The sequence below is a fragment of the Pleurodeles waltl genome, chromosome 2_1, assembly GCF_031143425.1.
Source record: "Pleurodeles waltl isolate 20211129_DDA chromosome 2_1, aPleWal1.hap1.20221129, whole genome shotgun sequence".
NCBI lineage: Eukaryota > Metazoa > Chordata > Amphibia > Caudata > Salamandridae > Pleurodeles > Pleurodeles waltl.
Genome location: NC_090438.1, coordinates 96,129,228 through 96,705,943, shown reverse-complemented (window position 1 = coordinate 96,705,943; position 576,716 = coordinate 96,129,228). Strand labels below are relative to the sequence as shown.

At 45.0% G+C, this 576,716-nt stretch overlaps 1 protein-coding gene across 2 annotated transcripts; it reads right to left on the bottom strand.

The window, feature by feature from the left end:
- Window positions 1-108,870: 108,870 nt before the first annotated feature.
- LOC138261579 (vascular endothelial growth factor receptor kdr-like) lies at window positions 108,871-529,420 on the bottom strand. 2 transcript variants are annotated; one of them, XM_069210667.1, is made up of 30 exons: window positions 528,646-529,420; window positions 401,881-401,977; window positions 383,184-383,410; window positions 373,977-374,098; window positions 360,565-360,721; window positions 353,410-353,546; window positions 343,244-343,409; window positions 339,578-339,695; window positions 331,368-331,543; window positions 277,231-277,387; window positions 270,311-270,437; window positions 223,599-223,710; window positions 204,102-204,392; window positions 201,717-201,863; window positions 200,205-200,333; window positions 197,113-197,219; window positions 194,382-194,517; window positions 193,630-193,734; window positions 191,647-191,763; window positions 187,151-187,239; window positions 180,930-181,086; window positions 177,877-177,983; window positions 176,698-176,820; window positions 176,487-176,598; window positions 162,585-162,684; window positions 162,363-162,468; window positions 159,308-159,432; window positions 157,124-157,202; window positions 148,449-148,549; window positions 108,871-116,496 (listed from the first exon to the last, which is right to left on the bottom strand). In XM_069210667.1, the coding sequence occupies exons 1-30, from the start codon at window positions 528,707-528,709 to the stop codon at window positions 116,286-116,288; spliced, it is 4,002 nt and encodes a 1,333-aa protein (XP_069066768.1). In that variant the 5' UTR covers window positions 528,710-529,420; the 3' UTR covers window positions 108,871-116,285. The 2 variants fall into 2 exon arrangements, with proteins under 2 accessions (XP_069066768.1, XP_069066777.1); XM_069210676.1 differs by having other exon boundaries at window positions 191,647-191,760; window positions 528,646-529,419.
- Window positions 529,421-576,716: the final 47,296 nt, after the last annotated feature.

The following is a 576,716-nucleotide window of genomic DNA, read 5'->3' as shown; positions in this document are numbered from 1 at the left end:
ATTCTGAGGCCACGATGTTCATTGTAGTCCCGTAATGCACTTGCGAACGGTTTCCGACAATCGCGTACAACAGGGGCGACAACGGGCACCTCTGTCTTGTACCCCTGGTAATGTGTAGTGCGTCCAATACTGAGCCATTAATTCTGATCCTAGCCAATGGTGTTTCGTATAAGGTTTGCACTAATTGTAAGAAGATGTACCCCACCCCCAAACGCCAGAGAACCGGTGTAAAAAAATGCCTCTCTACAGAATCAAAGGCCTTCATTGCATCCAGGAAGACAGCCGCAGCTCTCATCTCAGGGTTCAAATTCTGCATGGTGCCGAACACCATGCGGAGATTCGCCGTGAGATTGTGGCCTGGAATAAACCCTGATTGCTCTGGTTTGATCAATTTGGGTATAAGTTGGGTCTGCTAGAATTTTAGCGTAGATTTTGGTATCAACATTTATTAATGAGATAATGGCCCATAGGATAGAGATTTGCCAGGCTTCAGCAACGCAATGAGCATCACCTCTCGCATTAAGGGAGGCATCACCCCAGCTCTCGCCATTTCTACATACACTGCCTTCAGGTGTGGAAGCAATAGATCCTGAAAGGCTTTATAAAAATGTACCGTTAGCCCGTCAGGTCCTAGGGCCTTCCCCTCTGCCATACCCTTGGGGGCTTTGCTCAGCTCCGCAGTGGTCAGAGGCGCCATAAGGGACTCCCTATCCGCATCCAACAACCATGGCATTTTGACGTGCATCAGGTATTCTGATGTGGTGTCTGGATTTAGGGCAATTTTAGATGTATAGAGGGCCACATATTACTTGTGAAACTTAATTGCAATTCGCTCCTGATCCATGATCATGCTACCATCTTCATCCTGTATTGCCATAATCGTGCCTTTCTCTCTTCTGGGGCGTATTATGCCCGCCAGTACTGCACCCGGTCTCTCTCCCTCCCCATAGATACAGGCTGTCACATATTTCCCCATGTGTTGGACTTCCGTGAGTGCTGTGTCTTGAAATTCTATTATCTTGGCATGTATACGGCCTAGAGGGTGTCTATCTGCTGTGAGCAAGTGTTCCTCCTCTAACTGTGCAATTTCTTTCTCCAGATGGGCCAAATGCCTGCGGATTGATTTCAGGACCCCTGCATATTTGCTATGGTAATCCTGTGGATGTTCACTTTGAATCTTTCCCATACCGTGCACATATTGTCCAAGGAGCTGACATTTACCTGAAAAAATTATTTGATTGCAGTAGCTAAGTCGTCGCGAAATGCAGAGTCTAATAGCAAATATGGGGTAAACCTCCACATGAACGGGAGAATTTTTTTTTGGGCCCACTGCTATCTCTATCGGGACTGGTGCATGATCTGAGTATGTTCTGGGCCAGGGGTCTATCAACTGTTTGCGGTTGGCGATGCTCTTAGAGACCAGCCAGAGGTCAATTTGTGTATGTACTGTCATGTACTGTCGAGTAGTGGGTGAACACTCTCTAGTGGGTGTCTATATCGCCATAGATCCACTAATCCCAACTCTGCTGCTCTTCTGTTCACTGCCTTGGCTGCAGAGGTCGGTTTTCTGTGGGTACCCCCTGATCTGTCGTGTAGTGGGTCTAAGGTGCAATTGAAATCACCTCCCCATATCCGCGGAATGCCTCCCCAGGTGGCCACCCTGGTAGGTTGGTCATAGTAAAATTGGGGGTTATCGAAATTGGGGCCATAAATCCCAATCATGAGAAACGTGAGGTCCCCTTTGCTGCAGCGTGCCACTATATATCTGCTGCTGGGGTCTGTTGCGAGCTCCAAGAGACAGAATCCAGAGTGTTTTGCCGCCCATATCAGTACCCCCCTGGAATGGGACGTGAACCCTGCTGCTAGAATATGTCCCTGCATTCTCCTGTGGGTGAGCATGGCGCTATCCGGCGTCAGGTGTGTTTCCTGTAATATAGCTAAGTCCACTTTATGCCTCTGAAGGTAGGCCACTACCTTCCTCACTTTTCTGGCGTCATTTAACCCTCTGACGTTCCATGTTATCAATCTCACAGTGTCTGAACCCTTACCGATGTCTGGTTCAGAATTATAGTCTGTCATTTGCCACGTGGTGTATATGCTATTGTTTCTGCCTTGTTTTGTGTGTGAGTCTGCAATCGCTCTATTAATGCAACAATCCCAACTGGTAACTCCTTGTAGGTCCCCTCCCCACCACCCACGGCAGGCATTACCCCAATTTGCCCGTCCTCAATTGTGTACGCCGCCCCCCACCCCCTATTGAACAAAGTAACTTCCCCTCGATTCAGTAAGTGCTCCACACACTAGGGTGGACGTTGTCCGGCTGGTCCTTATCGTCCACCTTGAGCCGGCCACCTGCCTTATATAGTTGGCCTAGTATCTTGTTTCTGCGTCTCCTATTCCATACTTCCCCTAACAGTACATTTTGTATCTAGCTTCACCTTTCAACCGCCAGAACTTAGTGTGCAGTTAGACCTTCCAAATCATACCTTTATTTGTCCCTGTTGCATTATTGTCATTCCCATGACCCCCTCCAATAGCAACCACAAACACAGTCTTGCGACCTCAAACTGTAGTCTCTGAATATTCTGATCACAACAATCTCATGGGGGGGGGCTGTCTGCCATTTCTCATCTCTCTCCCTCCTGGCCATCTGTCGCTCCAGGAATTGGGTGAGTATTTTATGGTCTGTGAAGAGGATTGGCTTGCCACCCACCATCACACGTAGTTTAGCCGGGTATAGCATGCGGTATTCCAGTTGTACATCTCGCAGCTGTCGTTTCCCTTGGAGGAATCGTCTTCTTGCCTCTTGCACTTGTGGTGTAAAGTCTGGGTGAAGCGAGATTATCATTTCTTCATGTTGAAGTGTTTTGAGTTCTCTTGCTCGCCGCAATGCAGCATCTCTGACTCTGTAGTTCAGTAATTTGGCTTTTATGGGCCTCAACGGGGGGCCCCAGGGGCGGCCAGACCGCCAGCGAACGGTATGCTCTCTCGATCACACATATGTTGGAAACCGTGTCGCGTCCTAGCAGCTGAGCGAGTAGGTGTTCTATGTATCCTTCCATGTTGTTGATATCTGTAGACTCCGGTATGCCCACTATGTGGAGGTTATTTCTGCGTGATCTGGCTTCTAAATCATCTACTTTCATCTGTAAAGCCACCAGCGTTTACTCGCATTTGTCTGATTGGAGAGCATGGTTGACTGGCTGTCCACTATGTCTAAAAATGTGTCTCTCCGACTGGTCTAAGCGTTGAGCATTGTTTGTCTAGCCTTTCTGTCATCATATTCAGTCTGAAGGATAGAGAGTCAATCTTACTGTCAGTTTGAGTCAGGCTTTGTTGCATTGCGGCCAGTATCTGCTTCAGCTCCGGTTCTTCCTCCTGTGTCATGTCCTCTCTTTCAGGTGTTGTTGCCGCCATTCGCTCCCCTGTAGTTTTCTGTGTTTTACATTGGTCAAAGTGCAATTTAGTTAGATTTTTGTCATTTTTGCCCATGGCTCACATCTTGGCTGGTTCGTGGGATTCCTTCGCGTCAGTGGTGCTGTAGGAGGATTCCCCTGTCGCGCTGGCATATGGTGGGGCGATCTTCCAGGCCCTTTATATCCCTGCATTGATGGTGGACTCTGTTATTCTCTGCCCAGTGATGTCTGTGTCCCGGGTGTTTCCTGCGTGGGTGGCCCCTGCAGCGCAATGCGAGGGGCAGGCCTCAGGTTCCCCTGCTCAATGTCATGCCAGCACCCTCTCCGACCTTCCACGTGCTGCCTCCAGTGCCCCGATTACCCCTCTGCTGAGCGCTCCTTCCCATGCTGATGTTCTGCCGCTGGTCACACCTCCCGCCCACCCGCATTGGGTCGATCACAGCAGGTTCTATTTTATGTAAGCCCTCTGAGACCACCCAGCGAGGAGCATGCAGCGTCTTACTTGTCTGGGCCCCTTTTTTCGCATTGTGAAGACCTCCAGTTTGTCCCGGCCTCACCCTAGGCCACGTGGGCCGCCCCCAGTCCTCTGACGCATCCCCCACGTCCCAGAAATCCGCAATCTCAGGAGTGCCATTTTTCTTTTTTTGCGGTTCCCTGTGGGGAGCTGCTGGCAGTGGTATGTGCGGTATGGGTCACATGTCCCTACGGCCTCAGGATTGTGTGCCGGATTAAGCGTGGCTGGCGGAGCTCCGCTAGCCAGCGGCCATCTTGCAGCCGGGCAAGCTTCACTCCTGGAGCCACACATCTTTAAGCCATTTGAACGCAGGATCAATCTTGCCTCAACCAGTAGACTCTCATAGTTCAACTAACTGGTCAGCACAACCTCGCTGTGCAATTTAAGATTTTCAAGATGACCACTTGATGTCTTTGAGCTGGTCTGTTTCTTTTCTGCATCTAGCATCTTCGAGCTGACACACTATGAGCTTGACATCTCTTCAAACACTTGGTGAGCAGACTCTTAGATGTTGGCTCACCATGAGGGGCTGGATCTTCAAGGTGTGATGCATTATAGTTCAGACTAATGAACTGACAGTATTTCAAACTTAACTTGGACTCTAGATTAACTTGGACTAATTTTGCCCCATTTTTCGGTCTCACCTGTGACAATACACGTGCTGCCTGCACATTCCCTTGTGAGAGATAATGTTTACAACACGGGGCTGCAGCCAGCCCTTTGCTTAACATTCATTGGCTTCATTTTCACTCTTATTTGCTGCCTTCTAATTGGCCAGTGCATGCTGGCTTCACTTCCTCTTCTTTGAGCTGGAGCATGGACCAGTATTGATAGCTTCAGCTTGATCATAATGTGATTGAAATACTGCTTTTATTTTTTCTTCTTCCCCATCATCATTGTTGAATCTCTTTCCATTTGCATCTATGTTTTGCTATGCCATATGCAGTTCAAAGAACCTCTTTCCCCCTTTGCAATGAATGTTTATTGTGATGAAAGATGTGATCTGCTATTATTGTGAGAAGAGATGTTATCTGCTTCCAAATGTATTGTCACTATGACATCGTCATGGACACAGTTGCTTTCTTTATGTTATAGTATTTTCTGACAAATTTCATATATTTGTTTTTCATTTTCACGCTTGATGAGATTGATGTGCTGAGAATCACAAGGGTGTTGTGACAAGACTTAACAAGCAGTGGCAAGGCCAATAGGTATTGCCTTTGAGACTGTAGGGTCTGCCATTGACTTTTGTTCATGCTGTACATCGGCATTGCCGACTTTGGCAATGATCTGCAGCCATGCTGTATAGCAGTGTGGCTGCTGTGCTCTATGTCTGAAACTAATAATAATAATATCCAGCTCTAATGCTCTTTAAAAGAAAACACATTAGATCTGGCTGCGTCATAGGGCTTTAAAAAATTAGTTTTAGCCATACGCAAAGCATCTGTGCTGCTGTACAGCATGGCTACAAAACATTGCCAAAGCCAATAGCTCTCATAGGTGAGACCTACTGGCTTTGCCAATGATTTTGTTTTCTTTTTACACCTATGGGACATTGTATTTGAGGACTCACACTTACTGTTCAGCTCTTCACAACTCCCCAGTTTGGTTATTGCTGTACCATTACATAAATACATACAATGTCCCTCTGGCATAATTGATACACATTTCCCCTAGTGACGTAGCTTGTTTCAGTATGTTATAATAACTTGGGGTCATTTAAACCTCTGAAAGTATCTTTACTGCATTGAACGATTGGTGAGCTTGAAGCTCTTCGGCAGGGAAAAGCAGAGTGAACCCTAGAAGTGGGGACTCACGCCCCAGTCAATTACTGCTGTGAAAACATAAAATGTAGTTACTCACATTAGACGTACTGTAACCCGCTTTATCCATGTTTACTTACTTAGGTTAACATTGCCCACTGGAAGGGCCTGTCTGGAGCATCTTCCCTTCTGAGGCATAAACAACTGAGAAAAGCTTGTTCAGCCCAAACATTAAACTTCTGTTACTATCTGAAAGTCATCCTTTCTTGTTCCAATGATCTCAATCTAGGCACCTGCTTGTGTTCATTGTAAAAGTGTATTATATGAATACTACTTAAAACTTGTGTGCAGTTGGGGACACAATTTCTTGCCTTCTCTTGAGGAGCTGTCCTCCACTAATCTTTGCCTGGGGAACCCCTAGCTAATTGACTCTGTGATTTGCAGACTATGGACCTGATTCACAAAGGTAAACGTAGACCAATAGTCAAAGTTTAGACCAAAAGTCTAAGTTTAGAACTAAAGTCCAACTTTACTGTAGTAAAGTTAGACTTTTGGTCTAAGTTTACACCTTTGGCTTAAGTTTAGACCAGAAGTCTAAACTTGGACCAAAAGTCTAACTTAGTCATAGTAAAATTAGAATTTTGGTCTAAGTTTAGACTTTTAGTCTAAACTTAGACCAAAAGTCTAACTTTACTATTAGTAAAGTTAGACTTTCCGTCTGAAACTAAGGGGCATATTTATACTCTGTTTGCGCCGGATTTGCGTCGTTTTTTTTTACGCAAATCCGACGCAAAGCTAACTCCATATTTATACTTTGGCATTAGACCCGTCTAGCGCCAAAGATCTTGGAGTTTGCATCATTTTTTTGCGTGGACACCTACCTTGCGTTAAGTATATGCAACGTAGGCCTTCCCTTCTAAAAATTGACTCTAAGGCATGTGCGCCTTATTTAAACTCCCGTGCAAAAATGACGCACGGGAGTGGGCAGGCCTTAAGAAATGACGTCCAGCCGCTTTTGCGTCATTTTTTAACGCCTGGTCAGGGCAGGCGTTAAGGGACCTGTGGGCTCGGAAGGAGCCCAGAGGTGCCCTCCCATGCCCCCAGGGACACCCCCTGCCACCCTTGCCCACCCCAGGAGGACGCCCAAGGATGGAGGGACCCATCCCAGGGAACTTAAGGTAAGTTCAGGTAAGTATTTTTTTCGTTATTTTTTTGTGGCATAGGGGGGCCTGATTTGTGCCCCCCTACATGCCACTATGCCCAGTGACCATGCCCAGGGGACATAAGTCCCCTGGGCATGGCCATTGGGCAAGGGGGCATGACTCCTGTCTTTGCTAAAACAGGGGTCATTTCAATGGGGGTTGGGCGTCGAAAAAAATTGCGCAAATCTGGTTGAGGCAAGAATTTTGCCTCTTACCTGACTTGCCCCATTTTTTGATGCCCAAGCTCCATTTTCCCCTATGCCGGCGCTGCCTGGTGTGAGTCATTTTTTTTGATGCACACCAGTCAGCTGCGCCGGCTAACGTCATTCAATAAATAAGGCACCCGCATGGCGCTTTGGAATGGCGTTAACATTTTTGACGCACAACTGCGTTGGCGCAGTTGTGCGTCAAAAAGTATAAATATGGCCCTAAGACTTTTGCTCTAAACATAGACTTTTGGTCTAAGTTTACCTTTGTGAATCTGGCCCATTTACTTTTTCTTTTTTCATTAAGCCCATTCAGACTTTGATTGGTGTGTGCGTGCAATTTTTTGACACGGCCACTTGCAAAAATAACAACATGTGCAGCAGGAAGGATGAGGGTGTGTGCAAAGTTCCTGTAATTTGCTTTTGTATAATTACGCAAAATTTCACAAATGTTAGGTGTAACGCAAACCTGCCTTTCAGAGCTACATTTTTGTAAAAATACGTCCTCACCTCCATTTTGGACGTGAGGACACATTTCACACTTTGAAACTAGATCAAAAACTACATTTGCGGTGAACTCAGCCTATCCGGCTCTGATCGTTCATGTTGTTTCTGTGCTCCAGGTGTACTTTTTTTCTGTGAATGCGCTATAAATATGCGACATGGCAAACTTTTGGGAATTTCACGTAACAAACACAAAATACTTCAAATTTTGGGATAATATGCCGCAGAACAGAAATGTCGCCAGAGCCTATAAATAATATGTCCAAAGCAATATGATAACAGATAAATGTCCACAGCTACCATTACACCTTCCCAGCATCATCATCTGGCGTGGGCAAAAAATCCAGACACCAAACTCTAAAACAGCTTTAAAAATATGTAGCGTGTCGTGATCACAGACCACACAATAAACAAATTGAATCATTCCAGAGCGTGCACTGTACAGAAGAAAAACAACTTAACTTGTTTGCTCATTATTTTTAGTCACAATTTTAAACTTCAGTCATTAGTTTTCTTTGGACACATTAAATGCTCCTTTTCAAAGCGGCCCTCCAGATGGGATATGAAGATAGCCATCCTCTGGGCGCAGATAAAGCATCAGCCTGTACAAGGCTCTGGGTGATGGAGTCCAGGCCCACTTCAAGTGGCAGCTCATTGGGTGCTTTCCAAGTATGTGGCACAGTGGTTAATTTATTGACTTCCAGTCTGCAGATGAAGGCTTGTGCAGAACTTTATCCTGTTTTTTCTTGAGTGCTTCTTTGTTTAAACCCTATTTAATACACACACAGAGGATATTATCATAATTATACCTTGTTTAAACATTTCACTGTCTTTTGACATAGGTTTGCAGCTTGTAAAGTTGCAAATACTTGGTGTTACTGTAGAAAAAAACTAAAGCCACTCGGTTTGCTGAATAAAATGAGTGGTATTAAGGCACAAGCTGCACCTACCGTCCAGGGGTAATCAGCCCCCCTGAAGGACTAAGATGCTGGGTACCCCTGCTCAGGACGGAAGGAGGAACTAAAAGGAGCCCTCGCAAAAATGTTAAAATCCGCCTCAAAGTGCACCATGCCATTAACCATGTGAGCAAGTCTGGCCCTCCCTGATCGGTTTAAGCCAGGTTTAAGAATGCAATGGGTCCTGGTGCAATTGTCAGGTTCAATGGGCCGAGCCCCTGTGCCCCGGCTGCACCAATGGTAACTACACCCCTGGTTTGGGTATGGAGGCCTTCCACCCCAAAGAAAATTGTTAGAAACACATTGTCCTAACAGTGCACAGTTGTTCAAATATATTAGCTGAGCGCTTTCAGGGTGGCATCATACTAGTCCACTTTGCCCTTAAAACAGCAGCTAGCATGCAGCCCACTGAAAGATGCTCACACCACATTGTGTCTGTGACCCTCTGGACCCAGAACGAAAGAGCTAAGGGAAAAATGGCATGGTCTAATATTGTGTCACCTACTTGGCGGCAGACATTCAGCTCATTTTCTGAGGTCCATGTGCGCACCCTAACCTTGTGCAGATGTACCTGCAGGAACAGAGGGGCCACACACACAAATGGGTCCCCCTTCTGCGATCTTAAATTGTAACTGCAATTGTATCGATATAGTGCTTACTACCCAGATGAGGTGTCAAAGCACTTTTCAGCGAGTAGCACGCTACCCTGGAACCTAAAAAGGATTAGTGGTGGATTAGTATGGGGAAATGTGAGTTAAGTTGAGTGGTGGACATGTGAGTCTGTCAGCTGGATTACATAGGATAATGGAGGAATAGAGGAGGGAAGAGTCTAGAAAGTGTTATTTGGGAGATCGTAGTAGTAAGATGAGGGTTGGGATGAGTCAAAGAAGGGATACATGAAGGAAGAAAGGGTTATGTGGGAGACATAGTAGGCAACATGCAGTTTGGGTGAGTCAAGGAGGGGATAGAAGAGAGAAGAGTCTAGAAAGTGTTGTTTTGGAGATCACAGTAGTAGAATGAGGTTTGGGGTGAGTCAGAGAGTGAAGGAGAGGGGACAATTTGTCCATTTGGGAATTCATTGATATTTTGGAGTCAATGGTAATTCCAAGGTTCCTTAAACATTTTAGGAGGTGATCCCAGATCATCAGGTCGGGTGCAGAGTGAGTCATAGTTTTTCCAATCTCCTCATGTGAGTATTTCAATTTTTGAAGCATTCAGTTTGAGATGGCTCCATGTCACCCACTGATCAAAGGCTTTGAGGCACCTGAAGAGGTTTGAGGTTCCAACGTTTTTAGAGCTTTCCAGTTGAAGAGGTATTTGTATCTTATGCATAGTTATAGCTTGTGAGCTGAAATTCATTGATCATTTCCGGTAATACCTCCATGTAGATGTTGAAAAGCATGGGTGAGATGACAGAGCCTTTGGGGTCCCCTGCTTTTATTAAGTATGGTTTGGATGAGAAAGGAGGAGTATGGATGGAATTTGTTCGGTTTTGAAGGTAGGATGTGATCCAATCATCAGCAGTCCCCCCTTTGCCGGCTTTGTACAGTCTTTGTATTAAAGTGTGATGGTTAACTGTGTCGAAGGCAGCTGAGTGGTCTAAGAGATGTAGCGCAGTGACCCTGTTCCAGATTACTGTGTTTTTAAGGTCATCCCAGAAAGCGATCGGGCCGATTCTGTGCCTCTTCCTGTTTGGTAGTCGGAAAGTATGTAGTTATCTCACTGAATTGTGATATCTGGGCGAATGCTGCTCCTTCTATCAGTTTGTCCAGGAAAGGTCCATTTGTAATCAGACTGTAGTTGTTGGACTCAAGTGGTAACAGGTTCTTTTTCTTTATCAATTGGCATATGTATGCCTTTTTTAGGACTTCTGGAAAGATTCACATAGTTAAAGAATTATTGATGATTCTTTTTAATGGTGTGGCATCAGAGGTAGTTTAAAAAAGGTTCTTGAAGATGTGTATTGACAAGGGTCAGAATGGCAGCAGGCTGACATTCTTGCAGATCCATAAATTCACTTTGTGATAGTTGTTTGAAGAAATACAGAGGCTGGTCTAGCCTACTCTTGGAAGGGATTGTTGGAAGTGGGTTGGTGCTGGTGCATTTCCTTTGTTTCAAAGAGGAGTCCAACATGTCTGCTTTGGTTGTGTGATGGTTTGCCAGTTTGTCAATGAATTCAATGAGTAATGGGAAGAGTTCCTTCTGTGCATTTAGGTTTACAAAATTCAGTGAAGATTTTATCAAATTCTCTATTCATAAATTTAGCATTTTGAATTCTGTCTGAAGAGCACTTTGTTTTAGTTCGTTTCATTGTTGACTTGCATATTCTGCTAAGTTTGTGTAGGTGACGTTTGTCTTGATTGCTGTTTGTTTTGAGCCAGGTTCATTGAGCTTTGTAATTTGTTGTTTTATCTTTTTTGAGGTCTTCGTCTCTCCAAGGTGCTTGTATTCTTTTGTCCTGATTTGTTGTTCTTAGTGATATTAGGACATCAAAAGCTTCCTATAGGCACTCACATTGTTTCTGAATGGAATTTATAGTGTATAGATATTGGATATTAGTTTTGTTTCTAAGTATTCAAAATTGAGTTTGTTCCACTGTAGATAGGTGGATGCATGTAAGGTAGCCTTGGGTGTGTTGATTTGTGGTGTTTTGTGTTGCAAATCTACCAAATTGTGGCCTGACCATGTGATTGGGGTAATCCTTTGAAAAGTAATTAGTTCCGGATTTGCAAAAATGGCATCTAGAATGTGTCCAGTGGTGAATTTGTAGACGCTCTGGTGTAGGTTCAGTCTAACTAGGCCAGTAATGATAGTTTTAGATGAGGGAATATTGGGTTTGTCAAACCAAATGTTTAGGTCACCAAGAATGCAGAGGTTGGAGTGTAGTGTTATAAGGTTTGAAAATGTGTCTAGAAATGTGTGTGGGAATGTTTCATTGCTAGGTGGTGGTCTGTAAAGGAGGAGAAAGTTACAGGATGAAATTGGTGTAGGGTTGCATCTGGTGATGTGGGCCTCACAACCTTGTATGGAAATGTTGTCAGCTTTGGTGGGATATAGTTTGCTTGAATATAACAGCTAGTCTACCTCCTCTTTCACCTATACGATTATGAGTGACAGTTTGAACAGAACCGCTTCATGCAACACTGGGGACAAGTCATCTCCCAACCATGATTCAATTGTGAAGAGTAAATCAGGTTATGTGTCAGTGAGTAGATTATGCATGTGGTACTTTATTGAGAGAGTGATTGAGCATTTATTAGTAGCCAGTTTAGAGACTGTGTTTTGGTGGTGATGTGGCTTTGTTTTCTAGAAGAGTAAGCAGTATTCTTTGAACTTGTAGCATGTAGGTGTGTCATTGGTGCTTGTATTAATTGTATGAGGATAGCAATAGTGTTGTGTTTCTATATTGTGTTCTTCGTGCAGAAGGCTCAGATGGCATTTTGTTGGGTCTGCGTGTGTAGGTGGTGGAGATGGTGTTTGAAAGTGAGTTGGTGAGCTGTGTTATTTTTGGAGAGTAGCCTTGTTGTGTAATAGACATGGTTTGCAGGAAGCTGGCTCACCTTATGGTGTACTAAAAAGAAGTACACAGTGCAGATAGTCCAGTGGATCCCCAGTTGGCTTACAGAGGCAAGTAGATAGAGCTAGATTTTGTGGTAGTGTGGGCAAGCATGTAGGCTTATCAAGGGGTTATGTTAAAAATGTGTTGTACTCACAGAGGGAATAAAGGAGACTCACACTCAAAGAATAAATCCAAGACCAATTCAGAAAAATAACAATTGTTTTTATATATATTTCAAACCCAAGACTTTGTAACCAGGTAAATAGACTTTAAGCATAAATGCTTTGCAGTTTCAAAATTCAACATTGAACAGTGCACTTTTCAGAGTTCTTTCAATGTTATCCTATGGAGGAAAACAATGTTCAGCAAACACAGGTTTAACAATGACTTGCAAGGTCAAGCTCAGGGACCAAAGGTAATTACTTCGTACTGATCAGAACCACACCAGCAGGTCACAGGGGTACAGTAAGGCTTTGGGTGGCCAAATAGTTCTCTATGGGAGTTGGATCCCATGAAGGCAGACTGCAGACTCTGGCTAGGAAGCCAGTTGGGGACAACATAGAGGTAGGTAGAAGGCTTGGGGTGTTCGAGGATATAGGTGCACCTTTGATCCTTTTCTCCAGGGCCCAGGGGTGACAGATGCAGTGGTGTCCTTAGGAGTTGGATTTTTCCATCCAGGAGCACTCACGGTCAGGGGGTCCTCTGTGTTGAAGATATAGGTGCCGTCAGGGAGTCCAGAAGGGTCGGAGCAAGGGTGAACTTGAGCTCGATGGACCCGGGGAACATCATTGACATTGTGACCCACCTCAGATTGTGCTGGGGTGACGGGTGCAGTGGTTACTGTAGGTGCTGGGTTGCCTCTCACCACAAAGCTGCAGGAGAGGAGGGCATGCGCTCAGAGGCTGCAGGCATCGCCAGAGAGTCCAAGAGAAGTGAAACTTTAGTGGACTCAAACTCTGGACAGCTGGGGAATCTCTCTGGCACCATTGGTTCGCTTTGCCTCAGGTGGTGGATGTCAGTTGCAGAGGCCACTTCAGGTGTCAGGCTTTGCTGTTCTTGAAGCTGCAGAGTCCTTTCTTGTTGCTCTGTTGCTAAGCAGGTCCCCTGCTCATGGGAGTCTTGAGTCTTTTTAGAAGGCAGTCAGTCGTCCTGGGTTTCTTGGAGGCTCAGCTGCAGAATGATTCGACTTCTTTGGCAGAGTCCTTTGAGGTCAGCAAGCAGACCAGCAGAGCTGGCACTGAGTCAGCTGCTTCTTCTTCCTCCTCTGCAGGGGTGCTACTCTTCTGTGTCCTTTCCTTAGTAGGTCGTTGAGATCTGAGTTCTATGGTTCAGGGGTAGCACCTACATGCTCAATTTAGGGGCATTACAGGGAGGTGGTAGCCAATGGGCTGACCACCTTAGGGTGACTATATCCTTTCTATAACCCTAACCCTAGTGGCCTAATTCCTTCAAAAACAAGATGGAGGAATTTAAAAAGTAGTTTCTGCTTCAGCTCACCCACCTTAGGGGTTGGACTGGCATGAAGTAGGCACACTTAATCTGCCTAACTTTCCTACCTGTGTTGCATGAAAAGTGAGGTCAGGACAGGGGGGGTTGGTCATCTCTGCCATTTGGAGAGACCTTGGTTGCATTTTAAAGACTGCTAGGCCTTTGAAGCGCCCCACCCTGGAATGTCCATCCTGCTCTGGATGAGGTGCTAGCACCTCCTCCCAGAGCACACCTTTGTTATAGGACTCTGAGAGCTTTGTCTCTCACCTGAAAGGGGCAGAATTTGGTCTAGGGTGGCTGCACTGGTTTTGACCAGTCAGTGAACACATCAGTAGCTGGGTAGGTCTTCAGGGGGCACCTCTAAGGTGCCCCTGGGTGCAGGTATTGGTGAATCCAACACTGGCATCGGTGTGGGCTCACCAATATGAGATGTTTGATAACAAACATCCCTATATTCAGAGAAGCCATCACATAGCTGGCAAACTCGTAAGTGACCACTGTCCAGCACATTTATTAAAATGGCTTCACTGTTCACTTACTATGTCTGGGAGTCAAAAAAGACAACGCAGGGGCATATCTGCTCATGCAGGCATGCTCTCACATCTAATACAATTGTAGGAAAATGGCCCCTTGTTGTAGTTACCCCTACCCCCCACTTTTTGCCTGATAATAATTCTGACTTGATTGAGAAGTGAGCTGGGATCCTGCTAACCAGGCCCCAGCACCAGTGTTCTTTCACTTAAAATGTACCATTGTTCCCACAATTGGCACACCCCTGGCACTCAGATAAGTCCCTTGTAAAAGGTACCAGTGGTACCAAGGGCCCTGTGACCAGGGAAGGTCCCTAAGGGCTGCAGCATGTGTTGTGCCACCCTAAGGGACCCCTCACCTAATACATGCACACTGCCATTGCAGATTGTGTGTGTTGGTGGGGGGAGAAAAAGGCAAAGTCGACATGGCATTCCCCCCAGGGTGCCATGCCCACTAAACACTGCCTGTGGCATAGGTAAGTCACCCCTCTAGCAGGCCTTACAGCCCTAAGGGAGGGTGCACTATACCACAGGTGAGGGCATAGTTGCATGAGTACTATGCCCCTACAGTGTCTAAGTCCATTCTTAGACATTGTGAGTGCAGTGTTGCCAGATTAAGTATATGGTCTGGGAGTTTGTCAGAAACGAACTCCACAGTTCCATAATGGCTACAATGAATACTGGGAAGTTTGATATCAAACTTCTTAGAATAATAAACCCACACTGATGCCAGAGTTGGATTTATTTTAAAAAATGCACACAGAGGGCATCTTAGAGATGCCCCCTGTATTTTACCCAATCCTTCAGTGCAAGACTGACTGGTCTGTGCCAGCCTGCCACTGAGACAAGTTTCTGACCCCATGGGGTGAGAGCCTTTGTGCTCTCTGAGGCCAGAAACAAAGCCTTTCCTGGGTGGGTCTGCTTCAATCCTCCCCCTGCAGGAACTGTAACACCTAGCAGTGAGCCTCAAAGGCTCAGGCTTCGTGTTACAATGCCACAGGGCACTCCAGCTAGTGGAGATGCCCGCCCCCCGGACACAGCCCCCACCTTTGGCGGCAAGTCTGGGGAGACCTGGCACTGTCAACCAATTACAGCCCTAGACCTATCAGCCAATCAAAACCCAAACCCTAAGCCTAAGTCCAATATAAACCCCAGCCCTAGCACCTAATCCGAAACCTAGCCCTATCAGCCAATCAAAACTCAAACCCTAACAACAGACACAGAAACCTAGCCCTAGCAACCAATCAGAAACTATCCCTATCAGCCAATCAAAGCTCAAAACCTAAACCTTAAGTCCAATACAAACTCTAGCCATATGAGCCAGTCAGAGCGCAGATGCAACAACCAGTAAGAAAGTGATATAAGGGACATGTGCCCTTAAGCACAGGCTGGTAAGCAGGGGGCAGGGAGCTAATTGCTCCTGAAGTCAGAATCTCCTTGGATACAGACAGGCTCAAACAACACTTGTAGTTCCTGTTCACCCCTGCAGGTAAGGCCCAAATCTCAAAGTGACTAAAATACTGCTTTTGGCTCACTTAAACTAATCACTTTTTCCAGCCAAACAATGGGTGCTACTTATACTTTCCAAACACAATTTAAACTACCAAACAGATGAAGCTGTCTCTTAATTACACTCTGGTTAGGCTTAGGGGTGTATTTTGCCTTTTTAGCGTATACAAAAAGGGGGTGGGGGTGCTTTCTGGAGGCATTAGTACAGTATAGGGGAAAACCAGGAGAGAAATTTAAACAGTCATGGGTAGAAAAAACCCAGCAGTTTGAAAAGTACAAATTGCACACAAACCAAGAGATACATTTAAACAGTCATGGGTCGAGGAAAAGAGCAGTTTTAAAGTTTCTAGATACACAGCACAGAGTCTGTGTTCTGACCACCTTCTATGTCTTTGCTCACTGGGATGTTTAGGGCTCAGAGAAGCTGGGGCTACAAAATGGAGGTGTCTTTCTCAGGGTCCCCTCCACAAACTTAAGGGCCTGTGCAAATGTGAGGGGAGGGCTCAGGGTTGGTTTAGCAGCAGGTCAAAAAGTAAAGCATAGGCTGGTGAGTAGGGGGCAGGGAGCTAGCTGCTCCTGAAGTCAGAATCTCCTTGGATACACACAGGCTCAATCCACACTTGCAGTTCCTGTTCACCCCTGCAGGTAAGGCCCAAATCTTAAAGCCACTAACATACTGCTTTTATGTGCTTAAATCACTTTCCCTAGCCACAAAAGGGTACTACTTACACTTTCCAAACACAATTTAAACTACTACCAAACAGATTAAGCAGACTTAAACACACTTTGGCTAGGTGTATTGAGCTGGCAGCACGAAAAAGATTAAAATGGCATTGCGTTTAAGTTCTATTTCTGCAACATGGTCCTTGTTTTTACTGTTTACAGCCTTTGTTGGGGTATTTAGCATTATGTATGCTTTTCATTTGGTCACTTGTGATGCTGACTATTTACAGCTACATAAAAGTGCAACATCATGTCCAGCGATCTCAGTATTAAGGAAAAGTTGTTATTTATTATTTGAAAAATCAGTCCACGTATATATGTCATTTAGAGCTGAAAAGTGTAGGTTTAATTGAATTCCAAGAAAAGATTCATTATTTCAATTAACTTTGTTTTAATCCATTTATGCCCCCACTGTGCCGCTTATGCGTTTACTGTGTGTGTGGGCACAAGTGTAAGAATATATGAGGAAATTAGGGTGTGGGGGAGAGGGTGTATTAATTTTATGAGTACTTCTAACTGATTTTCGGAAAAGGAAAAGAGAGAGCTGGGGAAGGTAGAGACGAAACAGTGAAAGCCGCTAGGAAGTGGCAGGAGAGCACAGTAACACTGGGAAGGGAGATTAGGTGGGCCCTTGGATAGAAGCTGTAAGGGAAGCGTATAGGAAACCTTTACCTGCAACTGGTGGGGCAGGAGGACCAGGAAGAGAGAGCAAGCATTGCCAAAACCATTAGATCTGGGTTTAATAAAACATCTAAAGGCAGGAATGAACAAGTGTGTTTGTGTATTTGCTAGCAAGAAGAAACCAACAGAGAGAGACACAAGGAGATGTAAAATTGTCCCTCCTGCAGTACAGTGTACGCATTCCATTGCAGGCAAAGGGTACACCCAAACAGCCAATATCATTAGGTAAGAGGGGTATATTTCTCCATTCAGAATCAAGATGTGATTGTCAAAGTCTCAAGCCAGCAGCTGAAGGAAACTGGCTATCAAAGCCAATGGTTCAAAGGAGGAGACCCATGGCCATCTGTTTCCATATTGTACATAATAGGTTTGTTTACTGTGCTGTGCTGTCAAGTCCATACCTAAAATGGAGGGTGACGGGACAGAGTAAGGCTGAATTTCAGAGCAGAGCAAGAAAAAAACAAGGCATTTATCACAGTGAGTAGGCTGTGAATGTAGCCCAATTATACAGAAATTGGCAGAACATAAAGGGAAGGCGGGGAGTCACAGTGTTGTAGTGAAATGGAAAGGTTGGGAGTCTGAGTGGGGAAGTGAGACGGAATGGGTAAAGAGTCAGATTTGGGCAGTCAGACAGAAGGGATGGCAAGGCATTGAGAAGGAAAGGGCAGCAAAGTAGAGCAGGGCAGTGAGAAGGAAGAGGAAGGGAGTCAGAGTGGGCAGTGAGACAGAAGGGGTGGGAGACAGATTAGCGCAATGAGATGGAAGATGGTTGAGAGTCAGACAGGGCAGTGAGATGCAAAGGGTGGGGAGATAGAGTGGAACAGTTAGACTTAAGGGCAAAGGAGTTAGAACAATAAGTGAAACAAGGGGGGAGTCAATGCTGCCAGTAAGGCTGGAATGGTAGGGAATCAGAGCAGATCAATGGGACTAAAAGTGTAGGAAGTCAGAGATGGATAGTGAGATGGAAGGTGTGAGTAGTCAGAGAGGGTCGGTAGGGATACTGAAGGAGTGGAGAATCACCACATGGCAGTGAGACAGAAAGGATGGTAAGTTGGAGTAGTTTAGTGAGACAGAAGTGGTGGGTATTCAGAATACTTTCATAGTTTTTAGGTTTAAAATATTTTTATCAATAGTTCTAGTCAAATATATGATAAGTCAATACACATCTGGACACTGTATGACTTGTCATGCCAAACAAAAGTAAGAGATACTTCGAGTTGGTCTAAATTATCATGTCCAAAATATAATACTCTAGTTCAATCAATCAATCAGGCAATTCCTACATAGAGAGTGTTGCTGCAGTCCAGTCAGCTGGTGATGAGGGCCTGTGTCACAGTACATCTCATGTGTAGGGGTAGTCACTTGAAGATCTTACGTAGCATGCACAAAGTTGGGAAGCAGGCAGAGGAGACAGCGTTGAGCTGTGATTTCATGGTGAGCTTGTTGTAAATGATGATTCTGAGATTTTTGGTGTGGTCAGAGGGTGTTGGTGCAGGTCCTATGTCTGATGGCCACCAGGAGTTAACACTACCATCTTCCCAAACGGAGAGAAAGGGAGCAGCATGGATGAGAATAAACACAATATACCAGTCTCAAAAACAAACACTTTCACCCCTCTGTATGAGGACAATGTTCAAACGCATCCACAGTGTCAGATCTAATGTCACAAAGCTTGCGATAAAGGTCTGTTGCTGCCCTTCATGTTAATGTCTTTTTTCACCTTATGTACCCTCGCACCACTCGCTCGTTGGTGAATACAAAGTTTTCTCCTCCTCGCTGATTGTTAGTCTGGTCAGTATATTTACTTAAATAATTATATATTACAGGTATAAACTGTACAAACCAGGTCCACCAGGGTACCGTTCAGGATTGCTTATTAGTAAGAGGAAAAACTAGAATTTCTGCATGATCTATTGCCCCCACACTGCACATGTGGTCCACTAACAGTGAACTGATACTAATCAAAAGGGAAACGGGAAAAAGGGGAACAAATCTGATTCACCAAAGTGTCTTGGAAAGTTTGTATTTAAGAGGGACACTTTCTCAACAGATGGCCTTGCCACTCGCAGGTCATATGTCTTGGGGGCTGATGTGAGCGCCATGTGTTTTTGAAACAAAGGTGCTTTTAGTCTGCTGAGCTTGACGAGAATTACATTATAGGCAGCAATGTGAGGCGGTAAATCTGCTACTTTTATCTCGTGTGGGAGGGAAAAGCACATTTCCACAACAGGTCACTCTTTGAGAAACAGAAGTCACATATGCGACACCCGCACCCATCCCACCTCAGCCTTGATCACTCAGCATCAAGTAACTCCCATTCGAGAGTAAGTGAAACACTGGGCAAATCATAGGGACGGGACTACCCTTCAAGAAGCAAGTTAAGTTAGCTACAGACTCATTGCTTGCGCCGTGCATACCCACCTGTTTACAAATCATTGAATAGGTAATACAGAAGTTTCACATTTGCTTCAGCTGAGAAAAACGTCTGTTTCGCTATTCAAGCATTTGAAATCAAAGGGCGATTCCCACACCTCATGGATGTAGCTGCCTCCTAACTGTTCAAACCTGCCAACAAGAAAGTGTTTCAAACATGGGGTAAATTGGAATGTTGGTATCGGCAAGGAGATCACCCCATGTAATAGCCACAATGATGATGGTATTTTGGCCAAAATAAAAGTCAACTTTTCTAATTTCTCAATGTTAAGCATGATGTAACTAGTTTTCTTTTTAGCCATTATCTGTTGTTTGCATGTGAGGTTATATGCAGCAAATAACTCCTTAGACTCAACGCACTTCCAGGGCATGCGGCTGGATTTAAGAACCTGTGAAGTCCAACTCAACTGCATAATGGACCTGAGCTGACTTTGTCCATGGTGTAACAATTGCATATTGTTTTGAATATTGTCTAAAGCAGAGGACACAATGTTTCTTAATGTGTATATACGAGTGGACAGTGTGTTCAAACCACTGTCGACAACAGCTAAAGCTTTCTCTAAATTTTCCTTATCTATTTAAATGTGCAGCAACTTCCATTTGTGAAAGCTTTGTGAAAGCTTTCAAATTTCATTATATATTCCATATAGAAATCTTTTAGAGCGTGGTGTCCTAGGACCTAACAAGGAATCTTATAAGTCAATGTCAAAGATATTGTTTTACAGCTGTTAGTGTGGAGGACTGTAACCATTGTTGATATAATTTAACCCACGCTGTATGTGGTGATGATACTTGAGTGCTGTGTGATGGTGTAGCGAGGGTCCGATCTGCTCACACTAAAACTCTGTGTGGAGTTGATAAAATGTGCATGACAACCATTTGTGCCCACTGACCACAATAACTACCCTTTGGGACCTGAAAGTGATGAACCATTCAGAACCCAACCATTGATTTGTTCTTCTGTGAAGTTCTCAATATCTTGCTGATTCTCAAAGTTAACTATAGATAGAATACTGGGCACATTTCAATCTTTTACTTTTGCTAACCCAAGGCAAATTGCTTGCTGGACAGTATCATTTTGAAAAATCATTTGCAACTGAATTAAACATGTTCTAAGTGAGGTCTCCGTGCCTTGTATCTGCCAGTTTTTCATTCATCAAACACTTTTTAAGTCAATCAACTTCTTCCAATATTCATAGCTTTGTCTGGCCAACTGGGAGACAAATTAATCCAAATAAATGTATTTAGTGTTGGTTAACAGTATTTTTCGTGTTTTCGAATTCGGTAGTTTGAAGTAATAAGATTCAGCATTTGTAACATCATGCCCAGAAAGATTAGTGAATTTCTCTATGTATGTTTTGAAACTCCCCACTGGTGGAGTCGGACAATGTTCCCATTGTGTATAATTAAAAACTACTGGTGGAGTACTAGCTCAATGTAAGTAATGGTGTCCGTAATGACGATAACAGAACACTTCCCCATAATCTGCAGTGTTCATATATATATAATTATATATATCTTCACTTTCAAACAAAGTATAATATTAAATCTCAGAAAGCATAGAATGAACTGTTTTGAATGTATCCCAGTCGTCAGACACAACCCCAGGTGTAATAATATCATTCATAACATTTTTGAAGACACATGGAATTTACGTGAGTTCAGTAGGGCCAATTATATGAAAAGGTACTTTATCCCACATTATCCCATCAGAAACTGGAGCAGCAGAAATGTTCACTAGGGACAAGCCTCTTCCCACTTTATGAGAAGACAAATAAGGCTTTAAGATCTCATCCACCAGTTCAACAGCAGAGCATTCAGGAAGATAGTGACCATGTATCAGCAGAAAGAATACAATAACAAATCTGATTCATAGAAGGAAAGCAAGCAATGTCAATATAATCCATGGATAGTACCATGAGCGAATCAAATTGTTGTGTAAAAGAGAGTTAAAAAACATATGTATGCCAGATGCTGGTGCAATGGCTGGTAATAAAGAATTAGAAGAAAAATCATCAATGTCAGCAAAATACCTGGAATCAGTCTGTGCAAAAACTGGAGTCAATGCAGCTGAAAGTGAACTGGTAGATGTATCCACTGGGTGTTCATCATAGACAATCACATCCCTTTGAGTTGCATTGGGAAACTGCAGATTAATATTTTGGACATTTCTTGGTGATGCAGCAGTAACAGGAATCAACAAAAGTTCATTCTCCGCCCTCCCCAACCTCAGGGAAATAATTTCAGCACTGTTTAATGCTTGAAGAGGCATCTTTTGTATGGTAGTGAAAGGGGCACGGGAACTACCCAGGAATCCTTGTGATTTATTGTGCAGGATTAGCCACATGACACAATTTGACGGGGTCAATTGAGAAAAAACAGTTCTCTTTAGAACCAGGTAGCAGTGGTGGGATGACAGTTCTGGTACCGTGTATCCCAAGAATTGGCACCACTGCCTGGTAGGATGGGCTAAACTCCTTTTTCACAGGTATCTTTTCTCGCACTAGACCCCCAACCTTTGGAATCCAGCCTGTGGATGTTGGAGAATCCTACATTCCCAAGGTGGCGGCATGTCCTGATGAATGCTCATTGTGGAACTGACGTAATTCCTGCAAGACAGCAACACGTTAATTTATGTCATAAGGTGTTTCTGCCACCACTGCACTAGGACCATCAGGATCTGGGACGTACATGGGGATGCCGACCAGGACTTCGAAGGGGGTACAACCTCCCAAAAACCTTCTCAGCAGATGATTTCATACTCTCTGGACTCCATGCAAGTGATGGAGCCAACTACGACCTGAACCTAGTGCTCTAGCTTTAAAGGATTGCTTTAAGTCTTGGTTTTTCCTTTATACAACCAAATTTCCCTTAGAAGAATAATGCACCATAACACCCATCGTTCCCATGGCGTCCCTGTATGCCGTGGAAGCAAAAGCAGGGCCATGGTCCAAGTGGAATGTTGCAACTGCATATGTCCCAATAAAGACTTGCATATCTTTAGTAACAGTTTGAGCACCAGCCAAACGCTGTGGCTACACCCATAGGAATCTGCAGCAAGAATCTACAGCAAGTAGAATGTATTTGTATGTAATTTAAGGGACTGCAGTGGTCCAGGTACACACACTGCATAGGCTTGTTGGGAATTATGAGGGGTGTCTGAAGTTGGCGTTTGATGGTAGAACCTTTAATTGGCCGGCAAATGTCACAGCTATGGGCATACTGTTTGGTTGGCTTGTATAGACCATGCCACCAATAGGTTTTTTGTAGAAAGAAAATGGTAGCCTCCACATCAGCATGGGCAGAATCAACACCCTCATGAGCTGCTTTAATCAGATATAGCCTATGATCTTGTTTGGGGCTCACACGATCACCCACCCCTGGTATTGTTACAGAGGCAATGTTTTTCATTGTTTGACTGAGCACAATAATACGAATCACACACACTTAGTGTAGGTAGCTCAGGACCCGTATGTTCCAGTGCCAAGAGCAATTCTTTAAGCTCTGCAAATTGTGTTGTGTAATCTCCCAGGGACTGCACGTGGATGTAATGCTTTTGCATTAGGAATGCTAGCTTTGGTGACAGCCTCAAGGGCTGTGATTGGGGTCACGACAAAAATGCATTTACCCTGTGCTAGTGTTCTCTGCTTGATGACTGCCACCTGATCTTTAGTTAGTATTTTTTCTGTTGATACAAAACGCATTTCTGCGTTTGAGTATAAATGTGATTTGTTCACTATGGGTACTGCGTCCCCTTCATTGAATGTAACACATGTGAATCAGATAGCACCTGGAATGACCTGTATTACCAAGTTTGTTTTGTTTATACGGGTGTGTATGAGTTTTGCTTCAAGTATGTCAGTCTGTAGTGATTGAGTATTTGTGTGTGTTGTGGTGTCCAGTGTTTGCTTGAGAAGTGCGGATGGATTAAATCTTAAAGTGGTTTAATGCGTAATCCATAATCTGGTATGTCAATTCTGCCAAAATTAAAGAAACTTTGCAATGACTGGAGTTTCTTGATGTTATTTGGTGGTTGTAGTTGAGAACACTTCTCTAAGAAATGTGGTGCCAGACCTTTCCCCTCATTTGAGAGCTCATACCCCAGGAGAAAGACAACAAGAAAGGCAACTTTAGTTTTCTTAAAATTGAATTTATAGCCATAGTCGGCAAATCACCAAAACAATGCGATCTACCCTGGCTAAATGTGTTTTGAGATCATCATCCATCAAATAAATGTTGTCTATATAGTGGAATGGCTCAAGATCAATATCTTGAACCATTGATATTACACAGGCAGAGAACAAACCTAAACTGTTCTTATATCCCTGCGGAAGACTGCAAAAACAGCAGCGAGAGCCTAATGCAGAGAATGCGTTTAAATGCCAGCCACAAGAAACAAAGGGCTATTCATTGGGGATATGAAGGGTTCAATTACTCCCTGGAAATCAAGATGTGAGAGAGTTTCTTTCACAGGGCTTTAGCATCATGTTTTATTGGCTACTGAGGTTGTATTTGTGGATTAGTCCATATAGGTATGATGTGATAAGGAGAATCCCTATCCCAACCCACATGATTGCAGTACAGTGCTGGGGCCTGCAGACAGAGCCTAATCTGTGGTGTAGGCTTCTTTTACTGGTTCTGGAACAAGGACTGAGAAAGAAAGCAAAATGACATATTCCCCTTGTGGGAGCGTTCTGAAAAACTCCAGTAGCTAATCTTTTTCTGCCAGTATAATGTCATAGCTTAATGTTCATTTTTCCAAGAATATAATTTTAAATAAATGTGGGCTTAATGTCCCCCTCTATTTGTATTTTTAATTTCTATACCTTGTTGGATGGGGTGATGTGCCTATTGGGATTTTGACTCCAAAGTAGTCGTTAGTTGCTGTCAGCTCCAGAAGCTCTTGGAGATTCTGGTGAACTGTCATGACCTCTGCCACGCTGTCTAGCAGAGTCACTGCCCATTTACTGTTCTTCAGTGATGTTCTCAATATGTGTGGCATACTTCTCCAAAAGTGCTGAAACCTTGTTCTTTGTGAATTGACTTTATTGCTGATGAAGTTTCTGTTCCTTTTTTATCGTGATGTCTGAGGAGCGTTGTGAGTCCTTTTTTCGTTTCACATACTCCTTTTGGTGTTCTGACCGCCCTCCTCTCTCGGTCTGTTTGTCCTGAAAGGTACGAGACGGGCGTGTATCAGTAACTGATACCTGTCAGAAGGTTGGTTTCAAACTGTCAAGATTTCTAAGATTGTAATGTATCTCTGAGGTCGCCGAATGCGGAAATTACTTCTCTTTGTTTTGCTTTATCTTTATTAGATTTTTTGTTTATCCCAGCATTTTTTTAGAACACTCCTGCACTTGTTTGGCAATGTCCTTATCAGAATTACCTTTAAGCTGTGGCTTATTTGGTCTGGCTCTTAGACTATCCCAACATATATTAGTATATGTTTTGGAAATAATCTTTGGCAGGTCACGTTCCTGATCCATTTGAGGAATGTCTCTGAGCCACTGGCGTATCACCAATGCTGCTACTGTCCCTTTAAATTTACTTAAAATACCTGAGGCGACTGTGGTAAAATTACCTATTAGTTTCATCCCCAAATCCAGGGCAGGGGCAGCCTCGTGTTCATTTTGTATTTGTTTTCACCCTTCCAGAAGATTCTCAAGTGTTGGTGTACAATGCGTGGTAGTATAAATTGCAGCAAATACTGTGCCCAAGTGGCACAGTCATCTATGGAGGGAATCATTCCAAACGGCAAACACATTGTGAGAATTCTATTTTTATATTGGGGTCCTGTATGAGCAAACATTGCTTCCAGCTGATTGGTTTGTTGAACTATCCAAAATGGAATTTCATCACGTTTGGTGGCAGTTTAATGGTTGCCGGGTTTTTCCCAGGTGTAGCCAATTGTGGTACAGCTGGAGCAGCCCTTGCTGGGGTTGTGTTTAAAGTCTGCATCACAAGTTATATTAAGCGTTTATATATTCTTACTAACGTAGTTTATAATGCGTGCAGATCTGCTGCTTGTATATTTTGTATATCTGATATGGTGTGTATGTAGCCAATGCTAGCCTTGGAGGTCCATCTTTGCTTAGGAGATCTAATCTAACAACTGGTAAATTACATGTAGAGGGTGTCTTGAAACCAAATTTGGTGTTCTTCATAAGTTAGTGGTATTTCTAAGTATTGATAAGCTCTGTAATGTGCAGGTGGATTTGTAACAGTGTATGTTGTAAAGGAGTTTGTATTTGCATTAACTGCAGACCGGCCCTTGAATAGAAAGTTTCTGTTCTGTATGCACTGGGTGCTTCTACCATGAGCGTAACATCTCAACCCCCCATTAGCAAGCCTATCAGCAAGTAAATGCTGTGTGAGAGATTGCCTATAGTATATTGAAATTGCTACTGGTTGGGGTTGTGCCATATCTAAAAGATAGGATTCAGAGACAGAAAAACCAAATGAGGTATCCTTGTAAGGTTCAAGCTTGAACAACCTATGGACTAAAATAGGTGCTACCTATTCAGCTGAGGAGGATTTTCCCTAATACCACGGACATCTCTGTATTGTACCTATGGATATGCGAGAAAGAGCTACACAGGAGATCCATTAGGTAAGTACCTGGCCAACACTGGTAGCGCTATGTCGTGCGGTTCCTATTATTGTAATAAGACTGCATGTTTAGGACAGCAGCACCACTGAGTGTGGGTGACTGAGTCAGTTGCAAACCGTCTGGAAGCTGTCGGCCTAACTCCTGGCTAGCTCGCAGTGCCTCTTCCACCTAGGAAAGAAAGAGATGATTTGTGGCAACCTAAACCTGACTCTCTGACTCCTCAGGGAAGTTGTGGGGAACAGATCATGCCCATTTTGCTCAGTTGCTTAGCGACTCACACATCCTAGTGTAAAATGCATGAGCTGGGATAATTACGCAGATGAAACATAATACAGTGATCATCATTACAATCAGTGTGGAGCAGATAAACAACCCTACCATTTTTGTATGATCCTAAAAGCCTAAAGAGTCCTACCTACAACCTATGTCTAAAATTTGAGAACCAAGCAGTGGTAACCCTTCTGCTTATCCCAATCTAAGGAAGGGATCACAATCCCATACCTGAAGAGGTTGGCAAGGGTCTGCGTGTTGTCTGGATGGCAATGCTCTCGTGTAGCTGAAGAGTCAGCACCAGGAAGATGTCAATGAAATGATGTGTGTCTCAGGATGGTCATGACTGGAATGCCCTTTGCCCCCCTTTAGGCATATGAGATGTTTATTTAATAACCCATGCAGTGTTTTAAGAAAAGACCTGATGTCCTGATGTGTCTAGGAAGTGGGGACTGACTCCTGAGTTGCTGGAGTGGCAAATATGAATAAGAATATCATGTTTTGAACATGACAGCCTTGAACAGGGCACAAAGTGCATTGTGTACAAAGGGCTGATAAAATGAGTGGTGCAAACAACTATGGGGGTGATTCTAACTTCGGCGGGCGGCGGAGGCCGCCCGCCGAAGTTCCCCCACCAAAATACCGCTCCGCGGTCGAAAGACCGCTGAGGGTATTTTGGGATTTGCCCTGGGCTGGCGGGCGGCCGCCAAAAGGCCGCCCGCCAGCCCAGGGCAAATCAACCTTCCTACTAAGATGCCGGCTCAGAATTGAGCCGGCGGAGTGGGAAGGTGCGACGGGTGCAGTGGCACCCGTCGCGTATTTCAGTGTCTGCTAGGCAGACACTGAAATACTTTGTGGGGCCCTCTTACGGGGGCCCCTCCAGTGCCCATGCCATTGGCACCCGTCGCGTATTTCAGTGTCTGCTAGGCAGACACTGAAATACTTTGTGGGGCCCTCTTACGGGGGCCCCTCCAGTGCCCATGCCATTGGCATGGGCACGGCAGGGGCCCCCAGGGGCCCCGCGGCACCCCCTACCGCCATCCTGTTCCTGGCGGGCGAACCGCCAGGAACAGGATGGCGGTAGGGGGTGTCAGAATCCCCCATGGCGGCGCAGCGAGCTGCGCCGCCATGGGGGATTCTAAGGGCAGCGGTAAACCGGCGGGAGACCGCCGGTTTACCCTTTCTGACCGCGGCCAAACCGCCGCGGTCAGAATGCCCTGCGGGGCACCGCCGGTCTGTCGGCGGTGCTCCCGCCGACCCTGGCCCCGGCGGTCTGAGACCGCCGGGGTTAGAATGAGGGCCTATGTCTTTTTGGAATGAAGCAGCTGATTATAATATAAAAACAACAAGCTAAAAGCAGCCTTGCTAAAAAAATAGGAACACAAAATGAAGTGTGTCAGAGTTTTAAAAAGTGCAAGCAAAATAAAGTGTCCAACCCAGGCACTAAGGAGAACCCACAACATACGTAGTACTCGCAAGATCATCTCAACCTGACAATGTCTTCAGATGCAAGGGGCTGGGTGTCACCCAGTGCTTCAAGCTCTGGTGGAAACCTGAGAGTCTAACCTGATAAACTGGACAAGATCCTCACAGCGATTGTGGAAACTCAATCGGCCATGGTTGGTCAAGGGTGATGCGCTAACTATTGACTTCTCTTTACTACGTGAAAACCAGCATAAGCTTTCTGGAAACGTTTCCGCAAACACTATGGTGTTGATTACGAGTTTGGCGGATGGAAACCTCTGCCCGCCAAGCTCCCAACAAGGTGGCCGCCGCCTACCCAGCGACCTCCCCGCCGGAGCTATTAAGAGTTTCCTGCTAGGTCGGTGGGTGGGATCCTAAGTATCCTCCCGCTGGCCAGCGGGAAACAGGCTACAGCATTGCCTCCGGCTCGTAATCGAGCCAGTGGCAATGCTGTCACCTGTAGGTTGCACGAGCACCCTCGCAATGTTCACTGTCTTCAAAGCAAACAGTGAACATTGCAAGGGTGCTGTTTGGGGGGCCCTGCACTGCCCATGCCAGATTCCCTATCCTCATTTTTTGTTGAGGACTGGGCTCTTAGAATCCCTCTGAGGTGACCACTTTCCGGATGACTGCCAAGACCTATAGTGGGTAAAAGAACTCAATTTCCACGATTGAGATGGTATTCTGACAGCAGTAAGACAGAAAGGGAATATCAGAGTGAAAAATGTTTTTCCCTGTTTATACATTGGTGGTGATGCGTAAACGCTCATCATTTATGCATGTGAGCTGTCGAGCTCCATTTTATAATGCCGGCAGACATGAACAGTACGGTCAGAGACGGCTGCTAGTCAAGCAGATTTGATGCTGCTCAAGTAGATTTTTCCCTTAAGTGGCAGCAAATGAACTAAATTGTCTGCGCGCTCTTGTTCAACGCAAGGTAACGTTCGAGCTGCTTGTCAGTGCTGCTTGTGCTACCGGCACTAAATTGCAGTGTGAACAGCATATTTTTCTCCTATTGGCAGAACTCCACTTAATCTAGCCGAGTTTTTCTGTAACTCCGTGAGTTCCATCCCCTCCTAATAAAGGGTCTAGGGCATGATATGCCTCATCTTCAGAAGTATCACAGAACTTTGAGACATTCGGATGAGCTTCAATCAATCAGTCAATCAATCAACGCTCATAAAGCGCGGCTACTCACCCGTGAGGGTCTCAAGGTGCTGGGGGTGACCTCATCCGAAAGCCACCAGGGTTCCTGGCGCTGGGTGCATTCCAGGCGCGGACGTGGCCAGACAGGTTTACCTTTGGCTGTGCTGCGGCTGCCATTAGGAAGGGGAGGAGGGCAGGGGGAGCAGTCAGCTGTGAGGCAGGAGGGCGGGAAAGGTGCTTCGCGGGGGCAGAGGAAGAGGGGAGAAAGGAAAAAACACTAGGGAAAAATGAGGGGTGATAGAAGAAAAAGGCAGAAAATGCTAAATTGAAAGAGCGACAGAGTGAAGAAAAGAAAAGGCAAATGATAGAAGAGAAAGGCAGAAAATGCAAGAGTGAAAGAGCAAAAAAAAAAGGAAAATACTTTCTTGTGATGGCCACTAGACCACCAGGGATGAGGCAAAGGGATGAGCCTGTGGGTGGAGGAGGGCCTCGAACTGAGAGCCACAAACTCTCAGTCCGTCCCAGGCAAGAGGCAGAGGCAGCAACAGCCAAAGAAGCTGGGGAGGGCAGCAGACACCGACCAGGAGGTCAGTGCAGCTTGACCTTGCCGGTTCTGCTGCAAAGGTCCTAAATCCATCCAGATACGAAAAGGGTGAAGGTGGAAGTTGCAGCCGCTTAACACGGCAATACTACCTACTTCCATCCCCAAACTATTCTGCACAGAATGGAGTACCTGCAGCGGTGACCAACCTACATACTCGGAAGTCTTTGGAGTGACTCCCCTGCCAGATGTTACTCCACAAATAGTTGACAACTTGCTGTTGTAATCTGACATACTTTTTTGTCCCTTAATATTTTATTTATGCTTAATCCCCTTGTTTGGCCAAGGTATATGGTTCTACAATATTGATACCTTTGTTCCCTTTCCATATTTTGTAGGACCACCATTACTGCAGTTGCATTATTCACAGCAAATTTTCTCTCTGTAATGAAGGGTCCCTAGCAATCCCCTTTGGGAGTGGTATGGTGGAACTCTCCTTCTAATTGTTGTAATAGAATAGCAGAACCCCATGCCTTGAGAGTGCTTGTCTTCATGTCCACCCTCATGTTTCCTCACTTGTTTCGAGCTGAGGAACTGCTTTCTGTTTCAGGTTTCAGTGGCGATTGCCAGTGAACAGGGGTGGCAGGGCGGCACGGGAAGGGAACCGATAAAAAAAAAATAAAGTAATAAAGCCCACTTACCTGCTCCGAATGGAGACAGGCCCTTCTTCTCCATTCTCGTCTGGAAGCTCACAGGCTCCCAGACTCCCCTCAGCCAATCATGACGCTGTAGTCACAAGCACAACAGCAGCGTTGTGATTGGTGTGAGCGGCCTGCTTCGGCATTCACACAGGGAATGGGACCCTGTGCACTTTCTCCTTCAGGCTGTGCAATACAGCCAGAGGAGAAATGCAAAGTGCGCATGTATTTGGCCTGCCCAACACGGCCAGCCAAACAGACATGTGCAGTTATGGTGACCTCACCACTCCTCCTCCAGCCACGCCCTAACCTGACTCAGCTAAAAATAAAATGACAATAACGTTCCGTTATTATCATTTTATTTATCCTTCTGCTGCAAGCAGTGGGACGACGCTCCTCGACCTTAGTGGAGGAGCCGCCGCTGTCAGGTTCTAGTTCTCTAGCGAGATGAAAACATTTGGGAACCTTTCCCAGGAAGAGTGACTTTTAGAGTACTTCACCTGTCATAGTTCATTCATGAAGATCAGTCAAGTTTCATTCCCTGCTCCAAAACCTCCCTAAATCTTCACAGATTATGGGACATTATGCATATGGCTAGAGACATTTCCAAGTGCTGCTTGTATTTCACTAAACCTTGAAAAGGCCTTTGACTGCTTACACTGTGGACACATTCACAGAGTACTGTAACGCTCTGATATTAGCTCATATGTGTGCAAATGGGACAGCATCTTATATCCCAATATGATAGGAAGAGTTGAAACTGGCCAATGTACTTCTAATCCCTGTACAGTCAGAAGGGGCACCTGTCAAAGCTATCTGCTATCACCCCTACTGTTTACCTTGCCCATCGAACTTCTGGCTTCTTTGTTACATCTTCCAGGGACTCTTTGTGGGGAGCCTTTACGAAAAGTGATACAACCTGTATTGGTGTGAGCTGATGGCATCCTAGCTTATGTACAGAACCTTACAGTGGACCTTACCAATATGAAGCAGCCGTTGGATGACTTTGAATGAATTTTACAGCCTTAAGGTGGACATCACAGTGGACCTTACCACTATTTAACAGCCATTGGATGACTTTGCAAGAATTCATGTATTTTTCCTCTAGATGCTGCTTGTCAGCTGCTTCAGAAACTGGTCTTTGATGGTCAGCTATCATGGGAGGCAGTAAGTATCATTCAGATACTTAGGTGTGAACTTTTTCTACTCAGTACAAGATTTGTGGGACAGTAACCAGAGCGGACGATCCATTCATTACTAGCACAAATTGTGTTTTAGACACAGCTTCCTTTAGTGGTAGGTCAGTCAGGCAGCGCTTATTAAGATGGTAGTACTCCCTCATTTCTTATAATACTTCACTTGCCTTTGAATTCTCCTCCCATGTTCCTTCTTCAGCGTACTGGATCAGATGTTGGGTGTTCGAATCTTGGCAGGTGGTCGACATAAAGTCACCCTTTCTACAATAATGCTATCCGTAGGCGCTGGGGACCTCAGTCTTCCAGACTTTGACTGCTACTTCTTGGGGCACAGCTACAATGGGTATCTCACTTGCTGGTAGGCTGGTATCTTGCTGAGATAGGCCTCCCCGTAAAAGCCTCATGGGAAAGGGAGAGTAGAACTTCAGAGGTCGCCCTCCCACCATCAGCAACTGCATGTGAGTTACGTCATATAATGAAACAAGAGCAATTACTCTATATAAAAAAGTCACAGGAATCTATTTGTAAATGAGTGAACATTCTTCTCTACGGTGCATAATATGCATTCCTGTGTCATTATGTTTTGATGTCTAATGATGTCGCTTGCTCAGTGCTCATACATACTCGTGCTGGTAGAAATGAGTAATCCAGATAGACGCCATCCTTGTTTTTCCTGGAGATTTCCATCTGGGTTTTTATTAGATACTGTTTTTAGATTCAAATTGCTACCACTATGAATGAATGTCGACAATGTATTGGAGGCCTTTAAGATGTATATTTGCGGGATAAGTATCTCTAAGCATGCTGGAATTTAGAGATCCATATACCGTGATTTACAATCTGAACAGGAGGCAGCCTCCTTCGAGCAGACTCATGTTCCTACTGAAGATGAACACTCCATGAATAAAATTAATTCGAAGCTCAGGAAATGTTACGACTTTGCAGATAGAGGGGTTACATATATGGGTAAATATGCCATGACTAGAATATATGGTGAGGGAGAGAGTAAATATATCATGGATGGAATATATAGTGAGGGCGAGTGACCTGGTTGAGTTCTTGCTCGCCTTTTGCGACCCAGAGAGTCTGAAAGGATTGTGATGTGCATTCAGTCGTTTTAGGACGAGCCTCCAAATGACTCTTTTCTAGCTGAAGAGCACTTTGGGCAAACCTAGGAGGTAGTTTCTCAGACTAGGCCTTTGTTAACAGACTTTAATGACTACCTAGGGGAATTGATCACGGTCTGGCTCGAGATCGAACACAGAGAGAGTTTACTTCTCCACTAACCCCAGAGGAAATCAAGAGTGTTATTAGAGGTATGCCTAAAGGTTGTGCCCCTGGGAAGGATGACCTTACTCCTAACCTTTGTAAAAAAATAAGTAGAAGAGTTATTCCTCCATATCATGACACGCTTTAAGGCTGTTGTCTAAAAATGTTGCCTCCCATCCACCATGTGCGTCTCTGGTGGTAACCTTCCTCGAGCTGGTGAATCTATATTTCTCATGCTGACCACTCTCGTTATTGAATACAGACACCAACATCCTTGCAAAGGGTATAGCTAACTTTTGCCGTTCTCCTTCTATTTTTCCGACCCTCCTTTTTTGGCTTTAGGGCTCTAGGCACTTTACCACTGCTAATCTGTGCTAAAGTGCATGTGCTTTCTCACCCTACAACTTGGTAGGATTTACTTACACCTGTTTTGCATGTCTGATTTACCTGTATGTCCCTTGTAAAGTGGTATACCATATACCCAGGGCCTGTTAATTAAATGCTACTAGTGGGCCTGCAGCGCTGATTGCGCCACCCACAGAAGTTGCCTTTTAAACCTGTCTCAGGCCTGCCACTGCAAGGCCTGCATGCACAGTTTACTGCCACCTTGACTTGGCATTTCAAGCTACTTGCCGAGGCCTAAACTCCCCTTTTACCACACCTACGTCACCCCTAAGGTAGGCCCTAGGTAGCCCTATGGGCAGGGTGCTGTGTATGTAAAAAGGTAGGACATGTACTTTATGTTTTACATGTCCTAATAGTGACAAACAGCCTATTTTGTTTTCCACTACAGAGTACGTCGCATAGAAAACCTCCTCAGAGTAACCCCAACGAAGATGCAAGCCGAATCAGAACCGATCCATCTGCACCAGCCAGGGGATCAGACCATGATGCAGCACCTGAATGCCAGTGCCGGCTTCCCCAGCTGCCTCTAGCCTTCCACACGGAACCTGTGGCTGTCCCCAGAATCACTGCCACCTCCCTGAGATAGGGAGTGAAGCCGACACCTGACCACTCAAGGTACTACTGTCTTCAACTTGGACCTGGGAGAGCCTTGCCCTATCCCGTGGCTTGGGTCAATAGTGCATTGGGGTCTTTTTCTGGCCACGAGAGCCGATTGCTGGCCAAGGACCCAGGGAGCCCTTTCCCTTTTGTTGTGACACGCTGGGGCTCTCCTGCCCTACTGAGCGCCTAACACTTATCATATTTTACCAAGTAGAAGGGCAGGTGCGTTGTATCGATGGTTAAGCCCCACAACTAGGGTGACAGCCCAATGTGCAGTAATTGTCAAACATTTATGATGTATGTTGTTTTTGTTCTTGATTAGGTTACCAAGTACTATCTAAGGAATTGCCTCAAAAAGCATTACCGTACTCCCTGTAATAGGTCCGCAGGTACTGCTAGGCCCTACGCTTGGGGCTTAATTACCACATAAAGTGCAGAGGCACTGTGTTTATGGAGCTATATGGTGATTCATATGTTTTCCACTAACCTAACTGCTGTGTTTCATGCCCTGATGTTGTGATGTATGACATTTAGGGCTATATGTACTAAAAAAAAAAAATCATTGACATAGAATGGGTAAAACCTTTTGATACATCTGGCCCTTAGATTCTTGTCTAGCTAAGAAAATGAGTACTGACTCGGGGTTTGCATAGGTGGCACAGTATTTATGGGTAATGTCCTTTTGGTCTATGTTATATACAATACAATATACTTTTTATATAACCTTGTGTAAAGTCACTTTTCTGGTGTACTTATTGTGTAACTGGTGTGAGTGTATTGTGCAAACGCTTTATAAATTGCCTCTGGGGATAAGCCTGTCTGCTCTGCGCCAAGCTACCAGGGGGTGAGCACAGGTTATCTCTGGTGTGTAACTTACTTGCCCTGACTAGTGTGGTGGGTTCTGTCTGGTTTAGGTGCATACCCTAGTCAACCAGAAACCCCATTTCTAACACAAACCATATCTGTCCCTGTATGCCTGGCTATGTCTTATCAGAACAGTTAAGTTTTATCCCTGAGAGGTCGACTGCTCACAATCTCATAATGTATTTTGCACTAATTTCAAAAGTGAATTCTGTCACCTATGTGGCTGCGTTTTTTGTTGTTGTTTTTTTTTACACTGAGAAGATTCTGTTGAAAGATAATTCATATTTGCTGTGCAGGGAAAGTTGGGAGTTCGAGGCATGTTGTATGAAAGTACCCTATTATTGGCATGGTTACCCCCACTTTTTGCCTACTGTCAGTATGTTCTGACTGTGTTTACTTGGATCCTGCTAACCAGGACCCTAGTGACTGTGCTCTCTCCCTTTAGACTTGGTTGACCACAAAGACCCCACATTTGGCATACTGGTGTCCCCTTATAAGTCCCTAGTATATGGTACCCAGGGCATTGGGGCACCTGGGGATCCCCCATGGGCTGCAGCATGTACTATGCCACCCAAGGGGAGCCCATGCAAAGTGTATCTGCAGCCCTGCCATTGCATGCACCCTTTTCACTACAGGTCACTGTAAGTCACCCCTATGGTAGGCCTTCCTAGCCCAGAAGGCCGGGTGCATGTACCTGTGTGTGACGGTACCCCTGCATGAGTAGAGATGCCCCCACGAACTCCAGCTCCATTTTCTTCCTGGACTTCGTGAGTGCAGGGATGCCATTTTACACGTGTATTGGACCTGTGTCCAGCTACATAATGGTAACCCCCAACCTGGGCACGTTTGGTAACAAACATGTCAGAATCATACCCCAATACTGTTGTCAGCATTGGTTGTATGATTCCATGCACTCTGGGGGCTCCCTAGAGGATCCCCAGCATTGCTCCGAATAGCCTTCTGGAGTTTTCTGGGCAGCCCAGCTGCTGCCACCCTTCAGATGAGTTTCTGCCATCCTGCTGCTTGCTTAGTTCAAGCTCAGGAAGGCAGAACAAAGGATTTCCTTTGGGAGAGGGAGGCAACACCCTCTCCCTTTGGAAATAGGTGTTACATGGCTTGGTAGGGGTATGCTCTCCAAGCCACTGGTATGGTTTGAAGGGCACATTTGGTGTCCTCCTTGCATAAACCAGTCTGCACTGGTTCAGGGACCTCCAGTCCCTGCTTTGGCATGAACTTGACAATGGAAAGAGAGTGACAACTCCCCTGTCCATCACCACCCCAGGGGTGGTGCACAGAGCTCCTCCAGATAGCCCCTTAATTCTGCCATCTTGAATCCAGGGTGGCCAGAGGCCTCTGGGAGCATCTGAGTATCTGAGTGGCCAGGTCAGGCAGGTGACGTCAGAGCACCCTCCTGATAGGTGGTCACTTGGTTAAGTGACAAATCACCCTACCAGGGCTATTTAGGGTCTCCCTCTTGAGTGGGTCCTCAGATTCGAGGGCAAGACTCCAGCAGGACTCCTCTGCACCACTTACTTCGACTTTTGACCACTGAAACCGCAACTGGACTCCACAGGAACCTACAATCTGCAGCTACAGCGACGACTTCACCATGCAACATTGTTTCTCCCGCTCCTTCCAGCAACTGCAACATTTCCCCAGCCGTGCATCCTCTGAGGCCAGTAAGTTTTCAGCCTGCACAAGAAGCAAGAAGGAATCTCCCTTAGAGTGAAGGAGTCACTTCATTGCATCCGCAGGAACCAACTACGACGACCGGCTGCACGGATCTCCTCTCCTCCTGAGCTGCGTGGATCATGCATCACAGGTCACGGTCTGGAGTAGTCCCCATGGTCCTCTCTATCAGTTGTCCAACTTTGGTGAAGGTAAGCCTCTTGCCTTTCCACTCAGGACAGTATCCCAATGCACTGCGTTTCTTGCAGCTACCATGGCTTATTGGCAACTCCTCCAAGGGATCTTCAGGCCCATTATAGCCCCAGCCTCCAGCCCTCCTCCCTGCGACGCACAGCCCTCTGCGAAGTGTGACCTCTCCTCAGGTATGCTGCCTGGGCCTCTCTGCGACTCCTGGGTTCCTTGCCTGTGGGTCTTCTGCAGTGGCTGCCTCTTCTGCTTTGGACTTTCTGCACTGCTGAGGGTTGCCTCGGACTCCCCCCGTGGGTTGAATCATCCTTGGACCTTGCTTGGACTTATTCATAAGTATTGCAATTGCCTTGACCCATGCATTGTTCTGCAATTTTCAGCAATTAATGGACAGACTCAATACGTGAGTCCTGGGACAGAACTAGCAAATTTAGAAAGATTTGTTACAAAATTTGAAAAGGGGAGAATTGGAAAATATGAATGCAAATGCACAAAAGTCATTGCCGTGATGGCTCTCAGTAATAGCGCAACACAGAGTTATTGGCAAAAACGAGAAGTCCGAATGAGTAGCAAAATCAATAAGCAATTGGACAGTATCCCTAGTATCATCGCTAGGGCCCCTGGCTGACCCTTAAATTTGAGAGTTTATATGGGAAATCTTCGATAGAATGGAAAAATACAAATTCATCAAGGTGTGAGCAAAAAAATGCAATTTCGGCAAATCAGAGCTTATAATTAAAGACGCCATATTGCCTTACAACCTAAGCACTAACCCACTACTTAAATATTGATTCAGCCAGAGGGGCTGAAATTATTCGAAGATGGCAGAACAAACTAGTTACACAACAACAATTAACTGTTGTGAATGAATGTAATACTACGAGCAGGCGGACAAAACCTGCTGTAACAAATGGTGTAAATTACTGAGCCCATATTAGATTTCTTTGTGATCAATGTCAATTATACATTTAAACAAATATGACTCTGCTTGACTGTGTGCAGCAGAAATAATAAATAGTAAATGAGCAAGGTGAGACATCCATTTTGAACAAGATGGCGCTGAGGCCTAACTGAGGCCTAGTTTGCAAAAGCCAAGAAAAGGCACTTTAAAGGGTCTTCTCAAAATCGTTTCATAGAATTTGACATCATATAAGTGTACACATGTAAATTCAAATGTAGATCCATATTTTGCTCATTGTAAATAACGGTTAAATAATATAAATGCACAAAACCTTCAACAGATGTACCCCCTGAAATCTACATAGAAATTACAGAAAGGTATGTGTTGTTGCAGGTCTAAGTAAACTATTACCAGTATATTACCTATTTTGTGACTATGCTAACACCATGTCTGAATTGCACTGCATGTGATGCTCATGTGACCTCGGTATTGCAACGCTCCTGCCCCTTTTTACTTCTCTTTCATTATATGTTGCTTTTTTCTGCAATAAATAAAGATTTGAAAAGAAATGTCAAATTGATTTGGCTATGGATTCCGTGAAATGACTAAAAGTGAAAATAATGTGTCTATATGCGTGTACAGTCAGGAGGGGCAGCCGCAGGACACTCTGAAAATGCAAGAATTATTTCATTTCCCTTAGAGTCATACAAAGCAATAAGCTCACCACGTGTGATGTAGAAATGTGTTGCCACTGGGTAGCTTAAGTATTGCTTTCAATGTTCAAATCCTCTCACATTACAGCAAATGTGTTTATTTCCTCCCTAAAGGCATTTGCTTCCTTCTCCAAGACAGGCTGTCTATTTTTTCTTCCTTCTCAGGTATTTTATCCCACTTCGCTCAGATGAACATTCTGAGAAAATTAAATGGCACTGAAAGATTGCAATGTGGTGGAGATTTAATTATGGAGTTAAGTTTTAATGAGATGCTTTTACTGTGTTATTCAGAGCTGCAGGAGAACATGCATTCTGCAATCAAGAACTGCAATGCGTTTTGATCCCTAGAGAAAGGACGCGGAACGCACACCCTTAAACTATATATTTATGTTTTCTTTCTTTACATAATAAATACTGTTTTCCTGAAAGAACTGGCTGGAAAGAATGATAAGCACCTCACTCGCTCACAAAACCTTGTAAGTTAGCTGCTAGCACTTGCTTTGCTTTTACTTGGTCACTATAGGCCTGGTTCACAAAGTGTGAATGTATCTGGTGTGTCCTGCACTGAAACTCAATGACACTGAGGTGTGAGACTGAAGAGACCCCGGCTGTCAAGTGAGAGCTTCTTCGTTTTTGTCTTACTTTTGAGGTTTGGAGTTAGGCAAGACCTTTTATTTTTAATAAAAATGTATGTAGTATAGATACTTAGGGCCATATTTATACTATGTTTGCGCCAAATTTGTGTCTTTTGTAAAACGCATATTTATATTTTGACGCTAGACAGGTCTAGTGTCAAAATATTGGAATTAGCACAATTTTATGGATGTGTGCACCTACCTTGTGTCAATGAGATGCAAGTTAGGTGTTTCCATCTAAAAAATGGTGCTAACCCCATAGCGCCATATTTATCCACCCTTGCTAAAATGACGGACGGGTGGGAGGAGGGGCAAAATAATGGCGTAAAGCTTGCTTTGCACCATTATTTAACGCCTGGCTCAGACCAGGCGTTAGGGGACCTGTGGACCCATTTCCATGGTGAAACACTGTGGAATGGGCCCAAAGGTGCCAATCCCAAGCCCCAGGAACACCCCCACCCACACCAGAGGGACACCAGAGGATGGGGACCCCATCCCAGGTAAGTATAGGTAAGTATTTAAAAAAAAAAATGAAGTGTCGTTGGGGGCCCTGGTATGGGCCCCCCTGCATGTCACTGGGTGAAAGGGCCATGCCCAGCGGACCCTGGTCCCATGTGCTGGCCATTGGGGGTGGTGGGAATGACTCCTGTCTTTTGTAAGACAGGAGTCATGTGGTATGGATGGTTTTGCGTCAGAAACGGACGCTAGGCTGGTTAGAGGCATTCTCAGATGATGCGCCTCTTTTCTTGCGCCCCTACCGGCACCTAACAACACACCATGGTAGTGCCGTATTTATGATATGGAGCACAATGGTGGCTCGTTAGGCCAATAGCGTCAGGCGTTTTGTGCAAGGAGGCCCAGAGGTTACTATTCTTTGAGCAGGCGTTAAAAATGATGCCAAAAATGGCACAGTGAAATCTTGTAAATTTTACTGGGCCATTTTTGTTGGCCTCCTAGCGCTAGAACGCCCCTCTTGCATACATTATGCCTGACGCAGGCATAATGTGGCGCAGCGGGTTACAAAGTGGCGCAATGCATGCATTGCGCCACTTTGTAAATATGGCGCAGCAAAAATGCCTCCTTAACGCCATATTGGCATAACAAATGATGTTAATGTGGTGCAAGGAGGCACTAGGGGCTTGTAAACATGCCCCTTAGTTCTAGGAGCTTTTGGGTAGCCCTCTTCATCCACTGGTCTGCTGTAGTGCCATTCAAATTTTGACTCTGCCTATCACACACTATTACATGCTGCAGAGGGTCAGGTCATTTCAGCCATTCGCTTACTTGGCCACGAGTGATGCAGTCTCATCTCGCACAGTGTGCTCATCCACACAATAAAGCCCATATTTATACTTTTTTAGCATCGCATTTGGGTCATTTTTTTACACAAAAGTGGCGCATACGTACAAAATACAATTAGATTTTGTATATTTGCGCCACTTTTGCGTCAAAAAATGACGCAAATGCGGTGCTAAAAAAGTATAAATATGGGCCTAAGTAGCCCAGTTTCAGTGCCAGGAATTACTGGTACAAGGTATGCTTACATAAAAAAATATACACTGTGGCTTTTAGATAGTGCTTGTTTTCATTCAATGCGTGCCTTCTTACAAAAACTATTTACAAACAACATAATCATTGGCAAAGGCAAAAGGTCAGCAGCCACTGCCATTTAATAAACAATGTTCCCTCGGGGGAAGCAATTGGCCTACGCTTCCTAGGCAACAGTAAGAAAGTGACCTACTCCAGTTTCACGGATTAGAGCAATAGTTGAACATATTCTAATATGTGCAAGTATGTGCAAGTAATGTGCATATATATACATCGATGAGGTCTCAGAGGAAATGAAAACAACTGTACAAAAGACACAAACAATAGTTGCTCCAAGTGAACGGCGCAGTGATGGTGAAAGTGAAGATTTGTGAGAATAATGTACAGTGTTATATTAACAAATAAAAAATGTTGACTTAAAAAGCATGTCTTTTAGAGACCCAAGGGGCAGATTTATGAAAAGTGGTGCTGCACCTAGTGCAGTGCCACTTTTCTTGCACCCCTTAGCACCCCCCAAACGCCACCGTGGGGGCGCAGTATTTAAAATACGGCGCACCATGGCGGCAGTCAGAGGTACTAGCATCATCATTTTTTACTCTAGTCCGGTGCTTTGCAGGATTGGTGTAAAAAATGTGCCACTAATCTCGCAAAGCACCCAGAGGCCCATTGAAAACAATGGCAGACTCCCCTTAACGCCTGCTCTTGGCAGCGTTAAAAATGGCCATAGAAATGACGCAAAGAAATCTCTCAGACTTCTTTGCGCCATTTTTTCGGCTCCCCCTAGAGCTGGAACGCTGCGTTGCATACATTATGTTGCGCAAGGGGTTACAAAGTGGTTTAATGCAAGCATTGTACCACTTTATAAATATAGCGCAGCATTTTTGGCCTTTCAATGCCACATTAGCGTAAAAAAAAACACGCTAATGTGGCAATAGAAGGCGCTAAGCCCTCTAAAATCTGGGCCCAAAATTCAAAATGACCATATAGGTTCCATCACTAGCAAAACATCAAAGGGAAAGAACATAGAAATTCGCTTCTTAATAATCATATCTACTTTTACAGATCTGTTGGATAACAGGACCAATGGAAGGTTCCCTGAAAGTCACAATATAAGTGTGGCAGCCGACTAGCGCTGTATGCAAGGATGCAGAGTTTCCATGTTTTTTACCTTTGTTGTGAGGTGCCTACGAAGATGGTCCTGATGATGACCCAGAAACAAGTGTGTTTGTAGGGGTTGAAACATTGACGCACACATGCTGACATTAATTGGATGTTTTGCTAACAATGGAACCTATATGGTCATCTTTCTTCTGGGGAACCATTTCATTTGCATGGCTATAGCAGTCTATCGCAAACCGTCGGCATGCATAAAGCTTAACAGGCAACTATCAGATAAATTTGTGCTGCTGCAGGGTACCAGACAAGGATACCACTTGTCTCCCCTCTTCTTTCTACTCACAATTGAATCGTTCCTCCATTCTATTAGGATAAATGACAAGATAAATGGCATCCCTTTCAAGAGTGGTCCTCAAAAACTGGCGGCATACCTTAATCCTTAAGTCCTTAAATCCTTAATGTCATCTCTACATAAGCCTCTGTCCCAGGATACACCTCAAACAAGGAAAAAACTGAAATGTTTCCATTGAATATGCTTTATCTACCATCCATAGCCACAAGAACTAATCTGAAATGGCAGCCGGGGTTGAAATACCCCGGGCTTGAGTTTGTGGATTCAGCCTGCAGAATAGTGACTTCAACCACAAATCTGCATGCTTACTGTGATTGAAACTAGACTTGATTTTACAAAAGATTCATCCACCATGAGCTACGCCTTTACCGGATTTGGTTGTTTATACATCATTTTACAACACCATGTCTTGCAACTCCATCCCTCTCTCCTCACCTTCTACTTTCTAAATTTCTATTTCATACCTTTTTCTTTACTCCTTGTTTCGTTTTGAGGGGCTACATATATTCTTATTTGCTCTATTTTTGATATGATGAAGCTAGATCGACGGATATGCACAATATTAGTTTTTATTGGTGAATCAATCCTTTCCTTTTTCTTTTTCTACTATATGATGCAATCTAGTTTTACCTCTTTGATCGATGTGCACTGGTCATGTTTCTCAACATTATTGTAACATCTGCTGATGATTTTCTCCAATAAAAACATATCGAAAATAAAAAAATGTGGTACATAACCTGCATGCTTTACATCTGCTCTAGTTCTGTCACTACCAAAATTACCTGTCACACCTCCCATATAGTGGTAGAGCTCTTTTATTTCTCCACAGCATGGAATACCTTGATGTTTACTGCCTTGACCTATTACTTAAATCTAACAACGTTTTCAATGCTGTTCACTCCATAGAATCAGTCCTTTCACAAATAGCTAACTTTATGTATGTATTGGTACTTATACAGCACAAAAATAGCTGACATTAAAGATTGCTTGCATCTAGAGGGCATTTACAGCTTTCATTGAATTATGTTGAATTATATAGATTTACACATGTGTTTGACATATTTATACTTTTAGGCACAGGGAAATTAAATGATTTGCCTGGAATGACATGATTTTAGTCAAGGGCCAAGGCTTGGACTCAAAACCATCTCCCCAAATTCCAAAGCCAGTAGCTTAGTCACTAGGGGCCAGATGTACCAAAGGGTTTTCCCATTCTGTGTCAACGGGAAAATGTGTTCGTACACATGGTCCTTGATCTCTTCTTACAGCTTTATCATCTCAACTCACAACAACTACCTTTCGTCCAAGTGTATACTCCTGTCCATGTCTGCAGCCATTGACACCATTGATCACCTTACCCTAATGTCTGCCTTAATGACGTTCGGCACCACTGGTTCTTCATTGATTTCCCTCCTAGTTTTCTGACCAGTCTTTTTCTGTCACTTAGCAAGCCAATTAATTCCCTCCCCCTCCAGTCGCATTTTGTTTTCTTCACGGCTCTATATACATGTATGTATATATCTATATGGTATTTCCATAGCACAAACCTAGCCCAAAGGCAACAGAGCACTATACGTGGTCAAATGCAAGCTTAAGGTCAAAAATTAATAGGAGAGGAAGTTGGGGTGTGGACAGTTAACACATTGTGATGTAGTGTTCTTTAAAGAGATGAGTCTTCCACTCTTTTCTAAATTGGAGCAGGATTGGGGTGGCCCAGTTAGCTAAAGGGATGCTGTTCCAGATCCTGGATACATACATGGAAAAGGCCTGTTGTCTTGTTTTTTTATTTTTTACACTTCTTCGTCAGTTAATTGATGTTGTCCTGACTGTGGGTGTGTTGAGAACAGCTAAAGTTGGAGAGCTTGCCTACAAGATAAAGGGGGCTGGCTGTGATGGCTTTGTAAATAATGCAGCTATCCTTGAGGGTGATGTGGCCCAGCAAGGGGAGCCAATGGACTTCCATCAGGATGGGGTAATGTGATCATATTTCTTTGGGCCCTGGATGAGATGTTCGGTGGTTTGTAGGATGCCCTTATAGGGTGCTAGTGTGGAGTTTGGAAGGCCATGGAGTAGGGCATTACATCTATTCAGATGCAAGAGTACAAGGCTTGAACAGTAGATCTGTAGCTGCTTTCTGAAAGAAATTGTTTGACTTTCTTTGGAGGAGAAATCTGGGACTATCCCATCTGTGTTTTCCTGACAATGTGTCCCATGAGGGTGAGTCTGGTGAACAGGGTGAATCTAAGTGACTTGGCATTTAGTGAAAATTGTGGTTTGGATCCTTCAAGGTTCATGTCATTGCGCCTGGTTTGCCCTGTGTTTGTTTGTTGTGCTTGGCAATTAACAGGAATTCTGTCTTGGTCGGGTTGATCTTCAAATAGGCGCTGGACAACCAGGTCTAGATGGTGTGCAAGCAGTGTTTGAGACTTTGGAAGTCTGTAGCAGAGGAAACTTTGATGCGTAGTGATGTGTCATTTTCATACTGGTAAAACTTGATGTTATCTATGAGTAGAGCACCAAGAGGCTCAATGTAAAGATTGAAAATGACAGGAGACAGTATGGAGCCCTGGAGGACTCAACACACGGTAGAGATCATTTGTGACCTCAAGGTGCCATTGTAAACAAATTGGTGTCCACTGGAAAAGTAGGAGGAGAACCAGTGGATGCGTATTTAGAGATTTTGACCAGGCTGATGCCTTCTCTGCCTTAATATATGCTACTTCGGTGGCAGAGTCTCTGCTGAAAGCACGGAAGCTATGCTGAGTGGGTGCCATGTAGGATATGCCACAGTGGAAATGTTTCTTTCAAAAATAAACTCAGAAAATAAGAGTTTGCTTTAGGAAAAAAAACAAAAGAAGAAAACCCAAATGGACTGACACACTAGAAGTTTTTGCCCAGCATACAGGGATCATATCTTTGATTCCCTGTTTAGGAAGGGCAAGCTTGCACTGGCAGTCCAGAAGAGGAAAAATATACATTGAACATCTGTCCTAACTAGAGCAGATGGCCTGATGTACATTGGCCAATGGTCCATTGGATGGGCCTGCTGAAATATGGTGCTTCCTACACAGAGTGGGAGAGCTGTGAGTTTGGCATTCAGGACATCCTCTGCTTTTTGGCTGATGTTTCACTTCTGCCAAACTGTAAATGTGCTCCTATGTGATTTTGTGAGTTTTAATTAAATTATGTCGGACAGTGTTCTGGCCTGACCATTTTGAAACTAATGTTTCTCTGAGAGAAACCGTCCACCCTGGTATGCTTCCAAAGGGTTTGTGATTACTTGTGCCCCGCAATTCGGGGTATGTATTTTCACCTCACCACTTTCAAAGCTCACTATCTGCCACTGACCAGTAGGTCCATAGCAGCAAAGAAGGACTGGTAGTAGGTTGAGAAAGTCTGGAATGTCAAATATACAGAACAAGGACTGATAGGCCAGAGAAATTAAACTGATAGGCAAAATAGGGCTGAGGAAAGGGTAGGAGGCCATAAGATCATGGGTAGCACGATCAGAAGGTCAAAAGTGGATGGGAAGTCAGAGCACATATTGAGGGTGGGAATTGTGAGGCGAGGGCCATGTTTATGTAGTAATAGCTTGCTTTTTAGGACAGCTTTGTAATTTGATATAGTCAGGTGCTAGCAATACTCTTCATTAAGGCTGCCAGAATGCACTACTACTACTCAAAGTGAGACTGGCCTATATGGAACCCAGGAGCACTCATGAGCGATGGATCTCTCACAATGTCTGAAAGGGGTTGTTTAAACCATATGCAAAGTAAGTAGATTAAAAAAGAAAAGAGGTTTTCCCAGAATGTCTTATTATTTCTAATGCTGCCTAAGGATGCATTCAACTGAGAGCATGCAGTTTAATGTTCTCAGTTACATTCTTCTTACCTTTCTGGGTGCAGAGTCCCCCAAAGATTTTTGTACCCCAAAATATTACTTTTACAAAACACTCACTATTTGATAGAGCAGAGACGGTGTTATGCCTCAGTTTCGTGAGGCAGTGTTTCCCTGAGGCAAGACACTTCTCAACACATCACAATAATCAAAAATACAGTCAATCAAGTAAAGGCCCACTCAATATCCTGAGTTGTAGTTTAGCACAATAAATTTAAAGAATGTATTACACAAAAACAATGGAAGTGTGATGCAGAGTCAATGCCGTAAAGGCTCTCAGCAAATAGATGCTTAAAAAGTAGTGTAAAATCAAAAGTATTCTCAAGTGGGCAGCAAAACCAAAAGACAGAAGGGTAGCACCCCTAGTAGCATTCTTGCTCTCCCACAAACTCTCAAAAACCGAGGGTTTATCTGCACTATTTTCGCATATTAAATCTTTGAAACTATTAAATCATTGTGGTATGATCAAAACTGTTACATTGCCAGCAAATCAATGTATTGTTTTATTAAACATCGAATAGCCTTAGCACCTTAGCTCTATTCCACAACATACATTTTTATTCTGCCCATTCTATTGTAATGTCATCCAGTGATGTAAGAAAAAAAACATTACATGAACAGCGACAAACTATTGTGCATGGTGGTTAGTGGAAAGACTCTGGATAACATTACATTATTGTAGCCATTCTAGAAGTTTTCATTTAAGACAACAGAAAGTTACGTCATTGGAGGTAAATAAACAAGACTGTGCTTGGCCTGGTGCTGCAGAAATAAAAAACAATGAAATGCGCAGGGGGAAGCATCCATTTTGAAACAATGGTTGCCAGGCCCTAATTGAGGCCTAATTGACAAGAGTCAGGAAAACACACTTCTACATGTTATAGGGAACTTGTTTTAGAGAAAATGTCACAAAAGTCAGTGTATACATGTAAAATCAAGCATACAACCACATTCTGCACATCATTACAGATGAACAAAAATATAAATGCACAAAAAGATTTAACATATACCCCTCTGTTTATTTTATAATCACTTCAACCCCAATTAATCTAATTACTCTAATAATTAAGACACAGGCTGCATCCTTTCCCTCTTCTTTGGAATCAATTCTCTCATGGATTTCAGCAGAATTTAACCATGATCTCTGCCATTCTCCATTTCAATTTCTTCTCTTTGAATATCTTCTTTTCTTCTTGCACTCGCAATTAAAGAATAGCTGTTTTAAAAAAAAGAGAAACAGGACAACTGTACAAAGCAACAACAACCTAAACATACTGCTAACCAAACTATTGAATCATTCACCAATCTTACTAACTCAGGAACCTACTGTTTCCCAAAAGCCATGCTTCTCTAAAGGTTGAACGTCACAAGACATGGTAGTTATGTATGATGTAAGCGTTCCTTAACCTTCAAAACCCTGCAAACACTGCCTACATTTGCCAGTAGGATATCTTGCTTTAAGTGGTTTTGCTTACTCATTGAACACATTGCTATTAGTTCAAAATGAATCTGATTTTTGGCTCAGGAAGTGTTAGAAAAAAGTCAGTCCACAAGCGTAGAGAATCTTCTTATCTTCACACCATTAATAGCCACACCTACAGATGGAGCCATAGCTCCTAATATATCTAATAATATCTGCCCAAAACCACGGTTCACTCTCTTCAAACCAATAGCATAATTCTTCCCATTCACACGATAGATAGACTTTAGGAAACACTAAATCTAAGTAGAAAGAACTCACCCAATTACAAGTTGACATAAGCAGTCTTGCCACACGCATACTAAATCCCTCTCAGAATTGGTCCTTCACCAGAAAATTACCACTAAAAACATAACTTCTTTCACACTCTCACTCACATATTTTATCACCTTAACTCCTGTAAGTTAACACACTACTCACCCTTTCTCTCATGCTACATTCACAATCTAAGATGCCAATTCTAAAGCATATCGTTTTCCTCAGACTTAATCTGTTTTCTTATCTTCTTCTCATATTTATCAAAGTTTTCACTCTCCTCTTTTACCAAATTCATGCTTCTCTTTACTTATAATGCACACATACTCTTGTTTAGTAATTTGAGTATTATGATTAGTTTGTGCAACTGTATTAATCAATTTACCATATTTTACCCCATTAATAGCATCTTCTGACATAGGAAGATTTCCCAGCAGAACAACGGTATCTGACAGATAAGGCAATAAAATTTCATGCACATTAAATAAACTAATAAAAATGCTGCAAGAAGACCATAAAACATTTGCACCTTCACCTGCGGCAAAAGGGAGAAAAGCTCCATTATGTCCAGGTACTCACCCAACATTTTAGCACAGCTGTTACTGTAAACTTTCCTATGTGTCAATGTGTCAGATCCAACTCCATTATGTACTGTAGTTAATTCAATAATTGTGGAGTCATATCCCACAAGAGACAGAAGGCATAGCAAACTAAACAGAACTAAAACTATTAGTGTCATTATCAAGGAGATTATGCTAACAAGAAACTTGGCAAGCTCAAAATCAGCAAAATTCTGTTTCTTCAAAACAGTAACTTATTTTCTCTTTTTTCAAAGATCAAAATAGTAGACTTTTCAGCATTTTGTTCCATTCATACAGTTTAGACCAGTGGTTCCCAACCTTTTGACTTCTGTGGACCCCCACTTTATCATTACTGGAACCCGGGGACCCCTACTGAACCGTTATTGGAATCTGGGGACCCCCCCACTGAGTCATTACTGGAAGCCGGAAACCCAAGTCTAAACATTGGTGATGATTTGAACCGCAAAACAATACACGAAAAATACAGAAACAAGCAATCATCAAAATATACACAAAGGATAATGCATTGTTTTTAGTTTGCAGAAATATATAAATACAAAAAATAAAAAATCTAATTTTAAAAGAAAGGTTGGAACTTTTCTAAAGTTAATTGAAGCCACATATCATCAATACTATACTCTGTTTGATGCACCTGCACCTCTCCCACAATTCAATCTGAGGATACTAATTTCATTTTTAGACTCAAATTTCAAATTCTTTCACACTTACATTACGTTTTAAAATTTTCAATTGTATATTTAGCCACTTTATGTATACACTTTACTAATATGTTAATATTATTTAATTTTCTAAGCAGCCACAGACTCCCTGAGGAGGAGACTTTATGGGCCCCCAGGGATCCCCAGACCACAGGTTGGGACCCACTGGTTTAGACTAAAACTCTTTTCTTCATCTGGCATCTTTTGAAATGTTGAAGACTAATGTCATCCATGTCACGTTTCACTATACGAAACAGTTAAAAGTTGCTCTTCTTCTTTTAGCAGGATTTAAAAAATGAATTGTCACAGTTTATTAGACTACAGAACTCTGAATCTGGCTATCCTTCCTCAGACACTAATGAAGTCCATGTCGGTGAAGCATATTTTCTGTTTGTAATTCTCTTTCTTGCTTGTCGTTTAGCAAAGGTAGACTCACTTTCACTGCTCTCTCAGTCCATTTCAATTATTTCTGTTTTTTCCTTTACCAAATTTGACTTTTCATTTTTTCCAGTGGTTTCCTTTGTACATTCTCTTCACTGCCATTGTTTCAACACTTGCATCTTCACTTGTGACTACTGCTGAATCTTCTTCACTCACTGATAACCTTGTGCCTCGATCTGCATCAGCAACTCAACTGACTGTGGCTTCTCAAGACTCAAATGTTCAACTGGTGCCTTTCACTGGTTACATAGGAGACTATTTATTGCTGCAGCCACTAGGGTCTTTGCAACAGCTGTTCACTCTAACTCTGGAATTAAAGCTGGCCACTGGTATCCCTGGTGCCTTCACCAGGATTTTCATCTCCACTTTCAACAGCAGCAACTTCACCTTCACCAGTTTCAAATTTTTCTTCTCCCCCACCCTCCCCAAATTCACTCTGTGAACTTGAGTTTGACTCTGTGAATCATGGGTTGTTGTCACCCCTTCTTCATCCACTGCCTTAACCCTTCTTGTATGAGCGATGTGAATTCACTGCAGTTCTCTAGCACACATTACAGCAGTGTTAGTCACAAGTACGATCGTCAAAGGACTCCATGAACGTTCTTACAGGCAACTCTTGCTGGCATGTTTCTTCAATAGAACCCAATCGCTAGGACTCTTGGAATGGCACTGGAACGCTTGTGCTGATTCTGTTGCCAGATTCACCTGATGAAAGACAGATTTCACCATATCAGCCAGACCTTTGCAGTAATCTAGAACAATGTCATTAGTCATTGAAACAAGCGCAGCTGAACGAATATAGGCCAATCTCATTGCTCTGCCCCTCAGCACTTCATGTGGCAAGAGACCAGGCTTTTTGTCTAGGCTACTTTTGATGCTCGTCAAGACAAGAGGAAAAGCCTCGGGCCATTTCAAATGAGTTGATGCACACACTTCAGCCAGCTTATTTCGATGGTCTCATTCATCTTCTCCAATATACCAGATGAGTGACAAGGATAACTACAATGGAACCCTTGGTCAATCTGGAGAGCTGTACAAATTAATTTCAAAATTACATTTTTGAAATGAGAGCAACAATTAGTCTCAATAGAGGTCAAATGTCAAAAAGGAGGTATTAACTCCCTCGATAAAGGTTTGACAAATGTTATGCTATCTGATCTCTGGGTGGGATAGGCCTCAACCCATTTAGAAAAAAACAGATAAACATGAGACCATTGTAAACTGGATTCTCAATGATGTCTGCTTGATGTCTTGCAAATAAACCTTCTGATGTGTTAAAGTGTTTCATAAGGACCACAGTTCTTTTTCCATTATTATTTCTCTGGCAAACTATGCACCTCTGGCACAAATCATCTGCAACAGTTCTGAATTTAGAAAGTGACAAAAACCTATTAAAAGTTCTGGTTATTCCATTCCGCCCAACATGTGATTGACCATGTAAATTTCTCACCATGCAACTGAACATTGAGTCGGGTTATATACTTAAACTCAGGAGTGAGCTACATATCTTGCTAATTGTTGTTGAAACCCAACATTTCCTACCTTCTTTTCACATCCTCTGGTGCTTCCAGAGGGAGGTCTCACAATGTACTTAATTAAATCTGTACTGGATTTAGCACCAAACAATTTACATTTTCTGCTCTTTCAACAGAACTCTCACTTGATTTCGGCCTGTCTCTTGAATTGTAATTTGCTCATTTGATCTCAAAGTTTCATTCTCAAGTGCACAATACTTTTGATACCTGGTCCACATATTTATTTCCAGGCTTGACCATATGTTTTCCTTAAGGTAGTACAAGTTGCCACTGCAAATTATTTTGGCAGTTTTATTGCTTCTAACAAATCACAAACATAGGTACTACCCCGGATGGGAGGTCCAGAGGATGTTATAAAATTATTTTGTGACCACAACTGACCAATTACATGGACCACTCCAAAACCATATTGACTTTCTGTATAAATCATCACACTCATATCTTCTATAAGGCAGCAAGCTCTTGTCAGTTCAATCAAGTCTGCCACTTACACTACGCAGGTATGATGCTTTAAGAATGTCAGACATGGAACATAATGCATCACCGGCTTCAGTGCTCCACGCTGGTCTCTCAAACAAGAACCATTTATCAACAAAATCAGATGAATCGTTAGAAACCTTTGCCTGTCTCTGTATCCCATGAGTATATGGAGAAGGTCTGGAATTCAAAAGGTCATTTAAAAAGTTTTCCTCCTCTGGATCGTGCTTAGAACAAGATTCAGGGGCTCATTCCGACTTCGGCAGTCTTTTGCTTAGACCGCCGAAGTCGCGGCTGCCAGAGGACCGCCATATTCGGAGTACTGAAGGATTTCTGCCTGAATTTGGGTGGAAATTGCTCCAGTAGTCGTGCTAGCGGTTGGTGGTGCAGAGGCAGTTCAACCGCCGCCCTCGCCCCCCCCTAGGACTCCGCCAGCCGTATTACGACCTGTAATACAGCCTGACGGTGTCCTGACGGCGGGGCGGGGCCAGCAGTGGGAAAGCCGGGTCCCATCCCCTCAGGAGGAGCACCTCGTTGGACGAGGTAAGTGTCCTCCACAAGGGGAGGGGGTGGAGGTGTGAATCAGTGTGTGTGAGTGTGTGTCTGCGTGCCATGAATGGAGGGGTGGGAGGGGAGTATTTGTGTGTGCATGCATGTGTGTCTGTGTGTAATTGGGGTGATGGTGATGCATGTGTGTGCGTGAGTGTATGGGTGTTGTGAGTGTGTGTCAGGGTGTGCGTGTCTGTGGGTGCGTGTGTGTATGCGGCGGTGGGGGAACATCTACTGGCAATAGGAATACAAATTCCTGTTGCCCGTAGCTTTTCTGCCAGGGATTTTGTGGAGGTGCTACTGCCACGGAATCCCTTGCGGAAAGGGGACTCGGAATACCGGCGGCGGTATTGGGAGGCCCGCCGGGTCAGAGATGCTCGTCTCCGGCCCAGTGGGTCCAACCGGCCTGGTGGTAAGAATGGGGAAATAGCGGTTTAGCACAGGCCAAACCGCCACACTCGTTATATGGTGGTCTGCACCACCACCCTGGCGGCGGTCTTTGGCTGTTCAGTTACTTCCATAGTAGGAATGACCCCCTCAATCTTCTTTTTATCTCCCTCAATGTTTTTTTGTCTGCAGTTTCTTTGACTGTTGCGGGAAAAACTCTCACTCCCCCTTCTATATCCTCTTTTGAGCATCACTCCTGGTTGTCCTACTTGCCTTCAAGCCGTTGGCAAAAAGAACCCTTCAACTTCACTTTCTCCCATTTCCTGTGGCCATCCGATCGCATTTGTTCAGGTATCAAGCTGTGTAGGTTTAGATAAAGCCTTCCTGTCATTCATGGTCTGCATCAGGAAATCTAGCTTCCTAATATTGAAGGTACCCACTAAAGAAAACTGTAAATCTTTGTCAGAAGCGGTATATTCATGCTAGTCACAAATCTGGGTACATGTATAGAACCCAATACTCGTCATCATTTCAAATGCAGGTGAACCAAAAAACGCATAAATAAAGCTAGTGAATAAATACCAATTCTAGTGTGGCTGTGCCAAAAGTCAACCAATGACAACACAGCTTTGACAGCAACCAACCATTGACAGCACAACTCTGTGGTGACATCTCACCAATCCCAGTGTGGCTTCTTGGCTGATTAACCAATTGCAATGCTTTAACTTCTTTGTGAATGAAAAACAATCTGCACAACCTTTCTCAATTAACACACTAAATAAACCCAAATACATTTTGCCTTCTCAACCTAAATAGAGGAAAATCAGTAAATTAGAATAAAACAAATCTCACAAATGATAGGAACAAGACCAGTATCTCCAGGGCACTCATCAGTCTCAATTCTCACTAAAGCAGAACCCATCCAACAGAAGTTCTCTGGCTAGTGTATTTACTCCTGTGCACCAAAGAGCAAATGACACCAACTTAGATTAGACACACAAACTGCTGGAAAGAAAAACTCATTAGTACCGAAAAATCCCAATCCAAGTGCATGGGGCACCCCGTAAACCACACTACTTTTTGATAATCCCATAACCAAACCAACTAACATAAACACCAAGAAACTTATTTGACGTAAATCACAAATAGAAAAAGTACATCAAAATCACAGTGATCAAACCACCAAATGAACCCAGAATCAATATCGCATAGCCAACATAAAAATCCATCATACAATGCAGACCAGTGCACTTCATTAACGCACCACAATACTCTTAGTCATCAGAATCATTCTGCCCGATTCATACTTATAATCCTCTTTGCTATGGAACAGCACTGCAAGTCAGGAACTCAGTAAACTCCACCAGCAATACCCATCTTGGAAAACTAAATCCATTACAAATGGAGACAGTGCAAAACAGGAAATTTCTAAAGGAGAAAGTGGGTGCTCTTAACTTGCAACCATCCTCTGCTATTAAGATTTGGGGGCGCAGAGTCCCCCAAAGATTCCTGCACCCTAAAATATTACCTATGCAGAACACCGACAGTTTGATGAATTGGAGACAGTGTTAAACCTTAATTTAAATGAGGCAATGCGTCGCCGGAATAAAACACCTTGCAACACATTGAAATAATGAAAAATACAGTGAAGCAAGTAAGGGTCCACTCAAAAACTAACTAGTTCCTAATAAATTTAGGGGATTTGTTAAAAAATTTCAATAGAAGTGCAGTACAGAGTCAATGCCATGAAGACTCTCAGCAAATAGATAGTGATAGAGTAGTGCAAGATCAGAAATATTCTAAGACCCTGGTAGGCAGCAAAATCAAAAGAGAAATGGACAGCACCCCTAGCAGCATTCCGGGAAGCTCTGCCTCACCCTCACTGAGGGTTTATATACACTATTTTTGCATATTAAATCAGCAAAACTACTTAATCATTGTGGTATGAGCAAAATTGTTACAGTGTCAGCAAATCATAGCATAGTTGTATTAAACAACATTTAACTTTAGCCTCTAAGCACTATTCCACTTCTTGATTATTCGTTCTGCCCACTCTATGCTAATGTCATCTGGAGACATCAGAACACAATAGCTGGATGAACAACGACAAACTCATATGAATGAATAAGGCATAGTGAGCTAGTGGAAAGACTCTTGATAACGTTACATTACTGTGACCATTCTAGACGTTTTCAAAGACAGCAGAGAATAATTTCATTGGAAATAAACAAGCAAGACTGGTCTTGACTGTGTGCTACAGAAATAACAAACATAAAAATTCCCAGGGGAAAGCATTCATTTTTAAAAGGTGGCTGCCAGGCCCTAATTCAGGCATAGTTAACAAGAGTGAGGAAAACACACTTCTGTATATCATAAGAAATCATTTTAAAGAAAATGCCACAATGTCAGTGTGCATATTTCTAATCGGGCATAATACCACATTCTGTATGTTATTAATGATGCACAAAAGTATAAATTCACAAAACGCTTCAACACCTAGAGTGCCTTGAAGGTTTTCACAGATTTCACAAGCTCCCTGAAAAGAATGTAGATCTCTTTTAATCTTTAAAGATGCATTCATTAAGCATGCAAGGCAGAAGCAACCACCAGCATCAACCCTGAAGCAGCAACTGCCATGCCCTAGAGAGTTATGATCTGATCTCCAATTACAATCTTCATTTCTTCTTTATAGCAGAGTCCTGGTTCACTGAACACTCATGCCCTGATATAGCCGCAGCTATCCCTCACAACTACAAGCTATACCAAAAAGACACAGGGGCTCATTACGACTTTAGCGGATGGTGGAGGCTGCCCGCCAAAATCCCACGTAGGGATGACCGCCTTTGCGGCCGTCCGCGTGCCCTATTATGAGTTTCCTGCTGGGCCGGCGGGCGGAAACAGCATTTCCGCCCACCGGCCCAGCGGGAAACTCAGCACAACATTGACACCTGCTCGTAATTGAGCCAGAGGCAATGTTGCGGTGCGTCGGGTGTGACAGCACCCGTTGCGCTTTTCACTGCTTGTAATTCGGGCAGTGAAAAGCACAACGGGCTGTCCATGGGGGCCCCTGCACATACCAAGTGCATGGACAGTGCAGGGGCACCTATTGGGCCCGACGCCCCCTATCCGCCAGCCTTTGCATGGGACTCGTAATTCGGAGGGCAGTGCTGCTTGAAGCAGTGCCCTGTTGGATTACAACCACTGAGACTGCCAGACTGTTGACTGGTGGCAACCTGGCGGTGCCGGTGGTCGGACCGTGGTGGCTCAGCCACTGTTGTAATGTGGCAGTCGGAGCGCCATTATGGCGGGGGTCCGACCACCACAGCGAGTGTGGAAGTCTTAAGACCGCCACACTTGTAATGAGGGCCATAATCATTTGCTATAGGGGGAGGGGGCGGAGGGTGCTGCTCAATATTAGCTCAAATTACTGCCATTACATCAGGCTCTCCCTTTGATCTGTGATCTCTAATGGCTTTATAAAATTTTAAGGATATTCTTGTTCTTGAATATATTGAAAAATGTTAAATAATTGTTCAGTACTAGCTAAGTTCCGTCTTGCTGGAACCAATCCATTGAGGCTCCATTATCAAACAAAATATCATGCTGATCCAGAGATTTTATCTAATTTTCTATCAATCTCCATATCTCTCTAAAACTACAGCCTATGACCAGCCTTCTTTTTTCGTTGAAATTAACAGACTCTCAGATGAGGCACAAACTTGCTTCAGAACCAGCTGTGGAAGTGAACCTGTAATGCCTGCTGCACTTGACGGTCTTCGTGGACTCTTGGCACAGATGACTCAGGGGTCACTGTTCTCCTTCAATCAATCATATAATTTGTAGAGCCTTACGCTGTCACCCCTGGGGGTATCTGGGAGCTAGGGTGATGTATCTCTGTCGAAGAGCCAGGTCTTGAGTCTCTTCCTGAACTCTGCAAGCGAGGGTGCCATTCGGAAGGGAAGGGGCAGGTCGGTCCAGGTTTTGTAGGCGTTGTGGGAGAAGGATCGGCCACTGCTGTGGCAGATTCTGGGTGTGTGTGCTAGGGACAGCGAGGAGGAGGGCTGATGTCTGGCAGTTTAGTGGAATCTTAATCGTGGTTTATGTAGGCTGGTCCTTGGTAGTGTAAGGCTTTGTAAGTGTGTGTAAGGTGCTTGAACTGACATCTCTTTTGGACAGGGAGACAGTGGAGATCTCCGAGTTGAGGGGATTTAGGAAGTTCCATGACGAGTCTGGCTGCTCTGTTCTGTATGGTCTGTAGTCTTGTGAGGAGCTGGGTGGGGATTCCGGAGTAGAGTGCATTTCCGTAGTCGAGGCGGCTGGTAATGAGGGGCCGGGTGACGTTTTTTCTGATATTGATTGGGACCCTCTTGAAGATTCTGAGGGGGTGTGGAAGCAGGAGGAGGCAACTGCATTGATTTGACTCTTCATTTCACCCTGTTAACTCAGAACTTTACCCCCAGGTCTGTAATAATGGCCATCAGGGCCACAACATGGTTCTCATGACTTTTCCCAGTATCCTTCCATAGGATCTTATAACACTCTTAAATAAAGTTAAATCTGTTTCCCAGGTGGATCCTGCCCCCACCTCGTTTATCATAGTTAAGGTATTGGAACAGATAGGGCCTACACTAGTTAGAATTTTGAACTCCTCCCTTGTTGAAATAACTGTGCCTTTGCCTTGGAAGCATGCTTTGGAGGAAAACCAATCTGGACCCCTGTAGCCCAGGGAATTATAGGCCTATTTCCCTTTTCCTGGGACTAAGTAAAGTCCTGGAAAGCCACGTGAATAATCATCTCGTGAAGTACCTTGAGAAGCACAATATTCTGAATCCTACCCAGACGGACTTCAGACCCAAATATGGGACAGAGACAGCCCTTCTGTCGGTAGTCGAAGAGGTCAAAATGCTACTCGATCAGGGAGGTACAGCAGCCATCGTCCTCCTTGACCTTAGTGCGGGTTTTGACACTGTCAGGCGTGGGACTCTTATTGAAAGAATTCAGAAAGTGGGAGTGGCTGGCCGTGCTCTTTCCTGGCTTCAATCTTTTCTTAGCAATAGGATCTTTTCTTTGTAATAGGACGTTCCTGAGGGTGGTTGTACCTCAGATACTTTTTATCTCAAATGTGGAGTTCCTCAGGGATCCTCCCTAAGTCCGACTTTGTTTAATATATACACGCAGCCCTCGGCGAAGATGTGTTGGCTTTCGGGATTTCTATAATCTTGTATGCAGACAACACACAGACACACAAATGGTTTTCTCTCTTTGTCAATCTCAGGCTCCTTGCTCCTCAGCCTTAGGTCCTTGTCTAACTGCAGCAGTAAAAGTGGATGAATAACTTGTCTTTGAAATGAAACAGGGAAAAGACATAACTTATGATCCTGGGTAATTCTCCTGATCTCCAGTTGGATTTGGGCTGGCCTAACTCTCTTGGCTCTCCTCCTGCCCCCAAGCCTGCCATAAAAAACCTGGGGGTCTGGCTGGACAATGCTCTAACTAGGGACACCCAGGCCACAAAACTAGCCTCTGCTTGTTACGGGATCCTTAGAACTTTTAAAATACATCTTTATCTGCTCCCCTTCTCCTCCAAAAGAATAGTAGTTCAGGTGCTAATTTTAGCTCGCCTGGATTATGGAAACTCTTTGTACCTGGGTGCTTCGAAATCAGTAATTATGAAATTACAGGTTGTGCAGAATTCTGGAGCCCATTTACTCTATAACATCCCCAGACATGTGTCAGCTCAGCAGGCTCTAGTAGGCTCTGAGCTCCCTTCACTGGCTCCCTGTGGCCCACAGGATCAAATGTAAGTCTCTGTGTATTGCCCGTAGGGCTACACTGGACACTAGCCCATCTATTTGTAAATCTCTAATCACTCCTTATACTCCTACAAGAAGCCTTCAGTCCACTAATGACCGATTGGTAGTGGTCCCCCACTTCAAAAGAACAAGGAATGGTGGTCACTCTTTTCGGTATAATGCTGCCAGGCTGTGGAATTCTTTGCCTCTCCTCTTACGGCTAACAGATTCAGAACTCTCCTTTTGCAAACACCTGAAAACGTGGCTGTATTGCCCTTCGGCTCTGCTCTTTTTTTTCCTGTTGTCAAGTGGCTTCTTTAGCGCTGGGATGCCTATGGGTAGCTATGCGCTCTATAAATGTAATAATAATGGTCAGCTCGATGTCGAGGAGGATGCCATGGTTGCATGTGTGATCCGTGGGAGTCGGAGTGGGTATTAGTTCCACTAGACACTAGCTGTAGTCCCATATGGATGTGTTTCTCCCAAAGATCAGCACTTCCGTTTCGTTGGAGTTGAGCTTGAGGCAGTTCGTTTTCATCCAGTTGGCTACGCTGGTCATGGCACTGCAGAAGTTTGTTCTGGTGGTGGAGGGGTCTTCAGTGAGAGGGAGGATGAGCTAGGTATTGTCTGCGTAGGAGATGATGTTGAGTCTGTGGGATCTGTCGAGAACGGCCAGGGGGATTATGTAGGTGCTAAACAATGTGGGGTTGAGGGATAATCCCTTGGGTACGCCGCATATGATGCTCTTGGGTGCAGAGGTTAACGAAGACAGCTAGACGCCCTGAGTGCTTACTGTCAAGCAGGAGGTGATCCACTTGAGGGTGTTCCCTTGTATTCCGATGCTATGGAGTCTGTTGATGAAGGTGTGGTGGGAGACTGTATTGTATGTCATTAATTTGTTGAGGTAGATCAGGGCAGCGGTTTCCCCGTGATTGAGGAGTGCTCCGATGTCATCTGTGGCAGCGATAAGTGCAGTCTGTGTTATGGTTAGTGCAGAATCCTTATTGGGAGATTTTCCATAGGTTATTTTCTTCCAGGTAGTTGTTGAGCTGTTGATTGATGGCCTTCTCGAATACTTTGGTGGGTTTGTGGAGGAGAAAGATGGATCGATAATTTGTGAGTGCGCTGGAGTTGCAGAGGGTTTCTTTAGGAGGAGTCTGACTTCTGCATGTTTCCATTTGTCTGGGAAAACTGCTGAGGTGATGAGGGGATGAATATGCTGGTGAGTACGGTATTGATTTGGCTGGTTCTGAGGTTGAACATGTGGTGGGGACATGAGTTGGTGGGAGCCCTAGAGTGGATGGATGACACGATGGTGGCAGTGGATTGAGTGGTGAGCGGTGTCCACATGGTGATCATTCTGTTGGTGTGCACTAGTGGGTCGAGGGAGCTGAGGTTGGAGATTGTGGGTTGGGGTCACAATTGTTGTAGATGGTGGTGATTTTGCTGAGAACGTAGTCTGAGAGAGTGTTGCACTGTTCTTGGGAAGGGTGGATGGTGTCCTCTGTGGCTGTCGGGTTGGAGTATTCTTTGACTATTCTGAAAAGTTCTTTGGTACATCTGGCTGCAGAATCGATACATGCTGTGTTGCGGTTGGCTGCAGAATCGATACAGGCTGTGATGACTGCTCTCTTGGCTTCCTTAATTTGCCAGTGTTAGTTGCTGCGAGCTGCTTTGTGGGTGGCTCTGTCAGATGGGTTTGTGGTAGATCGCCAATGTTTCTCTAGTCTGAAGCAGCTGCCCTTGGTGGCTCTGAGCTCCGGGGTGTACCTTGGTTTTGGCTGGCTTCAGCTTCAGCGGGGCGATTCTGTCTGCGCATTCGGTGATCCAGGTGGAGAAATTCAGAATGGCCTGGTCAAGGTCAGGTGAGGCCTTGAGCTGGTGGGTGCTGAGGACCTGCGTACACTGTGTTTTTGTTACTTTGCTCCAGCAGTGGTAGTTGGGTCTGTGGCTATTGGTGGTGGTATGTTGAGCTCCAGCGATGGTGAAGTGGACGATGGATTGGTTGGAACTGGAGAGTTCTGTGACATGGCTGAAACTGACTCTGTCGCTGGAGGTGAAGATGGGGTTGTGTGTGTGTCGGGCTTTGTAAGTGAGTGCGGTGACCAATTGGGTGAGTGCAATGTTGCTCATGTTTTCGAGAAGAGTGATGGAGTTGGGGTAGTCGAAGTGGAAGTTGAGGTCTCCGAGTAGGATGTAGTGGTTGGAGTCGATGACTAGTGGTTTGATGATGTTGGGAATGGTGTTGCAGAAGGCTGGTCACAGTCCTGGGGGTATGTATATGACGGTGTCTCTTGCTGTTGTCTTGGCATCGGTTTGCAGCTGGAAATCGAGGTGTTCCATGAGGGGGGTAGAGTCGTCATTGGTGGCGATGCATCGAATGGCCTTCTTGAAGATGATGGTGATGTCCCCTCTGTGTTTGTTGGTGATGTCCGGGTTCGAGGAGGGGTTGAGCCAGGTTTTGTGATGAAGGCCATGTCAGGGGAGAGGGAGGTGATAGTGTCCTAGATTTCCGTGGTGTGTTTGCAGAGGGATTGGACGTTGATCAGGATGCAATGGAGTGGTTCCAGGTTGTTATGGTCTTCCGGGTGGGTGAGTCCTAGGGTCCGGTGTGGGCTGGCGGCTCCATGTAGTGCACGGAGTAGCTGCTGACCTCTGGGTCTGCTCGCCACTCCCCCCCTGCCTCTGCCTTAGTGCTGAAGCCTGTGGCCCTGTCTCCTGACATCTGACCTCCCAGGTTTGCTTCTGCCACCCTCCCGTAGTAGCTCTTTGGCTGACCATTCTGTTTTTTTTCTGTTTGCTTTTTATTCATTTATTTTGGTTTTCTATTAGTGGTTAATTAGTCTTTGGTCATTCATTGTAGTGGTACCTTGTAGTTTAATGTGTGTTTGGGCTTCTGCAGTTATTTTTAAATGTTGCTGCTACGTGCTGAGTGTTCGTTGTGTTGTAATCAATGATCGATGCTCTTAGGTTATAGAAGAAGTAGGTTTATTAGCTTAGTTGTAGGTTACAGATAAAGCCCCCACCAGGAGCAGCATCCTGCCACTCAGCCCTTCTCACTCCAGCTGTCCACTCATCCAAGCACAAGCACTGTCAACATTCCAACCCTACAATGACCTCACTCACTGGCTGAGCAGCAGGGAACATTAAGGTAGTGGGGAGAATGCATAAGATAGAAAGAGGCCACAACACATCTCCCCCTTATGAAAACAATGAAATATGCAACAGAATGGAAAACGGCAAAACACCCTCTATCAACTGTCCTCTAAAATTGAGTACTACCCCATTGAAATAAAAAGAACAGGTTAACAAACACTCTCTCTGCATAACTTCAATACTCCAATAGGATGTAAGATGGTAAAACACAGTTAATCAATATGTTCCACAAATTTACAATACAAGTGTACAAATAACACAAAGCTTCCCTGCTCAACCATCAGAGAAAATCAATCAGTCAATCAATCAATGTTTGAAAAGCGCAGCTACTCACCCGTTAGGGTCTCAAGGTGCTGGGGGTGAGGGGGAGTGTAGCGTGTACCAGTGAGGTGGCTTAAAATAGCCAAGTTTTCAGTTCCTTTGTGAACCTGGGAAGGGAGGTGGTCTGTCTGATGTGGATGGGTAGGGCGTTCCAGGCGGTGGCTGCGAGGTAGGAGAAGGAGCGTCCCCCTGTTCTGGTTTTCCTGATGTGGGGTACTTCTGCAAGAGAGAGCTGGGCTGAGCGTAGGGCCCAGTGGGGTACGTGGAAGTTGAGCCACTGGTTCAGGTAGGCTGGTCCGGTGTTGTGGAGGGCTTTGTGTTCGTGGGTAAGGATGTTGAAAGTGATTCTTTTCTGTATGGGGAGCCAGTGCAGTGTACCTAGGTGCTGCGAGATCTGGCAGTGTTGGGGTAGGTCGAGGATCAGTCTGGCGGCGGCGTTCTGGATGTTCTGCAATTTGCGGGTGAGTTTTTTGTTGATTCCGGTGTAGAGTGTGTTGCCGTAGTTCAGTCTGCTGGTGATGAGGGAGTGTGTGACGGTCTTTCTATGTTCGAGGGGGATCCATTTGAAGATCTTGCGTAGGAGTCAGAGGGTGCGGAAGCAAGTGGAGGTTACTGAGTTGATTTGATGGTTCATGCTGAGGCCAGGGATTAGGAGGATTCCGAGGTTGCGGGCTTGAGCGGGTTTCCGAGGGTGGGTGGCCACGCTCCATGCATTGGGTTGAGGGCCCATTATGAGTACTTCTGTCTTGCCTGTGTTGAGTTGAAGGCACTAACACTAACTACCTGTTACCCTCAACATCATGCACACTATAACAGGACCAGCCTGTTGCCTTCCACAACTCCAAACTCAACAGGACTGGTGTTTCTTCCACCTCTACGGCATTGGGGTATAACCACGTACCTCCAACACCATTCACTTAAACAGAACCAGGGTCTCACCTACCCTCCACTGCAATGGGGTGCAAACACGTACCCCATCACCATGCACTTAAACTGAACCAGGGTTTCACCTACCATCTACTGCAATGGGATGTAAACACGTACCCCCATCACCATGCACTTAAACTGAACCAGGGTTTCACCTACCCTCTACTGCATTGGTGTGTAATCACGTACCCCCATCACCTTATACTCGAACAGGATCAGGGCTTCACGTACCCTCTACTGCATTGGGATGTAACTACCTACCCCTTAACATTGGGCCTAAAACACTGCCCCCACATCCTTAACCCCATAGGAAGGATTGACACATATCACTGGGGTGTACCCCCCTTGACATTGGGCTTAACACACTGCCCCCACATCCTTAACCCCATAGGAAGGATTGACACATCTCACTGGGGTGTACCTCCCTTAACATTGGACTTAACACACTGCCCCCACATCCTTAACCCCATAGGAAGGACTGACACATCTCACTGGGGTTTACCCCCCCTTAACATTGGGCTTTCCACACTACCCCCACATCCTTAACTCCATAGGAAAGATTGATACATATCACTTGGATGTACTCCCCTTAACATTGGGCTTAACACATTGCCCACACATCCTTAACCCCATAGGAAGGATTGACGCACCACTGGGGTGTACCCCCCTTAACATTGAGCTTAACACACTGCCCCCACATCCTTAACCCCTTAAGAAGTATGGTCAAAAACACGATTCCAAATACGGATCAAGGTGCTAATATCACAACATTGCACTCTGCATGTGACTCTAGCATCCAACCTCAAATTATACATCTCCAAAATCAAGCATGGCTTTAAACTTTCAGGCCAATATACACATGCAAAATATGGTAAGCAAAATTTTATGTTAAAATAGCATTAGGGCACACATCCCATGCGTAGCATACATGCCACGACTCAACAACTTTAAAACATGTCAATAACGGCATAACATTTCTCAATTCAATACAGCATTAAAAACTTAATTTCAGCAGGGGCAAGCATTGTCAGCATAAACATAACATTACTCAATTCAACCCAACGCATATTTAAAATCCAGTATAGCAGTATTGAAAAACACACTCAAGCAATGTATGGTATTGAGTAAAATGCACATGAGAGTATATCTAAAGTTAAATTATTCTCTGAAAAATATTCAAATACTCTAAACCGGTGAGCTACTTCTCACCCATATACATTGCTATATTTTTTTCTTAGATTTTCAATCTCTCTTCTTTTGGTTTTCTTCTGTAATCTGGTTCCTCCTTAGATTTTCTGTAGGTTCAGTTTCTTTCTTCTTTCATGCGCTAGTTCTTCCTTAAATCGCCAGTGTTGTAATCAATGATGGATGCTCGTAGGTTATAAAAGAAGTAGGTTTATTAGCTTAGTTGTAGGTTACAGATAAAGCCCCACCAGGAGCAGCATCCTGCCACTCAGCCCTTCTCACTCCCACTGTCCACTCTTCCAAGCACAAACACTGTCAACATTCCAACCATACAATGACGTCACTCACTGGCTGAGCAGCAGGGAACATTAAGGTAGTGGGGAGAATGCATAAAATAGAAAGAGGCCACAACACGATGCCCGCCTGCTCCCACCGTTTCTTTCCCACCTGCTGTTCCCGCTTCCTCCCAGCCCCTCCCTCCCCTCTGCACTACTTATGGAGACTGCTGCACGGGCGCGCCTCCAGAGGCAAGCCCATCTGCGCCCGTCCGCACCTGGTCTTTGCCCAGCACCAGGAACCCTGGCTGTCCAGTCACCCACCGCTACACCGCCAAGGAGCTCAGAGCCCTAGACCCTGGGCACCACAACAGCAACTGCTGCACCTTTTCCCCTGGTCAACCAAAGAACCCTTCACCTGCCAGCACTGCTGCTTCTCCTGCAGCAGGGACCCGCCAGCCCACACCAGACCCCATGACTCACGCACCTGGAAGACCACAAACTACCCAAAACCACTCCACTGCATCCTGATCTCTCTGACCCCTCAGCAGTATTAAACACCTTCTCCCACCCACAGCACCTGAAACGTGGGATGCCGGGTGAGAGATGATGCTCGGAAATGACCTATCTTCTAACGCCCTCAAGCAGTTGCCCTTTCACCCTCGCAAGTAAGTTGCTTTTACCCTGTACTTGATGGCATTTGCCAGGGTTCAGCTTTAAGTCCTTCTTTGTTTAATCTTTTTACATCTCCACTTTATCAAAAGTCATGAATTAGGCTTCTATTTCCTTGATTATTGCTATTTTGACGAAATGTTCCTCACCCTTCCAACCTACCTGTGCTGTGCAGACTAAAATATGCGGACCGACTCACAGACGCAATGTCCCTCACCTTAAAGCAGGCGAGGCCTTTGTTCTGTCAGCCAGTACCTCAGCGCGTCCCTTGAGGTAGGAGAGTGTGTTCACTGCATGGGTCCCCGTGGCATCCGTGCCAGGTGTTCCAAAATATGCCTGACATCCGGGTCACCACTCGGGGTGCCTGGCGCTAGGAGGCACCTGTGGAGGAGTGCAGCACCTGTGCAGAACCTGGGTTGCGACATTGGGTTTAGCAGCAGCAGCATGGGCGATATCTCTGCGGTGCCCAAGAGCTATAGGCAGGGCCACTAGAATTATGCGATTGTGCGGCCGCGGCGATTTTTGCATAAATATAGATTTGCCGCATTCGCCACATAATCCACCATCTACTGCATAATCTACAGATTTGAACAAAAATATAGTTTCTACCTCAAACTGTTCAGAAGTTACTGAAAATGCCACAACACGTGCTTCAGAGGAGTGGAAGGACCTTTGCAAAGCTGGACTGCTGAACTTTCTGTTGCTTATTGTTATATTTCAGTGTTAAGTTTGTACTAATGAGGTGCAGCCGATGCCAAGAGTGCGTTACCAGGTTTAAAAATGAAATAGTAAAGTAATACTATTACAAAATGTGCCCCGTTATGCAGCATAATTTGCCTTTTGTTGCCGCATAATTTACTCAACCCTGCCACATCATTTGTACCTCTTCTGCCGCATAATTCCAGTGTCCCTGGCTTTAGGTGTGTAAGTGTCGAAGGCTCCGATCACAGGAGGAACCGACCAGTGCAGCAGAGCTCGCGGTCTCAGTATGTATGCCATTAGCTTCTAGGACTTGGCTGCATGACACGCGCCAGACCAGGTGGGGGCGCTGGTGGCGCGGAATAGGCTCATCAACAGTGAAAAGAATGGGGATAGCTTCTCAACATTAAAAAATGCTTTTAATGAGCATGCACGGCAGAAGAAACCACCAGCATCCAAGGTTCCATGGAATCCCATGGCAACACAACAGGCGGAACACTGTACACTGACATTTCAGCACACCCTGTTTGTCTGATTCATTTTTGATTTGTTACCATAACAGAACTAGGTGCACCTGTATTACTGAGAAATATTGCGATATGAGAGTAATTTATCTTTGGCTTAGTCACATCAAATCCTTATTTTGGTTTACTTCGTTTATGAGCATTTTGAATGGCCATTTTATTTTCAGCATCAATAATACTGACTATTGCTCGAGAACATTTCCCATACTACACTGCTTCTTGTCCCTCAAAAAACAGGTGGCATCACTCCCCAACTGGACCAGTCTTGGAAAGATGGCAGACTGGGGTGGCAGCCCATGCTTCACACCTTTACCTGCAGACCCCAGGAGGGTCACCAGCCCATTGAACTATAGCTAAATGTGATTAGAAAACAAGCGTCATTTTCCCATTTGAGCTTAATTTAAATGTTGTCATATGTGATATCAGGAGATAAGGCATTGCAGAGGAATTGTTAGATGCTGTCCTATTCAGTGCTTAATTTGTAAAAGAGTAGGGGCATATTTACAAGCATAGTGTGTGCAAGGGGGGCGTTCCGGCGCTAGGAGGTCCACAAAAATGGAGCAGTGAAATTTACATTTTACTGCACAATTGTTGGCGTCTTTTTTAACGCCTGCTCACAGCAGGCGTTAAAATGACGCACCCATAGTAACCTATGCGCCTCCTTGCATTTTGCTGCACTAGTGTCAACATTTTTGACGCTAGTGCAGCAAAGTGCCACAATAGCATCAAAAATTCTGATGCTATTTTCCTAACGACCGCCATGGTGCACCCATGGTGTCGTTAGGAGGTGCAGGGAGACAAGAAAACTGGTGCATCAGTGCTGATGCGCCAGATTCTTGTAAGTATTCCTCTAAGTGCCGAGGCCCAAAGTTTTGCTCAGAAGCCCTTGACTAGGACTATCAAAGGCGGAGTACAGAACAACAAGGTTGCATGGTCTTGATTCTACCACAAGCCTATTTAATCCACCACCAGACACCCCCTACCCCTTTATCTCACTCTTGCAGGCCCTTTGTTACCCATGCTTGCTCCCCTTGTCCCTGCTTTTCTGCGTTTCTCTTCCGCCTCCTTCCCCATTTTGTGTTTCTCTCTCTAGCTCTGGATCAAACGTTATCAAGGCAATATAAGTGCCAGTCCCCAAACATGAGTGACAGTAGGACCCACCTGCAACCCCGGCTCAAATTAAGCACTAATGGCAGTGCATATTGATTTGTGTTTATCAATCACAGTGCTAGCTGCTGCCTGATTCACTATCTCACCCAAACTGGCTTTGCCCAAAGCCAAGGCACTGGCATTGAAATTGCCCTATACTAATACCCCCAATAAAGCATAAAATAACAGGAGCAGTGATTTAAAGGCATTCCCTGTTCACATAGAGAGAGCATCCCCTAGAGACTCAATTGGCTTATCCTGCTTGTGGGGCAGAGACAGGTTTTAAAGACAATGACTGGGACTAATATCTGAAAAATACAAAGAGAGTTAATGAGACACTTTAGTGCACAGTGATAAACACAATTTTTTAATCCACTCTTAAAATTAATTATCCTTGCTTTTGGGCTACATGCTTAAACAAACTGCCTAAACCAAAGTACTAATTATATGTGCTGGTCTAAATCCTAAAATTTTACAGCAATTTAATCTGTTTTTAGCTTATTAGAAAAGCAAATTCCTCCTTCAATGTTTGTTCTCTGATTAGGCTGTAAATTGAATGTTGGCGCAGACAATCTGCGTCTAGCGATAACACTATATAAGATTAAGCGGCTTAATCAGGCCTGCTCTGATTAAAGCCGATGAGGTCATTTTCAGCACTGGGTTTTCAGAGTAGGCTTTATTCTAAGCAGAACTGCAGGGACCCCTGCAGCACAATGTTATACACACAGGAGGGTACCTTAAACTCTGTCTGTGGAGAGGGTACCCAAGCCTCAAGGGCTCCCCTTCTCAGGGCTTGGTTATTTTACCAGCTGAGGACCCTAAGATAAAAAGTGCAGCAAAGAGGTGCTGTTTACTGCCATTGTTAAATACTGGTACTGCAGCGCAGGGTACTCACCAGGTGCTCTAAATGCATCCAGATCCAAGTTTTTCATGGGAACGAGACATCAGGATTTACCTCACGGAATTCAGCAGAATTTGCCTTATTTATGTGCATTTCCTACAGGTGAATTTTCCCAACTTTTTGCTGGCAAAAAACTGAAAGGTGCGATAATTATCACAATACTGGTAATTCCCATGCCAGGACTGCAGGTGGCAGCATTTTACATTACTCCAGATAATCAAGAGTCAGATGTACAAAGCCCTTTTGCATTTCTTAGCGGTCCGAATCGGTATTTCGGGACGTTAAGAAAAACTATAAATCCCAAGAGTATTCATAACACGTGATGACCATAGAGGCAGTCCCCCTATATAACACTGACACTCGTTAAACAACTACTTCACAGCCAGTTAAGTGCTTTTGTTTTGTCCTTATTCTATTACACAGTTGTTACGGCATTGTGTTTGCGCTGCGAGCGCGCTGTTTTTTAAATATTTATTGCCTGTGGGAGCGTTTTAATACCTCCCAGGGGCGGCCGATCGGCTTGCATCCCCTGTCAGTGAAGTGGGAGCAGGGGAGTGAGGACATGCGGCATTGCTGCACAGTCCTTTTTCTATTGCCACATCTTTTGTAAAAATCAGCGCATATGCGTGAAGCCGAGTGCTCTTGAACACACTGAGATGTGTGTGCTTAGTCTCCACACAATTGCTGGCTGTGTTCTGCCCGTTTTACACCCCAAGTGTGCTAATCTTGGGGTTGCAATAATTTTGTTACAGACTGGGCCTGTTTTCTGTTTTGGCAGAGCTCCCTCTACATCCTAACTAATGTATATGTTTACCCTGTTTCAGGGCTGATATTCTGCCCTTTTGGAGCACCTATTTTTCTGCTCCCTTGGAGCCCTCTCTATTTCTAATCAGCATGGCTGCTTATGATGACCAAGGAAGTGATGAGTATTATGAGGATGATCCTTCTGGATCTTTTGAGCAAGACCTTGTCTACGCTTTAGATGCTGGGGTGCGTTATACAGTCAATCAGGCCTTGGCTCAGGCTATCAGGCCCATTAAACACCACCTTATTGGTTTTGCCGAGCAGCAAGAATGGGTGGCTTCCTCAGGGGCTCACAAAGCCTTCCTTGTGCGGCAGTTCTCAAGCCCTCAAGCAGGGTAACAATCCGCATGCGTCGGACTTTGAAAGCCTTATCAGGTCACTGGCCAGGGATCACGACTATAATACTACTTCCTCCCAGAAGTCTAAGTCCAAGGAGGCTTCAGCTTCTTCCTCGTCTGACCATTCCTCGGATCAAGGTGATGATCCCCCCGAAAGTGCAAAAATAAGTCTCACCACCAGGAAGACTTATTCCTGCACCAAAAGTTCTTACTTTTGAACCGGAGGACATTGTTCATCCCCGATCTTCTCTATGTTTGTCTCCAGCGGAAGTTGCAGACTATGTGGAATCTCACATTAGGCATGGATTTTCGAAGGAGGTTTGCTCCAGATTGTGTTCTGAATGTCCGAGACCTGATTTTCCCTCTAAAGTGACTGAAACTCCTGAACTGGATCCTACTTTAGTCATTTATTTGAAAAAGTTTTCTAAAGACCCGAAGAAGGGCATAGATCGTGCCTGGCGTGGTTTCCAGGACAAGCTTTTGGACGTGACTGGTCCATTGACCAAGATTTTGGAGCTGGGTTATCAGGCCACAGAGTCTGGTGAGTCCATTGACCCAGATGTTCTGGTAGGTTGGGCTCAAAGGGCCCTGTGCTTTCTGGGGAACGCTAATTGTGCCATTTCCACTGAACATTGTTGTTCCATATTGATCAAGATGGATCCCAAATTGGCGGACCTTGCTTCATCTGAGTCAGATCCTCTGGCTCAGGGCTTGCTTTTTGGCTCTCCTTTCCTTAAGGAACTTTCAAAATTTGCTTCAACTTATGCCAATTTGGACAAGGCCCAAGGGTCTATCAAAAAAGTTCTTCGTCCACTTTTTCGCAGGACCGGACGCTACAGAGGGGGTGCTTTCAGCCGTTTCAGCCAGCAGGGCCCTCAAAGAGGTTACTATCATCAAGGAAGAGGTGGCTTCCAAGACTATGACTTCTCCGCCTCAACCTTCTATCCCTCCCGTCCGGGAACGGGTCGTTCCAGGTTCCGCAGAGGGAGATCTAGAGGCACACAATCCTGGATGCAGGATCTACAGGTGAGCCTGATTGTGAGTTCAGAGGTTATTTTGGTGGGCAGGACAGAGGGTTTTCTGCAAGCGTGGTGCAAGATCACTTGCAATGCTTGGGTCCTGGAGACCATTCAGGGCTTCAAGCTCGAATTTTACGAGTCCCCCTCTCAGTCGTTAACTCCCCGTCCGATGTATTTTTGCCTTCAAGAACGCGGTTTTATTTCGGCAGAAATCTCTTCACTTTTGAAAAAAGGCCCTATTGTCGAGGTTTTAAAGCATCCTGTAGGATTTTTCAGCTCGGTGTTTTTAGTGGACAAGAAAGGGGGTGGTTCCCGTCTTGTTTTGAACCTCAAAGAGTTCAACGGATGCCTGGTTTATTGCCATTTCAAGATGGAGGGCATCCACTTACTGAGGGATATTCTTCAGGAAGGAGACTGGATGGTTCGTCTAGATTTAATGGATGCTTATCTAACCATTCCTATATTTCCTCCCCAATGTCATTTCATCCAGTTTCTGTGGGAAGGTCTTTATTACGAATACAAGGTTCTTCCTTTTGGCCTCTCTTCAGCCCCCTGGTGCTTCACGAAAGTGATGCAGCCGGTAGTTGAGTCCCTCTGTGTGCGAGGGGTGTGTCTAATAATTTACCTAGACGACATTCTTATCATGGCTCAATGCCCCAGTCTAGTACTATCCCATCTGGAGTGGTCCATTTCCCTTTTTCAGGGTTTGCGGTTCATAATCAATGCCCAAAAGTCGGTCTTGATTCCGTCTCAGTGGAAAGATTTTCTGGGCTTTCGGATCTACGCCATCCTAGCTCAGTTGACCCTTCCCCCTCAGAAGATTCATCTAATCAAGAGAGAATTGAGGTTACTGTTGTCCAGAGAGACTGTATCATTGAGGGCGATTGCCCGCATGGTGGGCCTGCTCTCTTGCTGCGTCCAGGCGATATTTCTGGGGCCTCTACATTACAGAGCTCTGGAGAGGTTGAAAATTTCTCATCTTCAGAGAGGCCTCAGGTATGCGGGCCAGGTTCCTCTTTCGGAGGAGGTTCGGTCGGAGATGAGTTGGTGGTTGGACCACATGGAGGCTTGGAATGGCAGGGCTATCTTCAGTTCCTCTCCAGAGATTGAGATAGAGTCCGATGCCAGTCTTTGGGGATGGGTGGCCCTTTGCGGGTCAATTTCCACAGGGGATTGTTTGTCCAAGGGGGAACTGGGCATTCATATAAATTGTGTGGAGCTTCTAACGGGCTTGTTTGCAATCAGGAGCTTGTCCCCTCTGAAGGCGAATTGTTGTATACTTCTTTGAATGGACCATATCTTTGCTGTGAGATATGTCAACAAATTGGGAAGGACCAGATCTCGCATTCTGGCGGCGATTGCCAAGGATTTTTGGCACTTCTGCCTTCAGCACCGGATCTCGTGGTAGGGGAATATCTGCCGGGGAGCAGCAATTCAGTTGCGGATTGGCATTCTCGTCACCTTTGGGATTTCAGCGGCTGGAGGCTTCACCCCAAGGTTTTTCGAGCTCTCTGTGCTTGGTAGGGTCCTTTCTCAATAGATCTTTTGCTTCCCGTCTCAACCGTCAACAAGAGATTTGTTAGTTGGAGGCTAGATCCGGAAGCATTAGCGACAGACGCCTTACTCCAGGATTGGTATCTGGATCCGGGCTATGCGTTCCCGCCCTTCTTGATGATTCCCAGGGTGTTGGCTCAGATCCATTGTCAGCAGGCAGATCTTATTCTGGTGACTCCTCTCTGGAGGCCCCAGGCATGGTTTCTGGTGGCTCTGGAATTGACTTGCGGACATCCTCTCTTAATCCCGTTCAGGCACAACCTCCTTCTGGATTCTCTGGGCCTTCCTCATCCTCTTATTCTTTTGCAACAGCTGGCCCTTGTGGCTTGGCGTCTTTCAGGGAAAGACGGAGTGCCCCAGGCCTTTCGCGGGAGTCTTCCGCTTTCATTGCATGATCCTGGTCTTCCAGTACCCACAAGAGATATGCTTCCATTTGGAACTGATGGAGTTCTTGGTGCAGTGCATGGAACTCTGATCCTTTTTCAGCGGATTGCAGTTTGGTCCTGAATTTTGTCTTCTCTAGCTTTGTCTGGTTTGGCGTATAGATCGGTCAATAATTATCGGTCGGCCATTTCGGTGGGTCATTTGCCAATAGATGGTAAACCAGTGGGGGAATTGCCCATCGTTTGCAAGCTTTTGAAAGGTATAAAGTTGGCTAATCTCCCTTGTCTTCGTTATTCTACCCTTTGGGATCTGAATGTTGTTTTATGATTTTTAGAGTCTTGACCGGCTAATAGATTCCTTTCCAGGAAGCAGTTTTTTGGGCAAACTCACTATGTTACTATGTTTAATATCCTGCAAGCAGGTTTCTGATGTTAGAGCCCCGGATTTAGCAGGCAGGGTTTTCTCCCCTGAGGGAGTAACGTTTTCTATTTCCTGTCGTACTCAGTGTAATTTGAAATCGGTTTCTTATCCTAGTTTTGTGGACAATCCCAAATTGTGTGTAGTACAATGTCTCAGAGCTTATGATGTAAGTACAGAAGAATTTCGTTCTGATATGGGCCGGGACAGTTATTGACTTCATTGGTTAAACCATATCACCCTGTTTCATCTGCCACTCTGCCCAGATGGGTTCGCTGGCTCTTGGGTGAAGCAGGCATTGATATTTCTAAATTTGGCGCTCATTCCACTAGAGGGGCCATGGCTTCAAAATCTTTTGCCTTAGGTTACCGTCTAGAAGACATTTTAAGAGCTGCAGATTGCTCATCTGAATCTACATTCAAATCATTTTATCATAAACCTATTGTGGATATTGCATCGGTCGTGGAGGGTCAGCTTTAAACAAGCGTAATCGGAGCCTCAGGTCCTGACATAGAATAAATAATGTTCTAGCATTCAGGTTAAGAATTTTTCAATTCTATTAAGGACACGGAGGCGAGGATTATCCAACCCGCACTGTTAAAATTGTGATTGGTTTATTGTTTTATAACTGTTTACCATTTTCATTGAAATGTTTACTGTATTCCAGTGCTTTTCCCTCCCTTTTACTACCTATAGGATTATTTTATCCTGGTTCAGTTTTATGGCTTGGTTTTTCATCTCTTTACAGGGACTGGGGACAAATAATTCTGACGTGTCTCCAGCGCATTATTCTGAGGATTCAGATGGATGTTGGATTTCGTCCCTCTTCTTTTTCAAGTTGGTCTTCTTGGTTTCTCCTCTACGGGCCATTTGGTGTCCTTTCAGCTTGTGGATTATGGACTCGAATAGACTTTTTTGTGTTGTTCGAGCAAAGAAAGAGGAGTTGTTTAATGAGTGTCAGTGTTATATAGGGGGACTGCCTCTATGGTCACCACGTGTTATGAATACTCTTGGGATTTATAGTTTTTCTCTGTATACTTTCTGAATGGTTGCTGTCAAAATTAAGGTGAAGAAAGAGAAGCATAATCCTCACCTCCGTGTCCTTGATAGAACTGAAAAATTATTTACGCGAATGCTAGAAAATGTTTTATTCTGATGTACATGCATTTCCTAAATGCGACTTGCGCATTTAGGAGATGCAATTACCACCAACTCGAAGTCAGTAGTAACCAGGTGCAATTTAAAAAAAAGCGCCTGAAGGTGCTTTTTTAGGGTAAAGCGCGCAAGCGATCTGGCCTGTTGTAATCTCTCTGTGGGCTTTTAACCATGCCCACTCTTGCTATTCATTCTTTGTTGTGCTTGTTTTAAATGCTTCATTTTTATTGGTGCATTTTGTGAAACGTCCCTCCTCTGTGTGCTGAGTTCCCTCCCAGGCAGTTTCACTAAGTGAATATTTTTGTTGGCCATCACACTATGTCACGCTTCCTCCTGTTACAGCGTGTGATGGCCCCTCCTCTGGTTTCAGTTTGCCCAACTGCGGTCCTTTCTAGACATCCACGAAGGGAGCCAATAATTCTCGTGCTCACGCTCATGACGGCCGTGGCGCTTTGAATTGGCTCGCTTCTGTCAACTATTTTACTTTTCATTTTCAATTTATGTGGTAAGAAAAGTCCAGTTAGGAACTTACAACACTAATTGCTCTAAGTCAAGCAAATGCAAGACCCATTGCATTGCAAATGCTTGTTTTAATTGCAATAAAACACATACATGCCCCTTAGGCATATTTGTGCACTACAGATGCACCCCTATTTTTGAGGTGCACCAAGGGGGACCTTTTGCCCTTTGTCATCCCTAGTTTTGCAATTCCCAAATAACGATTTCTTAATAAGAAATCGCTATTTAGGAAATGCAAAACCGCCCCATTGACTAAAATGCAATGAGATTTCTTAATACCGATTTCCTAATAGTGATTTCTCTGTTGTAGGAATCACTATTAGGAAATCGATGTCCCTGCACATAGCGTTTTGCATTTCTTAAATAGTGATTTCTATGAAGTCGTTGTTTAAGAAATGCAAAATTGCATTTTTGTACATCTGGCCCTGTATGATTTGCTGATTAGGTGGAGGAACTTCTGCTGATTCCCCGAAATGTACTACTTTATTTAGATAACTGAGGATTTCCCATTGCTGCTCAACTGTAAATCATTCCTTATGGCTCCCAGTATGAAAGCAAATCACAGGCCAGCAACATCCACAACCAACTATAGGGAGTCCCTTATGGAGAATGAGTAGAACCCGGGAACCCAAAGAGCCCAAAAATAACTTGAGGGACAAGCTACAAAAAGTTTAAATAAATAAGTAAACAGAAATAAACTGTGATAACCAGTCATCATCCCGTCTGATAGTTAAAGGAATGTTGGTCTTTTTTAATCTTAAGGCAGCTGTGGGGTGGGGGTGGTGGGAACGAGGTAGCGCAGACTGTCCTTTTAAGGATGGACATTGTAAGCTTTCCTCTCCCTCAAGCCTTTTATGAGCAATTCAAAGACATGTCTGCTGGGTGGCACTCTCAGGCAGAATCCCCCTGGGAGGTTTCTTGAATTCCAAACTGAAATAATTTAGATTTTTGTGATTGCAGAGGCTCACACGTCTCAGATGATGCAACCACCGAGACTTGCATATCAAGCAGAGAGCTCCGATTGGTGTGCTTTTTTCAGAGCGCAGGGGCAATTATATTCAAATCGCTACGTTTCTTCTTCCCTTTTCTGTTTCATTTAATTTAAGAACTTGAGTTATTTTAAGAAAATGGAAAGGTTCAAACTAAAGCTCTTCTACTGATCTAAATATTCTTTGTGCACTTAATTATTTAAAGATTATTGTTCAAATTTGCAGCGGAGCAATGATATGTGCGATGGGTTTGAGTGATAATATGTTTAAATACAGAAATGTGTCTTCTATTGCAGGGTGGCTCAGTGAATGAAACACCTGCAGTCCATCATCTCCATTCCTGGTAAGGTCTACGCCGTCTTCCTGCTTTCTGATCTTGCTCGTTAAATTTGATAATAGTAGAAATTGCTTCTTCAAAACTACACAGGCCAAGTTAAAAAAAATAAAAACAGTTCTCATTGTTCTCTCCAGTGTAAATCAACTTTCTCTGCATTAGTTTTAGCAAGCGTCCTGAACAAAAGTACATATTAATACCAATAAGAGACTCAGGATAACATTTCCCAACATTTTGCCCCGGGTTTGCCTCACAAGGATGATGCAAACCCAGTGTAACCTGTTGTGCTGGGATTAACTTTCCCGATTTGCGTTGTAAAGTAGCCTGATGTACTGCAAAGTGGCGCTACGTGCTGCTTTGTTTCAAGGGTGCGTAGTATTTTGTAGTGGAAGGATACCCATCTTCTAGTACGCAATCTACTTTTGATGCACACATCCTGGAAGTATGATGCGAGGGTGTGAGTGTTGGTACAGGCAGCCAAAAGTGCACTAGCGGATAGGGAAGAGAAAAACAGCACCATGGCCCATATTTATACTTTTTTGCGCTGCATTTGCGTCATTTTTTGATGCAAAAGCGGTACAAACTTACAAAATATGGGCCCATATTCATACTCCGTTTACGCCAGATTTGCATCATTTTGTTTTTTTTTACTCAAAACCAGCGCAAACTTAACTCCATCTTTATACTTTGGCGCTAGACCCGTCTAGCGTCAAAGTTATGGAGTTTGCGTCATTTTTTTACAGTGGAAACCTAAGTTGGTCAATGAGATGCAAGGTAGGTGTTCCCAGGCAAAAAATGACTTTAAGGCATTTGCACCTTATTTATCCTCCCGTGCAAAAATGATGCACGGGAGAAGGAGGGCCTTAAATAATGGCACTAAGCCTGTTTTAGTGCCATTATTTAATGCCTGGGTCAGAGCAGGCGTTAGGGGACCTGTGGGCTCATTTCCATGGTCGGAGACCATAGAAGCAGTCCACAGGTGCCCTTCCATGCACCCAGGGACACCCCTTGCCTCCCTCACCCACCCCTGGTGGACACCCATGGATGGGGGGACCCATCTAAGGTAAGTCCAGGTAAGTTTTTCTTATTTTTTTGTTAAAGTGCCATAGGGGGGCCTAACACAGTGCAGAGCAGAAAATCTAGTAAATCTGCCTCCCAGTGCACTTGTGCTACTGAAACAAAGGCAACACAAATCCACTACCAATAGGTCAGGATGGATTGAATGCTTTGGGCACTTGATCAGGGCATTGTTTGTGAGCTATCTTGGTGTTGGCAGTTTAGCACTGCAGACGAAATCTCTTGTTTGTATTAATAAACATGAGATGCTATAGGGGAAATTTACTAAAATTTGTTGCAATGCCAAAAGCCAAAATTGCTGCACTGTGCTGTGTTGCATCAACAGGAGGGAGAAAAGCAGTGCCATAGCTACTAAATTATGGCCCTGACTGATTCTTTTTGATGCAAACCTGCGCTAGGAATGCCAGCACACTGTCATTTCACATATGTGCCAAGACCTCAAACATTCCAGGTGAGAAAGTTATAATTATCCATATTCATGGTGCCTCAAATGTTCTGTCTCCAGACAGTAGAATGTCATTGACCCCACTACACAAACCTCTCAGCCCTTCCAGACATCATGGAGCAGTGCAACAGTGAACTGGTTGTTGCTATGTCGCAAAAGTAGAAAACTAAAAACTGCCACTCCCAACTCCTTCCAACCCCTTCCCTCCTTAGGCAGACATTAAAGAACATGTTAGCAGTGTTAACATCTGTTCAGGTGATTCATCTTCAGAGCAATCTCCTGATAACATCTCTGTCCCCTCCAATGTTAGTTTACCATTCCCCTGCACAACCACTCCCAGCATCTGCTTCTGTCTCTAATCCCATGTTTCTGACAGACCCCGGGGCCCTCACCAATGGCATCTGCTCTGTTCCCCACCAGGGTGCAACTGCAGGGACGCTCTTTCTGGCCTTGGAATCCAGTCCCAGAGCTCCAGACAGAATTACACTTCCTCCAGATACTCAAAGAAATGAGTTTTGCAGTGCACCCCCATTCTCAGCCACGCCACGTGCCGCAGCATATATAGGAGCCTAAAAATTCTGAGCTTCTGTTTAACATCAACAAAGGTCTTCCTCCTATCCTGGACCTTTCTGGTATAGTCGAGGTATATGGCAATTTTTGTTGTTGTCACAGTGAGCATTCCTGCTCTCCAAGTGGCTGTGAGGATGATGTCCCGGCATTAGTCTTTATAATTGAAGATCCTGGCTATTAGTGCCCTGGATGGGGACCCTGGCAGCGGCCTCACCGCTATTCCCCTGTGTGTTCTGTACCAAACACTGGAGATAGCCCTGTGGTTTGAGTGTTTGAAGGATCCATTGTTCCAGGAAGTGCTCCAACGCCACGTGTTCCAACCCCTCCTGGAATCCCAGAAATCATAGATTATTCTGACCTGACCTACACTCAGCATCCTCAACTCTGTCCTCCAATGTTTTTGTCATAATTTTAGTCATTTGTTCCTTCAGAACTTTGACTTCCTGTTGTAGCATATCAATTGATTGTTGCACTATTTTGACTTAGTTGCCCACCTTTTGCAAATCCACATGCAGCAGATTGACCCTGGTGAATACAGAGTCAATCATTCCCTTCAGTGCCACTCAAGATCCCTGAATGGCTGCCATCAGCTTGCCCTCTCATGCTCCCCGAGGGGCTCTCTGTGTCTCCAGATGTAGTGGCGCAGTCCTAAAATCAATTGTGTGGAGTTGGTCCTTGTGTATACTGTGTACATTTAATTGCCCGGTGTCCCTTGCTCCCCTTTATCCTTCCACATTGCTGAATGCTTCATCAGCCTCCCTCCACATTAAGCCACGGATACCCCTTGACAGGGGATCCCCGTGCCTCCTCCCAGATGACCCACACCCATTGTACTACAGGTCTGAGGAAGAGGGCTCCACTCACCCCTCCAATCTGTGAGGCTGGACACAACCCAAAGAACATTGTGGCACCAACCTAGCACTATAAGGTCAATCCCCAATATTCTGGTCCGAGACAAGGCCCTTCCATTGGATGAGTCACTTAGTGACCTGAGGAATACATCCACAGTGTAAGGCCATCCCACAGCAGGCAAATCAAGTTTAGGATGCCACCTGTTATGGATGAGAAAGGAGGTGCCCTCCAAACAACTGTTTTTAAACTTTGGTATTCCCCTGGACAGGCACCGGGCATCCATGTATGCCTTCCTAGCCTTTTTCTGAGGCCCTGTATTAATTGTTGTTCAGTGCGCCCTCAAACTAGGAAACTTGAATGGAAGTCCTTTCAGGAGAATGTCTTCGTGACTGTGTCTGGATTGGTGCCTACCTTTGTCTGTCCTGATGATGACCCAGATGGACTCATCCTGAATTAGGGGTTGAAATGGCAACGTTAATTTTTACCCATTCTGGACTGCATTCCTATGATACTGGACTTGTATATTACATATTCTTCAGTTCTAAACGTGGAATCCTGTAATCTATTTTGGAATGGGTGTTGAGTGCATTGTATTATGTTGTACATATATGTTTTTATATGATTGTTCACTTTGGATCACTTTTTCACTGTGCCGTCACTTGGAGCACCTATCTGTTTGTTTTTTAAATATACCATTATTTGCAAGCGATTGGATCATACTGTCTTGCCCTGAAGGATTGGTATTGACTTTTGTGATTGGTCATTGCATTACTCATGTCTTGTTCTGTGCAATTTAAGTATGTGTTCAAGGCAAGAGAGATAGAGCACCTAGTCAATATTTTGTCAGAAAAGGAAATATAGCCCAAACCAAGCTTAGTTCAATTTTCTGTTAAGGGTCCAACACCAAAAACAGAGAAAAATTGCTTTCAGACTTAGAAACAAGGGAGTTTAGCATGTGACCAAATGCTTCAGGGCATTATTGAAAAGGGAACCAAATTAATTTGGACAGAGAAGTCTCAAAGTTATTTTGTTGAGATCAAGTAGAAAATATTAGGGCATATTTATACTTTGTTTGTGCCGTTTTAGCATAATTTGTTTTGACGCTAAAACATCGCGAACGTAACTCTATATTTATATTTTGACGCAAGACCCATCTAGCGTCAAAATATTAGAGTTTGCGTCATTTTTTGGATGCATGAACCCACCTTGCATCAATGAGATGCAAGGTAGGCTTCCCGTCCAAAAAATTACGCTATCGCCTTAGCGCCATATTTATCGCCCCACGCTAAAATAACACACCAGTGGGAGACAGACCCAAATAATGACCTTAAGCTTGCTTAGCGTCATTATTTAACGCCTGGGCCAGACCAGGAATTAAGGTACCAGAGGACCCCTTTCCATGGCCAAACACAGTGGAATTGGCCCACAGGTGCCCACCCCAAGCCCCAGGAACACCCCCACCCACACCAGAGGGACACCAGAGGATGGGGGACACATCCCAGGTGAGTAGGGTAAGTATTTTTTATATTTTATTTTAAGTGCAAGTGGGGGCCCTTACATGGGGCCCCCTGCCTTGCACTGGGTGCAATGGCCATGCACAGGGGACACTGGTTCCCTGTGCTGGCCATTGGGGTGGTGGGCATGACTCCTGTCTTTACTAAGACATCCCCAACCGGCTTGCGTCTTTTTATTATGCTAGCCCAAGCTTAGCGCCGGCTTGCACCTTTCCTTAAATATGGTGCCAGGCTGGCGCTCTAGAATGACGCAAGCTGGCGCTAAACTTTCTGACGCAAAACTGCATTAGCACAATTTTGCATCAAAAATTATAAATATGGCCCATTGTGTGCACTGGCAGTGCAACCTTACTTCGAAAATTGAGTGACTGGGGATGGCAGCTATTATGGATCAGGGATGGTTTGACATCAATGGCGCATGTGATTTGACTGTCGGGTTTGTGTAAAAGCGATTACAGTCAATGGAGCATAAATACTCAGTTCAGAAGGAATTACTGGCTTAAGAATGGCATGTCGAGAAATTTAAGTTGCACTGTGGAGCGCCATTCCTGTTGAAAATGGACATTCAGTCCTCACAACAATACTCTAACAAGGAGTAAGATTAAGAAACCAAATACTTGATTGGCCAGCTTATGAGCTGAAGTACAGAAGTTCAAGTTGTTATATTCTGGAAGGAACAAAACTGCAGGGTAGATTGTTTATCAAAGTTATCGATGGAAGATTTATCTGGAATATCAGGAAATTTGTCCTCCCACAGCTACCTCACTGAGGCATGCAGGGTTTAGACCCTCCTTTAAGTTTATAAAAGATCAGACGTGGCGAGTGTGGAGGACGGAAATATGGAATCTAGGCCAGTGCTAACTTCTGGGCTGTGGGAGGGACTTCTTCAGCCTTATGGTTCACTGACTATAAAAAGCCAGTGCAGGCATTGGGGTGGTGCATGGCAACATCTCCCAGTTGGTTCAGGTTACTTCCTTTCAGTCATCTCATCAATCAGCATTTGCGATTCCTCGCTGTTATTTTTACCATTCTCACTTCCCTGCTCCAGCTTTTCCTCTGCAACTTGTGACCTGGATCATTTATTGTGTTTTTCTCTTTTGTGCCTTGTTAGAAATGAGGTCTCTAGTTGGCAGTGGTTAAAATCCTGTCCAAGTAAAGACCCTCACTGTAGTCAGGGTAAAGGAGTCACACAGCTAAGATAACCCGTTCTCATCCCTTGGTAGCTTGGCATGAGCAGTCAGGCTTATCTCAGAGGCAATGTGTAAAGTATTTGTACACACACAGTAACATAGTGAAATCATCACAAAACTAATCAGGATATGCAGGACACACCTCAGCTCCCTTTGTGTGACTGTCTAGAGTGAATTCACAAACAACCTAACTGTCATCCTGACCCACGCCTGTATTCCACAGAAAGGCAGAGCCACAGAATGATTAAGCAAGAAAATGCCCACTTTCTAAAACTGACAATTTCAAACTTACAATTTTAAAACCAACTTCACCAAAATATATATATTTTTAAATTGTGAGTTCACGGACCCCAAACTCCACAACTCCACATCTCTATCTGCTCCCAATGGGAAATTACACTTGAAAGATATTTCCAGTAATCCCCATGATAACCTGTGGGAGAGATAGGCCTTGCCATAGTGAAAACCGAATTTAGCAGTATTTCACTATCAGGACATGTAAAAAACACGAGTACATGCCCTGCCTCTTAAATGCACTACACCCTTGGGCCTGCCTTAGGGGTGAATTACATGTAGTAAAAGGGAAGGTTTGGGCCTGGCAAGTGGGTGCCCTTGCCAGATCAAACTGGCAGTTCAAAACTGCACACACAGACAGTGCAGTGGCAGGTCTGAGACATGTTTACATGGATACTCTGGTGGGCGGCACAATCAGTGTTGCAGGCCCACTAGTAGCATTTGATTTATAGGCCCCGGGCACACATGATGCACTATACTAGTTACTTACTAGTAGATCAAATAGGCCAATAATGGATAGAACAATCACCAGTACATTTGAGACAGGGAGCACTTGCACTTTTGAACTGGTCAGCAGTGGTAATGTGCCCAGAGTCCTAAAGCCAGCCGAAAACAAAATGCAGCACATAGTCAAAAACAGGAGGTCAGAGGCAAAATGCTTGGGGATAACCCTGCAAAAATGGCCATTGACAACATGCTTGCTAAGTACTTTCGCTCCGTTACCGTTGTGTGTTATATATCCAGAAGCCGGCTACTGCTCTCCCTTTTGGCAGCACCTCAGTTGTTTGTATCAGCTCCTGCCACAACCTTTACAACCATCCTGCTGAACTGTCATACTGCACTCCAGCAGTCCTGTATCCTTACCTCAGCCATTTGGCTCCAGGCTGCATTCCTAGTAATGATAGGGGATGTCACATTATGTCCTCACTGATCAGGCGGTAAGTTATAAATTCCAATGGTGTGATATATTCAGTGTTTCAGTGGTATATTCAGTGTCTGTTGATTTACAAAGCCTCATACTATCTGTCTGTCAGGAATAAGGACATGCGCGGTCCAAGTCTCGCCCGAAACTCCTCTGCACGGTTCTGCGGCGCATCATGCGCACCACTTGTCATCCCCTCTTGTTCCAAAGGTGGCCATCAGCGTCGTCTGCCCTGTGGCAAAGCTCATAGAGCTGCAGGTTCAGGACATTGGTGGACAAGATGCACTTATCAGTGCTATTCCATGAAGGGACTACAATTCCCATGTTTTTAGAGGCAGCAGCCATCTTGGGGTGTGACAGGCCTATAAAGCCCAGCCACACCAAAGCACGTTGCTCACTATTTTGAAGACTTCGATGCAGTCAGACCTCGTGGTGGTTTCTCTGAAGAAAAGCAGAGTTCCTGAATGGCAGAGTGACATCCAATCGAAGTATTCTTGTTTCCATGGTGCATCCAAAAATGAGTAGGTCATACTCGTAGCGGTAAGGCCTTGATGAATCCAATTTTGGAGGAAGTCGTTACTTCCAAAAGGTAAAGCGCCCCTTAGCACAACGAGCAAAGCATTTTTAGGTTCCAGAGTATAGAGGCCTTGGCGCAAAGATCAAAGGCGTTTCAGAGCACAGGTGTAAAGCGCTCTTTGCACAGCAATTCAAGCGTTTCAGTTCACAGATGTAAAGAGCTCTAGGCACTGCAATTCAAGCACTTTCGTTCACAGATGTAAAGCGCTGTAGGCACGGCAATTCAAGTGCTTCAGTTCACAGATGTAAAGCGCTCTTGGCACGACAATTCAAGCGCTTCTGTTCACAGATGTAAAGCGCTCTTGGCACGGCAATTCAAGCGCTTCAGTTCACAGATGTAAAGCGCTCTTGGCACAACAATTCAAGCGCTTCAGTTCACAGATGTAAAGCGCTCTTGGCACAACAATTCAAGCGCTTCAGTTCACAGATGTAAAGCGCTCTTGGCACAACAATTCAAGCGCTTCAGTTCACAGATGTAAAGCGCTCTTGGCACGGCAATTCAAGCGCTTCAGTCCACAGGTTTAAAGCACTCTTGGCACGACAATCAAAGCGCTTCAATTCACAGGAGTAAAAGGTTCTTGGCACAACAAATCAAAGTGATTCAGGCCACTTGAGTAAAAGCGCCCCCTTAGCATAATGAGTTTAGCGCTTTAAGGCAAGACACGTAAAAGCGATTCCTGGTATTATAAGTAAAGCGCTTCAAGTTCAATGAGTAAAAACTTTTCGGCCTTTAATGTTGTGAATGTGAAAGTATTTTTGGAGATACGCGAATCATAGTTTTCATTATTCTTTGAAAAGCTTACAATGTGAAAAGCATATTTAATTCTTTGAGATTTTCTAGGTCATGATCAAAGGTTTATGTTGTGAATGCATAGATGTTACAGGATTGATATTCTGAGTATGATCATAGTCCAACGCTCTTGCCATCTCTTGAATCTGAGGTCAAAGTTTACTCTTGTTCTATGTTTCAAAGAAAGGGCTTTGCCCTCATTTCAAGAGGGGTCTCCATCTGATATCTCGGAGACACATTTAGTCAAGAGTCTATTGATGGGTTATATTTCTGTGAATGAGTAAATGCATATTTGTTCTAACCTTTTCTTTTCAGATCTCTCTCCCTGCTGTTCCGTACCCTAATTCCCTTCCGCCCGACTGGCTTCATCATAACTCTGTGCTATAATAGCTTTCTGAGTTGGTGACGCTGGAAGGTGGGCCTTTTGTTCAGCGACGTGCAGGTCCCGAAGAAAGGACACTGTGACACTGTCTCTCTCTCTTTCTCTCTTTCCTTCTTTATCTCAACTATTTGAGCAGTGGTTCAGAGATGATCTATGGGTACTGTTGATGCCATTTTTGTCTCGGTTCCTAACCTTGTTTGGAACAGGTGGACTATTAGGATTATCAGCATACTGTGTTTGGGAAATTGCACTAATATCCTTAAATGTTTTCAGTGCTAATATGAGATTGAAGAGTGCACTGTAGCAGGCACTGGTGATTCGTTTGGCGGCGAAAGTGTAGTTACAGGAAGTGGAAAAAGATTTGATACTGAAGAAAGTGGCAAGTTATGGTCCTGAAGGATGTCCTAAAAAGTTGCAGGCATACTGCAAAGTGTGTTGATGAGTTGTCATTAGAAAGTAACACATTGGTGCAAGGAGATAGATTGGTTCCACTGACTTGTTTCCAAAGGGGTATTTTACAGGCTTCACAAAGTGGTTATATTGGCATCCCCTGAAGAAATATGTATTGGTGGCCTGGTCTGATAGAGTAGTTGAAAGAGTATTAAAGTAAAAAGAGTAAAATATTAAAGGGATGTGTGAGGGGCTGTAGTAGTTCAGCATTTGAGACACTTTATAGAGTTGATTAACCATTTGCCATGGTGGTTTGAGGTTGAGTGTGTCACTGAGTCACCAACCAAAAATGTCCTTGATTGTTTTCAGGAAATAGTCACGTGGGAGGGTGTCTCTGAAGACATACCTATAGATAATGCTGAGCAGTTTATTTCATCTGCTATAAATAGTTTTGTGGAATGCAGTACTATTAAACACCTCAAAAAGTACTTTATCAACCCATGAGTAATGATAAAGTATAGCGTGTTTTGAAAAGGTTTTAGTGGTATATGCTTATGGGACATGTGAAAATGGAATGTATGTGATGAAGGCAGTTAGGGATCTCATTTGGTCATACAGGACTGCTCCCCTTATTTCCACAGGTAGTTCTCCATTTGAGTTAACGCATGGAAGGAGGAAAGCTTCATAACTGTGCGCCTGTAGGATGATGTAGGCAGTACAGAGATCTGAGGTCAACAATTGTTATCTAATGAAGCAAAATCTAGGTATGATACCAGAGAGAGAGAGAGAAAGACTGTTTAAAAAGGATTACATCTGGAATGAGAGTCAAATATTAGTTTAGATATATCAATCTTGTTTTGGTCAAGAAGAGGATATCTAAATTTAGTGACCCAGCACAAGTTTTATAATTTACAGGATAATTGTCTGATACAGGTTGATGGGATATTTTGCCTGTCGTGTTCCAACCACGAAGTGATGAGTGGAAGGTGGCTACAGAGAATGGATACAAAGGCAAAGTTGTGGGTAATGTGGTTTGTGGTGGTATCAGTCACACTAGGCCGGGAGTGAGAAGGAGAGTGAACTCCAAAACAGATGATGGAGAGTTAAAGATTAAGGCCCTCATTACAACCCTGGCGGTCGGTGTTAAAGCGGCGGTAATACCGCAAACAGGCCGGAGGGAAAAAAACGGGATTACGACCGTGGCGGAAACCGACAATATAGACAGCCACTTTAACACTCCGACCGCCATGGCAGGAGAAACAAACAGCGCGGCGGACACCGCCAACAGACAGGCGGAAGACAAAGTACCGCCCACTGTATTACAAGAGGCCTATCCGCCACCTTTTCCGGGGCAGAACCAACGCTATCAAAAGCACGCCGGAAACAGTACACAAAAGGGAAAACACTCATCTCTCGACACCCAACGTGGAACCAGGACGCCATGGAGCCCGAACTTCAGGTGTTACCCATGTTGGTTTACCTCCTCTTCTACCAGGAGTACGAACGGCGGCGGCGGCAACCACAGTGAATACTGCACCCACAACACAGGGGAGGGGGGGAAAGAGAGTGACACACACATGCAACACCCCCACCCTCACATTCACCCACAACAACATACACACAAATACATGCAGCAACATTACATATACACCCCCCAACCCCTGGAAGAACGCAAGAACAAAAGGAAATGATTGTAACAATTGTAATCATGAAAAATCCATTAGTCAAAACTCCAAATTCAGTATATACAAATATGTACACCAACTACACAAGTCCGGAAAGTGTACTAATCACTGTCTGTGGACCACTGGGCCCAAAATGCATGGGCGAAGCCCACACATTGATACCTGACTCGAAACGGAGAGAACACTGCTGGGGCATCATATCGAAAATACACAGGCACCTCAGGAGGAGGGGGGCACCTCAGCCTGATGAACGCACAACGCCACTGCTGCACGAGGGGGCTCCATGCCCATTGCTTTATCCTGGGGAGTGCAAAGCCACAGTCTCTCAAGTCTCTCCATTGGGTGGGTTGCCCACTGCTTTATCCTGGGGAGTGCAAAGCCACAGTCTCTCAAGTCTCTCCAATGGGTGGTTTTCCCACTGCTTTATCCTGGGGAGTGCAAAGCCACAGTCTCTCAAGTCTCTCCAGTGGGTGGTTTTCCCACTGCTTTATCCTGGGGAGTGCAAAGCCACAGTCTCTCAAGTGGATAACAGTCTCCACTGCTTCTGGAGGGGGCCTGGTGCCCAGAGTGCTTCATCCTGCCAAGGACTGAGGTAGTGGATGTGATACTTCACTGATTCTGGAGGGGGCCTGGTGCCCAGAGTGCTCCACGTGCAGTGTGGCCGGTACAATTCCTTCACCTGGGTGTGTGTGCCACGAGATTGGCGAGTTTCAGGTAGCATGATATGCCATGGAGGCAGCGACATACCCCACACTACTGCGGCTGCGCCTTCCACCTGCAGGTGCAAACAGTGATGGATGTCATGCCTCATGGAAGCTGCCCAGGGTCCAGGCACTCTCCTCCAGCCTCAGACGACTGACCACTGGGGGTGGTAGCCATGTCAGCGGTGGTGCCTGTGTCCGAGGACGCCGCGGGGCCGGTGGCAGTGCTTGGGGCGGTGTCTGTGGCGGCAGTGCTTGCGGCGGTGTCTGTGGCGGCAGTGCTGGCGGCAGTGCATGGGTCAGCACCTGCTGAGGGACACAGCAGGACGTCTACTGCAGCCTCGGACGGCTGCCCACTGGGGAAGAGGCTGGGGACTGTCGTTGAGGCTGTAGACGTGCCGGGGGCAGTGCAGGTGGCGGTTGTGGTAGCGGGGCAGCTAGCGGTGTTCACCGCCGTACAGGTTGGTGTGGTCGTGAACAGAAAGTGTGACACTGGTCCCTCATTCAGTGCCACCATGCCCTCTCCTGACCTGCTCTTCTGCTTTTGGGCCTTCCCCAGCTTTGATGGTGCCGCAGTTGTCTTGCCACTATCCCCTTTGGTTTTTGCTGAGCCCTTGGTGGCTGGTAGTTTAGGCTTCTCCCTCCGGGATGTGGCCACCTTTTTCACCTTGGCAGGTGGCGGAATGTCCTTGCTCTCGCTACGTGGCACACTGGCAGCCCTGATGGGTGGCGAATTCGATGACCCCGCAGTTGCTGGCACCACTGTGCCTGGGGATTTGGTGGCTGAGGTGCTGGGCTGGGACCTGGAAAGCCTGGCCCTAGGGGAAGGACGGGGGGGGGGAGGTGTAGGGAAGAGGTAAATGTTAGTCAGGAAGAGTTTTTTAGACACACTGGGACAGGAAGATGGAGGGGGTTTGGGAGTGGAGGTAGAGGTAGTGGTTGTAGGAGGTGTACATCTGCTGAATTTGGGTGAAGGTGCATGGGCCGGAGGCTGTTGTGAGGTGGATGGCTGTTGGGTGGGTGTGTGCCTGCATTTGTGTACTTTGGGAGGAGGGCTCACTGACACAATGGGAGAGGTCACAGGGGATGTGTGAATGGTAGTGGGGGTGGTGAGTGCACGTGAGCGGTGTGTGGTGATGGGCGTGCTGGTGATGGAGGTAGTGGCTGAGGATGTAGTGCATGCAGGTGTGAGTGGACATGAGACAGGGGGGGAGGAGGAGGATGTGGAGGAGGGTGGTGCATAGGTCTGGTGCTTCTGTGTGTGCCTGTGGGATGTGTGGGGCTTATGTTTTCCATGTCCACTCTTGTGTGTTGATGAGTGTGCATGCTGGTCTGATGGTGTGCTTGGGATATGCTGAGGTACAGGGGATTGGGTCTGGGTGGAGGAAGTTGGAGGGGGAGGCTGGACACAGGGACAATGGCTGCCATCAGTGCTGAGGCCAGAGCCTGAAATGCTCTCTGTCGGGCTGCCTGCCCGGAATGAATGCCCTCCAGGTATGCATTTCCTTGTTGCAAATGCCTCTCAATACCCTGGATGGCATTCACAATGGTAGATTGTCCAACAGTGAGGGATCTCAGGAGGTCAATAGCGTCGTCATTGAGGGCAGCAGGGCTGACTGGGGCAGGGCCGGAGGTGCCTGGGGCGAAGGAGATGCCCACCCTCCTGGGTGAATGGGCATGGGACACATGCTGAGGGGCTGCTGGGAGGGCGGTGCTGGTGGGGGGGTGGCTGTACCTGTTGATGCGGTGGGCACAGAGGTGTCCGCCACCGCAAGGGAGCTCCCATCAGAGGATGAGTCGCTGTCACTGCTGTCTGCTCCAGTCCCCGCCGTGGAGCTCCCCTCGCCCTCCATCCCACTGGTGGCTTCAGACTCCGTTGCTTCACCCTCCAGGGCCAAATGGGTTGCAGCTCCCTCCTGCTCCGGTGCCAATGCTCCTCTGCCTGATGATGCTATTGCACACAAGAACAGGGAGACCACAAAAGGGGGGGGTGACAGAAGAAAGACATGTTCAGTGCATGCAAAACCTCTACTGTTGGCGGACACAACACACAGAGAGCAGCCCTCTGCACTACGCCATGCACTGACAGTTCCTAGACATTTCAGCTGACCATGGGGGACAAGGCCTAAGACCAATTGCTGCACACCTGGAAGTCACAGGAGCCTGACTAGGTGTAGATGGCTCTTACCACTGGTGGGTTTGGGGTGCCACATGGCCTGCCTCACAAGGGACCTTGCCTACCAAGTTCGCCCTGGCCTAAGAGAACCCACTGCCCACCTCCCCCACCCAGACACCTCGTAATGCGCACTGAGTCTGCTGAATGAGAGTGTACTCACCCCCTTGGGACTGCTGTGATGCTCTCAAGCGCCCATCCAACTCCGGATAGGCCACCGGCAGGATCCGTAACATCCGGGGGGTCATGGTGCGATGGGCATCCCTCCCACGTTGGGAGGCCACCCCCAGCTGGGCCTCCGCCCTCTTCTTGCTCCAGCGGCGCAGGTCCTCCCATCTTTTACGGCAGTGGTTGCTCCGTCTGTGGTAGACCGCCAGGGTCCGGACGTCCTTGGCGATGGCACGCCAAATACCCTTCTTCTGGTGGGCACTGACCTAGAAGAATGGTACGGGGGAAAGGAAATTACTTACCCGTCCACACCGTCATTGCCCCCCAGTTCCCACTCATGCCCTGACACACATACACTCCCCATCCGCACATGCAGGCCTCAGCCACCCCCCCATGTATCTTCCATCCACACCACTCAAAACAGGCATTGCCCATGCAGCATGCTCACTGTGTACTCACCTATGTGTCTGGAGGACCGTACAGTTGCGTGTACTGGGGGAGTACCCCATCCACTAGTTTCTCCAACTCCTCCGAAGTGAAGGCAGGGGGCCTTTCCCCAGACACATTAGCCATCGTTGCTTCCAGACACAGTTCACAGCAGCACTTGCAGTGCAGGTCCTCTCCTGTTGAAGGTCAGGTATCAAGTGAGTGAACAGACAGAAAATGGCAGTCATGTCCGCGGCGGTGCATACCGTCACCGCTGGCGTACATCGTCATTGGCTCCTGGGACCCATAAGGCCCAATGTTAACCAATGCAGAATTGCGCCACGGTCTTCGACTACCCACCGCGACGGTGTACAACGCCGGCGCAGTTACCTCATATCCCCTTGTCCCATCTTACAGGTCAGGCAGCCACCATTTCAGGAGGCCACCTGGGATGGATGTTAACTGCGTCATACCTATTTAGGCCAGGAATATAGACAGATACCGGCACATTGCGGATTAATAACGTTTCTGCAAATAACACATTGTGATACCTCCGTGTTGGATGACTCTCTGCTCGCAGTTCTCCTCCATAGGGCACGTCCGCTGGGGCAGGTGATGAGATGGCAGCATCCTCCGGTGTACAGACCCCTGGTGGACCTGTTGACAATGGAAGAGAGACACATCCTAGTCACATACAGACTTGATTGTGCAACAATCCAGGAACTGTGTGCCCAGTTGGAGCCAGACCTGATTTCATCTATCCGCCATCCCACAGGAATACCCACTCTCGTGCAGGTCCTGTCTGTACTCCATTTCCTGGCCAGTGGGTCTTTTCAAACAACAGTGGCAATGGCATCAGGGATGTCCCAGCCAATGTTATCTAACGTGTTGTCCAGAGTGTTGTCTGCCCTGCTGAAACACATGTGCAGCTACATCGTGTTCCCTCAGGTGGAGGATTTGCCCACAGTGAAAGGTGACGTCTATGCCCTGGGACATATCACCAACATCATTGGTGTCATTGATGGTACACATGTGGCATTTGCACCCCCCCGCAGGAATGAACAGGTGTAGAGAAACCGAAGAGCTACCATTCGATGAATGTGCAGATGGTGTGTTTGGCAGACCAGTACATCTCCCATGTGAATGCCAAGTATCCTGGCTCTGTGCATGACACTTACATTTTGAGGAATAGCAGCATCCCTTATGTGATGGGGCAACTCCAGAGGCACTGTGTGTGGCTAATAGGTGAGGCCAAGGTCCCTATACAGTTGACATAGGTGTCTGGGTATGGGGCTGTCCCTAAGGGTTAGTGTGTGTCTAACAGTTGTCCCTTGACATTTGCAGGTGACTCTGGTTACCCCAACCTGTCATGGCTACTGACCCCAGTGAGGAATCCCAGGACAAGGGCAGAGGAACGCTACAATGAGGCACCTGGGCGAACTAGGAGGGTGATCGAATGCACCTTCAGCCTACTGAAGGCCAGATTCCGGTGCCTCCATCTGACAGGTGGCTCCCTATACTACTCACCGAAGAAGGTGTGCCAGATAATCGTGTCCTGCTGTCTGCTGTACAACCTGGCTTTGTGACGGCAGGTGCCTTTTCTGCAGGAGGATGGGCCAGGTGGTGGTCTTGTGGCAGCTGTGGAGCCTGTGGACAGTGAAGAAGAGGAGGCAGAAGAAGAGGATATCGACAACCGAAACAACATCATCATGCAATACTTCCAGTGAGACACAGGTAAGAAGATGGAACTGCTTCTCACATCTCATACTATTGTTTGAGCTAGCATAAGTCTGTCATTTTCATTTAGTGTATGGACCCTGACTTGTCACTTTGATTTTCCATTTCACAGATCTGGGTCCCACTTTGTGCCCTCTGCTATGTTTTCTGCTGGCCTACAGCTGTGTTACATTGGTATGTGAACAAGTACATTGGCATTGCTATATTCCATAGTTATTGCAATTACACATTTGTGAAAGCACAGACTGACTCCAGATTGTTTTGTGATTGAAGTGTGTTTATTCCTGTGCTAAGAAGTGGAGGGGGTTGTAAAATGATCTGGGGTGATGGTGGGGGAATGTCCATGGCAGAGCCAGTCTATTTGTTGCATAGGTGCATTGTCCAAAGGGGCATAGGAAGTGGAGCAATGGCAGTTTAAGGATGGACAGGGTGACATAGAGGGACAGAAGGGTGACATTCAGGGTGGTCTCATTTCCTGATGGGGGTCTTGGCAATGTTCTCTGTCTTGTTCCTGGATCTCAGGGACCATTTGCGGGGTGGTTCTCCATCTGCAGGGGGTGGGGTGCTGGTCTCCTGTTGTTCCTGTGGCGGTGCCTCCTATCCACTAGCGCCGGCGGGGTTGGAGGGCTGTTCATCGTCCAGGCTAGTGTCAGGGGCCCCTTGTTGTGCCACTGTGTTCCTCCTGGTGTTGAGAAGGTCTGCCAGCACCCCTGCAATGGTGACCAGGGTGGTGGTAATGGACTACAAGTCCTCCCTGATCCCAAAGTAGTGTTCCTCCTGCAGCCGCTGGGTCTCCTGAAACTTGGCCAGTACCGTTGCCATTGTCTCCTGGGAAAGATGGTAAGCTCCCATGATGTTGGAAAGTGCCTAGTGGAGAGTGGGTTCCCTGGGCCTGTCCTCCCCCTGTCGCACAGCAGTCCTCCCAGCTTCCCTGTTATCCTGTGCCTCTGTCCCCTGAACTGTGTGCCCACTGCCACTGCCCCCAGGTCCCTGATCATCCTGTGTTAGTGGGGTTGCCTGGGTTCCCTGTAGTGGTGGACACACTGCTGATTGACGTGTCCTGGGGACGGAGGTATGGGCCCGCTGGGTGGGTGCTGTGGTGGTGTTTCCTGAGGGGGGAGGCTCTGTGGTGGCTTGTGCCAGTGCGGGGGAACCGACTGTCCCGAGGTCCCTGATGGGCCGGGCTGGTCATCTTGATCCAGGCGTGCAGAGCTGCTGTCATCACTATGGGCCTCTTCTGTGGGGGGACTGGATATGTCTGGCACCTCCTGTCCGGTGATGTAGAGTAGGGGTCCTGTTGGGGTGTAAATGCATAATTATTGTATCTGTGTGTGCCATCGTGTGCAATGGGTGAGTGGCCCTCTACTCCAGTGCTTGCAATATTGGCTTGGTCCTTGTGTGATTGGTGATTTTGGGGCATGAGTGAGTCTCTGTACTGGACATGCTTGGGTGATGGGTGTCCATGCATTGGTGTTACATGCAGGGCTTGGTTTTGGGATGTGTGGGTTGTGTTGGTGGGGTATCTGTGGGTTGTTGGGGTGATGGGTGTGAGGGTAAGGGTGGGAGTATGTGATGGCATGCAGGTGGGGTGGGGGGGATAAGGTAGTAAAGATTTGCCTTACAAGAGTCCAGTCCTCCTGCTACTCCTGCGAGGCCCTAAGGATGCATAATTGCCAAGAATTGCTCCTCCCATGTTGTTAGTTGTGGGGGAGGAGGTGGTGGTCCACTGCCAGTCCTCTGTACAGCAATCTGGTGTCTGGAGACCACGGAACGCACCTTCTCCCGTAGGTCGTTCCACCTCTTCCTGATGTCATCCTTAGTTCTTGGGTGCTGTCCCACTGCATTGACCCTGTCGACGATTCTGCGCCATAGCTCCATCTTCCTTGCAATGGATGTCTGCTGCACCTGTGGTCCGAATAGCTGTGGCTCTACCCGGATGATTTCCTCCACCATGAACCTGACCTCCTCCTCAGAGAACCTGGGGTGTCGTTGAGGTGCCATGATGTGGTGTGGGTGGTGTGTGAGGTGGTGTCTGTTGTGATGTGTGAGAGGATGTGTTGGTGTGTGTTGTTTGAGGTGCGTGGATGTTGTGTAAGTGATGGTGTTGTGTGTCTGTGGATGCTGGTGTTGTTTTAGGTGGTGTCTCTCTCTGGCCTGCTTTCAAATTACTGGTTTTAAGGGTTTGTGGGTAATGTGGGTGTGTGTTTTATATTGGATTGGGGGTGTGGGTGTGGTGTGTGTATGTGTATCAGGTGTGTGTATTTCGAATTGTCCAATGTGGTTGTGTTTTGTATATGTGTGTGTATTTTGAGCGAGGCGGTGTGTACCGCCAATGGTTTATCGCGGTTGAAAGACCGCTGCGTTGATTCGTGGGTTGTGATAGTGTGGGCGTATTCTTGTTGGCGTGATGGTGTTGGTTTTGTTTTCGCCAGTTTATCATTGACCTTTTGTGTGGCGGTCTTGTGTGGGTGTCTGTATTGTGGCGGATTCCGGGCTGTGGGTCGTAATACCTGTAGCGGAATTCCACGGCTGCAGCGGTATGTTGGCGGTCTTCTGCACGGCGGTAAGCGGGATTTACCGCCAGGGTTGTAATGAGGGCCTAAGTCATACATGAGCAGTGTGATGCTGTTTTGATGATTTTATCGTATTTGTGATGATACATTTGTTATGAGGTTTACATTTGTTTACAAATTTGAGTTGAAATTTTCTTTTCTGTTTTCAATTTATAGTCATCTTATTTGAGGTTTTCTTATGTAAAGCTAACTTATAGTCATTTATTTTTCGCAGATGTGGTCTCTTGGTCGAGTTCCATGATGATAATGGATTCCCATCATGCCCATGGAACCAAATGTTGTGGCATGGAGTTTCAATGTGAGCCATATGCCTTTGAGGAATGTGAAATTTTTTGTCAGAAGAGAACACCACAAGCTTGAAATAAACAAAAGCTGTAATTGACTAACGTACTATTTAATGTTACTGAACTAACTTTGAATTGGAACGTGTGCCTTGGTTTACATTCTAATTGACTACCCCTTTGGGGGATTGTAGGAGCAGGGTGGATCTCCCCTTCCAGGAGCACAGTATATATATACAATTTGGGTATATGACTTTGGTGGGAATCAGTGAGCGCCATCACCTGTAAAAACACACTTCAAGTTATCTGTCTGCTCCATTTTAACATTTTGCCTGCACAGCGCTTGTGCTGTGCTTGCAAAATCTCTTGTCAATAAAAATAAAAAAATAAAAAACGGGCTCTGAGCCCAACCATTGCTTACCTTTACTTATGAATGGTTGCCTCCAATGTCACTCTCTTTTCCTTGCTTCTCATTGGGTAGCACCTCTTTCTTTCCCTTTCTCTTAAGTTCTTCCGGTCTTCCTCTTCAGTTCTTCCAGTCTTCATTGGAGCTTGGACTGTTGTGGGTTCCTCTTAGCACCTAGGCTTGACATCCTTATTTTAGCTTTAGGCCTGTGGCATTTGTCTTTAAATACATATGCACATTGTATTATTATAATCCTTTTAATATTTTTTTAGCACAGCCAGCTTTTCAGCTCATTCTTTTTACATTTTAATCAGCTGCCTTTTCTGAGAAGGCATAGTTGCTCAGGTTGTACATTTTATCAGCATCTCCACACACATTTCACTCTGTGCCCTGTTCAAGGCTGTCATGCTCAGTACATGACATTCTAACACTGATTGACACTCAAGGCGTTAGGAAACAACCTTCAACTACAGACATATTAACACATCAGGCCTGTTTGTAGAACACTGTTCTATTTTGTTATATAAACACCATGTAGGCCTAAGGAGGGCAGAGGGCATTCCAGCTCTGGCCGTCTAGGAATGTACATCATTCTATTGACAGCTCTGCTGATCCTGACTTTGACTCTGCAGCCAATTGGGAGGATTGCAAACAGGCAGACCCCTGTCAGTCTTTCAAGTATGGGGTTAGGGCTACTCCCATAGACATTAGGGAGGAGGTAGAAATCATTAGGTCTGTAATGATACCAGGATAGTGGGATTGTTCATATTCTTTACTTTACTGGCAACCATAATCACTTTATTATGTTTCATCTGCCTGATTATCACAGCCCATGTTTTTTATAATCAAATGAAGATACTGTGATAAAAATACTGGAACCTATCTTGCATGTCATCATTTGCCTTGGCATGTGTTAGCTTTGTGTAACTGAGAGAAAAAGTATGATCTGTTCACCACATCTTCCCTGGGGAGTCAGAGTGTCATGTTTTTAGGCTGCCACAAATCACCTTTACTTTCTAGGTTTGGGTGAGGTGCTGTGAGCTAACTCAGGCCAACAGCTTCCAGACAATGTGGGACCAACTCAGTCACTCACACTCAGTGGTGCTCCCGCCCTAACCCTACACAGTCTTACTCCCAAGGTAAGTGTCCCATGAAAGGACAAAGTACAGTTTCCTACCTGCAGCCAGTGCCCTTCCACTGGCCACCCACTTGCAGAGGTACTTTTTTAAACTTTTAAAGCACAACATAAGAATGCAATTGTTTTAAGGCCTTCTCTAGCCCTCCCTGTCCCTCCATCACCTCCATTCACAAAAAACATCAACACATCCCATGAGTTGTCTTATCTGTGTCTTTTTCAAAACATAAATCACTCATGCTTTGCCTGGAGATTAAATGATCTCCCTATTTATGCATTATGCTTCTACAGGACAGTACACCCTCGGCATTCAAGGTGCAGCATATGTGTGAGCACCAAAGTGAAGACTGGTGTCTGTCAATGGTCTTAAGCACCCCTTGCTGGCTTTGTTAAGTGATTGTAAACTGCATCACGGCTGTAACCCCCCTCCTCCACTTAGAAGTGCTGTGGATAGATAAGGTACTCGCTAGGTAAGTGTCTCTCTCAGGGAAGGTACAGACATGCCTCTATTGTATCATTTACCACAGACAACCAACGCCTTCCCCATCCCAAGTTTGTCAAGAGTGGACTGAGCCCTGACTGAGTTCAGTGAAGGGCATCACAGCTGCTCTTTAAAAAGACTGATTACCTGAGATTATTCTAACATTTATTGGGCCAGCACACGTGCTAGCATTCATCCTTGCCTTCATATTTGCTCAGCTCTGATATACACGCTGAAATATGCATTAATATGCCCGCTCCTTTCCACCCCCTCTCGCTTCATCCTTGCAGGACCCCTCCACCCCCTCTCCCACTTCGTCCCTCCCACCACCACCCCCTTCCACTTCATCTGTACATAGCAGATTTAAGCAAATGGATAGAACATCAGTCAGGGCAGGACTGGGGAACAAAAAGCAGGCCTGATTAAAAACAAATATTAGAAAAGCCAATAGGTTTAGCCTATGGGAAATCTATTAGGTTTGTCAATGACTTAAAGTAAAGTAAAAAAAAAAAAAAAGCTATGATGGTGCACCATAGCGCCTTTTTTGTACTGCATTATAATGTGTTTTTTTGTTTAATTTTAAGCAATATTGCACCCAGCTCAACTGATGAGTAACAGGTAAAAAAAATGACAAACCTTTTGGCTTTGCCAATGCTTGTTATCTTTGTAAATAATTTGCCTTGGATAGCTACCTTCGTTATACCTTAACTGTATTCTTGCTTGACCAGTTGTAGCACAGGTACCAAAACACACATTTTCTCATGGAAGCTTTGCTGCCCTAATTAAGCTACAACGGGTGAAGACAAGGATTTCAAACAGAACCAGTGGATCTCTGTGGTCAGCTCGCTTCGGCCTTCTGGGAGCTCAGTCACAATTCCTATCAAGATTTTGACCCTGCTGGCTACAACTATAACTCCGTACCCCATTGACTAAAATTGAAATTCCCTAAAAGGACAAACAAAATTAAGAAAATTCCGAAAACGTTTGCTTGCGCACCTAAACATTTAGGCCCTGATTTATACTTTTTTTTTGTGCCGCATTTGCATCATTTTCTGATGCAGAAGTGGCGCAAACTTATTGTATTTTGTAAGTTTACGCCGCTTTTGTGTCAAAAATGACACAAAAACAAGTATAAATCAGGGCCTTAGACTATATATCTGTTCATATGATTTTTTCATACCAAAGAATTATGCATAATGTATGCATGTATTGCACCTGAAGCATATCTACAGAATTTAAACTGTGATAAACTGGAAGAATGAGTGTACAATAGTGAGTTTCAGAAGAGCAATCCAGTGAGTGCAATGCATCTACCCTACACCTACATCGAACTGGAGTATGTAATGTGGAAATCGTACATTGCCGCAGGAAGGGCTTTCACGCATACATATTATGAACAAAAACAATGTGTTATACGAATAAGCAGAATTCAAAAAATCCTAAATGCCACAATATTCATAGGTGCACACATGGCACATATGGAGATTTATTATGGGATTAAGGCTACACTAAACATGATCATATATTTGTGTGTGTGTGTGTGTATATATATATATATATATATATATATATATATATATATATATATATATATATATATATATATATATATATATATATATATATATATATATTATATATATATATATATATATATATATATATATATATATATTACCTAGTGGTGGTTACCACTAAGTAGTTATAGTTAGGACTTGGGGGGGGGGGGTCATTTTGAGTTTAGCGGGTAGAAAAGCTCGCCCGCCAAACTCCTGGGGCCTTTGGCTATGGGCAGCACAGGTTGGCCACAGGGCCTGTCTCTGTCAGTAGATCTGTGAGTGGGTGCGTGAGTGTTTAAGTGGGTCTGAAAGTGGGTGTGTCAGTCTGAGTAGGTGTGAGTGGGTGCATGAGTGTCTGAGTGGGGGTGTGAGTGAGTGTATGAGTCTCTGAGTGCATGTATGAGTGAATGAATTAGTGCACAAATGAGTCTGAGGTTTATCTTTCAAATGTTTCCATATTTGCGAATAATTTGTGAAAATTCATGAATTTTTGCAAATATTGTGTATGGTGATGCAAAATTATTTTAAACCCATAATTTGCCCCTAATATACACCTATATCACACTCCTGGGGTCAGGGGTACCTTCACCCTGACCCCTTCTGCCACTTTCAAATCGGATTTTCACCCCTGGGACCGTGTCCAGTCAAATAAAATGGTGGCCGCAACTTTCTAGTCAGGTTGTCTAAAGGTCCTAGGGGAATTAACATGGGAAACGCTATGTTTTTCACCCCACCTTTTTCTCCGTACCTGCTTGATGGCTCACCCTGAAACTTTCCATGCACAACAAGAATCACTGCAACACTTTTTTGGGAAGATTTTGTGACGATTCATCAAACTGTGCCAAAGATGTAGGCAAGCCAAAAAACACTTTTTCTATGGAAGCATGGTCCTAACTATAACTACCTAGTGGCGACGGCCACTAGGTACAATATATATACAGGGAGTGCAGAATTATTAGGCAAATGAGTATTTTGACCACATCATCCTCTTTATGCATGTTGTCTTACTCCAAGCTGTATAGGCTCGAAAGCCTACTACCAATTAAGCATATTAGGTGATGTGCATCTCTGTAATGAGAAGGGGTGTGGTCTAATGACATCAACACCCTATATCAGGTGTGCATAATTATTAGGCAACTTCCTTTCCTTTGGCAAAATGGGTCAAAAGAAGGACTTGACAGGCTCAGAAAAGTCAAAAATAGTGAGATATCTTGCAGAGGGATGCAGCACTCTTAAAATTGCAAAGCTTCTGAAGCGTGATCATCGAACAATCAAGCGTTTCATTTAAAATAGTCAACAGGGTCGCAAGAAGCGTGTGGAAAAACCAAGGCGCAAAATAACTGCCCATGAACTGAGAAAAGTCAAGCGTGCAGCTGCCACGATGCCACTTGCCACCAGTTTGGCCATATTTCAGAGCTGCAACATCACTGGAGTGCCCAAAAGCACAAGGTGTGCAATACTCAGAGACATGGCCAAGGTAAGAAAGGCTGAAAGACCACCACCACTGAACAAGACACACAAGCTGAAACGTCAAGACTGGGCCAATAAATATCTCAAGACTGATTTTTCTAAGGTTTTATGGACTGATGAAATGAGAGTGAGTCTTGATGGGCCAGATGGATGGGCCCGTGGCTGGATTGGTAAAGGGCAGAGAGCTCCAGTCCGACTCAGACGCCAGCAAGGTGGAGGTGGAGTACTGGTTTGGGCTGGTATCATCAAAGATGAGCTTGTGGGGCCTTTTCGGGTTGAGGATGAAGTCAAGCTCAACTCCCAGTCCTACTGCCAGTTCCTGGAAGACACCTTCTTCAAGCAGTGGTACAGGAAGAAGTCTGCATCCTTCAAGAAAAACATGATTTTCATGCAGGACAATGCTCCATCACACGCGTCCAAGTACTCCACAGCGTGGCTGGCAAGAAAGGGTATAAAAGAAGGAAATCTAATGACATGGCCTCCTTGTTCACCTGATCTGAACCCCATTGAGAACCTGTGGTCCATCATCAAATGTGAGATTTACAAGGAGGGAAAACAGTACACCTCTCTGAACAGTGTCTGGGAGGCTGTGGTTGCTGCTGCACGCAATGTTGATGGTGAACAGATCAAAACACTGACAGAATCCATGGATGGCAGGCTTTTGAGTGTCCTTGCAAAGAAAGGTGGCTATATTGGTCACTGATTTGTTTTTGTTTTGTTTTTGAATGTCAGAAATGTATATTTGTGAATGTTGAGATGTTATATTGGTTTCACTGGTAATAATAAATAATTGAAATGGGTATATATTTTTTTTTTGTTAAGGTGCCTAATAATTATGCACAGTAATAGTCACCTGCACACACAGATATCCCCCTAACATAGCTAAAACTAAAAACAAACTAAAAACTACTTCCAAAAATATTCAGCTTTGATATTAATGAGTTTTTTGGGTTCATTGAGAACATGGTTGTTGTTCAATAATAAAATTAATCCTCAAAAATACAACTTGCCTAATAATTCTGCACTCCCTGTATATATATTTATATATATATATATATATCAATTCGAGGTCATTATAATTGCAATACAGATTTTTGTATATATTGTTTGAGATGCAAGAAACTTTATGTGGGTAGCACAATACATAAAGCTAAGAAAAGGGTTCTGGAACATATTAGAGCCATTCGTAATCATGATCGAAATTATCCGGAGGCAAGGCATTTTCATGAGAAACATAATGGGGATGAACGGCTGCTCAGTTTTGCGGTTATTGATCAGATTAAGTCTACCATGAGGGGTGGTAATAGAGAGAAAAAAATGAGGATTTTAGAATCTAAGATGATTATTAGGCTTAACACCCTGAGCCCTGTGGGTCTTAATTCAAGTGAAGAAATGAATGTACATCTGGGTTGAATTGATTTGCTGGTTATGTTTGTACTAAATAATTTTAAATATTTTTGTATTTCAACTGTGTTATAATTATATTTATATTATAGATGTGTAGGTTGGGGGTTTGCTCACATGTTAGTAGGCAATAAGGTTTTTCTGACACGAATATACTGGCTTAGATTAATAGGTTTATTGATATCTTACAAATAGTATGAGAGGCGATGTAATTGAATGATCCAAGTAATAGGTATAGTTTGGAGGTCATGATTTAATCCATAGTATTTAATGAATGAATTATATATTTATAAAAACTTTAAAAAACATTGTTTTTTATAACATTCTTAAAAACGTTTTTTCATTCTTATAATAATATATTCTAATTTTTAAGAAATACCAACAGAATTTTTATCATGACATATGCAACTATATTTATAAGATGTATATAATGTACCTTTGGACATTCAAAGATGGCGCCCGTACTGTTTTGTGGATTGTAAGCATGTGTTTTATGTAGTCCTTTGTCTGTGTTTTGTTAGGCATGGGTATTTAATATGTGTAGTAAACTTCCAATTTGTACGTGAGCAAGGCTACGGCTGAAACGAGTTGTACGGGAGGAAGCAACTGGTATTAAAGTATTTTGGACTTCAATTGTTGTCCGGGTACTCTTCTATATATTATTGGAGGAATTGTATTTATATTTGTGGAGAGCTAGATCCACGCCCGGAACGCTACCGTTAAAGCAGCCTCAGTTGTCTGGCATTCGTGAGTTTTATGATTATTTTCCGAGGCTCCCGCAAGTTTATATCTCCTCGATAGAGAGCAGAAGATTTATGGTTGGATTGTGAAACTCCGGGACGCACCAATGTGTGTGGCTCTCCCTTGAGGAATTCACAGAAACAGATTTACGAGCGTGATTGGCATTTTCAATTCGGCCGAAGGATTCGTAGGAACGGGTCCATTTTTTCGCTCGCGGTGTACAGTCTGTGAAACATTATTAGATTGCAGCAGTATTATGAAGGACGGATTGCTGATTTATGAAGCCATCGATAGTGGAGCAGGATATTGATGATTACAGGCGAGTGCAAACACGAACGTGTAAGTATTGCACTATATGTATAAAGCAAATTGTGTTGTTAAGAATGATAACAACTGCAAATACCTGACTACTGCATTATATTTAAAGGAAAGTAAACTATAAATGCAATCAGTTTAACCTCTTGGGACTTGGATTTGTTTAATGAATGTTACCAACGAGTGTGCGCAACTGATTATATTACAATTACTGTTGGAACAATTGAGTTATAGTCAATGTGGAGAGAACACTGCACGGTAGGAGGTTTCTGGAGCTTCATACTCTGAGTCAATCTACGGATCAGATCGTCCCTTGTGTTTGACATTATATAACGAGACATATTTGGCCAAAGTAACTAGTGGTTTTAAGTACCTGTTGGGATGACTTTATAGACTTCTTGGACCTTTGGATCTTTTTTGTGGTGATTGATTGAATCAAGGAAAGGTTGCGGTGGTGGAGTAGACCAGAGCAATACAGGGTCCACATTTGGTGGTCTAATTTCATTAATACCAAGATGGCTTCCTCCCTTGAGGTTCGGCGGAAAGAATAACCCAGCAAACTCTTTTCTGGGCATATGGCAGACCCTAAGGGAAGAATGGAAAGTCATGCGAATGGTGGCTCAGAACTCAAGTTGCAATTACTTTATGAGAAGATGGAGAAACTGTCTAGAAAGGAGCTCTCTAAATGGTGGGAGATTGAATCCCTACAAAGGTATATTGATGTAGAATGAGTGCCTAGAGGTTTGAGGATTTACACCATACCTACTTATGAAGACTGTGATCCTGATATGCTAGAGGAATGGGCAGAGAACTCTAAAGTCAGTTCACTTAATATGATGAAAATCCTGATTAAATATGCATCTAAAGATAGAAAGAAGGTTCTGGGTGAGATTGAGAAAGCGTCTACTGAGATTTTATCTCTTACATCGGAGGATGTTATGGAAGAATTTAAGAAGAATTTGGAGAAGAAATTGAGTAGATTTCAAGAAGACATCATGTCCAAAAAACAACATAAATTTATATGTGACTTTAAGGACTATCAATCAGGCAGGATTTTAACTTTCCATCGTAAATATGATCATATGTATGTGGCAAATGAGAAGGAACCATTGGTTGAGAACAATAGTGGGGAACTCACGTCAGAAGTGGAAGAGAGTGATGTGTCGGACGGTAACCAGTCTGATGTGTCTGATTCCCTTTTAGAGAAAGGACCGGGTTTGGATAAGAACTTAAATAGGTCTAATTTTTTTAAGCAATTTCGCCTTTTAAATCAGGGAAGGACAGACCAAAGAAAATAAGTATTTCCCCAAAGAGGCAGGGGTCGAGGTACAAGAGGCAGAGGAAGAGGAACCGGGCAGCAAAGATATGAGCAAGGAAAAGAAGAGTCCAGGCAAATAGGTGTGACAACCAGAGCTCGGAAAGTGACAAGAAGACAGTGGTTAATTTATCGTCGAGAGTATTAACTAAGCAAGAGACAAGCCTTTTAGCATTGGGTCTGTCCTTCTGTCCTAGGAATGATTTTGATTACGTACAGACAAGAATTGACCTTTTTCATTTGGTTAGGAAATTGAAGTGAAAAAAATGGTTTCTTACAAGGGTCACACCAGAAGAATATGCTGGGGGCAAGGAACCTGTCAGCACATTAAATATCTCTGATGTTGAGGTACTACATACGTTATCAATGTTGTATGATGGTATTGAAGCCCATGAAGATCCTATGGTAAACTTAGTGGACTTGGGCATTGAATTGGATAGCCCTGGCCCCACTTCATTTAAACCAAAATCAGTGTTTTACCTGCTATTCAATGTGAGGCTATAGATGTTTTTGAAAGGGATGTCATCAAACAACTGAAGAAGATTAGATATCAAGTGAGAAAGAGTGAACATCATAATTTGACTAATTTGCAAAGAGAGGCATTACAATGATTAAAGAATGACTGTAATATTGTAATTAGACAGTCAGATAAGGGAGGGAATGTCGTTGTCTTGGATAAAGATGCTTACTTAGCAGAAGGATGGAGACAAGTGAATGATGACACATGTTATACACCAGTGAAATTGATTGGTGTCAAAACATCTAACACAAAATATTTTGAAATGTTGATTGACTGGAGGGACAAAGGTCTGTTGAATTGGGAGGAATACCAATTCTTGAAATGTGACTCACCTGTGATTCTTATATTGTATTTGTTACCTAAATTACATAAAAATAGTGACACTCCCCCAGGTAGACCTATAGTATCTGCCATAGGGTCGCTTTTGGAAAATACCTCAAGATACATAGATTATTTCTTGAGACCTTTTGTAGAGACTCTTCCATCATATACAAAAGATACTACTCCGTTTTTGAAGATGATTGATGGTGTCCAATGGGAAGATGATTACCTTCTTCTTACTATGGATGTCACTAGCCTGTACACCTGTGTTCAACATGATTTAGGGTTAGTGTTGATTCAACATTTCTTAAGGGCGAGATCGCTCTCATATTTGATGCATACAGAGATGATCTGTGACATGATGAGTTTCTGTTTGAGTAACAACTTCTTTCTATTTGATGATAAGCTGTACAGACAGATTCAGGGTACAGCGATGGGGACATGTTTCGCACCTAGCTATGCGAATTTAGTCATGGGCTGGTGGGAAGAACAGATATCCACCATTATACCAGATTATGATGAGAATGTTGTTTTGTGGTGTCGATATATAGACGACATTTTTGTGATTTGGAAAGGAGATGAGGAGTCTGCAAGGAGCTTTGTGGCATCTTTGAATAGGAATGACTATAATTTACATTTGAGTGAACAATGCAGTAAGAAACAAATTCAATTCTTGGATGTTGATGTGTTGGTCCACGAGGAATCTTAAAGGACTAAACGACAAAGAAAGGTTACTCCTGGGAACAGTCTATTAAATGCGTACAGTGCACATCCACCGAAGCTTATTGCTAGCATACCTTTTGGTGAATTTTTGAGAGCTCGTAGGATATGTAGTACATGGGAAGATTATCAGAAAGAAAGTGAGAGTATGGTCAGGCGTTTTCAAGAGAGAGGATACAACAGTAAGATTATCTTACAAGCCAAAAGAAAGGCAGACAATATAAAGAGGGAGAACCTGTTATACCCTAGGTTGGAAATAGATAGAAGTGAACAAAATGTGAGATTTATTACCACATATTCCAACCAATCACAAATTATGAGACAGATTTTGAATAAAAGGTGGCACATGTTACATACTGATTCTGTTTTAAGCAATGTTATATCTAATATGCCCTTGATCACTTTTCGGAAGAGTAGATCATTAAGAGAAGATTTAAGTCATAATATGGTCACAAGTGGCAATGTGAGGGCTATAGCATCAGATCACCTGGCTGGGTTTTTTCTGCTGCAAACAGTGTAAAGCTTGCAGGCACAGTGACAATTGCTTTGAAGTAGTTGGTGATAATGGACATTGGACCCATCAAATTCGAAGTCATTATAATTGCAATACAGATTTTTGTATAGATTGTTTGAGATGCCCATGCAAGAAACTTTATGTGGGTAGCATAATACATAAAGCGAAGAAAAGGGTTCTGGAACATATTAGAGCCATTCGTAATCATGATCGAAATTATCCGGTGGCAAGGCATTTTCATGAGAAACATAATGGGGATGAACGGCTGCTCCGAATTGCGATTATTGATCAGATTAAGTCTACCACGAGGGGTGGTAATAGAGGGAACAAAATGAGGGTTTTAGAATCTAAGATGATTATTAGGCTTAACACCCTGAGCCCTGTGTGTCTTAATTCAAGTGAAGAAATGAATGTACATCTGGGTTGAATTGATTTGCTGGTTATGTTTTGTACTAAATATTTTTAAATATTTTTGTATTTCAATTGTTTTATAATTATATTTATATTATAGATGTGTAGATTGGGGGTTTGCTCACATGTTAGTAGACAATAAGGTTTTTTTGACACGAATATACTGGCTTAGATTAATAGATTTATTGATATTTTACAAATAGTATGAGAGGCGATGTAATTGAATGATCCAAGTAATAGGTATAGTTTGGAGGTCATGATTTAATCCATAGTATTAAATGAATGAATTATATATTTATAAAAACATTAGAAAACATTCTTTTTATAACATTCTTTAAAACTTTTTTTCATTCTTATAATAATATATTCTAATTTTTAAGAAATACCAACAACATTTTTATCATGACATATGCAACTATTTTTATAAGATGTATATAATGTATACAATGTACCTTTGGACATTCAAAGATGGCGCCCGTACTGCTTTGTGGATTGTAAGCATGTGTTTTATGTAGTCCTTTGTCTGTGTTTTGTTAGGCATGGGTATTTAATATGTGTAGCAAACTTCCAATTTGTACGTGAGGAAGGCTACAGCTGAAACGCGTTGTACGGGAGGAAGCAACTGGTATTAAAGTATTTTGGACTTCAATTGTTGTCCGGGTACTCTTCTATATATTATTGGAGGAAATGTATATATATATATATATATATATATATATTTGTTTTTTCAGTGAATATCTATCTATCTATCTATCTATCTATATATATATATATATATATATATATATATATATATATATATATATATATATATATATACACACTGAAAAAAACAAATGTTACAGGGATGTTATAGTTAGGAAATAAGGAAATAGAATTTTAAAAAAACATAGAAATTCACTTAAAAAACCAAAGGTTATGTGGATGTTATGGTTAGGCTCACATTTCAATCATACAAAACCATACAAATTCAGCAGTTATAGTTATGGTTAGCTCAACTATAACTCGTGCCCTCAGGTAACTATGGCTCATGCCCCCACCTTGCACAGTTTTCTTATCAATAATTGTACTGCAAATATTGCAGTGATATTATCAATGATGTCATAGAAGATGTTATGAGTGATGTAATATGTGGGGTAATTAGCAGTGCATGGCGAGGGCGTGAAATAAAGTTACCTTGGGGCACAAGTTATAGTTACTTGAGATAACCATAATTATAACTGATGAATTTCTCTGTTTTTGTACTTTTGTCATGAAGTGCCTCTTTGTTTTGTGGAGATGTGATCATATTCTTAGGCATCAAAAATGTGCTTCCAAAATCATCAGGAAACGTGCTCGGTGGGTCCTTGAATAAGGTTTCCATCTTCCAGGGAAAATGGTGGGAAAGACATTGCATATCACTAATATATGTGGAGCGGGCCAAACGGGAGGTACTTGTAGTTTTTTAAAGTTTAGAACACAATCTCTGGTCTCAGCAGCAGATGACAAGAAAGAACCCACTTGTCTCACACACACTACATGAGATGTTGCGCTTGAAAAATAGCAAGGATGCAAACACCTCCATCAAGTATTAAAGATAACTGTTCACAGTGGAAATCCAGAGAAAACACACTTGCTTTGCCTTGGCTGTGTGCACAAAGTTACGATGACTTGGGGACCGTGGGGGCAGTCAAGGCCCCCACAGTACCAGCTGGCTCCCCGCCTCCTGTGGGAGCCGACATTGCTCCCGCACACAGGGAGCTGCTGAAAATCAATTTCCACTTCTAGCAAGCGGTAGCATTTATAAAGTGCTTGCTCTTGCTTGGTGGGAGCTGTCACAGCTGTATATGTAGGGCTGTATATGGCCCTGGAGGGGGGCCATGTGGTCCATTTCCTATATTTTAAAAAAGTTATTGGTCCCGGGGAGGTGGTGGTCCCTTGGGCCCGGTGGTCCATGCAGCCTCCCTCGCTATTTTTTGTAAAATAGCCTAGGGAGGGGATAGTCTCTGGGACTGGGGGGGTCTGCGTGGCCCACCACATAATTATCTAATATAGCCCCAGGGAGGTGGTAATAATAATAATAATAATTTATGCATATTTATATGTATTACCTACTGCCAATAGCCAGTAGGTAGTTATAGCTACGACCTACCTTCGATAGGATAATCATTTATTGTTTTGCTAATAACTTTGGCACCGTTTGACGAATCTTTACAAAACTTTTAAAACTAATTTGTAACTTACTTGTTGTCTTGAAAGTTTTGGGATGATTCATCAAGTAGGGGCTGAGAAAAAGGGGGGGCCTAAAATGCACTTTCCCTTTGCAGTTTCCCTTATGGATTTTAGACACAACTATAGCCCGAAACACTGAAAGGAATTACTCCAATTTTGACAGAAAACTAGGGACACAGATCCACCTCAGGTCCACTGCAGCAGATCCGCAGATCCATGAGCTAAAACAAGGCCCTAATTGGCTGGCCACAACCTGAGAGAAAAGTTGTGGCCGCCATGTTGTTTATTGGCTCAATCCAGGGGGGGAGAATATACATTAAAAGTGATATAAGTAGTCAGGATAGAGGTATCTTGATCCCATAGGACTGATGAAGGGGCCTCTGAGGGACCACTTAAAGGCAACAAATTGCCCCAAACCATTTTTTGGGGCATGCAAGGATCTGCAGATCCACCACTGAGCTCAGCGTGGCCCCTCAGTAAAGAGCTACGATGCCGTGATGGCATTGTGACAGATCTGTGGATCCATAAAATTAATACAAAAAAGAAAGACTTGCTGTAATGTATTTATAGAAAATTTACAAAAGTTACCTTACGCTGATTTTTTAATTGTTATTTTAAAATGTATAATAAGAACAGGCGTGTTAATAAAATGTATTTATAAACTTGTGAAAATGTATATTACTAAATTGAACATATGAGTGAAATTGTAGTACCATTTATACTAAAAAAACAGTGTAACTGACTAAAAAACCAATGGTTACAAGGACATTATAGTTAGGAAACAGAATTAAAAACCTTTGAAATTCACTGAAAAAAAACAAAGGTTACAGGGAAGTTTTAGTTAGGAAATAGAATTAGAAAATCCTTAGAAATTCACTGAAAAAAAAGCATAGGCCTGATTCACAAAGGTACAGTTCAATCAAAAGTCTAACTTAGACCAAAAGTCTAACTTTACTACATTTTGGTATTCACAAAGGTAAAGTTAGACCAAAAATCTAATTTACTCCAAAAGTCTAACTTTACTACTTTTCGGTATTCACAAAAGTAAAGTTAGACCAAAAGTCTAACTTAGACCAAAAGTCTAACTTTACTGCATTTTGGTATTTACAAAGGTAAAGTTAGACCAAAAGTCTAACTTTACTAGTAGTAAAGATACTACGGTACTAAGGTAGTAACTCACCTTTGTGAGTACCAAAAGTAGTAAACTTAGACTTTGGTCTAACTTTACCTTTGTGAATCGGAGCCCTAAAGTGAGGTCATAAGCAGTTCATTGTCGGGGCGTTATTATAGTTAGCTCAGATAACTATAACTGCTGAATTGCTATGGTTTTGCATGTGTAAAATCTGAGCTTAACAATAATGAAGCATATTGCACACAACAGGAGCTCGAATGTATGCGTATTAAACAGACTGATATAAAATCTGAACTAAAGGTCTTATTTACTTTTCACTTTAGGATTGAAAGAAGACAGATGGCAGGTTTACGTTGTATAAATATAGAATCTTTATTTTTTGGTTAATAGATAAAATACATACTTCTGGACTAAATAAAAAGATGGGGATGGGATTCAGTGCATACATTCTTCAAAGACAGAACACACATTCCACAGTGGTTCACTCAACACATTTCATTCCATTTGTCTGTAGCCCCCACGGTTGAGTGCATCCTTTGAGAACTCCCTGGTCAATTAATATTGCACAGAGTTGTGGCAGCTTTTCACGTGAATACCTAACACGAATCTCTATTCACTCAAAGTATTGGACCGCAGGGTACAGCGAAGAAGCAGACTGTCCAAATGTAGGTGGCCCATACAAAAGTCACATCCAGTCTTCATCAGGCAGCTGGACCCCGGCCAGCAGACCTGACTGTGTAAATCTGTTTTAGGTTGCAGACACCAGAGGAACACCGCTGTGCATGATGCACCAGTGCGAATACCCACAGGGCGAGCATCATCTGGGAGGCGCTGCCTAGAATCCATGGTGGACGTGAGCACGTATGTGGAGTTAGGGCGGGAAGGGAAACGTGTAGACAATGTAAAGAAAATAACCAAAAAGCAAAACAAACCAGGCTGCCGTAGACAGGGCAGAGTTGTAAACCTCCGGCCCTTTTGAAACAGTGCAGAGGGAATGCTCAGTGCATTCTTTAAGTGATCAGATCTTTTGGTTAAAAGTCCCCAGAGAGTTGTGAACTTTGCTTGAAACGTTGTTTTGCTTTCCTCCTGCACGTTGTAGTGCATACGTGTAGATGGCTGGGCCTCCATGTATGGCACTTTAAACACTAGACAGTACTCCACGCCTGGGAGCTGCCACCCATTCCCCTGCGATTTGTCTCACTATTAGGCAGGGGTGCACAGCTCTGCCTCAGGAGGGCTCCTTGATGGTCCAGGAATGCAGCGGAGGACACATAGCAGCAACTAACATGGGAGGTGCATGGCCAGTTTTGGAAGTCAATGGATTCACTCTGTTTTTCACTAAATATTTGATAAGTAAGTAACAGGGAGGTAAAAATCCTGGGATAAACCGACATCTCATGACCTGAAAGTGGCATGAAGGTGTGTGAAAAGGCAGGAACCCGGGCCAGTGGGACGCAGGCGTGACAACAGACACCTTTCGGGAAAGCGTGAGACAGCATCTGTATGTATTGCCAGAGCACAATTGTACAACTTTGGTCTGGTCCATAGCTCCAGGATCATCTTTGATCCTGGGTTAAATTATTCGTTTTTTAATTTGCTGGACTACATTGATCCCCAGTGAATACAATGAAGATCTGCTCTCGATCCACCCCTCTTTAACCAACAGTGGACCTTCTTGCTGTAAAGGTATCAATATCGGCCCAAACTATTGCCCACAAATACACTTGCACGTGAGTTTTCAGGATGCAGATTACATTGATGTCAGTCACAGATGCACTGAAGGAGGACCATTTGTGAACCCAAAAATGCATATGTCTGTAGTATCTGAATAGAAAAGGGGGTGGTCATCAGCACAATATCTACATGTGGGCTAAAACACCCCTATACCGTCTTTAATCACAAATTACTTAGACCAGCTCAGAACTTGAGACCTTTAACTGCATGCTGTATATGTGCATGACACAAATCTCAGTTAACCACTTCAAAAATATTTTGAGCCAGTACATTTGGGGTACAAGTGTGTTTTGGTTTACGTGTCAGAAGGAAGTTCAACTAGTTCATAAAGAAACAGCACCTAAAGTCAATACAACCCTTTTAACAATAATAACCAGTACTGATATGCAACTGGAAACATCTTTGTAGGGTTTACTGTATGTCAAAACCCAAAGGATTCATTACCAGCCAACTTGCAAATTGTCAGCTGCAATTTCCACCGGGGGGCCATGTTATTGTCAGCATCCAAACCACTGAAAATGACACTAGTGTGAGGACCACCACAGATTAGGAAGTGGTGAAAAATAGGGAAAAGCTACAGTATAAGGCTAGTGCCATAAACTATTCAGTTTCTGGTTTGGCCACCACAGCTTGAACATTCGATTTCATCTTCAAATAACTAACCTCATGGTCATAACATCTTCCAAGTCCTTCGTTGTATAATCTTCTGTCACACGTAGAAACCCCAATTGCAAAAGGGAGGGGAAAGCTTAGTGTCCGCCTCAGGAGGCAAGGAACTTAGGGCCTGTTTTAGAGTTTGATGGACCGGTTACTCCATCACAAACTGATGGATATCTCGTCTGCCGTATTACGATTCCTATAGGATATAATGGGATCTTAATACGGCGGACGGGATATCTGTCACATTTAGTGTCTGCATTGCATCCCTAACTGACCACAGTGGTAATTCATATTAAATAAAGGAATCAGTGGACATTGAGATTTCTTCATTTACCAAGAGTGGGAAAAATACTTACTCTTGACAACTGGATATCACTTTCCATGGAGTATTACTTGTCACTTCCAATAACATAAATGCTTTACAATGTTTTTTTTTAAAAACTGCTTTTGGCAATTTCAAAACAAGTAGCCACATTTTCTAGCATTTGGGAATACCTTAATAGAAAGGAATGATGCTTCCCTCCTGCAACACACGGGTGTGTATCATCAGCAGCTAGTGCAGGCCTGTTTCCTGAAGACCAAAGAAAGAAGCTGTGGGGGGAGGTCTGTTGGCAAAAGATTGAAAAGACACAGCTGGCGCGGTGCTACCTTGGTGATGCAGCCGTGCCGAGGTTCTTACAGAAGGAGCTGCAGATAATGATTGGTAAAAATGGTCCACCCTGGAGTATGGACCTGATCATTTTAAGAAATGTTACACTTTCATTGACAACAGGCTTACTCCAAGATCCCAGAGGTTTCTTCCTACATTTTCTAACTGGTCCTAAAGAGAAAAGTGCCTGTGTAATGGGGAAGGGCCTAGGCTTGTCAGAAGTTAGTGTGAGGCATGGGACCGAAGCTTAATGTGGGGCCTTCGGACTCTTCTTCCGCTTCGGTGAGGTACAGCAGGCAGCATCTGTTTCATAGCATTAAAAAGGTACTCTAGGGAAATAAAGCATAGTGAAGCCTCATTATTGATGACTGTGGCAATGATTATGTTTGTGATTATGAAATACATTTTGCTGAAAGGCGAGGGGCCTTGGAAAGTGCAGGGCCTTGTGAATAAAGCCCCCTCCATTGCTTGTGATGGTGATGGAAGTGCCTGATGTCCCACTTGAGGTTTTGTCTTTCAGGGTCAGGGCTCCTCCCAGCACTTTTTGGAATAAAAAGCATATTACACTCTATGTATGTGTACGGTAGGGTCATGAAATTTGCAATGTGAAAGAAAAATATTTTTCTCATTCACTCGCTGTTGCACTGTAACTATGGTCATTCTCAGGGTATGTTTTAAAATGCACTTTGAACATCTGTAATATAGGTCGTACTTAGATGCTTTGCACTCAAAAGGAATCTAGAAGAATGACCTGTTCAGTGCTGTGAGCAGCTTCATGATTGATCGAAGGGGCATAGTTATGAAAAAATCGTGCAGCGCAGCGTCCCCTTGCTGCAATGCGTGATAGGGAAAGGGCAGAAATGCATCGTATTTAACCTAATCAAGGTCACTGGCATTATACAATTCTGCGGCTGTGGTGATTTTTACATCATTAAAGATTTGCAGCATTTGCCACAAAATCCGTAATCTGCCACATAATCTTCTGATTTTACAAAAAATGTTTCTGGTTCAAACGGTTAAAAAGTTACTAAACCTGCAGGGACATGTGTTGCCGTGCAGTGAAAGGCCCTTTGCAAAGCACGACTGGTCACCTTTCTGTTGCTTATTACTATGTTTGGGTGTTAAACTGGTACTAATGGAGTGCAATCAATGTCTGTACAGTGTTACCAAGTCTAAAAATGATGAAACAGTGAAGTTATACTATTACAAAATGTGCCCCATTATGCCGCATAATTTGGGGATTATTCCCGTAAAATTTACTCGAGCCTGCCGCATAATTTGGCCCTCTGTGGACACATAATTCCACTTGCCCTGAACATAATATAGCGCATTCCTGTCTTTTCCCTGCGCTGTCGCACAATGTGCTGCCTAGCGCCAACGCAGGGTGTCTGCATTGCAAGCAAGATCGTTTATGAGCAGGAAGGGACACCCTCCTGCAAAAAGGCAATCCTGTGGCATTTTCCTCTTTCTTTGTGTGCTGCAGATATTTCTCCTTTTTACGCCTCACCTTTGGAGACATATCATTTTGACACATTCCCAGGAGTACTGGTAATGGCAACTCTAGGAATGTGCCAAAATCCATGCATGGGAACGCGCATGCCCACTCTTGGAATGCCTTCCGAGGGCAGAGTATGCAATGCAGTGATGTGCGCTGCCAGCCTGTAAGGTGGCCTTGCGAGTTGCATTGCTCTTGTGCCCCATTGCGTGGTGCAAGGGTGACACAACTCTTTAATAAATATTCCCCTCAGTTTTTTCCTTAATTTAAATAGTCCTGGTTCCTTTTGTCAGTGGAGAAAGTGCCTGGGGTCTTTCAGATCACTTCTTACGTCTCATGATTTTGCAGTCTCCAGTCTTTGGCTTCTGAAAGCTTAGATGGGTTTACATTTCTGTTCAATTTAGAACCCACCATGCCTACCATTATGATTTGTCTGTTTTACTATACTCCCTCTGAGCCTAATTGACAAAATGACTATCCAGGAGTTACTTTGACTTATTCAAAAAAACATCATGTGTAAGTCACAACTAAATTGGGAATAAAATAAAATTACTAACAGGAAAGATTTGTGAATCAGTTCCAGTGTGTTCTCATTCCTGCTGCTACAAAAAGAAAAGCCGTTCTAAATGGTATGGTTTTTTTCAGAAACAAACTGGTTTCTCTAAAAGCAGACATCAAATATTGAACCATAACAGGTTAGAGAGGCAGATAGCCTTTACCAACCAAAGCATCCCTGAGAAGTTAAATGAAAAAAGTACAGCCAGTTTTTCGTTTTGTGGTGCAGATAGTTTTTTGAGTCCAGAACACTGATAAAATATCCCTCGCCCTCTGAGGAAGGGTGCATCCTCCCTGACATCGACTTGTTCAAAGTGACACGCACATTACACGGAAGAGGGGGTCCAGGGGAGGTGGATTGAGGGGGTCTGTGGAAAACCGAACAACAGAAAATATTCTGCAAACCTCACGGCAGTTGTCATCACACTTTCAACAAACATTCCACGTATATAAACAGAATCCCAAATATAAATCTCATATAAATTGTTAAATTTCATATTGACAAGTAAAGTATATACATCAAGGCAAGGATTGGCACTTAAATTAAGAAAATAGCTGAAGAAAATATTAGTATAACATTACAACTCATACATTTCCTAATACTGTTAAGGCAATACTTCTCTTTGATAACTAACATAAATGCTCTCAAATTAAAAAGTTTTGTCTCATGACAGAATATCTTGGAAACTTTCAGCACTCGTGCAAAGTCTCATTTTGCATCTTGGTGTTGGAGTGATGATATTGGTCCAATCCAGGATGAGGATGTCCATCTGCCATCTTCTGCCCCATTGGTTTAGGAGCATATGTATCCGCACGAAGAGCGGATAAAATCTTTGTGAAGGTATTTATTGAGGCAACGAGGGATGTGGAGGGTGAACTAAAAAGCCTCTGGACACTTTGGTAACATTTTCACTTAAACAGGGATGCCCAACGTTAACCCAAAGGCCAGGACTCATGCCACATTTTCAGTATCACCACTATGTACATGAGGCTAATTTAGATTAATTGCAAGCAGATTTTCCTTGTGGCTATGCTGGAAGTCTGGCATGACCCTGTCCTCCTGGACTTACACTGAACATCTCTTTGGATTGATTGCATGTCAATTTACCTCGTGGCTATCCTGAAAACCTGGCAGTGCTTGGTCAAAAGCAGACACTATGGAATGAGGAGGGTTACCGGTTCTATAGCACTGAAGAACAATGCTATAGACTGTGTGCAAAAGCACAACCATACTGATGCATTAGGGTAATATTTCAAGAGGGTATACCACTCAAGAGTAAGATGGAGTTAGGTCATGCAACCTCTTGAGAAAGTAAAGCTGTTCTCCATCTTTAAAGGAACAGAAACAATGAAAAACTTATTTGACGAAGAGTTAGCACAGCAGTTTCATACTTGTGAAAGAGCCTACATTGTATTCTTTTGCATGTCATGGTAAAAAATGACCCATGATAACCCCATGTTGTGTCGGCCAATAGAAGAAAGCGACACACTTACTCATTAATGTTCGACCACCTGCCTCCAGTGTAGTGAAAACGATGCTGAATATGCTACAAATATAAAGTTAATTTGACCCAGTAGAACAGCAGTGAAGTTTACTGTGCACAGAGCAGTGTTTTTAATGACTGACATTTTCCTGGCAGGCTGTAAGCCGTAGCTTTAGAGCAGACGTCCACCCTGAGAGGGATCTTGGTCCTGTTGCCAGATAATGACTGCTATGGCTACCCAAAAGCACTCATTTTATAGACTGTGAACGAAGAACAGGCTAAGCTGATCAAGCAGGATTTGAACCTGCGACTACAGGGTCAGGCATAGATGCCTATAGTGGTGTCATTGGACCACTGATCCAGCAGGCCAGATCTTAACCTGCCGAGTGCGGTCAAGGCTGGAAGGAGACTATGGTAAGGGGAGTTTTACGCTGCACTTAGCCCACCAAGTTTACACCTTCCCCTCCCTTTGTAGCCCTGCAGATGTAATTGCTGAAACATATCAAACTGGAGAGCTGGCATCATGAGTGACAAAACCAGACGACAGGGAGGCGGGGAACCTCCGGCAAAAGATAAAGGGTTAGAAGTGACAATCTGCGGATAAACCCATCAAAATCCTTGAGAGATTCCTAGAATAAATAGTGCATGAGGAACGGAGGCGGTGTGACAGACAGCAGAGATGGATGATCGATGGATCCGCGTCCTGATGCATCCCAGGATGCACGTAATGCATAATGGGAAACATTGCCTCAATGTAATGTAGATGTCAAGAGAAAGGATGGTCGCTTTCTCGATCAATTTGTACACCGTTAAATCTGAAGCTCCAACACCATGAAATGAGTAGGATAAAAGGCCCATCTGGAATTGTTTCCGATGAAGCTCGGAGTGCAATCTGGCTGCCATCCTCTCGCCAGTAATTGATAGCTTCCATTTTACTTCCTATCTTTTTGTGAACAAAACAGGCCGAATGCATCTCCAGGGCTGTACTGCGGCTGCAGGCACAAGATTTGTATCACATTGAGGATGCACCGAAGAGTCGGACGGGGCAAGTCATGACATTGTCCAGTTACCCCCTCCTCTCTTCCCAACAGACAATCTCCTTCAATGACATGTAGTTTCGGGAGGATCTCGACTGCTGAAGGTAAGTCGGCTAGTGAGAAGTGGGAAGGTCGAAGGCGGATCACGTTACACCGGCGGCGTGGAGTAGTGGATCACCGAGTTGTAATCTGGAGGCGGGCTGTGGCATTCCAGGCTGAGATCCATGGGTAGGAGCACGAGGTCTTCCAGCGTGAAGTCCAGCGGGTCTTCTTCAATCTGAGTGGCCGGCTGGTACTTCACGGTGTCCCGCTGGCTGTCTCCTAAGATGGATTCCTTGCTCTTGCTGACCGCCTTCATTCTAGTGGAGGGAGAGAGAAAGGGGCATTATTACAGCTTAATTTGCTAGAACAGGTCTTTATGGTTGTGGCTCAGGATCTGGCACATTTATACATCACATACTCTTCTACTTTTTCCAGGGAAAAGAACTCAGCTCATTATGATACCCTTTGCCTTTAACATTACACGCAGTGTATCAAATGCAGGAATTAATGAACTACATTTCTGGGTTATATCTGGCGTATATTGTTCAATCCCTGAGTATTTAAAACAAGCCTTGGCAAAACCAATAAATCTGTCTTTTCTGCAGTAAAGCGTGAAAACGCAGGAATGCACAAATGCTATTCCACGGTTAATTCTGATGGTACTGGAGCCCGTAATGGGGTGGTAAGGGCAGTGGTTTTGGTAGTAATGGTGATGATGGTAATGGTGGTCACAGTAGTGCTAATGCTGGTGTTCATAGAGGCGGTGGTAAAGATGGTGGTAGTGAGGGTGGTAGTAAAGGTGATTGTGGTAATAGATTGCACTCGAGGCCTGGTAAAAACATTTAGAAAATCCTATTGCAGTGAAAAGCAGACACAAAACTTTCTGTATGAAATGCAGGTTTGAGATTAAGATGTGAATGTGTGATCACTGAGTTTATTTTTCAGATGTAGAATATTCCCTCATCTACAGAAGTGCAAGAATCCAATAGGAGGCGGCGTGACATACCAAGCTGCCAATAGCATGACGTGAGAGAGTATTAGTGCTCTTGGGGAGAATTAAAGGTTACTCTGTATATTTTAATGAACCGGTAATACTAGGACTTGCAGACAGGTGTGCTGTAAAGCCAGAAAAAAACGTATTTTTCCACTTATTAACTTATTTAAGTCAGAAGCAAACTAAATCCATAATTGCCTCTAGCAGTTGTTCAGGAGCCTGAACTTTGACACATGACCCCAGTTGAAGGGTTTGACTCATGATCTATCGTGAGGATAGGAGTTCCCTGCACTATGTATGCCTCTCTGTGACTGGCGCTTGCTACTTCGAACTATACACCCACCTTCTGCCCACTGCGCTCTGACATGAGGCAGCTGTTGCAGGGGACAAGCTCGCTCTGTGTCCCACAATCGGATCACATCTCTGACACAGACGCACACAAACACACACACACACAGTCAATTCCGTGGCCACATCTGACAAAAGGGGTAACAATGTCTTTAATGTATCTGTGCTAAGATGATATCAGTGGCAGATGTGACAGAATGAGGAGTAACAATGCCCCTGACTTATCTGTGCTACGGTGTCATTCATCAGCGACCACATGTGAAGGAATGAGGAGTAACAATGCCCCTCACTTATCTGTGCTACGGTGTCATCAGCGACCACATGTGAAGGAATGAGGAGTAACAATGCCCCTCACTTATCTGTGCTACGGTGTCATCAGCGGCCACATGTGAAGGAATGAGGAGTAACAATGCCCCTCACTTATCTGTGCTAAGGTGCTATCAGTGGCAGATGTGACAGAATGAGGAGTAACAATGCCCCTCACTTATCTGTGCTAAGATGTCATCAGCGGCCAGATGTGAAGGAATGAGCATCCTTTCCCCTCTCTCTGCCCCTCTGTCCATTTCTTTCCCTCCCTTCCTCGCATCTCTTATTTCTTTCTCCTTTTCTCTTCCTATCCCACATCCTTCCCCTTCTCTCCCTCTCCCAGCGCCCCCTGCTCTTTTTCTATCTCTCGCGTGCCTGTCTTGCCCCTGTCGCACACAGAACACTTCAATAAACCACCAGACACAATTTACCAACCATCTACCTCCTTTACGTCTATTCGTGTGTACATTTCTCTTCCTAAGGTACAAGAATAGTTTTCTATGGGCAGACCTTGGCATAACAAGCGACCCGTTCGTGGTGTGAGCCCGTCAGAAATCTCGTGCCACGCCCCGGGCACCGAGGGCCCGCGGGTCACTCCCCGCAGGCAGCGGCCTTCCCCATTCGCGGCGCTTCGGACCGCCTCTGCGTCCAAGCAAAACACTGCCAGGCTGGTCCGGGGCACCGCGAGGGCCTCAAGGCGCTGAAATCCATACACGCCGCAGGGGCGCCCGGCGGGACCACGAGGGGCGGCCTGCTGACAGCACCCCCGTCACTCAGACCCCACTCACAGATCCCACCGACCACAAGGCCCATTCTGCTGACAGGCGGCCAAGTCTCCATCCGAGAGAGCCTCATGGAGAGCGCGCCCTGCCGAGGACACTCCCGCGGCCCGGTTCCCCTGCTCGCAGGTCGCTGATTGACATCAGACCCTCCTGTTTTCGTTTTTCGGCTGAATTCTGTCAGCGCTCTGCTCCCAGCTCCCAGGTAGGGCCCCTGGCAGGAGATAGCGGGCCCTCTCTGTTCCGTGGGCCCCGGCCAAGCATTCTTGAGCGTGAGACGAAGAAAGTATTCTGGTGGGTGACTCCGGTCAAGCATGTAACAGAAAAAGGTGGCGCCCCCTTCCGAGTATGCAAGCCCACTGGAACTTTGCGATTTTGTGACAGCAGCGTTTCCGCATAATTATGGATGTTCCGAAGTTGCCGCACAATCATTCATCAGCTGAATAATTTCCAGATTTCAACTAGATTTCTAGCTCAAGCGGACCAAACGTTGCAAAAAACGATGCAACGAGTGTTGATGCACAGTGGCAGGCCTTTCACAAAGGTTGGTTATTGTTCAGTTGTTTATAGCTGTATTTGGGTGTCAGTCTGGTACTGATGAGGTCAAACCTTTGCCTGAATAATGTTAACCACAGTAAAGTGGACAAAGCAATGAGATCATACCATCACAAAATGTGCTGCATTGTGGGCCTCCCCACACAAAAGGAGAAATTATCAGTGATTGACTCAGTTCCTGGGAGAGAAAATGGTGTGGGGGAAATATGCATCTGAAAATTAGGTTGTCACACTGCACACCTGGGCTGCGACAGTCCAGGCCGTTGGAACAAAGGAAGGAGCCATTAAGCCTTTTCTTGCCGCATAATTTAGTAACCCTGCCGCATAACTTGGTCTTCCCCTGCCACATAATTCCAGAGGCTCTTGAAATATGGGAAGGGACCCTGCGATTCTGGCATGTGACGTGTATAAGACTGAATGAGGGGCCCTAAGGGTGAGGGTCTCCTGAACCTCGCGGGCCAGCATTATGCATGCCCCTGTGATCACATGGTCAGAGACCGCGGGATTTGCTACTTTACTGTACAACAATGGATTATATTGCACCTCCAATTCATTTAGCACTGAAAGAATCTGTGTTAAGAAGAGATGTGTGGGTTAGCCAGAGTACGCAGGTGTTTGCGGCGGAACTGATGACCACATACTGAATTTTACTAACTGCTCCTCCTGGGTTGGGGGAGGTCGGAGCCGGGAACTGAATATGTGGGCAATTGTCACTGACAGGCACACACATTGAACTTTTAAGAAAATAATAGAGCACTTTAACGCTAAGTTGCATCTACTATAGAGTGCTGGGATTGGCTCATTCAACTGCAAGGGCTAAAAAACACAAAGAACTAAAAGACAATACGCAGGACAAACCATGGCAAATTCTTTAAAATATGCCAACATTATTCACGTCAGCTTGAGGCCATCTCTTGTTCTTCCACACTTCTTGTTCTCTCCCTCTAAACCCTCACATGTGCCCACATCACTCCCCACTTCCACCGACCTTCAGGTGTCCCATGCTATAGCTGGCTGTAACCCTTGGGTCCATATGTCACCATTTCAATAAATAAACTCAACACAAGCTTTTCAAAAAGGTCTTTCCAAACAACAAAACCATCAGGACTACCTGTAGTAAATATCATTACTCCCAAGAAGGCACGTGCTCACCAGCACTTCACTGAAAACAAGAATCTTTATTCATTGAACCAAGGATGATGGGAGGGCATGGGAGCGCATCCAGCCTGCGGGCCACCCTCCAGCTCTCTGTGGCCAACCATTCTAGGACACACTTCAGATTCTGCTACAAATGTTCTACTGCAGCCCAACCGACCACCTCTAAAAGTACTATACCTAAGGTTACAGTTCTACTGTTTAATCAAGACACAGTAAATAACACTGCTCCACCACTCAAACATGGATAAGACACCAGGGATTGCAGGTCAACTCTCTCCAAAGACAGGTATGAAAATCTCCCATAATATCTAGCTTCCAACAATGTAAAAGTATAGTTATTTTAGATTATCTTACATCTATGAAGGAGTTAGGCTCCTGGAATAGCTTCCATCACTGCCTTTCTTCAAGAGACTAAAATATAGCGGAACATCTTTGGGGATCAGGGTCCAAAACGTTTCAACATCATCAACCCCAACTCCCGAAAGGAATTTTGTTACCTTCAGTTCAGGAATTTCTGAAAACCAATCTTTTTAGGCACGCTTTCAATTAGTCTCATAATATCATGGAGGCAATCAAAGAATGTCAGATCTAGGCCCATCCTACACATCTGGATGGACCCTGACTTCCAGGCTGTTCATTTCCTTTCCTCATTCTACTCCGGTGCTCTGAAGCGACACAGATGATGATTGGCATCTTATAAGACTTTTACATCAATACATAAATAAATACTGTCAGTAGTGCTACAAGGTAGTTACCTGCCTCAAGCCAGTGTGTTACAAAAAGTAATACAAATAAATATCATTTCAGGCTCTCTAAATGTCTGCCTCCACATTATCCTCCTGGTATGGGTGGTCCTCCCATCCAGGCTGCTCTTCTCTGAGCTGTGCTCCTCGGAGTTGAGCCCCAGCCAGTGCTCATGTTGCACAGGTGGGGGCCGTGGCACTCATTTTTGGGAACCGGGACTCATTTTTCAACATCAGACACAGACCAAGAGAGAGAAACGAAGGACAGGAAGAAAGAAGAGAAAAATAGGAAAACAGTGAAAGGGGGAAAGCTTGGATGAAAAAGAACCTGCAGAGTGGGTTAAATGGATAGGAAGTGTAGGGAGTAAGAAGGATGCATGAGGTTATGGGAAGACTGGGCAGCCTGGATGTGCGGCAACCCTGGCAATAGCCAGCGCCTCTGCAGGTCTCTTAAAAAACTTTGGACCCCTGTACTCTTATTTTCCAAGTTAAGCACTGATCCCAACACTGCTGCTGCTAGGGCTGCCGCCAGCACAATATTGGTTTTATTCCACAGAACTCTGTTCCTTCAATTATTCTTCTCTGAACTAAAGTGAAACAGGATGATCTCTAATATACCCTGAACTAGTATTCTCTGAAATGCACTACTCTGAATTGTATCCCAGGAGTGTGCTCAGTCCACATGTGATCCTGTCATAACACCACAACTTTATTTTTCTGCTTTTCTCTGATCTCTGTCCTTGTACATTTTCAGCCTCCCACAGGAATCCCTTTTCATTCGGTGGGACTGCATTGCTTAAACTGTGCTTCTGAGTCCCATTTAATGAAATTGTAATCTTGATGCAGTCGCCTTTGATTCGCCCTCTGATGTCTCTGCTCCCTCTGCTGACCAGAGCAGGCCATGGGCATTGGGTCACCCAAAAATATCCAGAACACTTCTCAATTCCAGAGCACACTGAATATATAGGGAGATCCCTAGGTGGCACCAGCACCCAATCACCATCTGTGAATGTACTGATCATAAGCTTTCAGTAAGTACCCACTGCTGTGCTATCTCACCACCCAGTGAATGTACTCCACTAACCAAGCATTACTCCCACTCTTCTCTCTTGGAGCCAGTTGCATACGTCTGCATTCACCCCACTATCTTGGCTCCTCCTGATCCTTACTCTCTTTTGTTCCACTTACTCAGGAAGCCTCCTACTGATACAACAGCACACATTGCCCTGGTACCACCTCCCGGCTTCCCTCTCTTACACCACCCCTGTTGTTACTGGTGGACCTACTCCAGAAGTCTTGTCCTACTATCCTTCCTCTCACATCTCTGCTCCACCGCCTGTGTCCCTGCCGTTTACCCACCCCTCGCTACCAACCAACATCGGTCTGCTCATCTACAGAACAAAATCTTTCCTTATCCAAGCACAACCTCCCTTCTTTCACACCCAGAGACACTGCTTTATCCAATATTCCCAACACCTATGCTCCTCTTGCATTCTCACTGTCACTGCTGCTTCCACATGCACCATCACACTTGGATTTTCCTCCTCCCTCTGTGCACTACAGCAACCATGCTCTCTTTTCTGTCTCACTGATGCCTGCAATCTCCCTCTTCTGTGCCATCACTCCTGTGCTACAACCGACTACACTCTGATGTCCTGTCACTCTTCCCTCTCTGACCACTACTAAATATTTATAATTTTTTTCTGCCTGTCAAGCTCTTCACTAAATTACTCTACACCCTTTCATTTTACTCATTCCACAAATACTCCTTGAAGGCTTCCCTTAATCAAACCCAACTCCCATTTCTGCTCTTCTCCACCTTTTCCAACCATGTCCTGTCCCTTCAGGAATGTCAACCTTCCCCTTATTTTCCCCACCTAGGCCTGACTGTCCTTCACATCCCAAACCCATCCTTCCCTTTCCAGTATTTTATCTCATGGCATCTCTCCCTGCTCACCAGATTTATCTTTTGCTACCCATACCCCTTTGAGCATGAATTCACTCCTCCACTAATGCACACCTACTCCTGCTTCACACCTCTGCTTCTTCCAAGGCCAAAGCCTACGCGCACCCCGATTAACATATATCACATCTCAACTTGAAAAATATACTACATTCTTGTCCTTCACAATGATCTTGACCTTCTCTTCATGCTGGAAATCTGTCTTGATGACAATACCAGTCAAATTTTACATGAATGTAATTTATCCCCAAGGATACAAGCCATCTAGAACTCAGTAGCCAGACTCATCTGCACACTCCCACACAGAACTCACATCACACCACACCACACCTCAGGGAGCTTCATTGGATCCTGATACACAAACACACTCATTTGAAACTCCTCACACACACAATCAAGGCACTACACAACTGAGGCCCCACCCACCTGTAGAGTTTTATCTCCTTTCACTAACCACCTAGACACCTCCACTCCACAAGACTACTTGTGGCACGCATCCTACACATGTGGAGGACAGTCTTTGTCTAATATTGCTCATAAAGCATGAAAGCACCAGGGCCTGGAAGTTAAATGCCACTAGTTGACTGTAGAAACTATTTTGCCATCCACTGCAACAGTAGTGCAAATGTGGCTTCAGATCTACCATTGTAGTCTGACTCTAGCAATTTAACTTGTCCTAATAAACTCATTTGACAGGTCAAAACCTCCCTTTTGAATATTAAAAATTCACTCTTATGTAGCCCTTGTGCATGGTATTTAATAGTAGGACATGTAGATATAAAATGTTAACTGTCCTTACAGTGACTAGCACCCAAAAGTTATTTTTCACTGTGGCATACCTAGCTATCCTTTGTAGGAAACCAGATTACATATTAAAATCCTAATTCTGTATATTGGTAATGGGAGTTGCTCCAAAAATAGTTAAACAACTATTTTAATAGTGATTAGAAGTCAAATTCAATGGGGAAATAGGATTTTAATACATTTTATGCATATTCAACTTTTAGAAACTTACCTTTCCCTCCCTGAAGTTCCTGGAGGCAAATTTTCATTTGAGCTCCAGCATCTCTCAGCCAGTGATTAGCATTTGAATAGGTGTGAAAAAGTTGTGAAATGGCTTTCAGGAGCAAACAATAGGTTGGCCTAAATAGTCAGAGACGACTACACCGAACTTCACAGAATATGCAGGGTGGGGGCTGTCGGTATGTTTTTGACAGTACAGTTTCAAATCCCGCTATAGTGTCAAATCCTGCCTGACGGGTTTGCTGGGTTTACAAATAACACTTGGGGCACACTTGAGAGGAAGGGAACAGGATGCCAAGACAATTCTTGTGAGTGTATCCACTGTCTGGGTACTGACAAATCCTGCATTTGTCCTACCAGATGTCTGTCTCTGGGTTTATTGAGGGTACGGTGGCTGCTTCAAAATGGATTTTAGTGCTAGATGTGGAGTTGACACTAGAATTACCATAGTACATTCCCACCCATCTTGAAAATGCCCAAAGTGGGTAGGTCTGGCCCCAGGAACTTTTGCCCATTGGTTAAGGCAGGTCCAGGAATCATTATCATCCACTAGTTTGTGCCAGGAATAAATGTGGAATCTCCATGCACCCACGTAAGAAAACTCCTGGAGAAGAATGGAAGAGGGCTGGACCTGCTGCCTGTGACCTGAGAGGAGTCCTGGAGGACTGGACCTGCTCCCTCTTGCACTCAGGACAAGGAGGTGGACTCCAATGGTCATTAGACTGACCACCTTTTCAAGCTTCAGGGTTACAACAAGTTACAAGTGGTAAGGTCTTCAACTGTGCCCATCCTCTAGATATCTGTGGACTACTGCGGCGGGGATCAAATTAACTCAAGTGACTCAGCTACAAAAATAAGCCAAAAAACATACAGTTAACTCAGATCAGCTAGGGTGGTAACAATATGGTCATACAACTTTCGGACTAATCTACGCATCCTTGCATAAGCACTGCCTTAATCTACATGTTCACATTGACCTCCAAACCACACATGCCTAAGAAGTCTTAAAAGGCACACTGTCTTCCAACGATGCATTCATGTTCAGGTGTGCAACCAATCCCCGGCATGGAATGTTCAGCATGCCTCACCAGATGGACAAGACAACCTCACTTTGCCATGCACCTATCATATAAGGCTAACACAATGTAAGAGCAAACTAGGAGTAACTGTTTACTATACAAATGACAAGTAACAACAACAGTGTATAAGAGGGGGTGAGGTCATGAGAGGATTGGAACAATCTAGTAAAATGTTTCTTTCAGTACCTACATCATTCTGTTTACCAGTCTGCTTAAAGTTGGGGACATTTTAATGGTAGTTTAACTAGGTGTTAGACTTTTCACACTTGGCATGGTCTCCCTTAACTTTTTGCCTCTGTTTCCCAGGTTGTTGATGTGTGCTGGACTCTGTTTTTGCTGTTTTTGTTACTCTGGGCACTTTACCACTGCTAACCAGTGCTAAAGTGCAAGTGCTCCTTTACAAAATGTGTATGTAATTGGTTTATCAATGATTGGCATATTTGATGTATTAGTAAGTCCCTAGTACAGTGCACTAGAGGTGCCCAGGGCCTGTAAATCAAATGCTACTAGTGGTCCTTCAGCACTGGTTGTGCAACCCACATAAGTAGCTGTGTAATCATGTCTCAGACCTGTCATTGCAGTGTCTGTGTGCGCAGTTTTAACTGTAAATTCGACTTGGCAGGTGTACCCACGTGCCAGGCCTAAACCTTCCCTTTTCTTACATGTAAGACACCCCTAAGGTAGGCCCTAGGTAGCCCCAAGGGCAGGGTGCATTGTATGGTTAAGGTAGGACATATGGTAATGTGTTTTATATGTCCTGACAGTGAAATATTGCTAAATTCATTTTTCAGTGTTGCAAGGCCTGTCACTCTCATAGGTTAACATGGGGGCTACCTTTAAATATGATTAAAATGTAGATTCCCTTTGGCAGCGGATGGACATGTGGAGTTTGGGGTCTCTGAGCTCACAATTTAAAAATACATCTTTTAGTAAAGTTGATTTTAAGATTGTGTGTTTGAAAATGACCCTTTTAGAAAGTGAGCATTTTCTTGCTTATACCTTATGTGTGACTCTGCCCGTTTGTGGATTCCCTGTCTGGGTCAGTTTGACAGTTGGGCTGGTTGCACCTCACACTAGACAGTGACACAAAGGGAGCTGGGGTGTAGTCTGCATTTCCTGATGAGCCATCTGTGCTAGGAGGGTGGGGAGTAGTGGTCACTCACAACTGAAAGGGCTGTGCCTGCCCTCACATAATGCAGTCTCCAACCCCCTAATGAGTGTTTGGGGCCTGGCCTGGGCAAGGCAGGATTTCACAATCAAGAGAGATTTTGCTTTGAAGTAGGCCTCCTTTAAAGGAGAAAATGGGTATAAGAAGGGCACCCAAAACCACAGACTTTATAACACTTCTGGAAACCAAGAGGACCCTCTGCCTGGAAAAGAGCTGAAGAGCTGCGGAAGAAGAGCTGTCCTGCCTGTGACTGTGCTTTGTGGAGCCCTCCTGCAGTTGCTGCTTCTGCCTGTGCTAGCGAACATAGACTGGACTTTGTGTTGCCGTCCTTCTTGTAAAGAACTCCCCAAGGGCTTGATTTAGAGCTTGCCTCGTGCTGTTTGAAGTCTCAGGGACAGCAAAGACTTCTCTCTACCAGCACCTGGAGTCTCTGGAGAGACTCCTACTCTGCCAAGTGGTGCCCATCCAGTTCCTGGGACCCTGAAAGGAGAAGCTGGCAGCCCTAGAGTGAGAAATCCACGCACCGACCGCTGTGCGGGTAAAAGATCGGCACAACTCCGATCTGTGGCTGAAAAATCTACGCACCGCCAGCTTTGCAGCTGAAAATCGGCGCTCGCCTGCAACGCGACCGGAAGATCGACGCCTGGAGCTGGGGAAACTACGCGCAGCATCGCTGACGGTGGCTGTCGAGATCGCAACCCGCGCTGCGTGGTTTTCAGATCAACGTGCGCTGAATTTCTGATGCAAACACCGCTGGGCGTGTAAAGACGACGCAAGGCCTGCCTGGACCCGAGAGTGCTGACCGGATCGACACATCGCTCTGCTGCGGAGAGAAGAAATGACGCCCGCCGACCTGACGAAAGGGGAAATGACGCAAGGTCTCGCTCGTGAGTGAAATCAACGCATCACAAGCCCCTTTTGACGCACACTTGCCCGAGCGGGGTTATTTTTGACGCGCCCAAGGTACATTTTCACGCTAACAGGAGGTTAGTGTGTGTTTAAAACTACATGAAGACTCTTTTTGCTTTTTAATTGATAACTTGACTTGTGTATGGTGGATTTTTTGTTGTTTTGGTCTTGTTTTGCTTAGATAAATATTTTCTATTTTTCTAAAACTGTGTTGTGTCATTTTGTAGTGTTTTCATCAGGTTACTTTGTGTGTTGGTACAAATACTTTACACCTAGCATTCTGAAGTTAAGCCTACTGCTTGTGCCAAGCTACGAAGGGGGTAAGCAGGGGTTAGCTGAGGGTGATTCTCTATTACACTGACTAGAGCGAGGGTCCTTGTTTGGACAAGGGGTAACCTGACTGCCAACCAAAGACCCCATTTCTAACACTTGACATGGGCTGACAAATAGGATTGAAGGCATGGTTGGACATTAGGAAACACATGAGCCTTAAGGTCTTTAAAGAATCGTAAGAGCCACAAATCGGATTAGGAAGAAAGAAACCCATTGTGAACACAACGTGGACCCAGAAAGATACAGAGCAAAATAGTAGGAGGAAATGAGACCCTTGCAAAGATCGGATTCCACTGCAGGATTGGTGGAAGAAGTACTTCTTTTTCCAACTTTTGGATTTCATATGAATTTCATATGGATTTTGTCACACCAACTCGGGTATGAAGGGATTCCAAATGTATACCCCTTTTAATATTATGGCGCTAGATCCATGGCACAGCCCAAATGAAATAGTAGCTACTTACTCATGAGCAATTACTGCACAATTTCGTAGCTACTACTGACAGATATTTGCAGGACAAGGCTGTGGACCATAAACATTGCCCTAGAATGTGCTGTACATGTATGAAAAACAAAAAAGGAATAATAGTTGTTTCAAAGAAAATAAGTAACCTCAGTACTGCTTTTGTGCAGCATACTTTCCTGCTCTCATCCGTGCCACAAGTACCACGAGAGTGTTGAACAAGATTTCATTCATGAAAGAACTTTCAAGAAATAATTATTTATTTAAAAAAAAGGAAGTATACATATTTACTTCAATAACTCAGTGAAATAAGAAAACAGTATCATATCAAATATGGAAGAAGAGGGAGAATGCCTTTGACCTCCCTATCTAAGGCACTGTAATTCAGTGGTGACCATAGGACTGCTCACAGTGACTTCAACCTGAGGTTTGGAGTGGTATCAATGGCCATGATTTGGTGTGTGAGTTCAAAATTACAGATATTTATTCCACCCCTGGCACCTCCATCTCTACTGTAATTTCCCCGACCGTGGTTGCATTAGGCTGCTTCATGTGTGGGTGAGGGCTGCATGAAGGGAATATTGCAATTAAATTAAAATAAATTAGATGCCTGATTCAGTGTATGTTCATTGTGAATCAAATTAGTTGAGCGTCCCATCCTCAGCTACTGGGACTGTGGTGTATGGTGTTCTGGGCCGCCTCTCCTCTCACCTCCCACACTGGCATTATGAGCACCTCTCCTAGAATGAGACCCATCCGTCTGGACTGGATTCATGTGCAATTGTGACTGTGTGGTCCTCTTGTTCCACCTTCACGTTTATCTGTCCACTCCTGGGCACCAGAGGGTTATTAAAAACTCAAAGAACTGTCTCCCACAATGATCTTACTCTTGGCAGGAAAGATTCGGATGTAGCAGACATTTAGGTTGGGGAGGCCACTCCCTCTCTGCAGTACAGAATAACAATAGTTTGTTTCATTCATGCAAGATAAGGTCCAACCTCATCCCTGCCACAAAACAGAATCTGTCTCTGAACCACAACAGGTAAGCAACTACTGCTCAAGATGGAGCTACAGGAAGTAAGTGCCAGATGAGCCCCATCGAATGGAAAGAAGTTAGAAAGAGCGGTCAATCCAACCTTCCATCCAACATGATGTCTGCTCAGGTACAGTGGATTCATCTTTTTAGCCAATAGCGGATCTTGCTTTGTGGCATCTACTTGGATAATTTGTCCTTTACCATAACACACCTCTAGAAGGAAGCGTGAAAAAGCTGCATGCACTAATCAAAGAAAGAAAGAGCTCTGACCGCCAATCCTGTTCACCCAAGAGGACCCCTGGTACTCAAGGGGTACTAATACAGGAAGTTCATATCAGGACCCGCTGCATTGTGGTGCGACTTGTGCGGCTGCATGGTGTGCTGACCTGGAGAGGGGGGGCACTAACTTCAGGGAGGTGTGGGAGCTGTATTGAGCAATAACTTATGATTTAAAAGCACCTGCTGCAGAGGTCCTTGTGAGCCCAGCTTTCAGGCAGCAATAAAAGTATCAAGATAACTCTTGTGATTAATGTTCCTGCTAGAAAGAGAGAGAGCAGAGTTTTGTATAGTGGCAGTTTTGACTCGCCATAAATTAGCACAGAGGGTTACTGTGCCTGCTGCAAAGAACAGATCTGTATTTTATGTGGATGGCTGAGTGGATTAGTAAAGCCAGCCTTCACCAGCAAATTAAAACAAATAAAATGTATGTGAGAGAAGGGCTAAGGAGAGATGAGGAGTAATTTTGCCGGATAGTAGTGAAGGAGTGCAAGAAGGAGGTCACTGGGGTGCCAAAACAGATTGTCGCACCGGGGCACCACCAGCGCCACAGCTGGCCATGGTTTGGATTTTCTGATGTGTCAATGTTATTTTTTCCAGGACAGCCACATACACAGGTGCAACTCTTTCAGGATATGTAATTTGCAGATGTTTTGAGGGCGTACTCAATCATTCCACAGCAGTGGAGAAGACAAGCAGCGGACACACACTAACTCCCCATAAAATATAGTGGTGCACAGTACTACCAGTGTAATGTAACCGTTAGTGAGCATACATCTCATTCAGCCTAGAGAAATTGGCTCCGTGTCGACATCCCAAAATCAAGGGACAAGCTGGCTGCCGGTAATGTACGTTGTCGCCATGTTAGGGGCAGCCTTACACTATTGTAAACACTGCTGTGTAAATCCACTTCAAGATGGCCACCGCTTGTACACACAGTGCATGCGTTCCACCACTCCGGCCAGCTAGTCTTTGCGACAGTTGCACAGTAAGTAAGGGAGACCCACCACAGACGTACAGCACGCCTCCCAGACTAGCATGTGTTACTCTTTACATGTTCCATCGGGGCACACATGCACCCAGCCAACACCCTTACGACAACCTCTGTTTTCAAGCTCTCCTTGACAGGACAGAAGCCTTCAGCCCCCCCGCAGCATCTTTGAAGCAGAGAAAGGGAACCACCACCATTGAGATTGTGGATTCATCAGCTTGCAGTAAGGAGATTAGTTTTGACACTGCTGTAACAGGAAACTCGCAGTTCCTCACTTAACCATGCCTGCAGTGCAGCCTGAGTTCCTCATCAGCTATCGATGAGCAAAGTATATTAAATAACTATTTTCCACGAAGGTGATGGGTCTACACAATTGGCTGCATGGATTCATACCACAAAACATCTATATAGTGGGGTGTTTACCCATGCCTAGACTATACCCTCGTCCTAGAAGCTCCTGGGTTTTGCCACATTGGGTCAGACGAGTTCAACCAGGTGGTACATCTAAGAAACAGAAGAAAGACAGCTAAGACACACAGCTTACTATAAGTCAAAATGTGCCGGCTACTGAAATGAACATGAAGCATATGCTATGAAAGGAACATAATCAACATTGACATCTCCCAATTACTCTCTGAAATACCCATTGAAAGAATCACATTTTTGCGGGTGAAAATTGAACAGTATCTAGTGGGAATGAAGGATCAGGAACATGGGCCTGGGCCAGTCATTGGCACTGCTTTTAAAACTGATGAGGCAGAGTCAAAAAAGTATTTATGAGTATGGGAAGTAGTACTACAGGAGGACTCTTTTTCGTACTATTATATGTCTCCATGAATTGGCCCTAAACTTCCTCCCTGTTTGCAAAAGTGCAAAGAGGGCGCAGTCCTTTCTATTTGTACTAATTGTGCATTATTATTGGTGAATAAGCCCATTTACATGTTTTGGGACCAATTCACAAACGGCTGCAAGATTACGTGAAAGGGCACTACCGGATTACTAATTTACGTACTCCAAAATGCCTCTGTGGACAGGTCCCTAGTGCTGCAAACCACTAGGAGCAGCTTTGCAAATAATGCTCAGTATACTGGGTTTGCTTCTGATTCCCAGGCTATCATATTATTTTTTAATAAACTCTTGACACGCGCATTCCTTGGCCTCCAGGTTCCCCGCTTTGGCCGATGAATAATCCATTACAAAAAAAATAAAGCTAGCAGTGGGATTTGGCCAGGAGATGATAAACATAGCCACCCCTGTTTTAAAATCTACTGCAGTAATCTCTCCAAATCTTTAATGACATGCAGTGAGGCTGTCTGAATTGGGTCCAGAGTAAATATTTCAATGTGTATACCCACATACTCGACTACAAAGTGCTGCATTACCTCTGCTGCTAAACCACTACCCCTCTCTGACCCTTCCAGTGGTAGTGGGCTGATCAAAGCTGTTTTGCTGTTGTCAGCTTCAGTTCTGAGTGGGTGCAGAAGAGAGTTGGCGTGCTTATAAATTCCACTTTTACTAATAGGGAGTTGGACGTTTTAGGCCACTTCACAAGACATGTAGTGTTTTCTGTTCCTCTGAAAAAGGCTGACCCAGAGAGAATACATTTGTCTACGGAGACAGCGGTGGGACACCTCAGTATCTCTTCATTCCCAGAGGCAAATTGGCACATTCTTTCCCACCCACTTGAGTGCAGGGGATTGCAGACTTCTCTCTGCCCAGGATTTACTGCTAGGTAGGATCATTGATCAACTGTGTGCACATAGGGCCAGATGTAGCAAAGTGTTTTACCCATTCTGTGTCTACGGGAAAATGTGTTCGTACATATGGCCCATAATGTTTAAGACTTGAAACATGTATTTCGATGTTTTACATGACAGTGTTAATAGAGATACCAGCATGAACTAGACTATAACACTCTAGAAATTAGACATTTGCTAGCACAGTGGCATCTACCACGGTAGGCACAGACTGAGAGTTCTAAACTCCACAAGGCTGGTCCATAAAGCTTCTTCCCAGGGTAAAGAAGGTTCACACCTGGAAAACATCATAGTATTAAATGTAGGTGCGCAAATTGGGAGTGAAAAACTATTGACAAGGATTGTGTAGTCACTGCTGGGCTGACCAGGCAGAACATGGAAACCTCCATCTCCAAAAGACACCGCTTCTGGTAACCTTGAGGCTAATAGTTCGCATTCATGGTTGAAGGGGCTTAAAGATCCTCAGGCCATGGAGAAGCGAAAACAGCCCTTAGAGAGCAGCACTCAGTTTGACTGTAGGCTCATACACAACTTGCCTCTGCAGAGAAATAATGCTCCTGTACTGTGCCAGACACCGGACACTGGGAATAGTTCATGAATTCTTCTTTTAAACTTCCTGTCAAACCTACAGCTTCTTAACTAATATATGTAGAATAGTGTATAGTTAAATTAAATGTGTCTGCTTTTTAGATCTGGTTTCACAGTGCCGATATATGCAGGACCTGTTGTTATCAATTTTTTAAAATATACAGAGTGGGAGTAGGTTTTGGCCAGAAAAGCATTTCACCCTCACCTCATTCTACTGCTTTTTCCGCCTCCTGTGGAGTGCTTGCACTGCAATACACAAGGCGCTACTTACTGTACATCTCAAAAGTACATTGAATAATGACACATTCAATTCTTCATCTCATAGATGCTGTGTATGTAGAAAACAATAATTTTTTCACTTCAGCAGGCTTTTTTTCAATATAGTGTTCAAGACTCAAAATGCAAGGTTTTGCCAATGCTTGTTTCAATTATTGGCAGATAACTCCTTCCAGTCCCTGCCCATTCCACCTATGAGCCTCCCTGTAGAGTATTCACACCACTTCCAGGTTTGCTCACTGTCACGTCGGCTTGTATAAAGCATTTGCTTGAGTAGTGTTTTAGTACCTAGTCCAGCAAGTATGTTTCAACCTTTGTCGGTGTTCCCGGCTTCTCCATCACCGTTCTCTGCACCTCTCTGGAAACCAACATATTCTCAATCTTAACCTGAAACCTATAATTATGGAGTTACTGTCCTACTTGGGGACTCCTTGCAATCCCCTCTTTGATTCTATTGGCGCTGACAACTCCTGTTAGCAGCCCCCTCAGGGTTACAAAGTCTGCAAATTTACCATGGACCTGGTGCTTTCCTCCTGGAGATTTCACCAGCTCCAAGTTGGTGAAATCGTTGGGAGGAAAATCAGGGCAAAATGTGAAATTGCTGAGAGGATCAGAATCAGCATTACCGATAGCCCTGGAAATTAATCATTTGTCATGGAGACCTAAGGGTCCCTCTCATACCCACTTCTTAAGTACATACATCCCCAAGAGCTCTGAGTGGCTCTGGACCTCATAAATCTGGTGCTGATGTGAGATTTCTGATCACAGATTGAACTCTTTTGTGTACCTTGGTACATAAAAGGTTTTGTGACATGGGCATGCATTATCTATGCTGCTTAACGAAAGTGAGGAAACGAGTACAGTGCACACATAAGCATGTGGGTAATGTACACAGCTCTTGCTTATAGTACAAGACTGTTACATTTGATATGCATCTGAAAATTGACAACCTCAAAGTAGTAAATAGGTGTTCACAAATATGCAGGTAAGCACTTCCCACGTCTATCTATTCATTTAGCTTACATCCAATTTGATCATGCATAAGAGGTGCAGAACGTTTGTGAAACTGCAGTGTTTCCAGGCTGTTCAGTAGAAGGTTGTGTGTCCAGAGGGACCAGGAAGTGAAGGACATAGAGTGAGGTCAGAAACCATCTTTCTATTCTTTAATATGCTTGCCCTTGCTATTAGATTGTGTTTTTACTACTGAGGGTTCTTGTCTCCATTCATACTTTCTCTGTCTCTGCTCTCCTCCAACCTGGAATGTCCTGCTTCCCCCCATATTTCCTGTTCCTGGGCAGGAGGTGGTGTCCAGTGTCTGACATGAACCTGAAAGGACCCTGTCCTGCAGGGTCCCTATGCCCTCACGGCATGACATCTCCCCCCTGTTAAGGGAAAATGGTGCATTTCTGATATGATGTCTCCCTCTTCCTTTAAGAAGGGCGACACAACATTTTTCCAAACTTGAGGGAAAAAATCCTAGTAGTTTTCCCAAGTATCCAGTCTTGTGAATGCTGAGTTCTTTGAATGAGTCGAACTGCTCCAGCTGCTAGGAAACAGTAAAGACATGTTGCCTGAGTCATGGCGTATGCACGCATGCATGGTGATGCGTGATCACACATATGTGATATCACACTGGCCTGCTATTGCGTGATGATGGATAGGTGCACATGGGTGATGGCACCTGCTCATGCACTCATTTTTGCCGGAGCTGTTCAGCATCAGAAAATAAGCATTCATTGTTTTACTGTTGACACACGGTCAGCAAAAAGCACAGACAAACCCAATAGAGCTGCACTGGCAAAGTGAAAAAGCGAGGCATATTGGCTTTGCCAGTGCTTGTTTGTGACTGATACTGAGTCCTGCGGCTATCACTCCCTACTGAGGACATCCTCACCTGTGCCTCCCCCCCATTCACTGCCATAGCATGAAACGTATGTGACATGTGGAGGCATTTGGGGGCAGATTTAAGGAAAGTGGTACTGCACCCAGTGCAGCGCCACTTGCCTCGCACCCCTTAGCGCCCCCTAGAGCCACCAGGTGTGCGCCGTATTTAAAATATGGCGCACCATGGCACAGGGTAGGGGACAAGAGTGTTTTTTTTTTTGTTACACTATTAATGTACTTTGCAGGAGTAGTGCCAACATGTTGGCCCTACTACTACAGAGTACATAGGGGCCCATTATAAATAATGGAAGCCCACTTTTAACGCCTGCTCTGAGCAGGCATTAAAAGTGCCGAATATAATGGCACAAGGAAATCTCTTAGATTTCTTGGTGCCATTTTTCGGCCCCCCTAATGGGGGAATGCCCCCATTGCATACATTATGCCTGGCGCAGGCATAATGTGGCGCAAGGGTTTACAAAGTGGTGCAATGCATGCATTGACCCACTTTGTAAATATGCCGCAGGGAAAATGACACTTTAGCGCCGCTTTAACATTTTAAAAAAATGGCGCTATGGTGGCGTTAAGGTGGCGCTAGGGGCTCTTAAATATGCCCCGCAATCTATTTCCCATCATATACTGCGTTTTCCACACTTTATGGGGAATTTTGCAAAACATACCAGGATGAGTATGGTTCTTCCTATTCGGTTGTAAAATGCGAAGGTTCTCAATCAGCGAGGATGCCCTGGTAACAAGGTGGTCATCCAGAAAGGTACATTGATAAAATGTTGAATAACCGGGGTCGGGTCGTGAACAACAAACCAGGCGAGAGGAGAGCAAAGAACCATTTCCAGGAACTCCAGGGACAGCAAGGCAGCCAATGGAAACAAAATAAAGCAAAAACCACCTTGCTCTCCGAGCAGAAAATTGTGCCAACAAAAAAATTAAGAAAGAAACAACAAAAACATGGAAAAAACACGATGAGCGGAATATTTCTAAATACATTTGCATCCATTGTGGTTCTGCCTGAGACAAACCTACTTTGCATTTTACGGCCAAGAAGAAAGTAAGCTGAGAGGCTCGAACCTAGGTCACTGTGTACCACAGGCCAGGGCACAATGAACACCCAAACACTTATGTTGACATTTCTATATCACAGTTTGTATGCGTTGTATTTCTCTTTTTTCACACGCTGGGGGTTGTGTACATTTAATTCATCATAAGATTATTTCCCACATTTTTGTACTGGGTTTTCCTTTACGTTTGATTTAATGAAAGAGAAATGTAAAACAAATTACAGTGTATGGTATGCAGATTTCTGTGCACTTAGCACAGTTTTGCTATTTGGAGAGTAATAATATTACTGCTCCACAAATATTGTAATGCAGGTAATCCGTGCCTAGTACACCTCTAAAAAGCTGCAGCTTTGAATGAGAAAAAACATGTGAAAAAGCTGTACTCGCATGAAAGGTGACCTGTACTACAATACACAAAACATGTTACATATTGTGGGCCTGATTCACTTGCGTGTAGTAAAGTTATGAGTGCGGAAACTCCACCACAAGTGCGGAGACTCTGCACTCTTAACTTACTACACATAAGTACCTTTGGTAATCGGGCCTGTGTTTTTATATTTTCCTAAATAGGTAGATGGGTTTGGAGCCACGTAATTTAGAGCTCTGCACATTTATATGCAATGTATAGTCAACGTGTGTTTAAAGTATTAATGCAATGTATACTCAACGTGTGTTTAAAGTATTAATATCTGTGCATTGTATTAACAAATGTAGTAGGTGGCCATATTTACCTTAGTGGCTGCCATCCATATACTTAGCTGCATTGTAACCGATGTATTCCCATTTAAGCAGAACCACACATCTCATGTCAGAATGCAATCCATGCATTTGCTCATGCTAGCTGCACTCGTTTGGAAGCCATGTTGATTTAAAGTTGGCCTAACTTGTATAACTTGTAACCAGGCCCAAGTGACACAAATATCATGTTTTAAAATGCCTTGCAAGTTTCATGTTCTTTTCCCCTCTACTGGTGATCTATCAAGTTGCCCATTAGCTAGGGTAGGCTTACTGCTATTGTACTGAACTGATATATAGAAACTAATTGGATTTTTTCTGTGGATATGGAGACTGGTGGTTTTAGAGGTCCAAGGTCGCCCAGAGGTGTTTCTTTGTCTAGCGCTGGGAAACTAGGGAGTGTACCTGCTCCAAAGAAATAACCACTTCTGATTGGACCGTTTAATGGGAACAGATACGAAGCAGTTTCCAGAACTTTTTTTAATGTATTAATTGTGGGTTCAATAGAAGAGTTTCAGAGAGGACCCACTCGACTGCTGATTTTCCCCTAACCATGTTTTGAGCTTTACGTCTGAGCAATCTTGCACATCCCCTGAACCTTTATCTAGTTCACCTGATGCTGACGCCTTCTTCTTAGAAATCCTTCGGACACTTTTGATGCTTTATTAGGATAAGGATGCTCTGTTATGGAAACTGTCTACCTTATATTCGGTGTACTCTATTTTGTTATATTATGCATATTTATTCTCATAATATACAAATTTAGATTGCAAGCTCATTTTAATATGAATGTCTATTCTACATATTGACTCATTTGCTGATAATTGATTGCATTGTGACCTTGAATAAAATGCTAAAAAAAACCTTATGGTTAAGAAATCAACCTCTCTGTTGTTTCTATGGAGTCACATGGGTTTCATTGTGACTATCATGTATTGTTGTTGCTAGCTTCTTCCTTACACTTTACGTCGGCAACAACCCATAGATCAGTGGAAGATCCTTTCTATTATATATAGAGGTTGAGATTTCCCCGCTGAGGTTCATGACCTCCCTCGCTAAGGTTCATGACCTCCCCCGCTGAGGTTCATGACCTCCCCCCGCTGAGGTTCATGACCTCCCCCCACTACAAGTGCTGCTTGGAAATTCCTTCCATGAGCTCGTCGAACAGAGCTGTTGTCGTTGACCCCTGCATCCCTGTGGAACACAGGGGAGCACCCCACTTGTGGCACTGCACCTACCCTTTGCTGTTCATAAATTCTTCTTTTTTGTGTTTTCGTGAGAGAAAATAGTCTTCAGTGGCCAAGTTTTTCGGGGTCTTGGGGAGGGAATTCAGACCACTTTTACAAATAATACATTTTATATTGCAAAGAGAAGTGGACAATTGGTAGGGGGCCTACTTTTTCTGTGTTTTCCCGGCTGTGTTTTGGGATAGTAATAGTGAATTGTTTTTAACGCACTGTTTCATACTGGAACTTTGTGGTTTCTAAGCACAGTGAATAGCAGTTGTTGTATTACCCACCTTAACTGGTTCTTTCATTTATTAAACACAAAGGTCTACCCCATGATGGGCATCTTGGTAAGGGGGAACATGAGGCCAGTCACTGGACCACGAAGAGAACACTAGTCCTTTATAGGAATATAGTTTTCAAAGTTTATTGAAACATGGGAGTCCCTAATCAAATGTAAGGAAAGGGGCAGGTGCTTCCAAATCTTGTGTGCCCATGTGGGACAAGAAGCATCACCCATAAGGGACTTATAGCACCAGAGTTAAGGTTAAGGTTAAGGTTGTGAAGACAAGATTTATCAGTGCAGTAGGTCATTTGGCGTATTTTGTATATAGCTTTTTACTTGACCTTTTGTGGCACTGGCAGTCAAGGAAGCTATTTCTCCTCCAATGAAGCTGTTTCTGAACTGTAGAAACATGGCCTATTTTAGATGAAAACCTTGAGCACTATGAATTTCTGAATTCTCTGCAGCTTATTTAGAGCAGTTTTGGGTAGACTAAGGTGCCATATTACAACTGGGACAGGACACTTGCTGGGACCAGCTGGGATCGAAAAATTAGGAAGGAAAATGTAACATTCCGCCAAGTTCCTGAGGCCAAATCAGCGGTCAGATGGTATGGAAGCGAGATCTGAACATGAAAATGATTTTTTTTTCTCAAGGGTACGCTGAGAGATTTAATAGTGACTTTTGCAGTGAAGTCCTGAGAAAGTCAGGTCACTTATCAGAATGATTACCAATGCAAAGATCAAACAGGCTGTTCAAACTCATCCGGTCTTGAACGCCAAGCAAGCAATTGGGCCGAGAAGATTCAGGGGAAGAAGCTTGATCATCTGGATAATGAGCCGACAGTCGTAGGCACTGGAATTTGCTTTATACAAGAATGAACAAATGAGATGTACTCAATCTCTAACACATGTATTGAAGACCATGGGAGACATGCTGGAACTCTGTAGGTATGCCTCCTGAATAGTGACACTAGGATATTGAGGTATAAAAATAATGATGACTGTTGGAAATGGCCTTTTTTGCAGGGTCATCCGTAAACTTTTTGCCTCCTTGCTCCTATTTCTTTTACCTGTTTTTGTTGGCTTTAGGACTCTGGGCACTTTTCCAATGGTAGCCTGTGCTAAAGTGCATATGCTCTCTAGCCCTGATTGGCATATTTGATTTACTAGTAAGTCCCTAGTCAAGTGGACTAGAGGTGGCCAGGGCCTGTAAATCAAATGCTACTAATGTGCCACCCAGAAGAGTAGCCCTGTAAACATGTCTAAGACCTGCAACTGCAACTGCAGTGTTGCACTGCCAATTCGACTTGGCAAGTGTACCCACGTGCCAGGCCTACAACTTCCCTTTTTATACATGCAAAGGACCCCTATGATAGGCCCTAGGTAACCCCATGGGCAGGGTGCAGTGTATATTAAAGGTGGGACATGTACTGATGTGTTTTACATGTCCTAACAGTGAAATACTGCTAAATTCGTTTTTCACTGTTGCAAGCCCTATCTCTCTCGCAGGTTAACATGGAGGCTGTCTTTAAATAACTTTAAAGCGCAGATTCCCTTTGGGAGCAGATAGAAATAATGGAGTTTGCTGTCTCCGAACTCACAATTTAAAAATACATCTTTTAGTGAAGTTGTTTTTCAGATTGTTAGTTTGAAAATGCCACTTTTAGAAAATACGTATTTTCTTGCTTAAACCATTATGACTCTGCCTGTATGTGGATTCCCTATCTGGGTCAGTTTGACAGTTGGGCTGCTTGTGAAACCCCTCTAGACAGTGACACAAAGGGAGCTGGGGTGTAGCCTGCATATCCTGATGGGCCGTCTGTGCTAAAGTGGAGGGAGGAGTGGTCACTTACACCTGAATGGGCTGCGCCTGCCCTTTCACAATGCAGTCTCCAACCCCCTGGTGTGTGTCTGGGGCCTGGCATGGGCAAGGCGGGATCTTGCAAACAAGAGAGACTCCCCTTTGAAATTTACCAACTTCAAAGGCAGAAAGGGGTATAAACAGTGGACCCAAAAACCCACACTTTAGATTTCTTGAAGATCACTTCTGGAACCAAAAGGAACCTCTGCCAATGAGAAGAGCTGAAGAGCTGAGGAGGAGTGCTGCCCCTGCCTGTGTGTGTGCTTTGTTAGGCTAACCTAAAGGTGCTGGTTCTGCCTCTGAAAGGGGACAAAGACTGGACTTTGTGGTATATTCCTGCTTGTGAAGAATCTCCAAGGGCTTGAACTGAGCTTGCCTCCTGTTTTAAAGTCTCAGGGCCATCAAAGACTTCCTCTGCTAACATCTGGACTCTCTGGTGACACTACTGCCCTGCCCAGTGGTGTGGTATTTAGTCCCTAGGCACTTGAAAGGTGAAGTTGGCAAGCAAGAGCTGAAAATCCACGCACAGAACGCCATGCAGGGAAATTTTCGATGCACCATTCGCCACGCAGCTGATAAACAACACGCCGCATGCCTCGCGCCTAAAATCAATGTTCCACCTGCATCACGGCTGGAAGATTGATGCATCGCGTCTGGAGAAACAACGCACAATACCCACTTGCAGCTGCTAACGACTCAAACCCCACGCAGCGCGGTTTTCTAACACTGTGCAACAGGATTTTCCATGCATCGTCCCTGGGCATCAAAGTCAATCCGACTCTGCGCCGATCCGAGGTGCCCCATCTGGAAATCAACGCATCACTCTCTTGTGAGGGAGAAAAACAACGCAGCGCCTTGTTTAGAGTTTAGCCGGAGGGATAGTTTATATCAAACATGATGGATATCTCAGCCACCATTTTATAAGTGTATTATAGTCTATGGCATTTGCAAAAGGCCATATTCAATACCAAACAGGGTATCCCGTCTGCCAACCAATAAACAAGGCCCCTTTCTTTTCAGCATCTTTGCTAGGGGCCAGAAGCAGGGTTGTAACATGTTAATTAATGGTAAAGGTAATTAAAGAAAAAGTAGTCAAGCCTGTGGTGGCCTCAGTACTTAATTTGTGTTGGTGGTTATATGTGGCGCATGGTGGCACTCATTTTTCGCATCTGTAAGGACCTTGGCTCAATGTTCATCATAAGACTTTCACCCTGAGAGGGGAAAGTGGAAAAGGGAGACAGAAGGAGCGAGAGAAAGATATGGAAACAGTGACCAGGGGAGACCACATGGATGGGAAAGACAGCTTTCATACCCGAAGCCCTGGCATTTGAATGCCCGATGCAGGTTATCATGAAAAATGTAGCCATGCACTTACTGGTGCACTATTTATGCCCTGGTTAGGCTTACCGGGATTTGACCTGCAGGTCAAAGCAGGTATCAGCAATTTACATTTAACTCACTGAGGCATCTTAGCCACATAATGCCTACCGATTTTTTTTCACAGGTCTTGGCTGTAAGAAGCAGGCACTACTACATGGACTTCCCGACCACAGTGCTAGAACTATGGTCAGAATCCTTTGATTAGGTTGTAGTTCATCCACTCCAAATCTCTGCACACCCAAAGAACAGAAATAGGCCTTAATCAAAATTTTAACGTGTGAGCACAGGTGTGAAACCAAATGTGACTAGGAGGCAGGGATCATGCAAAGGTTTTTAAAGCTACAGACAGTTTAATTTAGCTTCACTGTAAAAAAGATAACATTTTTGTACCTTATGCAGTAATTTGACACCACCACTAGGGGGAACTCTACCTGAACTTTAGAAGCAACGGCCGGTTTCCAGACTTAGTTGGTCATTTTGACATTGCCGGTAAAAACCGCCAAAATACCGTCACCGCGGCTACCATCCGTCCGCCATATTATGATCACTGCCGGACTTCCGCCACAAGAAGGGCGGAAATCCGGCAGTGATCATGCTGGCGGACAGTGGTAAGCTGGCGCTGCTACCACCAGCACTGCCATGCCAGTAGAACACCTCCAGCTGTATTATGACAATTCATATGGCCTGGCATTGTTCTGCATGCGGGGCGCTGCTGGCGGTGACAGTGCCCCTTCCCATTCCCTGCTGGACGACCTCCTCGCCGGACAAGGTAAGTCGGGCATCCAACATGGGAGGGGGGTAGGGAGGGTGTGGGGTGTTGTGTGTGTCTGAGTGTGTAAGTGCGTGTGTGAATGTGTCTGTGTGTGTTGTGTAGTTTGCATGTTTGTATGCATGTGAGTGAATGTGTGTAAGAATAGTGAAGTGAGTGTGTCTGCATGTCAGTGTGATTGTGTAAGAATGTGTGTCACTATGTCTGTAAGTATGCGTGTATGAATGCGTGTATGCAGTGTGTGTATGAATGCGTGTATGGCAGTGTTAGTGAATGGGTGTATGTAGGAAAGTACCATCTTGCCTGGCATGTTACCCCCATATTTCACTGTATATATGTTGTTTTAGTCTATGTGTCACTAGGACCCTGCCAGGCAGGGCCCCGTGCTCAGAAGTATGTGCCCTGTATGTGTTCCCTGTGTGATGACTAACTGTCTCACTGAGGCTCTGCTAACCAGAACCTCAGTGGTTATGCTGTCTCTGCTTTCCAAATTGTCACTAACAGACTAGTGACTAATTTCACCAATTCATATTGGCATACTGGTACACCCATATAATTCCCTAGTATATGGTACTGAGGTACCCAGGGAATGGGGTTCCAGGAGATCCCTATGGGCTGCAGTATTTCTTTTGCCACCCATAGGGAGATCTGACAATTCTTACACAGGCCTGCCAGTGCAGCCTGAGTGAAATAACGTCCACGTTATTTCACAGCCATTTACCACTGCACTTAAGTAACTTATAAGTCACCTATATGTCTAACCTTCACCTGGTGAAGGTTGGGTGCAAAGTTACTTAGTGTGTGGGCACCCTGGCACTAGCCAAGGTGCCCCCACATCGTTCAGAGCAAATTCCCTGGACTTTGTGAGTGCGGGGACACCATTACACGCGTGCGCTATACATAGGTCACTACCTATGTATGGTGTCACAATGGTAACTCCGAACATTACCATGTAGCATGTCTAAGATCATGGAATTGTCACCCCAATGCCATTCTGGCATTGGGGGGACAATTCCATGATCCCCCTGGTCTCTAGCACAGAACCCGGGTACTGCCAAACTGCCTTTCCGGGGTCTCCACTGCAGCTGCTGCTGCTGCCAACCCCTCAGACCGGTTTCTGCCCTCCTGGAGTCCAGGCAGCCCTGGCCCAGGAAGGCAGAACAAAGAATTTCCTCTGAGAGAGGGTGTAACACCCTCTCCCTTTGGAAATAGGTGTGAAGGCTGGGGAGGAGTAGCTCCCCCAGACTCTGAAAATGCTTTGATGGTCACAGATGCTGCCCATCTCTGCATAAGCCAGTCTACACCGGTTTAGGGATCCCCCAGCCCTGCTCTGGCACGAAACTGGACAAAGGAAAGGGGAGTGACCACTCCCCTGACCTGCACCTCCCAGGGGAGGTGACCAGAGCTCCTCCAGTGTGCCCCAGACCTCTGCCATCTTGGAAACAGAGGTGTTGCTGGCACACTGGACTGCTCTGAGTGGCCAGTGCCAGCAGGTGACGTCAGAGACTCCTTCTGATAGGCTCTTACCTCTCTTAGTAGCCAATCCTCCTTCCTAGGTAGCCAAACCTTTTCTGGCTATTTACGGTCTCTGCTTTGGGGAATTCTTCAGATAACGAATGCAAGAGCTCACCAGAGTTCCTCTGCATCTCCCTCTTCACCTTCTGCCAAAGGATCGACCGCTGACTGCTCAGGACGCCTGCAAAACCGCAACAAAGTAGACAGACGACTAGCAACCTTGTATCGCTTCATCCTGACGGCTTTCTCGACTGTTTCCAGGTGGTGAATGCTCTGGGGGTAGCCTGCCTCCTTCTTGCACCAGGAGCTCTGAAGAAATCTCCAGTGGGTCGACGGAATCTTCCCCCTGCAACCGCAGGCAACAAAAGACTGCATCACCGGTCCTCTGGGTCCCCTCTCAGCACGACGAGCGTGGTCCCTGGAACTCAGCAACTCTGTCCAAGTGACTCCCACAGTCCAGTGACTCTTCAGTCCAAGTTTGGTGGAGGTAAGTCCTTTCCTCCCCACGCTAGACTGCATTGCTGGGTACCGCTTGATTTGCAGCTGCTCCGGCTCCTGTGCACTCTTCCAGGATTTCCTTCGTGCACAGCCAAGCCTGGGTCCCCGACACTCTAACCTGCAGTGCACAACCTTCTGAGTTGTCCTCCGGCGTCGTGGGACTCCCTTTTGTGACTTCGCATGGACTCCGGTTCACTCTTCTTCTAAGTGCCTGTTCCGGTACTTCTGTGGGTGCTGCCTGCTTCTGTGAGGGCTCCCTGACTTGCTGGGCGCCCCTTCTGTCTCCTCATCCAAGTGGCGACATCCTGGTCCCTCCTGGGCCACAGCAGCATCCAAAAACCCTAATCGCAACCCTTGCAGCTAGCAAGGCTTGATTGCGGTCTTTCTGCGTGGAAACACCTCTGCAAGCTTCTTCAAGACGTGGGACATCCATCCTCCAAAGGGGAAGTTCCTAGTCCTCTTCGTTCTTGCAAAACACTAAGCTTCTTCCATCCGGTGGCAGCTTCCTTGCACCTTCAGCTGGCATTTCCTGGGCTCCTGCCCAATTTCGACACTGTTGCGACTCTTGGGTTTGGTCCCATTGTCTTACAGGTACTCAGGTCCGGAAATCCACTGTTGTTGCATTGCTGGTGTTGGTTTTCCTTGCAGAATCCCCCTATCACGACTTCTGTGCTCTCTGGGGGTTATAGGTGCACTTTACACCTACCTTACAGGGTCTTGGGGTGGGCTATTTTTCTAACCCTCACTGTTTTCTTATAGTCCCAGCGACCCTCTACAAGCTCACATAGGTTTGGGGTCCATTTGTGGTTCGCATTCCACTTTTGGAGTATATGGTTTGTGTTGCCCCTATACCTATGTGCTCCTATTGCAATATATTGTAACTTTACACTGCTTGCATTACGTTTCTTGCTATAACTTGCATAATTTTGGTTTGTGTACATATATCTTGTGTATATTTCTCATCCTCATACTGAGGGTACTCACTGAGATACTTTTGGCATATTGTCATAAAAATAAAGTAGCTTTATTTTTAGTATATCTGTGTATTGTGTTTTCTTATGATATTGTGCATATGACACCAGTGGCATAATAGGAGCTTTACATGTCTCCTAGTTCAGCCTAAGCTGCTTTGCCATAGCTACCTTCTATCAGCCTTAGCTGCTAGAAACACCTCTTCTACACTAATAAGGGATAACTGGACCTAGCACAAGGTCTAAGTACCTCTGGTACCCACTACAAGCCAGGCCAGCCTCCTACAGTGTATGCGTGGTGTGTGTGTGTGTCTGTATTCGTGTATGCGGGGAGTGGGGTTTGGGGTGAGGGGCGCTGTGACTGGTGGGGGTGGGGGGAGGGGGTTGATGTGTGCGTGTTTGGCTGTGGAGTCAGTTGTGTGGTGTGTGCGTGTCTGTGAGTGTGTGCATGTATGGAGGGTGGGGGTGTGTGTGTTGATCTGAGGGGGTGGGGGGTGTGTGTGTGTGTTGATTGGAGGGGGTGGGGGAGAGTCTGGATGGAGAGGTGTGGGGGGCATCTGGTGAGTGTTGGGGGGTTGGGGGAGACGCCTACCAGTGACAGGGACGGAATTCCCTGTCACTGGTAGGGCCTACCGCCATGGTTTTTGTGGCGGTGCTAACACCACGAAAACCATGGTGGTAGGCAGGCTCATAATGCTGCCGCCAGTACTGTGCCGGCCGCCGGGCTGGAGATTGACATCTCCGGCCCGGCGGCTGATACCGCCATGGCGGTATGAGTGGAGAAGTGGCGGTATATACTACCAGCCTGTTGGTGGTACTCCCACCACATTAACACTCACTGCTGGGGTCATAATGACCCCGATAATGTGTTGCCATTCTATCCCACACCTAATTGCTGAAGCCACATGTCTCCAGCTTAATCCAGCCTCCAAACATCAGCCCTGACATTTTTCAGCATTGCCTTTCAGGGCTCTGGCACTGATCCCCACCAGCAGCAATATTCTATGTCACCCGGTAAGAATGTGGCTAGAATGAAATGCAAGTAGCAAACTGGACACCCTCACAGTTGCAATCACGGCAGTGTCACAATGAAAAGACAAGGTTTCTGGGAGTCCCTGCAAGTGTGGCACAATGGTTAGAGCGGCAGACCCTGAAGCAGAGATCTGGCTCAAGACCAGGGTTCAAGTCCCCCTTTGGCAGGTCTTGGGCTCAATTCCCTTGGACCAGATAATTCTTGCCTCAGTGCCTAATCTAATTAATGGGTCCCACTCTGCAACGCTGGGCAATAGCTTGCTTAATCTCCACAACGTCCCCAACAGCGCTTGGATGCCTGGCTTCACCCTGGGGGTGCCCAGGAGTGGGCGCCTCACAGGGAAAAGCCAGGAGGGGTTCCATAGCGGTATGAGTACAGCGCCTTGAGACCCTAATGGGTGAGTAGTGCGCTATACAAGTGTAAAGTTTACATTTACTCTGGGTCAGTAGGCATGCCTTGCCTAACATCTGTGCTATAAGGGTCGAAATTAATGTAATGCAAAGTTAATATTACATGACATTGAGCAAAAACCACACGAAAGTGCCTCACAGTCCAAAACCCTTAAATAAACAGACAAAATACGTACAGCAGCCAAAAATGTCTATTATTACCTCTTCCAGCGCAGATGATGCCATTGTGGTTGCTAGTCTAGCCAGAGTGCTGTTAAAGTGTGGTACAATGAATATGTTCTCATATTTTCAGAAATGCAAAAATGTGTAAATTGCTAAAAAAATGTCTTGCATTTGCCAGTTTCATTCATGTTGCTGCCCAGTTTTCAGACATAGCTTTAAATCAGATACAACATCTAAGATACAGTTGATGGGACAAGCTGCTCTTAATCAGTTTTAGATTGAGTGCGCAAGCGCTTTGACCTGTTGTAAGTATTGTGGGCTTTTAACCACGCCCACCGCATGTCCATCGTACTTACTCGTTCGTAGGCTTACAGTTCAAAACTCCTTCCTTATCATTGGTAAATGCTTTACGTTTGTCCCTCCCTGGGGAGGTTTTGTTACTGCCTTGGCCATCTACCCTGTTACATGGACAATTGCATTATTACCAATATGTTTGACTGTCAGCGAACTTCTTTTTCCTTTTGTGTCTCTCCTTCGCCCTCATGCTCATGGCGGCCATTGGACTTTGAATCGGCTTGCTTATGTCAACTAATGTTTTACTTTTCATTTTTAATTTATGTGGCAAGAAAAGTCCAATTAGGAATTTACAATGCCAGTAGCTCTAACTGGTGCAAATGCTTGTTTATTAATTGCAGTGTTCTCACTTCCAGCCCCTGGCCCTCACACTATGATGTTGTTTAACATTTGAACCCAGTATGGACTGGGGGAGTGTGAATCTAATGAAACCATGCCAGAGCTAGCAAGGGTAGACATTCTGCTTCAGGGTGGAGATAACTAGATTGTGAAGGCGAGCTTGTAACTGTTTCTATCGCAGACTGGGGTGTTTCCTTCCAGCCTGGGCGGAAGGGCTGTGAATTGATTTCATTGAGGGGTTTAAAGGAGAAGTACCACATCTTTAAGGAGAATCTGACTCTAACCGGCTTCCTTTGAACAAAAACATGACATCACATGCTTTTAGATACCCAAGGATATCACGGCAAGTGACGTATTATGATTTTTGATGCCAGTGACATTACAAGAGCTCTGAAGAAATCATGGGAAATATATTAAAAACAAACTTCAATAACTTCCGAAACCCAAATCGGAAGGAACATCATAGGATATCATAGTGGTGTTCCTGCGGTGGGGGTCTGACCATTTGTTGGCCCACACAATAGCTGACCACCACTTCTTTGTGTGTAATATCAATACAGACTGGTGCCTAAACCTCTGCATACAAACTCCCAGGTGTCTTACAGGCTTGGTAGATGGTTCATCTCTGGAAGCTGAGGTTCTCAGGAGCACAAGTGCTGCTACAGAATCAAAGAAGCCCTGGCAAGCTCTGTGTGCTGATGGACATCTAAAGATATCAAACAAAAAGCAAGGATAGTTTCCTAGCACACTCTAATAACAATGGACAAGAAGACAGACCACCATATTTTCTTACAGCGTTCTCAAACTATTCAGTACATTCAATTTCAACAAGGCTGAAACTTTCAATCACTCAGTCTGTGTAATCACCAGCCAAGGTGTGTTTATCTAATAACTTAGCTAGTTAGATGAGACATAGGTGCCTAAATTCCATTGCAGAGTAAGTCTACCTCAATCTCATAAACCATTCTAAGCGTCCTCCTGGCCATGTTGACTGATGGAAGGGGACCTCTGTGCCTTCAGAATACTCACGCAAGAGCCATGATCCCAAAAGGCCAGGAGCGGGTCTCCATGCGTTTCAGGCTCTTCATTTCCTCGGAAGAAAGTCCCATGCCACTGTCGGACTCACCTTCCTGTGACAAGAAAGAAGCGAGAAAACCATCACCGACACATGCCATTTTTAATGCCTAGTCCTTCAAACTCAAGAATAGAGTCCTTCTTGCTATCAAAAACACAAAAGAGGTGCGAGAGGTACACTCTTTATCTGTCCTCCCAAAATAGTTAAACCATCACTCACAAAATAGGACCAGGAGGAAAGGAAGATGCTCCTAAAAGTATTAGAACTCTGCCTAAAAAGGGAAACAATGCTGGGTTCTTAAAATTGACCTCACCCACTAGTCATGACATGCTTCATTAATGGGCTTTGCTTCAAGATCCCCGCGATGACCATTGTCAGGAATAGAGCAAAAAGTGAGGAGTTATAGACAATACAACACATAAACCTAGGGATCTACTCTGCAGAACACATATATCCATAAAAAATATCTCATCTGTGCTATTCTGTCAACATGTTTCAGACTTTCAACATCGCTCTTCTGGGTCGGATGGCCTTCATCAGGACCTTAGATCCCACTATCAAGAGCCCGTATCTTTATTTGTTGATTATTTAGAAACAGAATATGCTGGACTCAATGGTCCCTTACCAGTAGACACACATGAAATTACAGAGTTTTTTTCCCAGTTCCTTAAAATGGAGTGCCTGTGGGAGTGCCTTCCTGTAGTCATACACTTGTCAACGAACCGCCGCCTCCTCCCTCTGCCACTTGCGGCTCCGTCTGTTCTGATAATTTTCCTCTGTGTCCTATTTGGTGGGTTATGATCCTTACTGCTATGGTCATTGGACATTCTAAGTGCTTCATAAGGTCACCACTTGTAATCAGTAGTGCCTACGAAGGCTGGAAATAAAAACTAAAATCCGGTTATAAAGGGATAAGGAAGTATGGGTTTTTACTTTCCACCCGCCATGAAAAGGCTGGTGGAAAGGAAAGTCATGGTCAATACAGCGGTGCCGGGCTTGGCACCATTGTTGCTGACCACTATTTTAACCTCTGCCAACCCATTGGGATCTCTGATCCTGGTGGTGGTGGTGGTGGTGTGCTGACTAACAAAGTTGTGGCAGTCCAACCGCCACTGCGGGTACGGCAGTCCATGGACCGCCGTACTTGTAATCAGCTCCAAGACAGTGGAGAAAATGTCTGCCTGCTTTCTGTTAAGAAAAGATGATACATGTAAAGCACCAAGTGATTCCTCCCAAGGAGAACCTCCTTAAATATATATAGAAATGTGTCATACGCTGAACAAGCACTAGCAATGGTATACTGTAAGTAACATACATGACAATCATTGCAATGTATTAGTATATATTTTATATTTTAATTGAATATTTGTTCTCCAAAGTTGAAAATGGGGTGCAAACAGCACAGTGCCCAGTGTTGTGACAGAGTTACAAAAACCCTGTAGAAAAACAATCAAGTAGTCAAACAACTAGGCTTCAAATATAGGAAATCTAAACAAGTGGCAACAATCATTTAAGGAAGGGACTTGATCCATCAGTGAACATAAGTCCAAAGTATTATCAAACCTCGACACTGATGTTTTGACTGCAGTGAGAAACTTATAGGGTCATCATCAGGATGAAAGCATTTTTCAGGATTATGTCTGAGGAGACTCTGGGAAAGAGGCATATGTGTGAGGCTGTTTGTTTCTGTCCAAAAGATCCGCAAAAGCCTGGAAGGACTGGAGGCTTTGGCCTACTGGCTCTTGGCGGCTGGTTTACACACAGAGGGTCAAGAAGAAGCAGTTCAAGGCCAGGCAAGTAGCGAGGGCACTGCCCCTCTTCGTCAGTATAAAAAGGCTACAAACTAGCAAGAAGGTATTTGGCAACTTTCTGCCTGTTGCTTGGCTCCTGCTCTTGCTTAGTTTGTCATCATATTGCACTTCCTCCTTTTTTGTTTTGTTGTTCCCTTCTCCAGTTAGTGTCTCCGCTTTCCTTGAATATCGCAGCTCCTTTCCTGCTACGTTTCTGTTCTGCATGATCCTTGGCTGTTTTGGGATCAATACTACAACTGGTTAGCCTGACTTTCTGCAGGATGCCTCCAGGTCTCAGATGCCTCCAGGTCTCAGATGCCTTCATGGCCCAATACTGCTTGTGCGATTACGGAATATTGAGAAGTGATGAGTAACGTCACACAACATCATACCGGAATAGCGAGGACCAAAATATTGACAAGTATGTAAATATTTTCTACATCTAACTCCACATGTGCGTACCTTAGCCATACATATATGTATATAAATCTATACTACCTTCCATGCACTTACATTCTCGATAGTGCTTATTTTTGAAAAACAAAAAGTGCTAGGGCGAGGCCACTGCAGCTTGCACAACCCATTGCTCCTGGCAGCATTGCCAAACACACTACCACAACTACTAACCATTAGACTCCTACAAGGGTGACAATTCAGACTATTCCAGGCCCCTCAATCTATAGGAATGGCTTGAGGGGCAGGACACTGTTAGTGTATTTTGATTTAATAAGTAACTGTTATTTTGTTTATCTTGAAAGTTGACAGATAGTGCCACCATGTGGCAGGCTGTCATAAGTGCCAGTGTTCACAATTAAGTGCCAGTGCTGAGCAACCGAAACTACCTGCTCAAATTAAGCACTGCTTCTTGATGTTTTGGTCCTCAATAATATTCCCTCCCCAATTGTCTATACTGCAGTTATACTGCCATCTCCTCTGAAGTACCTGGCAGGGGCGGCTCTTCCACTATGGTAGAGGAGCGTCGCCCCTCCACCAACAGCAGCAACTGCAAACCCTTTAAAAATAAAAGAATAATAAACTATGTTTATTTTTGTTTAATTTTTAAAGGGGTGGGGCCATGGGGTGACGCACACAGAGGAGTGCACAGAGCACTCCCCTCTGTGCGCATGGTTAGCTGGCCATCTTGGGCCTGCCAAACACACATGCGCACAAGGGCTCTCGCCAACCCGGCGCTGTGTTGTCAGATTGGAGAGAGCAGGCCCAGGCTCCCAGTCTGCATTGGAGCGCCCAGCAAGGGCGCTTCAGCCAATCATAACGCTGCTCTGAGCAGCGTCATGATTGGCAGCAGGGCAGGCTGGGAGCCTGTGTCTACACTGGGGCGGAAAGAGGCGGCACGGACGTGCGCTTAAGGTAAGTTTTTATTATTATTATTTTTATTTTATTCCCCACGCCCCGCCCCTCCACTATGGCCAGTCACCAGCCGCGACTCGTACCTGGTGATACCGCCATATCCTCTAAAGTAGCCAGTGAGTAACACTGTCTTCCAGCCTTTGTTTTCTTTCACCTGTGAGTTCCATAGATGTGTTTGTGTCATTGTGCCACTCATCCTTGAGGTCGTTCAACCCGACTCTGAGATTGTTTATACAATGCCATTCACTCTAGGCATGCAGAAGGAATCTCACGCAATGGGCCTTTGCTGCCGTACTGTGTTTCTCTTTCTTGTTCCCATACTCGTAAACCCTTCTTTTCCTTTTCGGTTCTCATCTGGGAGTTGGTGGCACCCTCCCACCTCTCAGGAAGTCCTTGTGAAGAGACTGATAGATTATTGTCTGAGTCCAGAGAATGGCGCTTTCTCACAAGAATGGGAGTGAATTCAAGAGCATCAGAGAGAAATAATTCAAAGACACACAAAATTATTCTTGTATGTGTTCCTAACAATGTCAGCCAGAAGCAGACACTTCTAAAGACCGCCTTTGCCTATTGGCCTGCATGGATGCCAGTTTGCTCATTCTGAATTCAGGCAAAACAGAGATCAGCATCTACGGGGATGAGGCCTCCTCCTGGATCAGACTTTGGACCCTGGATCTCACCCCTGCAGAGGGACTGTGCTAATAACTCAGGTATTGTTTCAATCGCAACCTTTTTTTTATAGAGAACTCTTGCACAAACTCACTTCTGTTTCCACCTTTTTTGATGGGGTGTACTAAGGCCCACCCTTTCTTCATGAACATTTTTTTTAAACAATCTATCTTACTTACCAGACTGGACTGTTGAAACTCTTTGTTGCTGGGGCTGCCTTGTTATCTTGTTCATAAAGTTCAAGTTTTTAAAAATTCTGTTGCAAGGATCGATCGTGGCCTCAGTAAAAGATCCCTTCTCTTGCTGCATCACTCGGTTGGCTCTTTATTGCCAAGCACCTTACTTTGAAGGGCTGTTGCACTGCTCTTTCTATAGCACTGAAGCCCTGTTCCTTCGTATTTACTTAAGATGTTACTCTCCCAAGAGAAATCTGCCAAGCTCCTTGTCGTCCCGGGACGTGCCCTTGTAGCATGCCACAATTACTCGCACAGCACCAGCCTGGAATAATCGTCCTGCCTCGCTTGGATCTTTGGAAAACCATTCGATATTCTTCTTTTCTTCTTCGATCGCTCTGGTCCTGCTTCTGAGTTTGCTGTTGATTTCCAGTGGCAGGACTCTCAATCAATCAATCAATCAGTCCATTTATAGAGCGTGCTACTCACCCGTGAGGGTCTCAAGGCACTGGAGGGGGTGGGGTGTTACTGCTGCTCGAAGAGCCATGTCTTGAGGTGTTTCCTGAAGGCAAGATGGTCCTGGGTAGTTCTTAGGTGTGCGGGGATGGAGTTCCATGCTTTGGCTGCCAGGTAGGAGAATGATCTTCCTCCGGCGGTGGTTCTGCGGATCCGTGGGACGGTGGCGAGGGCGAGGCTGGCTGAGCGGAGCTGACGGGTGGGCGTGTAGAACGAGAGGCGGCGTTCCTGGACAACAGCTTGCTCTATACAATCTAATCATAGTTTAACTAACGATATAAATACCAACACCGGTAAATCCCCTACCTACATCTACAATATTTGTACTATATTCACATATGCAGCCAGGGCTGGGGATGTACCATAAAGGCAATGACAGTGTCAGGTGCAGGTGTTCGCCACAGGTGCAATGAATAGTTCCAGATCACTTCCGTGAGCACCGCTTCACCAACATGCCAGATGTAGCAGAAGTAAAAACGCACTCTCTCGCAGTGGACCTCATTTAGGGGTCGCAGCTGCAACCCCCGGCTTGCTATGTGCGACCCGTGGCACCGTCTGTGCGATCCCTGGCCTCGGAGCTGGCAAAATCAGTGCCAGGAGCACAGGGGCAGCGCGTCCTTAAAGACGTTGCTTAGGGCTCCACTTTCTTGTTTCCGGTCAGATTTTTTTTATTACAGTAATAGTGAATAATGTATTATTTACCATTAGTGTAATACAAAATGGAGTACAGTTAGCTGGAATATGACTCTTCCTGGTGCCTGAGGTGAGTAAAAAACACTGTTAGATGTGTGTTGTGTGCATGCTTGCGGGTGAGAGTTTGCTTATGTAAAAGAGAGTGTGTGTATGAGTGAATGTGTTTGTGTAAGCATGTGTGCGTGAGTGAAAGTAAAGATGAAATGGCGTATGATGTCACTTCCGATACCCTTGGCATTTTGGTGAACTCACCCCGATGACATCACAAGGCTAGCCCTTTTTCTCCATAGCTTGTATCTCCTGTTGAGGGACTAAGGGAATGACAATTAAAGGAAACTACAGCCAATAAACATGGCTGTCACAGATATTTACTTTCTGTATCCCCAAAAGGCCTCATGATCCTGAACGAGGGCTAGCAGTAACTGTGCAAGGAGTACCTGAGGCGAGCCAAGAATAGCAGCTGCTACCCCTCATCGGCTTCCTTGGGCACCCCACTGGGACCCCTCATCTGCCAGGCCCCCGTACTTTGTGCACATGACACGTGCAAGCCACAACAGGCCCGAATAAAGATCTGTTTGATGTCAGAATGGGTCCCAAGCCCCAGCTGAAATCATCAAACAAAGCAACATTCCCGAACGATTATTGGTGGTGATTGATAGAGAAGCATGGCTGGGCTGGGAGAGCTGTTGTTTTATCTCTGCACTAGATGGCCTTTTTAAGTAGGGCAAGTGCTCGCTAACAGCTTACAACTGATCAAGAAAAAAGCTCCAAGGTACAAAAACATCTTTTCAGACAACTGCTGCTCAAATCAGATAACACGGCGAATCTGTGATTAAAACTCTAAATAGCACGCCAGGGTTTTTAAAAGTTATAGTCTTGAAAGGTTTAGTCCCCAGACGACTCTTTAAAAGTGTGTGATTAAAAGGAATGATGAAGGATGGGGTGTTTTCAAAAGTGCTGTGTTTAGACAGTAGCTTGGCACTAATGGAGCCTGCTGCAGCCAGGAGTTGATTACATGTCTTGAGTAAAGCATGCCTTCCAAGGACTGTGGCAGATGGCACTGGATTCAGGCAAACTCAAAACAGATTTCTAAGGTCGGCTGCTATTAATCATAGGCGGCAGAACCAAAACACTGTAGTATGCAGGGGAATGACTCAAACTCCCTTGTTTACATTCCATTTCGAATCCGTCATGATATCCTGCAGTTATCAGAGGCAGCTTTTATAGGTTTGTGACTCAGGGTCAGGGTTGTAGAAGGTGGTAATGGGAAATTCTACAACTCTGGATTACACTTTAAACCTCTTGGAGGCTGGGATCCATTTTAGACACTGAGGAGTTGTTCTTTTTCCATCTTGGCCCCTAGACTGTGAGACTGTGGGTCTCTGATGCCCACTCTTTCAAATTCATCCAGGACTTTCTTCCCTTATGCAAAGCCTTTCCAGTTATTGGCCTAGGTATTGGCTTGTAGTGACTTGTTCTTCCACTATCAGCGCCAGGAAACTGGTTTGGACGTACTTTATAAAAGTTTTTTAAAATAATATAACAGAGTTCACCAGTGGAATATCGAAAGAATGGTGGAAGAAATTCGACCTGTGTGTGCATCTCTGTAGATAGCATTTCCTCCAGAATTGGTATGCCATGCAAGCCTTGTTCTGGGAAGGTCTGAAGCATGTGGGCCACCACCACTGCTTATGTTGGAAGATGCACCTGAGTTCCACAGACATATAACTGAGCAGCACTAGGGAAGGGTAGGTGTGACACTCCACCGCGTTTCAATGACAACATGCTTCTGGCACATGTTACTATACATTTTCACTTCTTGCACATAGTTTACTGAGGCACCATGGCTCTGGCAAGTGTTACTATAAATGTTTCCTTCTTGCACATAGTGTACTGAGGCACTGGATATGTGGTCTTTTTCTTGCCCTCTTCCCTGGTTGCAAGTTCCCTCTCTCTCTGTGTTGTGTGAAGATAAGCAAAGTTCCAAAACTTTTTGCTCTAGAACATTCTGAAAATATTTTTATACACCCCTACACTCCCCACCCCTCCCCCCACACATATACACACACCCAATCCTTACCCCCACACATACACACCCCCACACTCCCCACCCCTCCCCCACATATATACACACACCCAACCCTTACCCCCACACATACACATCCCCACACTCCCCACTCCTCCCCCACATATATACACACACCCAACTCTTGCCCACACACATACACACCTCACACTCCCCACCCCTCCCCTACACATATACACACCCAACCTTTATCTCCACACATACACACCCCCACACATATACACACACACCCAACCCTTACCTCCACCCATACATACCCCCACCCCTCCCCCACACATATACACACACCCAACCCTTGCCCCCACACATAACACCCACACACACACTTTTCTAAACCCAGACTCACGTACAAGCACACGCAATGAACGCACACACACATGTGTACACACACACAGAGTTGTAGTTTTATTCTTCTTCCCTCCTCTTACAAGACAGGGGCACCTGCTGGCCTTTAGCCCGCTCCTAGTGGGAGAGAGAGGACAGGACAATGTGGCGCTGGGCCTCCCTTGGGGCTCAGGAGACAGAGAGCTAGCACAGCGCCCAGAGTGGGAGTCACGGCGCTTTGGGGATGCAGGGGAGAGTGTGAGAAAGGGAGTCATGGGGAAGCAACTGGGGCACAACATAAACTGCTGTGTCTTGGTCAAGGCCCATGTTCGAGCTGTCAGGATCAGCCGAAGAACTGAGGCATCAGGGAAGCGGGGACACTTTGCTGATGGCATGGACATGCAGTGAAAGTGGTACCTCTGCCTGGTTCCTCTCTTTTATATGTACCCCAAGCCTGTGGGTGGAGGGCGGCAGATGGGCACATCCTCGGACTTCTAGGCGCTTGCCCCATATACGCAGTAATGCACATCCATGAGAACACACTGATGCACACAGACAAGAATCACCTAGAGCAATGCACCAACACCCAGCTTCTCAGTAGTGTACTGAAGAAGTGCCCCCCTTCTCAATCCAGGGGAAAAACAAAATTGAAGACACTGGTACGATCGCAATCACATTTTCCGAATTTCCAAAGTACTATAAATGCTTGACCTCTGTGGACGTTTATCAAAGTGAAGGCAGAAAAGGAGGAAAAGAACACAAAGGAAGAAAACAGATTAGGAGAAATACCGACAGAAGTTATGGAAATGGAACAGGGGTTAGAACATAGACGTGGGTAGAGCTAGTGGGGCACATGTAAGGGTTGAGGCAGGTGATGAAGTACAAAGGCACAGGCAGAGAACATGCTGAGGTTGTGTCCATGGCCAGCACTCCCAGGCTTGGCTCATGTGTGAATAAAGTTAAACTGCAGGAAAGGCTTCAAGGCAGCAGTCGAGGGCGGGAAGGCTTACCTCCTGCACAGTCTTCCCTTTCAACACTGGCACCTCATCAAACGTCTTCACACTCAGCGGCCGCTTCTTGGCGTTATCACTGAAACCAAGGTGATGGAGAAGTCAGGGGTTGTGTGACGCACTTGAACCCTTTTCTTTAGTTAGTTGTTTTCCACCGCCCCACAGTTACCCCGCTGCCTGCATAACTTCGCACCCTGTGGCTTGTTATTTGTCCACACAAAGTATAGTCTCCTAAAGCAGATCCACACTGGTTCTCATTAGACTGTGATGCACGACTCTTAAAACTTGCACTGATGTCTGAAAGGTGGGAGACAACCTTATTGACCCACAACCTCCCATTTGTTGACTTGGTTCTGTAAGTACTGTCGCCAGTAGGCATCGCAATAACAATGATAACTTGTTTTTATATAGTGCCTCTTACTAGGGATTTAGATTTCCGCGGATGGAATATCTGTCACTGTTGTGATGGAGTAACTCGTCCGCCAATATCTAAATCAGACCTTTAATGGTATTTAATTTACAACCCTTCGAAGGAGGGAAGGCTGAGCAAGCCTTGCCATGTTTTAGCTACAAGAGTTCATCTGCCCAAACTACTGTGCCTGCCTCTTGAGAAGACAATTGCCAGAGTCAGGTAAGAAAACTCAGCGAGCTAACCACCTCTGTAAGTTAGATTCATATTCAAACCCAAGGGATCTACATTCAACCTTCTGTGATCTATGAGTGTACGTGATTTCATAGAAAAACAATTTCCTAGAACTCCGTTACTGGGTGAGGGTCCAGCTTTGTAGGGTTCAATAGCCTGTGGGTGGAGAACACGCTAAAGCACTCCTAGTCCCTCTCTGACCAGTGGAGTTGTTGTACAGGCCTACCTGTTTTTTCAATAGTTCCTTAAAATGACGGAGGTCTTTGGCCACAATAAAATGAAGACTGGAAGTGTGTAGGGGAGGGAACTATGGTAATCATCAGTGTCAACCCACCCACCAAAATCCAGTTTAAAGCAGACACTGTACCCACAACAAAGCCGGAGACAGATGTCTGGTCGGACAAAAGCAGAGTCTTCATCCATCACAAAGGGAATACACCAGAATTGTCCAGGCATATCTTAGACATGTGCATGCTGATACAAGTGCTTCAAACATTCCAACATGCAGGATTTGACACTATTGTCTAAACAGAAGGGGCACAGGCCCCATTTTGTATATTCTATTGAGCTCAGAGCAGTCATCGCTGTTCATTCAGGTCAGCCTGAGGAAAACTTCACGCGTGTTTCACACCTCTTCCTGGGCTGAGCACAGTCTGGTAGTTGACAGAGGCTAATGCTAATTAGCCTTCAAACAGTTCAGGCAGGTGAAGGCTAACTTTCTAAAAGTTGATTAGCTTTAATATTTATTAAAATCAAACATTCCCATAAAATTCGATTTTTTCATAGCTATTACAAATGGTGGTTTAATTATTTTTGTAGCTGGTTCCATTCATGAGATACTATATTAATATTTGAATCTGTACTCTGCTTTTCTGTATAGGACAGCTAGGCTTGCCACATGGAAAACTGCTTTTAGGGTCTTGTCACTGTAAGGACATGGTAACGTTAATTTACTGCATGTCCCATTTTTAAATACCATGCACCCTACCTTGTGGGCTAAAAGGCTTGCATAGGTATGACTTGTTAATATCTAGGGAGGTTCTTACCTGTCAAAAAGGATTATTTTGGTAGGTCGCACTGCAGGTTCAACATTGCAGCATTCACGCTACAATTATAGGCCCGGAACTATGTTTTCCTTGTCACACTATTGTAGCAGCCTTACAAGGGGTTTTAGTGCTTCTGGGGGTCATTAACATTAACACGTTGTTAGGGGATTCTGCCTGGCAGTAGTGGCATATGCATCACTGTGTTTCCCTTTAAGACCATTCTGGGTATCCTGCTTAAAACTTTCTCAGGGTTTGAAGAATCCCTTTGTTGTCTGATGGCCAAGAGGTGACTACCTCCTTAAACCAATGCCTAGATCCTGGTTTTGTTCTCAAAGTGAGACATACCATGAGCAATTGTCTGCATATTTCATTCTCACAACTGTTACCCATATGTAACATTAAAAACATGGTAGACTTTGACAATGGTTGGTCACAAGATGAAATCTCAACTCTTCCTAATCCTGCAGATACTGCGGCTGAATTGGGTTCCCTTACCCAGTGTCCATAATGCTCCAGCGACCAATGGAAAGCCTCACATTCTCTTCCACCGTGGAGAGCTTGGATCTACGCTCTCCTTCCAGACACAGGGGAGTGTTCAGTGGGATATAGTCTTTTCCGTCCTGTGTGGTACAAGACAACAGTGAGTCAATATGTGCAAACACTTTCAGACAACTGTGATATGTGTGGAAGCTGGGTCTACCTCATTGTGACAAATTCTCAAAATGGACAAAGCCAAGCTGACAAAACTCCATTTAGGGGAATTGCCAGGATGACTGAATACTTTTCAGAGAAACTCCCATAACTTTAGTGGAACAACATATGAGTTGGAATCTCAGGTCATGTATATACAAAAAACATAAAAACTTCTTTCAATTCCTAAAATATTAAGATTTGTAACAATAAGTATTTTTTTTTTTTTAAAGGTCAGAGAGGTCAACAGAAAAAAGAAAATCTGGGTCGCAGGAGTCTTTTGTACTTTGACTTTGTGGTGGAGAGAGGGGAAAAGACCACACATTGCTAGGGGTAGGAACGAGTAGGGAGGTGGGAAGAGAGAGTAGGCAATATTAAATGAGAAAAAAAGAAAGGGGGAGTAAGATTGATACAGTGGGTTGGAGTAAATAGGAATGACACAGAGAGAATAGCGAGGGCGAGAAAGTGGGCCGAGTGGAGTGTCGCAAAGGAGTTCCACCCAGGTAGTACTCACAGATTTGTTTGCTTTTTCATACGGGAGGGGTTAATAATGGACCCTTTGGGGGGTCCCTCCCTTACACTCCCTGATAAAAGATAGAGGCTGGCTCATGAGGGGAGAAAAAAATTGGGGACAATCAAACTATCTTTTGGAATTCTCAGCAAGAAGGGCGTTCACCAGATTGGTTTCATCACCAAGTGAATGCCATTGAAGGTGTCAAACTTATGGAATCTAGTTAAACGAAAAATATTTGTCAGAACCGTTTTCCTCTGTTTTTTTTTAAATCAATTTAACATATAATCATGGAACCTTGAGTGCTTCCCAGGTCAAGTCCTGCAGAGAATACCTTGAATTGTCATTTTTGGAAACTTCAATCTTTTCTGAAAAACGCTGTGATTTTGTTTTATATAAATGTTAACCATTTTGTGACTCTCCCCCTTTTTCTCAGCCCGTGATTGACAGAGAAACCAATATCTTTCCAGGAAGGAATATATATATATATCTCAAGTAAGTATAACTCGTGCCCTAAGGTAACTATAACTTGCCCCCTTGCCAATCATTGCTAATTACTTCACAAATTACGGCGCTCATGACACCTTTGATAACATCATTGACAATATCCATGTAATATTTGCGGTAACATTTTTGACAGTTATAGTTACCATAGGGCAGGAGTAATAGTTACTTGAGATAACTCTAACTATAACAGGTGAATTTCTATGGTTTTGTACTTTTAAAATGTGAACCTAAGTATAACGTCCCTTTTCACTGAAAAACCAAAGGTTACAGGGATGTTATAGTTAGGAAATAGAATTAAAAAACATAGAAATTCACTTAAAAAACAAAGGTTACAGGGATATTATAGTTAGTCTCACATTTTACTTGCAAAAAAACATAGAAATTCAGCCATTATAGTTATGGTTAGCTCAAATAACTATAACTCGTGCCCTAAGGTAACTACAACTGGTGCCGTCGCCATGCACAGTTTTCTTTTCAATCATTTTACTGCAATTGTTACAATGATATTATTGATGGGCCAACACCTCATTAAGCAGTTAACCCTGTGCCATGCATGGCCTTGGCAAAGAAAAGAAAAGTGGGCAGGGTAGGAATACCCTAACCCTCTAGCCTTGTTGTCGGGGTCCCCCTGAGACCCTGCCAAAGTGAAAAAGCATTATATATATATATATATATATATATATATATTTATATATATATATATATATATATATATATATATATATATATAGATATTTTTTTTTTTTTTTTCAACTTTGTTGTGAAATTGCAGCAAATTCATAAATCAGTGGCAAAAATAATAATGAAAAAAGATGAGTTGGATCCTGCATTTGTTTTCAACAAAAACCCCGGGTAGGCCAGGTCCCGGGTCCATCACCGTATATAAAAATGAGTATATTAACACCTCAAAAACTACTGAATAGATTTACACCATATAACAAAAAAGGCGCTTTCTGAGCCAAGAACTGCTTTCCTGCCTTTCTGCCACATTTGGTTTAATTACGTCCAGTGCTTCGGCTGTAGTCACGTTCAAAATCCCTATGGGAAATTGCATGGGGAAATTGCATTTTAGGGGCCCACCTTTTTCTCGGCCTCTGCTTGACGAGTCACCCTGAAACATTCAAGACAGCAGCTGAACCAACTGTCATATTGGTCTTGAAAATTTGGTGAAGATTTGTCAAGCGGTGAAAAAGTTATTGACACATTAAAAAATGCTTTTCCTTCGGAAACTAGGTCCTAACATTTTAAAAATTAAATATTTAAGTTAAATTAACAAAATTGACTAAACAGCACAAAAATACAAATTTTATTGAGGATCGCTACTTATTTAAAAATTATTAGTTATAAATTAAAATGAAATAATATGTATACATGAATTTATTATTTAAATCACATTTACTGTCATGAGTTAATATACTGTAACTTTTTATTTTATTAGTTACATTTACTGTAGACATTAAGATATGTTAAATGTTTTTAAAGAATCATAAACCTTCAGCATTTTCCCTATACTTTCCCATAGGAAGAGCTCCACCTTGGCGGCGGAGATCTTCACCAAGTGGTGAAAAGTTACTAGTAGTAATTTTACACTCATAAATTCAGGTATAGAGGGTTCCCTCTCCCCCGATTTGAGGTAGTGGAGACTCTGAAATCTACAACTAGGTGCAAATCTCCGCTCAGAAATGACAAACAGCAAAAACGAGCAGAGTTGCTACGTGTAGTAGTAAATATATATATATATATATATACTTCTATACTCTCCTTTGTGAATTAGGCCCTATGTTTTCCAGGTCACGAGCACAATATAAAAAGTGTATTTTAAAATATTTGTTAATATCGGACCTGTTGCACATTTTGCTGGAGAAGGTCTCCCAGTCGCGCGACCAAATCTGTGAAGGTGGGCCTCTCGGTCGGGATGCCCTCCCAGCAGTCAAGCATGGTCTGGTACCTGGGAAGAAACAGCAGGAGAACGGCATTAATGCTCAGCAGGCATCATGAGAGCTGGACATAGAGATGTTATATGATAGTCCTCCCAGTCCATGCCCTCATGTATGACCTACTCACATCTCGGGTGTGGTGTACTCAGGAGGCCTCATACGCGTTCCTTCTTTGAGGCGGCGGCAGAAGTCTTCATCGATGTGTACTCCTGGATATGGCGAAGCACCTAAGCAAGAAGGAACAGATGTCTTACAAACAAGTGTAAGTGGGCCAGAAGCACATCTACTTCCAACCTGTGCAGGGACAGATGGAAGCCAAGGTTCAAATCATAAATTTTTTGCAACAAAACAGAGCACACCCACTTCCACAATTTTTGCTGCCTTTGTAATATGGACTTGAAGGTTTGTTAGCTTCTTCACGTCAGTGTATGGTGCAAACATTTATTGCTTACATGGTTAGGAGTGTACACACCATAATAAGAATGGGATACATTTCCTCCAGTTTTCAAATGTGTAATATGGATCTATGGGTGAAGCAAAATCAGTATCAGTTTGTCTTTATTATTCCCTAACGTGCCAAATAGAACAACATTTTGCTATAAATATTTTAAAGTATTATTCATTCATTAGAATGTATTTGGTAAATTCTTACATGGTTCAGACTCTACAAAAATATATTTGCACCAAACTTCATTACAAAAGTGTCAAAATTGAGCAATTGAGTCTTCTTTCTTTTCCTCGTTTTTTGTGTGTTTGTAGTGGGGCAAATGTTGTATGTAATAGGCTCCTAATCTTTGCAACACTCTTCCTCTACTTGTGATTCTTAACTTGCTCTATTAAACCTCCGAACCTACGTCAAATCATAATTCCTCCCCAGCTTTCTCCCATTTGTGACTTGTTTATTGAAAGCTCCTCCATCATAATAGCTGTATGCAAGATTACTGTTAACAAAAATAATGTCTGACATTGATAACATGCCCTAAATATCATTATGAAAAATATCGACCCAGTAGGTGTAGATTTTCTTTTATTAACTATTGGTTGGTATTTTTGAAATCCACAGTATTCTGGTACCACTCCATCAAGGGTGTTAACTATTTTGTGACTTATTTTTCCTGAATCACCACAGCACTTTTTCAAAAGTCCTCTTTAAATAAAAATAAAAACTGAAGAATTTAATTACAAAACATTCCCATCATGTCACCACATGATGATTCTTCACTGCACAAATGTAAGGGTTTTGAGCATTTGTCGAGAAGGCACTGCTAACTGTATTTACTAATTTAAGAAAGTCTATCACACTACGTAATATTTCCATGTACCATATGCAGTCTTCTCTCCATATCTGAGCTTCTGGGTGAACATTTGGAAAATAGGAGCACAACAGATTAAGGGCCCGATTTCGAGCCTGGCGGTCCTAGGACTGCCAGCCTCGCGTGGGGGTCGGAGCCCCGCAGCTGTGGCTGTCTGACCACAACATAACAAGGTTGGCGGACGGACCCACCAACGGACCGCCGTCTCCGCCAGGATCTCAGATCCCAGCGGGCTGACGGCGGTCTTTGTTATAATCAGCCAAGGCGGTGCTGAAGTCAGCGCTGCACAACCTTGTTCTCTGCCAGCCAAGTGCAGTGGGCAACAGGGGGACCCCTGCACTGCCCATAACAGGAGCTCCCCTGCCAAGCACCCTTGAACTATGCACTGTCTGCTGTGCAGACAATGCACATTTCTAGGGTGCTGGTGCACCCTGCGTGTGGCAGCATTGCCACTGACTCAATTCTGAGCCAGGAACAATGCTGCCACACTTTTCCCACTGGGCTGACCAGCGAGAACCTTTGTTCCTTTGTTGTCATAGGGCAGGTGAGGAGACCGCCAGCTCTGCGGCGGTCTCCTCACCATGAGTCTTGCGGTTGAGTTTGCCGACCGTCAAACTCATAATCAGGTCTACATCCATTCAGTGAGATAACATATCACTAAAGAAGGCAACCAGTGTAGAGAAAAAGATTTACTGACCCGGCCTTGCATCTCTAGCAATCACCAACAATAGGCCTTCTTGAATGTTGTTTTGTAGGACTACAGTCCTGCAATCATTCCATTGGTTATCTATAGCTAGAAGGGCAATGTTCGAGGCACTCTGCCTTCTCAGAGCCTCTCAAGGAAAAGGACCACAATACCTATATGTTAAATTAAAGCAATAACAACAAAACAGAACACTGCGCTTCAGGCTTGCACTTATCATCATACCACCTTACCATAAGCAATCTGTAGGAGACATACTGCTTTCTCAGTACAAGCTGGCAAAATCTGAATCTCATTACCAGCCAGCATTAGAAGCACCCAGGAGCATCTACACTTCTGAAGATAATTGAAAACATGGCTATTTCCTGGATACCTGCACCACCCCCACATCCCAGCTAGAGCCCGGAAACACAGTCTCACCTTCAAGCACAATCTTCAGCTTACAACCAACACATTGAAAATAACCCAACCAGCAAACTGCTTTCACTATGCAGGTAAGCTAAGAAGGGCTGGCCTAAAGTTCACTGTGGCATGGTATACTTATGTACTTGCATATATAAGAGTTATGTCCCACAAAAATACACAGCGGTCAGCAGCAACTTTTTACTTATACCTCTCACATTCAAATAAGACATATTTACTGTTAGGGTTGTCCGTCACCAGTACTGTACAGCCAAAAACCGCATACATCAACAAATGAACACAAATGGAATAACTAAAGAGATCTGTCACACATTAGTGGACAATTTGGAGGACTTTAACATAGCCCTTTACTGCAGGTTCCAAATATCTCTACACTCTGCCTGCTTCTTTATATCTTACAACGCCACTCAGATATGGGATGGTAATAACAGTGCCCATGTTAGAAGATCTCTCCACTTCTCTTTCACTCCAGTCATGCCAACTCAGGGCCACAACCATACAAAAAAATCTCAGATTAGAGAACCCAATGCAGTAACCATCTAAGTAGACGGTAATCATAAGAAAAACCATAAATGGACCTAAAGAGCTGTTCAAAGCTGCCAGCATACTGAAAACAATAAAACTGTGTGTCTGTCTCTCACACTTCATCATTCACCACACTACACTCTGGGCCCTAGATCGAGTTTGATTGGCGGGAAAGCAGGGTGGCTGCCAGCTACGCGATGACCTCCCGCCGGAGTTATTAAGAGTTTCTTGCTAGGTTGGCAGGCTACAGCATTGTCTCCGGCTTGTAATCGAGCCAGCGGCAATGCTGTAGCCTGCAGGGTGTACCAGCATCCTCGCAATGTCACTGTCTGTCTGCAAAGAAGACAGTGAACATTGTGATGGTGCTCGCCAAGAGCATGGGCAGTGCAGGGACCCCCCTTGGGCCCCCTGTACCCATTCCCCGCTAGCCTTTTCATGGCGGTGCTACTGCCATGAAACCGCTGGTGAAGAAGGGGGTCGTAATCCCCAGGGTAGCGCTGCCCTGGCAGATTAGGACCGCCACCATCCTCCAGACCGCCGGAATCTGAGATCCTGGCGGAGCTGGTGGTTGTCATGTGGCGGTCGGATGGGCGCATTGGCAGCGGTCCTAACCGCCTCTGCAAGTGTGGCGGTCCATAGACCGCCACATTCGTAATCAGACCCTCTGTGTCCCATAACACGATAACATCACCTTGGTGGTCATCACGCACGTCATGGAACCACTTCCCACATAGGATCATTACAAAAACAACATCCTTGCAACCACACACCCTACATGGTGTAGCATGCATGTAGGCAAGCACTTCAATGCTCCACATAGGGCTAGTGAGAACTATGTAAATGCCGCAATACAATACAATACTGGACTTATTGAAGCCTGAGAGCTGGGTGTTGCCTCAGTCAGTGTGCGAGAGAAAGGCAGCTTGCACAATGGCGAGTAAGGTGTAGTTTGGAGACAGGAGTTTCATCCTTCCTAACAGCCTTAGCTAATATCAAGCTGTCTTTTTTCTAAAGTTATTCAGTTTATCAGCACTTTTCTATTAAAGGTGATTCTTTTAAATAGTTTACATTCATATTAAAATGACACAATTTTAGAACCTCTCCCATGGAGATTGTGGGTTATTTAATTACCCTTGCTAGTTAACGCGCCTGCAACATAAAACTGATAAAAGATTGCAGAGCGATGGATTGCAGGGGCTTGCTCTTAATTGAAAAGCACAGTCATTAAAAACATGCTAATTAGCCTATCTAAGGGATACAGTAAACATATTTCCCTCTAAGGAGATCAGTCTTTATAATTGCTCAAAACATAAGGACTACAATAACAGGCATCCCTGGCAGATCCCAACATTAGGGAAATATTGCTATGTTATAATATATTTTTTTAATGAATTGTGCAGCACTGAGTGGGTAACACACCTTTCGTGATATTTCCCATCAGCAATTGGAAAAAAAACATCTGATAATAGCCAATCATAAAAAGATGCAAATGTGGAGTTTCAGTTCTGCTTGCATACTGGTGCCTCTCAGGATGAAAAGCTGGGGCAGAGAATATGCTTATTTGCAGAAGTGAATTGTTGTATCCTGCAAGATAGAGGAAAGAACGAGGAGAAATAAGGACATTTATTCTTGGTTACACCTCACCTGCAGAGGCGTAGCATTTTGACACATTCCCAGGTCTACCATTAATGGTAAATCTGGAGGTGGCCAAAATCCATAGCTGGATACGTGGAAACACCAACCAGACTTAAGTTGCATTGCGTTACTCTAGATTTATCATGCCATGCAGGGCCATGTAAGGTGGCCTTGCATGGCTTGATGAATCCAACTTAGTAGTTGCATCACCATTGCGCCCCTTTGCAAGGCGCAAGAGCGACGTAACTACTTGATAAATATGCCCCTTAGTGTTCTGTGGATGTGCACGTGCTGGTGCTCAGAGAGACGCAGGCTGACACTGAGCAAGTTACTCTACTCCTGGCGGGGCATACATGTACGTCTACTTCCTATCAACCCTCAGATCATTTCAGCTATACAGTAATTCACTACACAGGTAAGAGTGCACTGGAATGACTAGGATAGCCCTGACAACCTTAAAATGCCTACAAGAGTGTGATGACTTCGAGGGAAGAGAAGAAGTGGTTTACATGAAAGGGGGCCATGGATATGGGGACAGGGCTTCAGAGCATTGTTTCACAATGTCTGAGCATCCATACCAACCCTCCCCAATAGCAGAACGAGTCATCTGGGGCCACCTTTTTCGGGAATTTACAAATCCCTCAATGTATTATGACAATGTTGAACCACCATACACACACCTGAAGCTGATTCCTCATGAAGGTTTCCAAGTCGCTGCACAAGAAATAAGCTCTCTTCACCATGTGGTCCATGAAGAGTGCTAATACTGCATGACCCTCAGAGGTACCATGTGAGTTGGCAGGCCTGCCAGGGACATCTTCCAGATTTGCAACTAGAAAGCTCTAAGATTTGCTCTATGGCTCGTTATGATGGGGATGATGAGGATGGTAACCTCAGACTTGATCCAGCCATATGCAAATCAGTCTTGATCCTGTCCAAGCTACACCTGTCTATTGAGCCCCAATCAGAGTGAACCCAGCATATGGCTAAGTCAAAGCTGAGGTGATGTGGTGGGCGGAAGAACAATGGTTTGGATTGCTACCCAAGTGATCGCCAGTGATTAGAGTTATTGCAAGCATTCCTCCCATCAACTTATGCATGTCTGATGAAACAGCAATAATGGAGCACCAGTTTTGTAACACCAGTGCTGGAACACAAGCGCTAGAAGACAAGCACTGGAAATCTAGTGTAGAAACACAGGTGCTGAAACCTAGTCATGGAACACCAGTATTTTAACACTAATGAAAGAACATCAGTGTTGGGACACCAGTGATGGAACCAAAGGATGGAACACAGGTGTTTTAACACTAGTGAAGAAACATCAGTGCTGGAACACCAGCAACAGAACACAAGTAATGGAACACCAGTGATGAAACACCGGTGTTGGAAGACCAGTGCTGGAATATCCGTTTTGGAACACCAAAAATGGAACATTAGTGACAGAGCACTAATGATATACCACCAGTGCTGGAACACCGGTGAAGGAATGCCAATAATGGAATATCAGTGACGGAACACCAGTTTTGGAACACCAATGATGGAATACCAGTGATGTAAGATGAGTGTTGGAGCACCAGTGATGTAACACCGATAACTGTACATCATTGATGGGCCATTTATGGTGGCAGACAAGTGCTGGAACACTAGTACTGAAAATCTTTGAAACACTTGTACTGGAATGCTAGTGCTGAAACACCAGTGGTGGAAAACTAGTACTGAAACATAAACATCACTGCTGGGACATCAGTGTTGTAACACCAGTGACGGATCACCAGTAATGGAACATCAGAGTTATAACATCAGTGTTGGAGCACTATTGTTGTTGTAAACTCAGTAACTGAACAGCATTGCTGGAACACAAGTGTTGGGACACCAGTGTTGGTACACCAGGGTTGGAACACAAGTGATGAAATACTAGTGACAGAACATCAGTGATAGCAAACTAGTGCTGGAACATCAGTGACGCCAGTAATGGAACATCAGTGGAACCATGAACAACAGTGATGGAACACTAGCAATTGAACACTAGAGTTGGAACACTCATGCTGCAATGCTAGCTCTGGAAGACCAGAGTTGTAAAACCAGTGCAAAAACACCTGTCATTGAACTCACTGTTGGAACACCATTGATAAAACACCAGTTTTGTAGCCCACATGAAGGAATACCAGTGCTGAAACACCACTGATGGAACATCACTGATGGAACACTGAGGATGGAACACCAGCATTGTAACAACAAAGACAGAACACTAGTGTTGGAACCCCACTGATGGAACACCACTGATGGAACACCTCTGATGGAACACAACCGAAGGAACACCACTGATGGAACACTACCAATGGAACACCGCTGACGGAACACCACTGATGTCTAATCAGTGACAGAACAATAGTGTTTGAACCCAGGTGCTTGAACAATAATGCTGGACCACCAGTGTTGTAACACCAGGACTGGAACACTGGAGATGGAACATTAGTGTTGTAACACAAGTAAAACACACCAGGGCTGGAATACCAGTACCGGAACACTTGGGTAGAAATAATGGTGAAGGAACACCAGTGTTGGAAAACCAGTGATGGGACATCAGCGATGGAACATTAATGTGCCAGTTTTGGAATACTGATGATGGAAAACCAGTGTTGGAACACCACTGGTGGAACACCAGGGATGTAACACAAGTGATGGAACACCAGTGCTGGAATACCAGTCATGGAACATCAGTGTTGTAACACCGGTGCTGGAACACTATTTCCAGGACACTAATGCTGTAACAATAGCGATGGAACACCAACGGGGAGCTTGACATTCAGCATGATGTCTTTTCTATTTCGGATCAGATCAAAATGATATTGACCTCATTAGACCACATTTTGAATTACATGTACAAGAACAAGAGATGCCATCCTACTAACTAGTGAACTTAGGTTATTATCCTCAGAAGGATAAAGGCTGAGGTAGCCTCACCAAAATATAAAGATGTTGATCTACAGGCTTCGGGTGTGACCTACAGATTTGGGGGCAGGCTGTAAGCTACTAAGCTACTTCATCACTAATACCGAGTAACCATGAAGGTCACAGTTACCTCACTTTATAAACATTTCACAATTATTGTTAATGTGACATCACCATTGACAAAAAATATGGCGATTCAAACTCGATGCAAATCCTGTTCTGTTGTTTCACTAGTTAAGCAAGTAGGGACCTGGGTCTCACAGCCCACACCAAGTGAGAGGCTGTGTAATGTGCTCCACTATGTGCAAACCTGATATGGCATGGTCTGCTACCCACCGCTTACCATCATCCACATTGGACTGGCACCTTGTATATCACACCTGCATCTGCAGAATCAGGGATATGAATACCCGAACCACCCTAGAAAATTCACCCACACCAGAGACTACAACTGCATCACTCCATCACTCGGATCTGAATGAATAACTGAATAAATGAATCTAACATTTATGTAGTGCACACAGCAACTGTTGTCTACTGGTTCTGAATTGCCAATAGTCAGTGATCAACTGCTTGGTAGAGATGCTGCAAGCTGCTAAAGGCATGTCTTCATTCTGAGTTTCAAGTCCTCAAGAATGAATGATGGATTTTTTTTTAAGTTCCAGGGGGTGCTCTTTCCACAATCAGGATCTCGGAGCACCCAGGTTTCTCCCCCACCATGAAGCGAAGGTTGAAGAGCATCTGGGAATCCTGGTTGGATCCTGTAATCTAGTGTCTCGGAGCAACATACTGATTGAGCAACTCCTGTAAATATTCTGGGGTCAAGTGAGGAAAACACTCAAATATATTACAACTTTGAAACAAATTTGTGCTTTAACAAAGATTAAAGTGACTTTTTAGTTAGGCCTGGTAATAACATCTTACTTTAAACTTTAAAAAAAACTAAAAAATTCACTGAGAAAACAAAGTTTAAACGAACTTTATAGTTAGGTGAAAATGTCAGCTAAAACATAATCGTTTAAACTCTAAAAACCACTGAAATGCACTAGTTATAGTCGACTAAAGTAACTATAACCGGTGCCCTCACCATGCACTGCGTATGACCTCACATATTACATCATTCATGAAATGATCTATGACATCACTGATAACATCAATGTGACATCTGAAAAGACAACATTGATGACAACGCTGCATGGCGGAGGGTGCGAGGTGCAGTTACTTGAGTTAATTATGACTGGAAAATGGCTAACATCACTTTAACCTTCGGTTTTAGTGGATATATTGCTATTATGAACATGGTTAAATATGCATTGAAAAAAGTGTTTATGGATGTCAAACGCTGCTTAATACCTAGCTTCACATCTACAGTCCTTTCTTAATAGTTGGGTCAGCCTTGCGTCGAGTTGGCGGGATTTGTATCTTTCCAAGAATCTGCTGTTTGTAGAAATGTTGATTGGGAGCCAACCAAACCACGTGTGACTCCAAGACAAGAAGCCAGGGCACCACCATCCCATCAGTTGACCACTGAAAAGACATCAGCATAGCCCAGGAACCTGCACCCAGGTCCCATATATATATATATATATATATATATATATATATATATATATATATATATAAATAAATCACACAGTACTCCATCCTGGGAGCCCCCAACCCTACAGGGTGGCCTCAGCTAAACGGGGACGGATATCCCTTTAAAACATGTAAAAGGAAAAGAATGCTGAGGCCCGACTGTTGAAGCTTCTCACATTAATTTATTTTCCATATCAGGAAACCTAGCAAGCTGCCAATTGGTATGGAAAATAAATTAACATGAGAAGCTTCAACAGTCGGGCCTCGGCATTCTTTTCTTTATATATATATATATATATATATATATATAGGTTTTATTTTAAGACACTTGCCAAGGGTTGCTTTTACTCATCCAGGGTGGTTTGGATGGTATTCTATCAATCAATCTGTGAAACAGTGCCTGAAATGGCAAGATCATTTTTCAGCTCATTTTGGCTAGCACTAAGCTGATCCAATGCTTAAAAACTCTGTTAAAAAAAAGACATTTGGGGTGATCAGATTTGGAGTGTAAGTGGTGTTTTAGAGTGTTCAATTTAAAGAAGCTGTTCTCTACCTAAAATGTGAAGTTTGGAAACTACCTAAGCGTCCTTGCTTTTAAAGAAAAATAATTTATGCGGCACTCTAAGCCTAGAAGGGCATTTTTTAAATGAATGTTATTGTACTCTTTTATTACATGCTTTTATGACACAAAATGCAGTAGTATAAAAACCAATATTTCATAGGGACCAATTAAATATTTTCATATTTCACAGAAATGACAGCAAAACAGGAACATTTAAACTGCTGTCAGGACCCATTGTTAGCTGAACATTGCACAAAAATTGTCAAATGTTTCTAAGCTTAGCCATTGCTCATTGTTCAATTAGCAGTTTTTTTGCTAAAGTAAAGAAAATCCTGAACACTCTACATGCAATCATGGCCCATTATTAGCTCGTGCGTCCACTCCTGGCTTTAGCATCAACAACCGAACCACTTTTTGTTCATCAACAGTCTATTATTGAAAGTGTTTCTCTAATGCTAATTGCATCAAAATAAACACATACTACAAAAATAGATAATGGGTAGCTTGTGTAACATGTTCATTTATTACCATCCTGGGGTTCTGGTGAGGTTTACATGCCACTCGACCTTTGGCCTTGTATTGTATGTCAACTATGCAGCACTGGATGCCCATTCACTCCCTCACCCTCACACCATCCAAACAGAAATGGTCTTCTTCCCTATGGCTGTTTTTCTCTACCTTCCATATATTCCCCATTGACTTCTCTCCTGTTATGCTCCTCTGCTTGTAACTTTGATATTATTTTTGACCTCGTGCTTTTCTTCTCAAAGCAAATTGTCTGTGTCATTCTTCTTGTTGGTTCTATTTCTACAATCTCAGCAAAATAACTTTGTTATTCACTCTCAAAGCCAAAACAATTATCATCCTTACCCTTATTTTGTCCTGCTTTGACTACTGCTCCCTCCCATACTGGATGACCTGCTTTTTGCCTTTGCTCCTGTTCATTCTGTGTGCAATTCTGTTGTTTGCCTCCACTGTTTCTATGACTCAGCTCTTTGATGGCTTCCACTACACTCATGCATGCTATTTTGTTGCTTGAGAATTACTTCTGACTTTTTCTCTTCCTTGTCTGTCACGCCTGTGTTTTGACAGTATTCTGTGGATCCCAAATGCACATTTCATTCTGCTTCTCAATTTCTACTTGCTGCTTCTTCCTCCCTCACTCCCACTTGTAGCTCACCCCCCTCCAGTGCTTCTTCTCCAAACATCTGAATATTCTTCCTCTTGATTTATGCTCTGCTCTCACTCTTCATTCTTTTGGTCCCTCCTAAAAGACCATCTCCTTTCTTCGCGATCTGGTGCTCGGATGTATTTCATTATGTTTTCCACACTACATAGCTTGATTGTACCATTCTTACTTTTTGTTGAGGACTACTTACAATCTAAAAAATTACATGAAATGTGATCCTCCTGTTCCTCAATTCCAAAAGGTGTCAAACTAAAAATCACTCAGAAATGGCTTTGTGCTGCTGTTAGTTCTATATAAAAGTTGAAAATTTACCTTACGAAGGATGCCTAGTAAAGGCATTTTTTCTTGATCAAAGATGGAAATCGATATTTCACATGAGCATCTACATGCCAGATAGCCTCTTTGTGGTTGCTAATCAATTTAATTTGCTCCACAATGAAGACTCAAACATAATCTAGGCATTTGTAAATTTACACCAAGGGTCATTGAGAGACCGTCCTATTTACACTGAGAATTATTGAGTGACAGTCAGATTTACACTGCACATCATTTAAGAGAACCCAAATTTACAATAAAGATCATTATGAGGCACCTACATTTGGTCGGAAAATTACTGAAAGACACTTACATTTAAAAGGAGGATTATTGAGGGACACGCAAATTTACAATAAGGATCATTAAGGTACACACAGTTAAAACTGTGATAGTTCCAGTGTAAAACACTGAATCACAGCATTATTAGGACTACAGGGCACCAATTACACCAATTAAGGTCAATACAGATAGGTGAGGGATTAACCATTTCATTCTTGCTCCACTTCCCAAATGAGAAAATCACCCTTCAAATAATGAATCCCCATATCTTTTAAGAGCAATTACACATTTGGCTAGCTGTTACTGTTATAAATTACAACTTATTAGAAAGCCTGCAATCTTAGGTTTTTAAACATGTGTCTAACAAACATATGTGATCCACCTTGAAATCAAAGATCATCTGAACTCACTTCCTGTGATGTCACTACGGGGGTCTAAGGGCATCTGATGTCACTTCCATCATCTTTATGTACAACATGGCCTTTTTGTCACATACCACAAAGGGGTAGCACTTTAACTAAAATGTACCTCAGGAGGATGGGCTGGGTGACTATCGAGACATGTTGCTGCTGTTTGATAATGTCCAGCGTCTCAAAAACCTGATTAGAAACACGAAGTGCTGCTCTAATGTAAGCAAATGTTTACAGATAAATAATATGGTTAAATGCCTTTCCTAGATTTCTCTCTTTGTTAATCAGTACCTACACTCTCCATAGTCGTTTCAACTGATGTATGTCTTTTTGATCATCAGTACCCGTATACGTATCTGTCATACTTTCTATATCAGTCAATTGCATATTGCACATTGTGTATTCCCTTTTATTTGAACCCAGTCTGCTATAGTCTCTCTATCAATTTTACTTCTATTATGCCCTGGGTTACACTGTCAGCTAGTCAAATCTGGCAATCTAAGATACATGCTGTCCGTCCGTGATCAAGACCTCTGAAGGAGCATGTATTACACGCAGAAGCAGCATCGACAACATAGAATCAGAAAATACACAAAGGAGAAGAGGTGAATCCAAGCATTCTCCTGCTATGCTCCTGTACTCTAAAATGCTATCCTAGTCCAAATTGACTAAGCTCCATCCCTTCTTCATGTGTGAAAGAAGCTGAAGCCCCATCTCTCCAAGCTGCACATCATCTCTGGGCAACTATCGGGGTGTAAGACCCACCTGAAGAGTTCACTCCTTTAACCTCTTCCATCCCTGCCCCCATTCTCCCACTACAATTCCTGCCCCAACCGTACACGAAAACCATACCCCAGTGTTGTAAATCACAGCCATCTTCCTGAAAATCTCAGATGTATACGCTTTACCGCTACCACCCTTTCACACAACCAATTGTAAAACCACCATCATGTACAGTTTTGCTGTGTAGCTAGGCTTGTGCCACACAGCCACATATATAAATGTCTTGGGAATATAGTTTCTATATAAATTCCCAATATATTATATATTAGTTTCTCTTTGATATGCATGTCTCAATTTGCTCTATACTTTTATCATCAATTAGTCACATTCAGTTGCTTTTAAGACCCTATTTTTGATTTTAGCGGGCAGCCCATTTCTCCGCCAGGGCGATGGAGTAAACTGTTCCATCACCTTGCCTGAGACGCCTCCCGCTGAATGTATAAACAAGGAACTGATGTCATGGCGGTTCCTGTCAATGCCTTTTGCAGGTCGGTGCAGGACTCTGTCAACATGCACCAAACTGATTTTTTTTTTTTTTTTCAAAAAGAATATCCTGAAACAGGTTTTTTTCCAATAAAAAAGAAAACGCTCCCATAACCATGGTAGTCCTCTACTACGGCAAGTGGAGCATTTAGCAGTTCTCACTGCCCCTTACTGCTAAGATTTTCATGGTGGAGCTGGGCAGTGAAAACTGACCTTTAATTTCCCCCATCTAAATCAGTTGGACGGAATTACAGTTCTGGCTCTGACGGCTCTTACTCCACATGGCCGCCAGAAGGGTTTAATCACGCCAGAGACGTAGTAGTCTCCCCCGTGATAAGCACTATGGTCCGCCTGCATAAGCTTCTGTTTTACTAGATAGATAGTTCAGTGACATCTGGGCCCATATTTATACTTTTTATGCGCCGCGTTTGCGTCATTTTTTGACGCAAAGGTGGCGCTAACTTCCAAAATACAATTGTGTTTTGTAAGTTTGCACCGCTTTTGCGTCAAAAAGTGACGCAAGCGCACGCAAAAAAAAGTATAAATATGGGCTCTTATATCATACAAACCAAATGAATCACTATCCATAAAACTACCCCTATTTTAATTTAAAAATATGTAGCCTTTCTTTAAATGAAACACTGTTTTTAATCACATACTTATTTTCTAACTCGAAGTTAAATGGTGTTAACGGACATTTCATTGTGAACTAGCCCATCAAAAAATACTAAAGACAAGAGCCCACTGGTTAGTGGCTGTCTATGCACTCAATATGAGACTAGAGATATTGACACTGTCGAGTGATGGTGCCCAACCTATAACAAAAGTACATGCCCTAAGCCCTGAATCATTTACTTAGCATTACCAATAGCATCTTACCTAGAGAAAATATTTCCCACAGCAGAACTCCAAAGGACCACACATCGCTCTGAGTTGAGTATGTTTTGTCAAAGATTGCCTCCGGAGCCATCCATTTCAGTGGAAGCCTTGCCTGGAATATACAGGGCATAAAAATGTGAGTTCATCATTGTTCCATGCCACACACTGTGTGAGATAAACAAGAGGCGAGCCACAATAAACTTGTGCTTACGTCTCCTTTCCGCACGTAGTCAGGGTCTTTGTAAATGTCCCGTGCAAGGCCAAAATCGCAGATCTTTACCACGTTGTTTTCAGACAACAGAATGTTCCTAGCAGCGAGATCCCGGTGAATGCACTGTACAGAAAAAACAATTCCAAATATTAATTATTAGTCCATTTCAATCTCAGCTCATTAGCTTTCACTGTAGATTCAGGAACCTCAAGCATCATCTCCAAACAAAAATACTCTATCAACAGGAATGAGGTAAGGCATTTCAGCACTGCATGCAATGTGGAATTTTTCTAGTTGAAGGTTTCCTCATGTACTGAAAAAGTATTTTCTAGAGTTTCTCCACTAGTTTGGTGTTACCACTTGGTGGCGACCTAAAGTGCATTTTTAGTTTGCTCTATGGAAAGGAAGGCCTTGTCTATCACATTCTTCAAGTCTTGTTTTGATACATGTGCCTCAACTTCCTGACTTGAAACATTAATTGAAACAACTGAAAAATTTAACAATGGGTCCTTTTTGCCTCAAGAGCATTACAGAGTCACCAGCAGCTGAAAACTGGCCAGTACTGTCTCTTCCGTCACATGATGGTTCCACAGGAACTCACAGACCTCACAAATTACTTTTGCAAAAGCATATAGTCCACATTATAGACTGCTAAAATAGCTACCTTACATAAATATCTCTCTACAAAATGTGCAACTGCTTTTATCTCCAAAATACCAGCCAAACTCATTTCACACTTATTTTATGATTGGGTAATATATCATTCTAGCTTCAAAAGCAAGTGGGCAGATGATTAGGAAATATCATACTTGCCATATGAAGGCAAACTGGGCTATGCTGCTGCAACTGATAAAGCTAATATTTTAGGTCCTGGCAAAATTGGAATTTTCCATTCTGCCTTTTTCTTTCCTGGCGAACACAGCAATTGTAATTTTATTTGTTGAAGTGGGGGGTGCTCTTGCGGTCAGTTTGTGGTGGTGCTGTAACTGAAGTGCCTTCAGTGACCTTAAAGTAGCACCAATCCTGCCTTTGAGGTTGTAAGTGAAGCTCACATTATGATTTGTACTCAAAGTGGATCTTACATCCAGAAAGGTGATGTGCAAGTGTGCATAAAACACCAAAATAGAACAAAGTGCAGTGATGAAGTGCCAAAGGCGTAGTTTAGGGAATCTGCCTTACCTTCCTGGAAGCCAGGAACTCCATGCCTTTCGCCACCTGGAAGCTGTAGCATATCAAGTCCTCCATGGTGAGTGGCCGCTTGTTGAGGTCTTCCGAGCCTGGAGAACCTGAGACAGGCAGACCATGTGAGGTTCAAGAGTGAGAACAAAGAACTCGGGAAAATATTGTGGGGCGGGCTGTGGGTTTCACTTTGGTAGCAATATTTTAAGGAAAATACATAAAGCAGGTATGAAATTTGGAATAGAAGCAAATCCTGAGGTGAAAGAGAAAGAAAGTTTGTGAACTTCATGGCAAAAACTCATTGGTTCAGCTAGTGCATTGGCCTATTTTCCGGTGGCTCAGTTGCCCATTAGCCATGTCTTCCATTCATTCACAGGCCCTTTGCTGCTACAGGAGCGAGTTAGCTGTTGTGCGGCTAACTCGCTCATGCGTGTGTGTGTGTCTGCATGCGTGCACCTGTGACTCTTGGATTCAGAACAATCAATCAAAGTATTTGTAAAGCGTGGCTTATCACGCTGGGGGGTATCCATCCGCTTGTGGTTGTCACTGTGTGTCCGAGCTACTCCTCAAACAGCCAGGTCTTGAGTGTTTTTGCTTTTATCAAGTATTGCTTGAGTAAAATACAAGGATCTGCTAAGAACGCTCCACAGTGGCTAGAAACTGTAATCCAGCAACACAAGCATAGCCTACAGCGAATGGACATGTGCTTTGATGCAAGGACTCGGGCAGCTTACAGGCAGCCCTCATACTTCCAAGCTTTATCGGATACGTTGTTGAAAGATACTAGCATCAGTTCAAAGTCACTCAGATTAAAAAATAAGTCATAATGTGAAAAAACACGCAGAGTCTATCTTTCCTGAAATGAACTATAGCATGAGCAAATAAATATAACTCTATAATTACAGTTCAACTGCTACACCATTTTGTTATTACAGATGATTAGAGATATCACAAATTGATTATAATAAGGAAATTAGAGACAAGCTTTTATAAAAGGGTTGCAGGCTCCCATGCATCATAGGTAGATATTGTTATATGGGAGATATATTTGCAGTTACCATTTTTAAGTGCATATTACTGCAGAATGTGGATTTTAGGTTAATATTGTACTAGATAAAACTTTAGCTGGAATGCACAGTTTTCTTGATTCCGGATCATTTTTTCCCTCTCTGAGTCCTGATGGCAACAGATGAGACATTGCAACGACCGTAGAGTCTCGATTAGATGGCACCACTCCTTGTACCGTGGACTAGTTTCTTGATGGCACAGCCACCACTGAATAGGTACCTGTCTGACTCACAAAGGGAATCGTACCTTTGCAACTGTAAAAGTACTTAGGAGCAAGGGGGCAGATTTATGTCTTTTGACATTCACAAACATTCATAATAGTATGGTGTAAAGTGCATTATCAGTGCTTTAGGCCCCATAGGCACATGAACGGCGCTATATAAATATCAATACAACAGAGTCTGGACTTGGATAACCATGTTTGACCCCCTTTGAACTGTCTTAGGTAAATGTTTATCACTTGAGTTTCTTTGAGATCTATTTGTACCAATAGTTTATCCTTTGATGTGTTGATACAACGCATTGGGTGAAAGTGCTCTATTTAGAAATAGATGGCCTTAGATTGTCAGTGTTATCTATCACTGACTTAAAGCTACTTCCAAAGAGGGTAGGATACTGACTAGATGTAAGTGGGGACTACTACTCGTAAGGAAACATACACAACGCCCAAGTAGAAGGGTTGATTTGACTGTGCTGAGGGGTTTACGAGGGAGGAGGGTTCAGCTAGTCCAACAGTGTCTCTCTAAAATCCCACAACATCACAGAATGCCCCCCAACATAAGCTGCTTGTCCAATAAATAGCTTTTGCATTCTCAGCTGCTCAGCAGATGCTGTTGCCATTATATTTTCACACTTGTCTTGCAATGTGTGGAATTTTGCCAAGAGAAGGGCAGAATATGACTTGTGTTGCTACTGGGTGTGAGGGTGAAAAAGGGGGTTGGGTTTCTTCTAGGACTGAGAGAGGGTGGAAGAGGGGATTGCGTTGCTTCAGGGTGTATCAGAGGGTGGAGTAGGTGGTTGTGTTGCTTCAGAATGTGAGAGAGGGTGGATGAGGGGGTTGTGTTACTTGTGAGTGTGAGAGAGGAAGGAAGAGGGTGTTGTATTGCTTCAGGGCATGAAAGAGGGCGGAAGAGGGTGCTGTGTTTTTTCTAGTTGTGTGAGAGGGTAGAAGAGGGGGTTGTGTTGCTTCAGGGTGGGACAGAGGGTGGAAGAGGGGGTCTGCTGCTTGTGGGTATGAGAAAGGGTAGAATAAGTGGTTGTGTTGCTTCTGGGTGTGAGAGAGGACAGAAGAGGGGGTTGTGTTGCTTCTGGTTGTGAGGGAGTGTGGAAGAGGGAGCTATGTTGCCTCAGGGTGTGTTTGGGGGCAGAAAGGCATTGTGTTGTTCTGAGTGTCGGAGTCTGAAAAAGGGGGTTGTGTTGCTTGAAGAAGTGACAGGGTGGAAGAGGGGGTTGTGCTACTTGTGAGTGTGAAAGATGGAGAAGAGGGTGTTGTGTTTCTTCTAGTTGTGAGAGAGGGTAGAGGAGGGGACTGTGTTACCTCAGGGTGTGACAGAGGGTATGAGAGGGGGTTGTGTTGCTTCTAGTTGTGAGAGAGGCTGGAAGAGGGGACTGTGTTGCTTCAGGTTGTGACAGAGGGTGGAAGAGGGGGGTCTGTTGCTTGTGGGTGTGAGAAAGGGTAGAATAAGTGGTTGTGTTGCTTCAGGGTGTGAGAGAGGGCAGAAGAGGGGGTGTGTTGCTTCTGGTTGAGGTAGAGTGGAAGAGGGGTCTGTGCTGCTTCAGGGTGTGTTGGGGGCAGAAAGGCGGGGTATTGTTCTGAGTGTGAGAGTGTGGAAGAGGGGGTTGTGTTGCTTCAGGAAGTGACAGGGTTGTGATGCTTCTGGGTGTGAAAGAGAACGGAAGAGCGGGTTGTGTCACTCCTGGTTCATAAACTAGGCCGGTGGTGGCGGGGTGGGGGTGGGGTTGGGGGGGGTGACAGGTGGGCCCACCTTCCTCCTCCTCCTCGGAGTCACTATAACTCTTGTCTTCCACGAACCCCGAGCTGGCTGAGCTTCCGGTGCTGGCCACGCTCTCCAACCGCCGCTTGATGAGATCTGACAAGTCCTCGCTGGAGTCGTCCAGACCTTTTTCTGTTTGGTCGGATTTCTAAAATGTAAAAATAATAGACTTTTAATTTTAAAAAAACACCTTTTTACAACAGCTAAATTGTGTGCTGAAATAGGAATGATTGGGCTTACTAAAGGAAGGCAGTACAAAAGCATGATAGTGGTCCAATTTTAAGCAGCTAGTTAACACGAAACAAAGTAGGCGTTGCATGTTTAGAGTGGGGGGGCGAGGGGGGTTGTCACCCAACATGGCTCTGTACTGATCTGAGAATCAGGAAAACAGTTTTCAATTTGGGTCACATGAAAACTAGCTGCAAGGCAAGGTAAGTGAGCACTAGGGGGAGCTCGTAAGGCAGCAGGCCAGGGCCGCCTTTAGGAAAATGGGACCGGTACGGTCGCACTGGGCGCTGACCTGTAGGGGGTGGCACCTACCTCAGGGGGGAGGCTGTGTTTAGCAATAATCTACGATTTAAAAGCTCTTGCTGCAGAGTTCCTTGTGCCCAGTTTTCAGACAGCAATAAAAATGTCATGATAACTCTTGTGATTCATCTTCCTGCTAATGAGAGAGATCGGAGTTTTGTCTAGTTTTGGATCAGCGCAGAGGGTTAACATGCCTACTGCAAAGAACAGATCTGTATTTTATGTGGATGGCTGAGTGGATGAGTAGAGCCAGCGTTTACCAGCACTTTAAAACAAATTAAATGTATTTGGAAGACAAGATCATGTGTTTTTTTGCCAGGCAGCAGTGCGGGAATCTAAGGCAGAGGTCATGTGTGGGGGGGCATTGGGTGCCACCAGTGCTAAAGCCGGCCCTGCTGATTGCCTCTAGAAGTAAACAAGGACTGCCCTATGCAGTGTGTGGTGGGGTGCAGAAGGAAGGGCATCCTGCCTTGGACAAGAGTCATCCCTGCTCCAGCCCTGAATTCCAAATAGCTGGTCACCCTCAGTAGTGCGCTTCTTTCCTGGAGGTTCTGTCTTCTCTGTCTCCAGTTCCTTCCCATTTTCTCACAAAGCATATGTCCCCAATAAGTCCATTTATCAGCATCGTGCAAGAACTGGTGTAGGCAAAGGCAGTGTCTGGGTAGACTGGAGTAGCCAAGATTTAGCGCCAGCGCGGGGAATTGTCCTGCACAAGGCATAGCGCCTCTAGCTTGTACAGGGTGATAGTTGGAAGAGAATGAATGGGTCATGAGAAAGTGTTGGCATAAATTGAACTAGGACCCAGAAGAAGACCGTAGTGTAACAAGTTGTATTTTTATATGATTAGCTAAAGAATTTTTTTTTAAACCTCGGTCGGAATAGTACTGGTGATGCGCAAAGTCTAAGACCCCATTTATAACTGGAGAGTAAGAGCACCTTAATCAGTGTGGGCAGTAAAATGCATCCTGCCTAGTGCCTAGTGAGGAGGCTCTGGCAGACAGATCTGGTGCACTACAGCGTGGATCTTCAGGGTGGTAGCCAAGGGATCAGGGCGGTACCAAGGGGGACAGGCTGCCATCTTGAGGATAGCAGTAATGGAACCATGATGGCAGCCTCACCTTTTAGCCAGGAAACTCATTCGTAATCGAGAAAATTAAGAAGGACACAAGGTTTAATTGTTTTATTTGAAGGCAAGACATTCAATATGAAATGTGAGGGGGACAGCTATGGTATGGTTTGGTTCAACATAAATAGGTGTGGATGATCTATTACCTCAAGTATAAAAGCAGATGTATTTCATCCCCGAGAGAGGCTGCTTATGAATAACAAGATGATCTTAGAAATTAAGAGGACATGACGTTGGTGGACTGAAGCATCAGGGTCAAGTTAGAACAAAAATAAAGGTAAACAAATAGGTAAACTTCAAAACTGCCATGAAAGCTCTAGTCCTCTTGAATCTTGAGACAATCAACCAAATGCAGGAAGTAGTGCAGGGATACCAGTAAATTCCTTTGAAAGTCTTGTGCATGTAGGAGCCCGCCTGATCACAGGTCTCCAGAAGCTTGACAGGCTCCCACCTATCCTTGAAGAACTCCACAGTCTCCCTTATTTTCTCACACTACCTTAAGACGTGCTACATCATATATGAAGTGCTCCACATGAAGGTCCTTACTTAACTAGGCTCCATGTTTACGACATTTGGTGGCACCCATAGTTTCCACTTGAGCAACATCACGATTTGGAAACCGAAAGATGTAAGAAAGTGAAAACCAGATAGCAAGCCATCTCCTGCTATGGCCCGAGAACACGGAAAAAGATCCCAGTCTAGTATGGACAACCACCTATCCAGTGCTTAGGGCCTCATTATGCAATGGCGGTCATACCGCCGCAGATAGGGCGGTCCGACTGCCCCATTATGACGTGGTGGAGCTGCCACGGTCCAACAGCCGACACCGCCAGACTGCAGCCAGTCTGCAGCCTTGTGGTCCCGGCGGTTGTAATCCGCCAGGGCAGCGCTGCAATCAGCACTGCCCTGGGGATTACGAGTCCCCATCCGCCAGCCCTTCCATGGTGGTAAACCTTTCCATGGTGGTAAACACAGCCATGGAAAGGCTGGTGGAATGTGGTTGTCGGGGGGGCCCTAGGGTTCTATGCACTGCCCATGCACTTAGCATGGGCAGTGCAGGGCCCCCCATGCACAGCCCCATAGTGCATTTCACTGCCTGAATTATGGGCAGTGAAATGCGCGACGGGTGTGATCGCACCCAACGCACCACAACGTTGCCGCCGGCTCACTTACGAGCCAGCGTCAATGTTGTGGTGAGTGTTCCGCTGGACCAGTGGGTGAAACCGCTGTTTTCACCAGCTGGCCCAGCGTCACACTCCTAATATGGCGGGCAAAAGACCTCCAGTACTGGCGGTCTTTTGCCTGCAGCGGATTCAGTGGTCCAGTTAAAGGACCGCCAAAGTTGTAATGAGGACCTACATTTGTAAAACAGTAAGCGATAGCCCAAAGTTTTTCTCGAAAGACCATGACCGGTGCTGACGAATGTTGGGGTGCTAAATACAAAGGCTGCCTAGTTTTAATCCCACCTCATGCCTCTTTAGTCCACACCAGATCCTCTCTGCCCCTTTATCTCACTCTAGCAGGTTCTTTTTCGCTCCTGCTTTCTTCCTTTGCCATTGTTTTTCTGACTTTCTCTTCCTCTTTCTTTCATCCTTTTGTGTTTTTCTATCTCTTGCTCCGGATGAGTCTGATGAGGAAATATAAGTGGCAGCCCGCAAGAAGCACTGGTGGCTGGCCCCCAACCTGGGACCACCGGCTCAAATTAAGCAGTGCACCTATCCCCCCTCCTCTACCACCAAGAAATGAAGACACTTCTCACAGCATCTCGCTACACCTTAATATCACCACTCTTCGCTCGCAAACTCCACGGAGGCACCCCTCCCTCTGTGTATCGTATGTACCCCCATAACATATTTTCTAACCCCCTCATTTAGTACAGTGCTCATTGCTTTGTAGCCATGCAGATGCTCACTAAATCCCATGAATACATGCATGCATCTGTGTAAGGTACCAGGAAGGTGAAAGAAGAGGCAATCTAAAGAAAACTGTTTCTGACGCTGTACTTCTTAAATGAGAAATCCCTAGGCACCCCCTGCAAACCAGGAGCTGTGTGACTTGTGGCAATCCTCTCCAGTCATTCGGCTTCACCATGGTATTCGCAGATTTAGCGGCTAAATATATAACATCTTCACTGGTGGATGGCAAAGCAGGAATAATGTCTTGCTGATTAGCTGCCCTCCTTCACCTCAATCTATTTCTGTTAGATGACTCCAACACATGCTACAAATGTGAATTTCCACCAGATGACATTTATTCATTTACACTCCAATAGGTGCAAGAAAGGATTATCAGTACAGAACGATAGTTAGTAAATAAGTTACTAGCCTGGTCTTGCCCTCACACTTTTTGGTTTAGATTCCCTGAAGTTTCTGCAGTGTGCAGAGGAGCATGGGATGGTTGGCCTGCAGGGGAAGACTCATGCAAAGGAGTGCAATGTGTCTGGCAAGAACTGAGTCAAAGAGGGAAGTAATAGAAAATAAAGCATAATCAACACGTAAAAAGAACATTACTAACTATTTCAACATATAACATTTTTAAGATGTCATTGGTGGTGGATTTTTCTACAGTAGTGCATGTGTGGGTTGGAAGATGGAAAGCACTACAGTCTGCACTCAGTTACCGACAGGTACAGCTGTAGTAATATAGTATTGTAGTGCACTACCGGAGGGATATACCAGTTGTTACAGGCCCACTTATGAGTTATAGGCCCGGGCCAAAAGCGATGGCTGATAACGAAGAAGAAGGCCTGCAACAACCATTGGTGCCCAATGCCAAAGGGCAATAAAGCTATTGGAATATTCCATTCACTGACGGTGGAATGTTTTAAAATAAACAGGGCGTAACAGAGATACATTAATTGGAATGTAGGAGCAAAAAGACCAGACCCGCCGTTATTGGCTCTGAGCAACTTCATTGCCTTCATTGAAGGTCCCAACATTCCAATGTTCTAACACAGCATTATAGTTTGCTGCCCAGGGCTATACCAGTTGTTAAATGTCTTGAAGCTAATTTATAGGCCAATCTGCAGTTGAAAACTACTGGAATAGCCCGAGGCAGACAGGCTATATTGTCATCAGAGCATTCCCCCTACTGAGGGTACCATGTTCTAAAAAAAAAAAAAGAGAGAAAAATAAAACAAGCACTGGAATTTTGGACAAAGGCTATACCGGACATTATTAATCCTAAGCCACTGCATTTTCATCAATTGAGTTCTCAAAATCCCTATGTTCTAATTCTAGTTATTTTAACATCCTATGCTACAGTGCAGAAGCATTTCCCAGCTTGGAGCATCACCTGTGGAATGAGGATGCAATTCATTTTAGTATTCAGTTGTGACACAAAGGGCTGCACAACACTGACAAGGAAGTATAAATATGGCATCTTCAAGCCCTTGAACTGTTACCTAATCAAACATGAATAAAACCCTGGAAAAGGTGCGGAACGTCACATCCATTCACATCATGGGTGAAACATAAGCCCTTTGCTGCCTGTTGCTTTAGAGGCCAAGACTTCAAGTGAGACATTGATGTGCATTGATCATAAGCACCATCCCAAGATTTCCCCAAGGAGCACCCAGAGGCATGTCACAAACTAGACTTTGCTGCACTGTCCTTTTTGGCAAAATGTCTTGCAGTTTAATATATTTATTCCTTGTACTGATCTCACTTATCACATAGGTATATTGCACTACCACAACCACACCAGTGGCTCATACTTTATATCATGATATGCACAAATTAAATCTGAATGCATTCTCTATGTATGTATTTGGCTTGTTTTAGGCTTATTGATTCATATGCTAACTTCATAAGGGTGAAAAAATAATTAATTGATAACTTAGGGGCTCATTCCGAATTTGGCGGCTGGAAGAGCTGACCGGCAAACTCATGGGGATGAGACGGGCATCAACCCGGCTGCCTCACCCCTCTCCATATTACAATGTTCCCATCAGGCTGACTGGAGGGAACATCGTATTACGACATTCCCTGTGGTCAGTCCGGCGGGAATAGTGCTGTGGTATTGGTCTTGGCTCCCTTAAGGGAGCCGAGGTCTATATCATAGCACCCTCGGAATGTAAAGCAGATAATGCACATTCTGAGGGTGCCGGGCAACGGGGACACCTGCACTGTGTTTCCACCAGTCTTTTCATGGTGGGGACCCCACAATAAAAAGGCTGGTGGAAACCGGACTCGTGATCAGCACGGCAGGCTGAACTCAGCGCTGCTGTGGCTGACCACCATCAGCCCCTCGGGAAGCATGTTCCTGGCGGGCACGTCGGTCCCCTAGCGGTCCGACTACCAGGGTCGTAATGTGGTGGTCGGACTACCTGGAATGTGGTGGCCCTTATACTACCAGACTCATAATGAGGCCCTTAGTTTTAGCTGAACACTTCAGTGGAATCATTGTTTTTGTCTTGAACCATCAGCAGCATGTCATAACTACCATCATCCATGATTGACCAGAAAGAAATAACAAATGACATTGGAGAGGGAGGATATGAATAACCAGGATTACTCCAACGACATTGAAACAGGGTAATGGCACGCAATAATCTTACCTTGTATATGATAAAATCACCTCGCTTGCTTCTTAGGTAGTTGGAGAGATTGCCATATTTACAGTATTCCACTATGACCATCAAAGGGCCTGAATAAGGGAGAGAGAGAGGATTGCTGAATGATACTGCCAAACGTAAGTTGCCCACTCAGCTCCAGTTCATTGGACAAATATAGACTGTCCTTGACCATTCAAATAATAATGGTATTAAATTAATAGAGAAACCATGACAAAGAAATAGAAACATAATAAATTCAACAATTAAAAGAGGCCATTGCTAATTAAGGTTAGTTGTGGAGACAGAACAATATGTAGAAGCAGAGGAAGGTTTAGAAGAGTTCTCAAGTTTTAATGGTCCACACGTTACTAGCTTATATAATCGAGGTTTTATTTTGTATTGTAGTGCTTGTAGTCTTGATTTTCTAATAGGCTAAATACGAATCCGTGACCCCGAATGCAAAGCAAACTTTGAGCAACTTGTGCACGGACAAACCTGATAGCTCTGGTGAGGTGGTATAAGTAGTAGTAAAGATGATGGTAGAGATGGATATAGAGGTACAGGCAGGTATTAATGTAGGTTTAGAGGTATCAATTGAGGTAGGTGTAGCATTACAGTTGGAAGAAACGTAAGGGTCAGGGTTGATGTCATATTTTCATCAGTAGAGCATCTTCAGTATGTGTCCTTCAATATTGTCAATCTAATCTAAAATACGAAAACTTTCATGATGAATTCTTCATTTTGTGCTCATCATTGTTGTACTTCCTCACTATAGCATCCATTATTTTCACCTATCTACCTTCGTAATAGCTCTTTGGACTGTAGGTATAATGAATCCATGATGAGAACTGGACTCTGCAAGTTTGATGCACACCACAAAATATGATTAATTGAATTACTATTTTTAGTCAATATGTTCAGAGGCAATTCTGAACGGACCCCTCAGAAGGGAAACTGATGATGCCCAAAACATATGCATCAACCCTGTGCTTTGTTCTCAGTGCAGTTTCCTGGTGCAAACTTCACAACTGTGCAACTGTGTCAAGTATAAACATATGCTTCAAGTTATGAGGTATGCACACATTTTGATGGTCGGTTGTATATGCCTTGCATTGAACTTTAACTCAGTGCATGCTTCTGCTTGCTATTCTTGCTATCATTACACACCATCCATAATCACATTATTTTTTGTAACTCCACCCAATCCATCTATGGTCTTTTGTGCCAAAAAAACAAAAGCTCTGTCCTAGTGCACAGCATCTTTCTAGCCTCTGGCATTCCTAGCAACTTGCACCCAACTCAACTAACATCTGATAATGGGTTGAGGAAAATTAACAATACTTTCCAATGAAAATATCCTGAAATACTGATTGATTAGCATGTAGACAGCAGGAAACCAGGCAAAGAAATGACCAATCTCCTCTTCTACACCTCATTCATTGAGAGATGAAAGTTGTCTTTCACCTAAGACTTCTACGTTATCAAAACCAACACACAGTAAGTTAAATGTGGCAAATATGAACATTTGTGACTTGTACACCACACTGATCTATGCCAGCAGGAGAAAACTGATCATTTTACCAAGGCTATTCAACCAGCAATACGACCTAAACCCTACTTTGTCCATTTCCACAAGTAGAAGAAATGGAAAGGTATTTGGTATACAATAATTACAAATAGACACTTGCATTGAAGGCAAACTCCAGGGTATTCTTGGTTCTTGTACTGAAATGTTGTTATGCATGTGACATTCCTAAGACCGTGTTTGAGGGATTTTAGGACCAGTTCTCATTCATCATGTTTTATGTCAATGTCATGGTCCTTCTGGCAATCACCACAGAACAAATATGTCATCTTGAAGGTATGTGACGTTTTTACATTTCTATATAAACGGTGCATGATCCTCTGAAAAAGGGGAGATGCAGGCACAACCTGAACATCTATATGCACCTTTGACAGTGATAATGAAGGTGAGTGTTTGGAGGAAACATTTGAGCACCTTTAAAGTGGGTAGCATTGCCCAAATGTCCAGCAAAGGGTGGTGGCCAATGCACATATATTTATTCAAATCATGCAAATCTATGCAAAACCTTAATTTGCCGCTGACCTTGGAAGGCAAAACGATAAGCGTTAGCCATTTGAAGACTCTCCATTACCCCTTCCCCACCAAACCTCTTTATTTCATTTTCTAAATATGCTCTCGTCAATAAAAGCACGTCTGACTTAATGTTTTTTAGAACGTGTTACTTTCTAAAAATAATTCTGTGTTTAATTCCCTTTAATAATCCTACAGATTAAGTAAAAACATTGGAAAGCTTTTCCTCCAAAACTCCTGTTATGTTATAGTTTTCAGCAGATCTAACAATGACCTCGTAACCCAAAATTTGATCAGGATGATTGGGATCTAATGCGATCATAAATTCACTTTTTTGGAACCAACCCAGGAAACAGAATCCTTTTTTGTTATCAATCTGGATTTCTTTTACAACCCTTCTGAAGCTCAACAGTAAATTGTTTGTATTGCATATTATTTAGTTTAATCTCTCCCAGCATAATCACAAAGAACCTATCAGCAGGTTTCAATATCCTACACACCTTGTCTTACAAGCTAAGAGCGATAAAACAGGAATGACTGCAATGGTAGACAGGGATGTAGCTTTGCAAGAAAGTGGCAGCACAGACACCAAAATTAAGTCCTGATAGCTAGTTATTTTTATGGTATTTTTTACATTTCTTTCTCACAGGATTTATTAGCAACATTATGTGTAATAAACCCAATCCACTGATCTTCAATTTATTGTACATATAAATGTCCAAATCAGCAGAGGAAGTACATATGCACTTGCTGTTTTAATACTGACCTAATACATACAATACAAAACGATATAATAGAACGTAACACTACAAATACATACCACCACTAATGTGCACTATCAGTCATGGTGACAATGAGTGCTTCATTTTTGCTGGTGGTTGGCAATAATACTCATTTGTGAGGACTAAAACTCATTTCTCATCATCTTAGCCAAGGACAAGAGAGAGAAAGGCAGAAATTGCGAAAGATGGGAAACAGTGACAAACGGAGAATTCAGGGATGAAAATGATTCTGCAAGAGTGAGCTGCAAAGCTAGGGCTACTAGTCTGGTGTGATAAAGAAGCATGCAGTGAAATCAGGACTCTGCAGCTTTGGTATTTCACAACCCTGACATTCAACTGGGCCAGAGGTCAGCTCTAAACAAAGACTTTGGGCCTCATGCAGTTTTTTAATTTACAAATGAACACTAGTAACAATGCTACCTACATACTGTCTGTACACTGTTTACCAGGCGTCTCCAGCATAGGATCAAGAGGGTAAGATCCAAGCCAGACTTTCAGGATGTCTACATAGGAAAATCTTAAATACATAAAAGTGGAATTAAACTCATTTACATAGAACAAAGTTATCTTACAAATCTATTGGATTTGGTCCCGCCTGGACTAACTTCTAATTTATTATCTACTATTCCAATTTTTTTAAATATCAGCATTTCTTGCCCCACAACATACTCCTATCACTAACCCAGACAAATGTTAAGCTGTCCTCCTTCAGATTCCAAAGTCCAGGTTATCATTGCCACTGCTCCAAGATTCACATTTTCTTTTAATCTTTACCAGCCACACCACATTATTCCCACTCACTGGTTCCATATCCACTCTTTCTTGTGCCTGATATAAATCTCCCTTCCCAGTATTTGTCATACCACAAGTCTGGTGCAGAATTAAGCCAGAGTTTTAGGTCAGAAGGGATTTCAAAGCATCATCTACTTACTAGGCCTGGGGGGAGTTCACAGAGTTCTGCTACGTGGAGTTCTTCTGCGGTGGAGTTTAGGTAAGTCACTCTCTTCGCACTGATTTTCAGTGCCAGGAATTTCCCCTGCACTGTAAAATCAGCGAGCATGGCATCACACGGAGTGACAGAGGGTGCTAACTTCTTTCTTTCTTTCTGCTGCTCGAGTAGATTTTCTACTCGAGCAGCAGCTTCCTCAAGGCCATCGTCAGCTTTCTCAACGCGAACTGTAGCGACCTGCTGCCACAGCCCTTGTTAGAAATCTCATATAGGCTCGTCAAGTTAGGGATTTCTCTCACTGGCACTCGCCAACTTAATGTTGGTGAGCCGCTCAAGAGAAAAAAACTCAGTTTCGTTTTGCAGAGTTTTTCAAAACTCCACATGGAGTTGGGAAAACTCTGCAAACTTCGCCGGCGGAGTGGAATTCTTCACCTACCCCTGCCATGTTCTGGACCAACAGTGCACAACTGTTTAATATTTTAAACCAACTATAATCAATTGTCTTCCTTGGTCTAAGTTAACATAAAACATAATCTTCAGTACAGAAAACCGACATTAGTTGTATCCTACAGCAAAATCAGATCTCAAGGTGCTTTCTTTACTATTGGCGGATCGCGTTTTTTGCTCTTCTATTCTTTTCATACGCGCAGACAATAGAACAGTGACCTCTCACCTCCGGGTTTGGTGCAGGCTCCCAGCAGGTTGACCACGTTCAGATGGTGCCCAATGTGGATGAGGATCTTCAGCTCGGACATCAGGGCCTTGCACTCATTGGCAGTGGCACATTCTGCTTAAAAGAAAGAGGAGTGATCACTTGCTACACAGATAGACAACCTTCAAACCTATAAGAGGATCTGGGTGAACATGTGTGTGTGTGTATATATATATATATACATTTATACATATTTACACACATTCTCACGCAAATCATCTTACAGAGTTTACATTGTAAAGATCCAATAAGAGACCTACGTTAAAATATCAGCTGCACAAATATTTCGTATAATCTACCTAGGAATCTATAGTATCAACTTTATGTATGCTATGTCCCTTTGGGAACTTTTCATACAGAAAGAAAGTCAGCACTGAAACTGAATCATTGATGTGAACACCCAAACCTTAAATAAAGAAATCAGGAAGTGTTGAGGGATAAATGTGTCTACAGAGCACAGTATATGTTTTCAATTAATGCTCGGACACAGTTCATGTTCTGTATGTGGGATCAAGAGATCCAAATGTAGGTCACAGAGCAATGATATTGGTATATTCCTGTATTAAAATAAAAGTTGCAATACATTTTAAGCATTTGAAATAACAAGGACCTAATTCAGATGTGCAGCGGTGCACAGGGCAGAGCTCATTTCTATGGCGGCTGAACCATCCTGTCCCATGGCTGCTCTACACAGAACAGTGTGGGGTCATAATTACAGAAAGCAGGATGCAATGGGAAGCAGGCTGGGAGTATAAACTTGGACAGTTCTTATCACAGCAATGAGCAATTGTTTACTTGACACAAATTTGCAAGATGACACAATATTGAGTTCACAATCACATCAATTTTATCAAGTACCAAAGCTCAACTGGGATCCAAGCATTCAACATCAAACTTAAGGGGGTATTTAGAATTTGGCAGGGCAGATCTACTTCCAAAAGAGGGGTTTGCTAACTCCTAGCCAAACTTGCACTTCCCCAGACTCATTTAGAGGTTGCAAACCGTTTAGGTTTCTGCCTCTGGTGCCTCAGCTGCCTATGGCAGTAGAAAACCCTTGGTCAGTCAGCCACAGGGCCATCATTCATAACTGGCGGTATCAGTCCCTTAGTTAGGGGTGAATATGATCACTTTTATTTTCCTGTCTGGGCTTCCATGCAAGACACTATGGTGCCATGGCACACTGGGAGAAAACTCGCAACCAATATGGACATAGAAATTATTGTGGGGAGCACAATGAAAGTGAAAACAATAACATGTTTAAACACTGATTCATTTAACCTCATGAGGATAATACTTTGAGGAAGAGCAAAATGAATGTTTTGGGCACTTCAACAAATACACAGTCCTTCAATATGGTTATGAAGGAGCCCAGCTCAGGAATGGGGCAAAGAAGCTGTCAAAGTAATTATGAGGTTTTGGGGATCGAAGTGGGGAAGGCTCTTCCACCATGATCATAAAAGGGCCAAGAGATGTGACTAACCTTCTGGAATTTTTATTATTTTGTTTGCAAAGAGCGTTGTTACAAAAGTCCTGGATGTCATGGAGCTAGCTTGACTGAGAGAAAGAGCTGAATGATATTACGACAAGTGTTAAAAGTTAAAAAGGAAATATAACAACATGTTTTAAGGTTCATGAAAGGTGATTATTTACGGATCTTATTTGAAAAGGAATGGTATTAAGAATTTAGTAGTCGCCCTGTTGAGAAATGTATATCCTAGGGAGCACAAGAAGGTTGGCCCTTGATAGAATTAAGGCATGAACTGGGCAACAGTACATGAAATACCTCTGAATAAATATGGGCCTATGATAGTGAAAGGGCTTTTGTGGTTCAGGACTACTGCATGTTCAATAGGAGATGACTCTATTGTGAAATTAGAAGAATCATTTATTGCTATGATGCTCTCAATAAAGAGCATAAACACACAATGTCAAACAGAAATATACCTTTAAGCATCTTCACAGCAACAGTTTTGCAGGTTGAACATTTATCGATCCCAAAAGCCGAGGCTTCCACCACTTTCCCGAAAGCACCATGACCAAGGGTCTTTCCTAAGGAGAAAACACCAAGAGCGTCAGTCCGAAGGCCAACCCCAAACCACAAAGCTGTGTAAATCAAGAGCACAACTTCAGAGAATTCCTGACTCCAAAATCACATGTCCTGTGCATATCCATGTGCACCACGTAGAATTTTTACTGATGAAGGCTTTTCCTGGTAGGATGTATATCACCATAGCAACACTCACATTTAATCAAGCAAACTTGTAGGTGGGGATTTGTAACCTCTAAGGATGTACATTTTCAGGCTTAAGTTTCTAGCCTGAGCCAATTTCCTGAAACTGTACCAATTAATAAGTAGTAAATAGAAAGATGAAAGAAGCAAAACCACACAAAAGTGTGTAATTTCCCATTATTCTTGATGCATTTTTAACCGATCAGTCTAAAAGGCTGCAGCGCGAATAATCATTTACCACACCCACACACAAACACTAACAGTACCCCACTATTATGACTGAATCCTAGGTTGAAACAGTCATGTTCTTGTGTTTGGCACCAACATTATTCCTTATATGCAACGGTAATACGTGGCTGATGTTCCACCGCACCACGTGAAAGCAGCCAGTCATTTTTTACTTTAGCAATCAACATTGTGGCTCTGTGGCATCAAGCCTGACTTTGGGTTTCCAAGTACCACTTACCTAGCCGCAGGCGGTCGCGCGGGAACTCCCACTTATTGCTGTCATACATGAGTCTGTCACATTGTTCATCTAGGGGAACTTCATCTGGATCCATTATGATTGACAGGTAGCCAGTCTTTATGTCCGATGAAATGGGCTACAGGGAAGAGTCACATGCCACAAAGTAAGCATTGTTTCATATGCATGCACTAATCCCAATGGGTAGGTATCTCTATGACTTTTGAACCCACGGACCATGCTGGGGAAAGAGTCTGGGATTCACAATAAGGCTGCAGAATGGTTGGCTTATTTCCTGCATGTCAAAAATAAAAGGTTGCACTATTCTCCCAGTGTTGCAGAGTATGGCTCTTTGAATGTGTGAATTTATAAAGTGCATGGCTACCCTAAGGCTTCCCAGCGCTAGGAGAGGAGTGAAAACAATTATAGTGTGCTCCTGTGGGGCTCAGATCTAACTATAGCTTACGTAGAAGATCATGGAAAGAGACATGTTTTTATAAGGTTCCTAAGTCTTGACTCCTCGCTTATCAATCTAGTCTATTGGTAGAGAGTTCCAGAATTGCGGGGCTACATAGGCAAAGGATATCCCACCCCATTACATTTCCTAATTCTTGGAACCTTTCCAAAATAAGACAAGCAGCCGATGCGGACAATGGTTTAGAAGAATATCTTTGGTCTTTTTCTACATCCTAATATCAGTCAAATTGTGGCAAAGGGACATAAACTGGTGTGTGTGTCTAACTGTGTGTGTGCGTTTGTGTGTGTGTGTGTGTGTACATCTGTGTGCCTGAGGGGGGAGAATAGCTGTTAGCATCCTCAGCAAAGGGCAATATCGCCTTATTGTTGACCTCAACAGCTGCTCAGTGACTGAGGAAAATATGCAATTACTGCTACTGATGGAGTGGCTACTGGATTCATCCTGTCTGCTGATTCTATGTCCATATCCATACAGCAGGTCAACACACTGAACCCATCAAAAGAAGGGTACACAGCTCCTAAACAACAAACTTGTTTAGGAACTGTCTACCCTTTTTTGATGTGTTTAGTATTTTGGGAGACCGTACACTGGACCTTAGCTAATCTCCCTGCCCCCCCCCCCTCTTTTTTTGCCAACACAATGAACCTCCAACAGGGCAGCTCATGTTTTTTCCCAACATGTGCTATGGAATTCAGGGATGCCCTAATTATCCTGCGCAGTCACCTCTTTCACCTTAAAATCCACCCGCACCCCCTGTCCTTACTGCTGAACACATAGTCCTGGCCAGCCATTCAGCTCTTTGGAATACTGGAGTAAGTTGCATCTCAGTTCAAGTGACCCACTATTGGGTTTTCCTCCATTCATGTTCACTCTTTACTCCTGCTGAATATTTAAATCCATGTCCTGAACAGACGCCACAAGTGTCTTAACCGGTGCTAAACATGAAATCTTTGCCTCAATTTGAGAAAATCCTCTAACTAAGGGCAGTGGTAAAAAAAACAAGATTCCAGATACCCTGGCATCCAAATATCCACACTCTGTTAGAATCCAGAGCCCGGACTGGGCCCAGCGGACTCTAAGTCAGGGCAGTTCAGTAAGAAAACATACTTTATGTGTGGCCCAGCATGGCACCCATAGGCTGTGAGTGTGTGTGACCATGGATTAGTATGGGCTAACATACCTTGGGCAGTTTTCTCAAAAAAATTGATCAACAGGCTACAACAACTTAGAACGGGAACCTGCAAACTCTAGAACGAAGGAACATGGAAATTCTAGAATAAATGAACATTTACTCCAAAAGCGCACCGTCGGCTCCTGGTTGCTCACAGTGACCTGAACCATGCATATGGCTTTCTTCGAGGGGCGGCCAGGGCACCTGCAGAATCTGACCCCCACTGCACACCAGTCTAGAAGCGTACATTAAGCAATGGCATGCCTACCCACCAAAAGAAAGAGAGAGGCCGAAAATATGTTTGCGTATAGGCACTCTAGCTCTGGAATGTTCTTGGCGCAACCTTGATAGTACAGGTTAAGCATTATCTCTTCACAAAAAGTGAACTGTTCAAACGGGTCTTTGGGAAAGCTGAACTGCCAGTCTCTAGAACCGAGAAACACCAGATGTGGTCACCCAACCAACTCCCTGCTTAATCCATTGCCTTTAGAATGCCGTTGTATCTCCTTCGTCTTTCACTTTTCGCTAGATCTTAATATCTACCATTTTACCTGTAGCACCAGCTTTTACATCAAACCCTTTTCAGCTAAAGCACATTTTTAACTGTTTGTTTGTCCAAGGGAAAGAATGATTCGGTGGCCACAAGGGGGTGCCTGCCACAATACACACAAACAAGACAGCATTCACAAGATGGCTGACAGCATGTGCATGTGACTCGCTCCACAGACAACAATCACAAGATGGCTGCCAGCATGTGCACCTGACTCCCTCAAGGGTTGCATTTACAGGAGGTGTCTCAACTTCTACCTTTCTTGCCCTCCCGTGGTTACGGCTCTCCTCTTCAACACGCGGCTGCTGCATTTAAATGTGCGAGCTCAGGATCCTGAGGCAGAGTAATCCTGAAGCCACCTCGGGCCCCTTTACAGCCACCCCCTGTCCACTTCAGCTTCCTGCTTTCTCTCCTTAAGTGACGCTTTTCTGTTTTTCCCTTCCTCCGTCTTTCCCATATGTGTCCTGAAAAATAAGTGCTGCTGCTCAGCACCGGAAACAACAAGCACAAATTAAGCACTGAGTGTGGGTCTTACTTTTTTCAGCTTCCGGATGAACAGGGTGAGAAGTAGCCAGAAGAGAGTTGCCGCGAGGCCAGTGCACACCAAGATGATGACTTCAAGGTTGGATTTTTCCTCCACTCCTGCATATAAGTGACGAAAAGAGACATAACATCTTTTAAAATCACCGTGTGACTCAGAAGCATTTGTTAAATCGTCTATTCTTGAATCGTCTATTCATATCTCTATATTTTTATATTTTAACATGCATAATAATGCGTACCTATGTACAATTAGATGAAATTCCTTTTACAGTTGCTGTTACCATGACCATTTCGAGGCAAACTTCTGCTGTCTACAAATGAGCAAAACAACTAAACACTTCTACAAAAACTTTTGCAAGTGGAAGGCATTTATGAGCTCCGAGCACGATGGAAAATGTAATTGATGTTGAAAAGCTGCAAAGGGTTTGCCAAGGATCCCTCTCAGCCATAAACTAGGATTGGATACGTGTTCACCTCTGGGAAAAACGAGAAAGAGTAATAACACCAAGCTGTCCAAGCATGTAGGCCCTAAAGAAATGGAGTAACCCTTGAGAGGAAGGGATGTCAGGGGACGGGAAGAGGGCAGGAGAGTCAAAGTGATAAAAAATAACTCTGTAAAGTTTAGAAAAATGATGGACAAAAAAGCACTGGCTGGCTCTTAGATCGTATGCTTGAAACGACGCTGACTCGCTAAACATGCATTCAGCGAATTTCAAATGGAGAAACCTGGGGTAGGTTCACTATTATTCACTGCTTAAAAAGTGGTCGCAAATTGCACACTGTCATCGGACTTTGCAAATCGACCCATGTAGTGATATGATTCATAAGGGCTTCCCTGATAGTCATTAGGTAGGTTCCAATTTACAATGTCTTCTTATAGTCTGACATTTGTCGCAGTAGTCTGATGACGTCAGCATGACTCAAGGATGATCTTCCTTTTTGACTTGGGTTGGGGAGTCCCTAACTTGTTTATGGTTTGCAACCAGAATACCATTTTTAAACCACTGATGTATTCAATACCGAATTGCAGTTTGGAAAGAGCACCCCTTTCATGCCCCTTCCTAATTGCAATTTAGTATGAGTAGGGTGACCAGATCTTGAGGAGCAAAAACCGGGACAGGTCAGACATAAAAGAAGGACTAAAGACTTTACTCTCACTTTTATATCTGGCCTGTTTTTTTTTGCATAGCTTTGTGAATGCGCGCGCACACACACACACACACACACACACACACACACACTTACTTGACCTCCCACCTTGCACCCCCAACCCACCTCCACCCACCTCTCTAGGCTCCTCACTCCTCTCTCTGCTGGGAGCAGACAGGGGACTGTGTCGCCTGTCAGTAACAGATACATTATTTTAATTATTTCATACTTTGCAGAAGTTTTTAACTTATGCTGCCCTAGGTGATCTGCCCTTTGTCCCAAAAACCGGTACATTTATTTAAAGATCTGACCTTTGTCCTAAAAACGGGGAAATTTATATCGGGACACCGCAGTTCTCTAAAAACCGGAACTGTCAGGGGAAATCCGAGACGTCAGAGCCCATGTTACAAGTGGGGTAAACTTTCCTGACTTGTAAAACGGGCTGTATACTTTAGAAATGACCGTTTTTGCAGTCACAGACCCTGTGAACTTGTGAATCGCAGGGTTTGTACATGCAAAGGCCTTATGTACATGTGGCGCTAGGTTTTGCACTTTGCTTTGACTTTGTGACTTAAGACATAAGGCAAACAGATGTTCTCCCTTGGTTCATCTACTTAGAAGACATTGTGCTTGATCCATCCTTGATGTTGATTTTGATGAGGTATAATATAAAAGGAGCACCCCACTTATAACGTACTGACGTTGCATTACCTGTAATTCACTGTTCATACAGCCAGCCTCGCAACTAATTCCCAAATACAAAGTGGTTCGCAAGTAGATGTACGTATGGTGGTTGATAATACTATTATCTATAATTCTAAATAGTCTCATAGCATCATGTCTGAAGAAAGTTGTGGCTCATCCTGTATGGACTGGGAAATGCCTCATTGTTCATAAAGAGTATTGGACACAAGCCATACTGACAGCTCCTTGGCCTTCCAGAATTTCCGCAGCTATCTGTATTTTTACCTGATTATGCCAAATGGCTTAACAGAGCATCTTATTCACCAAGCACACACTACAATGGCATTGTGAAGCTTCTGCCCTCCCCCCCCCCCCTGCAAAGTGCATGTAGGGCCCCACCTCCGGACTTACTCAGGCCAGGGTACTGTGCAGAGGGGGCCCCTTGAGGTAGGGGAATCTCGCACCGTGGGGCTGCAGGGGCCTTTGTTACGCCACTGACACAATCCTAAAGTAGACCTTGCTGCATAGGAACCCAACAGAGAGCACCAAGCAGGTGGCGGATGATGTAGGGAATTTCACTGCTCTAGCAATAGGCAATGGCATGTGCTATAGGAGTTCAAGCATATGTGCACATATATGTCTGGAATGTGTCTGTACCCATCGCTTTTGGACCAATAGGCTTCCCTTCATGCTGTCCAATGTTTTTACAATTCACCTGAATTGTCATCCTTTGAATGCAGTCTTATATTATCCAAGCTTACTTTAGGATTTCGTCCTCATTTGTTATATACTAACTTGACTTTAAATCCCATGGACACCTTCGCCACATGTTGGCACTGATTTACAGTGCTGGGTTCAGGTCTGCTTTCTTCATCAGGGGAGAGAGTCCATAATGACCGGGAGTGAGGTTGTCAGCCTAAATGGATGGACTGTGTGTGCACTGGCTTGAGCAACAAGTTGTTGGCGCCAAATAACTATAAGGGATCCAATATTGAGTATGGCTCCATGCCTAGAAAGGGTCAATCGGTGAATGATGTCACAAAACATCTCAAAGTCCCAGCTGACATCATCCAGCAACCATTTTAAAATACATATTGTAGGTGATTGTTAGAGATGCAGGACTGAATAAAGAGAACTATTTTTCTCTACACTGGATGGTCCCTTTAAAACTGTAAAGGGTTTGGTGTAAATAGTACAGGCAGAACCAGGGGCTCACATGAGCCGAAACACATCTAATAGTAACGGCCTTACCTTCAATCGTAACGTATGCAGATGTACTGACTCGACCCATCTCGTTGCTGGCTTGACACTCATACATGCCTTGATCTTCTTTCTTCACACGGTCAATGATCAAACTGTTATTGACCAGCAGGGATATTCCTAAGAATGGAATTCCAATACATCAGACAAGCTGGAGACATGCATTAATCATTGCCGGTGAACATAGCAGAGACATTGGTAACTGCAAGGGGATGAGCGTGCTCCTGGCAGCCAAAGACCCAGTGTCTTACCTGACCATTGAGGGTTCATCTCCAACTTCAAAGTCATGTGCCCGCTACCACACAGTACATGCAGTGTTTCACCTAAATCATGCAGGACAAGTACTCGCCTAGTATTCCAATTACACTCCCATGTTTCCGCTTGTAGAAGGCGTAGAATCAGAGCCATCACCTAAAACTGGAAGGCACAGCTCCAGATACCGACTCCAGGGGAGTCTCTAAGAGGATTTTCCTGACTGATACATCAACAAGTGCCTTTGGCCAAATTATTCTGCTAATTTTAATGGTGAAAACATGGGAGTAACTAGAATCACTAAGGTCGACCATGGACTGATAATGAATTGTGGTGAAATATTTGTGAACTGATAGTATTATCTGAGTCCTGAATATGAGGGTGACCTTGAAACAAATGCTCGCTGTTTTGGAGATTGATCCTTACTGATTAACTGCATTTTATAATATTGAATAAACTACATGATTTTGAACAGAAAGTCTCAGAATTTAGTATCATATAAGTTGGGAGTTAAGGCAAATTCTCACAGTTCACTATTATATATGTTTGGAAGTAACATTTTTTGGTAATCAACCTCCTGCTGGGGACAACCTTCTGCATAATTTGGTTCCCCCTGCCGTATAACTCCAGTGGCCCTGATCATAAAACAGTGTTTGTTAACTGTGACTTAATTTTCAAATATCAGTCAAAGTATCTCAATTCTCCGTTGTTGGGTTGTGGCGGAATTTGGGAAATTGATTAAGAGATTGATTGGAAATTATTGTGGCAAATCTTGACCAGGCCAACCTTCTATATTTCAAAGATGGAGACTGGTCAACAGGCATTATTTGTGCTGGCTTTCGCTGGCCAGCTCCTGCCATGGTGTTGCCTGGAAAAGGAGTAGAGAGGGTGGTGTCTGGTATTAGTCTTGGGAGCTCATTCCTGGTGTTCAAAATAGAATGTAAGCATCAGGATGCTTCACGGGTGGCTGAACCGACAGACTTCTCGATGACCCACAATATTAATAGCAATGTCTCTGTTTGGAGAACGACGGCAAGACTGTGGGTGTCTATTGTGTTTTGTGTGATGTGTCGGAAGCATTAAATAGGTCTCTAACTAGCAACTTCATTGTCTATCAATTTTAGACCACCTGAGCTAGGTTTATGCTGTTTTTCTGTAACACTTAAAACCTACTGTCCAAGTGGCTGCATTCAAAAGCTTAGCCTGAGTGTCTCTCAAGAGAACTCTGCTGATGATCACTGAAGAACATACCTGAGGCGGGCTTCATCTGGTACCCATCCTTCAGCCAGGTGATGGTGGGAGTCGGCGTCCCGTTCACCCTGCACTCTAGGTGGAGGGTGCCACTGCTGTTCACCACAAGTGTGGCTAGTTCCTGCATCACTTGTGGAGCCTCCTTTTCTATAATCAGAGGGAAAAGAGAGGAAACATTATTTCACAATGCACAGGAGACACGTAGGTGAGGATAATGATAATACTAAGAGGAAAGACCCGGTTAAACTTTGATTAGTTACAGATAAATCCTGACCTGGTCGTCTCTTGAACAAAGCAATCCTTATGTACAGTTTTGTGTAGTACAACCATGCAAACCAAAATCCTCTGCTCATTTCAACACACCTTCTATACAGTCAGGAATATTTGTGGTACTTAGAGAAATTTAACATAGGTGCTTGAATTTCTTGACCTGTAGGGAAGCCCTTTCCACTAAGGGATATCACTTGAGCCTTTGGTCATTTTACCTATACTTTTGACCTGTTCACTTTTTTGGATGCACATTGCTGGCCAAAGTTAAAAGACAATGGGGGTGATTCTAACTTCGGCGGGCGGCGGAGGCCGCCCGCCGAAGTTCCCCCACCAAAATACCGCTCCGCGGTCGAAAGACCGCTGAGGGTATTTTGGGATTTGCCCTGGGCTGGCGGGCGGCCGCCAAAAGGCCGCCCGCCAGCCCAGGGCAAATCAACCTTCCTACTAAGATGCCGGCTCAGAATTGAGCCGGCGGAGTGGGAAGGTGCGACGGGTGCAGTTGCACCCGTCGCGTATTTCAGTGTCTGCTAGGCAGACACTGAAATACTTTGTGGGGCCCTCTTACGGGGGCCCCTGCCGTGCCCATGCCATTGGCATGGGCACGGCAGGGGCCCCCAGGGGCCCCGCGGCACCCCCTACCGCCATCCTGTTCCTGGCGGGCGAACCGCCAGGAACAGGATGGCGGTAGGGGGTGTCAGAATCCCCCATGGCGGCGCCCAGAATGCCCTGCGGGGCACCGCCGGTCTGTCGGCGGTGCTCCCGCCGACCCTGGCCCCGGCGGTCTGAGACCGCCGGGGTTAGAATGAGGGCCAATATCTCCTTAAAGGAGGTGCTAATGTGTGTATTATTTACATGAATTGAATATGCCTTAAGCCATGAGCAGGACATTACAATTAAACTTTAATAACAACAAATTGTTTTTTATTCTGCGAACACTGTAACAGAAGTGACTATCACCACTTTAAAAGCACTAAAATTAATATTTACAGAAGGATGGAAGACAGAGCCAGAATTAAAGCCCTTGACTTGCAGATGATCGCAGTTGTCATTGCCAAGCGCTTAACTCATTGAGTATTCATGCAGGCAAGTCAGCCCTTACAGAGTTGATCAATTTGCAAATTTATCTTTGTGGATTCTTGGTTGATCTCATGGTTTACAAAAGGTGTGGTGGAATTTGTAAAACGTGGTTGCTGAACCCTCTTGACGTGTGCCTTGTGTGTCCAGCACACTCTTGGGATGCATTGCTGGAATGCATGTTTGAATGTGGTGACTGAGAGAACAAGAGACTAGCGTGGCTGATGCAGGCTTAGCTGACGCAGATTGAGCTAGGAAGGTGTGTTTGCCTGATCAGCTCTTCGTGCAGTTGTACTTGGAGGTATTGAAGGCGTGTTGTGCTTCATACAATGGTGTTCTGACTTTTCCTACTCAAGAATGCTTTTATTCAAAACTCAGACACCACAGAAGCTCGATTTACCTTTTTTTGCACAACTATGTGGAACTTGCCTATGTAATAAACTTTTCTGTTGGTGGAAATACCCCGATCCTGCTTCACCACCAGGGCCACCTCACATTCTCACTAGCAGAGTGTATTTATCCCTGTGACCTGTGGCCGTCTCACCAGTTTAGTAGATGGTCCATTGGGTTAAATCTTCACCCAGTGTAGGACTGGCGGTGCTCCTGGTTGTCTAGCAAACTTGTACCCTTGAGCAACACGGGAAGTTACACCCACAAAGACCAGCACCCAGACCATCAGAATGGTGGAAAAGCAAAGGGTATACCCTAAATTATGGGGGTGCAAAAGAAGGGGGTTCTTGTCAGGGAAAATGGTCTTCACGAGAACAAAAAAGTAGGAAAAGTAGAAAATATGGGCTTATGCCTTCAATCTACATTTTGCACACATTTCAACAGCATGCTCGCTGGGATTCTGTGAACCTCTGGAAAAACATAACACAATGTAATTTGTAGGTGTAGATCAATTACACATTTTCTGTGAACTTGAATCTATAGCCTTAACATTGAATATCAGGTCTTGAGAAGGAAAGATGTGTGCACAAACTATCCATGCAAGAAAAGATATGTCACTCCCAGAACAATAGTTAGTTCAACATGACCCACCTAGGACGACGAGGGTGGTAAATCGTTCCACCACGTGGTTGTTGTACCGATTCCTGGCAGTGCAGCGATACCTGCCGGCTTGATCCAGCGACACGTTTGTGAGGGTCTGAGAGAAGGTGATGGACTGCCAGTCGTTCTGGATGGCTGGGAGGACAGAAGAAAGCTGCTCCGCAGATGGGTCAAACCAGGTAAGTTCTGTGTAGAGATGCGGGTCCGCCCTGCAGGTGAGGTTCACGTCGTTCCCTAGTAAGGTGCGGGTCTCCGGGCTGGTGCTCAAGCCGGTGTCGACATCTAGAAAGGGAACATAGTGAATATATCAAAACCAGGGGCATGACTTCAGCCTAGAGATGAAATCAAGCCTGGCTGAGTAAAAACATCATGAGTTTGCATCAAACATGTCATATAAAGATGTCCAAAAATGTGTTTCAATCGATAACTGGAACGAATTAACAGATTACTTCCACATTGCAATGCCATCCAAAAAAAAAAAAAAACTTCGAAGATTAATACTTTTGCAAAATAAAAAGATCTCACACTCTGTCAAAGCTGTATTTCGGCACAAAGTGGCAGACAGCCGACTGTTGTTCGCTATACCTCCACCAGACATATAGGTCTCTCCTTAACGTCCAATCCATAAGGGCCGCTGAAGACAAAGCCTGGGGGCTCTAAGGATGAACCGCAACAGACTTCTGGCTCTTGGGGCCTATCAAGCCAGAGTCAGAGCCGAGCCCTCTGGCTCGGGCCTCCTCTACTGCCGCCCTAATACAGGGGCTTTAAAGCCCAGAGTCCTGCCCCTGGGGGCCCAGCTGGATTTGAAAGTCTTGTCAGGTGTGATCTTGATGGATGCTCACAACCTGAGAGAAAAGCTCAATGAGGCATCTGAACTCATGGTCTTGTTTGGTTATCTCCATGAAGATGCTGGTCTTTTCCGTACGAGTGAGCTGAAGGCGCGGTTATTAAGGTAGGGTTAGGGCCTTTATCTTTGCGTTATGGAATTAAACACATATGCTTTTTAATCTTTATTGCTGACTAAATTTCCTGATATTTAAAATATGCACTTTCTTTCATGCTCTTCCCCCTGTTTGAGACTAAATTATTGCCCGTTCTTTTAAATTTGATCTCAGATTAATTCTTATATAATGTCACATTAATGTGGAATGGGAGGAGCGCGTGTTACATATACGGATCCATATCATGACACCATTCTTTGCGTTGCGCAGACGCAGCAGGGGCCGTCAGCAGCGCAAGCACTAACTCGGAGATCTAATCTAATCTAATCTAATCCAATCTAGTCTATTGTAATCTAATCTAATCTACATTTAGGGCCTGGTTTAGAGTTTAGCGGAGAGAGTTACTCCATCACAAACAATACCCAATCCACCATAATACATTTCCATTATAGCCTATGGAACTTGTAATACGGCGGGCAGGATATCTGTCACATTTGTGATGGAGTAACCCCTCCGACAAACTCTAAATCAAGATCTTCATTTCTTGCGATACATTGAAGAGAAGAGTGCACATAGTCCAGTCGCTGAATTGCAGAAATGTAAGACTGAGTTACATGGCGTCCACCCTTGGCTTCCTGCCCAGTGGTGTGATCCTAAGCAAACCAGTGTGCCTCATTTTTCTTGACTGACAACTTTGAAATACCCAGAAGTAAATCATCTCAGAGTGTGAACTATATAAAAGCAAATTCCACACTTACACACAGTTTAAATGACCATCATAAAAGTAATAAAAATAATTGTAATTTACGTAGTGTATTGTACCTTATAAAATTGGTACATTTGTATAGTGCTTTACTAGCCTTTATGAGGCACCAATGCACTACTTTTCTGGTGGGCTGAATAAGTAATTACTCAGTCTTGTGTAAGGATGTATGAATGTTGGCTCCAGTGTCGCCTATGAGCATATATGTTTTGGCTTTGTGTTTGAGGCTCATAGGTGTGCTTCAGGCTCGTGGCAGCTAGTAGCAGTGTCTTTAGCATAATATGGTAGATGAACCGTGCTCACCTGACACCGAATTACCACTCAATGAACTCCTGACAACATTACAAGGGCATTCCTGCGCTGGGGTAATATTTTTTTTAATATTTGCATTTTTTAGTTAATGTCACTCAAAACCAGGGGTCTGTAAAGTAGTGCAGTCAAAAAATTCTCATCTCTTCGTATAATTTAAAATTAGAGGGAGGCAAGCACGCCTTCCCATAACTCGAACAATTAGTGGAAGCCTGAGTGACTTTTGTGGCAGTGCGTAGCTTTTCCTGCTGCAGCTCTGGGTCATTCACTGCGACGAGGAGCATTGGTGTCTATCCACCCCATTCCCTCTGATTCTCCTTCTCTCCCTGGTAGGAATGGCCCACTTGTGCTCTGCCTACCTGTACTTGGTATGCCCTACCGCTTGCATGCCCAAACCTTGCGTGCCACCTCCTACCCGCAATGTGCCCAGCCGCTACTCACCCTGGCACCTACTGGTAATCACGGCAGAGGAGGACTGGGGAACCAAAAGAGACTCTGGATCCACCCCTCCCTTCGTCTCGTCATGCTATCTCTTCCATCTGTCCTTTTCCTCTCTCCCCTTCTCTCCATTCTCTCTTCTCCCTCTGTGATCGCTTTCTCTCTACCTTCCTCCTCCCTACCTCTCTTTCTCTCTCTCTTGAAGCCTCCTGTGCTGTCTGCGATGAACCTCGGGAAGCTGTGCAAAGTGCCAGAGCCAATGGGAGCGGCCCTGGTCGTTCAAACCCGCCTCCAAGAGAACCGACCCACGGGGGAACTGCCTGGTACGATAAAAGGCCAGAACACTCTGGTCATTTTACCATGTCAGAAAGGTCTTCTCCTATCCCATGCCAGTATGAAGACATCATTGAGATCCCAACACAAGGTTTTTACTTGAGCTCTATGTGCATTAGTCTCAGCATTAATGAATTCTGGCTCATAGTCATCAACAAATAGATTTGCTATATCTGGGGCAAAGCAGGCCCCTATTGCTGCTCCTTAAATTTGCTGAAAGAATCCATTTCTAAGAAATTTAGTACTTTTGCTTCATAAGAGTCTGGTACATTCAGCAAGGAATGCAGTTGGTATCCAAGGATTACCTTGGTAATAACTCCCATTGCTGTTTACTCTGTAGTCTTAATATACAACCCAACTTTTCTAAGAATTTGCACCCAGGCTTTTACTTTGTGTCCTCTATAATTTTGATGAAATCTGAACTATTAGGGAAAGTTTTTTTTCAGAAAATATTTAACATATTGACATGGTGGCTCAAATAATGATCCAGGCAGATCCTCCAATGTTCTAAAGAGTTTCAGGAAGATATATATATATATATATATATATATATATATATATATATATATATATATATATATATATATATATATAGAGAGAGAGAGAGAGAGAGAGAGAGAGAGAGAGAGAGAGAGAGAGAGATGGAGTTTTAGGGTTTGGTTTATTCACAGGTATTGATTATTCCCAAATTCAGTCCCCATTCTGTTAGCTCTTAAATATGTGATTGCAGTGAAGGAAATTTAGCTAGTAGTGTGCTATTTAAGATCCCAGCAATCGCCAGGTGATTGTAGAGATCTTACATAGCTCACTGATTATATTGTTATAAACAAGTGTGGATCTCTAACTGTTAGGAATGTGAGAATCGATGGCCCAGACAGCTGCAAGCAGATTCCTGGTACCAGTTTTGCACTAAGACCCTCGAAAGGGTGATCACTGTACAGCAGAATAAAGAACTGAAGGCCAATATCTCCAGCAGGGACTCTCATATAATTGTTCTTGTGCCACTGCCCAAACACTATCACCTTCTAGAGTGGCATCCCACAAACAAGCCAACCAGAGAATGCCACCCTCACCCTTGGCAACCTGGAGAAAATGCTTCATATAGACACAAGGGTGTGTGCATCAGTGTTTCAGTGACTGAAAACAATCAATATAAAACTAAAGTTGACAACGGACCTATGGCTGCTCGTAGACCCACTTTAGAAGAATCTCATGCATTCACCTCACATCGTTTAACAGATACATCAAACCAATACACTTTTCGTGATTGTGATCTTATTCAAGGGGTCCGAGGGCCAATTCTCTGTCACTGTACGCACTTCGCTATATAACTTATACTCACTGCAGCATTCTTATTGGAGTATTTTTTTGTTATATTTGTTCACTCCGATTGGATGTCTTTATTTGATGTTTATTCTCTTTGCGCTCACTTAGCAACACTCCTGGCATCACTGACTGTACTCAATATTGCACTGTCGGCTCTGTCCAAAGCAGCCTCGTCCTTTTGATGCCAGCATCTTCAGTAAATGAGCCCTTGCTCTTTCTGGCATTCCAGGTTTACACTGTGGCTCCTTCAAGCCATGATTCATCGAAATGAAGATGTGTTCCTGCACTGTAGGGCCTCGTGTGAATGGGGAGCCACCATAAGGGAGCATACGTGCTCCCAATACTTGTTTCTCATCTGTGTGCATGTTGGACGTCTTTGGGGGGCATGATTATAAATGAGACATTGACCTTGTCCCTGCTGCGATATTGCCCAATGTGTTTGCATCGTCTGAGTCAGGGCTGGAGACTGCCAGGGGTGCCGGTACCATCTGGGGGCACAGATGCGCTCCACTGCCTTGGTAGGACCCCAACTTAAGAAGTTCTAAAACATTAACAGGGAGATTATGTCCTCACACCTGGCGACACCCACAACAACAGCAGAACACATTAGACAGCCCATTTGATATCGGGGTGCACAACAGCGCACCAAAGCCAGGTATCTAAAGAGGGTGGGGCTTCCCAGAGGCACACCCCCACCGCAGGCCGGGAAATATACAGCCGCTCCGCCCCGTGGCACAGCTCACTCTCCTGGGCTCAAGGGCCCCCTAAAAATCCACTTAGGAGTGATTATTTCTTTAACCCAACATGGAATCGTCACTATACATTAATAGGTTAACCATCACACATTGCAGGCACGATGACTCTGTGCCATAATGACTGTGGTAAACGTGAAACCCCAAAAGAGCTCTCCAACGCTAAAACAAGCATTAACAGGCCACTCAAATGGAAAGTGCACTATACAAAAACTGCATAACATAGCATACCATAACAATACATACCATTATATAACATAACATAATATAGCATAACGTAGCATAGAGGAACATAACATAACACAGCACAACAGAAGATAACCCAACACAACACAACATAACATAAAAGAATATAACATAGCACAACATAGGATGGCAAGGCATAACACAACACAGTACAGGATAAGACAATATAACATAACGTAACATAACATAGCATGGCATGGCATAATCCAACACAGCGCAGGATAACACAAGATAACATTAGATAACAACATAATGTAACGACGCAACATAACATACCATAACAATACATAACATTATATAACATAACATAATATAGCATAACGTAGCATAGAGGAACATAACATAACACAGCACAACAGAAGATAACCCAACACAACATAACATAACATAAAAGAATATAACATAGCACAACATGGGATGGCAAGGCATAACACAACACAGCACAGGATAAGACAATATAACATAACGTAACATAACATAGCATGGCATGGCATAATCCAACACAGCACAGGATAACACAAGATAACATTAGATAACAACATAATGTAACGACGCAACATAACATACCATAACAATACATAACATTATATAACATAACATAATATAGCATAACGTAGCATAGAGGAACATAACATAACACAGCACAACAGAAGATAACCCAACACAACATAACATAAAAGAATATAACATAGCACAACATGGGATGGCAAGGCATAACACAACACAGCACAGGATAAGACAACATAACATAACGTAACATAACATAGCATAGCATGGCATAATCCAACACAGCGCAGGATAACACAAGATAACATTAGATAACAACATAATGTAACGACGCAACATAACATACCATAACAATACATAACATTATATAACATAACATAATATAGCATAACGTAGCATAGAGGAACATAACATAACACAGCACAACAGAAGATAACCCAACACAACACAACATAACATAACATAAAAGAATATAACAAAGCACAACATGGGATGGCAAAGCATAACACAACACAGCACAGGATAAGACAACATAACGTAACATAACATAGCATGGCATGGCATAATCCAACACAGCGCAGGATAACACAAGATAACATTAGATAACAACATAATGTAACGACGCAACATAACATGAAGCAAAGAAGATTGCACCGATGCACTCCTAAACCCCTACTCCTGCCTGACATATATAGCAATATAAAACAACATCGAATGCGAGGAGATTTACGGCCTGCTTTAGATTACTCTGCCACAAACGAGACGGATACCACGTCCGCGAAAATGTATGTCCCGTAGGAAATAATGGGATTCTTATTTCAGCGTACGGGATATCCATCACCGTTGTGACGAAGTAACCTGTCGGCCAATATCTAAATCAGGCCCTAAGTCTCAACCTGAACAGTTTAACATGAACTGTCTCTTACAGGAAATGCTTCATAGTGGTAAAATGATATCTGCCTTTGTAACTGTATTTCTGTGTCGTGCTCTGGTATGTAATTTGCACTCTGAATGACTGCTTTGTGGGAAGCTAACAATGTAGAAACGTGTCTTACAGGTGTTGTAGTTTGCCCACGTGCTGAGTCATCTTTTTACCACAATTACTCCTCTGCAAATGTTACTTTCAACCTCGCTCAAACATTTTGAAACTCAAAGTTTTGGAACACCCTAAAAGAGTGAGAGAAAAAATAGGCGGGATCTAAGGGTGAAACTGAGATACAGTTTAGATTCAGCAGTTTCCACTTTTTGGTAATTTAGAGGATGAGTCACACAAAAAGCACTTCCATCAATAGATTAAGCAGAAGGCATCTGTCATGCATGATGTACATCCAGGGCTGGCTTTAGCGCTGGTGGCACCCTGTGCGACAAGATTGTTTGGCGCCCCTCACCTAATGAGCACCTTCTCGGATTCCCACACTACCACCTGGCAAAAGTGCTCCTCATCTCTCCATAGCCCCTCTCTCACAGACATTTCATTTGTTTTAAAGCGCGGGTGAAGGCTGGCTTTACTATTCCACTCAACTAGCCACATAAAATATAGTTCTGTTCTTTGCATCAGGCATATTAACCCTCTGCGCTACTTTATGGAGAGTCAAAACTGCCACTGGACAAATCTCGATCTCTCTCTCTAGCAGCAACATTAATCACAAGAGTTATCTTGACATTTTAATTGCTTCCTGAAGGCTGCACACACAAGGACATTTTCAGCAGGTGTTTTTAAATCGCAAGTTTTGTAAGTTTTATTTCTAAACACAGCGCCCCTCTGAGGTCACCGCCCCCCTATCCAGGTCAGCACCTGCTGCGGCCGCACAGGTCGCTCCGTCCTAAAGCTGGCCCAGTGTACATCTATGCTTGGTCGTACATCTATGCCATCTTACGGCGAGGTAAGGCAACAGCCTTAGACGCCCACCTAGAGGAAATGTCAAATTCCTGGAAAAGGCACCATAAATAACCTTTTATCCAGACTATGGGGAGTGCTCCAGGACGCAAAACCAGCTCTTCACACTGCTCTTACCTACAAACGCTGTGTAAACGGAACACGTTTGGACACATGCTCACACTTTCTCCAGCATTTATGCCAGTCTAAGGGAATGATTTAGAGCTTAGGGGATGGGTTTGTACGTCACAAACGCAACGGATATCTAGTGCCTAATTTGAGCCGATGGGTCCCGGTGCTCGGCACTGGCACTTAATTGTCAACACCGGCACTTGTGACAGTCTGCCACATGATGGCGCTGTTTTCCTAAAATAGAGATCAACACAACAGTTGTTTAATCATTCAATATATATTAAAAATGACTAATACCTGCTACCCAAGCCATTCTTATACCTTGAGGGGCCTGGAATAATCTGAATTGTCACACTTGTAGGGTGAGATGGTTAGTAGTTGTGTTGCATGTGTCATTGGCGGCGATAGCAGGGGTGATAGGTACAGCAAGCTTCAGTGGCTTCCTGACGAGGGCTCTGGCACTTATTGTTTTTACAGACTAAGCCGTGTGGATATCCCGTCCCCTGTATTACAAGTGCCATATATAAAATGGCACTAGTGATAAGGCAGAAAGGGTATCTGCCACGTTTGTGTCATAGTACCCGACAGCAAAACTCTATATCAGGCCCTAAGTTACATTTTAATTTCTACGAAAGGTTTTGCAACATGTTCTCAAAGTTATAACTGTGGCTGTTGAAGTCATTTGTTGTATTCACCTAACTGCCCCTCTGACTACCAGCTGGAAATGCTTAATGAACTAAAACAACTTCAGGGTATACGTGTGTGGTGTAACTATGAATGTGTAGGGTAGTCACACTTATACAAATACAACCACCTGCATTCACTCATTTACTTGTGTTTTATGCTTTGAGCATGCATGCACCTGCACATTTGAAGGCCTAAATCTAACATATCCCAGGTACATGCATGCACATTCCCAAGCATAAATCTAACATACTTGATGCATGCGTGTACATGCGCATTCCCATGCATAAATCTAGTCTGTCCCAGATGCATGCATGCACATGCACATTCCCAGGCATAATTCTAACATCCCTGCTGTATGTACTCACTTGCACACAATAGGCATAAATCTAATTTATTCCTGATGCATGCATGCACGCAAATATTCCAAGGCATACATCTAACTTATCTCAGATACATGCATACACATTCCAGGCATAAATCTAACTTATCCCAGATGTATGCATACACCTGCACACTACAGGCGTACCTCTAACAACTGTGATGCATGCAGGCGTACGCACCACCTCAAGCATAAATCTAACATCCCTTATGCATGCATGCCAATGCAAATTCCCACCCATAAATCTAACCTACCCCAGAAGCATGCATGTACATACACATTCCCAGGTATAAATCTAACATCCCTGATGCATTCATGCACATTCCCATGAATATATCTAACTTACCCCTGATGCATGCATACACATGCGCATTCCCAGGCACGCATCTAACGTTTTCGTGCAAGCATGCACATTCACAGTCATAAATCGAACATATCCCTGATACATGCATGCACATACATGGGCATAATTTTAACATTCACCTGATGATTGCATGCACATGCAAATTCCCTGGCATAAACCTAACATATCATTTAAAAAATCGCTGAAAAAACATCTACTTAGCAGTAAGGGCTGAAGGTAGTTTAGAGATGAACAATTAGCCATTTACAAGGTGCAGCCTCTGTTTCATGAATCAGGCCTTATTTGTGGTCGAAGTAAACTTCACAGTACCCTTTATTGATGCATATTACAAATGTTGCAGTCGGCGCAGTTCGTTAGAATACGAGTATTTTTGCCAAGATGATAAGAATACATTTATGTATAAAGATGTATTTCAAGACCACAAAGTGACACTTTTATTCTAACCCCTAAGGAGAAAGAACTGCAAAAGATGGTTGCAGATTGAAAGAAACATTATCATCATTTTTTCTACAGTGCTTCATACCACAGCTTTTGCTATTTATAAATAATCCGTGTTAATAATACTACTTTTATGGCACTCAATGTACAGACCTCAGAAGACCTAAGCCTGAGTTAGCCTCTCCCAGATTCACAATTGTGACCCGCAGGTCACAGCAGATGTCAGCATTGAGAGTTTAACTCACTGAGCTATCTTGCAGCTCTTACCCACTCTGACTCTTTGTATGCAGTGAATATGAAACCTGAACCAGGGGGTGCTGACAAGCATCCACTGGCTTACGAGTAACGGAAGAAAACAGGAGTGGCTGGAAGTGAGCACTACTCCAAGGTGCCCATGCCACATAATTAGAAGGCATAAGGCAAGGACTGGCTGGAAATCACATTCCGCAATATTTAATTTTTGGTAAACTCTCCACATGACTATAGCTGACAAAAGGTAGGATGCTGGGATGGCTGTGCAACATGAACACTGCTCGAGGGCAGGGCAGGTAATGCGCTGGAGTTCGCCTGATGGAGATCTGCATCAGAGGGACCTGTTCACAAAGGCATTTTTGAGTCTGTAAAGTAGTTCACCTGTAGCAAGTTTTATGTGGTGTAGGAGCATACATTTTAATAATGCTTTGAGTGACCCAGCAGAAGGTTACAAATTATGTTTCTTGTTTAACAGCCTAAGGTAGAAAGCTGCACTGACACACATTTTTAAAGTTTTCATGTTTTCATTTGTGGCAATCACAATTGTGCCTACTGGATATAACAATGTGCTAACAAAATTTAAATTATGCCAAAGTATATTTTAGACACTAGATTAACTGCTAGCATTAAAATAAATGTGCATGTTTAATGTGTGATTTATGAGTTTAACTAGACATGCGCATAAAAGTAAATGCACTTCTCTGTTATATTTAACATGATACATTAACAAGGTTTTACAATTGATAATGAAATGTTTTATTCTTTCTGATGGTATATTATTAATGTTGAACTTATAAGTTTGCATATCATTATTAACAAGTATATTATTGAATTTATATTTCTTTTGTTAGCATAACTAGGCCTTCAGAGCTCATATATGCAGTCATGTAAAGGGATGAATCATTGTTCTTTCTAATGTGGATTTTTCCATTAGGTTCCATTCCCATGAGTAGCAATAGGTTCTTTGTTCAATTGCACAGAGACTTTTAGCTTAGTAAGCTTGGTCTGAAACAATTAGGCCTGTGGACTTAACGTGAAATAAATTGTTTTAATTGACATGCGGCTTCACATGGGACTAAGACAAAAACATTGTACACCCTGGGAAGAAACTGGATTGTTGCAATTGAAAACAAATTGTTGCAAAACTGTTTGGAGTCACGCGGAAAGAGGAGACGATCTCAGGCTAGACCTAGGAATTAAACGGACTGTTGCAACCTGAAAAGGTACCATTAATTTGATTGGACATTGCCCCTTTTGCGTGATGTGGTACCACTGGATCAACAAATCAGAGTAAAATATTCTTTTTGATTAGGGATGGACTTTGTAAGTTTTAGTCAGTCTTTCCTTGACTCTGTGCAGCTCTCTCTGCACTTTCCTAATGATGCTTTGGACTGGACTGGATTTGCTGCTGGTCTACTGGCTTTGCTGTTAAGAATCCTTGAATGCTATCCCTTGGAGAGGTATATCTCCCAGCTGATTGCCATTTCCCGTGACATGTCCTTCTTTTTCTATAATAGAAGCTAGCATGCCGACACTCACCTATTTTATTTTTCTACTTAGTATTCTATAGCCGTAGATATATTCTTTTCCAAATTATTTTTGTCTCTTTTGTGTTTTGCCTGCATGTGTTAGCCCGTCCCCACACATTCATGTCCTAATTTGGTTAGTTGTAGGGACAACCCATGTCCACCACTGAATTGTGTACACTGCTTAATTGAGCTTGACAAATGCTAACACAGTCTGACCTGAGAAATGTATCCGTGTCTCAAATTATTCCCTTAATGATTTCTATTATTCTTCTTGAATGCTTAATTGTGTTGATGTTCATTCAATTAAACTTGTTTGGCCGTTTTGGGCCACCAATGGTGTTGATATATCGTCATAATTTGATTTTGCGCACAGTCTTCATGACATTAGCTTTGTGGTTATGAAATAAAGCTTTGAAACTTTTCATTGATTGGAGTTTTCTTTCCGTGGCCACATTGTATCATGGTGTCTAAATTGTTGGGGTGGTGTTGAAGTAATTGTGTATGGTCAACCACACTACTTACTGGGTCAAAAGGTCCCTCGACCTCAGTGAAGTGTTTAATTCCTGTGATGGATGAAAGAACGCATTAACAGTGGTCTTACAAGCCTTTCTGATTGGCCCCAAAGCATCTCAAATGGGAACAAAATGGATCAAGAGGCTGCCTATTGATACATAGTTAGAACAAGCAGGAAAGCCTGTGCCGACTTTAGACTTTTACTGATAGGAAGTTGAATGTTGAAAGGGCAATGCAGAAAGCATGTAAGAGCACGTAAAAGACTACTCCTGTAGAGTTACTTCTTTTATTTATAAAAATGCATTTCTTATTGGGACTGCAGTTTATTGTTCAGGTTTTCTCTCTGCTGGTAAGGCATTTTCCCCTAGGTGAAATTCTCCTCCATCAGTCAGTATCTTGTACTCAGGGGACAGAAGGCAGTCTTCATTCTCTTATTGAGGGAACTCTCCGGGTGCCCCATTGACCTCAGAGCATGACAGTAAAATAGGAGAAACCCTCATTGGCTTGTCTGATTGATGAGCTGAGTGAAGGAAAAACAACAGACACTGCTGGGGAAGGACACAGAGGAGGGCAGCTCTCCCCAGCCACAGAGGGACATTCTCTCCTACAACTTGGGGTCCTTTTCCCATGTTCCACACCCCATCCCCAAGATACATGCTTAGTGTCTTCCTTTCCCGGGACACTGACACAGGAGTAGTTTAATCTTTCTGAATAAACACCACTTGATGAGTTTGTGTAATTGCCATACTTCCTAGGCTTGCACTGTCCCTTGTGTAACTGTACCCCTAGTGGTGGAGGAAGGGTGCCACGGGTCCTTATACAACCATGGGAAATGGGCCCTGCACCGGTTGGGTATTATAAGACAGACAGAAATGGAGTGTAGAGGGTCCACAACTCCACTGGATCCGGGTGCCACTGCACCTGCTGTCCGTGCCCTTTACTATCTCTACTTTTACTACTAGTAGATTACTTGCAGAACTAAAGACTCCATGTATAAAGTGATTTTGTGGACACAAAGCCCCTGTGTTTTGCGAAACCACACGCTTTGCGACTGTGAAGCCACCAGTTATGTGCCAAAGGCCATTTGCACCCGGACATGTCTTTCCTGTGTGAATCATTGTGAGTGGGAGGTTCACCCCTCCTTCTGAACTGCAATGCCATGCATCAAAGGAATGTATGCCATTTGTGTAATTTAGTGTTTTTGTAGCACTCTAAGGCCAGGGGCGTGCCTTGCTCAGTTGGGTTGGGGGGTGTGAGCTTCAGATTTCGCAACAATAACACTGGCATATCTTGTGAAAATACCACAAAATATGAGCAGCAGGGCATGAGTAGGGCTTAAGGGGCAGTGCGAAATGTTAGCAGAACTTCAAACACAATATTTTTCAAACTAAGCAACATTTTTAAGACCTTCAAAATAGAGACAAAAGCGTGAGTGTGTGTGCGTGTGTGTGTGTAAAAATGACAGGTGAAATCTGACAGATACCTCACAATACCCGACTAAAAGCACTTGCACCCAACTATTTACAACATAACTCATTTGTAGAGCGGGTGTAACACTCCCAACACCCCCCACCCCGCCTCCTGAAGCAAAGCACAGGTCTAAGGTCACTGTTAGCATATGGTGCTATATAAAAACTAATTTAACGTAAATCTAAACTAAATAATGAGAAACTACGCAATTTTTTACGGAAAAGAGGAAATTGAGGCCAGTGCTGAAGTGCTCTGGAAACCTAGTGGCCTTTCTCTAAGGAACGCTCGAAGGGTGCAGAATATATTGAAGGATGTATTCGGGTCTGCTCAGTGGACTAATGCATCTTCTCAGGAACCTGTATTTGACCTCATGCTGACAAGTTAGGCCGGCGCAGCCTTTCATCCTTCTGAGGTTGACAGGAGTACCACTAAATTAGGTAAAAATCACACATCAGTTACTTCATAGCCAAGAGACCCAGGTAAATGCACAACTCTACAGGTGCCCATGATATGGCAGCTAGCTGCTAGATGGAAGTAGCCACCTGGCATCAGCTCAGGAGAGTTCTTGGCCAGATTCCTGCACAGATTCAAGCAAACTAAAGATTGGCTACTAGAGGTTCTCCATAAATTACACTTCACATGAACTCTTGACTTATATTAGCAAGTCCACAGGACGCAGAATACACGCAGGTCCCAGTTCTAAAAGAAAGTTGTTAGTCTGCAAGTGCGGGTTGGTGATCGACCATGCCCTATAAAATGTTAAGGGGCATACTTATAAGCCCCTTGTGCCTCCTGCACTACATTGTTAAGGAGGCATTTTCGTCGCACTGTGGCTTAAATTTATGCCACAGTGGCAGGGCGCGGTCATGCGCTAAAAATAGCAGCCCTGCACCACTTTTGAAACGCAGGGATCCGCAGTATTTACAGGAATTCGGCTTACCCCTGGATTTCCCCTTGAGCTGCGGCTGAATTAAGCTGCCTGCGCCAACACAGGCATCCTTGCACCGGCTGCTGTGCTAAGCGCTACGTACGCAACAGGAGGCTCATGTCTACGTCCAGCAACATGCAGGCTGCAGACCACTTAACCAGACGTAAGGATGCTCTCCATCAGCAAAGAGCAAGTAAATCTGCTCGAGGTAATCGTTTTTGGGGGGAGACGTGGCAGATGATAATAAAAAAGCATTATGGCATTAGGTTTTAATGGAGCTGGGGCCCCCACAAACGCTCGCAGTCATCAATTCGCCTTCTTCCTGACACGTTTACACTGTCTGTCTTGTTTCAAAATGTCAGGCCCGCCTCATTCCGCCTGTAAGTCTCCCAAGAGGGGGGAGGGAGCTCCCATGACAAGACCGCAAGTGTGGCTTTAAAAATGGCAGGCATATTAATTTATGGAGACTGTTGGCATTAGCGCCGGAAACGAAAACAACTCAATTCGCCGTGATCGGCTGTGAAATAGAGCAGGCCGGATTAATTTCAAAGCTGGTCTATGTTTCTCCCTCTGGTCGACAAAATCCGGGCTCGGTGTTTTGAAAGACAGGTAACATTGCCCTTCCAAAGGCCAGGGTAAGGCAGCAGTTTTCAGGCATCACCATTAGGTGGCGGCAAAAATCAAGAAAAGCGGGATATGGTCTGTTTATTGGGTTCAGGGAGCGCTGCAATGGCAAAACCTATTTTGCCTGGTGCGCCGAAAACCCTTGCATTGTTTCTGCAGATAGAGCCGATATAAAGAACAACCGAAAGCACCAGGGCAGCAGCCAGGGAAAAATGCACATTTGCAAAATATGTTTGCTATCATTTTAGCGACACTGTGTGCACCGTAGACAGATGTGCGAAAGTCGCTGTTACCTCTATGTATTTCTTCATGTGTGGATTTATAGTGCCCAATAATGCAACATGTATTTGCACATGTGCATAATGAATTAACGCTGGTTCTCAATTGTCCTAGTATACACACTGTTGCACAATTGATAGCTTACACGCATGCGCAATACGGATCTGTGGCCCGGGTGAAAACATATATTGTGCCACAGATGATTTGCTATGACATGGAAAGGTCGAAGCGCTGGTGTAAAGAAATGCACAGAGGCCAGTAAAATAGACACCAATGCATGAGACAGGTTCAGGATAAAAACAACCATTGCACCGGTGCGGAAGCAGAGCCCGTGCACATTTGCAACGTCTTTCTGCTTGCGAATGCACGTTACCAGGCGTCTCGTAATAAGGCTCTGAGAAGTGTAGCTGCTCTATTAAGGGAACACATTCTACAAGTAAAAAAAAATCAACCCATCTGATATAGATCAGAGTATAATTATAAAACACACAGGTGGGTGGCCTTTTCATCCATTGGTCTGTTCAACTGTCACTCACATTTTGCTTATGCATACCAGTCTACAGTTGGCCAACCCACTTCAGCCATTGGTTCCCTTGCACCGTACACATTTGCCTGAACACAAGTGCACTTCACTGCAACGCCTGGAGGGCCAATTCTTTACAATGTTAATGCAATTTTTCTTTCCATTCTTTATCCCTGTATTAAGTTATTTTCGTGTCTTTAAACTATGGGCCTGATTACGACCTTCGCGGACGGGGTTGCTCCGTCACAAACGTGACGGATATCCCTTCTGCCGTATTGCGATCCCATTATATCCTATAGAGATTGTAATACGGCTACGGAATATATTTGTCGTGTTTGTGACGGAGTATCCCATCCACCAAGATCGTAATCAGGCCCTAAGTTCTTAGGGTCCATTATTGCAATCCAATAGTGCATTCTTTGCAGCAATAAGAATCCATTTTTTTTCATAATGTGAATTAAAACTAAAAATATTTTCCGTCCCTTCTTTAAGCACAACTGCCTGCTAGGAAGCACCCTTAATGTGCTATTAAAATTATATGTGACAGTTCATTTATTTTTCAAATTAACATTTTTATTGCCAGCATATGGCTGCCACATTTACAAGGAATCATGTTACCCTTATTTTTATTACTATTCATATGGCATATGACATTCAATAAACAAATATAGACACCGTACAAGCTTGCCGAGGGCAGGCCTATTGGCTTTGCTAATAGTTTATTAAAGAATGGCAAATAATTTAATGGGCTCTTCTGAGAAATTTCTTTGGTAGCTTCATAAAGGTCCCTGTCAACTCGGACTCTAGCGGTATTCCAAAGTATCTATAACCCTTTGTGACCCCAATCCTACTTCCTTCAAAACCTATGAATCAACTGAAATCTGGGTCACCTTAGTTCCCTATTATTTAGGTAATTGGTATTCCCTGCTATTTATAGCACCCCAAAATCACAAATTTGTGGTAGTAAGCAATATATTTAAGGTGTGTGTGTGTGAAAAACAAGATGTTATTGTTTCCTGCTATGGAAGCACCAAAAGTGGGGTGAAAGCATTTGCTCCAATTTTGGCCCAGTGAAAGTCATCTGGACCATGATGTGACGCAGCGGGTGTCATAATCGCCGCAAGCGAGGCGAGATAGTAAAATGTCACTTTTTCTAGAGTGACAATGCATCAATATGTATTGCCAGCATTCCTTCCATCACCTTTTGTGTTTTTTGATGTAGTGCCCTAATTGGCTAAGTGTATGTCCAGACGTGGGTCCCATGCTCACAGTGCCACTTGAACCAAGCCGCACTGAACTGTTGACCCCCAATCAGGGCGAAACTGCTCATGGGGTGCTTGTCTTCTGGTTCAAAGAGGACCTGGCCTGGTGGTTCAGGCTGGTCTGTTCCTAACGCAGCAAGGTCAATACTGATTTGCATATGGCTGTGTCCAATCTGAGATGGTATGATGGGCAAAATAACAATGGGTTAGAATGCTACCCCGGGTGATTGGCAGTGGTGAGGCAAATTGCAAGCATTCTTCCCATCACCATTTGTGTGCTCAGTGTTGAGTGTAAGCTGTGTAATCACTGGAGTAAAGTAATATCTGAGCTCCCAAACCTCCTCCCCTTCATGCACAAGCCTTGACTGCCGGCCTCCACTGGAGAGGCAAGTGTGCAAAGAGTCCGCAGTTATCCAGTTAGAGTGCAATACTGTATAATGCTCTGGGTACCAGTGGCTAACAACAGAAGCCACCATGGCTAGTGTCCATTAAGTACTAATAGACACAGAATACCGAGAAAATGCCCTCCAACCACGGGCAAGTATACAAATTAGAACACGCAGGCCATAGAGTGATTAACTGGAATGCTCAAGCTGAGGGCTCTAACTGGTGATAATGGACTGCTTTCTAGACTGTGATGCTTGTGATGTAATATTTCACCAGCTAAAGAGAATTTGATTTCAGATTTTTTTTAACCACATGGCTCATTCAGAGGCTGATTTCTGGAAGTCGTACCAGGAGACTGTGGCCCTCATTTTGATTTTGGCAGTCTTTTTGAAAGGCAGCCGAAGCCGCTGTAGTGCTGGCAGTCTGCTGACCATATTAGGAGTCATTGAAGGACTTCCACCCATTTATAGGCAGAAGTGCGACTCCGAAGAGGTGGTTGCATCGCCAGCACTGTCATGGCAGCAAGACTCCGCCCACCATATTACGAGCTGTAATACGGCTTGGCAGAGTCTTGCTGGTGTGGTGGTGCTGGCGGTGCAAGACCGCCAGGACCCATCCCCTGCCAGATGACCTCTTCGACGAAGAATGTAATTGATTGTCTGAAAGGGGGGGGTGTGCGTGTATGTGTGCGAATGTGGGTGTATGAGTGCGTGTATGTATGCGAATGGGGGTGTATGAGTGCGTTTGGGAGCAAGTAAATGGGGGTGTCTGCATGTATGCGAGTGAATGGGGATGTGTGTCTGCATGTATGTGAGTGAGTGGGGGTGTCTGTGTGAATGCATGCATATGCCAAGGGTGTGTATGTGAATGAATGCATGTGTGAAGGGGTGGAGGGCGTGTGCCTGTGTGTGGACTTTTTGGTGCTTGCTTTAGGCAATGTTTGTGTGCGTATATGTGTGCGAATGGGGGTGGATGAGTGCGTGTATGTGTGCGAATGCGGGAGTATGAGTGCGTGTTTATGAGCGAGTGAATGGGGGTGTGTGTCTGCATTTATGTGAGTGAGTGGGGGTTTCTGTGTGAATGCATGTGTATGCCGAGGGGTGTGTATGTGAATGCATGCATGCATGCGTGTAGGAGTGGGGGTCTGTGCCTTTGTCTGGACATGTGGGGGTGTGCCGGTGACAGAAATTGGGATTCCTGTCACCGGATGTGTTTCCGCCAGAGTTTTCAAGGCAAAGTGACCGCCACGGAAAGCCTGGCAGTCTGTAGGTTTGTAATCCGGCCGGCAGGCTGAGGTCTGCTGCTGGGGGGTTGGAGGGTGTTCACCGCCGGCCGCAGTGGTGCGACCACACTGGCGGGCTAGGCGGCGTTGTGGAGGTTTGGCGTCTGCCAAACCCCACAACTTGTGATTTGGCGGTCCTTACCGCTGGGTCTGCAGCGGTAAGACCGCCACAGCGAGACCGCCAGCCTCATAATGAGGCCCTATGAGTGTCTTAACGAATCTCAAGTTTATTATCAGACTAGGAAGCGGTATAGAACGCTCAACTTGAAATTTATGTTTAATATGAAATGGTATTTTGAAGTTTGAAGACTTTTAATTGCACACACTTAAAAATAATTTCAAATTGGTTGGAAAAGGTATTTCGTCTGAATAACTGTAAAAGCTTTGCAGCAGTTTTCACAGTTAGTCGGTGTGATTCTAAATCATTACGAATGTTTTTTATGCAACAAAATATAAAGTAGTTTTGCTTATGTTTATATGAAAGATGAGAGATTTACATTAAATCAATTCAATCTACTGAATTAAGTTAGACATTAAAACATTAACCTGATTTCATTGCCATTAGTTGATTTATTAAAATACTGTCAATTTTCTAATGTATTGTATGAGAGTTTGTTTTTGCATCTAAGTGTGGAGGTTCAGAAACAGATCCAAAAACAACGGCTATGTATACTATATCGCTAAATACTAACATTAATTAATCCTTTCAGGTCAAATCCATTCCACCTACTGTCATGCAGCACTGAAATAAAATAGTTATACCATCCATCCATCCACCCATCCATCCATCTTCCTTTCTTGCTTTCTTTCTTTCAAATTAAAAAATGCTTTTACTTGCGGTTAATTTCTTTTATCACTTGTGTTTTTTTATCAGACATCTCCAAAGTGCTGCCACCGAGCCAGAATTTCAACTTTGAATATCTCCACCAAGATATGTTTAACATTTACCTGAGACAAAGAACCTGATGCTCCTCTCCTCTGTTCCCACTTCGTTTGAGGCAACACAGAAGTAGATCCCAGAGGTGTTGCTTGCTGCGGATGTGGTCAGAGTGCTCACCGTCTGTAAGACAAACAACAGGTCCATCAGCATTGTCTTGGCTAGGCTTTGATAAATATTAGGGGTGGGCAAAATGTTCCATCCTGCCCACGGATTTGGTGAAATTTCGGCAGATCTGAAAGTAAGGCAGAGTTTTGGCCAAATTCCACAAAAAGCTGTGAGGCGGAATTTTTCTTCCGCAAGGCTCACTAATATGTGAGCGCGATCTGGCATGATTTTCTAACATGGGTAGTTGTCTGTGTTTGAGGTCGGTGGGCTGCCGTTCGAGCAGATTTGCTGCAGCTCAAGTAGATTTTCTACTCGAGTGGCAGTAAAATTAACTCGAATAGCTACACTCTTGTGCAATGCCTAGTGCAGTTTGTGCTGATTTTCATGGCATTTCATGATACCGGTGCTAAATTGCAGCGTGAGCAGCACAAGCTGTATATTTTCTGCCTCTTGATAGAATCTCGCAGAGTTTTCCTGTAACTCCGCAAAATTCTGCAGAGTGAAACTCCACAAGCTCACCCCCAACCTAATACATTTTTTTGCTTGCTTTAGGCAATGCTTGTGTAAAATCAGAGAAATTAACAGCAACAACTGGCCAACGAGACCATAAAAAAGGCCTACCAACAGCCACAAAACTGTCCCACACACTGACCTGTGAGACCAGCCTACTGGGCTCTGCCTGATTGGTCTATAGGCCAGTCCAAACTTGATGTAGACAACGGAACAACAATATTTACTGCAGAATGTACGTTTTGTCTAAAAATGTACAATTAGCACTGCCTCTTGTGGAATGGTTGGATCAGAGAATTTAGCTCCATCCATTTTTACTTGTTCTGTTCTATTTCATGAAGATGTTCATAAAGGGGTCATCTGGGCCTGATGGCTCAGTGAACTAATAAATCCATTACAGAGGTCAGTGTGACCACATGGTCACACGTCCGAATCCTGATTGGACAACTCAGTCTTCCACCCTCCTGAGACGTAGTTAGGTACCAATAAACATATGAAGTAAAGTGCCAAGCACATTTGGAGACAAGATATTGGATGTTCGACCTGAATACCCCCAAAAAAGTCAAAGACGCTTAACTGATATTCTGTCTTGGAAGCCATAACCAGAATACTGGTTAGAAGGGATCACCTGCAGTCTTACTTTTGATCCTGTAAGGTAGTCCCAAATGATGTCGGGGTGGGGGAGTGATACAGTCTGATCTTCATTGCTACATTAATCAAAGGTATAGCCAAGGTATAATCAATTAATTTAAGCAAAATATGAAATGTATTAAGACTCTGTTAATAACAATAACTTTTTTTTCATATAGTAATTGCTGTCACACTAGTGACATTTGTAATGCTTTACCAGGTGTTACCAGTATTCACCTTAATACTACTCAGTATATCTACCTCTGAGGAATGAAATGTTGAGTCAGCCCCATTAGGATTCAAACCTATGACTACAGGTAACATACAGACCTCAGCAGTAAAAGTGTATGTGACCTAGGACCAGATGTATGACCTTTTGTTTTGCCACTCGCAATCTACGATCCGTTTGGGAACTGCAAATTGCGAGTCACAAAACAATCAACAGTGTTAAATACACTGGTGCGGTTCCCAGTGGGGTCACAAATGGCCTCCACCATCGATATTCATAAGGTGGGTCGCAATTTGCGACCCCATTGGGAATGGCCACACTAAGAGGGATGGTGGCCTGCTGGGGACAGCAGACCACCATGTCTGTGACTGCTTTTTAATTAAAACTGTTTTTTTTCAACTACAGCCTGTTTTTCTTAAAGGAAAATGGGATACATTTCAAACAAAAAAATGAAAAGTTTGCTTTTCATTTTTTCAGAGTAGGAGGTGGTCTGTGGGACCACTGCCTGCTCTGAAAAAATATTTTCGGTTCCATTCACAACCCCTTCCCTTTTGCGTATGGGTTAGTACCAATTTGAAATTGGTGTTAACTGCGATTGTTTTGCAACCTCATTCACAGACGCAAAACAATCATACATACCATTCAGATTCGGTATTAGGAAAGGATGCCCTGAACACTCCCCTTCCTACTACTGAATCGCAAAATCCAAACTGCGACTCTGTAACAAGTTACCGAATTGCAGTTTGGACTTTGTATATCCCAGAAAACATTTTTGTAGTCGCAAAGCACAGCAATTAATGCTGAGTGGGAGAGAGCAGAACTGTGCCATATCTACTAACGCATGGCGCTGTTTTCAACTCTCCCTGCACTGGCACACATTAGGTTGCAATACGCCGGCACACCCTTGTGCATTGTGCAAGGATGTGTGTGCTCTGTAAGGGATAGTTTTGTGCTGAAAGGAGACTCTTCCATAACAAAAGCGATCCTTTACCACTTTTACGGCTTTGTATGTGTGCTGTACAATGCAACGCACATGCAGAGAAGGAAAAATGTAAAACTTTCTTCTTGTTACCCCTGCCTTGAGAAGGCGAAAGATTATGCTGCAAATCCATGTCTATAAACAGTGCTTGAAATGGAAAAATTAAAGTGCAGGTACTCTGTACCAGAGTACCTCCTTGTTTTCAAGAAGTGCCAGTACTCTCCAATTAAAAGTATTACGTTTTCCTTGAGAAGTGCAGGTACTCTCCGTCTCAAAATAAAAAGTGCCAGCACTCAGTACCATACAATACCGGCCCATTTAAAGCACTGTCTATAAATGTTTGTAGAGAGGGATCTTCGTCAAAACCCGTGGTAGTTGCATGGGACACTCCCCTGACGCAAAGTAACGCAAAGCAGCACATAGCGCAATTATTCTTCACTTCTGTAACTTATTCAACACAAACTCAAATTAGCATTGGAGAGTAAATTCCAGAATAACACTTTGTGTCAGTTTGCTTTACAGATGTAGCACAAACCCAGCAAAATTGTTTGTATCTGTATCGAAGCCAAAAAGCTAGTTTTTTTAAATTCCCAAAAAAGCAAAGTAGAGTTAGGATGAAGCCTCTAGTAAAATTTGCAGCATCCACCACAAGTCGACTCTGAAGTGATACAATAAAAAGCGAGGTCCCGTGAGGTTCTCCTTTGAGTACATGTGCAAGGACCGCGCGCCATGTGCCAAAGAACACAGCTCTGAGCAGCAGGCCATGAGCACGTGGTCTGATTCAACCTGTTTTTCACTCTCCTGAACAACAGCTGGGGCGCATCTGTAGAAACATCTGGGTGATTTATGCATCTCTTTAAATTTTTATCATCTGAGAAAGTTCTGCTTGTCATATCTGCCTGGTTAGTATTGTTGGACTACACTTAAAAAGCATTACAGAGTTTTCTTCATAGTTATCCATGGCAACATACGGAAGGCCAGCAAAGAACTTGGAGAGCAGGCTAGTTGTGATCTACAACATAGATGTTATTTTGAGTTACTCTTACCCAGTACTAGGGGGTGCAAATATGCTCTGGTGCAAAACGTACCTACATGGCAGTGTTATTAGCAGCTAAATTGCACATCAGTTTAAAATAATGGGGAATAACGTATGCACACGACAGTTGGTCTCACTCTTGTTATCACTGCAAAAAATATATTTAGAATTTAGTACCAAAATCTCAACCGTGGATAAATACTAGATTTGGGTGGCATTTAGATTATCTCAGCAAAATTCACAAAATTGCCAAAGTTTGCATTATTTCTCAAACATTTGCATTGCGCTACTTTGTATAACTTACATTCACAGGGGTCTGGTTCAGGCAGAAAATGCGAGTCTCAGGAATTCTTTTTACCAGTTTAAATCTTCCCTCCCCCCCAATAACCTCACTGCAAAACTTCCCACCTTATCCCACCAAGCGCCTGTCCTTAAATATGCGATGTCGGTGGTGAGTTTGGATATAGCAACTAAATACTGATTGAAAAATATGTTAGGGAGATATTCCACGAGGGCCAGTTTAATGTCAGTCTATATTTTGAACTCTAGTTCTGAAAGAAATGTTTTTGGAAGAGGCGCTGTTGCAGTCTAAGGGCCTGATTTAGATCTTGGCGGACGAGTTACTCGGATATCCCGTCCCCCGAAATATATATCCCATTATATTCTATGTAATTTACATTTCGGCGGATGGGATATCCGTCACTGTTGTGATGGAGTTATTAGTCCGTCAAAATCGAAATCAGGCCCCCCTGAGTCTCAAGCAGCCGCCTCAAGTACCACCAGGTAGGAAATGATGGGTCCTTGCCAAAATAAGTGCAAGAGGGATGCTGACCTGCACTCACCACTTCATACGAACTAGTGTAAAAACAGGTACAAATAGAATTTGCCCCGGATTTTACCCTAGCGGCAGGTTCTAGATGCTGCTTAGTTACTCTCCAGGGGGCTATCAATAAAAGATCACTAGCTCAGAATGTTAATGTGTGTTGCAGCCGTGAGCTCTGGGCTCACCAAAGCACTTTTTAAATTCATAATAGAGGATCATTGGCACAGAGGGTTCATTTGTAATTTTTACCCCCCATAAGCATTTCACCCACTTATGCATAGGATGATTTTGTTAACAGTGCTGGTGATAGCTTGGTTAACTTCATTAGGAAGTGCCCCAAGTCACTGGGCTCTGAGGATGTTTTACAAGGTTAGTAAATAGTTCTCTAATGCCTAGGCTCAGGCACCATATAAAAGTGGCTCCCATTAGCAACTCAGATAGCTAGAAAGGTGGCCAACATTTGCAAACCAGGGTAGTTTTGAACTTGTAGAGGCGCTGTATAGAGGTTTCGCAGAGTATGTAAGTGTGAAAGCATTATTGCTTGCTGCAGGCAATGTTTATGGTAATATCCGGGAAATCAACAGTAAAAACCAGAATAGAAGACTTTAAAACAGGCCCACAAACAGCGAAAAACACAGCCCACACACTGAGCTGTCAGATCAGACCTTCTGGCACTACCAGCTTGTCCTATGGACCAGTCTGATCGTGTCTGTGCCTGTGCCTGTGAATATAGACCCTGGAACGTTTAATCGCCAGCCCTAAAACCTAAACATGGGGGAATTATTGGCGTCTGGCTCCACAAGTGCTGTTGGTGCCTATGTGCTCAAGTATCTACTTAACAGCAGATGGAATGCACATCCCTACTGCAGTAACATCCCCTCCGTAGAACACAGAAGCCATTCTTCACTGGCATTTAACCCACTTAGAAGTGAAAGTGACTTGCATTTGTCTACCTGTAGGCCAAGCCTTTCCTCTGAAACTGGTTCACCCAGCGCACGCTCGTGCTTTGAGTCAGTTTGAAAATAAAATGCTTGATTCTGGATATATGCATTTTCCCATAGAAAGTATTTTTACCATTTGATACTCTAAAACACAAACTTACCAATCATTATATTCTCTATCTACTTAACTCATTTCGGTTTTCAGGTTTGATTTCCTTCAACCAGTGACACCACTAAGAGCCACATGTACAAAGTTTTTTTCTAGTAGCAAATGGGCTGACTCGCAGAATTGCAGAATTTGCAGGATCTTCTTTCAGCACAAAACTATCCCTTAGAGAATGCACACACCCTTGCTCTATTATGCACAAGGGAGTGTGCATTGGCGTATGGCAACCTAATGTGTGCCAGTGCAGGGAGAGTGGAAAACAGCCCCATCCTTTAGTAGATACGGCACAGTTCTGCTCTCTCCCATTCAGCATTAATTGCTGTGCTTTGTAACAAGAAAAATGTTTTTGGAGATGTACAAAGCCCACTTTGCGATTCGGTAACTTGTTACTGAATCACAGTTTGGGTTTTGCGATTCGGTATTATCCCTGCCTGATACCGAATCTGAATGGTATATATGACTGTTTTGCAACTGTGCCTGGATCAGGGTCATTTTTTCATAAATGCAGGCCATTGTCTAGATTGCAAAATGGAGCAAGGCAGAAGTGATAAAAGAAAGTGAGATGTTTTTTTAAGCACTTTTTTGCAGTGGGGTGGGCTTGGGTCCTAATGTAAACAAGGAAGACACCCTCCACACCCGGTGGCACTAGTGGCAGTGGTAAAAACAGTCCTGTGTGTGTGTGTGTGTGTGCAGTGGACTCCTGACACCTCTGAATCCTGGTACCACTGCACCTGCTGCACTATCGAGAGACATACCCCTGCTTCTTTGCGACATAAACAAGCTGCATGCCATGAATCAGCTGTGCTATGCTTTGGCCACGACTTAACCCACGGGAAGTAATGGCTGAGATTGTTGTGCCAATGGTGTCCCTTGTAAGCACGCTGTGCACCCACCTTGAGCCCCTGTTGTGTATTTACCACCACACTTGAGATTTCACCATGTGTCCAACAGATTGAAAATACTCCAAATCCATCAGTTGATTCTTCACAAGCTAGGGGAAGAGTGGGCATCCGTACTTGCCTCATGATCAATTTTTCTTATTGGACTTGGTAGACGAGCACTAACGATGAAGAAGAATTGCAGAAGAACTGCAAGTGAAATGCATTTTCTACACTGAGGAAATTCATGAAAGTAGTATGGAGTCAATACTGTCAGCTTTTGGTGCACCATCTACTAATGAACCAGCTATCAGATGCCGCACTAGTGTTGTGGATCAGAGGCAATGTATTCCGCTCTAGGTCTTGCACGCACCATCCCTACTGCTAGAAATGATGTGTACCTTGTCTGTTGAGGCCATGGCCTGTGCTGCCTTGGGCCTACATCTACGAGCAGGTCTTTGATTGTCAAACTCAGTGTCAGGACTTTGCAGAGATGCTTAGACCAACATCTAACCCAAATTAGCCAGATTGTTAAAACCGTGAACCCCAAATTGAGTCCCTTAAATATAATTAAAAGTTTCTTTCCTGAAACACCAAAGCCCATAGAACCTGCTTCCGCCTAATCTTCCATTTAAACACTCCTAGAAAATGGGAGTCTAGGTTTACAGGTGAAAAGGATGATGTCAACAAAAGGAGCGCCCTAGAATGACTGGTTAACGTAAAGAAGTCCTCGTTGACTGCCTTTCATATGAAGAATCGTCTTTTAACCTTACACTTGATTCAAACTTAATGAACCATATGGTACCAGGGCACTGAAAATCATCTTTCAAGTCAAACTCCTCATGCAGAAGATCAATGGACTCTGAATTATTCATACTAGCCGGCTACCAGGCACCTTCTGGAATTTAAAACAGGTGTTAACCTAGGGCAGGGCAATCTCTCTGATACTTGTTTATTACTTTTAAGCAGAAGCCCACCTGAGACAGGATTATAATTCACCATTAGTACTGGGATCATTGACACCCCAAGTACCGAGGCATCCTTATGGCTCCACCATCCTTGTCAACCAAAATCTTCAGTTTCAGTGGATCTATGAGAAATTCCTGATGTCTTAAACCTTGAAACCTCTAACCATGCATCCTCCAACACAAAAAGCTTTATCTCAGTGATAACAATAGCACAGTGCGTTTTGGTGCTTCCTTTGTGGCTCCTCTCTACTTTTTGGAAGTTAATCATTTTGTTTTCTTTCTTCTGTGATCCCCAACCTTCAAGCCTCTTGCTTCCCGCTTCCCTTCTGCTGCTTGCTTTCTTGAATCCCATTGCCATTTTAGGTCTGGCTTGACAGCACAGCTGTGAAGAGGATGTGTTGATAACAATTCTTCAAAAGATACATTGAGCAAGCTTTGGTTTCACCCAGAGGGCCATTTCTCTCTGCCCTCATGCTATTGGCTATTTGGTGTATCATTCTGCCTTCCAGGAAGGGCTTCTGCTGAAATACTTGAGGCACTACTTTACATCTGAAAAGTGCACTCAATCACCACACTGTTTGTCACTGCCAACTCTTCATCACTTGTACGCATTCGGTAGAGAAAGCAACCCTTTCTTACTACTTTTGTCCCAGCATTGGCAAATCCAACAGGGCAGAAATTAATGTGATAAACATAATCTGTGCATGCAATGCATGCAAACAACATTTCTGAATGCCTGTGTTTACATGCATTAGTTTATAAAAGACACACTTGCTGGCTTTGCCAGTGCTCCATACTGACTGATTTCTCTGATCAGCATCTTGTAGTCCTCTTTCTAAGCGCTTTGTTTGATTCATAGCCCTACTTCTTTTGTAATTGCTATGCTCTTTTATAGAATGTACACCTTACCTGGCAGGTGTAAGTACTGAACCTGCATTTTAGCTATAACTTTTAAAAATACTCTTTTTCATATCATACAATATGCCAAAAATTTACATTCTCTTCAAGTATTAGTGTATGCTCACACATTTGAACCATTTCTCCCAAACACAGCTACAATAGTAGCAGGTTCGCAATGCCCAACTGTGTAAAAAACTTGATTAGTTTAGTCTAAATATGAGATTTCCTGGCTTCATTAAAGGCTAGAATTGAATAGGCCAAATGGACTATTTTATTGGACAGTAGAACTTGCAGACACAGAACCATTGACTAACGGAATGAGTGTGGAAGACAATGTAAACGCCCATCGCGCTGCAGCGTTATTTGAATAGGTCCAGCAGCATCATGGTTGGTGGCCTACTGGTACCCTGCAACGACATAACCCAGCCTGGAGGAACTGACCGTCCACCATGAGGAAGGTCTCCAAAGGCGTGTAGACTCTGCTTCAAGAGTCTTTTTAAGGTGTTTGCTAGTCCCCAAGACTCTGTCTCTACGGCACATGGTACTCATTTCTGGAATGTCAAGGCTCCTGCACCCTCGGTAATTACACTCCCAGTATTTAGGGTCAGTCACAGACACATGTTGGAAATTGGGTTTTTGCATGCAGGAATCGGGAGGTGGGAGACTAGCCTTGAAATCAGTAGTCTCCCGTCTGAATCTGGAGGGTTGGCATATACGCTAACCACATGCTTTTCACAAAAGGCCTGAAATCAGAACTGTTCCTACACACAGACAAAGGAGACAGAGATGAAGAATGTAGAACTGGGACGGAGGGACCCTCATCGTCATCAATCGGTCTGTACGTTCCCACTAGGGGCGGCTCCTCTATTAGGATGGAGGAGCGTCCCCCCGCCCCGCCAGCAGCGGCAGATGCAAAACCTTTACAAGGCAATGATAATAAACATTGTTTATTATTGTTTCCCTGTAAAAGGACGGGCCACGAGGGTGACAAGTGTGAGGGGGAGTGCATAGCACTCCAGCTCAGAGCGCATGTGTGTTTGGCCGGCCGTCTCGAGCCGGTCAAACACACATGCGCAGTAGGCTCTCTCCAGTTGCTGGGCTGGAGAGAGCCTGCACAGGCTCTGAGCAGCGTCGGGATTGGCTGCAGGGCAGGCTGGGAGCCTCTGCCTGCAGCATGCTGAGCAGACGCGGGGCACGGCGTTCAGGTAAGTTTATTTTATTATCTTTTTTACATTTTTTAAATATATCCGCCAGCCCCTGCTCCCCCCACTCCCTCCCCAGGTGCTCCCCCCTGCCCCTTTAACACGCGCAAGCCGCGACTGGTTCCACTGTGAACACTGCAGTTCTCAGAAGCAACCAAAGGGCACTTTACAAAACTCCTACATGAGTAACCAACATGAGTGGCCTCTTGTAAACTGTTTACTGCAACGGCGGAAGGCAGAACAGGCCAGTAAAATATAGTGTGACCGTTAATCCGCCGGCAAATTCATCAAAGACGGCTGGAAACCAAACTAATGATTCAATGATTGCTCCGCGCGCCAGCTAATTATAACGCTGCCGTCACGAATTCATAATATAGACGTTTTCCTTTCTTCGCTTAATTATTTCCCTGGCACGCTATAATTATAAGCATATTTTTTAATGTATTAATTCGCCAGTTCATTAGCGCTCTGGATTTAATTTATAAGACTGTCACAATAACAGAAATACGTGAACACATTTCACCAACGCTCTCCGGCTCATAAATGTACGCCTTAGAGAAGGCATTCACTCGTGAAAAAAAGAATTATAGCGCCTGCCAGCCCGCAGAATCGATATAAACAGTCAGTTATAGAAACAATGGCAGATTAGCGGCTTCCAGAGACATCCTAGCAGCCCATCCCCCGCCTAACCTGAGCACCACAGATACAACGTCATAGCAGGAAGTGACGCTAAGCCGTATGTGCAAGGGCGTGGCTTCCATTGGTGCAGCAGGTGCAGTGGCACCGGGACCCCTGACTGTTGCTGTATTTTGTAATTCAGACAGCTGCCAGGCGGCCCATGTTCTTCCTTGTACTGGGGTCCAAGACATGCTGGATGTGCTCCTGCATATGCAGCTCCTCGTCCCCTCCTTCATGCAGAGAAAAACGTACACATATCACCGCAATCACTGTTTAGAGATGAGCCTTAGAATCAATCAAAGTAATAATCTAGAACAAACCGCAATGTGAAGGATCGGCCTTCCCAGGACTTTAGGTGCAATCATGGTCTCTAAGAGGGGCGTGGCCTATGTGGTTTTAGACATGACTTAAACACCTAAACTACATTTCTGTGATTTCCATTGGGTGCCTTCCTACTAGCATTTTGGTGTCTCTCTGAACTTTCTGTTATTGTAACTAGACACAAGAGCACAGCAACAGACGGAGCATACAACAACCCCGGGCTGTTTGCTTTGTCAATGATTGTCTCTGTGTGCTCTGCAGAGAGGCCAAGGATTGGATGACACATATTCTGATCATCTCTTTGACAGGAACTTCATGAAACTCGCACTCCCTTGCGCCTGAGCACCAGAGCTCTCAAACTCGGCTGCTCAAAGTTTGCAGCATACAAGAGTATGCAGAAAAAAATACAAAAACAATTGGTGGGAATAGCTAACACTTAATGGAGTGCAAAATTCAGTAAAACGTGAAATTTAAATGGGAACTAAGGGCCATTAGGGCCTACAAAAGCTTTTTCCCATAGACACAGAATGGGTAAAATCCTTTGGTACATCTGGCCCTAAATCACTCACATGGATTACCTGAATATTTCTTATTTATTACCAACCGTTAATCTTCATAGCCTTAGCCATATTTGTCACAGCCATTACTTTAAAGGTGCCCCTCTGAGGCAGGAGCACCCTTAGAGATTCTGAAAATAAAAGCTGCAGCCACCCATCATGGAGAGGATGTGGCATAACGGGCAGAGCTGCAGACTTTGGAACTGGCCGAGTCTTGGTATCTGTTCAGCATTCTGTGACTGGGCAAAACTCAGAGGATGGGCTACTCTGTCTCAACAGTGATGGATATCTCGTCTGCTGAAATCTAACTCCCATTCCACCGAAATCTAAATTGCATTGAGTATAATGTAGGGTGACCAGATTTTGAGGAGCAAAAACCAGGACAGGTCAGACATAAAAGGAGGACTAAAGACTTTACTCTCACTTTTATATCTGGCCTGTTTTTTTTTTTTTGCATAGCTTTGTGAATGTGTGCCTATACATATGGGTGTGTGTTCATATATATATATATATACATATATATGTATATATATATATATATATATATATATATATATATATATAGACACACACACATGCACACATTTACAAGACTACACATATATATTAAATTAGCTATGGCTTGACCTCGCACCCTACACCCCCAACCCACCCCCACCCACCTCTCTCTGCTCCCCACTCCGTCTCTCTGCTGGGAGCAGACAGGGGACTGTGTTGCCTGACAGTAACAGATAAATTACTGTAATTATTTCATACTTTGTAGGTGTCTTTAGCTTATACTTTCCTACATGATCTGACATTTGTCCCAAAAACCGGGACATTTATTCAATGATCTGACCTTTGTCCCAAAAACCGGGACATTTGTCTAAAATTAAGAGATGCGTCTGGACACCGGGACAGTCCTCTAAAAGCTGGGACTGTCCGGGGAAATCTGGGACGTCTGGTCACCCTAATATTATGGGATTTCGATTTCGGCGGATGGGACATCCGTCACCGTTGTGACAGAATAACCCCAGTTTAAATCAGGCCCACAAAAATGAATGTGTCCTTTTGTAATATAATTGGAACTCATGTAAAGCACTACAATACCTTCGGGTCGAGTTTGCGCTATATGAAAAACACAAAGGGCTAGAATTTACAGTGTTCTTCTGTTTGTTTTCAGTTTCCGCGATAAGGGAGGTTGTGAGGTCTCCGCTTGACTGATCTTTCCCGGGTGTTCTATTCGCTCTCCTCCTGGGCTCGATTTCACTCACACCAAGGGATCTGCAGGCAATGGGTATTTCTACTATTTAATTTTGTTAGCTTCTGGGGCCTGATTTACTTACAGCGCTTGGCATCACTAGTCTCTTTGATGTTGTGCCGGGTGGCCTCTTCCTGCTGTCATTGGGACTGGCAGTGTGAAGCATCTATGGTTTGCACATGCGCAGTGGAGTCAGGAGCTCTGCGGATGCGTGCACTTTAAATGTGAGGGTTGAGTAAACACATGCTTTCCACAAATATCTGGACCGCCTAGGGGCAGGTAAGGTTTAAATTGAATGCTTAATTTTGGATTATTGCTGCTTGGATGCTATTGTTTGGCTTTGCTGTTCTGGCTGGTTTCAGAGCTGGTTGAGCATGGTAGAGATGGCAAAATATGCTCAAAAGAGGACACGTCTCTCCCTCTCGAGCTCAATCCTCACTCTACAGAATTGTCCTCTTCCTCTCCCAAGAAAGTCAGAGAAAGGGAAGAGGATGAGGAGAGACTTAGAAGATGTGAGGACGAGGGACGAATAGTTCAGGATGGATTGCACAGATAAGAAATGTGTGCAAATACTTGGGCCCTGATTACAATCATCCCAGTAAATTCTGATCGTTGCAGATACCCCTTTCTGCTCAGGCATCGGAATTCCGAGTTTTGAGGTAAATAAACTGCACACACCCCCACCTCCAGAAGCACAATTTTCCCCTTCTAAAGTTTTTGGTGGGTCAAACGTGCCTTGACAGGGGTGAATGCGTGGTAAATTCCAACATGTGGAAACTCACTTTCAAAAGCACCAAATCTGCATGTAATTCCTTTTTTTTCAGAACACTTGTAATAAGGGCATTTACCACACTCAGTAATATAGCATCCCCAGGTTTCGGTATTTATCAGGTGCAGTAAATATCTCGCCCTTTCCCACCACACAGGTAAACTGGACTTTAAGCTTTTTCAAAGCACTGAATACCTGACTGTTTCCACACACCCGTACCACTTGCTGTGTCCTTCTTGGTAAGTGTGGCATCCATCGAGGGCATTCCTCACTTACAACTTCCAATCTCCACCCCTCAGAGAAGATTTGCCACTTCATATTGTTATATCATAGAGAATATGACCAGGGGCGACTAAATCACTTTAATGAGTGCAAATTCACCTTATGTGAATCGCAAAACTGAATTTGCACTCATAAATCAAGCCATTTGCTAGTGGACATTGAGTTCACATTTGCAGATGCCTTGAGTTCAGCCAAGAGTGTGAAAGATCACACAGGTTTCTGATAAATTACCAAAGAATTTAGTAGAAGTCTCATTGGAAAAGATAAGCTAAGAAACGTTAGTAAATTGGTGATTTTTATTAACCCCTTCGCTGCCAGGCTTTTACCCCCTCAGGTGGCAGTTTTTTTTTTGGCTATTTGAAGCAGTTCGCGCTCAGGACCTCATAACTTTTTGTCCACATAAGCTACCCAAGCCAAATTTGCTTCCGTTTTTATAACATCCTAGGGATTCCAGAGGTACCCAGAGTTTGTGGGTTCCCCTGGAGGAGACCAAGAAATTGGCCAAAATACAGCAAAAATTTTGTTTAAAAAAAAAAAAATGGGAAAAAGGGTCTGCAAAAGAAGGCTTGTGTTTTTTTCTCTGAAAATGCCATCAACAAAGAGTTTTTAGTGCCAAAATCACCATCTTCCCAGCTTTCAGAAACAGGCAGACTTGAATCAGAAAATCACATTTTTCAACACAATTTTGGCATTTTCATTTTACTGGGACATAACCCATTTTTACTATTTTCTGTGCTTTAGCCTCCTTCCAGTTAGTGACCAAAATGGGTGTGAAACCAATGCTTGATCCCGGAAAGCTAAACATTTCTGAAAAGTAGACAACATTCTGAATTCAGCAAGGGGACATTTGTTTAGATCCTACAAGGTTTTCCTACAGAAAATAACAGCTGAAATAAACAAATATTGGAATTGAGGTAAAAAAAGTAATTTTTCTCTACATTTTACTCTGTAACTTTTTCCTGCGATGTCAGATTTACAAAAGTAATATAACGTTACGTCTGCTGGACCCTTCTGGTTGCAGGGATATATAGGGCTTCTAGGTTCTTCAAGAACCCTAGGTACCCAGAGCCAATAAATGAGCTGCACCCTGCAGTGGGTTTTCATTCTATACCGGGTATACAGCAATTCATTTGCTGAATTATAAAGAGTGAAAAATAGGTATCAAGGAATCCTTTGTATTTCCAAAATGGACACAAGATAAGGTGTGGTTATTTGCACATCTCTGAATTCCGGGGTGCCCTTACAAGCATGTGAATTGCAGAGCATTCCTCAAGTAGGCGTCTTTTTTACACACTGTCTTACATTTGGAAGGAAAAAATGTACAGAAAGACAAGGGGCAATAACACTTGTTCTGCTATTCTGTATTCCTCCAAGTCTCCCGTTAAAAATAGTACCTCACTTGCGTGGGTAGGCCTAATGCCCGCGAAAGGAAACGCAACATGTACACATCGAAATATAACGTGTTTTTTGGAAAGTACCTAGCTGTGGATTTTGGCCTCTAGCTCATCCGGCACCTAGGGAACCCTACAAAACCTTTGCATTTTTTTAAACTAGACACCTAGGGAAATCCAAGAAGGGGTGACTTGTGGGGCTCTCACCAGGTCCTGTTTCCCAGAATCCTTTAAAAACCTCAAAATTGGCACAAAAAAAACACTTTTTCCAGAAATTTCGGTGACAGAAAGTTCTGGAATCTGAGAGGAGCCACAAATTTCCTTTCACCCAGGGTTCCCCCAAGTGTCCCGATACAAATGGTACCTCACTTGTGTGGGTAGGCCTAGTGCTCGCGACAGGAAATGCTCCAAAACACAACATGGACACATCACATTTTCCCAAAGAAAACAGACCTGTTTTTTTACAAAATGCCTAGCTGTGGATTCTGGTCTCTAGCTCAGAAGGCACCTAGGAAAACCTACCAAACCTGTGCATTTTTTAAAACTAGACACCTAGGGGAATCCAAGATGGGGTGACTTGTGGGGCTCTCACCAGGTTCCGTTACCCCGAATCCTTTGCAAACCTTAAAATTTGCCCCAAAAAACACTTTTTCCTCACTTTTCGGTCATAGAAAGTTCTGGAATCTGAGAGGAGCCACAAAGTTCTTTCCACCCAGCATTCCCCCAAGTCTCCGGATAAAAATGGTACCTCACTTTTGTGAGTAGGCCTAGTGCCCATGACAGGAAATACCCCAAAACACAACATGGACACATCACATTTTCCCAAAGAAAACTGATCTGTTTTTTGCAAAGTGCCTAGCTGTGGGTTTTGGCCTCAGCTGAGCCGGCACCTAGGAAAGTCTATCAAACATGTGCATTTTTCAAAACTAGACACCTAGGGGAAACAAAGATGGGGTGACTTGTGGGGCTCTCACCAGGTTCTGATACCCAGAATCCTTTGCAAACCTCAAAAGTTGGCAAAAAACACATTTTCTCCACATTTCGGTGAGAGAAAGTTTTGGAATCTGAGAGAAGCCACAAATTTCCTTCCACCCAGCATTCCCCCAAGTCTCCTGATAAAAATGGTACCTCACTTTTGTGGGTAGGCCTAGTGCCCGTGTAAGGAAATGCCCCGAAACACTATGTGGACACATCAAAATTATCAAATACAAAACTACTTGTTTTTGCGCAGGGGAAGGGGCACCTTTTGGTCCTGGGCTCAGCAGCCATGTAGGGAAACCTACCAAACCCAAACATTTCTGAAAACTAGACACCTGAGGGAGTCCAGGAAGGTGTGGCTTGCGTGGATCCCTCAGTGTTTTCTTACCCAGAATCCTCAGCAAACCTCAAACTGAGCTAAAAATATAAAAATGTTCCCACATTTCTGTGTGGAATCACTGCACCGGTGCAAATTTCCTACCACCCAACGTTCCCCTCAGTCTCACAGTAAAAATGATACCTTACTTGTGTAGGTGAGCCAAGTGCCTGAGACAGCTAAGAGCCAAAAACATGTCAAAAATGAGGGGGAACCAAAGCGGGTCCAAAAGGGCAGGTTGGAAAAAAATATTTTAGACTGACAAGTGGGGCTGAATTTTTATTGGTATAGATGCAACAATGCTGGGTGGTAGGAATTTTGTGGATTCCTGCAGATTTCGGAAGGTTCCATCACAAAAATGTGGGAAAAATGTGTGATTTTCATCAAAAGTTGGAGGTTTGCAGGGAATTGTAGGTAAGAAAATTGTGAAAATTGTGAAGCACACCACCCTGGATTCACCCAGATATTTAGTTTTCAGATGTGTCTATGCCTTGTAGATTTTTCTACATGGCAGCGTCCCAAAGACCAAAAAGTGCAGCCCTCACCATTCCAAGTGGGACAATTTTAAGAGTTAGACAAGCTCTCATGGCTCAAACGTAAAACCTAAACCCAAAATAATCAAATGTCCTCTTGCTTGCCGTGGGATAGGATGTTTTAGTGAGCGGGTGGACAGCTGAAAGACTGTTACCCCCTTCAGTTGGGGTGGGGGCATAACCAGGCCCATACTGGTTGGTAGTAACTACCCCACTATTTTTTATTTTGTTTTAATTCCCTGGCATCTAGTAGGCTTTCTGCCCTCCCGGGTAGTGGACTGGGGATCATTGCCCCATCTGTCCACCAGTGGGCAGATCAACTTTGTTCCTATTTATTTGGGATGGGAGTATGGCCATACCCCCACCCTCTGTTTTTGAAAAAAGATCTTCCCTGGTGCCTGGTGGGCTTTCTGCACCTCTGGGGGGCGGGTGAGCCTTACAAAAATAGGCCAAAACTGCCACCTGGGGGGGCAGAAATGGCCTAAAATGAATTTTCCCCCCAGGAGAGTGACCCTTGCATGAAATTGGTGCAAAAAAAATCCCTGGTTTCTAGTGGTTTCTGCCCCCAAGAAAGTAACTTGTTCATACGATTTAGAAAAATCTCAGAGCATTTGCTGGAAAATCTGTGAAAACTTCATATATAAACGGAACCGGGTACTGGTTTATCTCTATTTTTTTTTTTTTTTTCCTCCATCTTGAAAATTTTGAGGGTGTTTGAGTATTTTTCACTTTCAATTTATACTTGTGCCAGTTTTTTTTTACACTAAATGACCCCTCATAAATTCCATGTCAGCAATTAGCTTCTGTTTTGCGGTTCCTACTTAGATAATAGGTCTGCGTTTTCAGGACGGCAGAACGGCAAAGTGTGGGAGACTAAATCTATACCCACAATTAGCAACTGTCGGCCTAACTCCTGGCTAGCTCCCACTGCCTCACCCACACCCCCAAACCCACAGGGGTCGATGTTAATTATGGCAACCTGGACATGACTCTCTGACTCCCCATTCCCCTTTCGTGTTGTTACTCGTGCATGCCAAGGCGAGACAGACAAGATCCATTTTTAATACTTTTATTGAAACAATCACAATCTGGAGGTAAAGAGTGAGCTGCGATAACTAGGAAGGTTAGTGAAGATCCTAAAAGTTACAGATTTAGGGGGGAAATTTATGGGTGTTCACTATCTTCCTTCTAGCCATCCTCGTCCCCTCTACTTCAGGTACCAGTATTAATGAACCTCAGTATTCCTCTTACTAACCCCACCCAAGAGTCGTGCCATCCATCTGCAAATGTAAATGCATGTCTGTTCTAATCACAATCTGCTGCTTAGTCCCTCATAGAACTTATTTGCCCTCTTGAGTTCAATCTGAGTTTGCAAAAACTTTTGAGAGTCTGGACCTCAGTTACCATAGTCTGCAGCTTAGCAACTAGCTTCACATCGTTTCTCCAACTGCATGATTACAATAATAAAGCATGGGCAGGCCAATATGTCTAATCTTTGAAACCAATTGAATGTGCCAATGCCTTTTATTATGCTAACAGCATTGGCAGAAATGCCAAGGCTGATGCCTTTTGTTCATTCTGTATTCATGTATTGTTCATGTACATTGGCAATGGAAAAAAAAGAGTGATGATGCAGCCACTGATCCGAGATGGATCGGTAAATCTATTTAAAAAAAGTATAGAAACATGAAGTACCACAAAAGCTCTTTTATTTATAAAGCAAAAGAGACTGCAACAATTTACTGTCTAGCACTTCCCAAAAGACAGGTAACATTTTTTAAATGGTATCACAGTGTTGGGTCGAGGCAGGCAACAGAGGAACGCGTTGGGGTGGTGGGTGAGGGGAGCATGAGAAAAGGACATGAAGGCGAGAGCTAAAATGAAGGATGGGAGATTCACATGAGGGAGAGAACAACACAGGGGCAAAGGGAGAAGCATACAGGCAAAAGCTACACAGAGCACAGGGAGAGGAGTACCCAAACAGAAGAAAGCTGCACAAGGGAGACAGCTGGAAAACACAAGCACACTCATATCATAGAGTGCTTACACAGAAACATAGTTGCCTAAAAGTGAGCAGGGCACAAGGGAAAAAGGCTATGCGGTGGTGAAGGGACAAACACAAGATGGACAAGGCAAGCCACTGAATAAGAAGCAAGGAAATGAGAGTGACAAAGTCAATCAGTAGTAAGCTATGGGCGGGCTTTAAGCCTACAGTAAGTTCTTGTTAGCTGACAATAGTTCTTTTGCAACCAGATGTGCTGCTCGCAGCTGACGTAGCTGCTGAGCAGCCATCTAGAACTTTTAGCCCCTGTTCGTAATGCAAAGTGGTGCTGGTTAAACCTCTGTGACTAGCAGAAGGTGAATCACATGTAGGGCTAGCACTAAACATGGGGTAAGGCAGAGCAACTCCTAGTGGGACCTAAATTAAGACACAAGGATGGAAAATGACTTTTGAGAATGTAAGGACAAAGCAGTAGGGTCATGTCTAGTCATCCTGGAGCACTGAAAACCCTTGTAGAGTCCTGCACACAATGCATGGGACCCCAGGAAGAAGTTAGTTGAAGGTCAAAGTCAAAAAAGGGATTTGTTTGGCCAAAGATAATAGTATTACCAAAGAGATATAGACACGGCCACTGGAATTATATGATTCCACTGCTTTTTTAATATAGTCATGGATTTGTTGCACTTGCCACATAACCCATCATCTGCTGCGTAAACTGCAGTGTTTAACAAAATACACATTTTGTTCCTAGCTCATATGGGTCAAACAATGTAAAAAATGTGGCGATGTGAGTTCGCACGCAGCAGGAGGCCCTTTGCAAAGGCCAACTGGCCATCTTTCGGTTGCTTTTTTCTGTATTTGACTGTTAAACTTTGTCCCGACAGTATTACCGTAAGCAAAAGATACAAAATAATGAAGAAATAGTATCAAAAAATGTTCTGCATTGTGCCGCATAATTTGCCTCTCCTTGCTGCATAGTTTAGTCAACCCAGTTGTACAGTTTGGTGCTCCCCTGCTGAATAATTCCAGTGGCCCTGAACATGTAGATAGAAGCCAAGTGCCTTCTTCTCAGGCATGTCACCCATTTCCATTCATGGATTTTCTGCCAATAGCACTTTGCATTCTGGAACTCGTCGGCCTAGCCCTATAATGGGGACATCTGTACCGAAAATCCTAAGGCTTAATTCAGAAAGAAGTCTTACATGAGTGTATGCACTGCCTAGAAATGAGACTAATCACCCGAGCCACAAAACGCGCACGTGATTACGAGAGAAAGTTACGGTTTACGTAAAACAGGTAGTTAATGGTATGTTATTAAGGGCCAGATAAAGCAAAAGTTTTTACCCATTTTGTGTCTATGGGAAAAAGTGTTCGTACATATGGCCCTAAGTGCCATAAAAACCCCTGCGCTGTCTCGTGCAGTATAAATACTGTCACTCACTCACATTACTTGCAAATGTCTTGTATGTAATTCTATATGTGGTGAGTAAATTCCACATGCGTGGCATTTGGAAATCTCTAGAATTTAAAAAAGATCCTTTGAATTCTATTCATGGAAGGTATTTTTCCATAAAATGTCTCTCTTACACCTATCGTGACCATGGTGAATTCTGGACCTCTCCAACATTGTGCGCACCAGTTACACCTGGCTCAGTTCAGAATCATTGATATTGGGGAATGCCCAAAAGGCACGACTGAGACGTGCCTCTAGGAATGTACACTTCTATTTGTGGTGCTCAGAAAGTTGGACAGTATATAATTTACACAGACATAGGTGACACTTGTACCTGTGTAGTTCAGACATGTCTGCCATTGTGAACTGGGTCTTACCTAAGGTGCACATTTTCCGCGCAAGGTTTTGTGAACTGGGCCCACAGAGTGCAAAGTGATGCTGGCTACAGAACCAGGACTATAGCTCTCCTGGCACGCGGCCACTTGGCAGCTATGCAGTGGCTTTGAGGTTTCTTTGAATACCTTCGTCTGTGCAGCGAAAACATATCTTGCAAGACATTTAATTTGGATTCAAATGTAGAAGTAATTGCAATGAGACCAAAATGTTGCAAATTCATTTTGCACAGTTGGTGTCAGATGCTTCGTGCAAACAGCATATTTGGCAATTTAGCACATGCCAGACATGGCCCCTCTTTTTAGGTCGAGCATAGTAGCACGCAAGCGCCGCTTTTCCAATGTGTTCATATCTGTGTGCGCTTTAAACCACGGCCATCACTATCACTCGTTCGTGGGCTTGCCTTTTAAAAATCCTTTGTTATCATTAGTAAATGTTTTACGTTTGTCCCTCCTTGGGGCAGTTTTGTTACTGCCCTGGACATCAATACTGTTACATGGATAATTGCACGTTTGCCGATTTGTTTGACTGTGAGCGAACTTCTTTTTCCTTTTGTGTCTCTCCTTCGCGCTCACGCTCATGGAGGCCAAGGTGCTTTGAATCGACTCACTTATGTCAACTGTTTTACTTTTCATTTTCAATTTATGGGGCAAGAAAAGTCCAGTTAGGAATTTACAAATCTAATAGCTCTAACTCGAGCAAACGCGAGACCCATTGCATTGCAAATGCTTGTTTTGTCTAACAGTACTTTGTATGCAGCGTGTTCTGAACAGAGGCCCACAAGTGCCGTCACCCAACGTGCTACGACTAATGGTGGCAACTGGAGACAGGGCTATTTATCAGTGAGGAAACCCACACACAACTACAGCGCTGCGTGAACACTCTAACCGCTATAACGCGCTTCATCAGGTGAAAGCAGAAATTCCCAATCGGTAACTTCCAGAGCACGATAAAACTCCATGAGATACCAGCACAACAAATATATAAATGGTCCTTAATACAGAAAAATAAAATGCTACTGGCAAATTTTCGAGACAGCACATTTTAATGGAAAACCTCATGAAAATGTAATTGAAATTACAATTACAAAAAGAGGTTTGTTAAGTTAAAATACTTTTTAGTTGATCTTTTTGGGTGTGTGAAGGTAGGGTTTGGTGGTGGTGGAAGAGAGTAGAAGCCTTCAGCTCTGACGATGAGGGTGGATGCTGGTAAAGATGAGGTTGGGTTGGTTGAGGGAGAAGATTGGGATAATATGTTAATATGTCATCAAGGATTAAACGCAGTGTAAAGAGACCGGAAAGGGGTTATGAGACTCGTGTGGTAGACGTCAGAAGGATGGGAGAAGTGATAAGAGACCAGAGGTTTCCACAATGAAGCTTGGATGAGATGGTTTCCATGGAGGATTTGTTAAAAAAATGTTAGCAGACCAGACAGACCATTTAAAAAAAACATGTTGGTCATGTTTATTTTTGAGTTTGGGACTCCAGTGTTAAAACTAATGTTGGAAGCAAGAACAGAAGTTGGAAATTGCTTGCCTGGCAGTAATAGTTTTCATATCAGCATTGATCCCTCCTACTCGCATTACAGAGAAGCTGATCATTTCTGATGGAGCCGTAGACTGGAGACTTCGTAACTGGGAATATCATATGAGCCCATCTCCCCATGCCAGAAGTTGCACAGTCCTGGATTTTCTCATACAAATTTTTGTTTCCTGGGCCAATAGTCCAATGAGGTTAACTGAACTAAACCAAGACTATATTTCCCAAAATTCACTAATGATAACTTCATAACATTGTAAACACCCTGATCCGAAATCCAAGCCAGATCGTTCTCATAGTAGGTGGTGTGATATGGAGCTCCTTGATACCAGGAGACCTGCACCCACCACACAAACCCATTAACATTGCTATTGTTAGGTCTAAAGATACAAATTCTACCTCCTCTCCTGTCAATCAAAGTCCATGCACCAGATGTGCTCCAGTGTTGCCGCTCCATGTTGCGATGCTTCATCTTTTCTATCCGAGACCTCCTACCACCCACTCTACACGCCACCCCACCTTTGCACTTACTCTTCTTCAATAACATTTATATTGCTTGTTAAATTTCTATTTTGTATGCATATGCAATTTGCTAGTGCACCCGAGGTGCTGTTCAAATAATGGATTGCCAGTACAAAAATGGCCCATTTCAGGCGGATAGAACAAAATTGAACTTTCAGTTTTTAATAGCAGTTCCAACGCTGATAAATGTACCCTCGTTCTGTTCAATTATTTGAGATAGATCTAATTAGGTATTGTTCGTATGTGCACATTAATTGTTAATACAATGACAAAATGAATATAGCTTATTTTAAATTTTGATTCCTGGAGGCTTGGAAAACATTTATCCTGAGAGCTCACTGGACACCCACATCTATTTTCTGCATGCAAGTGTAGCTTAGAAGAGCAAAATAAGCACACTGCAAATGTAAGTTCCACATCCTGGATTACAGATTTGGGATTGGTGAAATCTTACATTTCTATTGTGCACTTGCAAGAGCTAACAATTAGCAAATACAATGGATTTGCTGCATTCACAAGTCTGGGGAGAAATAGCATTAGTTTCATCATAGGGTCCAACAAGGAAGCATGTGGACACCTGTAAATTATAGGATACAGGAAGAAATTTAAATCCTGTGGGTATCCCTTCATTTCTTGCAGATATTTGCCACCCTGGGGATGCATGTACACTTGGCACTCTCAAAGACAGAGGTAAGGGCTTTCCACATAATGAAGGGGGCGGTTCCACCGCAAGAAAAATACTTTCTTTGTGGTGGTGAAAAAGAACACATTTCATGTACTAATGCACATTTGCATTTCTTTGTGCATGTTGGAGGGAAGTAACACATGTGCAAAAGTTTACTCACTGCTGTATTCCAGAAATCACCCATCTTTGCCGTTTTCACAAAGTACCTCTGTGATTCTTTGTGAATCTTTAAAATATCGGCAAATCTGTTCTGAACCTGGCAGTGACTCTGTGGGAGCAGATTCCCGACTTTTTAACTTGAGCCTTTGTGAATGGCATCCACAGAGAGGGAACCGAGGTCAATGCCACATGCATGCTTCTGTTGGTAGGACCTACAAGGTGTACCCTAGTTACTCATTTGCAAGGAAGCCCAGATCCCACCTGGTACAAGAGGAGGCTTCAAGAGTTGTGAATCTATAGAATAGATTTGTTGAGACAAAGGTAAGTTAAAAAACGCAGAGAGGGTTCCAAAATGATGTAAGAGCATGATAATAATGCTACTGCAAATGGTTCCGCCAAGATGCCCTTAAGTATTCGAGCGCTCTATAAAAAACACCATCGTCATCTTTGTTAGAATCAAGGGGCTAGCTGGAAAGTTAGGCAACATCATAGGACTTCCTGTTTTGAAAAATCCTAGTCCCTCGGTCACTGGGCATTCTCTTCCCCAGTCAATGCACCAGGGAGGATGGATGGGTTGTGGACTGGAATGGGACTGCAGATATTTACAAAAATAACAGCCTCTCCTTCCCCCTTTTTATTTCCTTTGTGTTTGATATTACCAAGACTTGCTTGTTTTGGTGCTACTTTGTGGGAAGTGCTACAGCCCAACATTCCCCCAGTCAGTACAACAGAACTCAATGACACCAAGCTGCTACAGGGACCCATGACCTCACGTCACCCCCTTACACACTTCTAACCTTCTCATGGTTTCTTAAAAGCCATTCTCTGCCAAGCCAACAAGTGTCAGTGCTGGTGAGGAAACGAAAGAGGTCTGCTAGATGAGTGGTCAATAACAAGATTACATCATACTCATCCGCAGATAATATTAATATTTACTACACTTATGTAGCACACTCTACCATTTGTCTGGTTGTAGGCGCCACACTAACCCACTGAATACTATACTATATTAATGAACATAAACCACAGGAGGGTTGAGACATTCAAGGAGTTAAAAAGTCTAGGATGGAGAATGAATAGGTGGAGAGGACAAGACACCGTCAAATGCAGGCATCAGCAGTGGTTCTGCCAAGGCGGTGCTACCATCAGGCACATCCCTGGGACCGGTCTGCCAGGGCCCGAAGAAGCTGGAGCCCGGCTCGGGGTGGTCAGCCTTAAGAAGCATGAAAGTGATATGGGGCTAAGACATCTCTGTGAAGCTAGTCCTTCATTTGAAATGAACAGCAGCAAATACCAGGCCTTCAAAAGACTGAATAGGTCAGCGCTTCTTTCAAAGTTTCAAAGAATCACTGTACAAATTGTCATTTGTATGTATGTGGTATTTCTATAGCACAGATCTAGTCTAAAAGGCAGTGGAACCCTGTACAGGGTCAAACGTAAGGATACCGTCAACAAGTTATTGGGGAGGTAGTAGGGTTCTGAGACCAGGAGAAGACGTTTACTGGATTTCTCTCTTGCCTTGGACATCTACAGATCTCGGTGGCCATTTAAATATAACATACTAAGTAAATAAACTACACTTAACTTCTTGGTTAGCAATGACAGTAGGTAGAAGGCTTTACCTTATGATTAGGTGATTTAGGATAGAGTGAGGAGGAAGAATAAACTCAAACATAACTATGTAACTAGCTGCCAGAAGTACCCTTTGCAACATTGTAAAAGTTCTTACAGTTTCAAAACTCCTTTGCAAACTGCAAGAAGATTTCATTTTTTTGTAAGTGCCACTACAATCTTTCAATTCCGAATCACTTTGAGTAGGTCCTGGCAGCAGTACCATCTCACAAAGTACAACTACGTGTGGTGTCCAACAAGGTTCCGCTGTAAGACCCATACTTGCAAATGTGTATTTAAATTATTTTTGGCATTTGCATACACAATATGTATGAGGGTTTTCACACACACACCAACCAAGAGCCAGCAGCCCAACAGATTTAGACACGGCTTTCTCATGATAAGTGAGTGGATGGAGTCACAATGGAAATTCCTGAATGTTAACAAGATAGAGGTTCTGGTGAGTGAGGCAAACACAACATTTTCCACCAAAGAGTAAATCAATGTTTTCTTCTTAAATTAACCTCAAACACAGTTCAAGAAATGAAGACTGTTGGCCAGATCAAGCAATGTGCACTGATAGCACAAAGGAGCACACATCTGAGTTTGCAGGACGGCTGTGGTTTGTGTCAGTGGTTGTGTGTGAGGTTATGTCTATGGAGCACGGCCCATTACCCACCACTTAGACATCCTGGCCTGAACCACAAACACCATAGCACAATGGGCTGTGGTCACAATAGCAGTCAATGTGCACCTTTGACATTCAGAACATGGCCCAAGCAGACACTCATCTAGGAGGAATGTACACAGCCCTATGGCCAAACCTGGCCAGTAGACACCCACAAGGTGGTACCTGAGACCGCTCAGCGCTTTGCATTCTCTGAAGCCGCGTAGGTTAGGGCCTATGACACTGATTTGAGAAATGGCACAGGAAGAGCACAAAAATCACATAGCTCAAGTGTCCGCTTTTTCATAGATGCGGATGTTGTAGGGGTCACCTAGCAGCATCAGAGGTGAGACTAACCAGAATGCTAGGTACTGGGCTTGATGCAGGAAGTTGGCCTCCAATATCTCCTTGACTCTGACGTAGAGCGTGATCAAGCAAAGAATGGCTCATGGGAGTTATTATGAAGGTTGAGTCAGATACAGTGTAGCACAATCATTGCAGACACAATAAACATGACAATTATGTGTAGTTGGAAAAAGACTGGTTATTCTTGTTATCTAGCTACTGTTGGGCGTGATCTAGTCTCTATGGCTCTTTGAGGGTTCCAGGCTCTCATGGGATGCAGAGTAGAGTGCGCAGGGAACATAAAGATTGGCATTAGAAAGAAAGATATTAAGTGCACGCTCGTGGAAACACATGGAAGTGATACACAGAAAATTTAAAAAGGGCACAATATCTGAATGGTAGCTTTGTGAAGGAGCAAAAGGTGAGCGGATAGAGGCAGGAGGTGCAACTCAAGGTTAGGAAGATCACTGCCAGAGGAGCACTTTGGGGAAATGAGCATCTGGTGTTACAGACCCTCGAACCCCCTCCCTCAAGCAGAAGGGCTTCTCCCCCAGTGGCAATCAGTACTCCAGTTTAGTGCCTCCTAGGATAGTGATAGTTGTTGCAGAAGCGGTAGCATGGTCCCACGGTGCAGTGTCAGCATCCTTCACCACTTCACCAGTCAGAGATGGAATAGTGGCTGCATCAGCGTTCAAGCTGTCTCTGGAGGTGCTCTAGAAAGACACAATCAGTATTTCACAACCATGGACACCGGCTGTGTTGATGGTTGTACAAGAGTATCTCCTCAAAAGCTCTCTGATTGCCAATTCTCCATCCGAGGCTCAGTCTATCAGGAACTGGCTGAACCAATCACCATTAATTTAAGCAGTGCTTAATTTGTGCTTGTTGTTTCCGGTGCTCAGCACCGGCACTTATTTTTGAGGGCCAGCGCTTATTTTTATGCCTCAACCATTTTCTGCGAGCAAAAGACACATATCGGAAAGACAGAGGAAGAGAAAAACGAAAAAGTGTCACAAAGGGAGAAAGCAGAAAGCTGCCAGAGTGACCTGAATGGGCAGAAAGTGGCTGTAAATTTACTAAAAAAGGCCCGAGATGCTTCAGGTTTACGCTGCCTCAGTATTCCGTGTTCGCACATTTAATTGCAGCAGCCGCGTGTTTAGGAGGGGGGCTTTGGGCACCGGCACCCTTTATTTACAAATTAAGCACTGGATTTAAGTAACTTTGTTTTTCAACATGTCTTTTCAGGATCACTGTTGGGTTATCTGTAAACCATCTGCTTTGCAACAACTTGAGTTCAAAGGCATTTGTACACTGCTCCAGGGCTCTCAGCTCCCCACTCAGCCTTTCACCTCAAGGGCATCAAAGCTTTGTCTTCTAGAGACCTTGATACTGCGGGAGTTTTTTAAAAGGCTGAAACACATTTTTGCCAAATTTCTATTCATTTGAAGTGGTTATAATATACCGACTTGGAAAGCCCATCATTGTTTTTAAATATATTTGATTTGTAGTAGATGTATATTTTGATTCCTCCTTCTTTTGCTGAGCTGCTCCTGCTACAATCATCCCCATTAAAGTGTTCTGTTGTAACATGCATAAAATAAATATGCATTGGCAAAGCCAGTAGGTCTAGGCTTATTATGGTAATGCATACAGAGTAAGTGCATTAAAGCTAGATAAATTAAAGAAAGGAATGATGTATTCTGAAAGTACACAAGCTTTGCATACAGTCCTCACTTTGTTGCTAGGTCAGAGGTCAGGTGGGAAGGGAGCCTTTACTGTAGGCGTTCTTTAGTATCTTGGCATAGGAAGGAAGGACTGTAATGGAGGCCCTCTTGCCACAGGCCCTCCATTCGTCATAGAAACCAGGGAATCTTCACTTTAGACTAATTTTCATTCCTAGGCAAACAAAAAAACTAAAATAAAATGCCTGATCCTGGTGGAGCTGATTAAAAGATGCCAGGAACCAAGGGTGGCCAGGGTGGGCAACGAGGAGGACACACAGGGGAAAGAGGTAGGAGAGAAATGAGAGGTGCTGGTGGGCGAGTGGAGCAAGGAGGACCAGGGGACTGTAGGAGCGAGGAACGAAAGGGCGTGCGTGGGGAACATATGAAATAAGCAGTAGCAAAGGAATGAGGCAGGGAGAAGAGGGATGAAGAAAGGGGTAGGACAGTAGGAGGAACAAGAAGGACACAGTGGAAAGAGGGGAAGGAGCAAAAGTAGTGGACTGGTGGGGACACACAGAAAAGTGACACACACAGGAATGAAGGTGGCCAGGAGGGTAAAAGTAGAAGGGGCAGGAATGAGAACCACATAGCCAGCAGCGAGGGTGATAGTTAATTAAAGGAGTCCCTCGTGCAGTTCAAAGAGTTCCACTGTAGGCTGAAAGCTACACTCTAACACCCAATAGCATCCGGTGACACAGCAATACTCCTCAGGGCAGAGCCTGGATGTGATGGACAAAGTCTCAAGCCAGTGGTCAAAAGGCGGCGGACCCAAAGCCCAATATGAGTATATTTGAGACTTCAGCTGTCAAAGCCCATATTAAAATTCATAAACCATAGTATACTAGTGAGGCCCTTCCGGTGGGTGCAGTGTGAAACTTTGCTACGCCTTCCAAACTCTGTCCCATATCAAACCTGGTCTTTGTAGAGGACGAGGAAACCTCTACTATTAAAGAGATCACAAAAGCAAATTGCTAACAGGCATGTTTGTCCCAGAATATTTACTGAAAATCAGCAGAGGCACCGTTAAGATGCTGACTTTATTTTGCTGTCCTAGGATAAGCAGATTGATGTCTATACTTTGATAGCCTGCTACTCTACAAAAATAAAGGTTAATCTGTTTTTTCACCTGCCATCTAAGCATACCCATTGCAAACTTCAGAAATCACCTCTGTACATCCCCAAGGAGTGCATAAAATCCACACTGACGTGACCCACATCCGTAAAATTGAGGTTAAACGTGTAAGGTCAAAGGTGATGCATTCTTTTCAAAGTTCTGCATAAGTCACATCCAGGGCTGGACTCAATGCAGTGCACCAGGGTATGTTGTCCCTACCAGAGGGATGGAAGAAAGGTCAGAGGTGAGGGATTAAGGCTCTGACCATTGGGTTGAGTGTCAGACCTAACAGGCCCCAAATGGCTGCAGAGATTTGTTAAACTCCCTGCCTGACAGGGAAGGGAGTAGGACACATGAATGATTAGCATTAATGTTTGCTGTGAATACCTAGAGTATTCCAAGTTAAAGCAAAGGGCGCCTGGAAGGTGGGGCGTGAAAACATTTGTTTCTGCCGGCAGGGTTCAATTCGTTCTCACTTTCACCCTTCATGAACTTTGTGAATGTCCCTGGTTTACTTTAAAAAAATCTAGGTATGTTTCACTCTCATCGAGCCCGGTAGTGCTTGCTGGAAAGTGAATGTAGGTAAGGGTCTACAAGTTCACCTTTGCACAGTATTTCTATGCACAATGGCTTGTGCAGCAGAACACTGACTATCTTCTGCTAAGTACATATTATGCAGAACTATTTAATTAGTGTGAATAAGTGTGTATGCAAAATAATTGTTCCAAAAGCTCCATTGTTCATGTGGAAGTGCAAAGCAAACACATTTACAATCTTGTCTAAGTTGCCAAGTTTTCATAGGCCTTTGTAAAGGTTGCAAAAAAACACAACTTTGCAACTTTATATGCCCCAACCTGACAGTATGTCCATCACAACACAAATGTGTGCACCAACAAGCACAACTAAAACTCTTTAAAAAAAAAACTATATTAGCACACATATAATGTGTCGGTAAGATAATCAAACAGTAACGAAAGACAGGCACAGTGCTTTTTTTCTGTCACAAAATTCCATTTGTGTTGCTTCTTTTGCAGACTCAGGCAGATATGGCTCGCGCCTGGGTGTGAGACACTATGACTACCCTGACAAGGCCAAACATCTCAGATGCTCAACATGCTTTAGCGATTCAGTTTTTGTATAGTGCGATCATGAACCTAACAGAGTACCAGAGTCCAGTGGTGTAACAAAACTTGAGCCCCCCCACCTGCAAAGTACATAGGGTTTCCCCCTCGGACTCAATCAGGAGCTAACAGGCCTGGATACTGTGATTAGGGGGTCTCTGGAACTTAGGGGGCCCCCACACCATGGGGGCAGTGTTGACTATGTTACGCCACTGCCAGAGTCCTGTATACATTCAATCCACACATTAGGCCTCATTTAGAGTTTGGTGGAATGGGAGAACCACAGTAAATTGGTGATGCTCATGCCCCGTTCAGTTCTTAATATGTAAATAAAAACGTGCCGGCACCCAGAGCTCTTCTCTGGAATACGCAGCTGCTGCAATTAAATGTGCGAGCACGGAATACTGAGGCAGTGTAATCCTGAAGCCGTTCAGAGCCTCCTGAATCCATTTACAGCCACTCCCTGCCCCTTCAGATCAATCTTGCAGCTTTCTCCCTTTTTGACGCTTTGCTCTTCCTCCGTCTTTCCCATATGTGTCTTTTGCTCACAGTAAGGGCTTGATGCAGAAAAGTAAGTGCCGGCCCTGAAAATTAAGTGCCAGTGCCCTGCCCCGGAAACCACCAGCTCAAATTAAGCACGGACCATGTTAGACTTACGGTCCCAACTCTCTTATTAGAGTTGGAGCAAGCACCTCATTTATACATCTGAACACCCACTGCTGCTGCTGGTGTAACTCTCTGGCCTGGCAGCTTCTTCCACCCACGGACCACTATTTAATGCCAAGGTAGGGCTGACAACTATATGTCTGAACATAGCGGCTGTACACAAGAATCCCAAACTAGGGCACAGGATACTTCAAAACCATATCATTTTAGAACCCACCAGCCACAGGTAGGAATTTTGGTGCATGTGGGTGCCCATAGGACTTTAGCAAACTAGAGACAAATCAGGAGAAAATGGACCCGGGAGTCAGCAGGGCGAGACTGTGAACACATTTTTTTTCCAAAAAGCAATCCCTAAATTGGGGGTTGGTGTTTGGAAAACAAATGAACATGTCCTTAATACAGCTCAAATGGCCATTGTTCATTCTTTCCACACTAGCACTGCACAATGGTAAAAGGCAAGAAAAAAATGTCTGACATGGCATTAGGAGTGAGCGAAATTTGCATAATTTGCCTTTGCTTAATTACACAAAATTGAGGACTACCATAAAAAAGGGCGGGACTTCAAACACCATATCAGCAATGGGAAAAGAAAAGATAATCGCTTGCATGGTGTCCTAAAGTCTGTCCTAAAAAGATCAGGCTTTCCAGCACCATGCCAGTCAGTGACTTGCATGCCTACTGGTTCAGAAGGAAATGCTAGTGTGGTTCAGTTGCCAGAAACATAGGGGCATATTTGAGAGCCCCTAGCGCCACCTTAGCGCTGCCATAGCATAATTTTGTTTGATGCTAAGGCGGCACTAAAGTGACTTTATCCCACGCCATATTTATAAAGTGGCACGATGCATGCATTGCGCCACTCTGTAAACCCTTGGCCACATTATGCTTGTGCCAGGTACAATGTATGCAAGGGGTGCATTCCAGCGCTAGGAGGCCCGCAAAAATGGCGCAGTGAAATTTACCAGATTTCGTGCATCAGCTCTCATGCCCCACTTCTTCTTAAATATGGGCCCAGAACTTCTCCTGCCTCTAAATAAGATGGGAGGACCCGGGGTTGGGCGTCAGTTTTTGATGGATCTCCTTATACCACATAACTCCAACTTGTGGTATACATTTACAGCTTCAGGAGTGCCCCAGTGCTTATTTCAGAGTACAGGATGAAATAGGAACTCTCAGAGATCACACATGTTGAGGAAATGACAGGGCCCGACCGGGGGAACCAAAAGCAGCCTAGGCAAAAGTACTCAAACAACCCCGTTCTCTCTGTCTCTTCGCACTCTCCCTCCATCTATTTCTTATCTCACTTCCTCTCGCTCTCTTCTCCCTCTCTGATCGCTTCCTGCCTTTATCTGTCACACGTACCTCCCCTCCGCAGGAGCTGCTGTAAGGGACAGAAGCGGCCCTGGGCTTTCAAAACGAGCCTCAGAGGGCTCCAGCCCACCAGGGAAATACCTGGTGGAATTAAAGTCCTGTCCGGCCCTGGGCAATGATGAACTGTAGCAGTTATCGTTGAATGCCAGGTGACGGATGTTGCAACAGATATGTGGCACGCACCTACTCTCGCGTTGTCACAACAGGTGGTATCCAGACTGACATGGACCATCAGACACACAGGCTGTCAGTAAAGGCTGGAATATGAGACTCAGGGGGTTATTACAACTTTGGAGGAGGTGTTAATCTGTCCCAAATGTGACGGATATACCACCAGCCGTATTACGAGTTCCATAGGATATAATGGACTCGTAATACGGCTGGTGGTATATCCGTCACTTTTCCGTCACTTTTGGGACAGATTAACACCTCCTCCAAAGTTGTAATAACCCCCTCAATCTTTCCAGCTTTCTAGAAGTAACACATAAAAATAAGGGCCTGATTTATACTTTTTTTAGCGCCGTGTTTGCATCATTTTTATGACGCAAAAGCAGCGCAAACTTACAAAATTAAATTATATTTTGTAAATTTGCACCGCTTTTGCGTTAAAAAAAAAAATGACGCAAACGCGGGGCTAAAAAAGTATAAATGAGGCCCTGAGTGCTCGGTAGAGCAGAGGTGAGTCTGGCTGTAGCTCTGTGCACTCGGTGTCCTTAGCGCCTACTGAAATTACCTGGCGCTACACGCTTCTGCAGGCGGCGGCTGGCTTCCAAAGGAAACACGTTCTTCGGAGGCTTATCACAAGGAAATGAAACACTGGGGGAATGTGTGCACAATAAAAGCTGCTTTTATGCAGGTCGTGAAACAGGGCGTTTGTTTGTTCTTGGTGTGTTTTTATGTTCCAAGTAACCCCGGAGGAGCCAGGCCTCAGGCGGTTACAGTTTTCAAGTGGGCAGCTGACATCTGGTAAACTGTCTGGATCCGGAGCTTCCTTCTTGGCGCTGTTTGTCAGGCTGATGGGATGGGAGCGAAAAACAAAGTGCGTGGTAGCTGCCCTGTGCCACAGGCCACATCTGGAGGGATCACCTGCGGCGGCCCGCGGAACACTGCCGGGCCTTCCGGAGCTAATCAAGATCCCGTTGTGCGCATGCGCACAGGAGCATCAGGGGAGGCGCCCGCGCATCTTCACAAACATGTCTCTCGTAAGTGGACATATGAGAGTCGGTAATTCTGTGAGTGGGTGTAGAACCTCCTTCTATCCCAGCTCAGAAATCCGGACCGGCAGCCACAGTTCCACCTCTTTCTGAGCTGCGCTGTTTAGCACATGCACGAACATGATGAGTTATTGAGGTCATCGAGGCAGTGCAGTTTTAGGTCTGGCTAAGAACAGATTTACCGATTTCCCAGTGCTCATGCAATCAACACAAACACGAAATACACAGAAAGGAACTCTGGATCAGCCTCCTGTAGACATTGGCTAGCTTGCGTGAGCAGACGCCGCCGTTTGTCGTTTCATATACCCTTCACGTTTTGACTGCCCACAGCATTGTGTGGATGTTTATATTTTACACAATACATTTTACATAGTGACGGGGCAGCTAGCACCCTTTGAAAGTGGTGGGGCGAGTGAAGTGCCCCACCACTTCCCAAAACGCAAACTACCCCCCCAACACAAAATAAAATACCCCTTCCCTCCAAAAACCCAAATTAAAACATAACCGCCAATTAACTACAAATTAAAACATAACCACTACACTTACATGCATTACACATTTCTAATAAATAAAATAAACTGGTACTTACCCACGGGCTGCGTGTCCTCCTCAGTGTTATTCTGCAGTCTGATGCACAAAGAGCTCCCCTAACCAATCCAGACGCTGCTCTCTTGCAGTTAACCAGCATGAGAGAAGCACCTGGATTAGATCGAGCGGTTGGCTGGATGCTCCTTCAGGCACTGGAGGTCTGTGCTTTGTCTCCACCCAGCTATCTAGGACAGGTGGGTGGAAAGCTTTAAAGTGTGCAGGTCACTTTGGCTGGCGCAAGTCAGCCAGCCAAAGTGACATGCGCACTTTGGAGCGTCCAGTCAGCCCTGCTTAAGTGCTGCATGCTGCCCATGGGCAGTAGAGGACACGCCCTGCATGTCTCTGGGGTAGGCTGGCTGCTACAGGGCACACATTGGTAAAAGTAAAACCGCGATGAAATCTTTTCACTGCCATTCTATTTTTTCCAGCGCGGCTTGCGGTGATGCTCCCCCACCCTCGGTAAGAAACCGCCACTGCATAGTGATAATGACTGGCTAACAAAGAATCCCACCTGCAGTATCTTTAAAGATGGCTATGACCTCAGTGCCATGATCCAAAGTGCATGGTCGCGCCAACGTCATGGTGGAATGTGCATGGTCGCGCCAACTCCATGATGGAAAGTACATGGTCGCGCCAACGTCATGATGGAAAGTGCATGGTCGCGCCAACGTCATGATGGAAAGTGCATGGTCGCGCCTACGTCATGATACAACCTCCATCTTAGAGGATGCCTGACGCTTCAAGATAAGCTTGGATTCAGAAGGGAATGCACACTTGTAAATTGGTCTCTCTCTCCCCCTCCTATATCAAACTAGAAGCCTCAAGACAGACAGACGAAGAGCTGGTCTGTGACCAGAATAAAGCCACCTTACCGGTATCACCGGATGGAAACTCCTGTGAATATCGCAGTTCCTTTAACTAACTTCTCCAGCATACTCCGGAGGTGCACTCAGAGCTGTGACAATGACTATGGCCCTCATGACCTAGTAATTCGCTGGAAATCTGAGAACGCTGGGGGGAGGGTTCAGGTATCCTGAGGGTGAAAGGTCAGTGGTGGACCCATGTGGGACCTCTACATACAGCCTCAAATACTGCAGTGTGGTATAGTAAGGACTTATCAGACCGCCTCTTGTAACAACTTGTGGTACTGCACCTTTGTGAAAGAATCTTCAAGCGTCTGCTCCTGCCTCAGCAGTGTCATCTAGTGATGGCTTGCAGTACTGCAACTTTTCTTTCTTAAAATAATCTTCAAGGCCTTATGCCTCACTCAAGAGGGACGTCTAGTAATTGCTTGACTTAGACAGCAAACATTGGCAAAGCCAACAGTTGTGGCTTTAATGAGCTAAAACATGAAATTACACTCGTGCACAAATGCCCCTTCACTGTTTAGCACAAACTTTTTGGGTTTGCCAATGGTTGTTTTCAAAATGGGTTCATGGCTCCTTTCTGTACACCTGAGCAGGCCCAGAGAGCAGTCATGATACGGCCTTAGTGTGTGCGTATTTGTGTGTGAACAACCCAGTGGGATGTGTGTTGCTTCTTGGCGGTGCCAGTCAGTAGTTAGGCCATGGTGGTTCATTCCTGTTCTCTGCTGTGTTTTATGCTTTACCCTTATCTAAACTGACCTCAGCTCTGCAGAGTTGCTGCTTGTTTGCCCAGAGGATGAAGCTTATAACTATGGGTTGTATTCACATGGACCAAGCACAAACATCGAAAATCTACTCCCATTGGGTTCCTGCAACCCCCGGTGCTCTGCAACAAGCGTCAGTGTATCCGTGCAGATGCAAATGTGAATAATGCAGAATTGTGCATTTGCGTATTTTGTTTCTAATGCACCCTCACACAAGATGGGAGCTGTTCCTTCCCTTTCTCACCCTAGACCAACACTCATTCCAGTGTTCCACAGAAGTAGTTTCATTTCCATGGTGGAAAGTGTCTGCAAAATATGTGTGGGGTCAGAGTCCCCGTAATGTGTCTTTCTCACCACACTTTGTGATCTGACATTATTCCTCATTCTGTCAACAAAGTTTTGGGAAATTGAAATTGAGAATGGCTTAAAATATGTGGTAGAAATGTTTGTGAATCTGACTCGCATGGGGGTGATAATACATTAAGCAAAGCACAGCCTTTCTGTATATAAACCACTTACACACAACACAAAACAGCACTCTCCGATGGCATAAAGAAATGGAGCAAAACAGAACACTCTTTCAATACCTGCTGCGGTGTCAAAGGGTACCTTGGTGCTACTGTGATTTATTATTCTGAAGATCAGTGCAGCTCATATTTTACTTAGAGGGCATCAACAATGAGTCTGGCTGTAGCAAAACAACGTTGACTGCTATCAAAATAAAAAAAACAAGCATTTGCAATGCAACGGGTCTCGTGTTTGCTCATGTTAGAGCTGATCGCGTTGTAAACTCCTAACCCGACTTTTCATCTATCGGCAAAAGTGATTTTATGAACGTAAAAAAGTTAAATTAACTGTGTAAGCGCTCGACTTCTGCCAAGCGAAATCGCGCTAGGAAAATAGAGAAAAAGTAGTCCACGATCCGACAGAAAACAGTGAGCCTCGCATGTTTTCTGTACTTGGTCGCTGCGCTTGAGGAGGGCTAGGCATGACGTATGCATGCCTTCGACTAATGAAAGCAAGCAGATTTTACTAGGCAAGCCCACGCACCAATGAAAAACACTGATGTGACGTCGACAGGGCTCCGAGCCCTTTTCTAATACCTAAAGCGTCTCGCTGCGATACGCATGGCGAGCGCATGCAACGCAGGCTCAACCCTAAAAAAACTAGTTGAGTGAAATGGTGCGATCTTACAGAACTTAAAATGGTGCTCAGTAGCACATCAGTGCAAAATAGTGCATCTGGGCAGTTTATGCAATCCAGGATCCAAGGATGCTAAATTATTTTGATGGGATCGTGGCAATGGTATCCACAGAAAGGGTATCACAGGGCTGCCGTAACAAATATTAAGTACCATTTTATAGAACTATGTTTACGGAAGGGGCCAGTTGCTGCCAATCTACTCCTGACTGTGTTCTGTATCATCAAAATCTCATGGGGTAAGGGATGTCAAACGTAGGCCCAGGAGGACCGGATCCATGCCATACTTTCAGGACACCCACATAATAAAAACATTTATATAATTAATCTAAATAGACCGCACGCACCTAGAGGTGATGCTGAAAATCTGACATGAATACTAACCTCCTGGGCCTACGCTGGTCATCCTAGATCTGGATCACACGTCCCGCTAACCTCTCAGCAACAGGAGGTGAACCCACTGAGCTAACTTCAGCTGTTACCGATGGTTGAACGTATTTCGTGTCTCCTATAAATTGGCCAGGATATTCCTAAAATAAGTGGATTTTGAAATTGTTACAGGCACGAGTGATTGAAGGTTAAATTCGCATCTAATTACCCTCTTTTTCCAATGGAAATCTCCAAAAAGTGTTTTCCAGGCGAGTCAACTGAAGGGAGGGCTTAAAAAGGTAGATGAGGGAAGACCGGGAGTTCTGGACTCGTTCTGATCCACCTCGTCAGCTTCACCGATGCCTCTTGGAGGGGTCAGGTTGGAGTGGCGGATTGGAGCGAGGCGTTAAATACGTGAGGGGGGCCAGCTCGGTGCCCAGGACCAGGGCAGCCTTGAAATCCACCCCTCGAGGAACTGCAAATCCGAGGCAGGAATTTCAGGCCTCCGCGGACATTCCACTCGAATTTCCGAGCAGTAGACTATTCCATATTTGGGATTAAAGGTGTCATTATCATCAGAGATATTTGAGAAAAAGATCTGAAAATCATTACTGCATGAAAACTATGTGGAAATGCAACCAAGCCATGCCGAGAAAGAGCTTTGGTCATTTGAACCTGGTCATTTTAGGGGCAGGAAATGCTCAAAACGTCTTTTGATCGAAACCTTTTGAGTGAAACATTTTAATCAGAAATCCACATTGCTTTTCATGGAAGTCCTTCAAAATATTTACACGTGGCTAATCCTCGCCCTGCAGAATTACAGGAATTGTGCTAACACAATTTCACTAGAAGCTGTTTTGTCTCACGTATCCTAGAAGTGTACAAAAGACACAGGCGTTATGGGGAGTGCTCACTACACACGAAAACACACGCCTCGAGGTACCTTGAGATAAACTCAGAGAGCTGGGCGAGCCCACAAAATAACAGGGCGAGCCGAGCTAGAGCCGAGCCGAGGGTCTGGCTGGGGTGCAAGAGCCCATGCAAGAACCGAGCCCTGTAAAAATGTTGGGCATGTAAACTGTGCAACTAACACATAAAAATATTATAAAGAAGGCTCCTCAAAATAAAATATCTGTATTTCTCTAACATGCAGAAGCATTTTCAACGTTGTAATCAGATATCACTGTATTAAGAGGCATTTATTAAAACTCACAGTTTTTAAACATGACTTAAAAATATTTATGTCCCCCACGCCATGAAAACAATGCCATCAGTACATGAAGAGACAACTTGCCATGCTCACTCTATACGTGGCCTATATTTTCACACGGAGAAACATTATATTCTATTTAAATCTGACGCACCAGAGGTGCTTGTTCGCACGTATTTCAAAATGCTCTTTAAAAGCAACAAGGAACCAGGAAGGAAGGTGAAATAAAAATATTTGCCTAGAATCACACAATTAGGTCAAGCAGGGAAATCTGGAAAACTCCCAAGTTTTCTAATTTCACACTGAGCCATTCTGCCACTAGATGGATATCTCTTTCTGCTTCCTGTTTTAAATCAAAGAAGTATGTTTTTTCTTTAATTCTTGGTGCATTCTAGGAACCAGGATTGGTGGCAGGCAGAAGTTACATGAAAGCTTGGCTCATTCTGGGCTGGAGGGTCCAAGAGGACACTAAGTTGAGCCAGAGACACTGATGTCCTTCATTCATACTTTTCAAACACAGCTTTTGTCTATCTTTTGTCTACAAGCACACTCAGGTTCTCGCCCACCAGCAGCGGAGGAGGGATCCAACTCAAGCATGTCAGCTTCATCAGCCTTTTACTATATTTAAAAGGGCTGTGAACTATCTCAAGTCTGCTAGTGATGGGAGGACATCGGTAATGCACATCTCCAAGCACCCTGACTTCTTGGACATCAATTAGGGGTAAGAAAGGGTCATAGCTGATACCCCTGGTTTGTGCCGTGGGACCCCCATCCCTGGTCGCAGGTGCCATGTTGGAAGTGGCAGCAGCAGAACGTGCCCAGAACTCGAACGCCATGTTTGAACATTTTCCAGTTAAAGTACTTGCCCTCATACTAACCACTCAGCAGCAACTAAATTACTGCTGAGGGCTAATGTGTAGGACAAGTAGTAGACTTTGTGATGTCATCAGTGGGAGGGTCTACTGGTGCAGGATGTCACTTTCACTAGCCAGGGCATTTTAGTGAATCTTTATCCAGGCCTGTCTGGTTGCAGCAAGCTGTCATTTGGTGGGTCGTGAAAGTCCAAGCAATAAATAAAGATGCTTTTAAACTCTTTCCTTGAATAGTCACATTTGCTGTGCTTCAAAGACAGAGGTCAAATGTCAGCCTGTCTTCTGACAAGTTGCTGGTTATGATTTTTTAGGATGGGGATTGGTGTTTACAAACTCCCCTCACTTTGCCATAAGAGAATGAAAAGTAAAGTGAATTATGTGAGAATCTTGCTGGGGTATATATAGTGTGTGTAAACAGAAAGACCTTAGGATGTCATTGTTTTATAACACACATCAAAATGTAAATAGCAATAAATGAACTGTACACATTAAGCAGTTATCAAAGCAAAAATGAACCACATTTTTTGTAAGTCTGAAGAGTGATGGAAGCGATGATTCTAAAACTATGAAAACAAATCAAGACACTTTACTTAGTAATGCACAAATGACAGAAAAAATGACTGAAATCCCATTTCTGCACATTATAATTTCTGTTCAGTATAGTTTTATTATTGAAATTCTATGTCTATGCAAATTTAATGACCATTTCAATATGATATGTTCTGTCTGTAAATGAGAGTGTGGTAACACATAGTGCTTTAGTTACACTAAAAATCGCATACCTCATGGCCATCAAAGCTAGGTGGGTCCAGAAAGTTTGTCATTCTAAAAAGTGGTTCTGAAAAGTTTGGGAAGCACTGCTTTAGGCCACTAGTCTACATGGCACGTAGAATTATGGATGACTTCCTCCTCAGCCTAGCTGGCATTTGTGATTTGTTTTTATCAACCTGGAGGGTAGTGTTTGTTAGTTATATGCTCTACTGAGATTTATGTGTTTGTGGCTGCTTAAATGACACATTTGTTTCATAATCTGACACCTTATGGGGAATGATTCCTGCTTTAGACCATAGCATCAATAAATGACTAGATATGTCATCCTCCTCTCCTCGGTGCAATGAATGCAAGGGCTCTGCCATGTAAATGGAGCTACTCTACCCTCTGAGCTGGAGGGCTGACGTGGGTGTGTTAGAGCTGCAGCTCATGGACATCATTTAGGGAATCACCATGGCTACCAGCGACTAATCTTGTCCATCACATGCAGGCACTGACTTTTTGCAACCCCTGTCCTTATAGGTGGCAAGAGCAGTGACAAATCCAGAAGACAACAGTAGCACTCTTTCCTTTCTGCAGCTTTTCCTGGGATAAAACACTTTCGGATCCTAGAATAAAGGAATTCAGAAGTGAAATGTGCCCTCTTTAGAATACATCATAAGAATGAAGCAAATGAAAAACACATAGATTTTTTTAAACTTGTTGCCATGTTCTGATATTGTGAATTTAGGACAAATTGTGTGTTTGAGCAGAAAAGTCACGTCTGTGCTCTGCACATGTAAGAGTTCTTTAAAAGTGATCATAATCAAAATGTATTAACAACGATGAGGAATAAATCAAGCCAGTACCTTAACTCATATTCAATATTTGGACCATTTGAATTTGTACAGCTGGGCCTAATCAGTGATTTAAAAAAAATCTCTTTTGAGCATCTCCTTGTGATTTACTGATTTATTTTCTCTTTGAGGCATACACTAGACTTCAGAGGCATCAATTATTGTGATATACTCAAGATCACAGTTTAGTTACATCCCTTCCTGTGATGCAGCGTAAAGGGTGATATGATGTCACTTCCTGTAATGGCATTGAGGTGAAAAGTTGGACCGGGTACAATTTGAATTACGCTGCTATAATTGCCTATAATTGGCATACTTTCAGGAATATCACATTACACTTGTTACACAAACTTCCTGACAGTATGCCGCTCCTATTATTCTGTCACTATTAGTGGCAAATTATAGCGCAGGTGTACAGGAACAATGCAAATAACCTGAATATGAGCAAAAGGTGACGCAAGGACACAGTTTGCATAACATTTTTTAGCATTAAATGACAGATTTGGATTTCACAAAGTTACACAATTTTTCTATACTTTCAAGTAATTATGTGAAAACAGATTATGTCAATTTTTTACACCCTTAGTCAAAAGGTGTATGATGTAACTTCCACTGCCCCTCCTGGCATTTTGTGAATCAATATCGCCGAGACAGAACTAGCATCACCAACAGTGAAGAGTAGATAACTAGTTGTATCACACACTATACAAAGTCTTTACTCATTCATGTCAGAGAGAGAGAGAGTGAGAAGCAGAGGGAGGAGAACAGTTCTAAGACATCATCTTAATTCCTCCTCAGGCAGCATCTCAGAGCCTGTGGATGGTGGACATGTGGTGTAAAAATACTGAATAACAACACAACTTACACTCAACCAATAACCTAATGCAGTCAAGTCCCAGGTCTCACTCTGATTCTCTCGGGTACCTTGAAGTGACTAAAGATGTTTGTCTGCGCGCAGGGAGGGAACATCTTTCAATGTGCTGCTAACCACTTTCAAGGTATCAAGCCGTGCATGCATAACACATGGGTGGGAAGTCATCTTTGAATATTTTCCTAAAACTTACTTACAAAACATTCAAAGACTGCTGCCTGTGCACATGAGCGCAAGCGTGTGTGCCTCGTTTTTTAGGTTTATATTTTTGTACTAATGATTTACAAAAACTTTTTTTTAAAACTAGCATGGGCAAAGCCAACAGGCTGGCTACCAACTCCCCAGCTATTGTTTTTTCCAATGCTTGTTTTCCAGTGGAAATCTGCAAAGAAGTATTTTCCGGGACATGTGATTCAAAGTAGTCTTTATTTTTTTATTTTTTTTGCCATGCATTCAATTCTTATAAGCTACAGGTTTGATTAACTTGTTTTTAGATTACCATGTAGAAACCACCAATACTGCTTCTTCAGTATTAATACTTTGTACTCGGCTCCAATAAGACTTACTTAAATGCATCCCCAATTCTGAAAACACCTGTTAGAGTTTAGCCCTGCTTACGTCTTATGAATTACCAAAGATGTAATGAATTCTGCACACACATACAAAGGTAATATTTGTAATTAATGTAAAGTCAAGAATGGAATGACTTAAGAATGCAAGTGTACGGATATAAATACCTACAAAAGGTATCTAGGATGTTAAGCCGAGTAATCAAAATGTGTTTTTAAATTATGTTTTCATTAAAAAGAAACAATATATAAATGATAATGTTGTATATTGAAGTTCATGAATGTTGCTCATATAAACTTTATTGAGTTTCAGATTGTCCATGCTTTGCACGCTCCTGAAGAAGCACACAGAGAGGTGCGAAACGCATTGCGGTGATACATTCGGTGCGTGTGGATGGACACAGATAATCATTACAGAACATCCTATTAATAAAGTTAATTTATCATGAATTGGGCTTGTAACCTTCTGAATTACACTATATGTTCTTCAATGAGAATAATCAGTCTCAAGTACACTATAAAGCAATGGAACAGAGAGAATAATGTTGGCATATTGCCCAGATATTTCATGGTGCCAGGCAATAAGAGAGTGCAGGGGCATTTTCTGGAATAAATATCCACAGATACTGTTCACATAAATAGAAGGAGGGGTCAAACACTAGATAAGAAGAGGCTAGGTGCTCTGCACTTCTTCTGGTACCACTCGTCAGCATGACTGATGGGCACTCCCTTCTCCCAGCAGATCAGCAGAAGTGGTCTGTCCTTCTTGGAGGAATCAAGTTGGAGACAAATATAGCTCAGGTGGCAGACTGGAGCGAGGTGATACATGCGCAGGCACTGATACCATGGGGGAGGCGCAAGCCAGCCTTAACCCTCCCTTTGATAAACTGTGAGAAGCAGTAAGGAGTCCCAGGAACCCATCAGACATTTATTTCACATTTCCTTGCAGCTGACTTTTGGAGTGAAGGTATTATAATAAGCAGTGATATTTAAATGTAGCTAATTCTCAGGCACACTATTCTAGGAGCAGATAAATTAAATTTTTTAATCCCAGGTCTAGAAAAATATGTGCAAATGTGGTTCTCAAGGATTCCAGTGTAATAAATAAACTATTACATTCATTAAGACTGTGGTGGGTTCAGTAAAGTTTCACTATAAGCTGATTTCTCTCACATATCCTGAACGGGATGGAGAGATTGCGGGCAGGGGGTAAAAAGCGCAGAAAATTTGCTACCCGGTGAGGCACAGAAAATGGACAGGAATAGAGTTTGCTTGTGAATGGAGCAAAGAAGCAATTGGTGGAAATGGGAAGAAAAGAAATGGTCTAATTAAAAAAACATCTCCCTCACATTGATGTAATTTGCTGGGTGACTGAATGGTCACTTTCAGAATGTGAGAACCTGGGGTGAAATACAGGCAGGATGCTGACATTTTACTACACAACCAGACCTTAGATAAATCCTTTAGTAGAATGTAGGAGATCAAGGAAAAATCTCCAAGAATTTAGGAAATGTGTACAGAAAGTGCCAATAAAGAAAGTGTCACAAGAGGGAATTGAGAAGGAGAGAAAAGTGATTGAAGCAGGAGGGAGGGGATCAGAGAAATCAGGGAGGGGACATGGGGCAGTGGCGGGCATCCTTCTCTTCTTCACTAGCCCCACTAACACCCTCCAACAGACCCAAAATGCATCAAAAAAGAAAACACTCAGGGGAAAATTTAAGAAAAGTGGCGCTTCACCCAGTGCAGCGCCACTTTTCTTGCACCCCTTAGCTCCCCTCCCCCCTACCGCCACCATGTGTACGCTGTATTTTAAACACAGCGGACCTTGGCCCAGGGTACGGGGCAATAGCGTCAACATTTTTTAGGCTATTGATGTACTGTTCAGGGTTACCACCAACATTTTGGCGTTAACCCTGAACAGTACATAGGGGCCCATTGTCACCATTGGTGTGTCCCCTTTTAACACCTGCTCCGAGCAGGCGTTACAAATGCTGTAAAAAATGGCATAAAGAAATCCTTTAGATTTCTTTGCACCATTTTTTTGGCCCTCTTAACAGGGGAACGCCCCCAATTATGCCTGGCGCAGGCATGATGAGGTGCAATAGGTTACAAAGTGACACAATGCATGCATTGCGCCACTTTGTAAATCTGGCGCAGCGATTGTAGCCTCGTTGGGCCACATTATTGTAAAATAAAATGCTAATGTGGAGCAAGGATGTGCTAGGCCCTCCTAAATCTGGGCCTTAATTGGGCCTTGCACTAGGATAACTGTTAATCAGAGGCAAGGGGCTAGGAAAGACCAAACTGCACTGACCGCACAGACCTTGAACCTGCCACAGAGGTCTTGGACACCTCAGACTAAGCTCAGGTGACTAAATGTCACCAGTTCCAGATGATGAGATGCACACGCATGGCCTGACACTTACCTCCCTGCTGTCCCCTTCATGTGCTGATGTAACCTGTCCTCGCCAGAGGCTGTTCATATCCCACTCTTTGGCTCTCTGTGGGATCAGACCTGACAGACCTGGACTTTTCTCTGGGCACCATTAGCTTTAGTGTCCACAGAGGAATGATTAGAACTCGCAGATTAGTCCTTCTTCAGAACATTCATTTTTATTTCTTTACATCTACAGCTGTAAATAAGAGAATTCTGTCAGGTACTGACCCTGCACTTGTTACTAGAGGAGCAATGTTCTTACCCTAAATGAGTGCTGTCAACTACCTCAATCCCACAAGCGATGGAAGAGCAGTGCAAATACCACGCAACAGCACAGGTATCGGTGAGGGATAAAAAGGGTCGCAGTTGATACCCCTGGCTCGTCCTCTGGGACCCCGCGAGCTCCCCTTGCTACGCCAAGTCTCAGGTGCCATGTTGGAAGTGGCAAAAGCAGAAAGTAACCAAAACTCAAAAGCCATGCTTGAACGTTTTCCAGTTATCAGCACTTTTTCTTATACTAACCCCTCGCTAGCAATTAGAATACTGCTGAGGTTTTACTGTGCAGAGAAAGAGATCAACTTTGTGACGTCATCACTGGGTGGGTCAACTGGTGCAGGATGTCATTTTCACTGCCCAGGACATTTTAGTGAATCGTCATCCACGCTTGTCTGGTTCCAACAAGGTGTCATTGGAGCTCTCGAGGCCACTGGTCTACAGAGAATTAGACATTACGGATGGCTTCCTCCTACAACCCCTTACTTGGGATTGAAGGGCAGTGCTGGTTAATTATATGTTCTTTCCAATGGATGCTTTACTGGCAGCTTTGTATCGCAATGTGACACCTCATGGGGCTTGATTCCTGCTTTAGAGAGGAGAACAATAAATGAACAATAAGTTTATCCTCTCCTCCTTGGCACACTGAGTGCAAGGGTTGTGCAGCTAAATGACGCTGCAGGAGCCCTTTGCGCTGAAATGAGCCTGTTGCAGCCGCAGGTCAAGCAACAGTGGCAGTAAAGAACAGATAACTAGTTGTATTAGACACTATACAAATGTATTTATTAATCATTCATTTAAGAGAGAAAGAGAGAGAGAGAGAGAGAGAGAGAAACAGAGATAGAACAGTGCTAAGATATCAGCGTGGTCAGCCAGCATCTCAGCGCCTCCAGGTCGTGGACATGCGCAGTGAAAATACTGAATTACAACACAACCTGCACAACACCACTAATCTAAGGCAACCAAGTCCTGGCTCTCATACACCTAGCTCTCTCCTGCACCTCCAAGTGCCCACATAACTTTTTCACAGACACAAAGAAGCATTGGCAAGCCTTTTGGATTTGTCAATGCCTGTTTGATTTTTGATGTTTTTCACATCTTTACTTTTGGAGAGCTATCGGGCTCTCGCTAATATGAAAACAACATTGGTTAAAATCAAAAACATTTTTTGGGGGGTTTCAAAATGCAGACATTCCAGTCCTGGCACTGAAGGGAGCGCGTGTGTATGTGTCCGTCCGTGTGCGTGTGTGTTTGTGTGTGTGCGCATGTGTGTGTGTGAGCGAGAGAGAAACAGAGAGAGAACAGAATGTTTTCAGCCACAATAAAGGTATCCAATGGATGAAGTAGGCTGACCCACTGGCCCATGCTGAGTGCCTTTGTGGGCAGAAGAAAAATGTCAGTGACACAACAACAGACCAATGAATGAATGGGCTATCTACAAATAAGCATATCTATCTATCTATCTATCTATCTATCTATCTATCTATCTATCTATCTATCTATCTATCAATTTATGCACCTTATCACCGTTTCACTTTCTGCATGGAAACATCACAGTGTTTGGATAAGGAGGAGAAAGAAAAGGTCGAAGGCCGTTTTAAATCAGTGTCAAATGAGGGGTACAGGTAGAGGGAACAAGAAGTGATGCGGGACTGAGGGGGAATCAGGCAGAGGAGTGGACAGCAGGGAGTGAGAGAGAGGGTTAGATGGTGGAGAAGAGGGGAGAGTGGGAGAGACGGAAAAATATCGAATGCCTGAGCGAGAGATGGGTGAGGTAGAGGCAAAGGAAGAAGAGGGAGCTGGCGAGTGAGTGGGGGGGTTGAGCTGTAAAAGGAGCAAGAGAAATAGTGAAAGGACCAGCCTCAGAAAGGGAGGGAGAGGGGGTGACCATGGGCTTAAGATTCTACAGCGCATATGGCCAAGAGCGGAGAGCTTGGTAATTGAAGTCATCAACAGGATTCTCTGTAGACAGAAAGGAACATCCATGGCCATAGCGGTTTGTGGCTACCACAAGACTGACCTTGTTCTTTCCATCATGACCCACGGTGGCTTGCTCGATGCTGATAACCATGTTGGTTGGAGGCTGGTCCGTGATCGACATGTTGGCAATCACTTCAATTCTCTGGCTTTGTTCCTGAACTTTGCACCTGGAGAAAGGGAATGAAACGAGAAACTCAATACACCATTGGTACTTCTTTAGACACCCACAAATATTACAATTAAGCCTTCCTTTGTTTAATACCTAGCTGAAGGCTGTGTTTACGCTCTTGAGCAGAAGGCCTGCAGAATGGAGTGTCCGTGGCCACAGGAGTACTTTGCCGTGGTCTTTGTGGGCATAAGAGTTTCCAAAGACTTGCAACTAAATGTGACCAATCTTTAGTTCTTCTTTTAGGTCTCAGTATAAGCTACAATCGCCCCTGCTTAGAACACAATCCCAGGTGTCATCTGACCAAAGGTAAACCTCTGCAAAGAATGCAGTGCTCAGGGGGGGACTGAAAATGCAGCTGCATGGCTAATGCTTGGTGAGAAGAAATGGAATTCAGTGTTCCAACTTCTGAAGTCTAGGTTTTGTGTCCAAATTAGCAGCAGGATGGTGTTCAAGCCACGAGGCATGCCCATTAACATATTAAAGATCCTCCACCGTTTTACCTCAATAATAAAATGGAAAGCTATGGCCCATTTAAGGTTGCCACCTCAGGTCATGAAGCCAAGTAAGAAGTTTGTAATACAGAGCTGTCATTTTACACTTTCGTTCTTTGCTTCCATTGTTCCAGTTGGACTACCACACCTGACAACAATTATTCGTAACAGAGAAATTGCCAACCCTCTAGATGTGATCACAGCAAAACAGTTGTCCAAAAGCTTGTCCTCTTGCGTCTGGAATGCTGCAGTTCCCTTTACCTCAGTCTACCAATAGCTCTTACGGATAGATTTCAGCAAATATATAAAGCTGCTGCTTGTCTTACTCTCAGGCATAACAAAAGAACTCTTAAACTTCTCCCTTTGTTTCTCTTCACCGACAACTCTTTATAAAAAGTGCTCATTCGAAGCCTTAATGCCTTTGACATAAAGCACTCTAGGTGTCCTCTCCTTGCAATGCATGAAATAATTTTATGTGCTTTAAAGTCAGCAACTCCTCGATTCTACAGTGGCAGACCTAGTCATTGTTGTATGCTACTGATGCGATTGCTTAGGAAGTAGATCCCTCCCGGTGCTCACGACTAATGTCTGGAACTACTAGCTCCTAACTCAAGTGTGCTCAACTTCAGAAAATGTCTGAAACAAATTAGTTCGATCTACCCACCCACTAGCCTGTACTTTATTCTCTTTAGTGACATGCTTATGGCCATAGGAACCATGGCATCCTAAATGCAGGGTAATAGCATGCTTTACAAATACTCAGAATAAATACATGCATGCATGAAACAGGAGAAAAACTCTAAAGGATATGGAAGAGGAGTGGGCATTTGGAAGGCAAGAAGAAGCAGTGAGATGCTGTTCAAAGAAAATGTTTCATGTGCTTGAGGATGAAAAAGAAGAAGGTTGCTTGTCGGATCTGGACTTGAATCTTGTGGGTGATGCTCAGGTTATAGTAGGTGAAGATCTGCTGTCTGGTTTTCTCTTTCTTGCATTTCTTAGTTTTCTGTCTAGTGTTGATACTGATCTGCACGTCGCATGTGCCACCAGAGGTCCTGATGCTGGAGACCAACTATGGAAAGAGTGATCTTAGTGGGCAGTTCCAGCACCTTGAGCGTAGCGTGGCTGACAGCAGAAGCCAATGAACTTCACTGAGAATTGGTATGAGCCTGTCAAATGTATGGAGGCCTATGATTGGGTGGGCAGCTGGCTGTATGATGCCTTGTGGAGGGGTGATGTGGTATTCCAGCACAGCTGTCAGCATGGTGTTGCCTCCATCAAGGTGTGAGAGGGCAGAGAATGGACATCTCTGAATATGTAGATCTTTGGAATTATCAGAACATTATTTTCTCAGGAATTCAGTGCCCTAGCAAGCATAAAGACATGACGGAGTTGTGTTGTTGAAGCGAGTCAGGCATCTTTTTGCAGAGCACTTCCTGTGTTATCGATAAAATCTTAGACGATCTGACATTTCATTGGCAGACATTCAGGCAATGGGGACATCAAAAGTTTCTTTGCAGTTTACCAACCATTAAGACATTGGGGATAAGCACCCTTTTCACTCGTCACTAAAACATCTGAATAGGTGTATTGTGCTCGAGGAAAGGAGCGGCTGGGGTACATCCCAGAGCTTGCCAGATTCTCAGGACATACACATAAGATCAATTCATGTACAGTTAATCTAAGTGGGACTCTGGAAGGGGTCTGTCTGCCCCTCCGACATCTACGTGAAAACTATTGACTTAGAGAAGGTTTTCTGAAATCGGCTGCTGCCTTTTCTGGTTTCAGGCTGGAAAATGAGTAAAGACAGAGGTGGTAAGTTTGGTTAATCAGGGAATTAGGCACATAGAATGTAGTAACCTGCACAAAAGGCAGGTTGTTGAAATAGTAAGTAAGTTTAAACATTCCATGGATTGTAGCAGTGGGAGACACAGATACCTTAATGTAAGGTCAAGCTAACCTGATAGGAGCAGCAAAGTTAACCTTGCAAGTCAGATTGTCCAGGTGATCATGCACCAGCCAAGCAATTTATTTCCACTGAACATCTTGACAAAAAGAGATACAAGTTTTATGGCTGGTGATAAACGCCTTTCCTGTGAGAATGGAGGAATTATAAATTGAGGGTGTGAAACCAATATCACTCCTGGAGATTGATTGGGGAAAGTATATCAGTTTGCAGAGCTGAGCAGGGTTGATCGGCCAGAGTTCTTACGAATCATCTAGAATTCTCCAATCAAAACCTGTACTTCCGGCAGAAGCCATCACCGGATGCAGGCTCGGTTACTAACATTAGTTTGAAAGTAGCAAAACACTCTATACAGCCACACTGGTGTAATCTAAAGTTATGGCCATTCTCCTCCCATGTTAGCTATATAGCCATCGATGTGCACAGGGCTCTGCAGTGTCCTTGCAATGGCAGCCGGCGTGGCTAGGCTGTTTGAGACTCATTGCAGCTAGTAAAATAGATTATTTGAGTGGGCTTATATACACTCCCTTACGGTACCGTAGGCAGGCTAGGACCAGTTCATGCATCTGTCTATCATTGAGATGTATCAGTGCACTTTGTGACACTGAGTTGTAATGATTGACTTGTCGGGGGAGAGGTTAGGGGTTCAGCCATCACGGGATAATCCCCCAAAGGGCCTGTAGAAAACTCAGCCTTTTGAGTGCTGGACTTCATTTTCCACTACTCTCTGACACATTCACATCTGTCTGTTGCTCTGCCTTGGGATTATCTGCTTTTTTGCATCAAGAATTCTGCAGCTGAGCGTGGGTGATAAGGGTTGAGGGCTAGGCGCATGGATTTCAGATCAGTGATCAGCGGCAGACGCAACAATCATTGGGGTCAAAGCGCGTGATGCCAAGGCACCTCCCACGAGGCGCTCTGATTGCAGAAGTTTAAACAAAGGAAACGTAGTCACTGCCAGACAAAATATTCCATTGACCTTCCATTCCCATGATCCCCTTTCAGACACGCTACATCACCAAGCGCAAGGTAATGCATGCATCTCATACAATGAACTCCTCGTCCATGGAGAAAAAAAAAGCTCCTTGCCACTGAAGACAACACTAAAATACTAAAAACCAGAAGTAAACAATGGCATATTATGTAAAAAAACAAAGAAAATTATTATTTGTGTGCAATATGTATAAATATGTACATTTAAGTATAATCACATACATGAACAATCTGATTAATGTTATTACTTTAAAACATAAGTAGCTAATGAGCAATGAATGCAAAAAGTTCTAAAATTGATACAGATGGGAGCATGTGGAAAATACCTCCCAATTCACAAAAATAATGTGCTCTCGAATTAAAAGAGAAGTCTTTCTCTAACAAAAGAGTTTTATCACCCAATTTTATCTCTCAGCTATTAAAAAAAACATACGACTGGTTTAATCACTCATAATTGTCTCTGAGCATGGTGGTTTGCAGTCTTATGTAAAAGATTAAATCACACTTATCTTGGGTTCTGGAGTAGTGTGCTTCTCAGCATAAAGTGCTTCAAAGCTTCGTTGGGGGTAGTAAGCGCTCTATAACTCAAGTTACTGTGTACTACAGTGATTGACAGACCACTGAGATAAACGGAAGATTTTTATCTATTCTTCTCAGAATAATGAGTTGTGAGGACTACGTAAGTCTCTCTGCTGGTCATGTGGACCTACAATGGTTCCCACACCTGGCAAAACATACATCGTTCCACCAGAGATCTGTCTAAAAATCCACTGTTTACACTCAGTTGTGGCCCTCTACGAGACTGGATCTCCTACCTGACTGTGCCTTCGGTGTGACATTGTACACAGTCTTTGTACCCTCATAACTACATCCAGTTCTGGACACACAATCATGGTGCCAGGAGGATTCACTCCTGAAGAATATGTGCACCACACTTTGGAGGATCACACAACAGTTGCAGTCTGTGCTTTCCTCCTGACATTTAAACCCACGAGATCTTAGATGCTAGCCAATGTTTTAATAAAGTTGTATGATTAGTAAGAATTGACAGCCAAATTCCACCAATCACAGTGTATTGGAATTTGTTTTCTCACAAAGCTACAGAAATGTGAGCAAGATTCGGCGACCACTAGTGCCATATTCTAACGCAGCAGTCGTGGGCAGTTGCAGTTAGAGGGCTGCTTCTTGAGTAGATTCACTGTATCTTGAATAGATTTTCTACTCCAGTGGCAGCAAAATCAACTCGAATGGCCGCGTGGTCTTACGCACCGCATGCTGCCAATTGCGCTGATTTTTCAGCGTTGCTTGCGCTACTGGCACTGAATTGCAGCGCGAGCAGTGCAACATGCATATTTTCCACCCATTGGACAAAGTCCACATAATGTGACTTTGTTAAGTTCCACAGAGTGAAACTCCAAGGTTCTGCCCACCCCAGAAGTAAGGATATACCTGTTTCACTTGTCCATTCAGCCTGTGTTTCACTTCACTGATGTGGTTGAACAAAGGGACATTATTAGTGCTGGAAGCCTTTGGCTTCTCGTTGGAAATCATTTACAGCATTTCAATTGTTAACACCGCAATGTTAACTTTACCACTGAGCCAACGTGGCCTCTCACTGTAGTCAATAGATCCTTAAAGGGTACCGCCATAGAGTAATCGGAAATACCCTCACGAATGTTACACTCTTGATACTTGAAGCTGTATGACTTACTCAACCGGTGGCACAGGTGGGCAGTGCACATAAGTTCCAGAACCACTGAGATGGTAACAGTCATGTTTGTGCACTCAAACTTTTAATGTGGGGCTCTCTTATCGTCAGAACTGGTCTTCGAAATTTGTGAGAGATTGGACACCTACAAAACCAATCACACCGTGCAGCTCAGTCAACGTCACACCTTCCAGCATACCTTCTGCAAAAACTGACCTCGAGGACCATCCATTGAAGGAACATGTCTCTTATCTTCCAAATCACATCATGCAAATCACATGCAGCTCAGTCACCATCACTCCTTTCAGCATACCTTCTGCAAAAACTGACCTTGAGAACCATCCATTGAAGGAACATGTCTCTTATCGTCAGAACTGGTCTTCGAAATTTGTGAGAGATTGGACACCTACAAAACCAATCACACCGTGCAGCTCAGTCACCATCACTCCTTTTAGCATACCTTCTGCAAAAACTGACGTCGAGGACCATCCATTGAAGGAACATGTCTCTTATCTTCCAAATTGGTCTGAGAAATTTGCGAGAGCTTGGACACCTACAAAACCAATCACATCATGCAAATCACATGCAGCTCAGTCACCATCACTCCTTTCAGCATACCTTCTGCAAAAACTGACCTTGAGGACCATCCATTGAAGGAACATACGTGTCCCTTGCCTCACGCTCTCCACACATATGCATACCCCACGCATGATTGCGTACCCCTTCCTCCTAGCCATGCTGCACAACACACGGTTCCGAACTACCAACTACAACAACAACGTTGGGTGCATAAATGACAGCAACGTGATATTCATAGCTTTTTATATTGATCTTAACGGGATGCTCAAGCGATGGGTTACAATTACTGCTATTTCAGTGGATTTAGTGGTTAATAATGGGTAGAGATTATGCCAGGCTGAAAATAGTGAAGCATACTTTTGGTATGGCCACTTATCTCTGGCTGTATTAGTCCATAAAAACCTTAATTATTACCTGCTTTTGATAATGTTACTAGGATGCTCAAGGTGGTGTAAAACAGAGTGTAGATGGTGGGTACCTTCTGTATTCCTTTAAATGGTGAACTCTGCCTTTTAATATCACCAATCAGTCTCTGTCCATTTGATATTTGTTAAGCGGCTTGGTAAGCAAGCATATGGATTTGACAGAATGTGAAAATTGTAGTTAAACTGCTAATAGGTAACCAAAAGCCTGAAAACTAGCATAGATCCTTAAACTAACAGAATTGTTTAATGAAATAGTTATTCTAGTTGTAGCGCTTGGACATCTGTTGCCAGCTATGCGCTTTATAAATGCTTTTTGAATATTTGTTTTGTTGATTTTAAGGACCTCTAAATGCCCCAACTAAGTAGAAATGACATCTACTATCTACTGCAATGCACCTTTCATATCAGACCTCTTGATCCTCACTTTTGACCTCAAATTTAAGCCCAACTATACTAAGCTCTGTTTATTTCTAAACAGAATCCAGGGTAATGTAGAGAGACATAGGAAGATGGCTGCCTTTATCAGCATTTAAGGGGGAATAAAACACCAAATATAAAGCCAATATGCATTTGACTTTCAGTATCCTGGTTCTGGTATCTCTTTGGCAGAACAGCTCTTGTCTTTGACTTACAGGGCACTGGCGGGTGTTACAAAACATGGCTGCCACTCCCAGCGGATGGAGGCGGGCGGGATGCTATAGACTGTGCACTGGAGGCTCTTCTCCGTACCCAGCAGGACCGGCTCAATCTTCTCCACGTCGATCTCTTTTTCATAGATCACAGGCTTGGCTGGAAGAGAAAGGGAAAGAGACCAAAGGAACTATAAATCTAGTCAGACCATTGCCCAACCCTACGCATTCCTTGTAGTAAATTATCAACTACAGATTCTACAACATCGTAAAAAATAAAAGTAATGAACCAAAAAAGTCTCATACATACTTTTTGAAATACAAAATGTTATTAGATCTAAGCATGAGATAGTCCAACTGTTAAACAAAAAAGTGCAGATTTTGTTGAAATCCTTGGAGCCCTGGGTTTTTCTAATTCTCCAAAGGTGTTTTTAGACATTTATATTTCACAGGTTATCATAAAGTGAGCAACTATGAAAGACAATTTTGATAGGGGTGCTAATACTTGAATAGAGAAACTTGTTAAATTAAGCAATAGAAATGCAACAGAGCAAAAAACCAACACCAAGTTCTGAATTTTGAACAATACTGGCATACAGCTTGAAGGGCCTCTTTCGTACCACTGAAGTGAAAGTTTTCCCATTCGTGCAAGCCAAGAGCTACACTGCACCTCCAGCGGTAAGTTAAGGCTACATGGTCCTGTCATCGAGACCCGGCGGACCCGTCAACACGCGGTCATTGTTGGATTAGCTCTTTCGTGCTGATTCCAGTAGATTGATTCCAGATGCAATTCTTGAGCGAGTGACCAGTGCTGATCCCTGATTTCTTTTGAACGATGACATAAATTGAAAAATGAGTATTATTGTCTATAAATCACTCATGCCCTGTGCGTGTATTATTTGAATAGGCAGAATTAAGAGGGCTTTCTGCTGTGTTTCTAAAGGGGTGTAGACTGAAAAATTATGTTGACCTCTTCTGATTGCCTCAACTACGTCTAAGGAGATTATTTCTGTTTTACATAAGCTCTACATACCAAACATATTATTATGTTGGACGTTTTTCATTTGTCTATTTAAGTGTGAAAGAGCGTGGGTTTGTTGTAATACTTTTAGAGTGGGAACAGAATGACCGGTAGGAAGATGGGTGATTTAGAGTATGGATATAATAGGCATGAGAAGGGTTGGGTTGATAACACTGAAAACATCTAGGGGTCTATCTTTCCATCACGTTATATACTAGACTCAATATCCTGAGGTCTACAATGGCCCCTAGAAGGCATATAACACAAAAACTCAAGACTTTAAAATATCATACTACAACGTGACACAACACAGCAGAACATAATTAAACACAAAATGCTTGCGCTGGGACAGCTTCACACCAACGCAAGAAGTCAGTTTCTTCGCAGATGTCCGCAAGCTGATCTTTAATGCTGTCTATTTCTTTCTCTGCCATATCTCTGCATTTACCATGGCCTTTGTACCTTGCAATGCTCTTGTGTTTGATCTATTTCACTATAAGATCCATGTACTCTACGGAGGTCCTTAGAAAGCTGCTGCATGGGATTTATTTCACTACAACACTCTTGCTATAACTCGTGCCCTAAGGTAACTATAAGTTGCCCCATCACCATATACTGCTAATTACCCCACAGTGAAGGCACTCATGACACCTTTGTTAACATCATTGATATTATCAACATAATGGGGGTCATTCTGACCCCGGCGGGCGGCGGGAGCCGCCCGCCTGGAGGGAACCGCCAGAAGACCGTACCACGGTCAAAAGACCGCGGCGGTCATTCTGGGTTTCCCACTGGGCTGGCGGGCGACCGCCAAAAGGCCGCCCGCCAGCCCAGTGGGAAACAGCCCTCCATGAGGATGCCGGCTCCGAATGGAGACGGCGGAGTGGAGGGTGTGCGACGGGTGCAGTGGCACCCGTCGCGTATTTCAGTGTCTGCAATGCAGACACTGAAATACAAAGTGGGGCCCTCTTACGGGGGCCCCTGCAGGGCCCATGCCATTGGCATGGGCCCTGCAGGGGCCCCCAGGGGCCCCTCAACACCCCTCACCGCCATCCTGTTCCTGGCGGGTGGAACCGCCAGGAACAGGATGGCGGTGAGGGGGTCGGAATCCCCCATGGCGGCGCAGCGGGAGACCGCCGGTTTTCCTCTTCTGACCGCGGCCGAACCGCCGCGGTCAGAATGCCCAAGGGAGCACCGCCAGCCTGTTGGCGGTGCTCCCGCGGTCCCCGGCCCTGGCGGTCGGAATGACCCCCAATGTTTGCAGTAAAATCTGTTATAGATACCTTAGGGCACAAGGTATAGATACTTCAGATAACTCTAATTATAACACATGAATTTCTAATGTTTTGTACGTCTAAAATGTTAGCCAAACTATAACGTCCCTATAACTCTTGTTTTTTTAAGTGAATTTCTATAACGTCCCTGTAACCTTTAGTTTTATCAGTGAATATATATATATGCATATATATATATATATATATATATATATATACACACACACAAAAAAACTAAAACATATAATATAACTGTGTATATATATATATATATATTTATATATATATATATATACATATCTATATCCATTCTCTGATTGGCTCCTAATGCCTAAACTCACCCACCCCTAAGCCCTAAATCCTAAAAAAGCTTACCACCCTAAACACTAAAAACACACTTACTGCCCAAATGGCCTTTCTCACCCTAAACCCCAAAAATACCCATAGTACCCAAATTCCCTTACCCACCCTAAACCCTAAAAATGCCTATATATATATTCCTTCCAAAAGTAATTTGCAGCACTCCAAAATACTTTGTATCAATATTTATTCTTCTACAGAACAACCATCCTCATCACCAATGTGTTTCGACTATCACAGTCTTGATCTTACCGTGATCAAGACTGTGATGGTCGAAACGCGTTGGTGATGAGGATGGTTGTTCTGAAGAAGAATAAATATTGATACAAAGTCTTTTGGAGGGCTGCGAATTACTTTTGGAAGGAATTAATTGCAGGGAATTGTTCCATCCCTGATGCAGGCACCAGCAAGCTGTTTGGTTCAAATGTTATAGCTGTGTTTTGATGCACAGTACGGGAGAGTCACTTTTGGACTACTGGTAAAGCTCTTGAACTATCAATTAGTAAGTTGGAGATTCAAATTCTGGTATCTCGTGGCAGTGTGTCTGTGTAGTTACATCACTGATATTATCAATGCAATATTTGTAGTACATTTTTTGACAAGAAAACTGTGCATGGTCAAGGCGCGGGTTCTATTCAGATACAGACAGATGATTTTGCACTGCTAGATGCCGAATAGATGACTGTGAATATGCCTCAACTCTCCTCACCAGCAGCGCTTCGATTAATCAGTCTTTACAGTTTACAGATGTTAATGCTGTATGATTGAGTAGACATTCCCTAAAACAAGGTGCGCTGCATTTGGATCACTGATTGCATAGAAGAAACAACTAAATACGAAAGGCGTCATAACAACAACATGGGGCTTACCATAGGCTTAAAACAAAAAGAGGAAATAGGTTACTTCCATTGTGTATAGGGGAAAGGATAAAGCAAGAACACCCGAATCCGGTTATCAAAATAGAACTGAGGGCTTGATTTGGCAGATGTGTTACTCTGTCACAAACGTGCCGAAGATCCAACAGCACTTGTAATACGGTCGACGGGATATCCACCCAACTCTAAATCAGGCCCTGAGTCATGTAGTTCCAGTCCCCGAGATCCCAGCACAAACTAACCTGTCGAACAAGATAACATGGTCAGGTGCATGGAATGCAGCAAAGAGTTGAAATGCCCCTCTCCCACTGATCTGCAAAAAGATCAAGCTGACTCTTGCTGCTGTTTTGTCCAGTCTTGGTCAGACAATTTCACAAGCTACAGTGTGTGTAGAAGATTCTGCCTGTCCCAAACTTGTGATTAAAGGCCAGGAAGCTGTCATCTCTGTGACCTTGAATAATCTGAACATCAATGTCACGACTCTGTTTGACTCTGTTGACTAATCTAATTCTGAATCTGCACTCTACTACGTCAGCACAGTATTACTGTCAAATCAGCTGGCTGGTGACACAAGAAGAGGCCCCCTAAGAGCTGAAGAGCACCAACTCGGTGGTAATCATTTTATTGACCTCTAGAGGAAGAAATGCTGAGTAGGCAGCCATGATTCAAACCTGTGACAATCGGGTCAAACGCAGAACCTTGCATTTAATGCATCAGTCCACCGACTCATCAGGCACCAGCCTGTGGAATGGACCACGGTTTGGGGGATAGGTTCCTATATTAACCACGCTCTTCCCTCTACAACTTACGTCTGACTCCTCTACCCGCAACACAACTATTTGAAGTCGTCCCCCCTTTAGTACTGAGCACTGGATATCAAGTGGCATAAAACTCTGTGCAAACAGCATAACAAGATAACAGAGAGCACTGGGAACTAATATCAGTATCAGTAGAGCAAACCTCCTGTGGCCTCCTGTCACCATGGTCAGACCGGAAACCAAAATCAGCCCACACAACAATGGTCAAACCAGTCCCACAGCAGGAGGCCCCGGCTAGAATCCGGCCAAGGGGCACGGTTCGGTGGTGTCTGTCCAGACAGTCCTGAAAGCAACCCCTGAACAGGCATCCACTGGGAAAATGTCGGACTAACAGAATTAGCAGTCATCCCCATCTAGCAGTGTGCCTCCAACATGCTCAGTTGAATGAGTAGTTGATGTTGCATGCCCACACTGCAAACAGATGGCCCGCAAGACCCAGGCATATCATTATGAGGGCTTCTCCCCACCTCGCCCATGTTTCTTCTTCCCTCCCGCTACTCTCTCAACCCTGTTTCTTCTCTCCCCTCCCTCCCATCCCTTTTCTTCTCATCCTTCATCCCAACCCTGTCTCTGTCTATTCTCCTGATAGAAGGAAAGAAAAAGCGCTATGAAGCGGCCAGGACTGGCTGCTTCACATCACTTTTTTAAATCATCCCGTTATCCAACTCCATCCGCCCCCTCTGTTGCTCACTACCACCCCTATCCCCTCGTTGTTTACCCCCACTCGATTGCCACAGCCAAAAGCTGACCTATAGGCGAGACCTATTGGCTTTTCAAGCGCTTGTTTAGATCTGGCTTGACAGAGCAGTTGTCTGGAAGACATATGGTCAACACTTCTTTGCAGAATACACAGAGTGGGCTTTAGCTCCTCCAAGAAGAGTATAATTTTGTCACCTCGTGTTCTTGGCTATATAGTGTATCGCTTTACCTTTGAGGCAGTAATTCCATCTCCATGCATGAGGGACTACTTTATATTTCAAAACCATACTCATCATGCTGCCTTTACATTGAATTATTTATTGCCTTCGTGCATTCTACACATAAAGCAATATTTGTCGCTACATGTTCTGCGCAAGCCAATAGGGCAGGCTCTCATATGATAAACACCATTTGTGCATGCAGCAAAAGTAAGCAACATTTCGGAATGCTTGTGTTTCACATGCATCAGCCCATTAGAACCTGACCAATTGGCACTGCCAATTCTGGTTTCTCAAGCAACCCATTCCAGGATCTTCCAGAGTAAGGAGAGAATGTGCACGTTTATGTTTTTGCCTTTTTTGACTTTGGCAATACTGAGTTAGACTCAAGGGTTGTTTGTTGGTTAACGCTGTTTGCTAGAGGTAGTTTAATCCTTGAGGAATGAAGATTGACCCTCTCTCTTCTCTTTAACAGATCAATTAGATCCCTCAACCAGATCTCAGACAGGAGAGGTATTTTGGCAATTTAGTGATCTCATTGCATCATTGATCTTCTCAATTGCTGCACCTGACGAATTATGGACACAGTTTGTTTAGCTTGCTTGATACAATATATTATCGATGACATTAGTTTGGTGTTCCATATACAGGTCAGTCTGCTTGCATTTGAGTTGACCTGTTTTTGGAATAGTTAATGCACAGCTGGTTTCTAGAACAAAAACCATTTTGAATAAACTCATGGCATCGACCCTGCTGAGCAGGGACCTAGTGGTATCTTATGTAAAGCAAAGTCAAATCAATATCAGAATAATATGGTATGGAGCTCTCCTTTAAAACAATAACGTGGTAGGGTGTGTTATGATCAGGGCCACTTGCATTTGTGACATTTGCAGAATAATTATGATTTTAATGCACTTGTCACTTAATTCGCCATCTGCTGCAAATTTTGCAAAGTTCAACAAAAAATGTATCGAAAAAAACCTATTAGAGTGCTGGGAGATGCCAACCCGCGCCCTTGGCTTGACCTCCAGCCCCTCCCCCATGACCCTGGTCACTCACAACCCAGGGTCCTTACCAGGCCAACAAGACCCAGGCTTCTTGCGATGGAATGAAGGGAACACACCACGATTGGGAGACTTTTCTCAAGTAAGGGCTCTAGCAGATAGAGACACCTCTATAGAACAACTCCATCTCCAGCCACGTGATGATTAGAGACTGACCCAAGTACTAAATTGGATGAGGGATAGAGAAATCCAAACTAAAGCCCTATGGGAAAAGAACCTGTTTGGGTAGTTATTCCATAATAAAATAAAGAAAAAAGAGTTCTCCCTAACATATAAGGAACTGAATCAATCATATAGGACACAACCCCCCACTTATACCTGTGCATGGAATGGGGACTTAGGCCAAGAGACATCAGAAGACACATGTGGGGATATGGATCAGGGCAGAGAAATCATCTGTTTGCATACAAACCAAAGACAACACCTCTAAACAGATGGTATCTTACACCTGTTAGACTGAAAGCAATCACGGGTGATCCGACCTCTTTGGGAGAGGATATGGGGAAAGAGGAGATATGATACATAAGTGGTGGACATGCCCAATGGCCCGTACCTACTGGGAGGAGGTGATTCAGGGATCAGAGGTGATCACAATGGCGAAACCTCCAATGGATCCCCTTATCCTGTTGCTGGGGGCCCTAAGGGGAAAACTCTGTATACCCACTGACAACACGTCCAGTAAAGTCATAACACACCTGCTACAGGTAGCTCACCTAATGCTACCACAATTCTGGAAACAGGCCTTATCCCCCCACTCAATTTCTAGTCGAAAGTGTGGTCAGTCTACACAAAGAAACATCTCACAGTATGAGTACACGATATGCCATACAAATTTGAAAAAACCTGGGCTCCATTTTGGACCTATATGAAGACTGGAAGGAGATATAGGGATGGTCCAACAAGCAGAACGCCTGTCCTCCAACGTTACGGAATGGACGGAATGTCCTCACCCACTGAGACTGATTCCTCAGATGAAGAAACATGAACCATGACACACTCCCAATCCAATCACAATATGTACACTGCATGCAAGAATGCTACCCCCTCTCAACCTTAGACCTGTCAAGTCCCTTTGAAAGGGTCTTTCTGCTCTTTTTGCTCCTCAGGTCAAGCTGAACGTGGCAGTTTCCACCCGGACCATGCAGCTCGCACAAAGGATCAGCGCAAGCGGGCGCAATTTAGTTTCTTCACACAGCAGCATCGCCGCTCGTGTCCACGAGGCTCCAGTCCATCCATCCGCGATGCCCGGTGGCCCTTCACACCCACGAACGGGCTCTTGGCACCAAAATGAGAAGGTTAAACTTCAGCTGGACTTACCTGGAACTGTGTCCGACTTGCGCTCCATCACAGTCAGCTTGACTTTGTAGAATTGACCTAGTCCAGTGTGACTAGATAGCTGTGGTTGGCACTTTTGACTTCTAAGCACTAATTTATAGTTAACATTTAAAAATTCACATCTCAAGTTCTACGTATTGGAGTTTTTTCATTTTGGTCTTGTTTTGTTCAGAATATAATAATCTATTTTTCTAAACCTATGTGGAGTCTTTTTGTGGTGTTTTTACGGTGTTACTGTATGGGTGTGCTGCACAAATACTTTATACATTGCCTCTTTAGATAAGCCTGACTTCTCTGTTCCAAGCTACCAGAGGGTGAGGACAGGTTATCTTTTAGTGTGTATCTAACTTACCCTGACTAGCAATGTGGTTCCTGCTTGTACAGGGTGTATACTCTGACAACCAGAATCCCAATTTCTAGTGGCTAGCACATATTGCAGGCTGTTTGGCTGCTAAAGACTTACTGTGGGCTTGCCAAGAATTTACAGTGGGCTTATAGCCCATCCATTGCTTACCGTTGGTTGGCTTTATTGTCATTCTGATCTATTTCTTATTCAATTGCTTTCCTTCCTCTTCTTGTGTTTACCCCTCCCCTGGAGCATCGCCTCATTACCATCTTTTTGATTGGCCAACTTGTATCCTTGCACTGCTTTCATTTTGTGAAGTGTTTTCTCTTAAATCTTCAACACAATGTTAGGCGCCTCTTGGGGGTCAGGAGCTAACTGAGACAGATGCAGGAGGTGTAGCAGGTGAGTTGGAAGAAGTCTTTTGTGCCCCTGAGACTTCTGAAAACAGGAGGCAAGCCCGCAAGTCTTTAGAGTAACTCTGGGTTCAAGTGAGATGGGTCCAGTCCTTCTACTCAGCAGAGCAGAGATCAGCAGGGGAAGCTCAGCAAAGCAGTACAGCAGTCCCACAGAACAGTCAGCCAAGCAGAGTGGAAATCCTTGTGGCACAGCAGTTTTTACTCCACCTCTTCCCACGTCTAGTAGTGTACTGTCTTGTTAGGGTCAGAACCCCAGTACTTATACCCAAATGTGTCTTAGAAGTGGCGTAACTTCAAAGCAGCTCCTTGAAGTGCACATGTCCCTCTTTCATCTTAGCCCTGGCGGCCAGCAGTGGGTAATCAGACCCTTGCGTGGGACAGAGGATAGTGCCTATTGAAGTGTCAGCTCCCCCTTTCTCTTCCTGCCCAGGAAGAGCTATCAGAATGCAGATGAGTTCTCTGTCACATTCACCCTTCCTGTGTTTATGGCTGTCTAGAGGCAATGCGAAAAGTGTAGCTGTCACTTACTGTAGACTTGTATTGGAGACAGGCTTCAAGGCGCACAGAGCAGTAAGGGCAGAAGAATGCCCACTTTCTAAAAGTGGCATTTCTAAAATAGTAATGTTAAATTCAACATTACAAGTAAAGAGGATTGATCATTACAATTCCAGAGATATGAAACATGACAAAGCTACTCCTTTCTGATTAGAATTACAGCTTAAAAGTATATGAAGGAATTCCCAATGCTGGCCTATAAGAGGAGTAGGCCTCACAGTAGTGAAAAATTACTTTGGGCTCTTTTCACTATCAGGACATGTAAACTTAAAAGTACATATTCTGCCTTTTACTTACATAGCATCCTGCCTAATGGCCACCTAGGGCCTGCCTTAGTGGTGGCGTGTATGTAATAAAAGGGGAGTTTAAGGCTTGGTGAGTGGTTTTAAATGCTAAGTCGAAGTGACAGTGAAACTGTGCACACAGGCTCTGCAGTGGCAGGCCTGAGACAGGTTTGAAAGACTACTGGTGTGGGTGGCAAGTCAGTGCTACAGGCCCATTATTAGCATTTAATTTACAAGCCCTGGGTATATGGTATACCACTTTACAAGGGACTTATAAGTCAGTTAAATATGCCAAACGAACGAGTTACTTACCTTCGGTAACGACTTTTCTGGTGGATACATTAGCTACCTGTGGATTCCTCACCTAATGAATACTCCCATGGCGCCAGCATTCGACGGAAATCTTCTTACTAGTCTCTGCACGTCGACGAGGACGTCACTCTTGCCCACGCGACGCCGTCTGACGTCATACAGGCAATAAGAGGTCCTCGCCGACGTGCCGATGACAGTACCAACATTTTTTTACGTGCATGAGAATAATAATAATAACCCAATGTAATGAAAGAGCAAATCGACATCTCTTAATATTGTAAATCACCCAACATTGCAATAAAATAGCTGTAGATTTAATATAACCTTCTTTTTCTTTTTTTTTTTTTTTTTTTTTTAAACAAATAAATATATTTATACATACGAATCATGTATATACACAATATATATAGATTTATCTATAAATATACACATATATACAAATATCATATATGCAAAAATGTATTGCAACTTTGAAGACCAAAAGGAGCACACTCAAGGATTGCTTGGAGAGACCAAAAAGGCAACGGGGAAGCGGGTGGGACCGTGAGGAATCCACAGGTAGCTAATGTATCCACCAGAAAAGTCGTTACCGAAGGTAAGTAACTCGTTCTTCTGATGGATACAACTACCTGTGGATTCCTCACCTAATGAATAGAGTCCCAAAGCAGTACCACGCCCGGCGGTGGGTGCCTAAATGGTCAAACCAAGAAATCCTGCAGCACTGACCGTGCAAAATGACCGTCCCTTCTGACCTCAGAGTCCAAACAGTAATGTTTTACAAAAGTGTGAAGGGACGACCAAGTTGCGGCCTTGCAGATGTCGACCACAGGAACACCCCTGGCCAAGGCCGAAGAGGCCGACTTAGCTCTGGTGGAATGAGCTCTAATGCCCTCAGGCGGATCCTTCTTTGCCAAAGAGTAACAGATTTTAATGCAAAGAACAACCCACCTGGAGAGTGTTCTCTTGTGGACTGCCTTTCCTCTCCTCTTGCCCACGTATCCAACAAACAGCTGATCCTCCAGCCTGATATCCTTCATTCTGTCGATATAGAAGCTCAACGCCCTTTTAGGGTCCAGGCGATGTAGTCTTTCTTCCTCCTTTGAAGGATGAGGCGGAGGATAAAACGTGGACAAAGTGATTGTCTGAGCCAAATGGAAGGGTGAAACAACCTTCGGAAGGAAAGCAGCCTTGGTCCTCAACACCACCTTATCCCCATAAAACGTTGTATAAGGGGGTTTAACCGATAAGGCCTGCAACTCACTCACTCTCCTTGCAGATGTTATAGCTACCAGGAATACTGTTTTAATAACCAAATACCTTAAGGGGCAAGAATGCATAGGCTCAAAAGGGGACCCCATAAGGAAAGACAGGACCAAGGACAAATCCCATTGAGGCATAACAAATGGTTTTGGAGGATATTGATTCAGAAGACCTTTCAAGAACCTGAGAACAATAGGGGATTTAAATAACGACGGTTGGTCTGGAAGACAAATAAAGGCTGACAAGGCCGACAAATAACCCTTAATGGTAGCCACTGCACAACCTTTCTGCGCTAGAGACAGTGCAAAAGACAAAACATGTGACAGATGAGCATGTAATGGATCAATCTGCCTCTCTCCACACCACATAACAAATTTAGACCACCTATTAGCGTAGATAGATTTAGTGGAGTGTCGCCTGGCCGCTAAGATAACATCCACTACATCAGGCGGGAGAGAGAAGGAACTCAGGTTGCCCCGTTCAATCTCCAAGCATGTAGGTGCAGACTCTGGAGGTTGGGGTGTAGAACCTGCCCCTGCGACTGCGAGAGGAGGTCTGCCCTGAGAGGGAGACGGAGCGGAGGGCACAGTGAGAGTTGGAGAAGGTCGGAGTACCATACCCTCCTTGGCCAATCCGGAGCTATTAAGATGACTTGGGCCCGGTCTTGGCGAATTTTCCTCAATACTCGAGGAATCAAGGGTATGGGGGGAAACGCGTAAAGCAACTGGTCGCACCAGGTTATCTGAAACGCGTCCCCCAACGCTCCCTGCATCGGATACTGGAGGCTGCAGAATAACGGGCAATGCGCGTTCTCCCGAGTGGCAAACAGATCTATCCGAGGAAACCCCCACATCTGGAAGATTAAACAAACTTGATCTGGATGGAGACGCCACTCGTGGTCTGCCGAGAATTGGCGACTGAGACTGTCCGCACGTACATTCAAGACCCCGGCCAGATGATTTGCCACCAAGCAAATCTGATGGTCCTTTGCCCAGGACCATAGCCGAAGAGCTTCTCTGCAGAGAAGGTACGACCCTACTCCTCCCTGTTTGTTTATGTACCACATCGTGGTAGTATTGTCCGTCAGGACCTGTACCGACTGACCACGAAGGGATGGGAGGAAAGCCTTGAGAGCCAGACGTACAGCCCGTAACTCCAACAGATTGATATGAAACACCTGTTCCTCTGGAGACCAAAGCCCTTTGATCTCCAGATCCCCCAGATGAGCTCCCCATCCTAGGGTGGAAGCATCCGTTATTACCGTGGCCACTGGTGGCGACTGCGCGAACGGCTTTCCCTGTGAAAGATTGTTGCCCGCAATCCACCACTTCAATTCCACAGCAGCATCTCTGGAGATCTTGACAGTGCCTTCTAAATCTCCCTTGTGTTGAGACCACTGCCTTCGGAGGCACCACTGAAGAGCCCTCATGTGCCAGCGAGCATGCGTGACCAACAGAATGCAGGAGGCGAACAGACCGAGCAGACGAAGGACCTTGAGGACTGGAACTACCGCTCCATTTCGAAACATTGGAACCAATTCCTGAATATCTTGAATCCGCTGAGGCGGAGGAAAGGCTCGACTCAATGTTGTATCCAGTACTGCCCCTATGAACAGGAGGCGCTGAGAGGGCTCCAGGTGAGATTTGGGCACGTTCACCGAAAAGCCCAGGTCGAACAACAACTGGGTTGTTGACTGCAGATGATGCGACACAAGCTCCGGGGACTTGGCTTTAATCAACCAGTCGTCCAAGTAAGGGAATACTGCTATCCCCTTCCTTCTGAGCTCCGCCGCAACCACTGACATCACCTTTGTGAAGACTCGAGGTGCTGAAGTAAGACCAAACGGGAGGACCGCAAACTGATAGTGCTGCGACCCTACCACAAACCGGAGATACTTCCTGTGCGACTTGAGTATCGGGATATGAAAGTAAGCATCCTGCAAGTCGACAGACACCATCCAGTCTTCCTTGTTCAACGCCAAAAGCACCTGTGCTAGGGTCAGCATCTTGAACTTTTCCTGTTTGAGGAACCAATTCAAGATCCTCAGATCCAGGATTGGTCTCAACTGACCATCCTTTTTGGGAATCAGGAAGTATCTTGAGTAACAACCTCGACCCTTTTCCTGCTCTGGGACCAACTCTACCGCGCCCTTTGAAAGGAGGACTTGAACCTCCTGTTCTAGCAACAGGAGATGTTCTTCTGAACAATAAGATGGGCGGGGCGGAATGAGGGGCGGGAACTCCCGAAAAGGAAGGGCGTAGCCTTTTCCCACAATGCCGAGAACCCAAGTGTCCGTTGTGATAGACTTCCACTTGTGGAGAAAATGCTGTAATCTTCCCCCTACAGGAGAGGAGTGAGTGGGAAACGGTGGAAGCCTAAGGCTGCTTCCCCTGCTGCACCCCTCCAGAGGACGAGGAAGAGGCAGAGTGCTGTTGAGAGGCTCCTCTGGTACGGACCCCACCCCTCCCCCTCCCTCTAAATGACCTATAGGGGAGGGAAGAGGCGGGTTGCTGGAACCTCCCTCGAAAGGAAGAGCCACGCCCAAATCCCCGAAACCTCCTGAAAAATCTAGAAGAGGCAGAGGAAGAAGGAGCTTGCAGTCCTAACGATTTGGCTGTGGCTCTGCTCTCCTTAAATCGTTCCAAGGCCGAATCCGCCTTGGCTCCGAACAGTCTGTCCCCATCAAACGGAAGGTCCAGCAGGGTCGACTGCACATCCGCAGAGAACCCTGAGTTTCGGAGCCAGGCCTGTCTTCTTGCCACCACAGCCGTGCCCATTGCCCTGGCCACCGAGTCGGTCGTGTCCAGCCCAGACTGGATAATCTGGGTCGCGGCAGCCTGGGCGTCCGAGACCACATCCAAGAGACCCTGGGGGAGCTCCGTAAATGAGGACGAAATATCATCCATCAGAGCATGGATGTACCTCCCCAGAATGCACGTTGCGTTGGTGGCCTTCAACGCCAAACTGCATGACGAAAATATTTTCTTGGACTGCGCATCCAGTTTCTTGGAGTCTCTGTCTCCAGGCACCGTCGGGAAGGAACCAGGCGCTGACTTTGAGGAACAGGAGGCTTGCACCACCAAGCTCTCCGGCGTAGGGTGTCTAGAGAGAAAGCCAGGGTCAGATGGTGCAGCTCGATACCTCCTGGCCACAGCCCTATGAACGGCCGAGGAAGACACCGGCTTCTTCCACACCTCCAACACCGGATCCAGCAAATCCTCATTAAATGGCAAGAGAGGCTCAGCTGCAGCAGAGGCCGGATGCAATACCTCTGTCAGCAAATTCTGCTTCGCCTCTGCCACCGGCAAAGGCAGGTCCAAAAAGCTCGCTGCCTTCCTCACCACAGCATGAAAGGAAGCAGCCTCCTCCGTATATTCCCCTGGAGATGAAAGGTCCCACTCAGGGGAAGTGTCCAGTCCACTGGCTGTATCCAGACCATGCAGTCCGTCTCCAGAGTCCTCAATCTCTCCCTCCTCTAGGACTCGCTGGTACTCCTGCTCTTCTAAAAGACGAAGAGCACGCCTCCTCGAATGAAGTCTCTCCTCGATACGCGGAGTCGACATGGCCTCCGCCGACGTCGAAGAACGGCGCCGATCGCCAGAAGCATCTGACGCCGCGTCCGGCGCCACAGGCAGCTTCGGCGCCGAGGCAGGAGCCGGAGGACGAGGTCTTGGAGCCGATGGACCAACCGGAGTCACAGGGCAAAATCCTGACTTCGACGGAAGGGCAACCTCCGGGGCCGAAACATCCGAAGCCACCGGAGCGGCCACCGACGCCGGTACCGGCGCCGAGCCCACATTCCCGAAAGGGAGAAAGGGCATAAAGGGTGCCGGCCGAAGAGGCGCAGGATCACCCAAGGAAAAGGCCAAGGGCCCCGAAGGACCAGCCGGAGCAGCTCCTGGAGCCATCTGCTGAAAGATGGTATACATTGCATTAAGAAACGCGGTACTATCGGCTCCAGGAGTGGGAAAAGCCAGATACTGGGGTGCCTGGATCGAGGGCGACCCCGACGCCGGCCTCGACGTCTGCGACGCCGGAGAAAACACAAGAGGCTGCACCACCTCAATCACCGACGCCTGACCAGGCGAAGTCGGTGACGTCGGAGAGGGCAACGGCGTCGAAGGATGCGGCGTGACCGTGGGGCTGACCTCCTAAGTCTTCCGACGCCGAGCCGAAGGTGACCTCGAACGAGACTCCTTGCTGGAATGACGTCGTGAGTCTCTACGGCGCCGGGAGTCTCGATGACGCCGGTGAGACCTTGGCGAAGAAGACTTCTTATGATGTTTCTCCTTCTTCTTTGACTTTGCCATGAATAACTTGGCCTCACGCTCTTTGAGGGCCTTCGGATTCATGTGTTGACATGAATCGCAAGTCGAGACGTCGTGGTCGGAGCTCAAACACCATAGACAGTCGGAGTGAGGATCTGTAACTGACATCTTGCCCCCACACTCTCGACAGGGCTTGAAACCCGACTTCCTCTGAGACATTATTACCACAGAGAAGACTACGCAGCAGACAATACACTGTAACCACGAAGGTAACAGTAGCTCCCTCGAAGATAACCGTTTCGAATGCACGGAAAAAAGGGAACTGTCATCGGCACGTCGGCGAGGACCTCTTATTGCCTGTATGACGTCAGACGGCGTCGCGTGGGCAAGAGTGACGTCCTCGTCGACGTGCAGAGACTAGTAAGAAGATTTCCGTCGAATGCTGGCGCCATGGGAGTATTCATTAGGTGAGGAATCCACAGGTAGTTGTATCCATCAGAAAGGTGTAAACCAGTGTTACCAAGTTTAGAGAAGAGAGCACGAGCACTTTAGCACTGGCTAGCAGTGGTAAAGTGCTCATAGTCCTAAGGCCAACAAAAAGATACAGCAAAAAGTGAAGGGTAAAAAGGCAAGAGGTTTGGTGTGACCCTGCAGAAAGGGTTGTTTCCAAAAGTAGGCAAGACCTAAAATAGGAGATCCTCACCAGTGAGGCTCGCAAAAATATGATCTTCCCAATGTTTGGCCCTTGGAACCCTGAATGGTTCCATGGGCGTCTGCATTCTAAGTTAAGTGGGAGAAATATGAAGCAAATAAAACGCATGGGGTGTGGTTTTTAGGTGGAGCGCACAAGCGCCTCTGACCTCTTGTTAGTATTGTGGGTTTTAACCACACCCATCTCACGCCTATCACTTTCACTTGTTTGTGGGCTTGCCTTTAAAAGAACCCTTGATGTCATTGGTAAATATTTTACATTTGTCCTGTCTTGATGCTGCTTTGTTACCACTTTGGGGACTGACCCTGCTACATGGATAATTACACGATTGCCGATATGCTTTACTGTGAGCGGACTACTTTTTTATTTACTTGTCTCTCCCCTTCGCGCTCCATGGTGCTTTCAAGTCTTACTCAGGGCAAACTCAACTGGCGGTACTGGAGCGCTTTGCATGACTACCAGTTACTTCACATTGTTTCATCTCTCCTTCGCTCCATGACGGCCATGGCGCTTTCAAGTTTTACACAGAGCAAATTCAATCAGCAGTATTGGAGGATTTGCATGACTACACTGGTTAACATGACTACACTGGTTGTTCCGTCTCTCCTGCGCCCCATGGTGGCCATGGCTCTTCCAAGTGTTACAGAGCGCGAACTCGATCGCACTCGATGTCCCAAACAAATGGCAGTTTCTCCATGTCAGGGACATGTGTTATAAGGTTTCTCTTGCAATGGCACCACCATATGCAAGAGTTGAGGTGCTCCCACTTACCTTAACATTGTGCGAACATCGGGACGGATTTATAAAAAGTGGCGCTGCACCCAGTGCAGTAACACTTTTCTTGGGCACCTTTGTGCCCCCTTATTTAAAATACGGCGCAACATGGCAGTAGTCGGAGGTACTAGCATCATCATTTTTTACACTAGTCCGCGCACCATGGTGGTAGGCAGGGGTACTAGGTTCATAATTTTTTACGCTAGTCCAGCGCTATGCAGGATTAGCGTAAAAAATGTTGACACTAATCCTGCAAAGCACCCATAATCCCATTGAAAACAATGGGCGCCTCCCTTTAATGCCTGCTCTTAGCAGGTGTTACAAAAGCTGATAAAAATGACACAAAGAAATTCCTTAGATTTCTTTGCGCCATTTTTTCAACCTCCCTAGCGCCGGAACACTCCCCTTGTATACATTATGTCTGGCGCAGGCATAATGTGGTGCAAGGGGTTACAAAGAGGCGCAATGGAAGCATTGCAATGCAAGCCACTTTTAAATATGGAACGGTGTTTTTGGCCTTCCAGCACCACATTAGCGTTAAAAAATTACGCTAATTTGGCGTTGGAATGGCGCTAGGCCCTTTTAAATCTGGACCATCATGTTAATATTTTGAGATTAAGTTTAAATGTGTCTAGCTTAACATTTGTTCATAGCGAACCATGGATTTTCAGACAGGTTATTTTACCGCCATCACAGAAGTCAGATACACTGCTCTGCTGACAACCTGCATTCTACATAAAACAAAATGTGAATTTATATAGCAAATCAGGCAAAGAGATTATATAATGGTTATACCCTTTCCCCTTTTACCACCATAAAGCAAATGAACTTGAAAGCATCGGAAATGGTCTGCCTTTGTAAGTGTTAATAGCCTTCCTTCCTCGGGGGGGGGAGTGGGGGCTAAATAATAATATAAATAAATACAATAAATATTGGCAACATTGTCATTTTTGCTGCAGATAGAGGACAAAGGTAAATGGAAATCTTTCAGTTCTATGCAGGGCCACTGGAATTATGTGGCAGAGAGGACCAAATTATGCAGCAGGGTTCACCAATATATGTGGCAAGAAAAGCCCAGTTATGCATATACAACACCAGTAGCTGTAACTCAAGCAAATGCGAGACCTATTGCATTGCATATGCTTATTTGTATTGGTTGAGTGAAATTAGGGGAATGGGCGTAACAGCCTTTTTGCCAACATGCTGTCAGGTGTTAACACCTGTTAATTAACCTCTTCATTATGCACCCTCAGTTTTGGTTCCCATCCATATTTGTTATACAGTCACTTCATTGTGGCTAAAACCATTTGCAAAGGGTGTTAACCACTATTAACATCCTGAGCAATGCTGGAACGCTCAGATTGGCTCAGGCAGTTAGAGTGCCTAGAATGCTGTCGTGAACCACTCTTGGTTGACTGTATTCTAGATTCGGTCATAGTGTGAAGTCAGGGAAGATGGGAACAGGTTTGGGCACTATCCACAACTTCCACATATTAGATTGCACATATTTATGGAACTACTGACAGGAGTTTCAATTGATTTCTTGTGCTGAAGCATCTGAAAAAAAAGATTTTGGCAAAGTACTATTGCTTCAGCATCATCAGATGAGAATGTAGTTTATGTTGCACAGCCTCAGGCTCCCCGCCACGTCCCGGGTGTTTGTGTGTGGCGGGTGACATTGGACAGATACATGCTAATAGCACAATCGTCCAAATTCTGTTTGAAATTAACATGGGTTATCTAGTATCCCTTTATGACCCACCATTGCATTCAGTGGGCCCATATTTGTGTGACAAACAATTAACAGTGGTTAACGCCCTCTGTGAGGAATATTAACCACTGTTAATGCTCTCAGCAGCCAGCAATAATGTTAACGTTTAGCCCTCAGATAAGGGGCGAAAGTACTCATTAAGACACTGACATATCACTGAATGTTCACAGTGTTCACAATAAATGCAGAGGTCACACAGTTGGATCTTCTTCTGTGAACTGTAAATCTCCTCTGATCAGGAAAAATGTCCTGTGCCGTCCAAAGCAGCATTCCACACTCAGGCTGTTAGTAATTTGTAACAATAAAGAGGCCAAATTGTGTCCTGTAAAGTCGTGGGGATTTGGCAATTGTTTGAAACCAAACATTTTAAAAAATGTCACAAATGCAGAACAAACAAACAAGGCCCGTGGAAAAATTCCAGCGGCCAACTCCGGCTCAGGGGACCTGGCTGTGACCAGAGACGCCAATTTTGCCCTTTTCATCCTTTTATAGATTACAGATATTCGAAGTAATGCTGCAGATCACTCTGCAAAGCGAAAAATAGCAGCTGACGCAATGTCACAGCGATGTGCGTTAATCCTGCATGGCTGGCCCCCTCCACCGGGGTCACTTCAAGGAATGGGAAGCGGTCAGCAGAGATGCAGTTTGCTCCCCAGTTATTCCAAACAAGAAGTAGCGAATACATGGAAGCTTAGGATCAGTAAAAGAATCACCAGCCTTGCATCCCTTCAAAATGTGCACTTAGTTAATCTTTTTAGTGCACCTTTAAATTACAGCTCAGAGTCAATGACCCCAGGGAGGTAAGGGGTGAAGTAGTGAATTGCACTGAACACTGCATGAGTAAGTTCTGCTAAATAAATAAGTGAAGCACACTCAAAGGGAGTTTAGTGGAATTTTAAAAGAAACGACATATGGTTGCCCAAAATCACACATTGTGTCGGTGGGGCGAAGGAACCTGCCTTGATCTGAAATACTGTCACTGCATCTCTGCCATCTAAAACAAAAGCTTGATGGATGGACCATGAAGCCTGACTCCTGCTACCTTTCCTTAGGAATGTGAATGGGTGACTTAAGCAGGGGAACTTCCACATGTCCTTATAGATACTTAAGGATGATGAAACCCAGACTGCTGGTTCCTCTCCCTATGAATGTGCAAAGCTGATAGAAGCCCGGTTACTAGTGGCTTTATTAGGACTTCGCTTGGTCAACTGACCCCTGAATCTAACTTCTTCCCTTCAGAATGCGCGTAGGCAAGTGAGGTCAGATTCTTACTGTCTTTCCTTGGAAATGTGTCCCTAGGATATTCATGGGTGATTAAGGCCGAACTCCATGTGCATTCCATAAGGTGTTCATGGGAGTTATAAATTCCTGACTCCACGTTCATTTCCACGGAATATTAATTGGTGTGTGAAGCCTGACTCCACGCACACGTCCTTACAACATTCATGGGTGCTTAAGGCCTCGCCTCACTCCATGAGCATTTCCTTTGAATAATAAGGGGTGATTGGAGCCTGATTTTCTGTGAATTTCCTTAGTATATTCATGGGCAGTTAAAGCCTGACTCTACACTCTTTCCATAGAAGGTTCATGGGTGGTTAAAACCTGACTCCATGCACAGTTCCGTAGCAAAATACATGGGTGGTTAAGGCGTGACTCTGTATACATTTCCATAGACTATTCATGGCTTTGTGTGAATTTACATAGGGTATTCATGGGTCATGTTGGACCAGGCCCATTTTGCAGGGTTATCCACAAACTTTTTGCTTTCTTCCTCCTATTTCTTCTGACCTGTTTTTGTTGGCTTTAGGTCCCTAGGCACTTTACCACTGCTAACCAGTGTTAAAGTGCATATGCTCTCGGTCTAAATTGTATTGGTGATTGGTTTATCCATCATTTGCATATCTGATTTACTAATAAGTCCCTACGACAATGCACAGTGTGTGCCCAGGGCCTGAAATCAAATGGTACTAGTGGACCTGCAGCACTGAGTGTTCCACCCACATGCGTTGGCCTGCAAACATGTCTCAAGCCTGCCACTGCAGTGCCTGTGTGCTGTTTCAAACTGCAATTTCAACCCATTTGCCAGGCCCAAACCTTCCCTTTTACTGCATGTAAGTCACCTCTAAAGTAGGCCCAGGGCAGTCCCAATGGGCACAGTACAATGTATTTAAAAGGTAGGGAATGTACTGGTGTGTTTTACATATCCTTATAGTGAAGTACTGCTAAATTCAGTTTTCAATATTGCAAGGCCTGTCTCTCCCATAGAGTAACATGGGGATTGCCCTGAAATATCATTTAAGTGTAATTTTCCCGTGGGAGCAGATAGAAATATGGAGTTTGGGGTCTCTGAACAATTTAAAAATACATCTTTTGGTGAAGTTGTTTTTTGAACTGTGAGTTTGAAAATGCAACGTTTAGAAAGGGGACAATCTCTTGCCTAACCATTCTGTGCCTCTGTCTGTCTGCTGAACACACGTCTGGGTCAGGATGACAATTTGGCTGTTTGTTGCTTCACTCTAGACGGTCACTCACATGGAGATGAGCAGTGCCCCGCATATCCTGATGGCCCATCCTCAGACTGATGGGTCTTCCTGAGCTAGAGTGTTGGGAGGAGTTGACACTTGCACCTGAATAGGGCTGTACCTATCCTTACACAAAACAGTTTCCTACCCCGTGGATTGTGTCTGGGGCCAGGGCAGGGAAAGGCAGGATCTTGTGCACTACAAAGACTTCTCTTTGAAGTTTGCCTACTTCAAAGACAGAAATGGGTATAAGTATTAGACCTCTGACACCACAAAGTTAGAATCCTTTTGGACTGACAACATTCTGCCAGGAAGAAGAGCTGGATGCTGTAGGATGGACTGCCACTTTGCCTGTTGCTTTGCTGTGCTGGCCTCTGCTTGCTGCTTCTGTCCTGGGAGTCAAAGGACTGGACTTGGCTTTCAACATCCTGCTTTCAAAGGTTCTCCAAGAGCTTGGACTGAGCTTGCCTCCTGTTAAGAAGTCTCAGGGACATCTCTTGCTGACAGTCCTGACTTGTCTAGTGGTGCCAAATCCAATTCCTGGACCCTTGGGAGTGAGTTCTGGTGTAACAAAGAAGAAGCTAGTCCATCGACCTCCAGAACTGCTTCAGGACCGGTGCTGCTCTCTGATTCCACGCGCTGCCTGCACCAGAGTCATGCTCCTCGCTGAATGCAACAACTGCGAGCTCCACCGCAGTTCTGACGTCGCCACAGCGCCTTCGAAGACGCCCCCACTGCGTGAGTCCAGAGTGCCATGTCACCGATATCCAAGGCACCCGACTCCGCCGCAGCACCTGTGGCCCCGTGTGATCACAATACCACAAAGTCGACGCTTCATGTCTTCACCTGCTGGATCCATCGACCCCACCATGTTGTAAGAAACTGACACCTCACCACCAACGCCGCATCACTTGCCCTGTCACCGCAAAGAACCAACACCTCACCTCCCCTGCCTAGCAGAAAGGAACCGATGCCTCACCTCCCCGGAAGCAATAAGGAGCCGATGCTACACCTCCCAGATTCCGTGCAATGTCTTTGTTTCCTCATCGTTTTCCAAGGTACTGTACCTGGGATCCACGTGACTCCATAACTGGCCTGCACTCCCTCGTGAGTCGGACTGTTGGGAACTACTCCGTCGAGACGCAGTGATAGCCCCAGTTGGAGCTATTGTGTTTCTAAGCGCTTTACTAAGATTTAATCTTTGAAAATTCGTATCGTGTATGTTGGATTTTTGTCATTTTGGTCTTGTTTTACTCAGCTAAATATTGGATATATTCCGAAACTGGTGTGGAGTACTTTTGTGGTGTTTTTACTGAGTTACTGTGTATGTGTACAAATACTTTACACATTGCCTCTGAGATAAGCCTGACTGTCTGAGCCAAGTTACCAATGGGGTGAGCAGGGGTTATCTTGGCTGCCTGGCTTCCTTGTCCTGACTAGAGTGAGGGTCCCTACTTGGACAGGGTGCAAACTACTGCAAACTAGCGACCCCATTTGTAACAGGTGATAAAAGCCTGACTCCATCAGCATTTCCTTATCAATGTGTGTTATAATGTGGATAGACTCCTGGAAGTGGGAACTTGTAGCGTACATATTAGAGAACTGGTGATAGACAGTTGTATGCTTGTCTGTTGATAGCTTGCTAACCTCTGAATACCTATAAAGGTGGTGTTCTTTTACTTAGCACATCTTTGGTACTTTGCTAGAGCTCCTGGAAATTATGCAACCAATGTATGTTAGTGCACCCTGTCTTATTCCTACTTCCCAGCAGTCAAACCTTCTATAAGCCATGCTGCACCATCCTTCAGAACAATCACATTAATTCTCATCTCCCTAAATGTACAGGTACAATAAACAAAGTGCTTCAATTTTCTGAACACAACTGAATTAATTCATGCATAGCAAATCAACCACTTGCCATTTTTATCCGCAACATGCTGGTTCTTATCATATAGCAGTTTATCACTCACATAATTTTCCTCAAAAGCCTCAAACACGTTTGACATATGTACCTCATAGAGATGAGAGTCCATGCTCAGTTAAGTCCATAATATTTTCTCTTGACACTGAAGTTGCCCCCATTTTTTAATTCCTCAACAAAATTCAACCTGTCAAGCAGAGATCTTCCCTCACATACAAAAATTAGAGAGCTTTCAAGCCAAAGGACCCCATTGACAATGCTTGATTCCCCTGTAGCAATAACACACTTCATCTGTTCAGTGGCTTCACTCTGCACACACGAAATCAATGTCTGCTCAACTCTACTAAACATATTTTCCAGCAAGGAACCCTGTGATAAGCAACTATTGGCTACAATCCTCTAACCAGTAAATATTCAACTTATAAACTTTATTCTCCAATTCCAAGCGTCCATCTCAATAGCCAAGCATTACCTTAAAATAATTGTTTTATGTGCAAATGTATACCAGGTGATACACACCGCAAATAGAAACATCAATAGCTGATGGTCAAACAAAAGATGGACATCCAGCTAAACTTCCTGTCCCCCATGTGTGATTGACAGAAGTGAAAGCTACCATTTATTTATCTAGCAGACACGCCCAAGTGGTGCAATACTGGTGTGCCAAGGGCGCATCATAGGTAAGTCCATTCGTCCGTTGCCGAACTCGGATTGCTCTCAGCACCTGGCACCCTGATTCCCCCTACCCACCTATGTCTGCGCCTACCTTCTCCTCCATGCTCTTAACTCCAGACACCGCTTGCCAAACTGCTGCCACACTGCACCACTCAACACAGGAGCGTTCCCATGCGCCTCCTGCAAGTTCTCATGCATTCTCACACAACCTACACCCACCGTTTCCGCACCAACACCCAGCACCCCATTCACTCACACAAACTAGCAATCCATTCATGCTCACACAGACCAAACACCACCCAAACAACAAGCCACACTCACATGCATGCTCCTTGAAACATGCTCACTCACCAAACATGCCACGGAGATATGAGACCTACTGCACGACCATGCTCCGGACATCCTCTTTTCCATGGAAACATGGATAAATCCAAGCTCCGCACCGTACTTCTCTAAAGCCATCACTGCTGACTATAACATTGTTAGGCAAGACCATCAGCATAAGCCCATTGGTGGAGTTGCCATCATTTTCAAAGATACCACCAGCTAAACCACCTGCACAGACACCCCCACCAGCTATATGAAACACTCCACATTCATGTTACTTATTGCAGCCAACTTCTCCCTGGGTGGAACCCTCGTATACAGAACACCATCACAGTCCTACCACCACCAGAACTGCCTGCCGCAGCTGGAAAAGCATCTCAGAAGAGGAGTGGGCTCCACCCTCTCCAAGCACAAGCCCGAGGACAGCAGTGACTCGCTTAAAGCCATCAAAAACTCAACAGCTGGATTACCGCATGCAAACACTCTGGCTCCCCAAAAGCGCAACCCAATAGCAAGAGCCAGTCAACGGGCCAACTGATACACAGAGGAACTCAGGCTGATGAAACTTCACTGCAAGCAACTGAAGCGTAAATGAAGAGCAAGTCAAGTCATCACAGATAAAGACATCTTAAAATCAGCCATAAGGTGGCACCAGCAGCTACGGAACACTAAAGGCACAGCTCTTGCAGATTGCATTGATGCACGCACTAACAGTAGCAAGGAAATCTTCATTAGCATTAAAGGTCACGTCACCTCCTGCCGCCACTAGCAACATCACCCCTTCACAAGACCTGTGCAACAAATTCACGAAAGTCTTCTGTAACAAATCCCCTCCATACACAACAACTTCGACACTCAATGGGATTCTGTCACTACTGCAACTCAACCTCCCATCACAGCCGATAAGAAAACCTTGACCTTGTGGCATGCCGTCACCACAGTCAAACACACTGCTACCATGAAGACCATCCACTTAGGAGCTCCATCTGTCCTTTGCCTTCCCCACACCTTCATCAAAGGAATCCTTGCGATCAATGAAGCACTAATACCCATCCTCAATGCCTCTATCGACGTAGTCACATTACCATACACCTAGAAAAATGGCACAGTCATGCTCCTGCTCAAGAAATCCACTGACCTAGCCACGCTTTCCAACTACAAACCCATCCCTCTCCTATCATACCCACCAAAGGTCTTAGTGAAGCAAATCAACCAATGCCTCACTGATCACCTCAGCAAGCACCAGCGCATCAAAGCAACTTAGTCTAGATTAAGGCCCAACCACAGTACAGCACCAGCACTCATTGTCGCGACAGATGACATCCAGATGATCCTTGACAGAGAAGACACATCAACCCTCATTCTCTTGGACCGCTCGGCAGCATTTGGTATAGTCTCACACCCCATAACCATCAGGTGGCTGCATGAGATCGGCATCCAAGGACCCTCTCTCTGCTGAATCTGCTCCTTCTTTACTGACAGAACACAAGCTGTCAGTCTTGCATCTTATGCCTTTGTAGCCCACAAACTCATCTGCGGAGTGCCTCAAGATTCATTACTCAGCCCCGCCCTCTTCAGTGCATACAGGATCCGTCTGGCCAATGTCATTCACACACACAACATCAACATCCTCTCCTACGCAGATAACACGCAACTCATACTCTTCCTCTGTGAGAAGATCCCCGGCATCCTAAACAAATTCACCACCTGCATAACCAAGCTCAACACCAAAAGGACGGAACCTCTCACCATGGGACTCCAACAGGTGGCCACTCAAACTCGGACCCACACCCTGAACTCATGCCAGGGGTCTCAGAATAATCATCAACAGCAAACTGGACATGACCGCAAAAGTCAAATCTGTCATTGCATCCTGTTTTAACACCCTGAAGATGTGGAGGAAGATCTTCTAATGGCTCCCAAGCAGCACTAGAAAAACTGTCAATCACATCCTAGTCACCAACAAGTTGGACTATGGGATCACTATCTACACCGGTATCACCAGGCAACTCACTAGAAGTCTACAAACCACCCAGAACCTGGCAACCAGACTCTTCCTCAACCTGCCACACAGAATTCACATCACACCACACCTCAGGGAACTACAGTGGCTCCATACACAAACGTGCTCAATTCAAACGCTTCACACACACATTCAAGGCATTACACAATTCAGACCCCATCTACCTGAACGGTCGCATCTCCTTCCTTCTACCACTCAGACACCTCTGCAGTATTCCTACTTGCACACAGGCCTACGTACACAGAACCAAATCAGGAGGACGGGTGTTCTCTTCTCTTATAGCATCCCTAAAGCGTTGAACGACCTTCCACTCCACATAAGATCCTTCTCTCATTGAATTCTGCAACAAGCTGAAGACCTGGCTTTTCAATTCACCAACCTAACATAGGCAGCGGTAGGCACACATACCTTCTCGGCGCCAGAGTACCATAGTGTGTGATAGTGCACTTTACAGACATGCATAACGTAACTTCCACTGCCTGAGCTGTGGGAGAAAAGCTCTTGGGTTCTAGCATTAGCAGCCAGCCTCGTCCTGCTCATAACATTAAAACAGCACAAGCTGGTGCTAAGCAAATTTCAAACTTCATTATTTCAAATGTTTTTTTAACCACATCCAAACTTAAGCATAATAAATGTTTACATTTTTATGCAAGATCATGTAGTCCTTTGCAATAGTGTTAGTGCTGAGATCTCTAACATTTTCCCAGGCCCAGGATGGTTATTCAAATCTTCCATAAATCCATTGTTTTCTTACAATTTGCTTTTGAACTTCTATTTACCTGCAAGTCTGTAAGGGGACTCATTCTGACAACACATTTATCACAAGGTATTTGTTTTGCAGAATTTAGAATTTGTATCACTTTTGTCTTTTGTCATACACATACAGCATTTGGATAAGGATGCCACTGGTGTCCTGGGGGAGAGGTGATGGGTGGTGCTCAGATGACGAGATGCAGTCCAAATCATCAGGTACCAATCCTGTGGGTGTAATGAGGACAGGCAACAGGGCATTTGCCTGATGTGACCAATCTTAAAGTGTCTCTTACCAATCATACCAGACTGGACTGAGACATACTAGCTTCAGCACATTTCTTTTTTGTAACACTGTCCTGGTCGGAGAGCGTCCCTTCCAGGTCTCCTCTGTGGCCGTGCTGATCTAAGAGCTGCTCTGCTCTGACCCCATGCTGGTCTGAGAGCTGCTCTGCTCTGTGGCCATGCTGGTGTGAGAGCTGCTCTGCTCTGTGGCCATGCTGGTGTGAGAGCTGCTCTCCTCTGTGGCCATGCTGATGTGAGAGCTGCTCTGCTCTGTGGCCGTGCTGATCTAAGAGCTGCTCTGCTCTGACCCCATGCTGGTCTGAGAGCTGCTCTCCTCTGTGGCCGTGCTGATCTAAGAGCTGCTCTGCTCTGACCCCATGATGGTGTGAGAGCTGCTCTGCTCTGTGGCCATGCTGGTCTGAGAGCTGCTCTGCTCTGTGGCCATGCTGGTGTGAGAGCTGCTCTGCTCTGTGGCCATGCTGGTGTGAGAGCTGCTCTCCTCTGTGGCCATGCTGGTGTGAGAGCTGCTCTGCTCTGACCCCATGCTGGTCTGAGAGCTGCTCTCCTCTGTGGCCATGCTGGTGTGAGAGCTGCTCTCCTCTGTGGCCATGCTGGTGTGAGAGCTGCTCTCCTCTGTGGCCATGCTGATCTAAGAGCTGCTCTGCTCTGACCCCATGCTGGTCTGAGAGCTGCTCTCCTCTGTGGCCATGCTGGTCTGAGAGCTGCTCTCCTCTGTGGCCATGCTGGTGTGAGAGCTGCTCTGCTCTGTGGCCATGCTGGTGTGAGAGCTGCTCTGCTCTGTGGCCATGCTGATCTAAGAGCTGCTCTGCTCTGTGGCCATGCTGGTCTGAGAGCTGCTCTGCTCTGACCCCATGCTGATCTAAGAGCTGCTCTGCTCTGACCCCATGCTGGTGTGAGAGCTGCTCTGCTCTGTGGCCGTGCTGATCTAAGAGCTGCTCTGCTCTGACCCCATGCTGGTCTGAGAGCTGCTCTCCTCTGTGGCCGTGCTGATCTAAGAGCTGCTCTGCTCTGACCCCATGCTGGTCTGAGAGCTGCTCTCCTCTGTGGCCATGCTGGTGTGAGAGCTGCTCTGCTCTGTGGCCATGCTGGTGTGAGAGCTGCTCTGCTCTGTGGCCATGCTGGTCTGAGAGCTGCTCTGCTCTGTGGCCATGCTGGTGTGAGAGCTGCTCTGCTCTGTGGCCATGCTGGTGTGAGAGCTGCTCTCCTCTGTGGCCATGCTGATCTAAGAGCTGCTCTGCTCTGACCCCATGCTGGTCTGAGAGCTGCTCTCCTCTGTGGCCATGCTGGTCTGAGAGCTGCTCTCCTCTGTGGCCATGCTGGTGTGAGAGCTGCTCTGCTCTGTGGCCATGCTGGTGTGAGAGCTGCTCTGCTCTGTGGCCATGCTGATCTAAGAGCTGCTCTGCTCTGTGGCCATGCTGGTGTGAGAGCTGCTCTCCTCTGTGGCCATGCTGGTGTGAGAGCTGCTCTGCTCTGTGGCCATGCTGGTGTGAGAGCTGCTCTGCTCTGACCCCATGATGGTGTGAGAGCTGCTCTGCTCTGTGGCCATGCTGGTGTGAGAGCTGCTCTGCTCTGTGGCCATGCTGGTGTGAGAGCTGCTCTGCTCTGTGGCCATGATGGTTTGGGAGCTGCTATTCTCTATCATACCAAGGTGATCTGGCGTGCTGTTTTCTTAGAAACCACGGTGACCTGACAGATGCTGGCCAGGCAGCATTTCCTAATCTTGGCACCAACATGCATATGTTGGCTGCCCTTCGGGGTGCATTGGCTGTAATATTGAAGTAAACAGGCAACCAGGACATTATATGTACTTTAAAGATAGAGAGTGATGAGGTGGATGTATGTACAAAGGCATAATAAGCAGTTTAATATCGGGTGTGTTTGTGAGCAAAGTCAGTGGGTTGCAGTTCGCATTGCTTGGTGCACAAGAGAACCACGCTTTGTTTTGCTGGATTTGTGCAACGGCACAGCCCTCCCTGAGTTTCCAATCATCCTCGTTCCCCGACCCCCACCGACCTCCTCGATTTCTCTGACGGGGCAATCAGTCTCCTCTCCCACTCCTAAAGAATTCCAATGGCAGATGTCGTCATGCTGGAGAGGTAGCGCCTATTTAATTGGTCCCAGAGGTTGCAGCGCTGCCATGGTCAATCCGGTTTGAGCACGCGCCCTTTTTAACAGGGAACACACTTAGGCTGCAGGAGACAGGCCCCACAAAATGTGGTTAAGGTGCCGCAGCTTAGTGAGTGAGTCACTAGATGAAACTTACAAAACTAATTTATATAAAATATAAATCCATATAAAACATAAATATATAATATAATATAACTAGGATAAAGTAAAAAATTTAATATAGAATAGAATAACTTATATAAAATATTTCTAATGGAATCATTTTGATACTGGAGTAGCGAGGGGAAGCAGGTGCTACCCGTTTTGCCCTTTGGCACATCTAGCTCTGCCACTTCTAAGCCTGGACTAAGGGGTCAAATCAAGAGAGTGGTAGGAACAGGAAGTAATCAGAGCTCGAGGAGGCAGGTTTCCGGTCTGCTGATTCCACATCCTGCCTTGCCCCAGTCAGGCAGCATTGATAGTGGATTGTTGAGGCCTGAAGGTGGGAGCTGTGGTAATCCCTGCTATGTCATGGCGGCTGGAGGGGGCAAGGGGTATGTGATGTTATTCTTGCCACTCCAAGCATTTTAGTGAACTTATATGTTCATGGTACCCCTCAGAAGACAACACGCTAGGCGTACACACCAGTGGCGGCCCGTCCTTTAGGGCAGAGGGGGCCACGCCACCCCACCTTTTGCCCCTCATGAAGAGTGCCTGTCAGGCTGAACAAAGGTCAGCCTGACAGACACTCTTCATGTTCAGGTCAGGCAGCCAGGAGCAGACATGCGCAATTTGCGCAGACTCCTGGCTGCCTGAGCTGAACTTTGCTGGGCTGAGGAGGTCACAGCTCCTATGGGCGTGACTTCCTCAGCTCAGCAAAGGTGCCTCGAGGCCCTCCCCTGGGTGACGAGGAAAGCGTCACCCATTGACTTCGACCTGGGCGCTTCAGGTTTAAGCCCTGAAGCGCCCAGGGCGAGTATCAATCAGTGACACCTCGTCACAGAGTGGGGAGGGATCAGCAGTCTCACTGACCCCATCCCACTCTGTGACGAGGCTGGGACTGCTGCCTTCCCTCATTGGCTGACCTCAGGTCCGCCAATGAGGGAAGGCAGCAGTCTCAACCCTCCTGGGACCTCGAGGCTGAAGGTAAGTGTGTGTGATGTTTTAAAATGAATGTTTGGTGCGTGCGTGCATGTTTGAATATTATGAGTGTTGTTAATGGATGTGCGTGCGTGTGTGTGTGAAAGACTGAGTGTGTGTGATCTTTTAAAATGAATGTTTGGTGCATGCGTGCATGCTTGAATGTTATGAGTGTTAACGGCTGTGCGTGCGTGCGTGTGTGAAAGAATGACTGTGTGTGATGTTTTAAAATGAATGTTTGGTGCATGGGTGCATGTTTAAATGGTGTGGGTGTTGTTGATGGATGTGCGTGCGTGCGTGTCTGTGTGTGAAAGAATGCGTGTGTGTGCGTGTGTGTGTGTGTGTGCTTCCCGGCCGCCCCCTCCCTCCTAAAGCTGCCGGCCGCCACTGGTACACACTATCATACAAGATGAGTGCACTCTCAAGGAGCAGGAGATCGTGCAAACCAGACTGATTATGCAGGAGAGCAGGGGGCAATATTTTCCTATGTATGTCCACCCAGTGTTAAGTCTATCCTGGCGAGCAGCACATTTATTTCTGTACTCGCCTCAGAGTGCTTTCGACATTAGATCCTTCAAATAAGGGAAGGCAATTATATTTTCTAGCCTGTGATAATCAGAAACTTGCCTAGATGCAGCACTTTGGGGGGGATCAGCTTCCACCTGCCTTGGGCTGAGAAAAAACACAAGCACAGCAGGTGGCAAATGATAGGGTTGGATTACTGACCTGCACACAAGCCCCAGCGTGTCATCCCAGGGTGGATCAGATTGCCAAAACAACAGCAATCTGATTGGCCATGTTTACAGTCAATCAGAATAGGAACCTGACCGCAAACTAGAGTCATGATCGGCCCCGAAGTGCTGGAGGTTTTCTCCCTGTTTGTATGTGTGCCATTATTTTTCCAGCCCAGGTTCGACCACAGCCCGGGGTATTCTGGGCAGCAAATATGCGCATTGGGAGGTCCACCTGAGAAGGGCAGGCCTTCTGACGCATAGAGCCAGCGACCCCGTGGCAGATGACGGCCATTCGGGGGCTTTCTGCTCTCTTTTTGGAAGCCTAACGGTTCTTTCATCTCTAAATAAGACAATGGGAGAGTCAGTGATTTCCCAGAATCAGAATCACAGGATGTTCAACCGATGCCGAGACTCGAACCTGGTTCCCTGGCTCAGAATTCGGCAGCTCTGGCCATTACGTCACATCCTCTCCCCTTAGCCCTTTGTCAATGTGTTTGTCAATCATTCTGATGGATGAGAGCCCCTGTGACGCTCTCTACCCAGAATCTTTTTCCATGTATCCACAAAATAATGGGGGCACTGCAACACAACATTATCTTATGCACTTTTTTCAGATTGTTGGTTTGTCCCTGCTGTGAGTCATACAAGTTTTAAAAGCACTGCTACGAACACATACAAGGAAATTATACACATGCTTTGAATTCTTCAGCGCCTTCCCCAGGCTCTCCTGCTATTCCTAATAAACTAAAATAACTTCAGTTCTATTTTTCATCTCTCTCACTATGCTGAACCCCCCCCCCTCCCAGAGGGAGAAAAACATCTGCTTCAGACGTAAAGCACGTTTCAGGCCGCATACACATAACAGAGTGCCAGGACCAAGCAGATAGAGATTTTAAGGGTCCATTTACAAACCTTTCATAAGACATCTATGTATCACAGCCAGAATTTGTGAAACTTCCTGACTGTAAATCCCTCGTGTCACAAATGATCCTTCCCTGTGCTGATCCATTCTCTTCAGCTGGGACTTCAGTAAAAGCTTAAAAAAAGCTTCTTCCCAAGGCAGGGCCAGTGTGTGACCATTGACAATGTCAGGGCCCTTCCTACCCTCCCATAGCCACAGGCACCCTGAAAGTTTAAGCCCTGGATTTTGGAGTGCTGGAAATAATTTGCCTACTAACTGTGCCCACTCGAAAGCAGGTTCGGCAGAAATAAGCCACATTTTCTTTGTGCAGCCAAGGGCTTCTGGGTTAAACAATTTGCAGTTGTGAGAAGGTAGCCTCTTTCTAGCCTTGTTACCCCCACTTTTGGCCTGTTTGTGAGTGTATGTCAGGGTGTTTGTCACTGTTTTCACTGTCTCACTGGGATCCTGATAGCCAGGCCTCAGTGCTCATAGTGAAAACACTATGTTTTCAGTATGTTTGTTATGTGTCACTGGGATCCTGCTGGTCAGGACCCCAGTGCTCATAAGGTTGTGGCCTATATGTATGTGTCACTGGAACCCTGTCACACAGGGCCCCAGTGCTCATAGGTGTGCATGTATGTGTTCCCTGTGTGGTGCCTAACTGTCTCACTGAGGCTCTGCTAACCAGAACCTCAGTGGTTATGCTCTCTCATTACTTTCCAAATTGTCACTAACAGGCTAGTGACCATTTTTACCAATTTACATTGGCTTAGTGGAACACCCTTATAATTCCCTAGTATATGGTACTGAGGTACCCAGGGTATTGGGGTTCCAGGAGATCCCTATGGGCTGCAGCATTTCTTTTGCCACCCATAGGGAGCTCTGACAATTCTTACACAGGCCTGCCACTGCAGCCTGAGTGAAATAACGTCCACGTTATTTCACAGCCATTTTACACTGCACTTAAGTAACTTATAAGTCACCTATATGTCTAACCTTTACCTGGTAAAGGTTAGGTGCAAAGTTACTTAGTGTGAGGGCACCCTGGCACTAGCCAAGGTGCCCCCACATTGTTCAGAGCCAATTCCCTGAACTTTGTGAGTGCGGGGACACCATTACACGCGTGCACTACATATAGGTCACTACCTATATGTAGCTTCACAATGGTAACTCCGAATATGGCCATGTAACATGTCTATGATCATGGAATTGCCCCCTCTATGCCATCCTGGCATAGTTGGCACAATCCCATGATCCCAGTGGTCTGTAGCACAGACCCTGGTACTGCCAAACTGCCCTTCCTGGGGTTTCACTGCAGCTGCTGCTGCTGCCAACCCCTCAGACAGGCAGCTGCCCTCCTGGGGTCCAGCCAGGCCTGGCCCAGGATGGCAGAACAAAGAACTTCCTCTGAGAGAGGGTGTGACACCCTCTCCCTTTGGAAAATGGTGTGAAGGCAGGGGAGGAGTAGCCTCCCCCAGCCTCTGGAAATGCTTTCTTGGGCACAGATGTGCCCAATTCTGCATAAGCCAGTCTACACCGGTTCAGGGACCCCTTAGCCCCTGCTCTGGCGCGAAACTGGACAAAGGAAAGGGGAGTGACCACTCCCCTGACCTGCACCTCCCCTGGGAGGTGTCCAGAGCTCCTCCAGTGTGCTCCAGACCTCTGCCATCTTGGAAACAGAGGTGCTGCTGGCAACCTGGACTGCTCTGAGTGGCCAGTGCCACCAGGTGACGTCAGAGACTCCTGCTGATAGGCTCCTTCAGGTGCTAGTAGCCTATCCTCTCTCCTAGGTAGCCAAACCCTCTTTTCTGGCTATTTAGGGTCTCTGTCTCTGGGGAAACTTTAGATAACGAATGCAAGAGCTCATCCGAGTTCCTCTGCATCTCTCTCTTCACCTTCTGATAAGGAAACGACCGCTGACCGCGCTGGAAGCCTGCAAACCTGCAACATAGTAGCAAAGACGACTACTGCAACTCTGTAACGCTGATCCTGCCGCCTTCTCGACTGTTTTCCTGCTTGTGTATGCTGTGGGGGTAGCCTACCTCCTCTCTGCACCAGAAGCTCCGAAGAAATCTCCCGTGGGTCGACGGAATCTTCCCCCTGCAACCGCAGGCACCAAAAAGCTGCATCACCGGTCCCTTGGGTCTCCTCTCAGCACGACGAGCGAGGTCCCTCGAATCCAGCGACTCTGTCCAAGTGACCCCCACAGTCCAGTGACTCTTCAGCCCAAGTTTGGTGGAGGTAAGTCCTTGCCTCACCTCGCTGGGCTGCATTGCTGGGAACCGCAACTTTGCAGCTACTCCGGCCCCTGTGCACTTCCGGCGGAAATCCTTCGTGCACAGCCAAGCCTGGGTCCACGGCACTCTAACCTGCATTGCACGACTTTCTAAGTTGGTCTCCGGCGACGTGGGACTCCTTTGTGCAACTTCGGCGAGCACCGGTATTCACACATCCTCGTAGTGCCTGTTTCTGGCCCTTCTCCGGGGGCTACCTGCTTCAGTGAGGGCTCTTTGTCTTGCTCGACGTCCCCTCTCTCTTCCGGTCCAATTTGCGACCTCCTGGTCCCTCCTGGCCCCCAGCAGTGTCCAAAAACGCCAAACGCACGATTTGCGTCTAGCAAGGCTTGTTGGCGTCCTTCCGGTGGGAAAAGACTTCTGCACGACTCTCCAAGGCGAGAAGGATCCGTCCACCAAAGGGGAAGTCTCTATCCCTTTTCGTTCCTACAGAAACCTCAGCTTCTTCTGTCCAGTCGAAGCTTCTTTGCACCCGCAGCTGGCATTTCCTGGGCATCTGCCCATCTCCGACTTGCTTGTGACTTTTGGACTTGGTCCCCTTGTTCCACAGGTACCCTAGATTGGAAATCCACAGTTGTTGCATTGCTGGTTTGTGTCTTTCCTGCATTATTCCTCTAACACGACTATTTTGTCCTTAGGGGAACTTTAGTGCACTTTGCACTCACTTTTCAGGGTCTTGGGGAGGGTTATTTTTCTAACTCTCACTATTTTCTAATAGTCCCAGCGACCCTCTACAAGGTCACATAGGTTTGGGGTCCATTCGTGGTTCGCATTCCACTTTTGGAGTATATGGTTTGTGTTGCCCCTATCCCTATGTTTCCCCATTGCATCCTATTGTAACTATACATTGTTTGCACTGTTTTCTAAGACTATACTGCATATTTTTGCTATTGTGTATATATATCTTGTGTATATTTCCTATCCTCTCACTGAGGGTACACTCTAAGATACTTTGGCATATTGTCATAAAAATAAAGTACCTTTATTTTTAGTATAACTGTGTATTGTGTTTTCTTATGATATTGTGCATATGACACTAGATGGTACTGTAGTAGCTTCACACGTCTCCTAGTTCAGCCTAAGCTGCTCTGCTAAGGTACCATTATCTATCAGCCTAAGCTGCTAGACACCCTATACACTAATAAGGGATAACTGGGCCTGGTGCAAGGTGCAAGTACCCCTTGGTACTCACTACAAGCCAGTCCAGCCTCCTACATTGGTTGTGCAGTGGTGGGATAAGTGCTTGAGACTACTTACCACTCTTGTCATTGTACTTTTCATAAGAGAAAAATATACAAAACAAGGTCAGTGTATATACACATAGCCAAAAAGTTTTGCATTTCCTCTTTTCACTCTTTTCTAAGTGCTGAAAAGTACTCCTAAACTTTCAAAAAGTTCTTAAAAGTTTAAAAAGTTTTTTTCTGTCTTTCCAAAAAGTTCTGAAAACTTTTTCTCTTTTTCTATCACTTTAACTCTCTCTAAAAAATGTCTGGCACAGGCCAAAGTGTTGATCTGTCCAAACTTGCATATGACAACCTTAGCTGGAAAAGAGCAAGGAGTCTCTGTATAGAGAGAGGTTTGAGTGTAGGGAAGAATCCTTCCTTGGAACTGTTACTTAACATGCTTAGAGAACAAGATAAGGCCATAGGTGCCCCATCTGTTGAAAAAGTACCTAATAGTTCCCAATCTGATTCAGGGACTCCCCCAGGAAAAGATTCAGGAAAGAAACTTCCTAGCCTGCCCATTACTAGACAATCTAGCATAGATGGTAATGATGATGAGCCACACCAAATAAATAGTGTTGTCTCACATCATAGCAAAAGCATTTATTCTCACCATACTGGTAGTAATGTTTCTGTAAATCAAGCTGTTAGGTTGGCTTCTGTAAGGGACAGGTCTCCTTCTGTTCATTCCCATCATAGCTCTGTTTCTAGAAATGTCCCTCCCACCAACCCTGATGACAGAATGTTAGAGAGGGAACTCAATAAGTTGAGGGTGGAACAAACCAGACTGAAGCTTAAAAAGCAACAGCTGGATTTGGATAGACAGTCTTTTGAATTAGAGAAGGAAAGACAGAAGTTGGGTTTAGATACCCATGGTGGCAGCAGCAGTATTCCCCATAGTCATCCTGCAAAAGAGCATGATTCCAGGAATCTGCACAAGATAGTTCCCCCTTATAAGGAGGGGGATGACATTAACAAGTGGTTTGCTGCACTTGAGAGGGCCTGTGTTGTACAGGATGTCCCTCAAAGGCAGTGGGCTGCTATCCTATGGCTATCATTTAGTGGAAAAGGTAGGGATAGGCTCCTTACTGTGAAAGAAAATGATGCCAATAATTTTACAGTTCTTAAGAATGCACTCCTGGATGGTTATGGCTTAACCACTGAACAGTACAGGATAAAGTTCAGAGAGACCAAAAAGGAGTCTTCACAAGACTGGGTTGATTTCATTGACCATTCAGTGAAGGCCTTGGAGGGGTGGTTACATGGCAGTAAAGTTACTGATTATGAAAGCCTGTATAACACAATCCTGAGAGAGCATATACTTAATAATTGTGTGTCTGATTTGTTGCACCAGTACCTGGTAGACTCTGATCTGACCTCTCCCCAAGAATTGGGAAAGAAGGCAGACAAATGGGTCAGAACAAGGGTGAACAGAAAAGTTCATACAGGGGGTGACAAAGATGGCAATAAGAAGAAAGATGGTGAAAAATCTCAAGATAAGCATGGGGATAAGGGTAAAACCAAAGATCCCACTTCAAATCTTAAACACTCTTCAGAGGGTGGGGATAAAACAAATTCTTCCTCTTCTTCCCAACCTGCACACATTAAAAAGCCTTGGTGCTTTGTGTGTAAAAATAGAGGCCATAGGCCAGGGGATAAGTCCTGTCCAGGTAAACCCCCTGAGCCTACCACCACTAATACATCAAGCTCTAGTGCCCCTAGCAGTAGTGGTACTAGTGGTGGGACTGCTGGCAACAGTCAAGCAAAGGGTGTAGTTGGGTTCACTTATGGGTCCATAGTGGAAACTGATGTAATCAGTCCCAAGACAGTTTCTGTCACACCTAGTGGCATTGGCCTTGCCACACTGGCTGCTTGTCCCCTTACAATGGATAAGTACAGGCAGACAGTTTCAATAAATGGTGTTGATGCCTTGGCCTACAGGGACACAGGTGCCAGTTTCACTTTGGTGACTGAAAACCTAGTGCGTCCTGAACAACACATCATTGGACAACAGTATAAGATTATTGATGTCCATAACTCCACTAAGTTTCTTCCCTTAGCTATAATTCAGTTTAGTTGGGGTGGAGTTACTGGCCCTAAGCAGGTAGTGGTATCACCTAGCTTACCTGTAGACTGTCTCTTAGGTAATGACCTAGAGGCCTCAGGTTGGGCTGATGTAGAGTTTTATGCCCATGCAGCCATGCTGGGCATCCCTGAGGAATTGTTCCCTCTCATTTCAAGTGAAATGAAAAAGCAAAGGAGAGAAGGCCTGAAAACTCAGGAACCCTCTCCATCAACAGGTAAAAAGGGTATCACAGTATCCCCTAACCACCCTACCATTCAGGATACCATTCCTGTGGTGGGAGAAACCTCTCCTGGGGTGGCACCTGTTCCAAGGGAATCATCAGTTGGCAAAACTGTACTCCCTGAGGTGGAAGTACCTCTCTGTGGGATAACTAACATTGGTGAGAAAAAGAGCACCATTTTAGTTAACATGGAGCATCCCTCCAACCCTCCCAGAGAAACTTTAGTGCAGAAACTCTGCACTGCCTCACAACACTTAGGACAGCATCCCTGCCCTAGTGTGGAGCTGATAGGACAGCATCCCTGCCCTGCTCCAACCCAAGAGAAACAGCATCCCTGTTCTCTCTTCCAGCCATATGGACAAAGTTTTTGCCCAGCTATGGCTTTTCTGAGACAGCATCCCTCTCTGGCATTTCCATCACTACAAATAGGTTCAGTGGACAATTCCCACTGCTCTAAACTAAAACTTACTGATAGAAACTCTGAAAATACATCTTCACATTGTTGCTTAGCTAAAAAACTTCAAACAGGGTGGTTTACATCCCCACAGGGAAGTAACCATATAGTGGATGATAAAGGGAGTAACCAGTCGATTGCAGAGCTACTCTCTACTTATCACCACTTAGACAATAAAGTCTCAACTGGCCAAGGTTAGCCTTATTGTCCTTCGTTTGGGGGGGGTTGTAGGAGAAGGTAGCCTCTTTCTAGCCTTGTTACCCCCACTTTTGGCCTGTTTGTGAGTGTATGTCAGGGTGTTTGTCACTGTTTTCACTGTCTCACTGGGATCCTGATAGCCAGGCCTCAGTGCTCATAGTGAAAACACTATGTTTTCAGTATGTTTGTTATGTGTCACTGGGATCCTGCTGGTCAGGACCCCAGTGCTCATAAGGTTGTGGCCTATATGTATGTGTCACTGGAACCCTGTCACACAGGGCCCCAGTGCTCATAGGTGTGCATGTATGTGTTCCCTGTGTGGTGCCTAACTGTCTCACTGAGGCTCTGTTAACCAGAACCTCAGTGGTTATGCTCTCTCATTACTTTCCAAATTGTCACTAACAGGCTAGTGACCATTTTTACCAATTTACATTGGCTTACTGGAACACCCTTATAATTCCCTAGTATATGGTACTGAGGTACCCAGGGTATTGGGGTTCCAGGAGATCCCTATGGGCTGCAGCATTTCTTTTGCCACCCATAGGGAGCTCTGACAATTCTTACACAGGCCTGCCACTGCAGCCTGAGTGAAATAACGTCCACGTTATTTCACAGCCATTTTACACTGCACTTAAGTAACTTATAAGTCACCTATATGTCTAACCTTTACCTGGTAAAGGTTAGGTGCAAAGTTACTTAGTGTGAGGGCACCCTGGCACTAGCCAAGGTGCCCCCACATTGTTCAGAGCCAATTCCCTGAACTTTGTGAGTGCGGGGACACCATTACACGCGTGCACTACATATAGGTCACTACCTATATGTAGCTTCACAATGGTAACTCCGAATATGGCCATGTAACATGTCTATGATCATGGAATTGCCCCCTCTATGTCATCCTGGCATAGTTGGCACAATCCCATGATCCCAGTGGTCTGTAGCACAGACCCTGGTACTGCCAAACTGCCCTTCCTGGGGTTTCACTGCAGCTGCTGCTGCTGCCAACCCCTCAGACAGGCAGCTGCCCTCCTGGGGTCCAGCCAGGCCTGGCCCAGGATGGCAGAACAAAGAACTTCCTCTGAGAGAGGGTGTGACACCCTCTCGCTTTGGAAAATGGTGTGAAGGCAGGGGAGGAGTAGCCTCCCCCAGCCTCTGGAAATGCTTTCTTGGGCACAGATGTGCCCAATTCTGCATAAGCCAGTCTACACCGGTTCAGGGACCCCTTAGCCCCTGCTCTGGCGCGAAACTGGACAAAGGAAAGGGGAGTGACCACTCCCCTGACCTGCACCTCCCCTGGGAGGTGTCCAGAGCTCCTCCAGTGTGCTCCAGACCTCTGCCATCTTGGAAACAGAGGTGCTGCTGGCACACTGGACTGCTCTGAGTGGCCAGTGCCACCAGGTGACGTCAGAGACTCCTGCTGATAGGCTCCTTCAGGTGTTAGTAGCCTATCCTCTCTCCTAGGTAGCCAAACCCTCTTTTCTGGCTATTTAGGGTCTCTGTCTCTGGGGAAACTTTAGATAACGAATGCAAGAGCTCATCCGAGTTCCTCTGCATCTCTCTCTTCACCTTCTGATAAGGAAACGACCGCTGACCGCGCTGGAAGCCTGCAAACCTGCAACATAGTAGCAAAGACGACTACTGCAACTCTGTAACGCTGATCCTGCCGCCTTCTCGACTGTTTTCCTGCTTGTGCATGCTGTGGGGGTAGCCTGCTTCCTCTCTGCACCAGAAGCTCCGAAGAAATCTCCCGTGGGTCGACGGAATCTTCCCCCTGCAACCGCAGGCACCAAAAAGCTGCATCACCGGTCCCTTGGGTCTCCTCTCAGCACGACGAGCGAGGTCCCTCGAATCCAGCGACTCTGTCCAAGTGACCCCCACAGTCCAGTGACTCTTCAGCCCAAGTTTGGTGGAGGTAAGTCCTTGCCTCACCTCGCTGGGCTGCATTGCTGGGAACCGCGACTTTGCAGCTACTCCGGCCCCTGTGCACTTCCGGCGGAAATCCTTCGTGCACAGCCAAGCCTGGGTCCACAGCACTCTAACCTGCATTGCACGACTTTCTAAGTTGGTCTCCGGCGACGTGGGACTCCTTTGTGCAACTTCGGCGAGCACCGTTTCACGCATCCTCGTAGTGCCTGTTTCTGGCACTTCTCCGGGTGCTACCTGCTTCAGTGAGGGCTCTTTGTCTTGCTCGACGTCCCCTCTCTCTTCAGGTCCAATTTGCGACCTCCTGGTCCCTCCTGGGCCCCAGCAGCGTCCAAAAACGCCAAACGCACGATTTGCGTCTAGCAAGGCTTGTTGGCGACCTTCCGGCGGGAAAACACTTCTGCACGACTCTCCAAGGCGAGAGGGATCCGTCCACCAAAGGGGAAGTCTCTAGCCCTTTTCGTTCCTGCAGAAACCTCAGCTTCTTCTGTCCAGTCGAAGCTTCTTTGCACCCGCAGCTGGCATTTCCTGGGCATCTGCCCATCTCCGACTTGCTTGTGACTTTTGGACTTGGTCCCCTTGTTTCACAGGTACCCTAGATTGGAAATCCACAGTTGTTGCATTGCTGGTTTGTGTCTTTCCTGCATTATTCCTCTAACACGACTATTTTGTCCTTAGGGGAACTTTAGTGCACTTTGCACTCACTTTTCAGGGTCTTGGGGAGGGTTATTTTTCTAACTCTCACTATTTTCTAATAGTCCCAGCGACCCTCTACAAGGTCACATAGGTTTGGGGTCCATTCGTGGTTCGCATTCCACTTTTGGAGTATATGGTTTGTGTTGCCCCTATCCCTATGTTTCCCCATTGCATCCTATTGTAACTATACATTGTTTGCACTGTTTTCTAAGACTATACTGCATATTTTTGCTATTGTGTATATATATCTTGTGTATATTTCCTATCCTCTCACTGAGGGTACACTCTAAGATACTTTGGCATATTGTCATAAAAATAAAGTACCTTTATTTTTAGTATAACTGTGTATTGTGTTTTCTTATGATATTGTGCATATGACACTAGGTGGTACTGTAGTAGCTTCACACGTCTCCTAGTTCAGCCTAAGCTGCTCTGCTAAGCTACCATTATCTATCAGCCTAAGCTGCTAGACACCCTATACACTAATAAGGGATAACTGGGCCTGGTGCAAGGTGCAAGTACCCCTTGGTACTCACTACAAGCCAGTCCAGCCTCCTACAGCAGTTTATTTTAAAAAAACGTTTGCATTGATTGCATAGTGTTTACCTTATTTTGATGGTTTGGTACAAATTGGAATCAGCTTCGCCCCTTGTTTCTCTCTCCTTTCCAAGCCAAGTAGGATTTCTTAGAAAACAGGCTCTATCTACCTGATAAACATGTGCATAGGGGTTGGGGGAGGGGTATAAAATTTTGCTAGCATTAGACCTCCCAGTTTGTAACTCCTGTTGGACCAGTGCTTAATTTGTAAATAAAAAGGTGCCGGTGCCCACAACCCTCCTCTTAAACACCCGTCTGCTGCAATTAAATTTGTGAACATGGAATACCGAGCCAGCGGAATCCTGAAGCCATCTCGGACCTCTTCAATCCACATAAAGCCACTCCCTGCCCCTTCAGCTCACTCTTGCAGCTTTCTGCTTTCTACCTTTGTGACACTTTTTCGTTTTTAATTCCTCCATCTTTCCCATATGGGTCTTTTGCTCACAGCAAATGCTTGAGGCAGAAGAAAAAGCCCCGGCCCTCAAAAATAAGTGCTGGTGCTCAGCACCGGAAACAACAAGCACAAATTAAGCACTCAGGTTGGTCCCAGGTTCCCTAATTGTTAAGGATATGGCTGTCCCCGGACACCGGTCATCTGGTTGTTAGGGTTCCCACTGGGCCCAGGTCACCTGACAACTACGGACCACCCTACTGTTTAACCAGGACTCCTAAGGTGTCCTCCTTGGTAAAGTGTGACAGGTTAAGGTTGCTGCCTATTTGGGCCACTGGGACCCTGGATACTGCCTAGGGCCACATATACTATGACTTTACACCTCGTGACTACCTGGTAAGCAGCCACTCATGGCAACAGGGTGACAAATGCTGTTGGGCTCTAGTGGTTTAGCACACCTGGGGGTAACTTTCCATGTGCAACCGCAGGGTGAGTATTGCTATTACTAGCTACAACTGTCTGCCCTACCTCTTTCCTCTAACCACAAGATAGACGACAGCGTCTCTAGTCTTTCTGACGATCCTCTCAATCTCATATAGTCTGGGTCACTTTCCAATACCATATACCAATTTACCATCTGCTCCCTCATTTTCAACAGGGCATGTCTATAATGTATGAAAGGTTGTGTGGAACTTTGCTGCCAACTTGAGGGCACATATACAGGCTAAAAGAGCACACCTAGCTAACCACTCAGTAGTAGCCAGACAGGCCTGTGAATACTAAAGGGACCTGCCACACTTTGCTGGTCATTCCAGCACTCTTACGTAGTCTGCCCTGCAGGTCCCAAAGAGTCACGTAGCCTGAGCACCAACATCCTATTATGACTAAAGGATGCTTATAACACTGAGCATCTTGCCAAACCTCCTTAATTGAAATACCATATTGGCTATCATATAAAGAAGGACTGTGGTCTAAGCAGGCAGATCTCTGATTCCTCCTCACTCTTTCTCCACACTGGGTACCTCCCCCGGATCATCAAGATCTCAGAGTGGAAGACCTCCCATCACAGCCGGATAAGGAATTGGGACTGACAAAATTAAAAAAATAATAACAACAAAATAAAGGGATCTACGGTGCTGCCAGAATAAATAACAAAATAAAGGGATCTACGGTGCTGCCATAGTATCCCAAACTATGAAATGTGTCTCTTTCTTACAAGTCCTCACCCATCACATTGACAAGCTCTGATTCCCATGACACAGAAGCAACACTTTAGCTTTCATCACCAGGACAAAGACACACTTTCCACACAGGCTCAAAGCAGAGACAAGTACTTCCAGCCACCGCTCACCTGGTTTAGTATGGCAAATCAAGTGTCACTCATGAGTGGCAGCAGGTGTCCTTAAGCACCTAAGACTACAAAAAATGATGGTCAGCCAGCAGTCTAACTGACCAGATGGAGAATGCAGATGTCATCACCTTCCAATAGGGCTGTACATTACAACACACCAGTCTCCTTTTCTTACAAACTTGAAGTGATAAATAGGAAACAAATGAAACAATGCTATAAAACATCAACAATAAAAATGCAAAATATGTTATGAAAAGGTAACATGATATGCAGTAGCTCAATAAGTGGAGCGGCCAAAGTTTGGAATTCAATAATGAGCCCAAAAAGGAGGAGTAATTGCTCCTTACGGCAACAACCATGCAAGGTCATGCCTAAGCTTGAACCAATTAACCACCTCCACCCATCCTCTGCCTCGATTAAAGCTCCGGTCTAATTCTTCTACACATTTTTCCTCTTTATCCAACTAGGAACCCATTTGGTTTCCCTTTTCTCTCTCTTATCATAGACAATGGAGTGTGACTGGTGGCACTGTAAACACATATGTAATGAGCCCAGACTATTTCCAACACAGCTCTCTCCACATCCAACTTGCTCTTCAGAGCCATCCCTGGAACAGCTTTAATTAATCGATTTGTTCTTTTGAAAATACCATTTGTGTGGGGATTATACACAGATGTTCCACAATGTTTTACTCCAGGAAATCTCAAAACGTCTTTCCCTTTCATTGGAGGTGAACTGTGTGTTATTGTCCATAACCAAAAATGATAGCACCCTCACCATCGCCAAAAAAATTCCTGAGAACCTTACTAGGTTTGGTAGGTATTTCATTCACAGATTCAACCTCAATCCACCTAGCATGAACGTCCACCAAGAGAATAACTAATTATAAACAATGGGGTAGACAATTTAAAAGCCCAACAAAGCCTCAACACACTCTAGACCAAGGCACACGAGGATCCTCTATATATTGCAACACACCTCCACCAACCTTCAATGTCTTTTCACTTTCTTTACACAACACGCATGTATGCACCCATTGAATGGCCTCTTCATACATATTATGGCACCAGAAGTTCTCCTGGAAGCCCATAACTGTTAAGGATTGACAGAAATGGCTTTCATGTGCAAGATCACACACTCTTTTCCTTAACGCAGAAGAAGGTACAAAACATTCTCTTTGAACCAAGGCATTATCAGCTTTTATTTAAAAAACTCACTCAAAAACTTAAAATAGGGCCTTGTCCTACACTCACACAGCTCTCCAGGGCACCTTTCTTCTTTAAGAGATTTTTTTTTAACCTCTTCCAGGACTTTATCGTTCTCTTGTGCAGCTAACCACTCCTCCACCACTCCTCAACCCTGAAGATGCATAAACCACTGGTAAAACTCGCCAGAATATAGATGCCAAAACCTGCATCCACAACTCAATAAAGAAGACATGGCCAAAGAGAGATGGACAGGAACACAAAGAGGGTCACACATTGTTTCAAGTTGAAGAGCACCTCAGACTGGGAAACATACAAAAGCATTTGCAACGTCAATTCAAGACTGCTGAAAGTATTGTAAGATTGGCCTGGGCACATTTATAATAAAGCCCACTTAGGTGGTAAAATGTGGAACATTTCACACTTCACTAAAGTGTGAAGTTACACAAGTTTGTCCAGCATACAACAAAATTACAAAATTGCCAATTTCCTGCCGCCTGATTTCCTAGTCAATAAGACAGGCATTGGGTGGTGTGGGTTTGTTTCACCTGATCTGATACCTGTGCTCCCTGATTGCAGTGACTTCCAGTGTGCCCCCCAGGGCACATCCCCAAACTCAGAAGTCCCCTAAGGGGGCTTCGGGAGTCTTCTAGGGTGACATCTGGGATTGGGGAACACAGAAGGAGCCTGGCACAATCACAAGAAGGCTGCGCCCGCCCAGTAAGCACTGTATGAACCTGGTAAAATTCCCATTGCCAGTCAGGACACCTGTATTCCTTTATAATTTTGTAATTGTTTTTCTTCTTTAAAGTAGAGTCAAGTTTCAACCTTGGCAAAGCAAAGCTACAAAAACACACACTTTAGTCCCGAGTTGGCTGACTTCACAAGTTCGCACAGCTGAGGACTCACCAGTGATGGAATGTACCCCACACAAATGCCAAGAATACAACATAACATCAAACTTCAAGAGCCCTTTAAATATTTCACTTTTACACAGGCTGCCTCGACACCTCTGAGAATATATGACTTTGGACTACTCCACTCGAAGGAGAGCAGATGGATCAGGTGCTGACTGACAGGAGAAGGACAACATCAGTCGCTGGATCCTGCCTCCAAGTGTAGTCGTCCCAGCACTCGATAAGTCATGTGCAACACAGTCTGATGGGGAAGCAATGATAGGCCTCATCCCTGAGCCAAGACAGCCCCTCAGTTCTTCACCTCCAGATGTGTCATTCTGTGATGTGGAAAAACAAGCCTTCAGCTCTAAGTCCAGCAGGGTCCCAGGAGCCGGACAAAACGTGCAGGGCTGATGTTTTTATGCCTTTCCACCAAGCATCTAAATTTACCCTGCTATTATCACCGACCGATCTCACTACATTCTGCACATCCTCTGAGTATCATTAGGATATCCGTGCAAAGGAAGGGTTTGATTAAAAGGCTGGGTTCCAAAACTGAGCACAATATCCAGAAATATGCTCTTCCTTTACCCCAAGAATTAGTCCATCTCCGTGTGCAGTCTGACGCAAAGCCCCCGCACAGCCCCACGCCCAGCTCCACGCATAGCTCCACGCGTAGGATCATGCACTGCACACGTGCAACCACTAGGTTTCCCAAAAATGACTGCTTGGGTAATTTAACTCTTGTCACTTGGTGAGTGAGTCAGTAAACATTAGTATTTATGTTTGAGGCACATGCCAATGGAGTGGTCTCAGATGAAGATGTATTTTTTAATCCACCTCCGGTACATGCTACAACCCCCTCCCCCTAGCGCCTTGAGACCCTAAAGGGTGAGTAGCTGCACTTTATAAACTCTGATTGACTGATTGATTGATTGATTACCCTCCTATCTTGGTGACCGCCTCTTTGCATGTCTAGAGAGTCATAATGCCATTTGCAGATATACATGTCCAGATGCGCATTTACAAAGGCCTAATTACTGATATTTGCGCATAAGGCGGCATACCTGGAGGCAGTGTGCTTTATTGCAAGCACATCCCTTCAGTCCGCTCTCAATACTCCCAATGCACTGAATCAGCCTCTGAGTGCAGATGAAAGAATACAGCAATACGTTTTGACACTTTTGTTACTTGACATCCATTTTTTTAAAAGAACATTTGCCCCTTTCTGGCGTTTGATGCACTTTATTTATTCCCCTCCCCTTTCAAAAGGGGATAAATATTTAAATCTTCCATCAGTTACACCTGAGGAGTGGATGTGCGCATCCTTGGAAGTAGGAGCCACTATAGTGATGTCAGTATCCGCATAATGCATGCGGTTGTACGACAAAATATCAATGGTAGAAATATTGTGGTACCAAAATATCTTGGGTAAAATATTGAGCACAAAAATTACACCTGTATGAAATTTAAATTTCCCTGGTATGATTTGCAAAATATCTGGAATTTCATGTTTCTCATGCAAAATTCCCAACATTACTCCATTGCTTTGCTTCGTGTAATTACACTTCATTCACTGTGAAAAGTTACAGCAAATACTCCATATGCAGTAAAAATTTAACACGAACGCAGGGGCACATCAGAATTTGAGCGACTTTTTTTCTTTTTTGCACTTTTTTTTTGTTGTTGCTCAAAATGCATCTTTCTGTGGAAAATTGATGCAAGGACGCTTTTTGAGTCGAAATATACTACAGATTTATAGATTTGTATCACCTGTGATTACTTTTAGTTTCACCTAATTTTGCCAAAATTCCACATAATTATGCAAAAGCAAATTACATTAATTTCGCATACACTAGCCAAAATATGGAGAAGGTAAGTGCATGCAGGCAGGGCCGGGTCTAGGGCGGTGCGACCGGTGCCACCGCACCGGGTGCTGATTTCGGGCAGGGGCGCTGTTTGCAAGTGTATTCCTCCTTTTTCAGGCAACAGTAAATATGTCATGATAACTCTGGTGATTAATGTTCTGCCTGGAGAGAGATGGAGTTTTCTCTAGTGGAAGTTTTAAGGTAGAGCAGCTGCTGCAAAGAACGTGTACCATGCAACTGAAGTGCATATAATGCAAATAGGTCAGTGGTTACCACTTTTGTCAGAGAGGTCCTTTTGTTACTTGCAGTTCATAAGTTGAAATCCTAAAAAGAACAGTGAGCTATTAACTTATCAAAGAACTGCAGCATACCACAAGGTATGGATAAGAGAGTTATGTTTTTCCCCCAGTATTTCATTATGCTAAAGTTGGAAAATGGCTCATTTGGGTAGAAATCAATTCTTATTATTAAAGAGAACCCCCAACCATGGTGTTACATTTCAAATTCTGAGTTTGCGCTTCTCCAGCTGACCACTATGAACAACATGTGACTCCTACACCCTGTAGTTCTCTGTCTTAGGTAACATTTCTCATACACCGATTTACACACCTATGATAGATTGTCTTTGTGTAATGTGTGTGCAATGTAAAGTGCTCTGATGCCCTGCACTGGTATGAGTGGCGCTATAAAACAAACTAAATGCATCTGAGAGAGAGTGGTTATGAAGCCTCGAGGGCCACTGTTAAAGGGTGGTTGTGAGGGAATCCACGGCGGAAGTGGTAATTGGAGAGTGCCAACAAACACTGTTGCATGGGGCCGGCCCTGCACGTCGGTAAGTATAGATTAACTATTCTTAACTTCACATCTACATGCTTTGATGAGAGATATTTAAATATATACCTACATATACATATTATTATACATATATATGTGTGCATATATATATATATATATATATATATATATATATATATATATATATATATATATATATATATATGTATATGTTTTTGTGTCTTCATATATAAATGACACAAACACACACCCACATATATATATAGTCAAGGTCCCTCCCACACACACACACACATATATAGTCAAGGTCCATATATGCAGAGTTAAATAAAGAAAACTTGTATTTATCCATATACACTTACCTTGTCTGTATTTTGTTCATCATATTCTGGTAGCACAATATTGTGGAGTCGATATTAAAGTGGAACACCAATGTGGGCATATTCATTAAGGGACTATGGCAGGAACGCTTTGCTTTCACTTGCCTATCACACCTGCAGTACACAGGTACCATTTGTGGATAGTGGTCATAGATAGAAATGTGCATGTTTAGTGACTTGTCCTACCTTACTTTCTATGTCTTTCAAAATTGATTTTGAAATCAAATGTGAAAGAGGTGAAGGGGATCCTGAGTCAGAATCGTTGTTCCTAAAAGGCTGTGATAAGGCACTGAAGGATGCAGATATGTGACTGTGGTGTTTTCAAAAATTAGAGTAACTCTTCAATCCATTTACAGCCACTCCCTGCCCCTTCAGCTCACTCTTGCAGCTTTCAGCGTTCTCCCATTGTGATACTTTTTTCGTTTTTCTCTTCCTCCGTCTTTCCCATATGTCTTTTGCTCGCAGTAAATGCTTGGGGCAGAAAAATAAGCGCCGGCCCTCAAAACTAAGTGCCGGTGCCCCGCACCGGAAACAACAAGCACAAATTAAGCACTGTCTATGGGGAAACGTTTTCCCCGGTGAGATAAAAAAAAAGTTGGTAAGTGCACTCGCACTTTCGCTAAGCACTCACACACGTGTAATTGTACACTACTTCAGTTTCCGAATGTACGTTTATTTGCTTACACAAGCTAGTGCCCGTGGACAGCGGTGACTGCCACAAAGTCCCAGCACTACTCCTGGAAGTCTTGTGTAAAACCTGGAGTAGAGGTCCACATTTTGTGTCTCGCCGAAGGCGAGACTTTAAAGGAGAGGCTCGTGTTTTTCAGCTGTCCGGTTGATATAAAAGGTGCGACCAGCACTTAACTCCTGCTTGATCTTTGGACATCCGTCCATGGTTAGCCCAAGACACAGGACAGCAGGCGCGCATCACTACTGCACGTAAGAGGGTCAGAGGGCGCATTTTTGGTTGCATTGAGGCAGATGGATGGTTTCCAGGTGAGGGCCCGCCAGGATTACACAAGTGTTACAGCAAAAATGTGGTGACCTGTGAAAGCATGACGGATGTTCGGCTGATTTACAAGGCCTGCTAAATTCAGTTTAGGGGAAGGATGGGGCTGTAGCCGGGTCTATTTAGTGTGTAGATTCCCAGTGGCCATGCATCTTTTCTATGCCTCCGTGCTTTCTTTACACCAGTGCCAGTTTAATAAAATCAGAGGTAACATGTATTTCATAATGGTACAACCATGTGCATTTATATGAAAACATGAAAGACAAGGAAATAAAACTGCATTTTCTCATATAGTTAGATGTTTTACAGTGCACCAACATGCTTTGTTTCAGCATCTGCAGAGCACTTAGAGTCAGTGTAAACATAAATGAAACCAAAAAATAGTGATGCCTGGCCTTCGGGTACCTTCGGAATTCTGGAAGAGCATGGGACTTTTTTTGCCACTTTGCAGCTGCAATTATTCTGCAGAGTGCGCTTTCTCGTCTCCTTTGATGTCACTTCCTGGTTTACAGGTTTTAAGCTCCTCCTCTGATGTCACTTCCTGGTGTACAGGTTTCAATCTCCTCCTCTGATGTCCCTTCCTGGTTTACAGGTTTTAATCTCCTCCTCTGATGTCACTTCCTGGTTTACAGGTTTTAAGCTCCTCCACTGATGTCAGTTTCTGGTGTACAGGTTTTAAGCTCCTCCTCTGATGTCACTTCCTGGTGTACAGGTTTCAATCTCCTCCTCTGATGTCACTTCCTGGTTTACAGGTTTTAAGCTCCTCCACTGATGTCAGTTTCTGGTGTACAGGTTTTAAGTTCCTCCTCTGATGTCACTTCCTGGTTTACAGGTTTTTAAGCTCCTCCTCTGATGTCACTTCCTGGTGTGCAGGTTTTAATCGGTTGACACAACGGGAGAGGGCCTAACAGTGCCAACATGGAAGAGTGCAAATAAGGCCTGCAGGATCCTCCGATGACCCCACCACCGCAAACAGTGGACCATCAGTGCCTTCTTCCACACACTTTGCATTACTTACACAGGATAATTGATCTGTAAATCTAGAAGTACAGATAAGTCTGGTAAATGTTTTGCATAATTTAATTCACCTCCTTGGCACTGAACTTCCTAACCAGTCTTCTGAGTCTCTCCTGTGAATTCCCACGTGCAATCACCCACAGAGCACTTGCTATGAGTGAGGACATTACCCAATCTGCAAACCTTCCGCACGCGTAGAATAAACCCCTGCATGCTGCACATGGACCTTTCTGCCTTGTCATTTACATCTAAATATTTCATTCTTTGGTTCGGACTTTTCTCGCCATACCTGAGTCTGGACTTGAAAGCATAAGTCTTGATAGAACCTTCATTCCACAGCTTTTCTACAACGCCCTTGGGGCAGTCCCATTTGCTCTCGTCTGAAGCTCTGAACGTTTTTTGTTAATACATTTCTTTTTTGATTCTTAGTAGAGAAGCACGCCTTTAGTTTTGTCCCAGCCTCCACATGCTTGTGCAGATATGCACCGGGATCACCTCAGAATTCACACCTCTGGCAGACTTGGGCTAAGTTAAAAAGCACATGAAGAAAATGCTACTTTTTCCTCGGTACTTTTTTCTGACTGTTCCCTAGGCTTTGAAGAACATATCACATTTCCTGCCCACAGGTGTTCTGTCTAGTTAACCTCATGAAAATCTAATAGTATTCCTTTAAAATATATTTGGGAGCAGATCTTATTAATGATGGTTTATGTAAAGATGGATAAAATTAGACTTTTCAATCTTAAATTAGGTTGATTAGCACAATCTCAGTATATGATTTGCAGCCAGAGGATCAGGCTTTCCTTTAAATAACTTCAACCCAATCACTCAAAAATTCTTTGAGGAAGAAGATATCCCAACTCACCTTACGAACAAGAAATGATGTCACTTAAATTCAGTCCCCACTGGATTGAAAGTGTGATAACAGAACTGGCCAATGGCTCAGTGAAGTCTGATGTCTCCTTTACTTTGCCAACTTGTTTGGAGTGCAAGTGCCAAGATTCCCGTGAGGTGGAAACCTGGAAACAGAGGAGCCCAAGGCCTGCAGCAGCCCTTGATGCAAAGGGCGGTGTAAATACACAGGACACTGGATTCTGGATTGAGACTGTGGCAACAAACTGAGAATTCACATCCCTGTGGACTGAGTTCACACAGACCACCCCCAAAGATAACAGATATGCAAATTAGGTAGGATTAGAAGTAGCACCAAAGTACTAGTGAGTGCTAAACGTACCACTTAGAAAGGTACTGTCAATATTCAAAGCAACATTGCAGAAGCGGGATAGCCCACAAGCACCCAGGAAGTTCCTGCTGAGAGAAAACCCAAGGCCATGTAGGCCTTCTAGCATGAGCTGCTGCTACAATGGTCTGAGTCTGTGGAATGCAAGATAAGACGAGGGCGATTGAAAAAGAAAAGGAAATCCAGTGAGGATCCGAGCATCAATGCACAGCTGGATGTGGAATCTCAAATGACAAATTAATTTTGAGTAGTTAAATCACATTTTGGCTTGCAAAAAATCGTATTAATTAGACTTGAGTTGACTTTTACATCATCTGAACAGGACAGTGTCAAAATATGAATCAAGAGAGATCTGGGTTCTGAATGCTGGGATTTCTAATCGTGTACTTACAGTGGCAAAAACACAGCGACGAATTCTAGAATTCACGGTTACTCTGGCAAAAACGCTAACTGAGCGTAAGATGAGCAACTTTGCTGCTAGTCGCAAGCATAAATACATAAATGGGTGCGTGGAAAAAAACGCAAGTTTGAACATTTTGCTATAGTTCATGTTGAAGCAATGGTATGAAATAAAGTGAATTTGTTTTCTGCTTTAAAAATGCTGTATATTCCATTGATACATGTCTGTTTTAAGGGCCACAGTACGTTTTACAATGAAAATTACACACCTAACAATTTTACTTATTTTCATTCTTTGACTTTCCAAGACATTAGGTACACCTTGCTAGTTTCGAAAAAAGGTGAGTAAAAAACAAGTCCTTCTACCTACATACTTTTCCATACTTTCTCTTGGCTGGTCTCTTGGACATTTTCATGAGCTTCTTCTCACACTTCCTACATGCATTGCAATGAAGGCCTGACAGAGGCAATGGAAGCTTCTTGCTATTGTTAGGCAATAAAGGATACCAATACTGAAGCACACACAGGCAATTAATAATTACAGCATATGTCTGACTCAGATCATGTCTGTAAAAATAGGATTCCACCAATTAGAAAACACACTTTGATGTATTATCAGTGCGCAAGGAAAACCCAGTGTCTAAAGTATCGTGCCCATGTGCTTGTCTCATCAACTCATCACAAAGTCAACAATTCTACTTATTGCACCCTATGTCCTTTTCTTATACTGTACATCTCAAAGACTTGGCATGAATGGTTACCTATAGAAGCATTCATTACACAAGTGAAAAAGCAAACGCAAGTGTTGTTCACAACCCTAAAAAGAAAGCATGCCTCACACAAGACTGATGATTTGTTCCTCCATTTGTACATTAAAACAAACACAGCTGTTTTTATAGCAATGCCAAATAAAATGTGGCATGACTTCACTCTAATTCTGAGCCATATTGTGGGGTGTGTGGAATGCGGGAACAAATAGAACACAGCTGAGGGGAGGGGTGGGATGAATGGGGTCCTTGTAAACCTGGACTGAACAGTTAATTCCCTGTTATTAAGTTTATTGACAAACCACAGTTTGCTATGATTTCTGTCTGGTCAGCCACGTTTTTAAGAGGAGTAGAATTTCCAGGATCTGCCTCTCAAAGTACACAGATAGAAGGCTGGCCTTCAGCTGCATCAAGATTGCACTGTTTATAATTGAGACATGATTGGCAGGCCATTCAGAAGACAGGTCAAGATTTTAATGGAAAAACTAGTCCAATTCGGATAACATTATTGTAACTCCATGCTTCTTTGCATGGAGGGATCAACTACGCTGTTGGCTCCCATCTTCACTTAGCAGAGCCATTTCTAGTTGTACATATAGAAAATACATATCTGGTAGCTGTGTAACATAGTCCATTATTACCATCGAGGGGTTCTGATGACATCATTGCCCTTGAGGCTGAGCTCCAAAATGGCAACATAGGACAATATTATATAAGATACCACGTATGTATTTTTGTATGACGTGTTATTTTAATACAATTAGCTTGACAAAGCTAGCAGTTTTAAGATTGGGCACTGAATGAAGCTAGAATCTTTAGGCTTTGTTTATCTTTCTTGAATGCATTGCTAATAAAATAAAGGGCGCGAATAAAGTGATTCTGTGGTTAAAGTGTTTGCCTCATAAATACGGATTTATTGAATTTGCCACATAACATGCCACATATTTAGCAAAAATTGTAGATTTCACTAAAAAGGTTGTTTCCTTCTCAAATGGATACTAATACTGACATAGAATGTGCTATATAACTTGCATTTTTGTCACATAATTTAGATCACGTTGCTGCATAATTTGTTCCTCCACACAGCATAACCGTAGTAACCCTAACAAGGGTCAAGCTCTACAGGGTGATTTGGGAGCTGCCAATATTATGATGAAACTCGCATTACACAGGAAACTGTGAACCGTTTCTCATATTTCACAGTTCTCTATAAATATGGGGTTCATACCACTTCATTTTGCGCAATGAAAGCACCAAACATGTGATGTAATGCTACAATCTACTTTCTGGTTTTAATAACTCCAGGCAGCTATTCACACAGTTGATATGAAGCGACTTGTGTGTTTAAGTTGTGAAGGAACACTTACTGTTGACGATGAGTGTGAATGTCACATTCGTGGACAGGCCATGGCGGGTGCTGTTCAGAACCATCGTGTATTTCCCAGCATCCTTTTCTCTCACGTGCTTGATGGTTAGCCTGTATCTGGATGGGTCAGGTTCATAGCAGGAGTGGTTCCTCCCAATCAGCAGGCCATCTTTGTACCTTGAAGACAGCAATAGGCAAAAGTGAATACAAGAACAAATAATTTCCAATGTAGGTGTTTTATGTAATGGCAAAATGGATAAGTTATGTATTTAACTTATTTCATCCAATTATTGTTATGCTATGTTATGATACACTGCATTATGTTACTGCCATTAAATGAGTGCCTGACGTGCCCATAGCATGGCTTTGTGGCTCTGACAGCTGACCAGAAAGGTCCTTAAACTTGGCTCTGAGGTTTCCACTACAGACCCAAGTCTATGCCATCACTTGATCATATATTTTGGCCATTGTATTTTGATTGGTGTGAGGTTGATCATTATATTTACAAGCATGAAGATCATATGTGGTGATGTTGGATGCAGGGCCTTAGTGCTGGAGGCACCCTGTGCGACAATGTTTGTTGGTGCCCCCAATGACCACCTCTGCCACGGATTGTCTCACTAACACTCTTTAGGAGGGACCCTCAAATATCTGATCTCTCTGCAGGCAGAACATTATTCACCAGAGTGATCTTGACATTTTTATTGTTGCCTGGAAATTTCTGGAGGCAAGGAACGCTGCAGCAGGTGCTTTTAAAATCATAACATACCTGCAAACACAGCGTCCCCACCCTAAGTCAGCACCCGGTGCGGTGGCACCGGTCGCACCACCCTAGAGTCGGCCCTGGTTGGATGGTTGAGTGTAACCTATTCTTCATTGATCATAGATGGATCTATAATTTTGGTGATCTAACAGAGTGTCTGAGAGCTTTACCCATTACTTACGCATTCCTTAACTCAGTAACATGGCCAATACTGAGCGACTGGTGATAGTTTGAGCTTAGCGGGGTGGCTTTGTGGCCTCACTGAATGTGCATTTGAAATGTTCTATGAAATGTGTTCTTTGTGTTTCTGATACAGATGTCTCCCTACTAGCTAGCGCTGTTGGAGTGTTTAGTGAATGGATTTATGTATTATGTTCTTTTGGGAGCGGTTGTGGCACAAAGGCCAGAGCTGCTGGCTTCGGAGTTGGGGGGAACCAGGTTTGAGTCTCGGTGTGGGCTCAACATCCTGTGATTCTGGGCAAATCACTTAATCTCCCCGTGGCCATAATTTAGCACTTTGAGAACATCACTGGTGATTTGCAGTGCTTTACAAATCCCGGATTATGTCTAAACCATTGTGTTGGGTTTGTTGTAGCAGCTCACAGTGGCTACTGAAGTAAGTAGCAATGTGTTAACCCAGAGTTTGGCATATTAATGCTGTGTAAGACACGTTACATTTCCTTTCTATGATGTTATTTTGTGTTAAGTAATTAAAAGGTTTAGAGTGTGCCATCCTGTCTCCCTGCAGCATAGTCTGATGGCTAGTATTGGTGACATTAGTTTTATATCTGTGGTGCACTAGTTGCATGTGACATTGTTTGTTTAGTCTATGATTTTATTGTAGTAATTTCAAATACAATCTTTACACTCATTTTTTTCTCTGCAACTATGTTCCCGACTGGGAACTATCTACATAACGCTACACATGAAATCAGTTCACATCTGGCTTTGTATTATGTTTCCTTTTTAGGGTCGAGCCTCCATCGCATGCGCTTGCGCATGCGTTTCCCCTGCGAGACGCTTTAGGAGTTAGAAAATGGCTCGGAGCCCCATCTATGTCACGTCAGTGTCTTTCATTGGTTCATGGGCTTGCCTTTGAAAATCTTCTTGTTTTCATTAGTGGAAGGCACGCATACGTCACGCCTTTTCCGGTGGTTAGCCCTCCTCGAGCGCATCGAACAAGTACTGAAAACAGGCAGTGCTCGCTGTTTCTCGTCAGGTTTGTGGACTACTTTTTATCTTTTTTTCACAGCGTGATCTCGCTTGGCAGAAGTCGAGCGCTTTGCATAACATCGACCCTGTTACATAGTTAATTGCACTTTTGCAGGTTACGTAGATAATTGCACTTTTGCAGATAGGTTACACTACGAGTGAACTGTAGCTGCGCGATCACGCAGATTTTTTCCATTTAATATGGCAAGAAAAATCTGGTTGGGAGTTTACAACTGCTAATAGCTCTAACTCGGAGAAATGCGAGACCCTATTGCATTGCAAATGCTTGTTCTAAGTATGCTGTATTCTGCTTCACACATAGAAAGAGGAATAAGCCTCTGAGGTTTGTTTTTGTGCAGGAAGGTATCCCTACCTCTCAAGTTTAAACCATTAGAATAATCATATTTATGCTGAGGAATTTGTTTTAGGCTGCTGAGTGAAAACTACAGACAGTGACCGGGTTCTTAGATTCCTATTACCTTATGTGTTCCTGCCTTCTTGACCACTAAAATTAGGAGTAGCGAGGGCAGTGCCAGGGGTACCAATGGGCAAGCCATGGGGTGCAGCTGCCATCCCCGGCTACCAATAACCCAGCATTCATGAATGTTGGAATGAAGTTTTCATCATCTGGAGAAAGTATTTTTCAAGTGTGAAAAAATGGAGTTGGGCAAAACACGTGTAATTTATTGTAGCATATTCATGTGGAATCATTTAAGAATTTTGTGAGAATATACATAAGTACATGAGAAGAGTAATTCTGAGTTTAGTGCTATTTCGCAGGGCAAAAATGCCCACTCGCATCCGTAATAGGTGAAAAATGCATTTTGCGCCAAGAAATAGACCAAAATGCAAGAGCACATGAACAGTAAGTTCAGGCAGCTGCTCACACTTGGTAAATGTGCTCTTGGGTTAGGATTGTCCTCTGACGTAGTCTTGGTGGCATTTAGTGTTATTTACTTAGCTGAAAATGCACCCCTGCAAAATGGATACAAGGATACATTTTGCACTAAGAAATAGCGCTAAATGCAGCAGAATACGAACAGTGAACACACGGCCACATGCACTTGTTAAATGTGCTCTTGCAGTACGGGTTTTTCCCCAAATCACTCTTAATTTTCAAGAGTAGGAGTAATTATACTATTATTAGTAATTCTGTGTCAAAAAGTAACCAGAATTATTGAAATCACTCCGATTACTCTGTCGTTATGAAAATACTGTCAGGGTCCAAAAAAATAAAAAGGTTAATGTGGAAATGTCCATTTTTGCCCCATTCTCTCTAGTGGGTTGCTCATAGTGCACATACAGGGCCATATTTATACTCCGTTTGCGCCGAAATTGCGTCGTTTTTTTTGACGCAATTTCGACGCAAAAGTAACGCCAACTAACGCCATATTTATACTATGGCGTTAGAGGCGAATAGCGCCAAAGTTCCCGGAATGTGCGTCATTTTTTAGCGTGAACCCCTTCCTTGCGTTAATGATATGCAAGGGAGGCGTTCCCGTCTAAAAAATGACTCCCAGGACTTTACGTGGTATTTATACTCCCGGGCAAAAGAGACGCCCGGGAGTTGGCGTGGCTAAAAACGGCGCATTTGCGCCACTTTTTAACGCCTGCTCAGGGCAGGCGTTAAGGGGCCTGTGGGCTCAAAATGAGCCCACAGGTGCCCTCCCATGCCCCCAGGGACCCCCCCTGCCACCCTTGCCCACCCCAGGAGGACCCCCAAGGATGGAGGGACCCACCCCAGGGACATTCAGGTAAGTTCAGGTAAGTTTTATTTTTTATTTTTTATATTTTTTTTGGGTGGCATAGGGGGGCCTTATTTGTGCCCCCCTACATGCCACTATGCCCAATGACCATGCCCAGGGGACAGAAGTCCCCTGGGCATGGCCATTGGGCAAGGGGGCATGACTCCTATCTTTCCAATGATAGGAGTCATGTTGATGGGGGATGGGCGTCGTTAAAAAATGGCGCAAGTCGGGTTAAGACGATTTTTTCGACGTAACCTGACTTGCCCCATTTTAAGACGCCCATGCGCCATTTTCCCCCTACGCCGGCGCTGTCTGGTCTACGTGGTTTCTTCCCACGCAAACCAGGCAGCGCCGGTCTGATTGCGCCGTCTAACGCCATTCCATAAATACGGCGCCCGCATGGCGCTTCAGAATGGCGTTAGACGGCGCAAAACTTTTTGACGCTAAACTGCGTTAGCGCAGTTTAGCGTCAAAAAGTATAAATATGGGCCACAATCTGCAGGACTATATTTGGAGCAGTTCGAAGTCCATCAAAATCTATGAATTTTGTAGATTATCCTGCATACTTCTAGGGTTGCCCTAAATTCCTTAATGTACAGAAAACTATCAAAGTCCTGGGTGTAAGTTTATGTTCATTAAGTCTCTAGATATTTGTGTGAACTAGTACATTGTCAAGAAAGTACCTTTGTATGGAGTGAATTTTATAGCCTTACAATACATAATATATAATACATGGGATTCTGTAATCCCCGTATAAACTCCTCTCATTTTTTATAATCGGCAACTTGTGACGCACCAGTTGAGTTCTGAAGTCACAATGCCTGCTGCCAGAGCCAGCAGTTGAGGTGAAAGGAAGGCCAGGACACAAAGCACAATTGAAGCAGCTGTTAAAAGCAACAAAAACAGAAGATAGCTTTTCTTTCTTCTGCTTTAGTTTTTTAGTTTACAATGACAAGAAGAGAGACAGTTAGAGAAAAGCTAGAATCTTTCTGCATGTTTCTACACATTCCAAGCTGGTGCTGCTTTTAAAAAAAAAACAAAAAAACGGACTTGTATTGAACTGTTTCTAATATCTGTTTGCAACAAATACCTAACAGCTGTTGATGTGTTTAATTTTGCATTAGAGTTTTTTTTATTTTTCATGTTTGCAAACAGTTTCTTTCCTTTTTATGAGAGAGCTAAACACAAAGGTTTTAAGTGGTTTGTGGGAAAGGCGATGGTGGGATCATGTATTATATGGGATAAGTTACCCCCTGGTGTACGTGGTAAGGATATTGCAAGTCACCTCAGAGTTCCATAACCTTATAAGGGAACTCGGCTTTCGGCCTCATTCTTCTATATGGTTATGGAATTCCTCTGTGACTTGCAATATCCTTATAATGTATGATGTGGGTACTTTATCCCTCATATTATTTTGAAAATGAGAAAGGTCATTGTAGCAGGTTTTTACATGACAAAAATGTCCCACATTGATGTTCTTGCCATGTAAAAAGTTTAATTGTCCAAAGGAATTAAAGTTACTCACATTGAAGCACTTTGAAGTTAAGTATTTGCTGCTCATATTTGTTGGTATCTTTCATCTCATAATACATACTGATGGGGCTTATTCAGGCTTTCATTCTTCCAAGGTCAATGAAATGAGTATCCTTGAGGCGGATAATATTAAGACCTAATATTTACAACTGTGCAAACTAAGGAGGCAAGAGGGTTCTATAAAATAGTTACACCAAAGAGTATGCTCTCCAACAGCCCGTTCGAATTTGAGAGGAATTCTAGATTCAGCTCTTAACTGGTCCAATTTTTGATAGGACTAACCACAAGGAGCGCACCTTAAGTCAATAGATCATTTGTTGATCCATATGTTAAGCTCTAAGTTGAGCCACATACATTTTAATGTAAGGAAAGAAGCTATTAAATCAAGAATTGTCCAGTACTACGTAAATTATTTAGCACTTTCTTTTATTGATTTCCTTTATTTTCATTCGATGTAGACCCAGCCAACGCATTTCCTTCCATCCTCAGAACTTCCTCAATGCAGGTTATGACGTGTTTTTATATTTGCTTAGCTGTGCTGTTTTCTCAATTTCTTTCTGCTGATTCAATCTTTCTACTTGTCACCACGTTATTCGGCAATAGGCCCAATGGAAAATGGTGCAGTAACATTGATTTTCCCACATTTTTTTTTTTTTTGTGCTGTTTTATAGGGCACAATCTCGACCCAAAGGTATTGGAGTGCTTGATATGAGCACCAGTTACACTACACAAGGACACCATTATTTTTTGGCAGGCATGGGGAGATTAAGGGCCTAATTTAGATCCTGGTGGAGGGATTACTTCGTCACAAACGTGGCGGATATCTTGTCTGCCTTATTATAATCTCCATAGGATATTATAGGATTGCAACATGGCAGACGGGATAGCCATTTGTGATGGAGTAATTCCCTCCGCCAGGAACTAAATCAGGCCCTAAGTGATTTGCTCAGAATCACAGGATGTTGAGCCGTCGCCAAGACCCGAACCTGATTCCCCAGCTCCCGGGGCGACCGCTCTGGCCGTTACGTCACATCCTCTCCCCTTTCTTCATTGTGTAGTGGAAACGTTATGACACGTGGGTAACTCTGCCTCCCGGAATTAGTGATCTACCCAAAATCAGTCATTCCGGGGGCCAAGTTATTGCCTGGGAAGCCAATTGCACCCATAATAACTGGTACCAGACTAGGGCTTTGCTGGTAATTCTCTTGATAAAGTAGTGGGCAGGCCGCATTTTCCCAAGCATCACTTGCATGGGGCTATGCCACATTAAAATGAAGTTTATGGGCGGTACAATGCTGGCGTCAGATGGAAAGTTTTTAAACTAAATTGATATTTTTTGCCTTAATTATGAGCTCTGCTACTGGCATCCAAGCATGTGGCACCTGGGATACTTATCACCTTCCACCCTTCCACTTTCTCTCCCCCCATGCAAACACCTCAGCCACCCTCTCCCCTCCGCACGCATCCTTATGTCAATGCTCCCTTTCCTACGCATTCTTCTGCTCTCCTTGCTCCTTATCACCTTATGTTTTTCTTGTCGCTTTATCTTTCTTTCCCTATCTCCTTCATCCCATTCCCTCTCTTTTACTTGTCTTCTCCCTTTCACTTTCTTCTTTCTCTCCCCTTGTGCTCCATCTCCGTTCCCGGTCTTATTCTTACCTAGTTGGCATTTCACTTTTTCTTCTTCTTAATATCTTTCACTCTCTCTTTTGCTTCCTGACTTCCATCTCTTCCTCGTGTGTTCCTTACTCTCTCCTTCCCTTTCCCGCTTTACCCTTTCTTTCTCACCTCTTAGCTCATCTTGCTTTCTCTCTCCGACCTTCTCATAACACTCAACTATCCCTACTCCCTCGCTCGTTTTTCATCCATCTACTTCTTCCCTCCCCTCCTCTCTCTTTTCATTCTCTGCCTTTCCTACATCCTTTGACCTTCCTTCATCCATTCTCTCAGCCTCCCCTACCACTGCCCTCTAATTTTTCTATCTCATTTACATCTGGCCCCTCTACTTTATCACCTCCCTAGCTGCTCTCCTTTTGTCAACTTCTAACATATTTTCTCCCCCTCTATCACTTTCCTCTCATCACGTATCCACCGCCCAGCTCTCCTTTTCGTTTTCTTTGGGTCTCCTCGTGTTTCTTTTGCCTCTCTTTCTCTAACTCTCGCGTTTTCCTCTTGACGAGACCTTAGTTTGCCAGTGCCTGCCTCCCAGTAACTCTCAGAGACATCATACCACCACTGCGCACCTAGGACACTGCTAAAAGAATCCTGAGCGAGCGGGATGACAAATAAACTCCAGCCCGGCTCTCATCTGGGCCCTGATCCCGTGCAGCAACTGCATCACTGACCAAAATGGAGTTTCCCCAGGCTGGGGCATCTCAGAGGTGGAGCCCTAGATACTGGGCCCTGCTAGGCTGATGCATGACACCTCTTGGAGTAATCAGCATTAACCAGTTTTTCTCAACACAACCATCTGTGGCTGCTCTCGCCTTCAAAATGAAAGCAGTGCCCTCAGTTAAGACTTTTCATTAGATGCGGCCATTTATTAAATTAGATCATCACCCGAACTTTTAAACTAGTTCAAAAGGAACCAAGAGCAGTGTAAAACTTGTCAACACTTTAGGAAAAGTCGTCTCTACACCCTGGCTGTTTGATGATATTTGACAACATCGCTAGATGCAGTCCATGTACAGCACTCTGCTGTCTTTTGGCTTGGTTCATGCTATAGAAATACCATGTACACGCAAACATACATCTCACCCTATGGAACCAACAGTACCGAATGCTACTCTTTTTATTAAGCTCGGAAAGATGGGTGCAGAGTTAGCCTTGCATGCTTCCAAACTTCTAACCTACAGGAAACTTAAAGCTCTTTCCAGCATCTGCTCTACCTACTGAGGTATCTTACTGGTTATCATTGACCTAACCTTGAGAGAAGGCCCACATTCTCCTACTCACCAGGTCACATCTGGGGGTGGTAAGGCGTCGACTTTCACATCCAGCTTTACTAGTTTGCGGCCTTCTGTGACGGTCTGAACCAGAGATTTCTTCTGGGACACCTTGATGAAAGCCTTTTCTGAAATCAAACACAGAACTGTGGTCAATGGAATAATACCAGCATGTTCTCAATGGTAGGACTGCAAACAGGCACTGGAATGGATGCATCATAGAATCCTTCAGAATGTGCTGGCAGAAGCCATATTTGTTTTTCATGGTTTCCATTAGAAACACTCTCTTTTTTTGCCCTCACCTTCGTGATCAAAGAAGAACATCATCATGAGACTTTGTTACTCAAAGAATCACCCGTGGCCTTCAGAATCAAGATGGGCCCTCTTCTTGAACCCTCCGTTGTGCACAAGACGCTGTCAGAAGAAAATTACTCCCCATCTTCTATATCCCAGTGAGAATCGGCATGTAGATGAATAGTTGAAGAGTGTTGAATGAGAAACGGAGCCCCAGCAGGAGTGTCTGCCAACCTTGCCTGGCGTGCCTACAGCCATATCATCCTCCAGCTTCTCCTTACAGATTGATTTTGTAAAAAGGGTTTTATGTCACAATATCCTAGTCAGAAATATCATATGACATCAATATTATGTCCTCAATACTGGACACAGAAATGACAAAGCACAGGGCATATGTTTCCTCTCATTAACTCCAACTGGGAGATATTTCTGTAAAGGATATTTAGGGCACTATATTTATCTCAGATGATTTTTTGTCTACGATATTCTGGTGCCACACAAGAGATTATGAGGATGGATGCTGCATGCTGAACCCAGAGGCAGTCTTGGCCATGAGGAAGTCAACCAGGATCTACACTGTCCAGAGCTGGAAGATGCATAGAAACACCTTGAAAAGGGCCGAAGAGAATGAGATTACCTGTGTAACAAGTTTGGTGGGTTTTCTAATTGGCGGGCTGCATGTGAATGTTGCCTAAAGAATGATGAATTGAAGGAAGTTAATCTGTATTTGAATCTTGGAGACATCCAACCACATCCGAGAGGATGGAAATTCTCTCTCTAGTCTTGGGGCAGATGCAAAAGTACCCAACAGGTGTGGAGGGTATCAGCAGCCTTCCCCCAACCACAAGAGATCAGTCCCTGCTCACACACTTAGATGAATTCGTGTGGCCTGGGTCCCTGGCTGCTGCTTTAGAGCAGAAGGTGATAGGGAGCTGTATGTGGGTAACATGCTGGACCAACACAAAAATTATCACCCCACTGGTTTCACAAGAAAACATCTGATATGTGAAACAGGAGGCAAGCCTTTGGGGATAGACAGCTCACCTTCTAGTGTCCAGATTACTTAGGTAGTCATTTAAGTCCAAATAGCCAGCCCTGGATAGGAGCAAGAGAAGGGGGACCACATCATTACCTCTCTCAGAGTGTGATCCATGGAATGTAGTTTCATGCTAAATGTCTCCTATAGTAGCTGTGCTTTAGTCCAGAAAGACCACACAACTGTTAGATTCCTTTGCATGAATCAACTAGGTGAATGAATGAGTGTGAAAGAGAGTGAAAGAGTAATCCTAGTGTGGTATTGGTTACCTTAATTAAGAGGGTCCACCATGGTTTAGTCACCCTGACAAGTATCCTGGCTTTAGATAGTGTCAGCATATTCATTCAACACTAACCACACAGCCTTGGTACGCTAAAGAATGAGTCATGTTTATTTTATGTTGCGTTCCTTGTTCCCCACGACACCCAGGGGATACATGGGTAAGGCTACAGGGGGTAATGAGAGACTGCTTGGTGTGGGCAGACATGGCACACACACTGTACACTTCCCACAGCCAGGTACATGTTATGAAGATGTTTTCTTTTACATCTTCTATTATGAGTGGTCCTAGCAGGGAAGGCAGTAATCGTAATAGCCTTGCGAAAATGAAGAATCCTCTTATGAAGAAATACAACAACGGTCATTACAGAATTCATTGACATTTTGTTTAATTTTATATCATGCTGACCATAACTAGTGAGGCAAGCTAGAGAATGATATGATGGTAAAATGATGGCCTCAACTATAAACCTAACTGTAACCCCTACCCTTAACCGTAGCTGTGTAAGTACCCTACCCCCTTACGTATGCTAACAGTAACTCAAGCCTAATCCATGCCCTAAGACTGATTTACCCCTTCACCCTCATCTTATACCTACCCTAACATTTAAAGTAAACCTAACAGTAACTCTAGTTCTTGCCCTAACCCCCTGACTAATGCTAACTCTACGTCTTATCTTAACCATAACCTAGCCCTTCATCTAACTCTAACACTAACTACTGCTCTAACAGTTGTATGTTAAAATACTGTGTCCAAAATATCGTCCTGCCAAAATATTGTGCTAAAAATACTGTGGTTTAAAATATCAAGTGCAGATAGGAATGTATAGATTTACTATTCTTGACTCCACACCGATAAACATTGAAGGTATGTTTATCATCAAGGTACATCGATATGGAGCTAATTAAACCTATACTTAGCTATGTATACTTACTACGTCAAACTTCTGATCTTCAATACTTTTCCCATAATATTGTGGCAGGACAATAGTTTGGAATAGTGGATAGTTTCTGGTGGAATTTCATTCTAGTCCTAATGTTAACCCTCAAGCTAACCCTAAAATTAAGCCTTATCAATATTGTGGCTAAACCCCATGTCTCCCTATAACCTAATACTAAGCTTCATCTTAACCATAACTTAACTCAAACTCTAATTCATCTCTATCTATAACTTAACCCTAAATTTTATGTTAACCCTAAAGTGACATTTAACTTAACTCTAACAATACCCCTTACCTCTGCCCTAGTCTATCTTTGACCCGTGTCTAAACCCTAACATGACCTTTCACCTAACTGTAATACTCATCCTTGACTTAGCCATAAATCTGGCCCTATCACTGGCCCTAATCTAAACCTGAGGCTTCTTGAAACCCTAATATGAACGTTAACCTAACTGTAATAATAAACCTACCACTAACCCTTACAACTGCCCTAAACCTAACCCCACTCTTTTCCCTAACCTAACCCTGAGCCTCTTCTAAACTCTAACATGAACTTTAACCTAACTCTAGTACTAACCCTTACCACCATCCCCAGACCAAACCCTAACATAAACTTTAACCTAACTCTAGTACTAACCCTTACCACCATCCCCAGACCAAACCCTAACATAAACTTTAACCTAACTCTAGTACTAACCCTTACCACCATCCCCAGACCAAACCCTAACATAAACGTTACTCTAACACTAACCCTTACCACCACCCTAAACATAACTCGATCACCATCCCTAAACCAAACCCTAACATAAACTTTACCCTAACTCTAACAATAACCCTTACTACTAGGCTAACTCCATCTTTAACCCTAACCTCATTTTAAATAATGCCACATTCTTGCTTTTATCGACAATATACATTGTTTCAGTCTGGTGCATTTATTCTTATTTTTATCTATGATGGGTTCGTTCTTTTCACACGTCAGTGGTGAGAGCTCAAATACTTCTGCATTTCTATTCTTTTAGACAGAAGGTGAGCACTGAAAGAAGAGCCATTGGACCTTCTCTCAAACAAGGGACAGCTTAAAGTATCCATTTCATCACACTCAGTACATTTACATGACACTTACGGTACACTCTGACTGTGATATTCTTTTTCAGGTCATTTTTCAAATCCGCACTGCAGGTGTAGACACCTCGATCTTCCCTGGAAACGTTCACCTTGGTCAGATTGCCATAGAAAATGTTCTTTCCACCTTCTTGGTAATACGATCGTCGGACTTTAGAATCCTTGGGCTATTAATCAAAAGAACATACATGCTAACATTTAAAAAAGATAATATAGGAGCTGGCGTTTTAAGAAGTTAGAAGTTAGGAAAATACAGGCTGGCACGTAAAAAAAATAAGATAATACAGGCTATATTTTTTAAAAGACAGGAAAATACAGGCTGACGTGTAAAAGTTCAGAATATATATGCTGGCATGCTAAAAGGTTAGGAAAATACAGGCTGGAATTTTAAACTAAAATAAGTAAATACATGTTGGCATTTTGAAAAACGTAAGAAAATACTGGCTGCCATTTTAAAATGATAACATACTAGCTGCCATTTTAAGAAATTAATAAAATGGAGGCTGGCATGTTTAAAAGATAAGAAAATACCTGCTGGCACTTTTTAAAGATTCGAAAATACAGGCTTGAATAATAAAAAGTTAGGCAAACTGGCATTTTAAACTAACATAAGAAGATACAGGCTGGCATTTAAAGTGAAATAGTAAACTACAGGCTGGCATTTTAAAAACGTAAGAAATTACAGGCTGACATTTAAAAAAAAATCACAGGCTAGCATTTTAAACATGGAGCATATTTCTTTATACTGATCAAGAGATGTCCTTGTAATGCCAAAACTATTTTGTAAAATTTAGAGCCACTTCAGAACAGCCCTGAATGAACCAAAATGGATGGAGCTAGTGGTCCACTCTGCCATCCCAGTGGCCGTTGTTTTCGTAACTTAACTATCGTATATGCATTCATTACTTACCGATAATGACCCACTCCCTTGCCTTCTTTCTTAAATGAGCCGCCCTTGCCTCCAGCAGACCCCTCCCTTCCCAAACAAAATCCCCATCCTCGTCTTGTACTTAGACAAGCCAACCGGACACTCAGTTGTTTCTCACCAGGAGGGACCTGGAAGGAAGGCGAGTGAGTAGGACTAGGAGTAATGGACGCATTACCTCCCGTCCTTCCTTTGCCTTCTCTCTTAACCAGTGAGACATAGCAAGTAAAAATAGAAACAGACAACTGAGTTGCAAACACCCAACTTTAATAGAGTGCCCAGAAAATATACAGAAATAACTCTATTCCCTCATAGAGGACACACCTCTGTGGCTCAATATATTATCCAAACGTTCCAGCTCAGCAATCCGAACAAACATAGAAGGAGTGGACCAGGTTGCAACCCTACTAATTTCCACCACTGAAGTCCCCTGCATTTCACCACTGTTATCGCTATACTGTGTGTGGACTGCCCCTGAACCCTCTTGACCCTGAACACCTGGAGGAGGAACCACACCCTTCAACTCATCTGCCAACAAGACCAGAGAATGGATCCACCAACTCAAGGTAGCAGTAGAAAGCTTCTCCCTTTTCTTAGCAGGACCAAAATTCACAAACAATGCGTCCCCTTTATGGAACAAGTTAACCACATCCAGGTACCACACAGTGCAATCTGCACTCCTCATCTGAGGATGGCTCAGGATGAAATTCCAGCAGGACCACTCCCTGGCTGACATGAAAAGCTGAATTGACTTTAAGAACGAATGAGGGAACCTGAACCAGAATAATCCTGTTCTGAAACATCTTACAGAAAAGAAACTTACAGGACAAGGCCTCCATCTCCCCCAAGTGCCTGGCAGAGGTTATGGCCACTAAAAAACAAGTCTTAAAAGTTAAAAGTTCCAAATCAACACCCTCAAGGGGTTCAAATGGAGGCCCAGTTAAGGCATCAAAACCAGCTGCAGATTCCAACTAGGGAAAGAACAAACCAGTCTAGGAAACAAGTTCAACAGACCCTGAAAAAACCTAGGCATCAGCCCCCATCATCTTTTGGATTATGCAAAGAACCATGAAATGCCCGAATCCCTGCCCACTGAACCCTCAAAGTGGCTACCGACAAACCTAAGTTAGCACCATCCTGTAAAAATTACATAACCAGAAATATATGGGCCACCGTAGGATGTACCGTTCAGCCACCTTCTTCCTCAAACACCAAGTAGAAAAGGCCCTCCGATGCCTGGCAGAAGAATGCAGAGTAGAGGATCTCCGTGAAGCCTGCAAAGGCACTGCCTGCTGTGCAGGAACCCCTAGATCAGCTAAGCCTCTCAAATCAACCTCCATGCCGTCAAATGCAACTTCCTCAAAGACCCCATGGGAAGGGTCGGAAGGACAAGCAGAGACTGAATCACCGGAAGATCCCACTGTGGACTGCTCTTAACAACTGTAGTAAAGGGAATCGATTCGCTCAAGGCCACCATGGCACTACCAAAATCACCTGCGCCCTCTCTCTCCTGACCGTCTCCTGACACTCACCAGAAAATCCCTGACCAATTGAAAAGGCGGGAAGGCATGCATCAGCCCCTGAGGTCAACGACCAGTAAACCTGTCCACTGCCCAAACCAGAGGACATTGACTCCTTGTACAAAATCTCCGTACTTTCGTATTCCCTGGTGAATCAAACCGGTTTACCACTGGAAGACCCTGCCTCAGGACAAGCAGATCAAACAGAGATGAGTGTAGGGGGAAATCCCTGGAGGACGGATTTTCTCTGCACAACAGGTCTGCCCGATCATTTTCCTCTCCCCCAATGCACAGAGACAGAACATAAACCTGTGCCCACAAGAAAATATCCCAGGCAATCAAGGTCAGAGACCTAGATCTGGTACCGCCTGCCTGTTGATGTAAGCCCCCGCCACCAGATTGTCTGTGCCAGTAAGGCTTTTCCTTTCAGGTGCGCCTGAAAAGGCACCAGAGCCAAACAAAAAGTCTTGAAATCCCTCCAATTCAATGAGCTCTAAGAGTCCTGAAGAGATCAGAAACCTTGAACCTGCTCCGACCCCAGTCAAGCCCCCCCCCTCACCCAGAGAGACTGGCATCTGTTGCAACAATCAACAGAGTTGGAGGAGACAGGGAAATCCCCTTGATCAGATGTTCTAGCAACAGTTACCAAAACAGTTCCCTGCAGACAGGAGCTGCCATTGGGATACGGCCTGAAGATTGAGAGTCCCTGGAGACCAATGGGACAGAATCCAGTTGACCAGAATGCAGGCCTTGAAAAATCATTAAAATGTTACTAGGCCTGCAGGTCAAGTAACTTGAATAGTCTACTGTACCTAACTGTAATGTACTTGACCCATAGACGGGTCTCAAATTGTGTGATCCTAGGCAAATATTTTAGTTTACAGAGTTGCCTTTTTCTTCATTCTCACATATGAAAGCACCTTCCAATATGTGAGCTCGGCATTGTCTGCTGCACAAAAAAACTTTTTTGTTTGGTTAAATAGAGTAAACATTTGCTCAGTGTATATTTGGAATCTAGCCTACATATAGGGACAAAATGATCCATGACTTGCCTCTTGAGGGCTCATTTACAAGCCTCTAGCACCTCCTTGCCCCACCCTAGTGTCTTTTTATTACGCAAAGGGGGCGTCAAGGAGACATTTTCCCACGCTGCATTTACATTGTGCCACTTTATAACCCCTGGCGCCACATTATGCCTGTGCGAGGCAAAATGTATGCAAGGTGGGCATTCCCCCGTTAGGAGGTCCGGAAAAATGGCATAGTAAAATTTAGGAGATTTAACTGCAATATTTTTCCTGTCATTTTTAACACCTGCCTAAGGCAGGTGTTAAAGTAACACTCCCATTATTTCCAATGGGCCTCCCCATGAATTGCTGGACTAGCGCCATACTTTTTGGTGCTAGTCAACCAATACGCCACAATAGCATAAAAAATGTTGATGATATTGTGCTAATGTGCGCCATGGTTTGTCATATTGTAAATACAGCGCTATCATGGTGACATTGGGGGGGCGGGGGAGAAAAATGGCACATCATAGCTGATGCACCACTTTCTTGTAAAATGCCCCCAAGTTTACTAATAGCATTGCCAACAGGGCAGGAGTGTTTCTCGGTTTATGTTTGAACACTCACCTTTTATAAATATATTACTAAAGCATTATGTGGTAGCACATTGTCATTTTCAGACAGTAAATTTCCAAGAAATGTTCAAACATCTCCCTATTAACATGCAGCTTTACTGATAAAATTATATAGTGTATTAACAACAATATGTGAAAATTGGTTTTCAGAAAAAAACATAGATATCCTTTGGACATCACTAAGTAAAGTGTTCTGATTTGTTTTCATCCTATTGAGTAAATTCTTCTTCATACAAAAGTACAAAAATGGGCTTCCCTAACTACTGAAGTATATTTTAAAACGTTTGTATACTTCACTTAGTTATGTAAATGTTGTCTGTGAGGAAAAACCTGACAACCTACAGCCTTCCATTTCACTCTCTTTGTACAATCGGTCAGATAGTTCACCTTAAAATACCCTGGAACTCTGCAGGCAGAAGGAAAATTAATTGTAAGAAGACAAACTAATTTTTGAGCTCTCTGTCTGAACACAGAGCAATTGTGACAAGAACAAGATTTAAAGGTGTCTTTATTGGTCCTACACTTTCAGACTGAAAAGAACATCTGCTCTTTGTCAACTCACCAGAGTAGGTCCTAAAAATAGCTCAGCCTGATAAAATATGACTTGCCACAGGGAGTGGGCAAGTAGATTTTTCAAGGCGTGGAATATGCAGGTGAAACCTGGCCCAAGGGACATGGAACACAGCCAATGCCAAGTTACCCTGCACCTGCAACAATTTCAAGGCCCGGGGAGCTTCCTGAGCCACCAAAGACCGAACCTGATCCTACTGGCTGACCAAACTCCTCTCTGTCAATGTCACCAACCCTCTGAGAATTAGAAAACATACCCCAATGAACACCATGTCTTGGGACGGATCCAAAGATAACTTTCCCCAGTTCATCAAAAATCCGAACCCTTGTAGAACCTACAATACTCGTTTGCCACATGAACTCCCAAGTATGATTCACTTATGGATTGAACCAAGAGATCGTCTAAATAAGGATGCACAAACACTCCCTCTGCATGAAGAACAGCCATCAGTGGTGCCAGAATCTTTGTAAAAACCTGGGGAAGAACACAAAACTGGAAATGCTCACCCTCCTATTGTAAACCGTAGAAATAGTTGAAAGGGAACTGCAACAGGAATGTGCATGTAAACATCCTTAAGTTCCACAGATGCTAAAAAATCTCCTGTACCTATTAGCAGGATAATCTCCTAAGCAATCAACATTCAGAAATGATCAGCCTTTATCCAAGAATTGACTCACTTGAGATCCAGGACTGGCTGAAATGCCCCAGTCTCTTTCCAAACCAGAAACAAGATTGAATAGCCTTTCCCTTGTTCCGCCACTGGAAACGATTAGATGGCCCATTCTTCAAACAAGTCCCTGACCCCATCCAGCAGGGTCAACCTATTCCTCTTCGCACCAGGAACTGGAGACTGTGGAGGAACATGATTGAAGTCTATTGTGTAGCATTGGCCACAATGTCTAGTACCCATCGGTCTGACACATCCTGCTGCCATATATACAAAAAATGCAGAAGCATGCCCCCTACCAGCAATGCTCCACAGTGACAGTGATTGTCAGGAGCCCTTCTTAGGGGCCCGCTTCTGAGCAGGAACATTGTGTTTTGGAGAAAACCTGGGCTGAAACCTCCTCCTCCGAAAGGAAGACGGTTTTCCAGCAGAGGAAGCCCTTTATATGGCAAGGCATGTTTCCTTTCTTTAAATGCCTTGGAGATCATGGCCGGTCACTGTTCTCCAAAGAGTGCCTGACCCTCAAACGTGTTTTTTATCAGGGCAGCCTTCTCCCCAGAGCCTGCCTTCCACTACCTCAGCCACAGAGAACATCTAGCTGCAATTAAAGGCCCAGGGGACATAGCGGACGTGTGTAAATATCCGAGGAAATGTCAACCAGCAACCTCACTTGCTGTTCCATCGCTGCCAATAAATCAGAGCACTGTGTCCCCTTCTGAATTGCCACTGTCAGCTTATCAAGGTCCTGTACCAGGGATTGTGCTGAATAAGCAGAAAAAAGAGTTGCCTTCAAAGGCAAATTCTCAGCCAGAGTCCACTTTCCTATCCGTGGCATCAGCAGTAGTACAGTCCTCTGGATTGATAGCCGTTTTGCTGATCAGGGTAGCCAGAGTCAAATCCAGATGAATTAAATGAGGGAAAGTATCCTCCCCTTTAAAACCAAGTACAACTTTTGTTGAAATCAAGGAACTTGAATCTTATCCACATTCTTTCATCTCCTCAAGACCATATCCCTAACAGGACGTTGAAAGGGCATGGCAAACCTAGAGAGCATAACTTATTGAGCAAACAGAGCATTCCCCATCTCCACTGCTTGAAAAGACTGGAAATCCCAAGTTTTCCCTCACATGGGCCAGAATGTCCCACATGTCTTCTTGGGAAACACACTTCCCACCAATGAAGTAGACGGAGCCTCCAAAATCTGAGGCCGAAGAATTAACGTCCACCACCACAGTCTTAGGTTAGGCTGGTTTTACGGACTTTGGAGGGTGAGCCTGAAGAGCTCTTGCCACTGCTACCTCAATCATGTCCTACATTTCTTCCCTAGACATGAGAGGCACACTCACCCCGGACTCTGAGCATCTGGAGTCCTCTTGTGAGGCAGAGGAACATCCTCTTCCAAGGAGAAGATAGGGGTGGACAGCACATGCTTCCACTTGCTAGCTCTCTTCCCTTCCATGATCATACATAAATGCAACACAAAAGGATGATGGACAGAGTGCTGAAACTTTTCAAACGCTTACCCCCAATTACAGATCTGAGTTAAATCCATTGATCTTTTGCTCACTTGACCACCCCACGGGAGGACCTGGCCTGGCAGTTCGGGCTGAACTGTTCCCATGAGGAGCAGGATCAAGACCGATTTGCATATGGCTGAGTCCAAACTGGGGTGGCATGGTGAGCAAAAGAATGATGGATTTAGCCCAGATCTGTGACTGGGAGTGAGTGTTTGAAAAGTTTCTGAATTAGAAAAAAACCTGTCAGCAACCCGTTCCTGCTGCTTCTCCTGGAAAAATGCCTCAGAAAACAAGTCCTGCTGAGCAGAGGTGCCGGCCTGGAGGCTCAGCCCCAGCCTCAGCAAGACTCCCCAACTCTTTTGCAGCGTCCGCTGGCCTTGCTCCATCAGCAGCGATGCTGCCAAACACAGAACACAGCGAAGGCGGGAGACCGCTGCTTGAGCCCCGCTCCCGGCAGGGATCCAGGCATGAAGTCCCTGAGGCCCCGTTGTGAAGGAGGAAAGAAGGTAAGTCTCCTAGGAGAGGAAAAAGAACAGGACGAGGAGGGGCAGGAGACATTTTCTTTAGGAAGACAGGGGTCTGTTGGAGGCAAAGGAGCCTCATTGGTTAAGAAAGACGGTGAGGGAGGGACGAGAGGTAATATTTCTAGGTGTCTGAATCTATGAATGCTTAATTCTGTTTTTCCAGATGATTCTAACACACCAGTTACTAATAAATATTCAAGGAGTAATATTTTTATTCTTTCATTTTGAACAAAGAGTTACAATAGATTTGCACTCCTCATATGTTAGTGCATTGAATGGCCCTCAATTCAAAATCCCCAAATCATCCATTGATTTTGTTTTCCTAAGGTAACTTTTATCACTCTTTTCCTCCTTTCCTCCTTTCCTCCTTTGACAGCTGAAGCTTAACACTTGACAGTCACCATGTCCAGTCACCATCTCTCATTCTGTCTATTTTTTTTTTATGTATTCCAAGTCAAATAATGGAACATGTTACTTTGATACTTTATGTGGATACAGTTGCATATGTGGTCCACATTAAGCAATATTGTATTGTGCCGCTTTTCCACTTGAAACATAACAGACCCATTTGTAAAGCCCACATTCACACCTGAGGAGTATCCTGGAACTACTGATAGCTAACTGATGTTTAATGTTGCCCAACTCAATGATACTCATTTTATGAAAGGCTGTGTGGACCTGTGGGGATTTAAGTCTGTGATCATGAGGTCAAACACACATCCCAGGAATAGATGTGTTAGTCCACTGACCCACCAGACCCAGAAGTGTCTGAGAGGAGCAAAGATGAAGGCTGCCAAGCATTAAGTTCCATCAGCTAAGCCACAGAGAGGAACAAAGATGGAGGCTGCAAAGCATTAACTTCCACCAGCTGAGCCACCTTTGAAAGATTTTCCATTGTGATTGTGAGCTTGAGCAGAAGAAGACATACTTGGCGCATGGTCTCCAGAAGTGTGGGGAAGATGTGACAAGCCTGCATCTGAAGAGAAAAACCATTAGTGGGAGGAGCAAATATGATACAAGAGTTTGGAAATGCAAAGAGAAGAACTCCTTGCACTAGATAAAGTCAAGCAACTAGGTGAGATTACCGTTCACCAATAGCCCTTCTCATTTGTGGGAACAATTAGGAGAGGCTTAAGAAGAAGAGGATTTACTGGAATTTTTAACTCCTCGAAATGCCTGATGGGAAAGGGGTGCAGGTTTAGCTAACTGCAAGAGGGCTCATCCATTTATCGTTTGATTTACGTCCGGGTCCTGCGACAGACATAGCAACAGAGGCAAACAGGGAGAAATAAATGCAATGCAAGAAGGTAAGAGACAGCAGGCAAAAGTAGGAGGCAAAGAGCAGGTGGGTGGCAGGACCGCTCCCCGCTCTGTACCTAGCAGTGAACTACAAAACTCTTTGCCTGGGTTTGAAGATACAGAAGTGGCATCATTTTTGTGACCGGGTTGAGGGAAGGTTTTAGGATATCCTACGTGTGACCCAACCAAACGTCACTGCAGAAAACCTCCAGCCCTCCAGGAGAAGGGTGCTCAGAGAAAAGATCATAAAAGAGTTCCATTTGGGAAGGATTTCTGTTGAAAGAGGTGCCTTTGGAAAATGTAAGGATGTCTCCCTTGGCTCTACCTGCTAGAAATGTTTGAAGAATTCAGGATGACCCCCTACTTTTTTATCCAGAGGGGAACTCTGTGTGTTAGCATTTTGAGACAGAAGGGTTCTATGGTGGTGCTGCCACCCTTGTGGGAGGGGGTGGAAGAGGTCAGGAACAGTGAGGAGAGGCACACCTCTTGCAAACCAGGACGTAAAGTCAGCGATTCTGACCCACGGCTGTCTACGGCGGAAGGTTAGAGCCCTTTCTGTGTTCTATCCAAGATGACCAGGTCATCTGTGTACTTCAAAATACTGAGACATATGTTTACTAGTTTAGCATGGAAAGTACTATCCATATTTCTGTGGGCAGCAATACCAGCCACAGTTAGCGTAAACAGGACTGGGACTGAGAAGCACGCTTGCTTTGGCCACTGTAGCTCCTGCTCCTCTTGCCTTTGTGCGACCCTGTTTTGGGGCCCCTTAGCCAGGGCCCAGTCTGGAGAAAGACTCGAACTCCCATAAGTCTTCTTGCCATGCCCAAGGCCCTGACTTTAGACCAAATTAATTCTCTATTTAATCAAAGGCGGTTTTAAAATCAAAGAACCTCTCAAAGAGGAGACCTTTGCATAGTTTCACCTATGTTGCCACTAGCAAACTTAAGCGGTGGCCCATAGGCTTCTCTTATGGAACTAGAGTCTGTCTTGTTAAGAGGAAGCATTGACTTATTTTATATCCAGGTCTTGATGTGTGCAAGGATTAAATCTGACAATATTTCTTCTGAATGTCAGGCAATTGGCAGCAGAGTGTAGAGGACAAAGAAAGGAAGCGGGGAGTGGGGGTGTAAGTGGCAGTGGCATGGGACGTAAAGGGGGAAGAAAGAGTTTGAGAACTGATGACCAAGGAAGATGGCAATTCCAAAAATCAGAGGTGCAGCAATTTTGGGGCACGATTTTGAGTTAATGTGACAGATCTCATGGCATTTGTAATAAACAAACTCTAAACCAGGCTCTAACTGGGGTATAAATGGGAACCCATGAGCTGCAATGAGGATTTTTAATTTCTTTAAACCTGTTCATTTTTTTTTTTTAAACTTTACATTAATTTACGTTTTTAAGGCAGATAAATATTCAGCAACCTATCACTGTTATTTCAATTGCTCAAGTTTATTGTGACTTTTTTTTACAGTATTCCTTTTTAATTAAGTGTTTCTGCTCACCTCGATGCCATTGAAGGACCAGTCCACGCGCACACGTCCATTTAGGAGCAGCCGCACAGAACATACAAGAGAAAGAGTGTCTCCGACCAGCAGCTTCTCCTCCTCTGCGTGGGCAGTCATGTCATAGATATCTGCCACTGAATACCAAAAACACATAAATAAATAGTGAATTTGAGCTAAGCTAGGATAATGGCTTAAATTTAAAGAACTTCGTAAAAAGAGGGAATGGATGGTTCAAACTGGCTCCCTTGACATCCTTCTACTCACCTCTAAAGACCGCAAAGACTACTCGTGCACCCTTTAATGTCCACAAACAATATTTGTGCTCAACCATTGTGTTGTTCTAAACCAATTTCAATTTTTCTACCTAAGCCTTGCCACAACTATGACCCGACAGTTTTCCCCGCTCACACAACTCAAGCTGTGCAGTGCAGGAAGACACTGAGGTAGAAGGTGAAGTATCCAATGTCCGTGATTTCAAATAACCAGTCCCTTTCGTTAGAGCACTGATGTGATGGCTGCCATTTTGGGATGGGCTCAGCCGGATGCAGTGGGTAGCCATGACACTACACAACATCGATCACTCACTCATCTTTTGATAGATCCCATGGGAGGCATTTGTCCGAAGACAAACTCTCCTAGTGTTCAAAGTAAAGACACATGCATGGAATTCGCATTTTTCAAATATGTGGTAAAATCTGTTTATTACACTTTAATTTTATTTATATTTAATGCCATGTTGCATTTGCTTGATCACTGTATATCAGCAGAGATGGAATTCATCTGGAAGGAGCAAGCTATTATGCAACTTCCTCTGTGTGTTCCTCTAACTGTTTGGCACTAGCGGATGGCCTGTGTTCACTGGATACGTCACCCCCAGCATGCACATGGGCTACCACGGTCAGTAACATTCTCAACCACAGTTCCACCACTGACTACTGCCAATGCCACTGAGATGATCACCGGATTATTCACGAAATGATGGTCATTTTAGCATTCTCTCCAGATATTTAATGCTCTGCCATCTAAACCAGGCTTTTAAAAACATTTTATGGGTCACAACATTTTAGATCTTCCTCCCTCACAATTCTATTTATTTCCGATCAGTGCACGAAGGCCCCTGCACCACACTCCCTGTCCATATGTTTTTTTTAGCATCAAAGGAGATTTGCCATGGGATCTCTTAGATCCCTTTATTATTTCAATATGTTGTTGCTCTTCATTCTCCGTTGTCTACCTTACTCGCCTTCTCACATTGTACTGGTGCAGGGTTACATTACATATAAAGGTCATACATTTATTTTGTGAGTTTAGTTTTGCCAATATCAGGATCTCTGTAGTTTCAAGCCAATCAGGAAGATTTGTGTTATTTTGCTAAATTATCAACATTAAAGCTCCAACGGTGGTAATAAACAACAATGCCAAATGGTAATTTACAGTATGGTCAGACAATATACAATAGGCCTTGATATTTGTGTTGATGTGCACTTAGATCATTTACTACTCATAAAACCTTTATTGTAAGTTCCTACAGCACAGTCTTTACCATGCTGCTATTTGTTCTTTACTTGGCATTGATGTTAGTCCCCATTGCATTCTGGCACTTGTAGTTTCAAAGTTCTCAGTCAGCTACTGTTAAAGTAGGGTAATATGGTGCCTCACAGTCATTGGCAAATCTATAACTTACTACCAAATCGATAAGTTGCTATTGAATACTGCTCAGTAAATGCTGGAACTATATTTATGAACAGTCCATGTTTTTGGCAGCCATCAGAGAAGAGTGTTCATTACTCCTCTGGGATTTCCTTTATTCAATTCCGATTTTATGCGAGCCAGGAATTTGATACCTGTTACACGGCATGCGTATCTCGGAGATGGTTGTAACATTCAGGGGTTGAAGCAGAACATCATATACAAGAATATCATATGACATATATATCATGTCCTAAATACTATGTACCAAAATATAGGCCCATCAGGTATAGATTTTCTATTATTAATTTTATATTTTTGTAGACAATTTTTAGAACACAATATTTATGTCAGACGATACTCTGACAAAGATAGCTCAGTACCGCAAATTTTAGGGCATTTGTAGAATGACTTGTTGCTTGAATCCTTAAAAATGAATCTACTAATCTACAAAATAGTAGTCCTACAGATCAGCCCTCATACAAATTCATATCTCTCAGTGGAGAGTTCATACTGATGAACAGTGGGCAAAAAGTGTCTTTAATACTAGGGGTGGGTAGAATAGTCCATTCCGCTCGTGGAATTGGAGGAATTTTGGCGTCTCTGCTTTACTCTTGTAAAAATGTTCAGGTCAAATTCCGACAATCGCCGCATTATGGAATTTTTTCCCTTGTGCAGAACGGTAAGTTTGCGAGCATGAGTGAGATTTGCCATCCCCTAGCGCAGTTTTTGGTCACTAGAAGGCTATCCGGCAAGATTTTTCTAACGCGGTAGGTTGCGGGCAGTTGTGAAGGTCCGCAGTCAGATGACTGCTGCTCAGGTAGAAAATCTACTCGAGCGGCAACATAATCATCTCGATTAGCTGCGCCCTCTGCTTGGTGCCATTTGTGCTGATTTTTCAGTGTGGAATGTTCTACTGGTGCTGAATCTTTTCTTCCTGTTGGTGGAACTCCATGGAATATTGCTGAGTTTTTATGTAACTCCACAGGGAGTTCCGCTCACCCCATTTATTACCTACAGCCCCTCAGAAGAAGCCACCCAAGAAGAATTTGATGCAAATCTATGTTCGATCCTTACTGACACTGATTATTTTAGAAATTGTCTGATAACTTATGGGCCCGCTGCAGGGCAGGTGGAGCAGACATATGGCAATTATTAGGGCACTATGGTTTCAGTGTAAGAGTGCAGGCTTAATTCAGATTTCAATACAAATGATTGATTGTTCGTTTAACACTTTGGAGTTAGTAAAACTATCAAAAGTATGATTTTTTTCCAATTGTTCCTTGAAAAGTTTTTTCTTGTTTAATGAAGACTTAAAACAGTCGGAGGTAACATCTGTGCTGCCTCTAGAACAGATACTTTACAGCTAGTCAACTACTTATTTTTTATTATTATTTTTCATAAAACGTTCATTGGGGAGCAAGAATCATCAATCAATTCTTTAAAAAATGGTCATCAGACAATGAGACATGACATAAGATTTACAGCACAAATCAACATAAGAGACAGAAAATGGATATCAAAATAAATATAAAAAGAATACGTAGTGCTCAGGCATGATGAATTTGCATCATAATCCCCAATTTAGTATGACAATACTAATAATTTGTCTTTACATACCACTTTATGCCACATTTTTTCGTTTTAAAGTGCTGTAGGTAACTGGCGTACTATTGTCCAATGTAATGGCACTGAACTTATCGACCTCTGAAGGATGCAAAGTTGGGTTGCTATTAATAGGACTCATACTCATGCCCTGCATGCGACATCAGATGTCAGCAGTGAGAGCTTAATTCATTGACATGTCTTGCTGACCGCATTATTGCTGTTCAAATTCAAGAATCCTAGAAGGGGAGGCTATGCTGAGTGTAAATAAAACTGCAATAAAAATTCTGCAATAAAAATAAGTAATTCAAGCCAAATAGACTAGTACTCATCTAATATTTATTTGTTTACTTATTTAATGTTTACCTATTTGATTTGCCTCCTTGCTGGCACTTCGCGACATCAGATTGTCAGCAGTCGGAAAACAGAAGGACCAGTAGTACTGTAAGGGAAGATCATCTGATAGGAGCACCGGTTGCTAATCCCCGATGGGGAGTGAGGGTGTGCACCATCCCAGATATGGAAAGCTTGGCCTGGGTCCTCTATAGAAGGTAGGGTGCAGTCCCTCCTCCCATTTTCATCACAAAATCCTGCAAACGTTTGGTTGTCTTTCAAGTACATTAATTCGTTGTAGTGAGTGAGGGTCAGAAGCTGCTACCCCAGACTTACCCTTTGGTATCCCTGCCCTGACCATGGATACCTTTGGTCTCAATGGTCTTGGAGGCAGTGACATGAGCCGAACGTAAACAGCGCTTTAGGAGCTATGTTTTTGGCTTTCCACCCCACACTAATCTGTTGGCCCATGAGCAGCATACAGAAGGCTGTTGTGGGGCTAAGGGTGGGACAGAGGGTCAATCTTGTTATTTCATGGTGGGTCAAAGAACATCTGATGTTACGTCTGCTACCCCAGGTATTTTGGTGAATTGATGTCCATGTGTCTTTTCTTTACTTTTTTTTGTTCCTGAAGGAGGTGATTTTATTAAGTGGACATATCAGACTAAGGTCTCTTTTTAAGTATTCCATAGACCCAGGTGGTAGCATTAGGTAAATACTGATTCCATTGGGAGCGGTATTTATTGGGTGTGCTATTACAATAGGTGATAATGCAGTTTCCCCTTTACAAGTTGCATAGTCTCATTTTTCTATTTTATTGCTGCCTGAGGGTATCCGCATTTGGCAGACTGACAAACAAGAAGGGGAGGCAGACACAGGCTGTTAGCTTTGAATAGATACTTCTAGTTTTCTCTATGCACCTAATGATTGGCTGTATGCTTAAACATGACAGTGATCACTTAATGCCATATTTTGTTCCATCACTTTAGACTCACTTCTTTATTGATTTATTTAAATAATCATGTTCTTGGGGGGGGGGGTTGACTTTTTATTGTTGAGGACACATGATAAACCTGCAGAGTATTTTCCCAACATTGTCAAAGTAAAACTTTTTACAGATAAAACAAGCTAGTGGAAGTGTGTCTGATCTGAGGGCCCGGTTTATAAAGGGACTCCGCACTTGTGGCGGAATCTCTGCACTCGTGGCGGTATCTCCGCGTGGTGACTCTGCAGTGCATTGTGAGGAGATTTCATCACTCATAATTTTACTACACTTAATTCCCTTTGTGAATGGGGCTCTAAATTAAGCCATGTAACATGATTTAAAATTATGCTCTGAAGCAGGTGTCTCCAACCTTTTCTATAACAAGAGCTACTTACGTTCAATAAAAATCATGCCAACCTACTAATATAATCAGTGTTGTATAGACAAAATTACGTTAGTGGCCACCCTATGCAAGACTGCCAGTGGTGATTACCTTGGTGCATCAGGCTGGGTTGCCAGCAGTAATGCAAGATAGGTTTTAGCAATCTGGAATGTATATTTTAGAAATTAAACAATTTGTATCCAAACATCATCTTTTGAGAGCTGAAGATAACACATATTTTCATCTTGAATACACACTTTTCAGTTTATTAATACATAAGTTAATGAATTCAAACAATAGTCTCTAATTTAGTAGCCTGGGCTACACATAGGAGAGCTATTCAGAGGTAGCTGGAGAGCTATCAGTAGCTCACGAGCTACTAGTTGGAGATGGCTGCTCTAAAGCATATCAGTGATTGTATTCCACTGTTAAAATGTAGGCTGCCGCTATTTCCTTTTCCTAGTTCATACATTTTCCCATAGCCAGACACATCTTTGTCAAGACAGGCAGGAATCGCTGGTGTTCAATGCCTGACCAAGGACGTCATTTCTGAGAGTGTAAAACATCTGATTTTCTCAGTAAATACAGTGACGACATCCTTGCCTCATAAACCCCTTCACACTTGTTGGGCCCCCATTTTCTCTTTCTCAGGCCTAGCTGTCTTTATAGTTATGGTTAGTGCTTAGATCTGGGGTTCCTTTCAAATGATGGATTATGGATGGCATTGTCACTTAGTGGAAGGTAGGGTAAGGGGCTGTCCCTGGTACCACATGCCCTGCTCTTGCTCTCCCCCGGTTTCAGAGGTCACAAAATAAGCAACAGAATCAACAAGAAATGAAAAGGAAATACTTCAGGCCTTAGCAAGCATATTTAGTTTTTTATTTGTATTTTTTGTTTTGCGAACACATGCATACATGCTGCTTTTTAAAGGTGGAGTTCGTAAGTTTGCAAGAAAATAAGTAACCGCAACCCCTAAAAAGCTAATAAACACATGAAATGAAAGACATTATATGTAAGAAGTGCCCTGGCATTCAAGTAGATGTTTTAGATGTATGTGCCCAGTGCCATCCATCATAGTGAAGAGAATAAATGGCTGACGTGGGCTGGTCCATTGCCCCATATTATATGCTGCATTGGACAAAAACAAATTGTGAATGACATTTAAACAGACCCCTAGGCCCCTCTTTATATGTATGTATGCATGTATGCATATATATATCTATTTTAATGAGAGCTTTTTGTAAAACATGAACCTGTATAAAAAGCTAAAACTGCCTCTAGGTTAGAACTAAAAAGGAAACAAAGCTGTAAAATCACTTTTTAGGTCGAGCACGCAAGCACTTTGACCTGTTGTTAGTATTATGGGCTTTCAACCACGCCCCTCACTTTCACTTGTTCGTGGGTTGCTATTCAAAAATCCTTTGTTATAATTGATAAATACTTTACGTTTGTCCCTCCTTGGGGAGGTTTTGCTACCGCCTTGCAGACTGACCCTGTTACATGGATAATTGCATGATTGCCGATATGTTTGACAGTGAGCAAACTTCTATTTCATCTCTCCTTTGCACTCATGCTCATGATGGCCGTGGGCTTTGAATCGGCTTGCTTTTGTCAACTGTTTTACTTTTCATATTCAATTTATGTGGCAAGAAAAGTCTAGTTAGGAACTTACAACCTCAAAAGCTCTAACTGAAGCAAATGCGAGACTGATTGAATTGCCAATGGTTGTTACTTTCTGTATTTTCCATTACTTGCAATTCCAGTAGCCTTTCACCTGGAAATAGAAAGCTGTTAAGTGTCTAAAGTTTGTACAGAGGATTAACACTATGATGCAAACAGGAGTCGAAGAGTGTGTGACATCACTTCCACTATTCCCTTCCAATTAGTGAATTGTTTCCATGGTTACAGTGAGTTTAAAATACATAACTATCTCCATTATAATATCCTCTTCTTTTATATTTCCACTCCAGATTTTTGCACAGCAAACACAGTAAGTCCTCAAGCGATTATGTCGTCAAAATGTATGACAATTTCAATCATTCGTTAAAAATGAAAGGTCTTGAACCCAAGAGCCTCTGGCACGCTGGATGGGTTGTGGTGAGGTACTAACTGTACAGATGTGTAAGATTCACAAGTATCCTCTTTGCTTGTTACTTACCCACTTTCTGAGGCATATAAAGGACTGAGTAGTCTTTTCCGTTGACTTGTGTCTTACACGTCAGCATCTGTTTGAAGGTATGAGAAGGGTGGGGTATCACGAACCCCTTTGTAGGATCCCATAGTACCCCAGTCAGAACATAGCGTGGATGCTGGAACTGCCAAGAGAGAAGAACATAAACCACAAAGTCACAATTTGATGTCTATTGAGAAGATACAGTAGATAGGGTATTTTTTTCAACATCCTGTAGTTTTTTTTCTTCGAAACAGGAGTATGCAGATCTTGGAAGCCTTTGTTGAGAAGGCAGTCCCAGAAATGATCTATTGCAGGGATTACCTTAAAGGGACTAACCGGTGCACACAATGGATACATAAGTGGATCGATCATTGTAACCAGGAAAGGTGTCCATCATCCCTGGAAGGATAGCAGTACCATAACACTGCTGTTTCATGAGGCTTTCCCCGCTTCTACTAACCCCATCGAGCCAACCTCTTACTCCTGGTGAAACAGAACCTCATGGACAAACCCTCTGGACCAATGGAGACCTCTTGAGGGATCTCACCCTCTAGCATCGTGGGCTTCTATGTCCTCCTCGAACATTCCACCTTGGTCAATATACAAGAAAATGGATTTAGCACTGCCAAGCGGTTGCTTGGTAAAATCCTGGCTCTGTACAAAACTCTAAAGAAAATACATTACATAAAAGGAATAGAAAGGTCATGATTTGTTAATAAAAATGTCCTATTTGGAAGCTAATGAAGATGCGTTCATGAAGAGCCGGGCCATGGCAGCTGTATGACGCATGTGTGACTAGAGAGCAGTTAGGTAATGTTTGTGACAAGCACTGCCCTTGTTGTTGGAAACACAGGGTACTGCTGAGAACTCACTGAAAAGCGGATTACTCCACTTTTGGCTTTGACTTGCAGGTGCTAGACTGTCAAACAATCAAAGATTGCTTTCGGAGGGTGGTGTGGGGTTGAAGATATAATTCAGGCTGTCCATCGATCACTCAGAAATACATATAATGTCCAAGCAGTGTTCACCTTTTAGGAAAAGTAAATACAATTTCTATTTTCTTTATGTCAATGTGGTTGGTAACCTCAAAAAGTTGCCTCACAATAGGTTTGAATAAACCTTGACCTACACTGCAACTTTCCTGGAAAAGAGATAAACTTACGATTATTTATTAAACTAGTTTTCTCTATGAGAACTGATTGGGGGCACAAATATCTTACCATCGATATTCACTCTTTAAGGAAGACTGAGGGTATCTTTGTAGTATGACCTCACTTGATTTCAGGGCTGGTCAGTCCTCTGGTTTTGGAGGGTAGTAATGCAAGCACTTGCAGTGTCATGTGTCCTTTCAGAGTTGTGTTAACACTTCTCTGATGGCACTGATCCTGAATACTTGCAGACACTCTGGAAACAGTTCACTGCTGTAGTGCCAAACGGAGCCTGGTGATGCTAGGGTATGGCGCATCAAGACGTCATGGTCCAAGTACAGGTTCACACATGCCAGCATCACACTTGCAACGCCTCTAATTGTGGGTAAATCCCTCACTTTTGATGCAGTGGCTCACAACTGGTGAACAGCTCCCAAAACAAGGGGCTGTAACAAGGCCGCACATGCCCGCTTCACACTTGTGTGCATTCTTGTTGGAGTGAGCGCCCCACGTGGTGTGCACAGACCAACCACGCGTGAAAGACACAAACACAAATTATCATGATGGGGTCAGACATGCTGCCCTCATGCTTGCACGTATTTTTGGTTCTCCAGCATGCCCGCTTTTAGAGTGAGCACCCCACTTGGTGCAGAGACCCACCACACATGATGGACACAAACACAAATTATCATGACACATGCTGCCCTCATGCTTGCAAGTATTTTTGGTTCTCCAGCATGCCAGTCAAGAGAATTATCTTCTATAGGTCACCTTCAAAATGATGCAGGATTCTGTTCTTGGTCCAACTTAGTGGCAGTTCACAGCATTATTGGAGCTCAGAAACATAGGGCCAGATGTAGCAAAGGTTTTTACCCATTCTGTGTCTATGGGAAAAAGTGTTTTTACATATGGCCCATAGAACACGTTTTGTATCCTCGGTGTAAGTTCTTACTTCTGAGAGGAGACAAAGAAAGATTCTGCTCTGGTCTCTGCTTCACTGTACACAGGCATTCAGAGCTTCTGCAGGTTGAACACTGGATCTGCACAAAGAGTTAGCTCAAACTGAGTCTTAGGGCCGCTGACCCCCAATCTCACTATCCACTCTCACTCCAAGTTATAATAACAAAACTTTAGGCAAAAACTAACCCTAGTGAAGGTAATTTTTTTCAAGTGTTGAAGGTCCATGGAAACTATCAACAGGACTCCAGAAAACGCTGTGGACAATCCGGTGCTGTTGCCAGACGCTTCTCTGTCCAGGAGGACAGAACACGGATACAGGAAATAACCTGTTAGCTCGCCTCCTTTGTGCAAAGTGTGCAGTCTTGGCCTTGCATCTGGCATCTTCATTGGTCAGGGTTTGCTCTTGTTAAGGCACAGTCTAGTGACTGGATTAGACCGAGTCGAGGGCCTGTGAACAAAAAAGGAGGCTTGCTACTCCTTTCTCCAGCATGATGATCCCAGCCAGACAGTTTCACTTGGCAATGCAAAGGATTCTGCAGGGTTAGGGATCCAGAGGGCTAGGAGATGGGACAGGCAGACACTGACTACTATTAAACCATATGGAGCACCTACATCCTTAAGGGGGGGCATACATCCAAGACAGTAGCGTAGCCAGTGTGTCAGGGGCCCTAGGACATGGAAGGAAAGAGGACCCCTGGCTGCTGTTTGAATCATAAAAAAGGTAACAACCAGGTTTCAGTGGGCACCTCAGGCCTTTGGGTCCTGCTGCCATTACACCTGCTGCACCAATGGAAGCTACGCCTCTGATCCAAAAAGGAACCCATCATGGGTAAGTTATCTCTCATGTACCCAGAGACACGCATGCACACAAAATGCAATCTTTTGGACTACTGGTGCCAGTCAAGGTGTATGGCAGGGATTTGCCACTGGGGTTCAGATAAAAAGCATGGTACTCTGCTACTACAATCAGCTGCAACCAAATACTAGTAGCACAATGACCTGGTCATGGGGGCAGTAGATCTACATGTTAAAAGGAGTATCACTTTGGGGTGTATGCCTTTCACCCAAAAAGTCGAGTTCTCCGTGCATGAGCAACATATAAAACCATTGTAGAGTACTTTCCACGAAACTTGCAAAATAGGTATTTTGCAAAAGAAAACATGCAGTTAACAAGTGAAAACTAAGTCAGACTTTGACTTTACCAATGAGAGGGTATGATTATTAGTAGATTGCAAAACGTAGAAAGAGTAACCGTGTGCAGCATCCTTATTGAAGCAGTTTTGCACATTTGTATGGGGAGTTTTTGTCATTCATATTAACTGAATTAAACATTTTATACGTCAATCACAAAATTCATATTTTTGAAAAGATATACGTATAAATACTTTTTTTTCTGTGGCTTTAGGGCTGTCATAGGATTTGTAGGATCAGGATTAGACCTTGTCTTTGACCAATATCCAGAAGTTAGGTCTCTATGGGTGCATATATATGAAATTCCTTAGTTTGAAATCCAAATTGAGCTAATTTAGGAAACATGTGAGAACGTGTTTTTAGATCTGACCTGTCCACATTTGGATGCTTGAGGCTATGGCTTGAGCTGTCTGCAGACTTGCACTGAACATATTGTTGTATAACGGATCAGAAATCTGGCCTTGTCTCCGCGTTGTCCATTAACAATCATTTGCCCATGGGTATCTCCATGCCTTAAAAATGAAAATAGTCTAGTTTCAAAGGTGCATTGTAATGCAGGGTGCCAGTCAACAATGTGGGGTCTTCCGAGTCCCAAAACTGGTGGTTTGTTGCAATAAACCTCAGACTGTGGTCCAGATGTGTCCTGATATTTTGAGGCATCCTCTACAGACAAACCTTTCTTCTTTTGCACTCTTGTGTGCCCCCATGTTCTACAAGGTGTCATCAGCATGCACATGAATCAACAGGCTCTCTAATATGTCCTATGCAAAGGCACCAGAGGTCCTTTAGAGACCAGAGAGGCGGTCCCTTTGTCAGAATCACCAAGTGGCAGGAAATCCCCTGATCAACTGCTCTAGTTTTTCCTCGTTGTGTCTATGACGACGTATGCAGGATGCTCCAGGCTAGCAAAAACATAGGTTGCAAGTGTATAACTGTAGGAGGCTGGACTGGCTTGTAGTGAGTACCAAGGGGTACTTGCACCTTGCACCAGGCCCAGTTATCCCTTATTAGTGTATAGGGTGTCTAGCAGCTTAGGCTGATAGATAATGGTAGCTTAGCAGAGCAGCTTAGGCTGAACTAGGAGACGTGTGAAGCTACTACAGTACCACTTAGTGTCATATGCACAATATCATAAGAAAACACAATACACAGTTATACTAAAAATAAAGGTACTTTATTTTTATGACAATATGCCAAAGTATCTTAGAGTGTACCCTCAGTGAGAGGATAGGAAATATACACAAGATATATATACACAATAGCAAAAATATGCAGTATAGTCTTAGAAAACAGTGCAAACAATGTATAGTTACAATAGGATGCAATGGGGAAACATAGGGATAGGGGCAACACAAACCATATACTCCAAAAGTGGAATGCGAACCACGAATGGACCCCAAACCTATGTGACCTTGTAGAGGGTCGCTGGGACTATTAGAAAATAGTGAGAGTTAGAAAAATAACCCTCCCCAAGACCCTGAAAAGTGAGTGCAAAGTGCACCAAAGTTCCCCTAAGGACAAAATAGTCGTGTTAGAGGGAGAATGCAAGGAAAACACAAATCAGCAATGCAACAACGATGGATTCCTGTCTGAGGGTACCTGTGGAACAAGGGGACCAAGTCCAAAAGTCACAAGCAGCTCGTAGCTGGGCAGATGCCCAAGAAATGCCAACTGTTGGTGCAAAGAAGCTCTTACTAGGCTGAAGAGCTGTGAATACTGCAGGAACGACAAGGGCTAGAGACTTCCCCTTTGGAGGATGGATCCCCCACGCCTTGGAGAGTCGTGCAGAAGTGTTTTCCCGCCGGATGGACGCCAACAAGCCTTGCTACACGCAAATCGTGCGTTTGGCGTTTTTGGACGCTGCTGGGGCCCAAGAGGGACCAGGAGGTCGCAAATTGGACCTGCAGAGAGAGGGGACGTCGAGCAAGACAAGGAGCCCTCACTGAAGCAGGTAGCACCCGGAGAAGTGCCAGAAACAGGCACTACGAGGATGCGTGAAACGGTGCTCGCCGAAGTTTGCACAAAGGAGTCCCACGTCGCCGGAGACCAACTTAGAAAGTCGTGCAATGCAGGTTAGAGTGCCGTGGACCCAGGCTTGGCTGTGCACGAAGGATTTCCGCCGGAAGTGCACAGGGGCCGGAGTAGCTTGCAAAGTCGCGGTTCCCAGCAATGCAGCCCAGCGAGGTGAGGCAAGGACTTACCTCCACCAAACTTGGGCTGAAGAGTCACTGGACTGTGGGGGTCACTTGGACGGTGTCGCTGGATTCGAGGGACCTCGCTCGTCGTGCTGAGAGGAGACCCAAGGGACCGGTAATGCAGCTTTTTGGTGCCTGCAGTTGCAGGGGGAAGATTCCGTCGACCCACGGGAGATTTCTTCGGAGCTTCTGGTGCAGAGAGGAGGCAGACTACCCCCACAGCATGCACAAGCAGGAAAACAGTCGAGAAGGCGGCAGGATCAGCGTTACAGAGTTGCAGTAGTCGTCTTTGCTACTATGTTGCAGGTTTGCAGGCTTCCAGCGCGGTCAGCGGTCGATTCCTTATCAGAAGGTGAAGAGGGAGATGCAGAGGAACTCGGCTGAGCTCATGCATTCGTTATCTGAAGTTTCCCCAGAGACAGAGACCCTAAATAGCCAGAAAAGAGGGTTTGGCTACCTAGGAGAGAGGAAAGGCTACTAACACCTGAAGGAGCCTATCAGCAGGAGTCTCTGACGTCACCTGGTGGCACTGGACACTCAGAGCAGTCCAGTGTGCCAGCAGCACCTCTGTTTCCAAGATGGCAGAGGTCTGGAGCACACTGGAGGAGCTCTGGACACCTCCCAGGGGAGGTGCAGGTCAGGGGAGTGGTCACTCCCCTTTCCTTTGTCCAGTTTCGCGCCAGAGCAGGGGCTAAGGTGTCCCTGAACCGGTGTAGACTGGCTTATGCAGAATTGGGCACATCTGTGCCCAACAAAGCATTTCCAGAGGCTGAGGGAGGCTACTCCTCCCCTGCCTTCACACCATTTTCCAAAGGGAGAGGTTGTCACACCCTCTCTCAGAGGAAGTTCTTTGTTCTGCCATCCTGGGCCAGGCCTGGCTGGACCCCAGGAGGGCAGCTGCCTGTCTGAGGGGTTGGCAGCAGCAGCAGCTGCAGTGAAACCCCAGGAAGGGCAGTTTGGCAGTACCAGGGTCTGTGCTACAGACCACTGGGATCATGGGATTGTGCCAACTATGCCAGGATGGTATAGAGGGGGCAATCCCATGATCATAGACATGTTACATGGCCATATTCGGAGTTACCATGGTGAAGCCACATATAGGTAGTGACCTATATGTAGTGCACGCGTGTAATGGTGTCCCCGCACTCACAAAGTTCAGTGAATTGGCTCTGAACAATGTGGGGGCACCTTGGCTAGTGCCAGGGTGCCCTCACACTAAGTAACTTTGCACCTAACCTTTACCAGGTAAAGGTTAGACATATAGGTGACTTATAAGTTACTTAAGTGCAGTGTAAAATGGCTGTGAAATAACGTGGACGTTATTTCACTCAGGCTGCAGTGGCAGGCCTGTGTAAGAATTGTCAGAGCTCCCTATGGGTGGCAAAAGAAATGCTGCAGCCCATAGGGATCTCCTGGAACCCCAATACCCTGGGTACCTCAGTACCATATACTAGGGAATTATAAGGGTGTTCCAGTAAGCCAATGTAAATTGGTAAAATTGGTCACTAGCCTGTTAGTGACAATTTGAAAGTAATGAGAGAGCATAACCACTGAGGTTCTGGTTAGCAGAGCCTCAGTGAGACAGTTAGGCACCACACAGGGAACATATACATGCACACCTATGAGCACTGGGGCCCTGTGTGACAGGGTCCCAGTGACACATACATATAGGCCACAAACCTATGAGCACTGGGGTCCTGACTAGCAGGATCCCAGTGACACATAACAACCATACTGAAAACATGGTGTTTTCACTATGAGCACTGAGGCCTGGCCATCAGGATCCCAGTGAGACAGTGAAAACAGTGACAAACACCCTGACATACACTCACAAACAGGCCAAAAGTGGGGGTAATAAGGCTAGAAAGAGGCTACCTTCTCACAATAACCCATAACAAGGTTATATCATACATAACAAGACACTCCTAACCAGTTTAATAATGGCTTTGCATGCCCTTAGTTACAAGTCAGCTATCTTACAATGAGGCCCACTGTTAGAGTCCATATGACACATGATGGTTGACAATTGAAGGATACAGAACTTTAATATCAACATGAGGAACTGATATCCTATACCAAGTAAATAATATGTAGCTACATACATACACTACTAGAAACTACATACGAGGATCGCTCAATGCAGGTAAACCGCCAACTACCCAATGTGATGCAGCACATTTGATTTTACACACTGGGAAAGTCTTCGGCCTTGAATTGATGGGTACAATAATGCACCTGTATTTCTGTTAGTCCATCACTTCGGCACATGATTTGAAAGTCATTGGGTAAAATGGAGCATAACATCGGGTAATAGCTATAATGTGCTTTTTACCCCACAAGACAATCAGCACCCTGCCTCTGTCGTAAGGCATGAGAACATCTGGCCTCTTATTCAATGTGACAAACTTAAAATCGGGAGAGAGGTAAAAAGTGGGTTTGGTGCATGCACACAATTTGCACCTGTTTCCAAATGACCAGTAAGTGTGGAGAATTCGCTACTTTCACACTGCCCTATAGTAGAAATAGATTTTCAATCTAACCAGAGAAAGTAGTAATTATTTATTTGAACTATTCCTTTCAGTGGAAACACATGAGAAAACGCCCCATACATTTCACGTCTTGCACTTGTAACCTATTTACAAAGCAGGAGAAATAAAGACCAATTTTGTACTAAGACGGAGCCCATTTCCCCCGAGCGCCTTCTAATCATCTCCTGGCCACTTGGGCTTTATTATTTCGGAGAAGGTCGTTCTAAAAGGGTCTCTGGCTCTTCGTCCGACCCTTCCTCGTGCCTCCTCCGGCTTCCGGTTTGAACAGGAAGCAGACACGAAGTCTCGGCGCTCAGGCGCGAACCTCCTGCGGAAGTCTCCGGCCATCTACACGAGGCAGTGGAGGAACGGTGAAGGACTTGAGTGAAACAATACACAGCGCATCCTCTCCAAGGGCAGCGCCCACCGCAGATACTCGCCCAACCGCTGCGTGCTAACAGGGTTACCGAGAAAGGAGGAGGAAAGGTGGCTTACTGTCATTTAAAACCACTTATTGTATTCCTATGTGGATCATAGGCCTCAGTGCTTAATTTGAGTCAGTGTTTTGCAGGTGGGGCCCACTGGCACTCACACTTGGAAACCTCACTTATTTTATCTCAGCAAACTTTGATCTGGAGCCGAAGAGAAAAACACAAAACGGGGAAAGAAAAGAGAAGAGAAAGCCAGAAAAACAGTGACAAAAGGGGAAAGGGGGGATGAAAAAAGAACCACCAAGAGTGAGATAAGGAGGCAGGGAGTGCCTGGTGGCGGATGTAAGTGGCATGAGGTGGACTCAAGGCCACGCTCGCATCCTGACCTTTGATAAATAAAACTCTGGGCCCTGGCACATATGCTGTCACAAATTAAGCACTGATGGACCATATGCTGCTCTATATCTTACAGACCCGTTTAACTATTGCAAACTAAAATGGGAACAACCATAGCCAACAAAATGCATTCTGGCAAAAAGTAAGTACGGACAGTGTATATGTGTCAGCAACGATAAAGCACCCCCTTCGCCAACATGGCTGCATTAAAATAAATCAGGTGCCACTCTGACTCTGATACTATCACCTCTTCCACATGGCTTATCTTTGTGAAACAATATATTGCTATATGTATTCTTGATCAGAATTGCAATGTAGACTTTACAAACACACACTATTGAAAGAAATATATTAACAGGTGGAATGAAAGAATAGTATTGCTGAAACTCTCAGGGTCATATATTTACAGCCTGGAGTACACGACACGTGCAGTTACAGAAAACCAGGTGGTGATCGCCAGTGGCCCTGGCACATACATTGCCACAAGAGGATGGTACTCCTGAAGTGCAGTAAAGAGGTAAATGATATGTCGTCTTACGTAAGGTGGTAATTGGTAAGCGCGAAATGCGGCTTCATCCTAGCACACTCCAAAAAAGAGTGCTGGTTGCAGTCTGTGACGCTTTCAATAGCCTGATGCCATCTGCACCTAAAGGCCCAAAGAGCCCATGAGCAAACATAGTGGGAGCCCCAAGACCATTATTGGAATAGCTTGAAAATGAACATTACTCATGTCTGGTGGCAGACCGCAGAGACTCCATCTGCTAATTCATATTTTAATATCTTCTAGAGGAAGCAGTCGGGTAGAACCCCCTCCTCTTTGGCTGTCTAATCCTGGAGCAAAGCACCAAGAAGGCCCGGTGGATTGATTCCACAGCTACAACCAGTGCTTGGATGGCTACCGGACTACCCATCTGTGACCTAGGGGAGAGGTGTGATGCAAAGATCGCCCAGCACCAAGTCCATTCTAGAGCCGTCACGCAGCATCACCTTGTGGGCAGAAAGAGTCAGTGATCCTGCAGACTTGGGCAGTACTATTGGACCGTAGGAATTGTGCATAGGGGGTCAAGGTCTGGGCAGAGAAGGTAATTGATCCTACAAACATGTGGAGTGCGGACTTAGTATAGTGGAGAAAGTCTCCGAATCAATAGACATGGGCAGTATAGATGAACCTTTAGAATGGGCAGGCAAGTTCAAGGAATGGGCAGGGAAGGTTATTGATCCCGTAGACATGGGCAGTGTAGAGGGATCCTTAGTAAAGGGCAGAGAGGGTCATTGACCCCACATACATGGGCAGTGTGAAGGGAGCTAACAAATCAGCAGTAAAGGGCAGAAATTGTTATTTATCGAAAGACATGTGCAGTCTTGTTAGGCTTAATAATGAGCAGAGACAGTAATCAACGGCAAAACACATTTGCAGTGTGGAGGAAGCTTGAGGAATTGTCAGCTAGAATCAGGAATGGACAGAGATGGTCATTAGGTAGGAAACATAAGGTATGGGCAGTATGGGAAAGCTTTGGGAATGGGTAGAGCAGCAAAGAGGCCTGAGTAACCATTATTCTAACGTGGAGAGCTAATGATCAATCTTATTCCATTGCACCCAGCCTCCCCCACCCAACAAGAAAAGGCAAAAACTTCCAGTTCTTGCCTTCTGTGTTTACAATTTATTTTAGTTCATGATTGTACACTTTCCACCTGTCCTTCGGGGTTACTAGTCAATGCAATTCTTATCATATGAAAGGTGCTTGCTGTCGAGTAATACAGCTGACTGCTCCTCCCATTGTCCTGAGACTGCACAACCACAGTGTGAGTTGCAAAATATTGGGGGCCTCATTTACAAGGTTTTGGTGGAGGGCAGGACTGCAAGAATTCTCGCTGGGCCGCCCTGCGTCAAGAGAAAGGGCAGGAATGCATCATATCTATGAGATAAGGCGCATTCCTGCCCTTTCCCCCTGCGCTGGCGCACAATGGGCTGCCATGCGCCAAAGCAGGCACCCTTGCACCATGGTGCCACGGTGTCTGCGTTGTAGGGAGGATGGTTTTTGTGCAGGAAGGGACACTTTCTGCACAAAAAGAATCATGAGAAGCGTTTTCCTCTTTAGAGTAGAAAAAGGAAAAACAAGGCGAAATAAAGGTGTTTTCCTCATTGCATCTCCTTTTGGTCTCCCTTGGGGAGGCGTAGGCTTTTGACGCATTCTAAGGTTTACACAATCTCGTATATCTGGGACTGTGTCAAATGCCATGGGTGTTACGTGGGAACACCCACCGTAACGACCATGCTAGGCCTCCCTATCACAGTGTGAGGCAATGCAGTGACTTGCGCTGCATTGCCTCAGTCTACATCAACAAAGCCATGCAGGGTGGCTTTATGTGGCCTTGTAGATATGGCCCTGCAGTGTGCGCTGCAGGACCCTCACTAAAAGTGATGTCCCGGCGGCACACAGGGGCTTGTGTATAACCGATGAGTGTTTACAGATCAAATGTTTACTGCATGCCCCTGTCATGGACTGGCCCTTTTAGACTTTTAAACAATACAAATATCAGCAAAGCATTTGGGTATTCAATAGTGAATCCTAAAAGGGGACACCCATTTGCCTCCTCTTTCCCTTTGTAACTCTCATGTGCAATAATGTTAATTATGAATCACATCACAAAGCACATTTGTGTTTCGAAAATTCAGACTTTGCATTTCCAATGCGATTGCAGAGTATTGTTAATTAGACCCATGTTATTTCCGGTCTATTCTTTATGGTGGAGCATGGAGCGATATTTGGTTGCGTAGCTAAGGTGGCGATGCCCCAGAAAATGTCTAAGTGGCAGAGTAGACTACAATTAATTCTGAACTTCAAAAAAGGCAAATGAATATTTCTCAGAAAAGGTCAAGGGGGCCATAGGTGTTTGTAACAGACTAATTTGCCACGTAATTTTTTCAACACCTTGGAAGTGGGCAATTTGGTAATCATTAGGGGTGGGTGATATAGTTTGAGAACTTTTGGCCACTCCGCGTTATTCTTGCAAGACAGAGTTCTGGCCACATTCTGCCAACTGCCGCATGGCAGTGTTTTTTCTCATATGCAGGTTATTGAGTGCAAGCGAGATTTGGCCTCCCCTCTTGTGATTTCCAGTTCGTAAGAGAATACTAGGTGAGATTTCTCCAGTGCATGTGGTCACAGGAGGTAGCGACCATTCACGGTCAGAAAGCTACTTCTCGAGTAGAAAAGCTGCTTGAGTGGCAGCAAAACCAACTTGAGAAGCTGAGCCCTCTCGAGCACCACATGGTGTCACTCACACTGATTTATCAGTGTGGAATGAGCTCCTGGTGCTAAATCACAGCACAAACAGTGCAATGTGCCTATTTTCACTGGTCGCTGAATTCTGTGGAATCTCGCAGTTGTTTTTTAACTCCATGGAATTCCATGGAGTCAAACCTGTGAGTTCCGCCCAGGCCCAGTACCCACTGACACCAGGAAACAGAGCACTGGAATAGTCTAGTGATCTCTCCCCCACCTCCAGCCTCACGACCTCCCTGTGCCTGCTATACACAGGCAAATGCATGTGTCTATTCCATAGAAGTGGGAAAACAGTTCATGAAGAAGTTTATTGAGACGGGTAAACATCTGTGTTAAAGAAAAGGAACAAAGGAATCCCTGGCAAGAAGCACGAGCTGAGAGAGGGTAAAGGGCAAAGTTGGGAACTCCCAGAGAGGAGACAAAGGGTCCCATAAAGGTACCATGCACAAAGGTGTTGAATTTGATGAGAGGTAAAAAAAAAAATCTAAGCAAAGACCAGGCAATCTCTCTAAATAAATCAGACGTTCTCCCAGACAAATTGGTTTCAGTGATAGTACACAGAATATTGAGGCTAGAAATATTGAGATACACTAACATTGTGGGCAGAATATCAATGAGCAGAATACTGAAAGGTAAATGCATGTATAAGAAGTATAGATTTTTATATATATATATATATATATATATATATATATATATATATATATATATATATATATATACACTCTTGTGGTACATATATGTGGAGTTAGGTATAGGAAATCTATACTTGCTTACCTTTCGATATTTTTTCCTCTGATATTGTTCCTGATACTTGGTGCCATTGAGATTCCTGCTTCAATATTCCGAGGCACACAGTTTCAGTGCCAGGTCTCAGACAGAAACTGGACTGGGGCAGGAACAGGAAGTGATAACAATCACAGAAGAGCAGAAGCTAGAAGCAAACACATTTCCCAAGGATTTTTCGATTTCCAAGCTAAGGAAGCAATGGGCTGTAGTTGGCAAGAGTCTGGTGGACAAGGGAAGTCTCCTTGAGGACAGGAGACAAGAAGGCTTCCTTGACAGCCCTGGGCATACATCCAGAGCGGCGGAAGCTCTCAGAGCCCTTGACGCAGGAAGTTCCATTGAAAATTCAGGAAGTTCTCTTGGACAGATAACTGAAATTTAACTATTAAAAAGAAACTGAACAGAGTAATGTGTTTTTCTCACATAACATGCATGAGAGCCAAAGGCTAAGGATCCTTCCCACGTTTAAACTTACCAGTGATAAGGAGACCTTAAATTCAGGAGAAGACACTCGGCATGGCACCACAAGCTCTTCATCGCTGTACATGTATGCTGCTGCTACAACGTCAACTGGATTCACAAAAGGCTGAGCCACGTCTATAGATAAAATAGAACAATATATTCTATGTAAAAAATAGCTTTAAAGTCCAAACCAAATGCAGGAATCAACCTTGAGATACAATGCAAGCCCTCTACTCATTTTTTAATGCGGCATAGGTAATGAAAGTAGACTGGATTCCATCACCATCAAATATGTCCCTCTTACAAATTTCTGAAGCAATAGCTCTTGTGTGGCAAAACACTGTTTTTCACTCATATTTCCCTATAATTAAGGAGGCTAGGCGCAGAAGAGGATTTAGGATCTTTAACCACAAAAATGGTCCAGATTACTACATGCGCATGAAGCCTGGAACTTCATCATTTTGGGGTGAGTATGGCTTCAGGATGACCTGGCGAATTTTGTACAGCCTTATGGTGCGGGCTGTGTTGTTTACCAAATAGTTTTTCAGCTTTGGCAGTGGCGGTTGTTCTGTTATTGGTGCAAGAAGAGGGATGATCTTTCTTCAGGAAAACCATGACAGCATTGGGCCCTCACCTTGAGGCTAGACCATCCCCTCAGGGTACCAAGGTCTGGACAGTCTGGCCCTCTTCTTCACGCATGAAGCGCAGAAGACAAGGAGGCGTCAGAAGATCCAAGATCCTTATGTTTCTAGATAAGGCAGTAAGTGGGCTTGTTGCAGGTCCCCGCTATACCAGGTCCCAACTTTGGTGGGTGACACTTAGGTGAAGAATGGGACCCTGTTCCACTGCCAGGGAAGGTCATCCTCCCTACGGTGATCTGCAGTCATGTTGTATCACACTACCTTTACTAGCCAGTAACAGGTTGAATTGCCTGCATCCAGGTGGACCTTTAAGGGGCTCAGGAGGAACAGACCTCACTACTTCTTACTTATCACCACCCAGGAATAGGTGTAAGACACGTCTGAACATGTCCATCCTTTACCTCAGAGATGCTATTGCGCATGATCCAACCTTGAATGCCTTGCATGGTCTGAAGGGGGCAGAGTTGTTAGCCCGGTCCTTACTCAGATAGCATCCTGAACAGAAAGAAATGTGGTGCCCTCGCAGTTGGTGAGTAAGATGAGGCAGCAAAGTGCCCCTTTAGTGTCCACAGGTCAGTGGCTGACATAGCAGGTTAAGGCATCAAAGAATACAAATCTCTGCACCACCCCAAACTCACTCTTTTTATTTAACCACAGCTTTGTTCCATCCTGCTGGTGCCAATTATTTTCTTGGGGGAAGGAGGTTGTTGATGAATGGCAGCGGGGGATTAGATGGAGCTGGGAGGGCAGAGAAGGAGGGTAATGGGTAGGACTGGGCGGAACTTGGAGAAAATTAGTCTGCAGAATTCTGAGGAGTTACAAAAAAGCTTTACAAGATTCCATGGAAGTTAACAAACAGATAGAAATAGGCATGTTGCTCTGCTAGTTAGTGCCAGGAGCTTGTTCCGCACTGAAAAATCACCACAATTTGCACTACACTGTGCACCAGAGTGCGCAGCTTCTTGAGTTGATTTTGCTGCCGCTAGAGTAGACTATCTACTCGAGTGGGAGCTTTCTGACCGTAAATGGTCGCCACCTCCCACGACCGCCTGTGTTGGAGAAATGTCACTGAGTTCCCCCTTTAGCAACTGAAAATAGTGCTAGGGGGGCACCAAATATTACTCGCCAGCTTACCATTTGCAAGCTGTGCACAAGAAAAAATCTCAGCCATGTGGAGGTTGTCAGGATTTGGCCGGAACTCTGCATTACAAGCGGAAAGCAGAGTGGCAAAAACTCCACGAACTCCGATGGCAGAGCGGAATATATCACCCACCCCTAGAAAAGGGGTGTTAAAACAGCACCTGTGGCAACTTACAAATTGTAAAAACCACTCTAAACTGAATCGTTGAAGGCAGCTGAGAAAGGAGTTGCTGTTTGCTTGACCTTAATGGAGATGGTTCCCTGCACCCCTCTGAAAGATTGACTCCCTAGGTGTGGGCCTAGGCCCAGCATGCTTTGGCAAAAGCTGGCCCTGGGAGGTGTGGCCTACCAGCCATTGCTCCTGACTTCGAAACTGGGGAACCAACCTCGACTCCTGGTGTTGGTTCAACATCCTGTGTTCCTGGGCAAATCACTTAATCTCCTTGTATCTAAAACATATTTTTAAAAAATGTGGCCTTGGGTAATGTCATTTTTTGCGTGTGTAAAGAGTGCTAATGTCCTTGGGCCATGTTTGTGCTATTTAAAACTTCAACAGCAAAGGGGAGGGGACGCCTCATAGGAAAATTTAATACATACCAATAATATGACCAATGGAAGACAATAGCACCACTACAACAACCTATATGTTACAATATCAAAATATATATGGTAAGTGGCTGCATATATATTATACACCCTTCTGTAGCACAACCGCTTAGGCACTATCATAACCCTACTCTTTGCTACAGTCTGTTCAAGTTTACTCCTGCCACCCAACTCTCTCTAAGGCAGATCAACTGCAACCAACACCCTTGTAATCAATGGGTGCTCAGAAAATCGAGGAGTGTTCCCTTTGAGCTGCCATGGCTCTGTACCACAAAATAAATAACACATTCGGAGTACTCGCTTGATAATCTCTCGAGAAAGCGCTTTAGGCAATGCAAGGTAAGGAAAACGCTAGTAAATAGCATTAAAATACCACAGATAACATGTCGGGGGAGTTGAAGTTGACCAGACTGAAGTAACGTTCTGCACCTGCCCTTCACTTCCAGGTAGAACGGTTCCATGGAAAGAAGGCGTTCAATGAAGACGGGCATGGGCTATGGAGAGCTCTTTCCTCTTCCGGCCTCCTTGCAGTTGCAGGATATGTCAGTGGGTAAGTACCGCAAGGCCCATCTAATCTGACACTTTTCCTTCCTGTGTTAAAAAAAGTGTCGCACTTCGTTGATTTCCAGCTTCCGCAGCAGTAGCACCCATGACTCTGAAGCAAACCACACATTCCCTGCAGAACTGTGTACAAAGCCTCCCTTAGCTAAACCACATTTGGCGTTTGCTGGGGACATCTTTTGTGACACAATATACGAGTAATGTAGTATTTCATATTACCTTGATGTAATAGTAACCATCTCCTATGTACAGTATGTTAAATATATAACCTTTAGTATTGCAGTTTGGAGCATGGACATGGGAAGTGCTCTAACTCCTCGAACGTCGCCTGCCTGCTCCTCATTTAAATATTTTCCATGCCCCACATTTTCAAGGTATTCCTTCTACCAAATTATGTTTTATTTTGGATACTTGTCGGATATAGGTTACACGGATCTTGTAACTTTAACTGGGTGTAATACCATTAAGTTCACCTAGTTTGCTGATAACAAAGGATCTGAAGAGGACAGTGAAAAGCAGATGACTCTATTGGGCATGAGAAGCCAGCAGGCGTGGCTCCTTTGCTTTGGTGAGGAGTGTTGCCCCTCCCCACCCCTCCTCGCTCGGGTGTGCATAACGAAAAATTTAAAACAATAATAAACAGTGTTTATTATAATTTTTCTTTTTCTGGGGGGCGTGGCCACGGGCAATGACAGGGACGGAGGGGGAGGCCGGCCAAACACACATGTGCACTGGACTCTGTCCAACCTGGCACTGTATTGCTGGGTTGGAGAGAGCAGGTAGAAGCTCCCACTCTCCCTCGGAGCGCCAAGCCAGGGCGCTACGGCCAATCCCAACACCGCTCTCATGCAGGGTTAGGATTGGTTGCAGGGCAGACTGGGTGCTGTGCCTGCAGCAAGTGGAGCGGGAGCCAGAAGAGCAGCAAGGTGGGAGCGGCGGAGGTAAGTTTCTTTTTTTTTAAATGTCTGTATGTTGTTGTGGCCCTGTCCCACCACTTTGCCTCCACAAGAGCCCCACCCCCCGGAAGCCAGAGTTACATTTATGTAAAAACCTCTCCTCAGATCATGTAATGTGCTGCACTGAAGAGTTTCATACCTCTACATGAGGCTGAACTTCATTTTCAGACAGGTAGCTCACTAGAGCTATTTGTTGTGTTCCTATAGGTGAAGGTTTTTGGTGGTGTGTGGAAGTGACCAGTTTGGTGCTGTTGTCTTGGAATCCTCTGTGTAAAGTTGTAGTGCTCGGATATACCACTGACAAAATATACCAACTCTGGTAAGGCTCAGGGACAAAAGGAACATTGTGCTCTTTAAAAAAGTACCCATGGACCATTTGAACAAACTGAGATTTCTGAATTAGAATCTGTTGGGGTGGGATGGTCCCATGCATGGTAAACATGCATGGACCCCCCGGCCCTGCTGGACCCGACTGCATATGAAAGTGGTATTTTGATTTGTGGTGGCTGAGCCAGCATGCTAATATAGCATGGACAGTGAGGCCAAGGCTTGTCCAGAGTGAGTCCAAGGTCCAGAGTGTGTTCTGTGAACTAGAGGGAAGTTCCACATGTCCACTTTTTACTGTCAAGGTACTACTGTCCAGGATGTTGTAGGTTGTTGACATGAAGTGGTAATGACAACGTTACAAATTTTGCTAGATTAATGATGCTGAGCAGACCTTTTCTGTGTTGCAAGGGGAGTGTGGCCTACACCCTTCATTGTGTAAAGTTCCACTTAGATATAACATCCAGACGCTTGCACTGATGACTTGTGTGTGTGTTGAGTAAATGTATGTAAAGTGTGGATGGTAGCATGACTCCATGACCATGTCTCCATGCTACAATGAGAGTCTGATTGCTGTGACCAGTGACATCTGTTTTCAAAGGCCCCTGGTTTGACATGCACCGGATGGAGGATGAGATACAGCTTCCCTAGAGAGTACCTGGAGACAAAAGTAGGAGTCCCAGACACTGAAGACAGGGAGGATGCAGACTGGGATACTTTAAAATTATATGAGGACATTTTAGCAGTAGATTACTGAACATTTTTTCCTGATTATTTCTATTTGGTGGATGGTTGAGAAGAGGAGCGAACTTCACTGTTCATCGTGTCCATATTTAGCATACTCCTAACTAGGTGCCAGCATCATCATTACCTGCTGTGAGAGCCATCACCCTGCACAAAGGCTGCACCTGCCCTGCAGCCAGAACATGGCATCTGAAAGAGAACCAGCCTAAACTGGTTCTAAAACATTAGAAAGTTGATCGACATTCACTGAGTTTAAAAGTGGGATCCAAATCATCCAAATTTGTTCTAGTTCCAAGTTCTTCACCGAAGAAAGGAGTGTTCCACAGAGTGCTCAAAGAGCTGCTTGTGAACAAGGACTAGGGTCTGCATGACAGTCTATCTCCCAGAGGTGAGGGGACATCACTTGAAGGGCATGGGTGTTCCTTGTACCTAGCAGCATGCCTGCGTGCTCAGAGAGGAGATGCCTGGTCCTACAGGAGAAGTCACTGCCCAAGAGCACTGCAGGAAAAGAGACTGTCCAGGAAGAGAAGCCCAGCCATCTCCCTGGAGTGTGGAGCACCCAAAAGTGCTAACTTGCTCAAGAAATCACCCTGGCTCCTTGAATGGTTCATGTAGCAACCTCTGTTAAGTATCTAAAAATTCAACCAGGATGCCTGCTGTGCGGTGTCCTCTACAAGAATCAATGATGCTGCTGTAGTGAAGGACCTTCCTATTAGACCTGGCATCCTTGGTGTGGTTTCCCCTATCTTTCTGCCACTGCTTCCTGTGTTTTGACTGTGTGCTGGACTTTGTTTTTGCTGTTTGTTTTGTACTCTGGGCACTTTACCACTGCTGAACGGTGCTAAGGCGCAAGTGCTCTCTGTGTAAACTATATGTGTAATTTGTTTTTCCATGATTGGCATATTTGATATACTACTAAGTCTCTAGTAAGGTGCACTAGAGGTGCCCAGGGCCTGTAAATCAAATGCTACTAGTGGGCCTGCAGCACTCATTGTGCCACCCGCATAAGTACCCCTGTAAACATGGCTCAGACCTTCCACTGCAGTGCCTGTGTGTGCAGTTTTAAACTGCCAATCGACCTGGGAAGTGTACCCATTTGCCAGGCCCAGACCTTCCCTTTTGGTACATGTAAGGCACCCGTAATGTAGGCCCTAGGTAGCCCTATGGGCAGGGTGCAGTGTATGTTAAAAGTGGGAAATGTACTTATGTGTTTTACAAGCCCTAACAGTGAAATGCTGCGAAATTCGTTTTTCACAGTTGCAAGTCCTATCTCCCGTAGGTTAACATATGGACTGCCTTTAAATATCTTTTAAGTGCAGTTTCCCATTAGGTGCAGATAGAGATGTGGAGTTTGGGGTCTCAACTCACAATTTAAAAATACACCTTGTGGTAAAGTTGGTTTTTAGATTGTCACTTTGAAAATGCCACTTTTAGAAAGTAGGCATTTTCTTGCTTAGCCATTATTTGTCTCTGCCTGCCTGTGGAATCCACATCTGGGTCAAACAGACAGTTGGTCTGTTTGTGAATTCCTTCTAGACAGTGACAAAGGGGAGCTGGGGTGTGGCCTGCATATCCTGATGAGTCTCCTGTGCTAGAGTGGGGAGGAAGGAGCTGACACTTACATCTGAAAGGGCTGTGCCTGTCCTCACACAATGCAGTCTCCAACCCCCTGGTGTGTGTCTGGGGCCAGGCATGGGCAAGGCAGGGTCCTGTGAACAACAGAAACTTTCCTTTGAATTTTGCTTACTTCAAAGGCAGAAATGAGTATAAGTAATGGCCCCAAAACCCCAGATTTTTAGATTACTTCTGGATCAAGAGGAACCTCAGCCAAGGAGAAGAGCTGCAGAGCTGGAGGAGGAGTACTGCCCCTTTGCCTGTGAGTGTGCTTTGCTGGGTTGCCTGCAGTTGCTGCTTCTGCCTCAGAGAGAACAAAGACTGAACTTTGCTGTGTTTTCCTGCTTGTGAAGTGTTTCCAAGGGCTTGGACTGAGCTTGCCCCCTGTTCTGAATTCTCAGGGACATCAAAAAGACTTCCTCTACCAACACCTGGACCATCTTGCTGAGACTCCTACCCTGCCAAGGGGTGCCCACTTCTAGTCCCTGGGCCCTTGAAAGGAGAAGCTGGTGGAACCAAGAGTGAAATCCATGCACAGGAGCCGTGCGAGAGAAAAATCGACGCAGCACCTGCTTTGCGAAAAAAAAATGGATGCAGCACCAACATTGTGGCTGGGAAATCGGCGCAACACCTGTGTGCGGCTGCCAAAATCGACGCATCACTCACGCAACACGGTCCTTCACCACCGTGCATCAGAATTTAGCACACATCATCGATGTGCATCAAAACCACAGTAAACCTGCGCGGACCTGAGGTTGCCCGTCCAGAAATCGAGGCATCCCTCTTCTGCAGGAGAGAAAAACTAAGCATCACTTACCTGACCGGAGAAGAAACAACGCACAGCCTCACTTGCAAGTAAAGAATTGATGCACCTCTGACTTTTCCGACACACGCTCGCCCGTGCGGCTTTTTTTTTACGCATAACTGGTACTTTATGTAAAAACAATGCATCTAAGGATTTCTATGTATCAAGAGTCTTTTTGCTTTCAAAATTCATAACTTTGCTTGTGTATTTTGGATTTTTGTCGTTTTTGTCTGTTTGATTTAGATAAATATTGGATATTTTTCTAAACTGGTGTTGTGTCACTTTTGTGGTATTTTCACTGTATTACTTTCTGTGTTGGTACATAGCCTGACTGCTTGTGCCAAGCTACCAAGTGGGTAAGCAGGGGTTATCCTAGGTGTGTATCTCCTTTACCCTGATTAGAGTGAGGATCCCTGCTAGGACAGAGTCCAAACTGACTGCTTGAAATATTTCATTTTGCTGTGACATCAAAGTACTTCTCTTTTTAATTATGACAAGAACTGCACTGGACAGTGAGATATTAAGTGTGTTGTGTTAATCAGAGAATAAGCTGCAAAAGAAGAGGTGCCCACCTTGTGGCAGACCCCTCAGGGTTCTGTGATGTGGGACCATGGATATCTCCTAACTAACTGATAAACCTTTCTGTGTGTCACTATTTAAAGTATGTTATTGGTTAACTAATTCAAAAGTATTTGATACAGTTTGTGAAACAGTAGGTTGCTTTACTACACCTATATAACACATACCAGAAACCACCAAGTCTTGTGTCTCCTCTCTCCCCACAAGTAAGGTTCACAGCGCCTGTCACTGAGTGCTGTGTATTTCCCTTATCCGCACAGAAACAAGGGGGCAAATTTATCACAACTTTATGCCGACACAAAGTCACAGAAAGTGATGCAAAGTAACACACAGACTTGATAAAGTATTTATGTTACAGTACAAAACTGTTTTGCGCAGGAAAGTTGTCATGAAAGTAGCCCAAAAAGCGCTTTGTATCAAGAGTGTTCTATGTGTCAAAAAATAACTTATCATTGAGTGAGGCAACATGTCAGAGAAATGTTTTAATTTCTTCTATCATTTCACTTATTGCATGTGTGCTGCACTGTACAGCACACATTCCATGTGTGAAATGTTTAGAAAATTGTCTAACCATAGGATTTTGTACTGGAAGGGTTATTTATACTGGAAGGATACTCCTCTATGCTAGTCATCACCACGCACCTTTGGCACTGTGGTGTGGCATTAGGCAGTCTCTGTGCCACAATTGTATTGTATTGTAATAGTATTTATATAGCACTCACTACCCCTGACGAGGCATCGAAGCGCTTTTTTGTGAGTAGCACGCTACTCTGGAACCCAACAAGAATTAGTGATGGATTAGTATCGGGAAGAAATGAGTACAGTTTTAGTATTATTATGAGTTAATTTGAGCCACGGATATGAGAGTTTGTTAGTTAGATTGACTGGAGTGCAGGGGAAGTGAGCAGCAGCAGGCCATGCGGCCATGTGGCTCTGCACTGTTCTTCCCCCAGCGCCCAGAATGCAGCTCAGAACAGCAACTTTGGGTGATGCACTGCAATGGGCTATTTCGTAACACATCTGCACCAAAATTGTTAATCCCCATGCCCTTGCTCTGCTGCTGTGACACAAAAGAGAATCACAGTGAGAAAGTTACACACTGCTGTGTTGTGACTGCCCCCTACTTTAATCTGCAATTGAGTGTTTTGGCAATCTGGTGACAGCAGTCTGGTTTGGAAAGACATGTGTACTGAATTAAAGTGAGCATCTAAAATAAAAAAACACACATTCTCAACCACGGACGACCTTACCTTTCACAAAGACGTAGATCTTGGCCATGAGACCCTTTTCAGCGGGCACATTCCTGTATAGGCACATTAAGTACCCGGTGTCCCGCACTATGGTTCTGTTTAAAGTCAGATGACTGCAGATGAGGTGCTGGTGTGCCGGGCCTGGACATCTGTGCTCAACCACATGGTATTGAGGTCCAACTGGATTGTGCTCCTCTCCCCAAGTCCATATGAGATGGGAAGATCCCCTGTCAAAAAAAAGCCGAAGGCATTGGCATCTGGTCATATGTACACACCTGCATGATTATCACTATGGTTTCACTGTCTCATAGGTTCTTCTCATGCCCACTGAAGACAACTGTTCCTCGACACGGTGTAATACATTGTTAGGCTTGGTCTCTGCTTTCTTTACTTATGCTCTCAAACAAACCCCCATTCATTTATATTTGCTAATTTTCTTTCTCTTTTTGCCAGTCTTGGGCCTGATTCACAAAGTGTAGACCAAAAGTCTAGGTTTACAACTTTTCCATATTCACAAATGTAAGTTACAAGTAGTATCTTTACGTCTGCACTCAGGGAGGAATCACCGCACTCGGGAAGGAATCTCCACCACGAGTGCGGAGATTCCACTCTGGGTGCGGAGAGTATGCATAAAGATACTACTCGTAACTTACTTTTGTGAATACGGAAAAGTCATAAACTTAGATTTTTGGTCTAAACCTAGAACATAAGTCTAAGTTTACCTTTGTGAATCAGGCCCCTTGTTTTTTGTCTTTAAGTATATTTGTGAGTGGAGCCTGCATTTAGTTCTCTTTTTGTGTAAGGCCCCCTCAGTCTAGTTAGTTACTCTTGTGCTAGTTTCACTATTTTGTACAGCAACCTAAAGAAGAGTAAACAAATAACTCCCTTCATGTAGTATGACCAGATCACGATTTCTCCTTTCTAAGTGAAATGCAGGATTGAGTATCTACAATGAATTCATGGTGTTGGGGCACACATTTGCTCCTGTTGCTAAGTGGTTGCAACAAATGCATCTGAACTGTTAGCGATGAAACAGCTGGATTTGTCATTGCCACCTTTAGTCACTCTGCCACAACACTTAACACCCTCAGCTTCATTCCAAATGCAGCCATACTCAATAAAAAGTAGGATAAAGCCCCTAATAGCCAGATGAACTAAGATACTGGTCACAAAAACTTCACAAAGTGTGATTTTTTTCCAGCAAGTATTTATTTTAAGGAACTACCTATGTCCTAATAGATCGGTTTGCAAAATATGAATAACAGTGGGTTGCAGACAGCTTGTCAAATTAACATTGTTTGGCAAGTCACCATTTGAAAGCCACTGCAAATGGCTACAATCACAGAGATGGTGCTTTGCAAGGGTCAGCAGACCACCATCCCTGCGATTGCTTTTCTTAAATTAATATTTTTTTAAGTAGTCAGATTTCCTTAAAGGAAATGCTGCTGCTGTAAAAAAAAGTTTTCAGTAACAGACAGAGCCCACTGCCCCCAAAGCTGCCACCCCCCTTCGCAAATGGAAGGTGATCAAAGAGTACCCCTTCCCTTTTCTGATTGAGTTACCACACCAACTTGGGAGTCGGTAACTTAGCAATGGTTTGTGACTGTAATTCCAATCGCTAACCACTGATACATGGGGAAGCGAATCACAATGTGGAAGGAATGCCCACAACACCTCTTCCAAATTGCAATTTAGTGTTTATCCATGACCGCATTTTAAGAGTCGGTAAAGCCTTAAGGACTCCTAAAATGGATTTGGTACATTCAAAATATAATTTTTAGTGGTCGCAAATTCTGACTTTCTGAATCAGAGTGTTTACAACCATTAAAAAGTAGAGCTAATCTATTGCTTAAAGGATGAACAGGACTTTGCATCGAGGGAATTTAGTTTTTGAAACACACCCAGTGCTGATTTCCAATATAAGTCTGTCACTTGCCCTTCGTGGAGAAACTGAAAAACACCTCATGGAAACCATGTCCTGTTTCCTCTTCAGGGATGATGCATTACAGGTAATTTTGTTCACGAGGTGTGTTATTCCAGTTTCGTTAATCCCTTACTTCATCACAAGCACAACATTTTCAGCAATAGTCCCTAGGACATTGCCCAGAGCCAGACACATTCGCTTCACACCATATTTCTCTCATCTTTTGCAGTGACCTTTAAACATACAAGAAAAAAATCATATGGATTTCTGGTATAAATTCATTGAAAAAAAAAAATCCAAGTAATGGAACAAGGCCCATCCTGTGGGCGATAAATCTTCTTAATGGTCTGTGTTCTCCTTGGTCTCTCGCCCACTTTTTCAAGATCAAAGATTAAGTATTTCTGATCCAAAATTTGCTCCCAAATGTGGACCATAAGAATTGACTCTTCTCCCACTCACTTAGCAGTTGAAAAGTAGCCAAGGTTCAGCTCAGTTGGGCTGCAGATACGTATCATCAAACTGTCTATCTGCTACTAAACTTTTGGCGCATTCTAATGGGCACTATATATCATTTGCATTTAGGTGCAGCAAAATTAGATACTACCAAGAAGTTTCTATTGACTCCTGGTCAGGATCTGGTCTGCTTAAATGGATTCCACTGTTAGAACGTGTAGAATTTAATTTGGTTTGGTTTATTTTACTATGCTGTCTATTTTTAAGTATGGTGTGTATGAAAACTCCTCATTAAAATTGTTAAAATTAAACACTAAAATGATCATTTCTAATTTGTGGTGCAAAAACCTGTTATAACAAGTTGTTTTTTTCATGCATTTAGTTGTGTTTTTTTATAGTGCGGCTGTGAGTGTCATTGGGGTGTCAGATCTTTATATATTGTAACATCAAAATGAAGCAAGAAGTATCAATGGTAACATACAGATGGGGGTTCAGCAAGTATTATAAAGTGAAAAAGATGCAGAGAGTCAGGTAATGCGTATTAAATGGATTCTGAATGAGTAAGTGCTTTTTAGGTCTGTTGATAGCTGGAACCTTTGATTGTAATAAAATTATGTTTGAACTTATCTATAACATTTGTTGACCGCCCTCTTCACTCATTGGTATGTTGTTGTGCCATTCAAACATTTCTTCCGCCCACTACAAAATACAGTATAGGGCAGTGCGCCAGCTCACTTAGGCCATTGGCTAATCCTACTTCAAGTGACCGGATTATGCTTTTTCAGCAAGGTGGTCTTCTGCACACAAAGTAGTTCTCTTCAGTGCCTGGATCCACTATGACAATGTGTGCTTTTTTTGGGACCCAAAAATAAGTTTGCTTTTAATGAATACTTATTTTATACATTGGTTGAGGCCCTGCAGATCCCCCAACAATAATTTTTTACAAAAACTATGGCACATCAAAAGATGTATTGGCAAAGCCAAAAGGTTGGGGGCCAATCCCAGACATATTCATTTTGCCAGTGCTTTTTATGGCTGTCTTGAAGTCGTTTGTTGAGACAGGCAAGCGCTGGAGAGATTTCCATGTTCAAAGAGGAATGTCTGAGAAGGAGCACATCATGTCAAATTATGATAATGAAAAAATGGCCTCTTATCACTCTTTTTCTTCCAGAGATGGTAAGTTTATGTGCCTTGTATTCATGGATGCAATCTTAAATATGATGCAAATGGTCTTGTAGGTGTTGCATGCTTCATTAGTCTACTTTTTTCCTTTCCCAGGATCATCTATCTGCAGTGGAAACAGTTGTTAAGGCCAGATTTGAGTTTTCAGCTGTAAATACCTGCATGGGAAATGGCATTGATTGGTAGTCCAAGGATATTCAGTCAAATGACTGCCGAAGAACAGCATGCGTTGCTGATTAATTTATGGAACTAAGAAATGTAACCACATATATCAATGTTTAAGTTTCATTGATTGGCCTTTTCTTAATTTCTAATCTTGTATTGTATTCATATGGGACCTCTCTAGCTGGTGAATTAAATCTGCATGGAACGGCCAAGCTCAGATGATCCGCTAATGGAAATATCTTCCAATTTCATTTTTGTTTAGGTTTTAAAGAAAACTTGGAGGTTTTCCATTCAGCATGATGCCTCATGGTGATAATGTTTGCTGCCAGTATCTGCGTTGACCTGGAGACTATGGGTTCAAATCATGGCAAGATGAACTCATACTTTTCAGGATAATGAACTGAATGCCATTAAATTGGATAACAAATTGGGTAATAATCAATTACAGTACGTAGAGATGACTCTTTAAAATTCATTATTTGTTCAGAAAAATGTCTTTTTTTTACCAGTTAAGGTCCACTATCTCTTAAAAAACATATTAGCAAAAGATTTTTAACAGCTTAAAACTACGAAGACCCTTCAGCTAATCATTCATTCTTAAATATCACTTCAATGATGAAACTAGGCTTTTTAAACAAAGTAAATATGAATCATTCCAAGCATAGATACATTTGCACTACTGATGGGTTATGTTTTTTATTCATATTATCTTTTCAGCATTACAGTCTAAAGCAGTTTTCAGCACCTAGTGTCTGCATCCATTCTGAGCTTCCGCTGTATAATAAATATTCAGCAATTGCCACAGTGTAGTTATAGATAGGACCAGGTTTACATATGAAATTGATCCTTTTGTTTGCTAATAAATTTGGCACCATTGGATAAATCTTTACAAAACTGTGTGATACAATCAAATCTGAAAAATTCCTTTGCATGAATGTCTTACCTGGGCAATTAATAATTATTAATATGCAGAGCATAAAACAATTATATTGTCTTTAGGCAGTTTAATAATAGGGAATATATTCCACCTCAATGGCACTCATCACTTGTTCTCCGCCAGCCTTTTCATGAACCGACATGAAAAGGTGGCGGAGAACGTGGTTGTAATCAGCGCGGCGGCGCTGACTTCATTGCCATTGTGGCTGATTACAACCACGACCGCCGTCACCCCGTCAGGATCATAGATCCTGGTGGAGGCGGCGGTCTTCCCGCGGTCCAACCGCCAGGTCATAATGTGGCGGTCGGACTGCCACAGCCGTGGTGGTCCGACCTCCACCGCAAGTCTGGCGGACTTCAGACCACCAGACTCGTGATAGGGCCCCTTCTCTTTTATGTAACTTTCTTACAAAAATCCCGCACGCCAGCGGGATGCACGGCGCTTCTTGTATTTTTTCTTCTTTGTGTTTAACCCCTTCCTGAGTGACAGAAGCCTGATTACGAGTTGAGGCACTATTTATCGGCTTTGATAAATAATGGTACCACAGGGTACGTTATTTAGAAGGTGTGATAAATTACGGGTTTTACAAGTTTAAGGGGAATAACATGCACATTTAGGAGTTTAACACACCCAAATCCACATGATACAGTAAATACTATGTTTTTCCCTGTTAAATTTCCTCAGGTTTAACCTGCCGAAAGTTAATGAAGGTTGAGTTATTTAACACATCCGTTAAATATCGGATGAGCTTAAGTCCAGACAAACTCATAATTCAGACCCATGCATAAACAGGGGTTAACAGATGGGTAACAGTATTACGACCAACTCTTAATCAGGCCCAGAGACTTCTCTCTAGTGCCTCAGAGTGCACAGTCACAAGTTTTAAATCACTGTAATAACTGCTCACACAATGAAGAGGACCTAATGTGGACATGTGTTATAAACCTATAGTTTACAGCCTCAACTTCAATTTAAGCTAACTCAGCTTTTCATCCTTCTGGGGTTGATGAATTGCATGCCAATGAGCTGGTTAATAATTAATATTTACAATGAATAATAGCCAAAGACTGTCAAAACAAGGGCAATCTGCGAGCAAAGGTTACGGCAGTGCTTAATTTGTGCTTGTTGTTTCCGGTGCAGAGCACCAGCACTTACTTTTGAGAGCCGGCACTTATTTTTCTGCCTCAAGAATTTACTGTGAGCAAAAGACACATATGGGAAAGTCGGAGGAAGAGAAAAACGAAAAAGCGTCACAATGGTAGAAAGCAGAAAGCTGCAAGAGTGAGCTGAAGGGGCAGGGAGTTGCTGTAAATTGATTGAAAAGGCCCGAGATGGCTTCAGGATTTCGCTGCCTCAGTATTTCATGTCTGTACATTTAATTGCAGCAGCCGCGTGTGTAAGAGGAGGGCTTTTGGCATCGGCACGTTTTTATTTACAAATTAAGCACTAGGTTACGGTAATACGTACCTGTACTGGTTCTTTAGAAATATAAGTTGTCACATTAGTGTTTCTTGTAATATTGCTCATCAGCTTCTTCAAATACGCTACAGCTACAAATTACAGGTTGTGAATGTACAGTAGTCATCAAGGAAATGCACAAGCGTGAGCCAACAGGCATGTACAAGAAATTGTCCACGTGAAGCATTTTCCTGGCACGCCTGTCCATCTCTCATCCTGTCGCCTTCCTGATGATGATGTAGGAGCAGGACAAGGAGTCTTTAGAAGGGTCACTTCCAGTTATAGAGTGATGGTGTCCCTTACTCACCAGTCATACTGGCACCTTGTCTATTAGATGTAGACATTGTTGAATGCTAATCAAGGGCAAAGTTGTCCGGCTGTTCCACGCAGCTCCACTGCTGGCAAATGATTACTCTTTGAACCACACAAATTTTGCAAAGTTTTACAAAGATTTTGCTACATTTTCAAAGGATTTCTAAAGGCTCTTTTATTACATTTTCAATCTATTTTTTGTAAAGCACATTTTTATTCTAGATATGAATGTATTCTATATGTAGGATACAATGTAGCAATGTATTTAGACAAATATTTTGGTGTTTGCCACTGGGTAGTATAATTAGGACCACAGTTACATAGGAAATGGATGGTTTGGTTTGCTGATAACTTTGGCACAATTTGAAGAATTTTCACAAAACGTTCCAAAAAGAAGTTTCATCAACTTCAGCTGTTTCCTTTCTTCCTGGGGTGATCCATCAAGAAAGGGACAGAGAAAAAGGGGAGTCCCAAAATGTGTTTTCTCCATGTGATTTTCAATAGGAAAATTGAACAGAGATGCCGCAAAAAATGGATAAACGGAATTACATAAAATTTGTCAAAAAGCTAGATATTGATTGAGAGAGCATGCTTTTTGTGATTTGTTGTGAATCCATTCAGCAGTTTCAGATAAATTAAGGTTCAAATTTATGATCTCCAGAACCACAAGCTCAAGCATGCATTGTGATTTGTTAGTCGTATCCTGAAGTAAAAGTTGCAGCCACCATCTCAGGACTTGGGGGATCGTCCCCAAGTCCTACAGAATATATTGAAATAAGATATAAGGTTGCAGGTTAGGGGTACCCAGTCCCCTGGGCCTCTTATTTGGGCTGGTTCTAGAGGCACCCCCCAGGGCCACTTTTTAGTAAAAAAGTCTTGTTTGGGGGATTCCATGGATCCGCAGATCCACCGTAAGGCCTAGTAAAGCCCCACCCCCCCCAGAAAGTAGAGCCGCAGTGCGGCCTCGGGGGAATAACAGCAGATCTGTAGATCCACAGTGCTTTCAAATAAAAAAAGAGAGTTGTGGGTGCAGGGTCTGGTCATGCTCTAAAGCAACTATAACTCACACCCTTACCATGCACTGGTTGTACACTCACATATCCAAAAACTTGTCATCTCCCCTCAGTGTACAATGAAATCTAAATCTCAAGTATGGTTACAAACGGCCTCCATCACCAACACAATAAAAAAATCTTTCATCCAGAATTCAACAGGTATAAATTCCAGCGTGCTAGAAAAAATATATAATATGATAAAAAGGTATAAATTCCAGCGTGCTAGAAAAAATATATAATATGATAAAAGAGTTAATACATATTGCTACATTTACCCAAATCATTACAATAATACATACCATAAAAAGGAAGAGTTGGATCAGATCAGTCAATACCTCGTTTTACATCTAGTTTACTGTCACTGGACTTTCATAAAGCTTTATTCTTATGTGAAAAAGGCCAGTGCCTGCGGATAGTGTCAACCATTTTTAATCAACGTGCTTCAGTAGAGAAGATTTGATAAAATGTGCCTTCTTTAGGGCTAAAACAGATAAATGTCTTCTTCACAGTTAAACAACATTTGACCACGCCAGATGTCAATGCAAAAACTTAAACCTTCCTCATGCAAATATGGAGGCTTTGATTATGAGGAAGACTTGACTCGCCTTAACTTCACTGTGCACCTAACTATGTATCCTTACAGAAACTAGTACTAGTACACTAAATTAGTAAAAGGTAGAGGTTAAATGTATCCTGATATTGTACATTTGGTCTAGAAAGCACTAAGGGACCAAAGGGAGGAGGTAATGCTGAACATAGCATTTTCTGTGTGATAGTCATTTAGGAATGGAGACCCCCGGGGTCTGTACTGAGGCTGGTATTAGATTTATGTACCTTGTATCTACTAAACTAGTGAATTCATATATATCCTATGACAGTGGTTCCCAAACTTTTTCGATCCCCGGCTCCTTTGACCTATTGGCCGTGTTGGCCACGGCTCCCCATTATGTTACTTTTTTTTGGCGGGTGGGGGAACGTAATCCCAGCCTGTACCTGTACCTACACTATTTACAGTTTGACTTCTTTATTCTCTCGTTCAGGTTCCTGAAAACCATTTATTTTAAACTATTTCTTTTCTTTTGTCATAGGGATATTATTAATGGTACTCTGGCGCCCTCCGCTGGTCACAATAATTAATGCAGGGGGTTTTGTTTCCAAAACCACGGTGAAAAGCTACCGATTAAAAGCACCTCCGAGTGGTTTCCAGACTGTGTGCGGCGCCCCTGGCTAATTTTGACGGCGCACCAAGGAGCCGCGGCGCACAGTTTGGGAACCACTGTCCTATGACATACCACCAAGAATGACGTTTGTTGAATACTGGAATCTCCACACTCGACTAACCCAACACTCTGCACTCCTCCGGAGTAAGGAGAAACAACAGTCAGTCTCTGCTGGGTTGAACATTTTTCATCCTCTAATCTTAAATAACAGAATACAGTCTTTCACACACACAACTTTCAATGGTGGCATGACATTGCAGTTTCCTTTCCTCTAGAAACCAGGAAGTATAACTCCTACCAGGTCTTCAATCGTCACTTGTAACCTGAAACGTGCTCATATGTCTGTTAATTCAGTCTCCTCTTACTGTTAATATCATGTACATGCACTATAACCAACTCAACCCCTCCCATCCATAACCCATTCATCTTGGAACACATTCGAAGTGGGGGAGAAGGGCAAACAATAAATGATTTAACTCCTTCATCCAGTCGAAAGCATTCACCACAGACAACTGCATCCTTACTTTGAGAACACAGCTCCACAAGTCGGTTACTCTTGGGATTGCATAAAGAAGTCGTGGAATGCTTGACACCCAAATAACTGAGCTAGCTATCAAATTTCAGTGAAATAAAACAGAAGTCCATTGTCAGTCACCACTTTACATGGCACAACCTCTCTAGAAAACAAACCTTACAAGAATTCCTTAACTTTGGATATGGTTACTTCATTGACAAAACTGACATCTGACCAAAATGAGTAATAATCTATGACCACAATACCATATTTAGGCATATCCGTCAAACCATTTCAAGGGTCAATGATATCCCTTCCAGTTTTGGACCAGGAGTTGTCTGGAATTGATTCAGACTTTACAGGACTGTGTACAGTGACTTGTGACTTATCTCTGAAAGAGCAACACACACTACCTAGCAAACTGTTTGACCAACTCATCTTAACCTGCCCATCAAAACAATTCTCTGATCCTCTTCATCATGGCACCCATGCCAATATAGCCTTTATGTGCTAACTCTCCTACTTTGGTTTCTAATCACAAGGGCACTGCCAATGTGCTCAACTTTCTGAGAAAACCGTCAACCACACCACATGCTGCTAAGTCTTTACACCAGAACCTGAAGCTTTGCGGGAAGGCCATTACACATTTAGCAGCTGCATCACCTCCCTGAAAGTACCATCCTTACTCAACACCTACAACCATTCTAATTTAGAAACTGCATCACTGGTAACCTTTGTGAAAGTGTTTGCCACCACCTGATCATCATCCATAACACTCATATCATTAGAATCAGGTTCGTAGGCACTCCTGAAGGACAATCAACCATTAAGTTCTTTGCAACCAGGTATTTATTTAGTTTGGTAAAGAAATCCTTAGATCACCTTGCACTCTTAGAGGTAAAAATATCTATCACTGACTTATGATCAACTTGAATCTTAAACTCTGAACCCCAAATGATACTCACCAAAATGGTAACCACCAGCGTGCCAAAGGGTCTCACTCCAGTACACAGTATGACTGACAAATGCAATCACCACCTCCTTGCCTTTCCTATGTTGTATCAAAATGGTCCCTAGTCCATACTAACTTTGTTAGTCACCATAATGCTGGGGTCACAAGTGGCAAATGGTTTCAGTGGCAAAAGCTCAGGCAGCATCTTTCTTGACCTGATTGAATTCAGCTTCATGCTGTTCATCTCGGAGATCCTGAGTCTGCCATCATGTTCACATCAAAGCCATCCACACCTATATGAAAATATGGCCTCCTTACTACAACAGGATCCAGTTGCATACCAGTACATCTATCATCATTAGAGTTTTCAACAGGAAATGCATCCACATATAGTACAAAACTCTCACTGCTGGAACTGGATGCCTTGGACATCTTATCGGCATCATTGAGAACAGTCACAGACTTAGACCAAAATTGCTTGGCAGACATGCGGGCATGTGACAAATGGCTCTTACTCCTGCACTTATTACAGAGTCAATCCCATGTAGGACAGAAACATTAATTTCCAAAATAAGCATTGCCCCCACAATGATACAACAAATTGTTGGAGAGAGAAGAAAAATTATTTCTTCTTTTGAGATCTCTTACTTACTCTTGTCTACTAATTTACTCTTATCTACTTGTCCACTTATGTACTCTTGTCTACTAAATGGGCATTTGAGGTTTGTTTTTGTGCAAGAGACATTATAACCATGTACGATACAGTACTTCTTATTCCACAAGCAACTTCAACAGGCTTTACTCAAAGTCAGATTGGAAGTAGTCAACAAGGATTCCTAAATTGTACTAATATTAGTTTTCTTTCCCACTTGGTCCCTAATCGTTTCTTCTATAAAGGTCTTATACTCACACTTTGAGGTCAAAAGTATTAATCCTTCAACAAAACTTTCAATTGTTTCACCTGGACGCTGGTATCGCTTATAAAATGTATGTCTTTCCAGAAATACATTCTTGTATGGTTCAAAGCACACATCCAACATCTTCATGGCTGAGGCCTACTCATCAACCATCTCACCTTCACCCAGTAGAGTTTTATGAGAAAGATGCTTTGTGACTTTCCAGACATCAGATCCTGACGGTGCCTTAACAGGGCATATTTTCCTTTCTGGGATAAAAGCGTCCCCTTCTATAGCATCTAAATATACCTCAAACCCTTCCTTCCACTGTTCCTAGTCCACACGTGGTGAACCTGGAAAGAGTAAGCAGAAGGGTGGAGGAAGATAGTTTGCTGCATCTTAGGACACCAAAGTAATGAGCTACTAAAGTAATGTTATTATTGTGCAAGGTTTCCAACTCACTGTGGGACGGTGACTCTTCACCATATGACCATCAGATGAGGCATGAAAACATGCATCACATGCAGGCACCGTTTGAGTTTGTAGGCCTGAATAGGCATTCTAGAATGTTCTTTTGCTGGTTTCATTTTGTGGTTTTTAGAGCTGCTGTGACATCTTTCAAATGATGATCCCATTAATGGCATCTACTCACTAGTTGATAGTTAGGCCCAGATTTACTAAATTCTCATTCAACGCAGCAGCCAGAAATGCTGCACGGCACTGCACAAGAAGGAGAGCGCCATATCTACAGACATATGGCACTCTCCTCCCCTCTCCCTAGCACCAGCACAGACGTTTACTGCCAACGCCAAGCACACATCTTCGCGCCATAGTGCAAGGGTGTCTGCATGAGTTTAGCATAGGTACTTAGCCACTTTTTATGTGTGTAGTCATGCAAAGCCGGAAAAGAAAGGAGAAATACACGCATTTCTCCATGATAGTGCATATTTGAAATGGGAGCTAGTGTTTGATTCAAAATCCTGTCTACCTTTTTTTAGTAAATAGGGTTTTGCATCAAAAACCATGGGTGATTGCATGGAAGCACATGTACGCTACCCATGGAATGCTGCTTGGTGGTAAGTAAGGCAAAGCGGGCCTTGCGCTGCTTTGCTTTACTTTCAGGTAAATTTCCAGTGCAAACACATTTTGTGCTTGAAAGTAAATTGGGAACAAAAAGGATTTTGAGTGGATTTGTCTCACTTTTGTGTAAAATTTTAGTAAATATACCCCTTAGTTTTAGTCATATTAGTAAACATACCCTTTAGTGTCTAATTTAGGTGATATTCCCCATGCAAATGGGGGAGACACCACTTTGCTGTCTTGTCTCTCACTGTGGAGCATGAATATCTCATGATCTTCATACCTATTAGAGCTCTCATGTTCCTCTCGTACATGTGTCTGTAACTGATCAAGTCGAGGTTTTTTCTCTGCATTCTGGGATTTGTATTGCTTTATAAAACTGGACTACAGGTGCTAGAATGCGTAAGAAAAACCTGGACTGGATGACCTACTCATACTTAGATCTGGGAAACTTGATAGCTTTGAGTCAAGCCTTGCTGCCTGGCCCAGCCTCATTCCTATCGGCCCCCACACCCCCAACCCCCGACCTGCAAGTTTTTTTAGAAGTCTAAAGAACCCATTTTAAGGAACCCTCTGGCCTCTCAGTTGCCATGAGAGGCAAACTTACAGTCACTGAGGATCAGACAAGAATGCCCCTATGTAAACATGAGCTGCAGTAAAATGTGCCATACGTTTGTGTATACCTCAGTGGCGGTTTCTCCATGAGGGTGAGGTAGCGTTGCCCCCCGCCCACTGCTGGACGCACTAAAGGTGAACAATAAAATGGCAATTAAATTATGTCATTGCCATTTTATTTTTCACACAGTGCACCACAGCCGCCAGCTTGCCCTGGAGCCGGGAGAAATGAGGGGCGTGTCCTCAGCTGAACGGAGGACTAGAGCAATGCTGGTCAGCCACTGCAAACTGGCATGCGCACTTTGATGCTCTCCACCTGGCTGCCTTGGACAGCTGGGTGGAGATCAAGCACAGACTTAAAGAGCCTGAAAGATTGTCTAGCCAGCCAACTGTATCCAATCCTGGCACTGCTCTCATGCTGGCTAACAGCATGAGAGCAGCATCTAGATTGCTTATGGTAATTATCTCTTCCTCTTGTGCCAATCCATGCCACAGACTGCGAAGGACACATAGCACGAAACCCGGGTAAGTGTATTTATTTTATTTTCAATGTTCCTATAGTGCATGGAAGTGTTTTTATTTTGCATGCTTGTGTTATGTTTGTCTTCTGGGATGTGGTGGGGCACTTCACTCGCCCCATCACTTTCATATATTACAAGCCGCTGCTGGTATACTCGTGCTTCCACTGCAGGTCTAATTTACATTGTGCTCCTATCCACACTGGCAGCCACAAAAGTTGTTTTCAGCGTCACTACTGCTGCTCTCAGCAGATACTACTACTGTATTCACCACTTTATAAAACCTGCCCCATGACGTTTAATAAACATCCTTTTTACAGAAACTTTGCACTGGTGCAACAAATACAGACGAACACAAATGGGCTGTTACGCTGCTTGCGCAATAGAAAATGGCGAAACATATTTTGCTCCACTCCTCGTGAGAGTAAGGGTTTGCACAAGACAAAAATGAATAAATGAATTACAGTATAGTAGATAAACACACCTAACACATGTATTCATGAAAAAATACGAAGGTCACAAAGAAATCGCTTTCAAAGAATACATTAAAAAATGCACAACTTTTGCAACGAATTTGAGAAAATACAACTATCCTTATTGTGCATCGAACATAGTATAATTTTCACATTTAAAATGTGAACAGCGTGTTTTTTCCTTCATAACTTTTACGTGAGCACTGGAAGAAAGTGTGAAATAGGTTTGAAGCACGTTTTTCCCTGGTGGAAAATTTTAGGTATGCGGAAACACTGCTATTTCCATTCCCTATTAAACGAGCAGCAAAAATGCTGCAAAAATGACTCTATTTTATTTTGACCGGTCCATATCTTGCGCAATACGGACCGGAACGTGTATATATATATATAAATGTTTTGGTCCTGCTCTGTTTTAACCACGTTGGCTGCACTATGCAGCGCAGCAGAAAGCCTCTCCATGGGCTGCGTCACTAATGCCAGTGAGTTCTCCAAAGTCTGCAGAGATCATTGGGTTTATTTAGTGATGAGTGAGTTTTAAACTCTGCCGAGATTATTGGCTTTATTTAGAGATGCGTGAGATCCTTGGGTTTTATTTGGTGATGCGTGAGTTTTAAACTCCGTAGAGATCATTGGGTTTATTTAGAGATGCATGAGATCCTTGGGTTTATTTAGGGATTCATGAGATCCTTGGGTTTATTTAGAGATGCGTGAGATCCTTGGGTTTTATTTGGTGATGCGTGAGTTTTAAACTCCGTAGAGATCATTGGGTTTATTTAGAGATGCATGAGATCCTTGGGTTTATTTAGGGATGCATGAGATCTTTGGGTTTATTTAGGGATGCATGAGATCCTTGGGTTTTATTTGGTGATGAGTGTGATGCGCGAGTTTTAAACTCCGTAGAGATCATTGGGTTTATTTAGAGATGCGTGAGATCCTTGGGTTTTATTTGGTGATGACTGTGATGCGTGAGTTTTAAACTCCGCAGAGATCATTGGGTTTATTTGGTGATGCGTGAGTTTTAAACTCCGCAGAGATCATTGGGTTTATTTAGAGATGCATGAGATCCTTGGGTATTATTTGGTGATGAGTGTGATGCGCGAGTTTTAAACTCCGCAGAGATCATTGGGTTTATTTAGAGATGCATGAGATCCTTGGGTTTTATTTGGTGATGAGTGTGATGCGCGAGTTTTAAACTCCGCAGAAATCTATTTATTTAGTGATGGGTGAGGTTTAAACCCAGCAGCGACCATTGGGTTTATTTAGTTACGCCTGAGTTCCCAACTCAGTTGAGACCATTGGGTTTATTTAGTTACACGTGAGTTCCCAACTCTGCTGAGACCATTGGGTTTATTTACTGGTGCGCAAGTTTGTTCTCCTAGTTATTAAAGAACTTTCATCAGAATCACAAGCCGCCACGTCCTGTCTTCTGAGGATCAGGTAGAGCAGGTGTTTGTGAAAAGGACAGTGATTTCACCCCACTCTACTTCCATTCCGAGAATGCCTCTCTCCGTCTGTTTACGCACGTCCCTTGAGTTATCCCTGACCCTGGCCCAGTGGCAGGGCGCCAAGGGCCGCCTTCCAGCCAGTAAGTGTTTATTTCCTTCGTGCTTTGTTGTAAATCCTCGCCTCTGGTTCTAGAATCGTGAAATCCTTCGCCAGCATCTCGCCTGCACGCTCATCCGTCCCACGCAGTGGCCACGCTTCCCACCGGCCTGTTCACGGCTGTGCCCTCGAGCAGCCATTGTGATTCACGACAAGTAAAGTTGATTTTATGAAGCGAGGCCGACGGTGATTTAGGGAGCCCAAGACTTTCTACTTTGGCATCCCTTGCTGTATAATATCTGGTGACTATTTGCTTGATTTCAGTAAGTAAATAAACAGATGAGTTTTGCTTACTTGGCTTAATCCAAAGGCAATCTCATTTCAAACTGCACTGCAAACAGAAAGTGAACACGCATCTACAAGAGTATGTATTCATTCATTTTCGATTTTTTTTTTATATTGCCAACAAAATCTGCCCCATAGTAGGGTTGCCAATGGGGTCCATGTTTATCAGGACACACTGGAATCGATTTAACAGCTATTGTCGCTTCCAAGTAGAATTTACGCACCCAAATCGCATGGATTAAAACTGTACGAGTTCACAAAAATTGAACATTCACTCATAATCTATCAGTGCACAATATTGACCAATGGTGGTGTAATATGCCTGAGTAAATCCAACTCTAGGGAAGCGTAGTTTCCAGGAAAGGGTTACCTGCAAAGTGTAGTAGCACATGCAAACCTGTGAATTCACAAAGCTAGTTTCCACCTCATTCTGGCCATAAAACAGAGATGTAGGGCAGTGGTTCCCAACCTTTGGACTTCTGTGGACCCCTACTATATCAGTACTGGAACCCAAGGACCCCCACTGAATCATTATTGGAATCTAGAGACCCCCCTTATGAGTCATTACTGAAAGCTGGGGACCTATTCTGTTAAATTGTCTAAGGAGTCATGGACCCCCTGAGGCGGCTTCGCAGACCCCCAGGGGTCCCTGGACCACAGGTTGGGAACCACTGATGTGGGGCCTAGAAAATAAAGCGCTTTTGAAGTCGCCAGCCCTGCAATTCAGAAAATCAAAGATTCTGCAACCGCAAAAGGGCTTCTTCCTAACTGAGAAACCCCTTTGGTGAGTCAGAAATAAGAATTTTTCGACTCATTTTGCATTACAGTTAGTAAGGGCATGAACCAGGCTTCACCTCCTCATTATGAGTCAGGATTATATCTCTCAATGATGTGCAACAGCGACTGCAGTCAGCAGAGTTGGGCAGGCCAGAGGGGTAATATAGCTGCCCAGCTCCGCCAGATGGAGCAGCTTGAAAGCACTATTGTGGGCTGTTTTGTTGGTTCCATCACAGCCCATGGGCCACCTTTCTAAACAGGAATATAAATCAACACACCAATCAAGTCATATAAAAATGCACAGTGAATTACATGTGTAATATGATCCAGTACTGCCATCTGAAGGTCCAGGTGACTTCTATAAATCACTTAATCTTCAACCTACCGAATTATGATATCAACATAACTCAGCAAGAGTAAATATATATATCATAATATATATTTCACACACACATATGCATATATTTATTCATGCCATCACTGGGAGTAGCCACCCATTGATTTCAGCTTCATATGTGTCAATTCCTAGATCTAAAAATCCCCTTAAAATGCTTCTGCAATCCTTGTCATATTTTACATAATGTGTAATAGTGAAGATATATTTAAAATTGCAACCCAGCAGCATCACCAGCACAATAAAGTGGCAATATTGAGAACCCAGATGTACTATCATTGGATTTGCAAAATGCGGTTGCAAATTCGACACTGACTGTTTGGGAATCCAATAAGATTTTGTAAAATGACCTACGTATTATTGGGTAGTTTGTAAAATCACCATGTGGAGTGGGCAGCAATCCGACAATTATTGGGGTAAGTCACCAATTACAACTTAGTCCAATTGGCTGTCATCACTAGGTTGGTGGCCTGCGGGGGTCTGTAGACCACCATGTCTATTAAAATATAGTAAACTTTTTATGTGCCCTTTTTGCTAAAAGAAAACGGATCTACATTTACAGAATATAATGGAAGGTTTGTGTATGTGTTGGCAGTGGTTACCTGGACCACTGCTTTGTCCCCAGAAAACTATTTTCTACTGTTCGTAAGGAGAAAGGTGTCCCATGGGATTCTCTTGAGTATTCAGTAACTTTTGAAAAGTTTTCAAACTAATTTGCAGTTGCAAACCATTTTGGGATGCCTAAATATGCCCCTTCCAAATGACTTTTTGTTATGCATTCTTTCCTATTTTGCGGTTCTGTAACCATTTACACTACAATTGAGTTATTCCCAGTTAAATGCCATTTATAGGTCGCAAACCCTTTGGTTTAGTGAGTTTAATGGTTTCCAACCAGTAAATGGCTTAGCACATCTGGCCTTTAATTCGTAACAACACATGGTAGCAAGGTTGTGTAAGCAACTGTGCTGGTAGCCTTAACCAGAAGGTATTTGTTGAAATAGGGCTAATGTCTGAAATTACTTTTATGCAATTGGATACAGTACAACTAGATGAAAAACTAGATGCACTGTATCCGGCTGCATCCAGCATAAAGAGGATATAATCTCATTATGCGATTGTTAAAGAAGGCCTTGCATTAGCAGGCCACTGGGGCTCAACTAGTTTTAAAGGGCTGGAGTTGCCCAGGAGTGTTTGATATAAATAATTCATTCTTTATTTAGACTTTAATTACAAATGAAATAAAACATGTATTTATTTCATTAAGACTGATCTTGCTGCATCAGATCACATTAGGTACTTGTACTACCATTAGGCCTGGGCAATTACTATTATGTCGAACTAATTGGAGTAATTTTGGTAACTCCCTGTTACTCTTTGGGGATATTCACGCCATTAGTCCTGCTTGCATAATTGAGAATAGTTTGGGAGGGGAATTCTACTGCGACAGTTCTTAGTGCAAAATGTATCCTTAGATCTATTTTGGATGCAAGGGTGCATTTTGAACTAAGAAAATAGTGCTAAATCCCGGTATTAATTTGGGGAAAAATCCTACCCCAAACACGTTTGCTGTTTGTGTTCTGTTGTCCATTTTGAATGCTAGAGGGCAATTTTGTCCTAAGAAATAGTGTTAATTGCAGAATTAATCTTCTCTTATAGTTCAAGTGTAATTTTGCAGAATTCCTAAGTAATTCAGCGTGATTATGCTACATGGAATTATGAGAGTTACGCCCACCCCTAACTACCATGTGGTTATGGATTTTGCCCCTACAAACTGCATCAACCCTGCACTTGTGAAAGAACAGTTCATATATGTAGTCAATGGCCTATTTCCTGGTCTTCCATGTTATCTTGCAGTAACAACAACGTCAGACAATGAGTCACATACCTGCACGTTAGCGTGAGCTTCTCGCCTGCATTGATAACAATGTGGTCTCCTAAGCGGTTGAGTTCTGGAAGAATCAGTTCTTTCCCTTCACCCAATCCTGAGCAAAAGAGGGGGAAAACAAAATAATGAGTACTTGTTTCACGTCATGCACCTGTTTCCTCCAATGCACCGTCTTGGTGTATAATCAAAATACCAAGAGGATCTGAGCGGGCAAACTTTGCAGTAATTAATATTGTTTTGTCTCTCAATTCAATGTAATGACCAACTACAGACACTCAGAGTTGCATTTAACCTGCAAAACTTTAAGAAATATTTGTTATGTAAACAACAGTGAAAAGAGATCAAAAATGAAGTAGCCCTATAAATACATTCTTTTAGTCAAGCTTTTTTGGTTACCAAATTTGAATCCAGACTACCAGTTTTTTTGCACTTAGTGAAATATTTAATGAAGCACATTAATGTATTATTTAAATTCTGAGATTCATTTGAGACACATAGACATATAGAGAGAACAAAGCCACTAACATGTACCGGTAATAGTTATCTCATTATCGATACCTCACACCCCCACCATGCACAGTGTTGCTATCATTGCTGTAAGTGACGTTATCACTGATGTCATAGAACCTGTCATGAGGTATGCAATATGGGAGGCAATAAGCAGTGCATGGCGAGGGCACGAGTTATAGTGCCTTTAGGGCACGACTTACAGTTACTTTAGATAACCATAACTGGTGAATCTCGGTTGTTTTGTTTGTTTAAACTATGGTGTCCCTTCACCCCCTGGGTTTTTTCAGTGCATTTTAAAACATTCCTAACTATACTTGTCACTTTAACCTTCATGTTTTTCAGTGAATTTCTAGGTTTTTTTAAATGGACATTATTGTCACTATATAAAAGACAAGCCTATTGATTTGTCAAGAAATACATCAAGCATTTACAGTCAAAAAAGCAAGAAAGCTCAGGATTGGGGCACACTCACCTTGCCCCTTTATGGGGTACCCCTGGCCTCAAAGAGACTCATGGTGGGGGCTGCATGGCACCCTCTCTGCAAGTCACCTTAGAATTCCTAGATCATGTATCCAAAAGCAATATTCTTTAAACCAAATGGCAATTCAAGGTAAATTGCAATATCTGTATATCATTTGGGTGGATTCTATTTCTTGTAATGCATGGTTAAAAAACAGTCATCTATTTGATAGATTTGGTGACTGTTTTTGTTCGTATCAGGCAGCTGTTTTTCCCTCCTGCTGACTCACCCAAGGAGGTACTGTGATGTAATAGATCAACTGTAATACATTGTTACAATAGAATTATGTCATTTTCTTATTACATATATTACATGCTGGTAGCCAATCCGGTTTCTTATTATAGGTGAGCAGTGATGTGAATTTCGTATTACAGAATAAAAGTGCTGTTACAGATAAACTAGCCGAGATAATACATTTCTGCAATATATAAAGCTGTTTCTGAGTAAAGGTTCAGGGTCCTAAAGAGTAAAGGTTTCATATAGTGGAGGAATATAATGGCAAGAAATTAAAAATGTCAGAAGACTGGGATGTACAGGGATGTAAGGAATAACAAACGATCCCAAAGTACTTTGTCAGATTCTCTGAAGTTACTATGTATGACCTAGTGCATTATAGAACCATTTAACATGACGTAACATGACTTGACCCAAGTTATGTCAACTTGCTCACTTGAGAAAATCAAAGATGGTTAACACAATGAAAGCTTTACCAGACAGTTAAATGTAATCTCCCAAGTATGTTGACATTTAATAAACAAATGCCTACTACCAGTATCTTCTATTTTTCTAATCATTTTTAGGGTCAAGCGCACGAAACGCTCTCTCCCTGTTGTTATCTCTCTATGGGCTTGTAAACACGCCCATCAGTTTGGTTGGTTCGTGGGCTTGCCTTTTAAAATTCACTTGGCTTGACTAGTGAAAGACATGGATATGTCATGCCTTTTCCGGTGTTTAGCGCTTCTCGAGTGCACCGGCCAACTACTGAAAACATATGAGGCTCCATGTTTTTCGTATGGTTTCTGGACTACTTTTTCTCTTTGTTTCGCAGGCAGTGCAATCTCGCTGGGCAGTAGTCACACGCTTTGCATGACATTGATCCTTTTATATAGATAATTGCACTTTTGCCAGTTACATGGATAATTGCACTTTTGCTGATAACATGGATAATTGCACTTTTGACAATATGTTTCACTGCGAGCAAACTTTTGTTTCCTTTTGTGTGTTTGCTTCGCGCTCCTGGCAGCCGTCTGCTCATTTAAGTGAAACAGTATTTCTTTTCATTTTCAGTTTATGTGGCAAGAAAAGTTTGGTTAGGAGTTTACAACACTAATAGCTCTAACTCACGCAAACGCAAGACCCATTGCATTGCAAATGCTTGTTTGAATGTGTTACAACAGAAATGGTGCTGTAGAAATCAAACGCATTTAAGCCATTTGTTCTTTAGAAATGAAATTATAAGCTAGATCATATTAGTTATATGTATGTAATTTCAAAAATGCAATTAGACTACAAGAGTAATTTAACAGTGTGTTTATTTATAACAACAACATATTTGGGAGAATATATTTCATTATCTGAATCAGTGATTTCATGTGAGTCAGCAAGTGCCCTAGCTTTGGTAGGTGTTAGTTGGTGGGTGTGTGAATGTCAACTAAATCAAGATGCATAAGAAAATGAAAACGGGCATTTGCACGCCTAGAATTTGTGCCCAGGAGCAAGATCTGCACTGAGGCAGCTTTTAAACATCTACTCGCTTTATTTTTTAACTCACCTTATGTATGGTCACATAATTTGTCACACCAGTTTCTTCTTTAACTAACTTATTAATTAGCTCCATCGTTTTATTTTAAATCTCATTGGCACTGCCCACCAGCTTTGGTGCTTAGTAGCCGGAAAGGATGCTGTACCACACTTTCCAGTTTTAGTAGAGGTATCTGACAAAGAGCCCCACATGGTGAGTTTTAGTAAGCTCCCTGTACCCTACCATCCGGACAGAATGTGGCTTATCAATAAAGGTGTATCTTTGTATTTAATTATTTGTGTATTCATTTATTTGGGTTTCAAATATAGAATATTTGTCAGGAAATGCTGTCTATATACAATTCAATTCTTGATATAAGATATAAAAACAGTGAAAGTCAATACATACATCCAGTATTACTGCCTACCTTTAAGAAAATAGAACAAAGAAAAGAAAATTGAAGGAAAATAAATAAACATGTTCTATTTCCTAAAGCTGTGTTTATTTTGGATTTTTAAAACCTCCATCGTCGGCAGTAGCTGAATGCGGGCGCCTTGCTTTGCACGGGTCGATGCTGACAGCTAAATAGGCCTCATTTCATTTCATATTTTCTCTGCTTCCGACGCATCTGTTTTAACGATGATTCACGTTTAAGGAAAACACCGGATACAGGTTTGTTTCCGTGGCTTATTGTTCCATCTTGTTTATAAAATGATAAAATGCGCCTTAATGAAGACGAAATACCTACATCTTCTTCTGGAAATCACTGGCTGGCTTAAGTAAACAAATACCGTGTTTCAGTGGGACTAGTGAGTGATAAATCGCCTATTTAGTGTTGTGCTAAGGTGATATCCCCACCTATTGTTTCCCATTCATTGTTACACTTAATTATGAATCTAAAAGTGTGCAATCTCTCGGAATGAAATGTGTCTTTGTATGAGTAGCAATGATGCGTCTTCCAAGTACCGCGTGCCCTGGGGCGCATAAGTGATCATTAAAAAAAGATCACACCGCTAAGGTTTTTAAATATGCAGCACATCTCTGCATGAAATATAGTTGTTTTCAGTCTTGTTACTTCTATCTTTACATACCTGTTTAATCACGATAAGTTCTATTTCTTAACGTAAGCCCCTCCCCCTTCGCTTAAACAATCAATCATGGTAAATCTTTAACTTGTATATTAAACCCCGGTCATGCAAAATTCTTCAGAGGAGAAGTTAAACCACTGTAGGATCACAGGGGAGGCTGCGCCCCCTTTCAGACCTTTCGATTCAGGGTACCTCCCGACATCACTGGGTAGCCTCCCTATCATAGTGTACAGGACCGGCTTTAGCACTTGCGCCCTGTGTGACAGTCTTTTTTAGTGCCCCACCCCCATGACCACCTCCTCGGATTCACTCTTTATCACTTGGCAAATGTCCCCCCTCATCTCTCCTTAGCACCTCTTTCACATACATTCATTTGCTTTAAAGCGCTTGTAAAGGCTAGCTTTACTAATCCACTCAGCTATCCACATAAAATATAGTTCTGCTCTTTGCAGCAGGCATATTAACCCTCTGCGCTGCTTTATGGCGAGTCTAAGCTGCCGCAAGACAAAACTCTCATTTCTCTCCCCAACAGGAACATTAATCACAAGAGGTATCTTGACATTTTAATTGTTTCCTGAAGGCTGGACGCACAAGGAACCTTTCAGCAGGTGCTTTTAAATCAGAAGTTTTGCAAGTCATTGCTAAACGCAGCGCCCCCCTGAGGTCAGCGCCCCACAATCCAGGTCAGCACCATGATAGTGTACATCAGGGAGGACACATGTGACCTCTCCTCCCAGGTGGGGAATACTAGGCCTAAAGGCTTTTTTCTCCATCATAGAACATTGGGAGGTATCCTAGGGCCAGATGTAGGAAGGCATTAGCGCCTCGCAAACAGCGAAAAACGCCGTTTGCGAGGCGCTAATGCCCTCACGCGATGCTGAAACACATATTGCGAGTCGGTACCGACTCGCAAAATGTGTTTCAGACTCGCAAATAGGAAGGGGCGTTCCCTACCTATTTGCCAGGCGCACCGCGATGTAGGGTTGATTTGTGACCGCGAAAGCGGTCGCAAATCAACCCGCAGTTACCATCCACTTGAAGTGGATGGTAACTCATTCGCAAACGGGAAGGGGTCCCCACGGGACCCCTTCCCCTTTGTGAATGCTCCCAATACTATTTTTTCAGAGCAGGCAGTGGTCCTATGGACCACAGCCTACTCTGAAAAAAACCGAAACAAAAAGTTCTTGGTATTTTTTTCTATTTGCAGCTTGTTTTCCTTTAAGGAAAACGGGCTGCAAAGAGAAAAAAAAACTGCTTTATTTAAAAGCAGTCACGGACATGGTGGTCTGCTGTCTCCAGCAGGCCACCATCCCCCTGAGTGCCTACACTCGCTATGGGGTCGCAAACTGCGACCCACCTCATAAATATTTATGAGGTGGGTCTTTGCGACCTCATAGCGAGTCGCAGAAGGTGTCTGAGACACCTTTCTGCATACCAATTTGCGAGTTGCAAATTGCGAGTCGGAAGGACTCGCAATTTGCAACTCGCAAATTGGTTTCTACCTACATTTGGCCCCTAGTTTCTAGACAGGTTAGAGGGTGCAAGGAGGGATTATTATGTTAGTATATGGTCTCCTTAAATAGGGTACTTATGTTCCTACAGTGAATTATCCCTTGTATTTGGATCTGAGTTTTAATGATAGGACTATCATTTGTGTTGAAGGATTAGTCGTGATGGACTCCAGAGGTGCGAAGAGCTCATTGCACTCTCATTGTGGCTTTCTTTCACTAGTCAACCACCGAACCAAGGTCTTACGTGCCCAATTTTAATTTTCTTGCATTTGTTTTCCACAGAACTTTTGCTAAGAAACTTGGGCTATAGATAATTACAATTAAATGAAGGTCGAGTCATGGAACTGGAAGCCTCCTGCATAAAGCTTAATGGTTGAGTAGAAAGCAGTGAAAGGAATGAGTTGAAGGTCTAGTTTTAATTTGAGAGACATCGGACTTGACTCCTCTAGCATCTCATCCCACCTAGAAGTTTTTCAACTCTTTTAAAACTCTACAGTGGCCTCCCATCAGTTGTATGTTAGGCCAGCGAGTGCTGCTCAGCCTGAAACCGCTGGTCAGCTGGCGAGAGCTCAGTAAAGGCATCATCAGAGGAATGACTGAGTGCATTAAACACACTTGTGGCGAACGTTTTCCATCAAGGTAGTAATTCCACCATCTTGCCCTATTCCAGTTTAGTTTTGTGTGGTATCATCCTAACTACAATGATCAGAAAAGTGTATCTGATCATGTATAGCTCTTGTTGGAGGGATCATTTAGCACTATCTCTCTGGTGAAGATTTTCCTTCAGGAAAGTGACTAAAACTGAAGGCAGCGTTCTTCCCGGGGTCTAACTCACCATCTTTATCTGACCACATTGGATCACGCCAATGCTACTCTGAAAAGATCCTTGGAGCCACTTAGCAATTTTTTTCACCACTTTTACATCTTGTCATAGACATGTATTGATTCTTACAGCAGCCTATATTAAGAATTCATCTCTTGACATTAATTGGAAGTGGTTCAACCAAATCCTTTCTGCTTACAATTTTTCAGTGAATTCTTTTGTGGTTATTAGACAATACATTTCTCTTTATTTTTATGCAATTGGTTTGAGCAGTTCATTCTTTAACTTTTTTGTTTGTTTGTCATGGGCCTTCTCTGAACCCTGAATCACTGAAAGAAGGCCTTCTACCAGTTCAGACCATGATTCGCTTAAGAAATCTTCGCTTCTAGAAGGTTTCATGTAACCTGGTTGCTGTGGCAATATGACATTAGCCATTAATAACTACATTCCCTCCTAAACCTGCAACAACGATTTCCAGTGCTTGCAATGTACACGGACTGCAGCCTAGACTTCAAGGAGCAATAGCTCCAAGGTAGCGTCTTTCCAGTTGAGCCTTATTAGAAAAATTAAGCCCAGAATACCCAAAATCACCTCCATTTCACAGTTCATGTCCTATGCATTGTTTACTGGGCTCTCAAACAGAATTCTATTGCTGATGGTCTGATCATAGAACATAGAAAGCATAACCACATAATCACTGCCCTGTGAGAACTTCACTGGGTATTGACTGGATCTTAATACATCATGACCTGCATCATATCCAGTGCCATCAATACCAAGAGGCCAGGCAACCTTGAAGGAAACTTTTCTGGTCATTCTGACTCTGCACCTCCAGTAGCTGGACTTGTGATCCAAAAAGGACAAAAGAAAACAACGAGGCAACCATTCTCTAAATATTTCCTCATCAAGAAGATTTTTCTCTCCCAACCACCACCCAACATATATATTGTTACAGCCTATATATGTAGAAGATGTATGTAAGCAAGCATATGTGCCGTCTAAACAGTGGCATGACCATTTGCATGATTCTTGCTGATACATAAAGGGCTATGCTACCTTCCAGGGGTATGTCTCCAGTCCATAAAGAAACCCAACAAAAATGAAAACCCTAAAGAAAAGATAGGTTTTGCAGCTAACTGAAAGATGAGTACCACAATTGTTTATTGGAAATACCATTGAGGAATAGCTACATAAATGAAGTGTCAAATCCTTGGATGGTTAATTACATCCAACATCCTAACAAAATCCAAAAAAGTATTATATTGACAAATAATGGAAAAAGACTTGTTTTACAAGTCAGTATCTTATGAAAATGACTTTGGAGCTTCCTGTGAAGCAAGTTCTTCTCTTATCAGTGCTAATCAGCAAACTTAATTTAAAATGAGAAAAGTCAGAGCTTTGCTTGTACTAATTAAGGAGATTTCTGACTTTTGGAGTTTGAAAAATAAACCTGCATTTAAGTGGAAATATGTCCTATCTTGTGTAACATTTTTCCATTTTCTATCCTCTTGTTATCTTCACATAGTTGGAGATATCCTTTCGTAATGGTTGCGAAATTACTTCCCCTACACATTCTTGAATGACACCTTCTTTATTTTCCCCACATTTCCACACTTAATCTATCCTTTTTTGAATAAATCTATGTTTGTAAGTGGCATGTTTAAGCATATTGGAAAGCTTTGTAAATACTCCCAAGATTACAACATTGGAGGCGTGCCTGGCCTCTGTCTTAAAACAAAATGGCCTAAGTCTTTAAGAATTCCTTATATGTTTTCTAGAGGATTTGTGTAGGCTTCCAAAAGCAAGGTCACAAAGGAAACATGAAGCAAGGTCTACACCAGTATAAATACATGCTAGGCTTTAAATAATCTATTGGAAAAAAGTATGGCAATAGAAAGAGAGTTGGGCATGGTAGCAATTCTTATAAAACATTACATTATCTGTCATTTATAATGGTGCCCTACAAGAAATTAGTATTAAAATACCCCAGTGGGTAGCTACAAGACTTCTGAACTCATGTGAAACCAAATGAATGAATTTATACAGCTTGCTACGCACAAATGTTGACACATTTTTTAAAGTCAAGGTTCAGCTACTCTTCAAAAATGCTCAACGAGAAGAGTTACAAATTCAGTAGGCAGATCAACAGTGGAGGACCATTAGCTGCAAATGACCTGTCGCCAATAACAAGCAACAGAATCTGAGAATCTTTCAGGTGGCCTTGCAAAGATGAAATCGATATCGTATGGCAATAAGAGTGATCAGTTTTTGGGGGTACACAATGGCTAGACATTTGAAGCACTTAAAGGATGTGCCAGTGTTTTAAAATGCTGTTTCATTTATAAAAAGGAAAGACAGTTCACTGAGAGCCCATTTGGCCATATTTGGAAAATACCTGAGCTAGATGGGCCACCATTTTGAGAAGCGCTGGTGCTTTGTGAAGCAACCAAGAGTGGAGTGCGTTAATCGATGCAGGAAGCCATCCAAGTGCTATTGCAAAGCTGTACAGTTATGTGGATATCATCCTTTAAAAATGCAGTTTCAAACTGGGGGAGGGCATTGATCTATGAGAGCTAGACCCATTCCAGACCTTCTGGATAACCACATGAGGTGATTTAACATATAATGAGATTAAAGTAGAATTGAAGACATTTGGGGTGATTTACAGTTTGATGGATGTGGGACAACTGGTGCGTGTCCCTTCCACCCTATTTAGAGTGTAGAGCCAGGAATATCCTCTTAGTGTGGCAGGTAGGACATCCACCAAATTTTGGCAGATGTTCTGCAGCCACTAAATGTGAAATAACACCTATAGTCAATGATTAGGATGAAGATCTGGCATGGAAATCAGCTTTCGTGAATCAACATTACTCACTCATAGTTCATATTGTGATAGGAAACACAATAAAAAGAACCCAGAGGAGCCTATTACATTTACCTGAAGCCATAGGGAGAGCCTGAGGACTTTTCAATTTCAGTAGCATTACAGATATTAGTGCTTCTGGTAGATATATCTGCCAGACATCTAATTACATCTTTAGTAACTAATGAGGCACAGCCCTGGTGACAATATCCAACAGCTCAGGGACAGGTGAGTGTCATGAAACATCAACCCTTACACTCTGAGCAAATCACACATGGACCTGACATAATATTTTTAAAAAACACTGTCAGTGACAAACTAAGAGGGGGCTACCATCCAGTAAAACTCTGCTAAAGTGTTGCCTTTGCATAAGTGCCAGTGTAGTTTTTTGAGATGGAGTGTGATGTGGGTCCTTTTGTGGAGGTCAAGTACAAGTCCTGTAGTTGAGTTCTGTATTGTTTGTAGTCTCATCAGGATGCGTGCTGTGATTCCTACGCAGATTGCATTTCCGTAGTCCAGTCTGCTGGTGATGAGGGCCTGCGTGACGGTCCTTCTGGTGTCTGCTGGGAGCCACCTGAAGATCTTGCAGAGCATGCAAAGGGTGTGGAAGCAGGAGGATGAGACTGCGTCGGCTAGTTTTTTCTTCATGGATAGCTTGCTATCCAGGATGATGCCGAGATTGAGGGCGTGGTCTGTTGGGGCGGGGTATGTACTGAGCTCTGCGGGCCCCATGTGTTAGTCCATGGTGAGGTGTTTTCAAAGAGGAGGACAGTTGTCCTTCATCCATTCTGCTACGTTCATCATGCATCTGTGTAAGTTAGCTTTTGTGGTGGATTGATCTTCAGACAGTGAGAGGATGAGCTGTGTGTCATTGATGTAGGCGATGATGTTGAGTCTGTGTGATCTGACGGTTACGTCCAGGGGGGTCATGTAGGTGTTGAAGAGAGTCAGGCTGAGGGACGATCCTTGGGGGACTCCACAGCTCGAAATCCAGATTGGGAGGGTTCCAGGAGGCACCTCCAGGAAAAAACGATTACGTAGTGGAATTGTATGATTGTTTTATTAGTTTCCTATCTCAACTTATTGAACCTTCTCAATTTCTCGCCAGAGATTTTTTGAGAGAAGCTCCAAGTGATTCAAGCTGCTGGTTGTGAGTGACCTGCAAGGTCTTTCAATGGAGGTAGTGAAGAATGGAAGTACATATCGTTAATCAGTATTATGTCAATTAACCAGGAATAGACGCAGTTCTACTGATATGTTTTTTATTTTGAAAATGTTCCAGAAAGACAGTAAATATTGCATGCCTCATAGTTATAACGGGCAAGCAATGCTACATAACACATATTTTGTTTAATTTAATAAGTGGAACAAAATTTGGGTAGAATGAGGCAGATTTCTTATTATTGTGATTTGCACATAACATCTCAAATATACCCCATATTCTTAGAGTGAAGCCTTCATCCTCCTTTCAGCTGCTCAACAGATACCTTTAGGAGTTAATATCAGTAACACAAGTTGGCAGTGTGAGGAATAGTTAATACACAGCCTCTTGTATCAGGGGAAAACAGAATAATTGCCATAAACAGATTACTCAGTGCCACTTTGTGCCTAACATCAATCAAGGAGCAATGATACCTTGATAATCATTGTCCTCTAACAAAGAACATTTCTATTCCTGCATAAGCAACATAAAACAGTGTTCAGAAATAGCCAACATAAAACAGTGTTCAGAAATAGTCTGTTAGTCACCGCACAAGTTCTAAACCTGCTGAACCTACAATGAGTCATGCCCTAGAAGAATCAGGACTCATTTTTCCATTAAGGACATTGGCGACCTACTTGTAGATTATACTTGAGACTCAAGAGTACTCACATCTCAGGAGGTCATTTTATTCACACTGGTAAGGACACAAGTAAATTGCAACCTCACAAAGAGCCCTACATTGAAAAGTCTAATGATCCTCTTTTGCAGCACTTCTCTTCCTTAAGATGTCTCTTACATTGCCGTAGATAAGCAGGAAAACATAGGGGCCTTTTCACAAAGGTGTTACGAAGTACACAAAGTAGTACACCTGTTGTACTTTTATGCACTCTTACATGCCCTAGTGAATTCTCCCCAAAATATATGAAATGGGAATAACGAGGTGATATGAAGGGCATATTTATACACAAATAGAACTGTGCCTCTTTGCACTTTTTCTATTAGGTAGTTTGACATGTTGTGGCTATTTAACAAAGGCATGTGTGTGTGTTCTTTAAAGAGTGCTCGAGGATATCACTTCCTGTACTCATAAATGATTTAGTGAATCTGCCCATTTGTCGTGAGATTGCTGACTTAATTATCTTAAAAAACCTGGACCTCATATCAGTGATAGAAACTTGGTTTAAGGAATGTTCTCAGCAGGTACTGGTATTAGGTCAGATCTGAAATAACTAGTGGGTGCATAGTATCTGTACAGAAGAATGGGCAATTATCCTGCTTCCAATGCTTCTCAATTAAAATAGAAACAATCAACCCTCCCCTTATCAAATTCCAATTCATCTGTAAGCCACCAGGTGACAACAAAGTCTCTATGGAACAATTTATTGAATTCCTAACTTATGACTTATCAACATGAAAAACCTCCACCTAGCTGGCTTCAATCTCCACTGGAGTGAGAAGAAAAGAAACTTCCACATTTCTTGTATCCACCTTTGTACTTGGAAATAACCTCAATGAATTAGGACAAACTCCCTGCATAACAAGGGCTCAAATCTGGCCCGCCTCGTTGCACAAGCATGGAGAATCACTATGGATTCTGCAATGCAGGCAGACAGGTCTGATCACTTCCTCATCCTATTTCCCCCACACTTCTAAAATGTTGGCACAAGTAGGCAGCCCCAGGAGACCTAAGAAAACGGTCAACATGGTAGTCTCCACAGTTGCTTACATTCTGTAGTACATCCCATCAGATCATAAAATGAACAAACTCACAGCTCTATACTATGGAAACATAAACAAGCTAAAATACACCTTTGCCCACAAACAACAAAAATACAAAATTCTAAACGATTGATGCTCTATTTCTCTAAAGAGATGAAGGAAGGGTAGGAAAAGCCTCAGATCATTTGAACAAATTTAACGTCAGATTATCTCTAGGATGAACGTGGCACAGCTGTGAATTGAAAAAAACAAATAAATTCATCATCACAGGCAAATTTGCCTGTATGGAAAGGTAGATCGGCCAAACAAAAAAAAAAAACCTTTCCCTCTAGGCACAAATCAGGGAGGATTACAAACAACTCCATAGAACTATGTGAGATTTTTCATCATTACAGAGAAGATGATTATAGAATTTATTATTATGAAGAGCTTTTATTGAGACCTGATTTTCCCAAAATGCTTTCAGACTAGGGCTCATACTCCTTCATATCTCATTGCTCTCTACTGTGGATTATTTAATTGAAGCAGGGCAGAGATTTGTTTCAAATATTTCCTAGTCAGTTGGACTGGGCCACAGAGCAATGAAGATTGCCTTCACTTCAAAGATGATCTTTCCCAAAACTTTGATAGATGAAGGTTTACAGGTCATTTTAAGTGATAGCTCTGTAAATGGCACATAATCATTTTCCCAGTGCAGGTAAACTTTATTTAAATATTGCATGTGGTGGGGCTTATTAGACTCTCAGGGTTTCCCAGGAAATTTGTTTTGCAAAATTGTGTGCTTTCAACCAAGCCAGCTGTAAAGCCCGAATAAAACTAGGTCCAGGTCATGTAATGAAAGGTGTTCAACCACAATTTCCCACGCTACATGAAATCCTTAATGGCACACCATAGCTACTCCAACATCTTAATAATAAATGGTCTTAATAAAAACATAAAGAAAGAATGAGCAGTGTTCAAAATCAAGACAAAGTCTTTGGGCCTCATTACGAGGCTGGCGGGCTTGAGACCGCCAGCCTTGGGGTGGTGGTCAGGACCACCACTGCTGTGGCAGTCCGACCGCCAGGGTTCCACTGACTCCTGCGGGATCAGTGATTCCGATGGGTTGATGGAGGGTGGATGTCGCAATCAGCGACGGCGACACTGCATGCAACGCCGCCCTGCTGATTATGACCCAATTTCCTGTCAGCCTTTTCACAGCAGTTTTACCACCATGAAAAGGCCGGCAGAGAACAGGTGCAGGGGGCCACAGGGGTCCCCTGACCTGCCCATGCACTTGGGATGGGCAGTGCAGGGGTCCCACTGCAAAGCACCCTCGCCATCTTCACTGTCTGCACACATTCTAAACCTGCTCTGCAGACAGTGAACATTGAGAGGGTGCTAGTGCACCCTGCAGGTGACAACATTGCTGTCGGCTGGATTTCAAGCCAGTGACAATGCTGCCACCACTTTCCCACTAGACTGACTGACGGAAACCTTGGTTTTTGCCTGTCAGCCTAACTGGAAACTCACAATGGGTCCGGCGGAGAGGTAGCCAGTGTGGCGCCAACCTCCCCGTTAGAAGTTAGGCGGATGGATCTTCCCGTCCTTCGAACTCCTCGGATCCTTTGTCTCAATCTCTTGAAGAAGACCAATGAAACTGGCACAGAAGTCATTCCAGTGTCCCCTGCTGGACTTAAAAAGTCAATCCAAAGTTTTATGCATTTTGTAGAAGGCCTAGAGGGATAGGTCCTGAGTAGCAGACATACACTAACCACCTCATCCAGAACCTTTCATCAGCTACTTCCGGCATTGTTCACCATAACGGAACTAAAGACAACATAGTGGAAGATCCATTGGTGTTCAAAGTCCCAAATGCTGAAACAGTCGTGGCTCCTTACTCTGGTCTGAATCCAACCACCTGCATTGCAACACTTTCCAGAAAGTGGAAGTGCTCAGATTGGGCTTCATCTATGCAGATGTGCTAGGGTAGTGGGTGAGAAATGCAGGCTCGGAACCCCTTGTACTAAGAATACAACGACCTTTAAAAGCATTTGCTGAGATCATGTTTTAAAGGTCCCAGTTTTAAGTAATTGCACTCTTTCAGTGCATTGAAGTCAGCACAAGGAGGCAATGTTGTGTTTTCAATACTTAGGAATAAATGAAGGGCCTCATTTTGAGTTTGGCAGATGGGAAAGCCCGTCTGCCAAACTCCCGACAAAGTGGCCACCGCCGTATTGGTGACTACCCCACCGGACCTATTAGATGTTTCCCGCTAGCCTGATGGGTGGAAACCTCGCTTTTCGTCCGTCGGCCTAGCGGGAAACAGGCGGCAGCATTGTTTCTGGCTCGAAATCGAGCCAGCTGCAATGCTGTCACCATCAGGGTGCACCAGCACCCTCGCAATGTTCACTGTAGACAGTGAATATTGCGAGGGTGCTGGGCAGGGAGACCCCTGCACTGCCCAGTGCAGCCCCCCCGCAGCTCCCTGCACCTGTTCTCCACCATGAAAAGGCTGTTGGAGAATGAGGTTGTAATCTGCAGGGCAGCGCTGCATGCAGCACTGCCCTGGCGGATTATGACCTCCACCCGCCATCAACCCAACGGGATCACCAATCCCGCCAGAGATGGTGGAACCCTGGCCAGGGTCTTAATGTGGCGGTCGGACTGCCAAAGCAATGGTGGTCCTGACCGCCACCACCAGACTGGCAGTCTTAAGTATAACATAACGTAACTTATATTTCACCTAAAATTCAACTAACTCTTTAGTAATTTCCATGGGCTCCGATTACTTCCTTCTATTAGCTGGTTTCAGGAACCTAAGGAAGTAGCATGCAGGATGGTTGGCAGCTGATGTGCTGACTTCCTAAGGCCAAGTTCTAGTTTGAAAGCTAAGGTACTGTTGCAAATGCATAAGCCATTCTTACACTGGCACAAAGACAAGCAGCAATTTTGACTTTCGTAACAACAAATTCATTGGCCAAAGGACTAGTGTGGGCCCCGCTTAGTATTACTAGTGCAGCAGCTCAAGCTTTAATTCACAGATTTATACCAATCGCTGGCAAAGGTGAGCTTTTTTTAGTAGGGGGAATTGTACAAAAACTTAACTTAACTTGTACTTAAAGACTGTTGGCCCCCTTACAAGTCAGGCCATAATTGGAGGTAGAGATATTGGAGCAGAATATCCTGGTTTCAGGTGGAATTGCCATCCCAGTTGCAGCCACTTTGGGTTTCCAGGGAACACTTGCAGGAACCAGATTTACTTAGTCTACTTCTGCATGTTTTTTCCATTACCACAGAAGGAATATGTGCACAGAATCTCATCAAATTGTACCAGATGAGTTCCTGCAGTCATAGAATTTGCGATCGGTTGGGGCGGTATACCCTCTCCCATGCAACCTCTCCATTTGATTCAGTCATTTTTAATTATTTTATTTCATTTGATACTTTAGCTCATAACACACTTAATCAGATAATTGAAAGAAGGAGTTACATCGTAAAACACTAAAAAAATATCAAGACAACAAATGTGCAACGACCTAGAGCAACCTATAAGTCAATACAGACACCTCGTAACAACAGCAACGTCCCTACAGCCACATGGAAATCACCTTCAGTCACTTAAGTTTTCACCCAGTTTCAATGTCTACTTTTAAATTTGCTAACAGTGAAATTTGCAAATTTTCAATTAAGTAGCAATAAATTGTGGAATGCTTGTCTACAGGTCTGATGCACACCTAACTCGTAAAAGGACCTATGTTGGTACATCCGTGGAAATAATATCTGTGTAGGGATATTCTTATTTCTGAGAGATATACTGAAGCTAGTTATTCATAGAAATGTAGTTCACAGCCATGGACGTCAATTCACCAAAATGCCAGGGGTAGCGGAAGAGACATCACATGCCATTTGACCTTTACTCTGACTCACACATACACATGTTTACGCATACACACACATTCACACACTCTCTCTCACATAAACACAGTCACCCACAAGCAGGCATACAACATACATTTAAAAACATTTTTAATTATCTTAGCTGCCAGATAGTATCATATTCCAGCTAATTGTGCTCAATTTTATTACACTAATAGTGAAAAATAGTATTAACTATTTTTGTTATAAAAAGTGGACTCCCTATCGACGTCCTGGACGAGGTGCGCCTTTGCTCCGAGCACTGATTTTGCCCCTTCTGAGGCCAGGGGTTGCAAAGGCAGTCCCAGATGTCGCAAGGGGCAAGCCAGAAGTTGCAGTTGATGACGCAGAAATGAAGGTTTTACATTTATTAGCGCATAAACGTAGTGCTGCAATAATCAAGTGTGACTTTAATCGAACTTATAAAGATTGTACTGGGACAAATGTGCCCTTAGAGTAGTTTGCCAACATTTATAAGCGTGCTTTATATAACGTGATGTATTAGAATTGTATTAATCTGACATAATCGTAAACGTGTGCCATGATTTGCTTGTTTGAAATGTTTTAGCTTAGCATGACTTTAGTGGAGGCTTCGGCCTAGTTGCCTTGTCTCACGGTTTAGATGCTCGTATTTTTCCACTGTGCTAATGAACGTGTATTCTTGCTTGAAGCTGTACTTTTCCAGCGAGATCGGTTCACATGCTTATCTTTAAGGTTTCGTGCCAGCCTGGCATCTTCTTCTTTGCTCCAAGGTCAATTTGCAGGTGCGGACAATGGAAGCTCTGAAAGTGAGTTAATTGGTAAAATATGTTGCAACTTACGTTCCCGACTCCAAGGATAATGTATGCCTAGGTAGAAGCTTGTGAATTGTTGTTTTTGATTGGACAATTTGAAGCCAACCTATGAACCCTCCAATGGAAGACCCTACTGGATTTGAACTGTTGTTTATTTAAACCAGGTGCACAAGAAGAAAGCAGCCATTATTGCCTTTTGCTGCCATTTTGCAGCCATTTTTCGGACATTACCCGCCATTTGCAGGACATTGCAGACATTATGGCCCATCTTGCCGCGACGCCATTTTGAATGAGACTTTGATGCTTTCTCTAATCGAGAGAAAGAGACTTTAAGAAATTCTCGCCCTAGAGACTTTAACTTTGATTTGTCCCTTTGCATGAAGTAGTAGTTTGTCCTTTTATCTTGCCGCTGTGAGGCAACTGCCCCGTCCACCCTACCCCTTTGCCCCGTCCCATGCTGATCGAATCCGGTACCTGTGAGACGAAGACTTCCTTGAATGCTGATTGAATTTGGTAAATATGAAAAGACAAAAATGTACAATTGCATTGTGTTTTCTCTTTAGGTAACCAACTGCTGATTTTTGATGAGAGCCCTAGTTAGGAGTTTTCCAAATTAATGTTGCTAAATTGTTTTTGCATGAAATCCCACATGCAGATGCTAATTTGAGGTTAGATGAGGATTCATTTGAGTTGTTGCACGATGCAATTTGAGACCTTGTTAAGCTGACTAATGTATGCAATTAGCCCATTACAGATTATAGTTTTAGTGATTTGTGTTGCCATCATTGAAGGCATTGTTATTCAAATGCTGCATAGATTGCATCTTTTCCGCCGATATGGACAGCTATTAATGTTCATTTACATATATCATTTGGTGTTGAGACACATATACATTGTGCTAGCTTTGTTAATATAGGGAAATAAATTCATTAACTTTGAATAAATTGGTGTGATTATTCATGGCCGAAAGGTCATGGTTCGCCGAAAATGTTTTCTGGATTAATTGTGAAGTGTTATATTGATCAAGGCATTGCTTATGTTCGTTATTGATTATTGATTGGATTAAATTGATTACTCTCGGGTGAAGAGAGGCCCACTTGGTCAAAAGATTCATCGACCCAAGAGCGTCCAAATACAGGTAAATTTATTAGGTCGGAACGCTCTATCACAGTTGTGACCCCTGACAACTCCTAGATGATGTCCATGTTTACACCGTTAGGGTAAGGGGAAACGCGAAGCTCGACTTACCTTTTTAGGTCTGGCTTTGCAGCGCAACTGTCGCGTGACCTTATGTGATTAAAAAAAGAGCTTTCAGGAGTACAACAGAGTTAGGCTGAGGCCCATTTCAGTTGTTGGTTCATCTGAGGACAGCTTTTGATTTGTTAAAAGCTGTGCGCTTCCACAGAAGAGTGGTTCAAGTACAGGCAACTGTGACTTTTTGTTATCCAGCTGCTTGTACTAGGCTCTTTCTCAAGCAAAGCTAATGGGTTTGACCTTTTCGGTCACACATCTTACTGTGATGGATAGGGCTTGCCCTTTAAGGTCACATAAATGCCACTGTGATGCTATTAAACCACTTTACTAGGTAATTAGATAATCTAGGTGTTTGTTCTTCTCCAGTTGCATATGTATACGCTTAGCTTATCCTCAAGTTACAATAAAGTCAGTGGACCCGGCATGCTGTGAACAGGATATGTCAGTATCCATGTTATTACTTAATAAAATCTACTGAGAGTTACTTTTTACATGAAATCTCCCAATATATCGTAGGAGGCAAGGGTTTCAGTGTTGGTTAACCATGGGGATGAAAACTTTGTACTGTGGTAATACTTGTTAGGTCCTCCTGGGAGACCCAGTTTTTTTGCTTTGCCAACTGTAATGTTGTTTTTAACTTTTTGACTGTATGCCTGATGATTGTCTTGTCGGAAAGCTTATACTCAATTTAGTAGAACTGAGTTGGTTATGGTGAGAAGCAATGTTGAAGGGTACAGGGCTGATTGCTCCGTTGATAAAAGTCATACTCAAAGGTATAGGTCTCAATTTTTTATTATAAAACGTAATGACAAAGGCAGTGAAAGCAATTTGTTAGTGCCAATAAGCCTGCAATGGTGGACTGTAATAATGCTTGTCACAGGCAGCAGACGGGTATTTTATTACATTAAACCTCACAGATTTGTTACATGAAATCTCACAGATTACTGTAGTAGGCAAGTGGTGTGGTGTTTGTTGTCTCCTGTGCCAAACCCAGAGGTTAGAAGATTTTAATTGTGATAGTTCTTGTTATTATCTTTTAGGTTTGTACGTTGTTTTGCCACCTGTAATTCTGAACATATTTCTAATTATTTAACTTTATGCATGATGATTGCTGCTATATGTACACTTTAGTAATCCTGTATTAGCTTTGGTGTCAAGCCAAAGTTCAAATCTATAGTATGTTTTGGCTCACTGGGAAACATTTTGTCAGCTTTCATAGGTTTGATCTGTTTATTGTGAAAAGTTATGGGAATGCCAACAGTGTTGTCTTAAGGAGTTTTGGGGGCCCAGGTAAGACATATTTTGGGGCCCCATGTTTTTAACAACTTTGAATTTTATTACCCAATATCTGTTTATTGAAGTCCCAGTGAATCTAAACTTTCAGAACCAGGGGTTACACAAAAACAGCTGAAATAAGTCTTTATGAGGCCCCCAACCATTATTAAGAATACTCTGGGCAAAGAGAGACAGGGTCAAATGGAAAGGTAGTCGGAGGGAGGCTGAGTTATAGAAATAGACAGAGGTGAGCAAGTGTGAAAGAATGTTTACTTTTCCAGGGGGCCCTTGGAAGATGGGGGCTCTGGGCATTTGCCGACTTTGCCCATGCTTTAAAATGTCTCAGAAAGATGATAGGCCAGACTTACATATTATGAAAAGCATGTGTTAAAGTCAATAAGCTTTTAACAGCGGATTGTTATGACACTGTGGTCAGAGCCTGTAGGCAGGTATTTTGAGAAATGGAATCTTACAGATAACCATAGTAGATAAAGGTTTTGCTGTTGTTGACCTGGTCAAACAATCTGTGGAGATAGATGATTTGTAATGAGTTAATCCTTATTAGGCCATTTTAGGGGAGATTCTGCATGGTTTTACTAACTGTAATTTTGTACGTATTTGTACTTTTATTACTGTTTATTGAGCTCCTTATGATGACAAGTCACTGTCAAAGTTTACACGAGTAATTGGTTCATTGAGAAAGGTTATGCCAGATGCCATAGTTCTGACGTGTTTATATAGAAGTAACAAGAAAGGCAATAGACCTTTTTTATTTATATGAAACACAAATGTTAAAGCCAGTCAGACATTACTGGTGGATTATCATAGTACTGATAGACTCACGTGTCTCCCAGGATCTTGTAATACAAAACCTCAAATATATATTAATATCGATACCTGATAGCCGGTCCAATATCAGAAATGTATTTCACTGCCACTAAGTGGTGTACCACACACAGTCCTTATGCACCTCCTGAAAAAGCCGGATCATTGAGAGATAGACATATCAAGGCCTGACAATGCATCCTGGCTAGAATCTGAATTGCAACTCTACCCATCCTTCAAATCAACCATGCAGACAGAACCACTCTGGCCTCATAGAAGCAAACCCACTGACTTGATCCAATGGCTCCTAGCTAGCCAAATGTGCCACATGAGATCTTGATTTGGCCAGTATACCTAAACTGTGTAGTCTGCCCACATCATGCCACTGCAGGCCAGAGGAAACAACATTGGGGCAGGAAGGCTGGGCTCATTCCATAATTTCAGAATAGCCACCGAAAGCTATTCTGATTTAGATTTATTGAATTTAATTTTCTTTAACACATGTGGTTTCTTAAAATTGTGGCAAGGATCTCACTCACACTGCAACATTCTAGCTTATGAAAATGTACAAACTTGTGTGATTTGATTATACGTGAGTGGAGCTGTGTAATACTCATTTGTGCCAATCAAGGTATTGTTCATGCTAAAACAAACTCGTAACACAGTGAAATAAATCTCTTTTTAGTGTTTACTTGGCAGTGTGTGTAATGTTTCTGTTTGGGTAGTTATGTGAGAAAATAAAGGGGCCAGATGTATGAAGCTTAGTGTTTGCAATTATTAAATTGCTAATTTTTGCAATTCGCTATTTTTTAATCGCAAACACTAATGTATGAAAGTGTGTTTTACATTTTCTGCAATTCCCAGTCAGTCGCAAATAGACCTACATCATGAATATTAATGAGACAGGTCTCAGTTTGAGACCCATTGAGAATCGCAAAAATCCCGGGGATGGTGGTCTGCTGGGGTGTAGCCACCATGTCTGTGATTGCTTTTAAATAAAGCAATCTTTTGTTTTTCAAATGTGGCCCATTTTTGTTAAAGGAAAACAGGATGTATTTTTCTGTTTCATTTTGTAAGAGTAGGCAGTGGTTGGTGGTAAAAGGCAAATGTTTTGCAACAACATTTTGCTCTTAAAGCATTTGTACACATCAATGTGAATCAGCATTAGGAGGGGACGCCCTAAACTCGACTCTCCCAAATGCTGATTCACAATCTCAAATTGCAATTCAGTATCAGGTTACAGAATTGCAATTTGGTCTTTTTAATTTGAAAATGCCTTTTTGCGTTCACAAACAGCCCAATTCTGCAAATCAGGCTGTTTGCGAACGCAAAAGAACTTTGAAAATCTACATCTGGCCCTATGGGCTCTTTGTACGAAGATCTGAAATACAGATTTCCTAACTACAATTTCCCCAAAATTACTATTAGGAAATCACTATTTCAAATGTATGAAACTTTTTTGAGTTTCATTCCTGAAAATAGACCTACCTCATGAATATTAATGAGGTAAGTTGCAATTTGATGGCCATTAGGAATCGCAGCCATCACAAAGTGCAGAATTAGTCAATTTTCCATAGGTTTGTAAGTGCTATTGCATTTCAATACACACTTAATCTGTGAATCCTTACAGGTATTGCTGCCACAAACACCTGTGGAAAATATAACAGGTGTCTGTCATTATTTTAGTGAGGAGGTGAGAAAACATGAATCTCCAGGGAAGGTTCGGAAGCATCAAAATGGTTGAAACTTTCAGGGTTTTCGCAAATCTTCCTAATGTCCTTTTCAACTTTATTTGTAAAAATGTTAGAATATTTTTTTAACAAGGGTGGAAAATGTTAACAACACGTTTTCCTTCTTTTTTCTGAATTTCTCTAGCTGTGGGAAGTTTCTCAACATAAAATAATGTTTCCATGGGGACATAAAAGTAGATAAAGTATGCAAATGCACATTAATCCTAACCTTATTCAGAAACCTGTAAGGGCAGCGATAGTAGATCAAATGTATACACAAAAATCTAGGCCCAAATTTATGAAAAACTTTCATTGTACTTGCATTACACAAGTCAACACAAGGACAACGCTAAGACTTCAGTAATATTTACAAAAACACACAAAGCTTGATTTGTGTGGTCTTGCATGGCTTTGTAAATAAATCTAAGGCAAGGCACATGCTTGTGCTGTGTTATGTTATATTTCAAGTTGGGAGGTGTTCCGTGGATGGAGCATGGAAACCCCAGTGCTCCACCTATTGAAAGTCCTCCCAAGTTCCCATAGTAGTTCCCAGGTATTCCAATGCATCCATCCATAGATTTGGGTGCATTCCCAGATTAACAAAGACTTGTAAATCTGGGAATGTATCAAAATGCTACATCTTCCTAAGTGAGGCGGAACATTATTCTCCTCGTTATTTCCTCTTTCCACGTGTGCTGCTGTAGAAAGAGGACAATGCCTGTAAGGATTGTTTTTGTGCAAGAAGTTGTCCCTTTGTGCACAAAAACAATTGTGTAAGGGTGCATGCATTTGTGCTAGGTTGCACATACTGTGCTAGTGCAAGGGGAGAGCAGTAATGCTCTGTATCTTTGTATATATGGTGCATTTTTGCTCTCTTCCTTTCACACACCGCATCAACTTTGCTTGCAGCCCAGTGTTATGTGAAAGTTTAGTGAACGCAACGTCTAATATTTTAGCAGATTTCAATACTCAGTCCTTCTGTTTTTGTGAATTCTAAAACATGAACAAAGCCACAAAAATAAGTGATACAAGCCTACGACTAGTCGAGGCTCCCTGCATGCTGAAGAGGGGGGGCAGCACACACAGGAGGTGGGTATGGGGGAGGAGGCAAAATAAACATGAAATAAAAAATAAAAAAAACTACCTGCCTTGCTGCCACGCCGCTACTCCTTCTTGCTGGTCACTGCAGGCACAGACTCCAAGCCTGCCCTGTGGCCATTCCTGACGCTGCTCAAAGCAGCATTAGGATTGGCTGGGAGCCTCCAGCCAGGGCACTTCCAGGCAGACTGCAAGCCTGTGCCTGCCCTCTCCAGGCCGGCAACACAGTGCCAGGCTGGAGAGAGCACAGTGCGCATGTGTGTTTGGCCGGCCTGGGACGGCTGGCCAAACACACATATACACGGAGGGGTGTCCTTGGTCCCCCTCCGTGCTCGTCACAGCCCTGCTCATGGCCCTGCACCTTTACAAGAAAGCGATAATAAACATAGTTTATTATTGTTTTCTTGTAAAGGTTTCACAGCTGCTGCTGCCGGCGGGGGAGGACGACCCTCTTCCCCTAGCAGAGGAACCGCCGCTGCCTGGGACTCAGATTCGATTCCTTCATTGTCTGAGAATCAACACCCAGGTGTATTCAGGAATTTTAAAACAAAAGTTAAGCTTGCAGGAAGAAGGTGGCTTCTTCAAAAAAACAGTAAAATTAAGTGCCATCATGAACCAGACAATAGATTTCCTCTTGGCAGCTCTAATGCCTCTGGCAGACCCGAGTGTTCCTTGAGATGCTGTCCATGCAATTGAGGAGACCTTGGCCGAGATATGTACATCCAGAGTAGCCAATGCAGGGAAGCCAGCAGCGATACCAATATGATCAGACTCTTTTGCACCAAAGAAGAGTCGGGCTGCTGAGAGAGCCATGCGTTCCAAGAGAGCCGCCACCAATTTGCAAACACTCGCCAGGATCCTCCATCAATGCATGATTGGACTGAACAATGATACTCAAATGTTTCACTGACTTAAATGGGCGCGGGCAGAGACCATAGTCTACTGGCCAGAGTGCTTATTGTAAGGATTTTACGCATTAGGATGGCCATTCTTGCCATGTCATGAACTTCCTGTTTCTGGTAATTATACTAATCATGGCACGTAGAGGCTGCCATGTCTTTAGATAGGCATCCTTAAATATGATGAGCTTCCCAGATATTTGGTGGCAACCTCTAGCATTTACTGGATATCCCTTATACATTATTGTTTTTCTGTGAGAGCAAAAATGGGTGCATTTTCAATGGTGTTTGGGAGCAAATATTGGTGTATTTTCTGAAAATGCCAAAGAAATGTTAACGCAAATGATTGATTTTCCCTAATGTACATAATACTGATATTTTGCTGAGTTGAGCGAAGTGTACTGCTGAATGTTTCTTGATGAATAAGGACACTTGCTGCTGCGGCCCCATGTTGACTCCATTTTTAGGACATGTTTACTGTGTTGTCTTGTGGAAGCCCCCAAGTGCTGCCATTTTACGGAACGACAGACTGGTGTGTCAGACATAGTAGTCTGGGAACATTTCACGAGTGGCCCTTTAGTACTTCTTATAAAGTCTATTTTTCTAGCCAATCTATTTCAAAATTGTGCGGTAAAATGCACAGTTCTCATAGTTTTTAAACTATGCTAGACCAATGTTTGCAGTAATTTTCTCTAACGCTCCCCAGGCCTCTGTGAAGGAATCGCTTGGCACACCAGCTCACTTGGTGAAATTGGGACTGGCATTAAAAAGATTTCCACGGTTGTTTTGGATTCCCAGTCCAATCATGGCTGCCAGCACAGACATGATTAACTATAGATCAGGAGCAAACATAAAAAAGAGACAACCCACAGTGTGCCGGAAGGTGACTAACAGATCTCAAGCCTCGTGCGTTATGATGGAGTCTCCAGCATTTGGAGCCAGCTCCTCTGTGCGCAGAAGACCCCAGACAACCTCCTGCAATAAGGCAAAATTATGTGGTAGGTCAAATTCATTAGCAAATGACATCATTTGCTTTAAGTAGTCTCCTGGTCTTTGCGTCTAGTAACAGAGTGCGTCCTTGACTGCACTAGGATTGTATGCTGTGTGCATTTACACATCACATTTGGCTGCTGGGGCACGATGAATAGTTGTAGTGCACGCGCCTTTATATTCATCAATCAGGTGTTGATGGCATCGGTGCACGTGACTTGTTGGGACATCTTAGCCTTTCATCCTTCCACTGTTGGTAAGAGTACCATTACTCTAATTAATACTGTTATGAAAAGCAATTCAAAACTGGGACAAGCAAGTGTTTTATAAAAAAAAAATATGTTGGCTAACATTTATTTAATAAAACCTTATAGTGATGCACGTTTGACCCTTCGGCTAAAACGTACTCTGTCATGCATATGACATTGTGTAAAAACACACAAGAACAAAATTGTTCTGCGGAATTATTGGAGATACCCACATGGCTTCTCTAACCACTGAGCCATATTCCAGGGCTTCCCACACCCTTAGACCACAACCAAGGGAGTAGTCAGAAAATTAAAATACCCCCCACATTGATCCATACCTCAAATGCCAATGGGTGAGGGAAGCGAGTAAACCGGACCAACACTGTATGAGGCCCATTTATCCCAACTTCTGTCCATCTCTCTCTGTATTCTTTAAGTCGTTCACCCATCCAGCCACCCATCCTTCTTTCCATTTTTTCATGTTTGAATCTATCTTTTCTTTACCATTCTGTCTATCCACCTTTTTATCATTGCTCTTCCACCCATCCTTCAATTCTTCCACTCACACTACCATTCATTCACCCTTTTCGCATCCAGACATCGCTTTTTCATCTATGCTTCATTTCACTCTCCTTTTATCAATGCAGCCACCCATCCAAACTTCTGTTCATCCATCTACCAATTCATCCAGCCTTTCATCATTCCAGCCATTCTTTCTTTCACCCACCCATTCAGTGCTGTTTTACATTCCACCCATCAGTCCATTCACCCTTTCATCCATCTTTTCATGCGTTTGGCCCTTCCTCCTTGTTACTGTCTAATTTTTATTTTTTCTTCATTTCACTCTTCCTGTCATCGCCCTCTCACACTTTCAGTAGCACAGCCAGTGTAATTTGGCCCCAGTGCAAGGAAGCACATGGGCCCCCGGTTGCTATTTGAAAGACACTATAAAAAAATAAACAGAGTCCAGTGTGCGGCTTAGGCCTCTGGGCCCTGGTGCCACTGCACCTGCTGCACCAATTGAAGCTGTGCCCCTGCACACTCTTTTCTTCTCTTTCTCTCATCCTCCCACCTTTTGTGCGTCTTGTACTGTGACTGGCTTCCCATCCCTGACCTTGGCTATGGTTTTTCATTTGTTTTTTTAAGAGTCTTTTTCTGCATAGCTGCAGACAGGACTGGCTCGTAAATAATAGTTGTCAACACCACCCCCGCTTAAGTGGTGAAAGGGGTCAGGGGTCACTAACCACAACCATAATCTTGCTCATGCAAGCCTGAGCGGTTCAAGACACAAAATGAGCAGAAAAACGCAGAAGTGTAGTCTTTTCACATCACCAAGAACAATTAGCACTGCTCCCTCATTCATGGTATTTATTATTTTGCCATTTATGTCTGTATTTAAGTTCTGCATTTTATTGCAATGTATTTCTAATTGGTGGGTTTGTTTAGTGATATGTGTTGTCCTTGGGTAACTTCAGAGTGCTGGCAAGCAAGGAGACATAGTATGATTGTTGGACGGGGAAGACAGTGACCAGATGGGTGGGAAAACCGACCACACCCCATATTCTTCACCAAAACCCATGTTCCATGTCGATCTCAAGTATGAAGAGCTCAGTTTTTAGGAGTCTGCGGAACTTCCAGGGGTCAGGTTCAGCTCAGGGACTGGGGTAAGAACCTTTCAGAGTCTCCGAGTTTGCACACTTAGGGCCTGATTCACAAAGTTAAACCTAAACTTTTGTAGAAGTTTACGATTTTTTGGAATTCACAAAGGAATCTTTCGAGTAGTAGCTTTATGACTGTGAGTACCCACACTCGTGGTGGAGACTTGGCACATAAAAAGATAGGCAGTTGTAAAGATATGGCTCGTAAAATTGCTTTGTGAATTGCAAAAAATCGTAAACGTACACTAAAGTGTAAGTTTATCTTTGTGAACCAGTCCCTTAGGGATCTGCCTCCCTGCCCCGTGCTCATTAAGCATAATTAGCTGATATGGTCAGGAGATTACCTGCAGAGGGATCTCTCGGGGGTTTAGTGAAGTGTCCATTTCTGCAGGAACTCTGGACCGTTTCCCCACCCCTACAGCACTACACCAGCATGCTTTAGGAATGGTGCATAAGACCCTGACATGAATCTAGGGGTGAGTTTGATATGGTCATACAGTGCGTAAGATACATTCTGGCCACGGGCGGCTCCTCCACGAGGGCGGAGGAGAGTCGCCCCCCTGCCAGCAGCAACAGCTGCAAAACCTTTACAAGGAAACAATAACAAAGTGTTTGCTATCATCTCCTAGTAAAGGGGTGGGGCCACGGGGGTGACATGCTCTGAGGGGGAGTGCACATTTATGTATGGCCGGCTGTCTCGGGCCAGCCAAACACACATGCGCACAGGGCTCTCTCCAGCCCAGCAACACTGTTGCTAGGCTGGAAAGAGCCCGCACAGACTCCCAGTCTGCCTGTGAGGGCCCCGGCTGGGCACTCCCAGCCAATCTTGATGCTGCTTTGAGCATCGTCAGGATTGGCCGCAAGGCAGGCTGGGAACCTGTGCGTGCCTCCAGCCAGCAGAGGAGCGGTGCGCGGCGCAGGAGCCAAGGTAAGTTAATTTTTTATTTTATTTTTAATTACTATTCTACCCCCTCACTACCTCCCTGCCCTCTTCCCCCGAGCGCACAACACCACCCCGCCCCCTTCAACATCTGCGAGCCGCGACTGATCATGGCTGCTTGGTTCTTTTACATTTTGGGCCTAGAAATGGGGGTCTAGGGGAGGTTGAAGAGAGTGATGTTGTAATACTCATGGTTCATCAGGATGAGGGCTTTGACCAGCTAGATTCTGTGTTCAGTGTAAAGATGTGGGAGACCTTCCTGAGATGGGAGCGCTGCAGGGTCATGCCCTATGCCAGGCCAGTGACTTTCAGAGCAAAGGAGAGGTCTTTGGTAAAACGAATTCCCACAAGGAGACATTCTGAGGTTTGTAAGAGAGGCAAATGATAGCATGCCAGGCTCGGGGCATCTTATCACTAGTATCTCTGTCTAGTTGTTGGTTTATCAGGAAGATCTCACTCATCCAGTGGAAAAGATGGCCCAGGTAAGAGGTGACACACGGGCGAAGCTTCGGGGGGTGGGTGCATTTTGTGATAAATAGTTGGGTACAGGTGCTTTCAGTTGAGCATCGTGAGGTGTCTGTCAGATTTCACCAGGGTGTTTTACACACACAGACAAAAAAGCAGACACACTCTCTTCTTCTGTCTGTTTGCAAAGACTTCAAAAATGTTGGTTATTTTACAAAATAATGTGCTTTTTCTCACTTAGTACTTCTACCAATATGCATTCTGCTCTCTTTCCACAGCTCCTTAAGCCCTTCTTGTGCGCCCTGCTTGTCCTCTCATGTATTTTACCATTATGTGCCATTGTGATTCATGGGAAATCTGAAGCTCAAACCCCATCGCCTTACTGACAAAGCTGCTCCCCTGGTGACACATTGGATGAAGTCGATGGACCACTTTCCAAATGGAAGTGAATTTGTGTGTTGGCAAAGTACGTTTCAAAGTTTACCGGATGCTACTCAAAGTAGAATCCCAGGCTGCATACTTAAATGGTAAAAAAGAGGCACAAAATAAATGATTCTCAAAGAGAACCTTTTGTCAATGGGCATCCAATTCTAACTTTTTGGCTGCAACCAGTCAGGCGTAATTGGACCCATTGCAGTGCAGTTTGGGAGTTGGTTCAAGGGGACCAAAGTAGACACGTGCCTAGAAGGGGCAAACCAAATTCTTGGAAAGTGTCACCTTTCTTTTCAGGCTTGGTTTGTGAAGTAACAGTGGGAGGAATAGAAATATAGGGAAGGGAATGTTTAAGAGTAATGTATGTGAGACATCAACGAGATGTGGTCTAGTGGCTAAGCTGCTGTCCTTTGAAACATGGATAATTCAGTTCCAACCCTTCAGAACAATTATATGATGCCAGGTAAGTCAGTTTTCTACATTTACTTTTAAATATAAAAACGAGAAAAGCAAACCATATGTACAAAGGCCTTACACAGATGCAGTTAAAACAACTTCTGTGGTATAAAAAAGAGTAGCATGCCTGATCATTGGCCCGAAGAAGACAGAGTAAATCAGACCTGCTCTCCATGGCTTACACAGTCTGATTGTGAAGCAACAGGTGACTTTTAAGATGCTCTGCATAACCCACAGTGTTTATTGGGGTTGTCCCTGAAATGCATGATCAAGCGAACCATCCACTACAGCCCAATCAACAGGCAGTAGGACCACCACAGGTCCATTCCACAGGAAGGTTGTTGGTGGCATCCCTGGGGTCAGAATTCCTTGAAGTTTACAATCGGCCACAGCAACAAATTATATGCCGTGCATCTGCAAACAGTTCCTTCACAGACTCCAGAACATCACCGCGACACTCATCCCCAGCCTCCCATGTGCACCCACATTTCACTACACCTCAGAGAGCTCCACTGGCTCACCATACACAAACGCAGCCAATTCAAATTCCACACCCACACATACAAAGCACTACTCAACATTCAATCAGCATACCTGAACACCCGAATATAGTTTTTCAAGCCACGCAGGCGCTTACTCTCAGCATCACTCTCACTTTACCGCAGCCTCTACATTCACCAAAGCAGAACAGGAGGTTGCTCATTTTCTTACATCACGCCTAAAACCTGAAACAACTTCCCAAAACACATGAGAGCCTCCTCCTCGCTTCTTGAATTCTGCAAGACGCTGAATCTCTGGCTCTTCCGCTATCTCTGCAGGGCCTCACGCCTACACACCTGCTCAAGCACCTGTATACCCCCACAGGTGATTAGCTCACTGTACAAATCCACATGACATAGCATAACATAACATAACACAGCATGGCATAGCATAACATTACATAACATAGCATAGCATATCAGTGTAACGTAGTGTAGCGTAGACTAGCATAGCATAACTTTACACAACACAACATAACATAACATTCTGAAGCCAGCTCTAATACTGTGCAGGATCATTACGCGTTTTGGAGGGACCTGATGAATGTCTGGTTCCACCTGGCCCCACACAAACTAAAATCCCCTGCACTGTCTATTACAAGACAAGACTGTGAAGGGATTGACAGACCTCTCCTCTGTTGCCTGCTCAAGTGTTTAAGCTGAATACAGTCTTAGGACAAGGAAACCCGCACTGTGACTTTTCAGAAGGAATGAACTGATGTTTCTACTCTTTATGTGCCTACTGACATCTCAAAGGTCCTCTGCCGTCTCCTCCTCCACAATTCCCAGTACACTGAAGCCAAACAAATTGCCAGTAAACAAGTAAGTAAAATTAAAGATATGACCAATGCTATATTGTATGTACCATGCCAGTTATCACTAATCAGCTTCATCAGTTCCCTACTTAAGGAATTTGTTAATGATCTAATGTACTGCCATCTTACTAATGTGCAATATTCCAGTTACAAATGATCCAGTTACACATACATTGATTATAAATCAACTAGATAGAGGAGTGAGTACAGAGGAGGGGTTGTAAATGGAATGGAGAGAATACTTGAAAAGTGAGTCAAAGATTTAAGCGCATTAAATGGCACTTGGGAAAGAGTCAGTGGGAGAAGGGAGGATGGAAGAGTGAATGGAGACCAAAGGGGCAGTGAGATGTGGATTTCTGGCTGAAAAAGGATGAAACTAGTTGGGGTAATAAAAGGGACCATGGTCTGTTTCAAATGCGACAAAAAAGAGCAGGGTGTAATGTTTGAGTTCCTCATACACACAATGTTCTACCTAAGCGTACCTCGCCTAAAAAAGTTGTTCAAGATTTTTGCAAGAGACTGGTTCGCCCAGAAAATACTTCAACCAGTTTCCTTACGGTATCTCACATGAGTTTTTTTATGTGAAGTACGTACTGGGGTAAAAAAGTTGCATGAGGTAACAGTGCACCTTTTATTTTCATGAAAGCGTACCGTTTGTGTAGTTTTAAGAAATTTCCATTCATTTTCAAGTAAATTTAAAAGGAAAAAATGGCACATGATGCCACTACGGCAGTGGTTACCAACCTGTGGTCCGGGGACCCCTAGGGGTCCACGAAGCCGTCTCAGGGGGTCCGCGACTGCTTAGAAATGTAAAAAATCTAAACACATTAGGACCCCAGCTTTGTATAATGAGTGGGGGGTCCTTGGATTCCAATAATGATTCTGTGGGGGTCCCGGGTTCCAGTAATGATGAAGTGGGGGTCCACAGAAGTCAAAAGGTTGGGAACCACTGCCCTAGGACATGGTTTTCACCAGCAGAGCCATCTGAGGCACTCCCTGCAGAAACCTGTAATTCCCTCACCTCTGAATACATATGAGGAACACTGACGCTAGCGAAAAACTGAACCCTTACAACAGGACCATTGTGTTTTGTGTATCAAGCAAACTATTTCAATTACTTTTGACACCTTTACTTGAACACCTTTGGATTTGCATGTGTATTATTGATGCGGGCCTGGGCGATGAGCGAAGGTGACCATCACGCAACTGAAGTCATAGGGCTAGCCCCATCGAGGGGTCAGTAAGGGCCATTTCAAACTTCTCTTTTTTTGTTGAAGAGAAATCAATTTAAAGCAGTAAAAGAGGTGGAAGTGAAGCAGATCATGCTGTTTATTGACACCCCATAGGAAGGTGGCTGAATGTTAGTTTCTGAAGGATGCTTTAAATGATGTACTGTTTCTCTACACACTTTTCACATGAATATTCCACAACTGATCACTATTTTATCTCTGCTGCATATCACAATGGAGGTTTCTTTGCATTTTAAAGTGACCTAACATTTTGGTGCAAACATGTAAAAAGACTCTGAACAGAACTGGTCATGGGCTGTCCAACCTCAACTAAAGTGCAAGAAACTTTGTGACTGCAGACAAAGATTGTTCTGGCTGAAGATAAATGAAGTGTGAGACTGGGCAGGCTGGTCACCACTGGCCGGTGGTCATCATATCCTGGTTCATATTTCTTAAAATAGTGAGATGTGACAATTTTAAAAAAATATATAGCAGAGCGATAAATGAAATAATAACAAATGCCAATCAAATCTATAATAATACAAGGCAACAAGTAACACTGGGGCATTTAGGAAAGGGATGGGGAAGAGGCTGGTGGGGGCGATCAGAGGCAAGGCATAGGCAGAGACAAGATGGGGCGGATGATGCATTTTTCATATTGTATCTTAGAGTTATTGCATTTAGAGCCCTGGGAAACCTGTCATGTTAAAAAAAAAAAAAAGATGGAGGCACTTTTTGAACCTTGATTCTTCTGCAATGGCCGAGCATCCCTTGGAATATGGCAACTCATCCTGGCTGTTTCATAATCACACAGAGGTGTCATGTTAACCCTACCCTGAGTAATGGGGTGAGGGGTCACTTTCTGACGCTAATGACATCTCTGAAGATATATGTCTCTGGAACCCAGATATAAAACAAACAAAGCCAGACAGCGGCATGAAACATCTGTAATCAGCTGGAAAGCTGCAAGTGATGGGGAAGGATCAGCATCCCTGAGAAAAGGAGCCTCCTGGTAGAGGCGGGACAGGGGAGAGCTCAAGGCACATCTCCATAAGGGAAGGCTTTACTGAGGAATCCCCTAATCCCTCCACGGGATGTGCTCGAGGGTCATGCACCTCAGATCTGTGTATAATAAAAACGTCAAGCCGCAACAGTGAGACATTATCTTCATACAGTTACTTGTGCTTGGATCTCTTCCACTGCTGTGAACTTGGACTCAGTGAACACAAGTATAGTGTGGTCGCAACTCATGCAATTTGCAAAGTCAATACAACATCAAAACAGTGAGTCTCAATGTATAAAGTGTACTTTACGAGTTGAAATCTGCAGAGTACACACTGAATTGCAAAAGACAAGAGTGTAATGTGACCCCCTCTTCTTTGCGAGTCGCTACGCAATGTATCAATGATTTGCAAGCACAATTGCTGCTACAAACGATAAATCTGTTATCAAAACATAAGAGTGGTGGTGGCACAGTGGGAACTGTACCAGGGGAGCAACATCCACTCTATGGATGGTGGCTGGTGGCATTGGGGAGCCGGCAGTGATCCGGGGACCCCCGATTGCACTCTCCTCCCTATGACATTAATTGAAGGTCATTTCTTTGGTTTGTTTTGAATGTTTCTGAATATTTGTTTGTTTTGAATGTTTCTGAATACTACACCAGTCACAGTATAATGGAAGGTGAGGTTGCAGACAAGTTAGCATACAAAACACTCAGTGGTTTGCACTTCCTTGTAGTACATCGGGTCCTTTCTTCTCAGCAGGCACATCAGATCTCTTTAGATCTGCTAGCTGTATTGGAGACGTGGCTGCCTTGTAGAAGCCCTTCAATTACTTCTCTCTGTGGTATATTTCACTGCAAGTCCAACAAAAACACAATTCATTTACTTCTGCCTTTTTGGTATATTGCTCTTCTAGGCACCCAGAAACACAATTCATTTACTTCTGCCTTTTTGGTATATTGCTCTTCTAGGCACCCAGACACACAGTTAATATACTTCTGTCTTTGCTGTAGATGCTTTGCGAGACCAACAAAAACACAGTTCATTTACTTCTGTCTTTGTGATGTATTGCTTTGCTATCTGACCAGAAACACGGCTCACTTACTTCTGCCTTTGTGGTTTATTGCTCTTTTAGGCAACCAGGATCCCAATTTACTTACTTCTGTCTTTGTTGTAGATTGCCCTTTTAGGCAACCAGAAATGCAGTTCCTTTACTTCTATCTTTGTTGTATATCACTCTACAAGGCCATCAGAAACACAGTTCATTTACTTCTGTGCTTGTGGTATATTGCTCTGCTGGGCCATCAGATACACAGTTCATTTACTGCTGACTGTGTGTGTGTTGATTTAGATGCCAGATATACAGATTGACAGGGGCCTAGACCAGGGTTCTGCAAAGTCGGTCCTGGAGAGCCGGGTCCATGCCAGATTTTTAGCATATCCACATTTAGAAACAAGATGTTTCAGAAATCTACATTTTTCAAGATGTGGATGTGCTAAAAATCTGGCATGGACCCAGCTCTTCAGGACCGACTTTGCAGAACCCTGGCCTAGACCAATGTCCCATTGCGCCATTTGTGAAATGTATGTCACTTGATTTGGCTCAAACTAATTTGTTCATCTAGGTCTAGGCTCTTCCTACAGTAAGGGAGAGGTACATCGATGCCTCCTTTACCGGCGTCGACTGGGGGCTGGGCTGGCGCGTGCCCACTGGGGTTTCATGCTGAGCTAAAGGAGATGAGCTCCAGCCCAAAGTCCTCATCACCAGGGAGACACTGAGGTGACTTGGAGGTACTGAGCAGTTATTGCCAAAACTCAGTTTTCCCCTAGTTGTGTAATTCCTTGTTGCCGAAACTGCACATTTCCTAGGCCATTAAAAGCAAGCTTCCTTCTGCCCCTAACGAGAGACCCTCCTAGTTTCAAACTTCATTGTGGTCCTAACTCTAGACATTTCTTTCAGCACGATAGTTGAACGTCTCTGACTACTACTTGCTGACTTCCTGGGCACTAGCTGAACAGGTGTAAACTCTTCCGACCACTAACCACTGACTTCCCGGGCACTAGCTGAACAGGTGTAAGCTTCTTCCGACCACTAACCGCTGACTTCCCGGGCCCTAGCTGAAAAAGCTTAGGTGTAAACTTCCCCTGACCACTAACCGCTGACTTCCCAGGCACTAGTTGAACAGGTGTAAGCTTCTTTTGACCACTAACCACTGACTTCCTGGGCCCTAGCTGAAAACGCTTGGGTGTAAACTTATCCTGACCACTAACCGCTGACTTCCTGGGCGCTAACTAAACACGTTTAGGTGTAAACTTCTCCCGACCACTAAATGCTGACTTGTCTGGGCCCTTGTGTTAGACGTCCTCTGATCGCTAACTACAAACCTCGTGGGACCTTAGCTGCAAACGTCTTAGACCCCAGCTGCAAACTTCTCGGGCCCTAGCTTCTGGGGGCCCTAACTGCAAATTCCTGGCTCCTTCAACTGCAAACGTCTCGGGCCCTAGCTTCTGGGGGCCCTAGCTGCAAACTCTTGGCTCCTTCAGCTGCAAACTTCTTGGGCTCAGGCCGCAAACGTCTTGGGGCCCTAATTGCAAACTTCTTGAGACATGAGCTGCACACTGAAATATTTTCGAGCCTCAAGTGTAAACTTCTTGGGGGCCTAGCAGCAAGTGTTTTGTGCCCTTGCTGCAGTATTTTCTAACATGAAATTAATTTTCAACAGTTGCTGATTACCATGCAGGTGGCCCCTAGTGTTGCTTTGCAAGAGCATTACTTTAGACCACTTATAATCTGAGAGCATCCCAATGGCTTGTTTTACAGTCATTTTCAGAGCCAATCTCTCATTGCAAGTTTCAGAAAAAAATGACAATATCAGTGCTCGAAATGTCTTTAAAAAATATATTTTGTTATGTGCAAAGAGTGTGGCGAGAGTCAGCATGGGGATGGCGGTCAAAGGAGTGCCTAAAAAACAAATATTCTGTAACTTCTTTCTGTCTTTCACCTTCAGGTACACTACACATACATACGGCACAGCTTAAACGAAAAATAAATGCAAGTTAAGTTGATCAGTGGAAATGCACTATTGTACATTATGAAAGCTCTGCTAGTTAATGCACTGGAGAAGTCTGGGTCTGTAACCAGAGAGCACCAGGATTGAATCCTGGCTGGTGCAGTGGAGTATAGGGACTTGTGTATGTTTAGTGCTACAACGTCCCAGTCTGTGGCAGAAAGCACTGTGAATATGTAAGTCATTATTATAAACTTGCATTACACACAATATAAGATAGCTCACTACAAAATGCACAAATAGGTTTAAGGTAAGCAAGTGCTTCCAAAATATAGACTTTAGTAATACCCAGACTGTACATAGTGCATTTAATAACAGTTCTTTCTAAGCACAGCTTCACTGCTAGGCTGGTAACTCTCTTGTAATACCACTCAAAAAGAATAAATCTGTTTCTTCAGGAAGCTTTAAGTGATTCCGTCAATTAAAGCCAATACTCGCTTCCAAGCACCCTTTACACTTACAGATTAACCAGTTGTGCATATTTACATTTCTTTCAGGCAATCAGGCACCCTGCAAGAGGGCTTGTTTAGCTGCCTGTGCCTCCCTCAGTTTCACAACACAGAATAATCCCTGCCTTACACTTCTCCTGAAGCATTTCAACTGTTGGAATTAACCATCCTAGGACAGTTGTCTTTTCATGACATGAAGGGGAACTGTTTGTCTTAAATTAAAACAGTACAGGCACGTCGTACCCCTCAGGTTACGCCCACTTTGACTGCTGGTCACTATTTGTTTTTGCAATTACAAGGGACCTGCTCATTGGTCAAAACTCACTGTGGTGGAAGAAATGTCTATCTCGCTGGACCAATTGGCTCCAGCAAAGCTCCGGTCTTTGTAGTTCGTTGAAATTCAAGATGCGCCCATTGTCACCTGCATGCTAAGCTACACGAAGTCGAGAAGGTTTTGCGTCTAGTGATGGACACGCAATTTAAAACCCTCTTCTAGCACAAGACTTATGTATTTCTATTGTCACTTTAGTGTTTCACATAGGTGGAATAATTAAAACATGGGCGTTGGCTAAAGCGTTCTATAGTTTTGTCTAAGACACAGAGACATTTGACACCTAATTTCACTTTAGGTATGACAGTAAAACTATTTGTGAGGGCAGCCTTCCAAGTTTATATCACAGAATCTTCTGGGGGGGGGAGTTTTACTTTCGCAAATGGAAATTGCTTGAGAGGAAATTCCGTCAGTAGTTCTGAATTTTGTGGTGGTCTTACCTACACCTAGGCCTTAGAGGAAATAGTTGTTAGGCAGAGAAAAAAAACAGTTAAATATACAAAGACGCATTAATGTCAAATTTTTGTATGCTATTTTTTTAACTATTGAAAAATCCTGCTTGTGTACATTTTTACACACTTGAGAGCTCCTGGAAAACTTCAAGGATCCTTTATGAAGCCCTTAAACGTGAGGAATTTGCAAAAAACTTAGGAGTGATCCTAAAAGAACAGAATTCTGTGTTTTCGTTGCCTTTCGCTGTCACCACGCACTCCAGCTTGCAACAGGTACAAAGGCCCTGGCACACGTCAGTATTAATATTGCATATTGTAAGAATAATATCTGATAAATTAATTAAGAGCACAGATGGGGGCTGTGTTGTGTGATATTTTATGTCTTGGACGTGGCACCGTTTCATGATTACTTTTACTGCATTCAGCAAATATTTCAGTTAATAGTGAGGCGCGGTGCACTGACATTTTTAAAATGGTTTTGGAATAAGGAGTATTGGGCTTTAAATTTTGGCATCCTTAGTTGACATGATAAACTAAGGTTCATAAACAGACTATAATGCACCATAAATGGAGGGTGTGTGTGCATGTGTGCGTGCGTGCATGTGTGTGTGCGTGCGTGTGTGTGGGGATTGGGGGACTGGTGTGTTAGGAGGACCGGTCCCCGTAGTGTGTTTAGGTAGTTTTGAGCAAGTGCATCAAAAAACTAAAAAGTGCATTTATATTTGCCTCTGTCCACTTTATAACCTTCCCTACTATCAAAGCGCTCATGGAGTTAGAAGAGTAAATACACACTTCATTACAGTCACTGGCCTGTCCTCACAATTATAGGTATGTCATGTTGTATGTGAGCGCACAATAGCTATATTTTAGTATTCATGAAGGGCCCGAATCGCAAAGATTTGGTTTTGAGCAGCTGTATCTTTTCCAGACTTAGGTGTGATTAACTCCCAAATTTGAGAAGTAAAACACTTACAGTCTGAGTCACAAAGCGTTTTTCAAGGAGTCGGCATTTTTTAACCCTAGATATGTTATGCATGTCATATCTAGTTCTGGAGTAAGGCACAAGCAGTCACAAAAATGCTGTGTACATCCTGCACGGAAATTCAGTAGTAACTCACTCCCAATCTGGGAGTGAGACATAAATACAGAAAAAGTTTTGTGAATCAGGCCCATGGTGCGGCCCAACGGAAAGCTGTAAGAGAGTGGCATGATGGATGTTATTAGCAAATACTGATGATTGTAAAATCAGAAGGATAAAATGCTCAGTCATCCCTCTCTGGATATTACATGCAGTCCTTCAGATTACAAAAACAGATCTTTGCAACAGACTGTAATGCCCTAAATCTAGCTCACATACGTCAATGTCACCTTTCTAAGGCTGGTACCCTTTGAAAGTGGGGGGGCCAGTGAAATGTCCCATCACTTCCCAAAAAAAAAACATCCCTCCCTCCAAAACCCAAAGTAAACCACCCCTCCCTAAAAAAGCCCAAAATAAAATACCCATTTCCTCCAAAAGCCCAAATAAACACTAACTACAAAATAAACACAACCACTACACATACATGCATTACACACTTACATGCATTACACATTTGAAATAAAATATGACTGCATATAAAAGACTGCACTTCCTCCTCGAGTTCTTCTGCTGTCCGATGCAGGAAGAGCTCCCCATACCAATCCAGACACTGCTCTCATGCTGTTAACTAGCATGAGAAAAGTGCCTGGATTGGATGAAGCGTGCCGGCTGGACCATCCTTCAGGCCCTGGCGGCCTGTCATTGGTCTCCACCCAGCTGCCTAAGACAGCTGAGTGGAGAGCTTTAAAGTGTGCCTGTCACTTTGGCCGATGCAAAACTGCCAGCCAAAGTAGCCCTGCTTCTGTCCTCTGCTGCCAATCAGCAACAGAGGACACGCCCAGCATGACTCTGGGCTCGGGCAGGCGCTGCTCTATTGCACGCTGCACAGGTAAAAGTAAAATTGCAATTAAATCTGTTCATTGCCATCTTAATTTTGGCTGCGTGGCTCGCACCAGGTGGGGCGGGGGGTGATGCTACCCCGCCCTTAAGAAGAAACTCCAGCTGGGTACTGCCCAAACTAATTTGTATTAACATATTTTTTAAGACTGCACAATATTGTGCTTGTAATTTACAGAAGTGCAGCATACCTTTGCTTTTTCACATATAAAATCAGTTACCTGACAGTATTGGAGCTTTGCTACAAATATTTTGACAATCGTATATACTGAGTAAGGTAAATCTCTTTAAAGCACAGGAAAGAGTACTATGTACTATTTATTAATAATCCCAAAAGAGTATATTGTTACCAAATCTTTATCTCGAGTGTTTCCTGTGTTTAGGAAAAGCAACAGAATTTTTACTTAATAAATGTAGAATAGATCTATATAACCTAACAAAGCCACTTCTTTGTTTTGATAATATTTACATGTAATTATTTTAAATTGATTGGAATACATTGCATCACATTACTTCTGACATGACATACATATATATATGACATAAACTCATTTTTGTGAAATGTTGAATTACTCTCCTGATAAATATTGCTCAAAGAGAATTTCATACATAAAATTCCTAGATTACAACACACTAGTTAATTTTATATACATATGGAAAATTTGAAGGAGTCCAGTCAAATGTGTATTTGTTACTATATCTTGAAGGAGCCTTTTTTTTAATCAGCACAGATCTTCACTTGCTTTTATTAGTGGTGGCGCACAGTAAAAACCATAAAAATTTTAAATCCTCACATAAAATTTTGTTGCTTTAATTAAGAGCTTTGTTTTATAAACTGTCTCCCTGCCTTTGCATCAACACAATTTGAGTGAATCCAATTGAATGTTTTGGTTTACTTGGTTAACAAATTGCGTAAACCCACCCATTACTATGAGAATGTATCACACAATAGAACATTGCACGAGCTGTTCCCCTAACTAGCAATCTCAGGGAGTGAAAAAAGGTCTGAATTTTCCTTCTTATCTGCCGGGCAGAGTGTAGAGATTTAGAGACACCAGAAGAGCAGTAAGAAGATTTGGTATGGCAGCAGTGGTATGGCAGCATTGGTATGGCAGCAGTGGTATGGCAGAAGTGGTATGGCAGCACAGGTCATAGGTATCTCTTGCGCTTCTTACATTAAGAGCCCTGATGGGAGAAGAGCTATTTTTTCATATGTGTTTCATAGAAAGGACAGACTCGTAAAAAAAGGAAAGCTAATTTCAATTGTAGTGCTCTGACAGATTGCCACATCTTAAGGATTTGTGGGGTCCTGAGTAAAACATATTTTGGGGCCCTTGTTTGGAGCAATTTTAACTTTATCACCCCATTTGGGCTCATTAAAGCCCTCGTGATTCCAAACAATATTGAATTATATGCTAAACCTTCAGTAACTAGGGCACACACAAACAAGCGAAAGCTGCCTGGTGTCCACAACCCCAATAGTGTGAAAATAAAGACTGAACAAGCATTGATAAAGTCATTCCTTCATGAGTTTTGATCTCGATTTTTTTTTTTACTTGTGATAATATTTCATGTGGCATTCAGGACCTCATTATGACTTCGGTGGATGGAAACACCCGTAAGCCGAAGTCATGTGGTCAGAAAACTGCCAGTGCGGTGATCTGACCGCGAGGGCTATTAAAGTTTCCCACTGGGTCGGCGGGCGAAAACAGAGTTCCCACCCGCCGGCCCAGCGGGAAACAGCCCACAACATTGACGCTGGCTCATAATAGAGCCAGCGGCAATGTTGCGGTGCATCGGGTGCAGCAGCACCCTTCGCGCTTTCACTGTCTTTCCAAGCAAACAGTGAAAAGCATGTGGGGGCTGGCCATGGGGGTCACAGGCACCCCATTTCCACCAGCTTTTGCGTGGTGGTGCAACCCCCATGTAAAAGCTGGCAGAGAGGGGACTTGTAATCCCTGGCGGATTGAGACTGTCAGCACCGCCAGACCGTCGCCTGGCAAAAATTTGGCGGTGCTGACGGTCCGACCGTGGATTTTTGCCATAGTCATAATGTGGCGGCCGGACTGATGCATTGGCGGCGGTCCGACTGCCACCGCGACTCTGGCACCGCCAGACTCGTAATGAGGGGATCAGTATCTAATCAGCTTTTGCTCCAGTTTCTCTTCCCCTTCCTTGTCACTTTCTCTTCTTCGTTTGTGCACACTTCTCTGGCTAGACAGTTACCTTTGACCCTGTTGAGTAATGGGATGGGGCAGCATACAAAAGGTGAACCGAGACACAGATAATAGTGTAACAAGAGGCAAGGATTAGAGGGAGAAGGAGGAGAGCTAGAGATCATGTGTAACCGTATGTGAGGTCTGGGGACAAATAAAGTTAAAAAAAAGAAAGTTGGAAAGATAAGGGCATTTGGAAAGAGGAAAATGTAGATACAGAAACAGAGGCAGAGAAATAGTTAAGGTTTTAGAGTGTGGTACATGGTAAAGAGAGATAGGGAGAGGGAAATGTAGAGAGGAAAACTATATAGTATTCCAAAGAGTGAGGGGGGAGAGAGTGGTAATGTAGAGAAAGAGGTAAATTAGAGAGCGGGAAAGGCAGCAAAGGATAGAGATAGATAGAGACTTGAGAGAACCAAAACAAAGAGATGCAAGGTAGAGAGACCAAAATATGAGAAGAGGTATAGAAGGTAGGGAGAGGGATTAAGGGCAGAGTTGTTACATAGAAAACGAGGAAGAGATGGTGTGGTAGATTGATCTACAAAGAAAGGGGCAGAGAGAGATAGCTGAGGCTTAGAAAGAGAGAGATATATGTTTGTGTGAGAGAGAAGTGAGAGAAAGGAAGAGGGAGAGAGAGAGACACACACAGACACAAAGGATTTGATAGAGATAGCAGACAACATGGGGGTGAAGCTGAATTGTGTCTCGATGCTGGCAAAGGACACTGGAACAAATTCATCATATTTCCCTGGGGCCAGACAGATTCCTGATGCAGCTTAATAATATTAATTTCATTCCAGCACTGGTCACAATTTATTCAAGTAGCTACCATGATTGTCTCCTTCACTCCCTGGGGGATGGGCACACAGCCCGGGGAGAGCATGGTATGCAAATAAATATTGCATCTAGCCCATACCAACATGGCTGCCATGCTCAAATCACATCGTCTGAGAGGACTGTATCCTTTGAGCTCAATTCTTTAACAGGAATTAGTAAGTGGATGCTGTAGAACCTACTTGTAAGCCTAATACGCCTCTTACACCATACTGTTTAATGCTCTTGTGACAAAAAGCCCTCCTGGTTTTCCCAAAAATGTCTGCGTGATCCACGCAATTTACGACTGTAGAAACCAAGCAATGCATTATGTAGCAGCGACCAGCAGTGACACTCAGACCTCAGTGTTGCATTGGGCAGCAGACTCCAGCAGCAATATTTAGAGTTCAATTAAGAATTGTGCAGCAGAGTCCAGCAGTGATACTCACGGCTCAGCGATGTATTGTGGAACAGAGTTTAGCAGAGATACTCAGGGCTCAGTGATACATTGTGCAGAATCGTTCAGTAACGATACTCAGGGCTCAGTGATGCATTAATTGTGCAGCAGAGTGCAGTAGTGATATTCAGGGCTCAGTGATGCTTTAATTGTGCAACAGAGTCCAACAGAGATGCTCAGAGCTCAGTGATGCATTGTGCAGCAGAGTCCAGCAGCAATATTTAGAGCCCAGTGAAGAATTGTGCAGCAGATTCCAGCAACGATGCTCAGGGCTCAGTGATGCATTAATTGTGCAATAGAGTCCAGTGATACTCAGGGCTCAGTGATGCATTGTGCAGCAGAGTCCAGCAATGACACTTAGGGCTCAGTGATGCTCTGTGCAGAAGAGTCTAGCAGCAATATTCAGGACTCAGTGATGCATTGTGAAGCAGAGTCCAGCAGCAATACTTAGGGCTCTGTGATGAATTGTGCAGTAGATAGTCCAGTAGTGATACTTAGGGCTCAGTGATTCATTGTGCAGCAGAGTCCAGATGCAATATTTAGAGCTCAGTGAAGAATTGTGCAGCTGAGTCCAGCAACAATGCTCAGAGCTCAGTGATGCATTGTGCAGCAGATTCCAGTGGCAATATTTAGAGTTCTGTGAAGAATTGTGCAGCAGAGTCGAGCAGAAATTCACAGGTTTCAGTGATTCATTATGCAGCAGTGTTCAGCAGTGATGCTTAAGGCTCAGTGATGCATTGTGCAACAGAGTCCAGGAGCGATACTGAGGGCTCAGTGATGCATTGTACAGCAGAGTCCAGCAACAATACTCAGGGCTCAGTGATGCAGTGTGCAGTAGATATTTCAGTAGTGATACTCATGGCTCAGGGATTAATTGTGCATCAGAGTCCAGCAGTGACACTCAGGGCTCAGTGTTGCAATGAGCAGCATAGTCCAGCAGCAATACTTAGAGCTCAATGAAGAATTGTGCAACAGAGTCCAGTAATGATAATCAGGACTCAGCAATGCATTGTGGAGCAGAGTTCAGCAGTGATACTCAGGACTCAGTGATGCATTCATTGAGCAGCAGAGTCCAGTCGCGATACTTAGGGCTCAGTTATGCATTGTGAAACAGAGTCCAGCTGCAATACTCAGTGCTCCGTGATGCACTGTGCAGTAGATAGCCCAGTAGTGATACTCAGGGCTCAGTGATTAATTGTGCAGAAGAATCCAACAGAGATGCTCAGAGCTCAGTGATGCATTATGCAGCAGAGTCCAGCAACGATGCTCAGGGCTCAGTGATGCATTGTGCAGCAGAGTCCAGCAGCAATATTTATAGCTCAATGAAGAATTGTGCAGCAGAGTCTAGCAGCGATGCTCAGGGTTCAGTGATGCATTATGCAACAGAGTCCAGCAGCGATACTGAGGGCTCAGTGATGCACTGTACAGCAGAGTCCAGCAGCAATACTCAGAACTCATTGATGCAGAGTGCAGTAGATAGTTCAGTAGTGATACTCCGGGATCAGGGATTCATTGCGCATGAGTCCAGCAGTGATACTCAGGGCTCAGTTTTGATTTGTGCAGCAGAGTCCAGCAGTGATACTCAGGGCACAGTGTTGGATTGAGCAGCAGAGTTCAGCAGCAATATTTAGAGCTCCATGAAGAATTGTGCAACAGGGTCCAGTAGTGATAATCAGGACTCCAAGATGCATTGTGGAACAGAGTTCAGCAGTGATACTCAGGGCTCAGTGATGCATTGTGCCTCAGAGTACAGTAGCGATACTCAGGACTCAGTGATGAATTGTGCAGCAGAGTCCAGCAGCGATACCCAGGGCTCAGTGATGCATTGTGCATCAGAGTACAGCAGCGATACTCAGGGCTCCGGGATGCACTGTGCAGCAGAGTACAGCAGTGATACTCAGGGATCAGTGATGCATGTGCGTCAGAGTCCAGCAGCGAAACTCAGGGCTCAGTGATGCATTGTGCAGCAGAATACAGCTGAGATACTCAGGGCTCAGTGATGCGTTGTGCATCAGAGTACAGCAGCGATACTCAGGGCTCAGTGATGCATTGTGCAGCAGAGTCCAGCAGCGATACTCAGGGCTCATTGATGCATTGTGCAACACAGTACAGCAGAGATACTCAGGGCTCAGTGATGCATTGTGCAGCAGAGTCCCGCAGCGATACTCAGGGCTCAGTGATGTGTTGTGCATCAGAGTACAGCAGCGATTCGCAGGGCTCAGTGATGCATTGTGCAGCATAGTACCGCAGCAATACTCAGGGCTCAGTGATGCACTGTGCAGCAGAGTCCAGCAGCGATACTCAGGGCTCAGTGATGCATTGTGCAGCAGAGTCCAGCAGAGATACTCAGGGCTCAGTGATGCATTGTGCATCAGAGTCCAGCAGCAATAATCAGGGCTCCGTGATGCATTGTGCAGCAGAGTCCAGCAGTGATACTGAGGACTCAGTGATACACCGCGCAGCAGAGTACAGCAGCGATACTCAGGGCTCAGTGATGTATTGTGTATCAGAGTCCAGCAGCAATACTCAGGGCTCAGTGATACGGAGTGCAGTAGATAGTTCAGTAGTGATACTCCGGGATCAGGGATTCTTTGCGCATGAGTCCAGCAGTGATACTCAGGGCTCAGTTTTGATTTGTGCAGCAGAGTCCAGCAGTGATACTCAGGGACCAGTGTTGCATTGACCAGCAGAGTTCAGCAGCAATATTTAGAGCTCCATGAAGAATTCTGCAACAGGGTCCAGTAGTGATAATCGGGACTCCGAGATGCATTGTGGAACAGAGTTCAAGCAGTGATACTCACGGCTCAGTGATGCATTGTGCCTCAGAGTACAGCAGCGATACTCAGTACTCAGTGATGCATTGTGTAGCAGAGTCCAGCAGCGATACTCAGGGCTCAGTGATGCATTGTGCAACACAGTACAGCAGAGATACTCAGTGCTCAGTGATGCATTGTGCAGCAGAGTACAGCAGCGATACTCAGAGCTCAGTGATGCATTGTGCAGGAGAGTACAGCAGCGATACTCAGGGCTCAGTAATGCATGGTGCAGCAGAATACAGCAGCGATACTCAGTACTCAGCGATGCATTGTGCAGCAGAGTCCAGCAGCGATACTCAGGGCTCAGTGATGCATTGTGAAACACAGTACAGCAGCGATACTAGGGGACCAGTGATGCGTTGTGCATCAGAGTACAGCAGCAATTCTCAGGGCTAAGTGATGCACTGTGCAGCATAGTACAGCAGCGATACTCAGGGCTCAGTGATGCATTGTGCAGCAGAGTCCATCAGCGATACTCAGGGCTCAGTGATGCATTGTGCAGCATAGTCCAGCAGAGATACTCAGGGCTCAGTGATGCATTGTGCATCAGAGTCCAGCAGCAATACTCAGGGCTCCGTGATGCATTGTGCAGCAGAGTCCAGCAGTGATACTGAGGACTCAGTGATACACCGCGCAGCAGAGTACAGCAGTGATACTCAGGGCTCAGTGATGTATTGTGTATCAGAGTACAACAGCGATACTCAGGGCTCAGTGATGCATTGTACAGCAGAGTACAGCAGCGATACTCAAGGCTCAGTGATGCATTGTGCAGCAGAGTACAGCCCCAATACTCAGGGCTAAGTGATGCATTGTGCAGCAGAGTCCAGCAGCGATACTCAGGGCTCAGTGATGCATTGTGCAGCTGAGTACAGCAGCGATACTCAGTGCTCAGTGATGCATTGTGCATCAGAGCTCAGTGATGCATTGTGCATCACTGTACAGCAGGGATACTCAGGGCTCAGTGATGCATTGTGCAGCAGAGTACAGCAACGATACTCAGGGCTCAGTGATGCATTGTGCAGCAGAGTACAGCAGCAATACTCAGGGCTCAGTGATGCATTGTGCAGCAGAATACAGCAGCGATACTCAGGTCTCAGTGATGCATTGTGCAACACAGTACAGCAGAGATACTCAGTGCTCAGTGATGCATTGTGCAGCAGAGTACAGCAGCGATACTCAGTACTCAGTGATGCATTGTGCAGCAGAGTCCAGCAGCGATACTCAGGGCTCAGTGATGCATTGTGCAACACAGTACAGCAGAGATACTCAGTGCTCAGTGATGCATTGTTCAGCAGAGTACAGCAGCGATACTCAGGGCTCAGTGATGCATTCTGCAGCAGAGTACAGCAGCGATACTCAGGGCTCCGTGATGCATTGTGCAGCAGAATACAGCAGCGATACTCAGTACTCAGTGATGCATTGTGCAGCAGAGTCCAGCAGCGATACTCAGGGCTCAGTGATGCATTGTGAAACACAGTACAGCAGCGATACTCAGGGATCAGTGATGCGTTGTGCATCAGAGTACAGCAGCAATTCTCAGGGCTCAGTTATGCACTGTGCAGCATAGTACAGCAGTGATACTCAGGGCTCAGTGATGCATTGTGCAGCAGAGTCCATCAGCGATACTCAGGGCTCAGTGATGCATTGTGCAGCATAGTCCAGCAGAGATACTCAGGGCTCAGTGATGCATTGTGCATCAGAGTCCAGCAGCAATACTCAGGGCTCCGTGATGCATTGTGTAGCAGAGTCCAGCAGTGATACTGAGGACTCAGTGATACACCGCGCAGCAGAGTACAGCAGTGATACTCAGGGCTCAGTGATGTATTGTGTATCAGAGTACAACAGCGATACTCAGGGCTCAGTGATGCATTGTACAGCAGAGTACAGCAGCGATACTCAAGGCTCAGTGATGCATTGTGCAGCAGAGTACAGCCCCAATACTCAGGGCTAAGTGATGCATTGTGCAGCAGAGTCCAGCAGCGATACTCAGGGCTCAGTGATGCATTGTGCAGCAGAGTCCAGCAGCGATACTCAGGGCTCAGTGATGCATTGTGCAGCTGAGTACAGCAGCGATACTCAGTGCTCAGTGATGCATTGTGCATCATAGCTCAGTGATGCATTGTGCATCACTGTACAGCAGGGATACTCAGGGCTCAGTGATGCATTGTGCAGCAGAGTACAGCAGCGATAATCAGGGCTCAGTGATGCATTGTGCAGCAGAGTACAGCAGCAATACTCAAGGCTCAGTGATGCATTGTGCAGAAGAATACAGCAGCGATACTCAGGGCTCAGTGATGCATTGTACAGCAGAGTCCAGCAGCGATACTCAGGGCTAAGTGATGCATTGTGCAGCAGAGTCCAGCAGAGATACTCAGGGCTCAGTGATGCATTGTGTAGCAGAGTCCAGCAGCAATACTCAGGGCTCAGTGATGCATTGTGCAGCAGAGTACAGCAGAGATACTCGGGGCTCAGTGATGCATTGTGCAGCAGAGTCCAGCAGCGATACTCGGGGCTCAGTGATGTATTGTGTATCAGAGTACAACAGCGATACTTAGGACTCAGTGATACACCGCGCAGCAGAGTACAGTAGCAATACTCAGGGCTCAGTGATGCATTGTGCAGCAGAGTACAGCAGCGATACTCAGTGCTTAGTGATACATTGTGCATCAGAGCTCAGTGATGCATTGTGCATCACTGTACAGCAGTGATACTCAGGGCTCAGTGCTGCATTGTGCAGCAGAGTCCAGCAGCGATACTCAGGGCTCAGTGATGCATGGTGCAGCAGAGTACAGCAGTGATACTCAGGGCTCCACGATGCATTGCGCAGCAGAGTACAGCAGTGATACTCAGGGCTCAGTGATGTATTGTGTATCAGAGTACAACAGCGATACTCAGGGCTCAGTGATGCATTGTGCAGCAGAATACAGCAGCGATACTCAGTACTCAGTGATGCATTGTGCAGCAGAGTCCAGCAGCGATACTCAGGGCTCAGTGATGCATTGTGAAACACAGTACAGCAGCGATACTCAGGGATCAGTGATGCGTTGTGCATCAGAGTACAGCAGCAATTCTCAGGGCTCAGTGATGCACTGTGCAGCATAGTACAGCAGCGATACTCAGGGCTCAGTGATGCATTGTGCAGCAGAGTCCATCAGCGATACTCAGGGCTCAGTGATGCATTGTGCAGCATAGTCCAGCAGAGATACTCAGGGCTCAGTGATGCATTGTGCATCAGAGTCCAGCAGCAATACTCAGGGCTCCGTGATGCATTGTGCAGCATAGTCCAGCAGTGATACTGAGGACTCAGTGATACACCGCGCAGCAGAATACAGCAGCGATACTCAGGTCTCAGTGATGCATTGTGCAACACAGTACAGCAGAGATACTCAGTGCTCAGTGATGCATTGTGCAGCAGAGTACAGCAGCGATACTCAGTACTCAGTGATGCCTTGTGCAGCAGAGTCCAGCAGCGATACTCAGGGCTCAGTGATGCATTGTGCAACACAGTACAGCAGAGATACTCAGTGCTCAGTGATGCATTGTGCAGCAGAGTACAGCAGCGATACTCAGGGCTCAGAGATGCATTGTGCAGCAGAATACAGCAGCGATACTCAGTACTCAGTGATGCATTGTGCAGCAGAGTCCAGCAGCGATACTCAGGGCTCAGTGATGCATTGTGAAACACAGTACAGCAGCGATACTCAGGGATCAGTGATGTGTTGTGCATCAGAGTACAGCAGCAATTCTCAGGGCTCAGTGATGCACTGTGCAGCATAGTACAGCAACGATACTCAGGGCTCAGTGATGCATTGTGCAGCAGAGTCCATCAGCGATACTCAGGGCTCAGTGATGCATTGTGCAGCATAGTCCAGCAGAGATACTCAGGGCTCAGTGATGCATTGTGCATCAGAGTCCAGTAGCAATACTCAGGGCTCCGTGATGCATTGTGTAGCAGAGTCCAGCAGTGATACTGAGGACTCAGTGATACACCGCGCAGCAGAGTACAGCAGTGATACTGAGGACTCAGTGATACACAGCGCAGCAGAGTACAGCAGCGATACTCAGGGCTCAGTGATGCATTGTGAAACACAGTACAGCAGCGATACTCAGGGCTCAGTGATGCATTGTACAGCAGAGTACAGCAGCGATACTCAAGGCTCAGTGATGCATTGTGCAGCAGAGTACAGCCCCAATACTCAGGGCTAAGTGATGCATTGTGCAGCAGAGTCCAGCAGCGATACTCAGGGCTCAGTGATGCATTGTGCAGCAGAGTCCAGCAGCGATACTCAGGGCTCAGTGATGCATTGTGCAGCTGAGTACAGCAGCGATACTCAGTGCTCAGTGATGCATTGTGCATCATAGCTCAGTGATGCATTGTGCATCACTGTACAGCAGGGATACTCAGGGCTCAGTGATGCATTGTGCAGCAGAGTACAGCAGCGATAATCAGGGCTCAGTGATGCATTGTGCAGCAGAGTACAGCAGCAATACTCAAGGCTCAGTGATGCATTGTGCAGAAGAATACAGCAGCGATACTCAGGGCTCAGTGATGCATTGTACAGCAGAGTCCAGCAGCGATACTCAGGGCTAAGTGATGCATTGTGCAGCAGAGTCCAGCAGAGATACTCAGGGCTCAGTGATGCATTGTGTAGCAGAGTCCAGCAGCAATACTCAGGGCTCAGTGATGCATTGTGCAGCAGAGTACAGCAGAGATACTCGGGGCTCAGTGATGCATTGTGCAGCAGAGTCCAGCAGCGATACTCAGGGCTCAGTGATGTATTGTGTATCAGAGTACAACAGCGATACTTAGGACTCAGTGATACACCACGCAGCAGAGTACAGTAGCAATACTCAGGGCTCAGTGATGCATTGTGCAGCAGAGTACAGCAGCGATACTCAGTGCTTAGTGATACATTGTGCATCAGAGCTCAGTGATGCATTGTGCATCACTGTACAGCAGTGATACTCAGGGCTCAGTGCTGCATTGTGCAGCAGAGTCCAGCAGCGATACTCAGGGCTCAGTGATGCATGGTGCAGCAGAGTACAGCAGTGATACTCAGGGCTCCACGATGCATTGCGCAGCAGAGTACAGCAGTGATACTCAGGGCTCAGTGATGTATTGTGTATCAGAGTACAACAGCGATACTCAGGGCTCAGTGATGCATTGTGCAGCAGAATACAGCAGCGATACTCAGTACTCAGTGATGCATTGTGCAGCAGAGTCCAGCAGCGATACTCAGGGCTCAGTGATGCATTGTGAAACACAGTACAGCAGCGATACTCAGGGATCAGTGATGCGTTGTGCATCAGAGTACAGCAGCAATTCTCAGGGCTCAGTGATGCACTGTGCAGCATAGTACAGCAGCGATACTCAGGGCTCAGTGATGCATTGTGCAGCAGAGTCCATCAGCGATACTCAGGGCTCAGTGATGCATTGTGCAGCATAGTCCAGCAGAGATACTCAGGGCTCAGTGATGCATTGTGCATCAGAGTCCAGCAGCAATACTCAGGGCTCCGTGATGCATTGTGCAGCATAGTCCAGCAGTGATACTGAGGACTCAGTGATACACCGCGCAGCAGAATACAGCAGCGATACTCAGGTCTCAGTGATGCATTGTGCAACACAGTACAGCAGAGATACTCAGTGCTCAGTGATGCATTGTGCAGCAGAGTACAGCAGCGATACTCAGTACTCAGTGATGCCTTGTGCAGCAGAGTCCAGCAGCGATACTCAGGGCTCAGTGATGCATTGTGCAACACAGTACAGCAGAGATACTCAGTGCTCAGTGATGCATTGTGCAGCAGAGTACAGCAGCGATACTCAGGGCTCAGAGATGCATTGTGCAGCAGAATACAGCAGCGATACTCAGTACTCAGTGATGCATTGTGCAGCAGAGTCCAGCAGCGATACTCAGGGCTCAGTGATGCATTGTGAAACACAGTACAGCAGCGATACTCAGGGATCAGTGATGTGTTGTGCATCAGAGTACAGCAGCAATTCTCAGGGCTCAGTGATGCACTGTGCAGCATAGTACAGCAGCGATACTCAGGGCTCAGTGATGCATTGTGCAGCAGAGTCCATCAGCGATACTCAGGGCTCAGTGATGCATTGTGCAGCATAGTCCAGCAGAGATACTCAGGGCTCAGTGATGCATTGTGCATCAGAGTCCAGTAGCAATACTCAGGGCTCCGTGATGCATTGTGCAGCAGAGTCCAGCAGTGATACTGAGGACTCAGTGATACACAGCGCAGCAGAGTACAGCAGTGATACTCAGGGCTCAGTGATGTATTGTGTATCAGAGTACAACAGCGATACTCAGGGCTCAGTGATGCATTGTACAGCAGAGTACAGCATCGATACTCAAGGCTCAGTGATGCATTGTGCAGCAGAGTACAGCCCCAATACTCAGGGCTAAGTGATGCATTGTGCAGCAGAGTCCAGCAGCGATACTCAGGGCTCAGTGATGCATTGTGCAGCAGAGTCCAGCAGCGATACTCAGGGCTCAGTGATGCATTGTGCAGCTGAGTACAGCAGCGATACTCAGTGCTCAGTGATGCATTGTGCATCATAGCTCAGTGATGCATTGAGCATCATAGCTCAGTGATGCATTGTGCATCACTGTACAGCAGGGATACTCAGGGCTCAGTGATGCATTGTGCAGCAGAGTACAGCAGCGATACTCAGGGCTCAGTGATGCATTGTGCAGCAGAGTACAGCAGCAATACTCAGGGTTCAGTGATGCATTGTGCAGCAGAATACAGCAACGATGCTCAGGGCTCAGTGATGCATTGTGCAGCAGAGTCCAGCAGCAATATTTATAGCTCAATGAAGAATTGTGCAGCAGAGTCTAGCAGCGATGCTCAGGGTTCAGTGATGCATTATGCAACAGAGTCCAGCAGCGATACTGAGGGCTCAGTGATGCACTGTACAGCAGAGTCCAGCAGCAATACTCAGGGCTCATTGATGCAGAGTGCAGCTGAGTACAGCAGCGATACTCAGTGCTCAGTGATGCATTGTGCATCATAGCTCAGTGATGCATTGTGCATCATAGCTCAGTGATGCATTGTGCATCACTGTACAGCAGGGATACTCAGGGCTCAGTGATGCATTGTGCAGCAGAGTACAGCAGCGATACTCAGGGCTCAGTGATTAATTGTGCAGAAGAATCCAACAGAGATGCTCAGAGCTCAGTGATGCATTATGCAGCAGACTCCAGCAACGATGCTCAGGGCTCAGTGATGCATTGTGCAGCAGAGTCCAGCAGCAATATTTATAGCTCAATGAAGAATTGTGCAGCAGAGTCTAGCAGCGATACTTAGGACTCAGTGATACACCGCGCAGCAGAGTACAGTAGCAATACTCAGGGCTCAGTGATGCATTGTGCAGCAGAGTACAGCAGCGATACTCAGTGCTTAGTGATACATTGTGCATCAGAGCTCAGTGATGCATTGTGCATCACTGTACAGCAGTGATACTCAGGGCTCAGTGCTGCATTGTGCAGCAGAGTCCAGCAGCGATACTCAGGGCTCAGTGATGCATGGTGCAGCAGAGTACAGCAGTGATACTCAGGGCTCCACGATGCATTGCGCAGCAGAGTACAGCAGTGATACTCAGGGCTCAGTGATGTATTGTGTATCAGAGTACAACAGCGATACTCAGGGCTCAGTGATGCATTGTGCAGCAGAATACAGCAGCGATACTCAGTACTCAGTGATGCATTGTGCAGCAGAGTCCAGCAGCGATACTCAGGGCTCAGTGATGCATTGTGAAACACAGTACAGCAGCGATACTCAGGGATCAGTGATGCGTTGTGCATCAGAGTACAGCAGCAATTCTCAGGGCTCAGTGATGCACTGTGCAGCATAGTACAGCGGCGATACTCAGGGCTCAGTGATGCATTGTGCAGCAGAGTCCATCAGCGATACTCAGGGCTCAGTGATGCATTGTGCAGCATAGTCCAGCAGAGATACTCAGGGCTCAGTGATGCATTGTGCATCAGAGTCCAGCAGCAATACTCAGGGCTCCGTGATGCATTGTGCAGCATAGTCCAGCAGTGATACTGAGGAATCAGTGATACACCGCGCAGCAGAATACAGCAGCGATACTCAGGTCTCAGTGATGCATTGTGCAACACAGTACAGCAGAGATACTCAGTGCTCAGTGATGCATTGTGCAGCAGAGTACAGCAGCGATACTCAGTACTCAGTGATGCCTTGTGCAGCAGAGTCCAGCAGCGATACTCAGGGCTCAGTGATGCATTGTGCAACACAGTACAGCAGAGATACTCAGTGCTCAGTAATGCATTGTGCAGCAGAGTACAGCAGCGATACTCAGTACTCAGTGATGCATTGTGCAGCAGAGTCCAGCAGCGATTCTCAGGGCTCAGTGATGCATTGTGAAACACAGTACAGCAGCGATACTCAGGGATCAGTGATGTGTTGTGCATCAGAGTACAGCAGCAATTCTCAGGGCTCAGTGATGCACTGTGCAGCATAGTACAGCAGCGATACTCAGGGCTCAGTGATGCATTGTGCAGCAGAGTCCATCAGCGATACTCAGGGCTCAGTGATGCATTGTGCAGCATAGTCCAGCAGAGATACTCAGGGCTCAGTGATGCATTGTGCATCAGAGTCCAGTAGCAATACTCAGGGCTCCGTGATGCATTGTGCAGCAGAGTCCAGCAGTGATACTGAGGACTCAGTGATACACAGCGCAGCAGAGTACAGCAGTGATACTCAGGGCTCAGTGATGTATTGTGTATCAGAGTACAACAGCGATACTCAGGGCTCAGTGATGCATTGTACAGCAGAGTACAGCATCGATACTCAAGGCTCAGTGATGCATTGTGCAGCAGAGTACAGCCCCAATACTCAGGGCTAAGTGATGCATTGTGCAGCAGAGTCCAGCAGCGATACTCAGGGCTCAGTGATGCATTGTGCAGCAGAGTCCAGCAGCGATACTCAGGGCTCAGTGATGCATTGTGCAGCTGAGTACAGCAGCGATACTCAGTGCTCAGTGATGCATTGTGCATCATAGCTCAGTGATGCATTGAGCATCATAGCTCAGTGATGCATTGTGCATCACTGTACAGCAGGGATACTCAGGGCTCAGTGATGCATTGTGCAGCAGAGTACAGCAGCGATACTCAGGGCTCAGTGATGCATTGTGCAGCAGAGTACAGCAGCAATACTCAGGGCTCAGTGATGCATTGTGCAGCAGAATACAGCAACGATGCTCAGGGCTCAGTGATGCATTGTGCAGCAGAGTCCAGCAGCAATATTTATAGCTCAATGAAGAATTGTGCAGCAGAGTCTAGCAGCGATGCTCAGGGTTCAGTGATGCATTATGCAACAGAGTCCAGCAGCGATACTGAGGGCTCAGTGATGCACTGTACAGCAGAGTCCAGCAGCAATACTCAGGGCTCATTGATGCAGAGTGCAGCTGAGTACAGCAGCGATACTCAGTGCTCAGTGATGCATTGTGCATCATAGCTCAGTGATGCATTGTGCATCATAGCTCAGTGATGCATTGTGCATCACTGTACAGCAGGGATACTCAGGGCTCAGTGATGCATTGTGCAGCAGAGTACAGCAGCGATACTCAGGGCTCAGTGATTAATTGTGCAGAAGAATCCAACAGAGATGCTCAGAGCTCAGTGATGCATTATGCAGCAGAGTCCAGCAACGATGCTCAGGGCTCAGTGATGCATTGTGCAGCAGAGTCCAGCAGCAATATTTATAGCTCAATGAAGAATTGTGCAGCAGAGTCTAGCAGCGATGCTCAGGGTTCAGTGATGCATTATGCAACAGAGTCCAGCAGCGATACTGAGGGCTCAGTGATGCACTGTACAGCAGAGTCCAGCAGCAATACTCAGGGCTCATTGATGCAGAGTGCAGTAGATAGTTCAGTAGTGATACTCCGGGATCAGGGATTCATTGCGCATGAGTCCAGCAGTGATACTCAGGGCTCAGTTTTGATTTGTGCAGCAGAGTCCAGCAGTGATACTCAGGGCACAGTGTTGGATTGAGCAGCAGAGTTCAGCAGCAATATTTAGAGCTCCATGAAGAATTGTGCAACAGGGTCCAGTAGTGATAATCAGGACTCCAAGATGCATTGTGGAACAGAGTTCAGCAGTGATACTCAGGGCTCAGTGATGCATTGTGCCTCAGAGTACAGTAGCGATACTCAGGACTCAGTGATGAATTGTGCAGCAGAGTCCAGCAGCGATACCCAGGGCTCAGTGATGCATTGTGCATCAGAGTACAGCAGCGATACTCAGGGCTCCGGGATGCACTGTGCAGCAGAGTACAGCAGTGATACTCAGGGATCAGTGATGCATGTGCGTCAGAGTCCAGCAGCGAAACTCAGGGCTCAGTGATGCATTGTGCAGCAGAATACAGCTGAGATACTCAGGGCTCAGTGATGCGTTGTGCATCAGAGTACAGCAGCGATACTCAGGGCTCAGTGATGCATTGTGCAGCAGAGTCCAGCAGCGATACTCAGGGGTCATTGATGCATTGTGCAACACAGTACAGCAGAGATACTCAGGGCTCAGTGATGCATTGTGCAGCAGAGTCCCGCAGCGATACTCAGGGCTCAGTGATATGTTGTGCAGCAGAGTACAGCCCCAATACTCAGGGCTAAGTGATGCATTGTGCAGCAGAGTCCAGCAGCGATATTCAGGGCTCAGTGATGCATTGTGCAGCTGAGTACAGCAGCGATACTCAGTGCTCAGTGATGCATTGTGCATCAGAGCTCAGTGATGCATTGTGCATCACTGTACAGCAGGGATACTCAGGGCTCAGTGATGCATTGTGCAGCAGAGTACAGCAACGATACTCAGGGCTCAGTGATGCATTGTGCAGCAGAGTACAGCAGCAATACTCAGGGCTCAGTGATGCATTGTGCAGCAGAATACAGCAGCGATACTCAGGTCTCAGTGATGCATTGTGCAACACAGTACAGCAGAGATACTCAGTGCTCAGTGATGCATTGTGCAGCAGAGTACAGCAGCGATACTCAGTACTCAGTGATGCATTGTGCAGCAGAGTCCAGCAGCGATACTCAGGGCTCAGTGATGCATTGTGCAACACAGTACAGCAGAGATACTCAGTGCTCAGTGATGCATTGTTCAGCAGAGTACAGCAGCGATACTCAGGGCTCAGTGATGCATTGTGCAGCAGAGTACAGCAGCGATACTCAGGGCTCCGTGATGCATTGTGCAGCAGAATACAGCAGCGATACTCAGTACTCAGTGATGCATTGTGCAGCAGAGTCCAGCAGCGATACTCAGGGCTCAGTGATGCATTATGAAACACAGTACAGCAGCGATACTTAGGGATCAGTGATGCGTTGTGCATCAGAGTACAGCAGCAATTCTCAGGGCTCAGTTATGCACTGTGCAGCATAGTACAGCAGCGATACTCAGGGCTCAGTGATGCACTGTGCAGCATAGTACAGCAGCGATACTCAGGGCTCCGTGATGCATTGTGCAGCAGAATACAGCAGCGATACTCAGTACTCAGTGATGCATTATGCAGCAGAGTCCAGCAGCGATACTCAGGGCTCAGTGATGCATTGTGAAACACAGTACAGCAGCGATACTCAGGGATCAGTGATGCGTTGTGCATCAGAGTACAGCAGCAATTCTCAGGGCTCAGTTATGCACTGTGCAGCATAGTACAGCAGTGATACTCAGGGCTCAGTGATGCATTGTGCAGCAGAGTCCATCAGCGATACTCAGGGCTCAGTGATGCATTGTGCAGCATAGTCCAGCAGAGATACTCAGGGCTCAGTGATGCATTGTGCATCAGAGTCCAGCAGCAATACTCAGGGCTCCGTGATGCATTGTGTAGCAGAGTCCAGCAGTGATACTGAGGACTCAGTGATACACCGCGCAGCAGAGTACAGCAGTGATACTCAGGGCTCAGTGATGTATTGTGTATCAGAGTACAACAGCGATACTCAGGGCTCAGTGATGCATTGTACAGCAGAGTACAGCAGCGATACTCAAGGCTCAGTGATGCATTGTGCAGCAGAGTACAGCCCCAATACTCAGGGCTAAGTGATGCATTGTGCAGCAGAGTCCAGCAGCGATACTCAGGGCTCAGTGATGCATTGTGCAGCAGAGTCCAGCAGCGATACTCAGGGCTCAGTGATGCATTGTGCAGCTGAATACAGCAGCGATACTCAGTGCTCAGTGATGCATTGTGCATCATAGCTCAGTGATGCATTGTGCATCACTGTACAGCAGGGATACTCAGGGCTCAGTGATGCATTGTGCAGCAGAGTACAGCAGCGATAATCAGGGCTCAGTGATGCATTGTGCAGCAGAGTACAGCAGCAATACTCAAGGCTCAGTGATGCATTGTGCAGAAGAATACAGCAGCGATACTCAGGGCTCAGTGATGCATTGTACAGCAGAGTCCAGCAGCGATACTCAGGGCTAAGTGATGCATTGTGCAGCAGAGTCCAGCAGAGATACTCAGGGCTCAGTGATGCATTGTGTAGCAGAGTCCAGCAGCAATACTCAGGGCTCAGTGATGCATTGTGCAGCAGAGTACAGCAGAGATACTCGGGGCTCAGTGATGCATTGTGCAGCAGAGTCCAGCAGCGATACTCAGGGCTCAGTGATGTATTGTGTATCAGAGTACAACAGCGATACTTAGGACTCAGTGATACACCGCGCAGCAGAGTACAGTAGCAATACTCAGGGCTCAGTGATGCATTGTGCAGCAGAGTACAGCAGCGATACTCAGTGCTTAGTGATACATTGTGCATCAGAGCTCAGTGATGCATTGTGCATCACTGTACAGCAGTGATACTCAGGGCTCAGTGCTGCATTGTGCAGCAGAGTCCAGCAGCGATACTCAGGGCTCAGTGATGCATGGTGCAGCAGAGTACAGCAGTGATACTCAGGGCTCCACGATGCATTGCGCAGCAGAGTACAGCAGTGATACTCAGGGCTCAGTGATGTATTGTGTATCAGAGTACAACAGCGATACTCAGGGCTCAGTGATGCATTGTGCAGCAGAATACAGCAGCGATACTCAGTACTCAGTGATGCATTGTGCAGCAGAGTCCAGCAGCGATACTCAGGGCTCAGTGATGCATTGTGAAACACAGTACAGCAGCGATACTCAGGGATCAGTGATGCGTTGTGCATCAGAGTACAGCAGCAATTCTCAGGGCTCAGTGATGCACTGTGCAGCATAGTACAGCAGCGATACTCAGGGCTCAGTGATGCATTGTGCAGCAGAGTCCATCAGCGATACTCAGGGCTCAGTGATGCATTGTGCAGCATAGTCCAGCAGAGATACTCAGGGCTCAGTGATGCATTGTGCATCAGAGTCCAGCAGCAATACTCAGGGCTCCGTGATGCATTGTGCAGCATAGTCCAGCAGTGATACTGAGGAATCAGTGATACACCGCGCAGCAGAATACAGCAGCGATACTCAGGTCTCAGTGATGCATTGTGCAACACAGTACAGCAGAGATACTCAGTGCTCAGTGATGCATTGTGCAGCAGAGTACAGCAGCGATACTCAGTACTCAGTGATGCCTTGTGCAGCAGAGTCCAGCAGCGATACTCAGGGCTCAGTGATGCATTGTGCAACACAGTACAGCAGAGATACTCAGTGCTCAGTGATGCATTGTGCAGCAGAGTACAGCAGCGATACTCAGGGCTCAGAGATGCATTGTGCAGCAGAATACAGCAGCGATACTCAGTACTCAGTGATGCATTGTGCAGCAGAGTCCAACAGCGATACTCAGGGCTCAGTGATGCATTGTGAAACACAGTACAGCAGCGATACTCAGGGATCAGTGATGTGTTGTGCATCAGAGTACAGCAGCAATTCTCAGGGCTCAGTGATGCACTGTGCAGCATAGTACAGCAGCGATACTCAGGGCTCAGTGATGCATTGTGCAGCAGAGTCCATCAGCGATACTCAGGGCTCAGTGATGCATTGTGCAGCATAGTCCAGCAGAGATACTCAGGGCTCAGTGATGCATTGTGCATCAGAGTCCAGCAGCAATACTCAGGGCTCCGTGATGCATTGTGTAGCAGAGTCCAGCAGTGATACTGAGGACTCAGTGATACACCGCGCAGCAGAGTACAGCAGTGATACTGAGGACTCAGTGATACACAGCGCAGCAGAGTACAGCAGCGATACTCAGGGCTCAGTGATGCATTGTGAAACACAGTACAGCAGCGATACTCAGGGCTCAGTGATGCATTGTACAGCAGAGTACAGCAGCGATACTCAAGGCTCAGTGATGCATTGTGCAGCAGAGTACAGCCCCAATACTCAGGGCTAAGTGATGCATTGTGCAGCAGAGTCCAGCAGCGATACTCAGGGCTCAGTGATGCATTGTGCAGCAGAGTCCAGCAGCGATACTCAGGGCTCAGTGATGCATTGTGCAGCTGAGTACAGCAGCGATACTCAGTGCTCAGTGATGCATTGTGCATCATAGCTCAGTGATGCATTGTGCATCACTGTACAGCAGGGATACTCAGGGCTCAGTGATGCATTGTGCAGCAGAGTACAGCAGCGATAATCAGGGCTCAGTGATGCATTGTGCAGCAGAGTACAGCAGCAATACTCAAGGCTCAGTGATGCATTGTGCAGAAGAATACAGCAGCGATACTCAGGGCTCAGTGATGCATTGTACAGCAGAGTCCAGCAGCGATACTCAGGGCTAAGTGATGCATTGTGCAGCAGAGTCCAGCAGAGATACTCAGGGCTCAGTGATGCATTGTGCAGCAGAGTACAGCAACGATACTCAGGGCTCAGTGATGCATTGTGCAGCAGAGTACAGCAGCAATACTCAGGGCTCAGTGATGCATTGTGCAGCAGAATACAGCAGCGATACTCAGGTCTCAGTGATGCATTGTGCAACACAGTACAGCAGAGATACTCAGTGCTCAGTGATGCATTGTGCAGCAGAGTACAGCAGCGATACTCAGTACTCAGTGATGCATTGTGCAGCAGAGTCCAGCAGCGATACTCAGGGCTCAGTGATGCATTGTGCAACACAGTACAGCAGAGATACTCAGTGCTCAGTGATGCATTGTTCAGCAGAGTACAGCAGCGATACTCAGGGCTCAGTGATGCATTGTGCAGCAGAGTACAGCAGCGATACTCAGGGCTCCGTGATGCATTGTGCAGCAGAATACAGCAGCGATACTCAGTACTCAGTGATGCATTGTGCAGCAGAGTCCAGCAGCGATACTCAGGGCTCAGTGATGCATTATGAAACACAGTACAGCAGCGATACTCAGGGATCAGTGATGCGTTGTGCATCAGAGTACAGCAGCAATTCTCAGGGCTCAGTTATGCACTGTGCAGCATAGTACAGCAGCGATACTCAGGGCTCAGTGATGCATTGTGCAGCAGAGTCCATCAGCGATACTCAGGGCTCAGTGATGCATTGTGCAGCATAGTCCAGCAGAGATACTCAGGGCTCAGTGATGCATTGTGCATCAGAGTCCAGCAGCAATACTCAGGGCTCCGTGATGCATTGTGTAGCAGAGTCCAGCAGTGATACTGAGGACTCAGTGATACACCGCACAGCAGAGTACAGCAGTGATACTCAGGGCTCAGTGATGTATTGTGTATCAGAGTACAACAGCGATACTCAGGGCTCAGTGATGCATTGTACAGCAGAGTACAGCCCCAATACTCAGGGCTAAGTGATGCATTGTGCAGCAGAGTCCAGCAGCGATACTCAGGGCTCAGTGATGCATTGTGCAGCAGAGTCCAGCAGCGATACTCAGGGCTCAGTGATGCATTGTGCAGCTGAGTACAGCAGCGATACTCAGTGCTCAGTGATGCATTGTGCATCATAGCTCAGTGATGCATTGTGCATCACTGTACAGCATGGATACTCAGGGCTCAGTGATGCATTGTGCAGCAGAGTACAGCAGCGATAATCAGGGCTCAGTGATGCATTGTGCAGCAGAGTACAGCAGCAATACTCAAGGCTCAGTGATGCATTGTGCAGAAGAATACAGCAGCGATACTCAGGGCTCAGTGATGCATTGTACAGCAGAGTCCAGCAGCGATACTCAGGGCTAAGTGATGCATTGTGCAGCAGAGTCCAGCAGAGATACTCAGGGCTCAGTGATGCATTGTGTAGCAGAGTCCAGCAGCAATACTCAGGGCTCAGTGATGCATTGTGCAGCAGAGTACAGCAGAGATACTCGGGGCTCAGTGATGCATTGTGCAGCAGAGTCCAGCAGCGATACTCAGGGCTCAGTGATGTATTGTGTATCAGAGTACAACAGCGATACTTAGGACTCAGTGATACACCGCGCAGCAGAGTACAGTAGCAATACTCAGGGCTCAGTGATGCATTGTGCAGCAGAGTACAGCAGCGATACTCAGTGCTTAGTGATACATTGTGCATCAGAGCTCAGTGATGCATTGTGCATCACTGTACAGCAGTGATACTCAGGGCTCAGTGCTGCATTGTGCAGCAGAGTCCAGCAGCGATACTCAGGGCTCAGTGATGCATGGTGCAGCAGAGTACAGCAGTGATACTCAGGGCTCCACGATGCATTGCGCAGCAGAGTACAGCAGTGATACTCAGGGCTCAGTGATGTATTGTGTATCAGAGTACAACAGCGATACTCAGGGCTCAGTGATGCATTGTGCAGCAGAATACAGCAGCGATACTCAGTACTCAGTGATGCATTGTGCAGCAGAGTCCAGCAGCGATACTCAGGGCTCAGTGATGCATTGTGAAACACAGTACAGCAGCGATACTCAGGGATCAGTGATGCGTTGTGCATCAGAGTACAGCAGCAATTCTCAGGGCTCAGTGATGCACTGTGCAGGATAGTACAGCGGCGATACTCAGGGCTCAGTGATGCATTGTGCAGCAGAGTCCATCAGCGATACTCAGGGCTCAGTGATGCATTGTGCAGCATAGTCCAGCAGAGATACTCAGGGCTCAGTGATGCATTGTGCATCAGAGTCCAGCAGCAATACTCAGGGCTCCGTGATGCATTGTGCAGCATAGTCCAGCAGTGATACTGAGGAATCAGTGATACACCGCGCAGCAGAATACAGCAGCGATACTCAGGTCTCAGTGATGCATTGTGCAACACAGTACAGCAGAGATACTCAGTGCTCAGTGATGCATTGTGCAGCAGAGTACAGCAGCGATACTCAGTACTCAGTGATGCCTTGTGCAGCAGAGTCCAGCAGCGATACTCAGGGCTCAGTGATGCATTGTGCAACACAGTACAGCAGAGATACTCAGTGCTCAGTAATGCATTGTGCAGCAGAGTACAGCAGCGATACTCAGGGCTCAGTGATGCATTGTGCAGCAGAATACAGCAGCGATACTCAGTACTCAGTGATGCATTGTGCAGCAGAGTCCAGCAGCGATTCTCAGGGCTCAGTGATGCATTGTGAAACACAGTACAGCAGCGATACTCAGGGATCAGTGATGTGTTGTGCATCAGAGTACAGCAGCAATTCTCAGGGCTCAGTGATGCACTGTGCAGCATAGTACAGCAGCGATACTCAGGGCTCAGTGATGCATTGTGCAGCAGAGTCCATCAGCGATACTCAGGGCTCAGTGATGCATTGTGCAGCATAGTCCAGCAGAGATACTCAGGGCTCAGTGATGCATTGTGCATCAGAGTCCAGTAGCAATACTCAGGGCTCCGTGATGCATTGTGCAGCAGAGTCCAGCAGTGATACTGAGGACTCAGTGATACACAGCGCAGCAGAGTACAGCAGTGATACTCAGGGCTCAGTGATGTATTGTGTATCAGAGTACAACAGCGATACTCAGGGCTCAGTGATGCATTGTACAGCAGAGTACAGCATCGATACTCAAGGCTCAGTGATGCATTGTGCAGCAGAGTACAGCCCCAATACTCAGGGCTAAGTGATGCATTGTGCAGCAGAATCTAGCAGCGATACTCAGGGCTCAGTGATGCATTGTGCAGCAGAGTCCAGCAGCGATACTCAGGGCTCAGTGATGCATTGTGCAGCTGAGTACAGCAGCGATACTCAGTGCTCAGTGATGCATTGTGCATCATAGCTCAGTGATGCATTGTGCATCATAGCTCAGTGATGCATTGTGCATCACTGTACAGCAGGGATACTCAGGGCTCAGTGATGCATTGTGCAGCAGAGTACAGCAGCGATACTCAGGGCTCAGTGATGCATTGTGCAGCAGAGTACAGCAGCAATACTCAGGGCTCAGTGATGCATTGTGCAGCAGAATACAGCAGCGATACTCAGGGCTCAGAGATGCATTGTGCAGCAGAGTCCAGCAGCGATACTCAGGGCTAAGTGATGCATTGTGCAGCAGAATCCAGCAGAGATACTCAGGGCTCAGTGATGCATTGTGTAGCAGAGTCCAGCAGCAATACTCGGGGCTCAGTGATGCATTGTGCAGCAGAGTACAGCAGAGATACTCGGGGCTCAGTGATGCATTGTGCAGCAGAGTCCAGCAGCGATACTCAGGGCTCAGTGATGTATTGTGTATCAGAGTACAACAGCGATACTTAGGACTCAGTGATACACCGCGCAGCAGAGTACAGTAGCAATACTCAGGGCTCAGTGATGCATTGTGCAGCAGAGTACAGCAGCGATACTCAGGGCTAAGTGATGCATTGTGAAGCAGAGTACAGCAGCAATACTCAGTGCTTAGTGATGCATTGTGCATCAGAGCTCAGTGATGCATTGTGCATCACTATACAGCAGTGATACTCGGGGCTCAGTGCTGCATTGTGCAGCAGAGTCCAGCAGCGATACTCAGGGCTCAGTGATGCATGGTGCAGCAGAGTACAGCAGTGATACTCAGGGCTCAGTGATGCATTGTGCAGCAGAGTACAGTAGAGATACTCAGGGCTCAGTGATGCATTGTGCAGCAGAGTACAGCAGCGATACTCGGTGCTCAGTGATGCATTGTGCATCAGAGCTCAGTGATGCATTGTGCATCACTGTACAGTAGTGATACTCAGGACTCAGTGATGCATTGTGCAGCAGAGTCCAGCAGCGATACTCAGTGCTCAGTGATGCATTGTGCAGCAGAGTACAGCAGAGATACTCAGGGCTCAGTGATGCATTGTGCAGCAGAGTCCAGCAGTGATACTCGGGCTCAGTGATGCATTGTGCATCAGAGTCCAGCAGAGATACTCAGGGCTCAGTGATGCATTGTGCAGCAGAGTCCAGCAGCGATACTCAGGGCTCAGTGATGCATTGTGCATCAGAGTCCAGCAGTACTATATAGACATTGTTGGGCCAAGTCCTTAGTGTGCAGCATAGTGCATGCAGCGGTGATAAACGTGTTGAGTGGAGCCCTAGATGTGCAACACATCTCTAGTAGGGGTGGTGTGGGATATTTAGGGCCCAGTTATGGGGTCTGCAACAAGAGGTTTACAGCAGTAATAATGTGGGCGAATGTGCCACCCTGTATGGAGTATACAGTGTGGGCAAGGAGGGCCACTCTCTTTTAGGACCAGCCCCCAGTAAAGAGTTTACCTCGTGCGTCTCTGAGCCTGCGGATAATAGAACGGGAAGGTGCGCTGGGTACCAAAGGTGGGCAGAGGAGGCTGTTCTTATATTAACCGAGTGCACAGGCCACAAAGCCATGTGTAGTGATCGGCAATACAATTCGTACTAGAACACGCACTCTTGCTAACTACCATAGAATAAGGTATTAGCATCGACTACTGTAAACAGCAAAGGGGCTATGAAGCACCAAATAGAGCAACTTATTATTTCTTGGCGTCTTTTCACGTTCCTGCAGTTATCATAACTTTACACGCTCCTGCTTTTAACTATCTTTTATTGTGCAAGGACACTCAGAAACAAATGCACGGCCTTACGAGATGTTTGGGTGCATTCCAGGCACATACATTCTCTTCTGCATGAGACAGGAGGTTTCAGAGCTGTTCACTCTGCAAGGGAAGAGCCGCAAAAATGAAATACCCCCACTTTGAATCACTTCCTGGCATTTCACAACTCAGTTTACAAAGAATGATCTTCCTGGATGTTTTGTGCGAACAGTCATGAAATAATGTAAAACCTCAAAAATGCCTTCTGAATCTAAATGTGGGAGAGCCGGCCCTTCCAAGAAATGTTTAAAATATGGGGCAATAGTGTGCATTTTATAGTACATTTTTCAAATTAATTGGCTAAAAAACTGCGGTTTCACAAGTCTTTCCGAAGAGGACATCATGGAATACTTCAAAATATTTTTGGTGTGTCATACAGGTGTTTTCCTCCTGAGAGGTCGTTGGGGTGATCCCCTACCTCAAGAAAACATGGTGACAGATGGTAAAGAAATGGAACATTCTGCAGTCCTGGACCCCTAAAAAATGCCTGAAACGCCGCAGGTAGGTTTACAGGGACATCAATAAGGCTCCCAGTTTTTACAGATTTTTACAAATAAATACTGACAGAAAACAATATTTTTCCTGTCTGTATTTATTTTTAAAAGTGGAAAAATACTGACAATCGTGCTTGTTGTGAGGGACTCTCCATGCTGTCTTTCGTGAATTCCAATGCAAGAGCTGAGCAGAAAGATATCATGGGAAGTTAAAAATCAGTTTTAGATTTCCCTAAACAGAGGCCTATGTTAACATATATTTGTAGTATAATGCTGGTATTTATCTGTGGGTGCAGGGATTTGCTATAGCTGGCTGCTTCATTTGTTAAAACGTGACCGGCATCAAAGTCTGGGCGCATGTTTATCAGTTAAATAAATCTGGAACTATTCCATTTTAGGACTCCATTTATTCTCAAAACACAAAATAAATATGGATAAATAAGATGGTCAAAAAATAAATATGGATAAATACAGATGGAAATGATAAGAAGATAAAATACCATAAAACCGGGAGCCCTGATACAATTTCTTCCTTTCCTTCGTGTCTGTCTTAGACCAATTTTCATTCTCCCATCCTTCCACTTACATTTAACTGTTACATTCATCTACTATCATTGAGAATTTACTTGCAGCTGGCAGGATACAAATGTTACGCTGAATCAGTATACACCAAGGCTATCCCTCAGGTTAGATGAAAGAGGGTGAGAAACCGGGGCTACTGCTCGGGTTACAAAGAAGTAACAGGATCTGACAGCAGACATATTAATAAGGTATCTGTATCAGTTTAGATAATAAAATGACTCAGCATGATTCATGAAAAAAAATCCATAGCATCAAAAGCCCTTTGTCACCCAGGAAATAGCATCCGAAATTTGCATTTCAAAAGAAGCATGAATTATTTCTCAAACCTCAGTTGTACATATATTATGGAGACAATTATGAGTTCAAGCAAGTTGACAATTCCTGAAACAAATTTCTTGCCAAATACATGTTCTTTTTTATTTTGAATGAATTAATTAAACTTTCCACAAGAAAAGTGCATCCATTTCTAAAAATGTTTTTGTATTGCCCAAACAACTGCATTTCGTTTTTAGTAAATCCTCAAGCTTGGTCAAGATGCTTAAGGTGGCTCCGTGTGCAACACAGTGTCAAGCAGTAATAGTATGGGACCGTGTTGAGCCACACATGACCAGTAGCAGAGAGCCTAGGGCCCATATTTATACTTTTTGACGCTAAACTGCGCTAACGCAGTTTAGCGTCAAAAGATTTTGCGCCGTCTAACGCCATTCTGAACGCCATGCGGGCGCCGTATTTATGGAATGGCGTTAGCCGGCGCAAGCGGACCGGCGCTGCCTGGTGTGCGTGGAAAAAAACCACGTACACCAGACAGCGCCGGCGTAGGGGGAAAATGGCGTATGGGCGTCTTAAAATGGGGCAAGTCAGGTTACGTCGAAAAAATCGTCGTAACCCGACTTGCGCCATGTTTTTTCGACGCCCATCCCCCATCAACATGACTCCTATCATTGTAAAGATAGGAGTCATGCCCCCTTGCCCAATGGCCATGCCCAGGGGACTTCTGTCCCCTGGGCATGGTCATTAGGCATAGTGGCATGTAGGGGGGCACAAATCAGGCCCCCCTATGACACAAAAAAAAAAAAAAAATACTTACCTGAACTTACCTTAATGTCCATGGGATGGGTCCCTCCGTCCTTGGGTGTCCTCCTGGGGTGGGCAAGGGTGGCAGGGGGGGTCCCTGGGGGCAGGGGAGGGCACTCTGGGCTCATTTTGAGCCCACTTGTCCCTTAACGCCATGCCTGACCCAGGCGTTAAAAAGCGGCGCAAAAGCGCCGTTTTTGGCCACGCCCACTCCCGGGCGTCATTTTTGCCCGGGAGTATAAATACCACGTAAAGGCCTGGGAGTCATTTTTTAAGACGGGAACGCCTCCCTTGCATATCATTAACGCAAGGAAGGGGTTCACGCTAAAAAATGACGCACTCTCCGGGCACTTTGGCGCCCGAAGCGTCTAACGCCATAGTATAAATATGGCGTTAGTTGGCGTTAGTTTAGCGTCGAATTTGCGTCGAAAAAAACGACGCAAATTCGGCGCAAACGGAGTATAAATACGGGCCTATGTGTCATAATAAGGAGCTCAGGAATGGAGAGGGCCCAACGGTGTGTCACAGAGTGGGACATGTTGATGCTAGTGAGAGCTCTGCACTATGTGGTCTAAAGTATCCTTCTGCCTTTCATCACCTGGCCCACATGTAGGCCACCAAGATACTGCAACTATAGAATAGCAATCACTGAAGCTTATAGATGAAATCACTCACAATACCGACGAGCCGTGCAACTGATCAGTTTTTGGTGAGATAAGAGAATGGCGGAGCGGTCCACGTGCCCAGACTAGGACGTAGCAAGACCGGTTGCTTTAAGGCCCGGTCGCTATACTTGCAGTGTTTCGCTACAGAAATCCGTGGTTTGGTTGCTGAGAAATCCCACACATTTACATTAAGATTACTGTGATAGCTGATGCCATTTTATATGCTCATGTTAACCAGAGCTCTGCAGGCCTTGCCTCTTGTGATGCATTTAGCCTCTCTCTCATGCTTGGCAGCACTAAGCGAGAATCCGCAAGTAGCCAGCTCGTGTCTAGTTGATTACTTTTCTTGTTTCTATTCCCTGGGTCTGTTGTGTCTTTCGTATGAGAACACTGTACTCCTGAAATGATCTCATTGTCTCAGTTTCTGTCACATGTCTTCCATTGGTGTCTGTCTGTAGACGTCTATGAAAACTCCATGTGCTGGGATTGGCATTAGATGTTCGCCGGGGCGAGGGAGGTGGGTTCCTTTGTCACTCAATTTTATGATATCACACCTCCAAACTTTTTCTTACTAAACAGTCTGAGACTTCAAGTAGGTGTGTGGGTGGGTTTCTTCTTTGTCCTTGTAAACTAGAAAATGCACTTATTGAACAGGGTGAATAGATCTAGTCTTCCAGATCCCAGTCAGTGCCAAATGGCAGTGCTAAGAGTACAAGGTGTTTGCTTCACCAGAAATTGTGCGTCTCGAAGGTCTAGCAGGACTGGCCTGTTTCTCTTCATATCTCTTCCCTTAGTTGTTGTGGTCATCTTCTGGGAGAGGTTTGGTTCTTTCGCTAGACAAGATAAAAGTTGGCTGTCCCTAGTAGTAGACAGAGGATATTATGCTCTGCATCTGAGGGAAGTTGAGGCATCCCTCTGATGCAGAGCATACTATCCTCTCTCTGTCTGCTCTGGGCTGCCTGAGGTAAAGACTGAGCTTGTGGTTGGGCTCTGTTCCTCAGGGACAGGGTCATGGTCCTAGATCAACAGCTTTGTGTGGAGATGGAAAGGGACGAAAGAGGGGATGGTTTATCTGGGCCCAGCTGCAGACCATCTGAAAACATTTCTGTGAACAACAAGATTCATCAGAGAAAACCATGTGGGTGTGCACACAATTGTGTGTTTAAAAGAGAGAAAGAGCGAGAGAAAGATGAAGGACTGCGAGACAGAGAAGAAAAAGTGTGTGCGCGGATGTGTGTGTAAGACAGTGAGAGAAAGATGAAGAAATCACGGAGAGAATGAGAGAGATGGGGACATTTAAAAGAGAGAAGATGAAAAAGGAGTGAAGTGGGGTTGAGAAACAATGAAAGTGCCAGGGACACAGTGGAGAGAGCAGAGAACAGGATAGAAGAACAGGAAAAGATGGATAACAAGATATACAACAAGCTTTGGTATAGAAATTAGGTCTCACCTTTGGGACCTATTGGCTTGGCCAATTGCCTCTTGGCAATGCTATACAACATCTGAATGTTTCCCAACACTGTGCAGTATTGTAGAGATTTATTTTTTAAAGGCGCAATTGCATGACTGCTTCTGTCGTCACGGTGTATGCATGTGACAGCAGAATAACAAAGTGCTATTTGGCTTCATTTTTTATTTATCCATCCAAGATGGAGGCCACCACTTGGATTGCTAAATATTTTTTGCACAAAAGTGGAACTTAAAGAAAAGTAAAGGGCCGCGGGGTGGCAGCGTGACGGAGAAATTAATGGGGGTAGACAGTGGGCAGGTCGGGGAGGGAGAAAGCATCACATGAGCAATAGCAATACTGAGGTGGGGGGTGAAGCACACATAGAAAAACACAGAGCGAGAGTACGGGGGAGAGAAGAACTCAAGAGCACAGGCGTTGGGGGTAGAAGCCCATGAGAGACTGACAAGCACACAAAAGTGACAGCAACAAAGGTATAAGGGGGAATACACTAAGCATTACATGAGGCAAAAGAGAAGTTCACAAGAGAGAAACATGGAGTGTGAAGGGTGGGCTGTTGGTTGGAGTGCACAAAGGAGAGAAGGAGAGGAGCTGGAAAACACATGCACGCTCGTGGAATGCTTAACCAAAAAATAAGTTCCCTAAAAGTGGGCAATGGAAGGATAGAAGCCAGCCAATCCAAGAGATGGTAAGGAAGCTGCGCTCCAGGGGCCACAAAATAGACGCGGTGGGACAAGGAAAGCCCTTGAATAAGAAGAAAGCAAATTAAAATGATGATAAAGCAGCTGACCAATGGTAAGCAATGGGGGGGGGCTCTACACCCCTGTAAGTGCTTGGCAAGCACACAATAGGTCTTTTGCAAGCAGACAGCTTATGCCGTCTGATAGGCTTGACCTAAAAATGAGAAAAAGACCAGAAAGAAGGATACAAATGACAAAGCAAATTAAACAATGTGACAGATTGAAGATGGTGAGTGAAGACTGGAAAGTGCTACAACTAAAGAAGAGTCAGAAAGGGGACTGGGACATTGTGCTAGAGTGTAAAAGGAGACAAGCATTGGCAAAGCCAATAAGTCTTGCCTTTACATATGACAATACCAAGCTACTGGTGTTGCCAATTCTTGTTTGTAAATCACTGTGTAAAAAAGTAAAAGAAAAAAACATTTCAGAACACTGGAGGAAAAGCAAACACTTATAAAGTATCTCAAAACTGACTGTATATTGAATTCAATATTTTTAATCTCGGCATAATCTGTTTTTGAAATACTTTTCACTTAGGAAACTGAACAGAATGTAAAAAGTAAAAGGAAGTTTCCAGGAAATGCGTGCCAAGGCCTATTTTACTTTCCTCTTGACTCAGAACTGAAAGTACTCCAGCCATTTGATCCTCTGCAGTAGTCCAGGTACCAGATGAATGGACCTCAAGGAGAACAGATATCTGTAGGAGGCTGGACTGGCTTGTAGTGAGTACCAAGGGGTACTTGCACCTTGCACCAGGCCCAGTTATCCCTTATTAGTGTATAGGGTGTCTAGCAGCATAGGCTGATAGATAATGGTAGCTTAGCAGAGCAGCTTAGGCTGAACTAGGAGACGAGTGAAGCTCCTACAGTACCACTTAGGGGGTTATTCTAACTTTGGAGGAGGTGTTAATCCGTCCCAAAAGTGACGGAAAAGTGACGGATTTACCACCAGCCGTATTACGAGTCCATTATATCCTATGGAACTCGTAATACGGCTGGTGGTATATCCGTCACTTTACCGTCACGTTTGGGACGGATTAACACTCCTCCAAAGTTAGAATAACCCCCTTAGTGTCATATGCACAATATCATAAGAAAACACAATACACAGTTATACTAAAAATAAAGGTACTTTATTTTTGTGACAATATGCCAAAGTATCTTAGAGTGTACCCTCAGTGAGAGGATAGGAAATATACACAAGATATATGTACACAATACCAAAAATATGCAGTATAGTCTTAGAAAACAGTGCAAACAATGTATAGTTACAATAGGATGCAATGGGGACACATAGGGATAGGGGCAACACAAACCATATACTCCAAAAGTGGAATGCGAACCACAAATGGACCCCAAACCTATGTGACCTTGTAGAGGGTCGCTGGGACTATTAGAAAATAGTAAGAGTTAGAAAAATAGCCCACCCCAAGAGCCTGAAAAGTGAGTGCAAAGTGCACTAAAGTTCCCCAAAGGACATAGAAGTCGTGAAAGGGGAATTCTGCAGGAAAGACACAAACCAGCAATACAACAACGATGGATTTCCAGTCGAGGGTACCTGTGGAACAAGGGGACAAAGTCCAAAAGTCACAAGCAAGTCGGAGATGGGCAGATGCCCAGGAAATGCCAGCTGTGGGTGCAAAGAAGCTTCTACTGGACAGAAGAAGCTTAGGTTTCTGCCAGAACGACAAGGGCTAGAGACTTCCCCTTTGGAGGACGGATCCCACACGCCGTGGAGAGTCGTGCAGAAGTGTTTTCCCGCCGAAAGACCGCCAACAAGCCTTGCTAGCTGCAAATCGTGCGGTAAGCGTTTTTGGATGCTGCTGTGGCCCAGGAGGGACCAGGATGTTGCAAATTGCGTCAGGAGACAGAGGGGACGTCGAGCAAGACAAAGAGCCCTCTCAGCAGCAGGTAGCACCTGGAGAAGTGCCAGAAACAGGCACTATGAGGATGCGTGAAACGGTGCTCACCCGAAGTCGCACAAAGGAGTCCCACATCGCCGGAGAACAACTTAGGAGGTCGTGCAATGCAGGTTAGAGTGCCGTGGACCCAGGCTGGACTGTGCACAAAGGATTTCCGCCGGAAGTGCACGGAGGTCGGAGTAGCTGCAAAAGTCGCGGTTCCCAGCAATGCAGTCTGGCGTGGGGAGGCAAGGACTTACCTCCACCAAACTTGGACTGAAGAGTCACTGGACTGTGGGAGTCACTTGGACAGAGTTGCTGGATTCGAGGGACCTCGCTCGTTGTGCTGAGAGGAGACCCAAGGGACCGGTAATGCAGCTTTTTGGTGCCTGCGGTTGCAGGGGGACGATTCCGTCGACCCACGGGAGATTTCTTCGGAGCTTCTAGTGCAGAGAGGAGGCAGACTACCCCCACAGCATGCACCACCAGGAAAACAGTCGAGAAGGCGGCAGGATCAGCGTTACAGAGTTGCAGTAGTCGTCTTTGCTACTATGTTGCAGTTTTGCAGGCTTCCAGCGCGGTCAGCAGTCGATTCCTTCGCAGAAGGTGAAGAGAGAGATGCAGAGGAACTCGGATGAGCTCTTGCATTCGTTATCTAAAGTTTCCCCAGAGACAGAGACCCTAAATAGCCAGAAAAGAGGGTTTGGCTACCTAGGAGAGAGGATAGGCTAGCAACACCTGAAGGAGCCTATCAGAAGGAGTCTCTGACGTCACCTGGTGGCACTGGCCACTCAGAGCAGTCCAGTGTGCCAGCAGCACCTCTGTTTCCAAGATGGCAGAGGTCTGGAGCACACTGGAGGAGCTCTGGACACCTCCCATGGGAGGTGCAGGTCAGGGGAGTGGTCACTCCCCTTTCCTTTGTCCAGTTTCGCGCCAGAGCAGGGCTAAGGGGTCCCCTGAACCGGTGTAGACTGGCTTATGCAGAATTGGGCACATCTGTGCCCATGAAAGCATTTCCAGAGGCTGGGGGAGGCTACTCCTCCCCTGCCTTCACACCATTTTCCAAAGGGAGAGGGTGTAACACCCTCTCTCAGAGGAAGTCCTTTGTTCTGCCATCCTGGGACAAGCCTGGCTTGACCCCAGGAGGGCAGAAACCTGTCTGAGGGGTTGGCAGCAGCAGCAGCTGCAGTGAAACCCCAGGAAAGGCAGTTTGGCAGTACCAGGGTCTGTGCTACAGACCACTGGGATCATGGGATTGTGCCAACTATGCCAGGATGGCATAGAGGGGGCAATTCCATGATCATAGACATGTTACATGGCCATATTCGGAGTTACCATTGTGAAGCTACATATAGGTAGTGACCTATATGTAGTGCAAGCGTGTAATGGTGTCCCCGCACTCACACAGTCCGGGGAATTGGCCCTGAACAATGTGGGGGCACCTTGGCTAGTGCCAGGGTGCCCTCACACTAAGTAACTTTGCACCTACCCTTTATCAGGTAAAGGTTAGACATATAGGTGACTTATAAGTTACTTAAGTGCAGTGTAAAATGGCTGTGAAATAACGTGGACGCTATTTCACTCAGGCTGCAGTGGCAGGCCTGTGTAAGAATTGTCAGAGCTCCCTGTGGGTGGCAAAAGAATTGCTGCAGCCCATAGGGATCTCCTGGAACCCCAATACCCTGGGTACCTCAGTACCATATACTAGGGAATTATAAGGGTGTTCCAGTAAGCCAATGTAAATTGGTAAAATTGGTCACTAGCCTTTTAGTGACAATTTGAAAGAAATGAGAGAGCATAACCACTGAGGTTCTGATTAGCAGAGCCTCAGTGAGACAGTTAGGCACCACACAGGGAACACATACATATAGGCCACAAACTTATGAGCACTGGGGTCCTGACTAGCAGGGTCCCAGTGACACATAACAAACATACTGAAAACATAGGGTTTTCACTATGAGCACTGGGCCCTGGCTAGCAGGATCCCAGTGAGACAGTGAAAACACCCTGACATACACTCACAAACAGGCCAAAAGTGGGGGTAACAAGGCTAGAAAGAGGCTACTTTCTCACAATATCTCATTTTTATTCATGCTAAGTACACTTTCTGCTTCAAATGTTAGCTTGAGTACAGTAGCCGGCCCCTTCCCCAGTGCCATAAAAGCCTTTGTGTTCCAAGACCAGAGCATTTGTGCAATATGCTGAATTCAAGCAATAAAACCCCCAAAAATACTTAAAGTCTGTCTTATGCTGGCAAAAATTTTGTTGTTGCTATTCTTGTACATACAAGCTGAAAGGGAAAGGAGCAAGAGATCACAGCGGTGGGGCTTGAGGTGGGTGAAGCATCACATGAGGGCTAGAGCAAGAAAACCTATGCACTCCCATGGAATGCTGAATGAGAAAGAAAAGAAATAGTCCCTGAAATGTGAACAGTGGAAGGATACAAGTAAGTCCATCATAATGAAGGAAAAGATGATGTGCCCTTGACAGGGACAAACACGAGAAAAGGAAGGGAAGCAACAGAATAGGAAGCAAGCGAATGAAAGTGACAATAAAGTGAACAAAAGCAGATGCGCGGCCATGGACGTCAGGAGACACAACTGTGGCCCCTGGCTTGCCCCTTGCAACCCCTGACACTGCTTTTGTGACCCCTGGCCTCAGAGGTGGCAGAACCAGCACAGAGGTGGCTCACTTACCAGCGTGAGATTCCAATCTCTTTTTCTGCTTACTTTTTATTACTTTAATTGTGAATACTAATCTATTGTTCAGTGTTAATGTAGTAAAAGGTGGAGCGGCAGGATCTGGAACTGGACCTTCACTGGCATCTTAGATAAGAAGCTGTTCAATGTATGTTATGTGCATGATTGTGGGTGAGAGAGAGTTTGGGTGAGATGGCATGTGTTTGTGTCAGCATGTTTGTTAGTATGTGGGATAGTGTGTGTGTGAAATTGAGTCCGTGAGAAAGTAGAAGTGAGTCAGTGTAACAGTGAGTAAGGGAGTGCGAGTGAGTCAGGAGTAAGAATGAGTGTAATTATGGGTGATATCATCTTGTGAAGGTCATGTGATATCACTTCCTGTGATTTCATTAAGGCCAAAGCGCGTATGATGTCACTTCCGCTACCCCTGGCATTTTGGTGAATCAACGCCCATGTTTTTTAAGGCATGGGCAAAGTGGGCTCTGGACGAGGGCCCTACCCTTTTAGGGGGCCCCCTAATAGAACTATCACTGTTCTGCAGAGAGTCTTGCCCTGATGACCTTGAATAATTCTTAAACAGGCTGTTTTAAATAGTTTTCCTTTAATTTATTTTTAATGTGGGTAATGTGTGGGATTCTGTTGTAGATATTTTGCAGAGAAATGTTGAGCTTATGTTTCATGCAACAGCCATAAAAGGTTTCTTTCAGATTTACATACAACCTCACATTTAGGAAATGGGATTGTGTCACAGAGGTTATTTGTAGTAATATTAGTGAGCAGCTGCTGTGTTATGAAATTGAAAACACATCACTATTCCTGAATATTACATTAAACACATTTAGAAATTGGACCAGGTTGCATGTGCACTGTAACTCACCAAGAGGGCATGAAAGAGCTGAAACTGGATCATAAACTCAAAGATGGTCTGAAAAGGGGCCCCCAAAATATGTTTTACCCAGAGCCCCCAAAGTCTTTAAGATGTATCTGAACCAAAGGGAAGCAAGTAGAGGATTCTAAGCATACTAGGGGCCTAAAAACTGGGACTGACAATGCTGCGGTGGCAGTTGGACCACCGTACTCCAAGCAGTCCGACAGCCACATTATGGCCCTGGCAGTCAGACCTCCAGAGGACCACCATGCCCACCAGGAACGTAGTTCCCAATCAGCTGACGGCGGTCGGAGTCGTGGTCAGCCACAGTAGCACTGAGTTCAACGCTGCGCTGATCACAAGTCCAGCTCTGCCAGCCTTTTCATGGCAGGGACCCTGCCATGAAAGGCTGGCAAAAACCCAGTGCTGGGGACACCGGGGGGCCCCTGCACTGCCCACGACCATTTGGTGGGCAGTGCAGGGACCCCCTTGTCCAGCACCCTCAGAATATGAACTGTCTGTCTGACAGACAGTGAGCATTATGATGGTGCTGGGGACACTCTCTGTGCGACAACATTGGCCTCCGCTCGATGAGGAGCTGAGGCCAATACCGCCACATGGTTTCCACTGGGCTGACCGGTGAAAACCTCCAATTTCTGAGGGTTCGAACAGTCAGCCCAGTGGATGCCTGGTAATGGGCCCAGGGGGGAGACCGCCAGCCTGCTGCAATCTCCTCTCCTTTTGGCTGGCGGGCCGACGGTCAGCCAGCCAGCCTCGTAATGAGGTTCTAAGGTTTTGATTTGGTTCACGAAAGGCTTTCATCTACCTGACAGCTAAGAAGAGTTTGGTAGGAGAAAAGGGTCTAAAAAGCATAAGGAGAAAATCAAAGAGAACGAAGTGAGAATGTAGGCTGAGAGCGGGTATAAAATAATTACGTTGCCGGAGAGATGGTCAGATAGAAGAGAGCAAGCACATCGCAGAAGAGGCCGAAAAGTGAGGCATTATAAGAACCAAGACAAAGAGCTGAAAAAGGTGGGTGGAGAGGAGGCTAAAATGGAAGCTAAGACAAAAAAATAACAGAGACGAGAGAGCTTGGGGAGCATAGAAGCTTAAAATGGAAAGTACTGACACAAGTGAGAAGGAAAAGAGGGAATGGTCAAGAGTGAAGGAAGAAAGATGTGTAGTGCAAATTAGAAAGATCATTAACGAGAGGTGCAAAGAAATAAGGGGGAGAGGTTTGAACAGAGAAAGGAGAGAGCTAGACTGAAGGAAACAGTACTAAAGTTTCTATAAGTAGGGAGGCAATTGGAACAAGGGGAGAGAGAGAGAGTACTTGGGCTACTGAGATCAAGCGCTCTCCTCCATCCAGTTTCTCATTCGCTTCACCTTACATAGGGGGTCATTACGACCCTGGCGGCCGGCGGTATGTTGGCGGTAACACCGCTAACAGGCTGGTGGTGTTCCGCCAGCAATTATGACCGTGGCGGAATTGCCACGGCCATACCGCCGGCCCCTCCATTTTCCCGCCAGGATTTCGCCTGGCGGTCATAATCCCCAGGGCAGCGGTGCAAGCACCGCTGCCCTGGGGATTATGAGTCCCCGACCGCCGGCCTGTCCGTGGCGGTACTCACTGCCATTGAAAGGCCGGCGGTAAGGGGACTTGGGGTGCCCCTGGGGGCCCCTGCACTGCCCATGCACTTGGCATGGGCAGTGCAGGGGCCCCCAGGCATAGCCCCGTCGCGCATTTCACTGCCCGAATTTCGGGCAGTGAAATGCGCGACGGGTGCTACTGCACCCGCTGCACATCAGCATTGCCGCCGGCTCTATTACGAGCCGGCTGCAATGTTGATGTGACATTTCCGCTGGGCCAGCGGACGGTAACACTGTTACCGTCCGCTGGCCCAGCGGAAATGTCATAATAGGGAGACAGGAATACCGCCGGCAATGGCGGTATTCTGTCTCCCGCGGCCTCGGCGGTCTTTTCAAAAGACCGCCGAGGTCGTAATGACCCCCATAGTCTCTTTCTGCTCGCCACTCTTAAAGTCCCCATCATGTTTCTTCCAGCTTCTGTGCAGCTGCATGATGTTTTAAATGGCAGGCTCTGAAAGGATACTTAGTTGGCAGTGGAAAAACTTGCTTTCTGTTAGCAGCCAAGGGACTAATCAAGTGTTCTGGGCAGTGTGCAGATGATGAAATCCACTCTTTGGATCTTCAAAACTCCAGCAACTCCCCATCACAGTCTGGTCTCTTAGGAAAACTGTTGACTAGGCTTCTAAAATATTGTAGGGCTGGGACTAAATAAGACATATGCCATGGTCCCTTCAACTGTGCTGAGACAAAGGCCGCTGGTGAGGTCCCCTCTTCATCTTCCAGCAATAGAATATATCTATCACAGACTGATCTACAAGAAAATCCCCACTCTGAGTCTTCAACTCTCCAGCAAATCTCCATCAGAGTCTGATCTCTAAGGAAAACTGGAACGTTTACAAGATGTCGGGCCTCTAAAAGATTGTATAGATGGGGCTGGGGTTGAGTCAGTCGGATGTCAGTGTCTAACCAACTGTGCTGGGTCATAGGCCGCTGGTGAGATCCCCTCTTTTTATTGTCCATCAATAGAATATATCTACCACGGACTGATCTATAAGAAAAACTCGAACTTTTACAAGTTAGTTCACTAAATATTGTAGGGTTGAGGCCAAGTCAGTCGCATATTAGGAACCCACTAAGCATGCTGGACTGCAGGCTGCTGATGAGCAACCACATCCAATCACCAGCACTTCTACACAAAGACTTTGTCAACAAGTCATCTCCCTGTATTAGACTTCAGGAATGTAGACGAGTAAGGTGTATGGCATGATATTAATATGTAGCTGTTGTGGCCCCATCCAACTATTCATTCACCAGCCCTCTCAAAATGTTCGTAGATGTATCAAAAGGCTAGCATGCCACAAGCATCTAATCTCCAACAAAAATACAAAATGACAATGTGTATAATGCTTGAATTAATCTCAGAAGCTAGCACTAGCTGCATTCTAATCAATTGTGTTTATTGTCATTGTGTCACTACAGACAGGGACCAACCATATAAATGTCAACCATTGTCCCAGCTCAAAAGGGGCAGTCCATACCAAACAGCCATGGTTAAATGTTCAAAGTTCTTGGCCCTCATTGCGAGTGTGATGAACAAAACTGCTCCTTGGAATTCCAAATACTGTGGGTTTGCAGTAATTTCTGGGTAGTATTACTGCATTACCTGAGTTCCAGGTCACAGGTTATACATTAGGGAATAACCTCAGCAATCAGTTTTTCCTCATTGTTTAGCTTTTCCAGTCTGGACACTTTCTCCAGGATAAACCCATTCTTGGAAAAACACGCTGGTGTGTGTATTCCTGTATAACTTGCAATTCTGATTCAACTAGTGACTAGTGTTATTGGTCATATCAGAATATACAAGGCACTCGTAATGTGGGTCTTAATGTTATTGAAATGTAAATAAGTAGCCTTTGTTTTCAACAACCTTTATGCTGGATCACTTAAAATCAGTCTTCAAGTTGAATTCAACCTAATATCCACAAAATAACTTCTCAAATGTACAAGCATAGTTATTTTGAGTTTGGCGGGAGTCCCCATCAACTCAATTTAGTGCATATAACTGTAAGGTTTGGCGCACCAAGATATACAGGGCCTGTTTACGACTTTGGCGGGATGTGACGGACATCCCACCTGCCCTTTTACAAGTTCCATAGGATATAATGGAACTTGTAATACGGCAGACTGGATAGAGTATCCCATCCACCAAGGCCGTAACCAGGCCAATAGTCTGTCACTTGATAGCTGGCCATTGCAATGGAGCCGCCCCTATCCCAGATAACCTGTTGCCCATCATGGACTTAGGAAATCCTAGCAGGGGTCCGATTGCATTGTGTCCCCCATTAATGCAGTTGCAGGCCAACTCATTATCCAGGAAATTATTTTTATTGTAAGATTTGTTACCCATCAGAAGCAGTGAAAGTGAGACATCAACATGACCTCAAAACATGGAGCACAAGATGACTTTTATTCCAAGTACAACTTGAGCACAGAGAGATATCCATTGTTTCGAAAAGCTGTCTCAGTAGGCGAGACACAGAAGAAAACTGTAACACAACAAAAAAATTGACTACAGAACCAATGAGCTGCAAGTTGACTATAAGAAACAAAATTAATTAATTGTGGGTTGGCCCTTTTAACAGCTGTTGTGAAATGTCCTGAGGTTTCTGCCATGCAGCTTTCATCCATGAGTTCAAGTCTAAACAGCCGAGGGAACATTGCAAACATGGGACTGATTGTTTAAAGTATTTATGAGTATGAGAAGTAGTACTACAAGAGTAACTGTTTACTTACTCCTACATTCTTTAGTAAATCATCTTTGAAACGTCCAACTCCCTGTTAGTAAAAGCGCAAAGAGGGCACAGTTCTTTAGTCCTTTATATTTGTTTTAATGTTATATTATTTTTTCACTGAATATTCCCATTTTTCCCCATTTGAGGTCAGTTCACAAAGGCATGTAAGAGTATGTAAAAGGGTCTCTACGAGTATTCTTTTATTTACTCTTAAATGACTTTGTGAATCTGTCCCATTAAAGCCTAACTTGCAATCATGGCCTAACTGGTGCTAAAGACTGAGTACATCTTCCTAATTAACAGTTGCTTCTTGGATCAGAAACCTAAGAGAGGCCCTGCTCAGGTTTTTGTCCTCAAGGCCCTACTAAAGGTTCTGAAGCAGGTGGTGCAGGAGAATAGAAGAAAGAAAAAACATAATCAATAAACGGTAATAGAAAAAGATATAAACGACTAAGAAAAATACAAAATCAAAAAGGGGCATGTTATGAAGCAATTAAATGTCAAATTCTATATATGATGGTATGACCTGATTTGAAATAACATTTTCAAATGTTTTGTGTAAGGAAACAGGCTTTTTGCAGCCTCCCCCACAACACCACACTTTTTGCTCCCATTTGAAGTTCAGCTGCTGTTTTTTTACTTTGAGTTTGCACTGAGTGGGGCCTGCTGTCCAGACCTCAATGACACTGTTCAGTCCCTTTCCAAAAGTTATGTTGAATTTGATGTCCCCAACTGGCAAGTACTAACTTACTTCTAAGTCCCTAGTATATGGAACCCAGGTACCCAGGGCACGTAAGGCAGAGCGTCCACACAATCCTGCAGCACTTGTTGCGCCGCCCTGTGTGTGACAAAGTGAAAACATGGCTCCCAGCCTGCCACTGCAGACTGGAAAGGCAGTGTCCCACTGCAAGTTCGACTTTGCCATTACCATTGATGACAAAGTCTTAAAGTCCCTTAATAATGTATATAAGTCTCCTTTAAGGAAGGCCTGTGAAGCCCTATGGCAAGGAGCTGTATATTATTAAGCAAGACATACAGTTTCATATAGGTCTTAGCAGCAAAACCCTTAAAGTTGTCATTTTGCTGAGGAAAGGCCAGAAAATGAAAAACTGTTCACAAACCGGTTTTCCCGTGGGCGTGTAGATGCCAGGTAGACACACCTTTGGAGTGTGCTACCAGTCGAGGGAAGGGTCTGGCATCTTGGGAGTGGCATGAATATTGAACTCTTGGAGTCCCAAAGGCCACACATCACCATAACTTTGTCACCAGAGAGGAAGGGATATACTAGCCCATTGGTTAGTGACCGTGTTGCCCCCATGGGGCACTTTACCAGCATAAAATTGGCACCCCTGGCACCCTAAACCTCAGTGCACTCAATTCTCCTTGGATGTGGAGAAAGGACCGAAGAAGGAAGAAAGGACAGGAGAAGCTACCCTTGAAACTGCACGACGAGAGGCTGCACCGTGGGCAGGAACTGCACCTGCTGCACTTTGGACTAGTGAAGTTTGGACTGTGCTTGTGGCTCCTGGCTCAGGGAAAAGTTGATTCCTAGTCCCAGATCAAAAAAAGTGACTCTAATATTCAGTCAGTTGGCCTCCTGGAACAGCACCACGGACATCAAAGCTAGAGGAAGCCCAAACCGACAAGTTGTTAGCCACCGCAGAGGTTTTGCTGCTACCTGCCACCAAGCACACCAAGAGACTTAACTGAGGTAGCCAAAAGTTGCACTTCTGTCTGCTGGGCCCGGGGTTGTTGTCTGTTCTCGGATTCATCGCCCAAGAGGGACACTAGCACCCACCAAAGGTTTGCAGCCCGACTGCTGTGTCACGAGAACCTCAGCTCAGCCTCAGCTGCACTTCTACCATTCGCAAAGCAAAAGTCGTCCAATCTCACCCATGGACCAAATGATCCCCCACAACTTACCCCGTTGACCGCACAACATCAGGAGCATCATTGAGCATCTTTTCATCTTGTATCCCCAACATCAGGACCACTCCATTGTCAACTATGGCTGTTGTCTCCTAAAGACTGGAACTGGACTAGAAAGGGCTCTGGTTGCCAGGTAACTGTTCAAAGTATCCTTGCTGGTCTCCTAGATCTCTGCCCTGTCAGAATTGGTAGCCCAACCCGGGAAAGAGTTGCCGAAAAAACTCTTTCAAACTTTTCAAAAGTTTGCAAACTTTTTGTTGACCAATTGTTGTTTGCGGTTGAATTAAAAGTTTTTAAATGCTTTAACAATTCATTTATTTGGGACTCTTGGGTAGATTTTGATGGCAAAAAAGTCTAAAAATTCATAAAAAAATACTATATTTTTATAAAGTCTTGTTGTGTTTCTTTCTTGGTGTGTCGCTTTCTTATTCTGCTGTTTGGTGCTGTTAAATGCTTTACACTAATTTCCTTTGCTAAGCCTTGCTGCTCAAAGCCACAGCTACCCGGGTTGGGCTATAGGTGATACAAACGACCATGACTGGAACCCAAGACAGTTTTTGCAAGTATCTTTTATGATAAGGCCCTACCGCCATATATTAATACACCCAAATCTTCACATTTTGAAAATAAGAAAATCTAAATATGTAAATAGAAACAATCCCCATTTTCTTTATCTTCCAAAAATAACAAATTGCTTATTTAGACATGAAGTCCAGATTAAGAAATAAGCAATGGTATTAACTGCTATATAAATGCTGATAACATAACATATAACAAAACTGGCTAATGATGTAAACAACCAAACAATATAAAGTAAATAAAACCAAAATACAATGTGACGAAAAATTAAATAAGAATCAATACTCACTGATAATATATGAAAAAAAGGAACACAAGGCACTTTGGGGGTGATTATGACCTTGGCGGACGGCGGAGGCCGTCCGCCAAGGTACCGCCGCCAAATGACTGCACCGCGGTCAAAAGACCGCGGCGGCCATTCAGACATTTCCTCTGGGCCGGCCGGCGCTCTCCAAAAGAGCGCCCGCCGGCCCAGAGGAAATGCCCCTGCAATGAGGACGCCGGCTCAGAATTGAGCCGGCGTAGTTGCAGGGGTGCGACGGGTGCAGTTTGCACCCGTCGCGTATTTCAGTGTCTGCATTGCAGACACTGAAATACACAGTGGGGCCCTCTTACGGGGGCCCCTGCAGTGCCCATGCCATTGGCATGGGCACTGCAGGGGCCCCCAGGGGCCCCGCGGCACCCCCTACCGCCATCCTGTTCCTGGCGGGAGACCCGCCAGGAACAGGATGGCGGTAGGGGGTGTTAGAATCCCCATGGCGGCGGAGCGCGCTCCGCCGCCATGGAGGATTCCCCCGAGCAGCGGGAAGTCGGCGGGAGACCGCCGACTTTCCGCTTCTGACCGCGGCTGAACCGCCGCGGTCAGAATGCTCGTGGGAGCACCGCCAGCCTGTTGGCGGTGCTCCCGTGGTCGGTGGCCCTGGCGCCCACCGGCCGCCAGGGTCAGAATGACCCCCTTTATTTTTTCAACTTCACATGAAAGTCTGAGTGCATCCAGTATTAATCTGTGAACTGTTCTTTACACACATTTCTCTGCTGAAAGCACAATCCGTTGTGATACTGTGTCCGGTCTGATACCAAGGCAGGGGCCAGACCATGTAACTTAGCCAGTGTTTTTCTACTGCTCTCTAACAGTTGTTTAGTGACATTTCTACTGACGACCATGACAACGATTGCATTTTGATACAATTAAAGGCCTGATGATCTGCTGGTTCAGGAGACCACCAAGTCTGTGATTGCTTTTTTAAAAAAGCAATCTTTCTTTTTTTTTTTTTAAATGCAACCCATTTTCCTAAAACGAGAGCAGGATACATTTAGAAAAAGAAAATGGTCCTAAACTTTGTTTGAGAGTAGGTAACAGTACCTGGATCACCGCCTACTCGTAAAAAATGATTTTTCATTATTCACAAAGAGTAGATCCCTTTTTGTTTGTGAATGGGTTACCACCTCCTCTGAGTTGGTGGTAAAATATGAATGTTTTGCAACCAGGTCGCAAAACATTAATACATACCATAAGGAATTGGTATTTCGAAGGACCACCCCTAAAACACCCCTTCCATACAGTGATGATCCCTTACGGTGCCCTAAACCCACTTAACAATTCGGAAAATGTTCTCTGAATTGTTAAATGGGTTTAGTACATTTAAAAAAGTGTTTTAATGGTTGTAAACCCTCAGACTTACTGAATATGAGGGGTGGCGGACGCTAAAACCCTTTCTAGATGAGGCGTCAGGTTTGAGTCCCATTACCAGCTCAACATCCTGTTATTCTAGGTAAATCACTTAGTGCGTGATTTAGATTTCGGCGGATGGGTTACTCCTTCACTGCGGTGAGGGAATAGCCGTCTGCCAAAATCTAAATCCCATAGGATAGAGTGGAATTTAGATTTCGGCAGACGGGCTATCCGTCCCTGCTGTAAAGGAGTAACCCGACTGCCAAAATCGAAATCAGACCCCTAATCTCTCCTAGCCCTAAAAAAAAAAAATATCTGTGTCATGTAAGCTGGTGATCATGTAAAGTGATTGAATGCTCTTGGGCCGAGTTCATGCTATGCATAACTGAAGGAAGAAAGAAAGAACGAAGGAAAGAATGAAAGAACAAAAGAAAGAAAGAAAGAACGAAAGAACGAAAGAAAAGAAGGAAAAGAAAGAAAGAAAGAAAGAAAGAAAGAAAGAAAGAAAGAAAGAAAGAAAGAAAGAAAGAAGGGAAGATTGAAAGAAAGAAAAAAGAAAGAAAGAAAGAAAGCAAGAAAGAAAGAAAAGAAAGGAAGATTGAAAGAAAGAGAAAGAAAGGAAGGAAGTAAAGAAGGGAAGATAGAAAGAAAGAAAGAAAGAAAGAAAGAAAGAAAGAAAGAAAGAAAGAAGAAGAAGGAAGGAAGGAAGGAAGGAAGGAAGGAAGGAAGGAAGGAAGGAAAGAAAGAAAGAGCAGCCCAGTACCTCTCAGGGTGCAGCACTGCGGAAATGTATTCCACTTGGCCCAGAAGCCTGGCCCTGGATCCCACAGGCTCGTAAAAAAACGTGCCATGTCCAACCTACTAACTTCAGACGCAGCAACCTTGAACCGGGGCAAAAAGTCACCTGCTAAGAAACCCCGAAGCAAAAATATTTAGCGAAAAGGTCTGAGACTGAGCTCCTGAGACGGGCAATACTGCAGTGTGTGCAGCCAGGACTATGACTTTCCCGGGATTTTTTTTTCCAAGACATTTCCCATCCTTGCCATTCCGTTTCCTTACCCCCACCGCCTCCCCCTCGGTGGCAAACACGGCTTATTGTGCATAACAACTGGAGGCCCTCCTTCCCACTCGGAGAGGAAATCCCAAGTCACGACCCCAAGGAACAAACTGGATAATGCGTGGACTTCCCTTATCAGGGCATCAGGCTCCTGGCGGGGCCTTCCTGTCTCAGCGGTGCGCACGGGCAGCCGGGGCCCCGTATTTATTTAAGTTCTGATTAAGACACCGGGCGACGCGGGACTGCGACGTGTTTTCACGGGAACTGATTCTGCAGGATGTGAGTCGAAGAGGGGCTCCGCCTTTCAACATGCACACCGGGGGCCTGATTCACGATGGTTTTTGTGCGCCTAGGTCTACTTGGAAGGGAAGGGTAATTTACAATTCGAAACTATTAATCCAGTTTTTGACTCCAAAGAGCCGACACGATTTGAGAAAAAAAAGACACCAAGAGAGGGGGATTATCTAAATTTGGGTTAGGGGCTGCAAGCTGCGTAAACCAGAGGGCCTACTTGTAAATGCATTTAGCATCTACATCTGGACACAAATGTGTCTGTTCTCACGCACGGTCCAGCCTGGAAATGCAAGTAAAACTCCTCCAATGAAAACACGAGGCGCGCCTTTCCAAGGTGGAAAGGGGTTTCGAGTGGAGAGAAAAGTTAAACGTGCAAATACGCATTTATTTTCCACGTGCATTACTCATGCCGATCTTACACCCAAAAATACAGGGAGTGCAGAATTATTAGGCAAATGAGTATTTTGACCACATCATCCTCTTTATGCATGTTGTCTTACTCCAAGCTGTATAGGCTCGAAAGCCTACTACCAATTAAGCATATTAGGTGATGTGCATCTCTGTAATGAGAAGGGGTGTGGTCTAATGACACCAACACCCTATATCAGGTGTGCATAATTATTAGGCAACTTAACAAAAAACAAATATATACCCATTTCAATTATTTATTATTACCAGTGAAACCAATATAACATCTCAACATTCACAAATATACATTTCTGACATTCAAAAACAAAACAAAAACAAATCAGTGACCAATATAGCCACCTTTCTTTGCAAGGACACTCAAAAGCCTGCCATCCATGGATTCTGTCAGTGTTTTGATCTGTTCACCATCAACATTGCGTGCAGCAGCAACCACAGCCTCCCAGACACTGTTCAGAGAGGTGTACTGTTTTCCCTCCTTGTAAATCTCACATTTGATGATGGACCACAGGTTCTCAATGGGGTTCAGATCAGGTGAACAAGGAGGCCATGTCATTAGATTTCCTTCTTTTATACCCTTTCTTGCCAGCCACGCTGTGGAGTACTTGGACGCGTGTGATGGAGCATTGTCCTGCATGAAAATCATGTTTTTCTTGAAGGATGCAGACTTCTTCCTGTACCACTGCTTGAAGAAGGTGTCTTCCAGGAACTGGCAGTAGGACTGGGAGTTGAGCTTGACTCCATCCTCAACCCGAAAAGGCCCCACAAGCTCATCTTTGATGATACCAGCCCAAACCAGTACTCCACCTCCACCTTGCTGGCGTCTGAGTCGGACTGGAGCTCTCTGCCCTTTACCAATCCAGCCACGGGCCCATCCATCTGGCCCATCAAGACTCACTCTCATTTCATCAGTCCATAAAACCTTATAAAAATCAGTCTTCAGATATTTCTTGGCCCAATCTTGACGTTTCAGCTTGTGTGTCTTGTTCAGTGGTGGTCGTCTTTCAGCCTTTCTTACCTTGGCCATGTCTCTGAGTATTGCACACCTTGTGCTTTTGGGCACTCCAGTGATGTTGCAGCTCTGAAATGTGGCCAAACTGGTGGCAAGTGGCATCGTGGCAGCTGCACGCTTGACTTTTCTCAGTTCATGGGCAGTTATTTTGCGCCTTGGTTTTTCCACATGCTTCTTGCGACCCTGTTGACTATTTTGAATGAAACGCTTGATTGTTCGATGATCACGCTTCAGAAGCTTTGCAATTTTAAGAGTGCTGCATCCCTCTGCAAGATATCTCACTATTTTTGACTTTTCAAAGCCTGTCAAGTCCTTCTTTTGACCCATTTTGCCAAAGGAAAGGAAGTTGCCTAATAATTATGCACACCTGATATAGGGTGTTGATGTCATTAGACCACACCCCTTCTCATTACAGAGATGCACATCACCTAATATGCTTAATTGGTAGTAGGCTTTCGAGCCTATACAGCTTGGAGTAAGACAACATGCATAAAGAGGATGATGTGGTCAAAATACTCATTTGCCTAATAATTCTGCACTCCCTGTATGCATGGGTGACTTTTGGAAAGTGGGAGTATCCTGGAAATCTAAGACTGTCCTAGATTTCGGTGACTATTCTTTGGATGCTATCTGACTGCCCAAAAAAGATGGAAATCTGCTCCAAACCTAAGAAGAAAACTGGAGCAGATTCCTGGCTTTTTCACGCTGCCCTATGAATCCGCACCATACAGTGAGGGCCAGACAAAGGCGGTGTTGCAGGTCTTTGAAGTGGTGGAGGTGTGGTCTGAAAGGCGATGCCCAAACAAGTTATTGCCAGACACTTAGGACCAGCACGCCTTCTTCACTGTTGGCACCTAGGACTGTGTTATTTTCAGGCTTGCTCACCTTTGGGACATATTCTTGGGAAATATTGAATGGTGGGTACCATGGGTACTCTCTTACCAGATGAAATACCAGGCCTTGCATCAGCGGCTCCATAAAACACTATCCCACCACCCGCTATTATTAGGTATATCGTTACGCAAAGCTCTCTGAGGCCTTCCCTAGCTGGTTAATAGCGCTTTACAAAAACACTGTATGAAATTAAATAAAAATTCTAATTATTACTAGAATATTATTATTTTTAATATTGTTGATAAAAAAAAATGTTAATGTATTATTAGTATATGGTTATGGGATTGTTGTTGTTATTGTGGGTACAGTCCTCTCATGTGAATTAGGACAAACTGCATTAATATATATTCAACCTTTTGAAATGTCCTTCCAGAAATGTCCTTGCAGTGTCTTTCATTTACCCATCACGTCATTATATAGAACCCAACTGAGCCTTTTGGGCACCTAAGTTGAAATTAGGCATTACAAATGACAAACTATCTATGCTTGTTCACAGAATCTGGAAATACTTATGTTTCTCCTTTTATTGTTGCTACTGTTAATTTGCACTTTAATACTGCACAATGTACCATTAGCATAACATCACAGCACCCTCCGGTAGGCCAGGGTGTGAATTTTGATGCGTTTTTCTCACACCTGGGTGTCTGATATGGTTTTTTTATGTGTATATATGTTTATGGTATTTCTAGAGCTCAAAACATAGCCATAAGGCAGCAGAGCGTTGGATATTGTCAAGGACAAGCACAAAGCCAGCGAGTATTATGAGAGGAAGCTAGGTTGTTGACGGTTAATGCATTGGGATGTAGAGTTCTTTAAAGACGTGAGCTCTCAACTCTTTCCTAATTTGGAGCAGTGTTGGGACGGTCCTGATGGATTTTGGGATGTTGCTCCTCATCCTGAGTGCACAGATGGAAAAGGCCTGCTGACCTTTTGTTTCTTTTTTTACACTTCTCAGTCTTCAGTCTGATGGTGTCCGACTGTTGGTCGGCTGAGGATCACTAGTGCTGGTGAGCTTGTCTGAAAGATAAGCAGTGGTGCTGCCTGTAAATGATGCAGCTGTTTTTGAAGATGGTGCAGGCCAGCAGGAGGAGCCAATGAAGTTCCATCAAGATTGGGGTGATATGATCATATTTCTTCAGGCCCTGGATGAGACGTGCTGTGGTGTTTGTGATGTCCTCATGGGATGTCAATGTGGAATCTGGGGCTATATATCTATAGTTCAATCTCCAAAAACTCATAAACTGCAACTGTATACAGCAGAAGACATTTCTAACTTCATTATTGGAATTTTGACTATAGAACCGATCAATTTTAATTTGATATGTCAAAAGAGACGCATATGAAATAAAGATTTTGATAAAGAAACAGGTGCAAATTTCATGCAAACTCCTCAATGGTGATGAAATATTAGTATATGTTATATAATAAGCTATTGATTGTTATTGTTGGAGGGGGTTCATCATGACTCTAGGATTCAACTCTTGTGAGACACAGCCCCTCCCCGCACTCAACAATAGTTATAAATAGCACATTGCACTCTGCACATCTGCACGTATAGAATACAGAATTATATATTCACTGAAAAAACAAAGGTTAAAGTCACTTTATTCTTATGAGTTGAAATGAGACAAGAACTAATTGAAATAAAAATACTGAAATACACCAGGACTGTACTCACAATAACAACAATCCCATAACCATATACTAATAATACATTAACAATTTTCAGTCAATTAATTAGTGGATAACGTCACTGTAAGCCTTTGTTAACTCAGAATAAAAATATTAAACAGCTAGCTGCCACAGAGGGATGTATTGGTTTCATCAATGAATGGTGGCCACAGTTCGCTAGCAACTGCTTACATAAGCGTATGCAGTAAATCTCACTAGGTTGCTATCTGTACAGCCCACGGTTACCCCTAGGCTAGTGGGTTTGAAGAATGTATAAATAAATATTGTAAATAGCCAACTAACGTCTTCCACCTTTGTACTTTAAACAGATGATCTATAATGGTAATTTAACGTTCTTAAAACCATCAATAAATGTCGTTGACCTCACCATCTTGTCACCCTGTGTCCCGAGGGGATGCTGTGTATCAAACTGATGCAAGAAAGCGAGGGCTCCCTGAAACAACTGCCTGGAACCAGAAGGTAGACTGGAGGAGTGTACCTGCGCGAAGTGCACGCGGAAAGAATATTTTCATTAGTGTGGTCTCCGGCAGATGAAATAAAAGGCAGGCCAAAAGCAACAAGGCAGTAAATGAATCAAGGGAACGCACGGGAATATTTAACTGAGCGCCAGCTTTTCAACAAATCACGCTACTGGCAAACAGAATAACAGCCGATGACGACAACAGATAATTTAGAGCTGGTTTTATGGCATTTTCTACTTGATTTAATACTGTAGCTCGGAGAACATGCTCTCCAAAGGCATTTCTTCCAGCCAAGAACCAACCCTGAGCAGCGTACGCCATGGGCCTTTCGGTTTCTACTCTTTTCTGGGTGAGCGCTTCTTGAGCTGAGAAGTTCAGGGAAGTGTTGGGTGACGGGGATTGCTAAGGAGATGGGAGCAAAGGTCCATCCATGTCAAGGTCTCAGCCATTGTTGCACACTGGAGCGCGGCCAGGATTCAAAATGGCGGCGTGCTCGCAGGACTCTGTGCCAACTTCATAATTAGTAGATGAGCACCTCTGCTCAGAGACGCCCAGCCAGGCAAGACGTCTCAGCTCAGCCTCCTGGAACATGTTGGGGAATCAAATAAGGCACATGGTGTTCTCCTTGCTAAAAAAATGTAAACAGACACAAGGGCGATGGCTACTGCCAGAGGTCTCTGCGGGCACCTTGTGTTCACAGGGCAGGTGGTTTGGCATCATTCGCACCTCTGATGTCTGACAGAAAGGAGTCCAACACAAAATATCGTCCAGTTGTATTTTAGAGAAGTCCTATTGAGAGACATATGCTTTTATTTACATATTATACCTTCCACCATTTTTTCTCAGATCTGGGATACTACGCCGCTCAGAAGAGAAGGAGGACCATAGACCTGATTTTTGTTTCATTGCTTGTTCAGTGAAGATGAATGATCTAAGCATTGCTGTAATTTACTCAGCAAACATTACTTTTAGGTACCATTTAACTTTAATTCATTCTTGCATCACATTCACCTCCACATGACTCTTTGTACAAAGCATGTGTTTTGGTTTCCGAAGCAAGAAATAGAGGGACCATGAGTGGGAGCGAGATACCTTGCTCCATGTGAGAAATCAGGGCTCCGATTCACAGAAAATGTTACTTACCTATGGGGGGGGGGGAGGAAATGTTATCTGCATTCGTTTGCTAGACTAATTGTGAACAAAGTATTTCTAAAAGTTCAGATTTAAGTTCTAAGAGGATTCAGATCGTGACCCCCCAGATCGTTACCAGCGCACAGGAGTAGTTTATCCCCAAAATACTAAATTACAAATAAGATGGGTGAAGTTGGATAAAAACCAATAACACCTCACAGGAGTAGTTTAGATATAAATCGTGCACTCAATCATCCCATTATTTTTACAATAAAACCCCTTATCTCACTATTGTTTTCTAAACAGATCGCAATCCTAATTTGTATTTATTTCACAGGTATGCACTCACTTTTTTTTGCATCCGCAGAACAATTTGATATTACAAAAGGGGCCACAACTCGTGCAAGACCCTTTTTGTAATCCAGGTTGTGGTAACGCACGTGTAGGGACAGCACAATCGCAAGGAGCTTTTGCTCATTCGCAAGGTGGCTTGGGATTGGGCTCGTGCAAGTGAGAAAACACTTTGCCTCTGCCAACACAACACATTACAGATGTGTGCACAGTCAGTGAGGCCAACGATAGCATTCCATGGAAGCAGGGAAATGGGTTTGTGTGAATCCCTCATACAATACCCTGGAGGCCGCTTCAAACAGGTCAGCCGCGGCCCGTCCTTTAAGGAGTAGGGGCCACGCCCCCCCACCTTTTGCCCCTCATGAAGATTGCCGGCCAGGCTGAAAAAAGGTCAGCCTGACAGACACTGTTCATGTCCAGGTCAGGCAGTCAGGAGCAGACGTGCACGATTTGCGCAGACTCCTGACTGCCTGAGCTGAACTTTGCTGGGCTGAAGAGGTCACAGCTCCTGTGGGGGTGGCCTCCTCAGCTCAGCAAAGGTGCCTCGAGGCCCTTCCCCTCGGTGACGAGGATAAACGTCACCCATTGACTCCGACCTGGGCACTTCAGGTTTAAGCCCTGAAGCGCCCAGGGCGAGTGGCAATCAGTGACACCTCGTCACAGAGTGGGGTGGGGTCAGCAGTCTCACTGACCCCACCCCACTCTGTGACGAAGTTGGGACTGCTGCCTTCCCTCACTGGCTGACCTACAGTCAGCCAGTGAGGGAAGGCAGAAGTCCCAACCCTCCTCAGACCTCCAAGGCTGAAGGTAAGTGTGTGTGTGATCTTTTTAAATGAATGTTTGGTGCGTGCGTGCATGTTTGAATGTTGATGAGTATTGTTAATGGATATGCGTGCATGTGTGTGCGAAAGAATGAGTGTGAGTATTCTTCCCGCCCGCCCCCCTCCATCCTAAAACTGCCGCCCACCACTGAAACAGGTGGCTTGCTTTTCACTAACGTGCTTCCCCTATGGCAGGCATAAGTTTATGGCTGCACTAGGGGCAATGCATTCATTGTGATAGGACACACTGACCCTTTCAGTGCCTGGCGCACCCAGATACATGTGTGCTCTGGTGCAGATCAGGCTAGGTGCCCTCAGTATTACAGGCCCCGGTAGCCTTGGATGGTTTTCTTTGTCACATGAAGGTCCGCCCTGACTCTAAGATTACTGCTGTATAGACTTGTGAGATTAACAACAAACCCCCCAGTCCTGCAGGACTTTATGTGACTGTTCTGGTGTCCGGCTGTTCCAGCCTAACAGGAAGAGTCTCCCACTGCCCTCCTCTTTTGCATTCTCCATTTCTTTCCTCTCCCTTCTGCCTCTCCCCTTTCTTATCTCTCTTCTACCCATCTTCACTTCGTTTTCCATCTACCCCTAATGTTTTCTCTCTATTCCTCCACTGGCACTTTTCAGAAGTCAGCAGCAGGGATTTTATAAAAAAAAAATACTTTGTACAAATGTCTCTAAAGAGTAATTTACTAAAACGTTCTCCCTCACCTGCTTGGCTACAGTTTCTGTCAATCAAAAAAGTCAGCCATCTCAACAATCTGTTTTCAGGGTCGGATTGGCCTATAGGGCAATCAGTAGGGGTGGGTGTGATGTTTCATTCCGCCCACAGAATTGGTGTGATTTTGGTCACTCTGTATTGCTTTTTAATGCAGAGTTCTAGCCAAATTCCACCAAATGCCACGTGGAGAAATTTTTCTCCCGCGAGGGTCCAGAAATGCAAGCTGCCGAGCAAGATTTGGAGTTCCCATGTGTGATTTTCTAACACTGTGGGCGGTCATGGTCAGAGAGTGCTAATTGAGTAGATCTGCTCCTGCTTGAATAGATTTTCTACTCAATCGGCAACAAATTCAACTCGAATGGTCGTGCGCTCTTGTGCAATGCATGGTGCCGTTAGCACTGATTTTTCAGCGCTGCTCACAGTACTAGTTCTTAATTGCAGCGCAAACTTCCCGTTGGGTGGGCAAAATAGGCTGTCATAGTATCTGTCACCCATACCCATGCATTCCAACCTTTGGAAACAGGAAAGAGGGAAATTTGAGAAAAAACATCTAGGGATTTATTTTTCCTATTGATTTAAATCGAAGAAGGTGCAATTTTAGTTTGGTGAAAGCTAAATTAAAGTCACTTTTAGGTTCTAAAAATCAGGAATCTCCTATCAGACTCAGGTCTGTATGCTCAGAAGAAGGGTAAAGCTACAATGAATATCAATTTAAGATCAAAATGTAATGATGACTTGTCAGTGATCAACATTGTGATTGTATATCAACATAATAAAGAAAGACAAATTACTATCTGCAAAATAGCACTGCACTTAGTTAATGAAAACATTACACAGCAGAATTGGTGTGATGGACGGGTTCAGACAATAGGAGTTTATAGATCCCATGTGATGATGGAGCAAGTCAGTGCAATACAAGGCTCAATCAGTGTCGCAATGGCTCATAGGGCAACCAGGCAGTACCCGATGACTACTATGACAGATAATTCTGTAGGCCAAATTTTGTTAATGTTTTGGAGCCTGTTTGTGGTCTGCCGGGCCTGTTTTTACTGCTGATTTCCCTGATATTAAAATAAGCATTGCCTGCAGCAAACTCAAAAGCAAACTCAAAAGCATGCAGTCTTCTGTACGTTGTAAAACACTTCCACAGTGTTTCTTTTCAGGTTTAAATCTGCCCCATTTTCAGCTGCACAGGCTACTTTTTTAGCTATAATGTTCACTAATAGGGACACTTTTATTTTGATGCCGGGCCTATTTTTCATTCCAGTCCAAACCTGAGCATCTTTCAAATGCAGGATGTAGACACAGAAAGGGAACCTGCAGTGCCCTAACCCACAATCAATTGATTATGATATCAAATACACAATGGATGCTATGTCACAAGTCCCATTTTTAATACAAAGAATTAATTAGAAAAAGAACTGGCAGCACAGTTTCCCAACCCCTATTGGAGAATGACTGTGCAGGTTTCCAATATATGATCTAAGTACAAAGAAACTGTAAAAAGGAATACGTTGGGGGACCAGTGTCAGGGGTGTATGCAAAGGAGGGTATAGAGGGTTTCCTCCAGTAAAACAAGAGAGGGAAGTACATGTGTCAATAGCAGCATTTGTTCAGTAAAAGCATTCATTCTAAAATAATCCTTCAAGATGTGTTACAACTTATTCTGGGACATTGTAAAAGTCAAACAGATTATACCAGGGGTCTCTAACCTTTTTCTGTAATAACAGCTTCTGATGTTGAATGAAAATCATTCCACAATACTAATATAATTAGTTTTGTAATAGTGACTGCATCAGGCAATATTGCATTACTGACTGCCTGCAAGAATGTAAAATTGTCAAGAGCCATCACCTCAGTGCATCAGGTTTGGTTTCCAACAGTAATGTAAAAAACGTATGATTCTTAAACATGTGTAAGACCCAACAGCCACAAATACAAAACCCTGGCGCCAGGGTATTAAACTTAGTAATGCTGCCCAATGCTGCATGATCTATCACTCAAATATCAACTTTCAATATATTTTGGAAATATTACCATTTTTCTCAAACATCAGCTCATCAGGTTTTGAAACTACACATGGCTTTGTCTAGAGTGTATGCTTTTCAGTTTTGGTAAACATACATTATTATAACTAACAAAAGCTTCTAATATAGGATTCTGGGCTGCACCCGCGAAAGCTACTTAATGGTAACTGGAGACCTACCAGTAGCTCATGAGCTACCAGAAAAGCCTGGATTTTAATAATTGAAGTCAGAGTAAAATCCTCGGACCTGAATATGGGCTGGGAAATGGACAGGCAACATGTCTTTTTTATCTTCCATCCAACTTTATGGTGTCTGTTTACAGGGGCATTTGAAGTACACAAATTTACTGCTGTGTATAAAATGGGAATACTCATGGGATATTGAAAAACAGCGGGTACAAATACAAAAGTATGCGCCTGTGTTGCAATTTACTAAATAGGGAGTTCGATGCTTTCTGGACGATTCACGGTGTCATGTTACAGTATGTAAAAGAGTAGTACTACTTCCCATCCTCATAAATGCTTTTGTGAATCAGCTCCTATATCGTTGTGTGTGCTGTGCGTTCTAATGTACATGTACATGTTCAGATGTTCAATTTCGTCATCTTCCTCTTTCCTGTCTGTGTGTAGTACGGGATTTGACAATTTTATCACTCTTTAAACTTGCTTCATCTATTTGTTTCTATCCTATGCCCTTAGTTAGTGGTTCTACGTATATCTGTTTGGATCACTTGGAGATCCCAGATGTTTTCAGTCAAGCAGTGATGTACATGAGTACCCCACATGTTCGTGTGATTTCTCTAATTCGCTGGTGATATTACAGCAGGAATACAAGTGCCCTGAAGCATGAACAAGCTCAGGTTTTCAAATGAATATGAAGACATCTTTAATGCAAATGGATCTCATCTATATTAATTATGGATCACTGGAAAACCTAACTAGATTAGATCGTCTAGGACTACCAGAACGATTCAGGGAGACATATTCCAACATGTCTATTCCATAAGGCAGAGGTGTGCACCGGTGGCCCTCAATAGGCAGATCTGTGCTAGAATTTCTGAAAACCTCTGGGTACATGATTCCCATTTTAATTGTATGTAAATATATTCCTTATGGATACCCCGAAAAATCAGAATTGATCTATCCCGTATAAACCAACATTGGTCACGCCCAGAGTCTTATTCCGAGCAGTGGCTGACAGTCTCGGGAGAACTTGCAAGTAGAGGTCCAAATACTGCATACTCAGATGTATGGCAAAAAGGCTATGTGGTAGCCCCGGGTGCAAATTCTGCGTTTTCGGGGGCCAGCATTAAAGCTTACCTACCAGACCTTAGGGGCGCTTTTTGCACCGTTGTTCATTCCCAGTTACTAAAGACTTTAACACATGTTGCTTGGCCATTCGGTGACCTCCCATGACAGTGGATTCAGCATGCTGCTATTTTTGGCATCCCAGAGGAAGGGATACATTCTGAGCATTCTTGTTTTGTTTTGCAATCTTTGGAAACGGGTGTGAATAGACATTATGTGTTAAAAAGCAGGCCAAAAAGCTCTGCATTCTGCATTTTTGCAAAGTGACACAAAGCTAGTTGTTCATGCTTAAGTTATGTCACATCATCCATAAAAGCAGAAAGCATCCACTATTTGCCAGCCTCTGAACATCAAACACGGGGCATCCTTCCGGAGTCCATTCGCCCAATTGAAAAAACTACACTGTGCCAGCATTTTATAACCTAGGTAAAGTGACAGATCAATATATCAATAATAATAAAATAATAATAATAATAATGATATCAATGAGGTGGAAAGGAAGACTTCATTTTGCTGTAACAAACTAGGGCAGAGGGGTAGGTGCGGTCCTTCAAGTAGCAGTTGGATTGTTGTGCAGCAGTTGTGAAGTATGGAAGGCAACACAGAGCCAGAGCAGGTTGCTGTCCAATAGCTGTGTTTTTTTTTACAGTTGTATATAGTGCAAACACGACCAGAAGGTATTGGAGCACTTTACATGAGCTCCAGTTACGTTACACAAGGACACGTGGTAGGTGGAGGAAAATCAGGGCACTGGGCTGCATGAAAGAGCGGTGAGGGTGAGGTGTGGCCACCCTAAGACTGCCTAATGCTGCCCCCAGTGCCAATTTTTAGACCAAAAGCGCCCTGGGCGGAAAACTATTTGGTGTACCTATAAACTCAAGTTTGTACATCATACCTTCATGGTTCAATGTACACAAAGTAGCACAAGTGACATCTTTTCTACAGAGGAGTTACCGAACTGCCACCAACAGTGTAAGCTTTGCTTGCAAGTACAGAACTGGTACAATGCTGACAGACATGCAAGCTTCTTTCTCTCACACACAAACATGCACAAGGCCTCAGGACATTACAGGTGACAACAATACCTCATTTCGACATAGGCAATGACCCCATAGCACGTGTGAGTAGCTCATCTGTGCTGCTGATTTTGTCATGTACTTGGTGCTTTAGTTGAACTCTATCCACTCCGGCGCCCCTTCGGACCCCTGCCCGCACTTCATCTTTAACAAAGCCGACGACATCATCGCCCCGCACCTCCAGACCGTCATCAACTCTTCTTTTTCTTCTGCTACCTTCCCCGAATGCTGGAAGCACGCTGAAGTCAACGCCCTACTAAAGAAACCTACGGCTGACCCAAGCGACCTGAAAAACTTCCGCCCCATCTCTCTTCTACCTTTCCCAGCCAAGGTAATAGAAAAGACCGTCAACAAACAGCTGACCACCTTCCTGGAAGACAACAACCTGCTCGACCCTTCACAAACCGGATTCCGAACCAACCACAGCACGGAAACCGCCCTCATCTCAGTCACAGACGACATCAGAACCCTGATGGACAACGGTGAAACAGTCGCCCTCATTCTCCTCGACCTCTCGGCTGCCTTTGACACCGTCTGTCACCGCACCCTAATCACCCGCCTACGCTCCACCGGGATCCAAGGCCAGGCCCTGGACTGGATCGCCTCCTTCCTCGCTAACCGCTCCCAAAGAGTTTACCTCCCTCCGTTTCGCTCAGAACCCACCAAGATCATCTGCGGCGTACCTCAAGGCTCATCGCTCAGCCCGACACTCTTCAATGTCTACATGAGCCCCCTCGCCGACATCGTACGCAAGCAGGACATCATCATCACCTCCTACGCCGACGACACCCAACTTGTACTCTCCCTCACCAAGGACCCCGCCAGCGCCAAGACCAACCTACAAGAGGGTATGAAGGACGTCGCAGATTGGATGAGGCTCAGCCGCCTAAAGCTGAACTCTGAAAAAACGGAAGTCCTCATCCTCGGCAACACCCCGTCCGCCTGGGACGACTCCTGGTGGCCCACGGCCCTCGGCACCGCACCGACCCCCGCAGACCACGCCCGCAACCTCGGCTTCATCTTGGACCCTCTTCTCACCATGACCAAGCAAGTCAACGCCGTGTCCTCCGCCTGCTTCCTCACTCTCCGCATGCTCCGCAAGATCTTCCGCTGGATCCCCGCCGACACCAGAAAAACCGTGACCCACGCCCTTGTCACGAGTCGCCTGGACTACGGCAACACCCTCTACGCCGGGACCACCGCCAAACTCCAAAACCGCCTGCAACGCATCCAAAACGCCTCGGCCCGCCTCATCCTCGACGTACCCCGCAACAGCCACATCTCCGCACACCTGAGACACCTGCATTGGCTCCCAGTCAGCAAAAGGATCACCTTCCGTCTTCTCACCCACGCACACAAAGCCCTCCACAACAAGGGACCGGAATACCTCAACAGACGCCTCAGCTTCTACGTCCCCACCCGCCCCCTCCGCTCCGCTGGCCTCGCACTTGCTGCCGTCCCTCGCACCCGCCGCTCCACGGCGGGTGGGAGATCTTTCTCCTTCCTGGCGGCCAAGACCTGGAACTCCCTCCCCACCAGCCTCAGGACCACCCAGGACCACTCCGCTTTCCGGAGACTCCTAAAGACTTGGCTGTTCGAGCAGCGATAACCCCCCCTTTCCCCCCTAGCGCCTTGAGACCCGCACGGGTGAGTAGCGCGCTTTATAAATGTTAATGATTTTGATTTGATTTGATTTAGTTAAGCCTTTTAATGTCAGAGCTGCAAAACCAGTGTGAAAATACTTAATTGCGGGCAAATTAAATGCCATCAAACTGGCCAACATAGCACCCCTGTTTAGAGGTTGTTTAGAGATTGTTGAAGTGAAATATGAAGGTGTATACAAAAGCAAGTTGTTTGAACAGTTTATCCTGAATAGTACATTATATGTGTTTGTTTAGTGCACAACTCACCCTGTGAAGTATCCTAGGGCTCAAGCTTGGAATGTATAGGCTGAGCCAGGGCTAGCCACGTTGAAGAGCCGGGTTTTCAGTTTCTTGTGGAATACAAGAACTGAGGAGGCAGCTCTGAGGTGCAGGGTTAGGAAGTTCCAGGCTTTAGGAGCAAAGTAAGAGAAACAACGAACCCAGGATCTGGTTCTGTGTATGTGGGGATGTATGCAAGTGGGGGTCTGGCTGAGCACTGGTGTATGTGGTAAGCTTGTGGAAGTTTCTACGGTTGTTGAGGTACAAGAGGTCAGTGTTGTGCAAGGCACTCAAAATTGGCCAGAGCAGTATCCCCTGACAAATCCACTCCTGGGAGCTCTTTCAAAGATCTTTAGAGGTTACATTTATCCTGTGCTAAAAACCAGATTTCAACTGACTGCTGTGTTCAAAAGTAAATATAACAAAATCATACAGGATGCCCATTGACTAATTTCTAGTCCAGTTGACTACTTAGGAATTTCCTCAATTTCTGGCATATTAAACCATGCTTCGGTGGGGACCCTCATATGGATCCTGTAACACTGTCTTACAAGAAGGGTAGTACAGAAGCTTGCCACTATTTCATCTCCTGTTTTCTAGTGCTCGCTTGAAGGAAGCGCAGTAGGAGGTGCCATATAGGACTCATTAGCTAGGCAATGCCAAGGATGGGTGAGGGAAGTGGGGGAGGCGCCTTGAGGCAGGGGAAGAAGGTCAGGCTCCCTCTTCCCCTAATAAAGAACAATGCGTATGTGCTGAGAGCAAACACCCCATCGCTTCCTTGACGCCATTGTTCCCACGCTTAATAAAAACACAGGAAGGCCGAGGGAGCACTATCTGGAAAGGCAGACTAGCGCGAGCTAACAAAGACGCAGCCCGTGCGTTTCCTTCACGCACCGTCTTACGTCAACGCAGGGCGCGCGCTGCCGTCCTGGTGTAAGGACCAACCTGGGCTTTTAGAGGGGGATCCTTTACTGTCCTGGTATATGAGTTTCAACAATCCTGTTGTGCAAGATACCATTAACCCCTGTTATCTACCTCAGGCCTTTTTATTCTCTGTGGTTGCTCACATCTCTTATCTATATAATGTGGTCACATTTTCAGCAATTCGAGTTGTGGCAGGCATACCTTAGAATTGTGTGTGCTGCTCTCCGAGTCACAAAACCACATGTGTGCTTATGCTGATGTGACAGGAGCAAATTGCAACTTCACTATTTGAAATTCACAAATTAGGAATTTGCACGTGCATGGATTTCAGAAGTAATATTATGCATGAGTAACTTTTCCCCGCCGCTGTTGGTTGTTTCAGGGCGTTAAATAACTTGAAAGTTTGATTAAAACTTCAGTTTGTGTATATTCACAAACTTCAACTTGGCCCATTTTCTCCAAGCAGTAAGAGGGAAGACTGGAGTAAATCAAATTCCGGTGTAGGAATGGCAAGACAACAACACTCTGCGTGTAGAGGAAGGGATTTCTCCACGTAAATACATTTTTTCCAAGTGAAAAGTGAGTAAAAATGTCCACCTGAATGCAGTTCAGCAAGTGTAATTGTACATGGTGTAGCACTGCACATGAGAAAATGACTTTTACATCAGTACAATTGCATTTTGTAAATGCCATGCAAAAACCATCTCAGAACCGCTTCTCTTGCAGGCCAACAAGTTTTAGGGGTTTTCCCTTACTTCCTTGGAAATAGTTGTATTCCTACCCTTGAAAATAAAACGTTGTTTCCTAGACAGAAATGAGTTGAGGATATATGTCTGTGAATATCTTTGACCTGAGGCACAAACATTCAAGGACATTGCTGCCTAGCAACATTCACTTCCCGCCCCTTGGAGAGGATTTGTTCCGGAATAACACTATACCACCGTTGGGTAATATTAACTTTGAGTAAATCCCTGCATTAATGCAAGTTCTTGTTTTGTTAATTTCAAAAGAGAAGTTGTAGACGTAAGTCAAGCCTTTGCATATTTAAGTTCAACATGAGATGCACAAACGGATTTGTGAATTGGGCTTAGAAAGGTTTTAAGGAGTAAGTTTGACTGATGACTGGAAACATAATTGAGTGGATGAAACCAGTGCTTAACTTGCAAATAAAAACGTGCTGGTGCCCAAAGCGAGCCATCTCGGGCCCCTTTAATACATTTACAGCTACTCTCTGCCCCTTCAGCACACTCTTGCAGCTTTCTGCTTTCTCCCTTTGTGACGCTTTTTTGTTTTTCTCTTTCTCATATGTGTATTTTGCTCGCAGTAAATGATTGAGGCAGAAAAATAAGTGCCGGCCCTGAAAAATAAGTGCTGGTGCCCCGCACTGGAAACAACCGGCTCAAATTAAGCACTGGATGAAACCTCCCTAGCGTGAAGAAGGCATATTTCAAGCAGCTCTGTCTGCCACGCCGCCTTGCGAGGCACTTCTTTCTGCCCAGCACTTCTGCTGTTGCACAGATACAAACATATCACGGCCTTTGGTTGACCACAGTGATATACAAGCAGATGCACAAAATGTGATGCCAACTAAGAAGACATGGAACGGTCTTTCCAGGTCTATGTTTTGTATTCAATTTGTTCCTCTATCTGAGTATATTATCCATTTGTAAATCCCAAGTAGGTGGCAGATTCAGTAGCCATTGCTACTAAGCAGCAAGGAGCATATTTATTAAATTGTGGTGCAGCTCATCACAAGGGCAAGAATGCACCATATTAAAGGCAATACAGTACATTCCTGTCCTTTCCCCTGCACTGGGGCATAATGGGTTGCCTAGGGCCAGTGCAGGCACCTTTGCATCATTTTGCAAGGGCACCTGCGTTGCATACAGGATTGTTTTGTGCAGGAAAGGACATCTTCCTGTATGAAAACAATTCTATGAGGCAATAATCACTATTGTACGTTAATACCAGTGGCGGTTCTTCTCCGGGGCAGGAGAGCACCGCCACCCTCCTTCCCCCTTCGCCTGCTGCGAGCCATGCAGGAAAAAATAAAATGCCAATGAAAAGATTTCATTGTCATTTTATTTTTACCAGTGCAGTGCTCACTGCAGCAGCACCAGGCCCGAGCCCAGAGACATGCTGGGCGTGTCCTCTGCTGTCAATTGGCATCGGCAGCAGAGGACTGAAGCAGGACGACCAGAAGCTCCAAAGTGCGCATGTCACTTTGGCCGGCTGTTTTGCACCAGCCAAAGTGGCATGCACTCTTGAGGCTCTAGACAGCTGGGTGGAGAGCAAGCACAGGCCTCTAGGCCCTGAAGGAGCGTCCAGCCAGCCCTCTCCATCCAATCCAGGCACTTTTATCATGCTGGTTAACAGCAGTGTCTGAATTGGTTAGAGGAGCTCATCATGCATCAGAGAAGGAGACACAGAGAATGCGCAGCTCATGGAAAAGCGCTGTTTTCTTTTCTTTTTTTTTTATATGTGCAATGCATGTAATTGTAGTGGTTGTGTTTTATTTTGTAATTAGAGTTATGTTTTTATTTCCGGTTTTGGATGGAGAGGATATTTTATTTTTGGGACTTTGAAAGGAGGGTGGTTTACTTTAGGGTTTTGGAGGTAGCGGGTGTTTTATTTTGTTTTTTTTAGAAGTGGTGGGGTACTTCACTCGCCCCTCCACTTTCAAAGGGTACCAGCCACCCCTGGTAAATACCAATTTTACATTTACACTTTATACAGTGCTTGTGTTGCATATGGTTCACACTTACATCTACACGAGTCTGACAAAAGTGACTTAGAATGCACATGCATAATAGTAGTGCACAGATTGTGCAATGTATTTTTTTATCATGCCTATCAAATTTAACCCCCTTGCCACCATCTCAGCTTGAAAGGGTTTCAAATCTGCTAGTGAGTACCTACGTGCATATGCAGTGTTACTCCTTATGGTATACTATATGCATCTTATAGTGCTTGCTATCACTTGCATGATCCTGCAGTGGGATCCAATCCCCTTTGTGGATCTGGGGTACTTGTTGACTGGAGTTGGAATGATTTATTGTGGTTGCATTTGGCTGCCTTTTATATTGTTCTGAGTGGAGCCATGGATAGAGGCTGGCGAGGTTTGATTCAGTGCCTCGTTTAACTTATGGATTATATTAGTTAGTGGCCAGCTAGATCCTGGTTTGGATCTGTATGGAGCATTATGTGCATGGACTGCTATGATCAAGGAATGAGCCATCAGTTTTGCTCTGCTGGGGTGTAGGATGGTTTATTGCTTGGCTTTGTGTGATGCTGACGTTTTAAGGCATCTTTGCCTCTTAAGTGATAACTGTAATACAGAGATGTGTGAAGGTATGTATATTGTGGTAGTCACTTCTGTCTCAAACCTTGACCCGGACCTGCTAGTTTGGTGCCTAGATGAAGGGGTGGGAAATAAATTCTGCTCTGCTGGTGGAGTTGGCAGAGTTTTGGCCGCTCCAAGTTACGCATGTAATGCGGAGTCCCAACAAAATGTCGACAACCGCGGTATGGTGGAGTTTTTTCGCACGTTAGACGCGCCAACAGTAAGTTGGCGAGCATGAGTGAGATTTAGCATCCCCTAGTGTGTTTTTTAGTTGTTAGTAGGGCACCCGTTAAGGTTTCCACAACATGGGCGCTCATGGGCGGTTGTGACCGTTCGCGGTCAGAAAGCTAAAGCTTGAGTAGAAAATCTACTAAAGTGGCAGCAAAATCAACTCAAGAAGCATCACCCTCTGGCACGCCAGGTGGTGCAGTTTGCACAGAGAGCAGCGCAACATGCCTAATTCCACCTGTTTGCAGACCTCTGCAAAATCTGAGTTTTCATGTAACTTGGCAGAATTCTGTGGAGTGAAAGTTCACAAGTTCTGTCCCCCTGCCTAAATGCAGCTGCTACCCACCTCCTGGGGTCAATTCCTTAAAGAACAGTGCATCACGTTGCAGTAACAAGAGATCATACATCTCTCCAGTCACACTTTGATTGTATCAATGCCTTTGACATTTTAAAGCATGTTGCTGTATTTTAGCTATATTCACGCTATTTAAATACCATAAACGTGCAATTCTAAGACTCACTTCTCTTCTCTAAGGCTTCACTGTTTGTGTTAAGCCTATGTTTTCGGTTTTACTTTTTACAATGTATTGTTGTTGATTAGTTATTATACTGAGATCTCTTGCCCAAAGTGCTCTGAGGCTATCATTTGGCAGTTTGTAGCACTTTACAAAGATAAATATATACATAAATTTGCAAGATATGATGTGTTGTTAAGGTGACAAATGCTTAGCAAATAATCTGAGTCGTGTTGTGATGACTGTTTGCAATTTAAACCATTAATACTAAGGAAGTGTTATAAAACAGACTAAGGGGGTTATTACAACTTTGGAGGAGGTGTTAATCCGTCCCAAAAGTGACGGTAAAGTGACGGATATACCACCAGCCGTATTACGAGTCCATTATATCCTATGGAACTCGTAATACGGCTGGTGGTATATCCGTCACTTTTGGGACGGATTAACTCCTCCTCCAAAGTTGTAATAACCCCCTAAAAGCCAAACATCACAACTGAGACATCTACTAAACTGAAAACAGTGTTTCTCACAAGTACATTGGGCTCAAACCCAATTAATTTGACTTGGAACACTCTTCATATATCACTAGCAGCAGCAGTGCAGCATAACATGTAAATATCCAGATCCATAAAGGAAATGTCTTCTTAAAGTGACTCGTGTGGAACACTCTGGTCCTCAAATACCCTTCAGTGCGTTCTTTTATACTGAAGGAAGCGCCTGCAAGAGAGTTCCATGGTGAGGTGAAGAAAGTGCCTCGAGGACTGCACCATGGGCTGTGCACAGCACAAAATGTATGGTGCTTAAAGAAAGTGTCCAGACTGAGGTCTCCTGGGCCATATAGTTTTAGAGCCTGGAAGTGAGCCTTAAAGACTGTGAAGAAGTGATTTCAGAAAAGATCCATGAGATGAAAAGGAATTTCCCGAATGCAACGGTATGGGCCTCAAGACAGTGTCCTGATTGAGGGGTCCAGAACAGAATAGTTAGTGTCTGCAGGTGAATCTCAGGAGCTGGTGAAAAAGTCCATTTTGAAGAAACCCATAAGATGTAAAGAAAGTGCCTTGAGAAGAAACCCAAGGGCTGTAAAGAAGTGCCTGTATGACAACCTGCTGAAATGTAAAGAAAGTGCCTTGGAGAAAGTGCCCAGACGAGGCCTCTTACACTAGTTAGTCAGTTCCTGGAAGTGAGCCCCCAGAACTGTAAATAAAGTGCCTGGAGAGAAGCTTGATGCACTTTAGAGAATGTGCTTGGAGCTGCAGCTCAGTGCATGGAGGAGAGATATTCAAATGTTGTAGTGAAACTGCTCAGATTAGAGGCCCAAGGGATGTAGAAAAAGTGTGAAGAGAGGAGAGCTTTGAGCTGTCAAACCGTAGGTAGTGATCAAGCGCTGAGGGGAAGTGCTTAGAGTTGTAGGGTAAGAGCCTAAAAAAGAGGCTCTCAGGCTGCAGAGGAAAGACTTTGTAGAGTAGACTTTAATGGGCTGTGTGGAAGGTGCCTGGAGGAGAGCCTTATTCTGTGCTGTCACAAGACCTTGACATGATGCACCTGGGCTGGAAAGGGAGTGAATTGAGGGGGTGTTTTTACTGAAAGCATCAAGCATCTGGAGTGAACCCTCTTGTAATTCAGATGAGTGATTTTGTTGTGTGGCCATTTTAGGCATAATTGTACACACGTTATTTTAGCAAACTAGGCCTGCCGCTGTGCACTTTAAACTAGATATATTTTATTCAGCTTTGTTTTATTATTTTAACAGTAGCCACATTTGCGGTCTTGTTTTATTTTCTCTATCTAGCTGTTCTTCGCTTAGGTCAGCGCTGCATTCTTAAACAAGACATTTCTTTCACGCTGTGCTTTTCTCAAGGCTGCAGTAAGATAGGTTGCCGGCAAAAGTGGTACGCTTTGTCTCCAATGTTCACAGAAACACACATACTCTTACGTGGGGATCCCCTCTTGGAACATCAGATGTTTTATTATAAAAACACTACTTTGACCTATGGACGTTAGAGGGAGATTCCAGCCAGATGACCACAACTGTATGCTGATTGCTTCGCTGCAGCTGCTTATGTGGTCTACAGGCCTCTTGCTCAGGTATGAGCGATGATGTCTTCCCAGGGGGAACCTGAAGGGCAGAATTAGAGCTTAACATGCTGTGCTCTCACATAGCTTAGGGAGGAACTATCCCTACAAACCTTAGTGACCATATGGTAGTGTTATTCTTGTGTTTTACTCTCCTTGTCACACTTTTAATCTTATTGTGCTTCACCGTCCTAGTTATTGCAATACATGCTCTTTTATCTAAGATGCAGTTACTTCAATAAAACCTTATTGAACTTTACTCTGCCGCTGATTGTCCATGTATATGTGACACTAATATAACTGAGAGAAACGGATGAGATCTGAGTGACCACGATTCCCCTGAGGAGTCATGCGCCTGGTTTCCCAATCATCCCTGCTCTTGGGTGGAGATGAGGCACTGCTAGTTAGCCTGAACAAACCCAGATTAGGCCGACAGGTGTCACATGGTGCCGGATCAGGGTCAGTCTCTCATAGTACAGGTGATTCTGCCACCCGAATCCTGTAGTCTTATTAGGATAATGAGAACCTATGCAACAATTTAAGGGTAACCCTCCTGTGCTGTAGGGAAAGTACCAGCAAGGGAGCCCAACAGGCACTGGTGGGAGACACTTGAAAGAGTCCCTGGGCTCTACAGAAGTGCATGGATTAAAGACTGATGGGCTGTAGAGGAAAGTTTCTTACACCGTTGCGAAAGTGCAAAGAAGGAGGTGATCACAGAGGAGGAAATGGAAGAAGGATATTGTATATATGCACATATGTATATGGACTCACATGGCACAAACCTATCTACAAACTAATGGAGCATTATACAAAAATGTGCCAGGTAAGAGGAGCAACTGGACCACTGACAAAGAAAAAAGAAGCAACTTCATAAGCCATTTGCAACAGTGAGCAGTGTTCCTAATGCTATGGGTGTGGCAGCAGGAAATGTCCCCGCTGCTGTGAGCAACCGTGCATGGCTGCAATAATATTTATAGCTTCTGCAAGCACTGGCATTGGACCAGTGGTAAACGTTCTTGCTGCCACTATTGGCAATTGCACTACTAGAAAGAGCAACTCGGGTCTGCCTTGTTTTCAAAAACGCTGCAATTTAGAAAGCTCAGTTTGAAAAAATTCCAAGGATTCCGAGTTGGGCAACTTTGAAAATTCAAATGACTAACTAGAGATGTTTTAAGGCGTGGTCAGCCAGCTTTCTATAGTTTGGTTTATTGCGGTTCAGTTGTGATGTCAAGATGGCTGCTGTCAGAGTTAGAAGACAATGTGAACGGGAGCCAGAGACATTTAAGGCGTGGGCAAAGTGGGCTCTGACCCAGAGCCCTGGCCTTTCAGGGGGGTCCCTGATACATCTGGCTCTGCTCTAGAGTGAGACTTGCCCTGATAACCTTGAACAAATTCTTAAACAGATTGTTTTAAATACTGTGGGGCAGATTTAAGAAAAGTGGTGCTGCACCTAGTGCAGCGCCACTTTACTTGCACCCCTTAGCGCCCCCTAGGGCCACCATGTGTGCACCACAATTACCATACAGTGCACCATGGCAATAGTTAGGGAACTAACATCATATTTGTTTATGCTAATTTGGCTCTTTGCAGTATTAGCGTAAAAAATGTTGACGCTAATTCTGCAAAGCACCCACAGGCCCATTGAAAACAATGGGAGCCTCATTTTAATGCCTGCTCAGAGCAGGCGTTAAAAATGCAGATAAAAATGAAGCAAAGAAATCTTTTAGGTTTTTTTGTACCATTTTTTCAGCCGCTCCTAAAAGGGGAATACCCTCCTTGCATGAATTATGCCTGGCACAGGCATAATGTGGCGCAAGGCTTTACAAAGTGGCGCGGAGATTTTGGCCTTGTTGGGCCACATTAGCATCAAAACAAATTACGCTAATGTGGCGCATGGTGGTGCTAGGGGCTCTTAAATATGGCCCTGTTTTCCTTTTTATGTATTTTAAATGTGGGTGATCCATGTGAGTCTATTACAGACATTTTTCAGAGAAATGTTTGTTTCATGCAGCATTCATAAAAGCGTCTTTTAGATCAAAATATGAGAGACAGGGGAGTCACAGAGATTATTTGCAGTAATATTAGTGTGAAAATATATATGCCACTATCCATGAATATTAGATGTAAACAAATTTAGAATTTGGACCACTGGGTCTGTGCACTGTCAGTGATCTGGCCAAAGAGGGCATGAAAGAGCTAAAATTGGATCATAAGTTTAAAGCTGTCAGTTGTCACTGTCCCAGGATGCTTCTTTCTGTTCAGGGAGGACCTGCCTTGGAAGTTCAGGCTGGACTGCTTCCATGTGGAACAGGGTCAAGACTGTTTTGCATAAGGCTGGGTCCAAACCTGGGTGACGTGCTGAGCAAAAAATAACGTTGGATTAAACCCAGATCTGTGACTGGGGGTGAATCTTTGAAAAGTTTCTGCACACCATCCATCATTTTATTTTATTTTGTGATGTTGCTATGTGCCCCCTTAGTGGCTAGGATATGCCCAGAAGTGGGTCACTTGCTCACTGTGCCACTGGATTTCAGCTGTCCTGGCTGATAACCTTAAACTGGTCCTAGGATGCTTGTTTCCAGTCCAGGGAGGATCTGGTTTGGCAGTTTGGGCCGGACTGTTTCTATGGGTAACAGGGTCAAGTCTGATTTGCATATGGCTGGCTCCAAACTGGGGTGACAGGTCGAGCAAACTAACAATGGATTACACCCAGATCTGTGACTGAGGCTGAATGTTTGAAAAGTTTCAACACTCTGTCCATCCTTTTATTTTGCTGTGTTTCTGTCACATTTGGCTCAGGGCCCCCAAAATCCTTAAAATGTCCCCGACTTTAACCAGGAGCCATATGGGCGGCGAAACGGATGAACCCTTTGATGCAATCGGTATCAATTCGATAGTGGGGACAAAGATTAGAGCCTGGGAAGCACCAACAGCTCCTCCGATTTTTTTTTTTTTTTACGTTTGGCCATAAGTAGTGGCAGAGAAAGAAGAAATGACCTTATGAGAAAGGTGACTTCAGATGTCAATTATACAATTATAACATGAAAGTACAAGAATGCACGCATAAATAGACAAGTTATTATGAAACCCCTTGGTTTCAAAGGTTCTGCTTCTTTGTATGATATATTTATTTATTTTCCCTCTTTTATCCTTAGATGTGTGGTGCCCAAAACTTTCCACAAGAAAAGTAATAGGAAAAAAAAGTGGTCTCTGATTCTTGGAATAACAACTTAAATACACTTTTTCAAACAAGAACTCATTTTAAATTGATGATCTGGATACTATGACGCACGTTAATCATTTCATAATAATACAATTGTTTACGGGTTGTTTCTCTATTTTTTTGTAATAAATATTGACAAAATTGAAGTGTGATGGGCTGAAAATTCCTTCAGTGGTCTATCTCTGCCAAGACATGACTCCTTTCCAGCTTTCATCCTGTTACAAGCTGTTCACAGGGATCTGGCAGTGCAACACATTTTCTTTGTTGCCAAAAATTATTTTCTAGTCGCCATGAACCTTACCAGATTGTAGTATACTTGTGCATTTGTACCATATTTTAAGAAATTGTCTTGTTTTTATGCCACTTACTAAAATGTAGAGTCAAGGGAACAGAGGATTCCAAGTCTGGGGAGTTCGAAATATAACAAAGGATAAGTATTAAGATGTTCCTTCCGGTTTTATGTCTGAATGTGTTTCTTGCATGTCCCAGCCTTAACTCCTCTTTTAAAGAAGCGTTGGGCTTATTACCACACCTAAGGTGCTATAAATGAGGCTGCCAGTTTTCCATTTTTATTGAATTTTGAAAGACCGCAATTTTTTCCCCCTGAATGCATTTATTTTTAACAACTGAAAATACAGATAATTTGTGCTATTAATAGTGAAGGCCGTGCTACTAGTAAAAATTGACACATTGAGGAGTTTAAACATGGAAAATATGTATTAATGAAGTTTAAACAGCTGAGGACGTGGTGCTAGCGGTACAATACTGGTGTACCTTTATTAGTTAAATAAGATTGGAATCTGACTGCAGTGGCCATCTGTAAATGGGTTTGGTCAAAGTTTAGAAATGCATTCAAAAATGGCCGCCTTGGCCACGAGCGCTGCACAGGGCTAGAATCAGGCTAGGGAAGGAAGTAGCCAGCCAGCAGACGAAGGAACCAGATAGAGCAGGTATGTACTGTGTCTTCACCCCTCCACGCCCTTATTTTGAAGAACATGAGCTCTTAGAAGACATGACACTCATAGCAGACACCCCGCTACCACAAGTAGTGGTTCTATAGAAAACTGGCACCTTAAAATATTACACACCTTAAAAGTAGCAAAGCTAGTCATCTCCTTCAATAAATCTGCTCCACCGCTTCTCAGCAGAGCTCGGCTGGACTCTTTTGGCTCGGTAAAGCCAGGGACCACTGGAATTACCAGATTCTGCGGGTGTGGGGTTTTCCGCATAATTATGGATTGCCGCATTTGAAACATATTTCGTCGTTTGTTATATAATCTGCAGATTTTAACAAAAAAAATTCTAGCTCAAACCATTGAGACACATATTCTCTGAGAAGTCATTCACAAAGCTTGTTTGGTCGTCTTTCAATTGTTTATTACTGTATTTGGGAGTTAAACTGATAGTAATAAGGTAAAATATTTTCCCAGACAGTGTTATCATATGTAAAAATGACAAAAGAATGAAGTAATAATATCCCAAAATGCAGCATTTCGCTGCGTAATTTGCCTTTTCTTGCTGCATAATTTATTTAACTCTGCCACATAATTTGATCCTCCCTGAAGCATAACTCCAGTGGCCCTGGTTAAAGCTTACCGATTTTGCTTCCATGGAACTAGTTAGACTCACACACCTGAAGTCAATGCTTTTCTAGGTGAAACACTCGAGAGGAGACAGTGTCCGTAATGGCCTGGAGTGAGGTGGTCTCCCTAAAAGTGACACGCTACAGGATGGGTCTTGCCCATTGTGCTCAGGGACATCTAGAGACAGGGATCAAAGCTATATTACATGGGAGCCTGTGACGATAACACGGGTAAGCAGCAGACGTGCACAGGTCCTGATGGTGTACAGCCAGTGCTTAATTTGTAAATAAAAACGTGCCGGTGCCCAAAGCCCTCCTCTTAAACACGGGGCTGCTGCAATTAAATGTGCGAGCACCGAATACTGAGGCAGGGTCATCCCGAAGCCATCTCGGACCTTTTCATTCCATTTAAAGCCCCTCCCTGCCCCTTCTGCTCACACCTGCAGCCTACTGCTTTCTTTCATTGTGACCTTTTTCGTTTTTCTCTTCCTCCGTCTTTCCCAAGCGTGTCTTTTGATCGCAGCAAATGTTTGAAGCAGAAGAATAAGCGCAGGTCCTCAAAAATAAGTGCCGGTGCTCAGCACCGGAAACAACAAGCACAAATTAAGCACTGGGTACAGCCTTTAAGTGAGATAGCCTACCTGTGCTCACGGGGGCAGTGGGAAAATGTTTCTGCTACTGCAAAGTGCCACTGAAATTGACCCTCTTTTATGTTTTTTAAACTTCACGAGCTCAACAGCTTTCAAAGATGAACACTGTGAACTAGTGAGTTAACGGTAGGCCCGAGTGAATGTTTTTTACTGGAGTGAAATCCCATGAAATTCACAAACTTTACCTTCACAACATTTCGGGAGATTTCCCACTTGTGAAATTACAAGTTATTTTAGCTTCTAGAAGACTAGTTTGAGCTGAAAATATCTAAAGACTGCTTCCAGGAGACATGTTCTCCTTGAACCAGAATGCTGTTAATCTCTTGTGCGACTTTGAACATGAAATATGCCCTTTTTCACATTTCAAGCGAGGTACAAGCGAGAATATTGCACGAAATGTCATGTAATTTTATTACAATTTAATGATAAAAATAGAATTTCGCCCATCCATTTCATGGTTGATGCCCCTGCAAGCCAACCTAGAGTAGCCCGGAAGTGGCCCTCTGTTTACGCATGCTGTCCTACCATGTCAGACGAGGCCTCCCTCGCTGACCAATCGGATCCCTGGCTGCCTGTGCAGCGCCAACATTCCAGACAGGTTTATAATGAGCGCTCGAAATGAAAGCCACATGTGACCCTGCTCCTCCGCGCGGATCTCCAGATGTGGAGAGACGTGCTTCGAAACCTGGCAGCGCCTTCGCCAAGACGAATGGAAAAAAAACATCACGCCGCAGTGATCAATGAATGCCGGTGTCATTCCGCGTAATATTCAGTCTGGAAAGAGCAGGCTTTGAGCTGAGAGGTGCATTTTTTTAAAACAATAGTAAAATAGTGGCGAGGACATTCTGTTTTCCTTATCCAGCTTCTGCCGTGGCCAAGGAGCCGGTGATCATCCCCAGATGTGGCTGGCTCGCAGAGAATGGTGAACGAGAGGAGACGACATTGGGTGTTGGTGTGGCTGTGAGTTCTGTTCTTAACCACTGTGGAGGCCAGTGAACTTGTGGTTGGGCATCCATAGGAAACCCCCACAGTGGTGAGAGGTTTGGGCTTAATGTCATGTGTGGTCTTTATAACCAGCCATGCATAATTATGTGGTCTCACCGCAGAGTGCATAAAAGGCACAGATCACACAAAACAAAAAGCTATTCCTCCCCTGCACCCTCCACACAGGGGTAGCACTTCCCTACGGTCAGTGCTTGCTTTAAATGGGCCGGAACTGTCCGGTACTGAGGATACGGCAGCTGCTTTAGGATACCATCTAGCCATAGCGGCCAAATGCTGAAAAGCCTGAAAAAACATATGGGGCATATTTAAGAGCCCCTAGCGCCACTGGTACGTCACTTGTTTTGATGCTCCGGTGGTGCTGTGCACTGCACCGTATTTACAATGTGGCGTAAAGCCACTTTTTTGTGGCTCAACGCTACCTTGTAAGTACGGCCCCTTCACACGCGGCACTTTGCGTGGAAGGAGCGTGCAATGGGTGTGGCTGTGGGCGTTCCACAGCAACATCCATTGCATTCTCACGCTGCCTCACATTAGCAAGATATCATAAATCTGAGGCAGCGCCAAAAACTAACACCACGCAAGGGGTGGCGTTAACATGGCGCAACGAGGGAAAATGCTTTTATTTCTCCTTGTTCTTTGCTCTTTCTGTGTGTGCAGCTCACTTAGAAGGAGGAAATCGCCATTTAAGATTGTTTTTGTGCAGGAAAGTGCCCCTTCCTGCACAAAAACAATCTCCCCTTCAATGCAGCCATCCTTGCACTATGGCGCAAGGGTTGCTGCATTGGCGCACAGCAGCAAATTTAGCGCAGCGCAGGGGGAAACACAGGGGTGCACTGCATGATACTAAAAACGGCGCATCCCTGCATTTTTAAAATGACGGTGCGCAATGCTGCCAAATTTGGCGCAGCGACGCGCACGGTCATTTTCTGTTAAATCTAGCCCTATATGTTTTGGTTATGAGGCACACCACAAGAGGGAAAATATTATTTTAGCTGAAATGCCGCAAATCCTCACATTGTTCATTCCTACTTCAGACTACACGTGCTCCACTGTTGCTGTTCGGGGTCAGATGCATCTTAGTGGTTGGTTCTTCCTTCGGCCTAAACACAAAGCCACCCCTCAAACAAGTGACTATCCCACCCAGCTCGCAGCGGTGATCAAGCGGAGGTCTGTTGTAACCTCTGATAGAGCGCCAATCTTCTCAGGCACTTTGGCTTTGGTTGATATGGTAGTCAAAGTGCAGTCATGGTTCATCATCTGCCATGCATGTGCTTCGTGTGTTCTTCGGTAGACTGTGGGGTGTGGTTGCAATCCCTTGCAGTGCCAAGACATCACAGGTGCTTCACTTCTGCATAAGCCACAAGGTTCTAGGGATATCAACGCCTCACCACAAAGCCCAGCAGTGAAGATCCTTTCCTGGGTTGAAGTGGGCTACGTCGTATGCTTCCTGCCTCAGCAGTTCTCAGGCCTCCTTTCTTTGGGTAGCATTTTCTTCACTGGTACCTCTCTGGGGAACAGTGGAGCATGAAGGTATAGGGGGTTCTGCCTACACTACAAGTAGATGCATGGTCTCCATTCCACCCATTCTAGAGTCTTGTTGAATAAACAGGACCTCACAAAAATGTTCAAGAAACTACAATTCATCTGGCTATCTGCAGCTCTCTCGAATCTCCATATTATGTGCCACTTCAATGGAGAAAAACAGAATTAATTTCTAGGTGGCCACAGCCACGTGTAGCACAAACACAACGTGCACATCCTAAGATATACACAAATATGTCACTGATACCCCAAAGCGATGGAGTAAAGGACTTTATAGAAGGGGCTAGGCAGATCAATTAAATAAAAACCGGATAGATCAACAGGCAAACCCTCCCTGGCAGGGGACAGGTATGAAGGGCTGCCACTATAATCCGTTGCTGCCAGCATGGTCAGTCCTCAACAGTGTGGTAAGTTGACTGTGGTCATGGTTAGTGAAGGAGGACACACATGGTGTGCCCTCTGGACCACTGAGCCCAGCTCTGGGTCGCATTCCGTGCCACATGGAGCCCGCAGCAGCCATGCATGATTGCCATGTGTGCCAAGGCCAAATTTAGCAATGAACGCATTTCTAGGGAGAACTTGAGGAAAGTCCATGCAAGGGACATTTTCCATCCAACACTTCAAAACTATTAGCATCCAACAAAGGGCCTGATTTAGATATGTTGCTTCGTAACAATGGTGTCGAATATCGCGGCTGTCGAAATCTAAATCCCATTAGACATAATGGGTTTTAGATTTTGAAAGACAGGATATCCGTCACCGTTGTGATGGAGTAACCCGTCCGCCAATATCTAAATCAGGACCAAAGTGTTCTCGGTTAAGGGTGAAGGAATTTAAGAACTGTACAATGATAAAAACATTTTGCTCGTGTAAATCAGGTTCCCTGTTTGTTTTAGTAGATGCTATCAACATCAGGAAATTCGCTTCAGGGAGAGCCACTATTTTCCCCATGAAGTGCCTCAATCGAGCACCACCTACTCGAGTTACATACCATGCTCACTAAATGAATTCTCTCAGTGAGCCTTTTGTCAATTGATGGACATTAGAATGGCCATATTGGTGCCAAATAATACGGCAAATTTTGATCTTTGGTTTCTCTGCTAATTTCTATGCTGTGGCTCGAATTATTTGCATATTACAGCAGGAAATCCATGTATTCAACATTAATTCCCTAACTCCAGACCCATACTCATCAAAAGCTCATATTCTGAGTGAATGACTAAATGGATGAATTAGTGCCTTTGTACTGTGACTCTGAGAATAATGTTTACGTGCTGGGAAGCTGCTGCTTCTTTATAAAAATATAGTAATATTTATTTTAATGATAATAGATTCAAACTTACAGTGCCCCCTGGAATGTCAAAGGAATCAAAAAACCTAACACAAGCTTCCCAATGACCAAAAAGGTGCAATGCTATAGAAAAGGCAATGTAGAAGGAGATAGCAACTTAGCATAAACTCATGTCATAGGCCAAAGCACAATCCTGAGCAACAACCAATAAAAACATCCACAAACCAATGTCAGTCTTTTAAACTAATATACTGTTAACTATGATTTCAGGAAATTTCCCGTGAATACATATTAAACTTTTTAAGCAAAATAGGATCAACAGACAAAGAGTACAGCACTTTTTTTGGCTGGGGTATAAGACCAGCTACCACTGATTTACTTGCGCCCAGTAATGCATCCCAGGGCAAACCCTCTTTGCAGTGAAGCACCCTACTGCTTCCTCCTAGGAAAACCCTCTCACTACTTCATCATAGAAATCAACACAATTTCAAGGAGTTCACACAAGGAGGCGCAGCAAGTGAAGCTGCTGAGCTTGGTTGAGTGAATGGGCAAGATCTGAGCTGGGCCCAATATTCAAAGAAATGGTGCAGTCCTGCTCACTTCATTTGGCTGCGTAGAGCCAATGCAGCCACCCTTGCACCATAGTGCAAGGGTCGCTGCATTGAGGTCAGGAGAGTTAAGGTCAGAAGGTGGACCTTCCTGCACTTAAAGTATCCGTGGAGGGTTTTTCCCCCTTTGTATGTGAGCTCCAGAACTCAGCATGCATTGCTAAGAAAAAGTCAGGAAGAGGAATCATGATATTTCTGCCCAATATACACCAGCCTCAGGCAGGTGCACCATTTTGCCACAAACCCATGTCTACAAGTCTTTGTAGATATGGGTTGCGTCAAAATTCATGGATGGATGAGGAAGCCTGTACACCACCCAGGGAATCTGATGCAAAGTAACACAGGGGACCACAGTGCGCTGTGTTGTAAATAACCATCTGTGTTGCTTTGTAAATACCTTAATAGGTCCACAGGAATCACTAAATTAAACAGCCGGACCAGGTGGACCTGCTATAAGTAAGATCTCAGAAAGGCTTTCGTCCAAGGACATCTGTATGAGCCGAGGTCTTGCACGCGGTGGATCACGGAGTGCTGTCGGCATGTCTGACGGAAGCTGTGGTTGTAACAGGACCTGGTGTGCCTTGCTGCACTCATTTTTGATGGCTAAGTGCTGGGCAATGAAAAGAGAATATTTCAGCTCAACCAAGGAGCCCGAGCCGCAGGGTGACCAGTGCTCACAGCTGTTGTTCAGTGTGTACATTCACCTTCTTCTAAGGTGGATCCGGCACTGAACTTATCATACCAAACGTACACTTATCAATTGGTACATAGTTTGCATCCTGAGAGAGGGCTTAAGAGGAGAAAGAGGGCTTACTTTAGGAATGTAACCAAGTCTCGGCAGCATAGGAGGTGGGCTCCCCGTCAAGGGCCCACCAACCCTTCAGGGGAGGGAGGCCCATTCAGGCCAAAGTCAATGAACATCTGTGAGATGTGGGAGACACAGGTCCCCTTATTATATTCTTCAGGAGGGCCCCATCATTTTAAGTTTAGCCACTGGCTTTTTTTCTCCAGGTTCTAGCACCTAAAGTTATTTGGGGACCATGATTTATTTTTCATCATCAGGCTTTGACCCAGAGTATGAGAAAGGAAGAAACAGGAGAAAGCAGGAGGAAGTAAAAAATAGGAAACAGTAATAAAGGAGGGATAACAAAAGTGTCTGCGAGACGGAAATTAAGAGACAGGGTGATGGAGGATAAAGGCATGAGGTGGAGTCAAGACTAACAGGACTCAGGGGTAGGCAGCCCAGCATTAGGCTGCTCCGGTGACGGGCTCCTAAGGTGAACTGTTCAATAAATTGTAGAGCGCTCTATGTACCCGTGAGGGTTTCAAGGCGCTGGGGGAGGGGGTGGTGAGTAGAAGTTTCTGATCGAAGAGCCAGGTCTTGAGGAGTCTTCTGAAGGTGAGTAGGTCTTGAGTCTGTCGCAGGTTGGTGGGGAGGGTGTTCCAGGTTTTGGCGGCGAGGTATGAGAAGGATTTGCCGCCGGAGGTCTTTCGTTGGATGCGGGGAACGACAGCGAGGGTGAGGTTTGCGGAGCGGAGCTGACGGGTGGGGGTGTAGAAGCTGAGTCTGTTGTTCAGGTAGGCTGGTCTGGTGTCGTGGAGCGCTTTGTGAGCGTGGCTAATGTGCCCCCTAAACTTGTGTTTTTAACACATTAAGCACTGGAATACCCCTGTTGAAGATTTCAACTTTGCCAGGTACATCCCAATGTTTTACTTTTAAAGCTCATTGCCTCAGACTTTACAAAGCTAAAGAAGTGCAAAATGACTACGAATAACTGTGAGTTGTTTGGCTGAGACACTAAGCACCTTCCGAAAGTCGCGTAGCCAGGGTGCCCTGGTGCGGGGAAGGAGGACCAGTCTACCACCCATTGCTGGAGCACTAGAAGACAGGCAGAGTTGTTTATAACATACTTATTGATTTTCTCATACATGAACAAAACACTGTCCGGAGACATCATTGTAATACCAATGTTTCCCATTCAGAGACACCACAGTAAGTCCAAAGGAAATGTAGGGTTTTGTCAAAGATCACATCCCCAGCCCCCATCAGCCCCCCAAGTTGTGTTTCCACCCCCAAGTCCCCCGCCACCCTGGGGCAGCTTGAGTGTTAGACCTCCTCTTTAAGTGTTGCAGGCCTACGCTCTGCTCGTCACGAAGTGGGGTGTGGAAGTGTTCGAAGGAAGTGGTATCCCTCTATAGTAGGCCAGTCTCCCCAAATTTCCTCTTGCTTTTTGAGACAGCCCCCAGCTGCGTAGATGGCTTGCTGTAGGTCCATGCATGTGTCCAGTCCTGCCTTCCATTCTGTTAAAGATGGGGCGTCCGCGGCCTTCCAGTGTCTGGCTAGGATGCCCTTTGTTACCACAAGTCCTAGCCAAAGTAGGGCTGCTTTGTATGGAAGTCAAGCAGAATTTTGTTGCAGTGAGCCCTTAACAGACCTGTGCCAGGGTGCCACTGCACCTGTTGCACCATGGGGAGCTATGCCCCCAGCCTTCCAGGTGGCAGAGGGTTTTAAATCCATTCTGCACAGTAAATGGCCCTAGAGACAGAACTACTTCCATGGTCTACAGCAGCTGAAGTTCACATGCAGATGCCTGAAGCAGTGATTCCAGCAGCCAGAAGTGTGAACTTGAGAGCTCGGATGTGACTCGCCTCTCCTTGGCACTGGCTCTGGAGGGATGCAGATGGCGCTGACACGTTATCCTGATCCCACAGCAGCCCCTCTAAGATGGATCTGTCATCCTTGGGTGTCATGGAGAAGTCTTTATTATTTCAAGCCGGAAGGCCCACTGTCCATCGGACCCAGAGGGTAACCCGAGACAGGCTGGGAACTTTGCTGCGGCCTGTACCTCAGTATGAGAAGGGCAGCCCTGCCCCAGTTAGGCCACAGGAGTACATATTCCTATGGGCAGTAAGGGTAGTGTCCAATTAAAGTCATAATGGCTGTGTTGTGAAGTAGGGATACTGTCCCTTTAAATGTGTGAAGTTACAGCCCCATTAAAATGACAGTAGCTACTCTGAGGAGGGCAGATACAGTCCCATTGAAAGTACAATAATCCTCTTGAGCAGTGTAGATGTCATGTCCTACTAAAGATACAACATTGTTGTCAAATACATGAATTGCTGCAGACTGCAAACATGCAAAGTGCAGGTACAACCCATTAAAGGTATAGCAGGTCTGCTGAGAGGTACAGAGATTTTGCTCTACTGTTTAGCGCAAAATATGACATCAGGTGCCGGGCAGGTATTTATGTAGTTTCAAATCATGTTTTGACATTTTTCATAAAGGAGATTATGTAGGTTTTGCCCCGGTTTACTACTGCACCATAAAAGTCTGACACCTGTCTGAAAAGCAGAGTAACATCAAGTTACAAGAAAGGCAGCAGTCCTGCTGAAAAAGACAGACGCTGTCCCTTTAAAACTGCAGCAGCCTTGATTGAAGAACAGATGGTATCCAACTTTAATCATAGCAGCCCTGCTAAAGGCATAGCAGTATTCCATTTCACACGAGAAGTATGTCACCATGGTGTTTCACTAAGTGTTTGGAAGCGGATGTAGTGCCGTAGAGCGGCTTAGCATGGGTATTATGGATCGAAATGATTAGAATTGGAGTTAATATACGTCATTTAAAGGGACAGCGCAATGAAATATAGGTGGTTGGATATGTGCAGGCGGTACATTGGGAGACTTCAACATGCTATGCAAATATAAAATATTAATGCCCTGAGGAATTTCACAGGTGGTGAACGAAACGCGTTGGCTGTTGTCTGTTGTATTGAAGAAAATAAAGATTTCGTTGGAACAACATACTGGAATGACTACTTCCTCCATGAATTTTGTTGGTGCCCCTCCAATTGTAATTTAAACCCAAGAAGTAGTGTCCTGTGACATTAAAAGAGGTCTTGTGGCTCAGTGGGCTAATGCATTCACTGTAGGGATCTGTGTTTGACGCCATGGTCGCAGGTTCACTTGGCCTTCCATCCAAAGGTTAACAAAATAAGTGGCATTAAACAACTGTTAATCCACCCCAAGATATTTACGGGTGAGTGTACCCTCTTTCACACATTGTGTTAAAGGTGCAATAACCCTACTGTTACCCATAGTTACCATTGGAGTAAAAGTATATCAGTCCTGGTGAGCAGTGCAGGTACTGCCTAATTAGACACAGGGAGATCCTCTGAGATTTAACAATACTGTGAAGCAGCAGATCTCTGACTCAGTGAATGTTTGACTTTGTTCAGCATTTTGTCCATTATCTGTTCTTTTTGCATTTGTCTCCCTAAGTGCGCCAGGTGACCCCAGAAAGGGTTTGGGGCTCACAGTACCACTGGATTCAAGCTAGCCTGGCTGATCAGAGGTGATGACCCAAAAATGGTCCCAGGATACTTACATTGAGGCAGCGCCTGCCGGGTCAAAGCTCTAAAGCAAACACTGTGCCATGTACAACACTATAAGCCAGTCCCAGCTTTTTAACAAGGGGATATGACATTTTGGGGCCTGAAGTTTCACTCTTCATATTGCATACATGGGCTTAAAACCCTCAGCATGCAAAGCAGTGGTGGCTAAATAGACAGAACTGGATCATGGTGTCAACCATGACATGGAGCCACTGGGCAGCCTTGCCAGAATTTAACTCACAGAATAGTGTCAGTATTATTCAAATTGTCATAGAGCTGTATTTAAACTACTCCTTACTTTGGGGACTATTTCTACCAAAATTCATTGTTAAAACAGTAAACCTACAGCCAGACTATTTCGACCAAATTAACAGTAAACCTACAGCCAGACGTAGCCCTGCTAAGTTTCCCAGGTCCATACCTTCTGTGCCTCTCCAAGCCAAGTTTTTTCTTTCCAGTCTGGGATGTTTAGCTTTGTTTATCCCATTAAAACAAGACTACATGTCCCAGAATTCAAAGGGGAACAAAGCATCACATCACTCATGAACCTATTAAATGCATCAGATATACATACAAAAGCAAGAAACTGAGTTTTTCAGAGAGACACCAAACATTCCTGCCAAGATCTTCCTGCGCGAAGGTGTTGGGGCCGCTGTACTGTTTGTTAGTCCATGCCCTGCACCGGCCAGCTGTGCAGAACACAGCACAGGCTAACCTAGGAAGGATGGTGTTTTTATTTCATGGTGATCACGTGGTAGTTATCATAGTAGGCTCTTGGATTCGTAACTTATCCAGTTCAAGATACCTAGATGAACCATAAGCAACGGATGGCTGCCGCACGTGACCACTTAGTCCAATTCCGTTTTCCTATTTAGGATTCTAGGATTTGAATAACCAGATTTACAGTGGAATAAAAAATACTGCAGGTCCCAGAATTCTAAGGAAAAGGGGGACTGAACTAACCAGTCACGAAGGGACCTGAGAGTCTTGGCAGCTGTGGCTATATAAGGTATGAGGTATGGTACTAAAGATAACTTTTTGTGTCCCATCGGAGTGCATCCTGGTAGCTGGAGTGTTATTTTTGCAAATGTTTAAATGCAGGAATGAAATACAAACCCAACCCTGATCTCCAGTCGTAAACCCTCCACTGTAGCTCTTGAGAGTTTGGCTGCCAAGTAGCCCCGTGTTGTGAATGACGGCCATGGGGACCCCCGACATTTTGGGCAACATCACTTTTACCTGTGCCATAAACTCACAAACTGCTGACAGCTGACTGTCTCATGCATCACACACAAGGTGTGAGAGGAGGGCAACTAGCCAGCACCGTACTCTGCAATAACAGGACCAGTCGAGTTATACGAGGAGATTATATGTGCAGATGACGGGGGTAGCCAGGGCCGCTCAGCGAAGAAGCACATATTCAGGGGTACAAGAGGTCACGCTGCTCTCGCAGCTGCTAAGTGGTCCCTTGCCACGCAGGACACCTCATTGGCTCCTGTTTTTTAGCCAACAGTTTAGCATCCAGAGATTTGAACGCTCGTGCTTGCAAGAAGGAAAGCGAACCTACAATTCCCAGAATGCAACATGCTCCAGTATGACAAAAGCATGACTTGTAATGCCACGATTCAAAAATTGTCGCGAACCTACAATTCACAGAATGCAACATGCTCCAGTATGAAAAAAGCATGACTTGCAATGTTACGATTCAAAAAGTGTCGAATATATCAGGAGGCTCTTGACACCTCACTCTGTCCCGCCGCTATTTCAATCCTTGCACAGAAAGAGTTCCCACGGCCTCAGCAAGCTTCAGTCCTGGTCGGAGACCTCTGCTGAACTGTCGTCAGAAGGCGCCATCTCGTGGTCGGTACAGGCATCGCAGGCCAATGGAACCACACTATGATAAAGACACTGGGGAATTTACAGTACAACAGCATATTTGGCACAAAGTAATTCATCAGAGGGACGGACTTTTTGCCAGCCGCTTCTCTCCTCCCATGCACGTGGCCCCGTTAGTTTTATTTCCCTGGCTCCTAGAAAACACGCAAGACCTCCATGCTGGCAAACCTTCTGCCGCACACAACCAGAAGCTACCTAATAATAACTGCTTTAAATAGCACGCTTTTTTCCTGAACGTGCATATTATTCCAGGTGATTTCATCCAGTCGTCTTATTCTGGGATCAAATATACTGAAAGAGGTCAGCCGATGAAAGGGTTGGAGTCACTGACATTCAGTTTCTGGTCTGTCAGGTCACGTGAGTTATTTTACACAAACTCTGCCTGGAGCTCGCGTTCTTCCTATCCCTGCGTGAGAGACAAATCCGGTCCAGGTTTTCCTCCTTCAGTTCTGATACAGTAGTCTTGTTTATCTCAGTTTATATTAAGGACAAGTGTGAGAATGCAAATAAAAGACATGGCTTAGAAAGGTTAATTGTTCATGAAATCGGGAAACTTGAGGGCGCTATCTGATCACACAGAAGCTGACATCAAGGTGAAATATTATCGAAAAATTTCTCGAGCGTGCTTTTTTTTTTTTTTTTACGAACTCTACTGAGTTTTGCCACTTTCCTTAAAACAAATGTTCAGATCTGGTGAAAACAAACTTAATACTGCGTCTTAAACAACACACCTGCTAGCAGAAGGTTTTTATACATGGTTATCAGATATGGGATGACATTCAAAGATTCAAAGATTTTATTTTTATTTACTCGATTAATTACATTATCGCAAACCATACATTCATTAAACAATGAGGCACTGTAGGCAGAGCAGATACAGATTAAAAAAGAAAAAAAAATCATTAGCAAAGTCCACCCCGGCAGATCTCTCCAACATTCTTCCTTTAACCTCTACATGCTCAAGACCACAGACTTTAAACAAAATATATCAGAATGGATAACCTAGTGCAGCAACCACCAAAGTGGACCATGAACATAAGAAATACCATAAAGAGACCGACCTGGAGAGCTGGTTAAAGCTGCCAGCTTATTTGAAACCATACATTGTGCGCCCATCTCTCACACTTCACCCATCACACTGCTGAGCGTTGCATCTCACAACATGATAACCGCATCTCACTTGCCACACAGGATCAAATCAATGATAACCCACTTCCAACCACACATCCTACATGTTGTAGCGTGGTACCTCATGCAAGGAAGCTCCTTGGAGCACAACACAGGGTTAGTAAGCGCTATATAAATGTTGCACTACAATGCAATGCAATAAACTGCTACACATGGATCAGTACTGGTTGATACCAGACAACAAAAAACAACATTTTATGGGAAGATATGAGAGGAGTATGCGCTTGGAACATTACATGGGGGGTTGGAACCCAGATCTTAAGGTACCAATGTCATCTTGGGTACATTTGAATATTCTGATAATAGTTGTCAGTTCTTGATTTAGGAGACAGGGCAGCTACATTCCAGCGTTACACTCTCCAAAACAAAAGAGTACCTTGCTCAATTAAGTTTTAAGCAACAAAAGGAGTAAAATACTTATAAACGCTAGTATGTTAGTGAGGACCGGTTTACCAAAGAGGAGGAGAGGCACAAATGGGGCGTATGAAAAGATATGTGGATGATGCTCAGCACATTCCCTACTTCCCCTTATACAGATGCAAGGAGAGGGGCCTTGTATTTTTGTTGTGGGTCCTACGTCCCACTGTGGAGCACAGAGTGTGCCATTGGTATTTCTTGGTTTATCACCATCTGGAGTTTACCCGTACCAGTAGTATATATGGGAGACAAGAAGGGTTGGTCAAAAAGAAAATGTAAAGTTTTCAGGGGGAGATGCACTCCTGTAAAAGCGCTGCTGATCACAAAGGAAACCTGCAGAGCCCCCATGTTTCAAAGGTCCATGTGAGAGTATTTCATCCATTCTAGGATGTGTAGTTCTTTTTTATCCGATTATAAAATCAGGACTTCAAGTCCCAGAATGCCAAGAAAAAACCTGCACAAGATGACCTTCTCATGGCTGGACCTGTAAAACTTGAGAGCCCTGAACGTGAACACAGGCACTACCACAATTGATTGGTCATGGTGATGGCCCACCACACTAGGACACAATCAGTCAAATGCTGGAGGGAGAAGGGGGATCTGAAGCCTTTAAGTCACACAAACATCTCTGCAATGGATGAACTAGCCCGCTGAGCTCTCTCATCAAGAAATTACTTTTGGAACATTGGGAAAGGGATCTCAGTGTCCACAAGAGCGACACATGAGGACATTTCAACCAATGTTCTCCCAATAGATGTCTAATTACTATTTCAGTGAGATGTGTTACAATAGTTAGGTAAGTGCATTCCAAAGTAAACCTTAAGTTGGACCTGATATTGAAATTGTAATAGTTTTCGATCCAATACCATTTTAAGTGACATATGTTGGCAAACACTTGCTTTTAATGGCGCACAGAGGTGACCCTGCCCTCATCCGGAGCGGCTCCTGTCTAGGGATGGGGAGGGCATGATGCTATCTCCCGTACATCACTGCAACTCTGTCTACAAGAGGGCCTCAAAAAGGGACCTAGGTTACACTTACCATTCCCACAACCTGCCTCAATGCATAACATTGGACAATGATACCTCCAGCAAAAAGAAACAGACAGCAATGTCCTACAGCGCCTGCATCCATGCACATGATGCTCGGCACACACATAGGAGCATCTAGCCAGCCATTATTCAATGTAACTAGGGCTGCATAAATATAAATCCCGCAAGCACAGTTTTGTGTAATTCCTTTTTCCTGGGTTAGGCTAATTTGACATATTTTCCCCTAAACTGGCACGCTATTCTGTGTAAGTTTCGACTACAGGGCGGATGTCTGAGCAGAAAATGACTCACGGGAACTCTGTGCTGCTACCTTTTTTGTTTTCTGCTCGAACCAATTTCCTGCCATTCCTACTCACCTCTACAAATTATGAACCATAATGAGATATATAAACACTCCCCTTTGACTCAAGTCAACAAGAAGGTCAGAACCGTAAAGCATTGTGGGACAACAGAAATGGCGGGAATGCGCTGCACCTGTGCACTTAACACAACAGGGCATAACTTGACACGTCTGAGAACCTCGTCCTGATTGGCGCCCTCAGTAAGGATGTCGAAACTGCGCTATTCAGGGAAGTCACCCCCAACTCAACTTGCCACGCCGAGAGCACCCCTCTTCTTTAAAGGGTAGGTCCCGCACCCAACAGCCAGACGCTTCCATCACTGGCTTCGTGGGACCAGACGTCCATCCCGCTGCCTCACGCAGATTCTGGAACTTTTAAAATCAATATCCTCAGTGAACATCAGTGAAAGGACCCACTACTGACAAGAGCTTGGAAGGCGGCACTTTAGCACTTTACAAAACACAGTTATCATTTCTTCTGGTTTTTAAAAAGGAAATAAACAAATATCGGTGAGAGGCTCACCGGATGAGTGAGATGCCAGGAACATGCGTAATTTAGGGTGCCGACAAAACACATACTCCAACGCCCCACTATTAAGGCAGCTGATGAGCAAGGAAGATGAGGCAATCTGCCCAGGAGCAAACCATGTAGGGAAGTGGGCGAGCTGAGATTAGACTGCAGGTCGCCAATACCCGGTGACTGACCAGGTTGATTCCCTTTTTCACTCGAGCACCTGCATTATTAAGGCAGCGGGCACAGTGACGTCATGGCCAAGAGGCGACTGAACTGGTTTGTTTTACGAGCCAATAGTGGATGGGCCACTTCCCTTGCTTTCATTACGGCACAAGGCACCCTTCTGTTCTACAAGTACCAAGTACCACCGAAACAAAGGGGCCAGATGTGCGGCTCACAAGTGGGGTGCTTCTGTGTTCCACATGGAAGCACCCCCTTCCCTTTGCCACAAACATCCCTGAACTTCAATACGGCATCTCTTGGGCACCAATGTACCCTTACACAGCCAGCATCTCCCCTGTAGCCGGCCACCTCTCCAGAGGACGCACCCCCCCCCCCCCCCCCCCCCCCCCCGCCGAGTAAGGTGGCTGGGGCCTGGCTCTCAGCCAATCAAGCGCCTGCGTATACCAGAACACCAAATACAGCCAATAAAACCCTTTCAGTGAGCAAAATATCCACAAGCACTTGAAGTACTTCCATGGGCGCTGGAAACGATGCTGAGCTGATGCTGAACGGCGGAGTGGGATTTTTAAGCACCGTCTTACCTTGCGCACAGAGCCACCCAGGCAGCAGACACAGTGCCAGGGAGAGGGCATACATGCACCACATGTCTCGCTGCAGCTTCCACGGCAGGGGGGGGGGCACTGCGGGATTCCAGGGGTTGCAGGGGTGTGGCAGTGAGGGTGCCGGAGTGCCCGCGATCCTCAGGCGATGAGTTAGATAAGTCTCCAGAGTAGTGTCCGGGGCAGCGACCAACACAGAAGTGGTCCCTTTACTGACTCCACACTGACATGCTCTAGGATGGGTCCAAAACTCGCCGGCTGTAGTTTCACTCTTTAACAGCTCAATGCTCCGCTGAATCCCGATAACGCCAGAAAACTTAAAAGGGCCAAGTTTCGGAAAAGTTTCGAGGGCTGATTGGGAGGGGGTCCTTGCCCTCAGGTGCACGCGGGGATGGTGCCGCCCGTTGCCATGCCCTGCGCAGGTGGTGCTAGGGGCGCGCGTCCTGCGGCACAGAGGGGCCCCTCTTCTTGGCACTCTCAGGGGTACTCTCTATCCTGGGTCCTAGTTCCAGGAGGGTTCACCCGCGCTGGGGGTCGAGGAGTCGCGAGGGTGGCTCCGAGCGCGGGGTCCCGGTGACAGAGTGATGTCCCCCTCCCCTGAAGGCTGAGATGCTGCTGCTCATGGTGGGGGCCCGGCTTCTTTATAGTGAAGGGAAGGCGGACGGAAGGAGGCGCGTCAGAGAAGGAGCTCTCCTGCCCCTCAGGACTCTTCCTGAAGCCCTTCCTGGCTCTGCGGTGCCGGAGCCGGCTGTGGGGGAGCGGCAGGGCCTGTCCTGGCAGCGTGTGGATGAGAGGAGGCGCAACTACGGCGGCCCGAGCCGGGAGGTGCACCCCCCACCCCGAACACATCCTCCTGGGATGCTCACGTAATCACTCGCAGCTCGAATCCTTAACAGATAACGGTGTGTGGTAACTCCCGCAGGTACTCGTTTCTTCCAACGACTCTCAGTTTGCAGACACACCCCAGGAGCCTATAGGAGCTCTCACGTTAAACATCGTGTGTAACAATTATCACTGTTGACAAAACTTTCAAAACACTCCAATTCCAAGTTCTTTGAATTTGCTCTTTCGTGCAAAGTATTCTTTGCTATACCTAATCATTTTACAGAACACTTTCCTGATTGTGAGTACCTTGTTGAGGTTCTTCACATACAGGGTACTTGACGCCCCCCCCCCCTCCCCCCCCATGAGTAGTCCGCAGATACTCTTTTTCAAGTGCTTTATCGATACTTCTGATTGTTACTACTCTGTGGATATTCGGGACATATACCCCTCCTTTTCGAGTGTTTTGCACATGCTCTTCTATTCATATGCAATTTATAGACACATCTGTGACTACAAATACTTTCTTTAAAGCCCTTATATTCAGACTACTTGGCACATATTTCTACTTTAAGTACCTTGTAGATGACATTTTACTCCTAAGTGGTTTACAATTTTTTTTCTGATTATGAGCAATTCCCATCGATAGTGGTGGACACATTTGTGCAGCTGCTCTTCCACTCACAAGTAGTTTGCAGATACGTTTCTGACTGTGAGTACCTTGTTGACATTCACACTGCCTGGCATTCTCCATTGATTTGAGTAATCTGTAGCTTCACATCTATTTCCAAGTAATTTACATATACCTTCTGACTTCGGTACTCAAGGTTGTTGATTTGTATCAAACTTCTCACCACCATAAACTTGCACTGATGCCAGTGTTGGATTTATTGAGCAATGCATGAACATGTATTTTACTCAATCCTTTAGTGCAGGACTGGCTGGTCTGTGCCAGCCTGCCACTAAGAGACAAGTTTCTGACCACATGGAGTGAGAGCTTTTGTGCTCTCGGTGGCCAGAAACAAAGCCTACACTTGGTGGAGGTGCTTCACACCTCCCCCTGCAGGGACTGTAACACCTGGTGGTGAGCCTCAATGGCTCGGGCCCCTTGTTGGGGAATCCGACCTTTGGTGTAGCAACATCCAGCAGGCAGCCCCTCTCCTTGTCCAACCTTTGGTTTCCAGAACCGACCCCCTGGACTTCACCTGCAGCGTCTTTGTGCCCCGGAGGTCCCCCCAAAGGAAAGTATTGGGAGCCTTGCACTTGGCCACCCCTGCACCACTGAGGGTGTGTGTTTGGTGCTGACCTGTGCTCCCCCGGTGCTCTTCTTACCCATGCCCTTCGGAGGTCTGCCCTCCGAAGATGCAGGTACTTATCTGCAATCAGGCCTGATTCCGAGTGCCCCCAGTCTCCATAGGAGCCAATGTTAAATTTGCTTCATCTTTGACCTCTGCACCCGGCCAGCCCTGTGTTGCTGGTGGTGGGTGTCTGGGGTTAACTTGAACCCCAACTTGGGGATCTCCTAATTCTCAGAGGCTGGAACTGTAAGTCTTGTACTTACACCTTCAAATCATACTAACTTTTCTTCCCCCCAGGAACTTTCTAAAAATTGCAGTGTCAACTTTAAAAAAATATTATTGCCATTTATTCGAAAACTGTATAACTTGCCAATTCTAATCAAAGTAGTATTGATACATATGTGGAATTCGTATTTATTCATGTACTTACCTGCAACTTGAAACTTGTGGCTCTAGAAATAAATTAACAAAATACATTTTTAATATATTAAAACCATTGGTCTGGAGTTAGTCATTGAGTGCTTCCCTTATTGTCTGTGTGTGTACAACAAATGCTTTGCACTACCCTCTGATAAGCCTAACTGCTCGACCACACTACCACGAAAGAGAGCGTTACTATTATCTACTTTAGCCTCTGTTAAGCCTCTGGGGGACCCCTGGACTCTGTACACACTACATCTCATTTTGATATAGTATACACAGAGCCAGGTTCCTATAAGAAGACTTCTCAATCCATCAACCAATACATAAATAAATAAAAACATACATACATATTCTTCACATCCAGATTACTTGAAATACTCGTTTTCTTGAAGATTTTCTTCAGCGGGACGAAGTCGCCAGTCCGATCCGACCTCCTGGAGCCCTTCCTCAGTTACGCATCATGGGAGCCCTCAATGGAGATTTCTACGTCCGGACGTAGTTACTTTTTTAAGATGAAAATCCTTCGACCAAGACAAACCTGAATCTTGATCCGACATCCCGTGAGTCCTTTTCGGATACACTGCTCGGGAGGTCCCAACCAACTTCGGACATTCGGACTTAGTCACTTTTTTTTAGATTTTCTTCACCGGGACAAACCTGCAAGTCAGGCTCGGTCGTGGTTGAGGCAAGCCGGCAAGGGTTACCACGGCGGGTCGGTTCCTTTATGGAGCTTTTTTCAAAAAGTTCTCCAAACTTCTGGATCTTCTTCCAGAAGGTCTTTTAAGGCTCTTTTGAGGTCCACAGCTCACCCCAAGGTTCCAGAAGCTCTGAGTTGCTCCTTGAGGGTGGAGACTTCAACTCCCAGAATGCACCTGGCTCAAACTCCAAAACGGCCACTGGACAAAGGTCAGCTGGTCAGTTTCTTCAGGATCTGAGGCAGGGGACTCTCATTAGCAATTTTGTTACCTGTAGCAAACAGGAAGTCCCTCCTTGAACCAGTTGAAGCTAGGCAAAGTCCTTGTGGTGGAGGCCAAGTTTGCAGCTGGTGCAGTCCTTCTGAGTGCAGTGTCGAGGTGCAGGTCAGGAGTCCAGCAGGGCAGTCCTTCTTCTTCTGAGATTCTTCCTTGCAGCAATCTGGTAGGAACTTGGTAGGGAACTGAGGTGTTGGTCCAGCTCTGCCAGCTTTATCCTTGCTCCTGGGAGAAAACATGGGGGTCGTGGTTCTCCAATCAGATGCAGGGTCCTTCCCCCTGTGATGACTACTTCCTGGGAAGTGTGGCAAAAATCAATCACAGGGAGCACCATTCTTCAAAAATCCATCATGGCTGAAACTGATTTTTGGAGGTTACATCTGGCTGAGCTCACCCACTGGTGTGGCTGAAAATTCTACACACACCCCTCTCCTGCCCTCTCCTAATCTAATCAAGAGGGCACCTAATTGTCTGGGTTTGTAGGATGTGAGGGAGGCACTGGGATACTCCAAATGTCCTTCCCTGCCTTTGAACACCACTTTGGCAACCCCCCCTTCCTGCTTCTCCATCTGCTGAGGAGAGTTCTCCTGCCCCAGGCACACCTCTTTGTACTTAGCCCAGGCCACTTCACACCTCATCAAGGCAGCCAGGCCAGGCTGCTAGAGTCTGGCCAATCAGAGAAGGGCACTACAGGGCTGAATTTGGTAACTTTTCAGGTAGAGTTTAAAACTATAAGTCTGTGGGGCACCTCTGGTAGTGCAGGGGTGCCCTCACTCACCGGTACCTGCATCCTGCCCTCTGTGCTGAGAGGGCCTACTATAGGAGTAACTTATAGTGACCTGGTGCAGTGACTTGTAGTGAAAACAGGTGCATGCACCCGTTCACGCAGACTACAATGGCAGGCCTGCAGAACCCTTTGCCCGGGCTCTCTATGGGTGGCAGAATAACTGCTGCAGTCCACAGGGATCCCCTGGCACCCCAATGCCCTGGATAACTAGGTACCATATACTAGGGACTTACATGGGGGGACCAGTATGCCAATTGTGGGAAGAAAAGGGTACAGTTACCACGTTAGAAAGGAGAGAGCATAGTCACTGGGGACCTGGTTAGCAAGATCTGAGTGCACACAGTGAAACACACTAATAGTCAGAAAATGGGGGTACCCATGCCATGAAAGAGGGCACTTTCCTACACAATCCCCCAAACGAAGGACAGGAACGCTAACCTTGCCCAGATTAGTCTTCTTGGTCTAAGTAGAAATATCTGTAGAGTTCATCTGCATTGGAGTGGTTACTCACAGGTCTATGTTACACTGTGTAGTCCATTCCCTGTAGGGATATGGACCACCTCAACAATTTGGGGTTTTCTCCCTTCATCTGTTTGAGCCATAGAAGAGGCTTGTAGTCTGTCTGAACAATGAAGTGAGTGCCAAACAGGTATAGCCTCAGCTTCTTCAAGGCCCAGACCATAGCAAAGGCCGCACTTTCTATAGCTGAGCAGCACCTCTCTCTGGGGGTCAACCTTCTGCTTATGAAAGCAACTGGTTGAACCTGGCCTTCAGTGTCAAGCTGTGAGAGAGCGCTGCCCCAACCCCTACCTCTGAAGCATCATTCTGAACTATGAATTTCTTGGAATAGTAAGGGCTTTTTAACCTAGGTGCAGATCACATGGCCAGTTTGAGGTCCTCAAAAGCTTTTTGACAGCTAGCTGTCCATAAAACATTTTAAAGCATTCTTTTAGATGTGAGGTCATTAAAAGGGGCTACAATGGAGCCATAATTCTTAATGAACCTCATGTAGTACCCAGTGAGGCCTATCAAGGCCTTTACCTTGGTCTGTGTAGTAGGGGGGAGTACAATCTAGAATAGTTTGGATCTTCCCCTGCAGTGGTTGAGTCTGGCCTCCACCTACCTGGTGGCTCAGATACACAACCTTCTCCTGCCCTATCTGGCACTTAGAGGCCTTGATAGTGAGGTCTACCTTTTGCAGAGCCTCCAAAACATTCCAGAGGTGGGCCAGGTGGTCATCCCTGGTGGAGTTAAAGACAGCTCTATCGCCCAGATAAGCTCCACTATAGGCTTCCAAACCTTAGAGGACTGTATTCACAAGCCTCTGAAAAGAGGCAGGTGCATTGTTCAAACCAAAGGGCATGACTGTGAAGGGATAATGCCCTCAGTGGTTGAATAGGTAGTCTTTGGTTTGGCATCATCTTACAATTTGAGCTGCCAATATCCTGCAGTCAAGTCAAAGGTGCTTAGATACTTGGAAGATGCCAGTGTATCTATCAGCTCATCTGCCCTAACAACAGGGTGAGCATCAGTCTTTGTGACTGTGTTGAGCCCTCTGTAATCGACACAGAACCTCATCTCCCTTTTCCCATTTTGGGAGTGAGATTTTGGAACCAGCACTACTGGTCTAGTCCAGGGTCTGTCAGAGTGCTCTATGACTCCTAGGTCTAGCATCGTTTGTACCTCTGCTTAGATGCAGTCTCTAACATGATCAGGTTGCCTGTTAATTTTACTCTTAATAGGCAAACTGTCCCTGTGTCAATGGTGTGTTTAAACCATGTTGTCTGACCAGGTGTCAGAGAAAACACTTCTGAGAACTGCTCTAGGAGGTTCCTGCAGTCCTCTTTCTGAGTCTGCTAGGACAACCTCATCCATTAAGCCATCAGCTTCAGTGGTGGAGAAGAGGTCAGGGAGAGGGTCACTCTCCTTCTTGTCCCTCATCAGTGGCCATCAGGGTCATGTCAGCCCTGTCATAGTAGGACTTAAGTCGGTTCACATGAAGCACCCTGAGGGGGCTTCTGGTAGTGCCAAGGTCCACTAAATATGTGACTTCACCCTTTTTCTCCACTATAGTGTGAGGACCACTCCACTTACCTTGGAGTGCCCTGGGAGTCACAGCCTTCAGGACCCACACTTTCTGCCCTGGCTGATACACAGTTAGGACAGCCTTCTGGTCATGCCACTGCTTCTGCAGTTCTTGGCTGGCCTGAAGGTTTTTAGTGGCATTTTTCATGTACTCGGCCATTCTGGATCTGAGACCAAGTACATATTCCACAATGTCTAGTTTAGGGGGCTTGAGAGGTTGCACCCACCCCTTCCTTACAAGAGCAAGTTGACCCCTAACAGGGTGTGCAAACAGAATTTCAAAGGGGCTGTAGCCCACTCCCTTCTGATGAACCTCCCTGTAGACAAAAACGAGGCATGCCAGTAGGACATCTCATCTCCTTCTGAGTTTTTCTGAGAGTCCCATGATCATGGCCTTGAGAGTTTTATTGAACCTCTCTACCAAACCATTAGTTTGGGGGTGGTAAGGGGTGGTGAACTTATAATTTACACCACATTCCTTACACATGGCCTTAAGTATATAGACATATAATTTGTCCCTCCGTCTGATACCACCTCTTTTAGGAAACCTACCCTGGAGAAGTTTCCCAGGAGGGCTTTTGCCACTGCAGGAGCTGTAGTGGTCCTTAGAAGTATAGCCTCTGTATACCTGGTGGCATGGTCCACCACCACCAGTATAAATCTGTTTCCAGAGGCAGTGGGAGGGTCTGGGGGCTAACAATATAAACCCCAACCGTCTCAAAGGGAACACCAACCACTTGTGGTGGATATAAGGGGGCCTTTGGGCTGCCACTGGCTTGACAGGAGACACAGGAGCGACAAAACTCCTTTGTATCTTCAGACATATGGGGCCAGCAAAAGTGTGGGACAAGTCCGTCCAAGTTTTGCTTTGCCCCAGGTGACCTGCCAGGGTTATGTCATGGGCAAGGGTCAACAAAAATTCTCTATATTGCAGAGGTACTACAGACCTCCTGGAGGCACCAGGTTTCGGTTCCCTTGGCTTTGAGTATAAGAGGTTATCTTCCCAATACACCTTGTGGATGCCACTGACATCCCCTGCTTCCTGAAGGACAGCTTGCTATCTTCACCCTTCCAGTGTGGGACAGGTTTTCTGTGCCATACTGAATTCTTCCCTGGCAGCCCCCCTGCACCTAAGAGTTCAGCTGTGTCAGCTTACAATTCTTCAGGTGTAGGTTCTGCCAGGGAGGTAGATTCCTCCTCCCCAAAGGGGGAATCCTCACTGGAGGGGGCAACCTTTTGCCCTTTCTACCCTTGGCTTGGGGGGCCTCTTTTGGCCTGTGCCCTGGTCAAAGCAAAAATATGCCCTGGGATGCCCAGCATTGCTGCATGGGCCTCCAACTCCATTTCAGCCCACGCTGAATTCTCCAAGTCATTCCCCAAAAGACATTCTACAGGTAGGTTTGTGGACACTACAACTTTCTTAGGGCCAGTAACCCTGCCCGCACTGAAATCAACAACTGCCATGGGGTGGCACACAGTGTTGTTGTGGGCATCAGTCACATGGTACTGATGACCAAGTAGGTGTTGCTCAGGGGCCACCAGTTTCTCAGTCACCATATTGACACTGGCACTTGTGTCCCTGTAGGCCTCTGCCTGAACACCATTTATCAAGGGAAGCTGCCTGTACTTACTGTTAGACTTAGCATCCTTGGCATGGTCTCCCCTAACTTTTTGCCTCTGTTCTCCAGGTTGTTGATGTGTGCTGGACTCTCATTTTTGTTGTTTGTGATACTCTGGGCACTTTACCACTGCTATCCAGTGCTAAAGTGCAAGTTCTCCTATGTAAAAATGTATGTGCAATTGGCTCTCCATGATGAGCATATTTGATTTACCAGTAAGTCTCTAGTACAGTGCACTAGAAGTGCCTAGGGCCTGTAAATAAAGTTCTATTGGTGGGGCTGAAGCACTGGTTGTGGCACCCACATGAGTAGCCCTGTAGCCATGTCTCAGACGTGTCACTGCAGTGTCTGTGTGTGCAGTCTTGCACTGCTAATTTGACTTGGCAAGTGTACCCACTTGCCAGGCCTAAACCTTCCCTTTTTATACATGTAAGGCACCCCTAAGGTAGGCGCCAGGTAGCCCCATGGGCAGAGTGCAGTGTATGTTAGAGGTGAGACATGTACTGGTGTGTTTTATATGTCCTAACATTGAAATATTGCTAAATTCGTTTTTCACTGTTGCAAGGCCTATCTCTCTCATAGGTTAATATTATTAAAGCACAGATTCCCTTTGGGGTCAGATTGAAATGTAGAGTTTAGGGTCTCTGAACTCACAATTTAAAAATACATTTTATGGTAAAATTTGTTTTCAGATTATGGGGGTGATTCTAACCCTGGCGGTCGGTGATAAAGCGGCGGCCAAACCGCCAACAGGCCGGCGGTCCAAAAAATGCAATTCTGACCCTGGCGGGAACCGCCAACACAGCCCGCCACAATAACACTCCGACCGCCACGGCGGGACCGACAAACAGCGCGGCGGTCACCGCCAACAGCCAGGCGGCAGACAATGTACTGCCCACACTATCATGACCCACCAATCCGTCACCTTTTCCGGGGCGGGAGCCCCGCCGATAAAAACACGGCGGAAACAGACTACGAATGTGAAAACGCTCACCTCTACGCACTCCACGAGTACGGAGGACAGCATGGAACCCGAATTGAACATCATACCTGCTCTCGTCTACCTGCTCATCTACCACGAGTACGAACTCCGGCGCAGACGTCAACGGTGAGTACAGCACCTACGACACACGGGAGGGGGGAGGACGAAAGGTTACGGGCACACACATATGCAACCCCCCCCCCCCAATATGTACACACCAATGCAGAGCAACAAGTCACAGTGACACCAACCAAACCCCCGTAAAAAATGCAATGACATTTCAAAATTGTCAATAAATATTTATGTCCAAAATAGCCTCCGATAAGTATTGGTCAACTAGCCAGAATATTTACATTTAAAAAGTCTATATACACAGCAGTGGACAACTGCAGAAATCAGTCCTGCACATTTTACGTAGTAACGATTTGTCCGTGGGCCAAAGTGTAGCAACACAAGGGCAAAGCCCACACACGAGACCTGAGTCCTTTGGAGAGAACACTGCAGGGGCATCTGATGACAAAACTACAGGCACCTCAGGGGGAAGGGAAGGGGGGGCACCTCAGCCACATGAGTCCACGACGCCAGACCCACGAAGGGGCCACCATGCCCACTGCCATATCCTGGGGAGTGCAAAGCCACAGTCTCTCAATGTCTCTACAGTGGTTGGATTGCCCACTGCCATATCCTGGGGAGTGCAAAACCACAGTCTCTCAATGTCTCTACAGTGGTTGGATTGCCCACTGCCATATCCTGGGGAGTGCTTGACAGGAAGGGCCCAGCGGAGCGGTGCTTGAGATGAAGGGCCCAGCGGAGCGGTGCTTGAGACGGCGGGGCCCAGCGGAGCGGTGCTTGACAGGAAGGGCCCAGCGGAGCGGTGCTTGAGACGGCGGGGCCCAGCGGAGCGGTGCTTGACAGGAAGGGCCCAGTGGAGCGGTGCTTGAGACGGCGGGGCCCAGCGGAGCGGTGCATGACAGGAAGGGCCCAGCGGAGCGGTGCTTGAGACGGCGGGGCCCAGCGGAGCGGTGCTTGACAGGAAGGGCCCAGCGGAGCGGTGCGTGAGACGGCGGGGCCCAGCGGAGCGGTGCTTGACAGGAAGGGCCCAGCGGAGCGGTGCTTGAGACGGCGGGGCCCAGCGGAGCGGTGCTTGAGATGAAGGGCCCAGCGGAGCGGTGCTTGAGACGGCGGGGCCCAGCGGAGCGGTGCTTGACAGGAAGGGCCCAGCGGAGCGGTGCTTGAGACGGCGGGGCCCAGCGGAGCGGTGCTTGAGATGAAGGGCCCAGCGGAGCGGTGCTTGAGACGGCGGGGCCCGGCGGAGCGGTGCTTGAGATGAAGGGCCCAGCGGAGCGGTGCTTGAGACGGCGGGGCCCAGCGGAGCGGTGCTTGACAGGAAGGGCCCAGCGGAGCGGTGCTTGAGACGGCGGGGCCCAGCGGAGCGGTGCTTGACAGGAAGGGCCCAGCGCAGCGGTGCTTGAGACGGCGGGGCCCAGCGGAGCGGTGCTTGACAGGAAGGGCCCAGCGGAGCGGTGCTTGAGACGGCGGGGCCCTGTTCAGCGGTGCTCTTCTGCACGGCGGGGCCCTGTTCAGCGGTGCTCTTCTGCACGGCGGGGCCCTGTTCAGCGGTGCCTGTCTTCACGGCGGGGCCCTGTTCAGCGGTGCCTGTCTTCACGGCGGGGCCCTCTTCAGCGGTGCCTGTCTTCACGGCGGGGCCCTGTTCAGCGGTGCCTGTCTTCACGGTGGGGCCCTTTTCAGCGGTGCTCTTCTGCACGGCGGGGCCCTCTTCAGCGGTGCCTGTCTTCACGGCGGGGCCCTGTTCAGCCGTGCCTGTCTTCACGGCGGGGCCCTGTTCAGCGGTGCTCTTCTGCACGGCGGGGCCCTCTTCAGCGGTGCCTGTCTTCACGGCGGGGCCCTGTTCAGCGGTGCCTGTCTTCACGGCGGGGCCCTCTTCAGCGGTGCCTGTCTTCACGGCGGGGCCCTGTTCAGCGGTGCCTGTCTTCACGGCGGGGCCCTGGTCAGCGGTGCTCTTCTGCACGGCGGGGCCCTGTTCAGCGGTGCCTGTCTTCATGGCGGGGCCCTGTTCAGCGGTGCTCTTCTGCACGGTGGGGCCCTCTTCAGCGGTGCCTGTCTTCACGGCGGGGCCCTGTTCAGCGGTGCCTGTCTTCACGGCGGGGCCCTGTTCAGCGGTGCCTGTCTTCACGGCGGGGCCCTCTTCAGCGGTGCTCTTCTGCACGGCGGGGCCCTGTTCAGCGGTGCCTGTCTTCACGGCGGGGCCCTGTTCAGCGGTGCTCTTCTGCACGGCGGGGCCCTCTTCAGCGGTGCCTGTCTTCACGGCGGGGCCCTGTTCAGCGGTGCCTGTCTTCACGGCGGGGCCCTCTTCAGCGGTGCTCTTCCAGGAAGTCTAGGGAGCCAGACCTGGGCTGGACACCCTGATCACTCGCCCTCCGACTGTGCAGTGGCAGGCCCCTTCGGGGACGGAGTCCTGGGCCCTTTGCTGTCGTCCCTTGCAGACGGGATGGGGCTTGCGGGGCCCTCCAGCTCCGCGCTCCTGATGGATGACCTCTCCGCCCTGCTGCCCTTTCGCTCCTTAGATGGGGCTCTCGGGCCCTTGCCTCCCCTGGCTGTTGTGGCAGGTGAAGTGGCCGTTGTTGGCTCCTTGGGGGCAGCCGTCTCAGTCCTCTCACGGCGGCCCTTCAGTTTATGTGTCCTCTTGCCTGGGGGTGGGCTGGATGTCCCCTTGCTGCTCAGTGAAGTGTCACTGCCGCCAAAGGGTGGACTCCAGAAGCCATGCACCACTTGGACACTCGAAGCTGGGCTGGTGGTGGCTGAGGTGCTCTTGGGACTCTTAACCGATGGAGGGGGTGGGTCAGGGGAGGGAAAGAGGTTAAGATTAGAGAGGTAACATTTCTTAGGACCAAGGTAAAGGGTAGGAGTAGTGGTGATGGAAGTGGAGGAAGAGGATGTGGTTGTAGGAGAGTCAGGTGTGCTGTCTTTGGGTGCAGGTGACTGAGGCGTAGGCTGTCGTGAGGTGGTTGGCTGTTGTTTGGGTGTCTGCCTGCGTTTATGTGTCTTGGAAGAGGGGGTGACAGACACAGTGGGAGAGGACACAGGGGACGTGTAGATGGCAGTGGGGGTGGTGACTGCACGTGTGAGGACTGTAGTGGAGGGTGTGCTGGTGATGGAAGCACTGGCTGATGGTGGTGTGCATGCAGGTGTGAGTGTAGACATCACAGGGAGGGAGGAGGGAGACGAGGAGGAGGGGGACACAGAGGTGGTAGTGACTGTTGGAATGTCTGCATCTGGTTGTTGCTGGGGTGAATGCTTGTGTGTCCTGTGGTGCTTGTGTCTGGATGATCTGGCCTTGGGTGTTGAGGTGTGTGCAGGCTGGTCTGATGGTGTGGATGGGATAGGCTGAGGGACAGGAGACAGAGACAGGCTGGAGGCAGTTAGAAGAGGGAGGCTGGAGACAGGGACAATGGCTGCCGTCAGTGCTGAGGCCAGAGCAGTGAACGATCGTTGATGGGCAGCCTGACCCGAATGAATGCCCTCCAGGTAGGCATTGCTCCGATGCACCTCCCTTTCCACCCCCTGGATGGCATTCAAAAGGGTAGTCTGCCCAACAATGAGCGTCCTCACGAGGTCAATGAGCTCCGCACTGAGGGCAGCAGGGGTAACTGGGGCAGAGGCTGAGGTGCCTGGGGCGAAGGAGACGCCCGCCTTCCTGGGCGAGCGGGCACGGAGCGAAGGCTGAGGGGCTGCTGGGAGGGCGGAGCTGGAGCGCTGGGTGGCAGCTGTACTGTGGAGGCGGGGGGCCCGGATGTTGCCGCCACCGCTAGGGAGCTCCCAAACGAGGACGTGTCCGTGTCGCTGGTGTCTTCACCGGTCCCCGTTGTGGTGCTCCCCTCCGGATCACTGGTGCCCTCAGTGTCTGTTCCAGTGCCCACCGGGGCATTGTGACTTGCAGCTCCCTCGTGCTCCGACGCCAATTCTCCTCCGCCTGATGATGCTGATGCACAAGAAGACAAAGAATAAGGGTGGGGGGAGAAATAATACAAAGTTGAGTGTATGCCTTGTCAATACCGTTGGCGGAGAGGACAGACACAGGTGCCTCATGCACTAAGCCGCGAAATTGGGGTACACTACTCAGTACTTCTGACTAGGCCAACAGGTCTAGGGACAACAGACGCGCACATGGGTGATGCAGGACCATGGATAGCTGTACTTGGCACCCTACAGAGGTGGGGGGTGGGGGCACAGGGCCATGTCTAAGGGAGGGGACTACACTACAGATAGCACCCTGGCCTAGTGTCACCCACGGCCCTCCTCCCCCACCCAGACGCCTCAACTGCGCTTAAGGATAGCAGAATGTGCAGGTACTCACCCCCTTGTGTCTGCTGTGATGTCCTCAAGCGCCCATCCAAATCAGGGTAGGCCACCGCCAGGATCCGGGACATCAGGGGGGTCAGGGTACGACTGGCACCCCTCCTAGGTCGGGAGGCCATCCCCAGCAGTGACTCGGCAGTCTTTCGGGTTCCGCGGCGGATGTCCTCCCACCTCTTGCGGCAGTGGGTGCCCCGTCTGGTGTAGACCCCCAGGGCCCGGACTTCCTTGGCGATGGCACGCCAAATGTCGATTTTCTGATGGGCGCTCACCTGTTAGACATGTACAGGGTGGGAAAGAGAATACGTGAAATTTCGGCATGTTTGGAGTACATGCCCCCCCCCTCCCCAACCTTGCCATGTGGCCCATTCTCTCATCTGTCGTGCGTTGCAGTCCTCATTTTCTCCCCACCCCAACAACTTACATCCACCCCACTCCACACAGGCATAACCCATTCAATGTGCACTCAGTGTACTCACCTGTTGGTCTGGAGGACCGTAGAGTAGCGCATACTGGGGGAGGACCCCATCCACTAGTTTCTCCAACTCTTCAGACGTGAAGGCAGGGGCCCTTTCCCCAGTCGCAGCAGCCATTGTCACTTCCAGACCGAGGTCAGAGCAGCACTTGCAGTATAGGTCCTCTCCTGTGGATGATCAGGTATCGAGTGATTAGGCAGATAGAAAATGGCGGTCACGCCCGCGGCGGTGCTAACCGCGGCGGTGCTAACCGCGACCGCCGGCGCACATCGTCATTGGCTCCTGAATCCCATAGGGTTCAATGTTAACCAATGCGGGTTCGTATAGCGGTCTTCGACCGCCTACCGCCAAGGTGTGCCACGCCAGCGCATTGACCTCACATCCCATTGTCCCACTTCACCGGTCAGGCAGCCGCCATTTCAAGGGCCACATGGCTTAATTTCAACTGCGTCACACAGGCCTAGGCCTTGCATTGCCACACATCCAAACATAGCCATCCATACCTTTTCGTGTACTGTGCATGCAGTGGTGAACGTACCTGTGACTTGCTTGACTCTGTGCTCCATGTTGTCCTTCCTAGGCACCGTCCGCTGGGACTTGCGAGGAGAAGGATGAATCCTCGCGTGTACCGCCCACTGGTGGACCTGTCGACAATGGAAAAACGCCACATCATACTACGATACCGACTTGACCGAGCCACTATACATGAACTGTGTGCCCAGCTGGAGCCAGACCTGATGTCCCCCATCCGCCAACCCACAGGAATTCCCGCTCTAGTGCAGCTTCTGTCAGTCCTCCATTTTTTGGCAAGTGGCTCATTCCAGACAACAGTGGCCATGTCATCTGGAATGTCTCAGCCTATGTTTTCAAAAATCTTGTCTAGAGTGTTGTCTGCCCTGACGAAACACATGCGGCGCTACATTGTATTCCCTGAGGAGGTTGATTTGGCCACTGTGAAGGGTGATTTTTATGCCCTTGGACATATCCCCAACATAATTGGTGCCATTGATGGGACCCATGTGGCTTTAGTACCCCCAAAAGACGATGAGCAGGTGTACAGAAACAGGAAAAGTTACCAGTCGATGAACGTTCAGGTGGTCTGTTTGGCTGACCAGTACATCTCCCATGTGAATGCCATGTTCCCTGGGTCAGTGCATGACGCGTATGTGATGCGAAATAGCAGCATCCCTTATGTGATGGAACAGCTACAGAGACAACGTGTGTGGCTAATTGGTGACTCTGGTTACCCCAACCTGCCTTGGCTATTGACCCCAGTGAGGAATCCCCGGACCAGGGCAGAGGAACGGCACAATGAGGCCCATGGGCGAACTAGGAGGGTCATTGAAAGAACCTTTGGCCTCCTGAAGGCCAGGTTTAGGTGCCTACATATGACAGGGGGATCCCTGATGTACTCACCAAAGAAGGTGTGCCAGATCATCGTGGCCTGCTGTATGCTTCACAATCTGGCATTGCGACGTCAGGTGCCTTTCCTGCAGGAGGATGGTCCAGATGGAGGTGTTGAAGCAGCTGTGGAGCCTGCGGAGAGTGAAGAGGAGGAAGACGAAGAGGACGACCCAGACAACAGGGACAGAGTTATCCTACAGTATTTTCAGTAGCACACAGGTAGGAATCACCCACGCCATTTACCATTTAGTGAATGCCCCCTGCATCTTTACTTTGTGTATTTCCCCCCAGTTCTTTTAACCTGAAGTTTACTTTTCCCTTCCCTTTTCAGTGCTGTATGACCCACTGCGTGACTTCTGCCTGGTTAGCCCATGGACTAATGCTTATTGACATCGGTATGTTGTCCACACATATATAACAGAACATTATTGATAAGTAATGTGTTATACATTTGTAAATAATACAGGCTGACTCCAGAATGATTTATGTGCAATGAGTGATTTATTTTTAGTGCTATATTTTGGTACATGATATTAAAACGGTGAAGGGTGAGGGTGGAGTTATGTCCATGGCAGAGTCCAGTTCTCGGTCGCACAGGTGCATTGTTCATATGGCAGTGGAAGGATGGAGCAGGGGCAGTTCAAGGTTGGACAGGGTGACACTGTGGGACAGTGGAATGACATCCGGGGGGATATTAGACTGGCGGGGGTCTTGGCATCCTACTCTGTCTTCCTTTGAGATCTCAGGTTCCTCTTGCGGGGTGGTTGTTCTTCAGCAGGAGGTGGGGTTCTGGTGGCCCGTCGTTCTGTGGGGGCCTCCTGACCACTAGCGCCGGCGGAGGTGGTAGGCTGTTCCTGGCTAGTGACAGGGGCCCTTTGCGGTGCCACATGGTCCCGCAATGTGGTTTCAATGCGGTTGAGGGCCTGGACTATGGTCCCCATTGCGGTAGCGATGGCCCGGAGTTCATTGCTGAACCCCATGTTCCGTTCCTCCTGCTGTGCCTGGATCTCGGTGAACCTGGCCAGTACCGTCGCCATCGTCTCCTGGGAGTGATGATACGCTCCCATGATGGTGGTGAGGGCCTCTTGGAGAGTCGGTTCCCTGGGCCTGTCCTCCCCCCCCTGTCGCACAGCAGCCCTCCCAGTTGCCCTGTTTCCCCGGGCCTCTGTCCCCTGGACGGTGTGCCCACTACCACTGCCCCCAGGTCCCTGTTGTTGTTGGGGTGTTGGGTCAGCCTGGGTGCCCTGTAGTGGCGGACACACCGCTGATTGACGCGTCCGCGGGACAGAGGCATGGGCCCGCTGGGTGGGAGCTGTGCTGGTGTTCCCAGAGGGGTTTGGGTCTGCTGTGGCCTGTGTCTGTGTGTGGGGAACCGACTGTCCAGAGGTCCCCGATGGTCCGGGCTGGTCGTCAGGTTCTAGGTCGACAGAGCTGCTGTCCTCGCTGGGGGCCTGTTCTGGGGGTGGGATGGACATCTCTGGACCCTCCGTGGCGGTGTGTTGTCGTTCGGGCCCTGCAGGGGTAAAGGAGTATGGTTATTGTTTCTGTGTGTGCCATGGCGTGCATTTTGGGTGCCCTTGTCCCCCAGTGCTGGGATTCCCTTGTGGGAGGTGTTGTGAGGGTTTGGGGGGGGGTGTATGGGTATGTGCAATGGTCATGCTTTGGTGGTGGCTGTCTATGGTTTGTGTTGGCATTCAGGGGTTGGTGTTGTTTAGGGTGGGTTGTGCTGGTGAGACATTGGCAGGGAGGTTATGTGCTGGGGGGTGAGATTGGGGGTGAGGGGGGGGGTTGGCATGCTGGTGTTTGGGGGGGGGGTGAAGTAGTTGAGATTCTACTTACCAGAGTCCATTCCTCCTTGTACTCCAGCGAGGCCATCAGGATGCAGGATGTTTACCACCTCTTGCTCCCATGCTGTGAATTGGGGTGGGGTGGGTGGGGGTCCGCCGCCAGTCTTCTGCACAGCGATGTTGTGCCTGGAGATCATCGAGCGCACCTTCCCCCGTAGGTCGTTCCATCGCTTTCTGATATCTTCCCGATTTCTGGGATGCTGTCCCACAGCGTTGACCCTGTCTACGATCCTTTGCCATAGTTCAGCCTTCCTTGCTATGGTGGTGTGCTGCACCTGTGTGCCGAAGAGCTGGGGCTCAACCCTCATGATTTCCTCCACCATGACCCGGAGTTCTTGGTCCGAAAACCTTGGGTGTCTTTGGGGTGCCATGGGGTGGTGTGGATGAGGTGTGGGGTGGTGTTTGTGGTGATGTGCGTGGTGATATGTGGTGATGTGTGCGTAGATGTGGTGTGGGTGATGAAGTTGTGTTCCTGTGTGTGTTGGGGTTTTCTAATGCTGTGCTCGCTATCGCTATCTCTCGCTCTCGCCTTTGCTCCGATTTCCAACTAGTGGGGGTTTGTGGGTGATGTGGGTGTGTGTTTTATAGTTGATTGGATGTGTGGGAGCGTTGTTTGTATGTGTGTCAGGTGTGCGTATTTCAAATTGTCCAATGTGGCAGTGTTTTGGAGCTGTGTGTGTATTTTGACTGCGGCGGTGTGTACCGCCAATGGAATACCGCGGTTGAAAGACCGCCGCGTGGATTCGTGGGTCAGAATGGCATGGGCGTGTTTGTGTTGGCGTGACGGTGGAGGTTTGGTCATCTTCCGCGGCCCGCTGATGTGGCGGCCTTCCTTGGATGTCGGATTTTTGGCGGTTTCACAGTTGGTGGTCAGAATGCCCGTGGCGGTCTACCGCGGCCGCGGCGGTAGTATGGCATACTTCTGACCGGCGGTAAGGGCCTTTTACCGCCGAGGTCAGAATGACCCCCTATGTGTATGAAAATGCGACTTTTAGAAAGTAGGCATTTTCTTGCTTAAACCATTCTGCGACTCTGCCTGTTTGTGGATTGTCTGTCTGGGTCAGTTTGACAGTTGGGCTGTTTGTACCTCTCCTCTAGACAGTGGGACAAAGGGAGCTGGGGTGTAGCCTGCATATCTTTATGAGATATCTGTGCTAGAGTGGAGGGAGGAGTGGTCACTCACACCTGAAGGGGCTGTGCCTGCCCTCACACAGTGTAGACTCCAACCCCCTGATGTGCTGGTGTGTGTCTGGGACCTCGACAAGAAAGGATTTTACAAACACTTGAGACTTTTCTTGAAGTTTGCCAAATTCAAAGGCAGAAAGGGGTATAAGTATTGGACCCAAAATCCCACACTTTAGATTATTTCAAGGATTCAAGAGTAATCTCTGCCTGGAGAAAAGCTGAAGAGCTGAGGAGAAATGCTGCCCTGGCCTGTGACTGTGCTGTGTTGGTTGTCCTGCAGTTGCTATATCTGACTGTGCAAGGGACACAGACAGGACTTGTGGCATTCCTGCTTGAGAAGTAACTCCAAGGGCTTGGAGTAGAGCTTGCTTCCTGTTTGGAAGCCCTAGGGACAGCAAAGGCTTCACCATCTAGACCTGAGTCTACGTGCTGTGGACCCTAGCTTGCCAGAGGGTGCCATTCCAGTTCCTGGACCCTTGGAAGTGAGTTCCTGGAGAAAAACCAGTCTACTGATGTTGGACAACGCTGTGCGACTTCGCAAAGGACGCTGCTTCCCGTAACCGTGATGCCACTTGCCCCGAGGCCGTGGACCTCGATGAGGGCAATGAATCCGACCACCCTGTGAGCTGATGCCTCTACACCGGAACCGCAATGCCGCCTGCTCCGAGGCCGTGGACCTCGTAGAAGTCCGACGACCCATTAGGCCTCGCGTCACTGCAGCCACTGATCCCGCCCGACTTTGCTGACACCAGAGTGTCGTAAGTCCAATGTCCGTGACAACCCGAATCCGTTGCAGTGCCTGTGGCCCTGTTACATCATCACGACCCCATGAAGTTGCCCCGCAGCATCGTGACTCCGCCGAACTTTGCATCTGCCGGGACCGACGTAGCATCCAATGCAACTTGACCTACACCACCCTGCAGTGATGACCCGACGCTGCTGCATGACACCACTGTCCTTCTGCCCCATGGCACCGGAACCGACGCCGCATCGGACCCAGTGACGTTGCTCTCCCTGACTCCATGCACCAGCCGTTCTCTGCTTGTTCACAAAGGTACTGTACCTGGGGGTCGAACAACTCCATAAACGGCACCATTGGCATCGCATTGTAGGAAACGACTCCGTCCTGACGACGCATAATACCAACTTGCAGCATTTGTGCCTCGAGGCAAAGTTTTCATGCTTTTTAGTGCTAAATTTGTGTTTTTTAACTGTATATTGTGAATTTTTATCATATTTGGTCTTATTTATTTAGATAAAATATTTACTATTTTTATAAATCTGTGTTGTGTCATTTTGTAGTGGTTCACTGTACTACTGTGTTGGTTTTGTACAAATACTTAACATATTATCTCTGAAGTTAAGCCTGCCTGCTCATGCTAAGCTACCAAGGGGCTGAGCGGGAGTTAACTGAGTGTGATTCTCCTTTGGCCTGACTAGAGTGAGGGTCTTTGCTTGGACAGGGGGTAACTTCACTGCCAACAAAGACCTAATTTCTAACACTTACCTTGTTAAGGGACAGGCAGCAAGGGTGGGAAGATCAATGCCCCCATCTGAGACTAAAACAGCCTCAATAGTCTCCCTAACTAAGCCAGCTCCCACCACACTTCCTAAAGTGACCCCAGCTACCCTCTTGGATTGGCTATTGTTACCTGACCCACAACTACTGCTGTTACTAGAGGCACTAGTGGTAGAGGTGGGGGTTGTAGTGGTGGGTGGCTTGGTGCCATTTTTAGGACAGAAGCTTTTGACTGGCCTATGGTCGTCGTTTTTACAAACATAGCTCCAAGGCCTTTTGTTGTGGAAAGAAGAGGAAGATGTTTTACCCCCCGCAGAATTTTGTGGGCCTGGTGAAGACTCTTTAAATTTATTTTTATCACCACCCTTGTCCTGATACTTACCTGCCTCCTTTTTCTTGTCTTTGTCACCTCCTGTGTAAGGTCAGATCTGAGTCTACCAAGTACTGGTACAAGAAATCAGACACACAATTGTTAAGTATATGCTCTCTCAGAATCAGATTGTAAAAGCCCTCATAATCAGTGACCTTGCTACCATGTAACCAGCCTTCCAAAGCCTTCACAGAGCAATCCACAAAATCAACCCAATCTTGGGAGGACTCTTTCCTGGTCTCCCCGAACTTGTACTGTTCAGTGTTAAGACCAAACCCATCCAAAAGAGCAGACTTCAACACATAGGGGGTCATTACAACCCTGGCGACGGTGTTAAAGTGGCGGTAAGACCGCAAACAGGCCTGCGGAAAAAAAAAGGGAATTATGACCGTGGCGGAAACCGCCAACAGAGACAGCCACTTTAACACTCCGACCGCCACGGCGGTACAGACAAGCAGCGCGCCGGTCACCGCCAACAGTCAGGCGGGAGACAAAGTACCGCCCACAGTATCACAACCTACCAATCCGCCACTTTTTCCGGGGCGGATTCACCGTGGATAAAAACACGGCGGAAACAGCCATTTCAAAGGGAAAACGCTCACCTCAAACACTCCACGAGGAAGGAGGGCACCATGGAGCCGGAACTCCAAATACTCCCTGCGATAGTCTTCCTGCTCCTGTACGATGACCATCAACAGCGGCGCCAAAGACAACAGTGAGTACTGCACCTACAACATAGGGGAGGGGGGAGGCAAAAGTCAGGGACACACACACGCAACACCCCCTCCCTCACCCACTACAACACACACACCAATGCATATCCAAACAACACAGTAACAACCCCCAACCCCTGCGGAAGAATGCAAAGACAAAAGGAAATGTGTGCAACCATTGTAATGTCTAAAAAAACAGTAAGCTAATATATACAGATATATATACACATTCTACAAAATATACATCACGATTAGTAGTGCAGGTATGCACCATTCAATGTCCGTGGACCACTGGCCCCAAAATGCATGGGCGAGGCCCACACTAGATACCTGAGCAAAACGGAGAGAACACTGCTGGGGCATCAGATAGAAATACAACAGGCACCTCAGGGGGAAGGGTAGGGGGGGCACCTCAGCCGGATGACAGCACCATGCCAGATCCACGAGGGGGCTCCATGCCCATTGATGTATCCTGGGAAGTGCAAAGCCACAGTCTCACAAGTCCTTTCAGTGGGTGGTTTGCCCACTGTACCATCCTGGGGAGTGCAAAGCCACAGTCTCACAAGTCTTTTCAGTGGGTGGTTTGCCCACTGTACCATCCTGGAGAGTGCAAAGCCACAGTCTCACAAGTCTTTTCAGTGGGTGGTTTGCCCACTGTACCATCCTGGGGAGTGCAAAGCCACAGTCTCACAAGTCTATACAGTGGGTGGTTTGCCCACTGTACCATCCTGGGGAGTGCAAAGCCACAGTCTCACAAGTCCTTTCAGTGGGTGGTTTGCCCACTGTACCATCCTGGGGAGTGCAAAGCCACAGTCTCACAAGTCTTTTCAGTGGGTGGTTTGCCCACTGTACCATCCAGGGAGTGCAAAGTCACAATCTCACAAGTCTCTACAGTGGGTGGTTTGCCCACTGTACCATCCTGGGGAGTGCAAAGCCACGTTCTCTCAAGTCGATAACAGGCTCCACTGGTTCTGGAGGGGGCTTGGTGCCCAGAGTGCTTCATCCTGTTAAGGACAGACGGAGTGGATGCTGTTCTCCACTGGTTCTGGAGAGGGACTGGTGCCCAGAGTGCATCACTGTCCCCGTGGCGGTCCCTGTTCCGTCACTGCCCCTGCCGCACATGGGCTAGCGGTGCTTGAGTTGGCGGTGCTTGCCCTGTTCAGCGGTGCTTGCCATGGCGGTCTTTGCCCTGTTCAGCGGTGCTTGCCATGGCGGGCTTTGCCCTGTTCAGCGGTGCTTGACTTTGCAGTTTCTGACCTGTTCAGCGGTGCTTGAGTTGGCGGTGCTTGCCCTGTTCAGCGGTGCTTGACTTTGCTGTCTCTGACCTGTTCAGCGGTGCTTGACTTTGCAGTTTCTGACCTGTTCAGCGGTGCTTGCCATGGCGGTGTTGCCCTGTTCAGCGGTGCTTGCCCTGTTCAGCGGTGCTTGCATTGGCGGTCTTTGCCCTGTTCAGCGGTGCTTGACGTTGCAGTTTCTGACCTGTGCAGCGGTGTTTGCCATGGCGGTCCCTCATTGCCCAGCGGGGCTGTGGCTCCGGGGCCCTCCTGGGCACTGACTCTGGCGGTGGTCTCCTGCCGTGCTGCTCTTCCCAGACTTTGGCGATTTCTTCTGCACCTTCCCCACCTTGGGACGAGTCACAGCTGAGTCGACACTCCCCCCGGGACCCTTGTGAGCGGTTTTGCCGGCTGGAGTCTTCCCCCTATCCTGTCGGGCACTGTCCAATTTCTGATGCTTCACAGGGGGGGGGGACTGGCTGTGCTTTGGCTCCGTGTCACACTGGCTGCCCTGGTGCCCGGTGCACTCCACATACCTCTAACAGGCACCACTGGTACCGGACATTTTTTGGCTGAGCTGCTAGTACGGGACCTATGAATCGGAGGGGGGGGGGTGGTGGGAAAGAGGTCAACGTTGCTCAGGAAAAGTTTCTGACGAACACTGGGACGGGTAGCTGGAGGGGTCTGGGAGTGGAGGAAGAGGAGGTGGTTGTAGGAGGTGTAACTTTGGATGATTTGGGTGCAGGGGCATGTTCTGGAGGCTGTCGTGAGGTGGATGGATGTTGGGTGTGTGTGTGCCCGCGTTTGTGTACTTTGGGAGGGGGTGTTACAGACACACTGGGAGAGGACACAGGGGACGGGTAAATGGTAGTGGGGTGAGCGGGGTGTGCTGGTGGGTGTTCTGGTGCGAGTCCTAATGGCTGTAGTGGTAGTGCATGCAGGTGAGAGTGTAGATGACACTGGGAGAGAGGAGGGAGACGGCGAGGAGGGGGACACAGTGGAGGCAGTGGATGTTGCTGTGTCTGTATGTGGGTGATGCTTGTGTGAGTGCCTGTGGGATGTGTGGTGCCTATGTTTGCCTGAGCTTCCCTTGTGTGTTGGCGTGTGTGCAGGCTGGTCTGATGGTGTGCTTAGCATAGGCAGAGGTACAGGGGATTGGGTCTGGGTGGAGGAAGTTGGAGGGAGAGGCTAGACTCAGGGACAATGGCTGCCATCAGTGCTGAGGCCAGAGATTGCAGGGTTCGATGATGGGCAGCCTGACCAGAATGAATGCCCTCCAGGAATGCATTAGTGTGTTGCAACTCCCTTTCTACACCCTGGATGGCATTCACAATGGTAGACTGCCCAACAGTGAGTGACCTGAGGAGGTCAATGGCCTCCTCACTGAGGGCAGCAGAGGTGACAGGGGCAGGGGCTGAGGTGCCTGGGGTGAAGGTGATGCCCACCCTCCTGGGTGAGCGGGCACGGGGCACACGCTGAGGGACTGCTGGGAGGGCGGTGCTGTAGGGGGGTGGCGGCTGTACCTGTAGAAGTGGGGGGCACAGATGTTGCCGTCACCACAAGGGAGCTCCCATCGGAGGACCAGTCCGTGTCGCTGGTTGCTGATCTGGTGACTGCCGTGAAGCTCCCCTCGCCCTCCGTCCCACTGGTGTATTCGGAGTCCGTGGTGTGGCCCTCCATGGCCATGTGGGATGCAGCCCTCTCGTGCTCCGGTGCCACTGTACCTCCGCCTGATGATGCTGATGAAAAAAGGACAGGGAGAGCACAAAAGGGGGGGGGGGTGTGAGGGGACAGAAGAAAGACAGGTTGAGTGCATGGCTTACTGCTACCGTTGGCGGACAATACAGACACAGCAGCCCCCTGCACTACACCGCCCTGTTGGGCTCTACAGATGCAGTTCCTGGGATATGGCCTACATGGCTATGGTGGACATCTGCACACATAGATGACACAGGGGCATGTATACCTGTACTTGGCACTCTACAGAGGTGGGGTGGAGTGGCACATGGCCTGCATTACAGAGGGGCCTAGCCTACGGTACTCGCCCTCGCCTAGGGAAACCCACAGCCCTCCTCCCCCACCCAGACCCCTCCACTGCGCGCACAGTCAGCTGAATGAGAGTGTACTCACCCCCTTGTGTCTGCTGTGATGCCCTCAAGCGCCCATTCAACTCAGGGTAGGCCACTGCCAGGATCCGGAACATCAGGGGGGTCATGGTGCGACGGGCACCACTCCTAAGTTGGGAGGCCATCCCCAGCTGAGCCTCCGCCGTCTACTTGCTCCAGCGGCGAATGTCCTCCCATCTTTTACGGCAGTGGGTGCTCCGTCTCTGGTGGACCCCCAGGGTACGGACGTCCTTGGCGATGGCACGCCAAATATCCTCCTTCTGGTGGGCGCTGACCTACATGACAGGGGAAGAAGAGAAGTCATTACCAGCTGCACCGTCGAAATGAGTGGCCCACATCCCTGCCCTTGCCATGTGGCACATGCATTCACAGTCCTTCATGCTCACAGAACTCTGCCCCCTTCCTTCTTACGACCAGCCCTCTCCAGCCAGGCATAGCCCATACAACTTGCGCCCTATGTACTCACCTGTTGGTCTGGAGGAACGTAGAGTAGCATGTACTGGGGGAGGACCCCGTCCACGAGCTTCTCCAACTCCTGTGCAGTGAAGGCAGGGGCCCTTTCCCCAGACGCATGTGCCATTGTCTCTTCCAGACCGAGGTCACAGCAGCACTTGCAGTATAGGTCTTCTCCTGTCGAAGATCAGGTACCGAGGGATTCAACAGATAGAAAATGGCGGTCACGTCCCCGGCTGTGACGTCCGCAGCGGTGCGTATCATCACCGCCAGCTCACTTCCTCATTGGCTCCTGGGACCCATAGGGTCCAATGTTAACCAATGCAGCATTGCGCCGCGGTCTTCTACCGCCTACCGCGACGGTGTACAACACCAGCGCAGTTACCTCACATCCCATTGTCCCAGTTTAGAGGTCAGGCAGCCGCCATTTCAGGGGCCCACATGGCTTCATTTTCAACTGCGTCAAACATACCTAGGCCTGGACTCAACACTCCTACAGACAACTTTTTGGATTATGTTTCGTGTTCTGTGTAGCTGTGGGTACATACCTCTGAGTTGCTTGACTCTGTGGTCGCTTTTGTCCTTCCTAGGCACCGTCAGCTGGGACATGTGAGGAGATGGCGGAATCCTCCGGTGTACCGACCACTGGTGGACCTGTTGACAATGGAGGAGCGACATTTAATCATCACCTACAGGTTTGACCGTGCCACAATCCAGGAACTGTGTACCCCGTTGGAGCCAGACCTGATGTCAGCAATCCGCCATACCACAGGAATCCCCCCTCAAGTGCAGGTGCTATCAGTGCTCCATTTCCTTGCAAGTGGGTCATTTCAGACAACAGTGGCCATGGCATCAGGGATGTCCCAGCCTATGTTTTCCAACGTGTTGTCCAGAGTGTTGTCTGCCCTGCTGAAACACATGAGGAGCTACATCGTTTTCCCTCAGGTGGAGGATTTGGATACAGTGAAAGGTGACTTCTATGCCCTTGGACATATCCCCAACATCATAGGTGCCATTGATGGGACCCATGTAGCTCTGGTCCCCCCCCCCCCACAGGAGTGAACAGGTGTACAGGAACCGGAAGAGTTATCATTCCATGAATGTACAGATGGCAGACCAGTACATCTCCCTGGTAAATGCTATGTTCCCTGGCTCTGTGCATGACGCGTACATCCTGCGGAATAGCAGCATCCCTTATGTGATGGGTCAACTCCAGAGGCACCGGGTGTGGCTATTAGGGGACTCTGGTTACCCCAACCTGTCATGGCTACTGACCCCAGTGAGGAATCCCAGGACCAGGGCAGAGGAACGCTACAATGAGGCCCATAGGCGGACTAGGAGGGTGATCGAATGCACCTTCGGCCTCGTGAAGGCCAGGTTCAGGTGCCTCCATATGACAGGTGGTTCCCTATTCTACTCACCAATGAAGGTGTGCCAGATCATCATCGCCTGCTGTATGCTTCACAATCTTGCTTTGCGACGCCAGGTGCCTTATCTGCAGGAGGATGGTCCAGATGACAGTGTTGTAGCAGCTGTGGAGCCTGTGGACAGTGATGAGGAGGAAGCAGAGGAAGAAGACATTGACAACAGGGACTCAGTCATACAGCAATATTTCCAGTGACACACAGGTGAGAACACTTTCTTGACTACTACAAGTACTTTCACACTTCTACCTCTATCCTGTCTGTCAATTTCAAGCAGTATTTGGTAACTGAGTTGTACATTTCCCTTTCGGTTTCACAGGTGTGGTTACCAACGTGTGTCATCTGCTTGCATCCTTCATGGACTTGTGATGTGTGACATAGGTATGTTGACATTACTATTGAGAACGGATTTTGTCACTGTAATTGCTAATACACATTTTCTAAATCACAGACTGACTCCAGATTGTTTTGTGGTTCAAGGGTGTTTATTGAAGTGCTAAATATTGGAGGGGGTGGTAAAATGGTGAGGGGTGATGGTGGAGGAATGTCCATAGCAGAGTCCAGTCTATTACTCTCACAGGTGCATTGCCCATATGGGCATAGGAAGTGGAGCTGGGGCAGTTCCAATATGAACAGGGTTATAAAGTGGGACAGTGGGATGACAATCAGGGTGGTCTCATTTCTTGGCGGGGTTCTTGTCATCGTGCTCTGTCCTGTTCCTGGATCTCAGGGACTGCTTGCGGGGTGGTTCTCCGTCTGCAGGGGGTGCTGGTGTGGTGGTCCTGTGGCGGGGCGTCCTGTCCACTAGCACCGGCGGAGGTGGTGGGCAGTTCATCGTCCATGCTAGTGTCAGGGGCCCCTTGGAGTGCCACGGTGTCCCTCATGGTGTTCTGTATGTCCTTCAGCACCCCTACAATGGTGCCCAGGGCGGAGCTGATGGTTCTGAGTTCCTCCCTGAAGACCAAATACTGTTCCTCCTGCAGGCGCTGGGTCTCCTGAAACTTGGCCAGGACTGTTGCCATCGTCTCCTGGGGGTGCTGGTATGCTCCCATGATGGAGGAGAGGGCCTCGTGGAGAGTGGGTTCCCTTGGCCTGTCCGCCCCCTGTCGCACGGCAGCCCTCCCAGTTCCCCTGTGTTCCTGTGCCTCCGTCCCCTGGACCGTGTGCCCACTACCACTGTCCCCAGGTCCCTGTTGTTGTTGGGGTGGTGGGTTATCCTGGGTTCCCTGTAGTGGTGGACACACAGCTGATTGACGTGTCCTGGGGACGGAGGTATGGGCCCGCTGGGTGGGTGCTGTGCTGGTGTTTCCAGAGGGGGGAAGGTCTGTGCTGGGCTGTGCCTGTGTGAGGGGAACCGACTGTCCCGAGGCCCACAATGGTCAGGGCTGGTCATCTGGATCCAGTTGGCCAGAGCTGCTGTCATCACTGTGGGCCTCTTCTGTGGGTGGGGTAGAAATGTCTGGACCCTCCTGTCTGGTGATGTTAGGTAGTGGTCCTGCAGGGGTGTAAAAGTATGATTATTGCATGTGTGTGTGTCATGGTGTGCAATGGGTGGGTGAGCGTGTACCCCAGTGCTAGCATTCCTGTGTGGGGGCTTGTGTGATGATGGTTGGGGGGGTGTTATGGGTATGTGCTGTGGGCATGCTTTAGTGACGGGTGTCCATGCTTTGTTGTGTCATGCAGGGCTTGGTGTTGGGATGTGTGGTTTGTGTTATTAGTACATAAGTGAGGAGTTGGAGTGATAGGGGAGGGGGTGAGGGTGGGGGTGTATGATAGCATGCAGGTAGGGTGGGGGACATGATAGTTAAGATTTGACTTACCAGTGTCCATTCCTGCACCGACTCCTCCGAGGCCCTCAGGATGCATAATGGTCAAGACCTGCTCCTCCCATGTTGTTAGTTGTGGGGGAGGAGGTGGGGGTCCGCTGCCAGTCCGCTGTACCGCGATGTTGTGCCTGGAGACCAAGAAACGCACCTTCCCCTGTAGGTCGTTCCACCTCTTCCTGATGTTGTCCCGATTTCTTGGGTGCTGTCCCACTGCGTTGACCCTGTCGACTATTCTCCGCCATAGCTCCATCTTCCTAGCTATGGAGGTGTGCTGCACCTGTGCTCCAAATAGCTGTGGCTCTACCCGTACGATTTCCTCCACCATGACCCTGAGCTCCTCCTCGGAGAACCTGGGGTGTCTTTGGCGTGCCATGGGGTGGTGTAGGTGATGTGTGGGGTGGTGTATGTGGAGATGAGTGTGCTGATGTGTAGTGGTGTGTGGTGTTTTGTGCGTGGATGTTGTGTGGGTGATGGTGTTGTGTGCCTCTGTGTGGTGGGGTTGTCTATTCTGTGCTCTCTCTCTGGCCTTCGTCAATAATATTTTGTCGTAGGGGTTTGTGGGTGATGGGGTGTGTGTTTTATATTGTGTTGGGTGTGTGGGAGTGGTGTTTGTACAGTATGTGTATCAGGTGTGTGTAATTCGAATTGTCCAATGTGGCGGTGTTTTGGAGATGTGTGTGTATTTTGAGCGCGGCGGTGTGTACCGCCAATGGAATACCGCGGTTGAAAGACCGCCACGTGGATTCGTGGGTCGTGATAGCATGGGCGTGTTTCTGTTGGCGTGACGGTGTCGGTTTTGTTTTCGCCAGTTTATCACTGACCTTTGGTGTGGTGGACTTGTGTGGGTGTCTGAATTTCGGCGAATTCCGAGATGTGGGTCATAATAGCTGTGGTGGATTTCCGCAGCCGCTGCGGTGTGTTGGCGGTCTTCTGCACGGCGGTAAGCTGCTTTTACCGCCAATGTTGTAATGAGGGCCATAGTAATTATCAGCATCTTCCTCTGTGACAGCAAGGAGTCTATCCCTTCCCTTGTCAGAGAAGGAGAGCCAAAGGATAGCAGCCCACTGTCTCTGGGGGACCCTCTGTACTTTACAGGCCCTCTCCAGAGCAGAGTACCACTTATCAATGTGATCCCCCACCTTGTGAGGGTAACAACTTTACTAAGGTCTCTGGGATCAAAAGAGTCCTCCCTGACCCTAGGCTCCCTGAAACCAAAATTGCTGCTGACACCATGAGGTACTAACCCCAACCCCTGCCTCTCTTTCTCTACTGTCAAGGCCTCCCTATCTAGGGCTAGCTGTTGCAGCCTCAGCTTGGCCTCCTCCATTCTCAGTTTCCTGAGCTCCCTGTCTAAGGAGCTTAGCAGCATGTCCCCTCAGATACTGAGGTGACATGAGAGTGGCCAGAGGAGGATCTGTCCCTAGTTTTATTAACCCTCTGGACTAGACCTCTGGGTACAAAGGGGGACCTACTAACATGGCTTCCCCTCACACTAGCTGTAGTGCTCCCAGCTGCACTAGGGGGTTTACTAGGGACCCTGTGATCCTCCGAGGGACCATCCTGACCTTCCTCAGTGTCTAGATCTTCTCTTTCTAACACTGGGAGGGTAGAGTCTACATCCTCCTCCCTCTCCCCATGGCCACCAGCATAGTCCTTGTCATCCTGGAGGAGATGGCCTAGGAGTAGACTCTTCTTAGGGTTCCTCCCTGTCTTCAGGCTCCTTTCCTTGCACTTCTCCATCAACCATGAAAAGTGAGGCTCTCATAAGGAGAATCCATACCCTGAGATGTGCCCTGTCCTGAATACATGTTTGTGTTAGAGTGGTGTAGGGTGTGCCTAACCTCCCTAACTTTTAGTCTCTCTTAGGGAACTTTGGAGCAAAGGCTATGCCTACCCCCTAGCTTACCCAGACTTGTAGAGTTTCTAGACCCTGACACAATGTACTGTGTGTACCCCTTAGTCAGTAAGTTGTGTTTCATGTGGAAAGTACCAAGTGACAGAGTGGTAAGGCAATTGTAACTGCTTATCCCACCACTGCCCCACAAATATAGGAAGCTGGCCTGGTGTCTGGTAGGCCTGGTGTGTTGTGGAACCTAAGATACTTACACCTTATACCAGGTCTAGGTATTCCCTCTTAGTGAAGTGTAGGCAGTGTCTAGAAGCCAGGCTCTCTAGAGGCAGCTGTGGATGGGCAGCCTAGACGTATCTAGGAAACATGCAAACCTCGTGCAATACCACTGTAGTCACACAACACTTACACACATGATAGAAAACACACAGTGTTACAAAAATAAAGGTACTTTATTTTAGTGACACAATACCAAAATTATTAAAAAGGCAATACTCCCTTAGGAGGTAAGTAAACACACTAAATATGTACACTAGTGATCAGAAATAGGCATTGAAAAGGTTAGAAATCAGTGCAAATAGCAATAAGCAATAGTGACCCCAGGGGGAGCTCAAACCATATACAGAAAAATGGAAAGCGAACAAAGGAACCCCACCTAGGTAAGTGGAATGTGTAGAGGGGAGCTTGGGGTACTTGAAAAACATAGATGTAAGTAACACAATACCCCCAGCAACCAGGAAAGCAATAGTAAATCACTGGAATTTCCCCAAACCACCCAAAAGGAAGATAAAGAAGAAAAGAAGACACCCAGACAAGTCTGCAAGAAACTAGCAGTGGATTCCTGGAGAAGACCTGTGGAGAGAGGGGACCAAGTCCAAAAGTCACAGTGGAATGCAGGAGGAGTAGGAGCTACTACCCACCCAGCTGTACTTGCAGGAGTTGGTCGACAAGTGATGAAGGTCAGGTCAGCACTGCAGCCCTGGAGCCGGAGAAGAGTTCCTGAAGGATGCAGAAGATGTCCCACGCTGGAGAGAAGACTGCAGATGGGTGTCGGTGCAGAAATTCCACCAACAAGCCTTGGCATAGGCAAACTCACAGTTAGTGGAAAAGTGATGCTGCCGGGGACCAGCAAGGTCTAGGAGGACTGCACCCAGAAGGGGGAGTCACAGGGGACCCTCAGCATCACAGAGAGTCCACAGGAGCAGAGGCAACACCCACAGGAGTCTCAGAGGATGGGGACATAGAAGTTGCCAAAGGAGCCCATGCAGCACTACAGAAAGGGATCCCAAGCCGCAGGAGATCCATGAAGAGGGCTGAGCATCACAGGAAGGAGTGCTGGGGACTCGAGCTACATGTTGCCTGAAGATCCCTTGGAGGAAATGCAAACTAGCCTTGGCAGCTGCAAGAGATATGGTGCATGGGGGTACTGTCCTGTGTGGGAAGTCAAAGGTTTACCTCTACCAAAGTTGGACAGCTGGAAGAGAGGACCAAAAGGACTACTCTGGACCACCACCCATGCTGCAGGATCCACACAGCTAAGGATGAGAGGAGATCCACACAGCCGGTCGTCATTGCAGCAGGTGCCTGTGGATGTAGGGGAATGACTCCTTCACTCCTTCGTCTTCCTGTGCAGGCTGAAGAGTTGCTGTCTTCTGAGGATGCACGGCCAGGGAAATGTTGCAAATCTGGCAGGAGCCATAAAACAAAGTTGCAAAAGAGTCTTCTTTGTGGGTTTGCAGCGTTGTCAGTTCCTCGAGGATTCAATCGCAGTTCCAGTGGCCAGAAGTCGAAGAGGAGGTTGCAGAGGAATCCTGCTGGAGTCTTGCCAGCGGAATCTGAGGACCCACCCAAGAGAGAGACCCTAAATGGCCCTGAAAGGGGGATTGGTCACCTAGCCAGGTAAGCACCCATCAGGAGGGGACTCTGACGTACCCGGCCTGGCCACTAAGATGCTCCCAGAGTTCTCTGCCAACCTTGGAAACAAGATGGCAGAAGCCAGGGACCATCTGGAGGAGCTCTGAGCACCACCCCTGGGGTGGTGATCGACAGGGGAATGGTCATTCTCCTTTCCATTGTCCAGTTTCGCCCCAGAGTAGGCACTGGTGGTCCCCGAATCGAAGAGGACTGGTTTATGCACAGAGGGCACCAAATGTGCCCTTCAAAGCATACCAGTGGATTGGGGAGTCTACCCCTCCTGAGCCAGTCACACCTATTTCCAAAAGGAGAGGGTGTTACCTCCCTCTCCCATAGGAAATCCTATGTTCTGCTTTCCTAGGCTTGATCAGATCAAGAAGCAGGAGGCAGAAACATGTCTAAGGGGTGGCAGCAACTTGGGCTGTCCAGAAAACCCTGTAAGACTGGTGGTAGCAATGCTAGTGGTCCTCTAAGGAGCCCCCAGAGGGCATGGAATCATACTTGGGATATGATTCTGACATGTTTGATACCAAACATGCCTAGGTTCGGAGTTACCATTATGCAGCTGGACATAGTTAGTGACCTATGTCCAGTACATGAATAAAATGGCGTCCCCGCACTCACTAGGTTCGGGAAAATGGATCTGGAGTTTGTGGGGGCACCTCTGCTAGTGCAGGGGTGCCCTCACACACAGGTACCTGCACCCTGCCCTCTGGGCTGAGAGGGCCTACCATAAGGGTGTCTTATAGTGACCTGGTGCAGTGACCTGTAGTGAAAACATGCACATAGACTGCAATGGCAGGCCTGCAGAACCATTTGCATGGCCACCCTATGGGTGGCAGAATAACTGCTGCAGCCCATAGGGATCCCCTGGTACTCCAATGTCCTGGGTACCTAGGTACCATATACTGGGGACTTACATGGGGGGAACAGTGTGCCAATTGTGGGACAAAAAAGGTACAGTTACCAAGTTAGAACGGAGCTAGCATAATTATTGGGGTCCTGGTTAGCAGGATCCCAGTGAACACAGTCAAACACACTGACAACAGGCAGATAATGGGGGTAACCATGCCAAGAAAGAAGGCACTTTCCTACAATTCCCAAATTTATGATTTCCTAGCAGGAAATTGCACATTTGGAATTGCAAAAGCTTCCATACCTTTGGCCCTAAGACTCCCCCTTAAATCTAAGGAAAGAAAAAGTGGCACTGAAAAGTGCTCCTTTGCCCCTGGGTGAGTGCGTGCTTCAAAGCACTGCAAAAAGTGCATTTTGGATGCCTTTTCCATTTTGCACATGGTTACCATCGAACTGGATTAGATGGTAATAGCATTTCCTAAATGCCCATTTCACATTTAGTGAATGCTATGTACATGTGCTTAGGAAATCACAATCAGGAAATCCTTAGTTGCGATTTCCTATTTGTGAATCGCAAATTGCAATTTCTACTGAGTAGAAATTGGAGTTTGCGACACCACAGAGCCCTTTGCACATTTGAAAAGGGAGCTTTGCATTTCTTAATTGGCCGGAATTGCGATTTGCCCCGTTAAGAAATGCAAAAACCTTTTGTACGTATGGGCCTTAGTGTTTAAGTACTCTGCAGATACTCCTCTTATCCAAACTATTCAGTAGTTACTTTTACTGCCCCAAATACTTTACAGACACTCTTTTATACCTCAGTAGTTTCCACAAACTTTCCTGATTTGGAGTATGTTGTACATATCAATTTTCACTCTTTCCATCCCAGCTGTTTTGGAGACTATTCTCACTCAGAGGACTTTCCAGCTAATCTTCTATCCTGCACAGTTTGCAAATACTTTTCTCACTTTGAGTGCTTTGCAGATATTTCTCTCACTGAAAGTGCTTGGTAGATATTCTTAACATTGAGCTCACCTGATACTTATTCCTACTTTCTGATATTGAAGATACTTTTCTTGCCTCAAATCTTTATGGACTTACTTCTGTGCCTGTTTAACCTGTCAGCCTTAGGATGGTATTACCCCAAACATTTTGCCTACTTGCCTCTAATTGTTTCTGGATTTTGGTTTTGTTGGCAATTACGGCTCTGTACACTTTACCACTGCTAACCAGTACTAAAGTGCTTGTGCTCACTCCCCTAAACATGGGTTGATTGGCACATACCTAATTGGCATTTTTTATTTACTTGTAAGTCCCTTGTAGAGTGGTATACTACATACCCACGGCCTGTACAGTGAATGCTACTAGTAAGCCTGCAGCACTTATTTTGCCACCCACCTAAAAAGCCCTCTAAAACTTGTCTCAGACCTGCCATTGCAGCCTAAATGCAGTGTCACACTGCCATGTGACAGGGCATTTATACTCCATTGCCATATAAGTCATCCCTATGTTAGTTACTAAGTAGACCATAGGGCAGGGTGCTCTGTATTTCAAAGGTAGGACATGTACTTTAAAGTTTAACATGGCCTAGCAATGAACAAATCCTAAATTTGTTATATACTACTGTGAAGCCCACCCATCCCATATGATAACATTGGGTTTTCTGTATTACATTTAATAAGCTTCAATTCCTAATTAGTCTTGATATGTATCTGGGCTTTTAACAACACCTACATCACGCCCATCACTACCACTTGTTCATGGGCTTGCCCTTCAAAAATCCCTTGACATTGGTAAATGGGTTACATTTGTCCCTCCTTGGGGAGGTTTTGTTACCGCCTTGGCTATCACCTCTTTTACACGGCTAATTGCACTTTTGCAGATAAGGTTAACTGCAAGCAAACTTCTTTTTCCTTTTCTGTGTCTCTTCACGCTGATGCTCATGGTGGCCATGGCGCTATGAATTGGCTCACTTATGTGAAACTGTTTTACTTTTAATTTTCAATTCATGTAGCAAGAAAAGTCAGGTTAGGAGTTTACAATACTAAGAGCTCAAAGTCGAGCAACTGCGAGACCCGTTGCATTGCAAATGCTTGTTTGTCACTGCAGCCAGCTTGGAGCCAGGGCACGGCAAGCAAGGAAGCCCATGTACTTCACAGAACCTTTCCAGAAACGTCTCCCATCTTCCAGGGTATAAAAATAGGACCTTCAGATCCACTCTTCTGTTCACTACTGGACCTGCGGAAGGACAGTCAGAGGAATGCCTGCTGCTGTGACCTGCTGTGTACTCTGCCAACCGCTGCTGTACCTGGAACAATTGCTTTGATGCCTGGAGCCTACCTTGAACCCTCAGAGGCCAGCCTTGCTATTAAGCTCTGCATCTACACCTGCACGGAGGATCACCCGAAGTGACTTGAGGGGCTGGTTTGCTGGCCTCCTGTTTAGAGACACAGGGACATAACAGACTCACACCATCTTGAACCCGCACTTGCACCCAGCCTGAGTGAGTCCCGAACCTCCAAGAAGTCTCCATCCACTCCTGGACCCTTGGTTGTTGTGCTAAAAGTGCCCAGATGGCCAATTTCTGAAACTGAGGACTTGGGCAAAATTTTGCTAAAAGTGCTCTGAGAACCAGGAGGAGACTGGGACCAACCTACTTACCTATACGCCCAAGGTGCATTGTCAATCGGATTGACTTTGCGGCTTCTCCGGCTGTGTTCTTCTCCTCAGCAGCAAATCCATTTCAATGGTCCTTTGTCAAAGGAGTATCTGACCTTGTGGAACTGTCTTTGGCTACAGCTCTCTGCTTCTTTCTCCTGGAGATTTTCATCTTCCATTCCCATAAGTAAGGCCTTCATTATGACATTGGTGGTAAATCCTGCATACCGCTGCGGTGACGGCCGCCAACATACCGCTGCAGTGGCGAATATCCATTCTCCATATTTTGACACACACACCAATCTGACAGAATACTGCCACATACGCCAGCCCAAAAGTCAGTGTTAAAGTGTTGGTACCAACACCCATACCGTTACGCCAACAAAACAACGCCCACCACATCATGACCCACGAATCACCACGGTGGACATTCAACAGCGGTACACCATTGGCGGTACATACCGCCGCACTCAGAATGGACACCCAAATACAAAACAACACTACGTTAGCCAATACCAAAAACACACACCTGGCACTCATACACCCATCACACCCACCCACCCACAGCACCATAAAACACACACCCACCTTACCCACAACCCTTTACGAACAACAATTACTGCCAGGAGATTGACACGACCATCACAGAGACAACTAGACACACCCACCACATACACCCATACATCCCTCACGCACCCCACATCACACACACCACCGCATTACGCAACACACTCTCACCAACACACACCACACAAGACCCAGGTCCCCACTAAGGCGCCCCCATTTCACTGATGAGGATTTAATGGTCTTGGTGGAGGAAATAGTCATGGTAGAGCCACAGCTGTTTGGAGCACTGGCACAGCAGATATCCATTGCCAGGAAGATGGAGCTATGGCAGAGAATCATGGATGGGGTGAACGCCCTCCCAGCCCTGTATGGACACTCATCACTAAAGCATGCAAAGCATAGGGAAACTAACAATCCCACAATACATCACCGTACACAAACAAAGGTGGCAGGGCAACAGCAACGATAGAGGGGAAGCCAGGGATGTATAATATGTCACAGACATGAAGCATAATACACCACTTACATCCCCACAGGTGCCCCAGCCTAGTCAGAGGAGAGGAGGTGCCACGACTTTACAGTCCCCCAACAGAAGATGCCCCCAGTGATGACAGTAACTCTGGACTTCATGATCTGGATCAACAACCTGGCCCTTCAGGGACCAATGGACAGTCAGCCATCACAGCCCACTCCCAGTCCACCATAGAGCCTCCCCCCTCAGTATCCAACACCACAGCACCCACCCAGCGTACCCACACCTCTGTCCCCAGGACATGCCAATCAGCAGTGTGCCCACCTGTACAGGGATCCCAGTCCACGCCTGACCCCCAAGACAATCAGGGACTTGGGGTCAGTGGCAGTAGGTACACTGTTCAGGGGACAGAGGCACAGGGCAACAGGGACACTGGGAGGACCGCTGTGCACCAGGGGGAGGACAGGCTCAGGGAACAGACTCTCCAAGAGGCACTCACCGAGATCCTGAGAGCCTACTAACATTCCCAGGACACGATGGGCCAGATCCTTGACAACGTGCAGGAGAACAGGTGGCTGCACAAGGAAAAGTATCAGGGGATCAAGGAGGACTTGCAGGTCATCAACACCACCTTGATCTCCATAGCAGGGGTGCTGGCAGTCATGACAAACATCATGAGGAAAGCAACAGCACAGCAGCAGGCCCCTACCACTAGCCAGTCCATTCACCAGCCCTCCACTTCCGCTACAGCTAGTGGGCAGGAGGCCCCACCACAAGACCCACAGGCCACCAGCACCCCTCCCCCTGCAGAAGGTGAACCACCCCACAAACGTTCCCTGCGACCCAGACAGAAGACAGAGACACTTACCAAGACCACCGCCAGGAAATTAGGGCCAGATGTAGGTACAAAGCAAATTGCGAGTTGCAATTTGCGAGTCCGAGCGACCCGCAAATTGCAACTCGCAATTTGCAATGCAGAACGGTGTCTCAGACACCGTCTGCGAGTCGATATGGGGTCGCAAAGACCCACCTCATTAAGATTAATGAGGTGGGTCGCAAATTGCGGCCCCATAGCTACTATGGGCACTCACTAACATGGAGGCCTGCTGTAGTCAGCAGACCTCCATGTTCGTGACTGCTTTTAAATAAAGCAGTTTTTTTTTTTCAAGTGTAGCCCGTTTTCCTTAAAGGAAAACGAGCTGCACTTAAAAAAAAATCCGAAACCTTTTGTTTCGGTATTTTTTCAGGGCAGGTAGTGGTCCCTTGGACCACTACCTGCCCTGAAAAAATATTTTTGGGTCCATTCACAAAGGGGAAGGGGCCCCATGGGGACCCCTTCCAATTTGCGAGTGGGTTACCATCCACTTCAAGTGGATGGTAACTGCGACTCCATTTGCGACCGCATACGCGGTCACAAATGGAATTGCATCCCACTGCGACTCGCAAATAGGAAGGGAACACCCCTTCCTATTTGCGACTCTGAAATGCATTTTGCGAGTCGGTTCCGACTCGCAAAATGCATTTCTGCATAGGAAACTCCGGTTTGCGACTCGCAAACGGCAATTTTTGCCGTTTGCGAGTCGCAAACAGTTTCCTACATCTGGCCCTTAGACTCTTGTGATTGTCCCCCTGGTGTCCCACCCTGCCACCTTGTCCATTTTGAACTGCCTTTGCTCCTCTTGGAAACTGGACCTGTGTTACAAACAGACTGGAACAATACCCTGGACTTACCTCTACCATCACCCCATTCCATTGCACTTTTCTCTCAATTTCATAGCACTACAATAAACACCCTTGAACGCAACTTGACTACTAGTATTTTATGTTGTCATATCACCAACATCTGTAAAATGACAAGCAATAGGTGACAGTAAGTTGAGATGCAATGGAAGTTAATGCCATCATGCTAAAGCCACACAGAAAACATCAATAGTCAGAGGAATGGTCAGTTGCACTGTCTCACCCGTATGTCATTGGAAGTATTGATGTATAACTGATGTTCTGTTGTCCTCATCCTCATCCTCCTGCAGAAAAGGTACATGCTGTCTAAGGGCCAGGTTGTGCAACATGCAGCATGCCACTACTATTTGTCAGACCTTCCCGGGTAAGTAGCACAGGTATCCACCTGTCAGATGTAGGCACCTGAACCTGGCCTTCAGGAGCCCAAAGGTCCTGTTGATGATCCTTCTGGTTCGCCCATGTGCCTCATTATAATGTTCCTCAGCCCCTGTCCTGGCATTCCTTGCAGGGGTCAGCAGCCACAACAGGTTTGGGTAGCCAGAGTCACCTGCAAATATTGAGGGACAACATTTAACAATGCTATGGGGATGACACCTGGATGCATACACTAACATATAGTGGGTGGGGACCCTGGCTCACCTATTAGCCACTCCCTGTGCCTCTGTAGTTGGGCCATCACATTTGGGATGCTGCTATTCCTGAGGAAAAAGACGTCATGCATCGACCCAAGATACTTGGCAGTGACGTGGGAGATGTACTGGTCTGCCAGGCACACCATTTGCACAATTTTTGAGTGGAAACTCTCATGGTATCTAAGAGTCACAAGAGTGAGTAGGCTGTCACAATTTGAACAATGGAACCACCACCTCAGTGTACATAGTGCATTTATGTGATGGGACAGTGGAATGGCGAGGTGTTAGAAATGGGGTTTTTGGTTGGCAGTCAGGTTACCCTCTGTCCAAGCAAAAGCCCTCACTCTAGTCAGGGTAAGTCACACACTATCCAAGATTATCCTGTGCCCACCCTCTGGTAGCTTGGCACGAGCAGTCAGGCTTAACTTAGAAGGCAATGTGTAAAGTATTTGTGCAATAAATCATACAATACCACCATATAGCACCACAAAAATACACCACACAGTGTTTAGAAAAATATATAATATTTATCAGGATAATTGTAGGTCAAAAAGAATAAAGTTGCAATGGAAAATTGTAGAAATATCACAGGGAAGTGATATAAAGTGTCTTAAATCTTTAAAAAGCAATAAAGTGTCTTTCAAGCACAGAGTACCTGGTTTCTGGTGGGAAATCTCCTCAGAGGGCCACAGGAGAAGAGATGCGCGGAAAAAGGGGTGTGTGCGTCGATTTCTCCTCAGCACACACAGACTTGCGTCGTTCTTTTCCACGCGGGGAAGTCGGGCGTCGTTTTCCGGCGCGCAGACAGTCTCTTTTTGTGGGTCGCGGGGATTACCAGATGTCCCGGGTCTGTGCGTGGATTCTCCTGCTTGTTTTCCGGCTGCGCGTCGTTCTGCGGGGCTGCGCGTCGAAGTTTCGATCTCACGGTAGGCGTCGCGTCGATTTCTCCTTGGAAGTCGGGCGGCGTTGTCCTTGCGAGGCCGTGCGTCGAAATTTTGGTCTCACGGCAGGCGTCGTGTCGATTTCTCCTTGGAAGTCGGGCGGCGTTGTCCTTGCGAGGCCGTGCGTCAAAGTTTCGCGCTCACGGTAGGCGTTGCGTCGATTTCTCCTGGAAAGTCGGGCGGCTTTGTCCTTGCGAGGTTGTGCGTCGAAGTCTCGATCATCCCGAGGGCGTCGCGTCGGTGTGCGGCGTTTTTCTCGCCGCGAAACAAGCTGTGCGTCGAAATTTTCGGCGCACGGAGCGTCCAAGTGAAAGGAAGAAGTCTTTTTGGTCCTGAGACTTCAAGGAACAGGAGGCAAGCTCTATCCAAGCCCTTGGAGAGCACTTTCACAGCCAGACAAGAGTTCAGCAAGACAGCAGGGCAACAGCAAGGCAGCAGTCCTTTGTAGAAAGCAGACAGGTGAGTCCTTTGAGCAGCCAGGCAGTTCTTCTTGGCAGGATGTAGTTTCTGGTTCAGGTCTCTTCTCCAGCAAGTGTCTGATGAGGTAGGGCAGAGGCCCTGTTTTATACCCAAATGTGCCTTTGAAGTGGGGGAGACTTCAAAGGGTGGCTAAGAAGTGCACCAGGTCCCCTTTCAGTTTACTCCTGTCTGCCAGGGTCCCAGTAGGGGGTGTGGCAGTCCTTTGTGTGAGAGCAGACCCTCCACCCTCCCAGCCCAGGAAGACCCATTCAAAATGCAGATGTATGCAAGTGAGGCTGAGTACCCTGTGTTTGGGGTGTGTCTGAGTGAATGCACAAGGAGCTGTCAACCAAGCCCAGCCAGACGTGGATTGTAAGGCACAGAAGGATTTAAGTGCAAAGAAATGCTCACTTTCTAAAAGTGGCATTTCTAGAATAGTAATATTAAATCCGACTTCACCAGTCAGTAGGACTTTGTATTACCATTCTGGCCATACTAAATATGACCTCCCTGCTCCTTTCAGATCAGCAGCTGCCACTTCAACAGTGTATGAGGGCAGCCCTAATGTTAGCCTATGAAGGGAGCAGGCCTCTCAGTAGTGTGAAAACGAATTTAGGAGTTTTACACTACCAGGACATATAACTACACAGGTACATGTCCTGCCTTTTACCTACACAGCACCCTGCCCTAGGGGTTACCTAGGGCACACCTTAAGGGTGACTTATATGTAGAGAAAGGGGAGTTCTAGGCTTGGCAAGTACTTTTAAATGCCAAGTCGAGGTGGCAGTGAAACTGCACACACAGGCCTTGCAATGGCAGGCCTGAGACAAGGAAAAAGGGGCTACTTAAGTGGGTGGCACAACCAGTGCTGCAGGCCCACTAGTAGCATTTAATTTACCAGCCATATGCACATAAAGTGCACCTTACTAGGGACTTATAAGTAAATTAATAGTCCAATCAGGTATGATTCCAGGTTACCATGTTTTAAGGGAGAGAGCATATGCACTTTAGCACTGGTTAGCAGTGGTAAAGTGCGCAGAGTCTATAAACCAGCAAAAACAGTGTCCAAAAAAATGGAGGGAGGCAGGCAAAAAGTTAGGGGTGACTACCCTAAGGCTGTCAGGTCTAACATGTGTCCCCCCCAGCTGAAAGTGGGGAGAGCTACCCGACCTCCTGGGAGCTCTCATCGCTAAGGCGGAAGTACCTGGAGAGACCATCAGCATTGGCGTGGTCAACCCCTGGGCGATGTTCCACCGTAAAGTCCATCCCCTGTAGGGAAATGGACCACCTCAAGAGTTTTGGATTCTCACCCCTCATCTGCATGAGCCATCTGAGGGGCCTGTGGTCTGTCTGAACCCGGAAGTGAGTCCCAAACAGGTAGGGTCTTAGCTTCTTTAGTGCCCAGACCACAGCAAAAGCTTCTCGTTCAATAGCACTCCACCTCTGTTCCCGTGGTAATAGCCTTCTGCTAATAAAGACTACCGGTTGATCTCTGCCCTCCTCATTCAGCTGTGCTAGGACTGCCCCTATGCCATGCTCTGAAGCGTCTGTCTGCACGATAAATTCCTGGGAGTAGTCAGGGGCCATGAGTACGGGGGCCGTGCACATGGCTTCCTTCAGGGCGTCAAAGGCTTTCTGACAAGCCTCTGTCCAATTCACCAACTTAGGTTGCTTCTTGGAAGTGAGTTCTGTCAAGGGTGTTACAATGGTACCATAGCCCTTGACAAATCGGCGGTAGTATCCTGTGAGGCCTAGAAAGGCTCTCACCTCCGTCTGTGTTCGGGGTGGTTGCCAGGCCTTGATAGTTTCAATCTTGGCCTGGAGTGGCTGCACCTTGCCACCACCCACTAGGTGTCCTAAGTACACCACGGAACCCTGCCCAATCTGGCACTTACTGGCCTTGATGGTCAGGCCTGCCTGTTGCAGGGCCTGAAGCACCTCCTTGAGGTGAAGCAGGTGTTCCTCCCAGCTGGAACTGTAGACAGCTATGTCATCCAGGTAGGCTGCACAGAAGGCATCCTTGCCAACTAGGACCCCGTTAACCAACCGTTGGAAGGTAGCGGGGGCATTTTTCAACCCAAACGGCATCACCCGGAACTGGTAATGGCCATCCGGGGTTGAAAATGCGGATCTTTCCTTGGCCCCCTCAGTTAGGCCGATCTGCCAGTACCCTGAAGTAAGATCAAACGTACTCAGGAACTTGGCAGCGCCTAGCCTGTCCACGAGCTCATCAGCTCGGGGGATGGGGTGAGCATCAGTCCGGGTGACTGAGTTGAGACCCCGGTAGTCCACACAGAACCGGAGTTCTGGCTTCGCACCTGGGGCAGTAGCCTTAGGGACCAATACCACTGGGCTGGCCCAGGGACTACTGGATTTCTCAATGACCCCTAGAGTCAACATCTTGGAGACCTCCTCCTTGATGCTGGCCTTCACCTTATCCGACAACCTGTAAATTTTGTTTTTCACAGGGAGACTGTCACCGGTGTCAATATCATGAACACAGAGGTGGGTCAGCCCAGGAGTAAGGGAGAACAGGGGGGAGAACTGCTCCAACAGCTCATAACAGTCTCCTTTCTGATTTAGAGTCAGGGAGTCAGACAGAATGACCCCGCTTACTGACCCATCACCTTCTTAGGCAGAGAGGAGGTCGGGGAGAGGTTCACTCTCCTCTTCCGTTCCTTCATCTGTGACCAGAAGCATGTTGATCTCCGACCTCTCGAAATGAGCTTTTAGTCGGTTCACATGGAGCACCCTTAGGGGATTCCTAGGGGTCTTGAGGTCCACTAGGTAAGTGGCCTCCCCTTTCCGCTCCTTTATTTCAAATGGGCCAGACCAGCGGTCCTGGAGAGCTCTGGGCTCTACTGGCTCCATTACCCACACTTTGTCTCCAGGTTGAAACTCTACCAGGGTGGCCTTCTGGTCATACCATTGTTTCATCACCTCTTGACTGGCCTCAAGGTTATCTTGGGCTTCTTTCCAGAAGCGGGTCATCTGGTTGCGGAGGGCCAACATATAGCTGACCACATCCTGAGGGGGTGTCTTTGGAGCTTTCTCCAATCCCTCCTGGACAATGCTTAAGGGTCCCCTGACAGGGTACCCATAGAGAAGTTCAAAGGGACTGAACCCTACCCCTCTCTGGGGGACCTCTCTGTAAGCAAAGAGAAGGCATGGTAAGAGGACGTCCCACTTACGCCTCATGGCCTCAGGGAGGCCACCAATCATGCCTTTCAGGGTCTTGTTGAATCTCTCCACAAGACCATTCGACTGGGGGTGATAGGGTGTGGTGAACTTGTAAGTTACACCACACGCATCCCACAGAGACTTCATGTATGCAGACATGAAGTTAGTGCCTCTGTCAGACACTATTTCCTTGGGGAATCCCACACGGGTAAATATCCCCATCAGGGTTCTGGCCACCACCGGTGCAGTTACTGTCCTCAGAGGGATTGCCTCTGGGTAACGGGTGGCATGGTCCACCAAAACCAGGATGAACCTGTTGCCTAAGGCAGTTTTGGGGTCCAAGGGACCAACAATGTCGATGCCCACCCTTTCAAAGGGGGTGCCAACGACCGGAAGTGGAATCAGGGGGGTTTTAACCCTTTTTCCTGCTTTACCACTGGCCTGGCAGGTAGGACAGGATCTGCAGAACTTGTCTGAGTGTGTCCTCATTTTGGGCCAATAAAAGTGGGTGACAAGCCTGTTAAAGGTCTTGCCCTGCCCCAAATGTCCTGCCAGGGGAATGTCGTGAGCCAGACCCAGTAGGAAGGTTCGGTAACATTGGGGGACCACCAGCACACGTGCTGCCCCAAAGCCCGGAACCTTAGGCTCACTGTAGAGGAGATCATTCTCCCAATATAGGTGGTGATCGCCAGAGGCGTCGCCGGCTGCCTGGTTTGAGGCTTGTTTCCTCTAACCTTCTAGAGTGGGACATTCTTTCTGCGCCTTGCAGAATTCCTCCCTGGTGGGTCCACCCTCAACTTGCCAGCCAGCAAGCTCAGGTAAGTCACCTAGGGCGGCAATGTCTTCCCCAGTTGGCTCGGAAGCCTCCTCCTCAGGAGCCCCGTCAGCCACTGTGGGAACAGCTGGGGCCGGTTTCCCGCACCCCTGGTCCCTCCTCCTGGCAGCTCTCTGGGCCATCGTTCCAGGCTCCAGATGCCCTTGACTTCCCTCTCGGTCAGCCATGGACCGTGTGGTCATGCAGACCCACTCAGGTAACCCTAACATCTCCAGGTGAGACCTGAGCTCCACTTCTTTCCAAGCAGTGTGCTCAAGGTCATTGCCTAACAGACAATCTACAGGCATGGCAGGACTCACAGCTACTTTCAGAGTACCAGAGACCCCCCCCCACTCAAAGGGAACCAGAGCCACCGGTAGGTGACTCTCGCGATTGTCAGCGACTCTGACCTGGTGGAATGTATTAGGTACTATCTGTTCTGCTGACACCAGCTGACTCTTGATAGTAGTCATACTGGCTCCTGTGTCACGCAGAGCCTCCACCCTCTGCCCATCAATGGTGACCCACTGCCGGTACTTGGAAGTATTTCTGGGCATGTGGGCCTTGGGCACCATTTCTCCTTCTCCCAGGGACACTAGGGAAATCTCTACCTGCTCCCCAAAGCTAGTTGGGTCCATCTCCCCCCCGAGTGCTACACTAGTCAACCCAGGTGCCTGTCCGGTAGTGGACGGTGCCCTCTTGGGGCACTGTGGATCGCCTTTGTAGTGACCATATTGGTAACACTCCATGCATTTGGGGCTAGATTTTCCTGACTTGTCAAATGTCCCTGGCTTTTTCCCAAATTTGGAAAAGGAAGGGTTGCCACCCCCTCCCTGGGAATTCTTTTGGGGGCCTTTAGAGAGTTCCTTATCTGTAAGTTTATCTCCCCCCTCTTTCTTCTGTTGGGAACCCTGACCACCTTTGTGGGAGTCCCCCCCAGGTACCTTTTTGGACACTCTGGTGCTAACCCAGAGGTCCGCCTCCTCAGCAAGCTTCCTGGGATCAGTCAGCTTACTATCCACTAGGTGCTGGCGCAGATCTGTATAAGTAACATTAAGCATATGCTCTCTCAGGATCAAGTCATATAAACCTTTATAATCTGCTACTTTGTTGCCCCGCACCCATCCATTCAGTGCCTTACTAGAGAAATCAAAGAAATCTACCCATGTTTGTGTGGTTTGTTTGGTGCTGTCCCTGAACCTCTGACGGTATCCCTCAGGGGTCAGCCCAAACTTGGCAAGTAAAGTGGCTTTCTGGAGTGGGTATGTGTTTTGATCCGGTGGATCCAATGTGAGAAGTGTGTCCCTCCCCAATGGCGGCACATAACCCCACATAGCTACCCCCCATTGCCCTTCAGGAACCTCATGAGCCCTTAGTGCAACTTCATAAGCAGCTAACCATTTATCTATGTCATCTCCCACCACAAAACTGGGCACCACATTTTTGGGTATACGAACCTTCTTTTCTCCAGCAGGTCCTGTCTGTATGCTGCCACCATTATTGCTGGATTCAGACTGTCTTGCCTTGATCTCCAGCTCCTTGAGACTCAGTTCATGAGCCAACAATAGTTTCTTTTCAGCCAAAGCTCTTTCAGCTTCCACTTGTTTGGCTGCTCTTTCAGCTTCTGCTTGTTTGGCTGCCCTTTCAGCTTCTGCTTGAATCTGTTTGACTGTCCTTTCAGCTTCAATCTGTTTGGCTGCTCTTTCAGCCTCAGCTTGTTTGGCTTCTCTTTCTGCCCTCCTCTCCTCCTGTTGCGCCTCAATTTTCAGTTTTGCCATTTGCAATTGGAACTCCCTTTCCTCTCTCCTTTCCTCTGCGGTTAGGCTTTGCATGGAGACACTGCTCCCTGGTCTGGAAGGGTGCACAATTGCAGTGGTAACACCATCCATAGATAGTGAAAATCCTTCTGAGGGGCCATTTTCTGGCTCCCCTTCCTCATCATCCTCTAAATGGGCTTCTGCCCAGGCCCTCAGCGCCACTTGAAAGTCCTCCTTTCTGGAGGCCCCTTGGGTGGGTACCCTTAATGCCCTGCAGAATCCTCTTAGTTGTTTGACCGTGTATGTATCCAACTGGACTAGGTCAAAGTCCCCTGTCTGAGACCCAGTCAGAGACATGTTGAGTGAGGATTTAGTTTTTGAAAATTGTCAGGAAAAAACGGATTTTCAAAAAAAGATAAAAACCAAGTTGACCTTCAACTGTGGGTAGGTAGTGAAATACTTAGCTACTGTATGTCACTGCACAAATACAAGTCCTATCCTCACCGCTGATCACCAATGTTAGAAATGGGGTTTTTGGTTGGCAGTCAGGTTACCCTCTGTCCAAGCAAAAGCCCTCACTCTAGTCAGGGTAAGTCACACACTATCCAAGATTATCCTGTGCCCACCCTCTGGTAGCTTGGCACGAGCAGTCAGGCTTAACTTAGAAGGCAATGTGTAAAGTATTTGTGCAATAAATCATACAATACCACCATATAGCACCACAAAAATACACCACACAGTGTTTAGAAAAATATATAATATTTATCAGGATAATTGTAGGTCAAAAAGAATAAAGTTGCAATGGAAAATTGTAGAAATATCACAGGGAAGTGATATAAAGTGTCTTAAATCTTTAAAAAGCAATAAAGTGTCTTTCAAGCACAGAGTACCTGGTTTCTGGTGGGAAATCTCCTCAGAGGGCCACAGGAGAAGAGATGCGCGGAAAAAGGGGTGTGTGCGTCGATTTCTCCTCAGCATACACAGACTTGCGTCGTTCTTTTCCACGCGGGGAAGTCGGGCGTCGTTTTCCGGCGCGCAGACAGTCTCTTTTTGTGGGTCGCGGGGATTACCAGATGTCCCGGGTCTGTGCGTGGATTCTCCTGCTTGTTTTCCGGCTGCGCGTCGTTCTGCGGGGCTGCGCGTCGAAGTTTCGATCTCACGGTAGGCGTCGCGTCGATTTCTCCTTGGAAGTCGGGCGGCGTTGTCCTTGCGAGGCCGTGCGTCGAAATTTTGGTCTCACGGCAGGCGTTGCGTCGATTTCTCCTTGGAAGTCGGGCGGCATTGTCCTTGCGAGGCCGTGCGTCAAAGTTTCGCGCTCACGGTAGGCGTCGCGTCGATTTCTCCTGGAAAGTCGGGCGGCTTTGTCCTTGCGAGGTTGTGCGTCGAAGTCTCGATCGTCCCGAGGGCGTCGCGTCGATCAGCGTCGGTGTGCGGCGTTTTTCTCGCCGCGAAACAAGCTGTGCGTCGAAATTTTCGGCGCACGGAGCGTCCAAGTGAAAGGAAGAAGTCTTTTTGGTCCTGAGACTTCAAAGAACAGGAGGCAAGCTCTATCCAAGCCCTTGGAGAGCACTTTCACAGCCAGACAAGAGTTCAGCAAGACAGCAGGGCAACAGCAAGGCAGCAGTCCTTTGTAGAAAGCAGACAGGTGAGTCCTTTGAGCAGCCAGGCAGTTCTTCTTGGCAGGATGTAGTTTCTGGTTCAGGTCTCTTCTCCAGCAAGTGTCTGATGAGGTAGGGCAGAGGCCCTGTTTTATACCCAAATGTGCCTTTGAAGTGGGGGAGACTTCAAAGGGTGGCTAAGAAGTGCACCAGGTCCCCTTTCAGTTTACTCCTGTCTGCCAGGGTCCCAGTAGGGGGTGTGGCAGTCCTTTGTGTGAGAGCAGACCCTCCACCCTCCCAGCCCAGGAAGACCCATTCAAAATGCAGATGTATGCAAGTGAGGCTGAGTACCCTGTGTTTGGGGTGTGTCTGAGTGAATGCACAAGGAGCTGTCAACCAAGCCCAGCCAGACGTGGATTGTAAGGCACAGAAGGATTTAAGTGCAAAGAAATGCTCACTTTCTAAAAGTGGCATTTCTAGAATAGTAATATTAAATCCGACTTCACCAGTCAGTAGGACTTTGTATTACCATTCTGGCCATACTAAATATGGCCTCCCTGCTCCTTTCAGATCAGCAGCTGCCACTTCAACAGTGTATGAGGGCAGCCCTAATGTTAGCCTATGAAGGGAGCAGGCCTC

What these genes read in the sequence shown, in the direction of transcription:
- LOC138261579 (XM_069210667.1), bottom strand. Translation starts at nt 528,709, where the DNA reads ATGTGGTGCATGTATGCCCTCTCCCTGGCACTGTGTCTGCTGCCTGGG. An exon ending in CCACCCCCAGATGTGACCTG is followed by an intron (nt 331,544 to 339,577) that starts GTGAGTAGGAGA and finishes GCTGTCTTCAAG; the next exon opens with GTACAAAGATGGCCTGCTGA. An exon ending in GTCATGATGGAAAGAACAAG is followed by an intron (nt 223,711 to 270,310) that starts GTCAGTCTTGTG and finishes TTTGTCTTACAG; the next exon opens with ACGGTGAGCACTCTGACCAC.